This window comes from Ranitomeya variabilis, chromosome 6 (assembly GCF_051348905.1).
Source record: "Ranitomeya variabilis isolate aRanVar5 chromosome 6, aRanVar5.hap1, whole genome shotgun sequence".
NCBI lineage: Eukaryota > Metazoa > Chordata > Amphibia > Anura > Dendrobatidae > Ranitomeya > Ranitomeya variabilis.
In genome coordinates, this window is record NC_135237.1 from 487,650,312 (window position 1) to 488,227,027 (window position 576,716).

Consider the following 576,716-nt stretch of genomic DNA (forward strand, 5'->3'; position numbering starts at 1 on the left):
GGTGAGTTATGAGGAAAAGACAAACGCAGAGATGAAACAGGTTGAGCAAATGAGGCCCGCTAACGCTAGATAGCAGAAAATAGCAAGGGATCTGTGCGGTCAGTAAAAAACCCAATGCAAAAATATCCACGCAGAGAATGCGAGAACCCCCACACCAACTAACGATGTGGGGGGAGCAACTCAGCACCCCAGAGCACCAGCAAACAAGGAAATCACATATTAGCAAGCTGGACAAAACTCATCATATACTAGGAAACATCTTGAACACAGATGAGCAAAAATAAGCAAACAAAACTTAGCTTCTCTTGAGAGACTGATAACGGATGTAGACAGGAGCAATCAGAATAGCACTGAATACAACGACAACAGGCAAGGAATGAAGGACCAGGTGGATTAAATAGGAAACCTGACTAGCAGATGACGAGACAGCTGATCCCAGCCAGAAACCTGCAAAATAACAAAAAGAGCCACCAGGGGGAGCCCAAAGAGAGAACTCACACAGTACCACTCACGACCACAGGAGGGAGCCCGGAAACAGAGTTCACAACAGTCCACTGAAGTTCTGTGGAATGATGCAGCTCTTAGTTGCCAGTTCCACAAAGTTCCTTCCAATACTATTAAGGATTCTTCCTGATGGCCCTTGTTTTCTAGCGGATGCAATGATCCAGGCCATACGAATGGATCCTGGGAAGGTGCAGGCTATAACTGTTTGGGTTTGGTAGCTTGATGCTATCTGGGCCTTTGGAAAACTAAAACAGTATTTCATGTCTGCTTCCATTTTAATCCAACCTGATCTCCAAGAACCATTCATTGTGGAGGTGGATGCTTTGATGGTCGTGGTAGGCCCATTTTATCGCAGGGGCCCAAAACACTGCTTAACCTGTGTCCATCTTTTTTTTCTAAAAATCTCTCGTCTGCTGAAAGAAATTCTGATGCTAGGAATCGCGAGGTTACTTGATTTTAAAGACTGGACACTTTTGACTTGGTGACTGGTCCTTTGAAACAATCATATTGCGGGATAGATTTTTTAAATTAATATCTTCTTGTATGCTTAGTACAGTATAACATATGATACATGGGTGCATGGATGCGTTCTCAATGTCTGTATCTTTATTTTTCAGAAGAATACTGATTTCTTGACACTTTACATCAACAATAACCTCAAGGTACGTTTCTCCATTTATTTCTGTGCCATTAAACACCAACATTTTAAACAGTTTTCTTTTATACTTAAGTGAATTGCTTAAAATTTTACACATTAATGCTCAGAAGCCATTTATCTTCATGATTTTACATTATGTAGTTTTCCTCCCTTTTCACTCCGCTTATTTCAGTCAATTGCAAAGCATAGAATCAACCACAGAAATTGTGACTTTGCTTTTAACCACTTCTTTGATAGGTTTTTTTTGTCCCAAAGGGAGCTATATAATGATAAACATATTCAATTAATTTTTTTTCAATGCTTTCTGAGCACAATCCAATTTACAGTGTATTCATATGCATCAAAGCACCATTCATTTTGTATTTGCAGTAGAGAATTGTATTAGCATTATTTGTACCGGAAGTATGCAAAGGCAAAGACTACCAGGCACCTAAAATACCTGAAACTATCAGTCAAAGGGAACAGAAGCAAAACAAATCAGCATTCTAGATATATAAAGAGATTCTGTTGATTTTTTTTAATTAAAAAAAAAACATAAAGTCAAAAGAAGCAGATAAATTAGAAGACTATAGCATCATCATGTATGAATCTAGGGCCATATTTACATGATATGTGAGATAATCCTGGCCGCAGAACTGGTCAGACTATCCGATTCACACTTTGCATAGATAATCTGGGACATCTACTATTTGAGCAGGGCTGACCAATGTTAGAGCCAGAGAAATGTCCCAAACTACCCAGGCAAAGTATGCTATTGAATAGTCAGAGAAGTGCTGCAGCCATTTTCGGGCAACACAGAAGGGAGCCTAAAATGGCGTACCCATGGCAGAAGTGTCCAATGTTATCAACAGTAAAATGACGTACAAAAAATACAAGAACACAACGGCATGACAAAGAGCCTAATACTCTGGTAATAAATATAGTGTAACATTTGTCGTTATACAAATCCACATCTTAACATGAAAAGGCATGGATACTTAAAAAATGCACAGTACTGGTGAATAGCGAGTGTAATACAACTTAAGATGATTGTCACAGTGGACATACATAACACCTCTGCTCAAGTAGCCAATGCAGTATTAAATAACTTTCACAAACATTGCACCCTTACCCATGATAAAGAGGTAGGAAATCACTAGGGGATAGAAGCAAACCCCATCATGGATTTCACGTCTTTTACAGCACTGCATTCTCAGAGGGATATGGAAAAAGGACCTTCCATTGTTATTTTAACTTTCACAACCTGTGGAGCCAATAGGAGCCCGCGCATGGCCAGGAGTCAAAGAAGGTTACCAAGACTCCCGGACATACGCAGACGCCCATTAAGATGTCAGGAGCACGGCAAGAGCACAGGACAGCGGTGCGAGCAAGCCATAAGCTATTACAGGACTGAACACAAAATGCTCAAGCATTTTAGAGATCACCAATAAATCAGGGTAAAAAACACCACATAAAAATGCAGTGTATATATAACAAATAAGTATAAGAAGAAATAATTCTACTTTATAACTGCATAATGGGTTGAATTGAAGTCAATGCGTACTGTGTTGATGTCCGTAATCAGTATGAAGAATATACTGTATAATCTAGATGTGAAGTAGTCTGCCAACAGTAGAAGGAGTAACTAAATGACAAAAAAATACATATTAAATGGTTAGAAAATAAAACAATACAGGTTAAAAATACCAAGGGCTATACATTATAGGAAGGAGGTGAAACACAATGATTCATTTAAGCCTGCAGGGGCCATAATTCCCAACTCAATAATCCACTTAATTTCTCTTTGGGCCAAAGTTTTTTTTTATATTACCACCGTGGATCATATCAATGCAACATGCCATAAAACTTTTCGGATTGCTATCTTGATACATTTTAAAATGCTGTGGCACCATTTTTAATGTTGTTATATCGGCCACTGTCCTTGCTGGACCAATATCTCTCACATGTTCTCTAATCCGTACATGCTGTTCCATAGACGTCAGATCTAGATATATTTACTGCATCTGCAGGTTGCGTAATAAATCACATGGAAACTGCCTCAAGAGATATAATGGTCAATAGTGTATTGACGATTGCCAGAGGCAGATTCGAATACAGTGTTGCGAGAGATATTTTTGCAGACCAGACAGTGGCCACACGGACAACACCCATTGGTTGGACCCCTAGACCCAAAGAGGTTGGTTTAAGGTAGAATATAGTGGCTCTTGACCAAAATATCTTTGAGGTTTCTACAATGTTTTGGAGTCATTAAGGAGGATGCTGAGTGGCGTGGATTGATTGAAGGTTCAGTTAGTAAAGCAGACCAGTGTCTTTCCAAAATGGATCTCATAGTCCCCCAATCCTGATTATAGGTCTAAATAAGCCTCAAATGTCCATGACTATCTTCCCATCTAGTTCTAGAATGTAATAATTGACTACGAGGGGTCAGCTTAGCTCTTTTGTAGGCACGTTTAATACATTTTCTTGCTGTAACCCCTCTCAGCAAATCTGGCCGAAAGATCCCTAGCTCGAGTCTCAAATTTTGCATCAGATGAGCATATCCGCTTTATCATGACCACCTTGAACAGCCTTAACGGTGGAGGGAATATGTGCAAATTCAGCTTGTAACAATGCATTTTCTGGTGTTTATCTATACACATCTATCTGTAAACCAAGATGTTCATTCACCTCCAGTGTGATGTCGAGAAAACCTATAACTCGGGCATTATACTTGAAGGTCAATTTGATATTAAGAGAATTTTGGTTGAGTTGGTCTATGAAGTGCTCCAGCTCAGTCACAGTGCCCTGCCACAATATCAATAAATCATTGATATACCTAAGCCAGCACTGCACATAGTCCGTGGCCTGCACCCCCCACTACTGAACAAACCATGCTCCCAGTAACCCAAGAACAAGTATGCGTATGAGGGTGCAATGGCAATTATCCTTAAAAATGAAACAAGTTGTGTGTAAGGACAAACCGGAGCAAATCAAGGACCAACCCACCAATACAGCTGTCCTAGTTGGAAGTCCCCAGGAAGAAGCAAGACAGCATTAAGGCCATTTTCATGGTTTATGCACGTATAGAGGGATTCTATAAGCAGTGACAAGCAATATATTAGATTCCACAAAGACCCAGTCAATCCTCCTCAGCACGTCAGTCGTGTCTTTAACAAAAGATGGTAATGTCTCGACTAATAGTTTCAAGTAATAGACGATGAATTTTCAAACTAGATCACAGAATGCTTCAATACCAGATACTATTGGGTGACCAGTAGGGTCGACCGATCTTTGTGGATCTTTGGGAACAGATAGAAAGTAGGGATTTTGGGATATTTTTTCATGAGACCATCAAATACTTGTTTGCTAATGATACCTTATTGAAATCATTGTGAGCTGGGACGATGAACTGTGGTGACCTCAATGAGATGATCGTGGTGATCTCCTTGAGATCACCACAGTTCATCAGGTCCCTCATAGTGAACGGCGGTGAACTTTATGAAGTTACTGTTAGTCACTGAAGCTGCACTCGCAGTACCTCAGGCTCCCATGGTATTGAGCCTGGATGGTTGCATCATAGCAACATCCAAGTTGTAAACTGTAGGCGGGGCGGGACAATATCCATGTCCCCTTACTAGCTCCAGGCTGTCTGCTTTAGCTTAGCTGTTTGTCAAAAATGAGGGGGGACCCCATACCATTTTTAAAATTATTTATTTAAGTAATTTAAAAAAAATGGAATACTTTGGGAATCAACAACAATAAAATAACAGCAAAAATTGTTTAAATTTCACCAGGTGAAACTTATATACAGGTATTGGATACATCGGCCAAGTGATCACTCTCCCATGGTCAATGTTAAACAGCAGTCCAGGAGATGGATGATTTCAAGTCCTTGCCATTTGCTAGCTCCATTTGTACAAGACATGTCACGGGATTACCGCAACAGAAGATCACAACATCTAACTGCTTCTACTACTGCGCTCAATAGAAGTACTTCACCTTATTATAAAATGGTATAAATTTCTTTTGGCAGTGCAGGGGTTAATTTTCTCTGCTGAGAGCTCTGGGGGATAGGCTCTCAACTGAGCACAGTTAGCCACTCCTATCCCCTATATAATCTGGGTCCTGACTGACACACACCGTCAGAACTAGCTTATGCTGCATGTCTGGGAGGATTTTAGCTTGTAGTCATTGGAGGAGGCATTTGATGGATTTATATGTGACTGTTGCTCTGTTTTATAAGTGTGATAATCCTCATTCTTATCCTACATTGGTTTTATTCCACCCTCCACTCCCTGATGCATCCCTCTCTTACATGTAAGTGTATATTTTTATGCCTGGAATTTTCCCTTTCCCCTGTTTGTGTTACAATGCTTGTCTGGTTGGTGTACTACTCTGCTACTCCCCTCTTCCCTGGGTCAGGTAAGGGTACAGATGGAGAGCGGATTCAGGAGATCAGGCAAGGTGCGTGGTCCCGGCATCTTCACCTTCAGAAGTAACCAGGGGAACAGGGAGAGCTAGGGCACTCCCTAGCGTTAGGGACAGGGAAGGTGTCCCTGGTCCCGGGTCACCCAACAACAGAGTTGTGACAAGAAATGTTTGCAGTACTTTGCATCTTAATGTTGATTAAATCAATTTGGAAACTATGGTAAATCATTAAAGGGGTTTTCCACCACTATTTAACTCCTTTTCTTATGTCCTAACATAACACATGTTCTTAATAATCATTGTTGGAATGTACTCTAATTAGGAGCTTTGCTTCTATGAGTGAATCTCTGTGTAAGTCACATAACCGCTGTTTACATGCTGTTACCGCTTCCTGTCACTTTCCATCTCAGCAGCGGAACTGGACGAATGGAGAAGAGCAGGAAGCAGTGCCTGCATAACAAAGGGTTACGTAACTTGCATTGAGATGTGCTCATGTAAGCAGCGCAGGTTATAAAAGTATATTAGAAAAATGTTTGTTCAGAATAGTACATATGAAAGGGTGTAAAATAGAATGGGAAAACCCCTTTAACTGATTATAGCCCCTTTGGGTGCTTTCACATTGCGTTTTGTCACATGTTCATTGGTCCCGTTGGGTCGTATGTCCGAATCCCCCGAAAAATGGGATTCGGGCGTATGCACTGATGGGGCCATAGACCATAATGGTGCTGTCAGAGTGAACATGCTTTCTGAAGTGCATCATTTTCGGGTGTGTACGCCTACTGGAGGTGGACACTCAGACTTAGTAGATTGCATTTGGGTGTTCGTCTCCATTAAGCGTATACGCTAATGCTCGTAAAATGATAATACATCTTCCTAAAGCAACACTGCTGCATTTGTACAATAAAAATGAGTTTCATTAATAAATTAAAAAGGCCAACAATAAAGTATCAAGAGACATAAACAATTCTGAGATGTGACACGAGCCGCATTTCAGACAACTATTTTCTTTAATAATGCACTACACATAAACCGAGAGCAAGTATGAAACGAAATGGCTAAATTAAAATTCCATATTTTATGTTCTCTTTAATCACTGACAGTTCTACTTGCCCTTTGCATAGAGTATGTAGTGTTCGCCAGCACTTAAGAAATTATGACACATGGTGCTTTTTGTAGCTTGTATTAAGCCCAGAGTCCTATGGAGAAAATATATGGTTTTTATTACCAAATTGTTCTTGTTTACAATTCTAATATTGCCTTCATTATCCCTTTCGCAAGACATTTTAGGCAGCGCTGAAGACCCGGGGCAGCTCTAGTCCTGTCATAAAGAGAAATTAATGTTGTTAAAGATGGCCTTGCTGCCCTTTGGGATAGCTGAAGATGTAAAAATATAGGGCTCTGTCTTAAAGGAGGAAATGATTAAAGGTGCAGGCACCTTACTCTCCATGCTGCACTAAAACTTTTAATAACATACTTCAGCAGAAAAAAAGGCTTACTTGTTCCCACTATACTTTCATTCCTTATTTTTTTTAAGAGGACTTTGTTCTAGAAGAAAAGCTTTCTTTAAAGATTAATAGGCGTAAAAAAAAGATCTCATCGTTATAAAAGAAGATATTCGCCTCAGCAACAGCTCACTTAATAAAGACTGGATAATAGGAAAGCCAGTAGTACGGTCTTCTATTAGCCGGTTAGCTAATTAGTTGCATTGTTAGAAGGGGCCTTACAAAAAACTGACAAGCGTAAGCCATTTTGCCACACATACAGTAAATGAGATCACTGTAACAGATGTAAAGTAGTTTTCTTCTACAAGGTGTCTTTGACTTGGAATATTACAAGGAAAAAAAAATTACATACCCCCATCTTTAGATATCGTAAGAACATGTCTCACAATCCAGGCCCAAAAGACTCGGTTAAGTGGTTATGGACTATATACCTCTTCGTGATGTGATGGCTTAGATCATTAGCAGAGAATGGAAGGAGACAGAACACAAAGTGAGATCATAACCTTTGTCTTCTAAGGGGTGGACCATTGCTACTAAGAGCTTCACCCTTGCAATTTTGCACACCTCAGTCATTTTTTCTTATGAGGAAGCTAGCATACATCAACAGTAAAGCACAAGCATAAATTTATTTTTGGAGATACTATAGGTAATAAATATTGTATATTTAGACGTAACTTCAGATTTTAGGATCTAAGTAGATTTCAAAGTATGGTCACTTTGGGGGAGCAATTTTGTTGCTGTAGATATAAACTTATCATATAATATAATTAATTCGTTGAGGTATTTACTACAGAATTCTAGAGTAAAACACCTTGAAATGTCACAATTTCATTGCCATAGTGGTCGGAGTTGGAGTGGTACAGGACAAGGCTATAGTAAAGCCCAACCAGCAAGTGCATCAAAATTTATGCCACCTTGGCACATATTACACCAAAAATATACTCTGGAATAACATTTCTGGCAGAGGCATATGCCAGTTATAACATATGCCTAATTAATTATATGACAAGTGCATTCTAAGAAATTAGGCAAAATTTACCACAGTGGTGCCTTCATTAAGAAATGTATGCAAAACCTCTAAGGTCTCATTCAGATGTCCGACTTTTGCATATGAGTGATATCTGTGCTTTTCGCACATAGCACTAACAGCCATGATTTTTATGGGACCATTCACATGTACAATGTTTTCCTCTGACCAAGTGGTCTGGAGAAAATTTTGGAGACCTGTCCAATTTTGATTTGAGACTCTGATCAAAATCGTCAATGCAAGTCAAAAGGTCGATGTAAAATTCGGACAGTACATGACATCCGAGTCCCCATTGAAAACCTCGGGAATGTAATCAGTAATCAGAAAGAAGAACTGCTTAATTTTTTGTACCAGGAACAGTGTGAAAGACTGGTGGAAAGCATGCCAAGACGCATGAAGCTGTGATTAAAAATCATGGTTATTCCACAAAATCTTGATTTCTGAACTCTTCCTGAGTTAAAACATTAGTATTGTTGTTTCTAAATGATTATGAACTTGTTTTCTTTGCATTATTTGAGGTCTGAAAGCACTGGTTTTTTTTATAATTTTGACCATTTTTCTTTTTCAGAAAAAAAAATCCAAAATTTATTGCTTGGAAATTCGGAGACATGTTGTCAGAAGTTCATAGACTAAAAGAACAATTTACATTTTACTAAAAAATATACCTATAAAGAGAAAAATCAGACAAACTGAACATTTTGCAGTGGTCTCTTAATTTTTGCCAGAGCTGTATATGCGAGATGAACGAATCTGCTGAAATTTGATTAGCTAGATTAGCTGGAATTTGGTCACAAGATTCAATACATGTCAAAGTCATTCAATATTAATCAAATTGCTAGTTAAATCCATTTATTATGCTTTCCATCCAATCCTCCAATGATTCAAATCCTCCTTCTGGCTTCAGTCTTTTTTCATTTTCAGTTCTCTTCACTATTCAGCGCCTCCGGCACGCATTTGGTTTTACGCAACATCATGGCGTTACTTAATGCCTAGTCAGGACAAGAGGGACTCTGAAGATGAAAGAAAAAAACAGAGCCAGAGGGAGGAAGCAAGCCAATGGTTGATGGGAGCTACAGTGTCAGGTTCTGGCGAATTTGATTTTTTTTTGTGAAATTTTAAGTGAATTTGATTAATCTGGACTCAGTTCACTCATCTCCGAATTATACTTACAGTATCAAACAGCACTCTGAAAATATTATATACAGTACATGAATTCAGCAACTGACAAATATGTAGAAACAAGAGATACTTTGCCTACATTTACTGCAGGGTGGAACTCAGTTCAGCTTACGGGCCTCACTGGAGTGTGGCTGGGGGGGATACAGAGTACCAAAATTATATACCTCCCACCAAGGACAGCTTGTTGTTGTAACTTGGCTGTGTGACACTCTTGAGGTAGTACATGCTACAGTGCTTGCGCAATGATCGCCAAGTTGCCTGTGTTATTACCAGTGCAGATTACTGAGTGGCCACCCTGCTGGATCCCCTCAACAAGGACAATGTACCATCATTACTTTTGTCACTGTAGAGGGATCGCAAAATGCCTGAATACAAGGACACACTGTAGGAAAACTTCTAATGGCTTTCCCACCTGAAAGCAGGGGCTCAGCGTAACAACAAGGCAAAGGCGGAGTACGAAGTAGCTGGGGCACCGCACTTCGGAAGGCAGGGTTAGCATGGGCGAAATGTGGCAAAACTCTATGAGCATGCCACAACATCCGGCACCACCATCTGATAAGGTCCGCATTATCAGGACACAGCATTACAACAACATGGTGGAAGACTACCTGTCTACACATCTCCACGTGCTAACAGAGGGGCCTGCCCTATTTAACTTCTGGTTCTCCAAATTGGACACATGGCCTGAGCTTGCTCTTTATGCCTCATAGGTGCTGGCCTGCCCTGCGACAAGTGTACGGTATGTATGTTTTGCAAGGCAGGGGGTGTCATCACAGACAGGTGCATCTTTCTGTCTACATCCAACGTGGGGAAGCTAAGATTCCTTAAAATGAACAAGGCGTGGATCCCACACAACTTGTCCATACCTTTGTATGATTAGACAACTATAACAGTTGCACCCAGCAAGTTTTCAACTTTATTTGACATTTATTTAATTTGCGTGCCTCCTCCCCAAATTAAAAACCCAATAAACTTTGTTGGCTACCTCCTCCTCCACCTCTCCTACCTGCAAAGTCACATCCACCTCTTCCTCCAGTTGGACCTCCACACCCTGTTTTGTGTCTCATTCTATATTCTTTTGAAGTCAATTACCTAAAAAAAATGAAAAGAAATAGTGTTGGATTACTCCTCCCTTGCCTCCTCCTCCTATATCGCCACATCCACCTCTTCCTCCACTTGGACTTACACAGTGTGGTTCTAGGTAACTAATTTTAGTTTTGCAAATTCCAGGTTGTTTTACGTGAGTTGCGATAAAAAAGTTAAAAAAAATTAAGAAAACCATGAACAAAGGAAAAAATACAAAAAAAAGCTGGATAATTCCTCGCTTGCCTCTTCCACCCATACCAACACTTCCACATCTTTCTCCACTTGGACCTACGCCTCATGGTTTGATATAGCTAAATTAGTTTTGTAACTTGTAGATTGTTTTAAGTCAGTTTCCTAACAAAAATTAAAAACCAAAAAATAAAAATCTGAAAAAAATAAAACAATTAAAAAATCCAAGTGTTGTATTGCTCTTTCCTTGCCTCTTGCACCTATTCTGCTCCATCCACCTCTTCTTCCACTTGGACCTATGCCTCATGGTTCGAGACTGCTAGTTTTTAGGGTGAGCGAATGTGCTTTATGACACTCGGTTATGTCTGTGTGTGCACAATATAACGAATCAGAGCCCTGTATTTTTGATACTGATGCTGAAGCTGAGCCATCATACTAACAGCCCTTATAAGGGCTAATTGTTTGCTTTGCTGCTTGTATCACATAAAATCTGCATTTAGTCTAGGGAATGAGAGGGAGTCGCAGTAAAAGGGAGAGTGACAGAATCCAGTCTGTAGACAGTGATTAGGGCTGTGCAGTCCGTTGCCAAATATATACCAAATATATAGCTGCATATGTTATTTTTTTTTTGGGGGGGGATTACAAAATTTAATGTACTTTTTTGTGTTATATAACACTCTAAAAATCATTAAAAAATTCCCTTGGTTAAAATTTTTACCCATACACTCTTCTGTGTTCTGGATTCCTTTTTTTTGCATATAACACACCATAAAAGTGTTCTCAAATTTTGCAGGGTTGAATTTGTCACCCATAATTTCACGTATTATGTGGACTGAGGTAAATTTTTGTGTGATCTATAAAATTTTAAAAAGTGTTAAAAATTTTGCAGGCTTACATTTCTCAGCCATACAGTTTCACATGTTCTGTGGTACATTTCTGTAATATCTAATACTCCAAAAAAGTATTAATAAAATTAGCTGAATTACATTTCTCAGCCATACACTATTCTCTGGTCTGGAGTAAATTTCTGTAATACTATCAGACACTACAAAAAAGTGTTTAAAAAATTGACTGGATTACAGTTTTCACCCATACACTACTTTGTGGTCCTTAGTACATTACTGTGATAGCTAATACTCCAAAAAGCACAAAATTAGCTGGATTACATTTCTCAGACTTACTAGAATCAACCCTTTAAAATATTACCTTTATTAAGTAATAAATAATTGACCCAAAACTTATGAATCAGGTGCAATAGTGCAATAAGGTAAGCTTAGGGCAAACAGTTGAAAAGGGGTGATCTTAAGCCATGACCTCAATCTAAGAGCTACACCTCCCTGCAGAGATAAATATATACACACTCTATGTGTCTCTGCTCAAAATGTCAACTATGCTTTACCTGAAGATAACAGCTCAAGTAAAGGAACCTGTATATTAGTCGGCAGTGGCCCTAAATGATTCCTCAACTGAGGAAAATGTAAACACATGGGAATGTACCCATAGATTCAGGAGGACTGTTATATAATATGTGAAAAAAAGTTAGTAGTTCCAGCTCCTTTTAAAATTTCCAATTCTTTATTTTTTCCATTAAAAATGCAAAGTCCTTGTGCAAAGTGGATGTAGTTACAGTGGATACAGAAAAACAAGCAATGGGTTTCGATCTGATATGATCTTTTTCACAGCTGTGAAAAAGATCATATTAGATCGAAACGCGTTGCTTGTTTTTCTGTATCCACTGTAACTACATCCACTTTGCACAAGGACTTTGCATTTTTAATGGAAAAATAAAGAATTGGAAATTTTAAAAGGAGCTGGAACTACTAACTTTTTTCACATATTGGATTGAAGACACGTTGGGTCAGGACGGGTTCCGTGCACCTGTAAAGCGAATCGGTGAGCTGGCTGAGGCTTCGCCTCATATCTATTTATTTACTTTATATTAGGACTGATATATAACTTAAAGTCCTCAGAAGCTACAAGAGGAAATAAAATGACTCCAGAGTAAATGTGTTCTACAACTGGTACCACAGCTACAGTGGAACACATACATCAACCAAAGCCGATATGAAGAAAGGGTGTGCTATCCTTACAAGTAGAAACCCTATCTCACACCTTCCTAGTTGCGAAGATTGGCACCCTAAATTTGCGAGAGATGACGTCCCTGCTTGTGCGTCGGTTGTCCCTTAGCTCCTAAGGGACGTCCTTCTACAAAGATGCTGTAAGGGGTTGACACGCTCAGCTGCTTCACAAGGTAGACACAGGAAGTAGAAGATCACCTGCTGGTTTATTGTGGATAACATAAATCTTGGCAGGGTTTCAGCAAAATAAACAGAGCCTTTCTGGCATAATGGTAAAACAAACAAGACAGTCCATAAGGGTACCGTCACACAGTGCAATTTTGATCGCTACGACGGTACGATTCGTGACGTTCTAGCGATATCGTTACGATATCGCAGTGTCTGACACGCAGCAGCGATCAGGGATCCTGCTGAGAATCGTACGTCGTAGCAGATCGTTTGGAACTTTCTTTCGTCGCTTGATCACCCGCTGACATCGCTGGATCGTTGTGTGTGACAGCGCTCCAGCGATGCGTTCGCTGGTAACCAGGGTAAACATCGGGTAACTAAGCGCAGGGCCGCGCTTAGTAACCCGATGTTTACCGTGGTTACCAGAGTAAAAGTAAAAAAAAAAAAACCGTACATGCTCACCATCTGATGTCCGTCCGGTCCCTTGCCGTCCGCTCCCCGCTCTGACTGTCTGCCGGCCGGAAAGTGAGAGCAGATCACAGCGGTGACGTCACCGCTGCACTCTGCTCTCACTGTACGGCCGGATCTGTCAGAGCAGGAAGCGGACGGCAAGGGACCGGACGGACATCAGATGGTGAGCATGTACGGTTTTTTTTTTTTTACTTTTACGCTGGTAACCACGGTAAACATCGGGTTACTAAGCGCGGCCCTGCGCTTAGTAACCCGATGTTTACCCTGGTTACCCGGGGACTTCGGCATCGCTCCAGCGCCGTGATTGCAACGTGTGACCGCAGTCTACGACGCTGGAGCGATAATCATATGATCGCTGCGACGTCACGGATTGTGCCGTCGTAGCGATCAAAATTGCACTGTGTGACGGTACCCTAAGAGTCCTTTTCCCTGCAGGATTTCCCTGCAGATTACCTGCCCAGTCCTCAGCTCCTGCTGAAGCTAAAGGTACCTTCACACGAAACGACTTTGTAACGATATCGCTAGCGATCCGTGACGTTGCAGCGTCCTCGCTAGCGATATCGTTTAGTTTGACACGCAGCAGCGATCAGGATCCTGCTGTGATGTCGCTGGTCACTAAATAAAGTCCAGAACTTTATTTGGTCGTCCGATCGCCGTGTATCGTTGTGTTTGAAAGCAAAAGCAACGATACCAGCGATATTTTACACTGGTAACCAGGGTAAACATCGGGTTACCAAGCGCAGGGCCGCGCTTAGTAACCCGATATTTACCCTGGTTACCAGCGTAAAAGTAAAAAAACCCAACAGTACATGCTCACCTGCGCGTCCCCCAGCGTCTGCTTCCTGACACTGACTGAGCGCCGGCCCTAAAGTGAAAGTGAAAGCACAGCGGTGACGTCACCGCTGTGCTGTTAGGGCCGGAGCTCAGTCAGTGTCAGGAAGCAGACGCTGGGGGATGCGCAGGTGAGCATGTACTGTTTGTTTTTTTTACTTTTACGCTGGTAACCAGGGTAAACATCGGGTTACTAAGCGCGGCCCTGCGCTTAGCAACCCGATGTTTACCCTGGTTACCTGGGGACCTCGGCATCGTTGGTCGCTGGAGAGCGGTCTGTGTGACAGCTCTCCAGCGATCAAACAGCGACGCTGCAGCGATCGGCATCGTTGTCGCTATCGCTGCAGCGTCGCTTCGTGTGAAGGTACCTTAAGACACAACTCCCAGCCTAACTCTCATATCCAGGTTTTTAACAACCCGTGTGATGATGACATGACCTTGACCTTCATTTTAAATGTGTTTATTTCTTCTGTCAGAACAGGAATTAATTGGCCATGTTGGAAATCCCTGTGCTCACAGCTGAGTTCTGGTAGCCACGCCTTTCACCTTTATAATCTGAGCTCTGTTTCAAATCTTTGTCAGAGCAAGCATTTGCTGCATGGTTAATGGAGGGAGAAAGGTTCGTATGAGGAGAGTTGGAGGAGTTATCTGTAATTATTGTGTGGTTTGTATGTGTGGTAATTGCCTATCCTTCTCTATTTTGGTTTATTCCTCTACCTCCACACCCCAGTGCATTCCTCTGTTATATGTATGTGAATATTTTGTATGCCTGGAGTTTTCTGCTAACCCTTGCTTGTGTTACCTTGTTTATCGGGTTGCTGTACTATGGTGCACAGTAGCGTCCCTCTTCCCTGGGTGGGTGAAGAGAACAGATGGAGGACTAAATCATAAGAAAAGGCAAGGGTAGAGGCCCTGGCATCTTCACCTTCAGGAGTATCCCAGGGTCTAAGGCGAGCTAGGGCATCCCCTAGTGTTACGGACAGGCAAGGAGCCCCTGGTCCTGGGTCACCCGAGAGCTGTGTCATGACACATGTCCTGTCATGACTCTGCAGGTAGAGATACAGTGGATCTCCTCCCATCCATTCTATAAAGGTCCACTAAAACAAGCCTATAACATAGCATTCAACTTAACTCTCTCAGCATGTAGTGCTGGAGGCAAAAACATTCTGGTTCTACATCACTGACTACACTATGCACAGTGACACATATCACCCTTCATACACTGTGCCAGTGACTCTGTCACAATGAATAGATGAAAAATACAGGCCCAGTAATAACTAGGTCTAAGGTGTTATACTAGGAGATAGGAATTTCAGAGAAAAAGTTGTAGGAGCGTATAATTCTCCCAGTGAGGACTGATAACAAATAGCAACAGACGGTGTTATTGTGTTGCAAATAGAGAGTAATGGTCAATAGAAGGATGAAATCCAGAGGTAAGTCACATATAAATCTCACAATAATATGACCATACACCCTGGTTATAGACATTAAAATGGAGTGAAAGATGAATCGCATCCTTACTGAACATGCATAAATTGTACATTACTTAAAAAATAATACAGTAAATGGATCTATGCCGCTTGATAGATAAATAGCAGGCATCTTATATAGTGTTTAACTAGATAGCAGCAATATCAGCAACAGTAGCACATAGTAGTCCCACTCAGAAGACCTAATAGCAGACAGTCATTATTCATATCACCAAGATTTGTCCTGGTACCACTTATCTTATAGGCAATATTGCTCCTAATATGATAACAGATGATGGTCTCAGGCAGATGACAGAAGGTAATCTCAACGCATTTTCCCCATGGCTTGGTTCATCAGGAGATCCACAGATATAATAATGGATAGATATCCTATAGAACACTATACACTATTCTCTGGTCTGGGGTAAACTTCTGTGATATTATCTAACACTACAAAAAAGCATACACTATTTCATGGTCTGGGGTACATTTCCTGTAATTTATAAAACTGAAAAAAGCATTCAAAAATTTTGAAGTATTAAATTTCTCAGCCTTACAGTTTCACGTGTTCTGTGGTACATTTCTGCAATATCTAACACTACAAAATAACATAAAAAATTGCCTGTATACAGTTTTCATACATACACTATTCTATGGCCTGGGGTACATTTTATTGTGATCTATAAAACTGAAAAATTGTTAAAAAATGTTGCAGGCTTATGTTTATGAGCCATTCAGTATTAAGTGGCCCTGGGGTACATTTCTGTGATATATAACACTCCAAAAAAGTGTTTTAAAATTTTACTGGCTTTAATTTCTCACCCATAAAGTTTAATATGCTCTGTGTTACATTACTGTGGCATATATAACACTTCAAAAAAGTGTTGAAACATTTTTCTGGATTGAATTTCACTGTCATCCATACACTTTCTTTTATATATATATATATATATATATATATATATATATATATATATATATATATATATATATATATACTAGATGAAGAGCCCGGCGTTGCCTGGGCATAGTAAATATCTGTGGTTAGTTATAGCACCTCACTTCTCTTATTTTCCCATCACGCCTCTCATTTTCCCCATCACATCTTTCATTTTCCCCCTCACATCTCTCATTTTCTCCCTCACACCTCTCATTTTCCCCCTCACTCCTCTTATTTTCCCCCTCACTCCTCTCATTCCCCCCTAACACTTGTCATTTCGACTTCACATCTGTCATTTTCCGATCACTCCACTATTTTCCCTCACTCCTCTCATTTTGCACTCACACCTTTTCATTTTCACCTCACACTTCTCATTTTCACCTCAGTATATACATGTTTGTCATCTCCCTTATATATAGTATACACCTGTATGTCATCTCCTGTATATAGTATATACCTGTATGTCATCTCCCCTGTATATAGTATATACCTGCTGTGTGTCATCTCTCCTGTATATAGTATATACCTGTATGTCATCTCCTCCTATATATAGTATATATCTGTATGTAATCTCCTCCTGTATATAGTATATACCTGTGTGCCATCTCACCTATTTATAGTATATATCTGTGTGTCATCTCCTCCTGTATATAATATATACCTGTATGTCATCTCCTCCTGTATATACTATATACCTGTAGGTAATCTGCTCCTGTATATAGTATATACCTGCGTGTCATCTCCTCCTGTAGATACCTGTATGTCATCTCCTCCTGTATGCAGTATGTACCTGTATGTCATCTCCTCCTGTATATACTATATACCTGTAGGTAATCTGCTCCTGTATATAGTATATACCTGTGTGTCATCTCCTCCTGTATATAGTATATACCTGTATGTCATCTCCTCCTGTATGTAGTATGTACCTGTATGTCATCTCCTCCTCTATATAATATATAGCTGTGTGTCATCTCTCCTGTATATAGTATACTAGACTGTGGCCCGATTCTAATGCATCGGGTATTCTAGAATATGCATGTCCCCGTAGTATGTGATTCGCGGCAGACTGTGCCCGTCGCTGATTGGTCGAGGCAACCTTTATGACATCATCGTCGCCATGGCAACCATTATGACATCATCGTCGCCATGCTGTGCCCATCTCTGATTGGTCGAGGCCGCCCGACAAACCGTCGACCACTCCATATAAGGTATGGTCTACAAACCGCCGACCACTCCATATAAGGTATGGTCTACAAACCGCCGACCACTCCATATAAGGTATGGTCTACAAACCGCCGACCACTCCATATAAGGTATCCTGTTTGTAGACCATACCTTATATGGAGTGATTTCCAGAACAGACAGACAGACAGACAGACAGACAGACAGACAGACAGACGGAAAAACCCTTAGACAATTATATATATAGATATCTGTGTGTCATCTCCCCTGTAAATAGTATATACCTGTGTGTCATCTCCTCCTGTATATAGTATATATCTGTATGTCATCACCTCCTGTATTAGACCTCGTTCACACGTTATTTGGTCAGTATTTTTACCTCAGTATTTGTAAGCTAAATTGGCAGCCTGATAAATCCCCAGCCAACAGTAAGCCCACCCCCTGGCAGTATATATTAGCTCACACATACACATAATAGACTGGTCATGTGACTGACAGCTGCCGGATTCCTATATGGTACATTTTTTGCTCTTGTAGTTTGACTGCTTATTAATCAGATTTTTATTTTTGAAGGATAATACCAGACTTGTGTGTGTTTTAGGGCGAGTTTCGTGTGTCAAGTTATGTGTGTTGAGTTGCGTGTGGCGACATGCATGTAGCGACTTTTGTGAGATGAGTTTTGTGTGGCGACATGCGTGTAGCAACTTTTTGTGTGTCGAGTTGCATGTGAAAGGTTAGTGTAGCAAGTTGTGTGCAGCAAGTTTTGCGCATGGTGAGTTTTGCGCGTGGCGAGTTTTATGTGTGGTGCCTTTTGAGTATGTGCAAGTTTTGTGTGAGGCAACTTTTGCATGTGTTGCAACTTTTGTGCATGTGGCAATTTTTCCGCGTGTGCAAGTTTTGCATGTGGCGAGTTTTCCATGAGGTGAGTTTTGCACGTGTGGCGAGTTTTGCATGTGGAGAGTTTTGCGCGTGGCGAGTTTTGAGTGGCGACTTTTGTGTTTCGACTTTTATGTGGCGAGGTTGGTGTATGTGTGGTGAAATGTGCGCTGAGGGTGGTATATGTGTTCGAGCACGTGGCAGTGTGTGGCGCATTTTGTGTGTGTGTTCATATCCCCGTGGTGGTGTGGTGATTATCCCATGTCGGGGCCCCACCTTAGCAACTGTACAGTATATACTCTTTGGCGCCATCGCTCTCATTCTTTAAGTCCCCCTTGTTCACATCTGGCAGCTGTTAATTTGCCTCCAACACTTTTCCTTTCATTTTTTCCCCATTATGTAGATAGGGGCAAAATTGTTTGGTGAATTGGAAAGCGCGGGGTTAAAATTTCACCTCACAACATAGCTTTGACGCTCTCGGGGTCCAGACGTGTGACTGTGCAAAATTTTGTGCCTGTAGCTGCAACGCCTCCAACACTTTTCCTTTCACTTTTTCCCCATTATGTAGATAGGGGCAAAATTGTTTGGTGAATTGGAAAGCGCGGGGTTAAAATTTCACCTCACAACATAGCCTATGACGCTCTTGGGGTCCAGACGTGTGACTGTGCAAAATTTTGTGGCTGTAGCTGCGACGGGTCAGATGCCAATCCCGGACATACACACATACACACATTCAGCTTTATATATATATATATATATATATATATATATATATATATATATATATATATATATATATACAGGGGTTGGACAAAATAATGCAAACACCTAATGTTTTGGCATCATGATCTTCGAACATGTGATAAACATGCAAACTGTGACATATGGTAATGTTTTGTAGTTGATTATTTGTGTTATGTGATATGTGTGTGTAAATTAACTATTTATTTTGCATAATTGTAAGACACTGATGAGAGCCTGATACCAAAGGCAGACCTCTCGGAGTTTCAAAGAGGCCAAATTGTTGGTGCTAGTATGACAGGCGCTAGTGTAACAGAAAGTGAATGTGTGTATGTATGTATGTATGTGTGTGTATGTGTATGTCCGGGATTGGCATCTGAACCGTCGCAGCTACAGCCACAAAATTCTGCACAGTCATACGTCTGGACCCCGAGAGCGTCATAGGCTATGTTGTGAGGTGAAATTTTAACCCCGCGCTTTCCAATTCACCAAACAATTTTGCCCCTATCTACATAATGGGGAAAAAGTGAAAGGAAAAGTGTTGGAGGCGTCGCAGCTACAGGCACAAAATTTTGCACAGTCACACGTCTGGACCCCGAGAGCGTCATACGCTATGTTGTGAGGTGAAATTTTAACCCCGCGCTTTCCAATTCACCAAACAATTTTGCCCCTATCTACATAATGGGGAAAAAATGAAAGGAAAAGTGTTGGAGGCAAATTAACAGCTGCCAGATGTGAACAAGGGGGACTTAAAAAATGAGAGCGATGGCGCCAAAGAGTATATACTGTACAGTTGCTAAGGTGGGGCCCCGACATGGGATAATCACCACACCACCACGGGGATATGAACACACACACAAAATGCGCCACACACTACCACGTGCTCGAACACATATACCACCCTCAGCGCACATTTCACCACACATACACCAACCTCGCCACATAAAAGTCGAAACACAAAAGTCGCCGCTCAAAACTCGCCACGCACAAAACTCTCCACATGCAAAACTCGCCACACGTGCAAAACTCACCTCATGGAAAACTCGCCACACGCAAAACTTGCACACGCAGAAAAATTGCCACATGCACAAAAGTTGCAACACATGCAAAAGTTGCCTCACACAAAACTTGCACATACTCAAAAGGCACCACACATAAAACTCGCCATGCGCAAAACTTGCTGCACACAACTTGCTACACTAACCTGCCACATGCAACTCGACACACAAAAAGTTGCTACTTGCATGTCGCCACACAAAACTCATCTCACAAAAGTCGCTACATGCATGTCGCCACACGCAACTCAACACACACAACTTGACACACGAAACTCGCCCTAAAACACACACAAGTCTGGTATTATCCTTCAAAAATAAAAATCTGATTAATAAGCAGACAAACTACAAGAGCAACAAATGTACCATATAGGAATCCGGCAGCTGTCAGTCACATGACCTGTCTATTATGTGTATGTGTGAGCTAATATATACTGCCAGGGGGTGGGCTTACTGTTGGCTGGGGATTTATCAGGCTGCCAATTTAGCTTACAAATACTGAGGTAAAAATACTGACCAAATAACGTGTGAATGAGGTCTAATACAGGAGGAGATGACATACAGATATATACTATATACAGGAGGAGATGACGACACACAGGTATATACTATTTACAGGGGAGATGGCACACAGGTATATACTATATGCAGGAGGAGATGACACACAGATATATACTATATACAGGAGAGATGACACACAGGTATATACTATATACAGGGGAGATGACACACAGGCATATACTATATACAGGAGAGATGACACAGGTATAAAGTATATACAGGAGGAGATGACATACAGGTATATACTATATACAGGAGGAGATGACACACAGGTATATACTATATACAGGAGGAGATGACACACAGATATATACTATATACAGGAGAGATGACACACAGGTATATACTATATAGAGGAGGAGATGACATACAAGTACATACTACATACAGGAGGAGATGACATACAGGTATATACTATATACAGGAGGAGATGACACACAGGTATATACTATATACAGGAGCAGATTACCTACAGGTATATAGTATATACAGGAGGAGATGACATACAGGTATATGCTATGTATAGGAGGAGATGACATACAGGTATATGCTATATACAGGAGGAGATGACACACAGATATATACTATATATAGGTGAGATGACACACAGGTATATACTATATACAGGAGATTACATACAGGTATATACTATATATAGGAGGAGATGACATACAGGTATATACTATATACAGGGGAGATGATACACAGCAGGTATATACTATATACAGGGGAGATGACATACAGGTATATACTATATACAGGAGATGACATACAGGTGTATACTATATATAAGGGAGATGACAAACATGTATATACTGAGGTGAAAATGAGAAGTGTGAGGTGAAAATGAAAAGGTGTGAGTGCAAAATGAGAGGAGTGAGGGAAAATAGTGGAGTGATCGGAAAATGACAGATGTGAGGTCGAAATGACAAGTGTTAGGGGGGAATGAGAGGAGTGAGGGGGAAAATAAGAGGAGTGAGGGGGAAAATGAGAGGTGTGAGGGAGAAAATGAGAGATGTGAGGGGGAAAATGAAAGATGTGATGGGGAAAATGAGAGGCGTGATGGGAAAATAAGAGAAGTGAGGTGCTATAACTAACCACAGATATTTACTATGCCCAGGCAATGCCGGGCTCTTCAGCTAGTTAAAAATAAACTTGGTTTCAAAAGACCTAGCAATTACACAATGCGTAAGGTGTGCAGTAAGGGACAGGGAGGTGAAAGTGGTGATGATGGTGCATGCAGATGAAGAGGATGTGGAACAGGTGCAACTTCTCTTGTTGCTGGAGCACAAGAAACATGACCATCTATGACTAGTGTTGAGCATTCCGATACTGCAAGTATCGGGTATCGGCCGATACTTGCTGTATCGGAATTCCGATACCGAGATCCGATACTTTTGTGGTATCGGGTATCGGGTATCGAAACAACATTAATGTAATAATGTGTAAAAGAGAGAATTAAAATAAAAAATATTGCTATACTCACCTCTCCGACGCAGCCCGGACCTCAGCGAGGGAACCGGCAGCGTTGTTTGTTTAAAATTCGCGCGTTTACTTGGTTACGTGAAGTCCCGGCTTGTGATTGGTCGCGGCGGCCATGTTGCCGGGACGCGGACCAATCACAGCAAGCCGTGACGTAATTTCAGGTCCTTGCAGGATTTTAAAATTACGTTCCGGCGTTGTGATTGGGCGCTTCGTGGTCACATGGGCGACGTAACCAATCACAAGCCGGGACGTCACGGGAGGCTGGACACGCGCACATTTTAAAATGCGCGCGTGTCCAGCCTCCCGTGACGTCCCGGCTTGTGATTGGTCGCGGCGGCCATGTTGCCGGGACGCGGACCAATCACAACGCCGGAACGTAATTTTAAAATCCTGCAGGACCTGAAATTACGTCACGGCTTGCTGTGATTGGTCCGCGTCCCGGCAACATGGCCGCCGCGACCAATCACAAGCCGTGACGTCACGGGAGGCTGGACACGCGCACATTTTAAAATGCGCGCGTCCAGCCTCCCGGCTTGTGATTGGTTGACCGCGATGCAACCAATCACAAGCCGGGACGTCACGGGAGGCTGGACACGCGCGCATTTTAAAATGGGCGCGTGTCCAGCCTCCCGTGACGTCCCGGCTTGTGATTGGTTGCGGCGCGGTCAACCAATCACAAGCTGGGAGGCTGGACACGCGCGCATTTTAAAATGGGCGCGTGTCCAGCCTCCCGTGACGTCCCGGCTTGTGATTGGTTGCGGCGCGGTCAACCAATCACAAGCCGGGAGGCTGGACACGCGCGCATTTTAAAATGGGCGCGTGTCCAGCCTCCCGTGACGTCCCGGCTTGTGATTGGTTGCGGCGCGGTCAACCAATCACAAGTGTGTACCAAGCTCACAATCAAGACCTGAGCCTCGCAATACATCAAAAAGTGCCAAGCTAAGCCAAACTACAGGGTTGAAAACATCATACTTCTGTATACATATAAATAAGTGTACAATTTGGACACGCGCGCATTTTAAAACGCATTTTAAAATGCGCGCGTGTCCAGCCTCCCGGCTTGTGATTGGTTGACCGCGCCGCAACCAATCACAAGCCAGGACGTCACGGGAGGCTGGACACGCGCCCATTTTAAAATGCGCGCGTGTCCAGCCTCCCATGACGTCACGGCTTGTGATTGGTTAATGGCGGCCATGTTGCCGGGACGCGGACCAATCACAGCAAGCCGTGACGTAATTTCGTCACGGCTTGCTGTGATTGGTCCGCGTCCCGGCAACATGGCCGCCCTGACCAATCACAAGCCGGGACTTCACGTAACCAAGTAAAAGCGCAAATTTTAAACAAACAACGCTGCCGGTTCCCTCGCTGAGGTCCAGGCTGCGTCGGACAGGTGAGTATAGCAATATTTTTTATTTTAATTCTTTATTTTACACATTTATATGGATCCCAGGGTCTGAAGGAGAGTTTCCTCTCCTTCAGACCCTGGGAACCATCAGGAATACCGTCCGATACTTGAGTCCCATTGACTTGTATTGGTATCGGGTATCGGTATCGGATTGGATCCGATACTTTGCCGGTATCGGCCGATACTTTCCGATACCGATACTTTCAAGTATCGGACGGTATCGCTCAACACTATCTATGACACATTGGTTCCTGTCCCACTTTGCAAGGAGGCACAGTACACCATTCTGAAACAGAACAGTGCGAACAAGAGGTTGGTTGAATAGCAGATAATGCTTCAAGCAGGCTTGGCAGCACTGCCCAGTCTTCCACATGGTCCAATCTCACCAGCTTACAGTCTGGATCACCCAATCCTCACTCTGATCCTCCTTCCCCTTACCATGTTGAGTCCCACGAGACTATTTATCCCATGTGAGGTGCCCAGGGTGGTAGTCATGGCGAGGGGCTGCTGTTCCGGCACACCCTGGCACCTCACAAAGAAATTAGCACAAAACTCACGTTTGTGTTTGCAGATCCTACTGATGCCATAGTCCTGTCTCCAGATGATATCAGACACTCAGGAGTAGACACTGTATTCCGCTTTAACAGTGCAACTTTACTTGATAACAAAGAATCCATGGCAGTTTCAATACAGCACAAGTTCATATTTTCAGCCTGAGCTTTCCTTCTCAATGCTGGCTCTTCTAGCTTCTGAGAGGTTCTTCCTGACTGTGCAGTCCCATTTTCCTGCACCCACTTTCCCGTACTGTTTCCATCTCCGGCACCCCTTCACTGGGAGATGAAAAAGGTTCCTCTGTCTGATTCGAGCCATAGACCCCAGATTCTCTAAAGGATACCATTGTACCAAGTAGCAGCCGACCGCATTCTGCTTTTCACAAGCGTTCTGTGCCTTTCCATACTGTGTGGCACCCTGGCCTGCTCTGCCTTCGCCTGAGTCACTCTCCAGCACTTTTTTAATGTTACAACTATAATACACTACTGTACACTGCTCCCACTGACTGACTGAGAATCAGGAAGTGTCCCACTGACAAACTCATTCACTCATTCCTGTTCTTCCCAACTTGGAAATCCCCTATTTTAACTATTATACTAGCACCCTAGTTTCCTGACTCTATTGTGCCCCACTATACTAAACCCAATCCTATTCTAATTTATAGCTACCCTCTTATCTTATCTTTTACATCTTTCCCTAATCTTGTAACTATATCAAAACATAAAATTAGATGTAAAACCCTATATAACAACCACATTATCATTAGTAAGGTACACATAAGCATCATTTACATTACCACACATTAATTGTATGCACATGAACACTAGGGGGAGATGCGCATGACAGCTTCTGCCATACCCTTACACCCACACTGAGACACTCTGAGGAGCTCTTTCCAAAAAAAATTCTTGATTGTGGCCTCTAAGCCTGCATGCTTCAAAAGGGACAGGAGGACATACTGTTTAGTGATGCACAAAACTTAGAGCAGCTATGGCCACATGAAATTGAAGGTGGGGATCAGCAAATTTTGGTTGAAGAGGAAGATGGTGTTAAGACACAGTTGCCGCTAAGTCTTGAAGTTAAGTCACGAAGTCAGGAACACCAGGGTGAGGGGGTGGAAGATGAGGTGATGGATGACGAAGTCACCGACCCAATGTCACGGGAAGCCTAGGTGGGCAAGAGCTAATAACCCAGGCCCCTGCAATTTCCCTCAGACTAGGGAAATCCTGACTGACCCTCTACCTAGAGTTTACACTGATGGTGTGCATGTCTAGGCCTCGACCCTCGCCCTGTCTCCTGTTTCAACCCTAGGCTGAAAACCACCGCCCACCAGCCAGTGAAAAGATCCTACACCAATACCCACAGTTAGCACAGACAAGGATAACGGAAAATATGCACCACGCCGCAGTCACTCAGGAATACACTACAAATGCGCAGGGCAAAATAAATACAAATATAGGAAGGAGTAAATAAGACAAAGGGAAATACACCAACAGATACGATACTCCAACTCCTAGCTCACCACTCCAGACCGAGATAACCAAGCACTAGACAGAAGCTATAATCGGCGACACCCAATGTTCAGGAGAACTATTTAAAGGCAGTGGGCATGGCCTAGCTACCAATCCGAGCACCAGGTAAATTAACCCCGGACCAGCTAGATGAAATCTAGCCGACGCCAATGAGTGCATAGTGGTCAAAAGCGGAATTACTGCTGTCTGTCGAACGACCTGGTCTGAACAGTGTCCGACATGACAGTACCCCACCTTCTACGAGGGACCCCAGGGCCCTCACGGCTTATAGGACCCGGCTTGTCCGGATGACGGCGGTGAAACATACTGACCAGCCGGTCCGCATGAACGTCCGAGGCTGGTACCTAGGACCTTTCCTCAGACTCATAACCACGCCAGTGTACCAAGTACTGTAACGTGCGGCGCACTACACGAGAGTCAACCACCTTGGAGACTTCGAATTCCAAATTACCATCCACCAAGACTGGATAAGGCATAGGTGTCGCGTCCACAAGACCCACCATCTTTTTAGCAACGATCTGTGGAATACGTTGTGTATCTTATACACCGTAGGAAGCTCCAATCGGTACACTACAGGGTTAATGACGGCGGCGATCCTAAATGGACCAATAAACCTTGGACCCAATTTAAGAGAAGGTATCTTGAGTCTTATGTTCTTTGTGGATAACCACACCCAGTCATCCACACTCAGGTCCGGACCTGGCACACACCTACTGTCAGCCACACATTTGTACCTAGCACCTACACTCAACAGGCGCTGTTTAACTCTCCTCCAGACTGATGACAATTGTGCTCCTAACTGGTCTTCCTCCGGAACGCCGGAAGAGCCCCTCTGACTCAAAGTACAAAATTGAGGATGTAGCCCGTAAACACAAAAAAACGGAGACTCCCCAGATGACTCCTGACGGTGATTATTGATGGCAAATTCAGCCAAAGGAAGGAACGTAGACCACTCCTCCTGGTTATCAGAGACAAAGCAGCGTAAGTACTGTTCCAAATTTTGGTTCATACGCTCAGTCTGACCATTTGACTGAGGATGAAACACCGAAGAATGAGACAACTTGATCCCCAGCCGTGAGCAAAATGCTTTCCAAAACTTTGCCACAAACTGAGTACCCCTATCAGACACGATGTCAGACGGAACCCCATGAAGTCTGACCACCTCCTGCACAAATACCTGAGCCAGAGTATTAGCGTTAGGCAACGAAGGCAAAGACACAAAATGCGACATTTTTGAGAACCGATCAACAATCACCAAGATGACTGTGTTCACAGTGTTGTGAACTCTGTTTTTGGGCTCCCTCTTATGGTCACAAGTGGTACTGTGTGAGTGCTGTCTTTGGGCTCCCTCTGGTGGCTCTTTGTGTCATTCTGCAGGTCTGGGGCTGGCTTCAGCTGTCTCGTTATCTGTTAGCTGGTTTCCTATTTAGCTCACCTGGACTTTCAGTGGTTGCCTGCTGTCGATGTATTCAGTGCTATTTTGATCGCTTCTGAATTCCTTGTTATCAGCCTCTCCAAGAGAAGCTAAGTTTCTGTTTGGTTATTTTTTGCTCATCAGTGTTCAATATGTTTCTTGGTTATTTATTTGTCCTTGTCCAGCTTGCTAATATGTGATTTCCTTGCTTGCTGGTAGCTCTAGGGGGCTGAGTTTCTCCCCTCACACCGTTAGTTGGTGTGGGGGTTCTTGAATTCTCAGCGTGGATATTTTGTATAGGGTTTTTTACTGACCGCACAGTTCCCTGTCTGTCTTCTGCTATCTAGTATTAGTGGGCCTCATTTGCTGAATCTGTTTTCATTTCTACGTTTTGTATTTTCCCCTTACCTCACCGTTATTATTTGTTGGGGGCTTCCTATATCTTTGGGGTCATTTCTCTGAGGTAAGTGAGGTCTTACTTTCTCTATAGGGGTAGCAAGTTTCTCAGGCTGCGTCGAGACGTCCAGGAATTTAGGCACGTTCACCGGCTACCTTTAGTGTGTTTGGTTAGGATCAGGTTTTGCGGTCAGTCCAGTTACCACTTCCCTAGAGCTCGTTCTATGTTCAGTATCTAAGCTAGTCCATTCTGTGATCCTCAGCCACTAAGGATCATAACAGTACAGCAGGCCAAAAAGTGTTTAATGCATCGCAGAAGTGGGATAAGAGAAGTCCTGAGTACAATTTTTTTTTTTTCCCTCTCCCTTTGCTGCAGTCTGTCCAGCTTCTCTCATCCACTTAATCTCTGGGTGGCTTTGAGTTCAGCTGCAGACATGGATATTCAGAGTCTGACTTCTAGTGTGGATTATCTTGCTGCAAGTGTGCAAAGCATTCAGGATTTTGTTGTTCACAGTCCTATGTCTGAGCCAAAAGTACCTATTCCTGAGTTGTTTTCTGGAGATAGATCTAGGTTTCTGAATTTTAAGAATAATTGTAAATTGTTTCTTTCTTTGAGACCTCGTTCCTCTGGTGATTCCGCTCAGCAAGTTAGAATTGTTATCTCCCTGTTACGTGGCGACCCTCAGGATTGGGCTTTCTCCCTGGCGCCAGGAGATCCTGCATTGCTGAATGTGGATGCGTTTTTTCTGGCGCTTGGATTGCTTTATGAGGAACCTAATCTTGAGAACCAGGCAGAAAAGGCCTTGTTGGCTCTCTCTCAGGGTCAGGATGAAGCTGAGGTGTATTGTCATAAATTTCGGAAATGGTCGGTGCTTACTCAATGGAATGAGTGTGCCCTGGCTGCAAATTTCAGAGAAGGTCTTTCTGAAGCCATTAAGAATGTTATGGTGGGGTTCCCCACACCTGCAAGTCTGAATGACTCAATGGCTTTGGCCATTCAGATTGATCGGCGTTTGCAGGAGCGCAAATCTGCGCACCATCTGGCGGTGTTTTCTGAACAGAGACCTGAGTCTATGCAATGTGACCGAATTCTGACCAGAATTGAGCGGCAAAGTCATAGACGTCAAAATGGGTTGTGCTTTTGCTGTGGTGATTCAACTCATGTTATCTCAGCATGCTCTAAGCGCTTAAAAAAATCGCTAAAACTGTCACCGTTGGTACTATACAGCCTAAATTCATTTTGTCTGTTACTTTAATTTGTTCTTTGTCATCTTACTCGGTTATGGCTTTTGTGGATTCAGGTGCTGCCCTGAACCTGATGGATTTGTCATTGCCAGGCGCTGTGGTTTGGTCCTGGAGAATTTAGAATTCCCTATTCCACTGAGGGGAATTGATGCTACACCATTGGCTGAGAATAAGCCTCAGTATTGGACTCAAGTGACCATGTGCATGAGTCCTGTAAATCAGGAGGTGATTCGCTTTCTTGTGCTGCATAATTTGCATGATGTTGTCGTTTTGGGTCTGCCATGGTTGCAGGCCCATAATCCAGTACTGGATTGGAAAGCTATGTCTGTTTCAAGTTGGGGTTGCCAGGGAATTCATGGCGATGCTCCTTTGGTGTCAATTGCTTCTTCCACTCTTTATGAGGTCCCTGAGTTTTTGTCAGACTACCAGGATGTATTTGATGAGCCCAGATCCGGTGCCCTGCCTCCTCACAGGGATTGTGATTGTGCTATAAATTTGATTCCTGGTAGTAAGTTCCCTAAGGGACGACTTTTTAATTTGTCTGTACCAGAACATGCCGTGATGCGGAGTTATATAAAGGAGTCTTTAGAGAAGGGACATATTCGCCCGTCCTCCTCCCCTCTTGGTGCAGGATTCTTTTTTGTGGCCAAGAAGGATGGTTCTCTGAGACCTTGTATAGATTATCGTCTTCTAAATAAAATCACGGTCACATTTCAGTATCCTTTGCCATTATTATCTGATCTGTTTGCTCGGATTAAGGGGTCCAGTTGGTTCACCAAGATAGATCTTCGTGGTGCGTATAACCTTGTGCGTATTAAGCAGGGGGATGAATGGAAAACAGCATTTAATACGCCCGAAGGCCATTTTGAGTACTTGGTGATGCCTTTTGGACTCTCTAATGCTCCTTCTGTGTTCCAACCCTTCATGCATGACATTTTCCGAGAATATCTGGATAAATTTATGATTGTGTATCTTGATGACATTTTGGTCTTTTCTGAGGATTGGGAGTCCCATGTGAAGCAGGTCAGGATGGTATTTCAGGTCCTGCGTGCTAATGCCTTATTTGTGAAGGGCTCAAAATGTCTCTTCGGAGTACAGAAGGTTTCCTTTTTGGGTTTTATTTTTTCCCCTTCTACTATTGAGATGGACCCAGTCAAGGTCCAGGCTATTCATGACTGGACTCAGCCTACATCTGTTAAGAGTCTTCAGAAGTTCTTGGGTTTTGCTAATTTTTACAGTCGCTTCATTGCTAATTTTTCTGGCGTGGTTAAACCCTTGACGGATTTGACCAAGAAGGGTTCTGATGTGACTAATTGGTCTCCTGCGGCCGTATAAGCCTTTCGGGAGCTGAAGCGCCGGTTTTCTTCGGCTCCAGTTTTGTGTCAGCCTGATGTCTCTCTTCCTTTCCGGGTCGAGGTTGATGCTTCTGAGATTGGAGCAGGGGCTGTTTTGTCGCAGAGAAGCTCTGATTGCTCTGTGATGAAGCCTTGTGCTTTCTTTTCAAGAAAGTCTTCGCCTGCCGAGCGGAATTATGATGTTGGTAATCGGGAGTTGTTGGCTATGAAGTGGGCATTTGAGGAGTGGCGACATTGGCTCGAGGGAGCTAAGCATCATGTGGTGGTCTTGACTGATCACAAAAATCTGATTTATCTTGAGTCTGCCAAGCGGCTGAATCCTAGACAGGCTCGTTGGTTGTTGTTTTTCTCTCGTTTCGATTTCGTGGTCTCGTACCTGCCTGGTTCGAAGAACGTGAAGGCTGATGCTCTTTCTAGGAGTTTTGTGCCTGACTCTCCGGGAGTTTCAGAGCCGGCTGGTATCCTCAGAGAGGGAGTGATTTTGTCTGCCATTTCCCCAGATTTGCGACGAGTGCTGCAGAAATTTCAGGCGGATAGACCTGACCGTTGCCCACCAGAGAGACTGTTTGTCCCAGATAGATGGACCAGCAGAGTTATTTCCGAGATTCATTCTTCGGTGTTGGCAGGCCATCCTGGGATTTTTGGTACCAGAGATTTGGTTGCTAGGTCCTTATGGTGGCCTTCCTTGTCGCGGGATGTGCGTTCCTTTGTGCAGTCCTGTGGGATTTGTGCTCGGGCTAAGCCTTGCTGTTCTCGTGCCAGCGGTTTGCTTTTGCCTTTGCCTGTCCCGAAGAGGCCTTGGACGCACATTTCCATGGATTTTATTTCGGATCTTCCAGTCTCTCAGAGAATGTCTGTCATCTGGGTGGTGTGTGATCGTTTTTCCAAAATGGTCCATTTGGTGCCCTTGCCTAAGTTGCCTTCCTCCTCCGATTTGGTTCCTCTATTTTTTCAGAATGTGGTTCGCTTGCACGGCATCCCTGAGAATATTGTGTCTGACAGAGGATCCCAGTTTGTGTCCAGATTTTGGCGGATCTTCTGTGCTAAGATGGGCATTGATTTGTCTTTTTCGTCGGCCTTCCATCCTCAGACGAATGGCCAAACCGAGCGAACTAATCAGACCTTGGAAACTTATTTAAGATGTTTTGTTTCTGCTGATCAGGATGATTGGGTGACTTTTTTGCCATTGGCCGAGTTTGCCCTTAATAATCGGGCTAGTTCTGCTACTTTGGTTTCGCCTTTTTTCTGCAATTCTGGTTTTCATCCTCGTTTTTCCTCGGGTCAGGTTGAGCCTTCTGACTGTCCTGGGGTGGATTCTGTGGTGGATAGGTTGCAGCAGATTTGGAACCATGTGGTGGACAATTTGAAGTTGTCACAGGAGAAGGCTCAGCGCTTTGCCAACCGCCGTCGCGGTGTGGGTCCCCGACTTCGTGTTGGGGATTTGGTATGGCTGTCTTCTCGGTATGTTCCTATGAAGGTCTCCTCTCCTAAATTCAAGCCTCGCTTCATCGGTCCTTATAAGATTTTGGAAATCCTTAACCCGGTGTCATTTCGTTTGGACCTCCCAGCGTCGTTTGCCATTCATAACGTGTTCCATAGGTCTTTGTTGCGGAGGTATGTGGTGCCTGTGGTTCCTTCTGTTGAGCCCCCTGCCCCAGTGCTGGTTGAGGGTGAATTGGAGTACGTGGTGGAGAAGATCTTGGAATCTCATATTTCTAGATGGAGGCTTCAGTATTTGGTTAAGTGGAAGGGCTATGGCCAGGAGGATAATTCCTGGGTTGTCGCCTCTGATGTTCATGCGGCCGATCTGGTTCATGCCTTCCATGTGGCTCATCCTGATCACCCTGGGGGTTTTGATGAGGGTTCGGTGACCCCTCCTCAAGGGGGGGGTACTGTTGTGAACTCTGTTTTTGGGCTCCCTCTTGTGGTCACAAGTGGTACTGTGTGAGTGCTGTCTTTGGGCTCCCTCTGGTGGCTCTTTGTGTCATTCTGCAGGTCTGGGGCTGGCTTCAGCTGTCTCGTTATCTGTTAGCTGGTTTCCTATTTAGCTCACCTGGACTTTCAGTGGTTGCCTGCTGTCGATGTATTCAGTGCTATTTTGATCGCTCCTGAATTCCTTGTTATCAGTCTCTCCAAGAGAAGCTAAGTTTCTGTTTGGTTATTTTTTGCTCATCAGAGTTCAATATTTTTCTTGGTTATTTATTTGTCCTTGTCCAGCTTGCTAATATGTGATTTCCTTGCTTGCTGGTAGCTCTAGAGGGCTGAGTTTCTCCCCTCACACCGTTAGTTGGTGTGGGGGTTCTTGAATTCTCAGCGTGGATATTTTGTATAGGGTTTTTTACTGACCGCACAGTTCCCTGTCTGTCTTCTGCTATCTAGTATTAGTGGGCCTCATTTGCTGAATCTGTTTTCATTTCTACGTTTTGTATTTTCCTCTTACCTCACCACTATTATTTGTTGGGGGCTTCCTATATCTTTGGGGTCATTTCTCTGAGGCAAGTGAGGTCTTACTTTCTCTATAGGGGTAGCAAGTTTCTCAGGCTGCGTCGAGACGTCCAGGAATTTAGGCACGTTCACCGGCTACCTTTAGTGTGTTTGGTTAGGATCAGGTTTTGCGGTCAGTCCAGTTACCACTTCCCTAGAGCTCGTTCTATGTTCAGTAACTAAGCTAGTCCATTCTGTGATCCTCAGCCACTAAGGATCATAACACACAGCTGAGGAGGGCAAGTCAGTGATAAAATCCATGGAGATTTCCGTCCATGGCTTACTAGGAAGAGGAAGAGGAAGTAGTGTGCCAACAGGACGGGAGCGGGGCGTCTTAGCCCTAGCGCACGTGGTACACGCTGACATGTATGAGACCACGTCCTGTCGGATCTTGGGCCACCAAAACCGACGTGACACAAACTCCAAGGTACCTCTAACCCCTGGGTGGCCAGCCAGGACAGCATCATGATGCTCCATCAAAACCTTTAAGCGGAGATGAAGCGATACAAAAGATTTGTTGATGGGAAGGTCAGACGGTACCTCCTCCTGAGCCTCGGCAATCTCAGCCTCAACCTCGGTAGTGAGAGCCGAAACCACAACATCCTTTTGGAGGATGGGTACAGGATCCTCCCGAGGTCCTCCCCCTGGAAAACACCTGGACAGAGCATCCACCTTAGTGTTTTTAGACCCTGGTCAGTAAGTGACAACATAGTTGAACTGTGTGAAAAACAATGCCCAGCGAGCCTGCCTGGGGGACAGACGCTTGGCAGACTCCAAATAGAGCAGATTCTTGTGATCAGTAATAACAGTAACCTGATGAACCGACCCCTCCAAGAAGTGTCGCCATTCCTCAAAGGCCAACTTGATTGCCAACAACTCCCTGTTGCCGATATCGTAGTTACGTTCGACGGGCGACAGTTTCTTGGAAAAATTGCATGGACGCAAATTACTCAAAGATGAGCCTTGTGATAGTACCACCCCCACACCAACCTCAGACACATCGACTTCTACAACAAAAGGTTTTGATACATCTGGCTGCACAAGAATGGGGGCTGAAGCAAAACTGCTCTTAAGAAATTCAAATGCACGCACAGCAGCCTCAGGCCAAACGGAGACATTGGTACCCTTTTTAGTCATGTCAGTTAGCGGTTTAGCAATGATGGAAAAATCCTTGATACATTTCCTATAGTAGTTAGAAAACCCAAGGAACCGCTGAAGTGCTTTCAGGTTATCAGGCCATTCCCAATGCAGCACCGCTTTCACCTTAGCGGCGTCCATTTTAAAACCAGAAGCAGAAACAATATAACCCAAGAAAGGCAACTCTTGAACAGAAAACACACATTTCTCAAGTTTAGCATACAGCTTATTCTCTCTGAGAAGCTGTGACACCTGCCTGACATGACCTAAATGAGTATCACAGTCGCAAGAATATATGAGAATGTCATCGAGGTACACGATAACGAATTTCCCCAAAACTTGCAAGAACACATCATTAATGAAATGTTGGAACACTGCAGGTGCGTTAGTGAACCCAAATGGCATCACCAAATTTTCAAAATGACCCTCAGGGGTATTAAAAGCCGTCTTCCACTCATCACCTTGACGGACTCTTATGAGGTTGTACGCTCCCCTGAGGTCAAGCTTGGTAAACCACTTAGCACCTGCCACCTGGTTGAACAAATCTGGTATCAGTGGCATAGGGTATGGATCACGAACCGTAATCTGGTTCAACTCCCTGAAATCCAAACATGGGCGTAATCCGCCATCTTTCTTCTTCACGAAGAAGAACCCTGCTGCCACAGGCGAGGATGAAGGCCTGATGTGCCCTTTGCTCAAACTTTCAGCAATGTAATCCTTTAACGCTTGTCTCTCCAGACCGGAGATGTCAAACATCCTTGCTTTAGGCAATTTGGCCCCTGGTTTAAACCTGATAGCACAGTCATAGGGATGATGTGGCGGCAACTCTGAACAACCCTTCTCAGAGAACACATCCACAAAATCCAGAAGTGATTCCGGAACGCTTGAAGTCACAGCAGACACACATGTGGCCAGGCAATTCTCCTGGCAGAACTCGCTCCACTGAATTATGTCCTGAGTTTTCCAGTCAATTACCGGGTTGTGAATAGACAACCATGGAAAACCCAAAACCACCTGAGCAGGAAGATTCCTGAGCACCTTACATGTAACCTGCTTGGAATGTAGAACCCCAATGTGGAGTTTCACCTCAGCCACAAACTCAGTAATCTCCCCCTGTGAGAGAGGAGCAGCATTGATGGTGACCACATGGATAGGATGAGGCAGTTTTTCAATCCTAAAACCTGCTGTGCGCGCAAACTCCTCATCAATGAGATTTGTGGCTGAACCACTATCCACAAAAACAGTAATTGGCAGCTCACTACCAGCGATAATAACCTTAGCAGGGAGCATGCATTAAGAAACCACCATGGAGGATATACATAAGCTCAGATTGGTCTCCTCCACACCCTCTGAGCTTAGAAGTTTTCCGCCGTTGCATTTTTCTTAGACAGCAGAGGACAGATGTTACTAAAATGACCAGTTTTAGCGCAGTAAAAACAGGCTCCCTGCTTCCTGAGCACAGGGGCTCGACGCTTCACATGTGACACCCCTGCGATTTGCATAGGCTCCGTGGGCTCACCTGCAGCAACCTCACGTGAACCTAAACCCTCTCCCATAGACAGTGTCTCATGCTCCCCCTGACGCAAACGGTGATCAATGCGGACAACAAGACTCATAGCAGAATCTAGAGAAGCAGGAGTCTCGTACATCCGAAGGGCTTTTTTAACCCTTCCAGAAACCCCATGAATAAACTGACTCCGCAGCGCTGGATCATTCCACTGAGTGTCGACCGCCCAGCGACGAAATTCAGAACAGTAATCCTCTGCAACTCGCTCCCCCTGGCGAATAGTGCGTATCTTAGATTCTGCTAGAACCATTCTGTCAGGCTCATCGTAAATATTTCCAAGAAAGGAAAAAAAACTCTCCACAGAGTCAAATGCAGCAGAATCAGATGGCAAAGAAAACGCCCATGCTTGGGGATCCCCGCTTAACAATGACAACACCAGGCCCACACGCTGAGCCTCATTACCTGAGGAGATCGGGTGCATATGGAAATACAGTTTGCAAGCTTCACGAAAAGAAACAAATTTACTGCGTTCTCCAGCAAACTTTTCAGGCAAAGGAAACTTAGGCTCAGCAACTCTGCCTGTCGCTCCAGCTTGCACATTAGATACTGCTAGTCCTTGTTGTTGCACTGCCTTTCTCAACTCAGTGACCTGTAGGGACAGCGCCTCCAACTGGCGGGTTATGGAAGTCATGGGATCCATGACAAAACAACAACAAAAAAAAGTAAACTCCTTTTTTTTTTTTTTTTTAAGGCCGATTATAATGTCACCGGAAACCTAGGTGGGCAAGAGCTAATAACCCGGGCCCCTGCAATTTCCCTCAGACTAGGGAAATCCTGACTGACCCTCTACCTAGAGTTTACACTGATGGTGTGCATGTCTAGGCCTCGACCCTCGCCCTGTCTCCTGTTTCAACCCTAGGCTGAAAACCACCGCCCACCAGCCAGTGAAAAGATCCTACACCAATACCCACAGTTAGCACAGACAAGGATAACGGAAAATATACACCACGCTGCAGTCACTCAGGAATACACTATAAATGTGCAGGGCAAAATAAATACAAATATAGGAAGGAGTAAATAAGACAAAGGGAAATACACCACCAGATACGATACTCCAACTCCTAGCTCACCACTCCAGACCGAGATAACCAAGCACTAGACAGAAGCTATAATCGGCGACGCCCAATGTTCAGGAGAACTATTTAAAGGCAGCGGGCATGGCCTAGCTACCAATCCGAGCACCAGGTAAATTAACCCCGGACCAGCTAGATGAAATCTAGCCGACGCCAATGAGCGCATAGTGGTCAAAAGCGGAATTACTGCTGTCTGTCGAACGACCTGGTCTGAACAGTGTCCGACATGACACCCAACTTTGGAAGCTGACATGCAGAGCTAGGCCAGCAGCGCTGAGGTGGAGGGATCGGCAGCACCAAAACAGACAGGAAGAGGCAATGGGGTGACCAGAGGGAAAATGCGAGCAACTGTTTCACAGAGCACTGACACTGAAATTCTTTGCCAAAAGTGAGGTATTTTCCAGTTTGGGACTATATTAAAGAGAGTTCTGAGACAACAAAATGGCCATTTGAGACCTGTTCCATGTCAATATCAGCAGGTGCCTGACCACTAAGAACCTAACCACCACCAATATGATCTGGCACATGTCATCTAAGCACCCAACTCGGTGGGATGAACGCCTGGGTCCACAATTGGTGCTATAGGGTGATTCCACTGCTTCTTCCCCCGTGCTAGGTGCTTCCTAATCCCCTGTCCAAAAGACTGGTGCAGATGCCTCTTGCCCTGCACCTATCCTTGCACATTCTGACTTACCATCTTCAGGAAATTCCAAATCCTTATCCCAACACAGCATCAAGCTGTCCCTATCCCAGACCTTGGAATGAAATAAAAAGTTTCCAGTTGCCCACCTACAGGCCCAAAGGCTAAACGGACATATTTATAGGCTTCTTCCTGTGGAAATGTTGCCGTTTCGGCTTGTTGACACTTTTTCTCCCTGTGTGGCATTCCCGCCTTGTACCAGCACGTGTATAGGAACATCACCCATGCCCTTACCAACGTGCTTAATGGGATTTTCCACTTAATGACAGACGTGGAAAATCGCTTGTCACCAGAGGTGCTAAATTTCCCTCACACTGGTTGAGTATTGTGAAAGCTGGGGTTGAGTCACACCCTGGCACTGCACATGTGCTCTCGATGCCGAGGATCCTCCTCAACTTTTTTGAGGCATGGATAGCAACAAAATGCACCCAAGAAGATGTAATACCTTATGGATGAGCAATATAATATCAATACATTTGGAACAAGTTTTGTGAGGGTTATACACCAATTAAATGTTCTCCCAAGGAAAAGGGGCTAGGACTGATGGTAGCAAAAGCAACAAAAAAATTAAGCTCACCCTTGATGGGAAACCAGGTAAGTTTCTTGTGTGGTGAAGCCCAGAGTCTCGTCTTTGCAAGACTTTGGTATTGCTTGTTAAGGAAGTGAGTCCAGCTTCAATCCATAAAATCAAATCCTTTGTTTCATGATTTTAATAGATATGGCAACACTACAATATGCCTATGCATAGGCATGATTGGGGATAAGGAGTGCCTAGGCATATTGTAGTTTTGCCATATTCATTTAAACCATGAAATAAAGGATTTCATTTTATGGATTGAAGCTGGACTCACTTCTTTCACTAGCAGTAGCAAGTCTCGAGTGGGACCGCCAGCTGCATCCAGAAACACACTATGAGTTATTTATCTGTGGCTTCTCTAATGTACTGAAGATAAAAGTTTGGCTTTGTGGGTAAAATTTGTAAACTGCCTTGGTAGGGATACTCTGTCCCATGCTCTGTTGGATTTAATTTTTAATTGGACTGCCAGTAGCAAGCCTCACTGCTGACCGTCGGCTCGATCCAAGATCATACTAACAGCTATTCATTGGCTGGAGCAGACATTTTGGAGCTGTGGGGGTATTGTGCCCCATTGTCTGCGTGTGAAGTTTGTTATCAGCTTTCTAAGGGAAAGTGAAAACATGCTCTGTGGATGAAATTTGTAAGCTGCTTCAGTGTAGGTACTCTGTCCCATGCTCTGTGGGTGACATTTTTTATAAGATTCTGTAGGGGAACAGTGCCTAATGATCTGTGGGTGACATTTGTAAGCTGCTTCTGTGGGGCTACTCTGCCTCCTGCTCTTTGGGTGAAATTTTAACTGGACTGGCAGTAGCAGTCTCTGTGAAGGCACTGTTAAAACTTGTATGTCATTCATTTACTTCCTATTTTACCAAGATTGCTACGGCGACAGAACTCCTTTAACTCATTTTCCTTTTCACATTAGTTTGCAGGGCAATTGTCCTGCTCTTAGCCCCATTTAGCTTCCTTTTGCAGCCCCTAGCCCTGACTATGATCATTTTACAGCCATTTTTAAGCATCATAGTTCAGGTCCCCATTGACTTCTATTGGGCTCGAGGTCAAGTTCAGACCCGAACCAAACTTTTTACGGTATATGTGGTGAATAGTGTTGCGCAATACCGTCCGATACTTGAAAGTATCGGTATCAGATAGTATCGGCCGATACCCGAAAAATATCGGATATCGCCGATACCGATACCCGATACCAATACAAGTCAATGGGACACCAAGTATCGGAAGGTATCCTGATGGTTCCCAGGGTCTGAAGGAGAGGAAACTCCCCTTCAGGCCCTGGGATCCATATTAATGTGTAAAATAAAGAATTAAAATAAAAAATATTGATATACTCACCCTCTGACGCGCCCTGGTAGTAACCGTCATCTTCCGTGACCGCTCAGCGACCAATCACAAGCCGCGACGTCATCTAAAGGTCTTTCAAGCGCCATTCTTAGGAACGGAAGGTGCCGGTTACATCGGTAAGGTCCAGGCTGCGTCGGAGAGGTGAGTATATCAATATTTTTTATTTTAATTCTTTATTTTACACATTAATATGGTTCTGATACCGATTCCCGATACCACAAAAGTATCGGATCTCGGTATCGGAATTCCGATACTGCAAGTATCGGCCGATACCCTATACTTGCGGTATCGGAATGCTCAACACTAGTGGTGAACTCTAACATCCACAGGTTCGCTCATCACTACACTCTACAAAATATGGCTGACCTAAAAATGACCACACAGCACACTATTCATAATTACTCGTCCCTATGGCAGAACTGGTCTTTTCCATGACATGGAAAATACATGTGACCAGACACTATGCAAATGGTTGAGCCCATTTTGCTCTCGATTACAGACCTCTCCATTATTTGTAGGTGGGAAAATGTACAAAATCGACAGTGTATCAAATACTTATTTTCCCCACTGTATGTAAATTCTGGAAGTCTTTTCCTGCATCTTCCACACAAGAGGCATTTGTTTGTAATTGATTTTTGCTGTTATTTTTCTTTAAATATAAGAATATATTGATTTATACACCTATAGTGTTCACTATGCCGACTTAATCCCCTTGGTGGAGGGTTTATACTGAGCGGCACTTTTTGATTTACATATAGCTCTGTGCCACTTTATCACTTTATTTGTTCATGGACGATTGATTTCTTGATTTAATAGAATTTTATATATGCGTAATGCAGGTGTCTGGATGCAATGAGCAGAGATCACAAGGTGGAAGGAGCCAGGGGTTGATATAATGCTATTTATATAAAACAGTGACTTTAAAAAATTAGTGTTTCTAGCTATGCAATTTAAAAGTAGAAGGAATAATAAGTTTACAATATAAGAGAAAGTCTTTCACTACTTAACGTTAGTGTCTTTTTCACAAAGGTAGTGTGGCCAATCTTGAGAGTCGCCACGTGAGTACTCATGTAAAGCTCTGGACCTAGCGGGGGTCACTAGGTTTTCCTACTAGGCTGCAAGATTCTTCCTGACGTAGTCTATTAAAGCCCATTGAGCCTTCTACTCACCAACCGGCCCCCTCCGAACCTGTACTCCTAATCCCGACCGATCACGGTGCCATAGATAATAGGTGGAAGTGATGGCCCTGCTCAGTCGCACTGTTCCTCTGCAATCGTAGGTGAGCCTCTCCTGTCGCAGTCTCTGCATGGCTTTTCTGGGCTTGACCGTCAGCAGAAGTCTCTCAGGCTCGTCGCGGAGAGGACTGGGTCTTGGCCCTTGACAGGCGTAGTTAGGCCTCGGAAGCTTGACCAGCACAGGGCGCAGATTCTGTCTCTGACCATTGTTTTTTGGGATAGCCTCTGGGAAATCCAGACCTTGCCAGGCAGTCACTGGCACCTGTGTGGAATAGACTCCCCGCTGAGGCCTGTCACATTGGTCTCAGCGATGTCTCTGCAGCACATCTGCCCTGCTCCCTTCCCTGGCACCAAATCTCCTTGTGGTCGGACATGCAGGGCTTTTATACCAGGAAAGTTCTTCCTGTGGGTTACCTGATTTAGTTCAGCCCACAAAGTCGCTCCGCTGCAAATCTTCCAGCATACTTTGGTTCCACTTGATTTCGGCTGGCCAGCAGTTGGCAGCCTCTCCTCATCAATGGCACCTCCTGTAAGAGTTCTCTAGATATGTCATGGCTTCTTGCTACATATGTACTGTATATTTGGAATTACAGCAAAAACTCACATACTTTACGATTATCATAAACATTGTTCATGTAACAAAAGCAGAAGTAAGTTTTTGGATTAAAAGTCTCTGGCACATCCTTGAGCCCAAAAGATAATTTTTTTTTGATCTCTCAATTTGCACGTATACAGTACATATGCGTGTCCACTTTTAATTTTATTGTAATCGCGAGTGCATATCATCAGTAATATCTAGAAAATTACTTGTGATTTTTTTTAAAACAAAATGGGATGATTGGACCTTTTTGTTGGACCATTGAATCCCCGGGAACTTGTACTGGTACTTTGGGGGCTATCCTGACCATGGCACACCAACAATTGAATAGAAGACACTAAAATCTTGAACATGGGGGATAGTAACATTTATTTGACATTTTTTTTTGTTGCATTCTGATTCATGTTTCAACATGTATTTAGAAATTACATTTTTCCTATCATGAATGAAAATCTACTGAAAGGCAGCCTGAACATGCTCCTCTTGGTTTTTTAACAAAGAATCTGCCATACAGTCTCAATGTTACATTATTAATTTTGCCTAAAAGGCAAAGTTACTATTGCTGAATCATGTGTTGAACAATCAATATTGCTTCTTATAGAAAGGCCATAGGTACTAGGCAGTGCGAAGACATTCTGTACCTCTTCTAACAATTGTTATATGAAGGCACACAGGTTATTTTTTAACATATTTTATGATCTCTGAATTTTTCCATTAAAATTCTTCTTTTATTGTGCCCATCAAAACTGGGAAATGCTGTATATAAATAATTTGCCTACATCTGACATGAGAGTTCAATCTTCATCTCCTCATTATAATCCTGTAATTCTGTGGCTGACTGTAAGAAAACATGTTGCAGCAGGAGCCTCTCCCCAATTCTCTATTTTTGTTAGGAGACAAATACATTTTTAAAAAGTTGCACCCTACTATAAAACTGTGCATCCAGTCATCAGGAGGAAATTAGCATTTCTGTAATCTGCTGGATTTTTTCAAAAACTGCTTTCAGAAGTCACATAAAAAATCCTGTAGACTAATAAGATTGATTATTCTGATTAGTCTCTGATCGGAGTCTGATCAGAGTGTGGTACGAGTGTTATCCAGCTTTCTTGTACATGGGGAAATTTTAAAAAAATTTCTCCACCTTTTCCATTCTGACAGTTCGTGAAAATGGGACCACACTCAGATGTCATCTGAGTTGAATCTGATTTTTTTCACAGTCCCACTGACTTGCATTGCCAATTTTTATCTGACACTCAGATCAAAATCAGATGTAGCTCTAATACTTTCCAAGGACCACTTGGTCAGAGAAAAGATTGGACATGTAAATGTCCTCAATGACTATCACAGGTAAAAAGTGCTATCTGTGAAAAACATGGATAACACTTGCAAACATTTGACGTCTGAATGAGGCCTAAAAAAGAAAGCAGGTAAAATTACAATATATGTACGTATTAACACAAGATTAACTGTAAATTAGCTAGTTTCAGCAGAAACCTCGCCCCAATGTTCTATTTTCAATACGAGACAAATAATTGAAAAGCTGCACCTTGATAAAACCTTGTGTTTCCAGGCATCGGGAGGAAATTAGCAACTATAAGGTCTGCTAGATTTGTACAAAACCTCAGAACGTGCATAAAATTCTGGCAAACATTACTTTTATCCTTAATCTATAGGTTTAGTGTCTCTTTAAATATTCAGCAGGTCAAATGACACTTTCCAATACAAATTTGATTCTAAAGCAACTATCTGCAGCAGGAGCCTCTCCCCACTGCTCTATTTTCATTAGGAAACAAATAGTATTACAAAGCTGCACTTTGATATAATATTGCATATCCAGGCATGAGAAGGAAATTAGTACCTATGACTTTTGTTTGATTTCTACAAAAACTGCAGTTGCAACAGGAACCTCTCCCCACTGATCTATTTACGATAGGAGACAATTAATGTAAATATTGCACCTTGATAAAACTTTGGTTCTCCGGGCATCAGAAGGAAATAAGTATTTCTGTTATTTCCTGGATTTTTATAAAGACTTCTTTCTTTCATGAGATGGATAATATTGTAAAGACTGGTCAATGTAACTTTTTATCATTAATGTATAGATTTAGTGATTCTTTAAAAAAGCAGGTAAAACTACAACATATGTACTTATCGTTACGCAAGAGACATAACGTACATTAACTTTTATTTTTGCAGAAATGGCAACATATCAAATGTGAATGCACACTACTAATTTAAAAGTGTGGCAGCATGAAACAGGCTTATTTATCTGTTCGATGGATTTTCCCAGTTTTTCCCATCTGAGCCAATGACGTTCCTTTTTGGCGTTTGCGGGATTACCTGGTGAAGTAACTTTTGAAACAATAACTACACAAGATACAACAATCTGAAAAGAAAGCTTCTGTGATTGTCCGTAAGCTATCGTAGCATTAGATGTGAAGAAAATGAGTCTCAGCAATGGATTGAAGATGGGGACAAAACATTTAACATTTTCTTCACCAAATCTGTAGACTTAGAGCAATTCTGGGTAAGGGACAAAGAAAGGATTACAAGCTTAAGCTGTAAAGGTAAAAAATACATTGGATCAAAACTATTGGAAGAGAAAGAAACAATTGTGTTTGACCTAGCCATAGAGAGGAAAGCAGGTTTAGTAAGGGCTGAACGGAAAGTCGGCCACATTGCATCTCTTATTTACAGGACACGGCACAATCCTGGAGTATTAAAGGGAAAATATCATCCACATGTTTGTATGGATGAATAAGAACTAGGGATGTTATAGTGACCAATGTCACTTTGCATTATGTAAGAACATACCCAAATCAGCCAATGATAGAGCTCCATTCTTCTAATAAATAGAATATTTCATGTCTGGTTAAAAAACCATTGGGTCGGGTTTTCGGATTTTTGGCTACTTTCCCACTTTGAAGCTTTTGTGTTGTGTATTTTCGGGAAAAAAAATAGGTGCTGAAATGGAGCTGAAATTTCTGAAATTTGCAACATCAAAAATTCATCAAAAGCTCATCGTGGGAACGTAGCCTTGTAAAAAAAAAAACATATGCTCGTGATCCTGATATGTTTATTTTCCAAATGCAAAAAAAGTAAAAAAAAAACAAAATCTGATATTCACTTTACAATGAGAAGAAGAAGAGTGATCCTTTAGGGTTAGCTCAAGAAGACCCTGGATCAAATATGAAAAATAGTATGTGAAAGGTTTGTAAATGCCCAGCCGTAAGTAGACTGTTACCACAGACACCAGAACTGAAACAATACTTATAAATTATATATTGGTCACTCATTGTAAAGGTCATTTACTCCATCGTGAAGGTATTTTTTAGGACTTTTCATACTATAACGGATGGTTTTAAAATGTAGAAATAATTGGTTTGCATTCTGATCAGAATTAAAAACATTATATCCATCAGTCAGTTGACCACTGAGGCCATGGCTTGGCTGCAGAGTCAGATGATTGACAGATGGGACACTGCTTCCAGTGGGATGGCTCCAGATCATCAGTCATCTGACTCCTGTAGCTGTCAGTCAGTGGCCTCTGCGGTCAGGTGACTTAGGGTGGAATGTAATTTCTTTGAAGCTGTGGCATTGGAGCCGTGGGAGACTGGAGTGGTAAGTAACATAACTTTTTTTTCATTTTATCATTATCCTTAAGCTCTGACAAATTTTGAAAGTTCTGGAAAAGCCCTTTAAGTAATAAGGATCTTTAGTAGAGTTGAGCAAAAATATTTGCAGAACCTTAGTCCAGATGCCACATTGGTAGTTGATGCAAGCCAGACCAAAATACTGCATACCTCTTCCCTGATGCCCCTTTTGATTAGTAGGCGTGGCATGATATTAGTGCATTAGAACACTTTATTATCCTACTGGACTGATTTGTATGATATTATTAGTCTGGAAACTCTGTAGCACTAGTGAGCACTGTAGGGTGCTAACATATAGTATATAAAGTATATATATGGAGGCGAATCTAATGTTATTTATATGAACACTGTACAACACGTATATATATATATATATATATATATATATATATACATACATTTATATGGATACACCTAAATAAAATGGGAATGGTTGGTGATATCAACTTCTTGTTTGTGGTACATTAGTATATGGGGGGAAACCTTTCAAGATGGGTGGTGACCATGGCGGCCATTTTGAAGTTGGCCATTTTGGATCCAACTTTATTTTTTTCAATGGGAAAAAAAATAAGTTCACATAAGTAAGTGTTCACATTTGGACAGGGAGGTCAGGGACCCATCAGTTTAATGAGACCACCTTGACGATGGTTGATAGGCTCACAATATTTGATCAAATTCTGTGCAAAGCGTCTCTCAAATATTTTCCTAATGTTCAGGGGCCGTTTTGCTATTCATATTTCATGTATTTCATATTAGACATCCTTTGGCACGATAGAGTGCATCCTTTTTTGTATATTTGTGTATGGAGGTAGCTGCTCCTGGTATGCACCTATTCACACTAGTTTGGATGTGCCAGTCTTTTTTCTGTCATTTCTATGTTAGCTTACTGACTAAGCACTCCTCCCGTCACCATGTGGTTTTTAATTACATCTAATCATACTTGGTTCCGGCCAACCCATATGTAGGCTTTGCTGACAGAGGTGTCCACATTCACCCAGGCATACAGACATTGGCCTTCGGTAAGTGTTCACATTTGGACAGGGAGGTCAGGGACCCATCAGTTTAATGAGACCACCTTGATGATAGTTGATGGGCTCACACTATTTGATCAAATTCTGTGCAAAGCATCTCTCAAATATTTTCCTAATGTTCAGGGGCCGTTTTGTTATTCATATTTCATGTATTTCATATTAGACATGCTTTGGCACGATAGAGTGCAATCTTTTTTGTATCCTGAATCCATATAAGTCAATGGGGACCCAAACTTTGGTTCTATAAAATAGCTGTAAAATGGTTGTAATAAGGACAAGGGGGCTTCAAAAGGACACAAAATGGGGATAAGAGCAGGACAATTGCACTGCAAATAAATATGGATAAGAAAATTACTTGAAATAGTATATCATGAAAAAAATAATAATCTTTAACGAGAAGGCGGAGCTCCAAGTGGAGGGGTGGAGCAGTGTCTTATGTGTAGTTTACTGTACTTGTTAATAAATAGAAGAAAAAAACGATGTGGGGTCCTCCCTACTTTTAATAACCTGCCAAGCGAAAGCAGACAGCTGTGCACTGCTTTTATTATGCTGGGAATATCCAAAGACCTTCCCAGCCTATTAATATCAGCTCACACATGTCTGCTTTGCCTTTGTTGGTTAAAAACACAACATTTTTTGAGGCATCAAATATGAGCAGGCATGCACATGTGGATGAGTGCGTCAAAACAACGCATTACTATCAATGGGAACGCATTCGTACGCAAGGTCATGTGTACGCATGCGTTCGATGCGCTTGCGTACTTTGGACTGCGCATGTCCAGGAACTGACTGAGACACGCCATTGAGAAACGCCCTCCTGGAAATATCCAACGCATGTGCATAAACAACGCAAACGCAGGCAAAACCGCATACAAACGCATGAACATGCAGCGCTTTTTTTGGCGTCATGCGTAAGCTGATGCGGATAAAAAACACAGTGTAACCATGCGTTTGCATGCGTTTTGGCATGCGTTTGCGCATGCAGATGATACGCTGCTCACAAATACACTAATGTGTACTTAGCCTTACTTCACTAAGGACAGGGATATACTGGGAGCCGCTGCCAGACAACTCTGCCAGTCATTCACCTCCTGTGATTGGATATTCTGAAAGCCAACATGCCCAATACATCTTTTTTTTTACTGATATTTTGCCCAAGTGCATTCAAGGTGGCAGAACATTCCTTAGACAACCATTATTGACCTCACTGATAGTAGCCAAGGTGTGTAAGCGCAGGAATTTCTGCATGTGGCACTCGATACTGAATAATTTGAGATGTTTGGAAATTGTTGTTTCCATTTTTTCATCATTTGCATTTCATTAATATGTCTGTCTATCCTGTGATTTCCATAATCCCGTGACTTTTCCTTCTTTGTGTTACAATTTAATTGTGTAGAAATGTATGCATATGTGGATTCCAATGCAGAATTGCAGTGCTTCACATAACAGCATTTCATGTAGACATTAGAAACAATTTGTGGTTTATGTTGGTGAGAGTTTACATGTGTTTTTTGGAATACGACACAGATCTTAATTGATATGACCTTTGACTATTAAATGTTTAACATTATGAATTTTCAGCATTAATATTAAACATATTTTAAATTATGCAGGACTCAGCCATACAACGATGCTATAAACTGCATCCCGGAGCCAAAAATAGTGCAATGCTGGGCAATGGATCAATAAGACTGAGAACAATGACAGGAATAAAAATACCCTGGGAGATGTTTTCGAATCTAAAATTCTTCTTAGGGATAATGGACTTATTGGAGCTAATGCAATCAGTTGTCAGTTTTACTTAATACAGAGTCATTATGAGGGAGATTTATTAAGCAGAAACGTGCTAGAAATTTGTTGCCAAAAAGTTGAGTACCAAATTTAATATGTGCTCTTTAGATGTTTTTTACTCCATTTTTTACTCCATCTTTAACAGTTATGAAAAATGTCTATTTAGTTGTTTGTTTTTTTAAATTACAAAAATTCATGCATCTAAAAGGGAACCTGTAATTTCGGAAAATGCTAGCTAATTAGCAGTTAAATAGCATTCCAAATCTGTCTGGCCACCTTACAGAAAGTGCATCTACGGGGAGATTATGAATTTTTTTCTTCCCAGGAGCCACCGGCTTTCAGTCATAGGAGGGTGAACGGAGCGATTACAGTCATTGCTTACTATAATCTGAATGGAGGCTGTTAGCCAGCCTCTTCACTTTGATTGACACTTTGATTGACACCCATCGCTGCACAGTGTCAGGGCGTGCTTATACCTGTCGCCCATAGTATAGTGATCGGTGCTGTGATCAATGAACATTCCCATTCTGAGCACGTCTCCATGACTGAAAGCCGGTGGCACCAAGGAGGAAACAAGTTCATTTTCTCCCAGTTGCCGCACATTCAGAAAGGCGACCAGGCAGCAGTAAAATGCTGTTCACCTGCAGATGATCCCTATATCAGCAAATAAATAATGTTTTCCAAGGTGACATGTTCTCTTTAAAGAGATAAAATGATTTAAGAAAAAAAATTAAAGAAAAAAGTCAGCCTTACTCACCAACACCAGGTTACAATGCTAATGCACTAGCCGGATGCAGCATACCATGATGATAAAGGTGGGCCTACAAGCCACCTGTGGTTCCCGAGATACAGGTTGGGGACCCCTGCTGTAGAGTAACTAGATAGGCAATATACTAATAATCTTTATTTCTACAGCGCCAACATATTCTGAACTTTATCATTCAGAGGATACATGCACCAACAATAGCAGACTTTGCAAAATAAAAGAATTTAAACAGGAACAGTGAGGGCCCTGCTCACAAGAACTTACAATCTACATGGAAAAAGGGTGGACAAAAAAGATAAAAAGTGCTTATGTTGTATGGTCCAGCAATCTTTGGAATAAGTAAGGATATTTGTGTAATGCTGCATGACCCAGTTACCTGTCACTATCTGAATATTAACCTAAAAAATGGAGCATAAGTGGGTATGCATGCAAAATATAGGAGCTTGTTCACACTGGCTATTAAACAGACAAAACCCAAGACATAAAAAAATGACCAAATAACTCGCTACAAGTAAATAAGTAAAAGAAATAATGCATATAAATAATGTAGGGTACTAAGTAAACACAATTTTTGATTTACAAAAAAAGCATAAAAACCATCCCACCAGCATCAAGATGCACCCAAATCGGGATGGCCCTAACCTCTAGTATTAAACCTTACTGTCAGGAATATGATATATTTGATTGTCTATGATCATGCACACTGAGTTCTGCTATGTCCATTAAAGCTGAACATAGACACATGCTGTGGGCTTTCCGACCCCCCTTCCTCCCAACTCTTGCTCCCTGCTGACAATACAGCTGTAACATGAAACTCCAGTGTGGGACTCTGTCCCCCTCCCTCTCGAAGGCAGGAGTGAACAGGAAAACCAGTCTTTTGTCTAAAACCATGTGCTCTTTTGTTCATGTACAAACTTAATAATAAAGCTTAACTTGACCCCAATTAGTGACAGAGATATGAAAGTTATATATTTGGTATGTGCATCGGCCGGGCCATCACCCAGTACGTTTTCCAATTTCCTGTACCCTTGGTATCCGAGAAACAAATTACTGCTTACTCACGGTGCATAGCCAGGTCATGTTTGGTCTTAATAGAATACTAGTCGCAAAGCAAGATCAATGGTAATTCCGCCATCGCTATACAAGGTTGAATCCTGGAGCTACGGTGGATATGAATGTTCCATAACTCTGAGTCCCTCTGAGAATGTAGAAGTGCTTTCCATAGCTCCGCCCACTCCATGATGTCACGACCACAGGGCAGATCTTAACCCTGCTGAGTTATGAGTGAGTCTTGGCTCAGGAAAAGAGCTAACAGCAGCTCTGCAAGCTGCTCTGATGCATTCTGATGTTCGCCCCTCCCCCAGCCACATGGTTTGCCATGATCTGAAATGATATGAGAGTACTGTAAGTGTTTTTTTTTCAAAAAAGCGGCATAGCAGGGTCAGGAGCCAGTGGCTGTGGCACAATGACAGCTGCAGCTGCAGCCGTTGGCTAACAGAAGACATCATACTCACACTCCATCACTGCATCTCCGTTGTCCCGGGGCTGGCAACTCTCCTCTCCTGTGCTGAGCGGTCATGTGATATCACTCATTAAGGTAATGAATATGTACACTTTTCCACTTCCATAGGCGTGAAGCGTATATTCTTTACCTTAATGAGCGGTACCACATGACAACTCAGCACAGGAGAGGAGAGTTGTCAGCCCCGCGACAACGGAGATGCAGGGATGGAGATGTAGGCATGAGGAGAGTGAGTAGGACGGGGTGGGAGGGGGGATGTGAGCCATTCTTACAACCATGGGATGGGGAGCCGAGCCATGGGGGACTGGAGGAGGAGAGCCATGCTGGACCAGGGAAGCTGAGCCCTGTGGACCAGGGGAGCCGAGCCATGTGGACCGGGGGAGCTGAGAATGTGGACTGGGGGAGCTGAGCAATGTGGGACTAGGTAAGCCGAGCCATGCATGACCGGGGAAGCCATATATGCAACAAAGGGGAGCCACACATACCAGGACAGGACGGGGGAAGCCAGATACCAGGACAGGACAGGGGGAGCCACATACCAGGACAGGATAGGGGGAGCCACGCATAGCAGGACAGGACAGGGGGAGCCACATACTGGGACAGGACGGGGAGCCACGCATAGCAAGACAGGGATCAGGGAACAATGCATACCCGGCTTATACTCAAGTCAATAAGCTTACCCAGTTTTCCATGGCAAAAGTAGGTGCCTCGGCTTATACTCGGGTCGGCTTATACTAGAGTATATACTGTAGTAAAATTGGTTTGGTTACCTGCTGTATATTAGAAGCATTGGAAATCCCACCCTTGTATGCTGTCTGATAAATTAGTCATAAAAAAGGTCAGATGAAACCATTGGCACATCTTTCTCTAACTATATTTATTTATAATAAGAATAATACACAATAGAAAATGATAAACTACGGTGAATGTTTGCAGACAAAGAAGTAGATTCCCGCAGACTGTTCAGTAGCTGTGGCTGCCACATATCTGTATATGTATTTAACAAACCTTGGCGTGTAATTTCAAAGCAGAAGTCATCATGTTTTCTCCCTCATAGTTTGCTCTGCAGGCTTCTCCCAGTAGACACATTTGATTAGACAATTGTTTTATATTTAGAAAATATGGTTAATCCTTTCCATTCTCATTATCTTAATCATTTGTAATCTGTCTACCTCTTACCTGAGCATTGCATAAACTCATGTCTTAGCAAAACGTCTTCTGAGAAAAAACCCAGAGCACCTTTATGCAACATGCATTTTAAAGATGAGTTTGGCAGTTGGTTTAGTATATGCTTCAAAACCGCTCAGACAGAGGGACCTTGGGGACGCACGGCCTTGTAGCTGCCTGTCTTGTCAGATCACTGAAGACTTTCAGATCCAATTGCATTCTATCTATAATTTCAGAATTTAATTGTTTGGCATAAATGTGTCTGCTACTGAAATATTTGAGCATTTTAAAAGATTTTTTTTAAATATCCCTCTGGTTATACAAGTCACTTTGTAATGAAAAAAATATGTTGATAACACATATTCCACAGAATCTCTGCATAAAATCTAGCTCAAGTATACATAGTTCACAAAGATATGTGTGTGTTTACATATATATATATATATATATATATATATATATATATATATATATATATGTATATATATATATATATATACATATGTATATATATATATATACACACATCTATCTATATATACATATATATATATATATATATATATATGTATATATATATATGTACATTCATATATATGTATCTATGTATTTATTTAAATTTAATTTTTTACATATTGAATAAATATTTTATATATAATTTATAAAAAATATATATTATTTATTACTATAACTTCTTAGTACAAAATCAAGGTATATATTTCTATTGATAAGTCAATTTCTTTATTCAGTTGCTCAGTTTTCAAATATGTTTCATCTATTCAGTAAAAAGCTCCTGCAAAAAATAGAAACAGAAGACCAATTTATAAATCCTAAAAAATAGCATATGTGCATTAAAAGGAGCACTTCACTCAAACTTTTTATCTTCTTAATATATTGCAAGCATCGTATTTTAAATACACAAAAACCCAGATCAATTCTGGGAAAAAGGAGTGTCTGTATCCATGCGTAGAATAGACATACATTTTATTTAATTACAACACAGAATAATCAGAGAAATATAAAAAATTAGTTAAAGGATGCCTCAGGGAGACGCAGCAGAAAAAAGTATATTAGACATAAAATCCTTTCCAGATATTAAATAATCAGATGATAATGGTAAAAAATGCATAAGAGACTATCATTTATCTTGTGGAAAGAAAAACAAAAAATCTGATTGTCAGCAGAAGGTGAATGTAAAGAAAAAAACACAAGGCACCCCCAATGTGTCACACTGTATATAAATAAATACAGACTTGGTAGGGAATATGCTCACCTATTGCAGTTGTGAAAATGGGTCACAACTCCCATGCGGGTGTAACCGTAGCAGCAGGTCTCCACAGAAATCCAGGAGGATGTTGGGAGTAGTAGTCTTAGGCAAAATGAAGACCGCGCTCACGGGATATATTTAAAATGGTTTATTTTGCCTACACGTTTCAAGAGCGTTCCTGCTCTCTTCCTCAGGGCATGCCCTGAGGAAGAGAGCAGGAACGCTCTTGAAACGTGTAGGCAAAATAAACCATTTTAAATATATCCCGTGAGCGCGGTCTTCATTTTGCCTAAGACTACTACTCCCAGAAGGTGAATGTAAGCAGAACAGAAAATGCACAGTGCTGTAAATCTGTCTAGTAATGCACCTTTTTGTTTCAGAAATGTTTCAAACCACAGGATCATGCATAGTAACGTCTGCCATTTAACATGGATAAGGGTAAAATAAAATCACATAGTGGTATAGTGTCTTAGTTTGCTTCACAAACTACACTTGACAAGTACAGACTATAATAATTAATGTACGTATATGACTGTTTTTACCTGTTAGAGACCAAGTGCTAGATGACCGCCGTGTCTCCCACCCCAACGCGCGTTTCGCCTGTTCTTCTTCCGGTAGCGTCTAAGTCTGTACTTGTCAGGTTTTTTGTACTGAGTACAAAAACCTGAAGTAAAACAAAAAAAAAGCCAGTACACCTGTTGGTATCAGTGAAATTTGTTGGTGCACATGTACATTGTGGCTATTAACAGACAAATATAGATTAGAATAAAAGCAATACACAGAAACACTGCAGTAAATTAATAGATAGTAACACATAAAAAAATTAGGGTACTTGACATTTTGTTAAGTAAAAAAAGCATAAAAGACATCCCATCATAATAAGGTGTACCCAAACAGGATGGTCTCTACTCTAGTAACTCATCTTGCTATGTACTACCAGGCCTCAAAATAGACAGGGACAGATCAGGGCTGGTGTCTGACTGTGTTTAGCACCTGCCTGAGGACAGCTGAGGAGACAAGGCGCACAGCCGAAGAGATCAACTACATCCCCAAATGTACAAAGTCCAAAAACCTGAAGCACAGCCAAAAACAAGAACCGACACACCTGTTGCTATAAGTGTAATATGTAGGTGCACATATACATTGTGTCTATGAACAGACAAATATAGCTTAGAATAAAAGCAATACATAGAAACATTGCAGTAAATAAATAGATAATAACACTTGAAAAACACAAAGGGTAATTAGTTGACTATTTATGTAAACTAGAAGCTGATAAATGGCAAATGAGCTTTAATGGGGATAAATGTAAGGTCATGCACTTGGGTAGAAGTAATAAGATGTATAACTATGTGCTTAATTCTAAAACTCTGAGCAAAACCGTCAATGAAAAAGACCTGGGTGTATGGGTGGATGACAAACTCACATTTAGTGGCCAGTGTCAGGCAGCTGCTACAAAGGCAAATAAAATAATGGGATGCATTAAAAGAGGCATAGATGCTCATGAGGAGAACATAATTTTACCTCTATACAAGTCACTAGTGAGACCACACTTAGAATACTGTGCACAGTTCTGGCCTCCGCTGTATAAGAAAGACATAGCTGAACTGGAGCAGGTGCAGAGAAGAGCGACCAAGGTTATTAGAGGACTGGGGGGTCTGCAATACCAAGATAGGTTATTACACTTGGGGCTGTTTAGTTTGGAAAAACGAAGGCTAAGGGGTGATAAATATATGAGGGGACAGTACAAAGACCTTTCTGATGATCTTTTTAATCATAGACCGGTGACAGGGACAAGGGGGCATCCTCTACGTCTGGAGGAAAGAAGGTTTAAGCATAATATCAGACGCGGATTCTTTACTGTAAGAGCAGTGAGACTATGGAACTCTCTGCCGTATGATGTTGTAATGAGTGATTCATTACTTAAATTTAAGAGGGGACTGGATGCCTTTCTGGAAAAGTATAATGTTACAGGGTATATATACTAGATTCCTTGTTAGGGCGTTGATTCAGGGAACTAGTCTGATTGCCGTATGTGGAGTCGGGAAGGAATTTTTTTCCCCAATGTGGGGCTTACTCTTTGCCACATGGTTTTTTTTGCCTTCCTCTGGATCAACATGTTAGGGCATGTTAGGTTAGGCTATGGGTTGAACTAGATGGACTTAAAGTCTTCCTTCAACCTTAATAACTATGTAACTATGTAACTATGTACAAAACATAAACAGAAAATAGCATTTTAGAAAGCAGCTTTTATAACAGTCACAAATGCATTTATAAAAGCTTTCATACTTTTGGCAAATAGAAATGTCTGATATTCTATCTTCATATTCTGTGCAGCTGAAAGCAATGCAATGTTGAGTTATCTGGCATTTGAGATTAATGAATATTGCTGCCCATAGAGAGATTCACTATAAAATCGTATTTATACTGTCTATACGCTAATGATGTAAGTAGTGCTGGGGCCGATTCACCACTGCTCCTGGCCATTCATAGGTCTAAACTTCTTTAAACTTGCTTTAGCCTGTTTTTCCTTCCAAAATACTTTCTTCTTCATGTCCAAATGCAGACTGCAGTATTGGAGCATATTTTTTTTAGCATTACTTAGTCCCCAACTTTAGAACCAGGGTACCTATTCTAAGCATAGCAATAACTTTGGCACATATGATCATTCTCCAAATAAGAGACACAGAAACAAAAAACATAATCATGATAGGTAAGGAGCAGCCACAAAACCATCAGCCAATTTTAAACATTGCCACTTTAATATTAGAGTGAGTATGTACAGTATTGCTACTTCTTGTCAATAGTATATGCCATAAAAGTCCTTTCCTCCCTTGCGCTTCCCATAATTTTTCCTTAATTATGCTTTTCCCTTTTTTGAAATGTTTGCTCATTATGGATACAGATATCTATTTATTTTTATTATTTTCCACATATTGTAAAAAATCCCACTAATAATAGTAATTTTAAGAAAATCCCTTTAATGCTTCCTTACATAAAAAACACCGATTTTCAAGTTTTTTTGTAATAATTGTTTAGACTTTTTTTCATCTGGAAATGACTATGGTAAAAGACATTAAAGATTTGCTACATCTAGTTCATGCTGTGTTTGGGAAAAAAAACATCAAGGAAAGAAAAAGCATACCAAAAGTGTGAAAAATATTGAAAATACTCAGCTTGTAATGTGTTTCATAGTCTCCTGTTAACATATAGACCAACTTTTGGCAGCAAAGATTTTTGCCACAAAAAAATAAGACAACAAAAATGCCTGGAAAAAAAGCCACAAATTGCTGTTTTTTTATGAAAATACAAAGTAAAAAATAAAAAAACCTTTTGCTCTTTGCTGGGTACCTATCCTAATGTGAATCCTCTCCTAGGTTGAAGCCTACATTTATAGTAAGTCTACATTTAAAACCGCCAGAGGCTGGTGGGTGGAGTGCTCAGTCACAGAGCCTATGCATACAAATAACAAAAGACTGACCTTCACTTCCAAACAGAAAACAGATGTGTACAAGTGCAAACTAAGAGTATCCATTTCCATATATACGTAGCTGACAAGTAAGGTAGCACTCTGTAGTGAAATAGCAGGAAAACATGAAATATATGAATTGCATTACTGCTCTAAAAAATAAGAAAAATTGAGAATAGTGCATAAATTAGCCAATTTATGTGAACCCAACATAAGTCGATGCTCTTTGTGCCCATGTACTCATCCTCCAACATAACAAGTGCTTGGGCATCAGTGCACTGAATCTCTTCCACGTCTGGGGCAGGGTTTGGTGGATAGGCTACCGAACCACATCCAGAGTCTTCAAAAAGCAGAAGAGACTGCTACATGACTTGCGGTTCAGACTCCTTAGCTGATTTGCTAGGGGGTGAGGTGGAAGCCGGATGACCATGGTCCTCAGATGCCATCTGTGCACTTTCTGCAGTGGACCGGGTGGAAGATAATGAAAAAGAACTGGAGCCACACTCAGCCAACCAATCTAACACCTTTTCAGCATCTTGTGGCCTCATCATTCGTGCAACGGCATTTGGGCCTACGAAAGGACACAAAATGTCCTGTTGCCTGTGTACACCAGAGCAAGGTGTTGCATTTGTGCACATAGCAGGTACAGAAGGACCATGTCCTCTCCCTGCATCAGCTACACCACCACCACCATCAGAAGCTACATCAGCACCACCATGGCATGCCCATGTCCCCTATTGGTTTTTCGCAAAAAGATGGGGAATGAGTATATTTATTATATGCAACAGTACTAAAAAACACAGTGCTCCTGAAAAAGATGTTGGTGCCTAGAAATGGCAACAAGATGGATGAAGTCAATTATTTATTTCCCAGGCTACTAAAAGACACATAGTAGTCAAGTCAAGAAAAATTATTCTTTTGCCTAGAAATGGCAACTAGACATCTGATGCCAATTATTTATTTCCGAGAGTACTAAAAACACCACACACTATGTCATGAGTCTGTTACCGGGTATCCCGGGTCCAGGGTCTCCTAACCTGTCCCTAGTGCTTGGGGGCTCCCTATAATATATCCCTGTTCCCCAGATTACATTGGATGGTGAAGATACCGTGGCAACTTACCTTGCTGAGCGCCTGAATCTGCTCTTAGTCTGTTCCCTTCCCCCACCTAGTGAAGCGGGGAATAGTAGTGTATGGCTTTACATCAACCAGACTGACAAGGGAATATGTACAGGAATAATGGAAAATAGCAGTCATACAAATTAGCTCATACAAACACGAGGGATACACAGGGGAGTGAAGGAAGGGAAAAAACAAAAAAGGAGAAGGAATGGAATTGCACACAACCAAAGCCAAGCAGCAGTCACAAGATAAATCCAGCAAACTACTTCTCAAAAAAAACCAAACTCTTCCAAGCTCATAAACCATGCAGCATGAAAGCTAACTCTGGCATTTTCTGATTGCCAGGGGCCTGTTTAAATAGGAAAGGGGAATGGCCAGCTCTGAACAGCTGAAGGCATCAGCCAAGCAAGCTTTCAGGAGCTCTCAACTGAAACAGATTAACCCCTGCACTGCTAGAAGAAATCAGCACCATATTATATGAGGGTAAAGTGCTCCAAATGCATGCAGGAGTAGAAGAAATCAGGTGGCACAGTCTTCTGGCTGCTTCTCTTGTCGTGGTACACATTGTGGCAGTACCCTTATATGAGGGACCTCCGGAACTTCAGGGTCGGGTATATCAGGGTGTGCAATGTGAAAAGACTGCATCAACTTGACCGCATTGACTTCATATGATGATACCCACATCCTCTCTTCAGGACTGTAACCCTTACTGTGTACCAGATACTGAAGTGACCAAGAGAGAAAGTCAATAATCTTACCAATCTGAAATTCCAAATTACCATCAACAATAACCGGAGATGGAGGTACAGGTGATGGTACAGGGGACGCAACATATTTTTTGAGCAGAGACTGGTGAAATACATTATGAATCCTAAAGGTGGGTGGCAAAGCATGGCAGAAATCTACAGGATTGATGACGGCCACAATTTTATAAGGACTGATGTGCCTGGGTCCCAGTTTCCAAGAAAGAACATTCAACTTAATGTTCTTTGACAACAACCACACCTAATCACCAACCCGCAGTGCTGAACCCACCAAACATCTCCGTTCAGCCACACACTTATATTTGGAACCCATCCTCTTCAAATTATTCAAAACCCCTTGCCACACAGATGTAATAGATAATGAAAATTGTTCTTCTTCACATATTCCTGAGGAACGATTCCTATTAACTGAGATAAACTGAGGATGAAACTCGTAGGCCCCAAAGAACAGGGACTTACCAGTAGACTCATGACAACGGTTTTTCACTGTGAACTCAACTAGAGGAAAGTAAGTAGCTCAATTTTCCTGATTCTTGGACACAAAACACCTAAGATAAGTCTCAATATTATAATTAACAAGTTCAATTTGCCCAACAGACTGTGGATGAAAGCAGAGGAGAACGACAGATGGATCCCCAAACAATCTTAATGGGCATGGTCGTGGAACCACTATGTTGAAGCCCAAGGAAGACCTGGAGGGGTGTGACAATATTTGTCATGGTTGTGATGGCTCCTGAAGTGCCCACAGTCTAAAAGCATGTTGATTGGCTACGCTGCAGCTTTTCACCAAACTTTATTAGACTGGCAAACCTGAACAGGAAACTGGAAAAACAGTAAAAAGTCTGCGTTTGGGGTTCGGTAATGGATATTAGGTGTTCCCGTTTGAATTTGCTTATCCCTAGGCTTGGAGCAATTCGCTGGCAAAACCTGGTCAGACAATTTCACCTGGCCAAGTTGTGACGTCGTTGCAAAATCTACTACACTTCCACATGATGTTGCCAATAATGTGCTGGAATTTCATGTTTCCAAGTATGGTAATTTTCCTCCTCCTCATGATCTGCTCTTTATATGGAGGTGTGATGTGTCTGCCTTACCGGAAGTTGTGCAATATCTTAATAACAACGAATGTAATTTAAAGGGAACCTATCACCAGGTTTGACTGATATGAGTTACGGACATCACCTTTCAGGACTGATATACAGCATTCTATAATGCTGTATATCTGTCCCCAACCCGACCTGAAAGAGAAGAAAAATAACTTTAATTATACTCACCTGGGGGGCGGTCCAGTCGCAGGCTTGGTCTGGCCCCTCACATCTTCTTGCGATGCCACCCTCCTGCTTCTGTCTCCCAGCCATTTTCATTCCAGCATTCACCGTAGAACATAGATCACCTGGGCTTTTATAGGTGCGACATTATCCGCTGCAGAACATAGTCATGCATACATTTACTAATTATGATACATCACAATAATACAAAATCAAGGAATACATTATTTGTAATTATTTGTTTATATAATCTACTGTACTATTTGTGATAAAATGTATACAGGTTGAACTTCCAGTAAACTGATAGTTCGAATTTCCGAACATTTAACTGATATTGTGTGTTACTCTAGTTCTCACCGTACCATCTCCCATGCATCTAGACACCATCACTAGTCATGAACTTCGGTTAACATTGTTCAAACTGTTTGACATCGAAAGAACATCAAGATTTCCTAGAGGAGGAGCTATCAGGAGACACCGCCTAATATGTGAACAATTATAGACATATAATTTCAGCATTGCCATCCAAATGGTCTTAACATGCGCAAAAAAAATCATGTTCCATTATAAATTTTGTACATTTTTTTCCTTTCTCTTTTGGTGATCTGTTTATTTCTTTCATTTTTTGTTACACATTTTTCTTGATTTTATCCCATACACTTTTACCATGTGATTTGTACAACCATATCCATTGGTTCTAACTCTGTATATAGATATTGTGAGACTCATTGTTTTTTAGCTCAGAAAATGAATGCGCCAGTGTGTTCGAAACACGTTGCTCTCTATTAGCGCAGTGAAATCTAATTTTTATATTTTTCAATTAAAATTTGAAATTTTAGGGCGTTGGAATCTACTTCCTTTTGCTTTGTATTATTATATGTTGTCTGGACAATTCCTTTAATTTTTAAGCTATGAGAAAATGTATTATATTTTTACATAATCAGCATGGTTGTCTTCAATTTCTGATTTCTGTCCCTGCTCTTACCATGTAATGTTAGTAGGCTAGTAATGATTGAAAAAACCTTGACAAAGAGGATTCGGGGAGAAAGAAATAGTTGAGATTACTATGCAAATTTTTCAGTAGTGTGCTGCAGAATTTTAAAAGCAGAGACATATGCAATTGTAGAATAGGTGCAATGGTGTCAGTACCCAACAATTAAGAGGTGGGTAAGCATTAAGCCTGCTTCACTAAGCATAGACTTAAATGAGTATAATCTTGAATAGTCAGTCTGTCTTCTGCTTTCTAGACTTATGCAAAACTGTAAAGGTTATTCTTGGCACACTGCAGCATTTTCTGAGAGGTTAGCGGTACTGCCCTCTCTATAGGTTAACTCTGGTAGATTAGTGGATTTCTGCAGGTGCCCTGCTGCTTTTACTATTTGATTTTAATTAACTTACCACTGCTACATTTAATATGCACAGAGGAAGGGCATCAAAGCATAACAACCTCTGCTTCTCTCAGGACTTCCATACACTTATGCTGCCCAATGGATTTTTACTGTGCGCCTTGAAAGCCTGCATTATATTGAACTTTAACTCTTTGAACTTGGTAATTACATTCACTATGGCAATATAAGCAATACTGAAGCTGGTTCATATTTCATGTGGGTCGTAGCTCATTAATAACTTTATATATATATAATACTAGTGGACTAAATTAACTATTTGAATCCAGGGCAACACAGTAAGGCCTCATGCACATTACTGGGCACCTTGCTGTGGCTCTGTACAATTTGCAGCTGTAGCACAGACATTTCATGAGGCTAAATTCTGATGTTGTCTTCATCGTAAGAATGAGATGGTCAGAATTCAGTCCAAGCAGCTCAAGTGCATGCATGCATGTTTGCTGCGTCCAAAGCACTGCTATCTGCATGGGATCACTGAACCGTGCGGATTCACCGCATCCAATACATTCTATGGGTGAAATTTCTCTTGTGGAGATTCATGTCTCCGCAAGAGAAATTGACATGCTGCGGTCTGGAGAGACACGCCGCATGTCTGTCTCCGCGGGTCAGCCACGGGCAACTGGGTATGGGATTTCTAAAAATCCCATACACTATGCTGTACCATCTGGATGCTGCGGATTGGACGCTAAACAAGTATGCAGCGTCCAACCAGCGTTTCCTGATCATGTGCACCTACCCTAACAGGTTTTTCATTAAAGCTCAGCAACTTCAAGGTACTGTATGCCACTGCACAAGGGATTCAACCACTTTCCTGACACTGGGTTTACAGTTATCATGATTATATTATTCATACCTTTCCTAAATCAAGTGAAAAATAGAAAAAAGTCAGCTCACCCATATGAATATCTGAGGCATGGAGGCTTGCAGTACCGCAGGAAAAACAAATAGAAGAAAGAAAGTTTGCAGCATAAAGAATTTCAGTTAAAATTATACACTTATAAGATAAATAATAAAAAGTCACAAATCCTATGCCAAACACTTTTCAGACTGCTGTATTTGGTCATTACATACATGCAATCGGCAGTCTGAAATGCATTTGCTAGATATTTTTGGTACAGGAGTTACGACATTTTAATATTGCCTAATAAATGTGTGATTTAAGTGAAGATCTTAACGCTTGGACCTTTCTTTCTTCTATCCTAAATCACCATACAAATGTATTCTTAATTATATTGTTCTGATGTAATAATAGTTGTACTAATGACATTGGCAATAGCTTTTATCATACAAATATTATTCAAGCTAAGTGTATGCATATATATATATATATATATATATATGTATATATCTACAGTAGTGTAATGATGGTCCAGTGAGGGAGGTAGGCCCACTGACCTTGGGTCAGCAGGCCCCCTCCCACCCAGGCCCGCAGGAGGGCAACAAAGTGGACGCCGCACGTCAAGGTACAGGATGGAGAAGAGATTTTTTCTTTAATGCAAACATGGAATATACAGTATATACCAGAAGGTGGCCCAGGATACAGGACATTTCAATCAGGATGTGGTACATGTATATCAGGAAGAGGCCCAGGATGGGGGACATATATACCAGGGTGGGGGACATGCATACTTGGAAGGGGCACAGGATGGACTGACATACAATGCCTTGCAAAAGTATTCGGCCCCCTGGAACTTTTCAGCCTTTTCCCACATATCATGCTTCAGACATGAAGATACCAAATGTAAATTTTTGGTGAAGAATCAACAAGTGGAACACAATTGTCAAGTTGAACAAAATTTATTGGTTATTTTAAATTTTTCTGGAAATTCAAAAACTGAAAAGTAGGGCATGCAATATTATTCGGCCCCTTTACTTGCAGTGCAGCAAACTCACTTCAGAAGTTCATTTTGGATCTCTAAATGATCCAATGTTGTCCTAAATGCCTAATGATAAATATAATCCACCTGCGTGTAATCAAGTCTCTGTATAAATGCACCTGCTCTGTGATAGTCTCAGGGTTCTGTTTGAAGCACAGAGAGCATCATGAAGACCAAGGAACACAACAGGCAGGTCCGTGATTCTGTTGTGGAGAAGTTTAAAGATGGTTTTGGATACAAAATGATTTCCAAAACTTTAAACATCCCAAGGAGCACTGTGCAAGCGATCATATTGAAATGGAAGGAGTATCATACCACTGCAAATCTACCAAGACCCGACCGTCCCTCTAAGCTTTCATCTCAAACAAGGAGAAGACTGATCAGAGATGCAGCCAAGAGGCCCATGATCACTCTGGATGAACTGCAGAGATCTACAGCTGAGGTGGGACAGTCTGTCCATAGGACAACAATCAGTCGTACACTGCACAAATCTGGCCTTTATGGAAGAGTGGCAAGAAGAAAGCCATTTCTCAAAGATATCCATAAAAAGTGTTGCTTAAAGTTTGCAACAAGCCACCTGGGAAACACACCAAACATGTGGAAGAAGGTGCTCTGGTCAGATGAAACCAAAATCGAACTTTTGGCAACAATGCCAAATGATATGTTTGGCATAAAGGCAACACAGTTCATCACCCTGAACACACCATCCCCACTGTCAAACATGGTGGTGGCAGCATCATGGTTTGGGCCTGCTTTTCTTCAGCAGGGACAGAGAAGATGGTTAAAATTGATGGGAAGATGGATGGAGCCAAATACAGGACCATTCTTGAAGAAAACCTGTTGTTTGCAAAAGACCTGAGACTGGGACGGAGATTTGTCTTCCAACAAGACAATGATCCCAAACATAAAGCAAAATCTACAATGGAATGGTTCACAAATAAACGTATCCAGGTGTTAGAATGGCCAAGTCAGAGTCCAGACCTCAATCCAATTGAGAATCTGTGGAAAGAGCTGAAAACTGCTGTTCACAAATGATCTCCATCAAACCTCACTGAGCTCGAGCTGTTTGCAAAGGAAGAATGGGCAAGAATTTCCGTGTCTCGATGTACAAAACTGACAGAGACATACTCCAAGCTACTTGCAGCTGTAATCGCAGCAAAAGGTGGCGCAACAAGGTATTAAGTTAAAGGGGCCGAATAATATTGCACGCCCCACTTTTCAGTTTTTGAATTTCCACAAAAATGTAAAATAACCAATAAATTTCATTCAACTTCACAATTGTGTTCCACCAAAAATTTACATTTGGTATGTTTATGTTTGAAGCATGATATGTGGGAAAAGGTTGAAAAGTTCCAGGGGGCCGAATACTTTCACAAGGCACTGTACATACCTGGAAGGGGCCCAGGGTGGGTGACATTACAACATAACCAAAATGGGGGGCAAACACATATGCCTTCATAAGATTAAGAATGCTTAAAGGACCCATACATCTAACCAACACGAAGGGGGGGGCACATCCAAAATTTTGCACCGGGTCCCATCCCTAGTTTGCCACTGTATATATATATATATATATATATATATATATATATATATATATATACATATATATGTATATATATCTTTACTTCATGTGTCTCTTATATTGCTTTGTAATCATTGCGGCCATATTATTTGCTGTGCTTTGCATTCATGCTGTATTCTGCAGTCACTGGCAAACCTGAATGTATCCAGCAAACTAGGCAAAAAAAAAAAATCATTTATTTTAATTGTATTCATTCTAAGTTCCGAATATAACCTGATTATTTGTATTTTCGTCTTACTGTAGACTGCCTTAATAGGTAACATGGTTTTCTGACTATTGCTGTAATTTATTACCCAAGCTAATCTTGAAAATTGCCTCCCGGATGTAATAATTTGTTATTACTTTATTTGGGCCTTTTTCTGCATAACGTGTTTATTATAAAGATGTCACCATTGTGATGCCTAGCAACCATTGGAATGTTCTAGAGTTGCTTTGCATAGATTTTCCTAAGGGAAAGATCAGCCTGGTCCCTGCTTGGGAGAGCTGTCAGTGGATTCTGATATATGAGGGATAAAAGGGTCCCTGCTGCTGCCTCCAATAAGCTGGAGTCATGGCCCCAAAGCATTGACTTGAGCATCACTATACAGTGTTAGAAAATGTGTCAATTATCAGATGAACAGCCTGAGGGTAATGCCTGGGTCTAGGTCATAAAACCATCAGCGATGAGGAAGGGGAGAAATTGATGAGGAAGTTACTTGAATTAATTGATAACAAGAATGTCTGTATATGGAATATTCATTATAACGAAAGAACAGGAATGAATAATTTACGTGTTGACTTTATTTTCTAGTGCCGGTGGTATATAGTATTTGCAAAGAAATCAGCACCTCCTCTTGTCAAGCCTTCCAGTTTGTTTAATGAAATTGTATTTATCTGGGGGTTAAAAAAAAAAAGAACAGTAGTCAAAAGTGCACGGAAACCATAAAGCTTGTAAATAGAATGATAGCAATATTATCCCAGATGATATTACATTTTTAAAAATATATATATATATATTCCTTGCTTTTAATACAGAGAGACCTTGCATAATATATCATTATGATTTCATGGAAAGGTATATTGTAATAAGAAGATGTAATGGTAAATCACAGATTAGCTGTAGTTATTTGTCAATTCAGGAACAAAAAGTACAAATATTGAAAGCATTTTCTAGAAAAGGGAATGCAATAGAAATACAAAAAGTTTTAAAAATATAATACAGTTGATATTAAATAAAATTATTCCAAAAATTATGGGTCAACACACTGGAAAGAGAAATGTTGATTAATTAAGAGATATTTAATATTTGTGAAACTACACACAGGGCTAAGATATTTGTGCACGATGGGATAGTGGCTTCTGCTTATAATAAGGCCAAGATAGATTTGTGGGATCTTTTTTAAAAGGCTTTTCCAGGACTATTCTTTTTTTTCACTTTGAGCCTAAGAACTAACAGGCAGGCGGTTACTAACCGGCGTCGGGTTGAAGAGGCAAGTAGTGGCCTCTGTTAGCAATTTCCTGCCTGTTAGGTTTTAGGCCCATAGTAAAAAAAGAATGCCCTGGACAACTCCTTTAAGCTAATGCCAACCAACTCTGAAGACTCTGATAACTTCAATGGGGAGAAAAAGAAGGGGCCATTAGAGTTTTGGCAATTTCTAATAGAAAGAAACCGGTGAGTCAAAAAAATTTTTAGCAGAGACTCTAAGTTGTAATGTGACCTGAGCCTAAAGACCCATTTAGATGAGCCAATAATTAGAAAGAACGTTTGTTAGAATGATCTTTCACAGACTATCAGCTGATGTAAATATGCCATCAATCACCTGACAAGCTAGTAAATTATTTGTTCGTCAATTGACTGGATAGTTGATGGCTGTATTAAAATCATCATTATCGGCAGCACATTTTCCAGTGTAAACAGGAGATGTGCTGGCAATAACAATTATATTTTTTTAATCTGTTTATTTCTGGCAAACCAGAATTCAAATCTTATTACCAATCACGAATAAACTTGTGTATATAGTGGTCATTTAAAGACAGTACTTAGCAGGTGTAAATGCACTGTTATGCATAGGCAGGACAAAGCAATTCTAAATCTGGTGAAAAAGAAAGTGGATTCCAGCTTATCATATTTTCCATTACACACTGCATCATAGCAGTAGAGGCAATTATACATTAGGAAGTGACTTACATACAATGATATTACTGGTTGTACAGATCTGCAAAAACATTGTCTCTTTTTTCTAAAAACAGCATTGACCCCAACTACTGGATGGATGTGTGGGGTACTGCAGGTCGACCCCATTCACTTCAATGTAGATGAGCTGCAATGCCAGATACAACTTATAGATAAGTGTTTCATCATTTGCAGATGGAAGCAGTTACGGTATGTTTTTTAGTCCTCTACTACCACTTTAAGCTCCTAGATTTATTCCTCTCCAGGAAAATATGTTTGTGTGACTATAGAAATAAAGCTGAAGATTTTGAGTAAGTGTCGTAGCTATTGTCTTCTTCTATGGATTAACACCTCAAATGTTTTTTCGAGGTTTGTCACTGCAGGACAAAGACTGCAGGCGAGCAAAACTGACATTTGTATTATGCCTAATTTTCCTGTAGAAATGCCTGTAGAAACTGATAAGGAATTTGATTCCTCCAGAGCTTATTCTTTAGAATTCAGGGTACAAGTTTGATCAAAATGATACATTAGAAAATTGCTCACAATGTAATCCCCCAATGTAATCATTAAAGTGACACTGCTGAGAACTTTTCTTCTTCTTTCCCATCTGTTTTTCATCTTTCTTTCTTTGTCCTTATACTTTTTGTTATGCTATATAAACCAGTAAGTCGTCATATCCCCCCAGTTAGGTTCTATTTCTGGGGGCAGTAATTAGTTCAGTTACAATATCATTAGCATCTAAAATTGGACGTAAGCTTGCTAAGGAAATATTTCTGAGGGTCCTCCGATCTATACAGAACATGCACACAAGCAATATTAATTTCATTGTTCCCTTTGTTGTTATCATTGCACATGCAGAGCATAAACAATCAATAAGGTTGAATAGGTTATTTGTGACTGAAGTCAAGATATAGCCGCTGGTGACAAGTGATTGACTCCAAAATGGAATTGTCTTCTACAGAACCTTTGGGACATATTATTAAATCGGAGTAGAGGCCTACCAGAGGATTGCATGAGCCATGCTTTTCCCTCCCTTTCCCTTTCTCTTTTTCTTTTTAGCACTGGAAGTTAAAACAAAGAGTCAGTCCTGCTTGCCATTTGTATGTGCTCACTATGTTTGTATGGGTTTTCTCCATCGCGAAAATTACAATGAATGCATAATTAGGCAACTTATACTTTTCATGATTAATTTTATTATTGAACAACTGCCGAGCTGTTCAATAAACCTAAATCCTGAATATTTAAGGAAGTAAAAGTGAAGTTTTGTCTTTCTTAGGAGAATATCTATAGTATGTGTGCAGAATTATTGTGCAACTGTTAGAAATATTCTACAACTATATGAAAAAGGTAAATTTTCTCATCTCAAATGTTTATTTTCATCTGTTACAGTTAGAATAATAACCCAAAATCTCAATGTACAAAAATACATTTCTGACATTTCAAAATATATACTGTATATTGTAAGATGGCCCCCGGACGAGTCATTGAGGGGAGATATGTGTCACCGCGGCTATTAGCTGCGGTGATGTGAGCTTGGAAGCAAGCTCTGGCACATATAGTCCTGAAAGAGTTATTAGGCCATTCCAGGGCTGGGTTTTATGAGCAGTCGTAACAGATGGGTGGAAATGACTGCTCACATATCCCAACCCCAGGGGCGTGGTTTGGCAGATAAAATGGAGGCCAAGTATTCAGTGTCTGGAGCTGGAGATGTGTGGATCTCCTGTGTGTTGGTCTGTGCTAAGGTCTAAAGTATCGGACACTATCCTGAGCGGGCAGACCCACTGTATGTTGTATGGACTTTTCACTTTATGTTTTCACTTTGTGCTGGAAAAGGCTGTTCTTTTGTTTTGCTATCCTAAGCGATTTATGAAGCTTAAATAAACCTGCCTGGACATTGCAGTAATACTGCTTCCTGTGCTTACCTCAACCACAGTACAGTGAGTATGAAGCCCTACAGTTGGTGCTAGAAGCACGGGCACTAATCCCAAGGGTCAGTGTGACTGTCACACAGATACTGCATGTCCTGACTGAAAGCAACCGCAGGCGCAAAAGCCGACAACAAGGAGGAATAAACAAAGCAACTGGTGCAGGCTAATCTCCAGCAGCAACAGATATGGCAGCAGCAGCATCAACAGTAGCAGCAGCAGATGCGGCAGCACAGGCAACAGATGGAACTCCAAACCAAGGAGATCCGTGGCAGGGCAACCGCCCCAACCGTAAATCCAGGTGATGACTTTTACGTGAGTAATGCAAACAAAAAAGGCAGCACTCTGTAGCACCATGGCATGCAAATATGAAATATGAAAATTGAATTGCATTACTGCACTAGAAATATGAAAAATTGAGAAAGCTTAGCACATAAATTGGCCAATTCATGTGTACTTGGTAGATGCCTTTTTTGTTTGTATGTATGTGAGTTGGTGACTCTAGGTTCAGCTCCTATTCACACTTAGTCTATGTTTGGATGTGAGGGTCAGTTTTTTTAAATTTGTTTTCCCATGAGTAAGATGGTAAAAAGAGCATTGCAAAAGATGACCCCAGGTGATGGCATCGAGGCTTTCCTGGCGGTGTTTGAAAGGGCGGTGGAGTGGGAGAAATTGCCTCCAGAGCAGTGGGTGGAGGTTCTGGCACCATATTTAACTGGGGAACTGCAGAAGGCTTATTATGACTTGGCGCTGCAGGACACAAAAGAGTACACCAAGTTAAAGGCTGAGATCTTGGCACACTTAGGAATGACTCTGACTGTCAGTGCGCAACAGGTGCACCAGTGGACCTATTGCACTGACAAACCTCCCCCGTCCCAAATGTTTGACTTCCTACACCTAATCCAAAAATGGTTGCATTACAGAATCCTCCTACCAAGCACAGGTGGTGTAGAAGGTTGTCATGGACAGGTTAATACATTCCCTACCAAGGATGGTGCAATCCTAAGTTGCCAAGGGAGATCCCTGTAATGCCGATGACTTAGTGAGCCTGATGGAGAGGTACCAGGCGGTCGGGAGTTCCTTTGGAAAACAAGGGGTCAGAGCATCCCCTTGCTGGGGTTCCCAAAAAGGGGCTGACACCTAAAAGAAATTGGCGCAAATTTTTTTTTTTTAGCAAAGTTTGGAAAGTTTTGTCATTTTAAGTAAGAAGTCTATTAAATGTTAAGTTTATTGGTATATCTAGGTTAATCCATGTATATAGTGCTTAATGTCGGTGAAAAATTTTAATTTTTTGGCACTTATATTCTAAATTCTGTTAAAACATTCCAGGGCCAGGTTTTGCGAGCAGTCATAAGAGATGAGTGGGAATGACTGCTCACATATCCCAACCCCAGGGGCATGGTTTGGCAGATAAAATGGAGTGTCTCATTCAGGATCTGGAGCTGGAGATGATTGGATCTCCTGTGGGTTGGTCTGTGCTAAGGCCTAAAGAACCAGACACTATCCTGAGTGGGAGGACCCGCTGTATGTTGTATGGACTTTTATTGACTTTTTACTTTACGTTTTCACTTTGTGCTGGAAAAGGCTGGTTTTTCTTTTGCTATGCTGAGTGATTTATGAAGATTAAATAACATTGCAGCAATACTGCTTCCTGTGCTTACCTCAACCGCAGTACAGTGAGTACAAAACCCTACAATATATACAGTACAGACCAAAAGTTTGGACACACCTTCTCATTTAAAGATTTTTCTGTATTTTCATGACTATGAAAATTGTACATTCACACTGAAGGCATCAAAACTATGAATTAACACATGTGGAATTATATACTTAACAAAAAAGTGTGAAACAACTGAAATTATGTTCTTATATTCTAGGTTCTTCAAAGTAGCCACCTTTTGCTTTGATGACTGCTTTGCACACTCTTGGCATTCTCTTGATGAGCTTCAAGAGGTAGTCACTGGGAATGGTTTTCACTTCACATGTGTGCCCTGTCAGGTTTAATAAGTGAGATCTCTGGCCTTATAAATGAGGTTGGGACCAAATGTTGTGTTGTGCAGAAGTCTGGTGGATACACAGCTGATAGTCCTACTGAAAAGACTGTTAGAATTTGTATTATGGCAAGAAAAAAGCAGCTAAGTAACAAAAAAACAGTGGCCATCATTACTTTAAGAAAAGAAGGTCAGTCAGTCTGAAAAATTGGGAAAACTTTGAAAGTGTCCCCAAGTGCAGTGACAAAAACCATCAAGTGCTACAAAGAAACTGGCTCACATGAGGACCGCCCCAGGAAAGGAAGACCAAGAGTCACCTCTGCTTCTGAGGATAAGTTTACCTGAGTCACCAGCCTCAGATATTGCAGGTTAACAGCAGCTCAGATTAGAGACCAGGTCAATGCCACACAGAGTTCTAAAATACAGAAAAATCTTTAAATGAGAAGCTGTGTCCAAACTTTTGGTCTGTACTGTATATATAGGTGCTTCTCACAAAATTAGAATATCATCAAAAAGGTAATTTATTTTAGTTCTTCAATACATAAGTGAAACTCTTATATTATATAGAGTCAATACAAACAGAGTGATCTATTTCATGTGTTTATTTCTGTTTATGTTGATGATTATGGCTTACAGCCAATGAAAACCCAAAAGTCCTTATCTCAGTAAATTAGAATAACTAACAAATAAAACCTGCAAAGGCTTCCTAATTTATTTGCATTTTGCAGTGAGAAATAAGTATTTGATCCCTCTGGCAAACAAGACTTAATACTTTGTGCAAAACCCTTGTTGGCAAGCACAGCAGTCAGACGATTTTTGTAGTTGATGATGAGGTTTGTGCACATGTCAGGAGGAATTATCGTTCACTCCTTTTTCCAGATCATCTCTAAATCATTAAGATTTTGAGGCTGTCATGTGTTTGTCAGTGGGCAAACTTACAAAATCAGCAAGGGATCATATACTTATTTCCCCCACTGTAATTATTAAGAGTTGCACTGTATCTCCATCATCTGTTGAAGATCAAAAGTTGTAAAGGATGTCAACCTACTTGGATCAATTGTCACTCAAGATGCAGCGTCAACACCAGAAGTCAAAAGGAATATAGCTGTGGGCAAATCAACAATGAAGTCACTGGACAAGGTCTTCAAATTTCACTGGCGATGAAGACACGGCTCATACATAGTCTTTTTATAGTTTCTTTTCTTTTCATAGTTTTTTTCATGTAGTAACATGGATGTGATACCTGGGCAAAGAAACAATGTTAAACAAACAAGACTAAATAAGAATTCATGCCTTCGAAATGTGGTGCTGGATAAGGATGTTATCAATACTATGGATGGCAAGAAGAACAAACAAAACTATTTTGGAACAAATCGAGCCAGACATGTCATTTGACTCAAGGATCACCAAGCTAAGACTTGCCTACTTTGGACACATCATACGATAAGGACATCATGGTAGAAAGAATAGAAGGGACAAAGCAAAATTGAAGACCAGCAACCCCATGGCCTGATACAATCAGACAGCAGCGGAGGAGATTCTGGTGGCCTATCTAGACTTGCAAGACATTGCTTAACATACTACAGGGCATTTCTGCATCAAGTCGCCATGGCTCAAGATCGAACCTAGGCCATTAAATAATACTAATCTCCATTATCACCTAAATCGTTCTGCTCTCAGAGGTTATAGAAAAATCATGGTGACATATTCACTTTAAATCACTGGAAAATGTCTTTCAACTACACTATTAGCATGTAACCTCACCAAAGGTATATTTTAGAAAAGGGTGGAATTTCAGAAGCCAATGACATATTTCAACACATAAGTGGCATACATTTTTTTCTTTTAGAACAATGAAATAAATAAGAGTGTTTCAATGAAAATCCTTTAATCATCAGATTCCAAACTTGAGGACTGAAATAACACTTCATTGCAGAGAACGTGAAATGCCATTTCATTAATATATATGGAATGATAGTAGGTGTACATAGTGTATGTCTTGAAGGGCATAATCCAAGATCAGCAGTACTGTAAGCTATGTAAATGTCATCTTGACAAAATATCATCAAGTCATTGAAGTCATTTTATACTCACCTACATATTTCAAGAAGAAAATACCAATTAATATAGAAATTGTAAAGGAAAAAAAATAATAAAGATACAAATATTAAAACTTGTGCTCATAAATGCAACAACTCCCCCATTCCCTTCCTCAAATGCTAAGACACATGAGCCCAATTCATGGTTCATATTTTTTTTTAGTTTTTTTCATATACAAGAAATTTCTATAGTACATGCAAATACAGTTAATTACTACTATTCAAGTTTATCAAGGCCACAATAGACTTGATGGAAAGTACTAGACCATTAAGTACTAGACCATTTTGTACAGTACATTTAATTTTAATGGAGTCCTGTACATCGTGCCATAGACAAAATCATGACGAAACTTGCTCCTTTGTGTTATATACTGACAGTTTTATTTTACACTCGTCAAAACTGAAACCACAACTCCTGCCAAGAGTAAAGTTGCCCACTTCAATCCAAAATCTCAACTAAGCTTACAAACTTTATATAGTGGGATGAGTGAAAACAAGGCTCATCAGATTAAACTAATACCTTAAAAAATAGCTTTTAATAAACAAATGTTAATAACACAAACAAACTAGAAGTACATATAATGCCCAATCAGGCCAAAGTCAAAATTCGGTTCAAAACATGATGACATACAAAAACCACAGATACAAAACCTAAATCACCCTATAACCACCCTAATGTCACACCTGCCTTACCGGGGAGGTTGGCACCCAAGCTTGAATGCAAATTGATGCCTCCGCTTACCGGTAGCTCACCCTACATGCCCCGCTAGAAACACATAATCTCGATCGATATCAGAATACCATTGGAACATCAAACTTGATAGGAGTAATCAAGTTCAAAAAGCCAAAATATTTGTGGAAGGTACTGACTTAGGCTGGTTTCACACTTGCGTTTTGATCTGCAGCGTTTTAAAAAAAAAACGCATGTGGTGAAAAACGCATGTAAACGCGGCAAAACGCCACGTTTTTTAGACGCATGCAAAAATGCGGCGTTTTGCCGCGTTTACATGCGTTTTTTCATGCGTTTGCGTTTTTTAAACGCATGCTGAGATGTGTGTGACAGCTGCCAATCATCAAAATCAACTAGAAAACCCACTATAAATAGAAATAGCTAGGGTTAGGGTTAGGGTTAGGGTTATGGATAGGGTTAGGGTTAGGATCCCTAGGGTTAGGGGTAGCTTTTTATTAGAATGTCCTGGTCACCAGATCACTGATAAGCCACCCCCCACCATCAAGGTGATAAAGGGATCCTAACCCTAACCCTAACCCTGACAAGCCACCATCCACCAAGGTGATAAAGGGATACTAACCCTAACCCTAACCCTACCCCTAACCCTAACCCTGACAAGCCACCCCCCACCATCAAGGTGATAAAGGGATCCAAACCCTAACCCTAACCCTACCCCTAACCCTAACCCTAACCCTGACAAGCCACCCCCCACCATCAAGGTGATAAAGGGATCCAAACCCTAACCCTACCCCTAACCCTAACCCTAACCCTGACAAGCCACCCCCCACCATCAAGGTGATAAAGGGATCCTAACCCTAACCCTACCCCAAACCCTAACCCTACCCCTAACCCTAACCCTAGGGATCCTAAAGATCCATAGGAATTGGCTATTATGTTGACCTGGTGACCAGGACATTCTTCTAATAAAAAGTTTTGTTCAATGTGGACCCCCCAAGATATACGGTATTGCTATAGAGTACTAAAAATATAAACTCGTAGAGTATTGACTGTCATATAAGGTTAGGGGTAGGGGTAGGGTTAGGGTTAGGGTTAGGGGTAGGGTTAGGGTTTGTATCCCTTTATCACCTTGATGGTGAGGGGTGGCTTGTCAGGGTTAGGGTTAGGGTTAGGGGTAGGGTTAGGGTTAGGGTTTTCTTGTTTTTTCTTGTGTTTAGGGTTAGGGTCAGCGTTAGGGTTTTCTTGTTTTGTCTTGTGTTTTCTTGTGTTTTTCTATAAAAACGCATGCGTTTTTAACGCAAGCAAACGCAAGTGCTTAAAAATGCATGCGTTTATATAACCAGCAATACATTTTTTGCCGCGAATAAACACATGCGTTTTTTTGCCGCTAGAAATTACTACAGGTTGCATTTCTGCAACTAAACGCACACGTCAAAAAACGCATGCGTTGCCGAAAACGCGTCAAAACGCATGCAAAAAACGCATGCGTTTTTTAATGTTAAGTATAGAAAAAAAACGCATGCGTTTTTTAGTGATAAAACGCTGCAGATCAAAACGCAAGTGTGAAACCAGCCTTAACTGTACAGGTAATCTGAGGAAAAAATGTCAGCGACGAGAAGCGAGGGGGAATTTTTGTAGAGTGAGATGCTCAAAAATAACCAATTTGAATACAACTCACATTGGTCCATTCAAGATCAAGGATCATATTCAGCAACAAGGCCTATATTCAAATTACAATAACCAGTAAAGACGACCAGATATCTAGAGATAAAAAATTAATACCGGTAGATTATCTTCATATGTTCATAGTAGAGGTTGGACCTGGTAAGCTGCTCACCCTCAGATATCCTTATTAGGTGTTCCTACTTTGCCGCAGTGGTTGGCACCCTAGCTTGTATGCAATATGGCGCCCCCATTCACCAACGACTAACCCTCATTAACTCTTATAGCTCTCACTCATATAGATGTGTCTTGATTGTTATGACATATAAGAGCTTTTAGGGGGGGGGTGTATTGAAAAATACCTATGTGGTTATGCTCATAAGAGAGTGATTGATGGAAAGCCATGTCAAGATTCATAATTGATCCAACCAAGGGTAGAATCAGGCTGAAAACATTTTTTCAGATGAGTTTAAGCGAACAGGTAACTGTCTTTTATGATTAACAAATCAGAAGTAGAAGGATATATGGACCCCCATCCACTTATTTGGGGTGTCACACCAGTGACAAAAAGACGTAGTTGCACAAAAGGGTAAAGTGAGTTAGTGTACATAAATCCCTTTTAAAAATAAATATTTATTGAAATATCTAAAATAACACCTAAAAACCCTAATACAAGTGAGGTGCTAAAAAATATTCTAATACTGCTATAAAGGTTCCTAAATATATACAAATGTATAGATTTGTGTGTTTTGGTAAAATTCATATTTTCTTACACACGATAAATCATTGCTTTTGTGTGTTATAACTGTAAATAATTCTCCCAGGTTCCCTCACAATTGATTGGATGACCCTATAGAACACTATATTGTTACTGCCTAACAGTGAGGGTTGGAACCCCATTGATACGATATTTGGTGCCCCCACTCCACTGCGGCTTGCCCTTACTTTCCTTGTTATTCCCTTAATGCTAGGGTAAATAACAACCTGATCTAGACAGAGTGATAGTATCACATCGCATCACATCTCATGTTGAAAGATATTAGGACTTATGATGATAGTTGTCATCACTAGGGTTGAGCGACTTTTATTTTTATAGGATCGGGTCGGGTTTCACGAAACCCGACTTTCTCAAAAGTCGGGTCGAGTGAAATCGGCCGATCCTATAAAAAAGTCGGGGTCGGGGTCGGCCGAAACACGAAACCCAATGCAGTGCAATGGGATAATATGGTTCCCAGGGTCTGAAGGAGAGGAAACTCTCCTTCAGGCCCTGGGATCCATATTAATGTGAAAAATAAAGAATCAAAATAAAAAATATTGATATACTCACCCTCGGACGCGCCCTGGTACTAACCGGCAGCCTTCCTACCTAAGAATGAGCGCGTGAATGACCTGCGGTGACGTCGCGGCTTGTAATTGGTCGCGAGCGGTCACATGGACAAGCCGCGACGTCATCTAAGGTCCTTCACGCGCTCATTCTTAGGAAGGAAGGCTGCCGGAAAGAAGCAGGGCACGTCCGAGGATGAGTATATTCCTATTAGGTATATACTCATCCTCGGACGTGCCCTGCTTCTTTCCGGCAGCCTTCCTTCCTAAGAATGAGCGCGTGAAGGACCTTAGATGACGTCGCGGCTTGTCCATGTGACCGCTCGCGACCAATCACAAGCCGCGACGTCAGCGCAGGTCATTCACGCGCTCATTCTTAGGTAGGAAGCCAGCCGGTTAGTACCAGGGCGCGTCCGAGGGTGAGTATATCAATATTTTTTATTTTGATTCTTTATTTTACACTTAAATATGGATTCCGATACCGATTCCCGATATCGCAAACATATCGGAACTCGGTATCAGAATTCCGATACCAGATTCAGAAGATCGCCGACCTCATGGCCGACCCCACACAGGGGTCGGGTCGGGTTTCATGAAACCCGACTTTGCCAAAAGTCGGCGACTTCTGAAAATGGCCGACCCGTTTCGCTCAACCCTAGTCATCACTACCCAGTGAATAGCAGGAACTTTACTGCTATTTAGAGATGCTGGAAACATCAGGGAACGTGGACTACATCGGAGGAGCTTTGTGTGAACATTTTTAATAATAAATTGGTGAATGAGGGACAGTGTGGGAGAGTTTTTATTCAAATAAAGTATTTTTTCTACGTTTTATTTTTTATTATTGGGTTAGTAATGGGGGTGTCTGATTTGACACCTCTCCATTACTAATTCATGGGCTTGATGCCAGCTGACATTACACAGCTGACATCAACCCTGACATCAGCCCTCCAAATATTATTCCAATTGCTACTGAATCAGGACCTGGCAAAGAGCCAGAATTGGTGCATCTAATGGATTTCTCCAATTCTGGGGCATCTTTGGGCTGTTATTTTAAGGCTGGGAAGGGACCAATATCCATGTAACTTCCTAGCCTGATAATATCATCCCCCTGCTGTCTGATTTACCTTGGCTGGTTATCAAAAAAAGGGGGAACCCACATAATTTTTTTCATTTATTTATCAATATTGTTAATAAATAATTAAAAAAAGTGACTTGGGATCATGCCCATTTTTTATAACCAGCCAGACATACAGTACAGACCAAAAGTTTGGACACACCTTCTCATTTAAAGATTTTTCTGTATTTTCATGACTATGAAAATTGTACATTCACACTGAAGGCATCAAAAGGCATCAAAACTATGAATTAACACATGTGGAATTATATACTTAACAAAAAAGTGTTAAACAACTGAAAATTTGTCTTATATTCTAGGTTCTTCAGAGTAGCCACTTTTTGCTTTGATTATTGCTTTGCACACTCTTGGCATTCTCTTGATGAGCTTCAAGAGGTAGTCACTGGGAATGGTTTTCACTTCACTGGTGTGCCCTGTCAGGTTTAATAAGTGGGATTTCTTTCCTCATAAATGGGGTTGGGACCATCAGTTGTGTTGTGCAGAAGTCTGGTGGATACACAGCTGATAGTCCTACTGAATAGACTGTTAGAATTTGTATCATGGCAAGAAAAAAGCAGTTACGTAAAGAAAAACGAGTGGCCATCATTACTTTAAGAAATGAAGGTCAGTCCGAAAAATTGTGCAGTGGCAAAAACCATCAAGCGCTACAAAGAAACTGGCTCACATGAGGATCGCCCCAGCAAAGGAAGACCAAGAGTCACCTCTGTTTCTGAGGATAAGTGTATCCGAGTCACCAGCCTCAGAAATAGCAGGTTAACAGCAGCTCAGATTTGAGACCAGGTCAAATCCACACAGAGTTCTAGCAGCAGACAAACCTCTACAACAACTGTTAAGAGGAGACTTTGTGCAGCAGGCCTTCATGGTAAAATAGCTGCTAGGAAACCACTGCTAAGGACAGGCAACAAGCAGAAGAGACTTTTTTGGGCTAAAGAACACAAGGAATGGACATTAGACCAGTGGAAATCTGTGCTTTGGTCTGATGAGTCCAAATTTGAGATCTTTGGTTCCAATCACCGTGTCTTTGTGCGACGCAGAACGGATGGACTCTACATGCCTGGTTTCCACCGTGAAGCATGGAGGAGGAGGTGTGATGGTGTGGGGGAGCTTTGCTGGTGACACTGTTGGGGATTTATTCAAAATTGAAGGCATACTGAACCAGCATGGCTACCACAGCATCTTGCAGCGGCATGCTATTCTATCCGGTTTGCGTTTAGTTGGACCATCATTTATTTTTCAACAGGACAATGACCCCAAGCACACCTCCAGGCTGTGTAAGGGCTATTTGACCAAGAAGGAGAGTGATGGGGTGCTACGCCAGACCTGAACCCAATCGAGATGGATTGGGGTGAGCTGGACTGCAGAGTGAAGGCAAAAGGGCCAACAAGTGCTAAGCATCTCTTGGAACTCCTTCAAGATTGTTGGAAGACCATTCCCGGTGACTACCTCTTGAAGCTCATCAAGAGAATGCCAAGAGTATGCAAAGCAGTCATCAAAGCAAAAGGGGGCTACTTTGAAGATCCTAGAATATAAGACATAATTTCAGTTGTTTCACACTTTTTTGTTAAGTATATAATTCCACATGTGTTAATTCATAGTTTTGATGCCTTCAGTGTGAATGTATAATTTTCATAGTCAAGAAAATACAGAAAAATCTTTAAATGAGAAGGTGTGTCCAAACCTTTGGTCTGTACTGTATGTGGGCTGATATTATCAGAATGGGAAGGTCCATGGTTATTTTACTCTTCCCAGCCTAAAAATATCAGCTCACAGCTGCCTCAGAATTTGTGCATCACATTAGATGTGCCAGTTCTGACACTTTGTATGGCTCTTTTCAATTGCCCTGGTGCATTGACAATCGGGGTAATATTTTTTGGGGTTGATGTCAACTTTGTAGTGTCAGCTAGCATCAAGTCCAGGGGTTAGTAATAGAAAGGCATCTATCAGATACCCCCATTTCAAATCCAGTACGTTAAAAGAAAACAAAAACACAAAAATATTTTACTTTAAAAAAAAAATCACCGACTACACGTCTCACTATTTTATTAATAAAATAGAAAGCCAAACTGGTTCGACGTAGTTCAATGATTTCGACATACTCCACAAATTGAAACCTGAAAGACATAAGTAGAGAGAATTAAATAAATAAAGACAAGAGACAGTTCCTCATTCATAAATTTATTAACCACGGGCTCCAACATAATCCATGTCGCTCCTACAATGTCCACGGATTCTGAAGTATAACCAATGGAGCCTTCTTCTGATAACAATGCTTCCTAGGTCACCCTGGGTCAGGCAGCGCTGTGTGATACACAATGAGTGGTGATGACATCTGTAATTTTACTGACTTCACCGCTCTTGCCAGGTCACACAGAGGGCAGTGCAAGTTTCGGAATGTCTGATGACCAGTGAAGTTCCTAAGTTCAGAGAACATGGCTCCATAGACTGGAGCAACAGTCACTTGCAAGTTTCACGTAGTACTCCGCCAGGTCTCATGGAGTACAGTATGAGACCCAGCAGTAGCTGCTACTCAAATCTATTGTGCCCCATTCACTGAACGGGGCTTTGTGCACTGAAAGATGGGATCATTGTGGGACCTGCATTTGGACAACGGCAAGCCGGTGGTTTTTTAATAAGTGGATGAAAGACAGAAATTGTTGGGGAGTTTTCTTTGAAATAAAGATTATTTTTTTTGTGTGTGTTTATTTGAGTTAGTAATAGAGGTGTCTAATATCGGCCACCAGCTTTGCTTTGCCTTAGCTTTTATTATAAATAATGGTGACCTCCATCATTTTTTGGTGGTCCCCCCCATTTTTAATAGACAGCAAAAGCAAATCAGATGGCTGGGGGCAGTTAGTAATAGGGTGGGAAGGTCCATAGGTATTGGCCCCTTAACAGCTTCATAAGACCAGCTCACAACTGCTTTTCCTTGACTGATTAATACAAATAGTGAGGACCCCACGTCATTTTTTCACTTATTTATTTTATTTATTTTTACACTGTCTCTCACTCGTGTCGCCACCTGTGATCTGTCAGTTATATAGGCCTGATCACAGGTGGCACCAGCCAATCAAAATCATGTCAATACTTGCCATTCCAATACTTTCCATGCTCCAGAAGTGTTCACAGCTTAAAAGGTTGTTGATTAGCTGTGCTGCATCCTTTCAGCAAGGTTTATTGTTTATTAAGCATCCAAACTTTGGAAGAAGTCCATAATCAGAGTTAAGCACCGGACACTAGGTGTCTGGTACGAACCCTGAACTGTACACTTCGGGTTTGCTTATCTCTATTTATTAGGATAAACATAAGCTCTCCCTCCTATAACAACTCTCCCTTAACTGCTTCCAGAGAACAGTGTGCCGATCATTGCGTCACCGGGTCTCATATATGACCCCATGACACTATGTGGCCTGACAATCACTGTAATGCCAGTAGCCAACATTGCTATGGCGGGCAATACACACATGTTCATTGACGTTCTAACAGCCACGAAGCATGGCGCTCGAACACCTGCGATACTCAATAGTGTAACAAGCGTACCTGAATACTCTGATGATCGATCAAGTATCGAGCAGTGGCGAGCACACGCCCTCATCACAAGAATCAATCTGTCCTAAAATTAGGTTACTTGCTCTTCTTAATGCGTTTTTGAGTGTGTTTTTTTAATGTGCAATTTGATTGCATTTTGACGCTGTGTTTTTTGTCTCTTGTTGGTATGTCATGGTTTAAATAAAGCTGTTTTGTATTTGATACTTCCTGATATTTGGCTTTTAAAAAAACTTTATTGACATACTTAGGTGCCTATTATATGTGTTTTTTATATATTTCTGCTGTGGAAACGCATTTAAAATGCATTTAATATGCATATACATTTTTACCTGTGAAATTTCTACACTTAAGTCCAGGGTCACACTAGCGAGTTTTACGGACGTATGAGAGGCGCAAAAACTACGCACTACCACACGGACCAATGATTTTCTGTGGGGCAGCTCCTATCTGCCGTATATTTCACAGTCGTATTTTACGGCCGTAGAAAATCGCAGCATGCTGCATTTGGCAGCGTATTGCGCAAAAAAATCCACCAAAAAAAGTCTATGGGGGCGAGAAAAATATGGATTACACACGGACCAGCAGTGTGACTTGCGAGAAATACGCCAGACATCTCCAGGTGCAAGGAAATGTGTCAAGCCCTCAATCAGGAAGCTCAGACATGCTAATTAGCTGAAAAAGCCAGACAGACATCCCGGAAGTCTGGCGCTCGCCTCCACGGAGTTGCAAGCAGCATGGCAAGCATAATAAATATGGATATGGTCCTGGTCCTGGTCCAGGAAAGGCCCAAAATTTAGGACCAACGGGATGCCAATTATGCTAACCAGGCTAGGAAAGAAGCTGCTTGGAGGAGCATTTGTGGGATCCTTTCCCAGAATATGACCAGCGGCCACGTGAGGTCCAGAATCAAATGAGTAAGTACACTCATGTTTATCTATTCATTAATATTTGAAACTGCATTACCTACATGATTTGGTGAGTATTGTAATTTACATTAACATTATTTTCATTTATTTATTTAGCACCATTAATTACATGGTGCTGGACATGAGAAAGGGGTTACGTTCAGAGTTTTATACATGTCGCTTACATTAACAAAATTTACGATGACATACTGCTACAGAGGGAAGAGGACCCTGTCCTTATGGCCTGAAATTCTTGGTATTTTGCATTAGATCATATTGTGCTGTTTGTGTTGACAATATTTATATTGATGAACTTTTTTAAGAAATGCAGGTTACTAGACCACATTAAAATCTGTAAAATCACTGTCGCCTTGTGTTACCACTGTGCACAATGACCTTATCCATTATTTTTTGCTCTTTCATTGCAGTGGAAGATGTTATGAGATGATGGTTCAGCATAAGGGATCAATATAGGAGGGAAAGGCAGGAGCGGGCCAGGAGTGGGTCAGCAGCGCCTTCCAAAAAGCGCAAATATATTTATTATGACCGACTCTCCTTTTTGGATCTGAGACCGTAAGTAAAAACATCAAAACACATTACACATATATTTTTTTACTGTGAAAGTTAAGATTTAAATTACTTATTCTCATACTTTACTAACAGAACCCAGTCCAACCTCACTGAGAGGGAGACTGGCTCGGGTTCGGAGGCCATCATAGATCCGGTTGGGGAAGGGGAAGAGGTGGCAGGCCCATCTTCACATCCTTCCAGTAACATCCCTCCTGCAACATCTTCAGTTACACTTCAAGATCTGGCAACAACTGGACAAGAAACTGCACCACCACCCACAGTCGCACCACATCCAGGAAGCCAGGAGGAGGCAGGAAACAGTAGTGTCACGCCCTACAGATGGGTCTATCGGGTGGACCCTCTGGACCGCAAATACAGCGGTTGCTGATACCAGGAAGGGAGAGCCAGACCAAGAGAGCAGGTTCAAATGCTTTATTGTAAAGTAATACAAATACTAGGGGAGGCACCCCAAAGGAGGGCCACAGGACCACAACACCAGGGTGCCTCTAAGGAGTCCAAGGCTTGGAGTGACCCCTATACAGGGATTTCCCCTTGACCACCAATAGAGGGTCCGATGAAGCAGACACCTGTGTTAAACCGACCTAGGAGGCTGGGAAGAAATGAACTGACAAAACAGGGCAGAACGTGGAACTAGGAAGCAGGCTGAAGACTGCAGGGAACCGTACAGGATCCAGGACTCAGGATGCAGAGAAGGCCAGACACGATCCTAGGGAAAAAGGAACACAGAGTAAGGCAGGCAAATTGGATTGGTAAGCATAGCAGGAGCAGACCTGGAGCAGCAACTTCAGGATAATAGAAGTTGCCCAGGCGGAGTCCAGGAGTGACTGAGATCCTTTTATCCCTCCAGCCTGCAGGTGATAGGCCGGGAGGAGGGGCAGTGAGTAGGAACGGGCTGGCCCTTTAAGAAGCCTGAGAGCTGGCCTGCCCGCCCCCTATGCACTCCCTTGGAGAGGGAGAGGAACGAGGAAGTGCAGCAGACATGGGAGCAAGGACCCGGGCAGCATGTCTGCAGGGATGGACCCCGGAGCGCCGGCGGACGACCGGAGCGTGACCCTGCTGGCTCAGGACAGGACCGGAGGAGGTAAGAACAGGTGGGGAAGAGAAAGTAGGTGCCCCGGGCCGCGAGGTGGTGACAGTACTCCCCCCTCCAGGCCCCCCCGGGCGGCGACTGGCAAGGAACCGACGTAGGAGACGAGGAGCATGGATGTTGCCCTCCGGTTCCCAGGACCTCTCCTCAGGACCAAACCCCTTCCAGTCGACCAGGTACCATGTGGCACGCCCTCTCTTCTTCACGTCCAGAATGGCACTGACCTCATACTCGTCATTGGCCGAGATAGGAGGAGGACGCTCTCCCGGATCCTGGGAGAAGCGGTTGAGGATCACAGGCTTGAGGAGGGAACGGTGGAAAGAATTATGTATTCGCAGAGAAGGAGGCAGTCATAGCCGATAGCACACATCGTTGAGTCTCCGGGACACCTCGAACGGTCCGATGTACCGAGGTCCAAGTTTGAAGGAGGGCACCTTAAGGCGGACGTACTTGGCTGATAACCATACCTTGTCACCTGGTTGAAATATCTGGGCATCAAGTCTTCTTTTGTCGGCATGGTCCTTCATACGCTGGGATGCTTTCTCAAGAGCTACACGAGTCTTGTTCCAGATGTTGGCGAAGTCGCGAGCCACGGCCTCTGCTGCAGGATTGGTAGTTGCGATGTCCAAGGGAGTCGGGATCCTCGGGTGTTGCCCATATACAATAAAAAATGGAGTGTTATGTGAAGACTCACCAACATGATTATTGTACGAGAACTCCGCCCAAGGCAGTAGGGATGTCCAGTTGTCGTGGTGTGCGTTGACAAAGTGCCGTAGATAACCTGCCAACACCTGGTTTACCCGTTCCACCTGTCCGTTAGACTGTGGATGATAAGCCGAAGAGAAGTCCAAGGCAATATCGAGTTTCCTGCAGAGAGACCGCCAGAATCGGGAAACGAATTGAACTCCCCTATCGGAAACAATGTTGGAGGGTAACCCATGCAACCGGAGGATATGTTGAACAAACAACTCGGCCAGCTTGGGTGCCGAAGGAAGACCAGGCAGAGAAACGAAGTGACCCATCTTGGAAAATCTGTCCACCACGACCCAGATGACAGTATTCCCTGAGGATGCAGGAAGATCCGTGACGAAGTCCATCGCAATGTGTTGCCATGGTTTTGATGGTATAGGCAAGGGCAAGAGTTGACCAGCGGGAAGCCATTTGGGGGTCTTGTTGCGGGCACAGGAAGAACAGGCAGAGACGTAGTCTGTCACCTCTTGACGCATCCCAGGCCACCAGTAGTACCGGCCGATCAACTGTAGGGTCTTAGTCAGACCCGCGTGCCCGGCTAGTAAGGAGGAATGTCCCCAGCGAAGGATGCGTTCTCGATTAGGTTCAGGCACCAGTGTTTTACCTGGGGGTACCTGCGACAGTCGGAGCGGTGCAACCATGATCACCTTGGATGGATCGATGATGGGACGAGGTTCCTCCTCATGATCGTCGGTAAGAAAAGACCGGGAGAGGGCGTCAGCCTTGACATTCTTATCTGTGGGACGAAAATGAAGACGGTAGTCAAACCGATCAAAGAATAAAGACCAACGGGCCTGGCGAGGATTGAGCCTCTGGGCAGAGTGGAGATAGGCCAAGTTCTTGTGGTCGGTGTAGATCACCACCGGGTGCACCGCTCCCTCTAGGAGGTAACGCCACTCCTCCAAGGCCATTTTGATGGCAAGCAACTCACGGTCACCAATGGAGTAATTCCGCTCACAGGAGGAAAAGGCCTTTGAAAAGAAGCCGCAAGAGACCATACGTCCGGAGGCGGCTTTCTGCGTGAGGACGGCCCCGGCACCTGTGGAGGATGCGTCCACCTCCAGAAAGAACTGCTTCTCAGCGACGGGCCTGTGCAGGGCTGGTGCGGAGGAGAAGGCCTGTTTGAGTGCCTGGAAGGAGCACTCGGCCTCTGGAGCCCATCCATTAGCAGGTGTTCCCTTGCGTGTGAGTGCAGTGAGTGGCTTGACCAGATCCGAGAAGTGCGGGATAAACTGCCGGTAGTAGTTGGCGAATCCCAAGAAGCGCTGGATGGCTTTGATCCCGACCGGCCGAGGCCAGTTCATGATGGCCGACACTTTATCAGGATCCATCTCCAGCCCAGAGTCAGAGACGATGTATCCAAGGAACGGCAGAGAAGACCGCTCGAAGAGGCATTTCTCATACTTGGCGTACAAGCGGTTCTCCCGTAATCGAAGGAGAACTCGTCGGACGTCTCTTCTGTGTGTGGGTAGGTCTGGGGAGAAAACCAAGATGTCATCTAGGTATACCACAACACATACGTACAGCAAGTCACGGAAGACATCGTTCACGAACTCCTGGAAAACGGCTGGTGCATTGCACAGTCCGAAGGGCATCACCCGGTATTCGAAGTGACCATCACGGGTGTTGAAGGCGGTTTTCCACTCGTCACCGGCCCGGATGCGGACAAGGTTGTAAGCCCCTCGCAGGTCCAGCTTGGTGAACATCCGGGCTCCCCGGAGCCGATCGAAGAGTTCTGGAATAAGAGGCAGAGGGTACTTATTCTTTACCGTGATGGCGTTTAATCCACGGTAGTCAATGCAAGGACGCAAAGACCCGTCCTTCTTTTTCACGTAGAAGAACCCGGCTCCAACAGGGGATGTGGACCTCTGGATGAATCCCCGGGCCAAGCTGTCTGTGACGTATTCTGACATCGCCTGAGTCTCAGCAGGGGACAGTGGGTAGATTCATCCTGTAGGAAAAGAAGCACCTGGAACCAAATCGATGGGACAATCATAAGGCCTGTGCGGGGGCAAGACCTCTGCTTCTCGTTTATCGAAGACATCCGCATATGCCCAGTAGGCCTCCGGAAGTCCAGGCAAGGACGTAGGTGAGGGAGGCAAATGGATAGGCCGGACGGACAGCAGGCAATGGTTATGGCAGGCCGAACCCCAACGCTGGACCTCCCCACTTCGCCAGTCTATGACTGGCTCATGCATACGCAGCCATGGCAGACCGAGCATGAAAGGTGGGGAGAGAGTGGGTAGCACGTAAAAGGCAATCCTCTCAGTATGGAGAGCTCCGATCTGAAGCTCCACCTCACTGGTAATGCCCTCAACGGAGTCTTGTAGGGGTCTTCCATCAATGGAGGTGATGGTGCGGGGATGCTGCAGGGAGTGTATAGGGATGCCGAGGCGGAGAGCCATGTCTCGCTGAATAAAGTTACCTGCAGATCCCGAGTCCAAATACGCCAACTCTGAGAACCGCCTGTCACCGACTTTCACCTGTATGGAAACAGTTAACGGTAGAGAGGTATCACTCTCACCTAGGATGGCCTCTCTTACCTGTCCTAGGTGGAGGAGTTTTCCGGTCTTCTGGGACATTGCCGGCGGAAGTGGTTGGAGCCACCACAATAGAGACACAACCTCCGGGCGACTCCTCACGCTCCCGGGGACTCAGCCGGAGACGATCCACCTCCATGGGTTCGGGTGCTTCGGCAGACGAGGCGTTACCTGGTAACAGGGGCCTCTGAAAAGAGGGTGCCAATCGAGGTGGTCTTCTCTCCTGGGTTCTCTCCTTGGTGCGTTCTTGTAGGCGGCGGTCCATCCGGACGGCAAGGGAGATGTATTCGTCCAGGGTACCGGGAAGGTCTCGTACGGCAAGCTCGTCCTTCAGGCGACTGGATAACCCTCTCCGGAAGACACCGATCAGGGGCTCGTCAGACCAGCGAAGCTCCGAAGCCAAAGTGCGAAACTGTATGGCGTATTGGCCAACCGACTGAGTACCTTGCTGTAAGTTGAACAACTCCTCTGTGGCCGAAGCCACTCGACCTGGCTCATCAAAGATCTTCCGGAAGGTGTCCAAGAAGGACCGCAGATCAGATACAATGGGGTCCTCTCTCTCCAGCAGTGGGTTGAACCAGGCCAAAGCCTCGCCCTCCAGGTGTGATGCCAGAAAAGCCACTTTCGCCACATCCGTAGGGTATTGATGAGGGAGAAGCCTGAAATGCAGCTGGCATTGGTTGATGAAACCCCTGCACATTTTTGGATCCCCAGAGTACCTGGTAGGTTTGCAGAGATGAGGGGAAGAGAAGACGCCTCCTACGGCACCGGGATCCAACACGGGTGCAGCAACCGGGGCAGGAGGAGACCGCTGCAGATTCGAGAGCCGCTCGTCCACAGACGTCATGTACTCCAGCATCTGGGTCTGTATCCGTCCCTGTTGATCCAGCTCTTGATGTAGATCTGCAAGATGAGAGGAGTAAGATGCATCCACCCCCTGAGGGGAACCTAGACGGGCCTCAAGGGTCCGCATGAATGCAACAACCTGTTCCTGGCTCTGGCGGAGACTAGCAAGCTCCCTCTGAGCATCGAACCTGGCATCAGCGGGGTCCATGGCCTGGGCAAAATCTGTCACGCCCTACAGATGGGTCTATCGGGTGGACCCTCTGGACCGCAAATACAGCGGTTGCTGATACCAGGAAGGGAGAGCCAGACCAAGAGAGCAGGTTCAAACACTTTATTGTAAAGTAATACAAATACTAGGGGAGGCACCCCAAAGGAGGGCCACAGGACCACAACACCAGGGTGCCTCTAAGGAGTCCAAGGCTTGGAGTGACCCCTATACAGGGATTTCCCCTTGACCACCAATAGAGGGTCCGATGAAGCAGACACCTGTGTTAAACCGACCTAGGAGGCTGGGAAGAAATGAACTGACAAATCAGGGCAGAACGTGGAACTAGGAAGCAGGCTGAAGACTGCAGGGAACCGTACAGGATCCAGGACTCAGGATGCAGAGAAGGCCAGACACGATCCTAGGGAAAAAGGAACACAGAGTAAGGCAGGCAAATTGGATTGGTAAGCATAGCAGGAGCAGACCTGGAGCAGCAACTTCAGGATAATAGAAGTTGCCCAGGCGGAGTCCAGGAGTGACTGAGATCCTTTTATCCCTCCAGCCTGCAGGTGATAGGCCGGGAGGAGGGGCAGTGAGTAGGAACGGGCTGGCCCTTTAAGAAGCCTGAGAGCTGGCCTGCCCGCCCCCTATGCACTCCCTTGGAGAGGGAGAGGAACGGGGAAGTGCAGCAGACATGGGAGCAAGGACCCGGGCAGCATGTCTGCAGGGATGGACCCCGGAGCGCCGGCGGACGACCGGAGCGTGACCCTGCTGGCTCAGGACAGGACCGGAGGAGGTAAGAACAGGTGGGGAAGAGAAAGTAGGTGCCCCGGGCCGCGAGGTGGTGACAAGTAGCAGCCCTACTGTTCCCCTGGAGAAATCCCCACAGCCTGCTGTTATTTCCCATTGTGGCCGCAGGAGGAGAGAGCTGCAAGAAAGTCGCAGGAATGTGGACGCTGGGGTCCTAAATTATTTGGCAGGGCTGCACAGGATGATAGTGTGGAGGCCTTTGCAAGGAGCCTGGCCCGGTACCTCTGTCCCATACCCCATGAGGCAAGGCTACGTGTGAGAGGGTGTATTCAAATACTTATTGATTAATGCACCCCCCAAATGATCCATATGAATTGTTTGAGATCATTGAGAGGTGGCAGCTCTCATCACGTAACCTCCTGCGCATTCCATCATCTCACCAGGTGCTTGATCAACAAGTATTTGAAGCACCCCCTCCACGTGTGCCTACACCTCTACCCCTTCCCACCCAAAACAAACCAAGGCCATCACATTACCATAATCAGACATTCCATCAACCTTCCCAATATGGCCACTTGTCCAGATCCAGTGCTGGAGGCTGGTCCCAACCTGGTTTTGGACGACATGGCCATATTGGTGGGGTTATGAGCCAAGGCCTTTTTTTCAACCTCATGAGGGCCATACTCAAAACACGTATTATTCTAGCCAATACCCAACTGGCCAATATGATCAAGGGCATCATTTTGAGTATGGTCAAACATCCAACACACAGGATGATGTACAATTGGCCCAACAAAGGCCACCTGACCAGGACCCTGAGCTTCTACCATCTCCTCCACCAACATACAGAAATCTGTAATGCTTTTTGTTTAAATTTTGTTAATTTTTTACATTTCATTTTCTTACAATTTTATTTTTTACTCTGCTGTGATAGCACTTGGTTATATTTGCTTTTGTTTTGTTTTGGTTTTTATAAGGGAAAAAAAAACATATGCTAATAATATAGTGTTTAAACACAAAAAGTGGCTTGGGCTCCAAATAAAAAATAGAGTCCAAAATCATTTACAGTTTGTTTGAGCAATCATTCCAACATCATACTCAATTAATCGGTTGTTGAACATCTGGTACATTAGTCAAAGAAACACACATAGTTAGGTAATGTTTTTTTCTCAAGTTTTTAACTTTGAATAACATATATAGATATATATTTAAACATTCCAACATAGAAACAGCATTATCTTGCCAGCGAGTAGCTCCATGAGTTGAAACAAAATAATTTGTAAATATATCCCTAACTTTTATGCCAGAAAGGGGACACTGCGGAGGAAGGACTTGTGTTGTAGGCCTACCCACATTAGGCGACATGCCTTCACCACTGTCAGTTGAGGAGCACTCATGAATTCTTGTGAAGTTGTGTAGAACAACACAAGCTTTTATCACTTCATTAACATTTGCCTCACTCAGCTGAATGGCAGACTGGAGAACACGCCATTTTGATGGCAAAATGCCAAAGGCGCACTCCACCAGTCGCCTTGCCCGTGAAAGTCTGACATTAAATACACGCCGCCGGTGATCCAGGTTGCGCCGGGGATAAGGCCTCATGACATGCCTGGTCAATTGGCAGGCCTCATCTGCCACATGTCCATATGGCACTGGTTCAGCATTGGAGCCTGGGAGTTGTTGTGGTGGGAGGTCCAACAGGTTTTCACGTAGCCACCGACCCATAATGGACGCATTGAAAACTCTAGAGTCTCCAGTTCACCCATAGGCCCCAATATCTACAATTTTAAACCTGTAGTTACAGTCAACTACAGCTAACAGAACTACAGAGAAAAACTGCTTATAATTACAGAATTGGGTGCCCGAGCTCCGTGGCTTATGCACCCTGATATGTTTCCCATCCAGGACTCCAATACAGTGCGGAAATTGACAATAGTGTGAAAAACCATGGGCTATTTTGAGCCAATCCTCCATTTTGGGCTCCGGCATCACAAGTTCATGCAGTTTGTCTCAGATTTGGACACATGTGTTACGTACAATGCCTGAAATTGTTGACTACCCTATGAGAAATTCAAGATGCAATCCTGCATAAGATAAGCCAGTTGACAGGAATCTGAAAGCACAAAACAAACAAAAATATATATACATTACAATTAGTGTTGAGCATTCCGATACCGCAAGTATCGGGTATCGGCCGATATTTGCTGTATCGGAATTCCGATACCGAGATCCGATATTTTTGTGGTATCGGGTATCGGTATCGAAACAACATTAATGTGTAAAATAAAGAATTAAAATAAAAAATATTGCTATACTCACCTCTCCGACGCAGCCTGCACCTTACCGAGGGAACCGGCAGCGTTGTTTGCTTAAAATTCGCGCGTTTCCTTCCTTACGTGAAGTCCCGGCTTGTGATTGGTCGCGTGCCGCCCATGTGGCCGCGACGCGACCAATCACAGCAAGCCGTGACGTAATTTCAGGTCCTTCAGGATTTTAAAATTACGTTCCGGCGTTGTGAACAACGCCGGAACGTAATTTTAAAATCCTGAAGGACCTAAAATTACGTCACGGCTTGCTGTGATTGGTCGCGTCGCGGCCACATGGGCGGCACGCGACCAATCACAAGCCGGGACTTCACGTAAGGAAGGAAACGCGCGAATTTTAAGCAAACAACGCTGCCGGTTCCCTCGGAGAGGTGAGTATAGCAATATTTTTTATTTTAATTCTTTCTTTTACACATTAATATGGATCCCAGGGCCTGAAGGAGAGTTTCCTCTCCTTCAGACCCTGGGAACCATCAGGGATACCGTCCGATACTTGAGTCCCATTGACTTGTATTGGTATCGGGTATCGGTATCGGATTGGATCCGATACTTTGCCGGTATCGGCCGATACTTTCCGATACCGATACTTTCAAGTATCGGACGGTATCGCTCAACACTAATTACAATGCTTAGACAAAACCATAGTAAAACAAAGTAATATGAGGAAAAAAAAGGCAGGAGAACAGTGTACTGTTATGACCCCAATGGCGAGGGTCTCAGAGGAACGTGGAAGTCTGCAGAATACAAAAATCCAGCTCATAGGGCAGTGGTAACTGGGTTGACCATATATCTACTCCTAACGCCAACACTAGAAGTAGCCGGGGATCATTCCTACGTTGATTCTAGATGACACGCGCCAGCCGGAGAATCTAGCTACCCCTAGTAGAGGAAAACAAAGACCTTTCTTGCCTCCAGAGAAGGGGACCCCAAAGCTGGATAGAAGCCCCCCACAAATAATGACGGTGAGGTAAGAGGAAATGACAAACACAGAAATGAACCAGGTTTAGCACAGAGAGGCCCGCTTACTGATAGCAGAATAAAGAAAGGTAACTTATATGGTCAACAAAAACCCTATCAAAATCCACACTGGAAATTCAAGAACCCCCGAACCGTCTAACGGTCCGGGGGGAGAACACCAGCCCCCTAGAGCTTCCAGCAAAGGTCAGGATATAGATTAGGAACAAGCTGGACAAAAATACAAAACCAAAACAAATAGCAAAAAGCAAAAGGCAGACTTAGCTGATATAACTGGAACCAGGATCAGTAGACAAGAGCACAGCAGACTAGCTCTGATAACTACGTTGCCAGGCATTGAACTGAAGGTCCAGGGAGCTTATATAGCAACACCCCTAACTAACGACCCAGGTGCGGATAAAAGGAATGACAGAAAAACCAGAGTCAAAAAACTAGTAACCACTAGAGGGAGCAAAAAGCAAATTCACAACAGTACCCCCCCCTTAGTGAGGGGTCACCGAACCCTCACCACGACCACCAGGGTGATCAGGATGAGCGGCATGAAAGGCACGAACTAAATCGGCCGCATGAACATCAGAGGCGACCACCCAGGAATTATCCTCCTGACCATAGCCCTTCCACTTGACCAGGTACTGAAGCCTCCACCTGGAGAGGCGAGAATCCAAGATCTTCTCCACCACGTACTCCAACTCGCCCTCAACCAACACCGGAGCAGGAGGCTCAGCAGAAGGAACTACAGGCACAATGTACCGCCGCAACAAGGACCTATGAAATACATTGTGAATAGCAAACGACACAGGAAGATCCAGACGAAAAGATACAGGATTAAGGATTTCCAATATCTTGTAAGGCCCAATAAAACGAGGTTTAAATTTGGGAGAGGAGACCTTCATAGGAACAAAGCGGGAAGAAAGCCATACCAAATCCCCAACGCGTAGTCGGGGACCCACACCGCGGCGGCGGTTGGCAAAGCGCTGAGCCTTCTCCTGTGACAACTTCAAGTTGTCCACCACATGATTCCAGATCTGCTGCAACCTATCCACCACAGAATCCACCCCAGGACAGTCAGAAGGCTCCACATGACCCGAAGAAAAGCGAGGATGGAAACCAGAGTTGCAGAAAAAAGGCGAAACCAAGGTGGCGGAACTAGCCCGATTATTAAGGGCAAACTCAGCCAACGGCAAGAATGTCACCCAATCGTCCTGATCAGCAGAGACAAAACACCTCAAATAAGCCTCCAAAGTCTGATTGGTTCGCTCCGTCTGTCCATTAGTCTGAGGATGGAAAGCAGACGAAAACGACAAATCAATGCCCATCCTACTACAAAAGGATCGCCAGAACCTGGAAACGAACTGGGATCCTCTGTCTGACACAATATTCTCAGGGATGCCGTGCAAACGAACCACGTTCTGGAAAAACACAGGAACCAGATCGGAAGAGGAAGGCAGCTTAGGCAAAGGAACCAAATGGACCATTTTGGAGAAGCGATCACATATCACCCAGATAACGGACATGCCCTGAGATAGCGGAAGATCAGAAATGAAATCCATGGAGATATGTGTCCAAGGTCTCTTCGGGACAGGCAAGGGCAAGAGCAAACCGCTGGCACGAGAACAGCAAGGCTTAGCTCGAGCACAAGTCCCACAGGACTGCACAAATGACCGCACATCCCTTGACAAGGAAGGCCACCAAAAGGACCTGGCCACCAGATCTCTGGTGCCAAAAATTCCCGGGTGACCTGCCAACACCGAGGAATGAACCTCGGAAATGACTCTGCTGGTCCACTTATCCGGGACAAACAGTCTGTCAGGTGGACAAGACTCAGGCCTATCAGCCTGAAATCTCTGCAACACACGTCGCAGATCCGGAGAAATAGCTGACAAGATAACTCCATCTTTAAGAATACCAACAGGATCAGCGACTCCAGGAGCATCAGGCACAAAGCTCCTAGAAAGAGCATCGGCCTTCACATTCTTTGAACCTGGTAAATACGAGACAACAAAATCAAAGCGGGAGAAAAACAATGACCAGCGGGCCTGTCTCGGATTAAGGCGTTTAGCAGACTCGAGATACATCAGATTTTTGTGATCAGTCAAGACCACCACACGATGCTTAGCACCCTCGAGCCAATGACGCCACTCCTCAAATGCCCACTTCATGGCCAACAACTCCCGATTGCCCACATCATAATTTCGCTCGGCAGGCGAAAACTTCCTAGAGAAAAAGGCACAAGGTTTCATAACAGAGCAACCAGGGCCTCTCTGCGACAAAACGGCCCCTGCCCCAATCTCCGAAGCATCCACCTCAACCTGAAAGGGAAGTGAGACGTCAGGCTGGCACAAAACAGGCGCCGAAGTAAACCGGCGTTTCAACTCCTGGAAAGCCTCCACGGCAGCAGGAGCCCAGTTAGCTACATCGGAGCCCTTCTTGGTCATATCCGTCAAAGGTTTCACAATGCTAGAAAAATTAGCGATAAAACGACGGTAGAAGTTAGCGAAGCCCAAGAACTTCTGAAGACTCTTAACTGACGAGGGCTGAGTCCAATCAAGAATAGCTCGGACTTTGACTGGGTCCATCTCCACAGCAGAAGGGGAAAAAATGAACCCCAAAAAGGGAACCTTCTGCACACCAAAGAGACACTTTGAGCCCTTGACAAACAAAGAATTTTCACGCAAAATTTTAAAGACCAACCTGACCTGCTCCACATGCGAATCCCAATTGTCAGAAAAAACCAAAATATCATCCAGATAAACAATCAAAAATTTATCCAGATACTTCCGGAAAATGTCATGCATAAAGGACTGAAAAACTGAAGGCGCATTGGAGAGCCCAAAAGGCATCACCAAGTACTCAAAATGACCTTCGGGCGTATTGAATGCGGTTTTCCATTCATCACCTTGCTTAATGCGCACAAGGTTGTACGCACCACGAAGGTCTATCTTGGTGAACCACTTGGCACCCTTAATCCGGGCAAACAAGTCAGACAACAGCGGTAAAGGATACTGAAATTTGACAGTGATCTTATTTAAAAGTCGATAATCAATACAAGGTCTCAAAGATCCGTCCTTTTTTGCCACAAAAAAGAATCCCGCACCAAGAGGGGAAGAAGACGGACGAATATGTCCTTTCTCCAGAGACTCCTTGATATATGAACGCATAGCGGTATGTTCAGGTACCGACAGATTAAACAGTCTTCCCTTAGGAAATTTACTGCCTGGGATCAAATCTATAGCACAGTCACAGTCCCTATGAGGAGGCAGTGCACTGGACTCAGACTCACTGAAGACATCCTGATAATCAGACAAATACTCCGGAACTTCCGAAGGCGTAGAAGAAGCAATAGACACAGGCAGGGAATCCCCATGAATACCACGACAGCCCCAACTTGAGACTGACATAGCCTTCCAGTCCAGGACTGGATTATGGGTCTGTAACCATGGCAGCCCTAAAACAACCAAATCATGCATTTTATGTAAAACCAGGAAACGTATCACCTCGCGGTGTTCAGGAGTCATGCACATGGTAACCTGTGTCCAATACTGCGGTTTATTTGCTGCCAATGGTGTAGCATCAATACCCCTAAGAGGAATAGGATTTTCTAATGGTTCAAGAGTAAAACCACAGCGCTTAGCAAATGAGAGATCCATGAGACTCAGGGCAGCACCTGAATCTACAAACGCCATGACAGGATAAGATGACAGTGAGCAAATCAAAGTTACAGACAGAATAAATTTAGGTTGCAAATTACCAACGGTGACAGGACTAACAACCTTAGCTATACGTTTAGAGCATGCTGAGATAACATGTGTAGAATCACCACAGTAGTAGCACAAGCCATTCCGGCGTCTATGAATTTTCCGCTCATTTCTAGTCAGGATTCTATCACATTGCATTAAATCAGGTGTCTGTTCAGACAACACCATGAGGGAATTTGCGGTTTTTCTATCACATTGCACCGAATTAGGTGTCTGTTCAGACAACACCATGAGGGAATTTGCGGTTTTGCGCTCCCGCAACCGCCGGTCAATTTGAATAGCCAGTGCCATAGTATCATTCAGACCTGTGGGAATGGGAAAACCCACCATAACATTCTTAATGGCTTCAGAAAGGCCATTTCTAAAATTAGCGGCCAGTGCACACTCGTTCCAATGTGTCAGCACGGACCATTTCCGAAATTTTTGGCAATACACTTCAGCCTCGTCCTGCCCCTGAGACATAGCCAGCAAGGCCTTTTCTGCCTGAATCTCAAGATTGGGTTCCTCATAAAGTAAACCGAGCGCCAGAAAAAACGCATCAAGATCAGCCAATGCCGGATCTCCTGGCGCCAGCGAAAAAGCCCAATCCTGAGGGTCGCCCCGTAAGAACGAAATAACAATTTTTACTTGCTGAGCAGAATCTCCAGATGAACAGGGTCTCAGGGACAAAAACAATTTACAATTATTCACGAAATTCCTAAACTTAAACCTGTCTCCGGAAAACAGTTCAGGAATCGGTATTTTAGGTTCTGACCTAGGATTTCTGATAACATAGTCTTGTATGCCCTGCACACGAGTAGCCAGCTGGTCCACACTTGTAATCAAGGTCTGGACATTCATGTCTGCAGCAAGCATAGCCACTCTGAGGTAAAGGGGAAGAAGAAAAAAAAAAAAACTCAGAATCTTCTTTCTTATAATCCCTCTTCTGCAATGCATTAAACATTTAATACTGGCCTGGCAAACTGTTATGACCCCAATGGCGAGGGTCTCAGAGGAACGTGGAAGTCTGCAGAATACAAAAATCCAGCTCATAGGGCAGTGGTAACTGGGTTGACCATATATCTACTCCTAACGCCAACACTAGAAGTAGCCGGGGATCATTCCTACGTTGATTCTAGATGACACGCGCCAGCCGGAGAATCTAGCTACCCCTAGTAGAGGAAAACAAAGACCTTTCTTGCCTCCAGAGAAGGGGACCCCAAAGCTGGATAGAAGCCCCCCACAAATAATGACGGTGAGGTAAGAGGAAATGACAAACACAGAAATGAACCAGGTTTAGCACAGAGAGGCCCGCTTACTGATAGCAGAATAAAGAAAGGTAACTTATATGGTCAACAAAAACCCTATCAAAATCCACACTGGAAATTCAAGAACCCCCGAACCGTCTAACGGTCCGGGGGGAGAACACCAGCCCCCTAGAGCTTCCAGCAAAGGTCAGGATATAGATTAGGAACAAGCTGGACAAAAATACAAAACCAAAACAAATAGCAAAAAGCAAAAGGCAGACTTAGCTGATATAACTGGAACCAGGATCAGTAGACAAGAGCACAGCAGACTAGCTCTGATAACTACGTTGCCAGGCATTGAACTGAAGGTCCAGGGAGCTTATATAGCAACACCCCTAACTAACGACCCAGGTGCGGATAAAAGGAATGACAGAAAAACCAGAGTCAAAAAACTAGTAACCACTAGAGGGAGCAAAAAGCAAATTCACAACAGTGTACCTTCATAAATTTACACTGGATAACAACATTTAACATTTACTACATATTTGTATAGGATTGATAAAACATTTAGTAATCTAATTAAAATAATACGCTAGGTTGTTGAAATTAAAAAAAATATCATCAACATACAGTATGTGAGGATGGTGATTACATACCATAAGGTAAGGAGAAGACGCTCCTCTGCGGATATGCTTTTCCGCATCATGGTATCCTGATACGTGATTCCTGGACGTACGATCTCCAACAACATATCAAAGGTGGGTATTGTCATCCGACAGTAGTTGAAGAATTTTCCCGAATGTGTCCGCAGAGCTGAATAGAGCCTGTGAAAATGCCCTTTAGTGGAGCGTTGCTGCAAAAGTGGAGGCACTCACATTCTTCTTCTCCTCCTTCGCGGATCAACTATCACAGGGTATGGCTGCCCAAAGCGGCATGACAAGACCCAATTAAATAACACCCACTGAGTTGGTGTGAATTGCAGGAGGTCAGATATGTTGCACAAGTAACACCACAACACCTACCCAAGCACAGCAACAAAATGGCCATATGGGAGGGTTTCATCTGTTGTTGAGGCCTTAGATAGGAGTAGGCTGATGATTTAACCCCTTTGCGACATGCGCCGTACTAGTACTGCGCTGCCGGCACTGCATTTGTGCCAGCAGCAGTACTAGTACGGCGCACCGATCACCGCGGTCTCGCGCTGAGCGCCGCGGTGATCGGCTGCGGGTGTCAGCTGTATATGACAGCTGACACACCGCAGCAATGCCCATGATCGGCGCTAGCGCCGATCGAGGGCATTTAACCCCTCTGATGCCGCTGTCAGTAGTGACAGCGGCATAGAGGGGGATCGCGCAGGGACGGGGGCTCCCTGCACTCTCCCACCGGAGCAAAGCGATGAGATCGCGTTGCTCCGGTGATCCGGAAGGAGTCCCCGGATCCAAGATGGCCGCGGGACTCCTTCCGGGTCATAAAATGACCTGGCTAGCCGGCGCCTGCTGAGAGCTGCTGAGAGCAGGCGCCGGAAAGCCTCCTAAACTTGCCTGTCAGATCGTTGATCTGACAGAGTGCTATGCACACTGTCAGATCAATGATCTGATCTAATACAGTGATGTCCCACCCTGGGACAATAATATAAGATCCAAACAAAAATGATGATCATACAGACAATATTTCGTTAGTATAAAACCACAATTTTATTAAATATACGCATATAAAAACATATTGCCAAGTATAAAGAAGCATGGACACTCACATAAATTGCACCATCCCTAGTGTTGACGCACCGCGCCGTATGACACACAGCTAGCTCCCATATTGGGTATACAGTGGAGGGCAGTACTCCAAGAGTACAGAAATATAATGTGGATATCCGCTAAAATTATAATACAATGTTCATCCACCTGCTAATCACTGAAGACCATCCCATAACCACTGTGGCCTTTTTCGGCCAAAATGTTTCAAAGAGGTATAATTACCTGTACCCAAAGTGTTGCTGCTAGAGTGTCACCCGTCACATGATACATGATATACACTGCAATAAGAGTTGGGACAGGATGAATTAAACACACGTGATGAAAACAAGCAAAATATGAACGCCAATCCGAATGGGATCAGATCATTCAAGCATATATCTATGTACATAATACTTGTTTTTCCTGTTATATTGTTGAAATGCAGCGTATACGTATATTATGTGTTTGAATTGTTGCACTGTATATTTCTGTACTCTTGGAGTACTGCCCTCCACTGTATACCCAATATGGGAGCTAGCTGTGTGTCATACGGCGCGGTGCGTCAACACTAGGGATGGTGCAATTTATGTGAGTGTCCATGCTTCTTTATACTTGGCAATATGTTTTTATATGCGTATATTTAATAATATTGTGGTTTTATACTAACGAAATATTGTCTGTATGATCATCGTTTTTGTTTGGATCTTATATAGTAGTTGATGATGGACAATAATAATCCGATTTAAACACATGGGTATAATTTGAATAACGAATACTTTATTACCATGGTTTATTGTCATATATATTTGTGGATAATCTTTACTGTGTTTTGCACAGGACGTGTATCTGACATGGATTTTCAAGCCAGAGAGAAACACTGGCTGTCACATATTGACCAGGTCTTTGGGGGTGATGGATCCAATGTCCAGTCGACGGATGATGGGAGATGGGAAGGCTTGACCTCAAACCTACAGCAGATGGTCATAAAGCGGACCAAATTATGGTGGAACCGCACGTTTCTGGAAAAATATATGAGTAAAAAAATGATACCACGTGGCCTAAGGGTGAAGGTTATCCCCACGTTCCCGGTAGAGGACACAGGTTTCATGTCCCGGTGGGAGGACGCATGCAGCAACTGTTCACAGGCATTAATGCAACTTTTATGTGAACATAATAATGGTATTATCCTTCAATTAGATGGTAGCATAAAAAAAAGTGGAGAATGAGTTGAAAACTATTGGTACTGTGGAAAAGCTGGATGTATTTCATGGTCAGCTTGATAAAGGATTGGCGACAGTGGTTAAGAAAATTCAGTCTACACAACTAAATAAACTAAATCGTGATCGACGGGATTACGAAAATGAGACAGTATACCTTTGGCGTAAACCGAAGCCTCCTAATTATCAATTGGGACGGGCTCCCTCGGAAGTATCAATATCATCATTGAGTGATGTATCGGAGGCATCTGGGTCATCGATGACTACTAGATCTGGAATGGAGAGACGTGATCAGAGGTTACACTCATATCACCCTTATAGACGCAAAAATCACTCACCCGTGTCTACTAGACATGCTAATAAGGTAATTAACCTAAGTAAACATACTTTTACTAGTACTGATTTAGCCATCCTGGAGAAGGGACTATCCTTCTCCCCGGCGGCACCATTTGACGCATTCTTGGCAGTCAAAGATTTGCATCTATTTGCCCGCTCTTTGATCTTCAAAAAACATTTCTTTAATGGCAACCTCTCTGAACTTTTTCCAACAGAAGAAGAACAAGTAGCCCTACGGGTATTAGAGGAGCTATCCATCGAGCAGAGCACTCCGGAAGGAGGTAAAATTCCATCTACAATACGTACTAAGTCAAAAAAATTCCCCCTTTTGTCATCCTGTACTAACGTGGACTTATTCGTGCAAATTGTATCGAAAGAATTTAGAGAGATTCCGCGTTATATATACAGGGATATCCTGACCAGGGAGGAAAGGGGACGTCTGCGCGTCCTACAGGAATTGACTGATGTGGTATATAAACCAGCGGATAAGGGGGGTAATGTGGTTGTCTGGCCAAAAAAATTGTATGAAAAAGAGGCTTTTCGCCAACTGAACAATAACATTTGTTACAAAAAACTGACATTCAACCCATTATCCTCCTTTACCACACAACTCCACTTGATTATCAATCAGGCTGTAGAGGTGGGTGTAATAACTAAAGAGTTGGCAACAGCTCTGATTGTCTCTGAACCCACCATTCCCACATTTTATTTGTTACCAAAGATCCATAAGGACGCGCAGACCCCCCCTGGACGCCCAATTATTTCAGGGAGGGGGAATTACCTAGAACATGTCAATCGGTGGATAGATTCCAAATTACAGCCGTTGGTCGAGGGGTTGCCATCATTTTTGAAGGATACTGGGGATCTATTGAAGCGGGTAGATGGTTTACAATTAGAGGAGGATATGGTGCTCGTGACGGGGGACGTTGAGTCCCTCTACACGAGCATCAGACATGAGGATGGCATTAGAGCAACTAGGGTGTTTCTTAGTATGTCAAGTTTGCCTATAGATATTCAGGAATTGATTATTGAACTTCTGAGGTTTTCACTAACCCATAATTTTTTCACTTTTAAGGGGTCTTTCTTCCTGCAGCTCCAGGGAACAGCTATGGGGGCTTCTTTTGCCCCTGCATATGCCAACCTGTTCCTGGGGCTGTGGGAGAGAGACCTCTCCCTGCCGGATCAGTCGTCGCCGGTGTGCCGCGTCCTTTCATGGACGCGGTACATTGACGACATATTACTGATCTGGCAGGGGTCACTCAAGGATTTGGAAAACTTCATGACATCCCTTAATCGTAATGAGTTAAATATATATATTACCTATAAATATCATCTGGAGACCATTGAGTTCCTGGATGTGTCATTACATAAGGATGCAAAAGGGGAAGTTCAGACCAATATTTTTCGCAAACCAACGTCTACCAATATGTTGCTGCATGCGACCTCATCCCATCCGGGACATATGATACAATCAGTACCTACTGGTCAGTTCCTGCGCCTCCGCAGATTGTGTTCTACTGATGAGGATTTTTTTATCCAAGCGGAGGATTTAAAATTACGATTCCGGGAACGTGGTTACAGTAACCGCATGATTAAAAAAGCCTTTAATAGGGCTAAGCATGCGTCAAGAAACACTCTGCTGTATGGTCAGAAACAATGTAAGAAGGATCAAAATATGGCTAGATTCGTGACTAATTATCATTCGCAGTTTGCCCGGATGAGGAGTATCATGCAAAAGTCATGGCACATCTTAAGGGCAGATCCAGTGATCGCTAAATTCCTACCAGAAAAGGCTGCAATTACAGCTAGGAGATCTAGGAATTTGCGGGATCACTTGGTCTCTAGCCATTATACTGGTGAACCCCGCAATACATTCCTGGATCATATGGCAACGCGACAGGGATGCTCCTCCTGTGGCCATTGTGTTGCATGTGCAAACATTGAGAGGAGTCATGACTTTGAGAGTCAGGATGGCTCCCGGGTCTTTAAAATAAAAAAATGGATAACATGTACCAGTAGGTATGTTATCTACTATGGAGTTTGCCCCTGCCGCAAGATCTATGTAGGTGAGACCAGTAGGCAGGTAAAAGTGCGTGTTAGAGAACACGTACTTGGCATAGAGGCTGCGGCAACTGCAATGGATATACAGACATTAAAAACGATCCCTCGCCATTTTAGGCAATACCACAATTGTGATGCGTCCCTTTTTAGAGTTCGTGGCATAGATATGATTGATGCTGGTATTCGGGGGGGTGATATGATCAAGAGACTTGCCCAACTTGAGTCCAGATGGATATGCACCATTGGTTCGTTATATCCATCTGGACTCAATGAAAATATCAGTTACGTCTCATTTCTCTAATTCCTACTTATTGTCAGTCGACGTTCACTTGTATATCTCGTACCATCTTTGTGTGTTTTTAATGGTGTGTATTTTTATGTATAATAATTTTTTAATAATATATATGTTTTTTTCTAGTATCTAGTCACATGATACATGATATACACTGCAATAAGAGTTGGGACAGGATGAATTAAACACACGTGATGAAAACAAGCAAAATATGAACGCCAATCCGAATGGGATCAGATCATTCAAGCATATATCTATGTACATAATACTTGTTTTTCCTGTTATATTGTTGAAATGCAGCGTATACGTATATTATGTGTTTGAATTGTTGCACTGTCTGGTAATAAATTGGTGTGACTTAGGGTTTTGTGAATAGATGCCATATATGTGTGCAGAGTTAAGGGTAATCTCCGCCTCACTATGTCTCCCCTTGTACGCGCATGTTGCCTGCTCCTGGCTATGCCTGCGGGCCCCTCGGCGTCTTGTGTGTGGTGGATGCCTCTGGCTGCTGCTGGCATCGCCGGTGACCAGGCAAAAGGGCGCGTCACTTCCGGGGTGAGTACATTCTACATCCGGTTTTACGGCGTACCACGCTGCATTGCGGCTCTATTTAATGGCGGTTAGATGTGCACACAGAAGACCCCTTGAGAAAGGTGTCCAAAACGCGCGTCGGGGCGGACGCGCGCGGCCGGGTGACACTCTAGCAGCAACACTTTGGGTACAGGTAATTATACCTCTTTGAAACATTTTGGCCGAAAAAGGCCACAATGGTTATGGGATGGTCTTCAGTGATTAGCAGGTGGATGAACATTGTATTATAATTTTAGCGGATATCCACATTGTATTTCTGTACTCTTGGAGTACTGCCCTCCACTGTATACCCAATATGGGAGCTAGCTGTCTGTCATACGGCGCGGTGCGTCAACACTAGGGATGGTGCAATTTATGTGAGTGTCCATGCTTCTTTATACTTGGCAATATGTTTTTATATGCGTATATTTAATAAAATTGTGGTTTTATACTAACGAAATATTGTCTGTATGATCATCGTTTTTGTTTGGATCTTATATAGTAGTTGATGATGGACAATAATAATCCGATTTAAACACATGGGTATAATTTGAATAACGAATACTTTATTACCATGGTTTATTGTCATATATATTTCTGGGACAATAATAGAAAGTAAAAAAAAAAATAGAATGTATAAAAAAAAAAAAAAATCCCCACATAAAGGAAAAAAAAACATTTCCCAGTAAATCCATTTATTTATGTAAATAAAAAAAAAACAATAAAAGTACACATATTTGGTATCGCCGCGTCCGTAACGACCCGCTCTATAAAACTATCCCACTAGTTAACCCCTTCAGTGAACACTGCAAAAAAAAAAAAAAAACAAGGCAAAAAACAACGCTTTATTATCATACAGGCGAACAAAAAGTGGAATAACACGTGATCAAAAAGACGGATATAAATAACCATGGTACCGCTGAAAACGTCATCTTATCCCGCAAAACAAAAGCCGCCATACAGCATCATAAGCAGAAAAATAAAAAAGTTATAGCTCTCAGAATAAAGAGATGCAAAAACAATTATTTTTTTATATAAAATAGTTTTTATTGTGTAAAAGCGCCAAAACATAAAAAAATTATATAAATGAGGTATCACTGTAATCATACTGACCTGAAGAAAAAAACTGCTTTATCAATTTTACCACACGTGGAACGCTATAAATGCCCCCCCTAAAAGAATTTCAGGAATTGCTGGTTTTTGTTCATTCCGCCTCACAAAAATCGGAATAAAAAGCGATAAAAAAAGTCATGTGCCCGAAAATGGTACCAATAAAAACCTCAACTCGTCCCGCAAGAAACAAGATCTCACATTACTCTGTGGGCCAAAATATGGATAAATTATAGCTCTCAAAATGTGGTGATGCAAAAACTATTTTTTCCAATAAAAAGCATCTTTTAGTGTGTGACGGCTGCCAATCATAAAAATCCGCCAAAAAAACGCTATAAAAGTAAATAAAACCCCCCTTCGTCACCCCCTTAGTTAAGGAAAATCAATAAGATTTAAAAAAATGTATTTATTTCCATTTTCCCATTAGGGTTAGGGTTAGGGTTAGGGCTAGGGTTAGGGTTGGGGTTAGGGCTAGGGTTAGGGCTGGGGTTAGGGCTAGGGTTAGGGCTGGGGTTAGGGTTGGGGTTAGGGTTTCAGTTAGAATTGGGGGGTTTCCACTGTTTAGGCACATCAGGGGCTCTCCAAACGCGACATGGCGTCCAATCTCAATTCCAGCCAATTCTGCTTTGAACAAGTAAAACAGTGCTTCTTCCCTTCCGAGCTCTGCCGTGCGCCCAAACAGTGGTTCCCCCCCATGTATGGGGTATCAGCGTACTCAGCACAAATTGGACAACAACTTTTGTGGTCCAATTTCTCCTGTTACCCTTGGGAAAAAAAATGTGGGAGCTAAAATATAATTTTTGTGGAAAAAAAAATATTTTTTATTTTCATGGCTCTGCGTTATAAGCTGTAGTGAAACACTTGTTGGTTCACAGTTCTCACAACACATCTAGAAAAGTTCCTTGGGAAGTCTAGTTTCCAATATGGGATCACTTGGGAGGGGGGTTCTACTGTTTAGGTACATCAGGGACTCTGCAAATGCAACATGACGCCTGCAGACCAATCCATCTAAGTCTGCATTTCAAACGGTGCTCCTTCCATTCCGAGCTCTGCCGTGCGCCCAAACAGTGGTTCCCCCCCATATATGGGGTATCAGTGTACTCAGCACAAATTGGACAACAACTTTTGTCGTCCAATTTCTCCTCTGTTACCCTTGGGAAAAAAAAAATATGGGGGCTAAAATATAATTTTCGTGGAAAAAAAAATATTTTTTATTTTCATGGCTCTGCGTTATAAGCTGTAGTGAAACACTTGTTGGTTCAAAGTTCTCACAACACATCTAGACAAGTTCCTTGGGAAGTCTTTTTTCCAATATGGGATCACTTGGGGGGGTTCTACTGTTTAGGTACATCAGGGACTCTGCAAATGCAACATGACGCCTGCAGACCAATCCATCTAAGTCTGCATTTCAAACGGCGCTCCTTCCCTTCCGAGCTCTGCCGTGCGCCCAAACAGTGGTTCCCCCTCATATGTGGGGTATCAGCGTACTCAGCACAAATTGGACAACAACTTTTGTTGTCCAATTTCTCCTGTTAGCCTTGGGAAAATAAAAATGTGTGGGCTAAAATATAATTTTTGTGGAAAAAAAATATTTTTTATTTTCACGGCTCTGCGTTATAAACTGTAGTGAAACACTTGTTTGTTCAAAATTCTCACAACACATCTAGATAAGTTCCTTGGGGGGTCTAGTTTCCAATATGGGGTCACTTGTGGGGGGTTTCTACTGTTTAGGTACATCAGGGACTCTGCAAATGCAACATGACGCCTGCAGACCAATCCATCTAAGTCTGCATTTCAAATGGCGCTCCTTCCCTTCCGAGCTCTGTCGTGCGCCCAAACAGTAGTTTCCCCCCATGTATGGGGTATCAGCGTACTCAGGACAAATTGGACAATAACTTTTGTGGTCCAATTTCTCCTGTAACCCTTGGGAAGAAAAAAAATTGCGGGCTAAAACATCATTTTGTGGAAAGAAAAAATGATTTTTTAATTTTCACGGCGCTACATTCTAAACTTTAGTGAAACAATTGGGGGTTAAAAGTGCTCAATACACATCTAGATAAGTTCCTTAGGAGGTCTTCTTTCCAAAATGGGGTCACTTGTGGGGGATTTCTACTGTTTAGGCACATCAGGGGCTCTCCAAACGCGACATGGGTTCCGATCTCAATTCCAGCCAATTTTGCATTGAAAAGTCAAATGGCGCTCCTTCCCTTCCGAGCTCTGCCATGCGCTCAAACAGTGGTTTATCCCCATATATGAAGTATCAGCATACTCAGGACAAATTGCACAACAACTTTTCGGGTCCAATTTATCCTGTTACCCTTCGGAAAATAAAAAATTGGGGGCGAAAAGATCATTTTTTGTGAAAATTAATATGACATTTTTTTATGGCTCTACATTATAAACTTCTGTGAAGCACTTGGAGGTTCAAAGTGCTCACCACACATCTAGATAAGTTCCTTAGGGGGTCTACTTTCCAAAATGGTGTCACTTGTGGGGGTTTCCACTGTTTAGGCACGTCAGGGGCTCTCCAATCGCGACATGGGTTCCGATCTCAATTCCAGCAAGTCTTGCATTGAAAAGTCAAATGGCGCTCCTTCCCTTCCGAGCTCTGCCATGTGTCCAAACATTGGTTTACCCCAACATGTGGGGTATCGGCGTACTCAGGACAAATTGTACAACGACTTTTGTGGTCCAATTTCTCCTGTTACCCTTGGTAAGATAAAACAAATTGGATCTGAAGTAAAAATTTTGTGAAAAAAAGTTAAATGTTCAATTTTTTTTAAACATTCCAAAAATTCCTGTGAAGCACCTGAAGGGTTAATAAAAATTTTGAATGTGGTTTTGAGTACCTTGAGGGGTGCAGTTTTTAGAATGGTGTCACTTTTGGGCATTTTCTGTCATATAGACCCCTCAAAGTCACTTCAAGTGTGCGGTGGTCCGTAAAAAAAATGGTTTTGCAAATTTTGTTGCAAAAATTAGAAATCGCTGGTCAACTTTTAACCCTTATAACTCCCTAACAAAAAAAAATTATGTTTCCAAAATTGTGCTGATGTAAAGCAGACATGTGGGAAATGTTGTTTATTAACTATATTATGTGATATAGCTCTCTAATTTAAGGGCATAAAAACGAAACTTTAGAAAATTGCTAAATTTTCATAATTTTTGAAAAATTTCTGTTTTTTTCACAAATAAATGCAAGTCATATCGAAGAAGTTTTACCACTATCATAAAGTACAATATGTCACGAGAAAACAGTGTCAGAATTACCAGGATCCGTTGAAGCGTTTTAGAGTTATGACCTCATAAAGTGACAGTGGTCAGAATTGTAAAAATTGGCCCTGTCACTTAGGTGAAAACAGGCTTCGGGGTGAAGGGGTTAAATTATTTTCAGGCCTCAAAACCGTTAACATGTCCAATATGTGAGTTTGCATAAAAAAAACAAATTACGGATGGCATACGGATTACATACGGAGGTAAACATGCGTAAAATACGCTGCCACATCCTGCCTACGGATGACATACGGATCACTGTTTTGGGATAATTTCTGTGTATTACGCATGTAAAATACGGACCGTATTTCCTTACGCTGAGTGTGACTCTGTCCTAATGCAAATCAATGGGGAAAATTTTCACATACAACTCAGGGTACCCACAAAAGAAATTAACATTTTGCGGATTTGAAATGAGCACCACAGGTCAGTTTAAGCTGAGTTAAAAAAAAAGAACAGTGGGCATGAAATCTCTATAAATCCCATCTACTTTACTGGAACTGTAAAACACTGCGTTTTTAATGCAGCAAAAAATACACAGCGTTAAAAACTCACCAAAAGCTCATCATGAGAGCATAGCCTTAAAGGGAACCTGTTATATTGAACACATTATCTGACTTGTGGGCAACATGTTATAGAGAAGGAGAAGCTGAGAAGATTGACATATATATCTCGCTGAGGAAAGATTCAGTACATGTTCAACATGACAGCTTCTCTAACAATAATTACATCTTAATTTCTCTTGCCTCTAATGGACTAAATCAAGCTACTAGATTTTACAAAGTTTTTTCAGACTACACATCTCAGATTATGATATTTGTGCATAAACAGCAATGTGGGATAATTGCATATTACTGCTCCAATGTCTTTCTTAATTCTTTACGATCAAATCAACAGACAACTGTAATGTTCTGATACACATTGCTTAAGCTGCATAATAGGTAAACCTCGAAAGCTTTGAGTCTTTCCTTACGTTTTGAAGTGCAACGGGTTCAATGATAGCTGTCTGGTTGTCCAGTTAATGAAGATACAAATGTAAGTAACATACGGTGATGAGCAAACGGGTAACAATGTTTTAACCTTTCAACTTTCAGGCTCCATATCTCACCATCCACTACTGTTTTGAGCGTGAGTCTACAATTATTTTATATCATTTTGGATATCTCATACATACATTTGACTAGCAATTATGATTCATTTTCAAATTGGAAAGAACCCCAAATAAACCCTCACTAGAAGACCATAGAATTTAACTTTTAGTTCTATGAATTAATTTAAAGAATATGCAAAGGGTATAAATAAATACTATATATATGTATATATATATATATATATATATATATATATATATATATATATGTATATATATATATATATATATATATATATATATATATATATACATACAGTACATTTATACCCATTGTGTATTCTAAAAGTTACATTTAATGGTCTTCTAGTGAGGTTTTATTTGGGGTTCTCCCCAATTTTGAAATTACACACAGATATATATATATATATATATATATATATATATATATATATATATATATATATATATATATACTGTATATATATATATATATATATATATATATGTATATATATATAGTGCAGACCAAAAGTTTGGACACACCTTCTCATTTAAAGATTTTTCTGTATTTTCATGACTATGAAAATTGTACATTCACACCGAAGGCATCAAAACTATGAATTAACACATGTGGCATTATATACTTAACAAAAAAGTGTGAAACAACTGAAAATATGTCTTATATTCTAGGTTCATCAAAGTAGCCACCTTTTGCTTTAATTCCCAGAGATGCTTTGCCCTTGTTGGCCCTTTTGCCTTCACTCTGCGGTCCAGCTCACCCCAAACCATCTCAATTGGGTTCAGGCAGTGACCGTAAATGGTTTTCACTTCACAGTTGTGCCCTGTCAGGTTTAATAAGTGGGATGTCTTGCCGTATAAATGGGGTTGGGACCATCAGTTGTGTTGTGCAGAAGTCTGTTGGGTACACAGCTGATAGTACTACTGAATAGACTGTTAGAATTTGTATTATGGCAAGAAAAAAGCAGCTAAGTAAAGAAAAATGAGTGGCCATCATTACTTTAAGAAATGAAGGTCAGTCCGAAAAATTGGGAAAACTTTGAAAGTGTCCCCAAGTGCAGTTGCAAAAACCATCAAGCGCTACAAAGAAACTGGCTCACATGAGGACCCAGGAAAGGAAGACCAAGAGTCACCACTGCTTCTGAGGATAAGTTTATCCGAGTCTCCAGCCTCAGAAATCGCAGGTTAGCAGCAGCTCAGATTAGAGACCAGGTCAATGCCACACAGAGTTCTAGCAGCAGACACATCTCTACAACAACTGTTAAGAGGAGACTTTGTGCAGCAGGCCTTCATGGTAAAATAGCTGCTAGGAAACCACTGCTAAGGACAGGCAACAAGCAGAAGAGACTTGTTTGGGCTAAAGGATACAAGGAATGGACATCAGACCAGTGGAAATCTGTGCTTTGGTCTGATTAGTCCCAATTTGAGATCTTTGGTTCCAACCACCGGTGTCTTTGTGCGATGCAGAAAAGGTGAACGGATGGACTCTACATGCCTGGTTCCCACTGTGAAGCATGGAGGAGGAGGTGTGATGGTGTGGGGGTGCTTTACTGGTGACACTGTTGGGGATTTATTCAAAATTGAAGGCATAGTGAACTAGCATGGCTACCACAGCATCTTGCAGCGGCATGCTATTCCATCCGGTTTGCGCTTAGTTGGGCCATCATTTATTTTTCAACAGAACAATGACCCCAAACACATGTCCAGGCTGGGTATGGGCTATTTGACAAAGAAGGAGAGTGATGGGGTGCTACACTCTCCACAGTCACCAAACCTGAACCCAATCATGATGGTTTGGGGTGAGCTGGACAGCAGAGTGAAGGCAAAAGGGCCAACAAGGGCTAAGCATCTCTGGGAACTCCTTCAAGATTGTTGGAAGAACATTTCCGGGGACTACCTCTTGAAGCTCATGAAGAGAATGCCCAGAGTGTGCAAAGCAGTCATCAAAGCAAAAGGTGGCTACTTTGAAGAACCTAGAATATAAGACATATTTTCAGTTGTTTCACACTTTTTTGTTAAGTATATAATTCCACATGTGTTAATTCATAGTTTTGATGCCTTCAGTGTGAATTTACAATTTTCATAGTCATGAAAATACAGAAAAATCTTTAAATGAGAAGGTGTGTCCTTTTGGTCTGTAATATATATATATATATATATATATATATATATATATATATATATATATATATATATATATATATATATATATATATATATATATATATATACTTGAGAAAGATCCACACTTGGGATCGAAACGTCACCATATGGGCTATTAAGGAGCACCTTTTTTCTACCTTATTAGGGTGTGCTGCCTCAATCTTTTTTATTTTTATTCATAAGGACTGGTATGTACCTGTGAGGCTTGACACTCTACCTTAACTATGCTGTTTCTCTATTTTTCTTACATATTGTTGTGGAGTGACCCCTGTTACAGGTAGGGGGTGCTGTATGGTCTCCCCAGAGTATGCATGGAGGCGTATTGAGGCTATAGGAATGCATGGCAGTCACAGGCATAACTGTGGTGATAAGACAAAGTCAGGCGTTATTGTGAATGGCCGGTATGTGTTTCGCAGAGAAAGACACTCTGCACCATCAGACTGAAGTAAGGATGTTCTGGGACCTGTAGTCCTACAAGTAAATTGTGTTGCTTAACAAGGGAGACTGACAGGGCTAGTTATGAGAGATGGGCGAGTCACACTACCCCCACACACACACTCCCACCTGGGGGAGTGGTTACACCTAGATAATGTGACCAGGGTGTGGGCCACATGTTCAGAGTGTTTGGATCTGTTTGGTCCAAGTGCAAGGTCCTGGAAGCCTGTGTTGGAAGTCATAGGAGTAGGTTTCCTGAACAGCACATGGTTGGGCTTTGGCACTGAGTGGCCTGTGTGCTGTAGGTCCTAGACAGTCGGTGTTGGTAGCTCCTGCCAGTGGAGTCTTCCTGGAAGCACTTGGAGAGACCATGTACCTACACAGCCTGAGACGGCTTCTGTGCTGGTGAAGCCAGGACTGACATAGAGTCAACCTGTGGAGCAGGAGTTCCTGAGAGGTAACCCCTGGTACGGGGAAAGAACTGTGTGTGCTAACATAGGACAGATGCTGAACTGTGCAGTCATCCAGTGACTGGAGAGATACAGGCTTGAATAGTGAATGTTTGGTAAAGCCATATATGATGAAGTAAAGGAGTATGTGAGGTCTGCGATACGTAACATGACCTACAGTGGTTTATGCTGAGAGTATAATAAACCACATGGACTGTTCACGTGAAAAGCCGTGCCTGTCTATGATTATCCTGCTGCCAAGCGAATGTCCCCCAAAACACATAGTAGGCGAAATGCTACTATATATATATATATATATATATATATATATATATATATATATATATATATATATATATATATTTTGTATATATATATATATAAGACCATCTTGGTTCCGCCATTATTTTTGTTAGAATATGATTAGTTATGCAGATTCTTGTCACGTCACTGCATTGTTACTGTTTTGCTGATAAAAATCGTATATTTAAATTTTATTATTTTGTTAGTATTTTGTAAATCCCACTTTGGCTTTTAATGCTGCTTGAATCCTTCTGGGTATGCTCTCGAACAGATTGAAGCACGTTTCAACCAAAACTTGATCCCTGGTCTCTTCTACACGTTCCCAAAGTTGGTGCATACTGTGCGACTTGCCTATGAATACAGATTTTCCATCAAGTCTACTCATAAGTGTTTGATTGGGGTGAGGTCTGGGGACAATAAGGCCTAATCCAGTACCTCTACTTCATTGTCATTGAACCATTTATTTGCCAATCTCGAAGTATGCTTCGGATCTTTGTCCTGCTGGAACACTATGTCATCCCTTTCATACCCATAGTTCTCAAGTGTACGAATTAACTTGTCTTGTAGGATACTCACATATAGCTCAGCATTAAGACCACCATTGATCCCTATCAAGTATTTAATGTCTTTGGCTGTGAAACAACCCCATATCATTAAGCTTTCTTCACTGAGATGACAGTTCCTTCAATTTCTCGATCCCTTTTTCACTTGTTTCTTCCAGACCCATTCACACCCATCAGAGCCAGTCTAGTGACTTTCCTCTCATTGCTCCCAATCACCAGTTTCCAATCTTCTACTGTCCACTTTTTGTACTTTGTTTTAAAACTTGAGCCAATGCTTCTTATGACAATATTGAATTTAAGGCTTCTTAACCTTTGCTCGAGCAACCATTCCAGACTTATGTAACATGTGTCGCACGGTGCTCGTATGGATATCTATGATCTCAGTATTATGAAGCATACAAAACTTTGTGATGAGCCAACTTGTTGACACCGATATTTTGCCTGGACGTCCACTTCTTGCCTTTTGAATGGATGGACAGACTTTATTCAGTATTTTTCCAACTGTCATGGCACTCACGTGATGCAGATTAGAAATTTTCTTGGTAGAGAGAGCGTTATCGGTAAGCTGGATAATTCTGTTTCTCTTTTCTTAGGAAATCTTCTTCATGGCTGCTCCTAATTTCAAACTAGCAACCTTTTGCTTGGGAATCAACCTAACAATACACTAAGCTATTAGGGAATGTGAGAACAGGTTGTATTTTGTAGTATACAGGAAGAAAAAGATTTTTCCAATACCAGAAGCAAAAAAGCAACAATTCAGTGACATGACAAGAATCTGCATAACTAATCATATGCTAAATAGTTTCAAGTCAAATTTATATACGAGATAGCCAGGATTATTGTCTGTAAAATGACAATTTTATGATAGCACTCTATGAACAACCGTCTTCTTTAGCAATGACCTTTTATGGCTTACCCTCCTTGTGGAGAGAATGACTGCCTTCTGGACATCTGTCAGGTCAGCAGTCTTTCCCATGATTGTGGAGCCTACTGAAACAGACTAAGGGACCTTTATAAATGCTTAGGAAGCCTTTGCATGTGTGTTTTGTTAATTATTCTAATTTACTGAGATAATGACTTTTGGGTTTTCATTGGCTGTAAGCCATAATCCTCAACATTAACAGAAATAAACACTTGAAATAGATCACTCTGTTTGTAATGACTCTATATAATATATGAGTTTCACTTTCTGTATTGAAGAACTGAATAAATTAACTTTTTGATGACATCCTAATTTTGTGAGAAGCACCTGTATCTATGGTGTTAGCGTGCTGCTTAAAGAAGCACCCCACCACATTTTTTATATTCCAAACCCTTTCTAAATGTGTCTGTAATGTATTGTAAATGCATCAATATACTTACCCTCATTCTGACTGTCCATAGGATTATATTGTATAAGTGATTGCTGGATAACACACAAAACACAGTGTGATCCATATTAGTTGAAAGAGAACCAGAGGGAAATTGGGGAGGACAGTGATCGGTGAGTATTTTAATGCACTTTCACTCCATACGCACACATTTTCTCAGGTTTACGGAATAAAAAATAATGTGGGAGTGCTTCTTTAAAGGGAATCTGTCAGTAGGGTCAACCCTCTTAAGCTGTCTATATGGGCATGTAGATCATATGAAGCTGAATAAAATGACACCTTGATATCTGTGATCTGATGTCTCATTCCAGAGAAATCCACATTTATTCCAGTGAAATCCTACCCGTCCATGTATATGACTTATGAGAGTTCATCCTACTGAAAGATTCCCTTTGATAGTTGCAGCACATTATTTGTGATCAATGCATTGTGACAATTTTGATGTCGTTTATTTAATTCTGTAACAGCTATTTAGCTAAAACTAATTGAGAAACGTTAGTGTAAACCAAAAGTGTCTTGAATAAAGGGAATCAGCTAGCTGTGTAATCTGAGGACAGCATGATATAGGGCTAAGACAAAGATTTCAGGGACGTGCCATTTATTAGGCTGTGTCCTATTCATAGAATGAACCCTTTATCAGCAGCAGATTTTCACTGCCTGGACTACAGGGCATGTGAGCCCTGGTCTGACCACACCCCCTCCTCTGATAAGCAGCTCACTGTCAATAGACAATGTACATACAAAGACTTGTGTGGGCGGGGTTAGCTGTGGTGTGGGTGGGGTTAGATCTGTGAGCTCCTCTACATGCTACATCAAAAAACTCTGATTGTGTCACAACTGCTCCACTCAGTAAAATAAGTGATGATTGCTGCAATCAGGATCTGTTTTCCTACATTTTGCTGCTCTTGGTATCAAGAGACTGGTAACCTGGTGACAAATTCCCTTTAAAGGGGTTGTCCAGAACGTAATATTTGAGCTATTAGTAGGATAGAGCAGTAATACGAGATCTGTGTGGGTCTGATACTCAATCAGCTGAAATTTTCTCTGGCAATGGCTAGATATTAGTGATGTATAAGTCAGAATAAGGCCATGTTAAATCCTAGACAACTCCATTAAGACTCAAATTTCGCCCAAAACTAATTGAATGCTGCATCGCAACATGCTAAACCAACCTGACACAGGTTGCTATACACATCACAACCACTGTGTGGCAACACATAGACACATATAAGCATAGACATCTTGTGACAGAGTATCGTAAAATATATATTTTTTAAATCTGTTAATCTTACAGCACATGTCTCAGGATATGTAGCACCAACACAAAAGATAATGAAAGACCCATATGTATTTCCACTGAAAACAGAATTAGTATTATTTTCTTTCACATCCTCCCAAGGTAACATTGAAATTTATGCAATGCCATACTTGAGACTCAAATCAGACTGAAACTTTACTGGCATAAAAGTTCTTTTCAGCTCTATACACAGGCTCAGTGAATTTGCAGCACGCAGATAGAAAGACTTTATTTGCCTTTTTATGATGATGATTATTATTTTACTTCCTCCCAGACTTCCAGTTTAATGCAAATAGCACATTCTGAAAATAGCTGCTAGTAAATATGGTAGCTGTTTCATAAAGTAGCGCTGTCATTTTCTTTCAGTAAATTTACAGAAATACTTTGAATTTAATATCGGGGACTTAATTCGTAATAGAAAATGATGTTTGATGGTGTTTAAATGCAAAGTAAGTCACTTTATAAAGCATAGGGCTCTTTTAAGTTTTTTTAACTTCTTGACATGTGTCACAATTTGGAATTCTGTTCTCATGGGATAAATGCCAGATTACATGGTGTAGTATTTTTATCCTCTGTACTTTCACTGTAGAAGCACACAACATCAAAGAGGAGGCAGATCACTCACATCAGCAGAAAATGGAATAGGTCTGTAATATGCTGGCTTTGATCTCCGGTTTTAATAATTATCTTGGCTACATGCATGCATTGAAAGTAAGATTGGAATTAATAAGTCCAAAAGGCATCGGAAAACGCGCAAAAAACACTAAAACTTTTTTTTACTATCTCTACAAAAGATAAACTATATAAACCAAGCCCACGTAATTATAGTCCGCTCATTTACCGCATTCATCATGGAGGGTTATTCTTTACTCAGCCCATTGTCACACTCAAAGCGGAGAAATGGATCTTATTATTCTATTAAGTTGCTCTTCATTTAAACCAGAAGCTCACTTAAACTAACAAGTTACAAATTATCAGTCTTCGTATGGATTTTAGAAAGAAGATGCCGTAGGTAAAAATCATTACATTCTTATAAAAAATCAACAGTGCACAAATGTTATCATTAAAAAACTATTCTAATATCGCCCAAGGACAGATATTTCTTTTGATATGGAAAGTAAAACAGATCTTCCACACACACAGGAAGGATTTACGGCCCGTGCTTGGCAACGGCATATTAAATGATTGGTCAGTGAAATGTCGGAATGAGTTACGATTTTCAGACACGCTGTTATAATCTAATAATATGGGGGGCTGCAGAATGAGATTTTTTTTCAGTAGTATTCTGCCAATGAGAAATGAAAGGTCCACGCCATATTACTATTGGCAATTCAATGAGATTCATGCCGGGATCAAACACAAAAACTCTCATGAATTTATTCAATTGTTTTCCAAAAATGTTTGCAACAATTTAAGAAAAAGCCTAATAATGTTTAGCATCACCAATAAATAGTTTTTCGAAAGTTGCTAATAAAGATGCAGGATACCCCACATGGCTATACAAAGGTGTTACTTGAGTTGGTTAAAACACGGGGCACTATGTCATCCTCCTCATTTAGACATCTCTCTCTGTTCCTTGGCTCTTGCGATTGTGATGTCACTCTCTCGGGCCATATAAATCCATTGAGCCTCCATCAGAAAATGCCTAACAATGTTTAGTGTCACCTATAAATATTTTTCTAAAGTTGCTAATAAAGATGCAGGGCACTCTACAGGGATGCACTAAGGTGTTACTCACTTGCCTTGGTTAAAACATGGTGCACCACGTCATCCTCCTTTTTTAGACATCTCTCTCTGTTCTTTGGCTCGTGGGATTATGAGGTCACTCTCTCGGGCCATATATTTCCACTGAGTATTCATGTAGTAGGCGATCACACAACTAACATGGAATTTAGCTCAATTCTGCTCTGCCAGTTTCTGCCATTGAGTCTCCATCCTGGAAGTCACTATCTGTAACTGTACTGAAATCTCTGAACAAGTGTTGCAAGAATAAATGGTCACTGTTTGGCAGTGATATTGGTCTTGGATGTTCTATATTGATTTTTTCAGTAACAGCATTGTCATCTGATGAGGTATACCCACAACTAATGTGTGCCTCCATAGTTGTAAATATGGCTATCTGGTTAGGGGTCCAATAAGACATATTTCCCAACCCTTATCCTCCCTCGTTCTGACCCCCCCCCCATCTACAGCCCTGGTAAATACTAAAGGTGCACTTTGTTCAAATTCCTAGGACCTCCTTTATATTAGCAGAATGGGGGTCCTCTGACCCTTATGGGGCACTCACCAAAGGAGTCGATGAGGTGGATAGGTAGCCATCTATGTGAACAATTGTCTTCCTTGTAGTTTATGGAAGTAGAGACACATTCAGCTATTTCCACAGCTCACATAAATAGCAATGGAGAGAGAAGTATATATGGTCTCTTCCTTTATGAAGCACAAACAGAGAAAAGGACCTCGATTTTATCAATATGAGGTCTAAAAGTAGAGTCAGCACCTATGAGTCTTCAATTTTTCAGATGGTGATACATTTTATTGCAGACCCTAAGGATTGATTAAACCTGACAGTGAGGTATCAGTAAAGGTTGTGTATCCCCACTCTAAAAAAATATATAAAGACACAGAAGTCTTGGGAAAACCTGTATGTATAGACAAGAAGATCTCCAAACCCTCCATTATGATAAAAATAAGCAAAAATACACGTTGATGCATTGCAGAAAACGTGTTTCTTCAATGCCTTTTTGTAGCCATATTCCAATGATGAACATGCTGTGAAGTGCAAAAACAAAAAACTAAATTTTAACCCCAATTAGGCAACAATGACTGAATCCTATAGAAGATCCTCATCCGTTATGAACATGGAAAAAGAAGAATGTTCAACATGTAAGACCGCACACCATCTTGATGCACCATTTTGGGGACAAGCCCCTACCTTTATCTCCATTATTTACTAAGGTACTAAATTCATAAACAATGGAGATCTTCTATAGGACTTAGCAGTGTCGTACTGGGGTGACAAGGGCCCACCAGTAACAATGACTTTGGGGGCCCACTTTTCACCTGCGTACAAATATTAAACTACCCTTGTTCACAAATTTACCTATATCTCTATATAATATTAAACTGGGCAGTTTGGTTAATGAATGATGAGATGCTGCTTTTTACTATACAGAGTAAATCATGTGAATTATGCCATGTACTACCCATATATTGGAGTTGGGGCATGTGTCTGCACAGGGGCCCACCGGGTGATTCCCCTGTTCCCCTATGGGCCAGTCCGAGCCTGGGAGTTAGTCATTGTTACATAATCAGGGTGAATATTTTATTTTTGGTTTCTGCACTTTACAGTATGTTTTTCATTGGTATATGGCTATACAAAAGTCATTGAAAAAAACATTTTCCACATTGTGTGTCTTTGTTTTTTTTTGTTTGTTTTTTATTTATTCTTGCTTTAGACATATGTGTTTTATTCCTAATGGAAAATTGCTCTTCTGGGAGAGTAGTAATCAATGTGTAGGGGGAGTCTTTTTCAAACCAAGACCAAGAAGTATGTGAGTTGAATGTATGCTGTCAGTTCTTAAAACAACACTAAACACAGAGAATGTACAAAACTAAAAAATATCCCAGAAATTCCTCCCTTAATCTCCTCCTTTTCTTTCACCAATTTTGCCTCATATTACACTTACTCCCTATTTCTCGGGTGATCAGCCTTCTCCTCCTCATTGTCTGGTGTGTGGCCGTAAGGTAACTGGCTGCAGCAGAAGCCACACAGTTGAGCATTGATTGTAGTAAGAAAAAAGGATCACTTACCTTTGTCCCCCTAGAAAAAACAGGGTGAGGCTTCTGAAGATCATCAGCCAAAGATGGAATTCATCAGCTTGGGATTTAATGCTTTTGCAGGATTTCTACAGGACTATTATTTCAGGATCATACAGACTAACAAAGAATGGAGGCAATTATAATTCTTGTACAATTTAAAGATTTCAATTTAGTGTTCCTTTAATATTTCCTTCTTTGTGGTTGTAATTCTCTCTCTCTTTACATCTGCATTTAAAATGATCAGTATTAAGGATGAACGAATCTGGCAAAATTAAAAATGGGCAGATTTGATGGAATTAGGCTGGGAAAATTTGATTTGCATAATTTTTTCATTTTATGTCAATAAAATGTGCATTATTATTCTCTGAGGTCTCTCCAGACCTCCTTTAAGAAAAAAAAACACAGGTACAAAAAAAATTATACTTACCTGTCCGGTCACGGAGCCTTGCTTTAATCCAGTTGTCTTCTTCTGTCCAGTCACAATTGCAGTCTCTTCAAAGGTAACTTCAACCTCTGAGGCTTTGACTAGGTTCCACAATTTTCCAGTACTCTGAAAGCCATAAATGGTGGTCTACCGAACATTATTTTATTGGACTTGCTTGAATTAATTCACATAAAAAATTGGTTTGGGGCAAATCTAAATCTTTTTGTAAAATTTGAGGCAAAGTCTATTCATTCAGCACAGGTTTTGCTCATCTGTAGTCTATATATATATATATATATATATATATATATATATATATATATATATATATATATAATGTTCTTGTCATGCAAAACGTCAGTTCTACATATTTAAATTGAAATTCTTGAAATGATTTCCAGAGTTGGTAAGAATCAAAGATAGCCATACTTATCAGTCATTCATTAATAATCCTGTTTTAGCGCTGTTACATTTTATTACTGATATGAGACGCCCTGTGGAAAGTATCAATATTTATCTGTCAATCACAAAGTAGATGTTTCTGTTTATACTGCAATATAGTTATTATGTTGCAATGAAAAAGAAGAAAATGAGGGCACTCACCAATCTTTCACGTTCTTAGTCCTTTATTGCAACACGATCCAGTTAAAACACATGGCCGGGGAAGAGAGAGAGCCGAAGCCCGTGTGAGCAGGCGAGAGACGACAGCTGTTTCGCGCTGGGCTTTGCGCTTCTACAGGTCAGCTTGTGCATAGGTGAAACAGTGGAAATGTAGTGCCGGCCATGACACCGCCCACCACTGTGTCCCCTTCCACAAACCAAACGATACATACATACTTTAAAAAGCACACTTAAAACCATTAACGCAACCTTAGTTGGTAACAAAACCTTTTGGCAGAGCAGACAATTGGAGACATTTAAAGTTATTCTAGGAACCACAGTTAATCTTTAGAAAGCATAAAGGGTTAATCTTTAGAAAGCATAAAGGGTTAAGCCCTCGCCGCTACCAACAGCGCACAAGACACTGCAGAATGCACTTCTGCCATAATATTCACAAAATTACCCCCCAACATCGGTATAAACGTCAGCAAAAAGCAAAGAAACAAAAAAAAAAAAAAAAAAATTCCAAAAAATTCTTTAAAAAAAAAATAATAATTTTTCCTTTTTTTCAAGCAGCAAACCATTAAAGAAATATCGACATATCCACACGGTCATTGAAACCTAGTGGCCCCAATGCTTCACTGCGCAGGATCCATCTCGTCTCACATCTGAGGAGCAGATTATCCAGATCACCTCCTTGCGCCGGCAGACTGACTTTCTCAATCCCGGCGAAGGAGAGGACCCCTGCATCACCGCCATGTGTATCCCTAACATGTGTAATTAACCGTGGAACACCTTTCCCTGAGACAATCGATTTGCAATGCTCGCGGAAACGAACATATAGTGGCCGGATCGTCTTTCCCACATAGTAATACCTGCAAGGACAGAAAACAACGTATACTACGTGATCTGTCCTGCATGTGATGAAATCTTTAACCGTGTGCTTCACTGCACCTATATGAAGAGTCCGGTCAGTTACATGTTGCTTACACCAAGGGCAATGCCCACACCTGAAATTACCTTTGGGGATAGCGGTGTTCAGCCAGTTCTGATTTGACTCAACTACTCGATTCCTCACTAATCTGTCCCTTAGTCTGACGCTCCGTTTATTCGCTATGAGGGGACCCCTAGACACTACCTCAGCCAACTCCTTGTCCCGACCTAAGATATGCCAATTTTTCTTAATGGCTAATCTGATTTGCTGGTCCATATTGCTATATTGAAAACTGAAGGTAAACCTTCTCTCTACGTCAACCCTATTAGAAGGCACCTTCCTTACGTTCTTGCTTATGCAACTCCTCCCACTTCTCACTTTTTCCTTTTCTGTCATTAAAGCCCTATCAGGATACCCTCTTTGTTTGAATCTAGTCTCCATCTCATTTAGCTGCCGATCAAAACCCTCATCAGTATTATTTGCTTGAATTAATTCACATAAAAAATTGGTTTGGGGCAAATCTAAATCTTTTTGTAAAATTTGAGGCAAAGTCTATTCATTCAGCACAGGTTTTGCTCATCTGTAGTCTATATATATATATATATATATATATATATATATATATATATATATATATAATGTTCTTGTCATGCAAAACGTCAGTTCTACATATTTAAATTGAAATTCTTGAAATGATTTCCAGAGTTGGTAAGAATCAAAGATAGCCATACTTATCAGTTATTCATTAGTAATCCTGTTTTAGCGCTGTTACATTTTATTACTGATATGAGACGCCCTGTGGAAAGTATCAATATTTATCTGTCAATCACAAAGTAGATGTTTCTGTTTATACTGCAATATAGTTATTATGTTGCCTGTTATTTTAAGAATCTATTCTTATTAGTTTTATGTCAGCCTACTGCAAATAATCACTTTGGCACATGAGTTTTCTTGCCTCCAGAGTTTGGTTTGTAGAAGTCGATATTCTTCACAACACTTTACCTGCTCCGTCAATTAGATACTTTAATTACCTCAGTAGGGATAGAAATGGATATATGACTGCAACATAACAAGCATGGTCTATATTTTATTTTATTTACAGACTTTGCAGCTATGAACTTACTCAGTAATTATATATACCTGATAATACAGATCCGATCACGTTTTGTAGATGCAGGTACAATTCTTTCTATTAGTAACCTTAATATCCTGACCCGATTTACTGATTTTTACCATGGTACTGTTGTTTGCATCAATTATTGATGAATTGGGTCTTATTTTATATCATTTGTATAGAAAGTTTTCTTTGTTTTCTGATTAAATAATATGAAAAAATATTCCTATGTCTAGATATCATTGTTACTTACTTGATACAGTGCCTTCTAGTGTTCTTTTAATTCTGCCCAATGTATCCATTCCTGGCACAGCTCCATTTTTTGCACCCACACATAAATAGTGCCCTAAGTAAAGCCCCTTAATGTCTCCACCCAATACAATTCACCTTTCATGGCCTTCATACAGTAAAATGACTTCCCATACAGTCTGATGACACACAACACAGTATGATGCCCCAAAGAAGCCCTCCACACAAACATTGTATGATGCCCCCACAGTGCCTCCTCACAAACAGTTTATTGTTCCCGGATTGTCCCACCACACAATATAATGTCCTCAGATTGCCGCCACATATATCTCCACAGTGCCCTTCATAGATTATGTCCCCCTATAGCAGCCACATAATGATGCCTCAGTGCCACCCCGTAAATAATGGGCTATGCTAAAAAAATACTTTATTAGCCACAATGCTCACAGGAGCCGACCTGTGCTGATCTATACTGTGTGAGGCTCCGTGCAGCAGACAGATGGCACACACTGGCTGTATGGTGGAGCAGGGAGCTGATGGCTCCATGTTCCACCACCATTGTATGCATCCTAAGAGTGCACATTTGAAACCGGCACATATCCTCAATGACAAAACTTGGAGACCATGGGCCCCAATGCAAAATCTCTTATAGGGCTTCCAACTATTATGGGTCTGAAATAGTATTGTTTTTTTTTTTTTCATTTTGGACCTCCTAAGCTCCAGGACACAGAAGCGACTGTAACCCCTGCACTTAGAAACCTATTATAGCATATAGTAAGGGTACATGGAGCTCTATAGGTAAGACCATGCATATCTCCAACTTACCAAAAGAGTGGGACCGTTTGCCAAATCCAGGTGTGTCCAGCCAGATCTGAGATGGTTGGACTTCATGGTACTGGTGGGAAGAAGTTGCTTCTAGTACCCTGCTTCTTTTTGTCTGTCCTGTACAATAACAGGAATTACTCCATCACTGTGTAATGGGATCCGAATGGTAGGACTGCGCCTCTGAACATGTGAATGAATACCAGCACTGAGCACACCAAATGAACGTTCGGAGAAGGAATGAAAGACTTACCAGGGGGCAAAACTACTATTCTGCAAAAGCAATATTTAGGAACAAGATCACCTTTTTAATTAATTGGTTCCAAATAAAATTTACGCTTTATGTGATCTCATATCGTAAATTAATATTTCATTGTGGGACAACCCCTTTGATAACATTAAATAAATAAAAGGTCAAAATGCTATATGGATAATACAGAAAAAGGCAGGTATAGGACAATGTTTGTGTGGCCCATATTATGAGGCATATTTTTTAATTTACGTTTTAATTATTGATTTTAGTGAAAGACGTTACTCACAAAGCACGCTGCCATTCCAATTTGGCAATTAATTATGACCACTGTTATTCTACACATGAAAATACATTTGTTATAGTTGTCACAGCTTTGCTCTGTTACATTCGCTTCAATCTTTCTTCTTTTCCAAATCTCTATCTCTTTATCTATAGATAATAGGAAACCTCAAATGAGTTATGGCCTAATAAAGAATTAGAGAACAAATTAATGTGGATGTACATTTCCATATTAAACGCATATCATTTTTTCCTCTTGTCAGAATTAAAGTCTAGCGCTAGATGTTATCTTTGTGCTGGATTTTATGAAACTAGTCTTGAAAATAGCAAGGTCATTATTTTTAATCTTTCTCTACTACATATCTTAAAATAGTGGCGGAGAATTGTTTAAAAAGCAAGCAAGATTACAACCTTGCGATTTTTGACCATTATCTTTGACATTACAAGGTTTTGAAAGGTTACTTAGCATCTATGTTTATAGAAATCTAGGGAAGAGTTAGGAAACTTTTCAGCCTTATACTGACCATGTCAAGCACATTTCTACCAGTTAAACCAGTTACTTATAATGATTGTTTAAATCTTTCATTTCATCTTTATGAAGGAGCCAGGTAAATGCTCTGGCTAGGTGCCGTGTTCACATTAGTGGTAACCTCTGTACTATGGGTTCCTATTACTTTTTTACTTTTTTTTTTCAGAAAAAAATTCAGAAACTACAGCTCTATTTGTGCTTAAAAAACCATGAAAAACAGTCAAAAATTTGCAGCATAGGCAAGGAGTAGTTTTTTTCTTTACTTACAGAGGTTGTCCACTACTTTTATATTGATGACATATCCTTATGATAGGTCAACAATGTCTGATCCGCAAGGGACCGACACCCGGCACCCTCTCCAATCCGGTGACGGTGGCGGAGGTCGCCGGCTGGAAGTACTCACTTGCCGAGCTGCTCCGTCTTCTAGTAGTGGTTGGAACTTGGTACTGCACATGCTCTTCTTATTCAAATCAATAGAAGACAGATGAGTAGCACCCTGCGGTGGCCACTAGCAGAAGAAGAAGCATTTCAGCAAGTGGGTACTTCCGGCCGGCTGTCATCACCTCCATCACTAACACATCTGATTCGTGGGAGTGCCGGGTGATGATTTACATTGATGATCAATGTGAAAGTAATAGACAAACTCTTTAAATGCATGTACTTGGGGCATAAAAAAATAATTTTTGAGTTGGGTTTCATTAAGAATTTTGCACCATTTGGCTTTTACAGGCTCTTTGTTACCTTGAACATTTACTTTGATGTTGTCTGTAGTCATAAAATATATGAAAAGAAATTTAAAAAAGATCGATATAAGAGTGACAGACTCATAGTCAGACTATAATATTGAGATGACTGATGAATTCTTAGGTAACTCATTTTGGAGCCAGTAAAAGGTAGTGCAACACAAACGATATCGACGGCAATTGGTTCAAAATTTTTAATGAAATTCAATTGCAAAAATTATTCTTTGTTTTAAATACAAGGAAAGTACGTTAAAAAAATAACATTTCTCCCAAAGGTGGACAGTCACTATAGCTGTCATGGTTTCAATAAAAAAAACGAAGCAATGAATCTAGTAAGTCTAGTGGTAGAGATGAGTGGATCAATTAGTGGGACTCTGATACAGTATCCAGGTCAGTGGTTCCTGGCAGATAGGCAGGAGTTAAGCAAATCACTCACATTTCAGCATCCTCCATGCAACGTTTTGTCAGGGCTGGTGCAATGTCATCTATGTGATGTGAGGTATAGATGATGTCATGCCTGCCCTAGCTAATCAAAAGCAAAATGCAATAACTGGCATGGGCACAAGGTAATGTAATGTGCGGTGTTTGGTTTGCTGATCAGCTGCAGCCATTCATTTAAATACATTAATAAAAGTACCGTAATAAACGGGATATTGCTGCCCAACAAAGGAAGAGATCACTGCCCCTGCTAGATTTAGCATTTCAAGCCATGATATACTATACATACCACAATGCCCAAATTATACTGATACAAAAAAAATTGACCTCGCCACCTATCATGACATGCTCCATAGCTTGGTGTTAAGTGTCCAGTTACAGGTTTCTACATCTTGATATCTTTCCATGACATAGAAAAGTCAATGTGTTGTGTTGTGTGTTAGGTTCAGAAATGCCATATCTGTGTACTTACTTTACTAAGGAGGTTGAGTATCCTATGTGCAATCATTTCATTTTATAGAATATTTCTTCTATAATTTCCAGGTACCAACCTCCACAAAACCTCTGAGCTGCCAATGATAATTGCATCTCTACCACTCAAATTATTTTTTGACACTAAAATTCACACTAAAAAGTAACACTTCAGACAAGAATATAATATAGCATCCACCATATCCAAACACTGTCACTATGGGCATAATTTGTTCCATCTCAGCAGATGAATGAAATTGTACATTTATTTTATCAGTGCATTGCCACAAATGGATGTACAGTTATGTCCAGTCAGCAGCGCTGCACAGGAGCTGACCTCACATCATTAACAGTGGACATTTGCTGTAATATACAGTCATAACTAGTGATGAGAGAGCACTAAAATGCTCGGGTGCTCGTTGTTCGGGTGGAGCAGATTGGTATACTCAGGTACTCAACCCGAGCAACGAGCTCAATGTAAGTCTATGGGAGACCCGAGTATTTTTCCAGCGATTCCCCCTGGGGGTCCTTTTAAGGTCTAAAAACATCTGAAAATGATGGAAACACTGCTCAAATGACACAGGGACATCATGGGGATCGCCTCTAGAAGCATTCCTGACTCGTAGCTCACAGCTGTAAACATTTTTTTCCGAGATTCATGCCATTTTTCCCTCTGCAACAAAAAACACACTAAAACGAAACCAAAACGGATTTTGCTGGGAAATATGTCAAGGTACATCCTTTGCAGGTTAATGACTTGCCCGTAAGGCCAAATTATCAACCCCAGACTGAAAATTTCCTCCCCCACTTGGGCTTAGTTCAGACACTGCATTTTTGAAGCGTTTTTTAACTTTAACATTGCTTTCAACCACTACAAATGCGTTCACTGGGAAATGTCATTGTAACATTTAACCCCTTCCCGACCTTTGATGCCACGTAGGCGTCATGAAAGTCGGTGCCAATCCGACCCATGACGCCTATGTGGCGTCATGGAATGATCGCGTCCCTGCAGATCGGGTGAAAGGGTTAACTCCAATTTCACCCGATCTGCAGGGACAGGGGGAGTGGTACTTCAGCCCAGGGGGGGTGGCTTCACCCCCCGTGGCTACAATCGCTCTGATTGGCTGTTGAAAGTGAAACAGCCAATCAGAGCGATTTGTAATATTTCACTATGAAAACTGGTGAAATATTACAATCCAGCCATGGCCGATGCTGCACAATCATCGGCCATGGCTGGAAAACCTAATCTGTCCCCCCCCACACCCACCGATCTCCTCCCCAGTCCTCCGTTATGTGGTCCGCCCCCCTAGGTCGTCCTGCCCGCTCCCCCGTCGTCCTGTCCGCTCCCCCCGTGCTCCGATGCCACCCCCCCGTGCTCAGATCCCCCCCCGTGCTCAGATCACCCCCCCTCATACTTACTGAGCCTCCGGGCGTCCGTCCGTCTTCTCCATGGGCGCCGCCATCTTCCAAAATGGCGGGCGCATATGCAGTGCGCCCGTCGAATCTGCCAGCCGGCAGATTCGTCCCAGGTATATTTTGATCACTGCGATATAACCTATCACAGTGATCAAAATAAAAAAATTGTAAATGACCCCCCCCTTTATCACCCCCATAGGTAGGGACAATAATAAAAAAAAATATATATATTTTTTTCTTTTTCCACTAGGGTTAGGGTTAGAACTAGGGTTAGAACTAGGATTAGGGGTAGGGTTAGGGTTAGGGTTAGGGTTAGGGGTAGGGTTAGGGGTAGGGTTAGGGTTAGGGGTAGGGTTAGGGCATATGCACACAGTGGGGATTTGGCTGCGGATCCGCAGCGGATTGGTCGCGGATCCGCAGCGGATTGGCCGCGGATCTGCAATGGATTGGCCGCTGCGAATTCGTAGCAGTTTTCCATCAGGTTTACAGTACCATGTACACCTATGGAAAACCAAATCCGCTGTGCCCATGGTGCGGAAAATACCATGCGGAAACGCTGTGTTGTATTTTCCGCAGCATGTCAATTTTGTGCGGATTCTGCAGCGTTTTATGTTGTGAATTCTGTTTTTGGCTCCCTCTGGTGGCTACTGGTGGTACTGGCTTACTTTTGTCTTTTGTTTCCAGTGCACCTGTTCCCATCAGGGTTTGGGAGTTTCCTATTTAGTTTGGCTTCTCAGTCATTCTAGTGCTGGCAATCAATGTTATCAGAGCACCTCTGTTGCTTGCTACCTGCTCCAAGTCTGCAATTCAGCTAAGTTGGATCTTTTGTATTTTTGTGTTTGTTTTGTCCAGCACGCATTTATACACTCTTGCTGCTGGAAGCTCTAGTGATCTGAAATTACTACTCCGGTGTCATGAGTTGATATCGGAGTTAAAGTAATTTCAGGATGGCTGATTAGGGTTTTGAGGTGACCGCGAAGTCCTCTTTTGTATTTTCTGCTATCTAGTCAGAGGGCCTCTCTTTGCTGAACCTATATTCATACTGCGTACGTGTTTTCCTCTTACCTAACCGTTATTATATGTGGGGGGCTACTATCACTTTTGGGGTTTCCCTGGAGGCAAGTCAGGTCTGTGTATTCCTCTACTAGGGGTAGCTAGATCTCCGGCTGGTGCGAGACGTCTAGGGATAAAAACGTAGGCACGCCCCCCGGCTACTGTTATTTGTGTGTTAGGTTCAGTATCGCGGTCATCTGAGATTCCATCATCCTAGAGCTAGTCCGTTTTTGCCTAAGTCCCTGCCATTGGGAACCATGACAGTGGTACTGTTGTGAATTCTGTTTTTGGCTCCCTCTGGTGGCTACTGGTGGTACTGGCTTACTTTTGTCTTTTGTTTCCAGTGCACCTGTTCCCATCAGGGTTTGGGAGTTTCCTATTTAGTTTGGCTTCTCAGTCATTCTAGTGCCGGCAATCAATGTTATCAGAGCACCTCTGTTGCTTTCTACCTGCTCCAAGTCTGCAATTCAGCTAAGTTGGATCTTTTGTATTTTTGTGTTTGTTTTGTCCAGCACGCATTTATACACTCTTGCTGCTGGAAGCTCTAGTGATCTGAAATTACTACTCCGGTGTCATGAGTTGATATCGGAGTTAAAGTAATTTCAGGATGGCTGATTAGGGTTTTGAGGTGACCGCGAAGTCCTCTTTTGTATTTTCTGCTATCTAGTTAGAGGGCCTCTCTTTGCTGAACCTATATTCATACTGCGTACATGTTTTCCTCTTACCTAACCGTTATTATATGTGGGGGGCTCATGGGGAAGTACCTTTGGTTTCCATTGCTTCATCTACTCCCTCTGAAGTTCCGGCATTTTTGTCTGACTATTGTGATGTTTTTGAAGAGCCTAAACTTAGTTCTCTCCCCCCTCACAGGGAATGCGATTGTGCTATAGACTTAATTCCTGGCAGCAAGTTTCCTAAGGGTCGTTTGTTCAATCTGTCTGTGCCTGAGCATGCTGCTATGCGAGAGTATATTAAGGAGTCCTTGGAAAAGGGACATATCCGTCCATCCTCATCTCCTTTAGGAGCAGGTTTTTTTTTCGTGGGTAAAAAAGATGGCTCCCTGAGGCCCAGTATTGATTATCGCCTGTTGAATAAGATTACAGTCAAATACCAGTATCCTTTGCCACTATTGACTGATTTATTTGCTCGTATTAAAGGGGCAAAGTGGTTCTCTAAGATTGATCTTCGGGGTGCGTATAATTTGGTGCGGATTAAGCAGGGAGATGAGTGGAAAACTGCATTTAATACGCCCGAGGGCCATTTTGAGTATTTGGTAATGCCTTTTGGTCTTTCTAATGCCCCTTCAGTCTTTCAGTCCTTTATGCAAGATATTTTCCGTGAATATCTGGATAAATTTATGATTGTGTATTTGGATGATATTTTGATTTTTTCGGATGACTGGGAGTCGCATGTTCCACAGGTTAGGAAGGTTTTTCAGGTTTTGCGGGCCAATTCTTTGTTTGTAAAGGGTTCGAAGTGTATTTTTGGGGTTCAGAAGATCTCTTTTTTGGGGTACATTTTTTCCCCTTCTATTGAGATGGATCCTGTCAAGGTTCGGGCCATTTGTGATTGGACGCAGCCTACTTCCCTGAAGAGTCTTCAGAAATTCTTGGGCTTTGCTAATTTCTATCGTCGATTTATAACTGGGTTTTCAAGTGTTGCTAAGCCTCTGACTGATTTGACTAAGAAGGGTGCTGATGTTGCCAATTGGTCCTCTGTGGCTGCGGAGGCCTTTCGGGAGCTTAAGCGCCGCTTTTCTTCTGCCCCTGTGTTGCGCCAGCCTGATGTTTCGCTCCCTTTTCAGGTCGAGGTTGATGCTTCCGAGATTGGAGCGGGGGCGGTTTTGTCGCAGAGAAGTCCCGATTGCTCAGTGATGAAACCATGTGCATTCTTCTCTCTAAAGTTTTCGCCCGCCGAGCGAAATTATGATGTCGGTAATCGGGAGCTCTTGGCTATGAAGTGGGCATTTGAGGAGTGGCGTCATTGGCTTGAGGGTGCTAGACATCAGGTTGTGGTCTTGACTGATCACAAGAATCTGATTTACCTTGAGTCTGCCAGGCGTCTGAATCCTAGACAGGCGCGCTGGTCGCTGTTTTTCTCCCGGTTTAATTTTGTGGTTTCATACTTGCCGGGTTCGAAAAATGTGAAGGCAGATGCCCTTTCTAGGAGTTTTGAGCCTGACTCCTCTGGTGATTCTGAGCCTACGGGTGTCCTTAAGGATGGGGTGATTTTGTCTGCTGTCTCCCCAGACTTGCGACGTGCTTTGCAGGAGTTTCAGACTGATAGGCCTGATCGTTGTCCGCCTGGGAGACTGTTTGTTCCAGATGAGTGGACCAGTAGAGTCATCTCGGAGGTTCATTCTTCTGTGTTGGCAGGCCACCCTGGAATCTTTGGTACCAGAGATTTGGTGGCCAGGTCCTTCTGGTGGCCTTCCCTGTCTCGGGATGTGCGTACTTTTGTGCAGTCTTGTGATGTTTGTGCTCGGGCCAAGCCTTGCTGCTCTCGGGCTAGTGGATTGTTGTTGTCCTTGCCTATTCCGAAGAGGCCGTGGACGCACATCTCTATGGACTTTATCTCGGACCTCCCGGTTTCTCAGAAAATGTCTGTCATTTGGGTGGTGTGTGACCGTTTTTCTAAGATGGTTCATTTGGTACCCTTGCCCAAATTGCCTTCTTCATCGGAGTTGGTTCCTTTGTTTTTTCAAAATGTGGTTCGTTTACATGGTATCCCGGAAAACATCGTTTCTGACAGAGGATCTCAATTTGTGTCTAGGTTCTGGCGAGCGTTCTGTGCCAGGATGGGCATTGATTTATCTTTCTCGTCTGCTTTCCATCCTCAGACTAATGGCCAGACGGAGCGAACTAATCAGACCTTGGAGACTTATTTGAGGTGTTTTGTGTCTGCTGATCAGGATGATTGGGTCGCCTTTTTGCCGTTGGCAGAGTTTGCCCTTAATAATCGGGCCAGTTCTGCCACTCTGGTTTCTCCTTTCTTTTGCAATTCAGGGTTTCACCCTCGTTTTTCATCTGGTCAGGTGGAATCTTCGGATTGCCCTGGAGTGGACACTGTGGTGGATAGACTGCACCGGATTTGGAGTCATGTGGTGGACAATTTGAAGTTGTCTCAGGAGAAGACTCAGCAGTTTGCTAATCGTCATCGTCGTGTGGGTCATCGTCTTCGTGTTGGGGACTTGGTGTGGTTATCTTCTCGTTTTGTCCCTATGAAGGTCTCTTCTCCTAAGTTTAAACCCCGGTTCATAGGTCCTTATAAGATTTTGGAGATTCTTAATCCTGTATCTTTTCGTTTGGACCTACCAGCATCTTTCGCCATTCATAATGTCTTCCATCGGTCGTTGTTGCGGAGGTACGAGGTACCGGTTGTGCCTTCTGTTGAACCTCCTGCTCCTGTGCTGGTGGAGGGTGAATTGGAGTATGTTGTGGAAAAGATTTTGGACTCTCGCGTTTCCAGACGGAGACTCCAATATTTGGTTAAATGGAAGGGATACGGGCAGGAAGATAATTCTTGGTTGACTGCCTCTGATGTTCATGCCTCTGATTTGGTTCGCGCCTTTCATAGGGCGCATCCAGATCGCCCTGGTGGTTCTCATGAGGGTTCGGTGCCCCCTCCTTAAGGAGGGGGTACTGTTGTGAATTCTGTTTTTGGCTCCCTCTGGTGGCTACTGGTGGTACTGGCTTACTTTTGTCTTTTGTTTCCAGTGCACCTGTTCCCATCAGGGTTTGGGAGTTTCCTATTTAGTTTGGCTTCTCAGTCATTCTAGTGCCGGCAATCAATGTTATCAGAGCACCTCTGTTGCTTGCTACCTGCTCCAAGTCTGCAATTCAGCTAAGTTGGATCTTTTGTATTTTTGTGTTTGTTTTGTCCAGCACGCATTTATACACTCTTGCTGCTGGAAGCTCTAGTGATCTGAAATTACTACTCCGGTGTCATGAGTTGATATCGGAGTTAAAGTAATTTCAGGATGGCTGATTAGGGTTTTGAGGTGACCGCGAAGTCCTCTTTTGTATTTTCTGCTATCTAGTCAGAGCGCCTCTCTTTGCTGAACCTATATTCATACTGCGTACGTGTTTTCCTCTTACCTAACTGTTATTATATGTGGGGGGCTACTATCACTTTTGGGGTTTCCCTGGAGGCAAGTCAGGTCTGTGTATTCCTCTACTAGGGGTAGCTAGATCTCCGGCTGGTGCGAGACGTCTAGGGATAAAAACGTAGGCACGCCCCCCGGCTACTGTTATTTGTGTGTTAGGTTCAGTATCGCGGTCATCTGAGATTCCATCATCCTAGAGCTAGTCCGTTTTTGCCTAAGTCCCTGCCATTGGGAACCATGACAGTTTTACACCTGTTGCTCAATAGGAATCCGCAGGTGAAATCCACACAATAAAACACTGGAAATCCGCTGTAAATCCACAGGTAAAACGCACTGCCTTTTACCTGTGGATTTTTCAAAAATGGTGCGGAAAAATCTCACACGAATCCGCAACGTGGGCACATAGCCTTAGGGTTAAGGGTTGGAATTAGAGTTAAGGTTGGAATTAGGGTTAGGGTTGGAAATAGGGTTAAGATTATGCTTGTGGTTAGGGTTACGGATAGGGTTAGGGGTGTGTTGGGGTTACAGTTGTGGTTAGGGTTGGGATTAGGGTTAGGATTAGGGTTAGGGTTGGGAATAGGGTTATGGGTGTGTTGGGGTTAGGGTTGTGGTTAGGGGTGTGTTGGGGTTAGGGTTGTGATTAGGGTTATGGCTACAGTTAGGATTAGGGTTAGGGGTGTGTTGGGGTTAGTGTTGAAGTTAGAATTGAGGGGTTTCCACTGTTTAGGCACAGCAGGGGTCTCCAAGCGCAACATGGCGCCACCATTGATTCCAGCCAATCTTGCGTTCAAAAAGTCAAATGGTGCTCCCTCCCTTCCAAGCCCCGGCATGTGCCCAAACAGTGGTTTACCCCCACATATGGGGTATCAGCGTACTCAGGAGAAACTGGACAAAAACTTTTGTGGTCAAATTTCTCCTGTTACCCTTGGGAAAATTAAAAAATTCTGGGCTAAAAAAATATTTTTGAGGAAAGAAAACACATTTATTATTTTCACGGCTCTGCGTTATAAACTTCTGTGAAGCACTTGGGGGTTCAAAGTGCTCACCACACATCTAGATAAGTTCCCTTGAGGGTCTAGTTTCCAAAGGGGGGTCACTTGTGGGGAGTTCCTACTGTTTAGGCACATCAGGGGCTCTGCAAACGCAACGTGATGCCCGCAGAGCATTCCATCAAAGTCTGCATTTCAAAACGTCACTACTTCCCTTCCGAACCCCGACGTGCGCCCAAACAGTGGTTTACTCCCACATATGGGGTACCAGCGTACTCAGGACAAACTGGGCAACAACTAATGGGGTCCAATTTCTCCTGTTACCCTTGTGAAAATAAAAAATTGCTTGCTAAAACATCTTTTTTGAGGAAAAAAAAAATGATTTTTTATTTTCACGGCTCTGCGTTGTAAACTTCTGTGAAGCACTTGGGGGTTGAACATGCTCACCACACATCTAGATAAGTTCCTTGGGGGGTCTAGTTTCCAAAATGGGGTCACTTGTGGGGGGTTTCTACTCTATAGGCACATCAGGGGCTCTGCAAATGCAACGTGACGCCCGCAGACCATTCCATCAAAGTCTGCATTTCAAATGTCACTACTTCCCTTCCGAGCCCTGACGTGCGCCCAAACAGTGGTTTACCCCCACATATGGGGTATCAGCGTACTCACAACAAACTGGGCAACAAATATTGGGGTCCAATTTCTCCTGTTACCCTTGTGAAAATAAAAAATTGCTTGCTAAAACATCTTTTTTGAGGAAAGAAAAATGATTATTTATTTTCACGGCTCTGCGTTGTAAATTTCTGTGAAGCACTTGGGGGTTGAACGTGCTCACCACACATCTAGATAAGTTCCTTGGGGGTCTAGTTTCCAAAATGGGGTCACTTGTGGGGGGTTTCTACTGTTTAGGCACATCAGGGGCTCTGCAAACGTAACATGATGCCCGCAAACCATTCCATCAAAGTCTGCATTCTAAATCGTCACTACTTCCCTTCCGAGCCCCGGCATGTGCCCAAACAGTGGTTTACCCCCACATATGGGGTATCAGCGTACTCAGGACAAACTGGGCAACAACTAATGGGGTCCAATTTCTCCTGTTACCCTTGTGAAAATAAAAAATTGCTTGCTAAAACATCTTTTTTGAGGAAAAAAAAAATGATTTTTTATTTTCACGGCTCTGCGTTGTAAACTTCTGTGAAGCACTTGGGGGTTGAACATGCTCACCACACATCTAGATAAGTTCCTTGGGGGGTCTAGTTTCCAAAATGGGGTCACTTGTGGGGGGTTTCTACTCTATAGGCACATCAGGGGCTCTGCAAATGCAACGTGACGCCCGCAGACCATTCCATCAAAGTCTGCATTTCAAATGTCACTACTTCCCTTCCGAGCCCTGACGTGCGCCCAAACAGTGGTTTACCCCCACATATGGGGTATCAGCGTACTCACAACAAACTGGGCAACAAATATTGGGGTCCAATTTCTCCTGTTACCCTTGTGAAAATAAAAAATTGCTTGCTAAAACATCTTTTTTGAGGAAAGAAAAATGATTATTTATTTTCACGGCTCTGCGTTGTAAATTTCTGTGAAGCACTTGGGGGTTGAACGTGCTCACCACACATCTAGATAAGTTCCTTGGGGGTCTAGTTTCCAAAATGGGGTCACTTGTGGGGGGTTTCTACTGTTTAGGCACATCAGGGGCTCTGCAAACGTAACATGATGCCCGCAAACCATTCCATCAAAGTCTGCATTCTAAATCGTCACTACTTCCCTTCCGAGCCCCGGCATGTGCCCAAACAGTGGTTTACCCCCACATATGGGGTATCAGCGTACTCAGGAGAAACTGGACAACAACTTTTGTGGTCAAATTTCTCCTGTTACCCTTGGGAAAATTAAAAAATTCTGGGCTAAAAAAATATTTTTGAGGAAAGAAAACACATTTATTATTTTCACGGCTCTGCGTTATAAACTTCTGTGAAGCACTTGGGGGTACAAAGTGCTCACCACACATCTAGATAAGTTCCCTTGAGGGTCTAGTTTCCAAAGTGGGGTCACTTGTGGGGAGTTCCTACTGTTTAGGCACATCAGGGGCTCTGCAAACGCAACGTGACGCCCGCAGAGCATTCCATCAAAGTCTGCATTTCAAAACGTCACTACTTCCCTTCCGAACCCCGACGTGTGCCAAAACAGTGGTTTACCCCCACATATGGGGTATCAGCGTACTCAGGCGAAACTGGACAACAACTTTTGGGGTCCAATTTCTCCTATTACCCTTGGGAAAATAAAAAATTTCGGGCTAAAAATCATTTTTCAGGAAAGAAAAATAATTTTTTATTTTCATGGCTCTGCGTTATGTGTTATGTGAAGCACCTGGGGGTTTTAAGTGCTCACTGTGCATCTAGATAAGTTCCTTGGGGGGTCTAGTTTCCAAAATGGGGTCACTTGTAGGGGAGCTCCAATGTTTAGGCACACAGGGGCTCTCCAAACGCGACATGGTGTCTGCTAACGATTGGAGCTAATTTTCCATTCAAAAAGTCAAATGGCGCGCCTTCCCTTCCGAGCCTTGCCGTGCACCCAAACAGTAGTTTACCCCCACATATGAGGTATCGGCGTACTCAGGAGAAATTTCACAACAAATTTTAGGATCCATTTTATCCTGTTGCCCATGTGAAAATGAAAAAATTGAGGCTAAAAGAAATTTTATGTGAAAAAAATGTACTTTTTCATTTTTACGGATCAATTTGTGAAGCACCTGAGGGTTTAAAGTACTCACTATCCTTCTAGATAAGTTCCTTGGGGGGTCTAGTTTCCAAAATGGGATCACTTGTGGGGGAGCTCCAATGTTTAGGCACACAGGGGCTCTCCAAACCTGACATGGTGTCCGCTAGCGATGGAGATAATTTTTCATTCAAAAAGTCAAATGGTGCTTCTTCCCTTCCGAGCCTTACCATGTGCCCAAACAGTGGTTTACCCCCACTTGTGAGGTATTAATGTACTCAGGAGAAATTGCCCAACAAATTTTAGGATCCATTTTATCTTGTTGCCCATGTGAAAATGAAAAAATTGAGGCTAAAATAATTTTTTTGCGAAAAAAAAGTACTTTTTCATTTTTACGGATTAATTTGTGAATCACCTGGGGGTTTAAAGTGCTCACTATGCTTCTAGATAAGTTCCTTGGGGGGTCTAGTTTCCAAAATGGGGTCACTTGTGGGGGAGCTGCAATGTTTAGGCACACGGGGGCTCTCCAAACGCGACATGGTGTCCGCTAAAGATTGGAGCCAATTTTTCATTCAAAAAGTCAAATGGCGCTCCTTCTTTTCCGAGCCCTGCCGTGCGCCCAAACAGTGGTTTACCCCCACATATGAGGTATCAGCATACTCAGGACAAATTGCACAACAAAGTTCGTGGTCCAGTTTCTCCTTTTACCCTTGGGAAATTAAAAAAAATGTTGCTAAAAGATCATTTTTGTGACTAAAAAGTTAAATGTTAATTTTTTCCTTCCATGTTGCTTCTGCTGCTGTGAAACACCTGAAGGGTTAATAAACTTCTTGAATGTGGTTTTGAGCACCTTGAGGGGTGCAGTTTTTAGAATGGTGTCACTTTTGGGTATTTTCAGCCATATAGAACCCTCAAACTGACTTCAAATGTGAGGTGGTCCCTAAAAAAAATGGTTTTGTAAATTTTGTTGTAAAAATGAGAAATCACTGGTCAAATTTTAACCATTATAACTTCCTAGCAAAAAAAAAATTTGTTTCCAAAATTGTGCTGATGTAAAGTAGACATGTGGGAAATGTTATTTATTAACTATTTTGTGTCACATAACTCTAATAAATAAAAATTCAAAATGTGAAAATTGCGAAATTTTCAAAATCTTCGCCAAATTTCCATTTTTTTCACAAATAAACTCAGAAATTATTGACCTAAATTTACCACTAACATGAAGCCCAATATGTCACGAAAAAACAATCTCAGAATCGCTAGGATCCGTTGAAGCGTTCCTGAGTTATTACCTCATAAAGTGACACTGGTCAGAATTGCAAAAAATGGCCAGGTCATTAAGGTCAAAATAGGCTGGGTCATGAAGGGGTTAACACCCCTAGCTGGCCATGTGGTGTGTGACACATAAGCAGACCCATCTTGCTTCATTTATGAAGGAGGGACTCTTAAAGTCACAGAGCCTTTTTTTACTGGTGCATCAGGCAGCATTAATCTTCGTAAAGGGCCATTATAAAACAGTGGGTCTCCTAAGCTACTGTAGCCTATGCTGTGAGTGGATGGGCTGCCAAGAATTACGATGCACCACAATACCCCTTTCATAAGATGTCCAGGGGGGGACTCCTGAAAAAGTGTTGCTTTGAATTCCATGCCTGCCCTGCTACCAATTCATATGCACCCCAATAAGCCTTGGAACCTACATACTGGATGGGCCCATGAAAATCCACTTCACAATATGCATTTTGTACTCCGTACTCCTTTGTTTTACACATTGGCAGCAAGGCCAGCCCTGCTGCATAGTCATATGCACCCCATTACGCTTTGGAACCCACATACTGGATGGTCCCATGAAAATCCACTTCACAATATGCATTTTGTACTCCGTACTCCTTTGTTTTACACATTGGCAGCAAGGCCAGCCCTGCTGCATAGTCAGTCATATGCACCTCATTACGCCTTGGAACCCACATACTGGATGAGCACATGAAAATCCACTTCACAATTTGCATTTTGTACATCCATAAGTCGCCAATGATAGACATAAAAGGTCTAACTTAACCCCTTAATCCCATATGATGTACTATCCCTTCAAGGTCACCTGGGACTTAATTCCCAGTGACGGGATAGTACGTCATATGTGATCGGCCGCGCTCACGGGGGCAGCGCGGCCGATCGCGGCCGGGTATCAGCTGACTATCGCAGCTGACATCCGGCACTATGTACCAGGAGCGGTCACGGACCGCCCCCGGCACATTAACCCCCGGCACACTGCGATCAAACATGATTGCAGTGTTCTGGCAGTATAGGGAAGCATCGTGCAGGGAGGGGGCTCCCTGCGTGCTTCCCTGTGACCCCCGGAGCAGCGCGATGTGATCGCGTTGCTCCGAGGGTCTCTTACCTCCTCCTCCCTGCAGCAGGCCCGGATCCAAAATGGCCACGGCATCCGGGTCCTGCTCAGGGCAGGCGCCGGGAAGCCTGGAGGAGCTGTGCACGTCAGATCACCGATCTGACAGAGTGCTGTGCAAACTGTCAGATCAGCGATCTCACACTATAACATGATGCCCCCCCCCCTCCCCCGGGGCAATGTTATAGTGTAAAAAATAAAATATTCACATGTGTAAAAAAAATAAAAAAAAATTCCCCCAAAAAATCCCCCCCAAAGAAATATTGTTCCTATAAATACATTTCTTTAAATAAAAAAAACAATAAAAGTACACATATTTAGTATCGCCGCATCCGTAACGACCCGACCTATAAAACTGTCCCACTAGTTAACCCCTTCAGTGAACACCGTAAAAAAAAACGAGGCAAAAAACAACGCTTTATTATCATACTGCCAAACAAAAAGTGGAATAACACGCGATCAAAAAGATGGATCTAAATAACCATGGTACCACAAAAAACTAGCTGCCATACAGCGTCATCAAAGAAAAAATAAAAAAGTTATAGTCCTCAGAATAAAGCGATGCAAAAATAACTATTTTTTCTATAAAATAGTTTTTATCGCATAAAAGCGCCAAAACATAAAAAATGATATAAATGAGGTATCACTGTAATCGCACTGACCGAAAGAATAAAACTGCTTTATCCATTTTACCAAAGGCGCAACGGTATAAATGCCTCCCCCAAAAGAATTTCATGAGTAGCTGGTTTTTGGTCATTCTACCTCACAAAAATCAGAATAAAAAGCGATCAAAAAATGTCACATGCCCGAAAATGTTACCAATAAAAACTCGTCCCGCAAAAAACAAGACCTCACATGACTCTGTGGACCAAAATATGGAAAAATTATAGCTCTCAAAATGTGGTAACGCAAAAAATATTTTTTGCAATAAAAAGCGTCCTTCAGTGTGTGACGGCTACCAATCATAAAAATCCGCTAAAAAACCCGCTATAAAAGTAAATCAAACCCCCCTTCATCACCCCCTCAGTTAGTGAAAAATTAAAAAAATTTCCCATTAGGGTTATGGTTAGGGTTAGGGCTTGGGTTAGGGCTAGAGTTAGGGTTAGGGCTAGGGTTAGGGTTAGGGTTAGGGCTAGAGTTAGGGTTAGGGCTAGGGTTAGGGCTAGGGTTAGAGCAAGGGTTAGGGCTAGGGTTAGGGCTAGGGCTAGGGTTAGGGTTGGGGCTAGGGTTAAGGCTACAGTTAGGGTTGGGGCTAAAGTTAGGGTTAGGGTTGGGGCTAAAGTTAGGGTTTGGATTACATTTATGGTTAGGAATAAGGTTGGGATTAGGGTTAGGGGTGTGTCAGGGTTAGGGGTGTGGTTAGGGTTACCGTTGGGATTAGGGTTAGGGATGTGTTTGGATTAGGGTTTCAGTTATAATTGGGGGTTTCCACTGTTTAGGCACATCAGGGGCTCTCCAAACGCGACATGGCGTCCGATCTCAATTCCAGCCAATTCTGCGTTGAAAAAGTAAAACATTGCTCCATCCCTTCTGAGCTCTCCCGTGTGCCCAAACAGGGGTTTACCCCAACATATGGGGTATCAGCGTACTCAGGACACATTGGACAACAACTCTTGGGGTCCAATTTCTCCTGTTACCTTTGGGAAAATACAAAACTGGGGGCTAAAAAATAATTTTTGTGGAAAAAAAAGGATTTTTTCTTTTCACGGCTCTGCGTTATAAACTGTAGTGAAACACTTGGGGGTTCAAAGTTCTTACAACACATCTAGATAAGTTCCTCGGGGGGTCTAGTTTCCAATATGGGGTCACTTTTATTGGGTTTCTACTGTTTAGGTACATTAGGGGCTCTGCAAACGCAATGTGACTCCTGCAGACCAATCCATCTAAGTCTGCATTCCAAATGATGCTCCTTCCCTTCCGAGCTCTACCATGCGCTCAAATGGTGTTTCCCCCCCACATATTGGGTATCAGCATACTCAGGACAAATTGTACAACAACTTTTGGGGTCTAATTTCAACTGTTACCCTTGGAAAAATACAAAACTGGGGGCTAAAAAATAATTTTTGTGGAAAAAAAAAGATTTTTATTTTCACGGCTCTGCATATAAACTGTAGTGAAATCCTTGGGGGTTCAAAGCTCTCACAACACATCTAGATGAGTTCCTTAGGGGGTCTACTTTTCAAAATGGTGTCACTTGTGGGGGGTTTCAATGTTTAGGCACATCAGTGGCTCTCCAAATGCAACATGGCGTCCCATCTCAATTCCTGTCAATTTTGCATTGAAAAGTCAAACGGCTCTCCTTCCTTTACAAGCTCTCCCATGCGCCCAAACAGTGGTTTACTCCCACATATGGGGTATCAGCGTACTCAGGACAAATTGGACAAGAAAGTTTGCTGTCCAATTTCTTCTCTTACCCTTGGGAAAATAAAAAATTGGGGGCAAAAAATCATTTTTGTGAAAAAATATGATTTTTTATTTTTACGGTTCTGCATTATAAACTTCTGTGAATCACTTAATGAGTCAAACTGCTCACCACACATCTAGATAAGTTCCATAGGGGGTCTACTTTCCAAAATTGTGTCATTTGTGGGGGTTTTTAATGTTTAGGCACATCAGGGGCTCTCCAAATGCAACATGGCGTCCCATCTCAATTCCAGTAAATTTTGCATTGAAAAGTCAAATGGCGCTCCTTCGCTTCCGAGCTCTGACATGCGCCCAAACAGTGGTTTAACCCCACATATGGGGTATCGGCGTACTCAGGACAAATTGTACAACAACTTTTGTGAACCATTTTCTCCTGTTACCCTTGGTAAAATAAAACAAATTGGAGCTGAAATAAATTTTGTGTGAAAAAAAGTTAAATGTTCATTTTTATTTAAACATTCCAAACATTCCTGTGAAACACCTGAAGGGTTAATAAACTTCTTGAATGTGGTTTTGAAAAACACCTTGAGGGGTGCAGTTTTTAGAATGGTGTCACACTTGGTTATTTTCTATCATATAGATCCCTCAAAATGACTTCAAATGAGATGTGGTCCCTAAAAAAAAATGGTGTTGTAAAAATGAAAAATTGCTGGTCAATTTTAACCCTTATAACTCCCTAACAAAAAAATTTTGCTTCCAAAATTGTGCTGATGTAAAATAGACATGTGGGAAATGTTACTTATAAAGTATTTTGTGTGACATATCTCTGTGATTTAATTGCATAAAAATTAAAATTTGGAAAATTGCAAAATTTTCAAAATTTTCACCAAATTTCTGTTTTTTTTCACAAATAAATGCAGGTAATAAGTTTTACCACTATCATGAAGTACAATATGTCACGAGAAAATGATGTCAGAATCACCAAGATCCGTTGAAGCGTTCCAGTGTTATAACCTCATAAAGGGACAGTGGTCAGAATTGTAAAAATTGGCCTGGTCATTAACGTGCAAACCATCCTCGGGGCTTAAGGGGTTAATCTACCCAAGTGATTATTAATGGGGCTTCAGTGCAAGATTTCCAACATATAAAAGTAAATGGCATTTCCACGCCAAAAAAATTAATTACACCTCCATGCAAAGTGTGCATTTTCTCCACAGAAACACTTGAAGATCATGATATTTTTTTTTGTCTGTTATTGTATCAGATAAAGAAAATAATGTTGCTTCCCTGAAATTGTCTTCTGATGGAAAAGAAAATCATTCAGTGAACTGTTAAACTGTAGTTAAAAATCGTACATTGCAAGATGGTGGACGTTAAACAAGGCATGGTTCCAATTTTTTTTTTCAAATATCAGAAACGTGCGTTCTTCCCCTACCAAATCCATTTCTCAACGTTCAAATTAAAAAATCACATAAAATCACACAGAGTTAAGGAGAACTGACAGCAAGAAAAAAAAGGAAAGAATCTGTATCTCTTTCGCCAAAACTTGCTAACACTTCAGAGTCGTGGCTGATAAAAATATCAACAATCAGTCCAAAAGCGAGTAAAACAGATTACTTTAAATCTTTGCAAGACTATAAAGTTTACTAATGTGACACAAAATGATGTCTGTCTTCAGTTAAGCTTTTGAAAATACCCAACAATGCAGTCTGAATGATGTGATTGGAGACAGGAGACTGTTACTTTGAAATAAAAAATAAAAAATTGTGTACCATGAAGCCTCAAGCTGTCAAACCCTTTTGGTTTTCAAATGGTAATGGAGTCCCGACAATATGTTGAGAGCAAGATGCACTACATTGAAGGACGATCAACGTTTTGTCTTTTTTAATGGTATGATGGTTCCCTGTTATGACCCCAATGGCGAGGGTCTCAGAAATATCAGCAAGTCTGCTAAGTACAAAAATCCAGCTCATAGGGCAGTGGTAACTGGGTTGACCATATATCTACTCCTAACGCCAACACTAGAAGTAGCCGGGGAACATGCCTACGTTGGTCGCTAGATGTCTCGCGCCAGCCGGAGAGCTAACTACCCCTAGAAGAGGAAAACAAAGACCTCTCTTGCCTCCAGAGAAAGGACCCCAAAAGTAGGATACAAGCCCCCCACAAATAATAACGGTGAGGTAAGAGGAAATGACAAACACAGAGATGAACTAGGTTTAGCAAAGAGAGGCCCACTTACTAATAGCAGAATGTAGTAAGATAACTTATATGGTCAACAAAAACCCTATCAAAATCCACGCTGGAGATTCAAGAACCCCCGAACCGTCTAACGGCCCGGGGGGAGAACACCAGCCACCCTAGAGCTTCCAGCAAGGTCAGGATACAGATTATTAACAAGCTGGACAAAAATGCAAACAAAACCAAATAGCAAAAAGCAAGAAAGCGGACTTAGCTTAATCAAGCAGGAACCAGGATCAGAAGACAAGAGCACTACAGATTAGCTCTGATATCAACGTTGCCAGGCATTGAACTGAAGGTCCAGGGAGCTTATATAGCAACACCCCTGACCTAACGACCCAGGTGAGCATACAAGGGATGAATGACATACCCAGAGTCAAATCACTAGTAGCCACTAGAGGGAGCCAAAAGGTAAATTCACAACAGTACCCCCCCCTTAGTGAGGGGTCACCGAACCCTCACCAAGACCACCAGGGCAATCAGGATGAGCGGCGTGAAAGGCACGAACTAAATCGGCCGCATGCACATCAGAGGCGACCACCCAGGAATTATCCTCCTGACCATAGCCCTTCCACTTGACCAGGTACTGAAGCCTCCGCCTGGAGAGACGAGAATCTAAGATCTTCTCCACCACGTACTCCAACTCGCCCTCAACCAACACCGGAGCAGGAGGCTCAGCAGAAGGAACCACAGGCACAACGTACCGCCGCAACAAGGACCTATGAAATACGTTGTGAATGGCAAACGACACCGGAAGATCCAGGCGAAAGGATACAGGATTAAGGATCTCCAATATCTTGTAAGGACCAATGAATCGAGGCTTAAATTTTGGAGAGGAGACCTTCATAGGAACAAATCGAGAAGACAGCCATACCAAATCCCCAACACGAAGTCGGGGACCCACACCGCGGCGGCGGTTGGCAAAACGCTGAGCCTTCTCCTGTGACAACTTCAGGTTGTCCACCACATGATTCCAGATCCGCTGCAACCTATCCACCACAGAATCCACTCCAGGACAGTCAGAAGGCTCCACATGTCCCGAGGAAAAACGAGGATGGAAACCAGAGTTGCAGAAAAATGGCGAAACCAAGGTGGCAGAACTAGCCCGGTTATTAAGGGCAAATTCAGCCAACGGCAAGAAGGTCACCAAATCATCCTGATCAGAAGAGACAAAACACCTCAAATACGCCTCCAGAGTCTGATTAGTTCGTTCCGTTTGTCCGTTAGTCTGTGGATGAAAAGCGGACGAAAACGACAAATCAATGCCCATCCTACCACAAAAGGATCGCCAGAACCTGGAAACAAACTGGGATCCTCTGTCCGACACAATATTCTCAGGAATGCCGTGCAAACGAACTACGTTCTGGAAGAACACCGGAACCAGATCAGAAGAGGAAGGCAGCTTAGCCAAAGGAACCAGATGGACCATCTTGGAGAAACGATCACATATCACCCAGATGACAGACATGCCCTGAGACACCGGAAGATCCGAAATGAAATCCATAGAGATGTGTGTCCAAGGTCTCTTCGGGACAGGCAAGGGCAAGAGCAACCCGCTGGCACGAGAACAGCAAGGCTTAGCTCGAGCACAAGTACCACAGGACTGCACAAATGACCGCACATCCCTTGACAAGGAAGGCCACCAAAAGGACCTGGCCACCAGATCTCTGGTGCCAAAAATTCCCGGGTGCCCTGCCAACACTGAGGAATGAACCTCGGAAATGACTCTGCTGGTCCATTTAGCAGGCACAAACAATCTGTCAGGTGGACAAGAGTCAGGCCTACCAGCCTGAAATCTCTGCAACACACGTCGCAGATCTGGAGAAATAGCTGACAAGATAACTCCTTCCTTAAGAATACCCACAGGTTCAGCGACTCCAGGAGCATCAGGCACAAAGCTCCTAGACAGAGCATCGGCCTTCACATTCTTAGAACCTGGTAAATACGAGACCACAAAGTCAAAACGGGAGAAAAACAATGACCAGCGGGCCTGTCTAGGATTCAGGCGTTTAGCAGACTCGAGATACATCAGATTTTTGTGATCAGTCAAGACCACCACACGATGCTTAGCACCCTCGAGCCAATGACGCCACTCCTCAAATGCCCACTTCATGGCCAACAACTCCCGATTGCCCACATCATAATTTTGCTCTGCCGGCGAAAACTTCCTAGAGAAAAAGGCACAAGGTCTCATAGTAGAGCAACCAGGGCCTCTCTGCGACAAAACGGCCCCTGCCCCAATCTCCGAAGCATCCACCTCAACCTGAAAGGGAAGTGAGACGTCAGGCTGGCACAAAACAGGCGCCGAAGTAAACCGGCGTTTCAACTCCTGGAAAGCCTCCACGGCAGCAGGAGCCCAGTTAGCTACATCAGAGCCTTTCTTGGTCATATCCGTCAGCGGTTTAACAACGCTAGAGAAATTTGCGATAAAACGACGGTAGAAGTTAGCAAAACCCAAGAACTTCTGAAGACTCTTAACTGACGAGGGTTGAGTCCAATCATGAATAGCTCGGACCTTGACTGGATCCATCTCCACAGCAGAAGGGGAAAAAATGAACCCCAAAAAGGGAACCTTCTGTACACCAAAGAGACACTTTGAGCCTTTTACAAACAAAGAATTTTCACGCAAAATCTCAAAAACCATCCTGACCTGCTCCACATGCGAGTCCCAATCATCAGAAAAAACCAGAATATCATCCAGATAAACAATCAAAAATTTATCCAGATACTTCCGGAAAATGTCATGCATGAAGGACTGAAAAACTGAAGGTGCATTAGAGAGCCCAAATGGCATCACCAAGTACTCAAAATGACCTTCGGGCGTATTGAATGCGGTTTTCCATTCATCGCCCTGCCTAATGCGCACAAGGTTGTACGCACCACGAAGGTCTATCTTGGTGAACCACTTGGCACCTTTAATCCGGGCAAACAAATCTGACAACAGCGGCAAAGGATACTGAAATTTGACAGTGATCTTATTTAAAAGCCGATAGTCAATACAAGGCCTCAAAGATCCGTCCTTTTTGGCCACAAAAAAGAATCCCGCACCAAGAGGGGAAGAAGAAGGATGGATATGTCCCTTCTCAAGAGACTCCTTGATATATGAACGCATCGCAGTATGTTCAGGCACCGACAGATTAAACAGTCTCCCCTTAGGAAACTTACTGCCAGGAATCAAATCTATTGCACAGTCACATTCTCTATGAGGAGGCAGTGCACTGGACTTAGACTCGCTGAAGACATCCTGATAATCAGACAAATACGCCGGAACTTTCGAAGGCGTAGAAGAAGCAATAGACAAGGGCAGGGAATCTCCATGAATTCCATGGCAGCCCCAACTTGACACTGACATAGCCTTCCAGTCCAAGACTGGATTATGGGTCTGTAACCATGGCAAACCCAAAACAACCAAATCATGCATTTTATGCAGAACAAGAAAACGTATTACCTCCCGATGTTCGGGAGTCATGCACATGGTAACCTGTGTCCAAAACTGCGGTTTATTTTTTGCCAATGGCGTAGAATCAATGCCCCTAAGAGGGATAGGATTTTCCAATGGCTCAAGAACAAATCCGCAGCGCTTGGCAAATGACAGATCCATAAGGCTCAGGGCAGCACCTGAGTCCACAAACGCCATGACAGGATACGATGACAGTGAGCAAATCAAAGTTACAGATAGAATAAATTTAGGTTGCAAATTACCAATGGTGACCGGACTAACAACCTTAGCAAGACGTTTAGAGCATGCTGAGATAACATGTGTAGAATCACCACAGTAGTAACACAAGCCATTCTGGCGTCTATGCATTTTCCGCTCACTTCTAGTCAGGATTCTATCACATTGCATTAAATCAGGTGCCTGTTCAGACAACACCATGAGGGAATTTGCGGTTTTGCGCTCCCGCAACCGCCGGTCAATTTGAATTGCCAGGGCCATGGAATCATTCAGACCTTTGGGAATGGGAAAACCCACCATCACATTCTTAATGGCTTCAGAAAGGCCATTTCTAAAATTTGCAGCCAATGCACACTCGTTCCACTGGGTCAGCACGGACCATTTCCGAAATTTTTGGCAATACACTTCAGCCTCGTCCTGGCCCTGAGACATAGCCAGCAAGGCTTTTTCTGCCTGAATCTCAAGATTGGGTTCCTCATAAAGCAAACCGAGCGCCAGAAAAAAACGCATCAATATCAGCCAATGCCGGATCTCCTGGCGCCAGCGAGAAAGCCCAATCCTGAGGGTCGCCCCGTAAAAAAGAAATAACAATTTTCACTTGCTGAGCGGAGTCTCCAGAGGAACAGGGTCTCAGGGACAAAAACAATTTACAATTATTCCTGAAATTTCTAAACTTAAATCGGTCTTCGGAAAACAATTCAGGAATCGGTATCTTAGGTTCTGACATAGGATTTCTGGTAACATAATCTTGTATGCCCTGCACACGAGCAGCAAGCTGGTCCACACTTGTAATCAAGGTCTGGACATTCATGTCTGCAGCAATCACAAGCCACTCAGAGGTAAAGGGGAAAAGAAAAAAAAATGAGAGAGAGAAAAAAAAACTCAGAACTTTCTTTCTTATAATCCCGCTTCTGCAATGCATTTAACATTTAATACTGGCCTGGCAAACTGTTATGACCCCAATGGCGAGGGTCTCAGAAATATCAGCAAGTCTGCAAAGTACAAAAATCCAGCTCATAGGGCAGTGGTAACTGGGTTGACCATATATCTACTCCTAACGCCAACACTAGAAGTAGCCGGGGAACATGCCTACGTTGGTCGCTAGATGTCTCGCGCCAGCCGGAGAGCTAACTACCCCTAGAAGAGGAAAACAAAGACCTCTCTTGAACCAGAGAAAGGACCCCAAAAGTAGGATACAAGCCCCCCACAAATAATAACGGTGAGGTAAGAGGAAATGACAAACACAGAGATGAACTAGGTTTAGCAAAGAGAGGCCCACTTACTAATAGCAGAATGTAGTAAGATAACTTATATGGTCAACAAAAACCCTATCAAAATCCACGCTGGAGATTCAAGAACCCCCGAACCGTCTAACGGCCCGGGGGGAGAACACCAGCCACCCTAGAGCTTCCAGCAAGGTCAGGATACAGATTATTAACAAGCTGGACAAAAATGCAAACAAAACCAAATAGCAAAAAGCAAGAAAGCGGACTTAGCTTAATCAAGCAGGAACCAGGATCAGAAGACAAGAGCACTACAGATTAGCTCTGATATCAACGTTGCCAGGCATTGAACTGAAGGTCCAGGGAGCTTATATAGCAACACCCCTGACCTAACGACCCAGGTGAGCATACAAGGGATGAATGACATACCCAGAGTCAAATCACTAGTAGCCACTAGAGGGAGCCAAAAGGTAAATTCACAACAGTTCCCTCTTTGCAGAATGATTTACATGAGAATTTGGCAATTTTATTTGCCAAGTTTTTAACACTAAGGTTCAGATTCGGCTTTAAAGAAGGCTAATACTTGCAATACAACGCAATTTTATTTCAAAGTACAAATATCAAGTATGATTGAATAGTATGAGTGCATATACTTTTGTGTATGCTAACATACAAAGGTTAAGTACATATTTGGATTAAATACATATAAAGATTAAGTATATCTAAAGATTAACTACTTACAGTATTCTTACATCATCACCAAGAGGATTTTAAGCATCATCTGTCTGGAATATCAGAGAAGCAACACCAAGACAGAGAACCCCTGGGAGATTATCTACACTGCATGGATGTCCCCAATTATGCAGGTATGAGCAAACTGTACATATACAGGTACCCCAGTTTGGGCATCTGTCTTAGTCATGTTTCTCTGGTCTTATATAGTGATTTACACTATGTAGTAACTCTAGTTTCACCCAGCCCTTCAAGTGGCCTGCTTTCAAGGTCGGATGAAACTGAGATATCATGGAGTCATCAGGCGATGGGCCATAAACCCTTAGAATATAAAAGCCACAATGATTTAGATAAACCACCACGGCAGAGGTTCAGTAAACCTTAATGTTTTACAATGCCAAACAACAGACACATAGAAGCTTAGAACTGTTTGTGAAGTGAATAAACAAACATTTCTCAAGATTGTGTCACTATGAGCATTTTTGCCACATCTGTAAATGTTTTACAAGAAATGCAGCTATCTAATTGTCTGAATGCATTCAGTTTCTTTCAACCTGGATTTCAAATCGCCATTTGTATATTCGCACTACACTATTAAGAAAATCATATCTATTTTCAGTCTTTCTAGAAAAACTTAAGCTTAACCCATTGAGTACTCTGGATAATCATGACAATCTTCTTGACCAATATCTATAGGTAAGTAATGTTAAAAATAGCTGCTACAATGTATTCCGGAAATAAAGGTGAAAACTGCAAGAATGTGAAGATGTTCTAAAAACTAACTGTGACCAAGCTCAATTTTCCATAACTGTTCCCTTTTGCTGTGTAGTAAATATTGGAGACACAATAGATAATCTGACATCCTTTCAAATAATTACTTTACAGATAAAAAGAGCATTTGTTATTATTCCTGTTTATTAGCCTAGAAAGAAAGAAGGAACATGCAGTCTCCCTCATACAAGTTATCTCAGCCAAAATTGATTAAGTCCTCTGCATCTACAAGCATTCAGCTATCACTTTTATGTGTTGAACTCTTATCATTTGATGCAGCCAAAGTTATGGCTCTCAAGGAGAGAAACTAATATAGTGGACAAAGAAATATTTGTAATGAACTACTGAGCCAAATTAACAGCCTTGCTTTATCAAATTTATATTAAGTGTATTGTGTCCAATGTGAGCAACCAGGCAACACAAAAAGGAACTTTTCAAGTGAGCTCTTTAAAGGTACACAAATGTTATGAAGTCTTTGCCAACAAGGATGTGGTTTCACCTACCTTTTTTAAAAATATAATATTGCCATCACAGCCCCCTTTGCCCAACACTTACCGGCCTATAACAGTACAGAGCACGTTAACCCTGGTCATCAAGTGTCAGGTAAGGAAGAGACTTTGCAGGAAACCGAGTTAAGAAGTAGGCCCAATGTAGGGGTGTGGGTCCCTGAGACTTGTAATGGAGTGCATGAGCTAATAAACAATTCCCCAATGGGGGGTACCTTTTTTTAAAAATATACTATTGCCATCACAGCCCCTCTAGCCCAACATTCAACGGCCTATAACAGTACAGAACACGTTCATCCAGGTCATATAGTCCGAGATAAGGAAGAGATATTGCAGGAAACCGAGCTAAGAAGTAGGCCCAATGTAGGGGTGTGGTTCTCTGAGACTTGTAATGGAGTGCATGGCATGACAAGCATTTGGCCATGGGGGTTAAATTTGTTAAAAATATTTTATGGACATCATAGACACCCTTGCCCAAAAATCGACTGTCTTTAGCAGCACAGAAGACGTTAAGCCTGGTGATCTTGTAAGGAGGTTGCTTTCCCTGCTCCTTACCTGGAACCACTTAGTCAGACAGCTGGGTTGTTGGGGGGAAGACTTTCTGCCCCGGACAGAAGGGACCATGTGACTGCTGGGGGCAGGGAGGAAGAGAGAGGGGTGTGGTTAGAAAAGAGTGGGAGAGCAGAGCGCGCAGGACAGAGGGGACAGCGTGCCAGAGAGCGAGCAGACTGCAGCGCCGTGCTCCCCGAAAGAGAGTGCTCCCCGTGAGGGCACTGAGGCTGAGATACCCACCATAGTGAAGGCTGTATGTGAGGGTGTGGACTCAGAAGCCTCCATAAACAGAGAAGACTTTTCCCCTGACAGCGCAGAGACAGTAACCCGAGCGTGCAGCCCTGGTGACCGCAGTGACAAGCCAAGACCCCTGAGTGTGATAAGTAAACAGCCCAGTGTGTGTGTAGCATTGCTACTGCAGAGGGACTGCCAGCCTAACATACAGAGACTCCTGCAGCAGCGTGGCTGTGCTATTTCCTGCTTCCAGTTTCACTCTGAGAAAAGACTGCAAAAATTCCCCGGAGTTTCCAGTTCCCAGGAGACAGAGGAGAGACTGCAGAATCTTCAAGTGCTGCTGGTGACTGTATCCACGTTGGAATAAGGACCCTCCAGTTAGGACCTCGCTGGACTGATAAGTTACAAGAACATTCGTTAACCGTTTCGATTCCGCTTAACTGTTTACTGTTTGCTTTATCTCTATTAACCCCCTGTTTACTCCCTGCAAGGAGAATCTTATTCCTGTTAATAAATCCCCCTCAACAGTTGGTCTGTCTGTTCCGTGGTGACATACTCTACCCTGCACTCTATTACAATCTAGTGGTGAAGAATGAGGAGACATTGCTGGAGGCCTCATTGAAAAGTAGGCCCAATTTAAATGAGCTGGTCTCCTAGACTTGTAATGCACATACACTAAGTGTATGGGCTGACAAACATTTCCCCATGGGGGGATACATTTTTTTTAAATATACTATGGGCATCATAGAAACCCTTGCCCAAAAATTGACTGCCTGTAGCAGCACAGAAGACGTTAAGCCTGGTAATCTAGTGGTGGAGATGAGGAGACATAAAGATAAATCATAATGAAATAAAACTAATACATGAAAAACTAATACACTAATACATGAAAAACTAATACACTAAAAACCCGCTCGGACAGAACGCTAGCAGCAGGGCAGGCCAGGACCTCCAAGGCATAGAGAGCCAGTTCATGCCACGTGTCCAGCTTGGATACCCAATAATTAAAAGGCACAGAGGAATCACGGAGGATGTTTGTACCATCTGCAAGGTACTCCCTCAGCATCTTCCCAAACATTGCATTTCTTGTGACAGCACCCCTTGCCTCTGTCCCAGTTAGTGTTGAGCATTCCGATACCGCAAGTATCGGGTATCGGAATTCCGATACCGAGATCCGATACTTTTGTGGTATCGGGTATCGGTATCGAAACAACATTGATGTAATAATGTGTAAAAGAAAGAATTAAAATAAAAAATATTGCTATACTCACCTCTCCGACGCAGCCTGGACCTCACGGAGGGAACCGGCAGCGTTCTTTGCTTAAAATTCGCGCGTTTACTTCCTTCCGTGAAGTCCCGGCTTGTGATTGGTCGCGTGCCGCCCATGTGGCCGCGACGCGACCAATCACAGCAAGCCGTGACGTAATTTTAGGTCCTTCAGTGATTTTAAAATTACGTTCTGGCTTGTGATTGGTCGCGTCGCGGTCACATGGGCGACGCGACCAATCACAAGCCGTGACGTCATGGGAGGCGGGACACGCGCTCATTTTAAAATGCAGAAGATATTGAAAGTTCTCCTTGTAGCATGGGTCTAGAAGTGTCACCAACCAGTAATAAGTGTCACCCAAAATTTTTATAATGCGAGGGTCACATGAAACGCAGCAGTGCAAGTCAGTCATGCATGCCAGACTGCTAACAGGCAATAAAAGAAAAAAGAAGGAGCAGCATCCATTCCAGGTGATAGGTATCAAAAAAAGTCTTTATTCTGCCATCACAAAGGTACAACGTTTCGGCCAGATGGCCTTTGTCAAGTATACAATTAATCACATATGGCCACCTTAAATAGTGTGGAGCCTATACATGCTCCAATCACCACTAAGGGGCGGCCTTTATTAAACATGTTTAAAAACAACAAAATACGTGCCCAAAACCACCAAACATATACAAAAAATACAGTGACCTACAGTCGCACATATATCATATAAATGGTATCTTAAAAACATGAGAAAGGAACATATAACATTAAAACCACTCTGATGACCCAATCTTAGTCTTGCTATTCCGTTGTCATGGTAACTTTACCTCCAATCCCTGCTTCCTAAGAGTGTACACAAAGCCGTTCTCAAATAACAGGCTGCTTGTAAAAAAGCGCCTGGACTCGCCACAGCCAATCCCCACAGCCCTGTGAAGCAGTGTCCATGAGGCGGTGAACGCCGGCGCCTGCGCACAAACACTCACCCCACGCAGCCGATCAGCTGACCACCGCAGAGGTGCGCAGAGCGCACGCGCCGACCGCTCACCCCAAACAGCGTCACAGTAAGTGCAGGGCTGTCACGTGTGTCACCAAAGGTAAAAACACGTGACAACCCAAATAAATGCCCACAGAAAAAAAGACGCGGACCCAGCCATCTCCATGGCAACCGATTGCCCACAGTCCTTAATACAATATAAAGTGCATGGCGATTTGGCAGACAAGGATCCACAGGGGGAACGGTAAAATAAGGCTTTGAAAAGATCTTCCACATCCTTCACATGTCCCTATGTGTCAAATCCCCAATGCACTAAAAAGAAAAGAAGAGAAAAAAAGACAAAAATTAGAAAAAAATAATTTACATTAGCACATAATAAAAAGACACAGATGAGAGCAAACACTAGAGGAAGGCAAGGATAATCAGGACATACATATTTGGAGATTATAGTCAATGTTCAACCCTTTGGGTTGTAGGGTCTCCAACACTGAGATCCACCTCAATTCTTTCTGTTTCAATCTCCGTGTCCTGTCCCCACCTCTCCTCAAGTTCGGGACCCCATCGATAACCCTAAAACGCAATTGATTTGATGAAGATCTACAAACCTGCAAAGCGAAGGTCAAACAAAAACGTATACCCTTCGTTTCTACCTATTGTCCCGCCAGCAATAACATTGCTAATATTTTGAATAAGCACTGGGGGATACTTAAAAAGGGTATGCCTCAGATTCAAGATTTCGACACACGGCCTATTCTATCATACAGACGTGGTCGGAACCTTAAAGATAAACTGGTGAGGTCCGACATTGGCACAGGCAAGATTGCCATCCAGAGGACATTATGTCCTCCCCGGATGGGCAATTTTCCCTGTCTCAATTGCGCTTGCTGTGGTAATATGTTGAGGGGTGACACCTTTAATCATCCCCGGACGGGGAAGAGGTTTAGGATTAATGAACGGTACACTTGCTCTTCAAAATTTGTTATCTATCTTATAGTGTGTCCGTGTGGACTTATGTACGTCGGTGAGACCACTATGGAGATTTGGGCTCGGATAAGTAAGCATAAGAGCACCATAAGAACTAAATTACTGGAGTTACCAATTCCAAAACACTTTAGTGATTGTAGACACTCAATAAATCAATTGCGTTTTAGGGTTATCGATGGGGTCCCGAACTTGAGGAGAGGTGGGGACAGGACACGGAGATTGAAACAGAAAGAATTGAGGTGGATCTCAGTGTTGGAGACCCTACAACCCAAAGGGTTGAACATTGACTATAATCTCCAAATATGTATGTCCTGATTATCCTTGCCTTCCTCTAGTGTTTGCTCTCATCTGTGTCTTTTTATTATGTGCTAATGTAAATTATTTTTTTCTAATTTTTGTCTTTTTTTCTCTTCTTTTCTTTTTAGTGCATTGGGGATTTGACACATAGGGACATGTGAAGGATGTGGAAGATCTTTTCAAAGCCTTATTTTACCGTTCCCCCTGTGGATCCTTGTCTGCCAAATCGCCATGCACTTTATATTGTATTAAGGACTGTGGGCAATCGGTTGCCATGGAGATGGCTGGGTCCGCGTCTTTTTTTCTGTGGGCGTTTATTTCGGTTGTCACGTGTTTTTACCTTTGGTGACACACGTGACAGCCCTGCGCTTACTGTGACGCTGTTTGGGGTGAGCAGTCGGCGCATGCGCTCTGCGCACCTCTGCGGTGGTCAGCTGATCGGCTGCGTGGGGTGAGTGTTTGTGCGCAGGCGCCGGCGTTCACCGCCTCATCAGCGGTGGTCGGCTGATCGGCTGCGTGGGGTGAGTGTTTGTGCGCAGGCGCCGGCGTTCACCGCCTCATGGACACTGCTTCACAGGGCTGTGGGGATTGGCTGTGGCGAGTCCAGACGCTTTTTTACAAGCAGCCTGTTATTTGAGAACGGCTTTGTGTACACTCTTAGGAAGCAGGGATTGGAGGTAAAGTTACCATGACAACGGAATAGCAAGACTAAGATTGGGTCATCAGAGTGGTTTTAATGTTATATGTTCCTTCCTCATGTTTTTAAGATACCATTTATATGATATATGTGCGACTGTAGGTCACTGTATTTTTTGTATATGTTTGGTGGTTTTGGGCACGTATTTTGTTGTTTTTAAACATGTTTAATAAAGGCCGCCCCTTAGTGGTGATTGGAGCATGTATAGGCTCCACACTATTTAAGGTGGCCATATGTGATTAATTGTATACTTGACAAAGGCCATCTGGCCGAAACGTTGTACCTTTGTGATGGCAGAATAAAGACTTTTTTTGATACCTATCACCTGGAATGGATGCTGCTCCTTCTTTTTTCTTTTGTGAGTATTGTTCCAACTGATCCTTGGATTTTGGAGCGTGCAGCCGATATCAGTGTGCTGTTGGTTACTCTTTTTTTACTTGCTAACAGGCAATGTCCTCACCAACGGGACAATTGACCATGCGGTCCTCCTCCTCCCCATCCTCCTCCTCCATGTCCTCAGGCCATCCCCAATGAACAGATGGTATGACAGCTGTGATTGTAGTACCGTCTATAGTGCATGAAAGTAGCTCCTATTCTTCCCTCTCCTCCTCCTCATTGCCTACCAATCCACGTTGGGAAGACATGAGGCTGGGCTGAGTGTAATCCCCCTGTATGGCTCCTTGATCCATGTCCTCGTGCTCCGCCTGCAATACATCCTCTTTCATTGTGAGCAGAGAGGTTTTCAGAATGCTGAGAAGTGGGATGGTGATGCTAATTATGGCGTCATCGCCGCTCACCATCTTGGTGCAGTCCTCAAAGTTTTGAAGGATGGTAACATATGTCTGACATCCATGTCCACTCCTGAGGTCTTATGTGTGGAGTCTGAACTGAATATCGATAGCCTTGTTGATGTTGATAATCAACAACTGCCCTCTTCTGCTCACAAATCCTTTCCAACATATGCAGCATAGAGTTCCAACGTGTGGGGACATTACACACCAGTCGGTGAGCCGGAAGTTGCAAATGTTGCTGAAGCACGATTTGCGACTGAAGCTGTAGCTGACTTTCTAAAATGGGTAGACAGATGGCGTACTTTCACTAGCAGATCTGGCAGCCCCGGGAAGCTTTTCAGAAAATGTTTGAACCACGAGGTTAAGCACATGGGCCAAGCAAGGTACGTGTGTGAGCTCACCTTGCCTCAGAGCCACCAGGTTACGGCCATTGTGACACATGACCATGCCTGGCTGTAAGTTCAGCGGTGTCATCCAAATATCTGACTGCTCTTTCAGCGCTGTCCACAACTCTTCAGCATTGTGCAGTTTGCCACCTATGCAGATCAGCTTCAGCACAGCCTGTTCCCGCTTGGCTGAGGCAGTGCTGCAGTGCTTCCAGCTTATGACTGATGTGTTGATTTCAGAGATGGAGGCTGGAGAGGAGGAGGTACAGGAGCTGTAGGCTGTGGGGGCAACCCTGATTGATGTAGGGCCCGCAATCCTAGGCGTCGGGAGGATGTGTTCCATCCCAAGGTCCGAATGGGTCCCAGCTTCCACTATGTTAACCCAGTGTACCATCAGTGAGATGTACCATCCCTGCCCACAAGCACTTGTCCACGTGTCTGTGGTTAGATTGTCTTTCCCAGTAACAACATTGTTGAGGGCACGGGTAATGTTGCGGGACACATGCTGGTGTAATGCCGGTACGGCACACTGGGAGAAATAGTGGCAACTGGGGACCGAGTACCTTGGGATGGCCGCCATCATCAGGTTGCGGAAAGCTTCCATCTCAATGAGCCTAAAAGGCAACATTTTGAGTGCAAGCAGAAGAGAAATGTTAGAATTTAGGACTGTGGCCTGTAGGGCATTGGCTGGGTATTTCCGCTTGCATTCCAATGACTGGGTTATCGACAACTGAAGGCTGTGCTGGGACAAGGACGTTGACGGGCTTGATGATGGTGCTTCTTGACTGTGGGCAACAATAGGTGCAGGGCTAGAGCCATCTTCACATGCACGGTGGACTGCGGATTGGCTTATATGCAAAACAGTGGAAGAAGCAGTGGTGTCCCCTGCAGACAGTATTCCTGGAGCCTAAGATTCGGCCCACAAAGTTGGGTGCTTTCTGCCATGTGCCTGATCATGCTGGTGGTGGTCAGGCTGGTAGTTTTGCTACATCTGCTGATGCGGGCATGGCAGGTGATGAAAATGGCCTGTTTGGGTTTATCGACAGTCTTTAAAAAATAACCAGACTTGGGAAGATCTAACAATTGGAATGGCAACTTCCTTCATGTTGGTGTTACGGGGAACAGATGCACGCCTTCTGTCTGTGGCCATCACACTGCTTTCTTCCTGCCTGTTGGGGTGATATGCCTCCTTCCCCATGTGTGCTGCTGTCCTCGCTCTGCATGTTCTCCTGCCAGGTTGGGTCAGTGACTGTCATCCACCACCTCATCTTCCACATCTGCACCCTGCTCCTCCTCCTGACTTTCTGGCAATTGTGTCTCATCATCATCCACCTCTTGTGACACTTTCCCACCATTGCCTTCATGTGACCGTGGCTGTTCAAAGCTTTGGGCATCGCTACATGCGAACTCATCTGGCCCCACTTCAATTTGACCATCCGAGAGTCTGGAATCTTGAAAGGGAAAACTGAACAGTTCTTCAGAGTGTTCAAGTGTGGGATCAGTTGTCTCAGGGCACTTGGCATGGTGGGAGGAAGGAGGATCAGGGTGAGGAATATTCAGGCCACACTCACGGCTACTCAGACTTAACCGTGTGGAAGACATGGTGGTGATGGCTAAGTGACTGGAAGCATTATCCGCTATCCGACCAACAACCGTTTCACACTGCTCTGGCTTCAATAGTGGTGTTTTGTGGACCCCTAGAAACTGGGAAAGGAAGGTCAAGCGAGAAGATGTGGGTCTTTGTTGTGGCCTTGTCCTCTGCATGCACCATCAGCATCACGTCCACTTCCCCGTCCCTTTCCCCTTGCCTTGGCCATTTTAAATGGAATACTGCATTATTTCAAAAGCTCCACACAAATGTATTTATTTTTCAGCTAAATTATATCTGATCAGTATGCCTGCAAAGCTACGATTTTTCAAACACAAGCACCAGGCCTCAGCCTGACATAACAGACTGTATTAAAAATTGTTTAGGGTTTTGTAGAATTTTTAATATAAAAAAAAAGAGTGGAACAAGGCTAGCAGACAGACCTATGAAACTTATGCCTATCAAGCTACGATTTTTCCAAAAGAGATACAACAGGCCTCAGCCTGACATAACAGACTGTATTAATTTTTCTTTAGGGTTTTGTAAAAAATTTTCAAAAAAAGAACAAGGCTAGAAGACAGATCTATGAAACTTATGCCTGTCAAGATACAATTTTTCCACCACAGATACAACAGGCCTTAGCCTGACATAAAACACTGTATTACATTTTTTTAGGGTTTTGTAGAATTTTTAAATAAAAAAACAGAGTGTATCAAGGCTAGCAGACAGAACTATGCTACGTATGCCTGCGGAAATACAATTTTTCAAAAACAGAAACGCCAGCCCTCAGCCTGACATAACAGACTGTATTAATTTATTTTTTTGCTTTTGGGTGGAATTAAAAAAAAAAAAAAAGAACAAGGCTAGCACGCAGAAGTATGCTATGTATGCCTGCAAAACTATGATTTTTAAGCAGATACACCAGGCCTCAGTCTGTCATAACAGACTGTATACATTTTTGAGGGGGGTGTTTGGGTGAATTTTGGAAAAAGAAAAAAGAAAACTGCAGCTAGATATATATTAAATAAGCAGCAGTGGCAAACAGTTATGGAGCTTTGGGAGAGATGCAGCGGGACCAATGAATGCACATACAGTGCCTGCAGGCCTTGCACTGATGTGGATATGCTGTGTCCTGCCTACCTAGCGCTGCAATCTCGGGACCCACAAATTAGTCCGAAAAAGGACTGTTGGTTTCTCAGGAGTTGTGGACTGAACAGTCGCAGACCTACACTAACTATTTATTTCGGTAGCATCTCTCCCTACATTAGTGCAGTCCGGAGCTGAATGCAGCAAGCAGGGCGGCGCCAGATCTCTTATACTTGTGATGATGCTGTGCGGCCAAGCCAATCACTGCACGACCACAACAAAGATGGCTGCAGTGTTTCATGGTCTGGCAGACAATCCCTGCAGCGTGATTGGGTCTCTAAAGTGCGCCAAAAATGGTGGGTGGAGACACCAGTTTCCGCCTAGTAATCCCGGAAATGCTTGCCGAGTACACCGAGCATAGTGATACTTGGGCGAGTAACGAGTAGTGGTGAGCACGTTTGCTCATCACTAGTCAGATGATTAGATGGGACCTTAGTATATTTCACTCAGCAAACCTGTAGATACAACCATTTCTGAATTCTATTCACTCTCAATGTAAACAATGGAGTCTATCCCTCAGGTCACAACATGCACCGCTAATAACAGCTCAAATGCTTACCCATAGTATATTATGCTAAGTCACAAACACCACCACAACAAATGTCCGACGTATGTTTCGCCCACGTGCTTTCTCAAGGGGAGTGTACTGGCTATCCCCTCCTGCCATCCTTATATACAAGCAATTACTTACACACTGGCCAGTGAAAGTAGTGCACGTGGAGACGCCCCCATGTCCCCAGGTGCATGGACTCTGGTTCTCGTCTCCAGCGCGTTTCAGAGGAGGAAATCCCTCCTTGACATCATTGACACGTGCCGGCAGTAAAGGGAGACCTTTATCAATGCAGAGTTCATGGGTTTGAGTGTGCATGCGCTCACGGGCGCCATTTTTGTGAAGTACTATGGAGGTTGCCATAGGAGTCAGCATACAGTCAGCATCACGATGTAACAGCTGGAATTGGGGGTAAATCCAAGTTATTTAACCCTTATATGCTGCAGTCAGTAGCATCTATGGCATCCAGGTGGATAGACAGTGGAAGGGGGTTGCCAAAGGGGGTAACTAAAAGGCTTTGGTATACTTCGTTAACATCGCAATGTGCATAAAGACATCAATGGTAAAATTCTGATGTTATAAACTAAAGCACTGATCAAACACTGATAAAAATCTGATCCAAAACACTGACAAATAGCAATCCATTTATTTCAGTTACAAGAAAAAAACACATCTGAATGAGACTTCAAACACTCAAAAATAGTCAGCACTTAGGGGACGCAAGTACCCATTATTTTTGTGGACTCATTTGCTAGAACGGGTGAAATTGGTATGCAAGTCGGATAAAAAATAGACAAGTCTTTGCTTTGCTTTTTTCCAGACAAGAGGTCTGTAAAAAAATGGACATATAAACAGTAGAGATGAGCCGCTAAATTCAACTGAAATTGAAGAATTCTTCTCGAATTTTACAAAAATCCACATTCCCTAAAATGCGGATTTTTAAAATAATAATAATCTTTATATAGCGCTATCATATTCCGCAGCGCTTTACATACATTGTCATCGCTGTCCCCGATGGGGCTCACAATCTAAATTCCCTATCAGCATGCTTTTTGAATGTGGGAGGAAACCCACGCAAACACGAGGAGAACATTCCAACTCCTTGCAGATGTTGTCCTTGGTGGGATTTGAACCCAGGACCCCAGCGCTGCAAGGCTGCAGTGCTAACCACTGAGCCACGTGCTGCCCTTTTTCAAAGTTGATATTTTTTGTAAGTCGACTGACACTGTTCACATAGTCAGCAAAATGATGGTCACGGCCCACCATTTTTCTGTAGTATAATAGACCATCAAAAGGTTAAAAAAAAAAAAAATCAATCTATACACTCATGTCACCGTTCACCCCTCCAACCCTTATGCTGGTTACTTGTCTGGTCTTCCCCACATTCCCCACATTTTCTGATCCCTCATCACTCATGTTGTAGTCTCTGGGCCTCTTGCACTGTACAGGACTTCTGAGTCCTGGGTTTAGCGTATGCAAATGCACTCGGGAGGTCACGACACAAGTTGTGACATCATGACGCCATTACCTTCATCGCGCTTACACGGAACAACTCTCAGCTGCCATGACACCCAGACGTCCGGCACAGTGTGAAAGAACCGAAGACCGAAGTGAGGCGTGGGTGATCAGAAAATGCTGTGAGGACCAGACTTGTGACGGTTAGTAGCAGAGGGTCTGGAGAGCTGAGTGGAGGGTGAGTATCATGATTTTTACATATTACATTTATTATGCCAAGGTACATTAAATCCTCACAAAATAATTTCTTGACGAACCGAATTTCCCTGGAAAAAAACGCGCAAAAAAGCAAATTTGAATTTTGCCTGATCCGCTCATGTAACATATGGACGTCCGAATGAGGCCAAATGGCTGTATTTTATCAGACCTAAATGACAGCCTTAGACTCTAATATATACACACAGAAAATCATGACAAATCATCCAATTCCTCTAATTATTCTGGCAATACAAACCCCGTGTCTACACACCCGAACATTTCATAACGCTCATGAATATCACACTGTTTTATTGCTTTTAATATTCTATGATTGACTTGATAGGGAAAACACAGCACTAAGTAGAATAACATCTATTGTAGTTAATTGAATGCGGTGACATCCATAACGAAAATGGAAATGATCTCCCTAAATCGACTCCGCGTATTTGCTTTGCTCTTGTTAAAGTTAAGAAGTGCCATTTTAATTTTCCATTTTGACGAGAGAATACAATATGTGACAGATGACATTGTAATTCTCCTATCTCTCGGTGTTCATATAAAATCGCTAATATGATTTCTACCTTTCCTTTTGTTCTCAATTAAATTAAATGTTTCACGACAATTAATGTGTTCTTACACTTTAGTTTTTCATTAAAGCTTCCTTTTTACCCTTTGTTTAACCACCACGTTTCACATCCTTTACAGAGAACCTCCGACTGCTCCGGCGCATATTTCATTATGCCTGGCAGCCATAAATATAATTGTGAACCAATATCATTTTAATTGTTTCACTTATAACTTGTTTTAAATGATTCAACAGTCATCAGGAAAGATAAGTGCTCTTGTAGCCTGCAGGCTTTAGAGGCATAATAGCAAGAGGCGATGTAACAGAATATCGAAATAATGAAACCATATGCACGAGATAATGACAAAGCACTTGTATAGCTGCAAAGATAAATGAAAACTGTAGATCTTCTTCTCTTGGTAACATCACATCCATTTCCATCTACAGCACCATTTCAATCATTAGACATCCCAAACAAATTGATGTTGCAAGCGGCATACAGAGCGAGAAGAGGAATATAAAAAAAATAAAAAAATAAAAAATCCCGGCACAACTCAGATTTACAATATGGCCTCAATAATTACTCCGGCTTCTATAGCTATCTGCGTAGATTGTAAATAATGAAACTAACAAGCTTTACAAGCATCCTTGTTAATACTTAAAAAATGGTATTTTTCCAAGAAGGGGGGCACATATAAATTAGAGTTAATTATAGGAGATAATTGCAGCAACCAGCTTTTGTGCATGTGTATGCGGCCAATGAATAAATTGAACTAATGTCTCTTTGTGTCTTTAAATTTAATAAGCAAACAGCCTTTTTATGTTAGCAGTTTACTGGCATTCATGGGTCTGGCAGAAGAAATATGCTATGGGAGGGCTCACTAATGGCAGAACATAATCACATTAATTAAAATATAACTGCCATTAAAAGATTTGTAGTATGAAATTAGGGCATGTTGTGAACTGAGACTATTGGGCCTAAAGTGCATATTACAGCCATTACTCCGTGCTCTCTGCACAGCGGTGAGCAACCTCACATGTCATAAATGTATTAGCAGTGTTTTCCTTCAAATCTATGGTTTTTAGTTTCCATATTGAAAGTGTAAACACTTGCGCCACTTCTCAGGGTTTGCAATAACGTCAGTGAAAACTTAAACCTACCATAAAGAATTAATACATCCTTCAAATTGATTCTCCAGCATTGTTATTGTATGTGCACTATTTTCTCCAGTCCTTTCTTTAAAAATCGACATAATGCGCAATGTAGGTAAAACACAGCGGTCATGCTGTGAATATCTGCATCCAAATGTAGGGGAATCTAGCAGGGTTATATCTCTCACCATCAGGAATTATGGGATTCAATATAGTGGTTAGGTTTGGCATCAAATGCAGGCATTATAAAATAAATCAAAGAGAGATAAAATGAAATAAAAAATAATATATGTATATGTGTATATATACAGTGGGAGAAATAATTATTTGATCCTTTGCTGATTTTGTAAGTTTGCCCACTGACAAAGACATGAACAGTCTATAATTTTAAGGGTAGGTTAATTTTAACATTGAGAGATAGAATATCAAAAATAAAATCCAGAAAATCACATATTATAAATTATATAAATTTATTTGCAATTTGCAGTGAGAAGTAAGTGTTTGATCCCCTACCAACCATTAAGAGTTCTGGCTCCTACAGACCAGTTAGACGCTCCTAATCAACTCGTTACCTGCATTAGGCCGGTTCCAGATAATTCTGGTACCGGAGAAATCGGTACCGGAGTTATCCGGTTATGCCGCCTGAGGACCACATGGACAGTGCAGGAGAGACAACGCCACAGTAAGCGCTGTCCCCAGAGTGTGGTGCTGAAGGCAGCATTCATCTCTTGTCCCCTGCAGGAGAGAAGAAATGAAAAATCAAGTTTTTGTTTTTTTTTTTGTTAAAAATAAAGTTTGGGGGTCACCTCCCGCCTCCCATCCCCCGTGCGCCTGCCCGCTTGCAGAGAAATATTCACCCAGCTCCCACGATGTCTCCTCTCAGCACCGGCAGCTTGTCCTGTGTGAGCGGTCACGTGGTACCGCTCATTAAAGTGATGAATATGCGCATTAAGTTCTCCCACTTAAAAAGATGAGAGAGGCCTGTAATTGACATCAAAGGTAGACCACAACTATGAGAGTCAAAATGAGAAAACAAAGCCAGAAAATCACCTTGTCTGATTTAGCAAGATTTATTTTGCAAATTATGGAGGAAAATAAGTATTTGGTCACCTAAAAACATGCAAGATATCTGGCTCTCACAGACCTGAAACTTCTTCTGTAAGAGGCTCCTCTGTCCTCCACTCATTACCTGTAGTAAGGGCAGCTGTTTGAACTTATCAGTATAAAAGACACCTGTCCACAACCTCAAACAGTCACACTCCAAACATAGAAAACTTATGGAGGGACTTTATGCTTCGAGTTGCCAAGCGACAGCCTCAAAATTTTAATGATTTGGAGATGATCTGCAAAGAGGAGTCGCCAAAATTCCTTCTGACATGTGCGCAAACCTCATCATCAAAAAACATCTGAATGTTGTGCTTGCCAACAAGGGTTTTGCCACCAAGTATTAAGTCTTGTTTGTCAGAGGGATCAAATACTTATTTCTCATTGCAAAATGCAAATACATTTATTTAATTTATACAATGTGATTTTCTGGATTTTATTTTTGATATTCTATCTCCCAATGTTAAAATTAACCTACCCTTAAAATTATAGACTGTTCATGTCTTTGTCAGTGGGCAAACTTACAAAATCAGCAAGGGATCAATACTTGTTTCCCCCACTGTATGTGTGTTTATATTGTGTGTTTATATGCTGTATATATATATATATATATATATATATATATATATATATATATATATATATATTGTGAGACAGTGACCAGCATCATTGTGAATGGCCAGTATGTGTCACAGAGATGGAGGTCCTCTGCGCTGTAAGCCTGAAAAGTTGCTCTGGGACCGGTAGTTCCACGAGGTGTATTTAATGTATAAGGGGCTGGGCTTATAGGGTTTGTCGGAGAGCTGGTCGGGTCTGACTAACCACACACCTCCCATCAGTGGGTGTGTCTCATGGGATATCATGAGACTATTTTGTGGTCACATGGTCTCTGGTGTTGGAAGGTCCTGAAGTATACAGGTTTACCTGGAAGGCACATGGAAGAGGCATGTGCCTGCAGCGTCCGTGACAGCTATCTGTGTTGGTGGAAGCTACCGCCCATCTGTAGGTCTGGACTGACAGATGTGAGCTTGTATAGCAAGTATTGGTCGGTGATCCCAATAAAGCAGATTCCCTGGAAGTCAGGACCCATGTGATGCCATGTGATGCCAGCCTATGAAGCCTGCAACGCTGCCAAGCAGGTAACCCAGAGCATGGGAGACTGTGTGCACTGACGAGTGTCAGTGAATGAACTGTGCGGACATAACCGCAGTTGAAGTGAACTGTATGATAGGGTCTGTGATGTGTAACAGGACCTACAGTGGTTTATGTAGTGCAAAATAAACCAACGGGACTTGTTTAAATGAAGAAACGGCTGCTGTGGATTTGAATATTGCTGCCAAGTGAGCATCCCTAAACACATACAGTGAGTGCTGCACTACAATATATATATATATATATATATATATATATATATATATATATATATATATATATATAGTGGTGTAGTGACCCCTGTGGCAGCTAGGGGGCACTGTGTGTGCTCCTTGGGATGTGCATGGAGGCATATTTTTCATTATAATCATGGTGAAACAGTGACTGGCAGTGTTGTGAATGGCCGATATGTGTCGCAGAGGGAGTCTGCGTGGTAAGTCTGATGCAATGTTGTTGTTCTGGGACCTGTAGTCCCTTAAGAGTGTGTATGTCTATGGTGTAGTTATAAGGGAGACTTACTAGGCTAGTTGTGTGAGATGGGTGGGACAAACTAGCCACACATCCACACTCCCACCTGTGGGAGTGGTTAGTACTATATAATGTGACTGAGGGATGGTCACATGGTCTTGGAGTGTGGACCTGAATGGTCTATGCCGGAAGGTCCTGGAAGCCTGTGTTGGAAGTCCTGGAGAATAGGATTCCTGAAGAGCACATGGCAGGGCTCTGGACCTAGCACATGCCAGTGTGTGGGACAGATGGAGATCCGTGTTGTACTGACCGGGGTCAGAGTGAGAAACGTCTGAAGGATACCTCTGTGGAGGAGAGGTATCCGAGAAACCTGTGCAGCACCAACAGGTAACGGAAAGGGATCCGTGTTATGCTAACCGGGGTTAGAAGAGAGAGACATTGTGTATGGGGCACCTCTGAGGCCAAGAGGTGTCCAGGAACCTGTGAAGGTTGCCAGCAGGTAACGGAAGAGGTCCGCGTCGTATGCTGACCGGGGTCAGAGACGAACTGTGGTGAAGTTGAATACGTCCAGATGGTGTTCAAACTGTTACTAAGTTCCAGTGGATGTGGTTGATGTTGTGAGAAATAAACATAAAATACCCTGTTTTGATAGAAAACCGTGCCCGAGTGCTTCAATCCCATGCCAAGCGAGTGTCCCCCAAAACACGTAGTAGGCGCTATGCTACAATATATATATATATATACATACGTATATATATATTATATATATATACAGATATAGATATAGATAGATAGATAGATAGATAGATAGATAGATAGATAGATAGATAGATAGAAGTATATAGATAGATTTATATATTGGAATTACAACACAGTAAGAATAAAAATCGTAGAATTATGTAAATCACAGGTTTGATAGATATATTAATGATATGCAAATGATGGCGACAACATTTTCAAAGCTTGATTTGTTCAGTATCAAGTATGAATACTATACGCCGAAATATATGCACTTACACTCCCTGGAATGATATTAATGATATTGCATGTGGCTTAATGGTTGGCTGAAGACTGTTTTGCTATGCTGAATGCAAACAGAGATGCTGCAGACCATGATAGAACTCAGGCTCCTCACAGTAGTATGGATAACATTCAGTCAGGCATTTTTGTGTTGAAAACCAGTTCCTAAGACACATTGGAGAAATAGCCATACCAATGGTTCCATGACCAATTTAATATAATGCTGAGATGTTATTATTCCAAAAAATCAAGATTGTAGGGGTCCAGCTATTGTATATCATGTCACCCCAAACCTTAATACCGGGAGTAAGATCAATGTGATGTTCTTTTGTGAAGGCCTCATCATGGCTTTACCTATGTGATCTCATCAGATTAGAAGAATAGTACATAGTGATTTAGTGATCCATTCTGTACTGCAGGTGACATTAGATGGTACATACCAAGCATATGGCATCAAATAATGTCTATACAAATCATCTTAATATGTTTGCATGACATTGGACTATGAGTCAGACATTGAGCTATACATGTTCCATTAGCTTCACACTACCGCTCTCAAAGGCAATGATGGTACAGAGCAAGATGGCAATGGAAGCTGGAATGGAGATCTATCTTTTTCAGTAGAGATGAGTGGATCTGAAGAGATTCTAATTTGTTAAATTGTGCAGACTTTATTGGGAAATTCAATTTGCAGCAAATTTATTGTCTTACAGATATTTTGTTATTTGTAAGCTGTAGGAAGAAAGAACTATTACCTCAATGTTCAACTTGACTGCTCACTGTCGCCCGAGTGCTGAAACTCCTGGCATCTTCTTGCTAGGACGGAATTTTGGCTGTGACTAGGATGTCTTTGCACAGGGATGTCTTAGGCATAGTTGCAGCCCGGTCTAGAGAGCACGTCATAAGATTGTGACACACGTCATGATGTAACTAAGTCTCAACTTAGAGTTAACATCCTAAGGTCATTGTGCCACAATCTTAATACACATACCCTGGGTCGGGACTTATGGCTGCAGCTAGACCCAGGCATGTCTTGGGCCTAGTTGAGGCTGGAAGTCCAGAACTAGTGTGAAGAGATCCGTGCTTGCAGGTTGGGAAGAAAACTGGCTGTCATTTTGCTGAATGCATGTGAAGACATTTACCAAAAAATCTGCATTCTGGAGATTGAAGATTTTGTAAAATTTTAGGTGAATTGAATTCTACTATGTCAAATTCTCCCAATTGTACTCTTTAGTGATGAGTTCCACTATATATATATATATATATATATATATATATATATATATATATATATATATATATACTGTACATATATAAACATAAACATGTGGCTCTCTGATTGTCTCAGTCTGGCCCGCGGACTGAGACAGCTGTGGGGCTGGAAACCAGAAGTCCACAGGCCCCACTGTGCCTGTCCACTCGCTGTCTCCATAGGCGTTGAATGCTGAATTCCTCCACAAATCAAACTGCGAAACAGCTGACACAATGACATAATTTCATCGCATCAGCTGTGTACTGCAGAGAGTCAGCGCACCGGAGACAGGAACAGAAGCAGAACAGTGTGGAATGGGACGAGGTGAGTATGTGGTGTTCTTTTTTTTCATATGTATAGGATGGTTGGGTGGACTATGGACTATGAAGATGCTGTGGGGGTGTCATGCTGCACATGGGGAGGCTATGGGGGTGTCATGCTACACATGGCAATACTATGAGGGTGTCATGCTGCACATAGGGAGTCAATGTGGGTGACATGCTGCACATGGAGATGCTATAGGGTTGACATGCAGCACATGGGGAGGATATGGGGGTGACATGCAGCACATGGAAAGGCTATGGGGTGACATGCTGCACATGAGGATGTGGCGGTGTCATGCTGCACATGGGGATGCTATAGGGTATAATGCTGCACATGGGAAGGCTATGGGGGTGTCATGCAGCACATGTGAAGGCTGTGGGGGTGTCATACTGCACATGGGGAGGCTACGGTGGTGACGTGCTGTGCATGGGGAGGCTATAGGGGTGTCATGCTGCACATAGGGAGTCAATGTGGGTGACATGCTGCACATGGAGATGCTATAGGGTTGACATGCAGCACATGGGGAGGCTATGGGGGTGACATGCAGCACATGGAAAGGCTATGGGGTGACATGCTGCACATGAGGATGTGGCGGTGTCATGCTGCACATGGGATGCTATAGGGTATAATGCTGCACATGGGAAGGCTATGGGGGTGTCATGCAGCACATGTGAAGGCTGTGGGGGTGTCATACTGCACATGGGAAGGCTACGGTGGTGACGTGCTGTGCATGGGGAGGCTATAGGGGTGTCATGCTGCACATGGGGAGGCTATGTGTGTGTCATGCTGTGCATGGAGAGGGTATGGGGGTGACATGCAGCACATGGAAAGGCTATGGAGGTGACATGCAGCACATAGGGAGGCTATGGGGGTGACATGCTGCACATGGGGATGCTATGGGGGTGACATGCAACACATGGGGAGGCTATGGGGGTGACATGCAGCACTTGGGGAGGCTATTGGAGTAACATTCACCACATTAGGAGGCTATGGGGGTGTCATGCAGTATATGGGGGTGTCATGCAGCACATGGAAAGGCTATGGAGGTGACATGCAGCACATAGGGAGGCTATGGGGGTGACATGCTGCACATGGGGATGCTATGGGGGTGACATGCAACACATGGGGAGGCTATGGGGGTGACATGCAGCACTTGGGGAGGCTATTGGAGTAACATTCACCACATTAGGAGGCTATGGGGGTGTCATGCAGTATATGGGGGTGTCATGCTGCACAAGGGAAGGCTATGGGGTGACAGTACATGGGGAGGCTGGGATGACATGCTGCACATGGGGATGCTATGGGGGTGACATGCAGCACATGGAGAGTATATAGGGGAGCTGTGTGGGGCTCATGCTCTATATAGGGAGGCTGTCTGGGGGCTCATGCAGTATGTAGGGAGCCTGTGTTGGGGCTCATGCAGTATAAGGGGAGGCTGTGTGGGGCTTATGCTGTATATAGGGAGGCTGTGCTCATGCAGTATATGGGAAAGCTTTGTGGGGCTCATGCTGTATATGGGGTGGCTTCTGAGCTCATGCAGTATATGGGGAGGCTGTGTGGGGCTCATGCAGTATATGAGGAGGCTGTGTGGGGTTCATGCTCTATATGGGAAGGCTATGTGGGGCTCTTACAGTATATAAGGGGTTGTGGGGGTTCATATGATATACAGAAGGGGCTGTACTCGAGTTCAAATGATATATTGGGGGGTGTGAGCATACTTAATTCTTAATATTAATATTGAGTAGAATTAATTTCAGCTTATCGGTTCAGCCCTCCACAACAGCAGAGGAAAAAGACAGTGTAATTCATAACGTTTTACAAAAAGCCATTCAAAACTTGGCCACAAACTGCACACCTCTGTCAGACACCAGTGGACCATTCTATGTGTGCACATACCCTAAAAGGCAAACAAACAAAACAGTATGCAAGCACACCAGGGGTCAGACACACAGACAAGAACAAATGTATCACTGACAAGGATTTACCCCCCAGGAGGCAGGTAAATATAGCCCTCCCCAAACCAAAAGAAGGCCATGCAAAATTAACCCTGAGTGGACAGGAAACGAACCCTGTCCACAACCATGACACTTTAACTTCCAAGCTTCTCCCTTTTTCCTCCAAACGTAATGATGGTCATTATGCCCAAAAAGTTAAATTTTAGTTTCATCGGACCACAGGATATGGCTCCAAAAATTAAGGTCTTTGTTCCTGGGTGCATTTGCAAACATTAATCTGGCTTTTTTATGTTTCTTTTGGAGTAAAAGCTTTTTCCTGGCAGAGTGGACATTCAGCCCATGTTGACACAGTACTCGTTTCATTGTGGATATTGACGCAATCTTACCAGCTTCTGCCATCATCTTCACAAGGTATTTTTCTTTTGTCCTTGGGTTGATATGCACGTCAGACCAAAGCACGCTCATCTCTGGGACACAGAACCCATCTCCTTCCTGAGCAGTATGATGGCTGCACATTCCCATCTTGTTTGTACTTGCGTATAATTGTTTCTATAGATGAACAAGGCACCTTCAGGTATCTTGAAATTGTACCCAAGGATGAGCCAGACTTGTGCAAGTCCACAAATGTCTTCATTATATCTTGGCTTATTTCTTAAGACTTTCCCATGATGCTACACAAAGAAGCAGTGTGTTTCAGGTGTACATTGAAATACATCCACAGGTGACCCGTAGAAGCGCAAAGCACAGCGCGAAACGGCCGTCGTCTCCTTCCTTCCCTGCTCACACGAGCTTCGGCTCCGACGTTCCCGGCCATGAATTTTATTCACATGTATTGCTAATAAAGACTGAATATGAAGACCGGTGAGTGCCCTCTATTTTTCTATTTTCTGGATTACTATCATAGTCGCATTTTCTGGAGGAGCACCCGACGTTTGGTTCAGTGAATATTGCAAGAGTTAATTGTTAAGCACTCCCTCAGGGATACACCGATTTGCACAGAACCTCAGCAGAGATTGTGCCGCCTACTGAACTCTTTTATGGTGCACATCCACAGGTGTGTATCTAATTAATTCAGAAGCTTCCAAACACATGGCATCATCATATGGGCAGTCCAGAATTGTTTAAAAGCATAGTAATCTTAACATAACAAAAAAAACAACAACAATATAAAAGAGCAAATGTACACAACTCAAAATACTGCATGAGAAAAAAAAATGAAAAAATTGAGTATATGTGCCAAAAAAGTACATTTTATTAAATATAATGGTTTAAAGACAAAATTCACTTAAATGATCGCAAAGGCTGCAATACCAATTATGATGGATGGGAAGCACTACACAATATACAACATGATGTTACCAAAGATAAATATTATATGCAAAATAGATACTGAGTGGGACCATACCATGTTTCGTGTGGTCATGTGAGGAAGTGACCACACGAAATGTGCGTTGGGGCGGCGGAACTCCTGCATCACAACTGGGTTACCAATGTAAGTGTTTATCTAGTTTTTTCCTTACATACCTTATAGGCACGCTTTAGAGCAGCACCTTATATTTGATGCACTTTACCTGTTAGTGGCATGGTGCCACTCGGTATCTATTTTGCACATTATATTTATCTCTGGTAACATCATGTTGTATATTATGTAGTGCTTCCCATCCATCATAATTGGTATTGCAGCCTTTGTGATCATTTAAGTGAATTTTGTCTTTTAACCCCTTAGTGACAGAACCAATTTGGTACTTAATGACCGAGCCAATTTTTACAATTCTGACCACTGTCACTTTATGAGGTTATAACTCTGGAACGCTTTAACAGGTCCCGCTGATTATGAGAAAGTTTTTTCGGGATATTGTACTTCATGTTAGTGGTAACATTTTTTCGATATTTCTTGCGATTATTTATGAAAAAAACGGAAATATGGCAAAAAAAATTAAAAATTTTGCAATTTTCAAATTTTGAATTTTTATGCCCTTAAATCAGAGAGATATGTCACACAAAATAGTTAATAAATAACATTTCCCACATGTCTACATTACATCAGCACAATTTTGGAACCAAAATTTTTTTTTGTTAGGAAGTTCTAAGGGTTAAAAGTTGACCAGCGATTTCTCATTTTTACAACAAAATTTACAAAACCATTTTTTTAGGGACCATCTCACATTTAAAGTCACTTTGAGGGGTGTACATGACAGAAAATACCCAAACTTGACACCATTCTAAAAACTACACCCCTCAAGGTGCTCAAAACCACATTCTAGAAGTTTATTAACCCTTGATGTGCTTCACAGCAACTGAAACACTGTGGAAGGAAAAAATGAACATTTAACTTTTTTTTGCAAACATTTTACTTCAGAACCAATTTTTTTTATTTTCACAAGTGTAAAAAGAGAAAATGAACCACAAAATGTGTTGTGGAAATCCTCCTGAATACGTTAATAACCCAATACATGGAGGTAAACCACTGTTTGGGCGCACGGCAGGGTTTGGAAGAGAAGAAGTTCCGCTTGGCTTTTTCAATGCAGAATTGGCTGGAATTGAGATCGGACCCAATGTCGCATTTGGAGAGCCCCTGATGTGCCTAAACAGTGGAAAACCCCACAAGTGACCCCATTTTGGAAACCAAACCCATTAAGGAACTGATGTAGATGTGTGGTGAGCAGTTTGAACCCCCAACTGCTTCACAGAAATTTATAACGTACAGCCGTGAAAATAAAAAATCATTTTTTCCCTCAAAAATGATTTTTTTAGATTGCAATTTTTTATTTTCTCAAGGGTAACAGGAGAAATTGGACCCCAAAATTTGTTATTCAGTTTGTTCTGAGTACCCTGATACCCCATATGTGGGGGGACCACTGTTTGGGCACACATTGGGGCTCAGAAAGGAAGTAGGGACGTTTTAAAATGCAGACTTTGATGGAATGGTCTGCGGGCGTCATGTTGCATTTTCAGAGCTCCTGATGTACCTAAACAGTAGAAAACCCCAACAAGTGACCCCATTTTGGAAACTAGACCCCCCCAAGGAACTTATCTAGATGTGTGGTGAGCACTTTGAACGCCCAAGTGCTTCACAGAACTTTATAATGCAGAGCCGTGAAAATAAAAAATCCTTTTTTTTTCCTCAAAAATGATTTTTTACCTCGCAATTTGTTATTTTCTCAAGGGTAACAGGAGAAATTGGACCCCAAAATTTGTTGTCCAGTTTGTCTTGAGTATGCTGATACCCCTTATGTGGGGGGGCACCACTGTTTGGGCACACATTGGGGCTCGGAAAGGAAGTAGTGACGTTTTAAAATGGAAACTTTGATGGAATGGTCTGCGGGCGTCATGTTGCATTTGCAGAGCTCCTGATGTACCTAAACAGTAGAAACCCCCCACAAGTGACCCCATTTTGGAAACTCGACCCTCCAAAGAGCTTATCTAGACGTGTGGTGAGCACTATGAACCCCCAACTGCTTCACAGAAGTTCATAATGTAAAGCCATGAAAAAAAAAATCATATTTTTTCCACAAAAATGATCTTTCACCCCCAGATTTTTACTTTCACAAGAGTAACAGGAGAAATTGGACCCCAAAAGTTATTGTGCAGTTTATGCTGAGTACGCTAATACCCCATATGTGGGGGGGACCACTGTTTGGGCGCATGGCAGAGCTCGGAAGGGAAGGTGCGCCTTTTTGGAATGCAGACTTTGATAGAATGACCTGCAGGCGTTATGTTGCGTTTGCAGAGCCCCTGATGTACCTAAACAGTAGAACCCCCCACAAGTGACCCCATTTTGGAAACTAGACCCCCCAAGGAACTTATCTAGATGTGTGGTGAGCACTTTGAATGCCCAAGTGCTTCACAGAAGTTTATAATGCAGAGTCGTGAAAATATATATATATTTTTTATACAAAAATGATTTTTTTAGCCCACAATTTTTTATTTTCCCAAGGGTAACAGGAGAAATTGGACCCTAAAATTTGTTGTCCAATTTGTTCTGAGTACGCTGATACCCCATATGTGGTGGGGACCACTGTTTGGGTATACATCAGGTCTCGGAAGGGAAGTAGTGACGTTTTAAAATGCAGACTGATGGAATGGTCTGCGGGTGTCATGTTGCATTTTCAGAGCCCCTGATGTACCTAAACCGTAGAAACCCCCCACAAGTGACCCTATTTTGGAAACTAGAACCCCCAAGGAACTTATCTAGATATGTGGTGAGCATTTTGAACGCCCAAGTGCTTCACAGAAGTTTGATGCAGAGCCATGAAAATAAAAAAATCATTTTTTTCCCCACAAAAATGTTTTTTTGCCCCCAATTTTTTTTTATTTTCGCAAGGGTAACAGGAGAAACTGGACCCCAAAAGTTGTTGTCCAATCAGTCCTGAGTATGCTGATACCCCATATATGGGGTAAACCACTGTTTGGGCACACGGCAGAGGTCAGAAGAGAGGAAGCACCAATTGACTTTTTGAACGCAAAATTGGCTGTCGCGTTTGGAGATCCCCTGATGCACCTAATCAGTGGAAACCCCCCAATTCTAACTCCAACCGTAATCCCAACACACCCCTAACTCTAATCCCAACCCAATCTATAACCTTAATCAAAACCCTAACCCCAAAACACCCCTAACACTAATCTAAACACTAACCATAACCCTAATCACAACCCTAATGCCAAAACACCCCTAACCCTAATCCCAACCCTAATCCTAATCAAATCCCTAAGCCCAGCACAACCCTAACCTCAAACCTAACCCCAACCCGAACCTTAACCCTAATCCCAAACCTAACCCTAATCCCAAACGTAACACTAATGTCAACCTTAACCCTAATACCAACCCTAACCCTAATCCCAACCCTAACCCTAATCTCAACTCTAACCCTAACTTTATCCCCAACCCTAACCCTAACTTTATCCCCAACCCTAACCCTAACTTTAGCCCCAAACCCTAACCCTAGCCCTAACCCTAAATTTAGCACCAACCCTAACCCTAGCCCTAACCCTAACCCTAGTCCTAACCCTATCCCTAACCCTAGCCTTAGCCCCAATCCTAACCCTAACCCTAGGCCTAACCCAAGCCCTAACCCTAGGCCTAACCCTAACCCGAGCCCTAACCCTAACCCTAATTGGAAAATAAAAATGCATACTTTTATTATTTTTTCCTAACTAAGGGGGTGATAAAGGGGGGTTATTTACTTTTTTTATTTTGATCACTGTGATAGGATCTCACAGTGACCAAAACAAAACAAGAGGAAGAATCTTCCTCTGCCGGCTGGCACATCACGGCAGGCGCATTGCGCATGCGCCCACCATTTTCTTCCAGGATGAAGAAGCCAGTGGCCAGGAGGGGATGCAGGAGGACCCAGGGACACCGGTAAGTATGACAGGGTCCCCGAATCCCCCTATTTCTCTGTCCTCTGATCACATCAGAGAACAGAGAATGACATGCTGCTTTTTTTTTTTGCGAAAACAGGGGTCAGTAAAAACTGAACCCAATCATGTTCTTTGGGGTCTCGGCTACCCCCAGCAGCCGAGACCCCAAAGATCTTCTGGGTGCCGGCCGGTGGGCGCACTGCGCATGCGCCCGCCATTTTTTTCCTGGAAAAAGATGGCGGCACCCATCAAGAGCCACGAGAAGCATTGGGGGAGACGAGTGAGTATCGGGGGCTATCGGGGACCCCATTTCTCTGTCCTCTGATGTGCGATCACATCGGAGGACAGAGAAATTAAATGGGAAATCGCGTTTTTGTTTTTTTTTACGACCACCGGTAAACGGTTATTTACCGGCGATTGCAACCTGGGGGGGTCGGTAAAAACTGACCCAAATCATGTTCTCTGGGGTCTAAGCTACCCCCGGCAACCGAGACCCCAGATAAATTTCGACTTTGGGGGACGCTATACACTTTTTCCACAGCGCCGCTAATTAACGGCGCTGTGGTTCAAGTACCCTTAACTGCTGCCGTTAAAAGGTGTATCAGCAGCCGTTAAGGGGTTAAACCATTGTATACCAGTATATAAATTTACTTTTTTATGGCACATAGTAATTTTAGTGTATGTAAACTTTTGACTTTGCAGTAAGTAGTAATAATGCCTTAAAACATTCTCTTTCTCTCATTATTCTTGCATTTAGCAAATATTATTAATTATGGTAATCATAATTGACCTGAAACGGGAAAGGTTTATTCTAATTTCATGTCAGATATTGAGAAAAACATGCATATGTGTCTTTTTATATAGTGGATACAAACTTCTGGTTTCAACTGTAAATGTGCCTTCGTTAGTCCTTTGGAGATTTGCGAACGTGTAATCATATTACCTTAGGGTAAGTGCACACATCAAATATTTGCCGCCAATTTATTGTACCGGTTTGCTTGTATAAAACCGCAGTGCAATACGGTACCAGCTAAGCAATTTTCTGCATGGAAATTGACAAGTGTGGTATTTATCAGAACGGGTGAAATCTTCCCCAAATCCACACAAAAATCCTCTACAAATCTGCTACTTGTGAAAATACGCCAATACTAGAGTATGCCATATTTTCTTACTAAAGAGAAGCTATTTCAGTAGGCTTCTACAGGATAAGAAAAAAATCACTTATATTGTTATACCCATAGTTTATATCTATGGTTTTGTTTTTTCCTATGTTAATGACACGTGTGTTCATGGACTCATTTGTCAATTATCACATACAGCTTAATAGGTATTATGATTTGTAATATGCTTTGCAATTCCATTTCTCTCTATTACTTATATCCACTGATGTCATCAAATCAGCAAGTAATTCCAATGAAGAAATTTTGTTTTATAAGCTGCTAAAACTTCACGAGTCTTAACTTTGTAGACAGCGAAGGACTTAGCTTTTAATACTGCAGAGGTGTTAACTTTGAGGTCCTGGATATTTAATTTTTTGTGGCCTTAGTTTCCAGACTGCAGGGATTTGAGTTTTTCGGTCTGCAGAGATCTTTTATTTCAGATTAAAGACCTTGTCTGACCTTTGGCTAAAATGATATACCCTACACTGGAGAAGATGCGTACTGCTTTGTCTGGGATGTGAGCCGGCGTTGGATGGTAAAGGTGTCAGCTTTGAGACGCAGAAAGTACATTTTTTTGTGTGAAGTCTGGTATAATATTACAGAAGTGACAGAGATGAAAAATGAAGTAAGTAGCCTCTGTGCTGTCTCCAAGTTAAATAATATATGACAATACCACATTAGTCCTTTCTGTGTCTAATAAAAATATATATTTTGTGTGTCTATCTATCTATCTATCTATCTATCTATCTATCTATCTATCTATCTATCTATCTATCTATCTAGCTTATGAATAATGTTTGGTGCAATTCTTCACAGATTTTACCAGATCAATATCTTTTCTAAAATAACTAACTACAGGGCTAAAATTAGATATGATCAATTAGGCTTGAGGTGAACTAACCTCACTCTTTTTTTAATATATTTTTTGATTTTAATATAATGGGGGAGTAGGGGAAAAAGGGGAAGGAATGGGAAGGGTAGGTAACTAACCTTACTCTTAACTCAATATATGCTAAAATATGTGCCATGACTCCCATGAGACATATTTTTTAGAAAAAAAAATGTCATGATACTGTAAGGAGACAATGTAAGGAGAAGAACCCAGCTAGGCTTGCTTCCTTTGTGACGGGTCCGGAACCATTGGGGCTGTCACCTATGTTGCAGGGGAAAAAGCTTAAGGCCCCGGACCATTCCTGGCAGTTGAGAAAAGGGGGCGTGGTTAAGCTGAGGGAAGTGCAGCGTGCGAGTAATCTGACAGTTACGGTGGGTACGTACAGCACGCAAGAGGTCAGAGTAGAGGCTCCTAACGTGTAGTATCGTGAGAGGAGGCCTAAAACTTGAAGGCCAAAGGGCGATAAATAGAGACTGTCATCAGAGCTTTGTACCGATACCGCTGACACCGTTGACACTGCTGACAACACTGACTGTGAGACATAGCCTCACGCCCACGCAGACCGGAGAGTAATATCACCCATTGTGAACTTTATCCTGATAAGCTTCTAAGCAGACGCCACATAGAGGAAACCGCCGTGCAGGACCGAGTCATTGCCTTGTGTATTCCTTTTCCTTCTGGACCAAAAGCCGGCATCAGGACCACAAGGAAACATTGCCCACGAAAGGACCCAAGATGCCATCTTCTCCAGTACCCAGAACGCTATCCTCTCAAGGACAACGCCGAATTTCCACCACGCCATTGCCTTGGCGCCACCGTTTGCACCCAGGGAATACACTGAGGACTGCATTTGGATTAATAAGTCTATTTCCTCTGAACGTACAGTATTTGGAATGCCCACCAGGGCCGTGGGGTACTCAATTCCGGGGCCGGTACTTAAAGGGGATGTGTCACGGTGGCGGCGACCCGGTCCATGGCCCTGGGCGCACATGTAAAAGTGAATTGAATAAAGTTTGTGTTCGTGATCTGTGAGGTTCAGTCAGTGGGGAATGACGTTGCTTAAAGGGGTCCACTGGGGTGATGTTATGGCAGCTAGATGGCATACCTTCCCACAGGTGAAGTAGGTCCCCAAAGCTCCCGGAGTATAGATGAGAATAGTGAGTGGTGCAGTAAAGAGCGGAGCACACAGGTTTGCAGTCTCTTTACTTGGTTTACTGAAGGCTTCAGGCAACCGCAGTCCAGGGCACCAGATCACAGGTACAGGCAGGGTCCAGCCGGCTTGGAAGCGAATTCAGAATCCCCTTTACAAGGTGGAGTTAGAAGCCTTCCTATTAGCGCGGTGATGTTGTAGTCCCTTACTGCCTTTGGCTTCTGGCAAGGTCCTCACAATTCTCTCTGTCCTCCATGAAGGTAAGGACAGAAACCCATATGACAGGTGGCTCGAGCCTTTTTACAGGGTCTCTATCATGACCCAGGCTCTATGTGCCACTGTGCCTCCTGGGTATTAGGGCAGACAGGTGATGTGTAATCCAGCTCTCCTGTCGGTTTCTGCTTTGCCTCCTAGAGTCCGACACAACCTCGGTCTTCCAGCTACCAGAATCTGTGCTCGGCCAGGGAGGTAGCCCAAATGCTGCTATGCTCAACTGGTGTCACTCTCCTGTGCTCCACTCTCCTGCATGCTCACTACGCTGTTCTTTCTTTCTTGCTCTCTCAATCGTGGAGCTGCAACACCTCCGGTTGCACGGCCCCAAACACGTCTCTCTGCCTCAGACTGCTCCAGTCTGCTGTCTGGCACTAACTGTCTCTTCTCTCCAACTGCCTTGCTATAAGCTATGCCCCATACATGGGCCCTTTGTCTCACAGTCAGCGGTGTCAGCAGTGTGGACGACAGTCTCTGTTTATCGCCCTCTGGCCTTTAAGTCTTAGGCCTGATCTCTCATGATACTCCGTGTTAGGATCCTCTACTCTGACCTCTTGTGCGCTGTACATACCAGCCGTAACTATCAGATTACTCGCACGCTTCAGTTCCCTCAGCTTAATCACGACAGAGGGTGATAAGTAGAGGGTGTCATCAGAGCCTTGTACAGATATTCTTGACACCGCTGACACCGCTGACTGTGAGACAAAGGGTGTGTACGGGACATAGCCTTGTGCCCATGCAGAACGGAGAGTCATATCACCCTTTGTAAACTTTATCCTAATAAGCTTCTAAACAGACCCCACATAGGGGAAACCGCCGTGCAGGACCGAGACATTGCTTTGTGTATTCCTTTTCCTTCCAGACCCAAAGCCGGCATCAGAACATCAAAGAAACATTGCCCACAACAGGATCCAAGACACCATCTTCTCCAGTACCCAGGACGCCATCCTCTCCAGGACAACGCCGAATTTCCACCATGCCATTGCCTTGGCCCCACCGTTTGCACCCAGGGAATACACTGAGGACTGCATTGGATTGATAAGTCTATTCCCTCTGAACGTATTGTCTTAGTTACCTCATATACTCGAGTATAAGCTGACCCAAGTATAAGCCGACCCCCCTAATTTTGCCACAAAAAAATGGGAAAACTTAATGACTCGAGTATAAGCCTAGGGTGGAAAATGCAGCAGCTACTGGTAAATTTCAAAAATAAAAATAGATACCAATAAAAGTAAAATTAATTGACACATCAGTAGTTTAAGTGTTTTTGAATATCCATATTGAATCAGGAGCCCCATATAATGCTCCATGCAGTTCATGATGGGCCTCATAAGATGCTCCGTACAAAATACGCTCCATATAATGCTCCATACAGTTTATGATGGGCTCCATAAGATGCTCCATATTAAAATATGCCCCATATAATGCTGCACAAATGCTGATTACGGCCCCATAAGATGCTCCATAGACACATTTGCAACGTATAATGCTCCACAAATGTGGATTATGGCCCCATAAGATGATCCAGAGATATTTGCCACATATAATACTGCACATAGCCCCATAAGATGCTCCATACAGATATTTGCCCCATATAATGCTGCACATGGCCTCATAAAATGCTCCATACAGATATTTGCCCCATATAATGCTGCACATGGCCCCATACAGATATATGTCCCATATAATGCTGCACATGGCCCCATACAGATATTTGCCCCACATAATGTTGCACATGGCCCCATACAGATATTTGGCCCATATAACACTGCACATAGCCCCATAAGATGCTCCATACAGATATCTGCCCCATATAATGCTGCACATGGCCCCATATGGATATTTGCCCCATATAATGCTGCACATGGCCCCATACAGATATTTGCCCCATATAATGCTGCACATAGCCCCATAAGATGCTCCATTCAGATAATTGCCCCATATAATGCTGCACATGGCGCCATAAGATGCTCCATACAGATAGTTGCCCCATATAATGCTGCACATGGCCCCATAAGATGCTCCATACAGATAATTGCCCCATATAATGCTGCACATGACCCCATAAGATGCTCCATACAGATATTTGCCCCATATAACGCTGCACATGGCCCCACAAGATGCTCCATACAGATAATTGCCCCATATAATGCTGCACGTGGCACAATAAGATGCTCCATACAGATAATTGCCCCATATAACGCTGCACATGGCCCCATAAGATGCTCCATACAGATATTTGCCCCATATGCTGTTGCTGCGATTAAAAAAATAAAAAATCACATACTCACTTCTCAGGCCCCCGGCACTTGCTATAGTCACCTGCTCCCCGTTCCACCGCCGACCGCCGCTGTCTTCCCATCCTCTGCACTGATGTTCAGGCAGAGGGCGGCTGTCATGATTCCCAATGGCAGGGACTTAGGCAAAAACGGACTAGCTCTAGGAAGATGGAATCTCAGATGACCGCGATGCTGAATCTAACACACAAATAATAGTAGCCGGGGGGCGTGCCTACGTTTTATCCCTAGACGTCTCGCACCAGCCGGAGATCTAGCTAGAATCACCACAGTAGAAGCACAACCCATTTTTACGTCTATAATTCTGCCGTTCACTTCTGGACAGAATTCTATCACATTGCATATTCTCCGGTGCCTGCTCAGAAGACACCGCCAAATGGTGCACAGGTTTGCGCTCCCGTAAACGCCGATCAATCTGAATAGCCATAGTCATGGATTCATTCAGACCTGTGGGCGTAGGAAACCCCACCATGACATCTTTAACGGCGTCAGAGAGACCTTCTCTGCACAGACCATTTTCGAAATTTTTGACAATATATTTCAGCTTCATCATGCCCTTGAGAGAGGGCTATCAAGGCTTTTTCAGCCTGAATCTCCAAATTAGGTTCCTCATAGAGCAACCCCAGTGCCAGAAAAAATGCATCCACATTGAGCAGCGCAGGATCCCCTGGTGCCAATGCAAATGCCCAATTCTGGGGGTCACCCCGCAACAAGGAAATAACAATTTTAACCTGCTGAGCGGGGTTTCCAGCGGAGCGAGATCTCAGAGAAAGATACAATTTACAATTGTGCTTAAAATTCAAAAAACGAGATCTATCTCCAGAAAAAAACTCAGGTATAGGAATCTTGGGTTCAGACATAGGAGCATGTATAACAAAGTCTTGGATATTTTGAACTTTAGAAGCAAGAGTATTCAGGTTTGAAGCTAAACTCTGGATATCCATTTCTCAACAGCTGAGATCTGAGCCATTCAGGGGTTAAGAGGAGAGAAAAAGGCAGCAGATTGAAATTATGGCTAGACAGAACTTCTGAGTAAAAAAAAAAAAAAAAAGTGTCAGAAACTTCTTTTTTCTCTCTTTCTTCAGCCAATACCTTTAATACATTTTGGCCGGCAATACTGTCATGATTCCCAATGGCAGGGACTTAGGCAAAAATGGACTAGCTCTAGGAAGATGGAATCTCAGATGACCGCGATGCTGAACCTAACACACAAATAATAGTAGCCGGGGGGCGTGCCTACGTTTTATCCCTAGACGTCTCGCACCAGCCGGAGATCTAGCTACCCCTAGTAGAGGAATACACAGACGCAGTATGAATATAGGTTCAGCAAAGAGAGGCCCTCTGACTAGATAGCAGAAAATACAAAAGAGGACTTCGCGGTCACCTCAAAACCCTAATCAGCCATCCTGAAATTACTTTAACTCCGATATCAACTCATGACACCGGAGTAGTAATTTCAGATCACTAGAGCTTCCAGCAGCAAGAGTGAAAAAATGCGTGCTGGACAAAACAAACACAAAAAATACAAAATATCCAACTTAGCTGAATTGCAGACTTGGAGCAGGTAGCAAGCAACAGAGGTGCTCTGGTAACATTGATTGCCGGCACTAGAATGACTGAGAAGCCAAACTAAATAGGAAACTCCCAATTCCTGATGGGAACAGGTGCACTGGAAATAAAAGACAAAAGTAAGCCAGTACCACCAGTAGCCACCAGAGGGAGCCAAAAACAGAATTCACAACAGTACCCCCCCCTTAAGGAGGGGGCACCGAACCCTCATGAGAACCACCAGGGCGATCTGGATGCGCCCTATGAAAGGCGCAGACCAAATCAGAGGCATGAACATCAGAGGCAGTCACTCAAGAATTATCTTCCTGCCCGTATCCCTTCTATTTAACCAAATATTGAAGTCTCCGTCTGGAAATGCGAGAGTCCAAAATCTTTTCCACAACATACTCCAATTCACCCTCCACCAGCACAGGAGCAGGAGGCTCAACAGAAGGAACAACCGGCACCTCGTACCTCCGCAACAACGACCGATGGAAGACATTATGAATGGCGAAAGATGCTGGTAGGTCCAAACGAAAAGATACAGAATTAAGAATCTCCAAAATCTTATAAGGACCTATGAACCGAGGTTTAAACTTAGGAGAAGAGACCTTCATAGGGACAAAACGAGAAGATAACCACACCAAGTCCCCAACACGAAGACGATGACCCACACGACGATGACGATTAGCAAACTGCTGAGTCTTCTCCTGAGACAACTTCAAATTGTCCACCACATGACTCCAAATCCCGTGCAGTCTATCCACCACAGTGTCCACTCCAGGGCAATCCGAAGATTCCACCTGACCAGATGAAAAACGAGGGTGAAACCCTGAATTGCAAAAGAAAGGAGAAACCAGAGTGGCAGAACTGGCCCGATTATTAAGGGCAAACTCTGCCAACGGCAAAAAGGCGACCCAATCATCCTGATCAGCAGACACAAAACATCTCAAATAAGTCTCCAAGGTCTGATTAGTTCGCTCCGTCTGGCCATTAGTCTGAGGATGGAAAGCAGACGAGAAAGATAAATCAATGCCCATCCTGGCACAGAACGCTCGCCAGAACCTAGACACAAATTGAGATCCCCTGTCAGAAACAATGTTTTCCGGGATACCATGTAAACGAACCACATTCTGAAAAAACAAAGGAACCAACTCCGATGAAGAAGGCAATTTGGGCAAGGGTACCAAATGAACCATCTTAGAAAAACGGTCACACACCACCCAAATGACGGACATCTTCTGAGAAACCGGGAGGTCCGAGATAAAGTCCATAGAGATGTGCGTCCACGGCCTCTTCGGAATAGGCAAGGACAACAACAATCCACTAGCCCGAGAACAGCAAGGCTTGGCCCGAGCACAAACATCACAAGACTGTACAAAAGTACGCACATCCCGAGACAGGGAAGGCCACCAGAAGGACCTGGCCACCAAATCTCTGGTACCAAAGATTCCAGGGTGGCCTGCCAACACAGAAGAATGAACCTCCGAGATGACTCTACTGGTCCACTCATCTGGAACAAACAGTCTCCCAGGCGGACAACGATTAGGCCTATCAGTCTGAAACTCCTGCAAAGCACGTCGCAAGTCTGGGGAGACAGCAGACAAAATCACCCCATCCTTAAGGATACCCGTAGGCTCAGAATCACCAGAAGAGTCAGGCTCAAAACTCCTAGAAAGGGCATCTGCCTTCACATTTTTCGAACCCGGCAAGTATGAAACCACAAAATTAAACCGGGAGAAAAACAACGACCAGCGCACCTGTCTAGGATTCAGACGCCTGGCAGACTCAAGGTAAATCAGATTCTTGTGATCAGTCAAGACCACCACCTGATGTCTAGCACCCTCAAGCCAATGACGCCACTCCTCAAATGCCCACTTCATAGCCAAGAGCTCCCGATTACCGACATCATAATTTCGCTCGGCGGGCGAAAACTTTCGAGAGAAGAATGCACATGGTCTCATCACTGAGCAATCGGGACTTCTCTGCGACAAAACCGCACCCGCTCCAATCTCGGAAGCATCAACCTCGACCTGAAAAGGGAGCGAAACATCAGGCTGGCGCAACACAGGGGCAGAAGAAAAGCGGCGCTTAAGCTCCCGAAAAGCCTCCACAGCCGCAGAGGACCAATCGGCAACATCAGCACCCTTCTTAGTCAAATCAGTCAGAGGCTTAGCAACACTTGAAAACCCAGTTATAAATCGACGATAGAAATTAGCAAAGCCCAAGAATTTCTGAAGACTCTTCAGGGAAGTAGGCTGCGTCCAATCACAAATGGCCCGAACCTTGACAGGATCCATCTCAATAGAAGAAGGGGAAAAAATGTACCCCACAAAAGAGATCTTCTGAACCCCAAAAATACACTTAGAACCCTTTACAAACAAAGAATTGGCCCGCAAAACCTGAAAAACCTTCCTAACCTGTTGAACATGCGACTCCCAGTCATCCGAAAAAATCAAAATATCATCCAAATACACAATCATAAATTTATCCAGATATTTACGGAAAATATCGTGCATAAAGGACTGAAAGACTGAAGGGGCATTAGAAAGACCAAAAGGCATTACCAAATACTCAAAATGGCCCTCGGGCGTATTAAATGCAGTTTTCCACTCATCTCCCTGCTTAATCCGCACCAAATTATACGCACCCCGAAGATCAATCTTAGAGAACCACTTTGCCCCTTTAATACGAGCAAATAAATCAGTCAATAGTGGCAAAGGATACTGGTATTTGACTGTAATCTTATTCAACAGGCGATAATCAATGCAGGGTCTCAGGGAGCCATCTTTTTTACCCACGAAAAAAAAACCTGCTCCTAAAGGGGATGAGGATGGACGGATATGTCCCTTTTCCAAGGACTCCTTAATATACTCTTGCATAGCACCATGCTCAGGCACAGACAGATTAAACAAACGACCCTTAGGAAACTTGCTGCCAGGAATTTAAGTCTATAGCACAATCGCAATCCCTGTGAGGGGGGAGAGAACTAAGTTTAGGCTCCTCAAAAACATCACAATAGTCAGACAAAAATGCCGGAACTTCAGAGGGAGTAGATGAAGCAATGGAAACCAAAGGTACTTCCCCATGAGCCCCCTGACATCCCCAGCTTAACACAGACATTGTTTTCCAGTCAAGGGCTGGATTATGAGTTTGCAACCATGGCAATCCAAGCACTAAGACATCATGCAAGTTATGCAACACAAGGAAGCGAATCACCTCCCGATGGTCAGGAGTCATACACATAGTCACTTGTGTCCAGTATTGTGGTTTATTCCTAGCCAATGGTGTGGAGTCGAAACCCTTCAAAGGGATAGGAACTTCCAAAGGCTCTAGGCTAAACCCACAGCGCCTGGCAAAGGACCAATCCATAAGACTCAAGGAAGCGCCAGAATCCACATAGGCATCCACGGTAATAGATGATAATGAACAAATCAAAGTTACAGACAAAATAAACTTAGACTGTAAAGTGCCAATTGCAAAAGACTTATCAACCTTTTTTGTGCGTTTAGAGCATGCTGATATAACATGAGCAGAATCACCACAGTAGAAGCACAACCCATTTTTACGTCTATAATTCTGCCGTTCACTTCTGGACAGAATTCTATCACATTGCATATTCTCCGGTGCCTGCTCAGAAGACACCGCCAAATGGTGCACAGGTTTGCGCTCCCGTAAACGCCGATCAATCTGAATAGCCATAGTCATGGATTCATTCAGACCTGTGGGCGTAGGAAACCCCACCATGACATCTTTAACGGCGTCAGAGAGACCTTCTCTGCACAGACCATTTTCGAAATTTTTGACAATATATTTCAGCTTCATCATGCCCTTGAGAGAGGGCTATCAAGGCTTTTTCAGCCTGAATCTCCAAATTAGGTTCCTCATAGAGCAACCCCAGTGCCAGAAAAAATGCATCCACATTGAGCAGCGCAGGATCCCCTGGTGCCAATGCAAATGCCCAATTCTGGGGGTCACCCCGCAACAAGGAAATAACAATTTTAACCTGCTGAGCGGGGTTTCCAGCGGAGCGAGATCTCAGAGAAAGATACAATTTACAATTGTGCTTAAAATTCAAAAAATGAGATCTATCTCCAGAAAAAAACTCAGGTATAGGAATCTTGGGTTCAGACATAGGAGCATGTATAACAAAGTCTTGGATATTTTGAACTTTAGAAGCAAGAGTATTCAGGTTTGAAGCTAAACTCTGGATATCCATTTCTCAACAGCTGAGATCTGAGCCATTCAGGGGTTAAGAGGAGAGAAAAAGGCAGCAGATTGAAATTATGGCTAGACAGAACTTCTGAGTAAAAAAAAAAAAAAAAGGTCAGAAACTTCTTTTTTCTCTCTTTCTTCAGCCAATACCTTTAATACATTTTGGCCGGCAATACTGTCATGATTCCCAATGGCAGGGACTTAGGCAAAAACGGACTAGCTCTAGGAAGATGGAATCTCAGATGACCGCGATGCTGAACCTAACACACAAATAATAGTAGCCGGGGGGCGTGCCTACGTTTTATCCCTAGACGTCTCGCACCAGCCGGAGATCTAGCTACCCCTAGTAGAGGAATACACAGACGCAGTATGAATATAGGTTCAGCAAAGAGAGGCCCTCTGACTAGATAGCAGAAAATACAAAAGAGGACTTCGCGGTCACCTCAAAACCCTAATCAGCCATCCTGAAATTACTTTAACTCCGATATCAACTCATGACACCGGAGTAGTAATTTCAGATCACTAGAGCTTCCAGCAGCAAGAGTGAAAAAATGCGTGCTGGACAAAACAAACACAAAAAATACAAAAGATCCAACTTAGCTGAATTGCAGACTTGGAGCAGGTAGCAAGCAACAGAGGTGCTCTGGTAACATTGATTGCCGGCACTAGAATGACTGAGAAGCCAGACTAAATAGGAAACTCCCAATTCCTGATGGGAACAGGTGCACTGGAAATAAAAGACAAAAGTAAGCCAGTACCACCAGTAGCCACCAGAGGGAGCCAAAAACAGAATTCACAACAGGCGGCGTGCACTAATCGCGTCATCGCGCCCTTTGACCTGAGCGTCACTGCAGAGGACGCGGAAGACACAGCGGCGCCGATGATGGAACATGGAGCAGGTGAATATCGCGCACTGCGTTATACTCACCTCCTGGCGCGTCCCTGCACGTCTGTTCCCCGGCGCCAGCAGCTTCTTCCTGTGGTGAGCGGTCACATGGTACCACTCATTACAGTAATGAATATGCGACTTCACCCCTATGGGTGTGGAGTGGGGTCCATATTCATTACTGTAATGAGTGGTACTATGTGACCGCTCACTACAGGAAGATGCTGCCTGCGCCGGAGAAAAGACGTGCAGGGACCACGCCAGGAGCAGGTATTATTACACAGCTGGGCTCCCCCTCCCCTGCCTACCCCTGCATATGACTCAAGTATAAGCCAAGAGGGTTACTTTCAGCCCAAAAAAGTGGGCTGAAAATCTCGGCTTATACTCGAGTATATACGGTACTTGTTTTACTACTGTGTTCCAAGTTGCCTGGTTGCTAGGGAATCCCCACATGTACTTATGCTGGCTAACAGATGTAAATCATTCAGCTGCGGCAAGAAAAACTAAATCTCCGAGCACTAAAAAATACTCGGAGGACCCCCGAGCGTGATTGAGAAATCTCGAGTTTCAAGTATATTCGCTCATCACTATTAAGGGGCTAATATTGTGTTAAAAAAACCTTTTGCTTCAACAAAATGGCACCGGTAAACCTGTGAGATGCAACACAAACCACAGAGCAGGATATACTATTTACAGGGGGAGATGACATACAGTTATATACTATATACAGGAGGAGATGACATACAGATATATACTATATACAGGGGGAGATGAAATACAGGTATATACTATATACAGAAGAGATGACATCCAGGTATATACTATATACAGGGGGAGATGACATACAGGTATATACTATATACAGAAGAGATGACTTGCAGGTATATACTATATACAGGTGGAGATGACATACAGGTACAGTACAGACCAAAAGTTTGGACACACCTTCTCATTTAAAGATTTTTCTGTATTTTCATGACTATGAAAATTGTAAATTCATACTGAAGGCATCAAAACTATGAATTAACACATGTGGAATTATATGCTTAACAAAAAAATGTGAAACAAATGAAAATATGTCTTATATTCTAGGTTCTTCAAAGTAGCCACCTTTTGCTTTGATGAATGCTTGGCACACTCTTGGCATTCACTTGTTGAGCTTCAAGAGGTAGTCACCGGAAATGGTCTTCCAGCAATCTTGAAGGAGTTCCCAGAGATGCTTAGCACTTGTTGGCCCTTTTGCCTTCACTCTGCAGTCCAGCTCCCCCCAAACCATCTCGATTGGGTTCAGGTCTGGTGACTGGAGGCCAGGTCATCTGGTGTAGCACCCCATCACTCTCCTTCTTGGTCAAATAGCCCTTAAACAGCCTGGAGGTGTGTTTGGGGTCATTGTCCGGTTGAAAAATAAATGATGGTCCAACTAAATGCATACCGGATGGAATAGCAATATGCTGTGGTAGCCAAGCTGGTTCAGTATGCCTTCAATTTTGAATAAATCCCCAACAGTGTCACCAGCAAAGCACCCCCACGCCATCACACCTCCTCCTCCATACTTCACGGTGGGAACCAGGCATGTAGAGTCCATCCATTCACCTTTTCTGCGTTGCACAAAGACACGGTGGTTGGAACCAAAGATCTCAAATTTGGACTCATCAGACCAAAGCACAGATTTCCACTGGTCTAATGTCCATTCCTTGTGTTCTTTAGCCCAAACAAGTCTCTTCTGCTTGTTGCCTGTCCTTAGCAGTGGTTTCCTAGCAGTTATTTTACCATGAAGGTTTGCTGCACAGTCTCCTCTTAACAGTTGTTGTAGAGATGTGTCTGCTGCTAGAACTCTGTGTGGCATTGACCTGGCCTCTAATCTGAGCTCCTGTTAACCTGTGATTTCTGAGGCTGGTGACTTGGATAAACTTATCCTCAGAAGCAGAGGTGACTCTTGGTCTTCCTTTCCTGAGGCTGTCCTCATGTGAGCCAGTTTCTTTGTAGCGCTTGATGGTTTTTGCAACTGCACTTGTGGATATTTTCAAAGGTTTCCCAGTTTTTCGGACTGACTGACCTTCATTTCTTAAAGTAATGATGACCACTCGTTTTTCTTTACTTAGCTGCTTTTTTCCTGCCATAATACAAATTCTAACAGTCTATTCTGTAGGACTATCAGCTGTGTATCCACCAGACTTCTGCACAACACAACTGATGTTCCCAACCCCATTTATAAGGCAAGAAATCGCACTTATTAAACCTGACAGGGCACGCCTGTGAAGTGAAAACCATTTCCGGTGACTATGTCTTGAAGCTCATCAAGAGAATGCCAAGAGTGTGCAAAGCAGTCATCAAAGTAAAAGGTGGCTACTTTGAAGAACCTAGAATGTAAGACATATTTTCAGTTGTTTCACACTTTTTTTTAAGTATATAATTCCACATGTGTTAATTCATAGTTTTGATGCCTTCAGTGTGAATTTACAATTTTCAAAGTCATGAAAATACAGAAAAATCTTTAAATGAGAAGGTGTGTCCAAACTTTTGGTCTGTACTGTATATACTATATACAGGGGGAGATAACATACAGGTATATACTATATGCAGGAGGAGATTAACCCCTTCACCCCCAAGGGTGGTTTGCACGTTAATGACCGGGCCAATTTTTACAATTCTGACCACTGTCCCTTTATGAGGTTATAACTCTGGAACGCTTCAATGGATCTTGGCGATTCTGACAATGTTTTCTCGAGACATATTGTACTTCATGATAGTGGTAAAATTTCTTCGATATAACTTGCATTTATTTGTGAAAAAAATGAATATTTGGCGAAAATTTTGAAAATTTCGCAATTTTCCAACTTTGAATTTTTATGCCCTTAAATCACAGACATATGTCATGCAAAATACTTAATACGTAACATTTCCCACATGTCTACTTTACATCAGCACAATTTTGGAACCAAAATTTTTTTTTGTGACACAGTTATAAGGGTTAAAAGTTGACCAGCAATTTCTCATTTTTACAACACCATTTTTTTTAGGGACCACATCTCATTTGAAGTCATTTTGAGGGGTCTATATGATAGAAAATACCCAAGTGTGACACCATTCTAAAAACTGCACCCCTCAAGGTACTCAAAACCACTTTCAAGAAGTTTATTAACCCTTCAGGTGTTTCACAGGAATTTTTGGAATGTTTAAATAAAAATAAACATTTAACTTTTTTTCACACAAAATTTATTTCAGCTCCAATTTGTTTTATTTTACCAAGGGTAGCAGGAGAAAATAGACCCCAAAAATTGTTGTGCAATTTGTCCTGAGTACGCTGATACCCCATATGTGGGTGTAAACCATTGTTTGGGCGCAGGGCAGAGCTCGGAAGGGAAGTAGCGCCATTTGACTTTTCAATGCAAAATTGACTGGAATTGAGATGGGACGCCATGTTGCGTTTGGAGAGCCCCTGATGTGCCTAAACATTGAAACCCCCCACAAGTTACACCATTTTGGAAAGTAGACCCCTTAAGGAACTTATCTAGATGTGTGTTGAGCACTTTGACCCAACAAGTGCTTCACAGAAGTTTATAATGCAGAGCCGTAAAAATAAAAAATCATAGTTTTTCACAAAAATGATTTTTTCACCCCCATTTTTTTATTTCCCCAAGGGTAAGAGAAGAAATTAGACCACAAAAGTTGTTGTGCAATTTGTCCTGAGTACAACGATACCCCATATGTGGGGGTAAACCACTGTTTGGGCGCGTAGCAGAGCTTGGAAGGGAAGGAGCGCTATTTTACTTTTCAATGCAAAATTGACTGGAATTAAGATGGGATGCCATGTTGCGTTTGGAGAGTCCCTGATGTGCCTAAAACCCCCACAAGTGACACCATTTTGAAAAGTAGACCCCCTAAGGAACTTATCTAGATGTGTTTTGATAGCTTTGAACCCCCAAGTAGGGTTGAGCGAAACGGGTCGTTCATTTTCAAAAGTCGCCGACTTTTGGCAAAGTCGGCGTCTCATGAAACCGAGCCGATCCCAGCGTTGCATCGGCCATGTGGTACGCGACGTTCGCGCCAAAGTCGCGTTTCAATGACGAGAAAAGCGCCATTTCTCAGCCAATGAAGGTGAACGCAGAGTGTGGGCAGCGTGATGACATAGGTCCTGGTCCCCACCATCTTAGAGAAGGGCATTGCAGTGATTGGCTTGCTGTCTTCGGCGTCACAGGGGCTATAAAGGGGCGTCCCCGCCGACCGCCATCTCACTGCTGCTGGTCTGAGCTTAGGGAGAGGTTGCTGCCGCTTCATTAGAAGCAGAAGGAGCGTTAGGCAGGGTCCATTAACCACCAAACCACTTGTGCTGTAGCGATTTCCACTGTCCAACACCACCTTCGGTGTGCAGGGACAGTGGAAGCTACATTTTTTTTTTCTCTCAGCGCTGTAGCTCATTGGGCTGCCCTAGAAGGCTCCCTGATAGCTGTATTGCTGTGTGTACGCCACTGTGCAAACCAACTGCTTTTTTCAAAGCACATATCCTCTTGTTCCTTCCTTTCTGCACAGCTATCTTTTTTGTTTGTCCACACTTTTTATTTAATTTGTGCATCGGTCCACTCCTTATTGCTGCCTGCCATACCTGGCTGAGATTACTGCAGGGAGATAGTAAGTGTAGGACAGTTTCTTTTTTTTTTTTTTTTTGTGGGAGATTAAGATTGGCATTTCTGCTAGAGTGCCATCCCTGTGTGTGCCATCTCTCACTCAGTGGGCCATAGAAAGCCTATTAATTTTTTTGCTTGATTTGGGTTCTAAAATCTACCTGAAAAAAAATCACTACATCAATCAGTGGGAGATTAATATTGCCCTTTCTGCTTGTGTGCCACTCCTGACTCCTGTGTGTGCCATCTCTCACTCAGTGGGCCATAGAAAGCCTATTTATTTTTTATTATTTTGTTTCTAAAGTCTCCCTGAAAAAGAAAAAAAAAATAAAACAGTGGGAGATTAATATTGCCCTTTCTGCTTGTGTGCCACTCCTGACTCCTGTGTGTGCCATCTCTCACTCAGTGGGCCATAGAAAGCCTATTTATTTTTTATTATTTGGTTTCTAAAGTCTCCCTGAAAAAGAAAAAAAAAAGAAAACAGTGGGAGATTAATATTGCCCTTTCTGCTTGTGTGCCACTCCTGACTCCTGTGTGTGCCATCTCTCACTCAGTGGGCCATAGAAAGCCTATTTATTTTTTATTATTTGGTTTCTAAAGTCTCCCTGAAAAAGAAAAAAAAAAGAAAACAGTGGGAGATTAATATTGCCCTTTCTGCTTGTGTGCCACTCCTGACTCCTGTGTGTGCCATCTCTCACTCAGTGGGCCATAGAAAGCCTATTAATTTTTTTGCTTGATTTGGGTTCTAAAATCTACCTGAAAAAAAACACTACATCAATCAGTGGGAGAAAAATATTGGCCTCAGTCAGGGCTTGTGTGCCACTCCTGACTCCTGTGTGTGCCATCTCTCACTCAGTGGGCCATAGAAAGCCTATTATTTTTTTTGCTTGATTTGGGTTCTAAAATCTACCTGAAAAAAAAACACTACATCAATCAGTGGGAGAAAAATATTGGCCTCAGTCAGGGCTTGTGTGCCACTCCTGACTCCTGTGTGTGCCATCTCTCACTCAGTGGGCCATAGAAAGCCTATTATTTTTTTTGCTTGATTTGGGTTCTAAAATCTACCTGAAAAAAAAACACTACATCAATCAGTGGGAGAAAAATATTGGCCTCGGTCAGGGCTTGTGTGCCACTCCTGACTCCTGTGTGTGCCATCTCTCACTCAGTGGGCCATAGAAAGCCTATTTATTTTTTATTATTTGGTTTCTAAAGTCTCCCTGAAAAAGAAAAAAAAAAGAAAACAGTGGGAGATTAATATTGCCCTTTCTGCTTGTGTGCCACTCCTGACTCCTGTGTGTGCCATCTCTCACTCAGTGGGCCATAGAAAGCCTATTAATTTTTTTGCTTGATTTGGGTTCTAAAATCTACCTGAAAAAAAACACTACATCAATCAGTGGGAGAAAAATATTGGCCTCAGTCAGGGCTTGTGTGCCACTCCTGACTCCTGTGTGTGCCATCTCTCACTCAGTGGGCCATAGAAAGCCTATTATTTTTTTTGCTTGATTTGGGTTCTAAAATCTACCTGAAAAAAAAACACTACATCAATCAGTGGGAGAAAAATATTGGCCTCGGTCAGGGCTTGTGTGCCACTCCTGACTCCTGTGTGTGCCATCTCTCACTCAGTGGGCCATAGAAAGCCTATTAATTTTTTTGCTTGATTTGGGTTCTAAAATCTACCTGAAAAAAAAACACTACATCAATCAGTGGGAGAAAAATATTGGCCTCAGTCAGGGCTTGTGTGCCACTCCTGACTCCTGTGTGTGCCATCTCTCACTCAGTGGGCCATAGAAAGCCTATTTATTTTTTATTATTTTGTTTCTAAAGTCTCCCTGAAAAAGAAAAAAAAAATAAAACAGTGGGAGATTAATATTGACATATGAGTGTCAGTCAGTGTCAGTGACAGTCCTGCGTGTGTGGCATCTCTGTGATTTGGTGCCACAGAAAACAGTGTGTGTAACATTGTGCCTGATTTTCCTTGTGGTCTCACCAACCTGTTAAGGGATATTGAAATCATACTGAAGTTATAGCTCACCGTGTAAGTTGTTTGACAGCAACAAATAAAGTTACTTTGGTTAAGATTTTAAAACAATGAGGAAGTCTGGTGCAAGAGGTCATCGTGGGCGTTCATTGTCAGCTGGTAATGATGGTAGTGGTAGTGGAGCATCAGGTGGTCGTGGGGATAAAAATATTCCACCTAAGTCTGGAGCTGTGGAGCCAGTTTCGTCGTCTGGCTACACAAGGCCTCGAACGCTCTCTTTTCTGGGAGTACGAAAACCGCTTTTAAAGGCGGAGCAGCAACAGCAAGTTTTGGCTTACATTGCAGACTCAGCCTCTAGCTCTTTTGCCTCCTCTTCTGAAACTGGTAAATGTAAAAGCAGCGCGTCGCTTGTGGATGTTCACGGTCAGGGACAAGTCGCTTCCTTGTCCTCTTCAGCAAAAACTACAACAAGAGAGAAGGATGCAGCAGGCGACACAGCGGGTTACTCCATGGAGCTCTTTACACATACCGTCCCTGGCTTAGAAAGTGAAACACTTAACAGGCCATGCCCATTACAAGTAGATTCTGACATGGAGTGCACTGATGCACAGCCACAGCCAGAGTACTATGCTGCTCCTTTGACTCAGACCACCACATTGCTCTCTCAGGGTACTGATCCACAATCAGACCCTGATGAGACTATGTTGCCCCGCCACGAACGCTATACCACCGACCGACACAGTGACACAGACGAAGTTGCACACGAGCTCGAAGAGGAGGTAATAGATGACCCTGTTGTTGACCCCGATTGGCAGCCATTGGGGGAACAGGGTGCAGGCGGCAGTAGTTCAGAAGCGGAGGTGGAGGAGGGGCCGCAGCAGGCATCAACATCGCAACAGGTTCCATCTGCCGGGCCCGTATCTGGCCCAAAACGCGTGTCAAAGCCAAAACCTGTTGGAGGACAGCGTGGCCATCCGGTTAAAGCTCAGTCTGCAATCCCTGAAAAGGGATCCGATGCTAGGAAGAGTGCAGTCTGGCATTTTTTTAAACAACATCCAATTGATCAGCGCAAAGTCATCTGTCAAAAATGTTCAACTAGCTTAAGCAGAGGTCAGAATCTGAAAAGTCTAAATACTAGTTGCATGCATAGACACTTAACCACCATGCATTTTCAAGCCTGGACTAACTACCAAACGTCCCTTAAGGTTGTAGCACCCTCGGCCAATGAAGCTAGTCAGCAACGCAGCATCCCTTCCGTCACTGTAAGGCCACCATTTTCCGCACCACCGGCAGTATCTGTGCAGGTTTCTTTGCCAGCCAAAAGCAGTCAGGGTCAGGGAATCACCAGTTTTGTAGGAGGAAATATTGCATCTAGGGCACCGGCGGAAACAATACCGTCTCCAACCGTCTCTCAGTCTGCCATGTACACCGACACACCAGAAAGTTCCACGATCTCCAGCTCTCCAGTCCAGCTCACCCTACATGAGACTCTGGTTAGAAAAAGGAAGTACTTATCCTCGCATCCGCGTACACAGGGTTTTAACGCCCACATACCTAGACTAATCTCGTTAGAGATGATGCCCTACCGGTTAGTTGAAAGCGAAGCTTTCAAAGCCCTGATGGAGTACGCTGATCCACGATACGAGCTACCCAGTCGACACTTTTTTTCCAGAAAAGCCATCCCAGCCCTGCACCAGCATGTTAAACAGCGCATCGTCCATGCACTCAGGCAATCTGTGAGTACAAAGGTGCACCTGACTACAGATGCATGGACCAGTAGGCATGGCCAGGGACGTTATGTGTCCATCACGGCACACTGGGTGAATGTGGTGGATGCAGGGTCCACAGGGGACATCAATTTCGGGACAGTTGTGCCTAGCCCACGGTCTAGGAAACAGTTGGCTGTAGGCGTTCGCACCCCCTCCTCCTTCTCCTCCTCGTCCTCCTGCAGAAGCTACAGCTCTTCCACAGACCGCAGTCGGCCAACCACTCCATCGGCAGATGACACTGTTGCACACCAGTTGTCCCATTATGGGCCAGCTACTGGCAAGCGTCAGCAGGCTGTATTGGCTATGAAGTGTTTGGGCGACAACAGACACACCGCGGAAGTTCTGTCCGAGTTCTTGCAACAAGAAACGCAGTCGTGGCTGGGCACAGTAGATCTTGAGGCAGGCAAGGTAGTGAGTGATAACGGAAGGAATTTCATGGCTGCCATCTCCCTTTCCCAACTGAAACACATTCCTTGCCTGGCTCACACCTTAAACCTGGTGGTGCAGTGCTTATTGAAAACTTATCCTGGGTTCTCCGACCTGCTCCTCAAAGTGCGTGGACTTTGCTCACATATCCGACGTTCGCCTGTACACTTCAGCCGTATGCAGACCTATCAGCGGTCTTTGAACCTTCCCCAGCATCGCCTAATCATAGACGTTGCAACAAGGTGGAACTCAACACTGCACATGCTTCAGAGACTGTGCCAACAGAGGCGGGCTGTTATGTTTTTGTGGGAGGATACACATACACGGGCAGGCAGTAGGATGGCAGACATGGAGTTGTCAGGTGTGCAGTGGTCGAAGATACAAGACATGTGTCAAGTCCTTCAGTGTTTTGAGGAATGCACACGGCTGGTTAGTGCAGACAACGCCATAATAAGCATGAGCATCCCCCTAATGCGTCTGCTGATGCAAAGTTTGACGCACATAAAGGATCAGGCGTCTGCACCAGAGGAAGAGGAAAGCCTTGATGACAGTCAGCCATTGTCTGGTCAGGGCAGTGTACAGGACGAGGTAGCGGGCGAAGAGGAGGTGGAGGACGAGGAGGATGATGGGGATGAGTATATTTTTAATGCGGAAGATTTCCCGGGGGCACTGGAAATTGGTTGCGTGGCAAGGCCGGGTTCTGGTTTTTTGAGGGACACAAGTGACGTAGATTTGCCTGAAACTGCCCCTCAACCAATCACAACCGGAGATTTGACAACTGGAACTTTGGCCCACATGGCGGATTATGCCTTACGTATCCTAAAAAGGGACACACGCATTACGAAAATGATGAACGATGACGATTACTGGTTGGCCTGCCTCCTCGATCCACGCTATAAAGGCAAATTGCAAAATATTATGCCACATGAGAACTTGGAACTAATATTAGCAACCAAACAATCAACTCTTGTTGACCGTTTGCTTCAGGCATTCCCAGCACACAGCGCACGTGATCGTTCTCACACGAGCTCCAGGGGGCAGCAGACTAGGAGTGTTAGGGGTGCACACATCAGAAGTGGCGTTGGACAGAGGGGTTTTCTGACCAGGTTGTGGAGTGATTTTGCTATGACCGCAGACAGGACAGGTACTGCTGCATCAATTGAAAGTGACAGGCGACAACATTTGTCCAGTATGGTTACTAACTATTTTTCATCCCTTATCGATGTTATCCCTCAACCGTCATTCCCATTTGATTACTGGGCATCAAAATTAGACACCTGGCCAGAATTGGCAGAATATGCATTGCAGGAGCTTGCTTGCCCGGCAGCAAGTGTCCTATCAGAAAGAGTATTCAGTGCTGCAGGTTCAATATTAACCGAAAAAAGGACTCGTCTGGCTACCCAAAATGTTGACGATCTAACATTCATTAAAATGAACCACAACTGGATTTCGAAATCTTTTGCCCCACCTTGCCCGGCTGACACCTAGCTTTCCTATGAAAAGCTCTTGCCTGTGGACTACTGTGAATTACTTTTCTAATGTCTAATTTTCTGCAGCTGATTGTCCAGCATACGACATGTTTACACCTCCCTAAATGGCCAAACTCCCCACACGGGGCCGTGGTATCGCGACTTGGCGCAAGCACCCGTGAGACTGCTGTTTGTCTGAAGAGGTGGGTGTGCTTGCTTTTGGTCGACGGCATTGCTACTGGGTCCCTCATAGTACAATAAAGTGTCTCTGGTGGTGGTGGTGCGCACCCAACGTCAGACACACTGTTGTAACATGAGGGGCCCTGGGCCTGTACCGCCGGCCACAAGAGAGTTCACCCACCCCCAGGTCAAACATTGCTCTACCACTTCCACAGTTATCTCTCACACTTCCACCAATGTTTAGTCTATGCGCTGACATCCTTCCATACCTGCCACTGACAATACCATTGTGTTGACATGTATGATGGTACTTAACATAGTCAGGGGCAGTGTCCTCTATTTACCACAGTAAATACTTTGCGCTAAATTAGTAGGTCTGAAACAACGCAGAGGATCCCACCCCTGAACCTAATGATTGCACCCTTTAGTGTTTTTGTTTTGTTTTAATGCGAGACATTCACATTTAATTGTTGTTTTTGACTACTAACTGGCAGACACTCATTACAATCGGCCTCCGTTGACCAGACCACTGCTGCCCGTGTACCCCTGGAAACAATTATAAAGTGCCTACAGCCAGCCCATTTTATTGTGTTAGGCCTTCGAAGCCTGTCTGCGGTCCCTCCTTAGACTAGGCCTCCACTGACCAGACCACTGCTGCCCGTGTACCCCTGGAAACAATTATAAAGTGCCTACAGCCAGCCCATTTTATTGTGTTAGGCCTTCGAAGCCTGTCTGCGGTCCCTCCTTCCACTAGGCCTCCACTGACCAGACCACTGCTGCCCGTGTACCCCTGGAAACAATTATAAAGTGCCTACAGCCAGCCCATTTTATTGTGTTAGGCCTTCGAAGCCTGTCTGCGGTCCCTCCTTCCACTAGGCCTCCACTGACCAGACCACTGCTACCCGTGTACCCCTGGAAACAATTATAAAGTGCCTACAGCCAGCCCATTTTATTGTGTTAGGCCTTCGAAGCCTGTCTGCGGTCCCTCCTTCCACTAGGCCTCCACTGACCAGACCACTGCTGCCCGTGTACCCCTAGAAACAATTATAAAGTGCCTACAGCCAGCCCATTTTATTGTGTTAGGCCTTCGAAGCCTGTCTGCGGTCCCTCCTTCCACTAGGCCTCCACTGACCAGACCACTGCTGCCCGTGTACCCCTGGAAACAATTATAAAGTGCCTACAGCCAGCCCATTTTATTGTGTTAGGCCTTCGAAGCCTGTCTGCGGTCCCTCCTTCCACTAGGCCTCCACTGATCAGACCACTGCTGCCCGTGTACCCCTGGAAACAATTATAAAGTGCCTACAGCCAGCCCATTTTATTGTGTTAGGCCTTCGAAGCCTGTCTGCGGTCCCTCCTTCCACTAGGCCTCCACTGACCAGACCACTGCTGCCCGTGTACCCCTGGAAACAATTATAAAGTGCCTACAGCCAGCCCATTTTATTGTGTTAGGCCTTCAAAGCCTGTCTGCGGTCCCTCCTTCCACTAGGCCTCCACTGACCAGACCACTGCTGCCCGTGTACCCCTGGAACCTAATTTACAGTGCATAGAGCCTATTTTTTTATTTTTTTTAATATTAATAAAGCCATGATGGACTACGCTGTACCATGCTATGAGCTACCCAGTTGACAATTCTTTTGCGAGAAAAGCCATCCCACCCCTCCACCAGCATGTTAAAGACCGCATTGTCCTTGCATTCTGTCAATCTGTGAGTCCAAAGGTACACCTGACAACAGACACATGGACCTGTAGGCATGGCCACGGAAGGTTACGTGTCCTTTGTGGCGCAATGGGTTAATGTATTGGATGCATGGTCCACACAGGGGACAGCCTGCTAAGTCTGTCTGCAGTCCCTAATTCAAGTTGTCCTCAACTGAATACAGCTGAGCTTCTACCTTCTGGCTCTGATTAACTGCTGTTTTTTTAAAAATTGGTGGTTCCGGCCTACTAACGGTGTCTGCCCCTGCCTGGTGTTGTCCTCAACTGAATAAAGCTGAGCTTCTACCTTCTGGCTTTCGGCCTATACTATCAGATATTAAACTGCATTTGGCCTACTACTGTGGTTGGGCCCTTGAAACAGTGTCTGCTGCTCTTGGGTTTGCTACTCCACTGAACAAAGCAATGCCGCCTGTTTAGTCCTGTTACCAATTTTGAACTGCATTTAGCCTACTTTATTCTTTGGCCCTATATCTGTTTCCTCTTCATCCTGCCCATTGCCCAGCCAATAAGGTTCCCCTTCCCGCATGTTATACCACCTTACACAGGGACAAAGAGGAAGGTGCAGATGAAAGTGCAGGTTCCTTCATCAGGTGGGGGGGGCATACTCGTTGGCGACGTCACTGGCACAGGGCCCCTCAGAGTACGCAAAAGTGTCGCTGCTGGTGGGAGGCGCCCCCGCCATGCAAACACACCGCCGTACTTTGAGGGGCCCTGTGCCAGTGCCAATGCGAACGAGTGGGCCCCCCCTGCTTGCTCAGGATCACAGCACTTGCAACGTTGAAATACTTACCTCTCCCTGCTCCACCGCCGTGACGTAGTCCGCGTTTCCTGGGCCCACGAAAAACTTGAGCCAGCCCTACTCCCCCCACAACTTTTGCCAAATGACCCCCAATTTCCAATGCCCAACTATTATTATAAAGTTAATTAAGATTGACAAGCTTCAGAAACAAGAATGGATGTTTTTGGCATTAAAATGGGCACTGTAGGTGTTTTCCTGGCCTCCACTCACTGCCGACTATGCTTCCCCATTGACTTACATTGGGTTTCGTGTTTCGGTCGATCCCCGACTTTCAGCGATAATCGGCCGACTGCACTCGACTCGACTCTGGACAAAGTCGGGTTTCACAAAACCCGACTCGATCTTAAAAAAATGAAAGTCGCTCAACCCTACCCCCAAGTGTTTCACTACAGTTTATAACGCAGAGCCGTGAAAATAAAAATTCTTTTTTTTTTCACAAAAATGATTTTTAGCCCCCAGTTTTGTATTTTCACAAGGGTATCACGATAAATTGGACCCCAAATATTGTTGTCCAATTTGTCCTGAGTACGCTGATACCCCATATGTGGGGGGGAACCACTGTTTGGGCACATGACAGAGCTCGGAAGGGAAGGAGCGCCATTTGGAATGCAGACTTAAATGGATTGGTCTGCAGGCGTCACGTTGCATTTGCAGAACCCCTGATGTACCCAAACAGTACAAACCCCCCAAAAGTGACCCCATATCGGAAACTAGACCCCCCAAGGAACTTATCTAGATGTGTTGTGAGAACTTTGAACCCCCAAGTGTTTCACTACAGTTTACAACGCAGAGCCGTGAAAATAAAAAATCTTTTTTTTCCCACAAAACTTATTTTTTGGCCCCCAGTTTTGTATTTTCCCAAGGGTAGCAGGATAAATTGGACCCCAAAATATGATGTCCAATTTGTCCTGAGTACGCTGATACCCCATATGTTGGGGTAAACCCCTGTTTGGGCACACGGGAGAGCTCTGAAGGGAAGGAGCACTGTTTTCCTTTTTCAGCGCAGAATTGGCTGGAATTCAGATCGGATGCCATGTCCCGTTTGGAGAGCCCCTGATGTGCCTAAACAGTGGAAACCCCCCAATCATAACTGAAACCCTAATCCAAACACACCCCTTACCCTAATCCCAACAGTAACCCTAACCACTCCTCTAACCCAGACACACCCAACCCTATTCCCAACCGTAAATGTAATCCAAACCCTAACCCTTTCTTTAGCCCCAACACTAACTGTAGCCCCAACCCTAGCCCCAACCCTAGCCCTAACCCTAGCCCTAACCCTAGCAATAACCCTAGCCCTATCACTAGCCCTAACACTAGTCGTAACACTAGCCCTAACCCTAGCCCTAACCCTAGCCCTAACCCTAGCCCCAACCCTAGCCCTAACCCTAGCCCTAACCCTAACCCTAGCCCCAACCCTAGCCCTAACCCTAGCCCTAACCCTAGCCCTAACCCTAACCCTAGCCCCAACCCTAGCCCTAACCCTAGCCCTAACCTTAGCCCCAACCCTAACCCTAACCCTAGCCCTAACTCTAGTCCTAACTCTAGCCCTAACCCTAACCCTAACCCTAATGGGAAAATGGAAATAAATACATTTTTTAATTTTTTTATTTTTCCCTAACTAAGGGATGATGAAGGGGGGTTTGATTTACTTTTATAGCGGGTTATTTAGCGGATTTTTATGATTGGCAGCTGTCACACACTGAAAGACGCTTTTCATTGCAAAAAATATTTTTTGCATTACCACATTTTGAGAGCTGTAATTTTTCCATATTTGAGTCCACAGAGTCATATGAGATCTTGTTTTTTGCGGGACGAGTTGACGTTTTTATTGGTAACATTTTCGGACATGTGACATTTTTTGATCACTTTTTATTCCAATTTTTGTGAGGCAGAGTGATCAAAAACCAGCTATTCATGAATTTCTTTTGGGGGAGGCGTTTATACCGTTCCGCGTTTGGTAAAATTGATAAAGCAGTTTTATTTGTCGGATCAGTACGATTACAGCGATATCTCATTTATATCATTTTTTTATGTTTTGGCGCTTTTATACGATAAAAACTATTTTATAGAAAAAATAATTATTTTGGTATCGCTTTATTCTCAGGACTATAACTTTTTTATTTTTTTGCTGATGATGCTGTATGGTGGCTCGTTTTTTGCGGGACAAGATGACGTTTTCAGCGGTACCATGGTTATTTATATCAGTCTTTTTGATCGCGTGTTATTCCACTTTTTGTTCGGCGGTATGATAATAAAGCGTTGTTTTTTGCCTCGTTTTTTTTTTTTCTTACAGTGTTTACTGAAGGGGTTAACTAGTGGGGCAGTTTTATAGGTTGGGTCGTTACGGACGTGGCGATACTAAATATGTGTACTTTTATAGTTTTTTTATTTTATTTAGCTAAAGAAATGTATGTATGGGAATAATATATATATATTTTTTTCTTTATTTAGGATATTTTTTTTATTTTTTTTTTACACACATGTGGGGAATTTTTTTTTACTTTTTTACTTTGTCCCAGGGGGGGACATCACAGATCATTGATCTGGCAGTGTGCACAGCACTCTGCCAGATCTGCGATCTGCTGTGCAGGGCTGCAGGCTTACTGTTGTGATTTTGCTTTTTGCTCCCTCTATTGGTCATTAGTGATTTGACTCTGGAGCTTCTGTCTTTTCCTATATCCTCACCTGGGCCATTTGTTCAGGGGCGTTGCTATATAAGCTCCCTGGACCTTCAGTTCAATGCCTGGCATCGTTGAAATCAGAGCTAATCTGTTGTGCTCTTGTCCTATGATCCTGGTTCCTGTATTTCAAGCTAAGTCTGCTTCCTTGCTTTTTGCTTTTGTTTTGTTTGGTATTTTTGTCCAGCTTGTTCCAATCTGTATCCTGACCTTTGCTGGAAGCTCTAGGGGGCTGGTGTTCTCCCCCCGGACCGTTAGACGGTTCGGGGGTTCTTGAATCTCCAGCGTGGATTTTTATAGGGTTTTTGTTGACCAGATAAGTTATCTTGCTATATTCTGCTATTAGTAAGCTGGCCTCTCTTTGCTGAACCTGGTTCATTTCTGTGTTTGTCATTTCCTCTTACCTCACCGTTATTATTTGTGGGGGGCTTGTATCTTGCTTTGGGGTCCCTTTCTCTGGAGGCAAGAGAGGTCTTTGTTTTCTTCTCCTAGGGGTAGTTAGATTCTCCGGCTGGCACGAGTCATCTAGCGATCACCGTAGGCATGATCCCCGGCTACTTCTAGTGTTGGCGTTAGGAGTAGCTATTTGGTCAACCCAGTTACCACAGCCCTATGAGCTGGATTTTTGAATCTCGCAGACTTACACGTTCCTCTGAGACCCTGTCCACTGGGGTCATAACAGTATGCCAGGCCAGTATTAAATGTTTAATGCATTGCAGAAGTGGGATTATAAGAAAGAAAATTTTGAGTTTTTTTTTTCCCTCTCTCATTTTTTTTTTTTTTTTTTTTTCTTTTCCCCTTTACCTCAGAGTGGCTTAAGCTTGCTGCAGACATGAATGTCCAGACCTTGATTACAAGTGTGGACCAGCTTGCCGCTCGTGTGCAGGGTATACAAGATTATGTTACCAGAAATCCTAGGTCTGAACCCAAGATTCCGATTCCTGAACTGTTTTCAGGAGACCGATTTAAGTTTAGGAATTTCAGGAATAATTGTAAATTGTTTTTGTCCCTGAAACCTTGTTCGTCTGGAGACTCTGCTCAACAAGTAAAAATTGTTATTTCATTCTTACGGGGTGACCCTCAAGATTGGGCTTTTTCCTTGGCGCCAGGAGATCCGGCATTGGCTGATATTGATGCGTTTTTTCTGGCGCTCGGTTTACTTTATGAGGAACCCAATCTTGAGATTCAGGCAGAGAAAGCCTTGCTGGCTATGTCTCAGGGCCAGGACGAGGCTGAGGTGTATTGCCAAAAATTTCGGAAATGGTCCGTGCTGACACATTGGAACGAGTGTGCACTGGCCGCTAATTTTAGAAATGGCCTTTCTGAGGCCATTAAGAATGTTATGGTGGGTTTTCCCATTCCCACAGGTCTGAATGATACCATGTCCCTGGCTATTCAAATTGACCGGCGGTTGCGGGAGCGCAAAACCGCAAATTCCCTCATGTTGTTGTCTGAACAGACACCTGATGTTATGCAATGTGATAGAAAAACCGCAAATTCCCTCATGGTGTTGTCTGAACGGACACCTGATTTGATGCAATGTGATAGAATCCTGACTAGAAATGAGAGGAAAATTCATAGACGCCGGAATGGCTTGTGCTACTACTGTGGTGATTCTACACATGTTATCTCAGCATGCTCTAAACGTATATCTAAGGTTGTTAGTCCTGTCACCGTTGGTAATTTGCATCCTAAGTTTATTCTGTCTGTAACTTTGATTTGCTCACTGTCATCTTATCCTGTCATGGCGTTTGTAGATTCAGGTGCTGCCCTGAGTCTTATGGATCTCTCATTTGCTAAGCGCTGTGGTTTTATTCTTGAACCATTAGAAAATCCTATCCCTCTTAGGGGTATTGATGCTACGCCATTAGCAGAAAATAAACCGCAGTATTGGACACAGGTTACCATGTGCATGACTCCTGAACACCGCGAGGTGATACGTTTTCTCGTTCTACATAAAATGCATGATTTGGTTGTTTTGGGCCTGCCATGGTTACAGACCCATAATCCAGTCCTTGACTGGAAGGCTATGTCAGTGTCTAGTTGGGGCTGTCGTGGTATTCATGAGGATTCCCTGCCTGTGTCTATTGCTTCTTCTACGCCTTCGGAAGTTCCGGAGTATTTGTCTGATTATCAGGATGTCTTTAGCGAGTCCAGGTCCAGTGCATTGCCTCCTCATAGGGAATGTGACTGTGCAATATATTTGATTCCAGGCAGTAAATTTCCTAAGGGAAGACTGTTTAATCTGTCGATACCTGAACATACCGCTATGCGTTCATATATCAAGGAGTCTCTGGAGAAAGGACACATCCGTCCGTCTTCTGTTGTGAATTTGCTTTTTGCTCCCTCTAGTGGTTACTAGTTTTTTGACTCTGGTTTTTCTGTCATTCCTTTTATCCGCACCTGGGTCGTTAGTTAGGGGTGTTGCTATATAAGCTCCCTAGACCTTCAGTTCAATGCCTGGCAACGTAGTTATCAGAGCTAGTCTGCTGTGCTCTTGTCTACTGATCCTGGTTCCAGTTATATCAGCTAAGTCTGCCTTTTGCTTTTTGCTATTTGTTTTGGTTTTGTATTTTTGTCCAGCTTGTTCCAAATCTATATCCTGACCTTTGCTGGAAGCTCTAGGGGGCTGGTGTTCTCCCCCCGGACCGTTAGACGGTTCGGGGGTTCTTGAATTTCCAGTGTGGATTTTGATAGGGTTTTTGTTGACCATATAAGTTACCTTTCTTTATTCTGCTATCAGTAAGCGGGCCTCTCTGTGCTAAACCTGGTTCATTTCTGTGTTTGTCATTTCCTCTTACCTCACCGTTATTATTTGTGGGGGGCTTCTATCCAGCTTTGGGGTCCCCTTCTCTGGAGGCAAGAAAGGTCTTTTGTTTTCCTCTACTAGGGGTAGCTAGATTCTCCGGCTGGAGCGTGTCATCTAGAATCAACGTAGGTATGATCCCCGGCTACTTCTAGTGTTGGCGTTAGGAGTAGATATATGGTCAACCCAGTTACCACTGCCCTATGAGCTGGATTTTTGTATTCTGCAGACTTCCACGTACCTCTGAGACCCTCGCCATTGGGGTCATAACAGTTTGCCAGGCCAGTATTAAATGTTTAATGCGTTGCAGAAGAGGGATTATAAGAAAGAAGATTCTGAGTTTTTTTTTTTTTTTTCTTCTTCCCCTTTACCTCAGAGTGGCTATGCTTGCTGCAGACATGAATGTCCAGACCTTGATTACAAGTGTGGACCAGCTGGCTACTCGTGTGCAGGGCATACAAGACTATGTTATCAGAAATCCTAGGTCAGAACCTAAAATACCGATTCCTGAACTGTTTTCCGGAGACAGGTTTAAGTTTAGGAATTTTGTGAATAATTGTAAATTGTTTTTGTCCCTGAGACCCTGTTCATCTGGAGACTCTGCTCAGCAAGTAAAAATAGTTATTTCGTTCTTACGGGGCGACCCTCAGGATTGGGCTTTTTCGCTGGCGCCAGGAGATCCGGCATTGGCTGATATTGATGCGTTTTTTCTGGCGCTCGGTTTACTTTATGAGGAACCCAATCTTGAGATTCAGGCAGAAAAGGCCTTGCTGGCTATGTCTCAGGGGCAGGACGAGGCTGAAGTGTATTGCCAAAAATTTCGGAAATGGTCCGTGCTGACACATTGGAACGAGTGTGCACTGGCTGCTAATTTTAGAAATGGCCTATCTGAAGCCATTAAGAATGTTATGGTGGGTTTTCCCATTCCCACAGGTCTCAATGATACTATGGCACTGGCTATTCAAATTGACCGGCGGTTGCGGGAGCGCAAAACCGCAAATTCCCTCATGGTGTTGTCTGAACAGACACCTAATTCGGTGCAATGTGATAGAAAAACCGCAAATTCCCTCATGGTGTTGTCTGAACAGACACCTGATTTAATGCAATGTGATAGAATCCTGACTAGAAATGAGCGGAAAATTCATAGACGCCGGAATGGCTTGTGCTACTACTGTGGTGATTCTACACATGTTATCTCAGCATGCTCTAAACGTATAGCTAAGGTTGTTAGTCCTGTCACCGTTGGTAATTTGCAACCTAAATTTATTCTGTCTGTAACTTTGATTTGCTCACTGTCGTCTTATCCTGTCATGGCGTTTGTAGATTCAGGTGCTGCCCTGAGTCTTATGGATCTGTCATTTGCTAAGCACTGTGGTTTTACTCTTGAACCATTAGAAAATCCTATTCCTCTTAGGGGTATTGATGCTACGCCATTGGCAGCAAATAAACCGCAGTATTGGACACAGGTTATCATGTGCATGACTCCTGAACACCGCGAGGTGATACGTTTCCTGGTTTTACATAAAATGCATGATTTGGTTGTTTTAGGGCTGCCATGGTTACAGACCCATAATCCAGTCCTGGACTGGAAGGCTATGTCAGTCTCAAGTTGGGGCTGTCGTGGTATTCATGGGGATTCCCTGCCTGTGTCTATTGCTTCTTCTACGCCTTCGGAAGTTCCGGAGTATTTGTCTGATTATCAGGATGTCTTCAGTGAGTCTGAGTCCAGTGCACTGCCTCCTCATAGGGACTGTGACTGTGCTATAGATTTGATCCCAGGCAGTAAGTTTCCTAAGGGAAGACTGTTTAATCTGTCGGTACCTGAACATACCGCTATGCGTTCATATATCAGGGAGTCTCTGGAGAAAGGACATATTCGTCCGTCTTCTTCCCCCCTTGGTGCGGGATTCTTTTTTGTGGCAAAAAAGGACGGATCTTTGAGACCTTGTATTGATTATCGGCTTTTAAATAAGATCACTGTCAAATTTCAGTATCCTTTACCGCTGTTGTCTGACTTGTTTGCCCGGATTAAAGGTGCCAAGTGGTTCACCAAGATAGACCTTCGTGGTGCGTACAACCTTGTGCGCATTAAGCAAGGTGATGAATGGAAAACCGCATTCAATACGCCCGAAGGTCATTTTGAGTACTTGGTGATGCCTTTTGGACTCTCCAATGCGCCTTCAGTTTTTCAGTCCTTTATGCATGACATTTTCCGGAAGTATCTGGATAAATTTTTGATTGTTTATCTGGATGATATTTTGGTTTTTTCTGATGATTGGGATTCGCATGTGGAGCAGGTCAGGTTGGTCTTTAAAATTTTGCGTGAAAATTCTTTGTTTGTCAAGGGCTCAAAGTGTCTCTTTGGTGTACAGAAGGTTCCCTTTTTGGGGTTCATTTTTTCCCCTTCTGCTGTGGAGATGGACCCAGTCAAGGTCCGAGCTATTCTTGATTGGACTCAGCCCTCGTCGGTTAAGAGTCTTCAGAAGTTCTTGGGTTTCGCTAACTTCTACCGTCGTTTTATCGCTAATTTTTCTAGCATTGTGAAACCGTTGACGGATATGACCAAGAAGGGCTCCGATGTAGCTAACTGGGCTCCTGCTGCCGTGGAGGCTTTCCAGGAGTTGAAGCGCCGGTTTACTTCGGCGCCTGTTTTGTGCCAGCCCGATGTCTCACTTCCCTTTCAGGTTGAGGTGGATGCTTCAGAGATTGGAGCAGGGGCCGTTTTGTCGCAGAGAGGCCCTGGTTGCTCTGTTATGAAACCTTGTGCCTTTTTCTCCAGGAAGTTTTCGCCTGCCGAGCGAAATTATGATGTGGGCAATCGGGAGTTGTTGGCCATGAAATGGGCATTTGAGGAGTGGCGTCATTGGCTCGAGGGTGCTAAGCATCGTGTGGTGGTCTTGACTGATCACAAAAATCTGATGTATCTCGAGTCTGCTAAACGCCTTAATCCGAGACAGGCCCGCTGGTCATTGTTTTTCTCCCGCTTTGATTTTGTTGTCTCGTATTTACCAGGTTCAAAGAATGTGAAGGCCGATGCTCTTTCTAGGAGCTTTGTGCCTGATGCTCCTGGAGTCGCTGATCCTGTTGGTATTCTTAAAGATGGAGTTATCTTGTCAGCTATTTCTCCGGATCTGCGACGTGTGTTGCAGAGATTTCAGGCTGATAGGCCTGAGTCTTGTCCACCTGACAGACTGTTTGTCCCGGAAAAATGGACCAGCAGAGTCATTTCCGAGGTTCATTCCTCGGTGTTGGCAGGTCACCCGGGAATTTTTGGCACCAGAGATCTGGTGGCCAGGTCCTTTTGGTGGCCTTCCTTGTCAAGGGATGTGCGGTCATTTGTGCAGTCCTGTGGGACTTGTGCTCGAGCTAAGCCTTGCTGTTCTCGTGCCAGCGGTTTGCTCTTGCCCTTGCCTGTCCCGAAGAGACCTTGGACACATATCTCCATGGATTTCATTTCTGATCTTCCGCTATCTCAGGGCATGTCCGTTATCTGGGTGATATGTGATCGCTTCTCCAAGATGGTCCATTTGGTTCCTTTGCCTAAGCTGCCTTCCTCTTCCGATCTGGTTCCTGTGTTTTTCCAGAACGTGGTTCGTTTGCACGGCATCCCTGAGAATATTGTGTCAGACAGAGGATCCCAGTTCGTTTCTAGGTTCTGGCGATCCTTTTGTAGTAGGATGGGCATTGATTTGTCGTTTTCGTCTGCTTTCCATCCTCAGACTAATGGACAGACGGAGCGAACCAATCAGACTTTGGAGGCTTATTTGAGGTGTTTTGTCTCTGCTGATCAGGACGATTGGGTGACATTCTTGCCGTTGGCTGAGTTTGCCCTTAATAATCGGGCTAGTTCCGCCACCTTGGTTTCGCCTTTTTTCTGCAACTCTGGTTTCCATCCTCGCTTTTCTTCGGGTCATGTGGAGCCTTCTGACTGTCCTGGGGTGGATTCTGTGGTGGATAGGTTGCAGCGGATCTGGAATCATGTGGTGGACAACTTGAAGTTGTCACAGGAGAGGGCTCAGCGCTTTGCCAACCGCCGCCGCGGTGTGGGTCCCCGACTACGCGTTGGGGATTTGGTATGGCTTTCTTCCCGCTTTGTTCCTATGAAGGTCTCCTCTCCCAAATTTAAACCTCGTTTTATTGGGCCTTACAAGATATTGGAAATCCTTAATCCTGTATCTTTTCGTCTGGATCTTCCTGTGTCGTTTGCTATTCACAATGTATTTCATAGGTCCTTGTTGCGGCGGTACATTGTGCCTGTAGTTCCTTCTGCTGAGCCTCCTGCTCCGGTGTTGGTTGAGGGCGAGTTGGAGTACGTGGTGGAGAAGATCTTGGATTCTCGCCTCTCCAGGCGGAGGCTTCAGTACCTGGTCAAGTGGAAGGGCTATGGTCAGGAGGAAAATTCCTGGGTGGTCGCCTCTGATGTTCATGCGGCCGATTTAGTTCGTGCCTTTCATGCCGCTCATCCTGATCGCCCTGGTGGTCGTGGTGAGGGTTCGGTGACCCCTCACTAAGGGGGGGGTACTGTTGTGAATTTGCTTTTTGCTCCCTCTAGTGGTTACTAGTTTTTTGACTCTGGTTTTTCTGTCATTCCTTTTATCCGCACCTGGGTCGTTAGTTAGGGGTGTTGCTATATAAGCTCCCTAGACCTTCAGTTCAATGCCTGGCAACGTAGTTATCAGAGCTAGTCTGCTGTGCTCTTGTCTACTGATCCTGGTTCCAGTTATATCAGCTAAGTCTGCCTTTTGCTTTTTGCTATTTGTTTTGGTTTTGTATTTTTGTCCAGCTTGTTCCAAATCTATATCCTGACCTTTGCTGGAAGCTCTAGGGGGCTGGTGTTCTCCCCCCGGACCGTTAGACGGTTCGGGGGTTCTTGAATTTCCAGTGTGGATTTTGATAGGGTTTTTGTTGACCATATAAGTTACCTTTCTTTATTCTGCTATCAGTAAGCGGGCCTCTCTGTGCTAAACCTGGTTCATTTCTGTGTTTGTCATTTCCTCTTACCTCACCGTTATTATTTGTGGGGGGCTTCTATCCAGCTTTGGGGTCCCCTTCTCTGGAGGCAAGAAAGGTCTTTTGTTTTCCTCTACTAGGGGTAGCTAGATTCTCCGGCTGGAGCGTGTCATCTAGAATCAACGTAGGTATGATCCCCGGCTACTTCTAGTGTTGGCGTTAGGAGTAGATATATGGTCAACCCAGTTACCACTGCCCTATGAGCTGGATTTTTGTATTCTGCAGACTTCCACGTACCTCTGAGACCCTCGCCATTGGGGTCATAACAGTCTTCTTCCCCTCTTGGTGCGGGATTCTTTTTTGTGGCTAAAAAGGACGGATCTTTGAGGCCTTGTATTGACTATCGGCTTTTAAATAAGATCACTGTCAAATTTCAGTATCCTTTGCCGCTGTTGTCTGACTTGTTTGCCCGGATAAAAGGTGCCAAGTGGTTTACCAAGATAGACCTTCGTGGTGCGTATAACCTTGTGCGCATTAAGCAAGGGGATGAATGGAAAACCGCATTCAATACGCCCGAAGGTCATTTTGAGTACTTGGTGATGCCTTTTGGGCTCTCTAATGCCCCTTCAGTTTTTCAGTCCTTTATGCATGACATTTTCCGGAACTATCTGGATAAATTTTTGATCGTTTATCTGGATGATATTCTGTTTTTTTCTGATAATTGGGACTCGCATGTGGAGCAGGTCAGGATGGTCTTTAAAATTTTGCGTGAAAATTCTTTGTTTGTCAAGGGCTCAAAGTGTCTTTTTGGTGTACAGAAGGTTCCCTTTTTGGGGTTCATTTTTTCCCCTTCTGCTGTGGAGATGGACCCAGTCAAGGTCCGAGCTATTCTTGATTGGACTCAGCCCTCGTCAGTTAAGAGTCTTCAGAAGTTCTTGGGTTTCGCTAACTTCTACCGTCGTTTTATCGCTAACTTTTCTAGCATTGTGAAACCTTTGACGGATATGACCAAGAAGGGCTCCGATGTGGTTAATTGGGCTCCTGCTGCCGTGGAGGCTTTCCAGGATTTGAAACGTCGGTTTACTTTGGCGCCTGTTTTGTGCCAGCCTGATGTCTCGCTTCCCTTTCAGGTTGAGGTGGATGCTTCAGAGATTGGAGCAGGGGCCGTTTTGTCGCAGAGAGGCCCTGGTTGCTCTGTTATGAGACCTTGCGCCTTTTTCTCTAGGAAGTTTTCGCCTGCGGAGCGAAATTATGATGTGGGCAATCGGGAGTTGTTGGCCATGAAATGGGCATTTGAGGAGTGGCGTCATTGGCTCGAGGGTGCTAAGCATCGTGTGGTGGTCTTGACTGATCACAAAAATCTGATGTATCTCGAGTCTGCTAAACGCCTGAATCCTAGACAGGCCCGCTGGTCATTGTTTTTCTCCCGTTTTGACTTTGTTGTCTCGTATTTACCAGGTTCAAAAAATGTGAAGGCCGATGCTCTTTCCAGGAGCTTTGTGCCTGATGCTCCTGGAGTCGCTGAACCTGTTGGTATTCTTAAGGATGGTATTATCTTGTCAGCTATTTCTCCAGATCTGCGACGTGTGTTGCAGAGATTTCAGGCTGATAGGCCTGATTCTTGTCCACCTGACAGACTGTTTGTGCCTGATAAGTGGACCAGCAGAGTCATTTCCGAGGTTCATTCCTCGGTGTTGGCAGGTCACCCAGGAATTTTTGGCACCAGAGATCTGGTGGCCAGATCCTTTTGGTGGCCTTCCTTGTCTAGGGATGTGCGGTCATTTGTACAGTCCTGTGGGACTTGTGCTCGAGCTAAGCCTTGCTGTTCTCGTGCCAGCGGGTTGCTCTTGCCCTTGCCTGTCCCTAAGAGACCTTGGACACATATCTCCATGGATTTCATTTCTGATCTTCCGGTGTCTCGAGGCATGTCTGTTATCTGGGTGATATGTGATCGCTTCTCCAAGATGGTCCATTTGGTTCCTTTGCCTAAGCTGCCTTCCTCTTCCGATCTGGTTCCTGTGTTTTTCCAGAACGTGGTTCGTTTGCAAGGCATCCCTGAGAATATTGTGTCAGACAGAGGATCCCAGTTCGTTTCCAGATTCTGGCGATCCTTTTGTAGTAGGATGGGCATTGACTTGTCGTTTTCGTCTGCTTTCCATCCTCAGACTAATGGACAGACGGAGCGAACTAATCAGACTTTGGAGGCTTATTTGAGGTGTTTTGTCTCTGCTGATCAGGACGATTGGGTGACCTTCTTGCCGTTGGCTGAGTTTGCCCTTAATAATCGGGCTAGTTCCGCCACCTTGGTTTCGCCGTTTTTCTGCAACTCTGGTTTCCACCCTCGTTTTTCTTTGGGTCATGTGGAACCTTCTGACTGCCCTGGGGTGGATTCTGTGGTGGATAGGTTGCAGCGGATCTGGAATCTTGTGGTGGACAACTTGAAGTTGTCACAGGAGAGGGCTCAGCGCTTTGCCAACCGCCGCCGCGGTGTGGGTCCCCGACTACGTGTTGGGGATTTGGTGTGGCTTTCTTCCCGCTTTGTTCCTATGAAGGTTTCCTCTCCCAAATTTAAACCTCGTTTTATTGGTCCTTACAAGATATTGGAAATCCTTAATCCTGTATCCTTTCGCCTGGATCTTCCTGTGTCGTTTGCTATCCACAACGTGTTTCATAGGTCCTTCTTGCGGCGGTACGTTGTGCCTGTGGTTCCTTCTGCTGAGCCTCCTGCTCCGGTGTTGGTTGAGGGCGAGTTGGAGTACGTGGTGGAGAAGATCTTGGATTCTCGTCTCTCCAGGCGGAGGCTTCAGTACCTGGTCAAGTGGAAGGGCTATGGTCAGGAAGATAATTCCTGGGTGGTCGCCTCTGATGTTCATGCGGCCGATTTAGTTCGTGCCTTTCACGCCGCTCGTCCTGATCGCCCTGGTGGTCGTGGTGAGGGTTCGGTGACCCCTCACTAAGGGGGGGGTACTGTTGTGATTTTGCTTTTTGCTCCCTCTAGTGGTCATTAGTGATTTGACTCTGGAGCTTCTGTCTTTTCCTATATCCTCACCTGGGCCGTTTGTTCAGGGGCGTTGCTATATAAGCTCCCTGGACCTTCAGTTCAATGCCTGGCATCGCTGAAATCAGAGCTAATCTGTTGTGCTCTTGTCCTATGATCCTGGTTCCTGTATTTCAAGCTAAGTCTGCTTCCTTGCTTTTTGCTTTTGTTTTGTTTGGTATTTTTGTCCAGCTTGTTCCAATCTGTATCCTGACCTTTGCTGGAAGCTCTAGGGGGCTGGTGTTCTCCCCCCGGACCGTTAGACGGTTCGGGGGTTCTTGAATCTCCAGCGTGGATTTTTATAGGGTTCTTGTTGACCAGATAAGTTATCTTGCTATATTCTGCTATTAGTAAGCTGGCCTCTCTTTGCTGAACCTGGTTCATTTCTGTGTTTGTCATTTCCTCTTACCTCACCGTTATTATTTGTAGGGGGCTTGTATCTTGCTTTGGGGTCCCTTTCTCTGGAGGCAAGAGAGGTCTTTGTTTTCTTCTCCTAGGGGTAGTTAGATTCTCCGGCTGGCGCGAGTCATCTAGCGATCACCGTAGGCATGATCCCCGGCTACTTCTAGTGTTGGCGTTAGGAGTAGCTATTTGGTCAACCCAGTTACCACAGCCCTATGAGCTGTATTTTTGAATCTCGCAGACTTACACGTTCCTCTGAGACCCTGTCCACTGGGGTCATAACAGCTTACCAAGTGTCTGCTCTGAGCAGACACTCGGTAAGCCACCTCCCTCCCTGCAGGACCCGGATGCCGTGGCCATCTTGGATCCGGGACCTGCGGCGAGGAGGGAGGTAGGAGATCCTCGGAGCAACGCGATCACATCTGTTGTGACCCCAATGGCGAGGGTCTCAGAGGAACGTGGAAGTCTGCAGAATACAAAAATCCAGCTCATAGGGCAGTGGTAGCTGGGTTGACCATATATCTACTCCTAACGCCAACACTAGAAGTAGCCGGGGATCATACCTACGTTGATTCTAGATGACACGCTCCAGCCGGAGAATCTAGCTACCCCTAGTAGAGGAAAACAAAAGACCTTTCTTGCCTCCAGAGAAGGGGACCCCAAAGCTGGATAGAAGCCCCCCACAAATAATAACGGTGAGGTAAGAGGAAATGACAAACACAGAAATGAACCAGGTTTAGCACAGAGAGGCCCGCTAACTGATAGCAGAATAAAGAAAGGTAACTTATATGGTCAACAAAAACCCTATCAAAATCCACACTGGAAATTCAAGAACCCCCGAACCGTCTAACGGTCCGGGGGGAGAACACCAGCCCCCTAGAGCTTCCAGCAAAGGTCAGGATATATATTTGGAACAAGCTGGACAAAAATACAAAACCAAAACAAAATAGCAAAAAGCAAAAAGCGGACTTAGCTGATATAACTGGAACCAGGATCAGTAGACAAGAGCACAGCAGACTAGCTCTGATAACTACGTTGCCAGGCATTGAACTGAAGGTCCAGGGAGCTTAAATAGCAACACCCTTAACTAACGACCCAGGTGCGGATAAAAGGAATGACAGAAAAACCAGAGTCAAAAAACTAGTAACCACTAGAGGGAGCAAAAAGTAAATTCACAACAGTACCCCCCCCTTAGTGAGGGGTCACCGAACCCTCACCACGACCACCAGGGCGATCAGGATGAGCGGCATGAAAGGCACGAACTAAATCGGCCGCATGAACATCAGAGGCGACCACCCAGGAATTATCCTCCTGACCATAGCCCTTCCACTTGACCAGGTACTGAAGCCTCCGCCTGGAGAGGCGAGAATCCAAGATCTTCTCCACCACGTACTCCAACTCGCCCTCAACCAACACCGGAGCAGGAGGCTCAGCAGAAGGAACTATAGGCACAATGTACCGCTGCAACAAGGACCTATGAAATACATTGTGAATAGCAAACGACACAGGAAGATCCAGACGAAAAGATACAGGATTAAGGATTTCCAATATCTTGTAAGGCCCAATAAAACGAGGTTTAAATTTGGGAGAGGAGACCTTCATAGGAACAAAGCGGGAAGAAAGCCATACCAAATCCCCAACGCGTAGTCGGGGACCCACACCGCGGCGGCGGTTGGCAAAGCGCTGAGCCCTCTCCTGTGACAACTTCAAGTTGTCCACCACATGATTCCAGATCCGCTGCAACCTATCCACCACAGAATCCACCCCAGGACAGTCAGAAGGCTCCACATGACCCGAAGAAAAGCGAGGATGGAAACCAGAGTTGCAGAAAAAAGGCGAAACCAAGGTGGCGGAACTAGCCCGATTATTAAGGGCAAACTCAGCCAACGGCAAGAATGTCACCCAATCGTCCTGATCAGCAGAGACAAAACACCTCAAATAAGCCTCCAAAGTCTGATTGGTTCGCTCCGTCTGTCCATTAGTCTGAGGATGGAAAGCAGACGAAAACGACAAATCAATGCCCATCCTACTACAAAAGGATCGCCAGAATCTGGAAACGAACTGGGATCCTCTGTCTGACACAATATTCTCAGGGATGCCGTGCAAACGAACCACGTTCTGGAAAAACACAGGAACCAGATCGGAAGAGGAAGGTAGCTTAGGCAAAGGAACCAAATGGACCATCTTTGAGAAGCGATCACATATCACCCAGATAACGGACATGCCCTGGGATAGCGGAAGATCAGAAATGAAATCCATGGAGATATGTGTCCAAGGTCTCTTCGGGACAGGCAAGGGCAAGAGCAAACCGCTGGCACGAGAACAGCAAGGCTTAGCTCGAGCACAAGTCCCACAGGACTGCACAAATGACCGCACATCCCTTGACAAGGAAGGCCACCAAAAGGACCTGGCCACCAGATCTCTGGTGCCAAAAATTCCCGGGTGACCTGCCAACACCGAGGAATGAACCTCGGAAATGACTCTGCTCGTCCACTTATCCGGGACAAACAGTCTGTCAGGTGGACAAGACTCAGGCCTATCAGCCTGAAATCTCTGCAACACACGTCGCAGATCCGGAGAAATAGCTGACAAGATAACTCCATCTTTAAGAATACCAACAGGATCAGCGACTCCAGGAGCATCAGGCACAAAGCTCCTAGAAAGAGCATCGGCCTTCACATTCTTTGAACCTGGTAAATACGAGACAACAAAATCAAAGCGGGAGAAAAACAATGACCAGCGGGCCTGTCTCGGATTAAGGCGTTTAGCAGACTCGAGATACATCAGATTTTTGTGATCAGTCAAGACCACCACACGATGCTTAGCACCCTCGAGCCAATGACGCCACTCCTCAAATGCCCATTTCATGGCCAACAACTCCCGATTGCCCACATCATAATTTCGCTCGGCAGGCGAAAACTTCCTAGAGAAAAAGGCACAAGGTTTCATAACAGAGCAACCAGGGCCTCTCTGCGACAAAACGGCCCCTGCTCCAATCTCTGAAGCATCCACCTCAACCTGAAAGGGAAGTGAGACATCGGGCTGGCACAAAATAGGCGCCGAAGTAAACCGGCGTTTCAACTCCTGGAAAGCCTCCACGGCAGCAGGAGCCCAGTTAGCTACATCGGAGCCCTTCTTGGTCATATCCGTCAAAGGTTTCACAATGCTAGAAAAATTAGCGATAAAACGACGGTAGAAGTTAGCGAAACCCAAGAACTTCTGTAGACTCTTAACTGACGAGGGCTGAGTCCAATCAAGAATAGCTCGGACCTTGACTGGGTCCATCTCCACAGCAGAAGGGGAAAAAATGAACCCCAAAAAGGGAACCTTCTGTACACCAAAGAGACACTTTGAGCCCTTGACAAACAAAGAATTTTCACGCAAAATTTTAAAGACCAACCTGACCTGCTCCACATGCGAATCCCAATTATCAGAAAAAACCAAAATATCATCCAGATAAACAATCAAAAATTTATCCAGATACTTCCGGAAAATGTCATGCATAAAGGACTGAAAAACTGAAGGCGCATTGGAGAGCCCAAAAGGCATCACCAAGTACTCAAAATGACCTTCGGGCGTATTGAATGCGGTTTTCCATTCATCACCTTGCTTAATGCGCACAAGGTTGTACGCACCACGAAGATCTATCTTGGTGAACCACTTGGCACCTTTAATCCGGGCAAACAAGTCAGACAACAGCGGTAAAGGATACTGAAATTTGACAGTGATCTTATTTAAAAGCCGATAATCAATACAAGGTCTCAAAGATCCGTCCTTTTTTGCCACAAAAAAGAATCCCGCACCAAGAGGGGAAGAAGACGGACGAATATGTACTTTCTCTAGAGACTCCTTGATATATGAACGCATAGCGGTATGTTCAGGTACCGACAGATTAAACAGTCTTCCCTTAGGAAATTTACTGCCTGGGATCAAATCTATAGCACAGTCACAGTCCCTATGAGGAGGCAGTGCACTGGACTCAGACTCACTGAAGACATCCTGATAATCAGACAAATACTCCGGAACTTCCGAAGGCGTAGAAGAAGCAATAGACACAGGCAGGGAATCCCCATGAATACCACGACAGCCCCAACTTGAGACTGACATAGCCTTCCAGTCCAGGACTGGATTATGGGTCTGTAACCATGGCAGCCCTAAAACAACCAAATCATGCATTTTATGTAAAACCAGGAAACGTATCACCTCGCGGTGTTCAGGAGTCATGCACATGGTAACCTGTGTCCAATACTGCGGTTTATTTGCTGCCAATGGCGTAGCATCAATACCCCTAAGAGGAATAGGATTTTCTAATGGTTCAAGAGTAAAACCACAGTGCTTAGCAAATGACAGATCCATAAGACTCAGGGCAGCACCTGAATCTACAAACGCCATGACAGGAAAAGACGACAGTGAGCAAATCAAAGTTACAGACAGAATAAATTTAGGTTGCAAATTACCAACGGTGACAGGACTAACAACCTTAGCTATACGTTTAGAGCATGCTGAGATAATATGTGTAGAATCACCACAGTAGTAGCACAAGCCATTCCGGCGTCTATGAATTTTCCGCTCATTTCTAGTCAGGATTCTATCACATTGCATTAAATCAGGTGTCTGTTCAGACAACACCATGAGGGAATTTGCGATTTTTCTATCACATTGCACCGAATTAGGTGTCTGTTCAGACAACACCATGAGGGAATTTGCGGTTTTGCGCTCCCGCAACCGCCGGTCAATTTGAATAGCCAGTGCCATAGTATCATTCAGACCTGTGGGAATGGGAAAACCCACCATAACATTCTTAATGGCTTCAGAAAGGCCATTTCTAAAATTAGCGGCCAGTGCACACTCGTTCCAATGTGTCAGCACGGACCATTTCCGAAATTTTTGGCAGTACACTTCAGCCTCGTCCTGCCCCTGAGACATAGCCAGCAAGGCCTTTTCTGCCTGAATCTCAAGATTGGGTTCCTCATAAAGTAAACCGAGCGCCAGAAAAAACGCATTAATATCAGCCAATGCCGGATCTCCTGGCGCCAGCGAAAAAGCCCAATCCTGAGGGTCGCCCCGTAAGAACGAAATAACAATTTTTACTTGCTGAGCAGAGTCTCCAGATGAACAGGGTCTCAGGGACAAAAACAATTTACAATTATTCACAAAATTCCTAAACTTAAACCTGTCTCCGGAAAACAGTTCAGGAATCGGTATTTTAGGTTCTGACCTAGGATTACTGATAACATAGTCTTGTATGCCCTGCACACGAGTAGCCAGCTGGTCCACACTTGTAATCAAGGTCTGGACATTCATGTCTGCAGCAAGCATAGCCACTCTGAGGTAAAGGGGAAGAAGAAAAAAAAAAAAAAAACTCAGAATCTTCTTTCTTATAATCCCTCTTCTGCAATGCATTAAACATTTAATACTGGCCTGGCAAACTGTTGTGACCCCAATGGCGAGGGTCTCAGAGGAACGTGGAAGTCTGCAGAATACAAAAATCCAGCTCATAGGGCAGTGGTAGCTGGGTTGACCATATATCTACTCCTAACGCCAACACTAGAAGTAGCCGGGGATCATACCTACGTTGATTCTAGATGACACGCTCCAGCCGGAGAATCTAGCTACCCCTAGTAGAGGAAAACAAAAGACCTTTCTTGCCTCCAGAGAAGGGGACCCCAAAGCTGGATAGAAGCCCCCCACAAATAATAACGGTGAGGTAAGAGGAAATGACAAACACAGAAATGAACCAGGTTTAGCACAGAGAGGCCCGCTAACTGATAGCAGAATAAAGAAAGGTAACTTATATGGTCAACAAAAACCCTATCAAAATCCACACTGGAAATTCAAGAACCCCCGAACCGTCTAACGGTCCGGGGGGAGAACACCAGCCCCCTAGAGCTTCCAGCAAAGGTCAGGATATATATTTGGAACAAGCTGGACAAAAATACAAAACCAAAACAAAATAGCAAAAAGCAAAAAGCGGACTTAGCTGATATAACTGGAACCAGGATCAGTAGACAAGAGCACAGCAGACTAGCTCTGATAACTACGTTGCCAGGCATTGAACTGAAGGTCCAGGGAGCTTAAATAGCAACACCCTTAACTAACGACCCAGGTGCGGATAAAAGGAATGACAGAAAAACCAGAGTCAAAAAACTAGTAACCACTAGAGGGAGCAAAAAGTAAATTCACAACACACATCCGGTTGCTCCGGGGGTCTCAGGGAAGCCCGCAGGGAGCCCCCTCCCTGCGCGATGCTTCCCTATACCGCCGGTACACCGCGATCATGTTTGATCGCGGTGTGCCGGGGGTTAATGTGCCGGGGGCGGTCCGTGACCGCTCCTGGCACATAGTGCCGGATGTCAGCTGCGATATGCAGCTGACACCCGGCCGCGATCGGCCGCGCTCCCCCCGTGAGCGCCGCTGATCGGTGATGACGTACTATCCCGTCGGTGGTCATACGGGCCCACCCCACCTCGACGAGATAGTACGTCAGATGTCAGAAAGGGGTTAAATACAGGTATATACTATACACAGGGGGAGATGACATACAGGTATATATTATATACAGGAGGAGATGACATACAGGTATATACACTATATACAGGAGGAGATGACATACAGGTATATACTATATACAGGAGGAGATGACATACAGACATATACTATACACAGGAGGAGATGACCTACAGGTATATACTATATACAGGAAGAGATGACATCCAGGTATATACTATATACAGAGGGAGATGACATACAGGTATATACTATATACAGAAGAGATGACTTACAGGTATATACTATATACAGGAGGAGATGACATACAGGTATATACTATATACAGGGGGAGATGACATATAGGTATATACTATATGCAGGAGGAGATGACATACAGGTATATACTTTATACAGGGGGAGATGACATACAGGTATATATTATATACAGGAGGAGATGACATACAGGTACCGTATTTCGCGGACTATAAGACGCATCGGACCATAAGACGCAACCCAAATTTGGGGTGAAAATTGCAGAAAAAAAGATTTTTTATAAGATGGGGTCCGTCTTATTGTCCGAATTTACAGTATCTTACCTGTGGGCTGGTGGTGGTAGAGCAGGGTCACAGGAGGCATGGTGTCGGCAGAGGTGGGGTGAGGCGGTACGGCGTGCACCTGAGCAGGGTCCCTTCCTGCTTAGGTGGGCGATGCCACGGCCTGGTGTCCATGGGAGGGTGGCAGCAGTGGTTACCGGCAGAGGTGTTGGGATGAGGAGGCACAGTGAGAGGTATGGCGTTAGAGGGGTCCCTTTCCCCGGTGAGGTGATGCAGCAGCCCGGTAATGCAGCAGAGCCGGGTGAATCCTGTTGTTACCGCGGTGGCAGAGGTGTGGAGACGAGGAGGCGCAGTGAGCGGGGTCCCTTTCCCTGGTGAGGTGATGCAGCAGCCCCGGTAATGCAGCAGAGCCGGGTGAATCCTGTTGTTACCGTGGTGGCAGAGGTGTGGAGATGAGGAGGCGCAGTGAGCGGGGTCCCTTTCCCCGGTGAGGTGATGCAGCAGCCCCGGTAATGCAGCAGGGCCGGGTGAATCCTGTTGTTATCGGTGCGCGCGGCCATCTTCCTGAGGCCGCGCGTTCGCAGATGGAGCTCTGCTGCCCGGGGCTTCAGGAAAATGGCCGCCGCGATCCCCATCTGCGCACGCGCGGCATCCCGCGGCCATTTTCCTGAAGCCCCGGGCAGCAGAGCTCCATCTGCGAACGCGCGGCCTCAGGAAGATGGCCGCGCGCACCGATAACAACAGGATTCACCCGGCTCTGCTGCATTACCGGGGCTGCTGCATCACCTCACCGGGGAAAGGGACCCCGCTCACTGCGCCTCCTCATCTCCACACCTCTGCCGCCACACCTCTGCCGCCGCACCTCTGCCGCCACGGTCCACGGTAAGCCTGCATTGCGAATATAAGACGCACCCCCCATTTTCCCCCCTTTTTTGGGGGGGAAAAAGTGCGTCTTATATGCCAAAAAATACGGTATATACGATAAGCAGGAGGAGATGACACGCAGGTATATACTGTATACAGGAGGAGATGACATACGGGTATACATTATATACAGGGGAGATGACATATAGATACAGCTCTGGCAAAAATTAAGAGACCACTGCAAAATGTTCAGTTTCTGTGATTTTTCTCCTTATAGTTATATTTTTGAGTAAAACGTAAATTGTTCTTTTATTCTATAAACTTCTGACAACATGTCTCCGAATTCCCTAGCAATAAATTTAGTATTTATTTTTCTGAAAAGGAGAAATGGTCAAAATTAAAAACAAAACAAAAACGGGCTTTCAGACCTCAAATAATGCAAAGAAAACAAGATCATAATCATTTTGAAACAGCAATACTAATGTTTTAAAACTAATGTTTATTCAGAAATCAATATTTTGTGGAATAACCATGATTTTTAATCACAGCTTTAATGCGTCTTGGCATGCTTTCCACCAGTCTTTCACACTGCTTCTAGTGCAAAAATGTAAGCAGTTCTTCTTTGTTTGATGGCTTGTGATTATCCATAATTTTCTTGATTACATTCCAGAGGTTTTCAATGGGGTTCAGGTCTGGAGATTGGGCTGCCCATGACAGGGTTTTGATGTGGTGGTCTCTTAATTTTTACATGAACTATAATTTTCTATAATCAGTACCTCACTACTATTACAGAAAGAGAAAATGAAAAGCTAGTCTGTTAACAATAAATGCACAAAAAATTATAGGAGGATACAGGAGGAGATGACATGCAGGTATATACTATATAAAGAGGAGATGACATACAGGTATATAATGAGGGGAAAATGAGAGGTGTGAGGTGAAAATGAAAAGGTGTGAGTGCAAAATGAGAGGAGTGAGGGGAAAATAGTGGAGTGATCGGAAAATGACAGGCGTGAGGTCAAAATAACAGGCGCTGGGGGAAAATGAGAGGAGTGGGGGGAAATGAGAGGCAGGAGGAAGAAAATGAGATGTGTGAGGGGGAAAATGAGAGGTGTGAGAGGGAAATGAGAGATATGAGGGGAAAATGAGAGGAGTGAGGGGGGAAATGAGAGGCGTGAGGGGGGAAATGAGAGGCGTGAGGGGGGAAATGAGAGGTGTGAGGGGGAAAATGAGAGATATGAGGGGAAAATGAGAGGAGTGAGGGGGAAAGTGAGAGGTGTGAGGAAGAAAATGAGAGGAGTGAGGGGGAAAATGAGAGGTGTGAGGGGCAAAATGAGAAGTGTGAGGGGGCAAATGAGAGGAGTGAGGGGGATAAATGAGAGGTGTGAGGGGCAAAATGAGAGGTGTGAGAAGGAAAATGAGAGGAGTGAGGGGGAAAATGAGAGGTGTGAGTGGGAAAATGAGAGGTGTGAAGGGGAAAATGAGATGCATGAGGAGGAAAATGAGAGGAGTGAGGGGAAAATGAGAGATGTGAGGGGGAAAATCAGAGATGTGGGGGGGAAATGAGAGGTGTGATGGGAAAATGAGAGAAGTGAGGTGCAATAACTAACCACAGTTAGTTACTATGCCTGGGCAACGCTGGGCTCTTCAGCTAGCTTATCATAATGATGACTTATCCATACATGAGAAGCACTTTTTACGGATTGCATGCCCCTCATTTCCTTGTATATTGTAAGCTGCGAGCAGAGCGTTCACTCCTCTTGGAACTGTTAAACTTTGTGTTAGGCTGCTGTCACACTAGCAGTATTTGGTCAGTATTTTACATCAGTATTTGTAAGCCAAAACCAGGAGTGGAACAATTAGAGGAAAAGTATAATAGAAACATATGCACCACTTCAGCATTTATCACCCACTCCTGGTTTTGGCTTACAAATACTGATGTAAACTACTGACCAAATACTGCTAGTGTGACGGCAGCCTTAGGCTACGTTCACATTCGCGGCTAGCGCCGCAGCGTCGGGCACCGCAGCGGCGCCGCATGCATCATGCGCCCCTATATTTAACATGGGGGCGCATGGACATGCGGTGCACTTGCTTTTTGCGCCGCATGCGTCCCTGCGGCGCCCGCGTCGGGGCGCAGAGGACGCAGCAAGTTGCATTTTTGCTGCGTCCAAAATCAATGGAAAAAAGGACGCATGCGGCGCAAAAAGCAGCGTTGTGCATGTGTTCACATTTGCGCTGTGCGTTGCGGCGGCGACGCTGCGGCGCACACCGCAAATGTGAACGTAGCCTTACTCTGTAACATCTTTATTGTCTGTATATGTTCCCACTTAATTGTAAAGTGCTGTTAAATATTTTGGAGCTATATAAATAAAATTATTATTATTATTATTATACTTGTTTTACTAGTCTAAGGCTGCTTTCACACTTGCGTTTTTGTCTGCAGCGTTTTTTGCACAAAAAACGCATGCGTTTTTTTTCCTATATTTAACATTGAAAACGCATGCGTTTTTTTGCACATGCGTTTGGTCGCGTTTTCAAACGCATGCGTTTTTTGACTGCATGCGTTCATTTTCAAAAATGCTACCTGCAGTATTTTCTTGCGCGTTTTTTTTGCCGCGAAAAAACGCATGCGTTTTTTCGCGGCAAAAAAATGCATTGCTGTCTATGTAAACGCATGCGTTTTTAAGCACATGCGTTTGTTTGCGCTAAAAACGCATGCGTTTTTATAGAAAAAAACCAGAAAACACACTAAAAAGTCACCCACCACCATCAAGGTGATAAAGGGATCCAAACCCTAACCCTAACTCTACCCCTAACCTCACCCCTAACCGTTTAATGAACATTTTCTGACAGTCATATTGCCACGTATTTAAGTGCCACGCATCACGTATTTCAGTGCCACGTATGCCACGTGCCACGTATTTAAGTGCCACGTGCCACATATATAAGTGCCACGTGCCACATATATAAGTGCCACGTGCCACGTATTAAAGTGCCACGTGCCACGTATTTAAGTGCCACGTATTTAAGTGCCACGTGCCACGTATTTAAGTGCCACGTGCCACGTATTTAAGTGCCACGTGCCACGTATTTAAGTGCCACGTGCCACGTATTTAAGTGCCACGTGCCACGTATTTCAGTGCCACGTATGCCACGTGCCACGTATTTAAGTGCCACGTGCCACATATATAAGTGCCACGTGCCACATATATAAGTGCCACGTGCCACATATATAAGTGCCACGTGCCACGTATTTAAGTGCCACGTGCCACGTATTTAAGTGCCACGTGCCACGTATTTAAGTGCCACGTGCCACGTATTTAAGTGCCACGTGCCACGTATTAAAGTGCCACGTATTTAAGTACCACGTATTTCAGTTGCACGTATTTCAGTGCCACGTATTTCAGTCACGTTTAGGGTTAGGGTTAGGGGTAGGGTTAGGGTTAGGGTTTTCTTGTTTTTTCTTGTTTTTTCTTGTGTTTTCTTGTGTTTTCTTGTGTTTTTCTATAAAAACGCATGCGTCTAAAAAACGCATGCGTTTTACCGCGTTTACATGCGTTTTTCACACATGCGTTTTTTTTAAAAACGCATGCAGACAAAAACGCAAGTGTGAAACTAGCCTAATTCAGTAACCATACACTACACAACAATAATCCATGCTGTTAGCATACTGTATGTTCCTTTACAATAGCGAACCTATGAGTACTACATAGCAATGTAGCATTCTTTGGTTTATTTGTTTAACCCCTTCACCCCAAAGCCTGTTTTCACCTAAGTGACACGGCCAATTTTTACAATTCTGACCACTGTCACTTTATGAGGTCATAACTCTGAAACGCTTCAACGGATCCTGGTGATTCTGAGATTGTTTTCTCGTGACATATTGTACTTTATGATAGTGGTAAAACTTCTTCGATATGACTTGCATTTATTTGTGAAAAAAACAGAAATTTGTCGAAAATTATGAAAATTTAGCAATTTTCAAATTTTTCGTTTTTATGCCCTTAAATTAGAGAGTTATATCACATAATATAGTTAATAAACAACATTTCCCACATGTCTGCTTTACATCAGCACAATTTTGGAAACATAATTTTTTTTGTTAGGGAGTTATAAGGGTTAAAAGTTGACCAGCGATGTCTCATTTTTGCAACAAAATTTGCAAAACCATTTTTTTTACGGACCACCTCACACTTGAAGTGACTTTGAGGGGTCTATATGACAGAAAATGTCCAAAAGTGACACCATTCTAAAAACTGCACCCCTCAAGGTACTCTAAACCACATTCAAAAAGTTTATTAACCCTTCAGGTGCTTCACAGGAATTTTTGGAATGTTTAAAAAAAATTGAACATTTAACTTTTTTTTCACAAAATTTTTACTTCAGATCCAATTTGTTTTATTTTACCAAGGGTAACAGGAGAAATTGGACCAAAAAAGTTGTTGTACAATTTGTCCTGAGTACGCCGATACCCCACATGTTGGGGTAAACCATTGATTGGGCACATGGCAGAGCTCGGAAGGGAAGGAGCGCCACTTGACTTTTCAATGCAAAATTGGCTGGAATTGAGATCGGAACCCATGTCGTGTTTGGAGAGCCCCTGACGTGCCTAAACAGTGGAAACCCCCACAAGTGACAACATTTTGGAAAGTAGACCCTCTAAGGAACTAATCTAGATGTGTGGTGAGCACTTTGAACCTCCAAGTGCCTCACAGAAGTTTATAATTTAGAGCCGTAAAAAAATTAATATTAATTTTCACAAAAAATTATATTTTTGCCCCAAATTTTTTATTTTCCCAAGGGTAGCAGGATAAATTGGACCCCAAAAGTTGTTGTTCAATTTGTCCTGAGTACGCTGATACTTCATATATGGGGATAAACCACTGTTTGGGCGCATGGCAGAGCTCGGAAGGGAAGGAGCGCCATTTGACTTTTCAATGCAAAATTGGCTGGAATTGAGATCGGAACCCATGTCGTGTTTGGAGAGCCTCTGACGTGCCTAAACAGTGGAAACCCCCACAAGTGACACCATTTTGGAAAGTAGACCCTCTAAGGAACTAATCTAGATGTGTGGTGAGCACTTTGAACCTCCAAGTGCTTCACAGAAGTTTATAATGTGGAGCCGTAAAAAAAAAATAATATTAATTTTCACAAAAAATGATATTTTTGCCCCAAAATTTTTATTTTCCCAAGGGTAGCAGGATAAATTGGACCCCAAAAGTTGTTGTGCAATTTGTCCTGAGTACGCTGATACTTCATATATGGGGATAAACCACTGTTTGGGCGCATGGCAGAGCTCGGAAGGGAAGGAGCGCCATTTGACTTTTCAATGCAAAATTGGCTGGAATTGAGATCGGAACCCATGTCGTGTTTGGAGAGCCCCTGACGTGCCTAAACAGTGGAAACCCCCACAAGTGACACCATTTTGGAAAGAAGACCCCCTAAGGAACTTATTTAGATGTGTGGTGAGCACTTTTAACCCCCAGTTGTTTCACTAAAGTTTAGAATGTAGCGCTGTGAAAATCAAAAAATCATTTTTTCTTTCCACAAAATGATGTTTTAGCCCGCAATTTTTTTTCCCCCAAGGGTAACAGGAGAAATTGGACCACAAAAGTTATTGTCCAATTTGTCCTGAGTACGCTGATACCCCATACATTGGAGGGAACCACTGTTTGGGCGCACGGCAGAGCTCGGAAGGGAAGGAGCGCCGTTTGAAATGCAGACTTAGATGGATTGGTCTGCAGGTGTCATGTTGCATTTGCAGAGCCCCTGATGTACCTAAACAGTAGAAACCCCCCACAAGTGACCCCATATTGGAAACTAGACCCCCCATGGAACTTATCTAGATGTGTTGTGAGAACTTTGAACCCCCAAGTGCTTCACTACAGTTTATAACGCAGAGCCGCGAAAATAAAAAATATATTTTTTTCCACGAAAATTATATTTTAGCCCCCATGTTTTTATTTTTCCAAGGGTAAGGCTGGTTTCACACTTGCGTTTTTATCTGCATGCGTTTTTTTTAAAAACGCATGTGTGAAAAAACGCATGTAATCGCGGTAAAACGCATGCGTTTTTTTAGACGCATGCGTTTTTATAGAAAAACACAAGAAAACAAGAAAAAACCAAAAAACCCTAACCCTACCCCTAACCCTACCCCTAACCCTAACCTGAAATACGTGGCACTGAAATACGTTTATATACGTATATACGTATATACGTATATAAGTGCCACGATATTTCAGTGGCCACGTATATAAGTGCCACGTATATAAGTGCCACGTATATAAGTGCCACGTATATAAGTGCCACGTATTTCATGTACATGCCACGATATTTAAGTGCCACGTATTTAAGTGCCACGTATTTAAGTGCCACGTATTTAAGTGCCACGTATTTCACGTAAATGCCACGATATTTCAGTGCCACGTATTTCACTGAAATATCGTGGCACTTAAATACGTGGCACTGAAATATCGTGGCACTGAAATATCGTGGCACTGAAAGACGTGGCACTGAAATATCGTGGCACTGAAAGACGTGGCACTGAAATACGTGGCACTGAAATACGTGGCACTGAAATACGTGGCACTGAAATACGTGGCACTGAAATACGTGGCACTGAAATACGTGGCACTATGACTGTCAGAAAATGTTCATTAAACGGTTAGGGATGAGTTTAGGGGTAGGGTTAGGGTTAGGGTTTGGATCCCTTTATCACCTTGATGGTGGTGGGTGACTTTTCAGTGTGTGTTCTGTTTTTTTTCTATAAAAACGCATGCGTTTTTAACGCAAACAAACGCGTTGAGATCGGACGCCATGTCGCGTTTGGAGAGCCCCTGATGTGCCTAAACAGTGAAAACTCCCCAATTCTAACTGAAACCCTAACCCTAGCCCTAACCCTAGTCCTAACCCTAGCGCTACTTTCACACTAGCGTTTTTTTGCATACGTCGCAATGCGTCGTTTTGGCGAAAAAACGCATCCTGCAAAGTCATCTGCAGGATGCGTTTTTTCCCCATAGACTAACATTAGCGACGTATTGACACACGTCGCAAGCGTCGTGCGACGGTTGTGTCGTGTTGTGGCGGACCGCCGGCAGCAAAAAACGTTACATGTAACTTTTTTTGTGCTGACGGTCCACCATTTCCGACCGCGCATGCGCGGCTGGAACTCCACCCCCACCTCCCCACACCTCACAATGGGGCAGCGGATGCGTGGAAAAACAGCATCCGCTGCCCCCGTTGTGCGGCGCTTGCACAGTATGCGTCGGTATGTCGGGCCGACGCAGCGCGACGGCCCCGTACCGACGCTAGTGTGAAAGTAGCCTAACGGGAAAATGGAAATAAATATATTTTTTAAAATTTTATTATTTTTCCTAACTAAGGGGGTGATGAAGGGGGATTTGATTTACTTATATAGCGTTTTTTGGGCGGATTTTTATGGTTGGCAGCTGTCACACACTAAAAGACGCTTTTTATTACAAAAAAAAGTTTTTGCATCACCACATTTTGAGAGCTATAATTTTTCCATATTTTGGTCCACAGAGTCATGTGAGATATTTTTTTTTGCGGGACGAGTTGACATTTTTATTGGTACCATTTTCGGGTACATGACATTTTTTGATCGCTTTTTATTCCGATTTTTGGGAGGCGGAATGAACAAAAACCAGCAATTCCTGAAATTCTTTTAGGGGGTGCGTTTATACCGTTCCACGTTTGGTAAAAAGGATAAAGCAGTTTTATTCTTCGGGTCAGTACGATTACAGCGATACCTCATTTATGTAATTTTTTTTATGTTTTGGCTCTTTTACACAATAAAAACTATTTTATATAAAAAAATAATTGTTTTTGCATCGCTTTATTCTGAGAGCTATAACTTTTTTATTTTTCTGCTGATGATGCTGTATGGCGGCTTTTTTTTTGCGGGACAAGATGACGTTTTCAGCGGTACCATGGTTATTTATATCCGTCTTTTTGATCGCGTGTTATTCCACTTTTTGTTTGGCGGTATGAGAATAAAGCGTTGTTTTTTGCCTCGTTTTTTTTTTTTTTTTTTTACGGTGTTCACTGAAGGGGTTAACTAGTGATATAGTTTTATAGGTGGGGTCGTTACGGACGCGGCGATACTAAATATGTGTACTTTTATTGTGTGGTGTTTTTTTTATTTAGATAAAGAAATGTATTTATGGGAATAATATTTTTTTTTTTTCTTTATTTAGGAATTTTTTTTTTTTTTTTTTTTTTTTTACACATGTGTAAAAAATTTTTTTTAACTTTTTTACTTTGTCCCAGGGGGGGACATCACAGATCGGTGATCAGACAGTGTGCACAGCACTCTGCCTGATCATCGATCTGACAGGCACATTGCAGAGGCTTGCCGGCGCCTGCTATGAGGATTCTCAGCAGACGCCGGCAAGCAGGGTCATCTTATGACCCGGAAGGAGTCCCGTGGCCATCTTGGATTCGGGGACTCCTTCCAGGTCACCGGAGCAGCGCGATCTCATCGCGCTGCTCCGGTGGGAGAGCGCAGGGAGCCCCCGTCCCTGCGCGATCCCCCTCTATGCCGCTGTCACTATTGACAGCGGCATCAGAGGGGTTAAATGCCCGCGATCGGCGACAGCGCCGATCGTGGGCATTGCTGCGGGGTGTCAGCTGTCATATACAGCTGACACCCGCACCCGATCACCGCGGCGCTCAGCGCGAGACCGCGGTGATCGAGCCGCCGTACTAGTACTGCGGCTGGCACTAATGCAGTGCCGGCAGCGCAGTACTAGTACGGCGCATGTCGCGAAGGGGTTAATTCACTTATATTGCATTATTATATTCTGCAGCGCTTTAAAAACATGAATATCACAGCCCCATGGTGGCTCACAATGTAAATTCCTTATCAGTAGGTGTTTGGAGTATGGGAGGAAGTTGTAGAAACTGGAAGAAACCCATGTAGACATGGGGAGAACATACAAACTCCTCGCAGATATTGTCCTTGGTAGGATTTGAACTCAGGGCTGCAAAGCAACAGGGCTGCACTGTGCTGCCCTCAAGTATGGCTAACTTTTTGTCAAAGGGGTGGTTGGGACAGGGACAATAATTTAAAACAAAAACAAAATGCAAAACCATTTTGCATAACAGTTTTACTGGTCCAATTTAACAACCATGCACACAACAACAATCCTTCTGGCTGTTTGCACATCCTCCTTGCCATGTGTGCATTTGTTTATCAGTGTAGCTTTTTGAAGTCATGGATTTTTTGTCAAGATGGGGAAAATTTAAACAAAAAGATATATATGAATCAATGAAAAAAAAGTGAATGTTTTTCATAACTGTTTTGCTAGTCCAATTTCACAGCAACACTGCTAACTCTTTTCACATCTTTTTTTCCATGCATGTTCATGCCTAGCAACATACCTTTTTAGGGTTACAGACATTTGTCAATTGAAAAAACAAAGCAATGCTACAAAAAAGGTGAAGGGCAATTTGTTGGGTCTTTAAAATGTGAATCCATCTGCTCCTTTATATTTTCCATCCATTGCTGCATTTCTGAGCAATTAGCATTCTCATTTATATGCAAATTAGGATTTAGTGCTCTGGACATGTCAGAGCACTTAATGAACTACTTCTACCCAAGCTGTGCCAGCCTCTTTAGGTTGATTGATAGGTCACATCCTGTGTGACTTCGCGCAGGGCAATGAACTCAGTAGCTATCAATCAAGATGAAGAGTCTGGTGCTGGGTAGAGAAACATGATGTGAGACTGTAGTTCTGTAAGTGTTCTGCCACACCTAAAACACATAACGCCTCATATGAATGAAAATGCTAATTGTTCAGGAATGCAGCAACAGCTAGAAGATATAAAAGTGCAGATGTATTTATACTTTAAAGACATGCATGCATGCGCATGCTGTGTTGATCATTCGTACAGATTATTTTTAGCATTTTACTAGTCCAATTTAACAACTATACACACCACGACAATGTAGCTGACTGTCGCTGCATCTTTCTTTCCGAGCTACTAGTTACTAGGTCTGCGGTACGACTGCTCCATCATTACACCTATAGATGCGCTCATCTCCTACAACATACAGACAAGCTACAAGTTTTCCAGTCTCCCTAAATCAGTTCTTGCTGCCATCAGACTGACCTATAATTCTTCTACATATCTTGATTTTTTTTCCCTTTTCATTAATACTGTCCAACCTTAACAACCCTGCGTTCAGGTGCAGAGAATCCTTACTATGGATATCAACTGGTGGAGCCATACCTTCACCATAGAACTAAACTGTGCAGCATTTGTAACTTTCTGGTCATATACCAGATTTAATTTGATTTTCAGCATCAAGTTTCTATTGAACTGAACATAAAATTATAGACAAGTAGGATGTTTCCATATAAATCATAAGCTGCTTTGCCCCTGGTTTATATTCATAAAGAAGTCATTTTGACAATATAATATCACTGGGTATGTCAATGTCCTTGGTATTAAGATTCCATCATATCCATTCTATTGAATAATACACCCTGTAATGATTACAGACATTTATTATAGAATTCTTGAATATCTTAAAATGCACTTGAACAAAAGGCAGCTTACTTATTATAATGCAAGATGCTTTTAAAGTCTACTGTATACTGTGGTAGGAACTCATGCATACAAGATATAAAAGGATCAGTCAAGCTTGTTGGGAAAAACAGATTACATCTTTGTAGAATGTGTGACAAAAATGCTAAGAACCATAATTATAAATAACAAAGAATATTACATGAACACAACAAAAAGTGTTCTCGGAGAAGTTGGAAAAAACTTCTAAGAGTTCTGATCCATTAAAACGCTGGCTGTGACAGCATAAAGCATATCTAGAAGCTCAACAATTATGTAGGCAAATTAAGACAAACTACAGCACTTCACCAAGTTTGATCAAACTGAACATAATGACTATAAATATTATCCATTTTCTTGTGTTTTCAGAGACAATATGACACAATGATAACTGCACTAAAAAGATGGTGTTCAAGAACAGGGACAGAAGTTGACAGAACACTTTTACATTCAATACATGGGGTAAAACAATGACTAAATGATGAAAGTACATTAATAAAGTAGATATATAAAGTAAAAATGGTCTTGTAAAGTTTGTAAGGCTGGTGTAACTAGAGAGGAGCAGATTGCTGCAGATTCGATCAATTTGTGATTCGATTCACGAGGATTGCAAAAAATGTCCAGTATGATTTTGTGAGGACGTGGACTGTCTCACCCCGTTACTACCCTAAAGACAAAGGTCGTATGCTAATGTGTATGTGAACAGTGTTATGTGCTTTATGCAGTTAACCCCTTCGCGACCTTGGGTTTTTCTTTTTGAGTTTCCGTTTTTTGCTCCCCTTCTTCTCAGAGCCATACATTTTTAATTTTTCTGTCAATATGGCCACGTGAGGGCTTGTTTTTTTGCGGGACGAGTTGTACTTTTGAACAACACTATTGTTGAAAAAAATTCAAAGTTCAACTCCACAATAGTTTTTTTTTACCATATTCACAAAATCCTAAAACTGACCTATCGTTATGATTCTCCGGGTCATTATAAGTTAACAGATACCAAACATGTCTAGGTTCTTTTTTACTTAACTGGTGAACATTTTTTTAATGATACCATTTTGGTGTGTATGCGTTCTTTTGATCGCCCGTTTCATTTTATAGTAATTTTGCGTCTGCCAAAAAAAAGTAATTCTGGCGCTTTTACTTTTTTTCTCGTTACGTCCTTTACTGATTGGATTCATTCTTTTTTATATATTGATAGATCGGGTGATTCTGAACACTGCAATACCAAATATGTGTATTTTTTTATTGATCATCTGATCACCTGTGCTACTCACAGCAGGGCTTCAGCTCTGCTCTATGTAGCTAAAATGCTCACTTGCTGTGAGCTCCGACCACTGGGCGGCGCTCATAGCAATCCGGCAATGACAACCAGAGCGGTCTGCTGCAGATCCTGAGTTGTCATGCCAACCCATCGGCGATACACTGTCATGTGACATGGGTGACGATGGGTGGGATTTATGATGTGCTTCCGGCACAAGCATGTTAAATGACGCTGTCAAAGATTGACAGCAGCATTTAATCGTGATCCACACGCGGCTGTTAGGGGCACATGTCATGTGCTGGAAAAGTTGCAGGCTCATCGCCAGAGCCCACTGCAAACAGGGGGAGCCCACCTTAGTTGAAACTATACATCTAAGGTGGGAAAAGGGCTAATGTGTATGTGTTTAACCCTATGTAATATGTTATGATAATGTGTAGAATAGCGAGACAAATGTCAAAACCCCATGATAGTGTATAAAGATAAGTGTTTATAGATAAAAGAAATCAAGGATTATTAGTAATATTATATATGGTAGAAGATAGGAAATAGATAAGGAAGAGTTCATTTTAGGTACAGGCCCACAGATGGGAGGGGAATAGTGTTAATTAAAGGAGAGGTACTAAAGGAGAGGGGACCCCGCTGACCATAAGAGCTTACACTCTACAGTAGAAAGAGAGGACCCTACTGACCATAAAAGCTTACAATCTACAGGAGAAATAGGAGATCCCGCTGACCATAAGAGCTTACACTCTACAGGAGAAATAGGAGATCCCGCTGACCATAAGAGCTTACACTCTACAGGAGAAATAGGAGATCCCGCTGACCATAAGAGCTTACAATCTACAAAGAGACCATAAGAGCTCACATTTTAAAGGAGAAAGAAAGAGAAGACCTCATTAACCACAAAATCTTACACTCTACAGAAGACAGACTTACCCAGTGACTCTGGAGATGGAAAACGACTGTGCTGTACAAACTGTGCTCTGCTGGGAACCGCTGGTCTGTGGTGGCCCAGGTACTGATCAACACTGTACAAGGCATGATAATCTGTAAGATGTCATTGCTGCATGGCATTCTAGTGAGGTCCGTGTGGCAATGCAAAGTTACATTAGCCCGCTGTATGATGCTCCAGCAGTGTGTGAAATGTTTAGTGTCTGTCAATTTTTATCTTGCAATCCTCACAAATCGAATTGCAAAGTGTTCACTGAATGTGAGGACAAGTGTACTCTACTGGGGTAGAACATGCTAACTGAGAGTGGGCTGTGTCCGAGTAGTGAACAACCCCTTGAAAAGTGCTAAAAAAACATAATTTTGCAATTGTCTATAAAAAGATAGCTATGCTATATCATCTACGTGTGGCCACACAGTGGTTTTGATGTTAATTCCAACCTGTCAATTTCTCGGCTTTCTTGCAATAATATTTTGAATTCATTTTTGGGGGAAATTGTAGTTCCATACCAAATTCAAGCTCAGGTAATAGTAGATACATCTGTATCTCTGTAAGCATCATAGACAGTAAACTGAGCATTAATGCACATTCACCACTTTCACTCCATTCACACAGAGGACTCTGCCCCTCTTTTACCGATCGGTCATAGATCCAGCAGTCCCATGCCAATCCTTTTCAGTGGATGGATGATTACCATGTTGACTTTCGGGGCCAACTCTTTGAAATATTCTGGATTAAATTTTTTAAGAAAACCAGACAAAACTCTATGATGTGGTTACAAACAAACCTGTTATACATTGCTACAAAATGAGCTAGAATGCAAACTGTTGACACAAAGCAGAAAATGTCTGCTCTCTGGTCTTTTGTCATTCTGTTTCTCACCTTTAACTTGCAATTCTCAGATAACCAGATTGATCTCGTCAGTAAAGAAGAACAAAAAGTCATTCATTTTGCCAGTACAGGTTCTTGCACGCAGCTCCGGTGATAGACACAGAGACATCCCAAGAGTTTGTATCATTCATTCATTCATGCTGCACCTGAACAATTTCTGCTTTTTCATTACAGTAGAAGATCCTATTGCCTTCTAACCCAGCGCATTAGACTCCCAACAAATTGCTCTCTATATAATACCCACAGGCTCGATGGCTACCTACTTAGGCTCTAGCCACTCTGACCATTTTATGTTTCTATATATTAGATAACACAGGGGTTGAATTAAATATAAAAAAGTGTAGATATATAGCAATAAAGAAGCACAGCATACTGTATAGATGTGTCCAGACTTACCTTCCTTCCTGAAAATACAAATTCAATATATTCTCACAACATACTAGAAATTGTGTGCCCAATCTCCACCACAGGGTGTCCACATAGAGACACATGCAGCATCAACAACTCCCAACACAGTTATGTGAAATGAGGATTTTTCAAAGCCAAGAGGACTGGAAAGACAATTCTATATTTACAGACAAGCAAATTCTAAAACATTCTTAATTATTCTGCTGCTTTCACAGTCTCTTAAAGGGAATGTGTCATCAGGTTTTTGCCACCCAAACTAAGGGGAGCATAATGTAGAGACAGACCGACAGTGTGGGTGTACATGCTGTCAAGATTCCCCTTTATTGCTGATGCGAGTAGGTAGACACGTGACCGTATTCATGCAAGTTGCTTATTAGCACTGACTAGACTCATCTAGTTTCTCTCAATTCACTTCTTACACGTGACTGCATGCATGCAAAAAACAATCGGGGAAGGAATAGCATCAATACGTGCATTGCCCGATGCTGTACCAGTGTGTGCCCTAGATGACAAGTTGCTGAGTAAACATGTTGCAGTTGAAGAGAAACCGGACTGTGACTCTTTATTCTTGGCATCGTCTGCAGAGTAACTGTCCCATACCGGGATAACCCTGATGGCGCTGAGGAACAGCACCAAGGTACTCAGAAAGATATACATGTTTGTAGGAAGGGGGAAGGCCAGAGAGTGATAAAGGGAGTGCTATCGGCCATGACAGCAGCCCTGGCCTCTCCACCCTACAACTGTACCTTCCCTGCAGGCAATGAGTGAGAAAAGAGGTTCCCGATGGCACTCTCCTGGTTGGTCGCCAGAGGGTAAGAGCACTGAACTGAGTGAACCAATGCCACTTTAGATTCCTCAGGAGCAAACTGGGATGAATTCGCTCTCCTGAGGTAGCGGGTATTACTTACTGGATAGTGTGTAAAGGGGCATATATTTACTTGCAATACGTTCTTCTCTTTTCTGGCATTTGTTTTAGAGAAGTTTTGGTGGGTCAGGCAGGCTGTGGAACAGGTCTAGGGATGGGAGCAGTGAAGCGTGCAACACTACTCCACCATAGCCAGGCCACACTCCATGAGTCATATCTAATACATATGGCAGCAAAGTAAAACCGCCAACTTGTCACTTAGGAACCACAGAAAAGGTTGCCTTGATGGATGGTTGGATGGTAAATGGATTGATGGACTTTTAAGAATAACATAACCAAGGAACTGACATTTTCCTTCATCATGTGAGCGCTAAAGTATCTTAAATTATATTGAATCTTAAATACCCTTGAAGAAAAGACAGATATTTTCTGGAACATATTTTACTCTTTCAGGACTTGTTGCTACATACTTTAGTGAAGGAAAATGGCATTGAAAATGTTATCCTTTTCATTGGACAGAGATCTATCATGTACTGTGAACTTCTAGGTTGTTAGGTCATACTGCAACCCAGCTGGCTCACAGGAGTTCTTGAGGGCATGTATTGTGTGCCATGTGGTTCACAACCTCGTATTTCATATGTTGAAGTCTACTTGATTTTTTCTCTTTGAATCCTTACATTTCCTTCATCATTATGCTGAATTTAAAACATAAAGACTTATCGGGCTCATCTCTCTGTAATGGTATTGTGCCCACACACAGAAAATAGAAGGTTCTATCATGTGTTGGCCTATGATGGATTCAAATGACATAAAATACTATATTCATTATCTACTTATATCTCACCTCCATCATAACATAATCTGTTGGTTTATGTCAACATTAATTACTACATTCTGATTTAAAATAATTGAATTGCAAACGTGCATTTATTTCATTCCATTTCCAAGCTCTGATATAATATTTCATTATAATATGTTCACATCAAGTTCATCAAATATGGCACAGTTATTTGTACAGTTTTATCTATTTATGTGTGTTTAATAGTTTTACAATTAGTAAGTCCAAAGCCTTTAACCCTTAAGCCTAGTTGGGGTGTAAAACTGAAATTATTACATTAGTAAATGCATATACGGCAACTTAGCTCCTAAACACCCAGGGGAGTTTTAATTTTTGTTTTTTCCGTCCCTAATTCCACGAGCCATAATATTTTTTTTTTTCTGTGGACATAGCCATATGAGGGCCTATTTTTTGAGGGATGAGATGAAGTTTTGAATGACATCATTCATTTTACCTTATAATGAAAATAGGAAAAATTAATTCCGCCATAGTTTTTTTTTTTTTTTTTTTTTTTTTACATTGTTCATTGTGTGGTTCAATATTAGTGATGAGCAAATATACTCGTTACTCGAGATTTCTCGAGCATGCTCGGGGGTCCTCCGAGTATTTTTTATTACTCGGAGATTTAGTTTTTCTTGCCGCAGCTGAATGGTTTGCATCTGTTAGCCAGCTTGATTACATGTGGAGATTCCCTAGCAACCAGGCAACCCCCACATGTACTTATGCTGGCTAACAGATGTAAATCATTAGCTGCGGCAAGAAAAACTAAATCTCCGAGCAATAAAAAATACTCGGAGGACCCCCGAGCATGCTTGAGAAATCTCGAGTAACGAGTATATTCGCTCATCACTAGGGTTGAGCGAAACGGGTCGTGCATTTTCATAAGTCGCCGACTTTTGGCAAAGTCGGCGTCTCATGAAACCCGACCCGATCCCTGTGAGGGGTCGGCCATGCGGTACGCGATCTTGGCGCTAAAGTCGCATTTCGTATGACGCGTTTAGCGCCATTTTTTCAGCCAATGAATGAGCGTGGGCAGAGTGATGACATAGGTCTTAGGGGATTATAAAGGCACGGATGATTGACCTCGTGGAGACCAAAACATCCAACACTGCGGAGACACCATCACGTGTTTCTCAACGCAGTGATCCAGAACACTGCCCCCAAATATGCAAATGCAAGTAGAGGAGCTGCGGAGACACCATCACGTGTTTCTCAACGCAGGCAGTGAATAGCCAGGCCTTTCCCCGGGAAGGAACAACCAAGGGAAGGGCAGCATCCAATAAAGGAAAACATCCAATAAAGGAAAACCACCTATGCCAAGCATGGTATCCATCCACAGACAGCTGTTTCGGGGTTTTTGCCCCTCATCAGTGTGGAGTAGGAAACTGGCTATCAGGAGCAGTGCCTAGTAGAAAGACTATAAAGGCACGGATGATTGACCTCGTGGAGACCAAAACATCCAACACTGCGGAGACACCATCACGTGTTTCTCAACGCAGTGATCCAGAACACTGCCCCCAAATATGCAAATGCAAGTAGAGGAGCTGCGGAGACACCATCACGTGTTTCTCAACGCAGGCAGTGAATAGCCAGGCCTTTCCCCGGGAAGGAACAACCAAGAGAAGGGCAGTGTTCTGGATCACTGCGTTGAGAAACACGTGATGGTGTCTCCGCAGCTCCTCTACTTGCATTTGCATATTTGGGGGCAGTGTTCTGGATCACTGCGTTGAGAAACACGTGATGGTGTCTCCGCAGTGTTGGATGTTTTGGTCTCCACGAGGTCAATCATCCGTGCCTTTATAGTCTTTCTACTAGGCACTGCTCCTGATAGCCAGTTTCCTACTCCACACTGATGAGGGGCAAAAACCCCGAAACAGCTGTCTGTGGATGGATACCATGCTTGGCATAGGTGGTTTTCCTTTATTGGATGTTTTCCTTTATTGGATGCTGCCCTTCCCTTGGTTGTTCCTTCCCGGGGAAAGGCCTGGCTATTCACTGCCTGCGTTGAGAAACACGTGATGGTGTCTCCGCAGCTCCTCTACTTGCATAGGTCTTAGGGGAGTGAACGCCTATCGTCATGTTATCGTTTGTGCGCAGTAGGGATTTGGAATGTGCAATAGGAAATTTTCAGTGCTGGGACGGAGGGGAGAGAGAGAAAGAGAGAGAGAGAAAGAAAAAAAAAAAAAAAAAGAATATTAAATTCCTTCATTGGGTTTCGTGTTTCGGCCAAAACCCGACTTTTCACGGTGGTCGGCCGATTTCACTCGACTCGGCTTTTAAGACAGTCGGGTTTCACAAAACCCGACTCGACCCTAAAAAACTAAAGGTCGCTCAACCCTACTCATCACTATTCATTATGTGATATGAAGGAACTGATAATAACATGATTCTCCAGGTCACGGTAGGTTCATATGGGCATTTAAAAAATCATTCAGAGTTTTATCCAGAAAGCTCAGACTTTTTCCTTCTTTGTCATCTACATGCAATCTGCTTTTTACAGCAGCACAAGATATTCATAATTTCCTTGACCGCGTATCGCCAAGACTGGGTCTTTCCGTAAGAAATCTTCCACCCCCACTACCGTGCTACCTAAAAACTCCGCTTGCCAATCGTTAAATCAAAACAAACACATTATTTCTTCGGATAAATTGGCTCACAGCGGCCGTTTTATTAACAAACAATTGCATAAATAACAACATGTAAACAATTTACATATGTAAAAACTTGAGGGGAGGGTTCTTGGAGCTAAAAAATCTGGCTCACAATAGGCAGAAAGCCACCACCAAATTTTCAACCAACAAACACCTTTTTTACCCTCAGCCGTGACCACCAGCTCGAGGGCACCGTGTAACCCGTTTTTCGGGCAAAGAAACCCCACAGCTCCCGAGGTAAACTCCCCGTCCAGAGCCCGTAACCAAAAGCCAGATCAACCCCATAAAACATAATCATCAACTCCAAGAACCCCACCCCCCACCACACACCAACAGCCCTGACCACCTCAGGCTCGTGAGTGCCCCACCACCGCTACAGCTCGTTCAACTCCTTCCTGTTGCCCAAGTGCCCACAAATCCATACCGATGTCATTGAGATGAACACCATCATCCCTCCAAAAATTGCCAATCCCGAACTCCAACTCGAAATGCCTAACGGCAATACCCCCGTTCCGAGATACAAAGCTCACCACCGCCCTATTCAGCTTCACTCTGGCCCTATTAATCCCTTTTTGAGAGCGTGCATCCCGCCACTTCCTCCGTGGCATGATATCTGACCACACCTTCATAACACCGGGAAAAGATACCCATAGTCTCAAAAAATCGAAACGGATATCCCGAATCAGTTCCCTCACTGGTTTTGCTCCCAAATAATTTCCTCCGAGATGAACCACAACAATGTCCGGGGATCGATCCAAACGAGCGGCGCGCGAAAATTCAGACAAAAACCTACGCCATAACATACCCCGAAAACCCAATCATCTGATAACTACATCATCCCTACTGAAACCTAATTGCCTACCATTGGTCTGGCATCAGCCCGGAGAGAACCCCAATAAACGAACGAATGTCCAACAATCCAAGCCAACAGGGGGGTCCGACCTGAAAAACATAACACAATTAACACCAGGCCCAAATTTTTTTCACAGCCCTCCTGGCTTAAGGCCTAATATAAGACAAATACCGGTTCGAACTCCATCTACCAATTCTCTTGATAACCTCCGCCCCCAAGCCCAAACTGTCAGCTTCAGACGCAGCCCCAATCCTAAACGAGTGCGACCCGTAGCTATCTGGATTAAAACCAAGCAACCGCAAACCTTTTTTTAATACTGCCATAAACTGAAAATGCGACAGAAAAACCCCACTTTGGTTTCGTAACAAAGGGCCTGACCACCCCAACCAAAGCCTCCAGTAGGCCTCCAAACAATGTTGCGGGCACATTAAGCCAACACCAACCCTTCCCAACACAACCCGCTTTCCCCTACCCAGCTGATCAGTCTTCGAGTGTCTGATCCAAAAAACAATGCCTCCTGCCCAAAAATCCACATCTTCTGCTAAAAGTCCCCAGCCCTTCCTTTATTCGGGACACCAACTCTCCCAAGCGCAAAGCCCCAAAAAATGCTAACGAAAAGCCAACCTGAAAAGTACCACCTCGAAATGAGAACAAATGCTCTCCAAGGCTGCGCCCAAATGCTCCAACATCCCAAAAGAAATGGGCCTGAGCGTATCAAAAGTCGCTCTGCCTTTCCGAAAACCCTTCAGTGCCTGCCTTATCACAAAATCCTTTGTTACATCGACAATACCTTGAAGCTTAAAATCGAAGGCCAAACCCGCAATAAATTTATTCAACTTCGATACAGACCAACCCCAATCAGCAACCTTGCCTATCAACACTAATAACGCCAGAGTCCTATGGCTGTCAGACTCAACCGGGCCGCATTGGCCCACCCAAGTTTCCCACATGTCCCATGCCGCCTCATAATCTGACCATGTCCGTCTCGACACCGAAACTTGGATCAACCGACCTCCCCGTCCGCAACAATCTGCCACAAATGCGAAGGACATCCTGTTCCTGTAGCCTCCGAGTCTGGTGCCAACTCCCGAAAACGCTCCCAATGGAAACGAGACAAAGCATCAGTTATAGAGTTTTGAACACGAGGCACATGCACAGCCAAAATCCACACATTCAATTCCAGACACCGCAACACCAATGCCCTGACCAACCTGATCACCGGGGGGAAGAAGAAGATAGGCTGTTAATCACCAACACAACACTCAAGTTATCGCAATGAAAACGAACTCGGCGATCCCTAAAATTGTCACCCCAAATAAAAACTGACAACAATCGGAAACAACTCCAGCAACGCCAAATTCTTGGTGAATCCCTTTTCGCGCCAACTATCCGGCCACACCCCGACACTCCATTTACCTCCACAATAGGCGCCATAACCAACTCCTCCTGCCGCGTCCGTGTGAATTTCACAATCAAAATCATTAAAATCCTGCTGCTGAATTAACATCCTACCATTATAATTCTCCAAAAAACGCTGCCAAATGAGCAAATCCTCCTTATGTTCCTTACGCAAACGAATTAAATGATGCGACGCCCTAACACCCGCAGTAGCACCGGACAACCGACGGCAAAAAATCCTACCCATGGGCATGATTTGGCAAGCAAAATTCAAGCGACCCAACAATGACTGCAACTCCTTCAATGTCACTTTCCGTAATTTTCCAATTCTGAAAATCTCCTGCTTAAGCAACGACAACTTATCGTCCGGCAACCTACACTCCATTTTCTCCGAATCAATAAGAATCCCGAGAAAACTTAAAACCTTGCAGGGGCCCTCCGTCTTGTCCTGCGCCAAGGGCACGCCAAATTGTCCCGCCACCCATTCCATGGTAGCCAATAAATTTTCCGCATAAGGCAGAGTCCGGCGGACCTACAAACAAAAAATCATCCAAATAGTGAATGACGGAAGGAACATTAGAAACATCTCTGACCACCCACTCAAGAAAAGAACTGAAAGTCTCAAACAACGAACAAGAAATCGAACAGCCCATAGGCAAACACCTATTCCACCAGCAGCCCAATAAAGGAATACTCTCTGGGTGCACCGGGATCAGACGAAAAGCCGATTCGATATCCGTCTTTGCCAGCAACGCTCCTGCCCCATACCACCACACCCATTGCACTGCCGCATCCAACGATGTGTATACTACGGAGCACAACTCTTCCGCAATGCTATCATTCATGGAGCACCCCTTGGGATATGACAGACGCTGGATCAAACAAAAATTATTTGGCTCTTTCTTAGGTACTACTCCCAACGGGGTAATAATCACCCCCTCCATCGGCAAAGAACTAAACGGCCCCGCCATTCTTCCCAGCTCCACTTCTTTCGCCAACTTGGCCGTAACGACATCTGCCTGCAAACTTGCCGACCTCAAATTCTTTGTAGAAAAGGGGACATCGTGAACAGGGCGAGGAATCCTAAAACCGTCCGAAAAAAAATCCTGAATAACTTTTGCCTTTAAACAATCCAGGTACCTACTTAGATAAGGGGCCATCTTTGGCAGCCTGACTGGCATCACCCCCTTGACCGCTACCCACTGCTGGCTTTCCCCTTGCTTTTTTGAAACATTTAGATGCCCCATGCGAGGTCCCGTTACAATGGGAACACACATGTTTAAATTTACAGGTGCTACCGTAATTGCACTGGCCGTTGTTAAATTGCCAGCACGTTCTGTTGTGAAATTGGATTTTGGGCTCCCCCGGTGGCCACTGGTGGAATTGAACTAGTGTGCATCATCCTCTCTGTTCACCTGTTTCCATCAGGATGTGGGAGTCGCTATTTAGCCTTGCTCCTCTGTCACTTCCATGCCGGTCAACATTGTAATCAGAAGCCTTTCTGTGCATGTTCCTGCTGCTAGACAACTCCCAGCTAAGTTGGACTTTAGTCCTTGTTTGTTTTTGCATTTTGTTCCAGTTCACAGCTGTAGTTTCGTTTCTGTGTCTGGAAAGCTCTTGTGATCTGAAATTGCCACTCTGATGTTATGAGTTAATACTAGAGTCTTAAAGTAATTTCAGGATGGTGTTTTGATAGGGTTTTCAGCTGACCATGAAAGTGCCCTTTCTGTCTTCCTGCTATCTAGTAAGCGGACCTCAATTTTGCTAAACCTATTTTCATACTACGTTTGTCATTTCATCTAAAATCACCGCCAATATTTGTGGGGGCCTCTGTCTGCCTTTCGGGGAAATTTCTCTAGAGGTGAGCCAGGACTATATTTTCCTCTGCCAGGATTAGTTAGTCCTCCGGCCGGCGCTGGGCATCTAGGGATAAAACGCAGGCTACGCTACCCGGCTACTGTTAGTTGTGCGACAGGTTTAGTTCATGGTCAGATTAGTTTCCATCCTTCCAAGAGCTAGTTCTTACGTTTGCTGGGCTATGTTCTCTTGCCATTGAGAACCATAACAGTTTGACCGGCCAAAAGGGTTAAATTAATTGACAGAGAAAGGAGAGAAAAGAGAAGTCTGCTGAAGATTTTTTTTTTTCCTTCAGTTCTGAGTGTGCTTGTAATTGAATCTCTTGCAAGTCTGCCTATATTGCAGCCTTTCTCTCTCTCTCTCCTTCTAATCCTGGAATGGCTCTGTGTTCACCTGTTTAAAATGGATATTCAGAGTTTAGCTGCAGGTTTGAATAATCTCACCACGAAAGTTCAAAATTTACAAGATTTTGTTGTTCATGTTCCTATATCTGAACCTAGAATTCCTTTGCCTGAATTTTTCTCGGGGAATAGATCTTGCTTTCAAAATTTCAAAAATAATTGCAAGTTGTTTTTGTCCCTGAAATCTCGCTCTGCTGGAGATCCTGCTCAGCAGGTCAGGATTGTGATTTCCTTGCTCCGGGGCGACCCTCAGGATTGGGCTTTTGCATTGGCTCCAGGGGATCCTGCGTTGCTCAATGTGGATGCGTTTTTTCTGGCCTTGGGGTTGCTTTATGAGGAACCTCAGTTAGAACTTCAGGCGGAAAAGGCCTTGATGTCCCTATCTCAGGGGCAAGACGAAGCTGAAATATACTGCCAGAAATTCCGTAAATGGGTTGTGCTTCTATTGCGGTGATTCAACTCATGTTATATCAGCATGCTCTAAGCGTACTAAGAAGCTTGATAAGTCTGTTTCAATTGGCACTTTACAGTCTAAGTTTATTCTATCTGTGACCCTGATTTGTTCTTTATCATCTATTACCGCGGATGCCTATGTCGACTCTGGCGCCGCTTTGAGTCTTATGGATTGGTCCTTTGCCAAACGCTGTGGGTATGATTTGGAGCCTCTTGAAACTCCTATACCCCTGAAGGGGATTGACTCCACCCCATTGGCTAGCAATAAACCACAATACTGGACACAAGTAACTATGCGGATTAATCCGGATCACCAGGAGATTATTCGCTTTCTTGTGCTGTATAACCTACATGATGTGTTGGTGCTTGGATTGCCATGGCTGCAATCTCATAACCCAGTCCTTGACTGGAAAGCTATGTCTGTGTTAAGCTGGGGATGTAAGGGGACGCATGGGGACGTACCTGTGGTTTCCATTTCATCATCTATTCCCTCTGAGATTCCTGAATTCTTGACTGAATATCGTGACGTTTTTGAAGAACCTAAGCTTGGTTCATTACCTCCGCACCGGGAGTGCGATTGTGCCATAGATTTGATTCCGGGTAGTAAATACCCTAAGGGTCGTTTATTTAATCTGTCTGTGCCCGAACATGCTGCTATGCGAGAATATATAAAGGAGTCCTTGGAAAAGGGACATATTCGTCCTTCGTCATCTCCCTTAGGAGCCGGTTTTTTCTTTGTGGCTAAGAAAGATGGCTCTTTGAGGCCGTGCATTGATTATCGGCTTTTGAATAAAATCACGGTTAAATATCAATATCCGTTGCCACTGCTGACTGATTTGTTTGCTCGCATAAAGGGGGCCAAGTGGTTCTCTAAGATAGATCTCCGTGGGGCGTATAATTTGGTGCGAATTAAGCAGGGGGATGAGTGGAAAACCGCATTTAATACGCCCGAGGGCCACTTTGAGTATTTGGTGATGCCTTTTGGTCTTTCAAATGCCCCTTCAGTCTTTCAGTCCTTTATGCATGACATTTTCCGTGATTATTTGGATAAATTTATGATTGTGTATCTGGATGATATTTTGATTTTTTCGGATGACTGGGACTCTCATGTCCAGCAGGTCAGGAGGGTTTTTCAGGTTTTGCGGTCTAATTCCTTGTGTGTGAAGGGTTCTAAGTGCGTTTTTGGGATTCAGAAGATTTCCTTTTTGGGATATATTTTTTCCCCCTCTTCCATCGAGATGGATCCTGTCAAGGTTCAGGCTATTTGTGATTGGACGCAACCCTCTTCTCTTAAGAGTCTTCAGAAATTTTTGGGCTTTGCTAACTTTTATCGTCGATTTATTGCTGGTTTTTCTGATGTTGTTAAACCATTGACTGATTTGACTAAGAAGGGTGCTGATGTTGCTGATTGGTCCCCTGCTGCTGTGGAGGCCTTTCGGGAGCTTAAGCGCCGCTTTTCTTCCGCCCCTGTGTTGCGTCAGCCTGATGTTGCTCTTCCTTTTCAGGTTGAGGTCGACGCTTCTGAAATCGGAGCTGGGGCGGTTTTGTCGCAGAGAAGTTCCGATTGCTCCGTGATGAAACCTTGTGCTTTTTTCTCGCGTAAATTTTCGCCCGCCGAGCGGAATTATGATGTTGGGAATCGGGAGCTTTTGGCCATGAAGTGGGCTTTTGAGGAGTGGCGTCATTGGCTTGAGGGGGCTAGACATCAGGTGGTGGTATTGACTGACCACAAAAATCTAATTTATCTTGAGTCCGCCAGACGCCTGAATCCTAGACAGGCGCGCTGGTCGTTGTTTTTCTCTCGGTTTAATTTTGTGGTGTCCTACCTGCCGGGTTCTAAGAATGTTAAGGCGGATGCCCTTTCTAGGAGTTTTGAGCCTGACTCCCCTGGTAATTCTGAACCTACAGGTATCCTTAAGGATGGAGTGATATTGTCTGCCGTTTCTCCAGACCTGCGGCGGGCCTTGCAGGAGTTTCAGGCGGATAGACCTGATCGTTGCCCACCTGGTAGACTGTTTGTTCCTGATGATTGGACCAGTAAAGTCATTTCTGAGGTTCATTCTTCTGCGTTGGCAGGTCATCCTGGAATCTTTGGTACCAGGGATTTGGTGGCAAGGTCCTTCTGGTGGCCTTCCCTGTCTCGAGATGTGCGAGGCTTCGTGCAGTCTTGTGACGTTTGTGCTCGGGCCAAGGCTTGTTGTTCTCGGGCTAGTGGATTGTTGTTGCCCTTGCCTATCCCGAAGAGGCCCTGGATGCACATCTCGATGGATTTTATTTCGGATCTTCCTGTTTCTCAGAAGATGTCTGTCATCTGGGTGGTGTATGATCGTTTCTCTAAGATGGTCCATTTGGTTCCCCTGCCTAAGTTGCCTTCTTCTTCCGAGTTGGTTCCTCTGTTTTTTCAAAATGTGGTCCGTTTGCATGGTATTCCGGAGAATATCGTTTCTGACAGAGGTACCCAATTCGTGTCTAGATTTTGGCGAGCATTCTGTGCTAGGATGGGCATAGATTTGTCTTTCTCGTCTGCTTTCCATCCTCAGACTAATGGCCAGACCGAGCGGACGAATCAGACCTTGGAGACATATTTGAGGTGTTTTGTGTCTGCAGATCAGGATGATTGGGTTGCTTTTTTGCCTTTAGCGGAGTTTGCCCTCAATAATCGGGCCAGCTCTGCCACCTTGGTGTCTCCCTTTTTCTGTAATTCGGGGTTTCATCCTCGATTTTCTTCTGGTCAGGTGGAATCTTCGGATTGTCCTGGAGTGGATGCTGTGGTGGAGAGGTTGCATCAGATTTGGGGGCAGGTAGTGGACAATTTGAAGTTGTCCCAGGAGAAGACTCAGCTTTTTGCCAACCGCCGGCGTCGGGTTGGTCCTCGGCTTTGTGTTGGGGACTTGGTGTGGTTGTCTTCTCGTTTTGTCCCTATGAGGGTTTCTTCTCCCAAGTTTAAGCCTCGGTTTATCGGCCCGTACAAGATATTGGAGATTCTTAACCCTGTGTCCTTCCGTTTGGACCTCCCTGCATCTTTTTCTATTCATAATGTTTTTCATCGGTCATTATTGCGCAGGTATGAGGTACCGGTTGTGCCTTCCGTTGAGCCTCCTGCTCCGGTGTTGGTTGAGGGCGAGTTGGAGTACGTTGTGGAAAAAATCTTGGACTCCCGTGTTTCCAGACGGAAACTCCAGTATCTGGTCAAATGGAAGGGATACGGTCAGGAGGATAATTCTTGGGTGACTGCCTCTGATGTTCATGCCTCCGATTTGGTCCGTGCCTTTCATAGGGCTCATCCTGATCGCCCTGGTGGTTCTGGTGAGGGTTCGGTGCCCCCTCCTTGAGGGGGGGGTACTGTTGTGAAATTGGATTTTGGGCTCCCCCGGTGGCCACTGGTGGAATTGAACTAGTGTGCATCATCCTCTCTGTTCACCTGTTTCCATCAGGATGTGGGAGTCGCTATTTCGCCTTGCTCCTCTGTCACTTCCATGCCGGTCAACATTGTAATCAGAAGCCTTTCTGTGCATGTTCCTGCTGCTAGACAACTCCCAGCTAAGTTGGACTTTAGTCCTTGTTTGTTTTTGCATTTTGTTCCAGTTCACAGCTGTAGTTTCGTTTCTGTGTCTGGAAAGCTCTTGTGATCTGAAATTGCCACTCTGATGTTATGAGTTAATACTAGAGTCTTAAAGTAATTTCAGGATGGTGTTTTGATAGGGTTTTCAGCTGACCATGAAAGTGCCCTTTCTGTCTTCCTGCTATCTAGTAAGCGGACCTCAATTTTGCTAAACCTATTTTCATACTACGTTTGTCATTTCATCTAAAATCACCGCCAATATTTGTGGGGGCCTCTGTCTGCCTTTCGGGGAAATTTCTCTAGAGGTGAGCCAGGACTATATTTTCCTCTGCCAGGATTAGTTAGTCCTCCGGCCGGCGCTGGGCGTCTAGGGATAAAACGCAGGCTACGCTACCCGGCTACTGTTAGTTGTGCGACAGGTTTAGTTCATGGTCAGATTAGTTTCCATCCTTCCAAGAGCTAGTTCTTATGTTTGCTGGGCTATGTTCTCTTGCCATTGAGAACCATAACAGTGTTCCCTCTTTCTCTTTTGCACCCTGCGCCCCTTGTCCTCCTCCCCCTTGTCCTGACTGCTGATTGTTCCCCCCCACCCCCATGAAATGACTGCCCATACCGCACCAGGGCCATCACCTTTAGCCACAGACCAATGTCCTTTGTTCCCATTTTATCTCTGGCCTAACCGCCTTCCGCTGCCGAAACTGCTCATCGTAGCGCAGCCACGCCTGGCCCCCATAAGTACGGTGCGCTTCCCCGATAGCATCAAAGTAGCAAAAAAGACCCGAGCAATTTTCCGGAGATTTCTCGCCTATAATACTTGCCAGAATGGCGAAAGCCTGATGCCAATTTACAAACGTCTGAGGTATCAGGCGCCACCGTCTTTTTTCTTCCTCCTCCTTTTTGCTATCGTCTTTCTTCCCTTTATCCAAGTTAAATTTTTCCAAAGGAAGGAGGGAGAAAATCTCTACGTATTCATCCTTCAAAATCTTTTCCTTCACCTCTTTCTTTAAGTGTGCCCCTAGAGGACCCTCGAAGCACACGTATACCTCCCCTTTTGCTCTATCATCTAATTTCACCGAATCCCCTTTATCCTTTTTGGTTTGCACTGACACCGACACCCCAATCGATGGTGCCGGTGCAAGACCACCAGACCTTCCTGTCTCTCCAGCCTGCACTACTCCGTGTCCTGCACCTGACAGCCAAGCCCCTGCAGGCGATGCCCCCCCACCATCAAGTCTCCTCAAAATATGCGACATGCCCGCCAAAAGCTCTCTAACACCGGGCAAACCTGAGCTAACCTCCCTAACCCCCTCTCCTGCCCCCACCCGGCGCCCCAAAAAGACTAGACATATTCTCATGAGGCTGCGCGGGTGCTGTGTCCCCACCAGCCGGGCCTCCGGAATCCTGCTGCTCTCCATCGTCCCGGTGATCGCTCCCAGATCCAGATTCATCGTTGTCGGACTGTTGCCCCAGGCCCGCGCCCCTGGCCTCCTCGTCACCAGGGAGGACCGAGACTGGCGAAACGTTCCGGTCCCTTGACCTCCTGCCGGATCGGGACCTTGCGACTGCTGATTAAATGCTGGACCCTGCAGCCGATCTGGCCCCCAGGCTTCTGCCCCTGCAGCGTGAGCTCCGCATCCCAGACCCTGGAGTGCAGAACTCCGCTGTCCCGTCGACCTGCCCTCCCATCCCACTGTTGTACCAGGTCCCCCCGGCGGCACCAGTACCGGGGGACCCGCTGCTGCATGCACTGCGACCATGTCCCGAGCTGCCACCGACCCCGCTAGGATCCTCACGCTGTCCGATGCCGCCGCTGTCACCTGAGCTGCTCCCCGGTGGGTCCTGCAGCCTCTACCGGCTGCTGCAGGCCCACCGCACTCTGTACAAGGCCGCACTTCCGGTCCGGCCCTCACTTCCAGACGCTCCCATACTGTCGCCGCCAAGCGCCGCCGACCCGCACCAGCAGAGCCGCCGGATGGATTCCTGCCGGAGGGGGGAGCAGGTAAGGGCGCCACGCTGCATCCCGCAACCCACCGCAGGGTCCCCGGAGGGGCTCCGCAGCCTGCGTCTGCCGCGCGTCGCTACTTCGGGGACAACCTTTCAGGAGGCTTCGTCCTCCTCGTCCTGCTTCCCCAGCTGCCACTGTCGCTGAGCAGCACTGATAGCTGCTCCTCCAGCCATCCATCTCTGCGCGACCGTGCCTCCCTCCTCAGCTGCGCGACAAGGCCGTCCACCGTGGTCATGGTGAGTGCTGCGGGTGACACGTCTTCTCAGCTCTCCTGGCAATGCGGTACTGGTATTCCCGCATTTTTCCCCAGCCCCGGCCTCTTAGCCTACAAATACACCCCCCCCTTTTCCACTACCCCACCAATCCCATTCCTTCTATTATTTTTATTCAAAACTACAACCCCTCCCTTTGGCAACGCAGTCATTGGGGGCTTCCATCAAGCTTCGCCCTTTACAGCCCCCCCGCTAGACCACTTACAGTTTTCTATCTTGCAGAATTGCAATGTATCCTTAAAAATCAGATGTTATGCTGTAGATCCATATGGCATGTGATTTTCTTTGCGCACCTGTAAGGCGGCCAGGGTGGTAGTCACAATAATAATAATAATAATAATCTTTATTTATATAGCACCAACATATTCCGCAGCGCTTTACAGTTTAACAGTTTCAAACACAACAGTCATAGGTAACAATGTTAACAATACAGTAATAAAGCAAAATAAGACAAAATAAGACGACCCTGCTCGTGAGACCTTACAATCTACAATGAGGTGGGGAGATACAAAGTACAGGTGTGTATTTACAATTATGTATTTACAATGATGGTCCAGCCATCTTCAGGGGGTGGGGGGTAGATGGAGATAGTGAATGGGCTACACACACACAAACATAAAATGAGTTTGATTAGGGAACATGATAGGCCGCTCTGAACAAATGAGTTTTGAGCGAGCGCCTAAAACTATGCAAGTTGTGGATGGTCCTAATATCTTGGGGTAGAGCATTCCAGAGGATTGGCGCAGCACGGGAGAAGTCTTGGAGTCAGGAGTGGGAGGTACGGATTAGTGCACAGGTTATTCGAAAGTCGTTTGCAGAGCGTAGTGGTTGGCTAGGCCGATAGACAGAAATGAGGGAGGAGATGTAAGGAGGTGCCGCACTGTGGAGAGCTTTGTGGGTGAGAACAAGTACTTTGAATTGTATCCTGTAATGAATGGGCAGCCAGTGTAACGACTGGCGAAGAGCGGACGCGTCCGAGTAACAATTAGCCAGATGGATGACCCTGGCTGCTGCATTAAGGATGGACTGGAGAGGGGAAAGTCACGTGAGGGGGAGGCCAATTAATAGAGCATTACAGTAGTCCAGACAGGAGTGGATTAGGGCGACAGTGAGAGTTTTTGTTGTCTCCATGGTGAGAAAAGGGCGAATTCTAGAGATGTTCTTTAGGTGTAAGCGGCACAAGCAGGCAAGAGATTGTATGTGGGAGGTGAAGGAGAGATCGGAGTCAAACATAACAACCAGACAGCGTGCCTGCTGCCAGGGTGTTATTATGGTGCCGCCCACGGAGAGGGAAAAGACAGGTTTAGGGAGGTTAGTAGATGGTGGGAGCAGAAGAAGTTCAGTTTTGGAGAGGTTGAGTTTCAGATAGAGAGCGGACATGATGTTGGAGACTGCGGACAGACAGTCAGTGGCGTTCTGTAGTACAGCGGGGGTAAGGTCAGGGGCTGACGTGCATAGTTGTGTGTCATCAGCATAAAGATGGTACTGAAAGCCAAATCTGCTGATGGTCTGTCCAATTGGGGCCGTGTAGAGGGAGAAGAGAAGGGGGCCAAGGACTGAGCCCTGAGGTACCCCGACAGTGAGAGGAAGAGGAGATGAAGTGGAGCCGGAGAACAGAACACTGAAGGAGCGTTCAGAAAGATAGGAAGAGAACCAGGAGAGAGCAGTGTCCTTAATGCCTAGTGACTGGAGCCTAGAGAGTAGGAGAGGGTGGTCAACAGTATCGAAAGCTGCAGAAAGGTCGAGAAGAATGAGCAGAGAGTGGTCACCGTTACATTTTGCTGTCAGAAGGTCATTGGTCACCTTGATGAGTGCAGTTTCTGTCGAATGTAGGGGGCAGAACCCGGACTGTGAAGGATCTAGGAGGGAATGAGTGGAGAGGTAACGGGTAAGGCGGGAGTAGACTAGGCGCTCCAGGAGTTTTGAGATGAAGGGGAGATTGGAGACCGGTCTGTAGTTGTTTGTGCAGGATGGGTCAAGTTTTTTTAGTAATGGAATAATGATAGAGTGTTTGAAGGAGGAGGGAAAAATGCCAGAGGAAAGGGAGAGATTAAAAATTGTAGTTAGGTGAGTTGTGATGACTGGAGAGAGAGACTGGAGGAGGTGTGAGGGAATGGGGTCGGTGGTGCATGTAGTCGAACGAGAAGAGGAGAGGAGCTTGGAGACTTCTTCTTCTGTGATGGGATCGAATGTGGAGAGTGAGCCAGGGGAGATGCAGGGAGGAATGGGAGTCATTGCACTTGGTGTCTGGGAGCGGATTTCCTGCCGGATATTGTCATGGCAATGGGCTGTACTGTTCCCACACCCTGGCGCCCCACAGATGAAGTACAATGTTCCATCCGCTGCATGTGCAGCGTACGCAGCAACACACTCACGTTTACTGTCAGAGTGCCCTCAGTTTCTGTCACTCCGGCTCTCGATCCACGAGCTCCACAATCTACTACAGAGACAATGTCCTTTTTCAACAAGTTAACTTTACTGAGCAGTAGGGCTTCCATCACATATGCAGCACAAGATACACCGAGTGGTATTTCCTCAGCTTTCCCTGTTTCTCCTGCAGTCTCTTTTTCCTTCCGGCAATCCTTGCCTGGTTTCAGGACCATCTCTCTCACACTCCTGGAAAAATCCCTGTCCCGCTTCTGAACAATCCCTGTTCCGTCCTTGCTCCAGGCCCACCAGCTTCCGACCATTCCCTGATCCGGCTTTAGTAGGAAAAGGTGCCAGGTTCACCATCTCAGCTCCACCTGCTTCAGTCATAGACCCCGGATCCATTTTGGGTTGGTCTCTGGTCTAGCTGGTGACCGTCATCATGTTCCTCAGCCTGTGGCCCCTTCCTGCGGTAGTAGCTTTATCCCCACGGCTGGCAGACTGTCCTTTGCTACTATTCACTGATCCATCCTGACTGCACACAATTAGTAGACCAAAGAGGGGGAAAGCATATGAGGGTCCCCGTCACCTCATTACACACCCATAGACTTGAATGGCTGAGTAAGTGCATGCTGAGATTGTTTTCACAGATTCGGTCAGAAAAAAAAGCTCATCCGTACTGCTCCATTGAAAAAACGCAGGTCCGATTGCTCTCTGTTTTTTTCACATGCTATTTGTTAAAAAATAAATCATGACGTTCACTAATACTAGACTCATACTTTCAGTTCAGGAGCTACATGGATACAATTAGCAATCGACTGACTGATCTATTAAGCAGCTCAGGAGAGCTTTTCTGGATTTGTGAAAAGGTCTTCATGAAGGGAGAAGGAGGAGGTGAGCTTTAAAGGGAATCTGTCACCTCAAAATTTGCCTATAAGCTAAGGCCACTGGCATCAGGGGCTTATCTACAGCATTCTGTAATAATAATAATAATAATAATAATAGTAATCTTTATTTTTATATAGCTCTAACATATTCCGCAGCACTTTACAGTTTGCCCAAATTATCGTCGATGTCCCCGTTGGGGCTCACAATCTAAATTCCCTATCAGTATGTCTTTGGAGTGTGGGAGGAAACCGGAGTACCCGGAGGAAACCCATGCAAACACAGAGAGAACATACAAACTCTTTGTAGATGTTGTCCTTAGTGGGGCTTGAACCTAGGACTCCAATACTGTAGATAAGCCCCGGATGTAACCTGAAAGATAAGAAAAACAAGTTAGATTATGGACGTCATCGTATGAAGATGGGAGGCGCTGGACTCGGACCGCGACACCCATCGGACCGGACCGCACGGGACCGCCCCTGGGTGAGTATACTGTAATCTAACTTGTTTTTCTTATCTTTCAGGTTACATTGGGGGCTTATCTACAACATTACAGAATGCTGTAGATAAGCCCCTGATGCCGGTGGCCTTAATTATAGGCGAATTTGGGGTGACAGATTCCCTTTAATCCTATGTATCACGATAATGAGACTGCTGAAAACATCTGTATGAAATAGGAAGCTTAAGTCTAGTATTCAACTTAATGGACAGTGCGAAATTTGCAAGATATTCAATATTCTTAATATACGTATTGACATGTAAAGTTGAAAAATCTTATCAAAAATTGAAAAAAATGCAGTATGTATAACATAAAAACCAAAGGTCTTTTTCTGACAAAAAAACTTAATTGATGGTTTATCGCATAGATGGGTCATCAGGAAAGCCTACAGCCTACAATAACCATGCTGCCACCTCACCACCGCCAGAGCCGCTGCCTCACCACCACCAGAGCCGCTGCCTCACCACCGCCAGAGCCGCTACCTCACCACCGCCAGAGCTGTCGCCTCACCCCTACCTTCTGTCTCTTCCCCACTATCCTATAGAATGTAAGTCCGCAAGGACAGGGTCCTCTCCCCTCTGTACCAGTCTGTCACTGTAAACCAGAGGAGCAGCACTTTTGGACCTAATACTATCTAATAGACCTGACAGAATAACAAATCTGCAGGTGGTCGGGCATCTAGGAAATAGCGACCACAATATTGTACAGTTTCACCTGTCTTTCACTAGGGGGACTTGTCAGGGAGTCACAAAAACACTGAACTTTAGGAAGGCAAAGTTTGACCAGCTTAGAGATGCCCTTAATCTGGTAGACTGGGACAATATCCTCAGAAATAAGAATACAGATAATAAATAGAAAATGTTTAAGAACATCCTAAATAGGCACTGTAAGCGGTTTATACCTTGTGGGAATAAAAGGACTAGAAATAGGAAAAACCAAATGTGGCTAAACAAAGAAGTAAGACAGGCAATTAACAGTAAAAAGAAAGCATTTGCACTACTAAAGCAGGATGGCACCATTGAAGCTCTAAAAAACTATAGGGAGAAAAATACTTTATCTAAAAAACTAATTAAAGCTGCCAAAAAGTAAACAGAGAAGCACATTGCTAAGGAGAGTAAAACTAATCCCAAACTGTTCTTCAACTATATCAATAGTAAAAGAATAAAAACTGAAAATGTAGGCCCCTTAAAAAATAGTGAGGAAAGAATGGTTGTAGATGACGAGGAAAAGGCTAACATATTAAACACCTTCTTCTCCACGGTATTCACGGTGGAAAATGAAATGCTAGGTGAAATCCCAAGAAACAATGAAAACCCTATATTAAGGGTCACCAATCTAACCCAAGAAGAGGTGCGAAACCGGCTAAATAAGATTAAAATAGATAAATCTCCGGGTCCGGATGGCATACACCCACGAGTACTAAGAGAACTAAGTAATGTAATAGATAAACCATTATTTCTTATTTTTAGGGACTCTATAGCGACGGGGTCTGTTCCGCAGGACTGGCGCATAGCAAATGTGGTGCCAATATTCAAAAAGGGCTCTAAAAGTGAACCTGGAAATTATAGGCCAGTAAGTCTAACCTCTACTGTTGGTAAAATATTTGAAGGGTTTCTGAAGGATGTTATTCTGGATTATCCCAATGAGAATAACTGTGTAACTCAATATCAGCCTGGGTTTATGAGGACTCGCTCCTGTCAAACCAATCTAATCAGTTTTTATGAAGAGGTAAGCTATAGGCTGGACCACGGTGAGTCATTGGACGTGGTATATCTCGATTTTTCCAAAGCGTTTGATACCGTGCCGCACAAGAGGTTGGTACACAAAATGAGAATGCTTGGTCTGGGGGAAAATGTGTGTAAATGGGTTAGTAACTGGCTTAGTGATAGAAAGCAGAGGGTGGTTATAAATGGTATAGTCTCTAAGTGGGTCGCTGTGACCAGTGGGGTACCGCAGGGGTCGGTATTGGGACCTGTTCTCTTCAACATATTCATTAATGATCTGGTAGAAGGTTTACACAGTAAAATATTGATATTTGCAGATGATACAAAACTATGTAAAGCAGTTAATACAAGAGAAGATAGTATTCTGCTACAGATGGATCTGGATAAGTTGGAAACTTGGGCTGAAAGGTGGCAGATGAGGTTTAACAATGATAAATGTAAGGTTATACACGTGGGAAGAAGGAATCAATATCACCATTACACACTGAACGGGAAACCACTGGGTAAATCTGACAGGGAGAAGGACTTGGGGATCCTAGTTAATGATAAACTTACCTGGAGCAGCCAGTGCCAGGCAGCAGCTGCCAAGGCAAACAGGATCATGGGGTGCATTAAAAGAGGTCTGGATACACATGATGAGAGCATTATACTGCCTCTGTACAAATCCCTAGTTAGACCGCACATGGAGTACTGTGTCCAGTTTTGGGCACCGGTGCTCAGGAAGGATATAATGGAACTAGAGAGAGTACAAAGGAGGGCAACAAAGTTAATAAAGGGGATGGGAGAACTACAATACCCAGATAGATTAGCGAAATTAGGATTATTTAGTCTAGAAAAAAGACGACTGAGGGGCGATCTAATAACCATGTATAAGTATATAAGGGTATAAGGGGACAATACAAATATCTCGCTGAGGATCTGTTTATACCAAGGAAGGTGATGGGCACAAGGGGGCATTCTTTGCGTCTGGAGGAGAGAAGGTTTTTCCACCAACATAGAAGAGGATTCTTTACTGTTAGGGCAGTGAGAATCTGGAATTGCTTGCCTGAGGAGGTGGTGATGGCGAACTCAGTTGAGGGGTTCAAGAGAGGCCTGGATGTCTTCCTGGAGCAGAACAGTATTGTATCATACAATTATTAGGTTCTGTAGTAGGACGTAGATCTGGGGATTTATTATGATGGAATATAGGCTGAACTGGATGGACAAATGTCTTTTTTCGGCCTTACTAACTATGTTACTATGTAAACGATATCTATAACCGTGTATGTAACCCCTTTCTCATGTACAGCACCATGGAATTAATGGTGCTATATAAATAAATAATAATAATAACCAATATTGGATTGGTAAGGGTAAAGCTAGTATTTAAAGGGAATCTGTCACCAGGTTTTTGATATGTAATTTGAGAGCACTATAACGAAAGCAAATAGAAAATAGTTGTTCCACAAAAACTTTGCTTCTGTGATCAGGACAATGAAAACTACTCAGTATCGAATACGACTTTTCCTGAAAACAGTCAAATTTCAAAATTTAATTGTCTTGATCACAGAAGCAAAGTTTTTGTGGAACAACTATTTTCTATTTGCTTTAGGCATAATGGCTTAGGAAAACACACTTTGAACCCAGGAACAAAAAATATATAAAAATTTGTTATAGTGTAATTTCCTTTTTTGACACAATATATCCGACATTTTGTTGCCCTGTGGTCATAAAATCAAAGTTTGTGCTAAATGAAGTCCTTTTTCCATAGTCTTTAAACATAAGCAGTTGAAATATTACACTTGGAAGACAGGAACAAAAATTGTGATACATAGTGTAATAGGTGAGTGTAATTTTGATTTTATCACCTGTCATACTCCTTGGATAAGACCCCATGTTGCGCTGATCTCTCCAACAGCTCTGCGACTGACTGCAGACTTATGAATCCACCAGCGCACATACTGTGCGCTGCAGGGATTCACCCGTTTCTGAGCCAGGACTGCCGGGTACATATGCGCTATGCATACTCCCGACCAGAGGCCATCCAGTGGGCGCAGCCTCGCCCTATACACTTCTATGGAGCACGCCCATGCCCACTAGTCAGCCACTCCCACTGGACAGATGCGTCACTAGAGGAAGTGCGGCTCAATACAAGAGCATGGAGCGAGGTCAGGCCCACTAGTCGGGCTCTGGCGTAATGCATAAGCACCCTCCGCTCCCTGCTGAGAACCCGGCGAATTCACACTGCGCACAGTGCGTATGCTAGGGGGAACTCATAAGTCTGTAATCACACAGAGTGACTGCAGACTTATCATTTTAAGTAAAGAAAATTGGCGCGCACTCTGGATGAGGGGGAGCGAGGTGCTGGTGTAGTGGGCTGTAATAGCCCCACGTATATGGAAAGTATAGTACACCGCACACTCTGTATGTAAATTGCAAATAGTGAAGAATTTATTAACAAAATTTACTATGTGACATGAAAAGCGACCAGAGGTAATGTATTGACGTTTCGGCTCAACCTGAGCCTTAATCATACAATCGCTATGGGAAAATAAAGAAAAAACAAAACATATAAGCATACAATATATACAATAAACAAAATCGATGGGTAGAATAAAACAAATAATAAAGTTCCCAACCTGGATAAAGGAAACAAAGGACCGGGTAAACAGAAGGATATAAAACATAGTAACTGTCGCAATATGATGCGTTTATCTAGTGATACACCACGTAAGTCCGCAAAGGGAAAACATAAACATGATCACAGGGGGAGACTAAGGTTCAGGAATCCAGATCATATGACAATATACATGGAGCATATAGTAGAGATAATTTACCTTTAATGTGCACAGAGGAGAGGATAATTATCCTTGGAAGTATGGAAATGAAGGCTTACACTGTAGATGAGATAGTAAAATATGTAAGATAAAGAAGGTACACAGAAAATATAGTGTTGGTGATGGAGTAGTTTGTAATGTACCTTAAGTGCCTGTTTGTAATGCGTGTGAACACGCCAAGGCTGCCCTTAAGTGGGGTCTGTGGAGAGGTGAGATATGGGGAGGTAAGGCACATATAGTAGATGAAGCTACGAGGTAATGGGATGGCGGTGGCAAAAGCCTGTAGTGGGTATTGGGGAAGCGGTTACCTTGTAGATAATGCTGATGAGCGGCGCTCCCGCGCCCTGCTGCCTGTGTGTAGCGTGGCCGGCGCTGCTGTGCCTTAAGTGCGCGAACCGGAAGTAGGACCTGCGGTACCGGAAGTGATGCGGGCGGCTAGGGAATGCCACTGCGCATGCGCTGCCGGCGTTACTGTGTGTGCCTGGTTGCTGGGTAACCCAGGTGCTGCAGAGTGTCGGCGGTTACAGGCAAAGTGCGCCTGCGTGGGCAGTGTTGAATGCCCGTTAATGGGAAGGACATTTAGAGCTGCAGCATGTTAAAGAAAATGTGTGCCACCTATGTATCCAATATAGGGTGTAGCTAAGGGCATGGAACTAGGTCCCAAATATAAATCGTTACGATATGAGTGGGTATGTGTACAGTGATAAAAGGGAAAAGTCCCAGAGTCATGTAGGGGGACTATATATATTGCAAAGGGCAATTACAGGTAAAGATACTAACGGAACTCACCAAACTATTCAACGGATCTGAAAGGAAAGAAGGAAAATATTAGTAAGCTAAAAGTGTTGGTTAAAGCAACCAGTCAATTTCCCTATTAAGGCCCCTAGGTGTAAGAGTATCTAGTGTATAGATCCAGTAAGTTTCCCTAGACCTCAGTAGCTTAATGTGATTCCCACCCCGCCTGGGACGAGGTACCTGCTCCAAGACCTGGAATTTGAGTTGGGCCACTGTGTGTCTTGCCTTCGTAAAATGGTCAGGGAGGGGGAGCCAGATTTTGTTGCACCTGATGGTGGACTTGTGGCTGGCGATCCTATCGCGTATGTGCTGCGTGGTTTCTCCCACGTAAAGCAGGCCGCACGGGCACTTAACGATGTACACCACAAAGTTTGAGTCGCATGTGAAGAAACCTCGGATAGGATAAGACTTCCCAGTCCTAGGGTGGGTTACATTGTCGGATTTAATTACGTTCGAGCACGCGGCACAGTTCAGGCAAGGGAAGGTCCCATTACGGCGTGAGCTCAAGAACCGTTGCGTTGGTACTCGTAGTGCGCTGCCCATGTCGGCCCTGACTAATTGATCCCGAATGTTGGGGGGTCTTCTTGTACTCATGAGTGCGGGCACCTTGAAGGACGGGATTTCGGGGTGGGTTCTACCCAGGAGGGGCCAGTGCTTTTTGATGACAGAATATACTTTGGTCATGAATGGATGGTGGGTGTGCACGAACGGTATCCTCTCTTGGGGTTGACGTGGTGCAGGGCTCATTGGTGGATCGGAGGACCTCCTGAGTTCCTGTGTCAGAAGGGCAGAGGGGTAGTTCCTGTCGCTGAACTTTTCCGCCATGGATGTTAGTCTTATCTGCCGTTTTTCGGGGTCTGTGACTATGCGGGAAACCCTTTTGAATTGGGACCGAGGTAGACTATTTTTGGTGGTAGTAGGGTGGCAGCTTGAATAGAGTAGCAAACTATTGCAGTCAGTGGGTTTCGTGTATAGATCTGTTGTGAGGAATCCGCTAACATCTTTAAGTACAAGGGTATCCAGAAAGGCTATTTCCGTCCCATGGGTGTGGATGGTGAATTTGAGCTCTTGAAAAGTAGAATTGAGGATGGAGAAGAATGAATCAAGGGTATCAGATGACCCTGTCCAAACCAGAAAAATATCATCTATGTACCTGCAATAATTGAGGACATGTTGGGAAAAAAACTCATTGTTGTAGACGTGGTGTAACTCAAAATAATTCATATACGCATTGGCGTAAGCCGGGGCCACATTCGAGCCCATGGCGGTCCCGCACGCTTGGACGTAGTATGTATCCTCGTAGAGGAAGTAGTTTTCGAACAAGACCGTACTCAAGAGGTCGAGACAGAAGGATATTGAATCCCGGGACATATCCGTTTGTTCCAAGAGCTCTCTGGTGGCCCGTATGCCCTTCTCGTGGGTTATAGATGTGTAGAGGCTGTTAACGTCCATAGTAACTAGAAGACTATGGGGAGGTACCTGATGTATCTCTTTAATTTTCTCAAGAAATTGACTTGTGTCCAGTACAAAGGACCTGGTGTTTTTTATTAAAGGTGTCAACATTTTTTCCAGGAATATGGAAAGTGGTGAGAGGACCGAATCCGTGGAGGCCACGATTGGTCTACCTGGGGGGTTATTGAGGGATTTATGAATTTTAGGGAGGACGTAAAAAACTGGAATGATAGGGTGGGGATTCTGTAGGAAAGTGGCAGTCTTGCGGTCGATGGTTCCGTTGTCCAGGTATGCCTCAATGAGGTCCTTAATTTTCCTGGTGATGGCTGCCGTGGGGTCCCTAGGTATGGCCCTGTAGGTGTTGGTGTCTGAAAGTTGTCTGAGTATCTCGCCTCGGTACTGTGACCGATCCATGACAACTGTAGCACCCCCTTTGTCCGCAGGTTTTATGGTAATAGTATTATTGGAACGTATGGAGGAGAGTGCCTGCTTCTCCTCAAGTGACATGTTAGTATGTGTCGGGAAAAAACCTAATCTCTGTTCGTGTGATAAGGATTTAATGTCACGATCTACAAGAGAGATGAAAGTTTCAGTGGCATGATCGGAATGTGGAGGTGAAAAGGTACTGACATTACGAAGCCCCAGAGTAGAGATAGAAAGTGCCGAGGTATTATCAGTAGATCCGGAGGATATCCCACCCGGGTCCAATGCAGACATATTGCCAAAATGAGTCTTAAGTCTGATGGACCTGTAGAAGCGATTCAAGTCCTTCTCCAGTTGGAATGGATCCCAATGGGGTGTGGGACAAAAAGATAGTCCTTTCTGTAGGACTGTTAGTTCCGCTGGTGACAGGGAATAGCTGGAGATGTTAACCACTTGATTGGTTGGCTTACCTGGCTTCGGGTCACCATCCTTTCGCCGCGCTCGTCGGGTTGGTCTGTTTGGTGTCGTCCTCCCCTGCGGCCTGTAGCTAAAAAATGTTGCCTGGTGGAACCGGTAGAGGAGTCGCTGCCGGAGCTGTATGACCCTGGTCTCCTGTAGTTGTTGTGGAGACGCCAGTTTGTGGTGTTGGTGAAGTCGCTCCATTTGTACACCTTGTCGTTGGCGTAGTCCTCGCTGTCTCTCTGGAACTTGAGTCTCTTGCGTTCCTGTAGGTTCTTTTCAAATTCAGTGATGGCTTTGTCTGTCTTCGTTTTGAGTGCAGTCCAGTCGGTAGACGTAAGAGTGGTAGTCAGCTGGGTCTCGATGGCCTGAATGTTTTTTTTAACGTCAATAATTTCCTTCTGGAGGTATTCAATAGTGAGTACGATAATGTCCAATGAGCATTTATTAAGAATCTGTTTGTATCTGTCACAGAATTCGGGATTGTCCGCGAATAATGTGGGTCGCAAATTACACCTCAATCCCCTAGGGATTTTGCTCTGGCGATAATATTCGGCAAGCGTGGTACAGTGTAGGTCATATGAGACTAGCTTCCGCTTAGTCTTCTCATAATCCCTGGTTCTCAGGTCGGTTACGGGTGTTCTGAGAAACTCAGTGGAGCCAGTTACTGTAGAGATAATACTGGCACTAGTGGCTGTATCGTAAGCAAATGTGGTAGTGGACATCAGGGCAATCCGGTGCAGCGGCCAAGACTATGGCAAGATAAGTAAAGAAAATTGGCGCGCACTCTGGATGAGGGGGAGCGAGGTGCTGGTGTAGTGGGCTGTAATAGCCCCACGTATATGGAAAGTACACATACCCACTCATATCGTAACGATTTATATTTGGGACTAAGTTCCATGCCCTTAGCTACACCCTATATTGGATACATAGGTGGCACACATTTTCTTTAACATGCTGCAGCTCTAAATGTCCTTCCCATTAACGGGCATTCAACACTGCCCACGCAGGCGCACTTTGCCTGTAACCGCCGACACTCTGCAGCACCTGGGTTACCCAGCAACCAGGCACACACAGTAACGCCGGCAGCGCATGCGCAGTGGCATTCCCTAGCCGCCCGCATCACTTCCGGTACCGCAGGTCCTACTTCCGGTTCGCGCACTTAAGGCACAGCAGCGCCGGCCACGCTACACACAGGCAGCAGGGCGCGGGAGCGCCGCTCATCAGCATTATCTACAAGGTAACCGCTTCCCCAATACCCACTACAGGCTTTTGCCACCGCCATCCCATTACCTCGTAGCTTCATTTACTATATGTGCCTTACCTCCCCATATCTCACCTCTCCACAGACCCCACTTAAGGGCAGCCTTGGCGTGTTCACACGCATTACAAACAGGCACTTAAGGTACATTACAAACTACTCCATCACCAACACTATATTTTCTGTGTACCTTCTTTATCTTACATATTTTACTATCTCATCTACAGTGTAAGCCTTCATTTCCATACTTCCAAGGATAATTATCCTCTCCTCTGTGCACATTAAAGGTAAATTATCTCTACTATATGCTCCATGTATATTGTCATATGATCTGGATTCCTGAACCTTAGTCTCCCCCTGTGATCATGTTTATGTTTTCCCTTTGCGGACTTACGTGGTGTATCACTAGATAAACGCATCATATTGCGACAGTTACTATGTTTTATATCCTTCTGTTTACCCGGTCCTTTGTTTCCTTTATCCAGGTTGGGAACTTTATTATTTGTTTTATTCTACCCATCGATTTTGTATATTGTATATATTGTATGCTTATATGTTTTGTTTTTTCTTTATTTTCCCATAGCGATTGTATGATTAAGGCTCAGGTTGAGCCGAAACGTCAATACATTACCTCTGGTCGCTTTTCATGTCACATAGTAAATTTTGTTAATAAATTCTTCACTATTTGCAATTTACATACAGAGTGTGCGGTGTACTATACTTTCCATATACGTGGGGCTATTACAGCCCACTACACCAGCACCTCGCTCCCCCTCATCCAGAGTGCGCGCCAATTTTCTTTACTTATCTTGCCATAGTCTTGGCCGCTGCACCGGATTGCCCTGATGTCCACTACCACATTTGCTTACGATACAGCCACTAGTGCCAGTATTATCTCTACAGTAACTGGCTCCACTGAGTTTCTCAGAACACCCGTAACCGACCTGAGAACCAGGGATTATGAGAAGACTAAGCGGAAGCTAGTCTCATATGACCTACACTGTACCACGCTTGCCGAATATTATCGCCAGAGCAAAATCCCTAGGGGATTGAGGTGTAATTTGCGACCCACATTATTCGCGGACAATCCCGAATTCTGTGACAGATACAAACAGATTCTTAATAAATGCTCATTGGACATTATCGTACTCACTATTGAATACCTCCAGAAGGAAATTATTGACGTTAAAAAAAACATTCAGGCCATCGAGACCCAGCTGACTACCACTCTTACGTCTACCGACTGGACTGCACTCAAAACGAAGACAGACAAAGCCATCACTGAATTTGAAAAGAACCTACAGGAACGCAAGAGACTCAAGTTCCAGAGAGACAGCGAGGACTACGCCAACGACAAGGTGTACAAATGGAGCGACTTCACCAACACCACAAACTGGCGTCGCCACAACAACTACAGGAGACCAGGGTCATACAGCTCCGGCAGCGACTCCTCTACCGGTTCCACCAGGCAACATTTTTTAGCTACAGGCCGCAGGGGAGGACGACACCAAACAGACCAACCCGACGAGCGCGGCGAAAGGATGGTGACCCGAAGCCAGGTAAGCCAACCAATCAAGTGGTTAACATCTCCAGCTATTCCCTGTCACCAGCGGAACTAACAGTCCTACAGAAAGGACTATCTTTTTGTCCCACACCCCATTGGGATCCATTCCAACTGGAGAAGGACTTGAATCGCTTCTACAGGTCCATCAGACTTAAGACTCATTTTGGCAATATGTCTGCATTGGACCCGGGTGGGATATCCTCCGGATCTACTGATAATACCTCGGCACTTTCTATCTCTACTCTGGGGCTTCGTAATGTCAGTACCTTTTCACCTCCACATTCCGATCATGCCACTGAAACTTTCATCTCTCTTGTAGATCGTGACATTAAATCCTTATCACACGAACAGAGATTAGGTTTTTTCCCGACACATACTAACATGTCACTTGAGGAGAAGCAGGCACTCTCCTCCATACGTTCCAATAATACTATTACCATAAAACCTGCGGACAAAGGGGGTGCTACAGTTGTCATGGATCGGTCACAGTACCGAGGCGAGATACTCAGACAACTTTCAGACACCAACACCTACAGGGCCATACCTAGGAACCCCACGGCAGCCATCACCAGGAAAATTAAGGACCTCATTGAGGCATACCTGGACAACGGAACCATCGACCGCAAGACTGCCACTTTCCTACAGAATCCCCACCCTATCATTCCAGTTTTTTACGTCCTCCCTAAAATTCATAAATCCCTCAATAACCCCCCAGGTAGACCAATCGTGGCCTCCACGGATTCGGTCCTCTCACCACTTTCCATATTCCTGGAAAAAATGTTGACACCTTTAATAAAAAACACCAGGTCCTTTGTACTGGACACAAGTCAATTTCTTGAGAAAATTAAAGAGATACATCAGGTACCTCCCCATAGTCTTCTAGTTACTATGGACGTTAACAGCCTCTACACATCTATAACCCACGAGAAGGGCATACGGGCCACCAGAGAGCTCTTGGAACAAACGGATATGTCCCGGGATTCAATATCCTTCTGTCTCGACCTCTTGAGTACGGTCTTGTTCGAAAACTACTTCCTCTACGAGGATACATACTACGTCCAAGCGTGCGGGACCGCCATGGGCTCGAATGTGGCCCCGGCTTACGCCAATGCGTATATGAATTATTTTGAGTTACACCACGTCTACAACAATGAGTTTTTTTCCCAACATGTCCTCAATTATTGCAGGTACATAGATGATATTTTTCTGGTTTGGACAGGGTCATCTGATACCCTTGATTCATTCTTCTCCATCCTCAATTCTACTTTTCAAGAGCTCAAATTCACCATCCACACCCATGGGACGGAAATAGCCTTTCTGGATACCCTTGTACTTAAAGATGTTAGCGGATTCCTCACAACAGATCTATACACGAAACCCACTGACTGCAATAGTTTGCTACTCTATTCAAGCTGCCACCCTACTACCACCAAAAATAGTCTACCTCGGTCCCAATTCAAAAGGGTTTCCCGCATAGTCACAGACCCCGAAAAACGGCAGATAAGACTAACATCCATGGCGGAAAAGTTCAGCGACAGGAACTACCCCTCTGCCCTTCTGACACAGGAACTCAGGAGGTCCTCCGATCCACCAATGAGCCCTGCACCACGTCAACCCCAAGAGAGGATACCGTTCGTGCACACCCACCATCCATTCATGACCAAAGTATATTCTGTCATCAAAAAGCACTGGCCCCTCCTGGGTAGAACCCACCCCGAAATCCCGTCCTTCAAGGTGCCTGCACTCATGAGTACAAGAAGACCCCCCAACATTCGGGATCAATTAGTCAGGGCCGACATGGGCAGCGCACTACGAGTACCAACGCAACGGTTCTTGAGCTCACGCCGTAATGGGACCTTCCCTTGCCTGAACTGTGCCGCGTGCTCGAACGTAATTAAATCCGACAATGTAACCCACCCTAGGACTGGGAAGTCTTATCCTATCCGAGGTTTCTTCACATGCGACTCAAACTTTGTGGTGTACATCGTTAAGTGCCCGTGCGGCCTGCTTTACGTGGGAGAAACCACGCAGCACATACGCGATAGGATCGCCAGCCACAAGTCCACCATCAGGTGCAACAAAATCTGGCTCCCCCTCCCTGACCATTTTACGAAGGCAAGACACACAGTGGCCCAACTCAAATTCCAGGTCTTGGAGCAGGTACCTCGTCCCAGGCGGGGTGGGAATCACATTAAGCTACTGAGGTCTAGGGAAACTTACTGGATCTATACACTAGATACTCTTACACCTAGGGGCCTTAATAGGGAAATTGACTGGTTGCTTTAACCAACACTTTTAGCTTACTAATATTTTCCTTCTTTCCTTTCAGATCCGTTGAATAGTTTGGTGAGTTCCGTTAGTATCTTTACCTGTAATTGCCCTTTGCAATATATATAGTCCCCCTACATGACTCTGGGACTTTTCCCTTTTATCACTGTACACATACCCACTCATATCGTAACGATTTATATTTGGGACTAAGTTCCATGCCCTTAGCTACACCCTATATTGGATACATAGGTGGCACACATTTTCTTTAACATGCTGCAGCTCTAAATGTCCTTCCCATTAACGGGCATTCAACACTGCCCACGCAGGCGCACTTTGCCTGTAACCGCCGACACTCTGCAGCACCTGGGTTACCCAGCAACCAGGCACACACAGTAACGCCGGCAGCGCATGCGCAGTGGCATTCCCTAGCCGCCCGCATCACTTCCGGTACCGCAGGTCCTACTTCCGGTTCGCGCACTTAAGGCACAGCAGCGCCGGCCACGCTACACACAGGCAGCAGGGCGCGGGAGCGCCGCTCATCAGCATTATCTACAAGGTAACCGCTTCCCCAATACCCACTACAGGCTTTTGCCACCGCCATCCCATTACCTCGTAGCTTCATCTACTATATGTGCCTTACCTCCCCATATCTCACCTCTCCACAGACCCCACTTAAGGGCAGCCTTGGCGTGTTCACACGCATTACAAACAGGCACTTAAGGTACATTACAAACTACTCCATCACCAACACTATATTTTCTGTGTACCTTCTTTATCTTACATATTTTACTATCTCATCTACAGTGTAAGCCTTCATTTCCATACTTCCAAGGATAATTATCCTCTCCTCTGTGCACATTAAAGGTAAATTATCTCTACTATATGCTCCATGTATATTGTCATATGATCTGGATTCCTGAACCTTAGTCTCCCCCTGTGATCATGTTTATGTTTTCCCTTTGCGGACTTACGTGGTGTATCACTAGATAAACGCATCATATTGCGACAGTTACTATGTTTTATATCCTTCTGTTTACCCGGTCCTTTGTTTCCTTTATCCAGGTTGGGAACTTTATTATTTGTTTTATTCTACCCATCGATTTTGTTTATTGTATATATTGTATGCTTATATGTTTTGTTTTTTCTTTATTTTCCCATAGCGATTGTATGATTAAGGCTCAGGTTGAGCCGAAACGTCAATACATTACCTCTGGTCGCTTTTCATGTCACATAGTAAATTTTGTTAATAAATTCTTCACTATTTGCAATTTACATACAGAGTGTGCGGTGTACTATACTTTCCACAGACTTATCATTTTAGACCAGGCAAGCTATATAACATTCTGAGCTCTGCTAGATCTACAGCAGAGAAAACTGTGACTCTATCATAACTGCTGCACCAAGTGAACTAAGTAATGCATGGCTAGAATCAGGGTCTCTGTCCTTACTTTGTTCTGCTGTCAGATTACATAGAAAAAAACTGCTGACCCTTTAAATGGAACAGCACAGCACGCTGCTGCAAGCAGTAAAGAGACTGCAGAGCTCACATCAGAACCACAGTCTCCTCTAACAGCTGACAGACGGCAAGCCTGCCCCATTCTCTATTTAAATGGGTGGTTTGAAATCCAAATTAATTTTCATCCTAAATACCCAACTATTTAATGCCATAATCTAAACTTTTCTCTAATATATTTGAGTTCAAAATCTTCTCTCCTTCCCTAACTACACTATCTAACTGCTTCAATTTTTCCCCTACTTCTTTTTTGTTGACACTTCATTTGAGAACCCCAATGCATGTCGAGATACTCAAAGGGGGCAGAGGATGTGGTCATTGCCTCAGCCCCTGCCACCTCCTTGAAACAAAGCAATTTCAGGGGCTGTGCTAGTCTCTGTACAATGTTCACTGAGTGCGTCACCCCTGCAAATGACGCTCGTCTCTGCACGACGGGTATTCTGACAACACAGACTGACAGTGCTCTCTATTGCCCGCTTGTTACTACTGATCTATTCTAGTGAGAGAGCGCACTGTCATTGAGCACATAGCACACGGACTGGCCCAGCTCCTGAAATAAAGGTCACTGATGATGCTTTATTTCTCTGCTTGAGTATTCCAGCATGCACTGGGATTCTCAAACAAAGCGTCAACAAAAAATTAGGGGAAAAAAAGAAAAGCAGTTAGATAGTGTAGTTAGGGAAAGATAGACAAATTTTAATTCAAGTGTACTAGAAAATAGTAAAAATTGGAGTCCTGCTCAACAGGACTGGATTTTCCTTTTCTGTTTATTTTTCAAAAGAAAATATAGTGCATACAAAAGAAATATTTACATGGACGTCATCATGACCCAGTCGACTGCACTAATCAGTCTTACTCATATGTCTCATTGGTGGAGAATATATTATCTTTATTATGACAGGTATGGGCCTGCATTATGAATTATTACTGTCCGTGAATATAAAATACATCAATGCTCCATTATGATTGAACATGAGAGTGAACAAAGTAACAGATCAACATGATCAGCCAGCATCTGCAAAGTGTCCTAACATAATTCAGCAGCATGTAGCTAAAGTTCTAACATTGTGGATAATGGCACAGGTACATCAAAATTTCCCATTCCTAATTCTATGTATAGTCTTTTACCCTCAGGCATACCCTAGTTTCATTTAACCATGGATACAGGTGATAAACCCAAGTTGTCAGTGATGAAGCTGCCCAAAGGCATCATGTGTATTTAATGAATACTAGTACCTGTGAAAATATCATATAATACCAGATTATTCCTGTATAATGATGACTCACAGGAGTTTATGTGTGTAATTATCCTAATGATATGTAACATGGAGGCTTCACTACATCTGCCTGTAAAATAACACAAAGCCAAGAGGCCAATATTCTGATATATAACAATAAATAATTTATATTTGATGAAGATTCTTTTTACATTTAACTATAATTATCCAGGAACGAAGCACACAATATAACAATGCCCAATATTAAAACTGATTGTCCGATAACATAAAAATAGTAAGAAAATATTATACAGTATCAAAACATTACTCTGTATGTTCCGTATATATTTGTACACATAAGTGCTCAGTCAGACGACCGATTTTAGAGTAAGTGTTATCCCTGGTTTTCACGAATAGCACCCTCACCCATGATATTCAGTGGTCTCTAGAAAATATCGGAGACATGTCCGATTTTGATCCAAGACTCCGATACAAATCGGCAATGCAAGTCAACGGGTCCGCGAAAAAAATCAGACCGTAATCGGATAACATCAGAATCTAGAAGGCTGAGAAAAATTTTTTTTTTTACATTTCTCCATATACAAAACAAATCAGATGAGACTCTCACCACACTCTGTTCTAACTCTCATCAGAGTCTGATCAGAGTAATCGGTCTGTTGTTCTCATACATGAAAACATTGGATGTCTGATTGAGGCTTGAAAAATATCGAGCGCCACGCTAGGGTGTCTAGGGGTACTTGGTACTGGGTCCGGTCGTCGTTAAAGGGGTGGTCATGGTGGCAGTGACCCAGTCCGTGGCCCTGGGCATCCAAGAAAAAGGGAAGGTCTTTAAATGGGTTATTTGAAATAAAGTTTGTTCATGACGCCACCTGTGGTATTCGGCTAGGGATGACTGACGCTGCTAAAAGGGGTCCACTGGGGTGATGTTATGGCAGCAGGGATGGTAGGGCTTCCCACAGGTGAAGCTGGGTCCCAGGGCTCCCGGTGTCATAGGGTGGATGGTATAGTGCCAAAAAGAGCTAGAGAACACAAGGTTGCAGTCTCTTTACCTTTTTTACTGATATGCAGCAGCCACAGTCCAGGGTACCGGTGACAGATGATGGTGAGGTCCGGTCGACCTGGAAGCGATTATGGATCCCCCTTTCAGGTGAGGTTAAAAGCCTTCCTTCTTGCACTATAAGGCGAGTCCCTTGCTGCCTATGGCTCCACACAAAGTCCTCTCTTTCCCTATCCTAAGACAGTACCCGCATGGCAGGCAACACGAGCCCTTTTACAGGTGTCTCTAATTCTGACTCTGAGATCTATGTTCGCTGTGCCTTCGGGTGTGGGTGCGGAGAGATGACCTAGAATCTTCTGCCCTCCAGTTTCTGCTATGGAACATACAGTTTCACACAGCCTCAGGCTCCCGGTGCCCGGTTTTTGCGCTTCAGCATGGAAGGAGCTCAGTCGCAGCTCCCTTCCAGCTCCTTAGTTCTCCTGTGCTTCTCCCCTCTGGCACGTTCTACAGATACAACACTGTCCACTTCTCCTCTCTGGCCTGGAGCTGTAGCACCACGTGGCTACATGGCCTCAGCTCTCCTGCTCACCTCTCTCCTCCAACTGACTGTCTGACACAAACTAACTAACTCCTCCCCCAAGCTGGAATATATATATCTGGGGAAGCTCCCCTCAAACCGGGTTCAGATCTCCCCCTTCTGGCCTGGAATCATAACATGTTGCATGCATGTACCACCTGTTAAAGGGATCCTCCTCATTTCCAGGCATGGCATCACCCTCCCCGAAAGGAAAGCGACATCACTGTAATAGCCGGCTTCCTGGGGTGTTACAAAGACACAGAAGGTACACTAGTGTTTTTTGTACAACTGATCTAAAATAACATTTTTGGAGGAGTATCGAAGTCACGTGGGCAAGAGGCAGTATTTTAAAGAGAATCAATAAGGAGGGTACAAATTTAATTAAAAAAATAGCAGCCAAAAAAATCTCAAATTTTACTTTTTGTGTTTAATTTATTTTCTATTAAATTTTCAAAATTTCTATTAAAAAAATATAAACAAAATAATAAAAATGGTTTTAAGGATATGAAAATGACTGCAGGAGTTCAGTCTGATCATTTGGTAGAGATGCTCTCATCAGACGTGGTTATACCTCTTGTCATAGAAGTTAGGTACTGTTCTCATTGTCAAATGTTCGGCTGCAATCACACATAGCAGAAAATGGCTACGGCTGTAAGCTGCAGCAGCCACTTGCTGCTGCGATCTCATTGTAATGACCTTGCAGTTTTGCAGATAACGCAGCAGTTTCCCTGCAAGATTAATAAAGGGAATCTGTCAGCAGATGTGTTGCTATGCAATCTGAGAGCACCATAATGTAGGGGAAGAGACCCTAATTCCAGAGATGTATCACTTACTGGACTGCTGGGTGCAGTTTTGATAAAGTTCATGCTGTAAATGTAGAAATGGCTCAGAATGCTGAGCTGCATATAACTCCACCCACACCCCTGATTGGCAGCTTCATGTGTATACTCTACATTGTCACTGAGCTGCCAATCAATGTTGGAGGCGGGGTTATACAGATTAGCCTGACTGACCTGTACATGAGACCTAGTCCAGCAGTGATAATATCTTGCTGATAAAACACTGATTGTATTGAAACTATAGCACACAGCCTAATAAGTGACACATCCCTGGAATCAGGTTATTTTGCCCCGCATTATGGTGCTCCAAACTAAGCAGCAAAAGCCTGCTGAGAGATTTAAGTGATTTTGCAGACAAACAATGGAAAGACTGTTGTGGTGCAGGGCTTTGGTGAATGGTACACACTGATTTTTTTTCCAGTAGAAGGCACTGTGACTGCAGCAATAGTCAGAGGTTATTGATTGACTGCATATAGGGTATAATGTGTAGTAATGCATTGCAATATTAAGTTTTCCTGCTAGATGGCTCCAAAAGACTAGAGAGCATCTAATTAGCTTAGGGCAGAAACATGCCAAAATCACATGTAGTGCTAGAGAAGCCTGTTCAGCATAGCGTTAGATAGTAGGGCCTGGTGAGCAGGCTGTAATATTACCAGCTGAGGCGTGCTGGAAGTTGGACATGGAGAAAGCAGGCTCTAGTATTGCCCATCACCAGGGCGTACCGTCCATTGCGGCAGCCTATGCAGCTGCTACGGGACCGTAAGATAGGGGGCCTGGTGTTACAGTAAATAGTTGGGCTTGGTCAGAACATTAAGGCTCAGTCAGAACCACCCGATGATTCGGTTGGCCCGAAGTCAGAAGGACCCACTTTGGCAAACCAGCACAATGGCTGCACTATGTCAGGCGATGCATAGGATGACTCTGTGTCTGCTCTGTTTATTGCAGATGAGAGGAGGCTCCATCCACCAGCTAAGGTCTTCAGCAGAGCAGGGTGGCAGCTTTAAAATATGGCCATGGCTCTCTCTGACTCCCCTGCTGTGTATATTAGTGCTCCACTCTCCCCCATCCTGCAATTAAAGCAAGAGAGGTCTACAGTCGGGACAAGGAGGATGGGAGGGTGCACCAGAGACAAGAGGTGGAAGCACAAGCTACATGATGAAGACCCAAGTGATGGGTGTCTCAGTATGGAAACTGCTGGTGCTACCAGCCTCTTGCGCGGTACCACCAGCGGAAAACCGTCGCACCACACACACACTGTATACGCCGTACGCACCACACACACAAACACAATGTATACGCCATACGCACCACACACACACGATACAAACCCACACTGTATATGCTGTACACACCACACACTGTATACGCTGTACGCAACACACACAGAGTGGATAGGTGGGTGAGCAAATGGGGGGAGAGATTCTCAGCACCGCAAAGCCTGCCCCCATCGTGACATTACTGCCATCCCGATGCTGCTGGTTCTGAGATTCCTTCTCCAGCTGATCTCGTTCAGGTCTTGGCTGGCTGCTCTATTTAACTCCACTCAGATCGTTACTTGATGCCAGCTGTCAATGTCCTTGTACTGGTTCAGTTCTCTTGGATATTTCAGATGACCTGTCTACTTCAGCAAAAGCTAAGTCCCTGCTAGCTTATTTGTTACCACTGTGTATTTGTCCAGCTTGCTATTATGATTTTATCTTGTTAGCTGGAAGCTCTGGGATGCAGAGTGGCACCACCGCGCCGTGAGTCGGTGTGGTGGTTTCTTTTGCACACTCTGCGTGGTTTTTTGTTAGTTTTTTATGCTGACCGCAAAGATGCCTTTTCTATCTTCAGGCTGTTTAGTTAAGTCTGGTCTCCTATGCTGAAACCTATTTCATTCCTGTGTTTGTGACTTCCATCTTAACTCACAGTCAATATATGTGGGGGCTGCCTATTTCTTTGGGGAATTTCTCTGAGGCAATGTAGGCTGTATTTTCTATCTTTAGGGGTAGTTAGCTCTTAGGCTGTGAAGAGGCTTCTAGGCAGTGTCAGGAACGCTCCACGGCTATTTCTAGTTGTTGTGATAGGATTAGGGGTTGCGGTCAGCAGAGCTCCCACTTCCCAGAGCTCGTCCTGTATTGCTAGTTTGCTCATCTGGTCATTTCTAGTGCTCCTAACCACCAGCCCAACATAACAGTACAGCTGGCCCGCAAAGTGTTAATGCATCTCAATAGAGGGATAAGAGAAGTTATGAGACCATTTTTTTTTCTCTGCAGTGTGTTTTGTATTTCTTTTCCCCTTAACCTCTGGGTGGTTCAGGACACAGGTGTAGATATGGACATTCAAGGTCTGTCCTCTTGTGTGGATCAACTCACTGCAAAGGTACAAAGCATTCAAGATTATGTAGTTCAGAACCCGATGTTAGAACCCAGAATTCCAATTCCTGATTTGTTTTCTGGGGATAGATCTAAGTTCCTGAATTTCAAAAATAATTGTAGACTGTTTTTTGCTTTGAAACCCCGCTCCTCTGGTGACCCCATTCAGCAACTAAAAATCATTATTTCTTTGCTACGTGGCGACCCTCAAGACTAGGCATTTTCCCTTGCGCCAGAAGATCCTGCATTGCGTAATGTAGATGCGTTTTTTCTGGCGCTTGGATTGCTTTATGATGAACCAGATTCAGTGGATCAGGCAGGGAAGGTTTTGCTGGCTTTGTGTCAGGGTCAGGATGAAGCGGAGGTATATTGTCAGAAGTTCAGAAAGTGGTCTGTGCTTACTCAGTGGAATGAGTGTGCCCTGGCGGCAATTTTCAGAAAGAGTCTTTCTGAAGCCCTTAAGGATGTTATGGTGGGATTTCCCACGCCTGCTGGTCTGAATGAGTCTATGTCCTTGGCCATTCAGATCGATCGACGCTTACGTGAGCGCAAAAATGTGCACCATTTGGCGGTGTTTCCTGAGCAGAAGCCTGAGCCTATGCAATGTGATAGGACCTTGACCAGAGCTGAACGACAAGAATACAGACGTCAGAATGGGCTGTGTTTTTACTGTGGCGACTCCACTCATGCTCTCTCTGATTGTCCTAAGCGCACTAAACGGTTCACTAGGTCTGCCACCATTGGTACGGTACAGCCAAAATTTCTTTTGTCCGTTACTCTGATTTGCTCTTTGTCGTCCTATTCTGTTATGGCATTTGTGGATTGCATGGCTCCTGCACATCAGGAGGATATTCGCTTTTTGGTGTTGCATAATCTGCATGATGTGGTCGTTTTGGGTTTGCCATGGCTACAGGTCCATAATCCTGTATTGGATTGGAAATCAATGTCTGTATCCAGTTGGGGTTGTCAAGGGGTACATGGGGATGTCCCATTGTTGTCTATTTCGTCCTCCCATCCTTCTGAAGTCCCTGAGTTCTTGTCAGATTACCGGGATGTATTTGATGAGCCCAAATCCAGTGCCCTACCTCCTCATAGGGATTGCGATTGTGCTATTAATTTGATTCCTGGTAGTAAGTTTCCGAAGGGCCGACTGTTCAATTTATCTGTGCCAGAACACGCTGCAATGCGGAGTTATATAAAGGAGTCCTTGGAGAAAGGGCATATTCGCCCGTCATCGTCACCGTTGGGAGCAGGGTTCTTTTTTGTGGCCAAGAAGGATGGTTCTCTGAGACCTTGTATAGATTACCGCCTTCTTAATAAAATCACCATCAAATTTCAGTACCCTTTGCCACTACTGTCTGATTTGTTTGCTCAGATTAAGGGAGCTAGCTGGTTCACCAAGATAGATCTTCGAGGGGCGTATAATCTTGTGCGTATTAAACGGGGCGACGAATGGAAAACAGCATTTAATACACCCAAGGGCCATTTTGAGTACTTGGTGATGCCATTCGGGCTTTTTAATGCTCCATCTGTGTTTCAGTCCTTTATGCATGACATCTTCCGAAAGTACCTGGATAGATTCATGATTGTATATTTGGATGATATTTTGGTCTTTTCGGACGATTGGGAGTCTCATGTGAAGCAGGTCAGAATGGTGTTCCAGGTCCTTCGTGCTCATTCCTTGTTTGTGAAGGGGTCTAAATGTCTCTTTGGAGTTCAGAAGGTTTCATTTTTGGGCTTCATTTTTTCCCCTTCTACTATCGAGATGGACCCTGTTAAAGTTCAGGCCATTTATGATTGGACTCAGCCTACTTCTGTGAAGAGCCTTCAGAAATTTCTGGGCTTTGTTAATTTTTACCGTCGCTTCATTGCTAATTTTTCTAGTGTTGTTAAACCATTGACTGATTTGACCAAGAAAGGTGCTGATGTGGTCGCTCCCATTTCAGGTCGAGGTGGATGCTTCTGAGATTGGAGCAGGGGCTGTTTTGTCTCAAAGAAGTTCTGATGGCTCTGTGATGAAACCATGTGCTTTCTTTTCTAGAAAATTTTCGCCTGCTGAGCGCAATTATGATGTGGGTAATCGAGAGTTGTTGGCTATGAAGTGGGCGTTTGAGGAGTGGCGACATTGGCTTGAAGGAGCCAAACATCGCATGGTGGTCTTGATGCATCACAAGAATCTGACTTATCTCGAGTCTGCCTAGCGGTTGAATCCTAGACAGGCTCGATGGTTGCTGTTTTTCTCCCGCTTCAATTTTGTGGTTTCGTACCTTCCGGGTTCTAAGAATGTGAAGGCTGATGCCCTTTCAAGGCGTTTTGTGCCTGATTCTCCGGGAGTTCTTGAGCCGGCTGGTATTCTCAAAGAGGGGGTAATTTTGTCTGCCATCTCCCCTGATTTGCGGCGGGTGCTGCAGGAGTTTCAGGCTGATAGACCTGACCGTTGCCCAGCGGAGAAGCTGTATGTCCCTGATAGATGGACTAGTAGAGTTATCTCTGAGGTTCATTGTTCGGTGTTGGCTGGTAATCCTGGAATCTTTGGTACCAGAGATTTGGTGGCTAGATCCTTTTGGTGGCCTTCCTTGTCACGAGATGTGCGTTCTTTTGTGCAGTCCTGTGGGACTTGTGCTCGGGCTAAGCCCTGCTGTTCTCATGCCAGTGGGTTGCTTTTGCCCTTGCCGTTCCCGAAAAGGCCCTGGACGCATATTTCCATGGATTTTATTTCAGATCTCCCTGTCTCTCAGAGGATGTCAGTTATCTGGGTGGTTTGTGATCGCTTCTCTAAGATGGTCCATTTGGTACCTTTGCCTAAATTGCCTACCTCCTCTGATTTGGTTCCATTGTTTTTCCAGCATGTGGTTCGTTTACATGGCATTCCGGAGAACATCGTGTCGGACAGAGGTTCCCAGTTTGTTTCAAGATTTTGGCGGTCCTTTTGTGCTAAGATGGGCATTGATTTGTCTTTTTCTTCAGCTTTCCATCCTCAGACAAATGGCCAAACCGAACGAACCAATCAGACTTTGGAAACATATCTGAGATGTTTTGTTTCTGCTGATCAGGATGATTGGGTGTCCTTCATGCATTTGTCTGAGTTCGCCCTTAATAATCGGGCCAGCTCGGCCACTTTGGTTTCGCCTTTTTTCTGTAATTCTGGTTTCCACCCTCGTTTTTCTTCAGGGCAGGTTGAGCCTTCGGACTGTCCTGGTGTGGATTCTGTGGTGGACAAGTTGCAGCAAATTTGGACTCACGTAGTGGACAATTTGACATTGTCCCAGGAGAAGGCTCAACGTTTCGCTAACCGCCGTCGCTGTGTTGGTCCCCGACTTCGTGTTGGGGATTTGGTTTGGTTGTCATCTCGTTTTGTTCCTATGAAGGTTTCGTCTCCTAAGTTTAAGCCTCGTTTCATTGGTCCTTATAAGATTTCTGAAATTATTAATCCTGTGTCATTTCGTTTGGACCTTCCAGCTTCTTTCGCCATCCATAATGTGTTCCATAGGTCATTGTTGCGGAGATATGTGGCTCCTATGTTTCCCTCCATTGATCCTCCTGCCCCGGTGTTGGTTGAGGGGGAGTTGGAGTATGTGGTGGAGAAGATTTTGGATTCTCATATTTCGAGACGGAAACTTCAGTACCTAGTCAAGTGGAAAGGTTATGGTCAGGAGGATAATTCCTGGGTGGTTGCCTCTGATGTTCATGCTGCCGACCTTGTTCGTGCCTTTCATTTGGCTCGTCCAGAGCGGCCTGGAGGCTCTGGTGAGGGTTCGGTGACCCCTCCTCAAGGGGGGGGTACTGTTGTGAATTCTGTTCTCGAGCTCCCTCCTGTGGTTATGAATGGTACTTCGGCGAGTTCTGTTCATGGACTCCCTCTGGTGGCTGTGAGTGGAGCTGCTGGTTCTGAGATTCCTTCTCCAGCTGATCTCGTTCTCGTTCAGGTCTTGGCTGGCTGCTCTATTTAACTCCACTCAGATTGTTACTTGATGCCAGCTGTCAATGTCCTTGTACTGGTTCAGTTCTCTTGGATCTTTCAGATGACCTGTCTACTTCAGCAAAAGCTAAGTCCCTGCTAGCTTATTTGTTACCACTGTGTATTTGTCCAGCTTGCTATTATGATTTTATCTTGTTAGCTGGAAGCTCTGGGATGCAGAGTGGCACCACTGCGCCGTGAGTTGGTGCGGTGGTTTCTTTTGCACACTCTGCGTGGTTTTTTGTTAGTTTTTTATGCTGACCGCAAAGATACCTTTTCTATCTTCAGTCTGTTTAGTTAAGTCTGGCCTCCTTTGCTGAAACCTATTTCATTCCTGTGTTTGTGACTTCCATCTTAACTCACAGTCAATATATGTGGGGGCTGCCTATTTCTTTGGGGAATTTCTCTGAGGCAAGGTAGGCTGTATTTTCTATCTTTAGGGGTAGTTAGCTCTTAGGCTGTGAAGAGGCGTCTAGGCAGAGTCAGGAACGCTCCACGGCTATTTCTAGTTGTTGTGATAGGATTAGGGGTTGCGGTCAGCAGAGCTCCCACTTCCCAGAGCTCGTCCTGTATTGCTAGTTTGCTCAGCTGGTCATTTCTAGTGCTCCTAACCACCAGCCCAACATAACAGCCTCCATCTAGTATGGTCATATGTGGCATTTCAGCTCCATTAAAACTTTGAGACAGACCCCATGTTGTGGGTCTGTTCAAGTACCACATATGAGCATATCTAATATATAATTGCCTAGAATACTACTTCCTGCAATTTGTGCCAACTTCAGTGGCTTTGTCCGGAGCTAATGTCCGGAGCTAATGTCCGGAGCTAATGTCCGGAGCTAATGTCCGGAGCTAATGTCCGGAGCTAATGTCCGGAGATAAGGGACGTCACCAGTGTCCTACACCCAGGCAGAGCACAGGGGCCCCAGGCAGCATATGGGGCCCCAGGCAGAGCACAGTGGCCCCAGGCAGAGCACAGGGGCCTCAGGCAGCATATGGGGCCCCAGGCAGAGCACAGTGGTCCCAGGCAGAGCACAGGGGCCCCAGGCAGCCTATGGGGCCCCAGGCAGAGCACAGTGGCCCCAGGCAGAGCACAGAGGCCCCAGGCAGCATATGGGGCCCCAGGCAGAGCACAGGGGCCCCAGGCAGCATATGGGGCCCCAGGCAGAGCACAGTGGCCCCAGGCAGAGCACAGGGGCCCCAGGCAGAACATGGGGCCCCAGGCAGAGCACAGGGGCCCCAGGCAGAGCACAGGGGCCCCAGGCAGAGCACAGGGGCCCCAGGCAGCATATGGGGCCCCAGGCAGAGCACAGGGGCCCCAGGCAGCATATGGGGCCCCAGGCAGAGCACAGTGGCCCCAGGCAGAGCACAGGGGCCCCAGGCAGAACATGGGGCCCCAGGCAGAGCACAGGGGCCCCAGGCAGAGCACAGGGGCCCCAGGCAGCATATGGGGCCCCAGGCAGAGCACAGGGGCCCCAGGCAACATATGGGGCCCCAGGCAGAGCACAGTGGCCCCAGGCAGCATATGGGGCCCCAGGCAGAGCACAGTGGCCCCAGGAAGAGCACAGGGGCCCCAGGCAGCATATGGGGCCCCAGGCAGAACACAGTGGTCCCAGGCAGAGCACAGGGGCCCCAGGCAGCTTATGGGGCCCCAGGCAGAGCACAGTGGCCCCAGGCAGTACATGGGGCCCCAGGCAGAGCACAGTGGCCCCAGGCAGAGCACAGGGGCCCCAGGCAGAACATGGGGCCCCAGGCAGAGCACAGGGGCCCCAGGCAGAGCACAGGGGCCCCAGGCAGCATATGGAGCCCCAGGCAGAGCACAGGGGCCCCAGGCAGTATATGGGGCCCCAGGCAGAGCACAGTGGCCCCAGGCAGAGCACACACCAAATCGGAGGCCGAGGGGCCCCGCCAACCAAATCGGAGGCCGAGGGGCCCCGCCAACCAAATCGGAGGCCGAGGAGCCCCGCCCACCAAATCGAAGGCCGAGCGGCCCCGCCCACCAAAGCGGAGGCCGAGGGGCCCGGCCCCGCCCACCAAAGCGGAGGCCGAGGGGCCCCGACCACCACATCGGAGGCCGAGGGTCCCCGCCCATCAAATTGGAGGCCGAGGGTCCCCGCCCACCAAATCGGAGGCCGAGGGGCCCCGCCCACCAAATCGGAGGCCGAGGGTCCCCGCCCACCAAATCGGAGGCCGAGGGTCCCCGCCCACCAAATCGGAGGCCGAGGGTCCCCGCCCACCAAATCGGAGGCCGAGGGTCCCCGCCCACCAAATCGGAGGCCGAGGGTCCCCGCCCACCAAATCGGAGGCCGAGGGGCCCCGCCCACCAAATCGGAGGCCGAGGAGCCCCGCCCACCAAATCGAAGGCCGAGCGGCCCCGCCCACCAAAGCGGAGGCAGAGGGACCCCGCCCACCAAATCGGAGGCCGTGGGGCCCCGCCCACCAAATCGGAGGCAGAGGGTCCCCGCCCACCAAATCGGAGGCAGAGGGACCCCGCCCACCAAAGCGGAGGCCAAGGGGCCCCGCCCACCAAAGCGGAGGCCGAGGGTCCCCGCCCACCAAATCGGAGGTCGAGGGTCCCCGCCCACCAAATCGGAGGCCGAGGGTCCCCGCCCACCAAATTGGAGGCCGGTCCCCGCCCACCAAATCGGAGGCCGAGGGTCCCCACCCACCAAATCGGAGGACGAGGGGCTCCACCAACCAAATCGGAGGCCGAGGAGCCCCGCCCACCAAAAGTAAGTGCGGCCCCAAAAGTAAGTGCGCCCCCGGGTGCAAAAGTAAGTGCGCCCCCGGGTGCAAAAGTAAGTGCGCCCCCGGGTGCAAAAGTAAGTGCGCCCCCGGCTGCAAAAGTAAGTGCGCCCCCGGGTGCAAAAACGGTAATTAGTTCTTACCGGTAATTGTATTTCCAGGAATCCACCTGACAGCACCATTGGAGGACGTCCTTCTTATCCGTAGTGGGACAGGAACCACAAGTTAAAAGGACCCTCCCCACTCCACCCATCAGTGATTTTCTAAGTACCACATCTGGATGGATGCAAAAAAGAGTTTATTTACAATTACACACCAATGTTACATCACATTAGTCAGTAGTAAAAGTTTGCAGTGGGAGGGAACTAGTAGTGCTGTCAGGTGGATTCCTGGAAATACAATTACCGGTAAGAACTAATTACCGTTTTCCAGTCCACCACCTGACAGCACCATTGGAGAATACCAAAGGATGTTAACTAGGGTGGGACTACTGCATGTAAGACTTTCCTACCAAAGGCTAATTGGTCTGATACGACATCTATTTTATAGTGTCTAGCAAAGGTAGAAAGACTAGTCCAAGTCGCCGCCCTACAGATTTGCTCAGCTGAGGCTCCCCCCTTCTCTGCCCATGATGTAGAGATAGCTCGTGTTGAGTGGGCCCTAAGAGTATCCGGGGGATCTTTCCCTTGGTTTGTATATGCTAGGCTAATCATGTTTTTAATCCACCTAGCAATGGTTGATTTTGCTGCCTTGCAACCCCTATTTGGACCACCGTATTGAATAAATAAGTTAGTGTCCCGTCTCCAGCTTTCTGTCGCCCCCAGGTATTTTAGAACAGTCTCCCTAACGTCAAGGTTATGGTAGACCCCTTCTTTTGCGTTTTTAGGGTGTTGGCAGAAAGAAGGAAGGATTATTTCCTGATTTATATTGGTAGATGATACTACTTTGGGGAGGAAAGCTGGGTTATGTTTGAAGACTATTCTGTCGTCAAAGATTTGAAGATATGGGTTCTGGATAGAAAGAGCCTGCATCTCCCCTAGCCTTTTAGCTGATGTGATGGCAATTAGGAAGGCGGTTTTAAAGGAGAGATTGGCTATGTCCATATCTTCTGACAGTAAGTAAGGGGTTTTACACAAAGTGTTAAGGACCAGGTTTAGGTCCCAAGGAGGAGTTGATTTCCTCACAAGTGGCCTCATTCTCTGTGTGGCCCTGGAAAATCTTGCTATCCAGGGATGGGAGGCTAGTGATGTATCAAAAAATACACTAAGTGCTGCAATCTGTACTTTTAGAGTACTAGGCCGAAGGCCCTTGTCAAATCCGAGTTGCAGGAAATCGAGGATCTTGGGGATATCTGGTTTTGAAGTATCCACATGACCTTCTCCCAGAAAGGAACAATACCGCTTCCAGATCTTGTTGTAAATCGCCGAAGTCACCGGCTTTCTGCTTGCCTGGAGAGTGGTAATGACCTCTTCTGACAGGCCTCTGGATCTTAAGGTTTGCCGTTCAGGATCCAAGCAGATAGGTGCAGAGAGTCTGGATTCTTGTGGAACACCGGACCCTGAAGCAGAAGGTCCTGCCTGTTCGGTAAAAAGACTGGTTCTTCTGTTGACATCCTGGACAGTAGAGAAAACCAGCTTCTTTTTGGCCAGAAGGGAACCACCAGGATTACAGTTGCTCTCTCGTCTCGTATCTTCCTGAGTGTCTTCGATATCAGAGGAAGAGGCGGAAAGGCGTACAGGAGGCCTTCTCCCCAATACTGAGACAAGGCGTCTACTGCTGTGGCTCCATCTAGAGGATTCAGAGAAAAAAATGCTCTGACCTTTGCGTTTGACCTGGCGGCAAAGAGGTCCACCTGAGGTGTGCCCCATTTCTGGCATAGACAGCTGAATACTTCCGGGTTCAGTTCCCACTCTCCGGGATGTACCGACTTTCGGCTCAAGAAATCTGCTAGTTGATTCTTGGTACCTTCCAGGTGAACTGCCGAGATGGATTTGACAGATCTTTCTGCCCACCTGAAAATCTGGTCTGCTAAGTGTTGCAGTGGTGGATGTCTCGGACCTCCCTGGTGTCTCAGAAATGCCACTGCTGTGACATTGTCGGACAGTATTCTCACGTGTCTGTCTCGGACCAATGACTTGGGCCTGGCTCAACACTTTCCAGATCGCATATTGGGCAGCACGGTGGCGCAGTGGGTAGCACTGCAGCCTTGCAGCGCTGGAGTCCTGGGTTCTAATCCCACTCAGGACAACATCTGCAAAGAGTTTGTATGTTCTCTCCGTGTTTGCGTGGGTTTCCTCCGGGTACTCCGGTTTCCTCCCACATTCAAAAGACATACTGATAGGGAATTTAGATTGTGAGCCCCATCGGGGACAGTGATGATAATGTGTGCAAAATTGTAAAGCGCTGCGGAATATGTTAGCGCTATATAAAAATAAAGATTATTATTATTATTATTATTATCGCATACAGCTCTCTGAAATTCGATGATCTTGCCGCAATCTGAGGAGTCCATTCTCCCTGGTAGTATGTTCTTCCTATATGACCGCCCCATCCGTATTGACTGGCGTCTGTGGTAACCGTAACACAGGGATCGAGTACCCACGGTACTCCCTCTCTCAGGTTCCTCGGTCTGGTCCACCAGGTTAGGGATCTCTTCACTGACGGAGACACAAGCATCTTCCTGTCTAGGGAACTCTGTTTCCTGTTCCAGGATCCTAGGACTTCTCTTTGCAACTCCCGTGAGTGGAATTGGCTCCATTTCACACAGGGTATGCATGCTGTCATGAAGCCAAGTATCCTCATTGCATCTCTTATGGAGGGGGTACTTCTTCTGAATTGATGGATGTGTCTGATCAAGGCCTCTTGTCTGTCTTCTGGTAAGAAAGATGTTCTTAGGTTGGAATCCAAGATCACCCCCAAAAATTTTATTCTGGAATTTGGGACCAGGCAGGACTTTTTCCAGTTCACAATCCACCCCAGCTCTTGTAGGATGGAAAGGGTGAAAGTGCAGTCTATCTTGAGGAGTTTGTGATTTCGCCATTATCAGGAAGTCGTCCAGGTATGGGACTATGGTCACATTCTGATTCCTCAGATAGGCCACCACTTCCGACATCAGCTTGGTAAAGATCCTGGGCGCTGAAGCAAGCCCGAAGGGGAGACATCTGAACTGAAAGTGATGTACAATCCCCCTGTTCATTATGGCAAACCTCAGGAATTTTTGGTAGGAGAGGTGTATCGGGACATGATAGTATGCATTGCTCAGATCTAGGGTACACATTACCATGTCTTTGTCTATTAGAGGCGTCGTGGATCTTATAGATTCCATCCGGAATCTTTTGTACCGTACCCATTTGTTTAATGGTTTTAAGTTTATAATCGTCCGGGAGTCCCCGGACGGTTTCTTTATTGAAAATAAATGAGAATAATGGCCTTCGCCTCTTTCTGAGATGGGAACTGGCACAATCGCTTCTAATTCTAACAGCTCCTGGATGTTTGTCCCCATGGAGGAGTCGGAGAGCGGGCAAGGTCGGGTTACTACAAATCTTTCTGGGGGACTGCCGGAGAATTCTAATTTGTATCCCTGTACAATTACTTGTAGAATCCAAGGATTCTGGGACACCTTCTGCCAACCCCCTAGAAATTTCTGTAATCGACCTCCCACCTTTATGTCATTTATTTGACTTTGGTGTACCTGCACTAGGGAAGATGGAATCTCTACCTTTTCCACCCTTGGGATAAGACCACCTCCCAGTCTTCCCTTTCCCCTTGTAGTCTGTCCTCTGACCAGGTCGGGACCTACGAAAGGGCTGATATTTTTTGGTATTCTCCTCAGGGAAACCTTTCTTTTTATCTGAGGCCTTTTCTAGAATATCGTCTAGAATTGGCCCAAATACTTTATTTCCTGAGAATGGGATTCCACACAATTTATTTTTTGACTGGAGATCCCCCGACCAGGTTTTAAGCCATATGGCTCTTCTGGCCGCATTAGACAGGGATTCGCTTCTAGCCGCGAACCTTACAGATTCGGCAGAAGCATCTGCCATAAAGCCTGTTGCGAGTTTGAGCAATGGCAATGATTTAAGGATAACCTCTCTGGAAGTTTTGGCTTTGAGGTGATCCTCTAAATCGTCAATCCATAAGTGCATTGACCGGGCTACGGAAGTTGCCGCTATATTGGCCCGTATTATTGCCGCGGAGGACTCCCAAGTTCTCCTTAGCAAACCGTCTGCTTTACGATAGATAGGATCTTTTAATGCGGAAGAGTCCTCAAATGGGATTGAGGTCTTCTTCGCCACCTTTGCTAGTGGGACATCGATCTTGGGAACTTCATCCCACACTTTAATGTCCTCAGGGTTGTAGGGCAAACGAAGTCTAAAGTCCCTGGGAATCACTAGCTTCTTCTCCGCTTCCTGCCACTCTTCCAGGATCATGGAACGAATGTGGTTGTTGACGGGGAAGACTTTTGTCACTTGGGCATGTAATCCGCCAAACATCTCGTCCTGGATCGAGGTCTCCTCTGGTGTATCTTGTAGCTGCATGGTGTTACGCACAGCATAAAGAAGCTCATCCGTGTCTGTTGCGGAGAAGAGATATCTCTTCCCTCTGCCCACAGATCCGTCTCTTTCCTCCTGGTCAGAATCCCCCGAAACCTCACCCTCGGAAGAGGGGCTAGATTCCCTCGGCCTCTTCCGTGAAGTCTGCGGTTCTGACTGAGTAGCCTGGGGAAGATTCAAGCTTGAGATAGAAGCCTGAACCTCCTGTCGTATCATGGTCCTCATACTGGATAGCAGCGCTGTCTGCTCATCACCCACAATTTTGGATGTGCATGATTTGCACAATGGTTTCCGCCAATTTTTCCGGAAACTTAGTGGAACATATCAGGCATTTATTTTTCCCCGATTTTTTTCTTTCGGCTGTGGGGATGGAAGGCTCAGCCTAGGGTAAAATAGAGACACGTGGCACCGTAAGTAGGAAGCAGGGGGAGGGGTGAGCTTTGTGGTATGGCTTTGCATAGCCCACTCACGTGCCCCTGAAGCTGGTCAGTCCCCTCAGGTCTGGCAGTCTCCTCCATTAGTGACAATTCTACGTATAGCCGAGTGCTCCCTTTGTCAGGATGGCCGGCGGTATACAGACCCCCCTGGTGAGATTATATAGGTTTTACCTGGTTGATCCTGCCCTCCTTACCGCCGCTGCGGTGACCGCGCTGAGCCCCTCACCGAGGCCGGCGCTGCTGCCGGCGTCATCCTCCATGCTGGTCGCACCGGAAGTGACGCGGTTGTCGCAACCGGAAGTGACGCGGCCGCTGGACCCGGAAACTGCGGCCGCACGCTGGAGCCGGCCGCTGCTGGAAGCGGTCGCCGCATACACCTCCCGGCATGCAGGCACCCGGGCCGAGAGCCCCCCGAGGAGGAAGCGGACCGGACCCCAGGAGCAGCGCTACACTGGGGAGGCTGAGGGACCCCCCATGGCAGGTATCAGCCGCAGATATCTTGCGGCGGGGAAGGGAAAGGCTGGGCCCCCCGATCCCCACCATCTGCACAGCACCGTCGGAGGGCGTCTTGCAGTTCCTATCCGCAGTGGGACAGGAAAAACACTGATGGGTGGAGTGGGGAGGGTCCTTTTAACTTGTGGTTCCTGTCCCACTACGGATAAGAAGGACGTCCTCCAATGGTGCTGTCAGGTGGTGGACTGGAAAGTAAGTGCGCCCCCGGGTGCAAAAGTAAGTGCGCCTCCGGGTGCAAAAGTAAGTGCGCCCCCGGGTGCAAAAGCAAGCGCGCCCCCGGCCCCGGGTGCAAAAGTAAGCGCGCCCCCCAGTCCCGTGTGTGAAAAGTGCTGCTGTAAAGCTGGTAGCGCTGTTCAAGCACCATGTATTTCCTTCAGGAAATGCCCATCTAATATATAATTGCCTAGAATTCTACTTCCTGCAATTTGTGCCAAGAAAGAACATACCAATATACATAGTTATTGATACATATTTATTATTTACATTATTGTTCTTAAGCAAAGAACCGTTGTTGTGGCATTTGCCACAACACGCAAAGTTGTTGTCTGATGTCTTTCATCACTCCCCTCATAAGCATGTTCATGGATCCTGTGTAACTGTACCTTAAATAACAAGAATTGTCAAGAGCTGGTGAGTGCAGCCATTTTTTGTTCTTTCTTACTATTATTTATTAATTGTATTATTCTTACATTTGAATAAATAAAGTATATATGGATTCTAGACTCCCGATTCTTTAGAATCGGGCTGCCATCTAGTAGTGAATAAATACACTTAAAGTGAATCTGATACATGCTGCCTAAACTGTGAGCAGTGTGTATCAGGCACTGACTGCAGTATCCCAGCCAGGAATGTTTGATTCTGAAACTCTGTAGCATTTCAGAGAAAAACAAACCACAGGTGTATCTCACAAAATTAGAATAGGATTGAAAAGTTAATTTATTTCAGTTCTTCAATACAAAAAGTGAAACTTTTTTGATACTGTAGTAGACAGTCATTACAAACTGAGTGATCCATTTCAAGTGTTTATTTCTGTTAATGTTGATTATGGCTTACAGCCAATGAAAAGGCAAAAGTCATTATCTCAGTAAATTATTTTACTTGATTGTGGATACTTCACACTACACCTTGGAAATCAAGATCCCAAAGTCTGGAGGAAGAGTAGAGAGACAGACAATTCAAGCTGCTTGAGGTCTAGTATGAAGTTTCCACAATCAGTGATGGTTTAGGGAGCCATGTCATCTGCTGGTGTAGGTCCACTGTGTTTTATGAAGACCAAAGTCAACACAGCCGTCTACCATAAAATTTTAGAGCACTTCATGCTTCCCTCTGCCGACAAGCTTTTTGGAGATGGAAATTTCATTCTCCAGCAGGACTTGGCACCTGTCCACACTGCAAAAGTACCAATACCTGGTTTAAAAACAACAGTATCACTGTGCTTGATTGGCCAGCATGCTTGCCTGACCTTAACCCCATAGAGAATCTATGGGGTATTGTCCAGAGGAAGATGAGAGACACCAGACCCAACAATGCAGACGAGCTGAAGGCTGCTATCAAAGCAACCTGGGCTTCCATAACACCTCAGCAGCGACACAGACTGATCGCCTCCATGCCACGCCGCATTGATGCAGTAATTGATAAAAAAGGAGCCCCGACCAAGTATTGAGTGCATTTACTGAACATACATTTCAGTAGGCATACATTTCCGATGTTAAAATCATTTTTTCAAGCTGGTGTTATAAAGTATTCTAATTTACTGAGATAATGACTTTTGGGTTTTCATTGTCTGTAAGTCATAAATATTAACAGACATTAACAGACATAAACACTTGAAATAGATCACTCTGCTTGTAATGACTGTATATAATATTTGGGTTTCCCTTTTTGTATTGAAGAACTGAAATAAATTAAGGAAAAAAAAGAGCATGAACCGCACATCCCAAAATCATACGTTGATCTAAAGCCGCTAGGCAAAAATTTAAATACTGAACATGAGGTTTTCAGTTTAACATTCTGATCAGACTGTATGAAGCCCACTGCCCCTTCACGGCAAACCTCGTAGTGGGTCCTAACGCCCTAACGGAGCGGAGCCGTGCGGCGACCACCGCCGCAGCGGCCATGCACCAGCAGGGCGGACGGCCTGTTGCCCCACAGCACCCATGCTGTGAGACTGAGCCCCCAAGACTCCAGACCGCGCCGCCCCACCAGCACAAAGCCACAGCAACAATGGCCGCCACACAGCACCAGCACCAAAATGAAAAGGAGTATTTAAACTCACCTTCCTCCAGCTCTTCAGTGAGAGCCAAAATGGGCTAGACCCCTTACTTTGCAGTCTCCTGCTAATTAAAATCACCTGAGCCAAATGGGAGGAGTGCTGGTCCAAAAAAAGAGACAAGTACATGCTATGTGCAAAAGGAAAAAAAAGAGCATGAACCGCACATCCCAAAATCATACGTTGATCTAAAGCCGCTAGGCAAAAATTTAAATACTGAACATGAGGTTTTCAGTTTAACATTCTGATCAGACTGTATGAAGCCCACTGCCCCTTCACGGCAAACCTCGTAGTGGGTCCTAACGCCCTAACGGAGCGGAGCCGTGCGGCGACCACCGCCGCAGCGGCCATGCACCAGCAGGGCGGACGGCCTGTTGCCCCACAGCACCCATGCTGCGAGACTGAGCCCCCAAGACTCCAGACCGCGCCGCCCCACCAGCACAAAGCCACAGCAACAATGGCCGCCACACAGCACCAGCACCAAAATGAAAAGGAGTATTTAAACTCACCTTCCTCCAGCTCTTCAGTGAGAGCCAAAATGGGCTAGACCCCTTACTTTGCAGTCTCCTGCTAATTAAAATCACCTGAGCCAAATGGGAGGAGTGCTGGTCCAAAAAAAGAGACAAGTACATGCTATGTGCAAAAGGAAAAAAAAGAGCATGAACCGCACATCCCAAAATCATACGTTGATCTAAAGCCGCTAGGCAAAAATTTAAATACTGAACATGAGGTTTTCAGTTTAACATTCTGATCAGACTGTATGAAGCCCACTGCCCCTTCACGGCAAACCTCGTAGTGGGTCCTAACGCCCTAACGGACTGGAGTCTTGGGGACTCAGTCTCGCAGCATGGGTGCTGTGGGGCAACAGGCCGTCCGCCCTGCTGGTGCATGGCCGCTGCGGCGGTGGTCGCCGCACGGCTCCGCTCCGTTAGGGCGTTAGGACCCACTACGAGGTTTGCCGTGAAGGGGCAGTGGGCTTCATACAGTCTGATCAGAATGTTAAACTGAAAACCTCATGTTCAGTATTTACATTTTTGCCTAGCGGCTTTAGATCAATGTATGATTTTGGGATGTGCGGTTCATGCTTTTTTTTTTTTTTTCTTTTTGCACATAGCGTGAAATAAATTAAGTTTTGATGATATTCTAATATTGTGAGATGCACATGTATATCAGCAGCAAGGGACAGAGCCGTGGTGTAGATTAGTTGAACCGGCGGGTCTCTGACACCTTCTCCCCGCCTGCTGACAGTGACTGATAAATCTCTGCCTACGTGTACATATTGCCAAAGATCTGTCAGTCACTTGCAGCGGGTGGGAAAAGCTGCCAGGGACTCCCCTCTCCGACTAGTCTCCCATGTGGCTCATTCCCCGGTGGTCCCTAAAGTATGTTTTTCTCTGAAATGCCACAGCTTTTCAGAGTCAAACATTCATAGGTCATGTGTGTCATGCCAGGTTCCCTTTAAACCTTTCATGATATATAATGTAAATTTACAGCATATGTAGCGTCCCTGCTTTTGATGCGGGCTTACGCGCTGAGTCAGTGAAGTGCCCACCAGGACCGTGGGGATACTCGGTACTGGGCCGGTTCTTAACGGGATGTGCCATGGCATCAGTGACCCGGTCCTTGGCCCTGGGCATCCAATGAAAATGATGATACAAGGGGAAATAAAGTTTATGGGGGATAGTTCGTGACACCACCTGTAGTATTCGGCAAGAGATAGCCGAAGCTACTTAAAGAAGCCACTGGGGCTGATGGTGATGCAGCAGAGATGATACCCACGGCACTTATGATGTGAAAGATAGTAGTGATGATTGTAGTGCAGAGTGGATAATGCAGTAAATAACTCTGAGGACACAGCAGGGTGCAGTTTCCACACTTTAACTCACAGTTTGTGGTGCAGTCCATGGCACTGATTACAGATGGTAATGGAGAGTCGGGCAGCCTGGAAGCAATTTGGAATCCACCTAACCAGGTTAGTTCAGAGTAGGCTTCCCTTTTAAGCTGTATTTTGAGGTCCTTGCTGCATAAAGCTGTGCTCAGTCCTCTGCTCCTTCTTGTTCTTTAGTCCTTGTCTGTATGGCAGGCAGCTTGAGCCTATTACAGGTGTCACTCCTTTGTGGCGGCTCCGGGCTCTCATTTGCTGCTGTGCCTTCTGATGTTGTGATGGGCCAGAAGACCTTCAGTCCCCTGCCCTCCGGATTTAGCTGCCGGGACTTCAGTACCCGCACAAACACGTACTCCGGCGTCCAGTCTCTAGCACTTGGCCCTGAGGTGAGCTTATTTACAGCTCCACTCCTCAGGTTCTTCCTTGACTTCCTCTCTCCTCTCTGTCCTCCTCAGACTAATTAACTCTGCCTCCAGGCCAGAACTTAAAACAGGAAGCTCCCATGAAATCAGGTTTTAGAGCTCCTCCTTCTGGTCTGGAGTAGGAAAGGTGTTGCATGCTGATGTATTACCTGCTAAGGGAATCCTTCCTTGCTTCCAGGCATGGCATCACCCCCTGTGAGGGAGGCAATGCCACTGTGGCAACTGGACACCTGGGGTGCCACATCAGCATCGTTCTCACACATGACAGGTGATTTAATCAGCCTTCATGTGCCTTTAACAGCCACGCTTGTTAACCTCTGGTCAGCAGGATTTAATACGCACTGGCAGAGAGCGCTTCATATGCTCCCCATCGACGCACGCCGTGATGTAATCATGGGGCACCGATAGGTTGTCATGATAGTCGGGGATCTGCTGAAAACACTTATGCCTGTTTTTGTCACTGGTAGAATGGGGACAGCTGGTGCAGAACACAGGCCGGCCTGCACTAAATCCACAATGTCTCTTCTATTTCCTGCCGTGTAACAATCTCTATTATCTGAAGTGTAAGGTTAAATCAATGTGTACTTTGCGTTCCACTTCCAAGGCATTGTTATCATGCATGGCTAAAGTGGGCCTGATGAATCAATGTCACTGGTGGGTCCTCTGCACTCCAGTCTGACAATGAATACAATAGTGGAACAGGGAGCTGTCAGGACTGTTCTCCTTCTTTCTGCTTGTCTGTCTGACTCTCTTGCTCCATGGAGCATCAGTCCACCCACTGCACCTGCAGAGCAGCGCAAGAGGGGAACATGTCTGGTCAAGTATTATTTGCAGTTCTTTTATCAGTCAGTTGTTATAGTCGGCCATTATAGCCTGTGGTGGGGACCATTGTGGTAGCGTTCATACTGTATGTGGTGGAATTGCACTAGTGGGGCCATTATACTGTGAAAGGTGATATGGGGGTCTCATATTGTGTGGCTGTATTTACTGTGGGGACATCATAGTGTTTTAGGAACACAAAGATCATCCTACTGTGCATGTGGGAAATTCACTGCATGTGAGGATGTCAGGCAATGTGCCAGTTGCATTTTTGGAGGCATCACACTCTGTGGGGCCATAAATTGGATATTGTATAGGGAGGGAACAGTAAGAGTCTTTAATAGGAGCAAAATTACTCTGTATGTGCAGCCATACATGTCCCTCTTTGTTTTTAAATTTATGAGGCATGCTATTCTGTGACTCCTCCTATGTGATGTGACCCCGCCTACTCCACCGAGAGGGATGGGGGCCCAATTAGGTCTTTTGTATGGGGCCCCATGGTTTCTACTGTATACATGCCCCCACCCATCACTGTTATGATCTGTAATATGCTGCAGAGAGACAATATTGCAAGGACTGAATGGAGAGACAGCTCCCTGAATGAAGCGTGCTGATGCAGCTTCTGGACCTATGAAGAAGTCAGTCCAAATAGATAGTGGAGTGATCAGCAGGGTGGAAGCTGGTGACTGAGTAAAGGTGGAGATGTTGTCTAAGCACCCTCTCCGAAGACTTCTCAATCATATATTATTACATGAACCGGCTGTTTTAGGTGTCTTATTATTTAATGTGATTTTACATACACTGTGTTCTCAACAACCGATACAGAGCAATGGAAAAACAGAGAACCCAGGCAAGAGAATAGGTGAAAAAAATATTTATATTTATTGGTTATAGTAAAATGTGGCAAACAATTTTCCATAAATAAAATCATACAAACAATGCACAAATATGCTGGACCAGAATATAAAAGATATGCCCGAAAATACAGTATGTGCATAAATAATTATTTTATAGCCCCTAAAAAAACGTCATTATATGGCTTAAAACCCATTTACTTTGTATAAAAAGTGAAGGTGACAAAAAAAAACAGGGAAATAAATAACTACATGACGTAGTGAATTAAAAGATAATTATATATGATAACAGTATTAACTGTATAAAAACAATGCAATGTGAAACAACAAAAATAATGTGAAGGACAAGCAGTCCCTAATATAACTCAGTTCTCTCTTTATAAGCCATAAAGTGAAAATAGTGCAGCATAAGAGCAAGTGATATAGCAGTATAATGGGTCTAAATAGAGACTTGTATACCTTTAGGGGATTAATAGGTCCAGTATGCACGCGCCCCGACGCGCATTTCAGAACAAGTCCTTCGTCAGGCGTGTTCTGCAGCAATAGCCTAGGACACATTTAACCCGTTAGTGCCAGCCAAGGATGGCAGGAGTTACATGGGCACACAGGAAGCTAGTTTCTGGTTGTTAGGCAGTTAATGAATAGCTATTGAAGCAATAAAAAGCATTGTTTATTGGGAGAAGGCCTCAAGTTGTAAAATATGTTCAGCGACAGAGGATTTAAAGGGATAGCAAGTTTTATAGTAATTGACTATTTATATGACGGGAGGGCAGAGATTAGAGGATTAACAAGAAAGTTCATTTCACCATTAGTGAGTACCAGCCACATCAAAACAGAGGTAAGGGAGGCATAATTTCCTTAGGCAGCTAGAAGGAGTGGGCTACTTAAAAGCAATATGTAAACTGGGGACTGGTTTAGAGAAGTCTTATTCTGACCAGGAGGGAACACACGGTACCTAATGTAGTGAAGTATAAAGAAATTCTTAAACTGGCCCTATACTATCAAAATTCTGGGCGCACTACACATAAGAAGAGAGCCTCTGTGTGTTACAGAAGAAATGTCCTTAAAGTATTATGCATGCTATCAATTGTCGAACTTCTGCTTGACGTATTCCAATAAAGAAGTTTTAATCTTTTAACAAAGGAGTCTAATCTCACTGATTTGTTGCATAAGGTCCTCCATACCATCCATCAATCCACTTATGGGCTGAAAAGGGGTAAGCAGCAAACCCCCAGATCACAGACACACAATCAGGGGTACCACAACAGGGTGTTTTGGGACCGCGAAGCACCTCTCCATCAGGGGTTCCTTACAACGACCCAAATTAAGCAAAATATGTTGGAAAAAAAAGTGTTATAGGTAGGACAAAGCTGGCAGATACAGAGTGAGTTCCGGGCAGAGCACAAGCTGCCAACTCTGAGACTAGGTCCCACCATAGACTGTGACACACTGTTGTGTTGGGCACCAACGAAGAGAACCAAGCAGTGTCATCATGGTGTCCTAAAATTGTCATTCCAAAGTTAGCAGATATAATGCAGATAAACACTGCGCACAGTATGGAGTCCAGCACTTTAGCTTTGCAACGGTCTGCGCTTCTGCCATTTTGCCTCATAAAAACACAATCATCATGAGCAAATTAATAAATCACACAACTTTCCTATGGTAAAATACCTCTCCACATGTAACAATATAACTATTCATCTCTCATATGAAGAGTGGCTGTCCCAGCAAAATGATATCAAGTTACTTCACTAATTTCCTTGCACTTTGTCTTCTAAAGAAATTCTACTGTAGGAACCTGTCAGGTCCCTAAAACTTCAGAAGCTGCCATCATTACCATTTATAAAATTCAAGCTGATACCTGAGACAATAGTTACTTTTAGGGGTAAAATAAATGTTCGGTGCCATTCTTGGCATATACAAATGAACCTTTACATGCTGCTGTCATGCCCCTTAGATGTGACTGACATCCTTGTGACTCACTGCATCTTCTCTCTTCTTTGTCATTCCTCCTAGGTCAGGTTCATTGGTATGTCAGAAATAATAATGGATTTTACCCATAATATCAATTGTCTCATGTATCAGAGACCTTATTGGGAAGCTGGAATCATGTTCTATATGGTTCTGGAGGAAGTTTCTGAGGGACTACACAGAGTCCCGGTTATGGAAGCAGTGACACCAACGGTAGACATGCTGCCTGTCAAGCCTGTGAAGAGCAGATGTGATACTTTATTCTTCCTGTTGACTTCTTCCACTAAGCAAAGTTTCCTAATATGTGGATTAATATGGCCTCAGTTGCTAAATAATAAAAAAACAAAACTGTGATTTTTGTATATCACAAATAGAATAGTATTATTTCTACTATTGTATAATCATAAAATAAAAGCTGCTCCCTGGTAAAACTCTGGTTGCTTGGATCAGTATTGTAGCAAGTGGATCATAGTAGTGAGTTAGACAACCCTGCCTTAGGCGCAATAGGCCTGACAGGCACAGCTCACACATTTTTGTTTCCCCCTCCTCTCCAAGGTGGCACGGGATCCCACCCCTCCCAGTACCTTCCTATCTGTAGGTTCTGCTTGAAATCCCCCCCACTCAGTTTTACCGCCATCCTTGCTGAGTGCAGGCGTGACCTCCGTGGTTTCTCAGGCTCTCACTTTTTTACATTTATGGTTATTAAATATTTATTTTTTCTATCTGATTTTGTGTACTTGTGATGCCCCAGGGTCCTGGTTGTCACAGTGACATTGCTTTCCTCACGTGGAGAGTGATGTTACGTTTGGAAGCGATGAAGGATATTTTTTATCAGGTAATCACAATGCATACAACATGTTCACACTCCAGGCCAGAAGGGGGAGCTCTAAGCCTAGTTTATGGTGAACTCCCCTATAAATACATTCTGATCTGGAGGGACAGGGGTCAGAAAGTTACAGACAGAGAAGAGAGCAGACCGACATAGAGTGTCAGAAGGTCTGAAGGGGTCCTGTAGTCTGAGTTACTACAGCCCCTAGAGAAAGAGACATACAGAAGGAAAGAACATCGTTCAGTGAGCGTGCAGGAGAGCGAAGCACAGGAGAGTGACATCAGGGGAGACCAGCTGCAAATGAACTATCTCCCTCTGAAGCACAGATCACCGATAGCCGGAACACTGAGGCTTTTGTGGGACTCTGAGGCCTCTTTCACACTTCAGTCTTTTGGCGTCAGTTTTCCCATAGACTTGCATTAGCGACGGATTGTGGCGGATGGTCGTCCGTTCCATCCACCATGTGACGGATCCGTCGAGATTTGGCGGACGTCATCTAGACATTGACGGAAATTATAAAGTTTTTTGCCTGCGCCGAAATAGCGGTTCGCGACGGATCCATCACGTCCGCCATTCCATAGACTGGCCGCCTATGGGCGACGGATCCGTCTCGACCGTCATTTCGGCGGATCCGTCACCCCAATCCGCATTTTCAATTGCGCATGCTCCAAAAAGCAGATACTTTTCCCAGACAACCCCCAAGTAACGGATCCATCAAAAAAACGGATCCGTTAGAACCGTTTTCTCAACAATTGTGACGGATCCGTCAATCCGTCACTATGTCGGAGCAGACTGACGCCAAACTGAAGTGTGAAAGAAACCTAAGACACATAGCAGAGACCGGCAGGACAGCTGAATTGCAAGTTACCTGTCCGCCACACACACCTCAAGACACAGTGACACGTAGAGCCCGGGGCGTGATGCAGTCCCTGTAAAAAGGCTCTAGTTTCCTGTCATACAGATATCGTCCTATCCTATATGGGGGACAGAGAGAAGAACTGTGAGGACTTTATCTGAAGCCATAGGCAGTAAGGGACTACAACACCACCGCGCTAGAGGAAGGCTTTCAACTCAACCTGGTAAAGGGGAACTCTGGATTCGCTTCCAAGCTGGCCGGACCTTACCTATCCTGTGATCTGTACCCTGGACGGTGGCTGCCTGAAGTCTTCAGTAAACCAGGTAAAGAGACTGCAAACCTGTGTCCTCGTTCTTTACTGTGCCATTCACCATCTTCCATCTACACACTGGGAGCCCTGGGGATATACTTCACCTGTGGGAAGTTATACCATCTAGCTGCCATAACATCACCCCAGAGGACCCCTTAAAGCAGCGTTGATCCCCACTGACCGAATACCACAGGTGGCGTCACGAACATAAACTTTATTCAATTTCCCCTTTTACATGGGCGTCCAGGGCCACTGACCGGGTCGCCACCGTGACATTCCCCTGTGCACACCAAACCCGATACCGGGTACCCCACAGCCCTGGTGGGCGACTTATACTCTTATACATCCCTATGAAGGTCAATGATTACATTTAGAGCCCAGAAATTGAGATAATTATATATTGTAGATGGTTTTCTAACCTGTGCCTGAACTGAGGAGTGCCAGAGATGCGCCTGACCCAGGGTTAATGCGAACTATGATGTGAGAGTCCCTTTCCATATGGTTTTTAACAAAATGCTGAACTCTAGGCGATCACAGGTCATTACAATGCAATTACACAATTTGTCTCCCATATGGCAAATCATTATGGTGCATTCTTATAAAGTTATCATGATTCTAAGTAAAACTTCAGGGATGGTGGGCAGAATTTTTTTCAAGCACAACATTGGACTAAGGGCTCATTCACAGGTCTGATTGTTCCATGTACGAAAAAAAGAAACAATTATTCTGATCAGACTTTGATGAGTTTGATCAAGGTATGGCCCAAGTGCTTTTCTCCTCTCTGGAGAAATAGGAAAAAAAAATTCTCCACCTTCTCCATTCTGAAAATCCATGAAAATCAGACCGTATTTCATCTGAGTACAGTCCGATTTTTTTCATGCACCCATTGACTTGTAATGCCAATTTTGATCCAACCCCCAGATCAAAATTGGACAATACTTCAACATTCTCCGCAGACCATTCAGTCCAAGGAAAAAATCAGACATGTGCGTAGTCCAACAGAATATCATACGTATGAGTGCTATCCATGAAAACCACGGATTGCACTTATACGTGAAAATCTGACTTGTGAATGAGCCCTAAGGATGTGTTTTTCAATATTAAAATCTATATAGATTGCATAATTGACACCGGAATGAATATTTTTGGTGATATATCTGGATGGAATTTTAAAATTAGTGATCAAACACTGTCCCTTGAACTTAAGCTCCGTCCACACAGTTTGTGTGTGTACAGCATACATGAATTAATATATAAATAAATAAATAAATATATATAGCATATGTATACAGATTTTACAAATCCTATTTAAAAGACATCTAGAGACATCTAGTGGTTGTTTAAGCAAAAAAAAAGTTAAATATACCACCAAAAAGCCTGCCAGATTTTCACAGTGATTTTCAATGTAAATGTTTTAGTGTAACCTCACTTTTCTTCATTTAAAAAACGAACAAGCAAATATAATAAACCAAAAAAAAAAAATGCCACGTTAATATACAGCTGTCAAGTTTATAACTGTGGAATCATGATTATGTGATTAGCATTAGGTAATATTCTAACTACATTCATATGCTACAGTATATCCCAGATTGGATAAACAAAAGAAAAAAGATTTCGGTGTATTCTATGTCAATACCACAGATAATTAGAGTCTGAGCATGCAAATATGATGTGTATTATATGTGATTGAGAAGTAATCATCTGGACACTGTGTGTTAATATAATATTAAAATGTGCTGCCAACTATGCCATTTAATACTTTATTTTTTTTTTTTAAATAAAAACGTGAATTTCACACTTATGCAACCTTCCTTTATTACAGTGCAGCCCCCTGCCACTCCAGTGCCATTGCTAGGGGGGGGGGACCCTGTAGGACTTTTGTCTTGAAGTGGTTATCTGCCATATGCACTCATGTGACCATTGCAATGTACGGCGTAAGACTACTTAGGATTGGAGGCAAGACTTTAACTTTTAAGTTTTCACCATTTATTAAAAAAGGTAAAAACATTAAAAAAAAACCAAGAAAACTATTACCAATAATGTCCCAGTTTGTGTACTATTGTAACTATTGAAGGTATGGGGATGATTCTGTGAATGCTGATATGAAAGGGAGACCTGTTTCTAGGCTCTGCAGTGAGTATTTGGGAACGAGTAGGGAGGGTATGCTGTGCCCACTGGGGAAAAGGCCAAGTGTTGAGTCTAGTAGGGGAAAAAGGTAATCAGCTCTCCTGTGACTACTGGAAACACCTATCTACAAGATTATTATTTTATTTCTATTATTGAGAGCAAGAAATATTTTTACTGGAAACATTGCGACTACTCACAGGGAGAGGGTTGAACAGCTTGTGTGCATACAACTAATCTAGGTGGAGCTCGAGGTTTTATATACTACCAATGGAAAAAATATATATATTGCGGTGGCATGTAACAGCTTGGGCACACCTGGTCAAAATTACTGTTAGGCTGGGGTCACACTAGCGTATTGCATCCAATGCGAGAGCATCGGATGCGATATGCTAATGACCCTCAGCTCCTGCTCTGCTGCGAGCGGGAGCCGAGTGTCATGCATCTGTGCTTCAAGCCTCTCGGATGATATCCGAGTGATGTGCGTTGTCTCACTTGCACCCATAGGCTTATATGGGTGTGAGTGAGCCGAGACTCGGCCGAGTGTCGGTGACAATCACAGCATGCTGCAATTTCACTCGCATGTACTATACGGCCGAGGAAAAAAACGGTGATGCGAGCTGCCCCATAGATGAATACTGGTTTTTTATCGCATAGCACTAGTCCAAGTTCCTCTCTGGTGTGACTCTGGCCTTATTGTGAACAGTTAAGCAAGTTGAAGATGAAATAATCTCTAAAAGTGCTAAAGTTAAAGATGACACATTTACTTGGTATTTTCAGCAGCAAAACATATTGTAAAATATAAATATAAATGTATTTTCATCATTCACATTTTAAAAATTACAAAAAGGAAAATGAGACGATGCAAAAGTTTGGGCACCCTACATGGTTAGTACCCAGTAAGTATCTGTGGCGCCCCCTAGGGGTATTTGCCACAAAAATAGTTATTGACACCAAATACAAATATTAAAATAGCAAGACTGCACTACCATCTCCGGCCAGGAGGGGGAGCTCCAGAGACTCCCCTTGATCTATTCTGGTCTGAGAAAAGGACTGGCAGTTGGGCCAAGGAGCTGAAAGTGAGAGGTCGTATAACTGAACTCCTAACAGCCCTATGACGGATTATAGGCCCGTAATACCCATAGTAAGAAAAGAGGAATAGAGAAAAAGGACATTGTGAGAACCGGGTAGCAATAACCTCTACCCAGAATAGGCGCAGAGACGGATACCGGATCCGTGGCTATATTCGTTATATATAATACAGCAACCGGAAGAAAGTGAGGTGATATCAGCTTCACCAGGGTAAGACGCAGCAACAGACACAGAGTTCAGCGGTACTCCCAGAGGGGGTAAGCCGACAAAAAAGGACTCGGGTTGTCCGTCAAACCAGAGTACAGAAGAGACAGATTGGGTTGGCAGCCAGTTCACAAACAGCAGCAGGGCCATACAGAAACTGCGCATAATAAAAGGTGGAAATCCTGACAGGGTCGAAGTAATTTAGAGTTCTTAAACAGACTCCGGTGACAGTATTGGTTGCAAATCCCTCTTTGTTGAAGTAAACTGGTTAAACGTTTCAGCGCCTCAGTCTTTCATTTGGACAACAGCCATCGATCCAGGATCGGGGTCATCACAGCTGAGAGGACCTGCTGCTGATCAAGTAAGTGTCTGTTCCTTCATGATATCCCTTACATTGTGCATCGCCTGAGGCCACAGCACCGGGTCAAGCCACTAGTGACACTCCCCTCAAGAGACAGACCTCATTGATCTGGTGCTGGGTACCTCGGTCTCCCGGGCGTCACATATCACAGCTTGTAAACACTTTTTGTAGCCAGACAGGAGTCTTTTAATTCTTGTTTGAGGGATTTTCATCCATTCTTCCTTGGAAAATTCTTCCAGTTCTGTGATATTCCTTGGTCGTCTTGCAGATTTTCAATGATGTTCAGATCAAGGGACTGTAAGGGCCATTAAAAAACCTTGAGCTTGCACCTTTTTACATAGTCTATTGTGGCTTTTGACGTATGTTTAAGATCGTTATCTATTTGTATAAGCCATCCCCTTTTCAACTTCAGCTTTTTTACAGATGGTGTTATGTTTGCATCAATAATTTGTTGAACTGTCATTAAATCTATTCTTCCCTCTACCAGTGAAATGTTCCCCGTGCCATTGGCTGCAACACAAGCTCCAATCCATGATTGATCCAACCCATGCTTAATTGTTTCTCCACACATACCTTTGATCAGAGTTCTACTTTAACCTCATCGGTCCACAGGACTTGTTTCCAAAAAGCATCAGGCTTGTTTAGATGTAGAGATGGGCAGACAGCTGGTTGTTCGGGTCCAGTTTGTTCAGCTGAACAGTTACAAAAAGTTTGGGTTCGAGTACCAGAACAGTACCTGGATATGAACCATGGGGGGCCTGAATAATGTTTGCTTGTAACACTGTCATGTGCATGACAGCGCGGCAAAGACCGCTTGTGTTCGGCGGTGAAATCATCCCCGCCGGTCAGAGAGCCGCAGTTCCCAGGCTGTCAAAAGACAGTGTGAGCGCTCAGCTGTGAGCAGAGGTATAAAGTTTACCTCCAATCACTGGTGTCAGTGGATGGGACTACAGTTCCCATCATCTGACACCAGCTGCTGCTAATAACAGCGAGAGCAGGAGCGACTGATGGGTGTGTTCATTACCTGGCCTCCATGCTGTAAATAAATAATTTTAAAAAAAAATGGCATGGGTTTCCCTGTGTTTTTGATAACTAGTCAGGCAAAACTCACAGTTGGGGGCTGCAACCCTCAGCTGTTAACTTCAATAGGGTTGGTTATCAAGAATGGAGGGGTCTCCATGCCGTATTTTCAAAATTTTTTAACAATTTTAAATAACGGCATGGGTTCCCCCACTTTTTGACAACCAGCCTTGCTAAAGCAGACAGCTGGGGGCTGGTATTCACAGGCTGGTAAGGGGCCAAGGATATTGCCCCCTGGCCTAAAAATAGCAGCCTGCAGCTCCCAGGAAAGACACATCTATTACATACGCCAATTCTGGCCCTTTGCCTGACTCTTCCCATTTGTCCTGTAGCGGTGGCAAGTGGAGTTAATATTTGTGGGGTTGATGTCACCTTTGTATTGTCAGATAACATCAAGCGCACGGCTTAGTAATGGAGAGGCATCTATAATACACCTATCCATTACTAATCCTATAGTTAGATGGTACATAAAGACACAGCAAGAATAAAGGCCTTTATGAGAAATGAAAGACAACACACTGTTAATTTTTTATTTAAAAATAACAAGCACAGTTATACTCACCAAACGCCTATTCCACCAAAGCCCTAGTCTTCTGTAAGAAAACAAAAATAAAAAACAACAATATCCCTCACCTGTCCGTCGTTCTGTCCCACGCCGTAATCCAAGTCTAGTAGAAAAACAGTTTTCAACCTGGACGGTGCCAAAATGCGACCGTCCAGGCTGAGAGCCACTGGTGAATGAGCTGCGGCCACAGTTACCAGCGATGACATCATCGATGTTACTGGGAAACTGGGATTTTTTAAAGCTGGGAAATTTGCATCGCCTGGCCTTTCTTAAGGAAGACAGTGATCAAGACTATGGATAACAGGCTAATTAAGGTCTGAAAACTTGGTCAAAGTTATGTAAGCACACAAATCTCCATATTTTTAAAATAAAAGCATAAATAAATAAATATATATATATATATATATACTGTATATATATATATATATATATATATATATATATATATATATATATATATAAACTTCCTTCTCACCTCCCAATGGGGGTAGTCTTTCTTTTGTCCTTTCTCATTCTCGGGTCCTCTACCAGAGGCTTGGGAGTTTGAGGGTTCTGTGCAGGATCTTAGTTATTCCCAGCATTGTGCTTTTTTGGACAGAGAGTTTAAATTATTCTCCTGGGATCTGATGTAGCCATTTTCCCAACTTAGGCGCCACTGCTCCAAGTGCTCCTATCACAACTGGAGTCATTGTTGTCTTCACCTTCCACATTTTCTCTAGTTCTCCTTTGAGGCCCTAGTATTTCTCCAGCTTCTCATATTTCTTCTTTCTGATGTTGTTGTCACTTGACACTGCCACATCTATTGCTGTCTTCTGATCCTTGTCTACTATTACAATGTCTCGTTGGTTAGCCAACACCTTCTCATCCATCTGGATTTTGAAGTCCCACAGGATTTTAGCCCTTTCATTCTCCACCACTTTTTCTGGGGTCTCCCACCTGGACTTAGGGGGACTTAGCAAATATGATGGGCAGATGTTCCTGTACACAACTCCTGCTGCTTGGTTGTGGAATTTGGTATACATTGTTCGTGCTTGCATTTTGCATCCTGCCACTATGTGTTGGACTGTTTCTGAGGTTTCTTTGCATAGTCTGCACCTTGGGTCTTGTCTTGTGTGGTAGATTTCTGCTTCTATGGATCTGGTACTTAGTGCTTGCTCTTGTGCCGCTATGATTAGTGTGTGTGTGCTGTCTCAGAGTCCAGCTTTCTCCAGCCACTGGTAGGATTTCTCCAAGTCAGCCACCTCCATTATCTGCTGATGGTACATCCCATGCAGCGGCTTGTCTTGCCATGGCGCTTCATGTTCCTGTCCTTCCTTCCAGATCTGTTGTTGTTGTTGCTGCCTTAGGCTTTCTCTCAGTATCTCATCTTTTGGTGCCATTTTTCTGATGTATTCCTGGATACTCATTGTTTCATTCGTGATGGTGGCTTGGATTCTTATCAAGCCTTGACCACCCTCCTTTCTGTTGGTATACAATCTTTGGGTGCTAGAATTAGGGTGGAGACCTCCATGCATTGTGAGGAGCTTTCCTGTCTTCACATCTGCAGCTTCCATCTCTTCCTTGGGTCAGCACACTATGCCAGCAGGGTATCTTATAACTGGCAGGGCATATGTATTGATGGCGTGGATTTTATTCTTCCTATTGAGCTAGCTCTACGGGACCTGTCTTACCATTTGATGGTATTTGGATGTTGCTGATTTCCTTGCCAACTCATCATGGTTACTGTATCCCTGTGGGATGCCGAGGTACTTGTAGCAAGTTTGTACAGCTGCTGTGTGCCCTGCTGGTAATTCCACTCCATCAGTCTTGACTACCCTACCTCTCTTTATTACCAACCGGCAGCACTTTTACAGTCCGAAGGACATGCCAATGTCTTCGCTGTCACCTTGTCAGGTGGATCAGTGAATTGATGTCTCGTTCATTTTTTCGCATACAGCTTGATGTCATCCATGTAGAGGAGGTGGCTGATGGTGCTTCTACTCTTGAACTTGTATCCATAGCCAGACTCTGTAATTATCTGACTGAGGGGGTTCAAGCCTATGCAGAACAGCAATAGGGACAGTGCATCACCATGGTATATGCGGCATTTGATGGTCACTTGTGTTAGTTGTCTTGAGTTGACTTCCAGTGTTGTTCTGCATAGCCCCATTGAGTTTTGGAGGAAGACTCTTAATTTCCTATGACATTGTAGAGAGCCAAGCATTCTCAGATCCATGTGTGTGGCATTGAGTCATAGGCTTTCCTGTAGTCAATCCAGGCTGTGCTAAGATTGGTCTGTCTGGATCTTGAGTCTTGAGCAACTACTCTGTATACTAGGAGCTGGTGCTTAGAGCCTCTGGTGTTGGTCCCAATGTCTTTCTGAGCTGGATTCATGTACTGATTCATATGGTTCTGTAGCTTGGTGGCTATGATGCCTGACAGGAGTTTCCATGTTGTTGTAAGGCAGGTTATTGGGCAGTAGATGGATGGAACTGTTCCTTTGTGATGATCCTTCATGATCAGCACTGTTCTTCCTTGTGTTAGCCAAGCTGGGTGGTGGCCTGCTTCTAGCAGTTGGTTCATCTGCTTTGCCATGCATTCATGTAACGCTGTTAATTTCTTTAGCCAGTAGGTGTGGATCATGTCTGGACCAAGGGCTGTCCAGCTCTTCATGTTCTTGAAACACTGTTGGCTGTCTGCTTCTGTAATGGTGACTGTTTCTTACTCTAGGTGGTTGCTGTGTTTCATTCTCAGATCTTGCAGCCACATTGCACTGGTGTTATGTGTCTTTTCCTTCTCCCATATGTTCCTCCAGTATATATATTGTAGTGCAGCGGGGTTGGTGCAGTATGACAGACAGGCAGTGACCAAGGAAAGTTCAAAACAAATGTGCTTTAATGTCCAGAACTCACAAAGTAAACAGCACACTGTATCCTCCAGATCACAGAGAATGATTGCCATGGGCGACTGCACCACCGTGCTACGCTGAAGGGGTTCCAGGCCTTTTGGCTTCGCTTGGCTCCTTGTTACTTCACACAGGCTGGGCTTTGCAGAGCCACCTTCTCTGCAAGTTTGCAAACCTAGACTGACACACTCAACCCTTTGCTGCAGGGTTTTAAATGGAATCTGTCACCATGGGCCACTTGTAAAATCCGGCCTGGAGGGAGCAAACTGCCCCACTAGAATCCTGTAGTTTGCACCAAAAATAAAAGCCCTTAACAGGTTTTCCTAAACATTGTCTTGGTCAAATAACTTGACCAGGTCCACACTTACAGGTGCATCTAACAAAATTAGAATAGCATCCAAAAATTAATTTATTTCAGTTCTTCAATACAAAAAGTGAAAATCATATATTATATGGAGTCATTACAAACAGAGTGATCTATTCTCAAGTGTATATTTCGGTTAATGTTGATGATTATGGCTTACAGACAAGGAAAACTCAAAAGTCATTATCTCAGTAAATTAGAATACTTATAACACCAGCTTGAAAAAATGATTTTAAAATACAAAATGTTGGCCTACTGAAATGTTTGTTCAGTAAATGCACTCAATACTTGGTTGGTGATCCTTTTTCATCAATTATTGCATCAATGCGGCATGGCATGGAGGCTATCAGCCTGTGACACTGCTGAGGTGTTATGGAAGCCCAGGTTGCTTTGATAGCAGCCTTCAGGCTCATCTGACGAGTTTGCTGTCTATTCAAGCACAGTGATGCTGTTGTTTTTAAACCAGAAAATGGTACTTTTGGCATTGTCGACAGGTGCCAAGTCCTGCTGGAGAATGAAACTTTCGTCTCCAAAAAGCTTGTCAGCAGAGGGAAGCATAAAGTGCTCTAAAATTTCCAGGTAGACGGCTGTGTTGACTTTGATAAAACACAGTGGACCTACACTAGCTGATGATATGGCTGCCTAAACCATCACAGACTGTGGAAACTTCACAATCCCCGTTCGGCTTTACCTTCTGGAATGTGAATGAGGCCATCTCTTCTTTATCTAATTTGGACCGTAGGCCTCTGATGTTCTGGGAAGCTCCAGCAAAGTTAGTGGCAGCTGACCACATACCGCCCAAAAGATCGTGCTTTCCTGTGCTTTTCAGCCCTCTGGGCTTGGACTCCACAAATTCTGTCTTCCTATCTACCCTCTCATCTTATCTCTATCTAATCTCTTACTCTGACTGCACTAATGAGGAAGCATTCCTCTTGGTAATTAGTGGTATTGTGCCCACCTGTGTACTTTACCCAATCCTATCTAATAGCTAAATCTTAACCTATGTCCTATATACTAATCTTATCCTTTCCCTATATCTAATACATTTATCAGAACACATTGAATCATCCACATATTATAGCAATACATTAACCATGTACCTTGGTGCCTACAGTATAAGATTCTATGTAATACGAAACACTTTTTTCTTATTGTGAGGGAGTGAGGGGGATAATATGCGAGGGTTGATATGTATCCCCCAGGATGCAAACGGAGTCCTATTAGACCCGCTGGAGTGTCTTGTGTCCACATCAGGACGCCTGTGAGTCAGAAGACAAAATAAAAGTAAGTGTGGACCTGGTGGCCAAGGCAATGTTCAGGAAAACCCGTTAAGGGCTTTTAGTTTTTAAGTGAACTACTGCATGGTAGTGGGGAAGTTCACTCCCTCCAAGCTGGGTCTTACAAGTGGGCCATGGCAACAGATTCCAGTTTAAAAAACCCTGCTGTAAAGGGTTTGGGTGTGTCAGTGTTTGTTTGCAAGTGGCAGATCAGGTGGCTTTGCAGTGTCCAGCCTGTGTGAGGTAACACAGAGCTAAGAGCAGTGAACACCTGGCACCCTGCAGTGTGATACGGTGGTGCAGTCACCCTCGGCAATTGGTCTCATATACGGACTGTTGTGTTGGCCCGGCTGCGATCCGGAGGATACCGTGTGCTGTTCATTGTGTGAGTTGTGTGGACATTAAACACCTTTGCTGTAAACTTTCCTGTGGTCCCTGCCTATCTGTCACACTGCATTACAATATACAAAGGTTATAATCCTTTTTCTACTCAAAGGAGAAGTACATGACCGTCATGGTCACCCTTTTACAGAGCTACACAGGGGACCAGAAGGTATAAGAGACCACTTCTACCGCCAAAGCAGGTGGAATTGTCCATTTTTATGTGTTAATAAACTGTAAATTCCCATGTACTGTTTTTGCACAGGGGCCATTTCCTGTCTGTGTTCGCCACTGCATTAAACACACTGTCAGTGTTAAGTATTTGCTCTCAATCTATTGTCTGAGATCAGATGGAAAAGTGAGTTCTTGTTACCTCTTTATTACATCCTGATGCTGTGTGCTGACTATTGTTATGGTGCTGTGTCTGTGTAGTGTAGCCTAGAGCTTAGGGGGCTTTGCCTGGCAACAAATGTGATATGGGAAACATACATATGGTGACTACATCTAAAGGCATTTTATTGTGGAAATAGTGAAAGCCATGCAGTGCTGTAAAGTTTAGACCACTTAAAGATCATTTCTACATGACAGTGGGTTTTTACCGCAAACTTTGATAAAAATGTTAACTAAGAACAATATCACAATGTCACAGCTCTGTTGTCGAGTGTCCCGCGACTACTGACTCCTTCCCTGTCCCTAATGCTAGGTGGTGCCCTAGCTCGCCCTGATCTCTGGGTTACTTCTGATGGTGAAGATGCAAGGGCCACGTACCTTGCCTTACCTCCTGAATCTGCCCTCAGTCCTACTCTTCCCCCATCCATGGAAGAGGAGAGTAGTAGTGTACTGCAATACACCAACCAGACTAACTAGGTAATATGAACAGGGGTAAAGAAAAATACCAAACATACAAATATACACACATAAACAACAGAGGAGTGCACTGGGGAGTGGAGGATGGGGTAAAACCAAAGTAGAAGAAGAATTATCCCACACTCAAAGCCTAACAACAGTCACAGATTGATCCACCAAACTCCTTTCTCCAATAACAACCACCATCAATCTCCCACCATGCAGCAAAAGCTACTCTGACAATGAGTGCTAGCCAGAGCCCAGATTATATAGGAGATGGGAGTGGCTAACAGCGCACACTGAGAGCCTTAGCTCCAGAAGCTCTCAACTGAACAAATTAACACCTGCACTGCCCAAAGAAATTTACACTGCTTTATAAGAATGTGGAGTGCCTCCCAAGTCCAACTGTGCAGAAGTAGGAGAAATCAGAGGCATCTTCTGGCTCCTCTTTGTCATGGTAAACCCGTGACACCCTAATTATGTATATACAGTGGGGCAAAAAAGTATTTAGTCAGTCAGCAACAGTGCAACTTCCACCTCTTAAAAAGATGAGAGGCGTCTGTAATTTACATCATAGGTAGACCTCAACTATGGGAGACAAACTGAGAAAAAAAAATCCAGAAAATCACATTGTCTGTTTTTTTATCATTTTATTTGCATATTATGGTGGAAAATAAGTATTTGGTCAGAAACAAACAATCAAGATTTCTGGCTCTCACAGACCTGTAACTTCTTCTTTAAGAGTCTCCTCTTTCCTCCACTCATTACCTGTAGTAATGGCACCTGTTTAAACTTGTTATCAGTATAAAAAGACACCTGTGCACACCCTCAAACAGTATGACTCCAAACTTCACTATGGTGAAGACCAAAGAGCTGTCAAGGGACACCAGAAACAAAATTGTAGCCCTGCACCAGGCTGGGAAGACTGAATCTGCAATAGCCAACCAGCTTGGAGTGAAGAAATCAACAGTGGGAGCAATAATTAGAAAATGGAAGACATTCAAGACCACTGATAATCTCCCTCGATCTGGGGCTCCACGCAAAATCCCACCCCGTGGGGTCAGAATGATCACAAGAACGGTGAGCAAAAATCCCAGAACCACGCGGGGGGACCTAGTGAATGAACTGCAGAGAGCTGGCACCAATGTAACAAGGCCTACCATAAGTAACACACTACGTCACCATGGACTCAGATCCTTCAGTGCCAGACGTGTCCCACTGCTTAAGCCAGTACATGTCCGGGCCCGTCTGAAGTTTGCTAGAGAGCATTTGGATGATCCAGAGGAGTTTTGGGAGAATGTCCTATGGTCTGATGAAACCAAACTGGAACTGTTTGGTAGAAACACAACTTGTCGTGTTTGGAGGAAAAAGAGTACTGAGTTGCATCCATCAAACACCATACCTGCTGTAAAGCATGGTATTGGAAACATCATGGTTTGGGGCTGTTTCTCTGCAAAGGGGCCAGGACGACTGATCCGGGTACATGAAAGAATGAATGGGGCCATGTATCGTGAGATTTTGAGTGCAAACCTCCTTCCATCAGCAAGGGCATTGAAGATGAAACGTGGCTGGGTCTTTCAACATGACAATGATCCAAAGCACACCGCCAGGGCAACGAAGGAGTGGCTTCGTAAGAAGCATTTCAAGGTCCTGGAGTGGCCTAGCCAGTCTCCAGATCTCAACCCTATAGAAAACCTTTGGAGGGAGTTGAAAGTCCGTGTTGCCAAGCGAAAAGCCAAAAACATCACTGCTCTAGAGGAGATCTGCATGGAGGAATGGGCCAACATACCAACAACAGTGTGTGGCAACCTTGTGAAGACTTACAGAAAACGTTTGACCTCTGTCATTGCCAACAAAGGATATATTACAAAGTATTGAGATGAAATTTTGTTTCTGACCAAATAATTATTTTCCACCATAAAATGCAAATAAAATGATAAAAAAAACAGACAATGTGATTTTCTGGATTTTTTTTCTCAGTTTGTCTCCCATAGTTGAGGTCTACCTATGATGTAAATTACAGACGCCTCTCATCTTTTTAAGTGGTGGAACTTGCACTATTGCTGACTGACTAAATACTTTTTCGCCCCACTGTATACAGTGGGTATGGAAAGTATTCAGACCCCTTTAAATTTTTCACTCTTTATTTCATTGCAGCCATTTGGTAAATTCAAAAAAGTTTATTTTTTTTATTATATATGTACACTATGAAACATCATCTTGACTGAAAAAAAACAGAAACATAGACATTTTTGCAAATTTATTAAAAAGAAAAACTGAAATAGAACATGGTCATAAGTATTCAGACCATTTTTCAGTATTTTGTAGGAGTACCCTTTTGAGCTAGTACAGCCAAGATTCTTCTTGGAAATGATGCAACAAGATTTTCACACCTGGATTTGGGGGATCCTCTGCCATTCTTCCTAGCAGATCCTCTCCAGTTGCGTCAGGTTGGATGGTGAACGTTGGTGGACAGCCATTTCCAGGTCTCTCCAAAGATGCTCAATTTGGTTAAGGTCAGGGCTCTGGCTGGGCCAGTCAAGAATGGTCACAGAGTTGTTCTGAAGCCACTCCTTTGTTATTTTAGCTGTGTGATAAGGGTCATTTTCTTGCTGGAAAGTGAAGCTTTGGCCAAGTCTGAGGTCCAGAGCACTCTGGAAGAGGTTTTTATCCAGGATATCTCTGTACTTGGCCACATTCATGTTTCCTTCAATGGCAACCAGTCGTCCTGTTCCTGCAGCAGAAAAACACCCCCCTAGCATGATGCTGCCACCACGTTTCACTGTTGGGATTGTATTGGGCAGGTGATGAGCAGTGCCTGGTTTTCTCCACACATACCGCTTAGAAATATCACCAAAAAGATCTATCTTCATCTTATCAGACCAGAGAATCTTATTTCTCATAGTCTGGGAGTCCTTCACGTGTTTTTTAGCAAACTCTATGCGGGCTTTCATATGTCTTGCACTGAGGAGAGGCTTCTGTAGGGCCACTCTGCCATAAAGGCCCAATTGGTGGAGGGCTGCAGTGATAGTTGGCATTGTGGAACTTTCTCCCATCTCCTTATTGCATCTCTGGAGCTCAGCCACAGTGATCTTGGGGTTCTTCTTTACCTCTCTCACCAAAGCTCTTCTCCCAGGATTGCTCAGTTTGGCTGGACAGCCAGTTCTAGGAAGACTTCTGATGGTCCCAAACTTCTTCCATTTAAGGATTATGGAGGCCACTGTGCTCTTAGGAACCTTGAGTACTGCATAAATTCTGTTGTAACCTTGGCCAGATCTGTGCCTTGCCACAATTCTGTCTCTGAGTTCCTTGGCCAGTTCCTTTGACCTCATGATTCTATACTACACTACAAGTACGCAAAACACGCGTCGGGGTTAATTGATGCAGACCTAACTATGGGTAACTATTAACGTTGTTCACATGCATGTATGAAGGAATTATGAGCACGGGATAGAATATACATGTGATGTTGTTATGCGAGTACGAGGAACTGCATTTTGCGGCCTAATACATAGTACTATTTTGATCGGAAACATCATCACCTGATACTATTAGTTAAATGGATTACAAGTGTTCGTTTTTTAGTCCGGCACGTTCTTCCCTGTGTCATGTTTAACACTTCTGGTGTGATTCACATATACTGTATGAGACCCGTGTAATTTATATGGCTATATTTTTTGGTACTAAATAAAAATATTTGTTAAATTTATAAAAAAGGTTTTTGGTATTTTTTGACTCATTGTCCTCCTAAAAATGTATGTATTGGTGAGTTATTATACCTGCGTGGGTGCAATATATTCTTGCTGGTATCGTATAGAATAATTAGCTTTCAAGAATAGTTGATACTTAAGTCATTTTGGCTTCTTTTTATCATTTTGTATACATATTTAAGCTCTTTTTGTCTTGATTACCTTTATTTTTTCAGTTACCCTTGTGCCAATGTAACATTTAAGATTTAATGAAAGTTCCAGCACTGTACAAGGAACTTGAACTTTTTGTTACATTTTATTGTTACAGTTTTCAATTGTAAAAAAATATTGTACAAATTCAAGAATTAAAGGGATTGTGCAATAACTGTGTTTTTTTAAATAACTCCCGTGTCTACATGATTCTAATGCATATTTCCTATAGCCAGTTTTGCAATTCAAATTAGTCTTATGACTGTATAGTTTGCAGAAGAACAATAATACCTTTTTTGTGGTAATGTGATGTGCCGTCGGTGAAAAATTAAGTTTTTAAGCAAATTATAGGGGTTGTCCTCTATCAGGAAAGTTTGCAAAATACGTAAAATAACAAACTCAGCAGGTGTTCACCCTCACTGGGTCCAGCACTGGCTCCCCATCGTGGCTTCGGTCTCAGTGTTTTGGCTGTAGCAATGACATCAGGTCAACTGCACACATCATTGCTGTAGCGAATCACTTAGCCCACCATAAACCTCTGCATAGCTGCTTAGCTTAGTGATTCTAGAGCGGTGATGTGTGTCATAGACATAACATCATCCCTACAGCCAAAATATACAGACCAGCGGTAGGAAACCGTTGCTGGACCTTGAAAAGATGAAAATCTGTTCACTTTGTTATTTTAGAAATTCTACAACGTTTGGGGCCCACTTTCCTGAAAATCAACAACTCCTTTGACCTTAAAGTCCGATGAGGTTGTGGTGATCTATTCGACATGCATAGGCAAACACATTCAAATACAATTCCGGACTAATTTCAATATGGCTTCATAGTTTGATTTCTCAGATATAATACATCAGTTTATTACAAAACAGGTATCTCTTAAATTCTTTAGAGATGAGTAAATCTGCCAATCTTTGGATTTGGCAGATTTACTCAAATTTGATCAGGAAATATTATTTGTATTCAATTTATTCAATGTGAATTGAATGTACCCTGATTGTTGGCAAAGGACAACAGGAAGGGGTTAAAAATAAAAAAAATTACACTCACCTTACCCCTCAACTGTCCTACTGTTGCATCTCCCTGTTAGACCTCCACTGGCTCCTTTCCTTGGGTTTCGGTCTTTGTCTCTTCAGTCTTCATCGACTAGGCCACATGCAGATTAATGACCTGAGTCACCCAGCAATGTCATGATACTGCATGAGGTGGATTCAATGTCAAAGAGCTAAAGGGGTTTTCTGGCACCTAAATTGTCCTTTCTAAATATTTATCTTTACATTCTAAGCACTTTTGTAATTCTGGTGGTGTAATTATCAGTAAATATATTTTTTTACTTTACTTCTTGTGACTTTTCGTTTGAAGGGAATCTCAAACAGGACATCATAGGAGGCCAAGGCTGCACTCTCTTCCCTGCAGGGTCTATTGCCCCTCCTGGAACAGGACGTCATCAGGGGCAGTTCTGCAGTTACTATACTTTCTTGCATCGCCGCTCTCTCTGAAGGTGTACTGTATCCATGGTGATAGAATCTGTGGGATATGTGGATGCAACGCCCGTACTCTGCTTCTATTTCAACCGCATCTTCTAACTGTGAAGCAAGACTTCATCGGGGGCAAATATAGAAGCAGTGAGTGACACCAGCACCATACACTGAAGATGATTTGTTTGAGGGAGGTGCTGGAAGCTGTGGAGTGGTGTTTGTTTAAACCACTGCTTCTATCCTCGCCTAATGATGACTATTCCTTTGCAGGTTGTTCTAAAAGTTGTGGGGTGGTGGCGCGGGTGTCACTCATTGCTTCTATCTTCACCCCTTGATGACATTCTTCTTTCACATTTAGAAGCAGTGGGAGAGATAGTAGCAGAGTGCAGGTGCTGCACTCACCTTTCCCGCAGCGTTTATCACTATGGATCCAAGAAATCTTCAGAGGGCGGTGGAGCCAAAAACTGAATAACTGTAGCGCTGCCCTCTGATGATGTCCTGTTTTAGGAAGGGCGATAGACGCTGCAGGGAAGTGAGTACAGCACCAGCCTCCTGTGATGTCCTGTTAGAGATTACTCTCAAACATAACATCATGGGAAGTGCAGTAAAAAAAACACATTTAGGAAATAGCATGATAAGGAGAAGTGTAGGCCATTATATAATAAAGCTAATTACAAAATGTGATTAGGATGTAAAGATAGATATTTAGAAAGGACATTTTACGTGCTGGACCAACACTTTTTGGAGGAGCATTGGAGAAACATCGGAGAGGCATGGTGTTGAGAAAAAATATTTTCTTTAAAAATATATAACCCTTTCATACCCTTAAAAAGATTCCAGCAAAATGGGGGTTGGGCATTGTCATTAAGCTGGAATTTAGGAACTGAACAGCAAACAATAAAGATTATGGTAACTTTGCATTTTAATACCCATAATTATCAATGTAATGGATAAAGGTCAGTATAAACGTTTGCATTAAATAATATATACGAGGGGCATTCATTAAAGCTTTTCCCTGACCCACTCCCATTTATCACAGGACGCTGAAACTGCTCATGTGTAATGATATAAGTCTCTATAGGTTACGTGACAATTTGCAACTCAGGAATGATACCGGTTTTGATTTTACATTTGCTGAAGTGGTGTGAGGTTTGATAATGGAGCCAGTGGAATACAGAGCAGTCAAGTTCCTTTATTTGAAAGGCCGCACACCAAAGGAGACGTTCGATGAGATGAAAGAGGTTTATGGAGATGATTCCCCATCATATGATGTAGAAGTAAAAAGAAAGAGGGACTGACAGCACTCATGGGGCGCCCGTTCTATGTCCAGGGAACCATCCTGGATATTCAAACAGACTGCAAGTAGATGAACAGCGCTCCAACCGGGTGTAATAATATCCAAGTGAAAAATGCATTAAGCCATGGTACAGCAACGTTTCGACGAAGATATGGTCTTTTTCAAGCTTGAAAAAGACCATATCTTGGTTGAAACGTTGCTGTACAATGGATTAATAAATTTTTCACTTGGATATTATTACACCCAGCTGGAGCGCTGTTCATGTACTTGCAGTCCCCATCATATGATGTAGTCAAGTACTGGCATTTTCAATTCAAATGTGGTCGGACTTCGGTGCAAACAGCTCCAATTCCAGGACGACCCCACTCTGCTATTAATGAACTCACCATCCAGCAAATGGAGGTTGCCATTTTGGAAAATCGACACGTAACCATTCATCACCTAGCCCAAAATGTCAAGATTAGTGTGGGGTCCATGGAAAAAAATCATCCAAGACCATCTTCATATGCATAAGGTATCTGCTCCCTGGGTTCCCCAGCTGCTCACCCCTTTCCAGAAGCAGGAGCAAGTCGAATGCTCTCAGGCTCTATTGACAATGTGCCATGGAAACCAGGAGCACTTTTTCAACAGACTTGATCACACAGGATGAAAGTCCTGTCCATGCAATGGAAGCATCATGACTAACCACCTCCAAAGAAGGCATGTGCCCAACCCTTTGCAGGCAAGGTCATGCTCACAATAGGTTGGGACTAGCACAGAGTAGTATTGATGGATTTCCTAACAAAGGATACCATGATCACTGTGGCATACTATGCTTCACTGCTGCGGAAATTGCGGGAGGCCATCAAAACCAAGAGACGTGGCATGCTCAACAAAGGTGTCCAACTTCAGCTAGGCAATGCACCAGTTCACAACTCACATGTTGCCCAAATAGAAGCATGCTCTTGTGGCTTTGAAATTCTACTGCATCCCCCTTATTCACCTGACCTTGCACCATCGGACTTCTACCTCTTTCCCACAATGAAGTTATTTCTGAAGGGCAAGCATTTTCCAGATGATGAGACTCTGATTTCCAATGTCATATCTCGGCTTTTGGAGCAACCTGTCGACTTCTACAAGCGAGGTGATTACAGTTGCTTAAAGAGATGGGAGAAGTGTGTGTCCCTAGGTGGCACCTAAGTAGAGAAACACTAATAACTGTGCCAAGTTTCATTGCTCTCAATCCACAGGAAGTGGGTCAGGGGAAAACTTTAATGAATGCCCCTCGTGTAATGCAGTGTTATTATCAATGAAGAAAAAATATTCTAAACAAAAATGGATATGTGGAGTGTTTACTTTTTCTATATAATATGAATATAATATTTTGTATAAAATAATGTTTTTATCTATTCTGTGGTTGACAAGAATACGTTGATGGAATGTATAAATAGAGTAGTAGCTATAGGGGGCACTGTGGAGACAGTGTGCTATAATACTGTCAGGTTAAAAGGTAAAATCAGACATTATTCATAAGCAGAAAAGAGCCTTAGGATACCAACATGACATTTGAAAATCTTGAAGTTACTTGACTGGGAATTGTTGCACCATATATTATAAAAGTTTTCTTTATGTGAAGGGTTTTTATTGTGAAGCTACAGGAACTGCTCAAGGCTGTGCCGAGAGATACCTCACTAAAACTATGAAAGGAAACTTAGAGAATGGTTGGAAAAAGCAACATTTTTAATAAATAACGCATCCATTTTTCTTGAAAAGACCTTGTAGACTTTTTCTACCTTGTTTGTTTTGTGAAGCCCTGTTTGCTACACTTTAAAGTATATGAGGCAGAATACATTGTGCAAGGAACGGAAAATTTATATTAAAACATTTAAATGTACTGCACTAAAAATGCAGCTATAAGTCAAAGGAAAACAGTATTTGTCCAGAGTATGTCTTCAAGAAATATAATTCACTGGCAGAAAAAAAGGGGATAAGAAGAATCAGTCTTTGGACACAATGGAACCATGTTCTGTTCCTTCAGGGTAACCGTGTTTTTGAACAAGGCCTCAATCTGCCATGTATTTCTGATATAAAACATGGCCTAACTCCACTGGAAATCTGACATCTTGTTGTAGATTAATAGTGGTCATCAGCATCTGTCGGAATCCCTTAAAATATGGATCTATCATATCTGTCACTGTGCTGTTCAGAGCAGATGCCACAACAGTAATGTGAAAATCGCTTTACAAGTATCTGTATTTTTTAAGAGCTCATGTGTTAGGGGTCGAGTTCCCACCTCTGCACAGGGGGAATCTCGAGCCATCTCCGCTGCGGTCTCCCATTCTTCTTCAGCCACAGTGGAGCCTGCTCAGTGGAAACGTCGGTCCCAGCGTCTGGCTCAGCCTGATACGGTGCGGATGGTTACTGCTGCCTTTCCAGGCTCAGCCATTGTAGCCAGTACTGGTCAGTGGCGAGCAGACATCTCTGGGACTAAGTCCTGCTTTTCCCCCTTCTGAGCATGCCCAGGGTAAGACCTGTTATGACCCCAATGGCAGAGGGTCTCAAAAATAATTACTAAGTCTGCAAACACAAAAACCAGCTCATAGGGCAGTGGTAACTGGGCTGACCATATATCTAATCCTAGCACCACAAATACCAGCAGCCGGGGAACGTGCCTACGTTGATTCTAGACGTCTCGCGCCAGCCGGAGAACTAACTAACCCTAGAAGGGAAAAGAAAGACCTTTCTTGCCTCCAGAGAAAAGACCCCAAAAGTTGGATACAAGCCCCCAACAAATAATAACGGTGAGGCAAGAGGAAAAGACAAACGTAAGAATGAGCTAGGTATTTAGCAAAGAGAGGCCCACTAGCTAATAGCAGAATATAGTAAGATAACTTATATGGTCAGCAAAAACCCTATCAAAAATATCCACGCTGGAAATTCAAGAACCCCCGAACCGTCTAACGGCCCGGGGGGAGAACACCAGCCCCCTAGAGCTTCCAGCAAGGTCAGGAATCACATTTAGTACAAGCTGGACAAAAAATGAGAGCAAGCAAATAACCCAAAAAACAAAGAAGCAGGACTTAGCTTAATTTTGCACGAACCAGGACCAGCAGATAGGAGCAAACAGAAAGGATCTGATTACAACGATGCCAGGCACTGGACTAAGGATCCAGGAGGTTTATATAGCAACACCCCTGGACTAACGACCCAGGTGGGTGCAAACTGAGGGAAGAAAATCCCAGAGTCATATCACTAGTAACCACAAGAGGGAGCCAAAAAGTCTAATTCACAACAGTACCCCCCCCTTAAGGAGGGGTCACCGAACCCTCACCAAGACCACCAGGGAGATCAGGATGAGCAGCGTGAAAGGCACGAACTAAATCGGCCGCATGCACATCAGAGGCAACCACCCAGGAATTATCCTCCTGACCATAGCCCTTCCACTTGACCAGATACTGAAGCCTCCGTCTGGAGAGACGAGAATCCAAGATCTTCTTCACCACGTACTCCAACTTGCCCTCAACCAACACCGGAGCAGGAGGCTCAGCAGAAGGAACCACAGGCACAACGTAGCGTCGCAACAAAGACCTATGGAACACGTTGTGAATGGCAAAGGAAACCGGAAGATCCAAGCGAAAGGACACTGGATTAAGGATTTCCAATATCTTGTAAGGACCGATGAAGCGAGGCTTAAATTTAGGAGAGGAGACCTTCATAGGAACAAATCGAGAAGACAGCCACACCAAATCCCCAACACGAAGTCGGGGACCCACACCGCGGCGGCGGTTGGCAAAACGCTGAGCCTTCTCCTGTGACAATTTTAAGTTGTCCACCACATGATTCCAGATCTGCTGCAACCTATCCACCACAGAATCTACCCCAGGACAGTCAGAAGGCTCCACATGTCCCGAGGAAAAACGAGGATGGAAAACAGAGTTGCAGAAAAATGGCGAAACCAAAGTAGCGGAACTAGCCCGATTATTAAGGGCAAACTCAGCCAACGGCAAGAAGGTCACCCAATCATCCTGATCTGCCGAAACAAAACACCTCAAATAAGCCTCCAGAGTCTGATTAGTTCGCTCCGTTTGTCCATTAGTCTGAGGATGAAAGGCAGACGAGAACGACAAATCAATGCCCATCCTAGCACAAAAGGATCGCCAGAACCTGGAAACAAACTGGGATCCTCTGTCAGACACAATATTCTCAGGAATGCCGTGTAAACGAACCACATTCTGAAAGAACACAGGAACCAGATCGGAAGAAGAAGGCAGCTTAGGCAAAGGCACCAAATGGACCATTTTTGAAAAGCGATAACATACCACCCAGATGACAGACATACCCTGAGACACCGGGAGATCAGAAATGAAATCCATGGAAATGTGTGTCCAAGGCCTCCTCGGGACAGGCAAGGGCAAGAGCAACCCGCTGGCATGAGAGCAGCAAGGCTTAGCTCGAGCACAAGTCCCACAGGACTGCACAAATGACCGCACATCCCGTGACAAGGAAGGCCACCAAAAGGACCTAGCCACCAGATCTCTGGTGCCAAAAATTCCCGGATGACCTGCCAACACCGAGGAATGAACCTCGGAAATGACTCTGCTGGTCCACTTATCAGGAACAAACAGTCTGTCAGGTGGACAAGAGTCAGGTTTACCAGCTTGAAATCTCTGCAACACGCGTCGCAAATCAGGAGAAATGGCTGACAAGATAACTCCCTCTTTAAGAATACCAACTGGTTCTGCGACTCCAGGAGAGTCAGGCACAAAGCTCCTTGAAAGAGCATCAGCCTTCACATTCTTTGAACCTGGTAAATACGAGACCACAAAGTCAAAACGGGAGAAAAACAATGACCAGCGGGCCTGTCTAGGATTCAGGCGTTTAGCAGACTCGAGATACATCAGATTTTTGTGATCAGTCAAGACCACCACACGATGCTTAGCACCCTCGAGCCAATGACGCCACTCCTCAAATGCCCACTTCATGGCCAGCAACTCCCGATTGCCAACATCATAATTCCGCTCAGCAGGCGAAAACTTCCTAGAGAAGAAAGCACATGGTCTCATTACCGAGCAACCAGGGCCTCTCTGTGACAAAACGGCCCCTGCCCCAATCTCAGAAGCATCCACTTCGACCTGAAAGGGAAGTGAGACATCAGGCTGGCACAAAACAGGCGCCAAAGTAAACCGGCGCTTCAACTCCTGGAATGCCTCCACGGCTGCAGGAGCCCAGTTAGCAACATCAGAACCTTTCTTGGTCATATCCGTCAAAGGTTTAACAACGCTAGAAAAATTAGCGATACAACGACGGTAGAAGTTAGCAAAACCCAAGAACTTCTGAAGACTCTTAACTGACGTGGGTTGAGTCCACTCATGAATAGCTCGGACCTTGACTGGGTCCATCTCCACAGCAGAAGGGGAAAAAATAAACCCCAAAAAGGGAACCTTCTGTACTCCAAAGAGACACTTTGAGCCCTTAACAAACAAAGCATTCTCACACAAAACCTGAAACACCATCCTGACCTGCTCCACATGTGAGTCACAATCTTCAGAGAAAACCAGAATATCATCCAGATAAACAATCATAAATTTATCCAGATACTTCCGGAAAATATCATGCATAAAGGACTGAAACACTGAGGGAGCATTAGAGAGCCCAAAAGGCATCACCAAGTACTCAAAATGACCTTCGGGCGTATTAAATGCAGTCTTCCATTCATCTCCTTGCTTAATGCGCACAAGGTTGTACGCACCACGAAGATCTATCTTGGTGAACCACTTGGCACCTTTAATCCGGGCAAACAAGTCCAACAACAGAGGCAAAGGATACTGAAATTTAACAGTGATTTTATTCAGAAGCCGATAGTCAATACAAGGTCTCAAAGATCCGTCCTTCTTGGCCACAAAAAAGAATCCCGCACCAAGAGGGGAAGAGGATGGACGGATATGCCCCTTCTCCAGAGACTCCTTGATATACGAACGCATTGCGGCATGCTCAGGTACAGACAGATTAAATAATCTTCCCTTAGGAAATTTACTAACTGGAATCAAATCTATGGGGCAGTCACAGTCCCTATGAGGAGGCAGAGCACTGGATCTGGACTCGCTGAATACATCCTGATAATCACACAAATACTCAGGAACTTCCGAAGGAGTAGAGGAAGCAATAGACACCGGCGGGGAATCAGCATGAATTCCCTGACAGCCCCAACTTGACACAGACATTGCCTTCCAATCCAAGACTGGATTGTGGGTCTGTAACCATGGCAGACCCAAAACGACCAAATCATGCATTTTATGCAGAACAAGAAAACGAATCACCTCCCGATGTTCAGGAGTCATACACATGGTTACCTGCGTCCAAAACTGCGGTTTATTTTCCACCAATGGCGTAGCATCAATACCTCTAAGAGGAATAGGATTTACCAACGGTTCAAGAACAAAACCACAGCGCTTGGCAAATGACAGATCCATAAGACTCAGGGCAGCACCTGAATCCACAAACGCCATAACAGGGCAAGAAGACAATGAGCAAATTAAAGTCACAGACAAAATAAATTTAGGTTGCAAACTACCAATGGCGACAGGACTAACAACCCTGGTCAGGCGTTTAGAGCATGCTGATATAACATGTCGTAGAATCACCACAGTAAAAACACAACCCATTCTGACGTCTATGATTTTTCCGCTCATTTCTAGTCTGAATTCTATCACATTGCATCAAATCAGGCGTTTGTTCAGACAACACCACCAGAGGATTAGCGGTTTTGCGCTCCCGCAAACGCCGGTCAATTTGAATAGCCAGCGCCATGGAATCATTCAGACTTGTAGGAATGGGGAAACCCACCATCACATTCTTAATGGCTTCAGAAAGGCCATTTCTGAAATTTGCGGCCAGAGCACACTCATTCCACTGAGTAAGCACGGACCATTTCCGAAATTTTTGGCAATACACTTCAGCTTCATCCTGGCCCTGAAAAATAGCCAGCAAGGCTTTTTCTGCCTGAAATTCAAGATTGGGTTCCTCGTAAAGCAATCCGAGCGCCAGAAAAAACGCATCAATATTTGCCAATGCCGGATCTCCTGGCGCTAGCGAGAAAGCCCAATCCTGAGGGTCGCCCTGTAAAAAAGAAATAACAATTTTAACTTGCTGAGCTGAATCTCCAGATGAACGGGGTCTCAGAGAAAGAAACAATTTACAATTATTCTTGAAATTCCTAAACCTAAATCGGTCTCCAGAAAACAGTTCAGGAATAGGTATTTTAGGTTCAGACATAGGACTACTGGTAACAAAATCTTGTATGCCCTGCACACGAGCAGCAAGCTGGTCTACACTTGTAATCAAGGTCTGGACATTCATGTCTGCAGCAAGCACAAGCCACTCAAAGGTAAAGGGGAGGAAGAGAGGAAAAAAAAAAACTCAGAATTTCCTTTCTTATTATCCCACTTCTGCAATGCATTAAACATTCAATGTTGGCCTGGCATACTGTTATGACCCCAATGGCAGAGGGTCTAAAAAATAATTACTAAGTCTGCAAACACAAAAACCAGCTCATAGGGCAGTGGTAACTGGGCTGACCATATATCTAATCCTAGCACTACAAATACCAGCAGCCGGGGAACGTGCCTACATTGATTCTAGACGTCTCGCGCCAGCCGGAGAACTAACTAACCCTAGAAGGGAAAAGAAAGACCTTTCTTGCCTCCAGAGAAAAGACCCCAAAAGTTGGATACAAGCCCCCAACAAATAATAACGGTGAGGCAAGAGGAAAAGACAAACGTAAGAATGAGCTAGGTATTTAGCAAAGAGAGGCCCACTAGCTAATAGCAGAATATAGTAAGATAACTTATATGGTCAGCAAAAACCCTATCAAAAATATCCACGCTGGAAATTCAAGAACCCCCAAACCGTCTAACGGCCCGGGGGGAGAACACCAGCCCCCTAGAGCTTCCAGCAAGGTCAGGAATCACATTTAGTACAAGCTGGACAAAAAATGAGAGCAAGCAAATAACCCAAAAAACAAAGAAGCAGGACTTAGCTTAATTTTGCACGAACCAGGACCAGCAGATAGGAGCAAACAGAAAGGATCTGATTACAACGATGCCAGGCACTGGACTAAGGATCCAGGAGGTTTATATAGCAACACCCCTGGACCAACGACCCAGGTGGGTGCAAACTGAGGGAAGAAAATCCCAGAGTCATATCACTAGTAACCACAAGAGGGAGCCAAAAAGTCTAATTCACAACAAAGACCTCTCATTGGAGATTGGGGGTCACATGCTCAGGTACTGCAGCAGCTCCCATTGGTCCTCTAGGAAGGTCCTGAAGTTGCTCAGATACTGTAGCAGCTCCCATTGGTCCTCTAGGAAGGTCCTGAAGTTGCTTCAGCTATAAAAGGTTCGCATGGCCACACGGCCATGCGCTAGTGTCAACTAATTTGTGTGTTCAGCGCCAGTGTGGCCTTATGTATGTGGTTTCAGGGTTCGGCTGAAATAAGCCCCTAGAATACCGGCACCTCCGGTGAGGAGTTTTGCGTGTGCTATTATGACTGCATGATCACTGTTCGCTCTAATTGGTAGCTGTGTTCCTCTGTGAGGTTAACAGGGCACAGCGTTCTCTTATCTTAAGTAACTCTGTAACAGAGTAACAGTAACAATAGTAACAGAGTTCACTTATACCACCATATAGTACCGTCACGTACTAGCAGCGGGTTTTACTCCTGCACGGTGGACCTTGGGTTGCGAACGCACCTATTACTTTATAAATAAATATTTGGTGCGTTCCACCAAACCCTAACATCATGTAAATGAGAAAGTGCATCAGCGGCCAAGACCATATACCTTGATGGGTTTTCATCCTGTAAATAATAGTTTTAGGTGTTGTCTTAACATTGATCTTCCAGAGTTCACTGATCTGTGGCATTGTTGCATTGCAGTACCAAAATGATGCACTGTCCAATCTGGCTATCTTCAGAAAAATCCTTATAAGCTTTATTTATAAGCTCCTTGGTTAGAAGACCGACCACCATTAATAGGCTGGTAGGTAGTCGGAAACCAAAGCATTGAGCAGGAGATAATAAAGTTAAGAACTTTCTAATATCAGTGTAATTTTACCATATATAACGGATCCAATGCAGGTCAATGGGAATGGGAATAGCAAACAGGTCTGGAAGCATGAGAAAAAAAAACAGAAATGGATGGCATAGATAGGTAGTGCAGCTCATCCTGGATGGCACATTAATACGAGCTGTGGCAAGAAGGTTTGCTGTGTCTGTCAGCGCAGTGTCCAGAGGCTGGAGGCGCTACCAGGAGACAGGCCAGTACACCAGGAGACGTGGAGGGGCCATAGGAGGGCAACAACCCATGACCACTACCTCCGCCTTTGTGCAAGGAGGAACAGGAAGAGCACTGCCAGAGCCCTGCAAAATGACCTCCAGCAGGTCACAAATGTGCATGTGTCTGCACAAATAGTTAGAAACTGACTTCATGAGGATGGTCTGAGTGCTCGACGTCCCCAGATTGGGGATGTGCTCACAGCCTAACACCGTGCAGGACGCTTGGCATTTGCCACAGAACATCAGGATTGGCAAATTCGCCACTGGCGCCCTGTGCCCTTCACAGATGAAAACAGGTTCACATTGAGCACATGTGACAGATGTGACAGAGTCTGGAGATGCCTTGGAGAGCGATCTGCTACCTGCAACATCCTCCAGCATGACCGGTTTGGCAGTGGGTCAGTAATGGTGTGGGATGGCATTTCTTTGGAGGGCCACGCAGCTCTCCATTTGCTCGCCAGAGGTAGTCTGACTGCCATTAGGTACCGAGATGAGATCCTCAGACCCCTTGTGAGACCATATGCTGATGTGGTTGGCCCTGGGTTCCTCCTAATGCAGGACAATGCCAGACCTCATGTGGCTGGAGTGTGTCAGCAGTTCCTGCAAGATGAAGGCATTGAAGCTATGGACTGGCCCGCCCGTTCCCCCGACCTGAATCCGATTGAGCACATGTGGGACATCATGTCTCACTCCATCCACCAACGTCACGTTGCAGCACAGACTATCCAGGAGTTGGCGGATGCTTTAGTCCAGGTCTGGGAGGAGATTCCTTAGGAGACCATCTGCTGCTTCATCAGGAACATGCCCAGGCGTTGTACAGTAGGGAGGTCATACAGGCACGTGGAGGCCACACACAATGCTGAGCATCTTTCCTTGTCATGAGGCATTTCCACTGAAGTTGGATCAGCCTGTAATTTGATTTTCCACTTTGATTTTGAGTATCAGTCCAAATCCAGACCTCCATGGGATATTCATTTTGATTTACATTGATAATTGTTATGTTTTATAGTTCTGAACACATTCCACTATGGAATATTTCATTCAGAGATACCTAGGATGTGGTATTTTAGTGTTCCCTTTATTTTTTTGAGCAGTATATATATATATATATATATATATATATATATATACTGTATATGTATATGTATTACATCTATTTTTGTATCTAAGAAAAGCCTGCAATTCAGCAGCCACATAATGTAAAATCACAGCAGAAGCTGACAGGATAGAATAGATGGATTGTATACAGTATATACATAGAATAGGTACATATATAGATGTCGGTGACACACACACATAAATATGTATATTACATAGATAGAAGAAAAGCCGGCAATTCAGCAGCCAGGTACTGTAAAATCACAGCAGGAGCTGACAGCATTGAATAGATGGATTACATACAGTAAATACACATAGAATAGGTAGATATACAGATGTCAGTGACAAATACAATTATTACAGTGTGTTTGCAGCTTAATGTACATGTATTTATTAAAAGATTATTTTTCGGAAAAAAATTGCGTGGGCTCCCATGTAATTTTCTTAACTAGAAGAGAGAAAGTCGATGGCTGGGAGCAGATGTTTATAGCCTGGGAAAGGGGTAATACCCATGGAGCTTCCCAGACTGTTAATATCAGCTCACAGGTGTGTACTTAGCCTTTACTAGCTGTTAAAATGAAAAAAAAAAGCTGCCTAGAAAAGGTGTATTTATTAGATGCACCAATTCTGGCACTTTGCCCAGCTCTTCCCACTTGCCCTATAGTGGTGGCCAGAGGGGTTTTATAGTTGTGGGGTTGAAATCACCTTTGTATTGTCAGGTGACATCAAGCCCAAGAATTACTAATGGAGAGGCATCTATAAGACACCTTTCCATTACTCATCTTATCATTACATGGTAAATAAAGACACAGCCAGAGTAAATTTCTTTATTAGAAATAAAACAAAACACAATTTTCCATTTTTATTTAAAAATAACAAACACAATTATACTCACCTAACGCCTAATATCACTGAATCCCTCGTCTCCTGTAAGAAAACAAAAATAAAAAACAGCAATATTCCTCACCTCTCCATCGTTCTGTCCCATGCACTAATCCATGTCAGGGGGATTAATAGTTTTCAATCTGGACAGTGCCAAGATGTGAACATCCAGGCTGAGAACCACTGGTGAATGAGCTCAGTGACTAGCGGTGACATCATCAAGATTACCGCAGGTTACTGAGGCTACATTCTCAGCCGGGCTGAACTGCGGTGACTTCAGCACCGTGGGAAAAAGTCAGTGATGAGGTTATCGCAGTTCAAGCTCAGTGACTTCACCACAGAGCATGGTGAAAAATTCTCACAGTGATTTACTGTGAAGACACTGACTTGAACGCGGTGAGATCATCAGAAACTTTTTCTTATAGATGCCTCTCCATTACTAAGCTGATGTCACCTGACAATACAAAGGTGACAACAACCCCACAACTATGAACCCCACTTGCCACCACTACAGAGCAAGTGGGAAGAGCCAATAAAGGCGCTAGAATTAGCATATCTAATAGATGCACCTTTTCTGGGCAGCTGCAGGCTGCTCTTTTAAGGCTGGGAGCAACATCCATGGCCCCTTACCAGCCTGAGAATACCAGCCCCCAGCCATCTGCTTTAGCAAAGCAGGTTGTCAAAAATAGGGGTGACCCCATGCCATTTATTAAAATTATTTATTTGAATAATAAAAATATGGCATGGGGACCTCTGTATTCTTGATAACCAGCATTGTTGAAGCTGTTAGCTGAGGGTTGCAGCCCCCAGCTGTGAGTTTTGCCTGGCTGGTTATAGAAAACTAAATGGTGGCCCGATTCTAACGCATCGGGTATTCTAGAATATGTATGTAGTATATACCACAGCCCACGTAGTATATAGCACAGCGATGTACTATATAACACAGCCCACGCAGTATATAACACAGCCCACATAGTATATAACACAGCCCACATAGTATGTAGCAATGTGGGCACCATATCCCTGTTAAAAAAACAATAAAAATTAAAAATAGTTATATACTCACCTTCCGGCGGCCCCGGATTCAGGCCAGGCCTTTACCGATGCTCGTTGTGACGCTTCATTCCCAGTAATGCCTTGCGGCAAGAACACATGATGATGTAGCCGTCTCGCGAGACCGCTACGTCATGCCCGGTCATTGCCGCAATGCATTCTTGGGACCAGAGCATCGCGAGGACCCTGAAAGGCTGGTGTGGATGGCGGAAGGTGAGAATATAATGTTTTTTTTTATTATTATTTTTAACATTATATGATTTTACTATTGATGCTGCATAGGCAGCATCAATAGTAAAAAGTTGGGCACACTTACACGGTTAATGGCAGCGTTAACGTTCTGCTTTACACTGCGTTATGCTGCGGTGTAACGCAGTCCTAAAATGCATTATGGGCGCTGACTTGAGGGGAGTATGGAGGGGGCACTGACTGGACGGAAGTAGGGAGGGACCAATTCGCGGCCGGACTGTGCCTGTCGCTGACTGGTCGCGGCCAGCCGCGACCAATCAGCGACCCGGGATTTCCATTACAGACAAACAGAGGGAAGTACCCCTTAGACAATTATATATATAGATACAGGAGAACCCACGTCGGGTTTTTCATTTATTTATAACGCATGCAGTGGCCGATGCATACTCCCATCAGCCGCTCCTGCTCTCACTGTTATTAGCAGCAGCAGGTGTCAGATGATTGGAGCAGTAGTCTCAATAGCTGACACCAGTGACCAGAGGTGAACTTTATACCTACGATCACAGCTGTGCACTCACGCTATCTTTTGACAGCATGGTAACCGTGACTCTCTGACCAACGGGGATTATTTCACTGCCAATCAGAAGCGGTGTTTGCCTCGCTGTCATGCACATGACAGTGTGACAAATGCCCGGTGTTTGGGCAGCCAATCACAGTAATGCCACACCAAAGAAAGTGCCTGCATTACTGTGATTGGCAAGCAAATAAAGGACCAAACATGCTGGGCGGGTCACCCAAATATACCGAGGTGAATACCAAATTACTTGCCGAGTAATGAATAGCCCGAATACCGTACTATTCGTGCGAGTAACAAATAGTGCCGAATACATTCGCTCACCACTATTAAGAACTTGTTATTTCATAAGAATTGACAGGATTTTTAATAACATGGGAATTCAAAGGTTGCTTGTTTTTCCCAAAATTTTTCAATGTAAACAAATTATGACTATGAGAATAACCTTATAAAATCAAAGCTATGAAAGTTGACAAACACTTTGGGAACACCATGCAAGCTTACAAATCGTGATAAAATTGTGTATATTGGCTGTTAACTTACGGAGGCATGGAGCACATGTGTGTGTTTTTCCTAAACTAGTCAGGGTTGGACTAGAGTAATAAGGGCCCACAAATAAATTTGATTCTTAAGTGCCACTTCACATCTAGATATAAATTTTACCTTACCCTATTTCACAAAATGCCATCCGACATGTTATCCATACATTTCAGAGTATTGGTTACATTTGAGTACAGTCAAATCTTTACAGAATAGATGTAAAAAGTTTAGACACACCTGATCAAGCAGTGGTTTTCCTTTTTCTAATTGGAACATGGACTTTGTTGACCCAGACTTAAGGCAGCAAAAACGCTACAAAATCATCAATTAATTTGAAAGCTGGACTGATTTGTATTAAAAAGACATTTCAGTGCAGCCATGTTGCGGTTGCGCTGAGGTCACTACTACATGTGAACTCACTCTTGAAAGGGGACCTTTCACCAATTTGAGCATATTAAACTGTTCGCATCATGGGATAGTGGCAGAGCTTAGTATAATGTAGTTTTTATTTTTTTCAGTTCTCCTCTCTGTTGCTGAGAGATTAGCTTGTAAAGTTTAGGTGATACTTTATGAGAAGTCCAAAGGAATCGTTACAAGAGATTTGTCTATGGGGGCCTCTACTTCTTCTGCATGAGGTTGACCAATCATAAGCAAGCAATGACATACAGTGGAAAAAGAACACACCCATACAGTAGTTTTGAGCAGGTTTTTGACTACAATAACAGCGTAATGATAAACAGTCTGATCTCACTGCAGAGGAATTACATGTGCTGGGAGTAGCGCAGATATAAGCATGATTACTAAAACTTCTTCAGCTTTCATTGCACAGCAGTAAGTATGGGGGTACAGGCAATATAGCAGATCCACATTTCTTAAAAGATCACATCTTCTGTATTGGAATTTCATTAAATGGCGTAACAAATAATCACCATGATTAGCAGTCTTAATAGTAGTCTATTACTTATTGTGAATATTTTGTATAACTTTTAATGGAAGTATCATATATATTATATTTGACATTTAAAGCATTGTTGATGTGTCATTTTCCCTTACAAAATCTGTAGTGAATGTTGGGGGTTTACAATGGGACTTTTCAGTACAGCAAAGTTTCACCTTGTCTCATTACAAACACCTCTACAGCTGCAGCTATCCTCTCACAGTTTTGACAGAGATGCTTAATCCCCCACACTAACCACCATGAGATGAAAGCTGATAGGTGTATGTAATTCCCCCAGCTTTGCTCTACTCTGTACTTTCTAATCACACCCAGCTGAATGCTCAATGCTTAGGCACGTGCAATGATAAAAAAAACTGTGTAAAAAAAAAAGACATGGGGTCTCGTCTATTTTTGATAACTAGCACAGGCAAAACTGACAGCTGCGGGATGCAACCCCCAGCTGTCAGTTTTATCTTGGCTGGTTTTAATAAATAAATTATTTTTAAATATGGCGCGGGGTGCCCCTTATTTTTGATGAACAGGCAAGCTAAATCAGGCTGCTGGGGGCTAGTATTCTCAGACTGGGAAGGGGCCATGGATATTGTCCTTCCCAAACAGCCTAAAAATAGCAGCCCACAGCTGCCCCCAGAAAAAGCACATCAATTAGATTCACCAATTCTGGCACTTTGCCAATCTCTTCCCACTTGCCCTGATGCAGTGGCAAGTGGGGTAATAGTTGTAGGGTTGATGTCAGCTGTTTTATGGTCACCGGCATCAAGCCCAGGGGTTGGTAATGGAGAGGCATCTGTCAGACACCCCATTACTAACACCATAGTAAAATTTAATAAGCAAATGATACAACGTATTGTGCTTTAACGGAAATAAATACACAAAGACCTTTATTTGAAATAAAAATTCCCTGACCCTCTTTTACCCATTTATTCAACAAAAATAAAAATAAAAAAGCGAAATTATACTCACTTTTCCACTGATAATCTTTTAATCCCATGTCCCACATCGATCCGGGTGGTTTAGTGAGCCGTCACATCAGTGATTTTCCCCAGTGGCATAATGAAGGTGGGGAGGGAGGATGCTGCCTGGTCTGCTGCTACTCCTTTATGCCATCTCATACAGCTTATGTCTCTATGCAATAACAATATTTGTGTTTTTTATATGAATGTATAAACTAGCTAAAATGTTGTATGCTACCTCTATCTATTTATCCAATGTTTAGTGTCAAGCACTGCTCTGTTAGATGGTGGGAGCTAGGAGCACAGGGACCCGCCAAAGGGTTCATCTGCCCCTTCTTCGTGTAGTCCATCCCTGATTATAGTCATCTATTCACAGCGTGAAGACAGAATGCAGTGAGTCCAAGTGCAAGTAGAGTATATGGGCCCATATTTCCAACTACTAATTCGATAACTGCAAGATGCTAGATAGAGGCAAACAAGTTATTACGAACCATGAGTGGCAGCCATTACCCTTATTTGTCCTCACTGTAATGTAATAGACAAGTGCTATTATAAAGTTAGGAATATTGTATTATATTTTATAATTACTTGTGTACTTAACCTGTATAACTTTATTCCCATTTTTCTAGTATGTTTTTACAGAATAGTTTCATTGCATCTAAATGCCATTGATCTTTTTTTCTTTTTCTTTCTTTAGTAAAAGACAGAAAGAAAGAGCGACTGTTTCCTACATAAATATTCATACTCCTGCCCAATGTGCTTCCAACTCTGTGCCAGGACTTTTTTTTTCTGAAGAAGACATTGAATTTTATATCCATTGAGTGTTTATGGAAATGTATATTTGTTGAAAATAGCATGCATAAACCATTTGGTCTGAGAAAGCCACATCCAAGAATGAACAACTTTCAATAATTTTCTTTAGCTTTCTTTCTTCCCAAATTCTCTCTAAATATTTGAAGATGATAAGAATACACAAATACTTATTATTTTGATCAGAATTCTTTGTATATTCCTCTTCTATGTAGACTTACATTTCCATATTCGAGGAAAAGTAGAATACATATATAGTTTTTCTCATATTTTCAAAAGCAACATACTACAGTGACCGGAAAGGTAGGGCAGAGTAAACCACTAATTTTAGATTTTTCCCAGCAGCCATGTTTTGCCCAAATAGTAGATTGCCACACTGTTGGTATTCTCTTACCTTAATTAGATAGCCATCATAAAAGTCCTAAGGCCCTTTTAGACAAGCCAATAATCGGGGAATGAACTTACATTGTGATGCTCATTCCTGACTATTGACTGATTTAAACATATCGGCAAACACTTGACGAATGAACAAAACACTTGATCATTGGGTGCAGTGATTTTTAACCTGACTTGATATCCTATGCTACCAGAACTATCATATTAATGATTGTTCTTTGTTCATAGAATTGTTGTCAGCCTGTCTAAGCAGGCTATCAAACAACCATCAATAAGCTTGTAATCCGCAGGCAATTGATAGCAGGAATAGTCCTGTATAAATGTAGTACTAGGGTCCATTTAGACATACGTATATCTGTCCTTGCAGACCAAATTTGGTGGGAGGAAATGGCTATATGATTTGATTGAAAGCTGGGTCACCTGCCACAAAACAAATCTCACATACTTAAAAATCTGCCAAACCCATCGATTATAGCATGTTAGATATATGAAATGTTCCATTATAAGGGATGAGAAAGGTGAGAATATCTGGCAATATAAATGACTAACTTAGACCACTTTTATAATCTGTAAACTGGGTCTAATTTTCAGGAAATCTGTGAGTAAATGCGCTATTAGATTTTTTACAACAAATCTGGAATGATTCCTGCAGTCCTCCCCATGTGATGTTGATATCTATTAGATGCCTCAACTTTGCCATTTCTTAATGGCTTAATAGGTAGAGATGATTGAATTGATTTAATGCAAATCAAATTTGTGTTGAATTTCAGGCAATCCGCTGGAATAGGAAAATTCAAACAATTTGTAATTTGATTAGCGCAAACCAAAATTTTGCAAAACTCAGAAAATTGCATCAGCCAAAAAAGGCTCAGGTGATCTCAGTTGCAGCTGCAGGACCTTCCCCATAATGTTTTAAAGATATTTCTTCCCCTTGTATGCAAATTGTCTAGTGCCACCTATAGGAATTAGCAATTCTATAGGTGGCACTAGAATTCTTGTCCTCTTCCTCCTCTGCATATTTCCCAGAGGAGCATTTTAGGCTTAAAAGTCTCCTCATCTTAGCATGCTTGATATGCCACTCTCCACAAGGAGAAATGTTACCCCTTGGATCTCCTTGTATAGCACAGATAATTGGGGACTAGTCTGTGTAAAAGGCTGAGTGAGATTCTGAGAGGACATCAGAGCTACAGATCAGCAATAGAGATAAGGAGAGAAAGACTGAGGCCATGTGCACACGTTCAGGATTTCTTGCAGAAATTTCCTGAAGAAAACCGGAAATTTTCTGCAAGAAATCCGCATTTTTTTTTTTCGTTTTTTTTCCGGTTTTTTTGCATTTTTTTAGCATTCTGCAAGCGTAATTAGCTTGTAGAATGCTAAAGTTTTCCAAGCGATCTGTAGCATCGCTTGGAAAACTGACTGACAGGTTGGTCACACTTGTCAAACATACTGTTTGACAAGTGTGACCAACGTTTTACTATAGATGCTGCTTTTGCAGCATCTATAGTAAAAGATAGAATGTTTAAAAATAATAAAAAAAATAAAAAAAATGCTTATACTCACCCGCAGACAGCTGATCTCCTCACCGGCGTCCGTTCTGTATAGATGGTGTGTGCGCGCAGGACCTTCCATGACGTCGCGGTCACGTGAGTGGTCACATGACCGCTCACGACCAATCACAAGACAGTGACGTCATCACAGGCCCTTCACCGCACACCAGCTACAGGAACCGAAGCGGCAGCATGCAGCTGAGAGGCGGGAAGACATCGAGGGTGAGTATATGACTATTTTTTATTTTAATTCTTTTTTTTTTACCAATTATATGGTGCCCAGTCCGTGGAGGAGAGTCTCCTCTCCTCCACCCTGGGTACCAACCGCACATAATCTGCTTACTTCCCGCATGGTGTGCACAGCCCCGTGCGGGAAGTAAGCAGATCAATGGACTCCTAGGTGTGCGGAATCCCCTGCAATTCCGCATTTTAATGAACATGTTGCTTTTTTTTCCGCGATGCGATTTTTTTGCGGAAAAAAAGGCTACATTTGCACAAAAAATGCGGAATACACTGAAAATAATGGGAGGCATATGTCAGCGTTTTTTTCGCATTTTTTTCGCGTTTTTATCACGAAAAAACGCGAAAAAAATGCGAAAAATACTGAACGTGTGCACATGGCCTGAAAAACAGACAAATTCTCCAATGTGTGTTGTACAACTCAAAAACAAAAATGAGTGTAGTGTTCTATGAATAATACAGATATCAAATTCATAGGTGAGAGATAGCAAAGTTGCCTCCAGAAAAGAGCAAGCCAGCATAAAATTTCTCGAAGAAAAAAAATGTAAACTCTGTTAGAGAAAATGTGCTTGTGACAAACTACTTTGTGATTTTGCATTTCTTGTTCAATCCTTTTTGTGAAGGGGGAATAATAGTGTTAAATAAAAGCAAAATAAAATTAACATATAAAGACATGTGACTGTGACTTCACACAACGTGTGTTAGAGTGTCGAGTTCCCGCCTCTGCACAAGCAGAATCTCAGGCCATCTCCGCTGTGGTCTCCCATTCTTCTCCTGCCGCAATGGAGCCTGCTTAGCGGAGACGTCAGTCCCAGCATCTCGCTCAGTCTGACTCTGTACAAAGAGTTACTGCTGCCTTTCCTGCTTCTGCCATTGAAGTCAGTGCTGGGCAGCGGCGAGCAGACGCTTCTGGGACTAAGTCCTGCTTTTCTCGTTCTGAGCATGCCCAGAATATGATCTCTCAGTGGAGATCGAGGGTCACATGATCAGATACTGCAGCTAAGGCCATTGGTTCTTCAGGAAGGTCCTGTAGGTGCTCACGCTCTGTGGCAGCCTCTCATTGGTCCTTCTAGGAAGGTCTTGTACGTGCTGCAACTATTTAAGGCTTGCATGGCCGCACGGCCATGCGCTAGTATTGTTCTTTGTTATGTGCTTTGTGACAGTGTGGTCATGTGAGTGTGTGTTCAGGGACCCGGCTAGCACCACCGGCGAGGAGTTTGTGTTTGTATGTGTAGGGGACAGGGACCTGGTGAGCTGTGCAGACGGGTGGAACCATTGTTGCCGGGAGTCGGGGTTCCGGGGGACGGATTTGAGGGGTGCATGGGAAGCCAGGCTGATGTGACAGGAGGCAGAGTGACGCAGGGAGAGGAGAGGATAAAAAGCAAAACGCGCGAAAGCAGGGGCAGAGAAGCGCGGGAAATCTCTGAGGAGAGGAAACTGCAGCGCAGTTGCTGTGAGTGTGCAGGCCGCAGTGAGACTTGTAGGAAGCAGGGGGAAAACGTGCAACAGACACTGCGGGCAATTACTGGAGCCCCCAAAAAGAGACGCATTCGTCGTCAGCGACCCCCCAGGCAGAGGGGTAGTGCTGACCAGCTCAGGGACAGTATTACCGCGCTCCCTGAGAACACCTTGCCAGAGAGTGCTACAGACTCGCATGGTTTCGTCTCAGCTGTGACTGATACTGATTATTCTCCTAATCCTCCTCAAAAAGACTCTTCTCTGGACTGGGAGGCTGTTACCTCGGATCAACGTCCGCCTGCAGGAGGGAACGCAGCACCGCAAAAGACATTCTGGACTCGACTCTACGCCTGGGCCCGTCGCCAGAAGACACCTCCTTCCTCTGCCATCAGGACTACGGCGTTGTCGGAGCCTCCCCGTCAGAACTACATCGCTGAACCAGCACTGATAAGTGACCGTTGTTGACTTTATCTTAGTAGGGAGTCACTAGTGAGGCGCTGCCGCGTTCTACGGGTGTAGTTCAGGGCGGCCATATAATAATTGGGATTTACTGCGAGATTGTGTTCTTGTATATAAGTTCCCTGCGTGGAAAACGTTTGTTATCTTTTTGGTTGGAAGTTAAAAAGAAAGTTAAAAACGCTATTTGCTTTCTGGCTCCTATTTGTCCCTGCATTCTCCTTTACCTGCGGTCTCTACATATGTATTCAGGGACCTGGCTGAAATAAGCCCCTAGAATGCTGGCAACTCTGGCGAGGAGTTTTGTGTGCATGCGTGACCCCTGACTGCTCTCTGTTTGGGCAGTTAGCCTGTGCCTCTATGAAGTCTAACAGGGCACAGTGCTTTGCTTTCATGGCTACTCGGTGGATTAACTGAGTTAGTCCATACCGCCATATAGTGCCGCTGTTTGCTAGCAGCAGGTACTCCTGCACGGTGGACCTCGGGCTGCGAACGCACCAATATCAATAAAAACATCTCTATTTACTCTGTGCATTCCGCTAGCCCTAACAGAATACTAGAGCCAGGGTCTGGCTAGTAAATGGCGGACATTCAGCAATCCTTGTGGTATATCCAGCAGCTGGAGGGTAGGTTGGCGGCTCTCGAGAGCTCAACCTCAGCTGTGGATGTTACTGCAGTTGCTGTACAGGCTGCTAGCGTGGCTGCAGCAACCTTGTCCACTGCCAGCCCTGTTCCGACGTTATCTCGCCTCCCGCTGCCAGAAAAAATTTCTGGAGATAGCAAATCTTGTAGGGGATTCGTGAGTTAGTGCTCTATTCACCTCGAGCTCCTGGCTGCACGTTTTCCCACTGAGCGGGCTAAGGTGGGATTTATTCTGTCTCTCTAGTTGGACAGGGCGTTGGAATGGGCTACGCAGCTGTGGGAGCATGGCTATCATGTGTTGCAGAGTGCTCCGCTGTTCCTGAGCACTCTGAAACAGGTCTTTTTAGTACCGCAAGTCACCCATGACACGGTGCTCCAACTGCTGGCATTAACTCAGGGTGAGTCCTTGGTCAGCCATTTTGCCGTCCGCTTTCGTACTTTAGCTTCTGAGCTGGAGTGGTCGGATAAAGCCCTTATCCCCATATTTTGGAGGGGCCTGGCTGATCACGTTAAGGACGCTCTGGCCACTAGGGAGATTCCTGCCACACTGGAGGAGTTAATAACTGTCTCTACTCGAATTGACCTCCGTTTTAATGAGCAGAGGTTAGAACGAGCCCAGTGTAGGCAGAGGTTTCGGCTGGCTCCCAAATTCGCCAAACCTCCGAATCTCCGGTCCTGGTTCCTGAGTCACATGAGGCCATGGAAGTGTCACAAGCGGGATCTAAGTCCCGGACCGCTTGTGCACTCAAGGTCTGTCATGTTTGCCAGCAGTCAGGACATCTTGCCACCAGATGTCCCCAGCGGTCAAGGAAACGTCAGCGTCTAGTGGTAGTAGGTGGAGGTACACTAGACATGGCGACGTTTGCCTCCAAATTGTCGTTTAAGGGGACAATAATTATAGGCTCATCCTCCCACTCGGTAGAGCTCTGCGTGGATTCTGGGACGGAGGGCAATTTTATGTCTTCTGCCTTCGCCCAACGTCACGCAATACCCCTGGTTATGCTAGCTCAACCAGTAATGGTACGAGTGGTGAATGGGTCGACACTGCCCTCACAGATAACACACCAGACCATCCCTCTTACTCTGTCCATGTCGCCATCCCATCAGGAGATTATATCTCTGCTCGTCATTCCTGAGGGAATTGATGAGGTCCTGTTGGGGATACCTTGGCTACAGTACCACACTTCTCATTTTGAGTGGTCCTCAGGCAGAATTCTGGGATGGGGTGAATCTTGTGGGGGTAGGTGTCAGAAGGAGTGCGTTCAGGTTGCAACTATAGAGGTACCCGCTGATCTATCCTCTCTCCCCAAGCAATATTGGTCTCTTATGCAGTGTTCTCCAAAAAGGCGGCGGAGACCCTTCCGCCCCATCGCCCCTATGACTGTCCTATTGATATCTTGCCTGGTGCTGAGCCTCCCCGGGGTCGAGTTTATCTGTTATCTCTCCCGGAGATGGAGGCAATGTCTCAGTACATTCAAGAGAATCTGGCAAGAGGGTTCATCAGGAAGTCAGTGTCACCTGCTGGGGCTGGGTTCGTCTTCGTGCAGAAGAAGAATGGGGAACTGTGTCCATGTATAGACTACAGGGGTCTTAACGCCATCACCATTAAGAATAAGTATCCTTTGCCCTTGATATCTGAGCTCTTTGATAGGCTTCGGGGAGCAAGGGTGTTTACTAAACTAGATCTGTGGGGAGCTTACAACCTGATTCGCATCCGTGAGGGGGATGAATGGAAGACGGCTTTTAACACCAGGGATGGGCACTATGAATATCTGGTGATATGCCCCAGCCATTTTCCAAGACTTTGTGAACGACATCTTCCGGGATATGCTCACCACCTCAGTCGTAGTCTATCTGGATGATATTCTCATCTACTCTCCAGTAGTGTTGAGCATTCCGATACCGCAAGTATCGGGTATCGGCCGATACTTGCGGTATCGGAATTCCGATACCGAGTTCCGATATTTTTGTGATATCGGAAATCGGAATCGGAAGTTCCCATTGTATGGTTCCCAGGGTCTGGAGGAGAGGAGACTCTCCTTCAGGCCCTGGGATCCATATTCATATAAAAAATAAAGAATTAAAATAAAAAATATGGATATACTCACCCCTCCGGCGGCCCCTGGACCTTACCGATGTAACCGGGAGCCTCTGTTCCTAAGAATGAGGAGTTTAGGACCTGCGATGACGTCGCGGCTTGTGATTGGTCGCGTGAGCGGTCACATGAGCGGTCACGCGACCAATCACAAGCCGCAACGTCATCGAAGGTCCTAAACTCCTCATTCTTAGGAACGGAGGCTGCCGGTTACATCGGTAAGGTCCAAGGCCCGTCCGAGCGTGAGTATATCCATATTTTTTATTTGAATTCTTTATTTTTTACATGAATATGGATCCCAGGGCCTCAAGGAGAGTTTCCTCTCCTTCAGACCCTGGGAACCATCCAGGATACCTTCCTATACTTGTGTCCCATTGACTTAAATTGGTATCGGCGATATCCGATATTTTTCGGATATCGGCGGATACCATCCGATACCGATACCTTTGAGTATCGGAAGGTATCGCTCAACACTACTCTCCAGATATTGACTCCCACCAGAGAGATGTTTGCAAAGTCTTCGACCTCCTACGGGTGAACTCCCTCTATGCCAAGTTGGAGAAGTGTATGTTTGAGCAGGAGTCCTTACCTTTCCTAGGCTATATCATGTCCGCCCAGGGATTGGCTATGGATCCTGCCAAACTACAGGCTGTGATGGACTGGCAGGAACCCCATTCTGTTAAAGCGGTGCAGCGTTTTATGGGGTTCATTAATTATTATCACCAGTTCATTCCGCACTTCTCAACTTTGGTAGCTCCCTTGGTTGCCCTCACCAAGAAGGGGGCAAATCCCAAATTGTGGTCTGAGGAGGTCTCCAAGGCCTTTAACTCCATAAAGTCACACTTCGCTAGCGCTCCCATCCTACATCGCCCCGATGTAGATAAGCCATTTATCATGGAGGTGGATGCTTCATCTGCTGGTGCTAAAGCAATCCTCTTCCAAAAGGATGCTCAAGGTCGGAAGTATCCTTGCTTCTTCTTTTCTAAGACCTTCTCACCAGCAGAGAGGAATTATTCCATCAGGGACAGGGAGTTGCTAGCCATGAAGTTGGCGTTCTCGGAGTGGAGACATCTCTTGGAAGGAGCTCGTTTTCCCTTCCAAGTCTTCACAGATCATAAAAATTTGGTTTACTTTCAGACAGCCCAGTGGTTAAATTCTCGCCAGGCCAGATGGTCCTTGTTCTTCTCCCCATTTCATTTCACCCTCCATTTTCTTTCTGGGGAGAAGAACATTCGTGCCGACGCTCTCTCTCACTCCATTGTGTCATCTGTGGAGGAGGAAGAGGAGCCTCGGCTTATTGTCCCCACCGAGAGCCTGAGAACTGTGGCCCCGGTTTCGCTAGAGTCTGTGCCTCCGGGCAAGACTTTTGTACCATCCAGTTTGTGACCGGAGGTTCTGTCTTGGGCACACTCGTCCAGGGTGGGTGGACATTTTGGTTCCAAAAGGACATCTGAATTACTGGTGAGGACATACTGGTGGCCGCATATGGCTCGTGATGTCGCAGACTATGTTTGGGTGTGTGCCAAGAACAAGTCCCCTCGGCAATGGCCAGCTGGGTTGCTTTACCCTCTGCCGGTGGCAGATAGGCCCTGGGAGATGGTCGGGACGGACTTTGTGGTGGGCTTACCCAAGTCTCGTAGTAGCACCATTATCTGGGTGATCACAGACCATTTTTCCAAAATGGTTCATTTGGTGCCTCTTCCACGGCTACCTTCTGCACGGGCTCTGGCAGCCTTGTTCATCAAGCATATCTTTCGCTTACACGGTATGCCGGACAAGATTGTCAGTGACCGGGGTCCCCAGTTTGAGTCTCGATTCTGGAGGGAGCTTTGTCGTCTACTCAGTATTGAGTTAAATCTCTCCTCAGCTTATCATCCCAAGATGAATGGGTTAATTGAGAGAGCCAATCAGACTCTGGTCACTTATTTACGACATTTTGTTTCTGCTGGACAAGATGACTGGGCATCCTTGTTACCATGGGCAGAGTTTGCCCTTAACAACACTGTAGCCGACTCCACCGGTCAGACTCCTTTCCTCCTTAATTACGGCCAGCATCCTCGGGTTACTGTGCCTATGCCCGTGTCTTCTGCTGACTCCAGGGTGGCAGACTGGGCAGTGGAGGCACGAGACATTTGGGCCTCCAAGGAGAGAATGAGGTCCTCCCCCGATGCACATCGGCGCCCTGCCCCGACCTTTGCTCCTGGCGACTTAGTGTGGCTCTCCGCTCGTAACATCAGGCTGCGTGTTGAGTCCACTAAGTTTGCTCCTCGCTACTTGGGTCCCTTCAAGGTCCTCGAACAGGTTAATCCTGTGGTCTACCGTCTAGCCCTTCCTCCACGCCTAGGTATCACCGACACCTTTCATGTGTCCCTCCTTAAGCCCGTATACATGTCCCGGTTTTCTGAGTCATCTGCCGAGCCATCGGGTTCGTCTACGGACGATTATGAGGTGAACGCTATTTTGGGGTCCAAGGTGGTTCGTGGCAAAAAATTTTATTTCGTGGACTGGAAGGGTTACGGTCCTGAGGATAGGTCCTGGGAGCCTGCTGAGCACATTCGGGTTCTGCAGCTCATTGCTGCCTTCGAACGTAGCGAGGCCCAAGGAGGGGGGGGCCATGTTAGGGGTCGAGTTCCTGCCTGTGCACAGGGGGAAACTCGGGCCATCTCCGCTGCGGTCTCCCATTCTTCTCCTGCCGCAGTGGAGCCTGCTCAGCGGAGATTTCGGTCCCAGCGTCTCGCTCAGTCTGACTCTGTAGAAAGAGTTACTGCTGCCTTTCCTGCTTCTGCCATTGAAGTCAGTGCTGGGCAGCGGCGAGCAGACGCTTCTGGGACTAAGTTAAGTCCTGCTTTTCTCGTTCTGAGCATGCCCAGAGTAAGATCTCTCAGTGGAGATCAAGGGTCACATGATCAGATACTGCAGCTAAGGCCATTGGTTCTTCAGGAAGGTCCTGTAGGTGCTGCAACTATTTAAGGCTCGCATGGCCATGCGCTAGTATTGTTCTTTGCTATGTGCTTTGCGCCAGTGTGGTCACGTGAGTGTGTGTTCAGGGACCTGGCTGAAATAAGCCCCTAGAATGCTGGCACCTCCGGCAAGGAGTTTGTGTTTGTATGTATTCAGGGACCTGGCTGAAATAAGGCCCTAGAATGCTGGCACCTCCGGCGAGGAGTTTTGTGTGCATGCGTGACCACTGACTGCTCTTTGTTTGGGCAGTTAGCCTGTGCATCTGTGAAGTCTAACAGGGCACAGTGCTTTGCTTTCACGGCTACTCGGTGAATTAACTGAGTTAGTCCATACCGCCATATAGTGCCGCCGTTTGCTAGCAGCAGATACTCCTGCACGGTGGACCCCGGGCTGCGAACGCACCAATATCAATAAAAACATCTCTGTTTACTCGGTGCGTTCCGCTAGCCCTAACAATGTGTGTCTCGCAAACTATTGTGACATTTGCATATGTTACACCAATATCACAGCCTGTTGCAAGATTTGGCCTTTCAGATGTCTACCAAGGATTTCTTGTTTAGTGATTTGTGGGAAGGTGATAATAATTGGGGTTGAAAACAATGACTACACTTAGAGGGTAGCTGTACTTTCAAGAAACTTTTCAGGAATATATATATGTGCTCCACCCAAAGGGATAATTTTTAGACCATTATATATAATTGAGATAGTGTGTAAAGTCTGATATTGCAGGGTGTTCTTAAATACTGTATGCTGCTAGTTACCTGGTTACTATTCACTTTTTGAACATTAAAAAGGCTGTGTTTGCATTACAGAGCTTATAACTTGTTCAATTGACTGTAAGGGGAACTCGTAGTGTTCACATATTTTTCAGGCAATTGGACAGTTTTTAATTATGCGTTTCAAGAAATTTTATTCACTGTAAATCAATTTTTTATGAAATTCTGCGTAGCCAGCTAATTCAAATTTCTAAATATCCACTTATCTCTAATAGGTATACAATTTTATTTTTTAACAAGCCCGAGAACTATGCCCTAAACTCAAGACAGACAAAGTGCAGAGCTGAACAGGTGCAAATTGCTGTTCTTCCTCCATGCTGTTGACTATTTTTTCCATGATAAATTTTATCAGGATTGCATAGCATGTTTAGAGCCACCAACATCAACCCTGGCAGTAGCAGAAAAGTTAATCATTATGAAACAAAGGCAATCAAAAGTTTGGAAGTTAAGACCTGTAATGGCAGCCCCAGCAGCAGCAGCAGTAAAACAAAAAGGGAATCAAAGGGTGCATGAAAGTCTGCATTGATCCATGGCTAATTCATTTTGATGAATATTAGGTTTTTCACATTTATAGAGGACTAGATGGTGGCCCGATTCTAACGCATTGGGTATTCTAGAATATGCATGTCCACGTAGTATATTGCCCAGTGACATAGTATATTGCCCAGTTACGTAGTATATTGCCCAGTGACATAGTATATTGCCCAGTTACGTAGTATATTGCACAGCCACGTAGTATATTGCCCAGTTACGTAGTATATTGCACAGCCACGTAATATATTGCCCAGTTACGTAGTATATTGCCCAGCCACGTAGTATATTGCCCAGTCACGTAGTATATTGCCCAGTGACGTAGTATATTTCCCAGTTACGTAGTATACAGCACAGAGCCACATAGTATATTACCCAGTTACGTAGTATACAGCACAGAGCCACGTAGTATATTGCACAGCGACATAGTATACAGCACAGAGCCACGTAGTATATTGCCCAGTTACGTAGTATATTGCCCAGTTACGTAGTATATTGCCCAGTGACGTAGTATATTGCCCAGTGGTATACAGCACAGAGCCACGTAGTATATTGCACAGCGACGTAGTATACAGCACAGAGCCACGTAGTATATTGCCCAGCTACGTATGTCACAGGTTAAAAAATAAAAAATAAACATATACTCACCTTCCGAGGGGCCACTTGTAGTTCTGTCACCTGTGTTCGGTTCAGGCGGCAGCTTCCGGTCCGAGGGTGTGATGACATCGCGGTCACATGACCGTGACGTCACGGCAGGTCCTTCTCGTGCAGGCGCACAGGGCCTGCAATGACGTCGCAGTCACATGACTGTGTCGTCATGGCAGGTCCTTCTCGCGCAGGCGCGCAGGGCCTGTGATGACGTTGCGGTCACATGAAAGGCGGCAGGTGAGTATATAATGATTTATTTGGTTTTTTTAATTATTTTTAACATTAGATGTTTTTACTATTGAGGCTGCATAGGCAGCCTCAATAGTAAAACCTTGGTCACACAGGGTTAATAGCGGCGGTAACGGAGTGAGTTACCCACGGCATAACGTGGTCCGTTACTGCTGGCATTAACCCTGTGTGAGCCATGACTGCGGGGAGTATGGAGCGGGCGCCGAGCACTGACTGCAGGGGAGCAGGGAGGGACTAATCGGACTGTGCCCATCGCTGATTGGTTGCGGCAGCCATGACAAGCAGCTGGTGAGACCAGCGAATGAATATCCATGATGGAAGTTGCCGACAGAAAGACGGAAGTACCCCTTAGACAATTATATATATAGATAACCTGGTCTACTTTATTGTGAAAAATCCACCAGCTATGATGGACACACCCTTGGACATTACACTGGACATGAAAGTACAGTCACAGCATTTAAGGCCAGTTCTTGCCACTGGTCCAATTTATTAAACTAGAAATCTATGGAATCGGGGCTCAGGGTATCTGCGTGAGAAAGGACAAAGTATAGGTGTGACATTCTAATAATTTGGTTTTGAAAATTTTAAACAATTTGGAGCTTTGTTATAATTTTACCCTTTCTGACTTACCTTGTGCAGGAGCCAAATACTCAGGAAAGTGTTGTCCCTGCAGGAAGCACATAGTGGTCACTTGGTCATTTAAGCAGTCGGCAACTGTTCACTGTGTAGCAGCTTCACCAGTTATGGAACTAATACGTTCTTTAATTTATCTTTTTTTTACATAAAATTACACTTATGCAATTCAAAGAATTTTGGTTTGCTAAGTTTGTAAACAATTTTATTCTTTTTGTCCTGCTCTCCACAGGGGCCACGTACATGGAGAATTGCTGGCTTTTTAGGGAGTGGAAAGAATCCAATTCTTTTTTGCATATTTGCCAGAGGAAATAGGACATATTTCCCCATTTTGGGGTTCTTATTCTTGGAAGTTTCGTATCTGCAACCTTTTGTCAAGTCAAAGATAATAAAAAGTTGATTATTCGACACTGTTATTCCTTCTCTTTTAATTTTTCCATCAATTCTCCATCTTTTTGGAATCTTCTCTCCAATTGGAATTACCCACAGTCTCTGATCAATCTTTATTGTTAACGTACTTTACGGATTTTCATATATTTTCTTGGCATCTGTTCACATCACAAAAAAACAACCACACATATTCTTTTTAACCACCTGTTTTGTTATTTTTTTAATATTTATATATTTTACCCCACTTGTGACTTTTCCATCTGCATGCTTCTTTGACATCTTCTTTGACACTGTGTGGATTATCTGACGTATGAGTTTAATATACCTGGTACCTTGACTGACTTGCTTAACTTTTGACCGCTGTCATTTTATGAGGTAATAACTCTGGAACGCTTCAACGGATCCTGGTGATTCAGAGTTTGTTCTCTCATGACATATTGTACTTTATGATAGCGATAAAAAAAAATTTGATATGACTTGCGTTGATTTGTGAAAAAAGCGAAAAGTTGGTGAAAATTTTGAAAATTTCGCAATTTTCAAACTTTTAATTTTATGCCCTTAAATCAGAGAGTCATATTTAAGGGCACAAAATAGTTAATAAATAACATTTCCCACATGTCTACTTTACATCAGTACAATTTTGGAAACATAATTTTTTTTGTTAGGAAGTTATAAGGGTTAAAAGTTGACCTGTGATTTCTCATTTTTACAACAAAATATGCAAAATAATTTTTTTAGGGACCACCTCACACTTGAAGTGAATTTGAGGGGCATATACAGTGGGGCAAAAAAGTATTTAGTCAGTCAGCAATAGTGCAAGTTCCACCACTTAAAAAGATGAGAGGCGTCTGTAATTTACATCATAGGTAGACCTCAACTATGGGAGACAAACTGAGAAAAAAAAATCCAGAAAATCACATTGTCTGTTTTTTTATCATTTTATTTGCATATTATGGTGGAAAATAAGTATTTGGTCAGAAACAAAATTTCATCTCAATACTTTGTAATATATCCTTTGTTGGCAATGACAGAGGTCAAACGTTTTCTGTAAGTCTTCACAAGGTTGCCACACACTGTTGTTGGCATGTTGGCCCATTCCTCCATGCAGATCTCCTCTAGAGCAGTGATGTTTTTGGCTTTTCGCTTGGCAACACAGACTTTCAACTCCCTCCAAAGCTTTTCTATAGGGTTGAGATCTGGAGACTGGCTAGGCCACTCCAGGACCTTGAAATGCTTCTTACGAAGCCACTCCTTTGTTGCCCTGGCGGTGTGCTTTGGATCATTGTCATGTTGAAAGACCCAGCCACGTTTCATCTTCAGTGCCCTTGCTGATGGAAGGAGGTTTGCACTCAAAATCTTACGATACATGGCCCCATTCATTCTTTCATGTACCCGGATCAGTCGTCCTGGCCCCTTTGCAGAGAAACAGCCCCAAGGCATGATGTTTCCACCACCATGCTTTACAGTAGGTATGGTGTTTGATGGATGCAACTCCGTATTCTTTTTCCTCCAAACACGACAAGTTGTGTTTCTACCAAACAGTTCCAGTTTGGTTTCATCAGACCATAGGACATTCTCCCAAAACTCCTCTGGATCATCCAAATGCTCTCTAGCAAACTTCAGACGGGCCCGGACATGTACTGGCTTAAGCAGTGGGACACGTCTGGCACTGCAGGATCTGAGTCCATGGTGGCGTAGTGTGTTACTTATGGTAGGCCTTGTTACATTGGTCCCAGCTCTCTGCAGTTCATTCACTAGGTCCCCCCGCGTGGTTCTGGGATTTTTGCTCACCGTTCTTGTGATCATTCTGACCCCACGGGGTGGGATTTTGCGTGGAGCCCCAGATCGAGGGAGATTATCAGTGGTCTTGAATGTCTTCCATTTTCTAATTATCGCTCCCACTGTTGATTTCTTCACTCCAAGCTGGTTGGCTATTGCAGATTCAGTCTTCCCAGCCTGGTGCAGGGCTACAATTTTGTTTCTGGTGTCCTTTGACAGCTCTTTGGTCTTCACCATAGTGGAGTTTGGAGTCAGACTGTTTGAGGGTGTGCACAGGTGTCCTTTTATACTGGTAACAAGTTTAAACAGGTGCCATTACTACAGGTAATGAGTGGAGTGGAGGAAAGAGGAGACTCTTAAAGAAGAAGTTACAGGTCTGTGAGAGCCAGAAATCTTGATTGTTTGTTTCTGACCAAATACTTATTTTCCACCATAATATGCAAATAAAATGATAAAAAAACAGACAATGTGATTTTCTGGATTTTTTTTTCTCAGTTTGTCTCCCATAGTTGAGGTCTACCTATGATGTAAATTACAGACGCCTCTCATCTTTTTAAGTGGTGGAACTTGCACTATTGCTGACTGACTAAATACTTTTTTTCCCCACTGTATGACAGAAAATACCCAAAAATGACACCATTCTAAAAACTGCACCCCTTAAGGTACTCAAAACCACATTCAAGAAGTTTATTAACCCTTCATGTGCTTCATAGGAATTTTTGGAATGTGGAAGGAAAAAATGAACATTTACTTTTCTTTCACAAAAATTTTCCTTTAGGCCTAATTTTTTGTAACTTTCGCAAGGGTAACAGGAGAAAATTGACTATACATTTTGTTGTGCAATTTCTCCTGAGCATGTTGATACCAAAAATGAGGGGGGAATCTACTGCTTGGGCACACGGCAGGGCTCGGAAGGGAAGGAGTGCCATTTGACTTTTTGAATGTAAAATATGCTGGAATAATTAGCAGCTGCCATGCCACGTTTGGAGAGCCCCTGATGTACCTAAACAGTGGAAACCCCCCAATAGTGACACTATTTTGGAAACTAGACCCCTTAGGAAACTGATCTAGATGTGTATTGAATACCTTAAACCTACAGGTTCTTCACAGAGGTTTATAACGTAGAGCTGTGGAAATAAAAAAAGCACATTTTTGACCAAATTAATTTTTTTTACTCCAAATTTTGTGTTTACATAAGGATAACAGGACAAATTGCATCATACAATTTGTTGTGCAATTTCTCCTGAGTACGCCGATACCCAATATGTGGAGGAAAACAACTGTTTAAGTGCATGACAGGGATTTGACTTTTGGAATGCAAAATTTGATTGAATAATTAGCGGATGCCATGTCGCGTTTGAAGAGCCCCTGATGTGCCTAAACAGTGGAAACCCCCCACCATTTTGGAAACTAGACCCCTTTGGGACCTTATCTAGATGTGTATTGAGCACCTTGATCCCCCAGGTGTTTCACAGAAATTTATAATGTTAAGCCGTGAAAATAAAAAAAATAAAATTTTTCCCACAAAAAACTTTTTTAGCTACAAATTTTGCATTTTTACAAGAACAAAGTGGACCCCAACGTTTATTGTGCAATTTCTCCTGAGTTCACCAATACCCCATATGTGGTTGAAAACTACTTTTGAGGCACAGTGCAAAGCTCAGAAGGGAAGTAGCGCCATATTACAGTGCAGATTTTGCTGCACTGGTTTGAGGGTGCCATGTCACATTAACATAGTCCCTGAGGTGCCAGAACAGCAGAACCCCCAAGAAGTGACCCCATTTTACCAATTAAACATCTCAATGAATTCACCTAAGGGTGCAGTGATTATATTGGCACCACAGGTGTGTCACAAACTTTTATACCATTGGGCAGTGAAAAAAAAAATAATTTACATTTTTACCACTAACATTATGTGTTAGCCCCAAGTTTTACATTTTCACACTGGGAAATAGGTAAAAATGGCACCAACATTTGTCCCACAATTTCTGCTGAATTTAGAAATACCCCATATGTGGCTGTACAGTACTAGTTTGCCATATGGAGTGACTCGGGAAGGACAAAGCGCTATTTGCCTCCTGGAGTGCAAATTTTCCTACACTAGTTTGTGAATTCCATATACAGAGCCCCTAAGTGCTAGAAAAGCAGAATGCCCCTCAAGTGACCCCATTTTGGAAATTAGAACCCTTTGGGAATGTATCTAGGGGTGTAGTGACGATTTTGAGTCCATGAGTGTTTTCCAGAAACAGGCAGCAGTGAAAATTGCATACTGCCGTTAATAATAATAATAATAATCTTTATTTTTATATAGCGCTAACATATTCCGCAGCGCTTTACAATTTTGCACACATTATCATCGCTGTCCCTGATGGGGCTCACAATCTAAATTCCCTATCAGTATGTCTTTTGAATGTGGGAGGAAACTGGAGTACCCGGAGGAAACCCACGCAAACACGGAGAGAACATACAAATTCTTCGCAGATGTTGTCCTGAGTGGGATTAGAACCCAGGACTCCAGCGCTGCTGTGCTAACCACTGCGCCACCATGCTGCCGTTGCAGTCACCAGCACATTATGCCCATCTCACGCTTCTGGCGACATGCACCTGTAAATTAGATGGGCTCTCATCACTACAGACATGCACAACATGTGGGCGCTATATGTGGTTTAAGCACACTGGGGCTCAGGAGGGAGGGGGGCATTTGGATTTGGGAGCAGCGAATTTGCTGAATTTCCTTAGGCGGATGAGGAGCCATTTCCCTTTTCCAGAGCCTTTGTGCTACCAGCAACGTGGAAGCCCCCTATATTTCTATTAGCAGATGACAGATCTGAGATGGGACTTTTTTTGTGGATTGAGTAGAGGCTTTTATTGGGAACATTTTACATAACATTTGGGATCACAGTTATCCGGTGCTCTATGCTGACCACTTACTTTGGCGTTTCCATCAAAAATTTCTGAGTGACGTGATTCACATTAAATCCCAGATGGATCCATTCACTATAGTGAGGGAGCAGAGTAACTCTGGACTCCGTCTGGCCTCCGTTGTTCAGCATTGTCCTTCTTTTCAGAAGTGCACAAAACTGTGGCTGACTGCACTTTTATGCAATCCTATAAAGACGGACACCGCTGGATCACAAGTCAGACGGCGTCTACAGTTCAACTTCACAATTGTGTTCCACTTGTTGTTGATTCTTCACCAAAAATTTACATTTGGTATCTTTATATTTGAAGCATGATATGTGGGAAATGGTTGAAAAGTTCCAGGGGGCCGAATACTTTTGCAAGGCATTGTATAGTGGACATTTAACTCTGACTCCACACTATCCCTGAGGAAGACACTTGACATGTGTCAATACGCGTGGGACTTGTTTCCCTAGCAGCATTACTGTTTTCTTTTCCATCAAGACTCTCATGGCTGCCTAATGCTGCCTTGCCTTCAAGAACATGAACTTTATTTGGACACTGGCTGTTAACATGGCTCATAGCACATATGGATTGGCTCACTAAAGTGTTTTAATACCTAGATAATTCTTGTTGATATACTTTGCATACACTATGGGCATTGTCTTATAAACAGCGCAGTTTATTATTTGTTCTTTTGGCTGGCAGCACACCATCAATGGAGATATTTTTCCTTTGCTTGTGCTAATGAGCATTATAGATTACTATTGTTTTGTCTATATTTATGCCTCTTTTTATGATTGTCTTGACGGTTTCTTTTTGTATTGTTACTATTTTGAGAAAGACCACTATTCATGGTCAGCATTTCAATAGCATTAGGCTTTTTAAATGTTTTAAACAATTTTGCAATTGTTTGGTCTGTGTTTGTGTTCATTTACATTTTGATGATTAAATACAAATTTGAAAATGGTGATCCCCTTTTTTGTGCATACCCCTTCTTTGTTTTTGCCATGGTATGTACCGTATGCATTGGGTTCTCTGTGGTGCCCAGCTATACATATACACTGCTCAAAAAAATAAAGGGAACACTAAAATCCCACATCCTAGATATCACTGAATGAAATATTCCAGTTGTAAATCTTTATTCATTACATAGTGGAATGTGTTGAGAACAATAAAACCTAAAAATTATCAACATAAATCGCAACTAATATCCCACGGAGGTCTGGAGTTGGAATTATGCTCAAAATCAAAGTGGAAAATGAAGTTACAGGCTGATCCAACTTCTGTGGAAATGCCTCAACACACAATGATGCTCAGTAGTGTGTGTGTAGCCTCCACGTGCCTGTATGATCTCCCTACAATGCCTGGGCATGCTCCTGATGAGGCGGTGTATGGTGTCCTGGGAGATCTCCTCCCAGACCTGGACTAAAGCATCTGCCAACTCCTGGAAGTCTGTGGTGCAACATGACGTTGGTGGATGGTGCGAGACGTGATGTCCCAGATGTGTTCAATCGGATTCAGGTCTGGGGGAACAGGCGGGCCAGTCCATGCCTTCAACGAATTCATCTTGCAGCAAGTGCTGACACACTCCAGCCACATAAGGTCTGGCATTGTCCTGCATTAGGAGAAACCCAGGGCCAACCGCACCAGAATATGGTCTCACAAGGGGTCTGAGGATCTCATCTCGTTACCTAATGGCAGTCAGGCTACATCTGGTGAGCACATGGAGGGCTGTGCGGTCCTCCAAAGAAATGCCACCCCACATCATTACTGACCCACTGCTAAACCGATCATGCTGAAGGATGTTGCAGGCAGCAGATCGCTCTCCACAGCATCTCCAGACTCTGTCCCGTGTGTCACATGTGCTCAGTGTGAACCTGCTTTCATCTGTGAAGAGCACAGGCCACCAGTGGAGAATTTGCCAATCCTGATGTTCTGTGGCAAATGCCAAGCGTCCTACACGGTGTTGGGCTGTGAGCACAACCTCCATCTGTGGACGTCGTGAACTCAGACCATCCTCATGGAGTCTGTTTCTAACCATTGGTGCAGACACATGCACATTTGTGGCCTGCTGGAGGTCAATTTGCATGCCTCTGGCAGTGCTCCTCCTTTTCCTCCTTGCACAAAGGCTGAGGTAACGTAACGGTCCTGCTGCTGGGTTGTTGCCCTCTTACAGGCCCTTCCATGTCTCCTGATGTACTGGCCTATCTCCTGGTAGCGCCTCCAGCCTCTGGACACTACGCTGACAGACACATCAAACCTTCTTGACACAGCTCCCATTGATGTGCCATCCTAGATGAGCTGCACTACCTGAGCCAGTTGTGTGGGTTGTAGAGTCTGTCTCATGCTACCACGAGTGTGAAAGCACAACCAACATTCAAAAGTGACCAAAACATCAGCCAGAAAGCATTAGTACTGAGATGTGGTCTGTGGTCCCCACCTGCAGAACCACTCCTTTATTGAGTGTGTCTTGATAATTGCCAATAATTTCCATCTGTTGTCTTTTCCATTCACATAACAGCATGTGAAATTGATTGTCAAACAGTGTTGCTTCCTAAGTGGACAGTTTGATTTCACAGAAGTTTGATTTATTTGGAATTATACTCCGTTGTTTAAGTGTTCCCTTTATTTTTTTGAGCAGTGAATTTTGTGTGTATACACCTCTAATATTAGACTATAAAAAGCAATAAAGTGCGTTCAAAAATTATTTAAAACAATGCACATACTTTGGAAGGTAAACACATGCGTGATTTTCAGAATTTGAGAGATTTCTGTTTAAAAAAAATTGAGTGCCTCAAAACACAGATATCACACTTTCATTTGCAAACAGAAACAAGCCTTGAATTCATAATTTGTATTTAGTAGCTAAATCTGCATTAATGGTTAAATACTATCCTTGCTGACGATGTGTGATAAAAAACAACTATTAATGTGCTTTTGCTGCTGTATGTCAGAAAGTTATCAATTCAGTCACACATTAAGTGGTGATTGATGATGAGACAGTATAACAGATCACTGTATATCACTTTAGTCTTGGATTTCTAATTACAGATTGAGACTATCACTCCCATATTGCAATTGACACAACAGTAGTATACTAAAACTACATTTAGGCTTTTTTCTATTGTTATCCTTTCTGCTCTAAGTGCTTATTGTTAGGGTTTGCGGAACGCACCGAATATATTTATTAATGTAATTGGTGCGTTCGCAACCCGGAATCCACCGTGCAGGAAATATCTTGCTGCTAAGTGAATGGCGGCACAATATGGCGGTATTAACCAGCTCTGTTAGCTTCACAGAGTGGCCAAGAAAGCAAAGCTCTGTGCCCTGTTAACTCTCACAGAGACACAGGCTAACTACCCAGAAGAGAGCAGTCAGTGGTCATGCATGCACACAACACTCCTCGCCGGAGGTGCCAGCATTCTAGGGGCTTATTTCAGCCGGGTCCCTGAATACTTTCATACACAATCTCCTCGCCGGAGGTGCCAGCATTCTAGGGGCTTATTTCAGCCGGGTCCCTGAACAGATTCACGCATATGACCACAGTGGCGCAAAGCACTTAACATTGGAAGATACTAGCACATGGCCGTGCGGCCATGCGAGCCTAAAATAGCTGCAGCACGTACAGGACCTTCCTAAGGAGGACCAATGAGAGACTGCTACAGAGCCTGCGTACCTACAGGACCTTCCTAGAAAGACCAATAGATTTGGCTGCAGTACCTGAACATGTGACCCTTGATCTCCACTGAGAGATCTTACCCTGGGCATGCTCAGTGTGTGCAAAGCAGGACTTAGTCCCAGAAAAGCCTGTTCACCATAGATCAGTGCAGGGTACAATAGCAGAGCCAGGAGAGGCAGCAATAACCCTTTGCACAGAATTAGACTTAGTGAGACGCTGGGACCGACATCTCCGCTGAGCAGGCTCCACTGCGGCCGATGGAGAATGGGAGACCGCAGCAGACACGGATCGAGATTCCCCCTGTGCAGCAGAGGAAACTCGACTCCTAACACTTATTTTCCTACATAATACATGCCTAAAATAGCGTTTCTTGACCGGCCTATGTTTTATCCTGCCTGTGACAGCCCCTAGATTGGCTGTGCCGCACCATTTGATTGGATTTATGCAGGCCATTTTGGGGAAACCTGCACTGCCATGCACGACAGTGTGAAGGATGTGTACAGCAATGTGCAGCGTGTGTGCCTATCCATGCAAATCGAATCGCAGATTGCTCAAATTCACATAGAACCATGAATTTCAGGATATTTGACCCAAATTTGATCCTTGGTGGATCAATCCAGTCTAGCACCTACAACATGTATTTTATTTTTTTGTGAAGGGGAAACATACTTTTTTTTAGTATTTCAGAGACCAATTGATTCCAAGGCACCAGAGAGATAACTGAATTCCTTTATTTAACCTAAATTATTAATAAAAGCAATGATTTGGCCACCAAACTGCCTTCTTTCAAGCTTAAGCAAAATGGCAGATAAAAGTAAAACACAAGTAATACACAGAACCAATTTATATTTGGCAACTATTGAACAGCTCCATCTGACTCCTCCCACAGGTCCCTCCCATGTTACCATGGAGACTGTATACAATTGAAAGACATTGTGATACAACATAATAGAATTTAAAAACAACACTTACTGTACAAAAAATAGCATAGGGGAGTAAGGAGAGCATAAATGATGTGCAGTGCCATTTCATCTTGAAATTATGTTCATGATCATGTCCTCTTACAATAGTATATTAGTCCCATAATTCTCAAAGGGAACACCCCTGCTATAGAGACCCCAATCAGTGAATATCTCTCAGACGCAGATGTGACTGCTCATGTCAGTGTATTAGCCATTGGTGCTTAGTATACAAGTGCATACTAGCCCCTCCTACACCAACTGTGTGTGTGTAACAGAAGTAAAATAATGTGGATGCATAAATGTGAACACCCTCATAATTTGGGATGTGGTTGTGTTCAAAATTAGCTATAAACATATTTGAACTCATGTTAAATAGTAGTCAGTACACAGCTTGTCATAATCCAGTCCTGAGTTTGTTTTCAGCTGTCTTGTCTCTGGACTGGTCATGCGGGAGTTAATCTCCTCTGCCTCGTTATGGAGCTGGCTGAGCTATTTCAGTCCTCTTCAGCCTGTGGGCCAGTGTCAGCTATAGTTCAAGCTTCCCGACTGTATTCCTGTTAGTGATCCTTGTTCCGCTGACTGCCTGCACCCGTGTATGACTCGATCTGATTTCTGGACTTCACCCCTTGTTTTCCATCTTTGATACCACGCTTCCCGACTGGCTTAGGCTACTTTCACACTTGCGTCGTACTCGGCCCGTCGCAGTGCGTCGGGCCGACGTACCGACGCTAGCAGTGAATGCGCCGCACAACGGGGGCAGCGGATGCTGTTTTTCCACGCATCCGCTGCCCCATTGTGAGGTGCGGGGAGGTGGGGGCGTAGTTCCGGCCGCGCATGCGCTGTCGGAAATGGCGGACCGTCGGCACAAAAAAAGTTACATGTAACGTTTTTTGCTGCCGGCGGTCCACCAAAACATGACGCAACCGTCGTACGACGGTTGAACATGTGTGCATACGTCGCAATGCGTCGCCAATGTAAATCTATGGGGAAAAAATACATACAATAAGATACGGCCTTCCCAAAACCCTGTCTGATGACAAATGCACACTTAGCAGGATGCAGCAGGCCTCCACTGATAAAGGCTAGGAGCGGCACATGTGCAAACTACTTGATAAGAACAACCACCCCCATCCTCCAAACATTGCAGGGGTTGGCTGCCTAGTAGAAAAAATGCACATTGATATAACTCAGATAGGACGCCAGTCACACTGATAAGTGTGGTGCACAGTGTCTGGTATGCAACCTATCAATGACGCCCCTTGTATACAAGGGGCGTCATTAATAGGTTGCATACCAGACACTGTGCACCACACTTATCAGTGTGACTGGCGTCCTATGTGAGTTATATCAATGCGCATTTTTTCTACTAGGCAGCCAACCCCTGCAATGTTTGGAGGATGGGGGTGGTTGTTCTTATCAAGTAGTTTGCACATGTGCCGCTCCTAGCCTGTATCAGTGGAGGCCTGCTGCATCCTGCTAAGTGTGCATTTGTCATCAGACAGGGTTTTGGGAAGGCCGTATCTTATTGTATGTATTTTTTCTGAGTTTTTTCTATGTTAGCTGTAAATCTATGGGGAAAAAATGCATCCTGCAGACAACTTTGCAGGATGCGTTTTTTCGCCAAAACAACGCATTGCGACGTATGCAAAAAAATGCTAGTGTGAAAGTAGCCCTAGACTCTGGCTTGTATTCTGACTTCTTCTTACATCTCATGTTTTGGTTACCATGTTCCCGGTAGGCTCTGACTTCTTGTTTGTCCCCAACTATTCCTCTGACTCCCCCTGTGTACTGCGCTGACCTCTCTGTGTATGACCTTGGCTTGTCTGACTTCGCTCTCATTACCTGTGGCACCTGTGTTGTTGTTCAGTGTTGCTGCGCTGTGTGTACAACCTCTTTTCCCTCACCAGCACCCCCTGATGGAGGTTGCACTATACTGCACTGCAGCAGCACATTACACAGCTGCCATCGTTTATAGTGATTCTGATTAACCCCATATAAAGTTTAGCTGTTCTTGAAGGATTTTCCTAATATTTTCTTAGATGCATTTTACACTATTTGACAGCAAAATTCATTGTCCATGAAAAGTTTACAAAACAGCAAAGGGATAACATTGTTGAAAGTTCTCAGTCTGGAGAAGAGTGCAAAACTCTCCAAGGTATTAGATATTCCATGGAACACTATGAAGACTATCATTAACAGGTGGCTTTTTCTTTGGCACAACAGTGATATTATGTAGAACTGGACAACTCTTAACAATTAACGAAAAGGCAAGAAGAAAATTAGTTTCAGAGGCTGGCAAGAGGCCAACAGCAACATTAAAGGAGCTGCAGGAATTTCTGGCAAATACTTGTGTATTGCATGTGTCAACAATCTCCCAAATTCTTCATATGTCTGGCCTGTATGGTAGGGTTGCAAGACTGAAGCCTTTCTTTACAAAGAAAAACATCCAAACCCAGCTATGTTTTGTCAAACTTTACATGAAGCCTGCGAAAAACATGTAAGAAAATGTGTCATCCTCTGTTGAGATCAAGATTGAAATTTTTGGCCATAATTCCAAAAGGTATGTTTGACATAAAGCAAATACTGCGAATCATCAGAAGAACTACATACCCACAGTTAGGCATTGTGGAGGCAGCTTTACACTTTGGGGCTGTGTTTTGGCAGCTGGAACTGGGGCTTTAGTCATAGTATAGAGAATCATAAACAGTGCAAATATTGTGTCAAAACTTCAAACATTTGTAAAAAGCTGAACATGTAGAGGAATTTCAACTTTCAGCATGACAATGACCCTAAGCATACCTCTAAATCAACAAAGAATGGCTTCACCAGAAGAAGGTCAAAGTTTTGGAATAGCCAAGTCAGAGCCCAGACTTGAACCTAATCAAAAATCTGTGGGTTGACCTGAAGAGGGCACTGTACACAGGAGATGCCATTGCAATCTGACAGAATTGAAGCTCAACTGCAAGGAAGAGAGGGCAAAGATGACCAATTTTAATGTGCCATTCTGATTTTCTCCTACCCAAACAGACCAAATGCTGTCAGAAAATTCAAAGAGTACTTCAGCAAAGTAGTAGTTTGAGTGTGCATATTTATGCAACCACATTATTTTAAGTCTTTATTTTTATTTATCTAACTGAAAAAGATTTCAGTTAATGTTTCACTTGAATTGTACAGATTATGTGGAAAAAGTTCAAAAATTGTTCTTTTTGGTATGATTTTTTTTTTTACATGACAAAAACCTGGCATTTTAGCAAGGGTGCGTGGACTTTGTATATCACACAGAAAAGTGTAATACACCATGACAATTTACTTCCTGTTGGTGGCCTCCATATTTTTTTTATCTCAAGACAATGAGGACCCCAAAATATCAACCAATAACTCATGTAGTTTTTTATCTTTGAAGAATGCTGCCAGGCCCTGTTGTGCTGATGAGTTGATGAGGGAAATTGGGATGTCTCTCATTGTGGGGTGCACTTATAAAGTGTTCTAATATTATGGGAGCCATTAAGTACTGTGAGCAGGCATGGTGCAGAAGAGTTAAAAATTTATCAACAATTTCTCGTTTTTCCAGAAAATTTTACAAAACCATTTTTTTAGGGACTATGTCACATTTGAAGTGACTTTTTGAACCAATATGATAGAAAATACCCAAAGGTGACAGCATTCTAAAAACTACATGTCTCAAAATCCTCAAAAGCAGATTCAAGAAGTTGATTAACCCTTTAGGTCCACATCAATTAATGGAATATGGAAGGAAAAAATAAACATTTTAGTTTTTTTCACAAAAATTTTAATTTAGCCTCAAATTTTTTATTTTCACAAAGGTAATATGTGAAAATATACCCCCAAATTTGTTGTGCAACTTCTCCTAAATGAGCTGATACCCACTTGGGAAAGAAAACTACTGTTTGGGTGCACAGCAGGGCTCAGAAGGGAGGGAGCACCATTTGACTTTTTGAACGTATAAATAGTGGAATCGAGAGCTGACGCCATGTCATGTTTGGAGAGTCCTTGAAGTCCCTAAACAGTGGGAACCCCTTTCAAGTGAGAGCATTAAGGAAACTAGATCACTCAAGGATTTAATCCAGGGATAAAATGAGAATTTTTAACCCAAAGGTACTACATAGAATTTGATAACATTAGGTCATCATATTGAATATGTCATCATTAGTGATGATCACTAGTGCTCACTAATCGAGTTTGCATCAGGAACTCAGGTATGTACTGAGTGTCGCAAGTGCTCAAGTGACATGTTTGAGTCCCCACCCTGCATGTTTCCCAACTGTTAGACACCAAAAAAAACATGTGGAGATTGGTCATGCATGGCAGGCAGCCCTGCATGTTTATTTTGGCTGTCTAACAGTGGCAAAACATGCAGGATGGAGACTCGAGCATGTCACTCGAGTATCTGCGATACTCAGTGCATACCTAAGCAATCTGATGCAAACTCGAGTAGCGAACACTTGCGCTCAACACTAGGTGACATATCATGATTTTTTTTAACTTTTGAAAAACCCTCAGCTCAACCTTTACCCTTACCCCAAGCATAAACCCAACCCTAAGCCCAACCTTAACCATAAGCTGAACCCTAACCATAAGCCCAAGCCCAATAATAATCCCAACCCTAACAATAAGTCCAACGCTAACCCTCTAAGTCCAACCTTAACCCAGCAAAGAATGAAAGAAATAAAAATTATGAAATAAAATAAAATTAATCTGACAGGCTGGAGGATGGTGGCGGCACTGCAGGTGGCTTGGGGACATAATTTCTCTCTCCTTTAATATGTATATCATATCAGAAGAGAAAGAGAAATGATTTTAATAGTGGTATTTGTTTTTTTAAGTGATTGCCATTATTCATTGAATAATGGACTGGAAAATCCTGCCCTGATCGTGTTCTCCAAGGTCTCAGCTACCCTCGTTAGCTGAAACTCTGGAGATTTTCAGACTCAGGGAGGCACTATACCCATTTTTAAAATGGTGATAAGGGATAAGGCTCCTTAACGGTCGCCATTTTAATGTGTATCAGTGGTTGTTAAAGGGTTAATTGCCATATAGAAAAAATCTCTGACTCTGTAGCTTTTTTTTTTTTTTACTGTACTGGTATATCTCTATGTAATGGAACATCATCCAATTACAGAAAAATTCCCATGTAGATCTTAAGGGTTCACTCCCACTGCAGTAGAACACAACTGAGTGCTAGCCAATGTTTTATCGGATAGCACTTGGCTCAATGTTATACTTTGGGGCAGTGCAAATCTGGGATTATTTTCTTATGCCAATTTGACATGAGGAAACAATTGCAGCATCTTGCAAGTGGCACCAGTATTCAGATCACCGGCACCCATACAAGTCCATGGGTGTGTGTATAACATTGAACTCCACTCGGATCATCCAAGTGTAGTCCAATATACGCGCACACGGACAATGGAGGAGATGGAGAAATTAAGTTCTCCATCTTCTCTGCACCTGTGATGCAAGAGAATCGGACCATACTCAGATGACACTCGGATCAAACTCTGACAGAGCTTGAGCCGAGTATCATTAGCATAATCAGCCAGATTCTCTCGCAAGACAGAACATATGGCAGTGTGAGTGAACCCTTAGGCTAAGAAAGTTCTCTTATGTCTAAAGGTACCGTCACACTCAGCGACGCTGCGGTGATATAGACAACGAGCCGACCTAAACTAGATCGCTGGAGCGTCGCTGTTTAGGTCACTGTAGAGACGTCAAACACAGCAACTCCAGAACGATGCAGGAGCGATCCAGTGACGTAACGGCGACTCACTTCTCGTTCTCGCTGGTTGTTAGCTCCATGTCAAAAACAGCCGGAGTCATTGCTTTTGATGTCAAACATGACGATACACGCCGACCTGGCGACGAAATAAAGTTCTGGACTTCTAGCTCCGACCAGCGATGGCACAGCGGGATCCAGATCGCTGCTGCGTGTCAAACACAACGAGATCGCTATCCAGGACGCTGCAACGTCACGGATTGTTGTCGTTATCTTTGCAAAGTTGCTGAGTGTGACGGTACCTTTACAGTTCAGCCTGTGACTCACAGTCAGTGTTTCTGCTTTCCATACTACATACAGTATGCTGAAATAGAGTCCTGAGAAAAAACGGCTACAAGAAAATGCCGATAATTACTTGTCAATATTTAAAGGCGTTTACTGAGTGCTAGCAGTTGTTAGGAGGAAAACATCCTGTGTCCTCAGAGAAGAACCACTGTATATGGAGACTTGTGGAGAGATGACAAAACATACACCGCAATGTCCTGAGTAAGAAACTTGAAATGTGTATTGGGCCAACATAGAATCGACAGATCTGCTTCCTCGCTGTACCCATCATTCCCCACAGGCCCCTGAACAGCTGCGCAGGAGACAGGTCCTCTCCTGGCCATTGATGTGGTGATACCAATTTTCTATATATTTTTTTAATAAAGCAGTTTCAAGAAAAAAGAATGTTTATGTTCTGTTAGATGAGATTATACTGAACTTTTATTTTCACAAAATATTTTTAAGTCCAATAGTGGAGTTGTGCATTCAAATGTTTCATCAATTGCGTAATACACTGTCAGTCGGCGTATCAGGCCGTGCATCTAGCACCTTCCCTGTGTGTTACAGCTGACACCCACTGCTGATGCAGCACTGATTAGGAACTACCATCCACCAGGCCATACTTGTATGTATGTACAGGTCCTTCTCAAAAAATTAGCATATAGTGTTAAATTTCATTATTTACCATAATGTAATGATTACAATTAAACTTTCATATATTATAGATTCATTATCCACCAACTGAAATTTGTCAGGTCTTTTATTGTTTTAATACTGATGATTTTGGCCTACAACTCCTGATAACCCAAAAAACCTGTCTCAATAAATTAGCATATCAAGAAAAGGTTCTCTAAACGACCTATTACCCTAATCTTCTGAATCAACTAATTAACTCTAAACACATGCAAAAGATACCTGAGGCTTTTAAAAACTCCCTGCCTGGTTCATTACTCAAAACCCCCATCATGGGTAAGACTAGCGACCTGACAGATGTCAAGAAGGCCATCATTGACACCCTCAAGCAAGAGGGTAAGACCCAGAAAGAAATTTCTCAACAAATAGGCTGTTCCCAGAGTGCTGTATCAAGGCACCTCAATGGTAAGTCTGTTGGAAGGAAACAATGTGGCAGAAAACGCTGTACAATGAGAAGAGGTGACCGGACCCTGAGGAAGATTGTGGAGAAGGACCGATTCCAGACCTTGGGGAACCTGAGGAAGCAGTGGACTGAGTCTGGTGTGGAAACATCCAGAGCCACCGTGCACAGGCGTGTGCAGGAAATGGGCTACAGGTGCCGCATTCCCCAGGTAAAGCCACTTTTGAACCAGAAACAGCGGCAGAAGCGCCTGACCTGGACCACAGAGAAGCAGCACTGGACTGTTGCTAAGTGGTCCCAAGTACTTTTTTCTGATGAAAGCAAATTTTGCATGTCATTCGGAAATCAAGGTGCCAGAGTCTGGAGGAAGACTGGGGAGAAGGACATGCCAAAATGCCTGAAGTCCAGTGTCAAGTACCCACAGTCAGTGGTGTGGGGTGCCATGTCAGCTGCTGGTGTTGGTCCACTGTGTTTCATCAAGGGCAGGGTCAATGCAGCTAGCTATCAGGAGATTTTGGAGCACTTCATGCTTCCATCGGCTGAAATGCTTTATGGAGATGAAGATTTCATTTTTCAGCACGACCTGGCACCTGCTCACAGTGCCAAAACCACTGGTAAATGGTTTACTGACCATGGTATTACTGTGCTCAATTGGCCTGCCAACTCTCCTGACCTGAACCCCATAGAGAATCTGTGGGATATTGTGAAGAGAAAGTTGAGAGACGCAAGACCCAACACTCTGGATGAGCTTAAGGCCGCTATTGAAGCATCCTGGGCCTCCATAACATCTCAGCAGTGTCACAGGCTGATTGCCTCCATGCCACGCCGCATTGAAGCAGTCATTTCTGCCAAAGGATTCCCGACCAAGTATTGAGTGCATAACTGAACATTATTATTTGATGGTTTTTTTGTTTGTTATTAAAAAACACTTTTATTTGATTGGACGGTTGAAATATGCTAATTTATTGAGACAGGTTTTTTGGGTTATCAGGAGTTGTAGGCCAAAATCATCAGTATTAAAACAATAAAAGACCTGACAAATTTCAGTTGGTGGATAATGAATCTATAATATATGAAAGTTTAATTGTAATCATTACATTATGGTAAATAATGAAATTTAACACTATATGCTAATTTTTTGAGAAGGACCTGTATATATACAGTATACATTATATATATGCAAGAAAGCATTAAAGAAAAAAACCTATTTTAACCCATGTAGTGCTTGGCCTAATCCTTTTATTATCCATACTGTACAAATGACCATTCTCCTTGCAGTATAAAAAATGGGTCACAAGTTAGGAAAATATCTCAATTTTCCCTTTAAGCGCATATGTATAAGGGTTTTAATCCCAGGACAATTATTTGCAAATAGCACATATATTATTTCTAATTATTTGATCTTCATCTAAAAAGTATTATAAATTATACATATATAAAACCAATTAACTCCATGGTAATACGATTATTGGCATGATATAAATTATTAATTTTTGTACAGATGGCTCCTAGTCACCCTCATCACTACAAACTACTTTGCACATCGGTACATAGGAATATGGTATCTTTCCACCAGAAATCTCTTTTTAATGTTAACTTTGTCCCAAAGCATTTAATGAATGAAAACAATTGTCCTTGTTAGTATCCCATCACTTGGCATCTGTCCATTGTGTAGTAGCTTTCAGCACTTGGTTCATCATTAGTTTGAGTGGAATTAGACTGTTTTGCAATTCTGATGCCTCCATTAGAAAATTGTGGTGTACAGAAATAAACTTTTAGCGGATGGAGCGCAGCGTTTGTCCTGTCTGGTTCACTTTGACCCAGGTCAACTAAAGTCATTTAAGTCCATTAACGTTTAGAGAACATTTTATCTGCATTACTTTGTGCAAATCTCATAGGTGACTACTGATATTGGTTGAACCTTTTATATTGTGGAATGTCATATTTAAAATATACAATATTGGTTATAAAATTCTGATTAATAAGATGTAAACTTACTGTACGTTTTGAGGCTGGTGTTTGAGAATGTCTTTGTGATAATTTTCATAATGTTGTCATCTTTAATAAAGAGGCATTAATCCTTTGCAGCTGTCTATACTGTGGAAAACCCATGGTTGGCGATTAAGCCGCCAACGATGTTTTGAACATTTCACTACATGCAGTGAGGTTTCTGCATCATGTCTGATGACTCCAAGTTCTATCTAACATCCACACCACCAATGTTACATAGACTGAAAAATAAACTGTGTGCATCAAGCTCATATTCTGGTAGGTATTCCTTTTTATAGTTAAGTCTCTGAGTGATTGTGGCCAATATTGGCCCAGAAAAGGATAGTCTGATAAAATACCGAAGCACATGAGTGCTACTGCCTTTTTTCATCATAAGGATAGGTATTCAATATCATATGACCAAAGAACACCTTTAACTCTGAAAGGGAACCTAGGGCAGCATGAATCAAAGCCTGGCTGCGTGATTGCAACCAGGTATCTTTTAATCTGAAACAATGCGATGGATGATTGACAGGTTTTTCCCTATGTGCAACCATGCAACAGACTTGTCAATCAACTGTCGTGAGGAGGGGAGATGTCAGCTGGGGGCTGCACCGGACTACTCACATCTCTCCCCATGGTCCTTTGCCATTTCTCTGAAATGTCAAATTGTTTCAGAGTAAAACATAACTGGCTGCCATTACAAAGCCAGGCTCTGATTCATGCTACCCATTTACAGAAAGCTTTGTTTGCAACTACAAAGGTCAGACATTTCCTGTAGTTCTTGACCAAGTTTGCACACACTATAGCAGGGTTTTTGGCCCACTCCTCCGTAAAGATTTTCTCCAGATTTTTCAGGTTTCAGATAGGTCACTGGGCAATATTGAGTTTCATCTCCCTCCAAAGATTTTCTATTGAGTTCAGGTCTGGAGACTGGCTAGGCCACTCCACCTTCTAAGGGTATGTGTCCACTTTCAGGATGGCTGGCGGTTTGGACGGAGCGGCATCTTGCTCCACCCCCTTCTGGAGACGCGATGATGCCGGATGTGTTCATTGCACACATCCGGCATCATCGCACCCCACACATAGGGCCCTGTGATTTACCTTGCGGTGGCGCAGCATCGCCGCAAGGTACACGGACATGCTGCGTTCTAAAAAGATGCGCCGCATGTCTGTAATCGCAGGGCCGCCGGGTGTGTGTTACCACGCATAGTGGAGACGGGATTTCATAAAATCCCCTCCACTATGCTGTAACATCTGGATGCTGCTGATTGAACCCTGCAGCTCCACGCAGCATTCAATCCACTGCTATTCCGGATGTAAAGCGGCACGTGGACACATACCCTTACGGAGCCATTCCTTAGATGCCCTGGCTGTGTGTTTTGGCTCATTGTCATGCTGGAAGACCCAGCCATGACCCATCTTCAATGCTTTTACTGAGTGAAGGAGGCTGTTCAACAAAATCTTGCGATGCATGACGCCATCCATCTTCTCTTCAATATGGTGCAGTCGTCCTGTCCCCTTTGCAGAAATGCACCCCAAAGTATGATTCCACCACCATGCTTCACAGTCAACATACTCAGAGCACCCCAAGATTAATGAATTAATTAAAGAGACTCTGTCACCCGAATTTGGTGGGCTATGTAAATGCCCTGTGTCCGGTCCGATGGGTGGTGTTTCCTCTTCTTTCATTCACCCCTTCCTTCCCCGCTGGCCGCAATAATTTCTTGAATGTCAGTAGGTTTCCTCCATAGTTTATGCGTGCACAATGCAATCTTGCCTTGTGCAGGCGCAGTATGCTTTGCCCAACTGCGGGCAAAGCCAAAAAGCATTAGTGCGCATGCGCTGCCGCACTATGTCCTGGAACACAGCAAAATACTTCCGGGACATAGTGCGCTGGCGCATGCGCACTAATGCTTTTTGCCTACGGAGGAAACCTACTGACATTCAAGAAATTATTGCGGCCAGCGGGGAAGGAAGGGGTTTATATAGCCCGCCAAATTCTGGTGGCAGAGTCCCTTTAATCAGTGTAGTTTGTAAAATGATGTCACTTTTGGGGGTTTCTGCTGTCCTAGTACCTCAGGGGCACTGTTAATGTGACATGGCACCCTCAAACTAATCCAGCAAAATCCAAACTCCAATATTATGCTTCTTCTCTTTCGAGCTTTGCCTTGTACTTCAAAATAAATTTTTTACCACATATGGGGTATCAGTGAATTCAGGAAGAATTACACAACATTTTATGTGGTGCATTTCCTCCTGTTACCCTTGTGAAAATAAAAAAGGCACTAAAATAAAATTTCTGTGGGAAAACCTTGATTTTTTATTTTCACAGCTCAACATTATAAACGTCTGTGAAGCATCTAGGGGTTCAAGGTGCTCACCACACATCTAAATACATTCTTTGAGGAGTTTAGATTTCAAAACAAGGTAATTTGTGGGGGGCTTCTACTATTTAGGCACATCAGGGGCTCGCCAAATGCAATATGGTGTCCGCTCTTGATTACAGCAATTTTTGTGTTCAATAGTCAAATGGTGCTCCTTTCCTCCCAAGCTCTGCCATGCGCCAAAACACTAAATTGGGCGTTGGTATCAGTATTGAGACATGCCTACATACATGCAATATTGTGCTGAACAAAGCCTCTATTCTGATGTCAGAGAAAGCACTTAAACTGTACTTTCTGAACTATTGCATTTGACATCATAGTAAAAATAATGGCTACCGCTGACTTATTCCATTACTAAGCCGTGGGCTTGATGTCACCTGACAATACAAAGATGACATCAACCCCACAAATATGAACCACACTTGCTACAAGGCAAGTGGGAAGAGCCAGGCAAAGCACCAGAATTCATATAGATCAAATAGATGCACCTTTTCTTGGTGGCTGCAGGATGCTATTTTTAAGCTGGGTGGACAATATCCATGGCCCCTTACCAGCCTGAGTATTCCAGCCCCCAGCTGTCTTCTTTAGATTGTCTGGTTGTCAAAAATGGGGGCGGACCCCACTCCGTGTTTTTTTATTATTTATTTCAATAATTAAAGCATACAGAGTAGGTGCTCCTCCATTCTTGATAACCAGGCTTGCTGAAGCTGACAGCTGAGGTCTGCAGCTCCCAGCTGTGAGTTTTGCCTGGCAGGTTATCAAAAATACAGGAGAACCTATGCCATTTAAAAAAAATATATATTTATTTACAGCGCAGTAGTCGGCTGATGAATACTCCCATCAGCCGCTCACTGCTATTAGTGGTAGCAGGTGTCGGTTGATGAGAGCAGTCCATCAGCGGACACCAGTGACCGGAGGTAAACTTTATACCTCCAATCACAGCTGTGAGCATGCTGTCATTGGACAGTGTGGGAACTGCAGCTGTTTGACTGGCGGGGATGATTTTAACGCAGATCAGAAGTGGTGTTTGCCAATGCACATCACAACACAACAAACCACGGTGTTCAGGTGGCCGAACCCGAACAGTAACATGAACAGTAAGTGTTTGGTACGCCCATCTCTAAACATGATGCAACAGAGAAAGAACAATATATGGACTCTTTGCAGCCCAAAAGTTCATCAGAATGCCCAATTCCACATACCTTAGAGGTGTAAAGGTACCTTCACACGAAACGACGCTGCAGCGATAGCGACAACGATGCCGATCGCTGCAGCGTCGCTGTTTGATCGCTGGAGTGCTGTCACACAGACCGCTCTCCAGCGACCAACGATGCCGAGGTCCCCGGGTAACCAGGGTAAACATCGGGTTGCTAAGCGCAGGGCCGCGCTTAGTAACCCGATGTTTACCCTGGTTACCAGCGTAAAATGTAAAAAAAACAAACAGTACATACTTACATGCATCCCCCGGCGTCCGCTTCCTGCACTGACTGACTGACTGACTGAGCGCCGGCAGTAGCAGGGCACAGCGGTGACGTCACCGCTGTGCTGTGCTTTCACTTTCACTTTGCGGCGCTCAGTCAGTGTGGGAAGCAGACGGCGGGGGATGCGAAGGTGAGTATGTACTGTTTGTTTTTTTTACATTTTACACTGGTAACCAGGGTAAACATCGGGTTACGAAGCGTGGCCCTGCGCTTAGTAACCCGATGTTTACCCTGGTTACCAGTGTAAAATATCGCTGGTATCGTTGCTTTTGCTGTCAAACACAATGATACACGGCGATCGGACGACCAAATAAAGTTCTGAACTTTATTCAGCGACCAGCGACATCACAGCAGGATCCTGATCGCTGCTGCGTGTCAAACTAAACGATATCGCTAGCCAGGACGCTGCAACGTCACGGATCGCTAGCGATATCGTTACAAAGTCGTTTCGTGTGAAGGTACCTTAAGTGGCCCCGTTATCTCTAGGACAACTGTGCATACGTTGCACCACTGGTATGTCCAACCCTTGCCATATGAACAGCTTGTATAGTACACTACCATACTTGCTGTCCTGTCCTTTTTAGATTTTAGGCAGCCAGATCCTCTCCAGTTCTGTACCTGTCTGTGATTTATTAAGCTCATGTTTATTGTACTTATTTTTATTATCTTATTATGTTTTGTACTTACTTGAGTTCTTTTTTCTTATGTATTGTGCCCTGGAGTAAATTATGCATAAAAATGAATAATAATAATAATAATAATAATAATAATATAGAAAGCTCTTTTGTCAGGCTGTCCTTTTATAAGCTGCAGCTTTAATGATTTAACAGGAATTTGAGTTAGCATTATATACAACTGCCACCTACCAGTTATTCCTTTCTTGTGAATCTGTCTTTCAGCTTTCTTTATCAGCTTGTATTTTTTATTTTCTGTACAAATGCTGCATAGCACGATTAGGAATAAAGTCATTTATGATAATTATCCACCGCGCGCCTTTATGTTAAATGATGTATTTCTACCTTTTTCGTTCATTGTACAATTAAATTACAATAATGGGAAAAGGCTGATATGGTTACAGTTAATGAAGCAATTTATTTTTAGGCCCCGGCATACCGGTTGTGTGGAGGACGGCTTTCTTTAACTTGATTATGTTTAAAAATAACAAGTCTTCATTTTTTCTCTTATTGATGGTTACAGTTGTATAACATGTTCAGGTTATGAATATTCATTGATTGACTATTATTGCTGCGGTTTTATTGTAATTTAGTAATGTAGCAAAGTACAAGACAGTAAATCTCAATAACAATCTGATACTAAAATCCATATAGTGCACCCATTTATCATCATAATTATAAATAGGATATTAAGCCAACAATCATAACACAGTGAAATTTGCATTTAAAAGTAATTCATAGAAAATAAAGGTGTAATAGTTTTCTGTTTCGTGGTAATATTTTTCCTTTATAACTAACACTTGTCTAAGTAGAAAATACCCATTACTATTGGACTTGTTATTAACTGTTTTCAGAAGAAAGTTTATAAAGGGTCATCTCAACTTGCTGCTGAGCAGCTTGAATATCTTATTGAACTATCGTTGATTATCTATCTACCACCAAATACAGTATGTGCTTTTACCATAATGTTATCAGTCAGTATCTAGGGTTAGGAAAAAAAAGGTACATGGAACTGCTAGGAGAACATTAACCTGAACTCTGTTCCTCAGAAAATGTAAGGCATCTCAGCAGGAGAAGTCTACTTTGTGATCTCTAAAGGGGTACGTGGATGGGTGGGTGTGCTATCCCTCCTGGTACCCGAAACTGCTGACAGCATACTGCCGATTGACATGGCAGGCAAGGACCAGACGACTTGATGATAAATGAGAGAAGCAGGAGAAAGAAAATAAACGTTTCCTCATTGAACAAACTTATAGACAATATACAGCTCTGGCAAAAATGAAGAGACCACCACATCAAATCCCTGTCATGGGCAGCCCAATCTCCAGACCTGAACCCCATTGAAAACCTCTGGAATGTAATCAAGCGGATGATGGATAGTCACAACAAGCCATCAAACAAAGAAGAACTGCTTATATTTTTGCGCCAGAAGCAATGTGAAAGACTGGTGGAAAGCATGCCAAGACGCATGAAGGCTGTGATGAAAAATCATGGTTATTCCACAAAATATTGATTTCTGAACTCTTCCTGAGTTAAAACATTAGTATTGGTATTTCTAAATGATTATGAACTTGTTTTCTTTGCATTATTAGAGGTTTGAAAGCAATGGGTTTTTTGGTTTTTTTACCATTTTTCTTTGTCAGAAAAAAAATACAAAATTTACTGCTTGGAAATCCGGAGACATGTTGTCAGAAGTTTATGGAATAAAAGAACAATTTACATTGTACTCAAAAATATACCTATAAAGAGAAAAATCAGACAAACTGAAGATTTTGCAGTGGTCTCTTGATTTTTGCCAGAGCTGTATACAGCTGGTAGCAGGAATGACACTTCGGTACAATATCTTCTGAACAGTTCAGAGGTATAATCTTGATGGTTACATGTGGCGGCACATAACTTATGGTACATGTTCCACTGAAAAAGCGGACTGTTATGAGGGCCTCCATCTTCCCTTGTGAGGGCTACACAGGTTGAGGTGTGTCACTGTAGCACCCCACAACTATTCCAAGCTTCCAATTAATAAGAGCCATATGGGTGTAGATGTGTTGCTGCAACTCTATATGAGAAATGTGCATGAGACTGGTCAGTCTAGTTTTCATTCACTAGGGCTTTCAGGTCTGGCTAACACTTAACCTTCCAAAAGAGATAACACCTTCTATAGGCACTTCACTTACCTGCTGAATGTAAAAAATACTGCCAATTGTTACTTGCTTGCCTTCAGGACTTGCTACCTGCATGTAGAAGGTTTTCTCTCTCTTCTATACACACCACCCGGATTAATACTAGTCTACATATAAAGGTTCGTTCTTTTTCAGAACTTTCCTTCTAACTACCTAGAAACAAGAACTAAGTTATTAATGCCCACTTCTCCCAAACTATGAGCTGCAAGCCACAAAATAGATAAAACACATAGATAAAATAGATCAATACATTCTGTAAATACAAAGTCTTCAGAAGGGGTACAGACAGATTTTTCACTCCTTTACAATTAGATTTACATTACTATTAAAGATGATCGAATCTGCCAAAATTTGAATCCAACAAGTCGTGTGTATTTTATAGGGTAATTCAACTTGCAGGAAAGTTGTTCTCTGCTATTTGAATAATCCTTTAAATGATGCATTGGGGTTACCCCAAATTCCTTGGGCATAATAAGTGTAGAATATATAAAAAAGATAATACTCAACTATCCGCCATCCCTGCAGCCCATCGTTCGGTCCTATGCATCTCATTTTTTTGCCATTATCAAGAACATCCTCTTCACTCTAGGTTTTAGTTTCTGGCTTGACGAGGCCTTGTGACATCAAAAGTGTGCCATGATGGCACAGAGTTCAGTCAGTGATGTCCGAGGTTAGTCGAGCCAGAAGCCACTTCCTGGAGTAAAAAGGCTAAAGAGAATGAGTGTGATGGGGAGACAGAAAAGAAGTGACATGGAGGAGTGAATAGCGGGTTGCAGTGGCAATGGGACAAGTGTATCATTTATTGATTACATCGTTTGCCTGGCCCTCTACAGTTCAGCTAAATGGTGGCCATTTGAGAAGAATTCAAATCCACTCAAATAAATTTGTTCATCTGTGGATGCTATAATTACAGGTAGCAAAGGTTGAAAGTTAGGAGTTTCACCTTCCTATTTCTGTGCTGCTAAAACACAAGAACAATTGGAACTGATATTACTGAAATCAAATCATATTTTTAAAATAATTGAACATTATTTTGCACTGTATTTTCAGATTTTACAAATTTTGAAACTATTATCCTGGTAAGAGGTTTGCTCTGCTTCAAACTGCTATAAAATCCTTGCCAAAGTGATGTCCATGAACAGAAACATCAGCAGAAGCTCGATTAATGGAGGATGTAGAAGCTTTATCAGATTCTAATCTGTACTGTTCATGTCATGTACTTGAAGATTTACAGCAAGTAGGACCTTGTGTGCTTTCTCATTTGTGTCTCCATTTCTTGTGTTAGTTGACACCAATAACGGTTTTCCTGTATGCCATCCTGCAAGAAGAGTTGTATCAGTTACAGAGGGACCATTGCTTTGTACACTCAGTTTTACATGGTGGTAAACATTATGAGTGTAGAAGCACTGCATTGTGATGACTGTCGGTGATGTGATGCCTGTATATAACCCTGTCAGATTGTTGAGACTCAGTATAGGTCAGGGTGCAGTCAAACTTCAAGGAACAGACCAAGGAGTGACTGAAGCCTGAGGAAGAGTGTGGACTGTGGAACGACCACTTATGAGAATTAGACAGATCCTGGTACTGGAGGCCTAGTAGTGCAAATTAATAGAATGGTAGAAAGCCACAGAGGGGGGAGTGTGAGAAACTTTTGTAAGGTTGATAATGCTATTATTATTGAAAGGGTTGTCCAATTAAGGTAAGTTATCACCTATCCAAATAAATGATAATTGATAACATGCTGATTGGTGGGTGTCCCACTGCTGGGATCCATTAAATCAGTAAATCAAGGAACTTTTATACCCGGCAGGGATCTGTTGGGTATGAAAATGGACTGCCACTCAATTCATTGAAGTCGAGCATGCACACCGCTGCTTCATTCTAACAGGGATAAAAGTTCCTAATTTTGTCGATTGGTGAAGGTCCTAGTGGTTGGACCCCTATTGGTCAAGTTTTTACACATCCCATGGATGTATATAAATAATTTTTACCAGATAACCTCTTCAGTATCATCATGACTACTTTTATATTGATGACTGATCCTTATAATTTGTAAATGTCATACTCACCGGCATCAGCTGTTATCTCCTCTGGCGTTAGTCAGATGTGCATCTGTTTACTTCCTAAGTTATTTGCATGGTTAGAAGCAATCACTCTACTAATGAGATTCTCAGCAATTGCCTGAGATCTGTAAGAAATGTTCAATTTTCCAGAAGTGCCACAGTGGGGGAATTTGAGCATTGTATTCCAGCAATTACACATGAACAAGGTAGGTCCACCATTGAAGTAGATGCCCTTTGATGCCTCACCCTGTTCTGCACCACTCATGTATCTTTGATATGAGAGACCCTCCTCGTTTACTCAGAATGCTATAATGGCATTTGAGCATAGATTTTATAGAATGAGCAACCCAACCACTAATTTGAGATGACTATGAATACAATGTTAATGAGTGGTAGAACTGTATTTTTCACCGCAACACAAGTTAAATTTAGTATCTGAAAATACAAAACTGAAAAAGAAAATTGTAAATGCTTTCCATTCACATTGCTGCTTAAATAACTCTAAGTAATGAACCCAACAAATATTGGCCTTTAATGCTGACCTTAACAAGCTTCTCCATGGAAATCTTTGAACCATTGACATGTGAGCTACTTATATTGAATGTGAGCTATCTCAGTGTATTTATTGGACTAAAGAAACTCATATATTACAGTACTTGACACCTGCGATCCACGTTGGATTTTCAATTAAATATTACTTGATTTACTGTAGTCTTTATTTGTGCACTGAAATACGAAGTCCACAATGGGGTTTATTTTTTATATCAAATCTCGAAATGTTTTAAGAGTTGCCAAGGTCACATCTCTTTGTCATAGATATTCTACCATATTTGCCCAATCGGCCGGTCTTTGTGTTTCTTCATTTTTATCAAATACTTATTCCATTTTCATGGTTGGTACAAATGTGTATGGTTTTACAAGATGAATTCAATTATGCAATGTTTAAATGTATCAAAGAGACACTATGTCCCAAGATTTGACATTGGATAGAGCAAGTCTTTATCTGGCAAGAGAAGGTGGTAAAAATTGGATTTATAATTAATAACATTCTAAAAGCATTTACGCAAAACTGCCTACTCCAAGTGCCTTTCATTTACTCTCTATTTGTTCCGAAGTGCATTATTCTAAAGAATTTCCTTTTAACATTGGCAGAAAGACTATTGACCATGATGACATGTGTAAAGAATTAGAGGAAGGCAGAGCATAAAATATGAAAGGGTATTTCAAGGTTCTTTGTTCTAAGTAAAATGTATATGTCTCAATTCTCTATCTCTGGCTCTTGGTAAATGGATACAATTGTAATATAATTCATGCTAATAAAGACATTTTATTGTCCAAACATAGCGAGGAACGTAAAGGTGATAAGTCGTGTGGTCGCATAGAATGGGCAGCGCTGTTGCATCAAGAATTATTCTGTAAACTGTCGCAAATGGATTTGCCGGTCCTGCCAGTCCCTTCACTACCATTTAAAACAAGCTAAGTGAATGGACTATTTTTCATAAAGAGGTGAATTTGACAATACAATCACGTTACACCAATCTGACCACTGTTCTTATTAATGCTTATAATGTTAGAATTGGCTCTTTTCTTTATAACTGCTTCTACTTCAGACTTGCCGGCACATTGACATGCAGTAGTTGCTTGACCTGAATTACTCTGTGTAATTTTTTTGTTATACAGTAATTCTGAGAACCTAGAGGCTTTTATCTCGCCTTATTAACTTTAAAATTGGTTACATAGATCCTGTAGATATCCAAACGATATGATACATTAAAAGCTCCTGCGACCATAGTTATAGGGAATCTATCACTGGGTTTCCGCTACCCAATCTGGGAGCAGCATAATATAGGGGCAAAGACCCTGATTCATCAATGTATCACTTACTTTACTGGGTGCAGCTTTTTGATTAAAAACAGCGTCCCTAATTCAGATCTAGCAGTTCTCTGATTGCTGAGCTCTGCATAACTCCGCCCACACCACTGATTGGCAGCTTTGTATGAACATCATGTATAGACAGAAAGCTGCCAATCATTTGTGGCGGCGTGGTTGGACTACATGGCAGCAGGATTACTAGTCCACTAGTCATAATCTCCTGCTGATAAAACAGTGATTTTATAAATAATACAGCCAGCAGCTCAGTAAGTGATACATCAATGGAATCAAAGTTTCTGCCCATACAATATCTGCTCTCAGATTAGATTGTAAAAATCTGGTGACAGATTCCCTTGATTTTCTTGTCCGAGTGCTATCCACGGTTTTCTCGGATAACATTCATACCTCTGGGGCCGTGCACATGTCCTATTTATTTCACAGACTAAGTGTTCGGCAGAAAAAAAATCAGAGACCTGTCTGATTTTGATCTGAGTGTCGGATCAGAATCGGCAATACAAGTCTGTGGGTCCATGGAAAAAAACGAATGCTGACCGAGAGCTGGAGAGCTTTATTTTCCTCTCTACGTTCGGGATAAATGGAAGCTACTCTGGTGAAACTCCGATCAAAGTCTGATCTGAATAATCGGATTGTTTTTCTCCGATGTGGAGAATACAAAGAAAAGGAAACAATAAACATGACTATATCTGTCATCACCGTCCTAAACTCATTTTGCATCTGAATCCCATTTTTTGGAAATGCCGGAGGAATGGTGGAGACACGAACCCAAACCATATTATGTATTTATATTTATTTTTGTTTCCTTGGTTGATAAGTAGGAAACAGAGATATTTTGCAAATCCACTGTCCAAAATGACAGTACACGTGTATAGAGATGCTGGGAGAAAATTGGTCAACAACTACTAAAGGTTTATTAATGGTAAATGAGCAAGTTAAGGAAGGTTATTAGGAAAGCATTGGAGGTCAATTTCTAGTCATTAATGTAACCAAACAATTTGCCCCAAATAGTAAAAATGTCTAAGAAATGCCATGCAGATAGAGAATGTATCAGTGTGAAACTTGTAAGAACTGGCTTAAAAAATGAAATTATATTTCTACGTACTAGTGTCTATGTCAATGGTGACCAATTCAACATATCGTGGGGGCCTTGACGGCAGCTCTTGACTTAAAGACTTACAGTTAATTTGTATATCGTAGTACACAAGGACATAAGGAACTTTGTAACATAGTTAATCATGGAACGCTTTCTCCTCCTAGAATCATGGAAAGCTCCTTTCTCCTCCAAGACAGATCTTTCACTTTAAAAGAATGAGTAAAATCTATAAAATCTGTATTCAGTGAAGACATATTTTCAAATTAACTGTCATTTCCTATGAAGTGGGTAGGAAGGAGGAGGAGCTGGAGGCAGACTCAGACTCAGACATTCTACGGCAGGTTCCCCTGAAACAACATCTACTGTTCTCCATAGACCTTTATCGGCATCAACTGTCATCTCCTATCTCAGTAATAGGACAATCTGTATTCACTGAAGACAGATTTTACCCGTGAATTGCGAATTTTGAGAATAAGTGATCAGGAGGAGAAAGAAGTGGAGTTTTCTAAGACTGGAATCACTCTAGTGTATGGCATCTGATGCGAGAGCATGGGATACTATAAGCTAATGACCCTCGGCTCCAACTCTGCTGCAAGCATGAGCCGAGTGTTATTCTACTGTGCTCAGATCCTCATGCATGAGAGAATCACAGCACAGAGGCGGAGGAGATGGAGAAAGTCATTTCTCCATCTCCTCCATTGTCTTGGCCTTCACTCGGGTGACATCTGAGTGCAGTCTGCTGTTTCACACAGACCCATAGACTTGTATTGATGCGAGTGAGCCGAGTCTTGCTGCCAATCACAGCATGCTGCAATTGTTCTCTCTTGCCGATCTTTTCTGCCCCATAGTATAACATTTGGCTTAGTGCTATGTGATAAAACATCTGATAGCACTTGGCTGTTTTTTTATGTCAGTGTGACACCGGCCTAATAAGATATATTACAAACAAAGTTTTTAATCTTAATGTGTATTAATGATTTCTGAAAGTAAAAAAAATGACGGTTACACGTTAAGCAAAGAGACCAATATTACATTAAATCAGAAATGAAATCAAGTGGTATAAATATTACAAATTTTACAAAGCTATACTTATGACTGCCACCTTATTTATTTTATATAATATAATCTAAAATAAATCTCACAAAATTTTGTTCTTATTGTTTGAACAATAAATTCATGCTCACAGCACAAATTTTGGTAATCAGAAAAAAACTACTTGTATATCCCATAAAGACAACAAGTCACTTTTCTTTCCTATTAATTTCTGTATGACCTCAGCATACAAGATTGTTTTTGTTTGATCAACATCCTGGAGACAGAATCTGCAACTCTTGAACTTTGTGAAAAAAAAAATTGCAGCATGCACCATTGTCAGCCATGTTTCGGATGAGACTTTTCCTATTGAGGTTTATGACTGCACCGAAAAAAAAAAATGGAACCCATGCAGATCAAACCTAAAGTATCCGATTATTATGAATACATTGCAGCTCGTTAACATAGGAAAATGCATTTGGTCTTATACATTTTATAAATGCTGATGTAGAAAAATTAGTTTGCTCCGGTGGTCTCCGAGTATTTATGGCTGCTCGGAAATTAAGTTTTCATCACCTCAGCTGCATGATTTGCGGCTACTAGACAGCTTGAATACATGTGGGGATTCCCTAGCAACCAGGCAACCCCCACATGTACTCAGGCTGGCTAGCAGCCATAAATCATGCAGCTGCGTCAACAAAAACTAAATCTCCGAGCAGTCACAAATACTCGGAGATCACCCGAGCGTGCTCTGGAAAACCCGAGCAACGAGTACACTCGCTCATCACTAATAAAAATGGATGTATGCGGTCAGTATCCTATACTTTGTTAATATGCTCTCCACCTAAGGGACAACAGAAGTTGGTCAATAGTCAAACATTTTGGGTCAAAATATTTTCATGTCTATGACACCTTAGTTCCACTACCAAGTCTTTTTATTAAAAAGACAAACAACAAAAACAGCCTCTTTTTTATTGAACAGACCACACTTCAGGAATATTCTCTTGGTAAACCCTTTATTGTTCATCTTTATCTTAGACATTTTTTATAGACTAATTTGTATACTTTTTTTGCTGGATGTCCCTAATGAGAACTAGTAATCATCAGAGCTGGGGTGCATGCATCTCATCCAGCCAGTGAATACCCTGCTCCATATTGATGAAAGTAAGTACCATTCTGTTGAGTTTTCTAGTTGGCTAGTATCCCTGGTCATGTTACAAAGCAAATAGCTACCTCCAATAAGTGCTTTCAGAGAGCTAGCTTTTGTTATTTTGATAGATAAGTTATTTGCATACTTTTTTGCCGTGGAGCATATATTTCTTTAACTGGATCTCCTTAAAGGGGCTGACTATTATTCAAACAACCCCTTCTTAATCACTATAGTTCTCTTATGTAAAATAATAGCAGCTATACTCACCACCGGTGCCAGCATAGTTCCAGGAATGTGAACGCCTGCTCTCCCGGGGCTTGTGCGACATTGTTATGTCACAGGAACCCTGCAACCAAACTGAAGGCGCTTCCTTCTCACTTCTTTAGGACGTAGCTGACATCCAAAGAGCAGCAGGATGCTCTCCCTTCTTCTGGGCGTCAGTTTTGTAAGAGGGAAGTGACTGCTGATTGGCTGCAGGGTTCCCATGACATAGCAATGTCACGCAAGCCCTGGGAGAGGAGGCACCGACATTCCTGGAATGTCTGCATCGGTGGTGAGTATAGCTGTTATTATTTCACACCTAGGAACTATGCTGATTGAAAAGGGGTTGTCCATGAAGTGGACCCCAGTGCCGAATTTACAGTAATCTGTACACTGAACATAGTTATTCATGTTGTATTCTGCATACAAGAATCTAATGTGGAACATATTATGTCCAGTGTCTGGTTTACATTTATTATTTCATACAATATTGGTTTACAGAAAAAAAATAGATTTAATAGGAAGCTACTGCCTTCCAACAACCAGTAACATTGAGGTTTGCTTTGCACAATCACGCCGTACATTCCCATCAGCTAGGCTCGGCCATTTCATATTTTTTCATATGGATCATAAAAACAATTGCACTCATAGAAGTAAATAGTTGTTTCCTGGAACAAAAAAATCTCAATAAAACCGCCCAGACGACCACATTATGGAAATGTATAAAAATATAAAGCGGTCAGGATGTTTGATCCCTTATGAAAGTGAAATACGTAATTAACAGAAACCACCACAGATCATGTTTCTATATTAAAAGAGTGTAATTTAGTGAAATGCATGTGGTTGAGAATACTGGCCGGAGTAACAAATGCTGTACTTGTATGAGATCCACCCTAAGGTTGTTCAGAGGTCAAATCAATTAACGTAATGAATGTGTATTACTAGGAAAGTAAAATCATTGAAGCCAAGGTCGTAGCCAATTAAAGTGATATTTGAAGTGGGATTACATTAGAACATTGCTATGCTCGAGCTTTTCTTTCCAGAGTCTGCTTTTTGCTTCGAGAAGTAAGAATTAAACTGATGTGGCATACATGACACCTGGTTCTCCTACCGTTTATATCTAGAGCGCAGAGTACACGTTATCAGCGCCAACAAGACTGATCGCTGTGACTTTAAATGTGCGGAGGAACTCTTCTCCCCTCTTCCCACCGCATTAAACATTTTTGCATTATTTAGTATGGTTGCTATTTAAAGTAGCTTCATTATATATATTTTCAATTATTACACATTAATTTCAGCGGCGCCACACATTATTATGGGCAGAAATGAATAGTTAATAATGCAATTTAATTTAAGCATTATTAACTACATGTTAATGTGACTTTGTTGGCTCTACATCAAGAGTAACTTCTTTAATTTTAATGCAGTTTTAAGTAAAAAGTTTTTTGCCGGTAGAAAAATGGAATCATGTCAGCCTTGTTGTTTTTACATGAATTAGAAACTTATTTTCTGTGCATATGAAAATGGGAAGAAGCATAAAAAGAATGTGACTTTCTGCTTTTACAGTCCATCGTTAATCCAATACTCTCAAAACGTGATAAAAAAGTAAATAAAAGTAGACAATTCTATATACAAAGGATTAATAGTCAAGCTCCTTTCTTCTTATGTTTTTGGTAAAAGATGACCCTAGTCCTACATAGATATTTCATAATACAATTTGTATACATTATTAAACAGATCATGTAGACCTGATGAGGCTGGGGTACTTACTTTGAAAATCAATATTTGAAAGGCTGTATAATCCTGATATTAAAATGAACATTTTAGGAGGTATGGTGTTAGAGAGCTCATGAGTCCCAGAGTATTCAGTCTTCACCTTTTAGCCTGCCTGACAGCTTGTAACGAGCAGTGTGAGATCTAAGCAGCAGCTGATGAGCAGTTAATTAGAATATTTGTAGGAAATGTGGAGGGCAAAAAAAGCCCATATAGGGTCTTAACAGTTTAAAAACATGGGGTGCAGAGGGGAGAGGTAAGCTCACCTTGTTTTGTTGCAACTAAGCAACATGTGAAAAGCACGGATCAGCTGCTGCAGGACACGGGTCCACAGATTGAGGCAGGGCCGGACTGGGACTAAAATTCAGCCCTGGCATTTGAAGTTACACAGGCCCACTTGTCACATGGTGACTGTATAATATCTTTGTACACTTGTAGGCAGGGCCGGTTTTAGGCAAAGTGGGGCCCTAGGCAAAGTTTAAAATGGGGCCCCAAAAGCTAACATATTCCACATCACACAGAAGCCTTTCTGTTGTATTTACGTGCGCTGAGTTCAGGCCGCTAAATGAGTTTGATCGACAATACGGAAGTTGTTCAACGCTTGTTTCCCGGCCTCTTTCCACCAGCTGAGGAATAATGATGGAACAGAACGATCACTAATAGATCACTAACAGATCACCATACAGTATCATGTTTTCAGCAGCACATCTACAGTTTACACTGGCAATGTGCTGCTGACAACAAGGCTTTTTGTTCCAGCAAAAACAATCTGAATATGCAGCATTTTACTTGTTTAGTAAAATACACCCCATAGTCCTCCATATATTATAATGTGCTCCATAGTCCTCCATATAGTATAATACACTCCCTATAGTCCTCCATATATTAAAATACACTGCTCAGTCCTCAACATAGTATAATACACTCCTCATAGTCCTCCATATAGCATAATACACTCCTCATAGTGCTCCATATAGTATAATGCACCGCCACAGTCATCCATGTAGTACAATTCACTTCCCATAGTATAATGCACCCCATAGTTCTTCATATAGTATAACGTATTCCCCATAGTCCTCGATACAGTATCATGCAGCCCACATATAGTATAATGCAGCCACCCCAGAGTATAATACACCAACCACAGAGTATAATGCAGCCACCCCAGAGTATAATGCAGCCACCCCAGAGTATGTAACCCCCATAGAATATAATACAGCCCACCTCCCCATAATATATAATGTAGCCCCCCATAGAATATAATGCAGCCCCCCATAGTATAGAATATAATATACTCCCCATAGTATATAGCAAAGCCCGCATATTATATAGCACAAACCGCATAGTATACAGCACAGCCTGCATACTATTGCACAGCCCGTGTAGTAGATAACACAGCCCACAGAGCAGTATTCAGCACAGACCACACAGTAGTATACAGCACAGACCACACAGTAGTATACAGCACAGCCCACGTAGAAGTATACAGCACAGTCCACACAGTAGTATACAGCACAGCCCACAGAGTAATATATACAGCACAGCCCACAAAGTAATATATACAGCACAGCCCACAAAGTAATATATACAGCACAGCCCACAGAGTAATATATACAGCACAGCCCACAGAGTACTATATACAGCACAGCCCACAGAGTACTATATACAGCACAGCCCACAGAGTACTATATACAGCACAGCCCACAGAGTACTATATATAGCACAGCCCACAGAGCAATATATACAGCACAGCCCACAGAGTACTATATACAGCACAGCCCACAGAGTACTATATACAGCACAGCCCACAGAGTACTATATATAGCACAGCCCACAGAGTACTACATACAGCACAGCCCACAGTGTACTATATATAGCACATAGCACACAGTAGTATACAGCACAGAACACAGCCCACAGAGAACTATATACAGCCCACAGTAGTATACAGCACAGAGCACAGCCCACAGAGAACTATATACAGCCCACAGTAGTATACAGCACAGAGCACAGCCCAGAGAACTATATACAGCCCACAGTAGTATACAGCACAGAGCACAGCCCAGAGAACTATATACAGCCCACAGTAGTATACAGCACAGAGCACAGCCCACAGCCCACAGAGAACTATATACAGCCCACAGTAGTATACAGCACAGAGCACAGCCCACAGAGAACTATATACAGCCCACAGTGGTATACAGCACAGAGCACAGCCCACAGCCCACAAAGAACTATATACAGCCCACAGTGGTATACAGCACAGAGCACAGCCCACAGAGAACTATATACAGCCCACAGTGGTATACAGCACAGAGCACAGCCCACAGAGAACTATATACAGCCCACAGTGGTATACAGCACAGAGCACAGCCCACAGAGAACTATATACAGCCCACAGTGGTATACAGCACAGAGCACAGCCCACAGAGAACTATATACAGCCCACAGTAGTATACAGCACAGAGCACAGCCCACAGAGAACTATATACAGCCCACAGTGGTATACAGCACAGAGCACAGCCCACAGAGAACTATATACAGCCCACAGTGGTATACAGCACAGAGCACAGCCCACAGAGAACTATATACAGCCCACAGTGGTATACAGCACAGAGCACAGCCCACAGAGAACTATATACAGCCCACAGTGGTATACAGCACAGAGCACAGCCCACAGAGAACTATATACAGCCCACAGTAGTATACAGCACAGAGCACAGCCCACAGAGAACTATATACAGCCCACAGTGGTATACAGCACAGAGCACAGCCCACAGAGAACTATATACAGCCCACAGTGGTATACAGCACAGAGCACAGCCCACAGAGAACTATATACAGCCCACAGTGGTATACATCACAGAGCACAGCCCACAGAGAACTATATACAGCCCACAGTGGTATACAGCACAGAGCACAGCCCACAGAGAACTATATACAGCCCACAGTGGTATACAGCACAGAGCACAGCCCACAGAGAACTATATACAGCCCACAGTGGTATACAGCACAGAGCACAGCCCACAGAGAACTATATACAGCCCACAGTAGTATACAGCATAGAGCACAGCCACAGAGTACTATATATAGCACAGTAGTATACAGCACAGAGCACAGCCCACAGAGTACTATATATAGCACAGTAGTATACAGCACAGAGCACAGCCCACAGAGAACTATATACAGCCCACAGTAGTATACAGCACAGAGCACAGCCCACAGAGAACTATATACAGCCCACAGTAGTATACAGCACAGAGCACAGCCCACAGAGAACTATATACAGCCCACAGTAGTATACAGCACAGAGCACAGCCCACAGAGAACTATATACAGCCCACAGTAGTATATAGCACAGAGCACAGCCCACAGAGAACTATATACAGCCCACAGTAGTATACAGCACAGAGCACAGCCCACAGAGAACTATATACAGCCCACAGTGGTATACAGCACAGAGCACAGCCCACAGAGAACTATATACAGCCCACAGTAGTATACAGCACAGAGCACAGCCCACAGAGAACTATATACAGCCCACAGTAGTATACAGCACAGAGCACAGCCCACAGAGAACTATATACAGCCCACAGTGGTATACAGCACAGAGCACAGCCCACAGAGAACTATATACAGCCCACAGTGGTATACAGCACAGAGCACAGCCCACAGAGAACTATATACAGCCCACAGTAGTATACAGCACAGAGCACAGCCCACAGAGAACTATATACAGCCCACAGTAGTATACAGCACAGAGCACAGCCCACAGAGAACTATATACAGCCCACAGTGGTATACAGCACAGAGCACAGCCCACAGAGAACTATATACAGCCCACAGTAGTATACAGCACAGAGCACAGCCCACAGAGAACTATATACAGCCCACAGTAGTATACAGCACAGAACACAGCCCACAGAGAACTATATACAGCCCACAGTAGTATACAGCACAGAGCACAGCCCACAGAGAACTATATACAGCCCACAGTGGTATACAGCACAGAGCACAGCCCACAGAGAACTATATACAGCCCACAGTAGTATACAGCACAGAGCACAGCCCACAGAGAACTATATACAGCCCACAGTAGTATACAGCACAGAGCACAGCCCACAGAGAACTATATACAGCCCACAGTAGTATACAGCACAGAGCACAGCCCACAGAGAACTATATACAGCCCACAGTAGTATACAGCACAGAGCACAGCCCACAGAGAACTATATACAGCCCACAGTGGTATACAGCACAGAGCACAGCCCACAGAGAACTATGTACAGCCCACAGTGGTATACAGCACAGAGCACAGCCCACAGAGAACTATATACAGCCCACAGTAGTATACAGCACAGAGCACAGCCCACAGAGAACTATATACAGCCCACAGTAGTATACAGCACAGAGCACAGCCCACAGAGAACTATATACAGCCCACAGTAGTATACAGCACAGAGCACAGCCCACAGAGAACTATATACAGCCCACAGTAGTATACAGCACAGAGCACAGCCCACAGAGAACTATATACAGCCCACAGTGGTATACAGCACAGAGCACAGCCCACAGAGAACTATATACAGCCCACAGTAGTATACAGCACAGAGCACAGCCCACAGAGAACTATATACAGCCCACAGTAGTATACAGCACAGAGCACAGCCCACAGAGAACTATATACAGCCCAAAGTAGTATACAGCACAGAGCACAGCCCACAGAGAACTATATACAGCCCCCAGTGGTATACAGCACAGAGCACAGCCCACAGAGAACTATATACAGCCCACAGTAGTATACAGCACAGAGCACAGCCCACAGAGAACTATATACAGCCCACAGTAGTATACAGCACAGAGCACAGCCCACAGAGAACTATATACAGCCCACAGTAGTATACAGCACAGAGCACAGCCCACAGAGAACTATATACAGCCCACAGTAGTATACAGCACAGAGCACAGCCCACAGAGAACTATATACAGCCCACAGTGGTATACAGCACAGAGCACAGCCCACAGAGAACTATATACAGCCCACAGTGGTGTACAGCACAGAGCACAGCCCACAGAGAACTATATACAGCCCACAGTAGTACACAGCACAGAGCACAGCCCACAGAGAACTATATACAGCCCACAGTAGTATACAGCACAGAGCACAGCCCACAGAGAACTATATACAGCCCACAGTGGTATACAGCACAGAGCACAGCCCACAGAGAACTATATACAGCCCACAGTAGTATACAGCACAGAGCACAGCCCACAGAGAACTATATACAGCCCACAGTAGTATACAGCACAGAGCACAGCCCACAGAGAACTATATACAGCCCACAGTAGTATACAGCACAGAGCACAGCCCACAGAGAACTATATATAGCCCACAGCAGTATACAGCACAGAGCACAGCCCACAGAGAACTATATACAGCCCACAGTAGTATACAGCACAGAGCACAGCCCACAGAGTACTATATACAGCCCACAGTAGTATACAGCACAGAGCACAGCCCACAGAGAACTATATACAGCCCACAGTAGTATACAGCACAGAGCACAGCCCACAGAGAACTATATACAGCCCACAGTAGTATACAGCACAGAGCACAGCCCATAGAGAACTATATACAGCCCACAGTAGTATACAGCACAGAGCACAGCCCACAGAGAACTATATACAGCCCACAGTAGTATACAGCACAGAACACAGCCCACAGAGAACTATATACAGCCCACAGTAGTATACAGCACAGAGCACAGCCCACAGAGAACTATATATAGCACACAGTAGTATACAGCACAGAGCACAGCCCACAGAGAACTATATACAGCCCACAGTAGTATACAGCACAGAGCACAGCCCAGAGAACTATATACAGCCCACAGTAGTATACAGCACAGAGCACAGCCCACAGAGAACTATATACAGCCCACAGTAGTATACAGCACAGAGCACAGCCCACAGAGAACTATATACAGCCCACAGTAGTATACAGCACAGAGCACAGCCCACAGAGAACTATATACAGCCCATAGTGGTATACAGCACAGAGCACAGCCCACAGAGAACTATATACAGCCCACAGTAGTATACAGCACAGAGCACAGCCACAGAGAACTATATACAGCCCACAGTAGTATACAGCACAGAGCACAGCCACAGAGAACTATATACAGCCCACAATAGTATACAGCACAGAGCACAGCCACAGAGAACTATATATAGCACAGTAGTATACAGCACAGAGCACAGCCCACAGAGAACTATATACAGCCCACAGTAGTATACAGCACAGAACACAGCCACAGAGTACTATATATAGCCCACAGTAGTATACAGCACAGAGCACAGCCACAGAGTACTATATACAGCCCACAGTGGTATACAGCACAGAGCACAGCCACAGAGTACTATATTTAGCACAGTAGTATACAGCACAGAGCACAGCCCACAGAGAACTATATACAGCCCACAGTGGTATACAGCACAGAGCACAGCCCACAGAGAACTATATACAGCCCACAGTAGTATACAGCACAGAGCACAGCCACAGAGTACTATATATAGCACAGTAGTATACAGCACAGAGCACAGCCACAGAGTACTATATATAGCACAGTAGTATACAGCACAGAGCACAGCCCACAGAGAACTATATACAGCCCACAGTAGTATACAGCACAGAGCACAGCCCAGAGAACTATATACAGCCCACAGTAGTATACAGCACAGAGCACAGCCCACAGAGAACTATATACAGCCCACAGTAGTATACAGCACAGAGCACAGCCCACAGAGAACTATATACAGCCCACAGTAGTATACAGCACAGAGCACAGCCCACAGAGAACTATATACAGCCCATAGTGGTATACAGCACAGAGCACAGCCCACAGAGAACTATATACAGCCCACAGTAGTATACAGCACAGAGCACAGCCACAGAGAACTATATACAGCCCACAGTAGTATACAGCACAGAGCACAGCCACAGAGAACTATATACAGCCCACAATAGTATACAGCACAGAGCACAGCCACAGAGAACTATATATAGCACAGTAGTATACAGCACAGAGCACAGCCCACAGAGAACTATATACAGCCCACAGTAGTATACAGCACAGAACACAGCCACAGAGTACTATATATAGCCCACAGTAGTATACAGCACAGAGCACAGCCACAGAGTACTATATACAGCCCACAGTGGTATACAGCACAGAGCACAGCCACAGAGTACTATATTTAGCACAGTAGTATACAGCACAGAGCACAGCCCACAGAGAACTATATACAGCCCACAGTGGTATACAGCACAGAGCACAGCCCACAGAGAACTATATACAGCCCACAGTAGTATACAGCACAGAGCACAGCCACAGAGTACTATATATAGCACAGTAGTATACAGCACAGAGCACAGCCACAGAGTACTATATATAGCACAGTAGTATACAGCACAGAGCACAGCCCACAGAGAACTATATACAGCCCACAGTAGTATACAGCACAGAGCACAGCCCACAGAGAACTATATACAGCCCACAGTAGTATACAGCACAGAGCACAGCCACAGAGTACTATATATAGCACAGTAGTATACAGCACAGAGCACAGCCCACAGAGAACTATATACAGCCCACAATAGTATACAGCACAGAGCACAGCCCACAGAGAACTATATACAGCCCACAGTAGTATACAGCACAGAGCACAGCCCACAGAGAACTATATACAGCCCACAGTAGTATACAGCACAGAGCACAGCCACAGAGTACTATATATAGCACAGTAGTATACAGCACAGAGCACAGCCACAGAGTACTATATATAGCACAGTAGTATACAGCACAGAGCACAGCCACAGAGTACTATATATAGCACAGTAGTCTACAGCACAGAGCACAGCCCACAGAGAACTATATACAGCCCACAGTAGTATACAGCACAGAGCACAGCCCACAGAGAACTATATACAGCCCACAGTAGTATACAGCACAGAGCACAGCCCACAGAGAACTATATACAGCCCACAGTAGTATACAGCACAGAGCACAGCCACAGAGAACTATATATAGCACAGTAGTATACAGCACAGAGCACAGCCACAGAGTACTATATATAGCACAGTAGTATACAGCACAGAGCACAGCCCACATCTCTTCTCTTCCTCCACCCCCTCCCCTCACCTCCTCCGAGAATGGCCCCACAGTCCAGAAAAAAAAAAACTCTCCTCACCTCTCCTCTTGCCAGCGTTGCTTCCGCCTTCCTGCTCCTGTCTCTGTCTCAGCAGCGTGCAGTCTGCCCGGGACACAGCATGTGCGCGATGATATGACGTCATCGCGCACCCGCAGTGTCAGAGGCAGAGCGGGGAATGATGGGAGAGGAGCGTCTGTAGACGCTCTCCTCCATCATTGAATTCAACTGTACCGGCGTCTATACGCCGGTATAGTTGAATGCGACGGCGGGGGCGGGGGGAGACGGATCGAGCGGCCCACTACTGGCACCGGCCCTTCTGGCATTTGCCAGAAGTGCCCGATGGCCAGTCCGGCCCTGGATTGAGGACAATGGTGAAGCAAGGTGTATGTGTCCAAATCTACACGGCTGATAAAGATGGATGGCAGACGATATTCTTCAAAGCTTTATTTCAAAACAGGTTAATATTCAACGCATTTCGAGGTCATGCAGGGCATCTTCCTCAGGACCAAACCTTATCTTAACCTGTTTTGAAATAAAGCTTTGAAGAATATCATCTGCCATCCATCTTTATCAGCAGTGCAGATTTGGACACATACAACCGGTTTCACAATTAGAATATTTGAGCAGATGTCACCTACAAATAGTTACTACCCCATAACCATTAGATAGTTTTTGACAGAATGATGCTTCAGTCGATCATTCATCCAGCAATCATCTCAGCTGACACTCCCTTGCCGGAGCGCTTGTTCGGCCAAGTGCGCTTGTGTCCTCTATGATAAAGCTTACTGCTGACATGTCGGCCGGCAGCTTATCTCTGGATAAACAATGCGATCAACGGTTGGAAATTATACATGCCCGATCGATATCTCCCTGACCATTAGTTGGCCAGTGTTCCCTTAAACATCAAACAACAATGTGACATGTATGGCTGCTGCTAAAGAAGTGTGCCAATCAATAAGAATCAGCAGGAAAGTTATGTGAGATAAGTGAAATATACAGTTGTGCTCAAATGTTTACATACCCTGACAGAAATTTTGCTTTCTTGGCCTTTTTTTCAGAGAATAGGAATGATAACACCAAAACTTTTCTCCACTCATGGTTAGTGGTTAGATGAAGCCATTTATTGTCAAACTACTGTTTTTTCTCTTTTTAAATCATAATGACAACCCAAAACATCTAAATGACCCTGATCGAAAGTTCAAATACCATTGTGATTTTGGCCTGATAACATGCACAGAAGTTGACACAAATGGGTTTGAATGGCTACTAAAGGTAACATCCTCACCTGTGACCTGTTTGCTTGTAAACAGTGTGTGTGCATAAATGCTGAGTGAGTTTTTGGGATTCAGACAGACTCTTGCATCTTTCATCCAGCCACTGACATTTCTGGATTGTGAGTCAAAGGGAAAGCAAAAGAAATGTCAACGGATCTAGGGGAAAATGTAGTTGAACTGTACACAATAGGAAAGGGATACAAAAAGATATCCAAGGAATTGATAATGCCAGTCAGCAGCCTTCAAACTGTGATTAACAAATGGAAAATCAGCGGCTCTGTAAGAACAAAACCACGGTCAGGTAGACCAACAAAGATGTCATCCATAACTGCCAGGAAAATTGTTTGAGATGCAAAGAAAAACCCACAAATAACATCAGCTGAAATACTGGACTCTCTGAAAACTAGCAGTGTGGCTGTTTCAAGATGCACAATAAGGAGGCACTTGAAGAAAAATGGGCTGCATGGTCTAGTCACCAGAAGAAAGCCATTACTGCGCAAATGCAACAAAGTATCTTGCCCCGAATACACAAAACAGCACAGAAACAAGCCTCAAAACTTCTGGAACAAGGTAATTTGGAGTGATAAGACTAAAATTGAACTTTTTGGCCACAACTATAAAAGTTACATTTGGAGAGCGGTCAACAAGGCCTATGATGAAAGGGACACCATTCAGATTGTAAAGCACGAAGGAGGATTGCTGATGTTTTGGGGATGTGTGAGCTACAAAGGCACAGGAAACTTGGCCAAAGTTGAAGGAAAGATGAATGCAGCAAGTTATCAGCAAATTCTGGAGGCAAATTTGCACTCATAAGCACGGAAACTGCGCATGGGACATACTTGGACGTTCCAACACACAAGGCCAAGTCGATGTGTCATTGGCTACAGCAGAACAAAGTGAAGGTTCTGGAGTGGCCATCTCAGTCTCCTGACCTCAATATCATTGAGCCACTCTGGGGAGATCCCAAGAGCGCAGTTCATGCTAGACAGCCCAGGAATTTACAGGAACTGGAGGCTTTTTGCCAAGAAGAGTGGGCAGCTTTACCATCTGAGAAAATAAAGAATCTCATCCACAACTACCACAAAAGACTTCAAGCTGTCATTGATGTTAGAGGGGGCAATATACGGTATTAAGAAATGGGGTATGTGATGTTTTGGGTTGTCATTATGATTTAAAAAGAGAAAACACAATAGTTTGACAATAAATGGCTTCTCTCAACCTCTATAAATCTTCAGCACAGCGAGTGTGAGCGAGCTGAGTGTGAACTGAGCGTAAGTGTGAACGGCGGTAAGTGTGTGACTTGTGATTCAGTGAAGAGGTATTTGGAAGGCCTTTAACAAATACCTGTGTGAATTGGTGTGAGTTGCTGAATTGGGAGTAGCTATATTCATAAGGAGTTAACTTAGGGTGGGGGCTCATAATTAAGGGGATATAAGGGGCAGCTGTTTGGGGCTCAAGTCCTTTTTGGAAGTGCATCTGAACAGCAAGGTGGATTGCTGTTGAGGGGAGATAGAGAGAAAAAAAAAAATCTATAAATCTTCAGCACAGCGAGTGTGAGCGAGCTGAGTGTGACCTGAGCGTAAGTGTGAACGGCGGTAAGTGTGTGACTTGTGATTCAGTGACTTTGGAATCAGGGAGTTTCCAAGGGAGGAATTGCTTCTGTTTTTTTTTTTTTTGGTTTAATTAATACTTTGTATTTATTTTTAATTAACGTTTCTGTGTGGTGCAATCCCCATTAGGAAATGTGCTCCACAATTGTTAATGCCATCCAGTGTACATCTTGCCACATGTATGCAGTCCTTGACCAGCCGGTCAAGGGTGCATACTGCTGTGCGAGATGTGAGCACATTGTGCATTTGGAAACCCAGATACTGGATCTAAATGTGCAGCTGGCAACACTGAGATCCATAGACAATATGGAGAGGAGTCTTCTGCTCACAGAGCAGACGCTCAATGGGATAGATGAGGAGGGGGATGGTAGGATGGAGCTGCAGGACAGTGTGGCAGTTAGCTGGGTGACAGATAGAAGGCGGGGTAGAGGGAAGAGTGCCAGGGAGGCTAGTCCTGATCTGGCACACCCCAATAAGTTTGCTAAGTTGGCGGATGAGGGGGGTGCCAGTATAGGGGTAGCACTGCTGCAGCCAGGCATGTCCTCTGAAAGCCGGAGGAGTGACTGCTCCAGTAAGGAGGGAAAAAGGAGAGCAGGGCAGGCCAGACAGGTGCTGGTAGTGGGGGACTCAATTATTAGGGGAACAGATAGGGCAATCTGTCACAAAGACAGGGATCGTCGGACGGTGTGCTGCCTACCCGGCGCTCGAGTCCGACACATCGCTGATCGGGTGGACAGATTACTGGGAGGGGCTGGTGAGGACCCAGCGGTCATGGTGCACATTGGCACAAATGACAAAGTTAGAGGTAGGTGGAAGGTCCTTAAAGATGATTTCAGGGAATTAGGCTGCAAGCTGAAAGCAAGGACCTCCAACGTGGTATTTTCCGAAATACTGCCTGTACCACGTGCCACGCCAGAGAGGCAACGGGAGATTAGGGGGGTTAATAAGTGGCTCAAGAATTGGTGTAGGAAGGAGGGGTTTGGGTTCCTGCAGAACTGGGCCGACTTCTCAGTGGGCTACAGGCTCTACGCTAGGGACGGGCTGCACCTCAATGGGGAAGGTGCAGCTGTGCTGGGGGAGAAAATGGTTAGAAGGTTGGAGGAGTGTTTAAACTAGGGATTGGGGGGGAGGGTATTCATTTTATAGGAGGGGAAGATAGTGCAGATAGAGACCTGGGCACAAATAAGGAAGTTGGGGGTGGCGGTGGCATGGGGGGTGGGGTTAGAACAGTTAGTAATTTAAGAAAGAATAGAGGTACAGAGAGTAACATCAAGTGCATGTATACTAATGCCAGAAGCCTCGCCAACAAAATGGATGAATTAGAACTAATGTTGTTGGAGCATAATTATGACATGGTGGGGATATCTGAAACATGGCTGGATGAGAGCCATGACTGGGCTGTTAACTTGCAGGGCTATAGCCTTTTCAGAAATGACCGTACAGATAAGCGAGGGGGTGGGGTGTGTCTGTATGTAAAATCGACCTTAAAACCCATCCTGCGTGATAATATAGGTGAATCTAATGAAAATGTAGAGTCTCTGTGGGTGGAGATAAGGGGAGGGGGAAAAAATAATAAATTACTGATAGGGGTTTGTTATAAATCTCCAAAACTAATGGAAGCAATGGAGAATATCCTCGTAAAGCAAATAGATGAAGCTGCGACTCAAGGAGAAGTCATTATTATGGGGGACTTCAACTACCCTGAAATAGATTGGGGAACAGAAACCTGCAGTTCCAGCAAAGGTAATCGGTTTTTGACAACTATGAGAGACAATTACCTTTCACAACTGGTTCAGGACCCAACAAGGAGGGGGGCACTGCTAGACCTAATATTAACCAACAGGCCAGACCGCATATCAAATATAAGGGTTGGGGGTCACTTGGGGAATAGTGATCACAAAATAATAAGTTTTCATGTAACCTTTAATAAGATGGGTAGTAGGGGGGTGACAAGGACACTAAACTTCAGGAGGGCAAATTTCCAACGGATGAGAGAGGATCTTGGTGCAATTAACTGGGACGATATCCTGAGACACAAAAATACACAAAGAAAATGGGAGACAGTTATTAGCATCCTGGATAGGACCTGTGCACAGTATATACCGTATGGGAATAAACATACTAGAAATAGGAGGAAACCAATATGGCTAAATAGAGCTGTAAGGGGCGCAATAAGGGACAAAAAGAAAGCATTTAGAGAATTAAAGGAAGTAGGTAGTGAGGAGGCATTAAATAAATACAGAAAATTAAATAAATTCTGTAAAAAGCAAATCAAGGCAGCAAAGATTGAGACAGAGAGACTCATTGCCAGAGAGAGTAAAAATAATCCCAAAATATTCTTTAACTATATAAATAGTAAGAAACTAAAAAATGACAGTGTTGGCCCCCTTAAAAATAGTCTGGGTGAAATGGTGGATGAGGATGAGGAAAAAGCCAATATGCTAAATGACTTTTTTTCATCAGTATTTACAAAAGAAAATCCCATGGCAGCCAATATGACTAGTGATAAAAATTCCCCATTAAATGTCGCCTGCTTAACCCAGCAGGAAGTACAGCGGCGTCTAAAAATAACTAAAATTGACAAATCTCCGGGCCCGGATGGGATACACCCCCGAGTACTGCAGGAACTAAGTACAGTCATTGATAGACCATTATTTTTAATCTTTAAAGACTCCATAATAACAGGGTCTGTACCACAGGACTGGCGTATAGCAAATGTGGTGCCAATATTCAAAAAAGGGGCAAAAACTGAACTCGGTAATTATAGGCCAGTAAGTTTAACCTCTACTGTGGGTAAAATCCTGGAGGGTTTTCTAAGAGATGCTATACTGGAGTATCTGAAGAGGAATAACCTCATGACCCAGTATCAGCACGGGTTTACTAGGGACCGTTCATGTCAGACTAATCAGCTGATCAGCTTCTATGAAGAGGTAAGTTCCGGACTGGACCAAGGGAACCCAGTGGACGTAGTATATATGGACTTTTCCAAAGCTTTTGATATGGTGCCACACAAAAGGTTGTTACATAAAATGAGAGTAATGGGGATAGGGGAAAATATGTGTAAGTGGGTTGAGAGCTGGCTCAGGGATAGGAAACAAAGGGTGGTTATTAATGGAGCACACTCTGACTGGGTCACGGTTAGCAGTGGGGTACCACAGGGGTCAGTATTGGGCCCTCTTCTTTTTAACATATTTATTAATGACCTTGTAGGGGGCATTCAGAGTAGAATTTCAATATTTGCAGATGACACTAAACTCTGCAGGGTAATCAATACAGGGGAGGACAATTTTATATTACAGGATGATTTATGTAAACTAGAAGCTTGGGCTGATAAATGGCAAATGAGCTTTAATGGGGATAAATGTAAGGTCATGCACTTGGGTAGAAGTAATAAGATGTATAACTATGTGCTTAATTCTAAAACTCTGGGCAAAACCGTCAATGAAAAAGACCTGGGTGTATGGGTGGATGACAAACTCATATTCAGTGGCCAGTGTCAGGCAGCTGCTACAAAGGCAAATAAAATAATGGGATGTATTAAAAGAGGCATAGATGCTCATGAGGAGAACATAATTTTACCTCTATACAAGTCACTAGTTCGACCACACTTAGAATACTGTGCACAGTTCTGGTCTCCGGTGTATAAGAAAGACATAGCTGAACTGGAGCGGGTACAGAGAAGAGCGACCAAGGTTATTAGAGGACTGGGGGGTCTGCAATACCAAGATAGGTTATTACACTTGGGGCAATTTAGTTTGGAAAAACGAAGACTAAGGGGTGATCTTATGTTAATGTATAAATATATGAGGGGACAGTACAAAGACCTTTCTGATGATCTTTTTAATCATAGACCTGAGACAAGGACAAGGGGGCATCCTCTACGTCTGGAGGAAAGAAGGTTTAAGCATAATAACAGACGCGGATTCTTTACTGTAAGAGCAGTGAGACTATGGAACTCTCTGCCGTATGATGTTGTAATGAGTGATTCATTAATTAAATTTAAGAGGGGACTGGATACCTTTCTGGAAAAGTATAATGTTACAGGGTATATACACTAGATTCATTGATAAGGCGTTGATCCAGGGAACTAGTCTGATTGCCGTATGTGGAGTCGGGAAGGAATTTTTTTCCCCATGGTGGAGTTACTCTTTGCCACATGGGATTTTTTTGCCTTCCCCTGGATCAACATGTTAGGGCATGTTAGGTTAGGCTATGGGTTGAACTAGATGGACTTACAGTCTTCCTTCAACCTTAATAACTATGTAACTATGTAACTAACCATGAGTTGAAAAAAGTTTGATGTTATCATTCATATTCTCTGAAAAAAGGCAAAGAAAGCAAAACATCTGCTGGGGTATGTAAACTTTTGAGAACAACTGTATGTGGCAGCTTCATTCAAGCTGTCCATGTTTTCACCACAGTTTTCAAACAAGCATTTCTCAAGACAAGCAATGGGAAATTAAAACTGAGAAATGTTGTATTTGGGGAGAAGTTAGTTATCTAGATGAAATACTTCTCAGTAGAACAAAGGTCTACATTTTGTGGCTCATTCACTCATTGGCATCAATCAATAGGAAAATATCCTAATTAAAATGTTACTAAAGCCCATGAACTCACTTTATGAATTCACTTATGATTAATCATTATGAGTTTCAAGTGCAAATCTGCACCACATTATATCTTTGCTAATTTCCCTTCATTAAGTTGTCTTTTACTTGCTTGGTATATTCCTTAGTGTAATGAAATTGCTTTGAAACAATTTTAAGTTTAATTACTGAACTTGTAGATTTTCCCACAAACAGGATTTGCATGGAAATTATCTCCTGACTAGTGTTGAGCATTCCGATGCTGCAAGTATCGGGTATCGGCCGATACTTGCTGTATCGGAATTTCCGATACCGAGATCCGATATTTTTGTAATATCGGATATCGGTATCGAAACAACATTAATGTAAAAAGGTGTAAAAGAAAGAATTAAAATAAAAAAAATCGCTATACTCACCTCTCCGACGCAGCCGGGACCTCAGCGAAGGAACCGGCAGCGTTGTTTGTTTAAAATTCGCGCTTTTACTTGCTTACGTGAATTCCCGGCTTCTGATTGGTCAGGGCGGCCATGTTGCCGGGACGCGGACCAATCACAGCAAGCCGTGACGAAATTACGTCACGGCTTGCTGTGATTGGTCCGCGTCCCGGCAACATGGCCGCCATTAACCAATCACAAGCCGTGACGTCACGGGAGGCTGGACACGCGCTTATTTTGAAAAGCGCGCGTGTCCAGCCTCCCGTGACGTCACGGCTTGTGATTGGTCACGGCGCCATATTGCCGGGATGCGGACCAATCACAGCAAGCCGTGACGAAATTACGTCACGGCTTGCTGTGATTGGTCCGCGTCCCAGGAACATGGCCGCCATTAACCAATCACAAGCCGTGACGTCACGGGAGGCTGGACACGCGCTTATTTTGAAAAGCGCGCGTGTCCAGCCTCCCGTGACGTCACGGCTTGTGATTGGTCACGGCGCCATATTGCCGGGATGCGGACCAATCACAGCAAGCCGTGACGAAATTACGTCACGGCTTGCTGTGATTGGTCCGCGTCCCAGGAACATGGCCGCCATTAACCAATCACAAGCCGTGACGTCACGGGAGGCTGGACACGCGCTTATTTTGAAAAGCGCGCGTGTCCAGCCTCCCGTGACGTCACGGCTTGTGATTGGTCACGGCGCCATATTGCCGGGACGCGGACCAATCACAGCAAGCCGTGACGTAATTTCGTCACGGCTTGCTGTGATTGGTCCGAGTCCCGGCAACATGGCCGCCCTGACCAATCAGAAGCCGGGAATTCACGTAAGCAAGTAAAAGCGCGAATTTTAAAGAAACAACGCTGCCGCTTACAATCGCCGAGGTCCCGGCTGCGTCGGACAGGTGAGTATAGCGATATTTTTTATTTTAATTCTTTATTTTACACATTTATATGGTTCCCAGGGCCTGAAGGAGAGTTTCCTCTCCTTCAGACCCTGGGAACCATCAGGAATACCGTCCGATACCTGAGTCCCATTGACTTGTATTGGTATCGGGTATCGGTATTGGATTGGATCCGATATTTTGCCGGTATCGGCCGATACTTTCCGATACCGATACTTTCAAGTATCGGACGGTATCGCTCAACACTACTCCTGACCTTTCTTTTATGCTGGATGTTGAAGTCATCCTACATCTGTATTTACTTAACACACATTACAATATACAATCCCTGCTCCATGTATTTGATAGAATGACCAGATAAGTCAGGATCTATCATTCCTACGACTTAAGTGGAGGTCTTCACTGTAATACAGATGGATTTTTTTTAACAGATATATTGCATTATTAATCTACATGTATGTTTTCAGTAGAGTCGAGCGAATTTCTTCGGGTATCCGGGTTCCCTCTGCAGCTTATTTGACAAGCGCTACAGCTTGCCGAATAAGCAGGGACCCGAATAAATTTGCTCAACTCTAGTTTTCAGTATACAATATATACCTTTTTGGTTAACATTATTGGCATCTTTAATCATTTTGTTTATAAAAATAAGACAATGGCTCTGTTTCATTAAAGGTTTATCCTTTTATCCAGGACTGCTTTTTAACTATGGACCTAAAAACTAACAGGCAGATAATTGCTACAGTGGCATGTAAAGGTTTGGGCACCCCTGGTCAAAATTACTGTGATTGTGAACAGTTAAGCAAGTTTAAGATTAAATGATCTCTAAGGGTATGCTTCCATGGTCAGGTTTTATAAACAAAATGATTAAAGATGCCAGTAATGTTAACCAAAAGGTATATATTGTATACTGAAAACTAGAGTTGAGCAAATTTATTCGGGTCCCCGCTTATTCGGCAAGCTGCAGCGCTTGCCAAATAAGCTGCAGAGGGAACCCGGATACATGGAGCACCCCTGCTGATCAACTGATCGGCTCCACAGCATAGCCTGTTGCCGCTTCACTGAGGCAGTGCTGCAATATTTCCAGCAAGTGACTGATATGGACGACATGCTATGATATGACAATTTGATGATGAAGGATGAGGAGGAGGGTATGCAGGAACTCGTGTAAGTGGTGGAGGAACTATGGCCCGCAATCCTTAGTGTTGGTACCACACCTGAAAAAATAGTGGCATCTGTGGACTGAGTACCTGATAGTCACCTCAACATTTATCTGTCTGACCCCTCCATTGCGCGTTGTCCGCTATTTGGTCCTTAGAGACACTTATGTTTTCCTCATTGAAAGACACATTTCACAACCTCCATGACATAACAATGTATTATGCACATTGATTTGCGAGGCCTGTTCAAAGCCAGAACTCTTTGTCAAGAGTGAACATGCAGGAAGGTGCAGTTTGCGATGAAGGAAAGAAAAGGTAGCTCTGAGGACCAGATAGCAGGCAACGAGCAGCAGTGGGGGCCAGACAGGTGAGTTTAATTTTTTCTGTTTGTCTTTTAAATGTTTTCCAGCCATCCAACTGGCCACAATTCATTCATTTCAGCAGGCCACAATTTCACTAAATCCGTGCAAACTGAATTTACAAAAAGCTTCATAAATGCAGATAATTTTTGCATATTCAAGCAGAATTCGATTAAATTCAAATAAATTTGCTCATCTCTACCCAGAAGGACTGTGATATATCGATGTAACTTTTGGCAAAGTTTAGTCACTTTTATTCCTTATTTTAAGCAATGGGGTCTGCTTTAGCCTTCGTCAGCATATAGTATGGATTGAAACCATCACTATAGATGTTTTTTTGGATGTTGAGTGAGGTTTCTTTGCCACATTTCAAACAAAAAAATGGCCTTTCATTCACTTTTGTTTATATACCACATGCTGGAAGGAAGACTGTTCAGTAAGTGGCAGATTTCTTGATAACATTTTGAAGTGTTGAAGCCTAGATGCCAAGATCTTTGAAGAAAGCTTTGTATCCAATAGACTACTTGTGTTTGGTGATAAAAGCATTTCTGGTCTGCCCAAACAGCTTTATTCCTTTTGCCATTGTGAAGAAGAAATAGGAGAAATAATTGGCTTTATGAAACATTAGAGCCAAGAGTTTTAGGCCAATTAAAGTCATGTGAACGCTGACAAGCTTGGGATATGTTGCTCTAATTTCTAGTCAATCACAGGTTAGGTCTGACTTTCTCTTTTGCTTTGAACTAAACGGCGGGTGCCGTTTGTTGTGTCCTGTAGAGATGAGCAGATCGATCTGAGGAGGACCAGGTTCAAGTTGAATTTACTGAAATTCACGGTTTCCATGCAAATTCAGCCACTTTGAGATTTTATTCATGATTTGCCAAAAATAAAACATCCCAGGGGCATTCTCCATAGTGATGAAGCATCAATGAGCGAGCTAATGTTGGTTTGAGCGGCCCTACAGGCTTCCCCATAATGTCTAGCAGCTATGACATCACATTCAGTTTATAAATTGGATTTTCATAACTTGTGCAATGGTGGCAGTACATCGTTGGGTCATTGGAGGTCAGTGGTATTGGTATTGGACTGGTATTTTGTACAATAGGGATGGATTCTGTCTCAAGATTCACCAGGTAAATGAAATAGAATGATCATAGTGATCCCTGCATGTGTTCAGGCTGGCTAACAGCCGCAAATCATGCAGCTGCGGGGACTCAAACATAAGCTATGAGCACGCCCAAGATACTCGGAGAACACCCGAGCATGCTCGGAAAATGTGAGTAATGAGCACTCTCGCTCATCACTAATGATATACCTAATTTAAAATATGCAAGGCATGCGGTAAGGCACGGGGAAGTGGACATGCTGCTGATGGTGCACACAGAGGCCTCCCAACCTTCATCTGTCGTAGCTAATACGCAAGCACCATCAGCAACCACATCCAATTCTTTCAGCTGTCCATACCCAATGCCTTGGAATGCAAATGTAAATGCCCAGCCCCCATCTACAGGCCCAATCACTAAACAGCCACATTTCCAGACTGCTTGCCCTGGAAATGTTACCATTTAGGTTTGTGGACAGTGAGGCATTTTGCATCACTTGGAGACAGTCATACATTGGTACTTAGTCCACAGATGCCACTATTTTTTTAGGTGTGGTACCAACACTAAGGATTGCGGGCCATAGTTCCTCCACCACTTACACGAGTTCCTGCATACCCTCCTCCTCATCCTTCATCTTCAAATTGTCATATCATAGCATGTCGTCCATATCAGTCACACGCTGGAAATATTGCAGCACTGCCTCAGTGAAGCGGCAACAGGCTATGCTGAAATTAATTTGTTTTGGTGACAAACAGCACACCATCGCAGAGGTGTGGAAAGGTATAATTGACCAGACAGATCTGTGGCTCTCGCCACTGAACCTACAACAAACCATGGTGGGGACAGGGAAGTCTTGCCTGATTGGAGTCTGGCACATATGGCTAACTTTCATGTGACCCTCGTGATATACGCATTTTGGCCAGAAATGATTACTGGTTTTTCACCCTTCTTGACCTACGCTACAAGGAGAACTTTCCATCTCTCCTTCCTGTGGCAGACAGAGCTACTAAAATGCTGCAATAACAGAAAGCCCTGAAAAATTAGTACAAAAATTTCTGCTCGCTGCACACAATTATAGAGGAAGCTTTTGCATGGCAACAAAGTTGTGATGGAGGAACAGAGTACACAGGATGATACTACCCAACCCATTCTCATATCATCTCAGCACAGATTGGGTGATAATGAGGAGGAGGAAGCTGAGGAGGAACAGGAGATGGTTGCCTGTGCTACAGAGGGTACTACCAACACAAACTCCTCGTCTGTTCAGCATGGATGGCCTGAAGAGGAGGAGCAGGAGGAGGAGAGTGAGGAGGAGGAGATGGAGTGTCCTCCTGGTGGGGACAGGGAAATATTGGCTGTTGCGTGTGTGACATACATGGTTGACTTTATGTTCTGCTTCCTTTCACATAACCCTCACATTATACGCATTTTGGGGCACCACCGATTACTAGTTGTTCACCCTTCTTGACCTATGCTACAAGGAGAACTTTCCATCTCTCCAGGTGGCAGAGAGGGCTAGGAAAAGGGTGCAATACCAAAAAGCCCTAGTAAAAAAATTAGGGCAACCAAGGAAGAGAGATGATGGAGACACACACCAGGTCCAACAGAGGCAGCGGAACACTATTATCAAAGGTCTGGGACAATTTCATTAGATCTTCCCAATGCCTAGGCCCTGTTGTGTGGGTTAGTATAACAAGGAGGGAAAAGTTTTTGAAGATGGTGAAAGAGTACCTAGCTGACCTTACCAGCGTCCTCCATGATTACTCTATGCCATACAAATATTGGGAATCCAAGCTGGACACGTGGCATGAACTTTCCCTCTACACCTTTGAGGTGCTCATCTGCCTTGCCGCTAATGTTTTATCAGAAAGGATTTTTAGTGCCACCTGCAGTATAATTGTGACACCTTCTAGGGCCATGGGGTACTCAGAACCGGGTCAGGCAGTTCTTCACAGAGTTGTTACGGCAGCAGTGACCCGGTCCGTGGCCCTGGGCACACAATAAAAATGATGAGGGACAGTTTGTAGGGGATTTAACGTGACACCATTTGTGGTGTTCGGCAATGAGTGGCCAACGCTGCTTAAGGAAACCGCTGGGGCCGATAGTGATGCAGCTGGGATGGTTCTGCTCCCCGCAGGTGGAGCGGGGCCCCAGGGCTACCGGAATAGTTTTGTAAGAGATCGTGGACATTGGGGTGCAGGACAGAGGGTGCGGGAAATGACTGGAGTACACAGGGATTGTAATTTTCTTTACCTTTGCTTGGTAGTTGAAGGTGCAGTCCATGAAACGGGTAACAGGTGATGATGGGTGTCTAGGCAGCCTGGAAGCAACTTAGGATCCACCTTGTCAGGTGGGGTTGGAGGCCTTCCTACTGCGCTGTTCTCTTAGTTACTTGCTGCTCTAAGCTCTGCTCAAGTTCCTCTCCTGCGTGTTGCTTCTAACCTGTATGGCAGACAGCGTGAGCCTATCATGAGAAATGTCTTTTCACTGGCATCCCCGGGCTCTTGATCTGCTGCGGTGCCTCCGGGTGTCCGGTGTGACCAGGGAGCTTGCAGTCTCCTGCACTCCAGATTTGGCTGTCAGAGCATACAGCACCCACACAATCAAGGACTCTGGCATCCTCTTTGTCAGCGCTCAGCTCTGGGGTGAGCTTGGTTACAGCTTCACTCCACAGGTTCTCCTCGACTTCCCTGCTCTCACTCTCAGACTCACTACCGACTGACTAACCCCACCTCCAGGCCAGAACTTATAGGGAAGCTCCCCTGAAACCAGGTGTTAGAGCTCCCCCTTCAGGTCTGGAGTCAGGAAAAATGTTGCATACTGTTTTTACCTGGCAAGGCGACCCCTCCTTGTTTCCAGGCATGACATCACTCCCTGTGAGGGAGGCAATGCCACTGTGGGAACCGGACTCCAGGGGTGCCACATAATGACTGATAGCGCATCCGCCTGTCAATTGAAAATGCTGGCAGGCTGACTCTTATGAAAGTTAACAAGTCCTGGATTGGCCCAGATTTCTCAACCCCAACGGATGACAGCAGCAGAACATATATCCAATTCAAATGTTCCATTTTTTTCTGGTGTATTCCAATGCACCCCTTCCCACCTAAAAAACGGTATATGGTTCATGTTTATTTATTTTTCTTGTCCTTCTCCCCCACTTAGGTGACAACATTTTTTTTTCAGGTGATAAGGATTTTGAATGGATTTGGTATTATTTGGGTGCTGAATTAAAAAATCCCATTACTTTTGCTGAGTTGGTTCTAGTTTTTGAGATAATTAATCCATGAAAATAATACATTCCCCCAATGTGACTTGTGTATGATAACAAATACAATAGCTCTTGGTCTTTTAGTCTGTGTTTTGACTCTTTAACAGTGTCTTAGGTAATAAAATATCCTAAAATATCCCATATAATTATTTTGTATTTCAATTTGTAGGGTTACAATGCTATAAAAGTGACTTTTTGATGCTAGAATTCTACTGTAATTAATTTACCAACTATTAAATATCTTAGAAACAGGAGCCAATCTGGCAAAACCAAAGTCATATTTTTAATCAGCACCATAAACCTAATATAAAACCGTTCAGACATTGTTTTAAAAAAAATCTCTGCATACCAGTGTCAACAGGGTCATCATACTGCTCTTGTTCCAAATTTTTAGAGGGTCATCATGTGGTCCTCGCTCATAATTTTAGAGGGTCATCAGGCAGCCCTCACTCATAGTTTTTAGAGGGTAAACAGGTGGCACTTGCTCGTAATATCTAGAGGGTCATCAGGTGGCCCTCACTCATAATTTTTCCAGGGTGTAAGGACTTGGACTGTACATCTGTTTCTGTCTGCTGTTGCCCTCAGTTCAGTTACTTTTGCCCTTACCTAAGATGGAGTCACTGGCCTCACGGGGGCCATCTTGTTTCCTGTCAGATTTTCTTTGTTCCTGTCTGTGGTGTAGTTATGGGAGCTCTGTATATATACTCATTGCTTGAGTATCTTGTTCCTGACTTGTGATCAAGGTGGAAGAACTGCTCTCTTGCTGGTTTCTTCGTTACTTTGGGATACCCTGTCTGTCTCCAGATCTACGTCTCTTCATTGTAAGACTTGTTTCCCTGGATCTGCGCTGCACTCGTCTCTGCTGCTGGACTGCTCCCTGCTAGGAGGCCTGGTCTGGTCTCCAGGTCTCTGGACCTGACATACTTGGACTTCCACGGTGTGTACACGTGCTTACTGCCTATCCAGCTCTGTCTGCTACTAACCTGCTGTGTCATAGCTGTTTACCTGCATACTATCATAAATATTCTTGAACTCTTAACCTGTTGTCTCTTGGCCTCTTTTCTGACCCATGATACTGATCTCCACTGCATTTAGCACTAAGTTTATTACACAGGGTTTGTATGATGCCCTCCTTCATATTTTTTACAGGATGTGTATGAGAATAACTGATGAATAGCATTGGTTATCTTCTAGATAGAAGTATCCAAATCAAACTACACAACAATAACCAACCAATGAATAATGTGGACCAAATACGGACAAATCGTCAATTAGACAAGCAAAAACACAAAAGAACAAACCTCACGATCAAAAGTCCAATAAGTTATAAATAGTGTTGAGCGATACCGTCCGATACTTGAAAGTATCGGTATCGGAAAGTATCGGCCGATACCGTCACAGTATCGGAATCCAATCCGATACCGATACCCGATACCAATACAAGTCAATGGGACTCAGGTATCGGACGGTATTCCTGATGGTTCCCAGGGTCTGAAGGAGAGGAAACTCTCCTTCAGGCCCTGGGAACCATATAAATGTGTAAAAGAAAGAATTAAAATAAAAAATATTGCTATACTCACCTGTCCGACGCAGCCGGGACTTCAGCGAGGGAACCGGCAGCGTTGTTTGTTTAAAAATCGCGCTATTACTTGGTTACGTGAATTCCCGGCTTGTGATTGGTCAGGTCGGCCATGTTGCCGGGACGCGGACCAATCACAGCAAGCCGTGACGAAATTACGTCACGGCTTGCTGTGATTGGTCCGCGTCCCGGCAATATGGCCGCCCTGACCAATCACAAGCCGGGACGTCACAGGAGGCTGGACACGCGCTCATTTTGAAATGGGCGCGTGTCCAGCCTCCCGTGACGTCACGGCTTGTGATTGGTTGCGCCGCGATCAACCAATCACAAGCCGGGAGGCTGGACGCGCTCATTTTGAAATGGGCGCGTGTCCAGCCTCCCGTGACGTCACGGCTTGTGATTGGTTGCGCCGCGATCAACCAATCACAAGCCGGGAGGCTGGACGCGCTCATTTTGAAATGGGCGCGTGTCCAGCCTCCCGGCTTGTGATTGGTTGACCGCGACGCAACCAATCACAAGCCGTGACGTCACGGGAGGCTGGACACGCGCCCTTTTTAAAATGAGCGCGTTTCCAGCCTCCCGTGACGTCACGGCTTGTGATTGGTTAATGGCGGCCATGTTGCCGGGACGCGGACCAATCACAGCAAGCCGTGACGTATTTTCGTCACGGCTTGCTGTGATTGGTCCGCGGCCCGGCAACATGGCCGCCCTGACCAATCACAAGCCGGGACTTCGCGTAACCATGTAAAAGCGGGAATTTTAAACAAACAACGCTGCCGGTTCCTGCGCTGAGGTCCCGGCTGCGTCGGACAGGTGAGTATAGCGATATTTTTTATTTTAATTCTCTATTTTACACATTTTAACATTAATGTTGTTCCGATACCCGATACCCGATACCACAAGAGTATCGGAATCCCGGTATCGGAATTCCGATACAGCAAGTATCGGCCGATACCCGATACTTGCAGCATCGGAATGCTCAACACTAGTTATAAATATAAAAGAATTACGGTAAACTTTATTAGCAAATACATAGTCAGGGGAATATTACAAGGACTGTGAAACACATAAAAAACGCTTAAGGACAGGCGAGACCCAAATGGGCCAATATTCCTGGTAGATCAAATTCAAAAATAAATACTTATATCACTGGAGAGAGGAAAATGCATAGAAAGTACCCTTATATAATGGCACCATATATAATATTAGGCGCCTATATCACCAATATAGAAGTATTTAACAGACAGTCCAACATAATCACATCGTAATTAGACAACTATTAAGGAGTTTATATATCTCCAAATATAACAGCGTTACCGCCTACAAATTTGTTAAGGACCTATAAAATCAAGTAGCAGGTAGCATGGCTCCAGCATTAGAAGGTAAAGTGCTAGTGTGCTGAGGTATATGATCAGAAGTGGTAAGAAGCTAATTAATTGTATAGTCCGCACTATTACCTGTCAGATGTATCTCAGTGGTGGCCCAGGGGATCCAGGGGCGGGCAGGCTGCCCAGATAAGGTAGTAAAATGTTAAAATTACTTTTACCAGTGACTACAGATGGGTGTAGTTTTATTTCTCCCTCTATTTTGTAATCTACTGTAGTCAGGGCTGGCATCACCACCCGCTGCACCCGGGCAAGTGCCGGGGCTCTGGACGAACGGGGGGCCCACTCGTCATCAGAGACACTGGCACACTATGTGGCCCATGAGCTGGGGAAGCCAGCTGCCAGCACTTGCACCAGCCCCCTCAAATTCTCACCTCTCCCTGTTCCCTGCTGCTGTGGTCAGAGTGCGCAATGACATCACAACAGTGAGCCCTCTGTGATGAGCAGTGAGGAGAGTCAGAAGACACTGAACAGACTGGAGCAGCAGAGACTGGAGCAGCAGGAAATGGGAGAGGTGAGTATTTGATTATTTATTTATATTTTTATGGAGCATTATATGGGGCCCATTAGACCGTATGGAACAATATATGGGGCCATTATACTGTATGGAACATTATATGGGGCATTATATACTGTATGAAACAGTATATGGGTCTATTATTTACTGTATGGAGCAATATTTGGGGCCAGTATACCGTATGGAGCAATATATGGGATCATTATACTGTATGGAGTACTATGTGGTGCCAATAATACTCTAAGGAGGACTATGTGGTGCCCATAATACTGTATGGAGGACTGTGTGGTGCCTGTAATACTGAATAGAGGACTATACTGTCTGATCTAAAATGAAAAGTCTGCAGTCTCTCTGTGCAACTGCAGATTTTCAGTCCCCCTGAAGTACGCAATGTGCCTCCCGAGTATTTGCCGGTTTTGGAGCTATTGTAAAATTTACAGATATCACTCTTGTAATGTAAGAAGTGAAATCTTTGGCATTGTACTATAACTATATTTCTTATATGTGCATCATGAATCATGGTTTGTGTTAAAGGGGCCCACTGAGTCTCTTTCACCCGGGACTAAAACCTGCAACTGTCCTTAACTGTAGTCACAGGTGACGGGAAAATACAGTAAGAGATGGCCCATGGAAGGGTGTAGGGGCAATTTTTTCCTAACATTTTTTCCTGTAAAATTCATTTTATCTTCGTTTTTTATGTTTTATTGTCAGTCCGTAAAAGTGGCATCATACTCTAACAACATTGTTCCCAGCAGCAACCTGCTGTTCAGATTCCATTTGAGCAATTTTTTCATCAATTTTTTAAGATTTTACTGCCCTCCTGTTAAGGTCTTCTGGAAATATGCTCGCGATTTCCTTTGACTTCCATGATATTCAGTATTCGAGTTGAGCCCGTCCGAGCGTCTGACCTGCTCGACTTGAGTACCGATCACTCAAGCATTTTAGCGCTCGATCATCACTATTCGACATGCCAAAAACATACTGATAGGGAATTTAGGTTGTGAGCCCCAATAGGCACAGTGCTGAGGATAATGTCAGTAAAGCACTGTGGTAATTAATGGCACTATATAAGTGATACCATGAAAAAAGAAGATACGAAGAAAAAAAATAAGAAAAGTAAATCAATTTTCATAAAATTATTAATTTAGCACTAGAGACAAAACGTAGTGTAATTCCAATGGCAAATAATAAAGTGATAATTTTTCAAAAATTGTAAAATGTTGCAACATTATACTCTCTCTTTATTTTATCTGAAATTGTTTTGATAATGTGTAGTCTGGCCATATAGTCCTTGCCTGATGATGGGAGAATATTTCTAGATTTGTGACTTATCTTGAACCCACATCATCATTTTTGTCATAATTACCACACTCCTGGATTTTGCACAAAGCAATCAGCTGAGTTGTGAGACATTCGATAAAATGTTATTGTTTGGTGCCCATGATGTTCCACTATTTATTAAAAAGAAACCATCTTTATTAGAAAAAAACACGGATTATACATAGCCGGGGTATTCAATACACCAGCTCCTAAATGTCAAAGATCATCAACGGCGATGAAATAATAATTGTGATCAAACAATGTGCAGGATGCTTAGATGTATATTTATACGATGGAGTTTTTTTTGTTAGTAGAGGCCTTCATGTTCTCATCCCTATGAATACTCTGAAACATATCCATCAACCAGTCTGGATGTATTGAAATAAAAATTCATTTCATACATAGTAAATGTTTGCAGAATCCACGTTTGATACCTGAACTGCCCGGCCTCATTATATCCATTCTTGAGGTTGCAAAGTTTTAATGGTGAAAGGTAATCTTTGAGATTCATTTGCCTAGCATATCTTTTTTTTTATTTTTTTGATCAAATGAATACTTTTTTCCCTCAGTTTTCAAAATACGGGTTTCTCTAAGAACCAATGTAGGCTCTTAATCATGGCTCGATTCCTTTTATCCATGTCCTTTTTCTTGCGCTAGAAGCAAGACGGAGGTTTAGAATCAGACCGAGAAGATCTGAGCTCCAGTCCATATTTTAATGTCATGATTCCACAGACGTTACCTCATTTGATTCGAGTTCACAGGTGGCCTATTTAAAATGTCTCTTCATGTATTCTAAATTCCTAGATAAAATGTTATTTCAACTTATAATAATAATAGGCTCAAAGAAAAAAAATACATGGAACATTTGTACTTAATAAGGCAAGAAGGAGGCGTCCATCTTATTTCTTACCAACCTCATAAGAAAAAAAAACTGTGTGGAGGTGTCTCTATTTTTATATACCAGTTTCATATTCATTACGCTTTGATAGATAAGATATCTTTCTTACCCCAACAAACCTTAACGGTCACCCCATGAATAACAATGAAAACTTTCATAGCGGAACGACATATATATTCAACACACTTTTTGTATTGTAGTGTACATGATTCAAAAGATGGCCTTTTGTCCCAATGAAGTATTAACCAAATTATTGTGAAATTGTGTTGTCGGGAAGATGTGTCCTTAAAAGTGAATGTTCTCTTTTCATCACGTTCTAGTGGCTGGTACAGCTGGCATCATTCAAAGAGTCCCAATTCCTTAAATCTTTCGACATTTCGAAGGTGTCTTCAGCTATCGGTTTTCAAACTTCTATTCAAGAAGGATTCGAGGTATAAAGTTTTTAGTGCTGATAACAATGTAAAGTAGAGAACTTCTTTTCTGTTAGGATCTTAAGAACGTAGTTTAGTACAGGAAGGGACTCGTAATTCCTCTCTTCCAAGACAATGAGTTTTACCAAATCATAAAATTATTTTGGGTAAATGTTACCGTGCTTTTTTGGCATGTTATATGTTAAACATGTTTTTTTTATCTCTTCACATCATAAGACAGTGAGAAAAGACTAAAATTGGACATGCTCATAAGATAAATGTAGCCAGATGATCATCAAACAAGTGTGCATTTTATTTTTATTACGCTGAGTTAGTCAGCTGCCAGGCGTATTACCGGCTGCTTCTCTCCCAAAAAGGATCCAACTGCCTCATCTGATGTTATATTGCTCAAAAGGACAACGTAACTGTTCAGCTTGGAAGTGATGTGCAAGTTATCGAGCAAGATAAACTGTGCAGATTGACATATAAGCTTGAGGGAAAAGATTCAGTATTCATTTTTATTCATTGAAAAAAGACATCTCAGAAGAGATCTCATTTATAAGTATAAATATATGGGTGGTCAATACAAAAGACTGGCACATGACGTATTCCTTCCAAAGACCTTCCATAGGACCAGAGGACATTCATTTCTGGCGAAGGAAAGGCGATAAATAGGAAAGGGTTCTTTACAGTTATAACAGTCAGACTGTGGAATGCCTGGCTTCAAGAGGCAGTAATGGCAGACGCTATAACAGCATTTAAAAAAGGGCTGGAGACTTTTCTCACAAGAAATGACATTGTGGGTTACAAAATATCAAGCTAAAGAAAATGTGGAGAAAGGAGGAACTTGATGGACCTAAGTCTGTTTTCAACCAAAATAACTATGTAACCATATAAATCTGCTCATTTTGAACAGTCTATACATTAATAGTTATCAATAACTGTATAGGACCACCCCATTCACTATTAAGCCAATAATATAAAAACAATTAATGCTAAATCTTTCCATATATATCTATAAGTCAATCTGCCCATCCTCTCCTGCTCTATAACATACTGCTAATATAGTGCTCAACATTCGCTTTATGAAGATACCCACATGTAATACACTGACAAGTGATAATGCTTCGCTTCGAAAATGTTTAGAGTTTTGTTCTGTAATGTAGGGTCTATAATGTATTTTATTATTAATAGTCGCATTAGTATTATTATTATTACTGATTAATACTGAACAATATTGGACCTCTGCAGAAGAAATATTGGCTGCAAATTTAGCAAATTAGGATTTTAAACTATAATTTTAAAGAAATATATATTTTTTGCTGTATCTTCCTTTGAAATATTGGCCTATACAAATAGAATATTGATTATCTATCCCATTTGTAAGAAATTAGATTATGTGTGATTAAATAAAGAGATTAGTATTTATAATTATGAGTTCTTCCTTACATTCTGACCTTCTAAAATTACTAGCCCGCTAATCGAGAGGTTGCTAAATTTTCACAAGTCAAATATAGTGGAAAGTAAAAATGCTGTCTGCGTAAGTGGAGAATGACATTGAGAAATTATGGTATTAATATTTTGGCAGACACAGCAAAGACTGTTTAGATTAAAATTAAGGGCAAAGAGTCAGAATGGTAACAAACCGCTTGGCTCTTTCAAGGAGTGTTCCAATGATATGCTCAAATACTGATGATGGGACAATTTAATCAGTGAAGCAATAGTGTTCAGGCTTGAAATAAGGGAATTATAGGAAACTTCTTATAGAGGTGCACTTGAAGCTAGACCGCAGGCATGATTCCGTTACTTACAGTAATGTATGTAACTATTTTAGATAATTGTACATTTGTTGCATTATATGAATAATATCAATGCATTCCATGACCCCTGAGGAAGCCGTAAAGGGAAACTGTAATGACTTTCTCCTCTTCATCTGCTGTTTGTACTTGTGTGATATGTCTTGCTTACTGGTTATTGTACACTCTCTATTGAGTTTCTGTACTTGGGGCATTTACCATTTTTGGCTATTTGGGTTTTATTGTGATTTTTTTTAATTTTGGTGTATTTGCAGGTTACTGGTGATTTGACTTGTGATTTATTTATACATTGAATGGGTTTGTGAACTTGTGGCTGAGTTATACTTTGCTGTGATAGGTGGTGATGGTCGTACACATGCGACACATATTTTGAAAAGGGGCTCTGTGGGCTCTAAACAAATTTCTGCAGTCATTCATTTTATTGAAGATTGCTGAATCATGACAGTGGGATATTAGCATATTGTCACGAGGGTTGAGCGAAACGGATCGGACAAATTCAAAAATCGCCGACTTTCGGCAAAGTCGGGTTTTATGAAACCCAACCCGATCCTAGTGTGGGATCGGTGATGAGGTCAGCGATCTTCGCGCCAAAGTCACATTTCATATGACGCATTCAGCGCCATTTTTCAGCCAATGAAGGAGGATGCAGAGTGTGGGCAGCGTGATGACATAGGTCTCGGTCCCCACTATCTTAGAGAAGGGCATGACAGTGGTTGGCTTGCTTTCTGCGGCGTCACAGGGGGTATAAAGGGACGTGCACGCCGACCGCCATCTTACTTCTGCCGATCTTAGCATAGGGAGAGGTTGCTGCAGCTTCATCAGAAGAAGGGATATAGTTAGGGAGGAAAGATTAACCCCCAAACCGCTTGTGCTGTAGCGATTTCCACTGTCCAACACCACCTTTTTTTTGCAGGGACAGTGGAGGCTATATTTTTGTGCATCAGCTCTCTAGCTTATTAGGCTGCCTTATAAGGCTCCCTGATATCTGCATTGCTGTTTGCACGCTGCTGTGCAAACCAACTGCTTTTTTAAAAGCAAAAATCCTGTTGCTCCTTTCTGCACAGTTATCTTGTTTATTTGTCCACACTTTTGTGTGCAGCAGTCCTTTGTATTGCTGCCATACTTGTCCTGAGATCATTGTAGGGAGATTGAAATTGTACTACAGTCCTTGTATTTTTTCATATACTGTATCTTCCAGCCACGTTCTGCCACTTACATTGTGTTGTGTTATACACTGGGCCTGAGTTTTGGTGCAGTCTCCCCATCAAAAAAGGGAGATTCAAATTGTCACAAAGTGGATATATGTCAGTTCTGTTAGTTTGTCGTATATCAGCCAGCCACGTTCTGCCACTTACATTGTGTTGTGTTATACACTGGGCCTGAGTTTTGGTGCAGTCTCCCCCCCAAAAAAGGGAGATTCAAATTGTCACAAAGTGGATATATGTCAGTTCTGTTAGTTTGTCGTATATCAGCCAGCCACGTTCTGCCACTTACATTGTGTTGTGTTATACACTGGGCCTGAGTTTTGGTGCAGTCTCCCCCCAAAAAAAGGGAGATTCAAATTGTCACAAAGTGGATATATGTCAGTTCTGTTAGTTTGTCGTATATCAGCCAGCCACGTTCTGCCACTTACATTGTGTTGTGTTATACACTGGGCCTGAGTTTTGGTGCAGTCTCCCCCCAAAAAAGGGAGATTTAAATTCTCAACAAGTTTATATACACCTTCTACCTTGTTTTACAGTACCATATAACGGTTGTTATTTTGGTTAGATTTTCCCAAAAATGAGGAAGTCTGGTGGAAGAGTCTGTGGGCGGTCGTTGCCAGCTGGTACTGATGGTGGTGGTGGTGGTGGTGGAGCATCTGGTGGTAGTGGGAAAAGCAAAATAGCACCTAAGGCTGGAGGTGTTGAGCCAGCGTCATCGTCTGGCTACACAAGGCCTCGAAGGCTCCCTTATCTTGGAGTAGGAAAACCGCTTTTAAAGCCGGAGCAGCAGGAAAAACGTTTTGGCTTTCCTTGCTGACTAAGCCTCTAGCTCTTTCGCCTCCTCTTAAAAGTAGCGATTCGCCAGTGGATGCTCCCAGTCAGGAACAAGACGTTTCCTTGTGTCCTTCACCCAAACCAAAAGTGAAGGATGTGTCAGGCGACACTACAGGTTATTCTGTATACTGTCCGAAAAAAGGACACGTCTGGCTACCCAAAATGTTGATGATTTAACCTTCATTAAAATGAACCAATCATGAATTTCAAATTATTTTGCCCCACCTTCCCCTGCTGACACGTAGCTTGCCTGAAAAATGTCTTGCTTTTGGCCTCCTCTTACTGACTTCTCCAATTCCTCCATTTGCAGCTGCTGAATGTCCACCATAGACCATTTTTATACCTCCCTAAATGGGCTGACTCCCCCCACAGGGCCGTGGTCACCACCGGGCGCAAGCACCCGTGCGAGTGCCGTTTGCCTGGATAGGTGGGTGTGCCCACTCTTGGGCGACAGCACTGGCACAGGGTCCCTCATAGTACAATGAAGTGTCTCTGACGGTGGTGGTGCACAACCAACGTCAGACACACCGTCGTAATATGAGTGGCCCTGTGCCAGTACCGCCGCCCACGAGAGAGTGTTCCCCCCAGCTCGAACAGTGCTCTACCACTTGCAATACTTACCTCTCCCTGCTCCACCACTGTGTAGTCTGTGCTGTTAAATCCTTCAATGGCACTGCCAATACAAATTTGTTGAAACGATAGAAGATAGTTAAAATATACAGGGGCCCTGGCCTCCATTTAGACCAGTTAATAATTTTGCGCCTACTACCACTGTCTGCTACTCAGCAGAGGAGCCCACCCCTGTACCTAGTTATGCCACCTGTTTATTTATGAACAATTTTTTGGCAGACATTTAGCCTACTTTATTATTAGGGCCTACTAACTGTGTCTGCTGCTCATTACAGTTGTCCTCTGCTGAACAAAGCAAAGCTGCCAGTTTAGTCCTGTTACCAATTTTGAACTGTATTTAGCCTACTTAATTATTTGGGCCTACTAACTGTGTCTGCCGCTCATTACAGTTGTCCTCCGCTGAACAAAGCAATGCCGCCTGTTTAGTCCTGTTACCAATTTTGAACTGCATTTAGCCTACTTAATTATTTGGGCCTACTAACTGTGTCTGCCCCTCATTACAGTTGTCCTCCGCTGAGCAAAGCAATTTTGCCAGTTTAGTCCTGTTACCAATTTTGAACTGCATTTAGCCTACTTAATTATTTGGGCCTACTAACTGTGTCTGCCACTCCTTACAGTTGTCCTCCGTTGAACAAAGCAATGCCGCCTGTTTAGTCCTGTTACCAATTTTGAACTGCATTTAGCCCACTTTATTATTTGGGCCTATATCTGTGTTTCCTCCTCATCCTGCCCATTGCCCAGCAACTGCTAGATGAGTCTGCTTGTACATTGACCCAGACCACTACATTCCCCTTGCACTCTACACAGCCAGAATCTGACCCTGCTGAAAGTCAGGTTCCCCTTCCCGCATACTATAGCACCTTACATGGGGACAAAGAGGAAGGTGCAGATGAAAGTGCAGGTTCCTTCATCAGGTGGGGGGGCTGTTGTGAATTTGGATTCTGGGCTCCCCCGGTGGCTACTGGTGGAATTGAACTTGTGACATCATCTTCCCTGTTCACCTGTTCTGATTAGATCTGGGTGTCGCTATATAACCTGGCTTCTCTGTTAGATGCTTGCCGGTCAACAATGTTATCAGAAGCCTCTCTGTGCTTGTTCCTGCTCCCAGACATCTACTAGATAAGTTGGACATTCGTCCATGTTTTGTTTTTGTATTTTGGTTCCAGTTCACAGCTGCAGTTTCGTTACTGTGTCTGGAAAGCTCTTGTTGATCAGGAATTGCCACTCTGGTATTATGAGTTAATGCCAGAGTCCTAAAGTAATTTCTGGATGTGTTTTGTTAGGGTTTTCTACTGACCATGAAAGTATGCTTTCTGTCTTCTGCTATCTAGAAAGCGGACCTCAAATTTGCTAAAACTATTTTCCTGCTGCGTTTGTTGTTTCATCTCATATCACCGCCAATATATGTGGGGGGCCTCTGTCTCCTTTTTGGGCATTTCTCTAGAGGTGAGTCAGGTCTTATATTTCCCTCTGCTAGCATTATTTAGTTCTCCGGCCGGCGCTGGGCATATAGGGATAAAAAGTAGGACATGCTACCTGGCTACTTCTAGATGATGCGGTAGGTTTAGTTCATGGTCAGTATAGTTACATCTTCCAAGAGCTTGTTCCTATAGAGGCTTATGCTAGTTCTCTGGCCATGGAGATCATGACAGTTTGACCGGCCCACTAAAGGGTTAAAATCCTTGGCTGAGAAAGGAGAGAAATAAGAAGTCTGCTGAGAGTTTTTTTTTTTTTTTTTTTTTCTCTGTGCTCTTAATTGGATCACTTGCCAGTCTGTCTATGCTGCAGTCTTTCTTTTTTTTCTCTCTCCTTATAATCTTTGAATGGCTTTGTGTTCACCTGTTAATAATGGATCTTCAGAGTGTAACTGCAGGTTTGAATAATCTCACCACGAAAGTACAAAATTTGCAAGATTTTATTATTCATGCTCCGGTATCTGAGCCGAGAATTCCTTTGCCGGAATTCTTCTCAGGGAATAGATCTAGCTTTCAGAATTTTAGAAATAATTGTAAGCTATTTTTGTCCCTGAAATCTCGTTCTGCTGGAGACCCTGCACAGCAGGTTGGGATTGTGATTTCCTTGCTCCGCGGCGACCCTCAAGACTGGGCTTTTGCATTGGCACCAGGGGATCCTGCGTTGCGCAATGTGGATGCGTTTTTTTTGGCCTTGGGCTTGCTGTATGAGGAACCTCATTTGGAACTTCAGGCAGAAAAAACTTTGATGTCCCTATCGCAGGGGCAAGATGAAGCTGAAATTTACTGCCAAAGATTCCGTAAATGGTCTGTGCTTACTCAGTGGAATGAGTGTGCCTTGGCGGCTACTTTCAGAGAGGGTCTCTCTGATGCCATTAAGGATGTTATGGTGGGGTTCCCTGTGCCTGCGGGTCTGAATGAGTCCATGACAATGGCTATTCAGATCGATAGGCGTCTGCGGGAGCGCAAACCAGTGCACCATCTGGCGGTGTCCACTGAGAAGACGCCAGAAAGCATGCAGTGTGATAGAATTCTGTCCAGAAGCGAGCGGCAGAATTTTAGACGGAAAAATGGGTTGTGTTTCTATTGTGGGGATTCTACTCATGTTATATCAGCATGCTCTAAGCGTACTAAAAAGCTTGATAAATCCGTTTCCATTGGCACTTTACAGTCTAAATTTATTTTGTCTGTGACCCTGATTTGCTCTTTGTCATCTATTACTACTGACGCCTATATCGACTCTGGCGCCGCTTTGAGTCTTATGGATTGGTCCTTTGCCAATCGTTGTGGGTATGATTTAGAGCCTTTGGAAACTCTTATTCCTCTGAAGGGGATTGACTCCACCCCATTGGCTAATAATAAACCACAATACTGGACACAAGTGACTATGTGTATTAATCCGGATCACCAGGAGACTATTCGTTTTCTAGTGCTGTATAATCTACATGAGGATTTGGTGCTGGGATTGCCATGGCTGCAGTCTCACAACCCAGTCCTTGACTGGAGAGCTATGTCTGTGTTGAGCTGGGGATGTAAGGGGACTCATGGGGACGTACCTTTGGTGTCCATTTCATCATCTATCCCCTCTGAAATCCCTGAGTTCCTGTCTGACTATCGTGACGTCTTTGAAGAACCCAAGCTTGGTTCACTACCTCCGCACCGTGAGTGCGATTGTGCTATAGATTTAATTCCGGGTAGTAAATACCCAAAGGGTCGTTTATTTAATCTGTCTGTGCCTGAACATACTGCTATGCGAGAATATATAAAGGAGTCCTTGGAAAAGGGACATATTCGTCCATCGTCATCTCCCTTAGGAGCCGGTTTTTTCTTTGTGTCAAAAAAAGACGGCTCTTTGAGACCATGTATTGATTATCGGCTTTTGAATAAAATCACGGTTAAATATCAATACCCATTGCCGTTGCTGACTGATTTGTTTGCTCGCATAAAGGGGGCCAAGTGGTTCTCTAAGATTGATCTCCGTGGGGCGTATAATTTGGTGCGGATCAGGCAGGGGGATGAGTGGAAAACCGCATTTAATACGCCCGAGGGCCACTTTGAGTATTTGGTGATGCCTTTTGGTCTTTCTAATGCCCCTTCAGTCTTCCAGTCCTTTATGCATGATATTTTCCGCGATTTTTTGGATAAATTTATGATAGTGTATCTGGATGATATTCTGATTTTTTCGGATGACTGGGACTCTCATGTCCGGCAAGTTAAGAGGGTTTTTCAGGTTTTGCGGTCTAATTCTCTGTGTGTCAAGGGTTCTAAGTGCGTTTTTGGGGTTCAGAGAATTTCCTTTTTGGGATATATTTTTTCTCCCTCTTCCATTGAGATGGATCCTGTCAAGGTTCAAGCTATTTGTGATTGGACGCAGCCCTCTTCTCTTAAAAGTCTTCAGAAATTTTTGGGCTTTGCCAACTTTTATCGTCGATTTATTTCTGGTTTTTCGGATGTCGTTAAGCCATTGACCGATTTGACTAGACAGGGTGCTGATGTTGCTAATTGGTCCCCTGATGCTGTGGAGGCCTTTCAGGAGCTTAAGCGCTGTTTTTCTTCTGCCCCTGTGTTGCGTCAGCCTGATGTGACTCTTCCTTTTCAGGTTGAGGTCGACGCTTCTGAGATCGGAGCTGGGGCAGTGTTGTCGCAGAAAAGTTCTGACTGCGCCGTGATGAGGCCTTGTGCCTTCTTTTCCCGTAAATTTTCGCCCGCTGAGCGGAATTATGATGTTGGGAATCGGGAGCTTTTGGCCATGAAGTGGGCGTTTGAGGAGTGGCGCCATTGGCTCGAGGGGGCCAGACATCAGGTGGTGGTATTGACTGACCACAAAAATTTGATTTATCTTGAGACCGCCAGGCGCCTGAATCCTAGACAGGCGCGCTGGTCATTATTTTTTTCTCGGTTTAATTTTGTGGTATCGTACCTACCGGGTTCTAAGAATGTTAAGGCGGATGCCCTTTCTAGGAGTTTTGAGCCTGATTCACCTGGCAACTCTGACCCCACAGGTATTCTTAAGGAGGGAGTTATCTTGTCAGCCGTTTCTCCAGACCTGCGGCGGGCCTTGCAGGAGTTTCAGGCGGATAGACCGGATCGTTGTCCGCCTGATAGGCTGTTTGTTCCTGATGATTGGACCAGTAAAGTCATCTCTGAGGTGCATTCTTCTGCGTTGGCAGGTCATCCTGGAATTTTTGGTACCAGGGATTTGGTGGCAAGATCCTTCTGGTGGCCTTCCCTGTCACGAGATGTGCGAGGCTTTGTGCAGTCTTGTGACGTTTGTGCTCGGGCCAAGCCTTGTTGTTCTCGGGCTAGTGGATTATTGTTGCCCTTGCCTATTCCTAAGAGGCCTTGGACACACATCTCGATGGATTTTATTTCAGATCTGCCTGTTTCTCAGAAGATGTCTGTCATCTGGGTGGTGTGTGACCGTTTTTCTAAGATGGTTCATTTGGTTCCCCTGCCCAAATTGCCTTCTTCTTCCGAGTTGGTGCCCCTGTTTTTTCAAAATGTTGTTCGTTTGCATGGTATTCCTGAGAATATCGTTTCTGACAGAGGAACCCAATTTGTGTCTAGATTTTGGCGGGCATTTTGTGCTAGGATGGGCATAGATTTGTCTTTTTCGTCTGCTTTTCACCCTCAGACTAATGGCCAGACCGAGCGGACTAATCAGACCCTGGAGACATATCTGAGGTGTTTTGTGTCTGCTGACCAGGATGATTGGGTTGCTTTTTTGCCATTGGCGGAGTTCGCCCTCAATAATCGGGCCAGCTCTGCCACCTTGGTTTCCCCGTTTTTCTGTAATTCGGGGTTCCATCCTCGATTTTCCTCCGGTCAGATGGAATCCTCGGATTGTCCTGGAGTGGATGCGGTGGTGGAGAGATTGCATCATATCTGGGGGCAGGTGATGGACAATTTAAAGTTGTCCCAGGAGAAGACTCAGCTTTTTGCCAACCGTCACCGTCGTGTTGGTCCTCGGCTTTGTGTTGGAGATTTGGTGTGGTTGTCTTCTCGTTTTGTCCCTATGAGGGTCTCATCTCCTAAGTTTAAGCCTCGGTTCATCGGTCCGTATAAAATATTGGAGATTCTTAACCCTGTTTCCTTCCGTTTGGACCTCCCTGCATCCTTTTCTATTCATAACGTTTTTCATCGGTCGTTATTGCGCAGGTATGAGGCACCGGTTGTGCCTTCCGTTGAGCCTCCTGCTCCGGTGTTGGTTGAGGGTGAGTTGGAGTACGTTGTGGAAAAAATCCTAGACTCCCGTGTTTCCAGACGGAGACTCCAGTATCTGGTCAAGTGGAAGGGATATGGCCAGGAGGATAATTCTTGGGTCACTGCATCTGATGTTCATGCCTCTGATCTGGTTCGTGCCTTTCATAGGGCCCATCCTGATCGCCCTGGTGGTTCTGGTGAGGGTTCGGTGCCCCCTCCTTGAGGGGGGGGTACTGTTGTGAATTTGGATTCTGGGCTCCCCCGGTGGCTACTGGTGGAATTGAACTTGTGACATCATCTTCCCTGTTCACCTGTTCTGATTAGATCTGGGTGTCGCTATATAACCTGGCTTCTCTGTTAGATGCTTGCCGGTCAACAATGTTATCAGAAGCCTCTCTGTGCTTGTTCCTGCTCCCAGACATCTACTAGATAAGTTGGACATTCGTCCATGTTTTGTTTTTGTATTTTGGTTCCAGTTCACAGCTGCAGTTTCGTTACTGTGTCTGGAAAGCTCTTGTTGATCAGGAATTGCCACTCTGGTATTATGAGTTAATGCCAGAGTCCTAAAGTAATTTCTGGATGTGTTTTGTTAGGGTTTTCTACTGACCATGAAAGTATGCTTTCTGTCTTCTGCTATCTAGAAAGCGGACCTCAAATTTGCTAAAACTATTTTCCTGCTGCGTTTGTTGTTTCATCTCATATCACCGCCAATATATGTGGGGGGCCTCTGTCTCCTTTTTGGGCATTTCTCTAGAGGTGAGTCAGGTCTTATATTTCCCTCTGCTAGCATTATTTAGTTCTCCGGCCGGCGCTGGGCATATAGGGATAAAAAGTAGGACATGCTACCTGGCTACTTCTAGATGATGCGGTAGGTTTAGTTCATGGTCAGTATAGTTACATCTTCCAAGAGCTTGTTCCTATAGAGGCTTATGCTAGTTCTCTGGCCATGGAGATCATGACAGGGGGCATACTCGTTGGCGACATCACTGGCACAGGGCCCCTCATTCGCGAAACCCGACTCCATCCAAAAAAAGTAAAAGTCGCTCAACTCTAATTGTCACGAATCCCTGATATTCGCAACGTGAGTGTGTGATTTGCATATTTGCAGTCATGTCCTAAATAGAATTCCATCTGCTTCTCTATTTGTTCTATTGAGAAGTGGATGAGAATCTCTTAAGCACATCATTATAGCTATGCAAATCGCATAAATGTGGTCACATGACTGCCCACTCATTCTGGTAATGAAGGGAAATCGTGACAGTGTTTGCATTGTACACTGTCACAATTTGGCAATCTGTAGTCACATAGGATGATTTCAGAAATTTTTTAGAGCATGAAAAACCCTTTAGGTGTTTTTATCAGTTTTTTGTTCTTTGCTGCTATGCGTTAATAAGAATATAGGAGTTTATCATGGCGTGTGCCTGGCTTTATGTATGTACTATTACTTTTTATTTATGGAAGCTGGCTTCTTGATGGCATAGTGCACATCCTAAATCCATATATATTGTGAGTATGGAGTGGTACCCCAATTAAACTAAATTTTGTACGTTCCTTGCCTGAAACACTTTTAAAAGTCAGTTTTTATATAATCCCCCTGATTGCCTTCTAGCTGCTGTTTAGTTCAGAAAAGAAAATCAAAAATAGCTGAGAGACACTTATTTTATAGTCTTAGACACAGATCTCAACATCTCTTAGGCCATTTTTTGAGTAGCAGGAAGATAACACCCAGCTCCAGTGCTTATGTGTGCAGATGAAGCTATTCCATTGGCCAGCAAAGACACTAGCCTCATCACTGCAAATGGTAACACATGGGAAGAGATGAACAGGGGACAGACAAAAAGGAAAATACTCAGCTGAGGCTCTGCTGCTAAGCTCCACAGCAGCAGAGCAAACAGCACCAGGAATCAGATCTCAAACAGCAGAAATACCACCAACACAGGAGAGCTCCACACCCCCAGCCGGTCTGCATAGAAGAACTCTATGGCCGGGATCACACTTGCAAAAAACTCGCATAAGTCTCGCATCTCAATACCCGTCACTTCCCCCGGCACTAGGATCGGAGCGCTCAGCTGCATAGAAATACATGCAGCCGCATGCTTCGGTCCCAAGTACCGGCAGCAGTGCTGCATATTGAGATGTGAGACTCGTGCGAGTTTCTCACAAGTGTGATCCCGGCCTATAACTGATGATCAGCTGATGGATCATGGGACTATTTAAAGGGGGGGTGGATGTTGTTACCAACCAACATTAGCTGACTGGCCTAAAAGAAAGTGCCAGCAAGAGACTGACATTAACTCTTGCTTGACCAAAAATAAAAAAACACATTTAAATTTCAGCAAACTCAAAGCTGCCACAAATCCCTTACTGATTTGTGACAAGTACATCTGTGAATTCATGATAGCATCAATGAAATATAGCACTCAGACACCAAAGGCACTATTGCAGTCCCACAAAAAAGGACACTACCTCCATTCTTAAATGTAGGCACCATGCATTTTTGTTTATGCTCCTCACATTTGCAACGCCGTACAGTTTTGAAGTTATCAGTTCCAAACACATTTATCATTCATATATAATTTATAATTATTCCAGTGCAAAGAGTCCCAGTAGTTTTCAGCATAGGCCCTGGTAAATCGTAGGTGGGCTTTTTTTGTGCATGGACTTTAGGAGAGGCTTCCTCCATAGATGACACCCATGTCTGTCATTGCTCTGAAGCCACTTTGGCTTCCTACTTCTTAAGCTAACTTAAGTGAACTTGCATGCCAACTTTCTTCAATCATTCTTATCAGAAGATGCTCCTGTTGAGTGGCTAACTTCCATGATCTTCTTGGACACCTCTGTGAGATAATTGCAATACCATATTTATCAATTTTGCTACAGTTTTCTTACTGATAAGTAAAGCTTTGCTCTTGTGTAAAGAAATTATTTTTTTTCTCAAGTCTTGTGACATTTCTTTTCCATGTAGTGGCATTGCTGACAACATGAAATGGGAAGGAGTTTTCTTAGTAAAGTAATGCCCTTCTATGGTCAAGAGAATAGAGCAATGCATGTTTTTAAGGGCAGTTAGAGACATTGGAAAACTATTAATTTGCAGTGAATCGATTCACCTTAAATCGAATTTAGTTGGAAAATTCAGCGAATCTGTCAAATTTGATTTTCAAAAGATTCACTTGTCTCTAAAAAAAGTGTTGAAAAATGTGAGTAGGGCATCAGACTAATTTGTTAACATTTTCTGCTTAAAAAGCTATTGAAAATGTCTCAGATTTAATATGATGTCAGGCTGATCAGTATGGTGAAATTTTTTCTAGACATATTACTCAATATACTGTAAGTGATTTATAAAGAAGAGTTAATTCTTATTTATGTATACAGTTAGATAAGACAAGTCTTATTGTTTATTTTGCTTGTCTTGGCAATACATTGATCTGTGGCATTACTGATACTTTCCTAGAAATCAACTACTTCAATATGGAGAACAAGAGGAAAACAATCATCTGCTGGACACCTACTGTCCGCAGCTTGAAATTCTCAGAAACACTGCCTAAAACCTTCACCATATCTTACACAAAGATTGCAAGTTAAAAATAAATTTCAAAGACCCTCCCTTGCTATGCTACAGACAACCCCTAGATTTAACAAATATTGTGATCAGAAGCTAAATGCCCTCTGAAACACCAAGAGGAACCAATCTTTGCAATGTGAAAAGTTGCAACACCACCGACTGGATAGAGATGCGCAATGCATGGTAGGACTATAAGATTCCTGGGACATTCACATATTTATCTTCCAATGTGATGTACTTAATTTTGTGCACTATTTGTCTTACTGAGAGTCTCTATGTTGGAGAAACAGGACAGAAACTGAGAGCAAGGATAAAAAAAACATCAATCTGTGGCAAAACATTTCTGTTGTCCAAGACACAACATAAATAAATTAAAAGTTGTTATATACTGTAGAAATGAGCGAGCACTAAAATGCTCAGATGCAGTGAAAAAGTTGAAATAGATTAAAAAAAAGTGCTGAATGGAAAGAAGGAGAACAGCATGGGAAATCATTTCTGTTTCCAAGATTGCAGCTGGGAACAATGGTGTCACATTCTTTACTGTATGATGACGTGTATGTAAGGCAACATTTAAAAACAATTTTAAATAAATAAAAGTAAAAATAAAAATTTGAAATTTCAGTGTAATTTATGAAAGAAGCAAGAACTGCCAAAAATTTCATGGAAGAGGGACTCAGATACACCCTGTATTAGACATACACATTCTAGTCAAATTGTTATGTAGTGGTACTCCTAGACTCATAAAGGATAGTGCCTGCTAAAAATCACAAACAGGACCATCCATACACCCCAGAAGGCACCAACTGGTGTGACTCATTCAAATATTAAGAAAGTGTAGTTGTGGTACTTCTACCCTCATAAAGGCTCTGTACACTGGGCAAAGCCAGAAAAAAAATTATAAGGAAGGACATCCATAGACCCTGGAAGTCAACAAACAGAGGGCCTCATTCAAATATTGAAGATTAAAAACATTTTATATCCTGCTGTCGTTTGGTGGTGTGGAAAAGTTGGGGTAATCCAGGCTTTGTCCATTTTTATCACAGTTAGCCTGTCAGTATTTTCTGTTGACAGGCGAAAGTGCCGGTCTGTTTTGACTTCCTCAGGAACTCTAAAATCTCACTCAAACAAGACAATAGCGGCAGGGCAGCATAACATCTCCAATGCATAGAGAGACAGCTCATGCCAGGTGTCCAGCTTTGAGACATAATAGTTGAAGGTCGCAGAGGAATTAGGGAGTATGTTGGCTTTGTTGACCAGGTATTCCTTGACCATCTTTTAAAACTTATCCCTCCTTGTCAAAAATACCTTGTTATTAGGGCATGGATTCTGGGAGAGTGCCATGAAATGGGCCAAAGCCTTTGTCAGTGTATCCCTGCCTCTGCTGTCCCTGGTGTCTGTCTCCCTCACCTCTCTTTGGTTGGGCAAGGAAGCTTGCCCCCTACTGCTAGCATTGTCTGATTGTACTTTTTTCAACATATTTTCTACAATGGTCTTCTGGTATAGCACCATTTTAGAAGACCTCTCCACCTCAGGAAAAGAAATGCAAAGTTCTCCTTTTAGCATGGGTCTAGCAAAGTGATCAACCACTACTCTTTTTTTTACCACCAGGTGACGGCCATTATCACACATGTCTCCTAGACAAATTATCTTAATTAGAGTTTGTTGCTCCTTTACTGAGGCAGTGTTGCAGAGCTTCAAGCTTCTGGATGTTGTGGATGATGTGCTCTGAGAAAACACATCGGAGACGGAAGTGGAAGCAAGAGGGGGTACAGGAACTGGTGTATTAGTTAGAGGAAACCCTGAAAGAAGCAGAGTCAGAAATCCTCTGCATCAGTAGCACATGTGTCATGCCAGGGTAGGACTCAGCTCCGGCCTTCACAATGTGCCATCAGGGAATGTGGCATCCATTGCCACAAGCGCTTGTCCACTTGTCAGTGAGTAAGTAGACAATCCCAGTAAGTGCATTAGTAAGGGCAATGGTGATGTTTTTGGACTCTTGTTGGCACAAGACGGGGATGACACTTCAGGAAAAATAGTGGCGGCTGGGGACAGAATACCAAAGAATGGCTGCCACCATGAATCAGTGGTAATCCTCCGTGTCTACTAACCTAAACAGCAATGTTTCCACAGCAAGCAGTCTGGAAAGTGCCCATTTAGCATTTCAGCTGGTGAGTTGGTGGCTGGGAACTTTCTTTTTAGTTCCAAGGCCTGGGGTAGGGATAGCTGAATATTGTGCTGGGACACAGATTTCAAAGTGCCTGATGATGGTGCCTCAGAATGTGAAAGGACAGGTGGAGGGCAGGAGGCATCTGTATCAGTCTCATGGACATGGAATTGGCAAGCATCTAGCACAGCGGAAGAGGCAATGGTGTCACCCGCTAGCATAATTTGTTGACCTAGCCATTCGTGTTAGTTGCTTAGATGACATGTGCCTGATCATGCTGGTGATGGTTAGGCTCTTAGTGGTCAGACACCTACTGATCTCAGCACATGTTGCAAATGACCATTTTTTCTCAAAACTCTCTTTAAAAAAAGTTCCAGACTGAGGAACACCAAACTTTTTGAAAGAGAAATTCACGAGTATTGGTGCTCTGCGGAACAGTTGCCTGCCTTCTCTCTCTGATCATTTTACTGCCTCTTCCTGCCTTTTTAGGTGCTGCTGATCCCCCCCTCAGCGCTGCTGGCTTGCACTGCATGGTAGCTTCCCAGGTTGGGTCAGTGACTTTGTCATCCCCCACCTCATCTTCCACCGCCACACTATGGTCCGCCTTACCTGGTAGCTTAACAATAACTTTACTTATCGGCAACTGTGTCTCATCATCATCTACCTCCTTGGACAAAATTTGCCATTCCCCACAGTCATCTTCCTTTGAATGTGGCCGCTCTAAGTTTTGTGCATCACTAATTAGCCTGTCTTCCTTTCCCTCTTGGAAAATGCAGGGTGAGAGACCACAACCAAGAAATGATGATGTAAAGAGCTCCATGTAGTGTCCTAGTGTGAGATTACTGGTATTTTGGGACTCAACATAGTTAGAGAAAGGAGGATCAGGGTGAGGAATAAGTGATCCTGACTCTTGGGAGGTGAAAATGGACAGTGTGGAAGACTGTGTTGTGCTGGCAAGCATGCTGACATGACAACATTATCTGCTATCCAGTCAACCACCTGTTTGCACTTGCGTGGCTTCAGAAGTGGTGTCCTGTGCGTCCCTGCAAAGTGGGACAGGAAGCTATATGTTGTGGATGGGCATGATGCTTGTGCTCCAGAAACAGGTGCAGTCGCCCCTGCCCCACATCCTCACCGTCATTATCAGCACTTTCATTTCCCCGTCCCTTACTGCACGCCTTGCGCATTTTGAAATTGCTAGGTCTCAGAAAACCAAGTTTCCTTGATTAATAAGAACTACATTTTTGTATTAAATAAAAAGTCACCTGTAGCAGGCCAAGTGTTTTTTCAAAATTTCAAACCACCTTAGTTCCACATAAAGCAAGTTAAACTGTATAAATGACAATAATCAGTTTTTGGAACAAAAAATGTTGCCAGCTGTAGCAGGCAAAGCAGTTTTTCAAAATTTCAAACCACTATCATTTGACACAGAGCATGGTAAACTGTATGGATGACAAAAGTCAATTTAAAAGTAAAAATTGTGCACTGTAGCAGGACAAGCTTTTTTTAAAAAATTTTAGCCACAGTAATTTTAGACAAAGCACGTTCACCTGTATGGATGACAATAGTGAATTTTTAGTACAAAAAATGTTATGTACTGTAGCAGGACAGACCGCTTTAAAAATTTTAAGCCACCATAATTTTACACAAAGCACATTAAACTGTATGGATGACATTTCAGATAAATGCTTTAGAGGATGTGGCGCAGTGGGAGATATGAAGCATATTTGGTGGGAATGCCCAATAGCCTCGGCTATGTGGCAGGAAGTAGGATTAATAATTGGAAAAATGTATGGCAAGGCAATACAACCTGACCCGGCCACATTCCTCCTGGGAGCCAAATACCCGGGGTTTACTAATAAATTTCACAGGCTGATAGGCCAGCTGCTTATGGCTGCTAAGCTACATATAGCTACCAGATGGAGGTCGCCGTTTCTCTCTGTCCAGGCAGTTAGAGATAAAATGAATTCAATCCTCTTATATGAACGTATACATGCGACTAGGGAAGACATGTGGGAGGCCTTTTACCAGATTTGGAAACCGTGGATGGATCTTAACACGAACTTAAATCTTGAACAAACCTTGACTTTATCTATTTGAGACTCTATTGTTCAGTGGGAGATCCTGGTGACACTGGGGTTGAGCCGGAGTGGGGCGGGGTGCGGGGAGGTGGGAGGCAGAACTCATAAAATGGAACATAGTACAACCTTGTTGGGTAAATATACTAAAGCTTACCACGAAATAAAGTGCAGTATCTCATTTCCCTTCCCACTTTCCCTCTTTTATGTCTCCCTATGTTATTGTCTTGTCATATTTGTATTTTTGATTTTGACTTAATATATGTTTGGTTTTGCCACATTGTTCAGATTTAAGCTTATTGAACTCCCTTGTAAGGGAAACTGTTGTTCAATTGCTATGTTATTGAAAATAAAAATTATTGAAACTAAACTGTATGGATGACAATAGTCAACATTTACAACAAAAAATGTCACCTGTAGCAGCAGGCCAAGCGGTTTTTAAAAAAAATATCAAACCACCGTAATTTCACACAAAACACTTTAAACGGTATGGATGGAAATAGTCAATTTTTGGAACAAAAAATGTTGTGCACTGTAGTAGGACAAGCTGTTTTAAAAAAATTTAAACCACCATATTTTTACACAAAGCACGTTAAACTGTATAGATGACAATATGGTCAATTTTTTCAACAACAAAAAAAAATGTGGTCACCTGAAGCAGCTATATATTTAGCAATGGACTGCAAAGTCATATGACCTGCCTAGAGGTTGTATTTAGCCACTCTCTTTGCTCCAGCAGTTGTTCATAGGCTAAATGCAGAATGTATAGCATAGAAACAGAAAAATAACAAGATTAGCCCTTAGAAGGACATTTAGTGTGACGGTTCAGCATCAACATCAGTAGCACCACTAGAAGACTTAATGAAACTGTTCACACACAGTGCTAGACAACTATTCTCTACTTCTAATCACAACTGTCCCTGAGCTGTGCAATGGCGTCAGTGAGCTGCGCATGGCGGCCACAGTCTTTTTATGACTTCTCATGAGGTAATGCGGTCTGCCAGTCACAGTAAAGCCACTACTAAGATGGCAATCTCTGCATGTTTATTGGCTGTGTAACAGGCGCCAAACATGTGGGGCGGGGATTTGAGCATTCAATCTGAGCAGCAGGCAATGCTTGAAGAGTGCTGAGCAAATCCGAGCACCCAGATACTCGAGTGATATCCGATCACTATTGTTATATTAAGACAACTTCAAATCACAAAAACATTGATGGGTCTGTGAACATAAGTTTATAGCAGTCTTTAATAACCTATACACAGGACTACATCTTTTACAAGGATTTATGACTTACTACAAAATCTGAGGAATCTGTTCCAGAGATAGTGAGGGTATCAGGTCTCTGATCTTACATGGATTTTGGGACAACAAACTTTCACACCATATATCTAAGCTCATTCTCATAGCTCAGTTTGTTTGTTTTTTTAATGCTCATTTATTATGTCACGTCTCTACTCTTTTTTTGTATATATTTGTTTTTCTTCAGATATTTTGTTATACCATGCCTTATGAAGACACCTCGGTATTCTCGAATGCTTACTTTGTAAATCACTTATTATATTAACCTTTTTCTTCTTGGTAAATTCTTTTAATAGATACTTCCATTTAGACACCATTGTTTTATAGGAATCATGAAACATTTTAAATTACAAGTCAGTGCAGATTTTATCATCAGATAAAGCAATTTATACAGAATAAGAAGAACTTAAAACAACATAATTTTTGGTCGTGGAACATATGATTTCAATTGCTTCTCCTTTTGATGTTAACACTTGAACTATTTTTCCTTCAACATGTTACAGTCACTCACATTTGGTAATTCGTACCAGGTATGTTACAGCATTATGTTACAAGACAGTAAATATTTCCAGATAATCAGGGAAGGATGGATATCTTGTTATAACTCAATTTTAAACTATTTGTACTTAATTTATAATTAACAATTAGGGGCGCTGCTGCAAACGACTTTACTCAACTTCACATTGTTAGGTATAGTATTATCATTTATTGATTTTACCTCCAATCAAATTAAAACTAGGCTTGTCTTTTCTTACTAGCAACCCCTTAACCCGTTCACATACTAGTACTAGTATGCGCCATACTAGTACTGCGCATGTCATGTCTCATCCTTTGATGTGAGCTCCTGAGCTGAGCACACATCTTTCTGGCACATGTCAGCTGTTTTGAACAGCTGATATGTGCCTGGAACAGCCACGAGTGGAATTGCGACTTGTTAAATGCCGCTGTCAAATGCTGACAGCGGCATTTAATGTGCAATTCCGGCAATGACGCCGGAAATCCACCCATCTGTGACACCTATCATGTGATTGCGGGTCACTGATGGGTCAGCATGACAACCAGAGGTCTACTGCAGACCTCTATGGTTGCCAATGTCAGATTGTTATGAGCACCGCCCAGTGGTCGGCGCTCATAGCAAGTCAGCAATTCTACTAGATATAGGGGCGATCTGATCATCGCTTGTATGTAGTAGAACCGATCAGGTTATGGCAGCTTCTAGTCTCCCATGGAGACTATTGAAGTATGCCAAAAGTAAAAAAAAAGTTTTTAAAAATATTAAAATAAAAAAATAAAACATACACATATTTAGTAACGCTGCGTTCACAATTGCATCGATCAATATAAAAAAAGGATTAACCTGATTGCTAAACGGCGTAGCGAGAAAAAAGTAAAAACGCCAAAACTAATTTTTTTTTGTCGCCGCAACATTGCATTAAAATTAGTGTTGAGCAAATATACTCACTACTCGAGATTTCTTGAGCACGCTCGGGGTCCTCCGAGTATTTTTCAGTGCTTGGAGATTTAGTTTTTCTTGCCGCAGCTGAATGATTTACATCTGTTAGCCAACATAAGTAAATGTGGGGATTCCCTAGCAACCAGGCAACCCCCACATGTACTTATGCTGGCTAACAGATGTATATCATCCAGCTACAGCAAGAAAAACTAAATCTCCGAGCACTACAAAATTCTCGGAGGACCCCCGAGCATGCTCGAGAAATTTCGAGTAACCAGTATATTTGCTCATCACTAATTAAAATACAATAACTGGCAATCAAAAGATTGTATCTGCACCAAAATGGTATAATTAAAAACATCAGCTCGGCACACAAAAAATAAGCCCTCGCCCAACCCAAAATCACGAAAAATGGAGACGCTATGTGTCTCGGAAAATGATGCAATTTTTTTTCTTTTTTTAATCAAACTTTGGATTTTTTTCACCACTTAAATAAAAAATAACCTAGACACACTGTATTTGATGCGCATGAACTCATAATGACCTCGAGAATCAAAATGGCAGGTCAGTTTTAGCATTTGGTGAACACATTAAAAAAAATCAAAAAAACAGTTGTAGAATTGCACTTTTTTTGCAATTTCATCTCACATGTAATTTTTTCCCCGTTTTTGAGTACAAAACATGGTAAAACCAATAGAGTTGTTCAAAAGTACAACTCGTCCTGCAAAAAACAAGCCTTCACACGGCCATATTCACGGAAAAATATAAAAGTTATGACTCTAAGAGGAAGGTGAGCGAAAATCAGAAATGCAAAAACAAAAAAGAGCTGCAGCGCAAAGGGGTTAAAAATGGCTGTTCTCGTTAAACCTTTACATGTCCTTTTATCTATATACTGTACATTCAGCTATGTAATTATGTATTTAACTATGAAGAACTGCAGGATGTTAACACAGAAACTGTTAAATAATGAAACATATTTAAGCCAATCATCAAATTACCAATGAAAATCTATTACCATGTAGTGCTTATGTACCCCATAATGATGCTTAAAAATGGTAAATAGCAGCAAAACAGTTTAAAGGGGTTCTCTGGTCCAAATCAGTAAGTCTGCAATCAAGCACACACATTGTGCGTAGCAGTGATTCGCCAGTTTCTGACCCGGGATCAGAGGGTACATATGAGTTATACATACTCCTGGTCAGGGCCCATCTAGTGGGCGTGGCCTTGATCCACACATTTGTATAGAGCGAGGCTGTGCCGCGTCTGGCGATGCGGCTGTGCAGTGGACGTGGCCAATTAGAGGGCACGGCCTCACTCCATACAAGTGTATGGAAGTGAAGCCACGCCCACTGACTGGGATTATGTATAATACATACATATCCTCCGACCCTGGGTCAGAAAACGGAAAATCCCCTCACAGTGTCTGTGCTGGGGAGATTCATACATCTGCTCTCGGACACAGTGACTGCAGTTTTATTAATAATTTGGACCAGACAACCCCATTAACATAACAGTTTATTAAAAACTTTAAGGAGATTGGTAGGCTGAAAATAAAGTCTGCAGTCTATCTTTGTGACGGCAGACTGTTGAATAGTGACAGTGTTCGCACTGTGACAGTTCCCCTGTATTAACAGCACAAGTGAGCAGTCTCATGACTGCAAGTATGCAATTTGCATACTAGTGGTCTGGTCACATGCCAACTAGAGACTCAACCATTCCTTTTATTGTTCTGTTAAGAACATTTTCTGAGACCCTAGTTTGGCATGTGACTACTACAATGGAAATTGCATACATGCATTTGCACGACTGCCCGTTCGCACTTTGAATAGAGAAGAATCAGACCATGTTTGCATTGCACACTGTCATGATTCGGCTGTGTGCTGCCTGGAAAACTCCTTAAAAGGGGATGTTTGAAAATCATAAATGAGTAAAATTGCAAAGTGCTTTTAAAAGCAAGAAACTCTGCAATCTGCCTCTTATTAAATATCCTCATCATTGCCAAGACCACGGAGATTTTTAATTTTATTGCTTAATGTTCATTGTCTAGATTTCCAGCCTCTGATCATTCGATCAGAGATGGCTGATCTTCGACGTAAGGAGCACAGTATAGGCATCACTTTGCTACAGAGATTGCAAGGGTTACTCTGAAGCTAGCAGATCTCCAGATCCAGCCAGATTCAGCATCATGCACATTTTTGATACTGCAGAGGCAAAGTTGCTTTTGGTTGCAATTGCAAAAAGCACATAGTTCAGGCCAGTGGCTCAACCTTGCGACTAGTCCAAACTGTCAATTTTTCAGGAGAGCACCTCTAGGGGGAAGCAAGGCATTTTCCCAGAGTGCAGTGGATCATCGTTGGGCCGCCTAATGTGGCAGTGTGAGGTGTTTCCCAGGCTGCATTTTGATCCCCCTTCGGAGTGAGATTCAGCTGTTGTCCAAGCTAGTTGTAAAAGTGGCAGATGGCTCAGAAAAGTCAGTAAAAAGCCAGCTTCCTGCATTCAGTTATCCTCTCATTTTTCAGGTGTGAGTGCAATTGCTGCCCTGACCACGGCACGGCACCACAGTTGACCTGATCATGCTGTTGATGTCACTCCTGCGCCACAGGGGACGTAATCAGCAGTAATAAGTATATACAAGGAATAGCATGAAAATAAATAAAAAAAAACAATGGTGGAATTGCATTTTTAACCACTTAATTCCATTGATTTTTTCCCCAATTTTTCAGTAGATTATATGGTGTTATTAAAAAACTAGAAATCCTCCTGCAAAAAACAAGCCCTTATATAGTTTGTTCATACAAAAATAAAAAAAGGTATGTCACTTGAAAGAAAGGGTGGAAAAAGGGGAAAAAATTGCCATCCTTGAACAGTTAATATTAGCTCCTATAATCCAATGTTATTGGTATTTTATGCCCATATTTATTTTCTTTACTAATGTATGAATCACGATTTATTCCACAGCGTTTTACAGGCAGGCTGTTCTCATTGGGCCTCACAATCATCTTCATCTTTTTATCAGAGGCTTGAAGATTTTGATGTAAAATTGACAGACGTTTTAAACTGTTCTTAATTTTTCCACATTGACTAAAGCCCCAGTTCCAGCTGATAAAATACAGCCCCAAAGCATGATGATGCCTCCTCGATACTTCACTGTGGGTATGGTGTTCTTTTGGTGATGTGCATTTTTGGCTTTGAGCCATATATACCTTTTGGAATTATGATCAAATTTGCTCCATGATTTTGATATACTTGATGTAGATTTTGGCAAAACAAAGTAATGCATAAAAAGTAAATTTTATTGAAACATAGATTTTTCTACTCTGCACCTTGAGCTATGGTATGCATTTTTCTCTTGTCTCTGGCTTCCCTCATGAGGTGTTTACTTATTTGATTCATGTTTTGAGGTATTCGTCCACTGCATTCATAGTATTAACTTTTTGCAAGCCTCATTAGGGGCAGCCAGGGACACAACCCCAGTAGAGTCTGGGTATATTCATTTATTTACTTATTTTGCACCCTATTGATGCAAGTTTTTGCACTCTGCACTTTATTTATCTCTATAGATGATTATTGCTTACTACTGCTTTACAAGTGCACCTTGTAACTAAAACTCATTATGTAGGTAGCTGCAGATTGCTTATAATTATGGATGCAATATAATTATTATTTTGATATTATCCATCCATTTTTTGAGCCCAGTGTTTTGCTTGTTTTTTCTGAATGGTCTGTATACATCTCCAAAACACTTCCTTTTAACATTTTTAAGTGTATGCTTCAGTAAAGTTTATTTATTTACTAATTATTATTATTTTTTTAATGCATTACTATGTTTGGAGGACTTCTTTTTGCTCTACATAGGTGTTTGGTGTTATCACAGTCCTCCGTGTTTATGATTTAGGGCATTTTTTGTTTTGGCAAAACAAAGCTGGGCTTGGATGAGTTCAGGAGATTGCTGTCACACACAGTCTACAACTAGTACTTGCCCCGAATTCCTGTATCTCTATTTATGTTGCTTTAAGTTGCCTGGCAGCCTCCTGAATCAATTTTTTTCTTGCCTTTTCATCAATTTTTTGATGACATCCAGTTCTAGGTAATGTCACTGGTATGCTAAATTTAAGCCACATTTTAATGTCTGTCTTCACAGTGTTCCATCATATATTTACTGACTTGGAATATTTTGTACCCTTCTTCTGACTCCTATTCTTAACAATGAGTTCCTTTTGCTGAATTTTAAGCTGTTTATGGACCATTGCTTTTCCTGTTAAATGCAACTAAAAAAAAGTCAGGAAAATCTATTAGAAGAGCACATGTTTATACGGATCTATCGTAACTTTAATTGGCTAATTCTAAACACAACCATCTCTTCAATTATAAGAGGGGATTCACACTTATACAATCCACATTATTTTAGTTTTGTTATTTTTATTTTCCCCACCTGAGGTCTAAGGCTATGTGCACACACTGCGGATTTTGCTGCCGATCCGCAGCTGCGGGTCCACAGCAGTTTCCCATGAGTTTACAGTACAATGTAAACCTGTGGGAAACCGAAAACGCTATGCCAATGCTGCGGAAAAAAACAGGAGGAAGCGCAGCGGTTTACATTCCGCAGCATGTCACTTCTTTCTGCGGAATCCGCAGCGGTTTTACACCTGCTCCATAATAGAAAACCGCAGGTGTAGAACCACAGTGGAATCTGCACAAAAACTGCGGTAAATGCACAAGAAAAACGCTGTGTTTTTGCCCTGCAGATTTATCAAATCCGCTGCGGAAAAATCCGCAGTGGACCATTCTATGTGTGCACATAGCCTAAGGGTTAACATTTCTCCTTGTGGGGAGTGACATACCAGCTCTGGCATGTCAAGGTAAGGAGGCTTATTCACCGTGCAATGCTCAATGCAAATTTAGATTATGATTTGGCTTTTATCCTACAATATATCGGAAGACTCGTTAAAGAGTTAATTGTAATTTGTAGGATCGCTACCTCCAACAGGTGGCGCTATAGAGTTAAGTCCTCTTTCTCTCTGAAGAGGCAATTTGCATATTAAATTTCCCAGAGGAGCATTGCACGGTGAATAAGCCTCCATAGCTTAACAAGCCAGAGCTGGTACAGTATGTCACTCTCCACAAGGAGAAACTTTACCCCTTAGACCCCAGTTCAGAGCCTCTCACCTAGCCAAATCAGATCTCATACTTTGCACTCATGAGGGCCAACAGCCCGAAACACCATGTCTGCAAATCGAGATTCTGATTTGACTTTTATCCTAAGTCATATTGCACGACTCGTTAAAGGGTTTATTGTGACTTGTAGGATGGCTACTTCCAACAGGTGGCGCTATAGAGTTAAGTCCTCTTTCTCTCTGAAGAGGCAATTTGCATATTTATTTTCCCCATCAAAGTTATTTCAGGTTTGTTTCTTTACAAAGATTATGGGTGACATTAATGAAACCCTCTTCCCATCTTAATATATTGCAGTCATCATGTTATATAGCACGCTGTACTTACATTTGCTCATTATTCCTTCCTACCTAGTTAATTCTTCAGTTGTCCATTAGGTCTATGGCATAATGTAATTAAAAACTGACTAGCTGAATCTTTCTAAGCTTTATGTAGAAAGAAGAGGTCAATTTTCTCTGCACAAGTCATGAGTCACTGCAAAAGTCTATGCCGGGGAGGATCAGAACAGCTGGGTCAGGAGTTGAACAGAGAAAATGGTCATGCAGGGACCTCTTGCTTTTACACAGAGCAGAGAAAAATAAGAATTGCAAAATGAGCAATTGTAAGTACACAGTGCCATGTAATATGATGACTGCAATATATTAAGAGGATAAAAACTTTGATAGGAGGAGTGCTTCTTTAGAGGTGGAAAAAGTTCTCAAAATGATACTTCTCTGGATTGGATTCGTACACAGTAGAACAAGTAAATACCCTTGTGTGTCCTTGTGTAGGAGTTGGTCCCCCACCTCCCTATATGAGCTGTAGTTGGCACAATACACTTTATTCACTATAGGTACAGACAGAGGCATCATCTAATAATTAGTTTAACAAACTATACAGTGAATAATTCTATAACCAATATTACAGGTGGGCCATTGGCACCCTGGTCCAACACTGATTGTTCTTGGTAGGAATTTTTTTTAAATAGCAAAAATTTTACATTTGAACAGGGGTGTGTAGACTTTTTTAACTACTATATAAAAAGTGGTTTCTCCATATTCAACAAAAAATAACATTTTTAATGACAGCTTCAGTCTCAGAATTATTTAATTTTCATTACGCTCATTACAAGCTTCTTTAGTGCGACCATCCTTGGCTGTTATGACCTGCTTTAAACTTGATGCACAGACAGACTAGACAGACACAGATTTTGGCTGCAGTTCTGAGAGGTGTCAGCCAATTCCTCATGAACAATGAACTCAAGTTCACTAATATACTTGGGTTGTCAAGACTGAGGTCCAAAAGCTCAAGATAAGAGATCATTGTCGTACAGAAGCAAGTAAAGCATACCAAAAAGAAAGGAAAGACATTGAATGTTCCTAAAGATACAGTTGGAAGCAGAGTTTGCAAGCTCAAAGTTATAGGAATACTGGCTACACTATTTGAATGTAGCATAAAAAGAAAGCTATCACCGGCTATCACCAGATTCATAAGAGAGCAGGTGGTCACGAACCCTCAAGTGACTGTAAAATACCTGAGGCACGTACGGGGCCAAAAGGCAATGCGATTTCAGTTTGTAGGCTAGCATTTAGTATGAAAATAAAAGATCTAATTGCCTCAAATGTAAGATATATTTAATTATGTAGTTTGCTTATATCTCACCATCGTATTCCACAGCTTTTACAGACATCATCATCACTGTCCCCATTGGGGCTCACAATCTAATTTTAGTATGTCTTTGGAGAGTGAGAGAAAAAAGAAGTACTCATAGGAACCCCATGCAAATGCAGCGCCCCAGAGTCCTGGTCGTTGCAGTGCTGTGGCTTCGCCGCTAAGGGGAGCCATGGTACGTTCGATGGCACCGAAGGAGTTCCTCCAATCAGGTATCACAGACACCAATATGTTTCACAGCTGGGCCTCCGGGGGGAGCTAAGGGTGCTATTCATTAGGCCACTCCCCACCATAGTGGGTAAACTGGGGGTCAGGCAGGAAGTTAGAAGAGAACGCTGACGGGATTGAACGGAGCAACACCCTGTGGCAGGGGGTGTTGTGAAGGGAGAGACTGTAGGGTCTCTGCCAGGGGTGGGATCCTGGCAGAGGCTTGGCATTGAAAGAACGTAACGGGTCCGCGCAGGCTCCTGGAAGCGGCGGGACTCAAGAAAGGACTAGAAGCGAGATAGATTGTGCTGAGTGAGAAACGAGATCAAGCAGAAGGAGAATACCAGCAGGGGTTTTGTTGAAAGAGGCAGCACCCTGCTGAGGCGCAATACCGGTGGCCGGAACGCCGAGGGAGTGGATTAGAATACAGCTTCAAGCCATACTCCAAACAGCGGCAGGACAGTCGGTCTCAGGCGGGCTGTCTACCACATATCACCTATGAAGTCTTGGGGGGCAATTGCGGGAGAGGGGCGACTCTAGGGTCCCGGAAGAACTCCAGGCCTACCTGACAAACGGGTGCCATTCCAACCTGAATACAGGGAAGGGGTGGATTACAGAGGAACATCAAATCGAGTTGTGAGGGAACTTAAGAAACAGACACAACCGTTGTGGGGTTACTTTCCGTGAGCACAGCAGGGAAGGACTACAACACATAGCGCTAGAAGGAAGGCACAGATTTCCACCTGAGAGGAGAACTCTGGAGGTGCCATTGGACCGGCCGGACTTGCGTAGCCTGGTGAACCGTGTTCTGGACTGAGGACTCAGAGATCTCCAGTAAAGAGGTAAAGAGACTGCAACCTGGTGTCCTCGTTATTTACCGCGACTTACACCCCACAACCGTACCGCTCCATCGCTACACCACCGTTAACACCACCTATCATTCACTGTACGTCGCCTCCCCACCAGCAGGGTCACGGACCGGGCCTAGCCACCGTGACAACCCCAGAGCAGAGACTCAGAGACCCGGTACCGGGTACCCCTCGGCCCTGCGGCGGTGCGGGGGCGCCGCAGACTTGGCGTCACGAACAGGATCTACTTAAGCCTGAAGAATCAGGTTATGTGTGCCTTGGAACTGTGATTTATTGTGCTTGGACTGTACTTTATTGCAAAGACTGTGCTGCGCCATTTACCGCCAAAAGTTCCCACCAAAACCGCCGCCATTACAGCGCTGAGGAGAGCGCAGGAGAAGAAGAAGGGCGTGGAAGTGGGCGTGAACAAGCTGAAGAGCGCGAAAGACAATGGCCGCCCAGTCTAAATATCTCGGCCCCTTGAGGACGTGTCCGTCAGCAGCCGAGATCCGCCTCCTGATCCTTAATGGTGGGCAGAGACAGAGAAAACGAAACCGCCCACGAAGAAGAGAGCGGGAAAAGGACCAGGAAGAAGGAGCGAGCGACATGGAGGACGCCATGGCGAGCCGCCCGGAGCCGGAGCGTGGGGTCGGAGCAGAGGACTCCCCCAGCCACCCGGAGGGGCACCGCAACCAGGCCTCCACCGCTGATGCTGAATTCCTGCGGGTCGGAGTGGACGAGCTCAGCGACCGACCCCGGCGGACGCAGCTGAGCACCGAGGCCGGGTGGAAGAAGGCCATCATCAGGAGCCTCACCGGACATCTGTCGGCAGCCTCATCTGGTCCGGAGCAGGGAAGAAGTCCCAGCGCTCCGAAGCTGGAAAGCAAGGCCCTGCCGGAAAGCGAGGTGCTGCAAGCAGAGATGACAGCGTCGCAGCACAAGGCCCCGCAGCCAGCGTTCCAGACCCCAGCGGAGGCAGAGCAGACCGGCACTGGAGGAACCGCATCTGAAGCAGGTATGAAGGACGACCCTGCCCTGACGACCGACACCACTCCCGTGACTGCTGGTGCCACAGCTGCTGACTCCGTTCCAGTGACTGATCTTGCAGCAGCCGCTACCTCTGCTGCAGCAAATGCCCATACTCAAGCTGCGCAGACCTCCATCGCTGTGCATGACCTAACCGTACATGAGAGACGGATTAACGGCGTTTGTCCAGCACTGGGTGTAACCCTGGATCCCACTTTGCCCAGGCCAAGAAGGGTTAAGTGCCAGGTGCAGCCCTGGAAGCCGTCCCACTAAACCTCGGAAACCTGAAACTGTAAATAGTTAACTGTTTATTTCCTTGCTGTTTTGCTGCTAAAACCCGTCCTGGGTTAACTCTTAAAGGGATCCCTTTGTTTACCCGGGATCCCTATTGCTTTTTATTTTTGCTTTCACTTTCATTTTTGCTTTTTGGTTCACAATGTTATAAGAACTGCCGAAATCATGGACTGTGCATGATTCGAACTTTCTTTTGTAAATAGTTTGCACCTTCTTAAAGGTGCTCCCTACTGGTTTTAGCCAAAGACACTTTGCGAAGATATTTGCCCTATTGGTTTGAGCCAAAGACACTTTGTGAAGATACCTTTCCTACCGGTTCTAGTTAAAGACACTTTGCGAAGATACCATACCGGAACCTTTGCGTGGGCTGGTAGGCTGAGAAGACGAGCTACCTTAGAAAGACTTGGTCCCCTCTTAAAGGGGATGTGTGAAATTGAACTTGAGAAAGATACTGTTGCAGAACAGTAATGTGATAATGAAGCTTGAAAAAGAAATGTAACTGTTTTACATGCTAAGTTATATGTGTTGAATTTGTTGAAATGTGAAATCTAAATAATGTTTTGCAGAAAGAAAAGATGCAGAGAGCCCGTAGGGGTAGAGATAGAGATCTGCATAGCTGAAAGTAAGGAAGTAATGATGAAGGTGAGGATAGAAGGTCAACCCTGCGTCCCCATAGAAAGTTACTTTGTTACTAAGGACAGAAGGCGAACCCGTAGGGGTTAGAGAGTGAGTCCTTAAAGGAGCCGAGTAGAGCAGGCTCAGAGTTCTTTAAACGAAAGGAATGTTATGTCTATACTATGTATAGTAGCGAAAGGCAGTAGGCTCTGGCTGAACGGGGCGGTCCTGTAAAAGAAAGGAGAGGCAGTAGGTCTGGTGCCATAGGGACAGGCGGTCCTGCAGGTTCAAAGTAGGAGAATGTGAAGTTACCTTACCCTGTAATGTGATTATAGGAAGGCCTTTGGTAAACTAAGAGTGTATGTTTCTTAAAGGCAATGTTAATTTATTGTTCCAGAATTTGCACTAAGTAGAATACCCGGTTGGGTAACAGGAGTTATGCATAGCCTGTAATTTACAATGTTGACCATGTTTGTAACGTTAAAAGTGTCCTCACCTCCCATAAAGGGAAGCCTGTTCAAGTATACTTATCGTTTTGCACTCAACAAAATTGTATGTCTTTTTGCTAATCTGTATTGTTGTTTTTCTTCCCAGTCCCGGAGTACTGTGTTTAACCAGGGGGGAGTGCAGCGCCCCAGAGTCCTGGTCGTTGCAGTGCTGTGGCTTCGCCGCTAAGGGGAGCCATGGTACGTTCGATGGCACCGAAGGAGTTCCTCCAATCAGGTATCACAGACACCAATATGTTTCACAGCTGGGCCTCCGGGGGGAGCTAAGGGTGCTATTCATTAGGCCACTCCCCACCATAGTGGGTAAACTGGGGGTCAGGCAGGAAGTTAGAAGAGAACGCTGATGGGATTGAACGGAGCAACACCCTGTGGCAGGGGGTGTTGTGAAGGGAGAGACTGTAGGGTCTCTGCCAGGGGTGGGATCCTGGCAGAGGCTTGGCATTGAAAGAACGTAACGGGTCCGCGCAGGCTCCTGGAAGCGGCGGGACTCAAGAAAGGACTAGAAGCGAGATAGATTGTGCTGAGTGAGAAACGAGATCAAGCAGAAGGAGAATACCAGCAGGGGTTTTGTTGAAAGAGGCAGCACCCTGCTGAGGCGCAATACCGGTGGCCGGAACGCCGAGGGAGTGGATTAGAATACAGCTTCAAGCCATACTCCAAACAGCGGCAGGACAGTCGGTCTCAGGCGGGCTGTCTACCACATATCACCTATGAAGTCTTGGGGGGCAATTGCGGGAGAGGGGCGACTCTAGGGTCCCGGAAGAACTCCAGGCCTACCTGACAAACGGGTGCCATTCCAACCTGAATACAGGGAAGGGGTGGATTACAGAGGAACATCAAATCGAGTTGTGAGGGAACTTAAGAAACAGACACAACCGTTGTGGGGTTACTTTCCGTGAGCACAGCAGGGAAGGACTACAACACATAGCGCTAGAAGGAAGGCACAGATTTCCACCTGAGAGGAGAACTCTGGAGGTGCCATTGGACCGGCCGGACTTGCGTAGCCTGGTGAACCGTGTTCTGGACTGAGGACTCAGAGATCTCCAGTAAAGAGGTAAAGAGACTGCAACCTGGTGTCCTCGTTATTTACCGCGACTTACACCCCACAACCGTACCGCTCCATCGCTACACCACCGTTAACACCACCTATCATTCACTGTACGTCGCCTCCCCACCAGCAGGGTCACGGACCGGGCCTAGCCACCGTGACAACCCCAGAGCAGAGACTCAGAGACCCGGTACCGGGTACCCCTCGGCCCTGCGGCGGTGCGGGGGCGCCGCACAAACACAAGAAGAACATATAAAATTCTTTACAGATGTTGCCCTTCATGGGGTTTGAACCACGGACCCCAGCACTGAAAGACTACAGTGCAAACCACTGAGTGCACCTATAGTGAGCTAAAATCATTAGAAAATATGACTCCAGTATGCTTAAAACCATAGAAATAAGACACAGAAGTTTGGGGACTATGCTATGTGAAGCAATGATACAAAAGTGGAAGCTTTCAGGGCTATGAACCAGTAGTATAACTGTAGGAGGAAGAATAAAACATTATGAACAGAAAAAGAACACCTAGCCTACAATGAAGCATGATGGTGGCTTGTTGATGTTTTGAGACTGTTTTGCTTATTCTGCCGCTAGATACCTGTAGCATGTGTAGGGCAAGATAGAAAACATTACGCTTTCTATGAGGAAACTGAAGCATGGACATCATTAGTTTCAAAACAAATCCTGGAAGTTTCTGGTGTGGCTGTCAGTTGCCTTAATTGAACCCCATAAAAATATTTGGTGGAATTAAAAGGTGTTTTCATCATTTTGACCCAAGAATATGACTAAACTAAATGATATTGCCCATTAAGAATGTGCTAATAATCTTCAGGAAGGCTGCTCTGGTGCTTTATCTCTGCACGTGTTGCGGCGGCCTACCGCCGCAAAACATGCAGCTGCAGGGAATCGAATATGTTATCCAAGCATGCCCAAGATACTCGGATAACACCCAAGCACATTTGCTCTCACTAGTGCTCTATTATGTATTAATGACATTTGTTGTGAAGTGGCTGAATAGTTTTGAGACTGCACAAATCAATAAAAGTGAGATTTTGTGCTGAATTTGGAGAAACCACTTGTTATATTAGTTGAGTTCTGTATGTAAATTATTATTGTTTGCTTGTGATTTTGCAAACAGCAGAAAGTGTGGAATTTTATTACCAACTAGTGTTGAGCGATACCGTCCGATATTTGAAAGTATCGGTATCAGATTGGATCGGCCGATATCCAAAAAATATCGGATATCGCCAATACCGATACCCGATACCAATACAAATCAATGGGACACAAATATCGGAAGGTATCCTGGATGGTTCCCAGGGTCTGAAGGAGAGGAAACTCTCCTTCAGGCCCTGGGATCCATATTCATGTAAAAAATAAAGAATAAAAATAAAAAATATGGATATACTCACCCCTCCGGCGGACCCTGGACCTTAGAGGTGTAACCGTCAGCCTCCGTTCCTAAGAATGCAGTGAGTGAAGGACCTTCGATGATGTCACGGTCACGTGAGCGGTCACATGGGCGGTCACACGACCAATCACAAGACCGCGACGTCATCGCAGGTGCTGTACACTCACTGCATTCAGGGTCCGCCGGAGGGGTGAGTATATCCATATTTTTTATTTTTATTCTTTATTTTTTACATGAATATGGATCCCAGGGCCTGAAGGAGAGTCTCCTCTCCTCCAGACCCTAGGAACCATACACTGGGAACTTCTGATTCCGATTTCCGATATCACAAAAATATCGGAACTCGGTATCGGAATTCCGATACAGCGAATATCGGCCGATACCCGATATTTGCAGTATCGGAATGCTCAACACTATTACCAACTCTAATTTGCAATGGGGTTTAAATATTTTAATGGGAAAACTGATTTAAAAAAACAAATATGCTAGTGTGCACCAACTGAATATATATCCTACAAGTAATATATCACACCTAGGTAAGTAAAAATATGAATTATAGAAGATATTTAAAATGCATATATAATAACACACTTACTTAAAATGTAAAAAAAAATTGTTCCTGGAAAGTATATCACACATAAGCAGACATTTAGAATAGAGGCATAATAACAAAATATGTATCCATAATATTGATATGCAACAGCAGTGCCATGTGACATATAAAGCAAGTATAAACATATATATTTTTATAATCCTGATAAAAATATAGGTAGCATAATTTAATTATCAATGCATACTCACAAATAATAAATATAGCAGGTAAAAACAGCATACAGAACATAAATAACATTATTCTATTATTTTGTTACTCTATTCTAAATGGCCACTTATGAGTGATGTATTTATCTGGTACAATTTTTTGCCATTTTTATTAGAGATGAGCGAATTGATCAGTGGAGGATTGAGCTAAAGTCGAATTTCCTGAAATTCGTGGTTTTAGCCAAATTCAAACATTTTAAAGATTCTGATCACAGTTTACCAAAATAAAAACCTGCCAAGCACCATTTCCCATACTGCTGAAACATCAGAGAGCAGGCTAACATTATTTTACATTGCCGCACGGGCCTCCTATTATGCCCTGGTGCTATGACATCTAACGGAATGTCATACCTTGAACAGTGGTGGTCAGTACCTAGGCCATCACAGATCACCAGTTCCTAGTGGAGCACAGTTCATATGGCATAGCTATTTCCAACTCGAGTCACTGGGTAATTCTCTCTCTTTCCTGTAGAGTGTAAGCTCTTATGTTAAGTAGGGTTCTTTCTCTCTCCTGTAGAGTGTAAGCTCATATCCTCAGCAGGGTCCTCTCTAACCTGCAAATTGTAAACTCTTATCATCAGCAGGGCCCTCTCTCTTCTGTAGAGTGTAAGCTCTTATGGTCAGTAGGGTCCTCTCTCTCTCCTGTAGAGTGTAAGCTCTTATGGTCAGTAGGGTCCTCTCTCTTTTCTGTAGAGTGTAAGCTCTTATGGTCAGTAGGGTCCTCTCTCTCTCCTGTAGAGTGTAAGCTCTTATGGTCAGCAGGGTCCTCTCTCTCTCTCTCTCTCTCTCTCTCCTGTAGAGTGTAAGCTCTTATGGTCAGTAGGGTTCTCTCTCTTTCTCTCCCCTGTAGAGTGTAAACTCCTATGGTCAGTGAGGTACTCTCTCTCCTGTGGAGTGTAAACTCTTATGGTCAGTAGGGTCCTTTCTCTCTTCTGTAGAATGTAAGCTCTTATGGTCAGTGGGGTCCTCTCTCGACTGTAAAGAGTTAGATATTATGGTTAGCGGGGTAACTTTTCTCTCTCTTCGATAGAGAGTAAGTTATTGTGGTCAATGGGGTTCTCTCTCTTCTGTAGTGTGTAAGCTCTTATGGTCAGAAGGGCTCACTCTGTCTCCTGTAAAGTGTAAGCAGGGTCCCTTTTCTTTCTACCCTGTAGAGTGTAAGCTCTTATGGCCGTTGGGCCCTCTCTTTCCTGTAGAGTGTAGACTCTTTTATGGCGAGCAGGGTCCTCTCTCTAGTGTAGTTTGTAAAAGCTCTTATGGTCAGCAGGGTCCTCTCTCACCTGTAAAGTGTAAATTCTTATGGTAAATTACTTTATCTCTCTCTTCTCCCCCACATATATTTTTCAAGCAATTAAACACTTTCCAGCATTGAAATTCAAGCAAATTTATTTGCTGCAAATCAAATTTGGAGAAAATTTTGGCAAAATGGGTACCTTCAAATTTCAAGAGACCCACTCATCTCTAATTTTTATTAAATATATGGTTAAATATGTTTTTATGATATCTCCAATAAATAATATTTTTACTAACCCTAAGCGTGATACATTACCTGTAAGACATTAATGGGTATAAAAACTCATGCTTATCAATTCCTTTCTATCCCTTAGTAACTCCCATGTATCATAATCAGTGGCATTAACATAAGAGGGCACTGGTAGCCATCATATCCACAGCCAGGTGCCCGATAGGTCAAAAAAATCCTCTCCGTCATATAAGTAGATAAGTAATACACGTTAAGTGGGTAGGACATGTTAAACAATTTATATTGGAGCCACGTAAAATTTTCTCTAGAAGTAGACAATGAAGGTTTCTGTTGAACTGAGAACAAGTAGAGGTCTCGAAACACACAAGGAATTGATAGTAAAAAATTACTGGAAACCTGTAATACCCCTTTAAACAAAGAATTGGAAATATTTCAAATATTTAACTTGAATCATCAATGAACAGCATTCTCCAATGACTTCTATTCCCTCTGGTATTTGTTTCTGTAAATTAACCACATTATTGATATTTAATTTAGCACTTTTATGATATTGTATGCATTTTGTTGGTGTCATAAAATCTGATTATCTGAAGATGATAGAATTCTAATTTTATGGACCATTAACTATGAAATTAGAAGGACACTGTATATTAGACCTGTCTACAAAAAAGACATGAAATAACCATGTTCAGAGGAGTCATTTTCTACATGCCATATTACATAATCCATCCATTCCTGTGTTGCCATGACATACGTGATAGAAAGTAAAGTATATGTTGATGTACATGCAAAGCGTAATAAACTCCATATAAAACATAACCAAAGAGGATATGATAATACGATACGTATCTTTTTATGTTGGCCTCTTTACATCAATTTTATTACTTTTCCGATAATGACTTTAGATTGACCTTGTTAGGGGTCTATAGCTGATAATCTGCCTTAGATATACAGGGAAAATAACATTCAGATACGCAATCATCTCTTCTTTGGAAGTGCTGCTGTGATTATTAATGGAGGACCAATTGGAGTCTAAACAGTCGCACTGTCTATGCTAAAAGAACATCATTTACAGAATCAGGTTGAATCACAAAGTTGCTTTTAAACTCTCTGTTCTCCAAATACAACATTTGCGCAGCATTCATTGGTGTCATAGAAGCATGTTCACAATAGAGGAATTGGTTAACAAGTAGAAGTACACATCCCTGTTAAACGTAGCTGTAACTATGTAACTGATGCAATTGATGGAAGCAGAAACCTATTTGTCAAATTAAGCATGATTCCCAGAAATCTTAATGCATGTAAAATCATGTTGTGTTCTGTGCAATGAAAACATACATTAGCAAAGTCACAATTTAAATGCTCAGGCCATATGGCTGTTTAAAATCAATCTGTAAAGACCTTAATGTGACATAAACCTCTAAAAGATATCATTATACCAGAATTGTGCAAATGGGGAGATTGTGTGTAGGCAGATGCGGGAGGGAGAGTGCATTTTAGAAACAGAGTACATTACCATCAGCATTACCATTGATTGCCAATGCTGTGTGCAACTATTACTCAGAAGCATTATTTCTTGCCGTAATCTTATTTTAAAGTCTCCGAGCATCGTTTTCCATCCACATGTATTAGAACTAAGGTTTGACAAGTTTATTGTCTGTGTCTTTATTTAAATTCCTGCTATAGAAAGTACTCTAGATCAGATTAAAGAGGATCCATTATTGTCATATAAGCAGTGGACGTCATAAAATATACAGTAGTACCAACATTAATCGGAGACTATGCCACCCCCAGCAGCTGGGGGATTCTACAGTTTATTCCCACTCACCTAGTGGGCACTAGTGGTGAGCGCCAGTGATATTTGTATATTTATTAATCGGAGACTAGTTATTTAACAAAGTAGCTTGCCTACATCCAAAATTCATTATACCTCTGGCCAGAAATTGTTAGATTTCATAAAGTATTAGTGTTTATATATTAAATATCAATGCTTTTATGTCAGAATTCTGAGTATAAAGCTTTGAAAAGTTAAGCTTTTTTGATAAAAAAAAATAGTATTAACTAACTATCTTATGTTATTTACATGTACTATTTACTTATGTACTTACTATATGGTACATATTTGTTTTATTTTTTTCTTGTTTTTTTTTCCGTGAAATGGCCACAGTGTGAATGTGCTCTTATACATTGCACATATACCAACCTATGATAGGAGTCTGAATAGCTGTCTACAAATATCTCAAGGGCTGTCACATTGTAGAAGGAGCATCTTTATTCTCATTTGCAAAAGGAAAGACTTGAAGCAATGGGATGAAACTTTTTGACAGTGAGGGTGATCAATGAGTGGAACAGTCTGTCATGAGAGGTGGTGAGTTCTCCTTCAATGGAAGTCTGGACAGACATCTGTCTGGCTTGATTTAGTGAATCATTCTTAGAGCAGGTGGTTGGACCAGATGACCCAGGAGGTCCCTTCCAACTCTACCTTTCTATGATTCCATGCTCCTGCTCATTTCTTTGATTTTGCTGTAGTTTATTGTACTTTATACAAACAGGGGTGTAGCTGCCCCTTTTTCAGCTAGACATTTCATCTATATAGCTTCCCATTGGCAGGTATCTGAACAGTTGTGTCTCTGTCCTGCTTTGCCCTGATCTACATTGAGGTCAATTAAGGTTGTAATACTAGAGACAGGATAGGACCGTCCCAATTGGATGCATCATTTTGTTTTTTACTTCATTTTTTTCTGTCAAAATTTTGCCTAGCTCCAACAAATTGGGCATTCAAACCCCAAAGCTCATCAAATGTATGAAGAGCAGTGGTGTTCCTTATGCTACAAATCTTACTCCATTCGAAAAATTTGTGGTGAGGCGCATAACACATTTCAGATGTTCCGGATTCATTAAAAAGTATGCACCTCCTAATGAATCGGTAGTGTCTGACAACACCATGTCCCCTCATCTTGATGAATCCGGGCATGTGTAGTTCCTTGAAATGCAGCAATTGACTGGTTAAAGACCAGGGAAATTTTTAGTTATGGCAGCATTTAGCAGTGATAAGAAGGTGTGTTGAGAACCAGACGGGTGATGTTGAGGCGCAAATGAACAAGAATGGTAAACTGAATATAAGGGTTATTTTTATTTTTTAACCTCTTAATGTCCCTTTTCCCTTTAGCAAAATTGTGGTCAGTGGTTGATATTTTGCTACATCTGTAGAAAAGGGAATTGCAAAAAAATCTGTATTTTGGCCAATGCCAAATGCACAGACAGATGATGTTGAACATGAGGATCGGGCAATTGAAATTTAAATGGCTTATCCTTATATTTTCAGGAAGAAAAGCCACTAGAAGACATGTCCAGTATTTTCCTTCTGCAGCAACAGATCCATTTACCAAGTTTACCATAAAACATAATGTAGAGAACTAAGCAGATCAGTTTTATGTGTGTGATCCTTGGCCCCAAAAACGTTTCCCTACACAAGAAATGTTCAGATAAGAAAATGGACAAGGCAGACTTAAACTGAAACTCTAACTTACAAGTTCCAGTGGCTGGTCAGCATGCTGGTTCCGGTCTCTCAAAGAAAGCACACGTTTTTGTGCTTACACACAGAATAGTGACAACTGCAACTCATTCACTCATGAAGGTCCTTCTGGATTTGATATTGCAGAAGTCCTGATGCTGGCAATAGTCTTCCTCACTGTCTCAGACAACTAGGAGGCTTGTAGATACAGTTACTCTCACTGGTCACATCACCACTTAAAGGGAGCCTATCAGCAGGATTGTGCACAGTAACCTACAGACAGTGTCAGGTCGAATCCATTATACTGACTAAAATGATACCTAGGTTGGTGAAATCCATCTTGTGTTTGTTGTTTAATCTTTATTTGTAGTTTTCAGTTAATGTTATGCCCATGCTCTGGGGCGGCCTGTGGGGGCTCTTCATGTGGTAGTCTGATTAGCTATTCATCAGTATGGCTTCTGACAGGTCACTGATCCAACAGCGACCTGCCCCATATTTTACATAGTGAATATTATATATATCTTGGGGAAAACAATCACCTTCAGCAGGCAGGCGCCAGCACATTAAATTGTTTTATTTAGTCATATTTTTGGGCTCAGTACTTGTTTGTCTCCGATCACAATAAATGCTTCACAAGTGGTTACAGGGCATGTAGGCTGGCATAATGAAAAATTCAGGTCACTTTAAGGAGGTAAGTCTTTCTGTATTTGCTCAGGAGTAGTGTTGAGCGATACCTTCCGATATTCAAAAATATCAGTATCGGATTGGATCGGCCGATATAAAAAAAAATATCTGATATCAACGATACCGATACCCGATACCAATGCAAGTCAATTGGAGTTACAAAGATATTGACTATGTTAATCTTTTTTATATTTTGTCAGATATTTTTGATTCACTACTTCCATGCTCTTCACCTTCTTTTTTACTTCTCCCACTCTTTCTTCTTCATCATCCTCAGCAGCAGCATCTTTTTCATCAACTTCTCCTTCACCTTATTCATCTTCTTCTTCTTCACCCTCTTCCTATTATTCTTTTACATTCTTCATATTCTTTTTATTCAACTATTATTCTTCTTCATATTCTACTTCTTCATCTTCTTCATATTCTTCTTCTTCATCATATTCTTATTTGTAACAGGCATTCCTGTAGTTGTTATCTATAAAAGTTTGAAGATTACACCTTCCGTTCTGCCTGTCCCAAAAGATTTACAACAGGATTTGTCTGCGTTCAGTTTGGCCTGCAGCAGCAGGTTTTTTCCAGGGGCAACATGAGGAGGAAGGACTCACCCCCATACACTGCTTAGTCTTCTTCTGCTTGTAATTTAGATAATATCTTATGACCTGATTTTTAGTCTTATGCTTAATGTTCTTCTGCTTTTTGTTCTGCAGCTTCTTGTTTTTCTGCTTCTTGGTCTTCAGGGTCGTCGTCTCCAGGGTCGTCGTCTCCAGGGTTGTCGTCTCCGAGGTCGTCGCCTTCTTCGTGGTCGTCTTCAGGGTCGTCGTCTCCAGGGTATTCGTCTCCAGGGTCGTCGTCTCCGGGGTCGTCGTCTTCTTCGGGGTGGTCTTTAGGGTCATCGTCTTTAGGGTCATCGTCAGGGAGATCCAGAGTGATTAGCAAAAACCATTTCCAAAAGCTTGAACTTGGAAATGTAGCAGAAGGTACAAGAAGGCTGAGGAACTGCCGAGAACCAGCTGATGGTACTGGAACCCGGATGGCTACCCGAAGGTACAAGAGCCAATGGAACAACCGAGGACCAGCTGACGGTACTGGAACCCGGTTACTAAGCAGGAGGTACCCGTGCCTGAAAGCACTACCAAGGACCACCAGACGTTGGTGGAACTCGGATACCCAGAAGGAGGTACCTTAGTCAAAGGCTCTGCCTGGAACCAGCTGACGGTACTGGAGCCAGGATGGGGAGCAGAAGGTACAAGAGTAAAAGACACTGCCAAGAACCAGCTGACGGTACTGGAACCCGGATGGGTAGCAGAAGGTACAAGAGCCAATGGAACTATCGAGGACCAGCTGATGGTACTGGAACCCGGTTACTAAGCAGGAGGTATCCATGCCAGAAATCACTTCCAAGGACCACCAGACGTTGGTGGAACTCAGATATCCAGAAGGAGGTACCTAAGCCAAAGGCTCTGCCTGGAACCAGCTGACGGTACTGGAACCCAGGGGGACCTTTTCAATATTGACTTATAAAGAACCAGCTAATGGTGCTGGAACTCAGATAGTCAGCAGAAGGTCCACATGATCAAAAAATTGCAAGGCCGTGAGCCGGCTGGAGTTACCGAAACCCACAGTCCTACAGGGGGTGCTTGTCCTATTGGCGCTACGGAACCAGCCTTCATTGCCAGATACCGCAGCCCACATAAGAAACACCTAAACTGCAGGCACCATAGAGTCGGCTAACCCGACCGCAACATGACAGGACAAAGTATTGGAGGCAAAGTGACCTTGACGCTACCCGGAAACAGCTGGCATGCTGGAACCAGGCTGGGCAGGAGGGAGTACCCGTGCCAAAGACACTTCTGAGCAGCAACTGGCTGTGTTGGAGCCCAGAGATTACATGAAAAACAGAGTGTAGGCTGAGGCCTAATTGGAGCAAGTTGAAAGGGAACCTTTAACCCCTCCAGGCGTTTGTAACTAAAATAGCCAACTTGTGCAGCACTAATGCTGCACAAGGAAAAGGTGGCTCTTTTACTTATGCTCCTTGCACACGCTGAAGTTAACAATTATAAAATGTGCCCCCTCATACCGCGAAACTGTCCCTGAGGCGGGACTTTCCTTCCTAATCAGACGCGGCACAGCTGTCATTCATACCCCCTTGGCGCAGTGCTCTGCCTCTTGAGCGTTGTTTGAATCTGTCCCGGAGCCTGTGCTGTTATGTTATCCCTTGGCCATGCGCAGTTAGCGCTGCCCGTCTTCTGACATCATTTGATGTCAGGCTGACTGCGCCTGTGCGGCCGTGCTGCCTGAGGTCCCGCCCCACGGTGTCTTCTGATTTATTCACACTGCGGGGCTGGGATTCATGGGCATGCGCTGTGCATATCTTCACCTCTGACTCATCTCCCTCCGCCTTCTTCAGACTGTGCAGCGTCAGCTGATCCCTAATCGCCATGGCATGCGCTTAGGAATCAGCTGACGCCGCACAGTCTGAAGGAGGCGGAAGAAGATGAGTGAGGGGCGAAGATATGCACAGCGCATGCCCATGAATCCCAGCCCTGCAGTGTAAATAAATCAGAAGACACTGCGGGGTGGGATCTCGGGCAGCGTGGCCGCACAGGAGCAGTCAACCTGACATCAAATGATGTCAGAAGACGGGCAGTGCTAACTGCGCATGGCCAAGGGTTAACATAACAGCGCAGGCTCCGGGACAGGTTCAAACAATAGTCAGGAGGAGGCGTCGCACGGCGAAAAGGGGGTATGAATGACGGGTGTGCTGCGTCTGATTAGGAAGGAAAGTCCCGCTTCCGGGTCTTTCACGGTATGAGGGGACACATTTTATAAGTGTTTAGTTCAGCGTGTGCAAGGAGCATAACTAAAAGAGACACCTTTTCCTTGTGCAGCATAAGTGCTGCACAAGGTGGCTCTTTTAGTTACAAACGCCTGGGGGGGACAGGTTCCCTTTCATTTCTGTAGTAGTGTGAGTGTGGAGGTAGCAGGAGCAATTGCCGGATACACAGCTGGGGATCAGCTGACGTTACTGAACCCCAATAACACGGCAGCAAGTGTTCACTGTGCAGACAGCACTTCTGAGCAGCAACTGGCGGTGCTGGAGCCCAGGGATTACAGGAGAAACAGAGTGTAGGCCGAGGCCTAATTGGAGCAAGTTTCAAATCTGTAGTAGTGTGAGTGTAGAGGTAGCAGGAGCATTTGTCGGATACACAGCTGGGGATCAGCAGACGTTACTGAACCACAATAACATGGCAGCAAGTGTTCACTGTGCAGACAGCACTTCCGAGCAGCAACTGGCGGTTGGAGCCCAGGGATTACAGGAGAAACAGAGTGTAGGCCGAGGCCTAATTGTAGCAAGTTTCAAATCTGATGTGAATGTGGAGGGAGCAGGAGACATTGCCGGACACACAGCAGGGGAACAGCTGACGTTACTGAACCCCACTAATATAGGAGCTAGTGTTTTTCTCTGTGCAGACAGCACTTCCGGGCAGCAACTGGCGGTGTGGGAGCCCAGGGTCAATCAGGGTGTAGGCCGAGGCCAAATTGGAGCAAGTTTAATATCTGATGTGAATGTGGAGGGAGCAGGAGACATTGCCGGACACACAGCAGGGGAGCAGCTGACGTTACTGAACTATACTAACACAGGAGCTAGTGTTTTTCTCTGTGCAGATGGCACTTCCGAGTAGCAACTGGCAGTGTTGGAGCCCAGGGTCAATCAGGGTGCAGGCCAAGGCCAAATTGGAGCAAGTTTAATATCTGATGTGAATGTGGAGGGAGCAGGAGCAATTGCCAGACACACAGCAGGGGAGCAGCTGGCGTTACTGAACCCCAATAACAGAGGAGCAACTGTTGACTGTGCAGATAGCACTTCCAGGCGGCAACTGGCGGTGTTGGAGCCCAGGGTCAATGCTAGAAGCAGAGTGTATGCCGAGGCCTAATTGGAGCAAGTTTAATATCTGTTGTAGTCTTAGTGTGGAGGGAGCAGGAGAAATTGCTGGATACACAGCAGGGGAGCAGCTGTCGTTACTGAACCCCAATAACAGAGGAGCAACTATTGACTGTGCAAACGGCACTTCCGGGCAGCAACTGGTGGTGTTGGAGCCCTGGGTCAATGCTAGAAACTGAGTGAAGAAATTGCCGCACACACAGCAGGGGAGCAGCTGAAGTTACTGAACCCCACTAACACAGGAGCTAGTGTTTTTCTCTGTGCAGACGGCTGTTGTGAATTAGACTTTTTTGGCTCCCTCTAGTGGTTACTAGTGATATGACTCTGGGATTTCCTTCCCTCTGTTTGCACCCAGCTGGGTCGTTACTTCAGGGGTGTTGCTATATAAACCTCCTGGAACCTTAGTCCAGTGCCTGGCATCGGTGTTATCAGACACATTCTGTTTGCTCCTGTTTGCTGGTCCTGGTTCGTGCTAAATTAAGCTAAGTCTTGCTTCTTTGTTTTTTGGGTTATTTGTTTGCTATCATTTTTGTCCAGCTTGTACTAAATTTGATTCCTTACCTTGCTGGAAGCTCTAGGGGGCTGGTGTTCTCCCCCCGGGCCGTTAGACGGTTCGGGGGTTCTTGAATTTCCAGTGTGGATATTTTTGATAGGATTTTTTGCTGACCATATAAGTTATCTTTCTATATTCTGCTATTAGCTAGTGGGCCTCTCTTTGCTAAATTCCTAGCTCATTCTTATGTTTGTCTTTTCCTCTTACCTCACCGTTATTATTTGTGGGGGGGCTTCTATCCAACTTTTTGGGGTATTTCCTCTGGAGGCAAGAAAGGTCTTTCTTTTCCCTTCTAGGGGTAGTTAGCTCTCCGGCTGGCGCGAGACGTCTAGGATCAACGTAGGAACGTTCCCCGGCTGCTGGTATTTGTGGTGCTAGGATTAGTTATATGGTCAGCCCAGTTACCACTGCCCTATGAGCTGGTTTTCTGTATTTACTGACTTAGCATTATTCCTGAGACCCTCTGCCATTGGGGTCATAACAGTATGCCAGGCCAATATTGAATGTTTAAAGCATTGCAGAAGTGGGATAATAAGAATGGAAATTCTGAGTTGTTTTTTTTTCCTTCCTTCCCTTCCTCCCCTTTACCTTTGAGTGGCGTGTGCTTGCTGCAGACATGAATGTGCAGACCTTGATTACAAGTGTTGACCAGCTGGCAGCTCGTGTGCAGGGTATACAAGATTTTGTTACCAGTAGTCCTATGTCTGAACCTAAAATACCTATTCCGGAATTGTTTTCTGGAGATCGATTTAGGTTTAGGAATTTCAAGAATAATTGTAAATTGTTTCTTTCTCTGAGACCCCGTTCATCTGGAGATTCTGCTCAGCAAGTTAAAATTGTTATTTCTTTTTTACGGGGCGACCCTCAGGATTGGGCTTTCTCGCTAGCGCCAGGAGATCCGGCATTGGCGAATATTGATGCGTTTTTTCTGGCGCTCGGATTGCTTTACGAGGAACCCAATCTTGAAATTCAGGCAGAAAAAGCCTTGCTGGCTATTTCTCAGGGTCAGGATGAAGCTGAAGTGTATTGCCAAAAATTTCGGAAATGGTCCGTGCTTACTCAGTGGAATGAGTGTGCTCTGGCCGCAAATTTCAGAAATGGCCTTTCTGAAGCCATTAAGAATGTGATGGTGGGTTTCCCCATTCCTACAAGTCTGAATGATTCTATGGCGCTTGCTATTCAAATTGACCGGCGTTTGCGGGAGCGCAAAACTGCTAATCCTCTGGTGGTGTTGTCTGAACAAACACCTGATTTAATGCAATGTGATAGAATTCAGACTAGAAATGAACGGAAAAATCATAGACGTCAGAATGGGTTGTGTTTTTACTGTGGTGATTCTACACATGTTATATCAGCATGCTCTAAACGCCTAACAAGGGTTGTTAGTCCTGTCGCCATTGGTAATTTGCAACCTAAATTTATTTTGTCTGTGACTTTAATTTGCTCTTTGTCTTCTTACCCTGTTATGGCGTTTGTGGATTCAGGTGCCTGAGTCTTATGGATCTGTCATTTGCCAAGCGCTGTGGTTTTGTTCTTGAACCGTTAGTAAATCCTATTCCTCTTAGAGGTATTGATGCTACGCCATTGGCGGAAAATAAACCGCAGTTTTGGACGCAGGTGACCATGTGCATGACTCCTGAACATCGGGAGGTGATTCGTTTTCTTGTTCTGCATAAAATGCATGATTTGGTCGTTTTGGGTCTGCCATGGTTACAGACCCACAATCCAGTCCTGGATTGGAAGGCAATGTCTGTGTCAAGTTGGGGCTGTCAGGGAATTCATGCTGATTCCCCGCCGGTGTCTATTGCTTCCTCTACTCCTTCGGAAGTTCCTGAGTATTTGTCTGATTATCAGGATGTATTCAGTGAGTCCAGATCCAGTGCTCTGCCTCCTCATAGGGACTGTGACAGCGCCATAGATTTGATTCCAGGTAGTAAATTTCCTAAGGGAAGATTATTTAATCTGTCAGTACCTGAGCATGCCGCAATGCGTTCATATATCAAGGAGTCTCTGGAGAAGGGGCATATCCGTCCATCCTCTTCCCCTCTTGGTGCGGGATTCTTTTTTGTGGCTAAGAAGGACGGATCTTTGAGACCTTGTATTGACTATCGGCTACTGAATAAAATCACTGTAAAATTTCAGTATCCTTTGCCTCTCTTGTCGGACTTGTTTGCCCGGATTAAGGGTGCCAAGTGGTTCACCAAGATAGATCTTCGTGGTGCATACAACCTTGTGCGCATTAAGCAAGGAGATGAATGGAAGACTGCATTTAATACGCCCGAAGGTCATTTTGAGTACTTGGTGATGCCTTTTGGGCTTTCTAATGCTCCCTCAGTATTTCAGTCCTTTATGCATGATATTTTCCGGAAGTATCTGGATAAATTTATGATTGTTTATCTGGACGATATTCTGGTTTTCTCTGAAGATTGGGACTCACATGTGGAGCAGGTCAGGATGGTGTTTCAGGTTTTGCGTGAGAATGCCTTGTTTGTTAAAGGCTCAAAGTGTCTCTTTGGAGTACAGAAAGTTCCCTTTTTGGGGTTTATTTTTTCCCCTTCTGCTGTGGAGATGGACCCAGTCAAGGTCCGAGCTATTCATGAGTGGACTCAACCCACGTCAGTTAAGAGTCTTCAGAAGTTCTTGGGTTTTGCTAACTTCTACCGTCGTTTTATCGCTAATTTTTCTAGCGTTGTTAAACCTTTGACGGATATGACCAAGAAAGGTTCTGATGTTGCTAACTGGGCTCCTGCAGCCGTGGAGGCGTTCCAGGAGTTGAAGCGCCGGTTTACTTCGGCGCCTGTTTTGTGCCAGCCTGATGTCTCACTTCCCTTTCAGGTCGAGGTGGATGCTTCTGAGATTGGGGCAGGGGCCGTTTTGTCACAGAGAGGCCCTGGTTGCTCGGTAATGAGACCATGTGCTTTCTTCTCTAGGAAGTTTTCGCCTGCTGAGCGGAATTATGATGTGGGCAATCGGGAATTACTGGCCATGAAGTGGGCATTTGAGGAGTGGCGTCATTGGCTCGAGGGTGCTAAGCATCGTGTGGTGGTCTTGACTGATCACAAAAATTTGATGTATCTCGAGTCTGCTAAACGCTTGAATCCTAGACAGGCCCGCTGGTCATTGTTTTTCTCCCGTTTTGACTTTGTGGTCTCGTATTTACCAGGTTCAAAGAATGTGAAAGCTGATGCTCTTTCAAGGAGCTTTGTGCCTGACTCTCCTGGAGTCACAGAACCTGTTGGTATTCTTAAAGAAGGAGTTATTTTGTCAGCCATTTCTCCTGATTTGCGACGTGTGTTGCAGAGATTTCAAGCTGGTAGACCTGACTCTTGTCCACCTGACAGACTGTTTGTTCCTGATAAGTGGACCAGCAGAGTCATTTCCGAGGTTCATTCCTCGGTGTTGGCAGGTCATCCGGGAATTTTTGGCACCAGAGATCTGGTGGCTAGGTCATTTTGGTGGCCTTCCTTGTCACGGGATGTACGGTCATTTGTGCAGTCCTGTGGGACTTGTGCTCGAGCTAAGCCTTGCTGTTCCCGTGCCAGCGGGTTGCTCTTGCCCTTGCCTGTCCCGAAGAGGCCTTGGACACATATTTCCATGGATTTCATTTCTGATCTCCCGGTGTCTCGGGGTATGTCTGTCATCTGGGTGGTATGTGATCGCTTTTCAAAAATGGTCCATTTGGTGCCTTTGCCTAAGCTGCCTTCCTCTTCCGATCTGGTTCCTGTGTTCCTTCAGAATGTGGTTCGTTTACACGGCATTCCTGAGAATATTGTGTCTGACAGAGGATCCCAGTTTGTTTCCAGGTTCTGGCGATCCTTTTGTGCTAGGATGGGCATTGATTTATCGTTCTCGTCTGCCTTTCATCCTCAGACTAATGGACAAACTGAGCGAACTAATCAGACTCTGGAAGCTTACTTGAGGTGTTTTGTTTCGGCAGATCAGGATGATTGGGTGACCTTCTTGCCGTTGGCTGAGTTTGCCCTAAATAATCGGGCTAGTTCCGCTACTTTGGTTTCGCCATTTTTCTGCAACTCTGGTTTCCATCCTCGTTTTTCCTCGGGACATGTGGAGCCTTCTGACTGTCCTGGAGTAGATTCTGTGGTGGATAGGTTGCAACAGATCTGGAATCATGTGGTGGACAACTTGAAGTTGTCACAGGAGAAGGCTCAGCGTTTTGCCAACCGCCACCGCGGTGTGGGTCCCCGACTTCGTGTTGGGGATTTGGTGTGGCTGTCTTCTCGATTTGTTCCTATGAAGGTCTCCTCTCCTAAATTTAAGCCTCGCTTCATCGGTCCTTACAAGATATTGGAAATCCTTAATCCTGTGTCCTTTCGCTTGGATCTTCCGGTTTCGTTTGCCATTCACAACGTGTTCCATAGGTCTTTGTTACGACGCTACGTTGTGCCTGTGGTTCCTTCTGCTGAGCCTCCTGCTCCGGTGTTGGTTGAGGGCGAGTTGGAGTACGTGGTGGAGAAGATCTTGGATTCTCGTCTCTCCAGGCGGAGGCTTCAGTATTTGGTCAAGTGGAAGGGTTATGGTCAGGAGGATAATTCCTGGGTGGTTGCCTCTGATGTGCATGCGGCCGATTTGGTTCGTGCCTTTCACGCTGCTCATCCTGATCGCCCTGGTGGTCTTGGTGAGGGTTCGGTGACCCCTCCTTAAGGGGGGGGTACTGTTGTGAATTAGACTTTTTTGGCTCCCTCTAGTGGTTACTAGTGATATGACTCTGGGATTTCCTTCCCTCTGTTTGCACCCAGCTGGGTCGTTACTTCAGGGGTGTTGCTATATAAACCTCCTGGAACCTTAGTCCAGTGCCTGGCATCGGTGTTATCAGACACATTCTGTTTGCTCCTGTTTGCTGGTCCTGGTTCGTGCTAAATTAAGCTAAGTCTTGCTTCTTTGTTTTTTGGGTTATTTGTTTGCTATCATTTTTGTCCAGCTTGTACTAAAATTTGATTCCTTACCTTGCTGGAAGCTCTAGGGGGCTGGTGTTCTCCCCCCGGGCCGTTAGACGGTTCGGGGGTTCTTGAATTTCCAGTGTGGATATTTTTGATAGGATTTTTTGCTGACCATATAAGTTATCTTTCTATATTCTGCTATTAGCTAGTGGGCCTCTCTTTGCTAAATTCCTAGCTCATTCTTATGTTTGTCTTTTCCTCTTACCTCACCGTTATTATTTGTGGGGGGCTTCTATCCAACTTTTTGGGGTATTTCCTCTGGAGGCAAGAAAGGTCTTTCTTTTCCCTTCTAGGGGTAGTTAGCTCTTCGGCTGGCGCGAGACGTCTAGGATCAACGTAGGAACGTTCCCCGGCTGCTGGTATTTGTGGTGCTAGGATTAGTTATATGGTCAGCCCAGTTACCACTGCCCTATGAGCTGGTTTTCTGTATTTACTGACTTAGCATTATTCCTGAGACCCTCTGCCATTGGGGTCATAACAGACGGCACTTCCAGGTAGCAATTGGTGGTGTTGGAGCCCAGGGTCAATCAGGGTGTAGGCCGAAGCCAAATTGGAGCAAGTTTAATATCTGATGTGAATGTGGAGGGAGCAGGAGCAATTGCCAGACACACACAGCAGGGGAGCAGCTGGCGTTACTGAACCCCAATAACAGAGGAGCAACTGTGACTGTGCAGACAGCACTTCCGGGCTGCAACTGGCGGTGTTGGAGCTCAGGGTCAATGCTAGAAACTGAGTGGAGAAATTGCCGCACACACAGCAGGGGAGCAGCTGGTGTTACTGAACCCCAATAACGGAGGAGCAACTGTTGACTGTGCAGACAGCACTTCCGGGCAGCAACTGGCTGTGTTGGAGCCCAGGGAATGCAGGAGAAGCAGAGTGGAGGCATTGCCAGATACACAGCAGGGGATCACCTGACGTTACTGAAACCCTATAACAGAGGAGCAACGGTTGACTGTGCAGACAGCACTTCTGAGCACCAACTGGCAGTGTTGGAGCCCAGGGAATGTAGGAGAAGCAGAGTGGAGGCATTGCCGGATACACAGCAGGGGATCAGCTGACGTTACTGAAACCCTATAACAGAGGAGCAACTGTTGACTGTGCAGACGGCACTTCCGAGCAGCAACTGGCAGTGTTGGAGCCTAGGGAATGCAGGAGAAGCAGAGTGGATGCATTGCCAGATACACAGCAGGGGATCAGCTGACGTTACTGAAACCCTATAACAGAGGAGCAACTGTTGACTGTGCAGACGGCACTTCCGAGCAGCAGCTGGCGGTGTTGGAGCCCAGGGAAAGCTGGAGAAGCAGAGTGGAGGCATTACCAGATACACAGCTGGGGATCAGCTGACGTTACTGAAACCCAATAACACTGGGTCATGTGTTCACTGTGCAGATGGCCCTTCTGAGCAGTAACTGGCGGTGTTGGAGCCCAGGGATTACAGTTCAGGTAATAGAAACATGAACACAACAGGAGACCTGGATACTGTTGCCAACCAATTATTTAATCTGGAAGAGGTGAGGCAAAATCTTGGGAGATCCAGGCCTTGTTAATTTTCAGAAAAGTAAGCCGGTCAAGGTTATCGGAGGATACTCGCATGCGACGGTCTGTTAGTACACCACCTGCGGCACTAAAGATGCGTTCTAATAATACACTAGCAGCAGGGCAAGCCAGCACCTCCAATGCATACTGGCTAAGCTCTGGCTATGTATCCAGCTTAGCGACCCAAAACTTGAAGGGGGAAGAGCCGTCTGGGAGTACACTGAGAGGGCAAGACATGTAGTCTGTCACCATCTGATGGAAACGTTGCCTCCTGCTGACTGGAGCCATCTGTGATGGTGTAGACATTTGTGGCGGGCACACAAAACTTTGGCACAGTTGGGCAATACTGGTCTTGCCTTGTGCTGAGGCACTGCTTCTGCTCCCTCTTTGTGTAGAGCTTCCTCCACTGCCTCGATGCACTGAGCTGCTTTGTAAAGCACTACCAGCACTGCTTTCGGTTGTACTGAAGAAGATGATGGAATGCACCAGTGTGTCTTGGCACTCCCGCATTTTACGCTCCCGGTTCAACGGTGTTATGAGGCTTTGTAAGTTGTCTCGTAGCAAGGATCTAGGAGGGTGTACACCCAATAATCAGCCGTGTTGAGAATGTGGGCGATGCGGAGGTCAGTTCTCAGGCACTTCAGCATGAAATCAACCATGTGCTGCAGTCTGCCAACTGGCCAAGAAACGTCCCCTGCTTGAGGCGTGATCTCTGCTGCTTTGCATCACCCCACCCTCGCTCTACATACTGACTACTGGAGTATTGTGTAACTCCCTCCTCTGGACAGATGTCTTCCTCCGCCATTGACTCCTCCTCATCCTCCTCACAAAGTGTCCCCTGCCTAGACCTTTGTGAGGAACCATGTTGCGCAGACTGTCCAGAAGCAGATGGCATTTGTGACTCCTCATCCTCCACCTCTTCCACAACCTCATCCCTTAGCGCTTGCAGTGTTTTTTGAAGCAGGCAGATAAGGGGGATAGTCATGCTGACTAGTGCATCATCTCTACTCGCCATCTGCATGAAATCATCGAAGGCACGCAAAACCTGGCAGATGTCCTTCATAGTGGCCCACTCAGTAGTTGTGAAGTCTGAACGGTGCGCAGTGCGACTTCTTTGCGCCTGATGCAGCTGGTACTCCATTACTGCTGCCTGCTGCTCACACAACCGCTCCAACATATGTAACGTTGAATTCCACCTGGTGGGTAGGTCACATATAATGCAATGTTTCGGAAGGCGGAATCGACGCTGCAGAGCTGCAATACGCGATCTTGCCATGCTGGAATGCCGCAAGTGAGCACACACTAGGCGGACCTTGTGCAGCAGTGCATCAAGATCCGGATAATCCCTCAAAAAACTCTGCACAACCAAGTTGAGCACATGTGCCAGACATGGGATTTGAGTGAGGTTACCTAGGCCCAGAGCTGCCACCAGATTTCGGCCATGCCTGGTTGGAGATTCGCTGGCACAAACCACACGTCGCTCTCCTACTTGACGGCATTCCAGAGCTTCTGCGCTGTGTGGCTTCGATTCCCCAAAGAAATTAATTTCAATACGGCCTGTTGACGTTTGGCCACAGCTGTGCTCATATCGGTCGTAACATGTAAGCGTTCACGGGTCCATGTGGAGGTGGACTGTGACGGCTCCTGCAGCGCTGATTCAGAGAAACTGGAGTATGAAGAGGAGTCAATGTGTACAGACTGGATTCCTGCAATCCTTGGAGTTAGCAGAACACGTACAGCGCCACTCCCAAGATCTGTACCCGGCTTCACAACATTTTCCCAATGGGCAGTGAGGGAAAGGTATCGTCCCTGTCCATGGTGACTGGTCCACGCATCGGTGGTGAGGTGGACCTTGCTACTGACGGCATTTTGTAGTGCATGTTTAATGTTTCCCTCCACATGCTTTTGCAAGGCAGGGACGGCTTGCCTGGAGAAACAAAAGCAGCTGGGCATGTTGTATTGTGGGACTGCCAATGCCATCAAGTTACGGAAGCTGTCAGTCTTCACCAGCCTGAATGACAGCATTTCAAGGGACAGTAGTTTTGCAATGCCAGCATTCAGAGCCTGTGCTCGGGGGTGGTTTGCCGAGAATAGCCACCTTTTCTCCTGTGCCTGTGTTACCGATGGCTGTAGACTGGGCTGGGAATGTGAGGATGACAGGGAATGTGGTGCTGTGGGTGGAATTCCCCTGGTTTCTGTACAACAGTGCCAGAGGTTCTTCCATGGTGATCCTGTGAGGAAGCCGAACCAGCTGTGTTTGAGCTGGAGGAAGAGGCTTCAACACGAGCTGAAGAGGTGGTAGGTGCTGCTGTAGGTTGGCCTAGGTCTTCAGTGTGTTTTTGTAACTCCACCACATGCTTGGTCCGCACATGTTTCCACATATTTGTGGTATTGAGGTTGCTGACACTTTTCCCTCTTTTGACTTTCTGATTACACAGCTTGCATTTGACAAAGCAAATGTCATCTGCAACTGTGTCAAAAAAGGACCAGGCACTGCAAGTCTTGGGAGTGCCCATTTTGGCTTTGGAAGAGGCATGCTCCTAATGGGTGCCGAAGTGGAGGCTAGAGGCAACACAGTCTTCCCCCTCCCTCTCCCTCAGGCTGCACTAATTGAAAAAAGGACAATGGAACAGTATGAGGCAGTGACGCACTCTGAGCTGACTACAACCATCTGTGGCTGCAGAACAGACTACAGAGTGAGCTGCACTCACACACAGACCTTGCAGACAGCCGTGAACAGCGCTGCAAGGCAAAAACAAGGTTCTCACACAGCGGTTGCTAAATTTGTCTGGGTAAAGCACAATGAAGCAAATCGCTATCTCAAATTATCCCTCAGTCAGAACAGCAGCGTCCTGTCCCTAACTGAATTCACAGCAGAGTGAACCCAAAATGGCGGCGGTGGCTTTTATAGTGCATCATGACATCATTTCAGCAGCCAATCACAGCCATGCCCTTACTTACATGCCTAACATGCCTAACAGGATGCGCCCACACTTCTTAGGATTCCTCATTGGCTGAATTAAATCACACTGGCTCTTTGAATTATGGGAACTTCCGATTCCAGTATCCGATATTGAGAAAGTATCGGAACTCAGTATCGGAATTCCGATACCGCGAATATCAGCCGATACCCGATATTTGCAGTATCGGAATGCTCAACACTACTCAGAAGTCATTAGGATATTTCTCTCTTTGTTGTTGCCACAGTATTGTTACTTGTAAAGGAGTCGGCATGGTGTAGCTCAGCGATATTGGTCATAGGTGATAACAATTAGCAAGTATAGACGTTAGTGATTCCAAATTAGCATTACCTCTGTCCCACTGTCTAACAGTGTCACTTAAGTTAAAGAATCATATAATACAATCTTCCAGTACCCCTTCCCCCCTAAAAAGTAACAATCACATGGGGCTGGTTGGAATGGCAGCCGGGGAACTACTGATGGCCCCCTGTCACCACCATCTTTGCACACTTATGAAGCTCAGCCAATGGGCTTTATTTAAGAATCTAAAAAAATGAAACATATTTGGCATTGCCATGTCTGTAATAGTCCAGTCTATGAAAATATTCAATGAAATAACCAGTATGGTAAATGTAACAAAAAATGACAAACAAAAAATAAACAAATGCCATAATTTGCTGTATTTTGGGCAACAAAGCTTGCCAAATAATGGCAATAAAATTCATAGTGATACGTGTCAATAAAAATGTCAGCTCAACAAACAACCAGTCATACAAGTCCATAGACAGAAAAATTTAAAAAAGTTATGGATCTCATTAAATGACAAATCAAAACATATATATATATTGTAGTGTGGCTAATGGTCGCATAGCCGATATGAGGTATGTGTCGCAGAGATGGCTTGTCTCTGTGATGTAACCCGGAATATTTTCTATAGTGCATGAAAGCACTAAGAGGTTCGTTTGTTGCACCTGGGAACAGGTTACAGGTAGCTGTGAAAGATGGGTGAGTCTAGTTACCTACATACCTCACCTGTGAGTGTGGTTAACAACCTATATAATGGAGACTGTTGTTTGGCACACGATCTGTATGTTGGGAGGGAAAAGGCCTCCTGTGTGTATTTGGTTCCGGACTGAGCCTGAAAACTGGACACTACCCCAGCCTGTGTGCCCACAGGCCTGGCAGAGCAGGCACACCTTATGGGAATTTATCTACTGGTGTAGTGACGATTTTGACTCCATAGGAAGTTTCCAGAAACAAGCTGCAATGAATGTTGGCAAGTGAAAATTACAAACTGCCGTTGTAGTGACCCGTACGTTGTAGTGACCGTTGTGTTGCAGTCACCAGTACATTATGCCTAGCCCATACTTCTGGAGGCCTGCACACAAAGGTTAGGCAGTCTCTCATCACTTCAGAAATGCCAAACATGTGGACGCTATATGTCGTTTAGGTACACTGAGGCTCAGAAGGGATGGAGGCTTTTGGTTTGGGAGCGCAAAATTTGCAGAATTTCTTTTGAAGGGTTATGAAACCATTTTGCTTTTTCAGAGCATTTGTACAACAAGTAATGTGGAAGTCCCCTACATTTCTGTTAACAGATGACAGACCTGAGTGAGGGTATGCTTTTTTTGTGGATTGAGTTGAAGCTTTTTTTGGAAGCATTTTGTATAACATTAGGGATCACAATTATCCGGCACTCTACGCTGAGCACTTACTTTGGGGTTTTCATCTAAATCTCTGGGTGACGTGATTCAGATAAAACTCCGAAGGGATCCATTCACTATAATGAAGCAGGAGAGTTACTCTGGACTCTAGCCTCTGTTCAGTGGTGACCTTTTCAGAAGTATACAAAACTGTGGCCAATGGCACTTTTATGCAACCCTAAAAAGACATACATCACAGGTCAGATGGATTCCACAGTGTCCCATCTGCCTCATTATAGGGAATGTTCCACCAGAGGTTACGTCTGAATCACGTATTTCAAATATTTACATAGAAGAGCGCAGGATAAATGCAGGGTGCAGGATAATTGTGCGCCATGCCTTACTGTAATCTTTGGGAGGCAGAATGAAAACATTAACAGCAGGTGAAGAATTGGTTTTATTTTTTTACGCTGTTCCTCGTGCGATATAAGTGATTAGGCGACTTTATTCTTCGAGTTGGTGCGATTACAGGGATACCATATTTATATAGGGATTTTATGTTTGGCTGCTGTACAGCACTAAAAGATGCTTTTTAAGGTCACATTCCCATGGTCAGTATTTGGTCACTATTTTACATCAGTAGTTGTAAGCCAAAACCAGGAGTGGAACAATCAGAGGAAAAGTATCATAGAAACATGTCACCATTTCTGTATTTATCACCCACTCCTGGTTTTGGCTTACACATACTGATGTAAAATGCTGACCAAATACTGAATGTGTAAACGTGGCCTTTTGGAAAAATAGTTATTGCATCACCATATTTTGAGAGCTATATTTTTTTCCAAAATTTGGCCCACAGAGTCATGTGAGGGCTTTTTTTTGCAGGATTAGTAGACGTCTTTATTTGTACCATTTTCTGACATTTTTTGATTGCTTTCCATTCTGATTTTTGGGAGGCAATACCTCATTTATATCTTTTTTGACATTTTGACTCTTTTACACAATAAAAACTATTTTATAGAAAAAAATAATTCAGCTATTACTTTTTTCTTTTCTGCTGATGGAGCTGTATGGCAGCTTGTTTTTTGCGGGACAATGTGATGTTTTCAGCGGTACCATGCTTACATATATCGGTCTTTTTGATTGCGTTTTATTCCACTTTTTGTCAGGCGGTATGATGATAGAACATTGTTTTTGTCTTATTATTTTTTTATAGTGTTCACTAAAGGTGTTAATTAGTGCGACAGTTTTATAGGTCAGGTTGTTGCGGACACGGTGATACCAAATATATGTGCCTTTTTTGTTTACTTTTTATTTTCATACAAATATTTATTTATAGATACAATATATTTAGATTTTTTTAAAAAATATATATTTTCACTTATTTAAAAAAAAAATTAACTTTATTGTAAACTTTTTACTTTGCAGCAGCATCCCCATACTATGAAAACTGTTAGCTCTACACTGACAGAGAAAGTTGGTGATCATCTACTGCACATGATCAAGCAACTATCCTAGCTCTGGTAACCCGGATATTATCATGATGACATTGAGACCCTGCGTCACACCGCGGCGTCTCCAATTGAAAGACAGAGGGGCTGTCCTCCCTCTGCTGGTTCCTGGAATGCTGCTATCATGTTCAGTTGCAGCATTAAGGGGGTTAAAGTGCCAGGAGCCATGCGTGACCACTCCTGTCACTTAGTCAGAATCAGCTGACACCTGGTGGCGATCACCCGTGCACCACCCGTGTGCGCGGGCAATCGTGATGATGTAATAATCCTTCCCTGGTCAAATTGTCCCACGGCACATGGACGGATTATTACATCAGATGTCAGAAAGGGGTTAAGTAATGATTCTTTGTTTACATTTACAGGGATTTTCCAGGCACCAGGATTACTAAACCATTGAAAAGCCATTAAAAAATTTAAAAAAACTTCACAGTTTAATTGATATGACAATTCTGCTGTGTTCGTGAGCTGAAACATGTGGTCATGTGATCACAAGATCCTTACCTCCTGGTTCCATTCCTTCAAAACAAGTATGAATATTTTTTCTGTGCTTGGAACGGAACATAGCCTATAAATCAAGCACAGCCTTGCATGGCAGGAAGCAGTAACACTCAGAACAGTGTGCTCTGAATTAGGATGTCATGGTGGGCATGGGCAGGGCCATATTTGCCAATAGGCACTTGAGGGCACGTGCCTAGGGCGCCAGGATGCGGGGGGGTGGCACCTGAGCAAGTTGTTGTTTTTGTTTTGTTTGTTTTTTTAAATTCAAGTCCGGGGTCACCGACCGCCCACCTGAAGCCGCACCCACCCACCTCCCTCCCGTCCACCTGTCCACCTCCCTCCTTGGATGCATATTCATGACCTTAATAAGTGGTACCACATGACCGCTCACACAGGAAGAAGCTGCAGCGCCGGGACAGAGATGCAGGATCTTGTCGCGGAGGAGAAAGGTGAGTATGACAGGGGAGGGAGGAGGACAGAGGAGGATGGGGGAAGGACAGAGGGAGGATGGAGGAGGATGGAGAAGAATGAGAGGATGGAGGAGGAAGGGGGATGGATGAGGATCCATGTATACAAGATGGGACGGGGAACCGAGCCATGCACACAAGATGGGACTGGGGGGAGCAGAGCCATACATACAAGATGGGATGGCGGGAGCAGAGCCATACATACAAGATGGGACGGGGGAGCAGAGCCATACATACAAGATGGGAGGGAGAAGCAGAGCCATACATACAAGATGGGAGGTGGGAGCAAAGCCATACATACAAGATGAGACAGGGGAGCCGAGCCATGCATACAAGATGGGAGGGGGGAGCCATGCACACAAGATGGGACCGGGGAGCCATGCATACAAGATGGGACTGGGGAGCCATGCATACAAGATGGGACTGGGGAGCCAAGCAATGCATACAAGATGGGGGGCATTTATGAAGAAACAATATGGGACAATGAGGGCATGTATGAGGAAACAGTACAGGGGAATGGGGGGCATATCTGAGGAAACAGTATGGGGGAATGGGGGGCATATATGAGGAAACAGTATGGGGGATGGGTGCAGACACTGAGGAGCGAATGGGGGATGGGTGCAGACACTGTGGAGCGAATGGGGGAATGTATGTGGCCACAGTATGAGTAGCGATGTGATTCCCTAGCAACCAGGCAACCCCCACATGTACTCAGGCTGGCTAGTAGCTGTAAATCATTCAGCTGCTGCGATGAAAACTAAATCTCTGAGCAGTTACAAATAGGGTTGAGCGACTTTCATTTTTTTAAGATCGAGTAGGGTTTTGGGAAACCCGATTTTGTCCAGAGTCGAGTCGAGTGCAGTCGGCCGATTATCGCTAAAAGTCGGGGATCGACCGAAACACGAAACCCAATGCAAGTCAATGGGGAAGCATAGTCGGCAGTGAGTGGAGGCCAGGAAAACACCTACAGTGCCCATTTTAATGCCAAAAACATCCATTCTTGTTTCTGAAGCTTGCCAATCTTAATTAACTGTATAATAATAGTTGGGCATAGGGAATTGGGGGAAAGTTGTGGGGGGAGTAGGGCTGGCTCAAGTTTTTCGTGGGCCCAGGAAATGCGGACTACGTCACGGCGGTGTTGCAGGGAAAGGTAAGTATTTAAACTTTGCAAGTCCTGTGATCCTGAGCAAGCAGGGGGGGGCCCACTCGTTCGCATTGCCACTGGCACAGGGCCCCTCAAAGTACGGCGGTGTGTTTGCATGGCGGGGGCGCCTCCCACCAGCAGCGACACTTTTGCGTACTCTGAGGGGCCCTGTGCCAGTGACGTCGCCAACGAGTATGCCCCCCCACCTGATGAAGGAACCTGCACTTTCATCTGCACCTTCCTCTTTGTCCCTGTGTAAGGTGGTATAACATGCGGGAAGGGGAACCTTACTTTCAGCAGGGTCAGATTCTGGCTGTGTAGAGTACAAGGGGAATGTAGTGGTCTAGGTCAATGTACCAGCAGACTCATTTAGCAGTGGCTGGGCAATGGGCAGGATGAGGAGGAAACAGATATAGGGCCAAAGAATAAAGTAGGCTACATGCAGTTCAAAATTGGTAACAGGACTAAACAGGCGGCATTGCTTTGTTCAGTGGAGTAGCAAACCCAAGAGCAGCAGACACTGTTTCAAGGGCCTAACCACACTAGTAGGCCAAATGCAGTTTAATATCTGATAGTATAGGGCGAAAGCCAGAATGTGGAAGCTCAGCTTTGTTCAGTTGAGGACAACACCAGGGAGGGGCAGACACCTTTAGTAGGCCGGAAAAGCCTATTGCATTTTTTAAAATGGTAATTTGGAGCAGAAGGTTGAAGCTCAGCTTTATTTAGTTGAGGGCAACACCAGGCAGGGGCACACAGACAGACACCTTTAGTAGGCCGGAAAAGCCTATTGCATTTTTTAAAATGGTAATTTGGAGCAGAAGGTTGAAGCTCAGCTTTATTTAGTTGAGGACAACACCAGGCAGGGGCACACAGACAGACACCTTTAGTAGGCCGGAAAAGCCTATTGCATTTTTTAAAATGGTAATTTGGAGCAGAAGGTTGAAGCTCAGCTTTATTTAGTTGAGGGCAACACCAGGCAGGGGCACACAGACAGACACCTTTAGTAGGCCGGAAAAGCCTATTGCATTTTTTAAAATGGTAATTTGGAGCAGAAGGTTGAAGCTCAGCTTTATTTAGTTGAGGGCAACACCAGGCAGGGGCACACAGACAGACACCTTTAGTAGGCCGGAAAAGCCTATTGCATTTTTTAAAATGGTAATTTGGAGCAGAAGGTTGAAGCTCAGCTTTATTTAGTTGAGGGCAACACCAGGCAGGGGCACACAGACAGACACCTTTAGTAGGCCGGAAAAGCCTATTGCATTTTTTAAAATGGTAATTTGGAGCAGAAGGTTGAAGCTCAGCTTTATTTAGTTGAGGACAACACCAGGCAGGGGCACACAGACAGACACCTTTAGTAGGCCGGAAAAGCCTATTGCATTTTTTAAAATGGTAATTTGGAGCAGAAGGTTGAAGCTCAGCTTTATTTAGTTGAGGGCAACACCAGGGAGGGGCAGAAGCCGTTAGTAGGCCCTAACCACCATTTTTTTTTTTTAAAACCACTTAATGAGAGCCGGAAGGTTGAAGCTCAGCTTTATTTAGTTGAGGGCAACACCAGGCAGGGGCACACAGACAGACACCTTTAGTAGGCCGGAAAAGCCTATTGCATTTTTTAAAATGGTAATTTGGAGCAGAAGGTTGAAGCTCAGCTTTATTTAGTTGAGGACAACACCAGGCAGGGGCACACAGACAGACACCTTTAGTAGGCCGGAAAAGCCTATTGCATTTTTTAAAATGGTAATTTGGAGCAGAAGGTTGAAGCTCAGCTTTATTTAGTTGAGGACAACACCAGGCAGGGGCACACAGACAGACACCTTTAGTAGGCCGGAAAAGCCTATTGCATTTTTTAAAATGGTAATTTGGAGCAGAAGGTTGAAGCTCAGCTTTATTTAGTTGAGGGCAACACCAGGCAGGGGCACACAGACAGACACCTTTAGTAGGCCGGAAAAGCCTATTGCATTTTTTAAAATGGTAATTTGGAGCAGAAGGTTGAAGCTCAGCTTTATTTAGTTGAGGGCAACACCAGGGAGGGGCAGAAGCCGTTAGTAGGCCCTAACCACCATTTTTTTTTTTTTAAAACCACTTAATGAGAGCCGGAAGGTTGAAGCTCAGCTTTATTTAGTTGAGGACAACACCAGGCAGGGGCACACAGACAGACACCTTTAGTAGGCCGGAAAAGCCTATTGCATTTTTTAAAATGGTAATTTGGAGCAGAAGGTTGAAGCTCAGCTTTATTTAGTTGAGGGCAACACCAGGGAGGGGCAGAAGCCGTTAGTAGGCCCTAACCAAAGTTGAAGGCCAAATGCAGTTTAATTTCTGATACTATAGGCCGAAAGCCAGAATGTGGAAGCTCCGATTTAGACAGTGGAGGACAATTTGAATTAGGGACTGCAGACAGACTTAGTAGGCTGTCCCCTGTGGACCATGCATCCACCACATTAACCCATTGCGCCGTAATGGACACGTAATCTTCCGTGGCCATGCCTACAGGTCCATGCGTCTGTTGTCAGGTGCACCTTTGTACTCACAGATTGCCAGAGTGCATGGACAATGCGGTCTTCTACATGCTGGTGGAGGGTTGGGATGGCTTTTCTCGCAAAAGAAGTGTCGACTGGTTAGCTTGTAGCGTGGTACAGCGTAGTCCATCATGGCCTTATTAATAGTAAATAAAATATATAACTAGGCTCTATGAACTTTTAAATAGGTTCCAGGGGTACACGGGCAGCATTGGTGTGGTCAGTGGAGGAGTATTGCAAGTAGGGGCTGCAGACAGGCTATCAAAGGCCTAAAATAACAAACAGTAGGCAGTCATGGCAGTTTTACATCGGTTACATGGATACACAGGCAGGCACTCCAGGCAGCATTGTGGTCAGTGGAGGAGTATTGCAAGTAGGGGCCGCAGACAGGCTATCAAAGGCCTAAAATAACAAACAGTAGGCAGTCATGGCAGTTTTACATCGGTTACATGGATACACAGGCAGGCACTCCAGGCAGCATTGTGGTCAGTGGAGGAGTATTGCAAGTAGGGGCCGCAGACAGGCTATCAAAGGCCTAAAATAACAAACAGTAGGCAGTCATGGCAGTTTTACATCGGTTACATGGATACACAGGCAGGCAGCTTGGTGGTCAGTGGAGGAGTATTTAAAGTAGGGACCGCAGACAGGCTTCAAAGGCCTAACATAAGAAAATGGGCTGGCTGTAGGCACTTTATAATTGGTTCCAGGGGTACACGGGCAGCAGTGGTCTGGCCAGTGGAGGACTAGTGGAAGGAGGGACCGCAGACAGGCTTCAAAGGCCTAACATAAAAAAATGGGCTGGCTGTAGGCACTTTATAATTGGTTCCAGGGGTACACGGGCAGCAGTGGTCTGGCCAGTGGAGGACTAGTGGAAGGAGGGACCGCAGACAGGCTTCAAAGGCCTAACATAAAAAAATGGGCTGGCTGTAGGCACTTTATAATTGGTTCCAGGGGTACACGGGCAGCAGTGGTCTGGCCAGTGGAGGACTAGTGGAAGGAGGGACCGCAGACAGGCTTCAAAGGCCTAACATAAAAAAATGGGCTGGCTGTAGGCACTTTATAATTGGTTCCAGGGGTACACGGGCAGCAGTGGTCTGGTCAGTGGAGGACTAGTGGAAGGAGGGACCGCAGACAGGCTTCAAAGGCCTAACATAAAAAAATGGGCTGGCTGTAGGCACTTTATAATTGGTTCCAGGGGTACACGGGCAGCAGTGGTCTGGTCAGTGGAGGACTAGTGGAAGGAGGGACCGCAGACAGGCTTCAAAGGCCTAAAATAACAAACAATAGGCTCATGGCAGTTTTACAGCGGTTACATGGATACACGGGCAGCTTGGTGGTGAGTGGAGGAGTAGTGCAAGGAGTGTCTGTCCCAGTACTCCCAAAATATAAATAGATGTTAATGTCTCGCAAAACAACCAAAACAAAAAAAAAGGTGGCATACTTAGGTACAGGGGTGGGCTCATCTGCTGAGTTTCTGACATAGTAATTTGGCAGTAACTATTTAATGGTGCCAATATAGGACACAGACACAGACTACTTTAAGTTGCATCATAGATGTCTACAAATTTGTATTGTCAGTGCCAGACATTGAATGATGTCAGCGAATAGACTAAAGATTGGTGGAGCTGTGCGACATAATTTTGCATGTGGTAGAGCACATTTTGAGCTGGGGTAGGGGGGAACTCTCTAGAGGCCGGCGGGACCGCCCCAGGGCCCCTCATGTTACAACGGTGTGTCTGACGTTGGGTGCGCACCACCACCGCCAGAGACACTACATTGTACTATGAGGGACCCAGTAGCAATGCCGTCAACCAAAAGCGAGCACACCCACCTCTTCAGACAAACAGCAGTCTCACGGGTGCTTGCGCCAAGTCGCGATACCACGGCCCCGTGTGGGGAGTTTTGCCATTTAGGGAGGTGTAAACATGTCGTATGCTGTACAATCAGCTGCAGCAAATTAGACATTAGAAAAGTAATTCACAGGCAAGAGCTTTTCATAGGAAAGCTAGGTGTCGGCCGGGCAAGGTGGGGCAAAAGATTTCGAAATCCAGTTGTGGTTCATTTTAATGAATGTTAGATCGTCAACATTTTGGGTAGCCAGACGAGTCCTTTTTTCGGTTAATATTGAACCTGCAGCACTGAATACTCTTTCTGATAGGACACTTGCTGCCGGGCAAGCAAGCTCCTGCAATGCATATTCTGCCAATTCTGGCCAGGTGTCTAATTTGGAGGCCCAGTAATCAAATGGGAATGACGGTTGAGGGAGAACATCGATAAGGGATGAAAAATAGTTAGTAACCATACTGGACAAATGTTGTCTCCTGTCACTTTCAATTGATGCAGCAGTACCTGTCCTGTCTGCGGTCATAGCAAAATCACTCCACAACCTGGTCAGAAAACCCCTCTGTCCAACGCCACTTCTGATGTGTGCACCCCTAACACTCCTAGTCTGCTGCCCCCTGGAGCTCGTGTGAGAACGATCACGTGCGCTGTGTGCTGGGAATGCCTGAAGCAAACGGTCAACAAGAGTTGATTGTTTGGTTGCTAATATTAGTTCCAAGTTCTCATGTGGCATAATATTTTGCAATTTGCCTTTATAGCGTGGATCAAGGAGGCAGGCCAACCAGTAATCGTCATCGTTCATCATTTTCGTAATGCGTGTGTCCCTTTTTAGGATACGTAAGGCATAATCCGCCATGTGGGCCAAAGTTCCAGTTGTCAAATCTCCGGTTGTGATTGGTTGAGGGGCAGTTGCAGGCAAATCTACGTCACTTGTGTCCCTCAAAAAACCAGAACCCGGCCGTGACACGCAACCAATTTCCTGTGCCCCCGGGAAAGGTTCGGCATTAAAAATATACTCATCCCCATCATCCTCCTCGTCCTCCACCTCCTCTTCGCCCGCTACCTCGTCCTGTACACTGCCCTGACCAGACAATGGCTGACTGTCATCAAGGCTTTCCTCTTCCTCTGGTGCAGACGCCTGCTCCTTTATGTGCGTCAAACTTTGCATCAGCAGACGCATTAGGGGGATGCTCATGCTTATTACGGCGTTGTCTGCACTAACCAGCCATGTGCATTCCTCAAAACACTGAAGGACTTGACACATGTCTTGTATCTTAGACCACTGCACACCTGACAACTCCATGTCTGCCATCCTACTGCCTGCCCGTGTATCCTCCCACAAATAAATAACAGCACGCCTCTGTTCGCACAGTCTCTGAAGCATGTGCAGTGTTGAGTTCCACCTTGTTGCAACGTCTATGATTAGGCGATGCTGGGGAAGGTTCAAAGACCGCTGATAGGTCTGCATACGGCTGGCGTGTACAGGCGAACGTCGGATATGTGAGCAAAGTGCACGCACTTTGAGGAGCAGGTCGGAGAACCCAGGATAAGTTTTCAATAAGCACTGCACCACCAGGTTTAAGGTGTGAGCCAGGCAAGGAATGTGTTTCAGTTGGGAAAGGGAGATGGCAGCCATGAAATTCCTTCCGTTATCACTCACTACCTTGCCTGCCTCAAGATCTACTGTGCCCAGCCACGACTGCGTTTCTTGTTGCAAGAACTCGGATAGAACTTCCGCGGTGTGTCTGTTGTCGCCCAAACACTTCATAGCCAATACAGCCTGCTGACGCTTGGCAGTAGCTGGCCCATAATGGGACAACTGGTGTGCAACAGTGTCATCTGCCGATGGAGTGGTTGGCAGACTGCGTTCTGTGGAAGAGCTGTAGCCTCTGCAGGAGGACGAGGAGGAGGAGGAGGAGGGGGTGCGAACGCCTACAGCCAACTGTTTCCTAGACCGTGGGCTAGGCACAACTGTCCCTAAATTGATGTCGCCTGTGGACCCTGCATCCACCACATTCACCCAGTGTGCCGTGATGGACACATAACGTCCCTGGCCATGCCTACTGGTCCATGCATCTGTAGTCAGGTGCACCTTTGTACTCACAGATTGCCTGAGTGCATGGACGATGCGCTGTTTAACATGCTGGTGCAGGGCTGGGATGGCTTTTCTGGAAAAAAAGTGTTGACTGGGTAGCTCGTATCGTGGTTCAGCGTACTCCATCAGGGCTTTGAAAGCTTCGCTTTCAACTAACCGGTAGGGCATCATCTCTAACGAGATTAGTCTAGCTATGTGGGCGTTAAAACCCTGTGTACGCGGATGCGAGGATAAGTACTTCCTTTTTCTAACCAGAGTCTCATGTAGGGTGAGCTGGACTGGAGAGCTGGAGATCGTGGAACTTTCGGGTGTGCCGGTGTACATGGCAGACTGAGAGACGGTTGGAGACGGTATTGTTTCCGCCGGTGCCCTAGATGCAATATTTCCTCCTACAAAACTGGTGGTTCCCTGACCCTGACTGCTTTTGGCTGGCAAAGAAACCTGCACAGATACTGCCGGTGGTGCGGAAAATGGTGGCCTTACAGTGACGGAAGGGATGTTGCGTTGCTGACTAGCTTCATTGGCCGAGGGTGCTACAACCTTAAGGGACGTTTGGTAGTTAGTCCAGGCTTGAAAATGCATGGTGGTTAAGTGTCTATGCATGCAACTAGTATTTAGACTTTTCAGATTCTGACCTCTGCTGAAGCTAGTTGAACATTTTTGACAGATGACTTTGCGCTGATCAGTTGGATGTTGTTTAAAAAAATGCCAGACTGCACTCTTCCTAGACTCGGATCCCTTTTCAGGGATTGCAGACTGAGCTTTAACCGGATGGCCACGCTGTCCTCCAACAGGTTTTGGCTTTGACACACGTTTTGGGCCAGATACGGGCCCGGCAGATGGAACCTGTTGCGATGTTGATGCCTGCTGCGGCCCCTCCTCCACCTCCGCTTCTGAACTACTGCCGCCTGCACCCTGTTCCCCCAATGGCTGCCAATCGGGGTCAATAACTGGGTCATCTATTACCTCCTCTTCGAGCTCGTGTGCAACTTCGTCTGTGTCACTGTGTCGGTCGGTGGTATAGCGTTCGTGGCGGGGCAACATAGTCTCATCAGGGTCTGATTGTGGATCTGTACCCTGAGAGGGCAATGTGGTGGTCTGAGTCAAAGGAGCAGCATAGTACTCTGGCTGTGGCTGTGCATCAGTGCACTCCATGTCAGAATCTACTTGTAATGGGCATGGCCTGTTAAATGTTTCACTTTCTAAGCCAGGGACGGTATGTGTAAAGAGCTCCATGGAGTGACCCGTTGTGTCGCCTGCTGCATCCTTCTCTCTTGTTGTAGTTTTTGCTGAGGAGGACAAGGAAGCGACTTGTCCCTGACCGTGAACATCCACAAGCGACGCTCTGCTTTTACATTTACCAGTTTCGGAAGAGGAGGCAAAAGAGCTAGAGGCTGAGTCTGCAATGTAAGCCAAAACTTGCTGTTGCTGCTCCGCCTTTAAAAGCGGTTTTCCTACTCCCAGAAAAGAGAGCGTTCGAGGCCTTGTGTAGCCTGACGACGAAACTGGCTCCACAGCTCCAGACTTAGGTGGAATATTTTTATCCCCACGACCACCTGATGCTCCACTACCACTACCATCATTACCAGCTGACAATGAACGCCCACGACGACCTCTTGCACCAGACTTCCTCATTGTTTTAAAATCTTAACCAAAGTAACTTTATTTGTTGCTGTCAAACAACTTACACGGTGAGCTATAACTTCAGTATGATTTCAATATCCCTTAACAGGTTGGTGAGACCACAAGGAAAATCAGGCACAATGTTACACACTCTGTTTTCTGTGGCACAAAATCACAGAGATGACACACACGCAGGACTGTCACTCAAGCACTAATGTCAATATTAATCTCCCACCTAATTTATTTTTTTTTTTTTCTCAGGGAGACTTTAGAAACCAAATAATATTAAAAAAAAAAAAAAAAAAAAAGGCTTTCTATGGCCCACAATTAGAGAGAGAGAGGTGGCACACCCAGGAGTCAAGACTGGCGCACAAGCTGAAAGGGCAATATTACTCTCCCACTGTTTTTTTAAGTTTTTTTTTTATTTCAGGGAGACTTTAGAAACCAAATAATATTAAAAAAACCAAAAAAAAAAATAGCCTTTCTATGGCCCACTGAATGAGAGAGAGGTGGCACACCCAGGAGTCAAGACTGGCACACAAGCTGAAAGGGCAATATTACTCTCCCACTGTTTTTTTATGTATTTTTTGTTTTTTAAGGGAGACTTTAGAAACCCAATAATATTTAAAAAAAAAAAATAAATAGGCTTTCTATGGCCCACTGAATGAAAGGGAGAGAGGTGGCACACCCAGGAGTCAAGACTGGCACACAAGCTGAAAGGGCAATATTACTCTCCCACTGTTTTTTGTATGTTTTTTTTTTTTTTTTCAGGGAGACTTTAGAAACCAAATAATATTAAAAAAACCAAAAAAAAAATAGCCTTTCTATGGCCCACTGAATGAGAGAGAGAGGTGGCACACCCAGGAGTCAAGACTGGCACACAAGCTGAAAGGGCAATATTACTCTCCCACTGTTTTTTTATGTATTTTTTGTTTTTTAAGGGAGACTTTAGAAACCCAATAATATTTAAAAAAATAAATAAATAGGCTTTCTATGGCCCACTGAATGAGAGGGAGAGAGGTGGCACACCCAGGAGTCAAGACTGGCACACAAGCTGAAAGGGCAATATTACTCTCCCACTGTTTTTTGTATGTTTTTTTTTTTTTTTCAGGGAGACTTTAGAAACCAAATAATATTAAAAAAACCAAAAAAAAAATAGCCTTTCTATGGCCCACTGAATGAGAGAGAGAGGTGGCACACCCAGGAGTCAAGACTGGCACACAAGCTGAAAGGGCAATATTACTCTCCCACTGTTTTTTTATGTATTTTTTGTTTTTTAAGGGAGACTTTAGAAACCCAATAATATTTAAAAAAATAAATAAATAGGCTTTCTATGGCCCACTGAATGAGAGGGAGAGAGGTGGCACACCCAGGAGTCAAGCCTGGCACACAAGCTGAAAGGGCAATATTACTCTCCCACTGTTTTTTTATGTATTTTTTGTTTTTTAAGGGAGACTTTAGAAACCCAATAATATTTAAAAAAAAAAAAATATAGGCTTTCTATGGCCCACTGAATGAGAGGGAGAGAGGTGGCACACCCAGGAGTCAAGACTGGCACACAAGCTGAAAGGGCAATATTACTCTCCCACTGTTTTTTTATGTTTTTTTTTTTTTTTTCAGGGAGACTTTAGAAACCAAATAATATTAAAAAAAACAAAAAAAAAAAAATAGCCTTTCTATAGCCCACTGAATGAGAGAGAGAGGTGGCACACCCAGGAGTCAAGACTGGCACACAAGCTGAAAGGGCAATATTACTCTCCCACTGTTTTTTTAGGTATTTTTTTTTTTTTCAGGGAGACTTTAGAAACCAAATAATATTAAAAAAAAAAAAAAAAAAATAGGCTTTCTATAGCCCACTGAATGAGAGATAGCACACACAGCAGTGGCACACAAGCCCTGACTGAGGCCAATATTTTTCTCCCACTGATTGATGTAGTGTTTTTGTGTTGAGGTAGAATTTAGAACACAAATCACGGAAAAAATAAATAGGCTTTCTATGGCCCACTCAGTGAGAGATGGCACACACAGGGATGGCACTGTAGCAGAAATGCCAATCTTAATCTCCCACAAAAAAAACAAAAAAAAAACAGGGACTGTCCTACAATTACTATCTCCCTGCAGTAATCTAAGCCAGGTATGGCAGGCAGCAATAGGAGTGGACTGATGCACAAATTAAATAAAAAGTGTGGACAAACAAAAAAGATAGCTGTGCAGAAAGGAAGGAACAAGAGGATATGTGCTTTGAAAAAAGCAGTTGGTTTCCACAGTGGCGTACACACAGCAATACAGCTATCACGGAGCCTTCTAGGGCAGCCCAATGAGCTACAGCGCTGAGGGGAAAAAAAAAAAAAAATAGCTTCCACAGTCCCTGCACACCGAAGGTGGTGTTGGACAGTGGAAATCGCTGCAGCACAAGCGGTTTGGTGGTTAGTGGACCCTGCCTAACGCTCTCCCTGCTTCTGACGAAGCGGCAGCAACCTGTCCCTAAGCTCAGATCAGCAGCAGTAAGATGGCGGTCGGCGGGAACGCCCCTTTATAGCCCCTGTGACGCCGCAGACAGCAAGCCAATCACTGCAATGCCCTTCTCTAAGATGGTGGGGACCAGGATCTATGTCATCACGCTGCCCACACTCTGCGTTCACCTTCATTGGCTGAGAAATGGCGCTTTTCGCGTCATTGAAACGCGACTTTGGCGCGAAAGTCGCGTGCCGCATGGCCGACAAGCACAGGGGTCGGATCGGGTTTCATGAGACGCCGACTTAGCCAAAAGTCGGCGACTTTTGAAAATGATCGACCCGTTTCGCTCAACCCTAGTTACAAATACTCGGAGACCATCCGAGCGTGCTGGGGAAAACCCGAGCAACGAGTACACTCGCTCATCACTAATCAGCATCACTATTGAAACATAATTTTTTTTGTTAGTGGAAACCCCCACAAGTGACCCCACTTTGGAAACTACACCCCTCAAGGAAGTTAGGAACTTATTTAGATGTGTGGTGAGCACCTTGAACACACAGGTGTTTCACAAAATTTTATAACGTTGAGCCGTGAAAATGAAAAATTAAATTTTTCCCTCAAAAATATTGCTTTAGCCCTACAAGGGTAAAAGGTTAATAGGAACCATAGAATTTGTTGTGCAACTTCTCATGAGTATATGGATACCCCATATGCGGTGGAAAACTACTGTTTGGGCCCACAGCAGCGCTTGGAAGAGAAGGAGAACCAATTGAATTTTAGAGAGCAATTTTTTTGCTGGAATAGATTGGGGGTCCCATGTCACATTTGAAGAGCCAAGATGGCAAAACAAAACAGAAGTGACCACATTTTGGAAACTATGGAAAGTGAGGAGAAAAAGGTAAAGGGATTCAGCTTACCAGCTGCAACACTTGCAGGCACGGAGAAGGAACAGCACACGGAGTTGCCCGGGTCAGGGCTGCAGCAAGCAAAGTACAAGAAGAGAATTTCTCCAATTAAGAATGCTTTGATAAGTTAAACTTCAAGGTTATTTGAAAAAAATAAAAAATAGCTATCATAGCACATAACACTAGAGGCAAAACCACATAAGATGAAGCAAAAACCTACGCATTTTGGGTTATAGTCTTAATCATGGTTATAAGCAAATGGTTATGTGTTGACATTCAAATCACCAAACTTTCTAACATATGTGTGTTCAACAACCAATCCCATGAAACTGACACAATCAATAAATATAAGTTAACAACAAAAATACATTAAAAACTGGTAAGTCACAGATAATGAAGCAATCTTAAGTATTTTGTAATATCAGGTCCTGTCTAACATTAAGACCCAATAGGGCTCTAGTTTCCAAGGTGAAGATCCAATAGGTATGGGCAGCATGGTGGCTCGGTGGTTAGTACTGCAGCCTTGCAACGCTGGGATCCTGGGTTCAAATCCCACCAAGGACAGCATCTGCAAGGAGTTTGTATGTTCTCCCCATGTTTGCGTGGGTTTTCTCCTGGTTCTCCGGTTTCCTCCCACACTCCAAAGACATACTGATAGGGAATGTAGATTGTGAGCCCATATGGGGACAGTGATGATAATGTCTGTAAAGTGCTGTGGATTTAATGGCTCTATATAAGTGAGTAAAATAAATAAATAGGATTCCCAATTAAGGACTTTTATTTTTCAGTCCCCTCCTCTCGTTGGTTTAAACACCCTTTCAATACCTGCAAATTTTTTGAGAAGTGTTTTGAGAACGCAGAAATTTTAATTGCAGTTGAATTAATGGCATCTGACTTGTGTCTTCTTATATATTTCTTAAGGAGGCCTATAGTGCAACCTACATATTGTATTTTGCAAGAAGTGAATTCTATGAAATAAATATGTACAATATTATAATATTGTTATGTATTATAATTAAAACTGTTCATGTAAGAATGCTCGGACCTGACACCCACATTATGGGTGTCAGGTCCGAGCATTCCTACATAAACAGTTTCCTGGAAAGTGGATTGGTCGTCTTGGCCCAGTTGAATGGCCACCAAGGTCTCCCGATCTGACACCCTTAGACATTTATCTTTTATCATCTGAAGGCAATTGTCTATACTGTGAAGATACGAGATGTGCAGCATCTGAAACAGCAGATACTGGAAGCCTGCGCTAGCATTTCGTCTGCGGTGTTACTATCAGTGTGTCAAGAGTGGGAGAAGAGGGTTGCATTGACAATCCAACACAATGGGCAGCACTTTGAACATATTTTATAAGTGGTCATGAACTTGTAAATAACTCATGAAAGAATAAAGTCACGTTAAAACCAAGCACACCATGTTAGGACTGGTGGAATGCACCGAGTAAATAGTGAGATATTTGGTGCGTTCGCAGTCCGGGGTCCACCATGCAGGAGAGAACCTGCTGCTATCAAATGGCGGTGCTATATGGCGGTGGAAGCGAACTCTGTTAAGTCACAGGGCCACAGTACTGCACAAAGAGCGCAAGCAAGGAGTCACAGAACTCAATCCCAAGACTCGGGATTTGAGTTCATCTATACCACTTGCGCTCGACACCGCTACTGGGTGTTAGAGAATAACTGAAATAGTAGTTTTGAGCACAAGAGTGCGAGCAATGCCGCACTGGCGGATGCCACTAACCACCCAGACTTGGGCTAAGGAAGCACTCTAATAGCGCGTGGTGCCGCACTGGCGGTCACAGCAGTAGACGCTGGATCGTGTCTTTAATGCTGATAGCTCAGCCGGGCGCTAGATAGCAGACATACACCTTATGCGAACAGTCATACACAAGGGAGGGGATGTTTAAAGAATGACTTGCACTCATCAACACACACACACGTTTTCAAATGTACACTAGCACATAGCCGTGCGGTCATGCAAACCTTTTATAGCTGCAGCATGTACAGGACCTTCCCAGAAGGACCAATGGGAGGCTGCCACAGAAGTTGAGCACCTTCAGGACCTTCCTAGAGGACCAGTGGGATTTGCTGCAGTATCTAAGCATGTGACCCTTGATCTCCAAAGAGAGATCTTACCCTGGGCATGCTCAAAAGGGGAAAAGTAGGACTTAGTCCCAAAGACGTCTGCTCGCCGCTGCCCAGTACTGGCTACAATGGCAGAAGATGGAAATGCAGCAGTAACTCTTTGCACAGAGTCAGACTGAGCAAGACGCTGGGACCGACGTCTCCGCTGAGCAGACTCCACTGCGGCAGGAGAAGAATGGGAGACTGCAGCAGAGACGGCCCGAGATTCCCCCTGTGCAGAGGTGGGAACTCAACCCCTAACACACCATTGTTTTTCTTGTGAAATTCTCAATAAGTTTGATGTGTCACATGACCCTCTTCCCATTGGGAAAAAATAAAGTGGGATCCAAAATGGCCCACTTCAAAATGTCCGCAATGGTCACCACCTATCTTGAAAAGTTTCCCCCCTCCCCTATACTAATGTGCCACAAACAAGAAGTTGATATCACCAACGATTCCCATTTTATTTAGGTGTATCCATATAAATGGCCCACTCTGTAGAATAAATGAACAATTTATATTTTACTCAAAAATATACCTACAAAGAGAAAAATCAGACTGACACAGGGTCCTACTCCAATATCACACAATCAACAGAGCTAGAGTATAGTAAACAATTCCAAGACCTTAATTTAAGCAAAAATACGAAAGGTCCATATAGGATCCATCACACAAAGGATAAAATAGTCCAAAATCCGAATGCAGTTCAGTAACAGGATACAAGTCCAACAATCCAGCAGACAGAGGATCACATAGTTCATATACTGTTCTTTCTCTCTGAGGTGCTGTGAACACATCATCATTCCACACAGGACTCCTTCTACAAGAGAACACCATGAAAATAAGTAAAATAGAAATATACACAAAAATGATACCCACATATCACACCATCACAACCTCTCCCCCTCATAATCAGTGAGCACGCTATGAGGTCTACACAGACCTCTGGCCTGCTTACTTTAGTCCACATTGCTCAATAGTTTATAGTTCCTTGTGCAGTGGCAGGGGTTGCAATAATCATGAGCACTTGTCCATAAATTCCCGTGTCCTGGCTTTATGGTCATACCAGGCTTTTTGACTGGACTGGGCCATTCGCTGATGTTCATTAGCCAAGGTAGCTAGCTGGGTGAGACAGTCTCTGAACTCTAGACCGAAGGGAATGATGCGCATTCTGGTATCTGCGATATCTCCCTCCAATTGTTCTTTTAGAAGAGTGAGAGGCCCACGGACCTTTTGCTCCCACAAAATGACTTTGTAACTCCCCAATGTCATTTCCAAGGAGGATATCTGCAGGAAGTCCTCCCATAACTCCAATCCAACATAGTTTTTCTCCAAAACCATAATCCAAAAGTACAAAAGCTTGCTGTATATATTTGCAGGCACCCCCCGCCAGGACAATGGGAATTCCCGGGCCCTGGTGAATTGCCTCAGATCGAACCTCATGGGGGTCAGCAATAGTCAGGAATGCCCCGTGTCTCTAAATCCTGACACTTTGTATCCATCAATTAAGACATCCTGCAGGTGGCAATGCCTTGCTCTGTATTTCTGATGGACAAAGGCCGGAGTCCGTACACTCCAGGAGGGTATCTATGGTGCTGTGGTCGGTGGTCCACTCTGGTGGGGGTGGTGGTAGCTCTTCCTCAGGTGGGATGGAGTGTACAAGATGTACTGCACGAGGTGGGGCTGCGTGGGGCTCCCTCCAAATCCTTGAGGGACAGCCAGACTGTAAATGTCCAGGTTGCCCACACCCATAACATCTCCTCTCTGTGATACCCCCAGGTCGTGGTCGGAACTGTTGGGGCCTTGAATTGTGAGGCGTGATTGTCATCATCTTGTGACTAGGTTGAAGAGCGGATATGATAGGAGGGGGACGGGGTGTGGGAGAAGGCCATGGTTCATTGTCCAGAAGCCTCCTCCATTGCAGTCGGATAGTAAGGGTTTCATCGGCCAGGGCTGCAGCTCTATCCGTGGTGCACGGCGTGCACTCCTGGACCCATTCCCATGCCTCTGTGGGGCACTTGGCAAGAAATTGTTCTATAAGGAATGCCTGTATAACATCTTCCACAGTAAAGGCGTTTTCTGCTTCCAGCCATCTCCGACATGCCTGGGACATCTTATGTGCATACATCCTAAACGATCCCCCCGCAGTGCATGGGAGGTCTCGGAACTTGGCCCAATATGAGTCTGGGGTGATAGCATGGTAATCCAGGATAGTCTGCTTTACAATGTTATAATCCCAATTTCGCTGTGAGTCAATGGTTCGGTAAGCCTCCTCCAGGCTACCGTTCAGGAGTCCCACCAACAAACGCATCCAGCCAGAGTGGGGCACCTCCATCACAGCACACTGCTGATCAAAATCCTTGAAGAACCCCTCCACATCTCAGGAAGCCTACTCAAATGGCTTAAACTCTGTAAGGGTGATCCAAACAGGCTCCCAGATCGTTGGGTTTACATTCCACATTGCATTACTCCCTCTTTCAAGCTCCATTGCTGCTTGTCTCCACTGTGTCCATTGGGCAGCCTCCTCCTTGTACTCTTGAGAGATGCCTGGGCCCAGAACCTCCATCTCTTCTTCGTACCACAGCACCCACTGGATTTTTGGGGTAGGGGTCCTTGTCTCCAGTGCTCATCCTTCAGACATATGGGAGAAGGTGGCCGGGCTGGTACCCACCAGTAGGTCAATTAAGGCCTCTTTAGTCAGTCCCTGGTAGTTCAGGTCCAGGTCTCTGGCTCTCTCCTGTATACTGGATACAGTCCAATTTCTGTTCTCACTCTGTGGGTGGTTCTCCATTAGGTTATGCTCTGCTGATCCCACTGCCTGCCACCAGTTGACAAGGGGTCCTACTCCGGTATAACACAATCAACAGAGCTAGAGTATAGTAAACAATTCCAAGACCTTTATTTAGGCAAAAATACGAAAGGTCCATATACGATCCACCACACAAAGGATAAAATTGTCCAAAATCCGAATGCAGTTCAGTAACAGGATAAAAGTCCAACAATCCAGCAGACAGAGGATCACATAGTCCATATGCTCTGTGCTGTGAACACATCATCATTTCACACAGGACTGATCTGTGTCTCACCTCCCTGATATTTTAAGTCTTCCTCCTCATTCACAGGTCAGGAGGGGGAAGGTCTCAGGGGCTCATTGTTTCAACAAGCTGGGTCAACATGTCATTAGCATATTAGCAAACAATGCAGTGCTGTGGGGGCTGATATCAGATGGCAGCAACAGCCATTTATCAATTAGCAAATAACTCCTTCTACAAGAGAACACCATGACAATAAGTAAAATAGAAATATACACAAAAATGATACCCACATAGTATATCACACCATCACACTGACAAACTTAACATTTTTCAGTGGTCTCTTAATTTTTGCCAGAGCTGTATGTGAGAAAATGGGAGACTTCCTCATGTGTAACATTCCATATAATTCAATTTCTTCATATTTTACAATCAACTGCATAAGATTAAGGGCACATGAGGAAAGAAGGAAAGAATATGGTCCCAAACACATTGAAACATGTCAGAAAAAAATTAAAGTTGTGCTTTTATGTATTTTAAGCCCCTTTGGGATCATATTCTTGGAAATATAAGACTTAGTCAAAGTAGAATCTCACCATAGTTTTTATTTCTCCAATCCAGTCATTTATCATTTTAGCTGTTTCATTCCTTCTTACCCAGAATTATTTTTCCTTTGATAATATTTTTTTCTGCAGAAACAAGAGGAGAACAAATAATCATAGAATAGTTTTCGGTCACTATATACAGGGCCCTAAGTGCTAGGAGAGCAAAATTGCCCATCAAGTGACCCCATGTTGGAAATTACACCCCTCTGGGAATTTATTTACACTTGTAGTTATAATTTTGACTTTTTGACTCCATGGGTGTTTTTCAGAAAGAAGCAGCAGTGGATATTGACGAGTGAATATTGCAATCTGCCATTGTAGTGGCTGTAGTGCCCATCCATTGTAGTGCCCATACATTGTGCCCAGTTCTTGTTTCTGGAGACATGGACCCCACAAATTAAGTGGGCTGTCATTGCTACAGAAATTCCCAACATGTGGAACCCAAATATAGATTAGGCACACTATGGGCAGAAAAAAGGCAGCAACACTTACCTGTCCAGATTTTGGAACAAATGCACTGCAGGGTGCAGCCAGCCCATGAAGCAGGATGTTAGCAACACAGGTGTAAAATACCAGATCAGCAGCCACTCTCCACCTACCCACTCCTGGAGGGAGTGACTGTCCAGTCTGCAATTGCACAATGAAGGCCCACATAGGGCGTTGTTCACACAATGGTACTGCATAGTGTCTGGTTCACAGCCTATTAGTCACGCCTCTACTTTTCGATTAGGCGGGCTGGCCAGCACACTCTCAATGCATCCCAGTGCGAACACCCCTCATTGTCTAACAGCCACAAATCATGCAGCTGCGGGGACACAAACATCATCTACGAGCACGCCCAAAATACTCGGAGAACACACGAGCATGCTCGGAAAACTTGAGTAACGAGCACACTCGCTCATCACTAATCACTAGTAATACAGTTCACTTGTTCTGTTAAATGCCATCCTGTGATCCAGTGAAATATCTCATTTATAGTATACATTATAATATTTGGTATAAGCACAGAAGACACAAATAATTTAAGTTCTTTTCTCTTGACCAGACAAGTTATTTTATGGCCAAAGTTCACAGCAATATGCACATTATCTAATGAGCTGAATGCTGTTAGTCACCTATGCAGAGCTACTCTCCTGCTTGCAATATGTGCATTATAAAGGGGTGGTCTGCAGGCCAAATACATTTTTACCTACCATGCAGTGAGCGTGATGTGACATCAGCTGTTCTCTGCATGCTGCCGGGTACTCTGACCCCACACACTGGCAGTGCGCTCTCCTCTGTGTTGCTGGCTCCTCACTGATGATCTGAGCTAGAATCACACAGCGCGCTGTGATTGTGGGCAGTGTACAGCATGTAGGATCAGAGCAGGGACTAGCCCAGCCCCTGAAATGAGCGTCAGTGATGACTGGGAAGGGGCAGGGGCTCCGACAGTGACGCTTTGTTTGAGTATCTCAGCAAGCACTGGGAATGCCAAACAAAGCGTCATCACAGAGGAAGCAAGGAAAAATATACAATAGCAGTTAGATAGTGTAGTTAGGGAATTTTTAATTTCAGCATATTAGAAATTAGTTTAGATTACGGCACTAAATAAATAGGAATTTAGATGAAAATTTCTTTGGCCTTTGGACCATGTATGGACTAGTATGCAAAGAACTATATGTGGAGATGGCTAGTGAACATTTGAGACTGGCGACTTTTTATTACAGCATCTATCAGACTCACAAAAAATTGTTCTTTAAAGAAGTCCTGGGACCAGGTCAGAAGTGTCCAGTGTTTGCTCTTACTTTAAAAACGTGAAAAATCTGCACAAAAAACGCATGCGGATTTCCTGCAGAAAAAGTCCGGTTTTGGTCAGGAAATTTCTGCAAAGAATCCTGACATGTGCACAGCGCCTTAAGGCCCCGTCTGACATAGCGAGATCGCTAGCGAGATCGCTGCTGAGTCACAAGTTTTGTGACGCAACAGCGACCTCCATAGCGATCTCGCTATGTGTGACACGTACCAGCGATCAGGCCCCTGCTGCGAGATCGCTGGTCGTGTCGGAATGGCCTGGACCTTTTTTTGGTCGTTGAGGCCCCGCTGACATCGCTGAATCGGTGTGTGTGACACCGATCCAGCGATGTCTTCACTGGTAACCAGGGTAAACATCGGGTTACTAAGCGCAGGGCCGCGCTTAGTAACCCGATGTTTACCCTGGTTACCAGCGTAAATGTAAAAAAAAACAAACACTACATACTCACCATCTGTTGCCCGTCAGGTCCCTTGGCGTCTGCTTCCTGCTCTGACTGAGCCGCCGTACAGTGAGAGCACAGCAGTGACGTCACCGCTGCGCTCTGCTCTCAGCTCTCACTGTACGGCGGCTCAGTCAGAGCAGGAAGCAGACGCCAAGGGACCTGACGGGCAACAGATGGTGAGTATGTAGTGTTTGGTTTTTTTTACATTTACGCTGGTAACCAGGGTAAACATCGGGTTACTAAGCGCGGCCCTGCGCTTAGTAACCCGATGTTTACCCTGGTTACCCGGGTGCTGCAGGGGGACTTCGGCATCGTTGAAGACAGTTTCAACGATGCCGAAGTCGTTCCCCTGATCGTTGGTCGCTGGAGAGAGCTGTCTGTGTGACAGCTCCCCAGCGACCACACAGCGACGCTGCAGCGATCAGCATCGTTGTCTGTATCGCTGCAGCGTCGCTGTGTGAGACGGGGCCTTTAGGCTGCTCTGCATTATTACCCAATGAGACACACTCCTTGGAGGAAGCCATAAAAATTAGTGCAAAATGCAAAGGTCCATATCTCCGTAACCACATAGTGGAATTGCAAAAAATACTCGGGAGCAGCAGGTAAAGAACAATAGCAAAAACTGTCCATTTCTGACCAGGTGACAGTATCTCTTTAAATGTATTAATGTGATGTAACACTTGAATGCTATACTGATCACCTACCAAAAATTCACAAGGAATTATTTCAATGTGCTATATTAGCCATTTAACTAAAAATTGCTGGTATACATCCCATATCATAACATAGTGGAATAAAAAAGATATAAAAAATATATAAGGTGGATTGACATATTAGGTACGAGATTTCCCCTGCTCCTGTTCCAAATTTCATTTCCTGAGATTTTTCAATACGTTCAAAACGATTTCTATTCATTTTTCTAATCATTTCTAATACATTGTAAGAAAATAGCCTTCGGCATTTTTAATTTGTGACTATAAAATTCGGATTGATCATAGAGAGATCATAGGAAAGTTATAACGTTTTTTAATTATATAAATAATAATAAAAACTTCATAACAACAATAAACTTGTTTAAGGTATGTAAAAAAAATGGGGTGAATGTTACTCTTGCTGTTTTATTTAATCAATAATGCCCAACAATCAGCAAAGGCCTCATCCACGTGTCCGTCACAACATATTTTATTTTCAAAGGTTTATTCTGAAGATTGGAATCTATATAAAAATAGATTTGATGTTGTTTTTTAGCGGTTAAGTTTCACTGCATCCTGAATGCGGAAGGACCACTGCCAGCCTTGGATAACGTGACAATACGTGTTTTTCTCTAAAGTAGACCCCCTGCATCTTCTAGAAACAAACAAAAAAATCCTTATGCTTCCTTTGCATGCTTACAGGAGACCTTAAAAGAACTGAGTATAGAAAAAAAAAAAAGAAAGAAAGAAAACTGAAAATTGTCCCTACATGTGAGAAAAATAAAATGTTTCTTCATACCAGCCCTCCAATCCTGGTCTCATACTTCAGTTGTTAGTAGAGAAAGAAATCATAAAATAGAACTGCTCAGCATGCTGCTACTATGCATGGGTAATATTCTGTTTGTGGATTTTTTTTTTTGTTTTTACTTGGTGCAATAGTGCCCCCTAGTGGTAAACTGGTGAAGTAAATAGTCACAATAGAAATTACATTTTAACATACGAACAAATTAAACCCCCAAATCATAATGAAGATAAGTGATATATATGTTTTTAAAAATCATAAGTATTGCCGTAAATCTAAACTTTCCTCATATTATTTGTATTTAATATATATATTATAAATACATTTACTATTATTTTACTATATATATTAACGTCTATTATATTGTAAGCAAAAAAGAAGCTAAAATTTGGATTTAAAAAATGCTCCTTGAAATTAAAACACATATTTCAATAAGGCTGGATACACATGACCCAGATTTGATGCAGAAGATTAAAAATGGGTTGCACAGATCTGAATGAAGCTGCTTTGGTAAATTCCGAAGCCCCTGTCGTATAAATAGGACAATAGCGAAAATGACAATAGTATATATACTGCAGGTAAACTCATCCTAAATGGGTCTCCCGGCAGGTTATACGTTTTCAAAATCGAAAAATTAAGCAAAAATATTCAGGTGTTGGAAAAGGTATTTGATTATCACCATTCAGCACTGAATCTGCAGCCGCACCTGCTAAAAATCTGCAATTCTAGCAGTAGTTTGATAAATAGGAAACGCTTCTTTTCAAAGAGAAGATATAGTAAGAATGCAGAGAGTGGGTTTGTGCAAATACAACAACCCCCCAAAAAAATAGTCGCTCACTTTATAAGAAAGGTTTCAAGATATTTGTAAGATTTCCCTGAATTTCCTTATTCTGGAGACTTTTTTATATACAATAAGTTACTGGAATGTTTATCTCTAGTATAAAGATATAATTCTCATATGTAGAAAGAAATCATAAAATAAGGTAATTACTGGTTTAATATAAAAACTACAAAGTTCCGACATTCTGAAGAAAGATGAAGAATTATGTCCGAAGACATGAAAGATCATAGAATGATTCTGTGCTCGAACAATGGAAAATAGTAGAGTGTTCATTCCCACTGCAGTCATTTCTGTGCCTCCTTTCCGAGCAGGCAATTTTACGGGAAGGAGATATATATATATATATATATATATATATATATATATATATATATATATATATATATATATACATATATATATATATATATATATATATGTATATATATATATATATATATATACACACACACACACACACACACATATATAGGCAATTATACGGAACGGAGATATATATGTATATATATATATATATATATATATATATATATATATACACATATATATACATAAATATCTATAAATATATAAAAATATATATATATACATATGTGTGTGTGTCTTATTTAATGATACTTGTTTTCCTGCTAACTTTCAAATAATAAAAAAAAAAAATTGATGCTTTAAAATATTTGTACATTTTTGCATAAATGATGTGCTTGAATGTTTCTTTGGAAATTATTCTATATACTAAAGGCACATAAAAGTCACTTTTAAGGAAATTTATCATAAAGTGATCTATTATTTAAATCAAGTTTTTACATAAAACATTGTAGGCAGCTTTTTTTTTACAAGTGAATTTGTAAATTCTAAATTATTATAATAATTTGATTTTTTAAAATATTTTAATGTAATAATTTATATGGGTAATGCATTTTAACACCGTTTAGTATTAGGAGATTTTATCTTTCTGACTAATAATAACAATAAAAAAAAAATTGCACACATACCAACACTGTCAATATTATATTTTAAGTTCATAAATTAATTTATATTATTAATCTGATTAATCCTACATTTTTAAGTACATTTTTTTAAATAACTTTTAGCAATAAGTACCATTATATATTTATTATGTGCTATAAATTATAGGCAGATAACACAATTCACAGAAAATAGTATAGTGATCAATTTATAGTTCTTCTGTATGAAAGAACTAGCGATCTGGGAAACCATTATTGGTTATAAAAAAAATTTTCAATCATGACTTTGAAATAGTTATTAAAAATGTAAATAAATATATATATGTGTGTGTGTGTGTATATGTGTGTATATATATATATATATATATATATATATATATATATATATATATATATATATATATATAATTAGATAAAAAAATGGAAAATGTTGACTTTTCTTATTTGCCATATGCAAATTATAACCTCAAAGTAATTACATATACAATGATTTGTACCTGGTTTTAAAAAGGACAGGCCCTACAACAATTATATCTTGTTAGTATCAGTATTCCTCTATTTTTGATTTATGTACTTTTGCGAGAGATGACAGATAAGGAAGAAAAATTGACATATTATAAGCTAATAATAATAAATAACTCCTCAGTCTGCCCCGAAGCAGCTTGCATTGGTAAGCAAAATCAATGCATTAATCAAGGATGTTTTGGAGTAAAATATACTTAATGATGCAATGCGAAAAGCAGCATTAAGGAGAACGCCATGCATTGTTTTCTTGTAGTGTATTATGATAATCCTGCTGAACTGAGCTAAACCTATTTAGATGACATTTTTAGAAACCAACATTCACATGTTTGTAGGCATTAAACATGTCATACGTACTATGAAAAATTGTATTGAAATATGTATCATTTATAATATATTCCGGAAATTTCACTGATAATGTAGATGTAAAATGGAAAACGGGTTCAGGAATCGTATTGAGTGTGTTTGTATTTGTGCAAAAGCTGTCAAAAAAGTCTTCCTTTACTTTATTTACTGGTAAAGAGGTAGTCTCATGAAGATAGGCCTCTTCTATTTGACCGGTTAGGGGATATTGAGGCCGAACCCATTCAGAGCTCCCTTTTATAAGCCATAGTGGCTTTCACTCTAGCAGACTCAACTGATCCATATAATGCATGGTAATGTAATACATTTTTCCTTCAGAGGCCTTGATGGGTATCAGATTGTTGGGCAATCTATTAAAAAAGTGTCACAAAAAATTCTGTGGATGAGCAGAGATTTTATTATAATGGACTTTTGCTTCAACCGAAAAAGTGATCAAGAAGTAAATATAAGGGTATAATACATGGAGTTATTTAGCTAGTTTTAGAATTTGGATCAAAAGCTTGAGCTGGGAAAAGAAAATCAGTCTATGATTTGCATCTATTAACAGATAAAACATTTGTGTGGTTGAGTCTAATAGGAAATAATTAAACTATTATTTTACATTGAATTGTACCAGCTGAATACATCGCCAATAGAGGTGAACAGATCAATCTGCAGACGATCGAGTTTGAGTCAAATTTCCTGAAATTCGTGGTTTCACACAAATTGAAACTCTTTGAGATTCAATTTGTGGCACTATTTGTGGCACTATTTCCTACACCGCTGAAGCATCAGAGAGCAAGCAAATGACATTTGGCGTGGCCACATGGGCCTCCTCATAATGCCCTACAGTTTTGACATCTTACGGATTGTCATACCATGTACAGTGGTGGTCAGTACCTGGGCCATCACAGATCACTGGTTCCCAGTGGACCACAGTTTGTATGGCAGGGTAATTTTCAATCTCTAGAGTCAGTGTAAGGGCTTTTGCTCACTTGGGTGAAATACGGCCGAGTCCCGCATGGTAACACCCGACTCTGCCGCAGGCACTTGGGAGCGGAGCATGCAGCTCCATGTATTGCTGTGTGGCCACACGCTCCGCTCTAGAGAGCCGGAGGCAGAGCTGGGTTTTAACCTGCGAGACTCGGCTGTATTTCACGCAAGTGAGTGTGAGCCCTTAGTCTCTCTATCCTGTAGAGTTTAAAGAGGTGGTTCCATACCTAAAATGTCCTTTCTAAATATCTATGTTTAGAAACTGCAGCGCTGCCCGAATTGCCATCATGTGCAGTGATGATGTTACTTACTGCTTCTAGCTCTGAACTCTGACAATGTTTTGTTTCCCAGTTAGATGCGGTGGAAGAGATGGAAGCAGGAAGCCTGTGCTTCACTCACCTCTCCTGCAGCATCTATCACAATAGATCCTGGATATCTTCAGATCGCGGTTATGCAGCAAACGGTAGTAGGTAACTACAGTGCCGCCCCCTAGTGATGTCATGTTACAGAAGGAGTGATAGACACTGCAAGGAAATGACTTCAACCCTAGCCTCCTGTGATGTCACAAACAAAACCTCGCACGAAATGAAGAAAAAAAAAACATTTTAAGGATTAGATAGATAGGAAAAAGTGTAGAGTATTGTTTAATAATGCTAATTACAAAAGTGGTAATGGTGTAAAGAATAAAGAAAGTAATAAGAATAAATAGGGACATTGTATTCAAGCGATGCTGACAATGTAGATGAAGCCATTGTACTGTAGTAGAGAATAGATTTATAATGATAAAAGCAACGTGTTTCACGGACTATGCAATGTGTTGCAAAATGGTCATGCATGGTTGCAAGCAGTTCTCTTCCACCGGCATGGAAGATCATTTTTCTATCAGCCAATTCCTAAATTGCAACACATCGTTTGTGATTAATTTGCTCCATTGTAGTTGCAAACTACAATATGTAGCATGCACCATCTAAGGCTACATTCACCTTAGCGTTTGGCGCCGCAGCGTCGGGCGCTGCAGCGGCGCCGCATGCGTCATGCGCCCCTATATTTAACATGGGGGCGCATGGACATGTGTTGCACTTGCGTTTTGTGATGCATGCGTCACTGTGGTGCATGCGTCAGGGCGCAGAGGACGCAGCAACTTGCAGTTTTTTCTGTGCCCAAAACCATGCAAAAATGGACGCATGCGTCACAAAACGCTGCTTTGTGCATGCGTTTACATTTGCGTTGTGCGTTGTGCAAACGTTGTGTGAACGTAGCCTAACCAGTTCATAGTAGAATGAACAAACATTGATCCAATATAAGATATATAGCTATGAATCATAGTTTATCGAGTTTAATCAGATTCAAATAAATGTATCTGCAACAAATCAAATTTGGGTGAAAAATCAAAGCCGGCGAATTCGAATTTCAAAAGATTGGTTAATCTCATCACCAATATAAAAAATAAAAAAAAAAATATTGATCACATAAACTTTTCCAGCAAGTCAAAATTTTACTGTAAGGTTCCTTGTACTCCACGGCAAAAAGCAGATTTTAGAGTGGTTGCAACTGTTTCAGAGGCAATGTAATATTTGTAATATGTAATATTGGGAGCCATATTTATGGGATGCATGAACAGTCTGTCAGAGGGGGTACCTATTTTATAGAACAGCTCTCTGCTCATAATCTAGAATCCAGAGCTCTTCACAGAACAAAGTCAATACTTATCACAACTAAATATCAATATATTGCAGAACGCACAGTCAGCCATGATAAAAGGCAGAGGTAGTTTAAAGTGCCCAAGGGAGGTAGTCATGGGCGAGCTGCTGCTCCCACTTGCTCTGGCAATTTACAGACAACATGTGTCCCAGTCTCGGTGTGCTGGTGTGTGTGGGATGCATCATATTTACTTCTGGCCCACAGGCCTCCATTGGCTCCAGGTTTTCCTCTTCTGGAGCCTTGGCAGAAATCAATCCAAGGGACACATGATTCAAATAAACAATCAAACTTTCACTGGAAAACTGGCAGTCTTTACAAACAGGCATATAAGATAAGACCCAGTGGGTTGTCGTCTTCCCCACAGGTACCGGACAAACTTCAGTCCTGGTTGTTGGTATGGGCAGAGTGTCCCTCCTGCTATCTTCCTTAGCACTAGGAATTCTTCCCCACCACTAGCAAAGCACCCAGATTGCATCACCCACCGCCTTCTAGAATTTGAGCCTATCTTTCCCTGTAGCTTCACAGGCTGAGTGTGATGTCAATCTCTAGGTTTACCAAGCTGGCAAATGGAATCACATAGAAGAATGTGTTTGGCAATCCACTGCTCCGAGTATTAGGCTCATGTTGTCACTAGCAGCCTATTGCGTGAGACTGCTGTCTCTTCCTGAACTTGACACTAGCTCTCAGTACCCCCTCCCAAAACTGGGCCGGCTGTTACAGTTAACCCTACCTAGGCTAAACTACAGCCCCCAATGGGTGTTACCCTTGATAACATGCATTAATATAAATACATTTAACCAATTGATATATCAAAGTGTGGAACATAACCTCCATCATTCCTACAGTAGAATGGAACATCAATTGATATTATGGTCAAAATATGTAAACTTGCAACCAGTATCAAAGTCCTTATTCAAAAATTTTGAAAAAAGTCTGACGTCAATTAATTTTTTCTTTCTGAATATATTACAGTGCATTGCAAAAGTATTCGGCCCCCTGGAACTTTTCAACCTTTTCTCACATATCATGCTTCAAACATAAAGATTCCAAACGTAAATTTTTGGTGAAGAATCAACAACAAGAGGAACACAATTGTGAAGTTGAACAAAATTTATTGGTTATTTTAAATTTTTGTGGAAATTCAAAACCTGAAAAAGTGGGACGTGCAATATTATTCGGCCTCTTTAACTTAATACTTTGTTGCGCCACCTTTTGCTGCGATTACAGCTACATGTTGCTTGGGGTATGTCTCTATCAGTTTTGTACATCGAGAGACTGAAATTCTTGCCTATTCTTCCTTGGCAAACAGCTCTAGCTCAGTGAGGTTTGATGGAGATCGTTTGTGAACAGCAGTTTTCAGCTCTTTCCACAGATTTTCGATTGGATTGAGGTCTGGACTTTCACTTGGCAATTCTAACACCTGGATACATTTATTTGTGAAACTTTCCATTGTAGATTTCGCTTTATGTTTGGGATCATTGTCTTGTTGGAAGACAAATCTCCATCCCAGTCTCAGGTCTTTTGCAGACTCCAACAGGTTTTCTTCAAGAACGGTACTGTATTTGGCTCCATCCATCTTCCCATCAATTTTAAATATCTTCCCTGTCCCTGCTGAAGAATAGCAGGCCCAAACCATGATGCTGCCACCATCATGTTTGACAGTGGAAATGGTGTGATCAGGGTGATGAGCTGTGTTGCCTTTACGTCAAACATAATGTTTGGCATTGTTGCCAAAAAGTTCGATTTTGATTTCATCTGACCAGAGCACCTTCTTCCACATGTTTGGTGTGTCTCCCAGATGGCTTGTTCCAGACTTTAAATTACACTTTTTATGGATATCTTTGAGAATTGGCTTTCTTCTTGCCACTCTTCCATAAAGGCCAGATTTGTGCAAGTTCCACTTGTTGTTGATTCTTCACCAAAAATTTACATTTGGTATCATTATGTTTGAAGCATGATATGAAGGAAAAGGTTGAAAAGTTCCAGGGGGCCGAATACTTTCGCAAGGCACTGTATATTGAGAGATTTCAATGATTACACTGTTCAACACAAAAAAAACATCAGCAAAGGTAATATGTCTGTTTTATGAGTTTGATGTGCTGATTCAAAATATTGAAAAAAAATGTGCTTAGTTTTGCTCTATCACATAAAGTTTCTGAGATAGAAGTATTTTTATTATTATGTTATTTCTGCATTCTAAATGTATGTGGTTTTTCCCTATGTTATTCCCATTTTTTTGCTTGTCTTAATTGTGAATTTTCTTACAGTGACAACATCTGTAAAGGTTTTAGTGATTTTTATGGGAAGAAGTATTGACAGTGCAGTCAACCAATGACTGCTTCTCAGAAAGTCACATGTTATGGGGAGGAGCTAACTGTTATGAGGGGTAAGATTTGAGTCAGTCAGAAAAGGGTGGTGATGGCAGCAAGGACTGGTATGTGAGGCTCTGACAGGAGACAGACCTCTTCAGGGATCTGAGCCCTGCCACAGGGAGATCGAAGGGAAGGCAGCGGACAGTCTCCATTGTGAGAAGATTTTTGCTGCATTTCTGGGAGGGCAAGTCGCCTCAGAGGGAAGAAAACAGCTCAGCCACTGAGGTGTGACTGAGTGAGGGTCTCCACAGAGAGAGAATCTGAAAGCAGCCAATATCACACTGAGAAACTGCCTGTCTGCAAATGTTCATCTGTAAGGAATAGGTTGACCCATTTACCTCACAACTGTATATAGTTATCTACCAAATTACCTCCAGCAAAATCAGTTCTAAATACAAGCTGCCTCTGTCATCTCTGGGGAAATATCTACATATAGTAGGTCGGCTCATCACATTTTTTTTTTAGTTTGTCACGACCATTGAACTGAACTTACTCTACTGCTTGATCTGATTTAAAGGAGAAAAATGCCCCAACAGTGTATCAATCATCCCAACAGATTCTGCTATGTGTGTGGTTCTTTTACACCAAAAGGCCAAGTACGTTCAATCACTCATGATATTAAAAAGATGTACCAGATGAACTTTAAGTGTCCACTTGGTGATCAAGACAAAAGCTGGGCCCCTCATGTGATATGCTCAAGTTGTTCAAATGGTCTTCGTGACTGGTTGAATATAAGGAAAGTGGCTATGCCATTTGCTGTTCCCATGATTTGGAGAGAACCCAAAAATCATAGTGATGACTGCTACTTTTGTTTTGTCAAGCTGAAGGGCTTTTCTACAAAGAACAAACATAAGATTAATTACCCTGAACTTGAATCTGCGATTAGGCCAGTTCCACATGATGGTCCCTTGCTAGTTCCACATGATGGTACCTTGGCAGTTCCTGAACCACCGTTGGCTGGATTGGATGAAAATGAAGTTGAATATGAAGACTATGGAGCTGAAGCTACTGGTAAAGACATGGAGGCCTCAAGTCAAGATGAGTATGTACTTGATGAAGCAGCCAGGCAGCCAGAACGCTTTACTCAACATGAATTAAAGATCTCATCAGAGACCTCACATTGTCTTGCATTTAGGTTGAAACCGAAGAATCTTCTTCATGATGATGTCAAAGTGTGTTACTACCAAAACAGAAGAACACTTTAACACAATTTTCACAGTTGATGGACCAATGGTGTACTGTAACAATGTGAGAGGCCTCTTTGAAGAATTGAATAAAGAGTATTTTGCTGCAGATTGGCGATTGTTTATTGACTCAGCTCAGAGACATTTGAAAGCAGTGTTGCTTCACAGTGGAAATATGAAACGATCAATCCCTATTGCTCATTCATGTCATCTAAAAGAAAGTTATGAAAATCTGTCAGTTGTTTTGGATGCTATACAATATAAGCATCATCGATGGAATATCTGTGGAGATTTGAAAGTGACTGGATTGCTAATGGGAATGCAAGCAGGTTTCACAAAATATTGTTGCTTCTTGTGTTTATGGGACAGTAGAAATACAGTAGAGCATTATGTTCGTTGTTACTGGGGACAGAGAAACATCTATGCTCCAGGTAGAGGCAATGTTCAGCATAATCCTTTAGTTGATCCAACAAAAATCTTTCTTCCTCCACTACATATAAAGTTGGGATTGATTATAGACTTTGTGAAAATCATGGCAAAGACAAATTCACAAGGGTTCCAGTACATTTCACAGAAATTCTCCAGCATTTCACCAGCAAAACTGAAGGAAGGGGTAGATGTTGGTCCTCAGATCAGAGATCTTACGAGAAATGATGTGTTTGAAGGAACTATAAATGATAAAGAATTGAGATCTTGGAAAAGCTTCAAGTGGATCTGTGAAAACTTCTTAGGAAAAAAAAATCTCCAGAATATGTTGAAAGTGTTGAGGAACTGCTAAATGCATATCAGTGTCTTGGATGTCGCATGTCTCTGAAAATACACTTTTTGCATTCACATTTAGATTTCTTCCCTCAAAATCTTGGGGATGTAAGCGATGAACAAGGCGAGTGGTTTCACTAGGACATTAAAGTAATGGAACACCGCTACCAGGGTTTTTGGAATGGCTCAATGATGGCAGATTACTGTTGGATGTTATATAGGGACAACCCTGAAAAATCATATCAACGACAGTCTAATGTCAAGCACTTTTAATTTCTGCTCATATTTTGGTTTCTGTTTTGCATGTGAATTTATTTTGGTTCAATAAAAACTGTTTTGTAAGGTGAAGCATTTTTTTATATGTAAATTACTGTTTTCTTAATGTCGCCAGTATATTTCACTATACTAAAGATGCTGTTCCATAGAAACTATACTTGTAACTGAAAAACTATATACATTTTTAAAATCAGGACAAAAAGATGATTTAGAAAAGTACAAAGTCACCTGCGATGATTACAAAAAATATTTTTTTGTAGACCTATGTTAACAAAAGCAATGCTGGGTGAAACACCATTTATGAAATAGCATTTTAGATTTTTCAAGCAGACATATTCTTTCTTTCTTTACAACAATTTAATTTGGAATTATTAAGATTTTAGTATATAAGAACCATTATAGAGGAACCGCAATCAGTTTTACTTTAATATTTCATTGGCAGTGAAAATATTTGAACATATAAGTAATGTAATGCAATTACAGCTCTAATCAGTACATCTCATTTAAATTACTCTTTCAATAACTAATTATTCAGGAAGCTAAAATTATTTTTTAATTGCATTCATTAATTTGTTATGAGTAAGCATGTAGTAAAGTATGTAATTACACATGAATGATTATTATGGGTATAGTTATTTGTCTTTATTACTTTAACAAATGCTAAGTTGAAAAATCTTTATCGGTAGACTTTAAAGATGATGTAAGAATGGTTTAAACATTTTTCTGGTGTAATGCTTTAATTATCAAAGGTAATTAGTGACTCGGTCCATTACTAATAAAGCCAGCTCATTGTTAATAGGATTTGCAGGTTAACAAAAAAAATACTCATTTGCTACTTGATTTCATTTGTGAGTTTCAAAAAGATCAGTGTTCTACTGAAGTGTTTTCGACTGAAGAAAACAGAGGATACACGTAGTGATGCTCCATACTTCCATACGTCTTTATAGTTTTAGTAATCATTTATTTTACACTTTTAATTTTCGTGACTATCCTAATAAAAGACATTACACTAAAATGTGAAACAATTTTTCATTAAAGGGGTTATCCAGGAATTTGGTTATTTTATCCTATGGGGCTAATTACTTACAGTCAGATAGTTGCTAACGACCTGCCTGTTCTAGCCAGCGACAATCTCTGCCAGCTCAGTCACAGATCACTAATGCCATCGATTGCAGCTTTTGATGACATCAGGTCAGCAAGGTAGCTCCTTCTCTTCCACTCTGCTCTGTCGACATGGCATCACAACCAATGTCATGTGATTGACAGCCAGCTCCGTGCTGCCTAACTTCCGGGAGTTGGCTGTCAATCATGACATCGGCAGTAACACCCCATTGACAGAGCAGAGCAGAAGAGAAGTTGCTACTCTTTTGGCTACGTTGTTGTTGTAGGTGAACTGAAGCAGGAGAGTCACCACCATGCACAACAGACAACTGGGTAGCATCTAACTGCCTGCAAATTCTTAGCCCTATAGGAAAAAATGACCAAAGTCTCCAATTATCCCTTTATGCTGAGTGCCCCCGATGGGTTTTTGGTGAATTTTTGACGCTGTGTATTTCTGCTGCATCAAAAATGCAGCGTCTTAGAGTTCAAGGAAACTGGAAAATCTATAGAAATCTCATGAATACTGTGACATTTTTTACTCTGGTTAAAATAACCAGTAATATATATTTTAAATCTGCAGCATGGCAAATTTTTCTTGTGGGTACGCTAAGGTTTATGAGCAGGTTTTCCCCATAGACTTTAGAGGCGGAAAATCCACAGGTAAAAACCCCATGTGAGTTTTTATTGCATTTCGGTGGTGGAAATGCTTCAAAAACATATGTACTCACACACGCCTGTATCAATAAAGGTTTGTTAACCCCTTAAGGATCAGAGGTATTTCCGGCTTTACGTTTCCATTTTTTGCTCCCCTTCTTCCCAGAGCCATAACATTTATTTTTCCATATTATATGGCCATGTGAGGGCTTATTTTTTGCAGGATGAATTTTACTTTTGGTCTTATCATACAGTGTACTAGAAAATGGGAAAAAATACTAAGTGTGGTGAAATTGCAAAAAAGTGGAATTCCACAATTGTTTATTTTTTTATTTTTACCATGTTCACTAAATGCTAAAACTGACCTGAAATTATGATTCTCCAGGTCATTATGAGTTCGTAGATTCCAAACATGTATGGGTTCTATTTTATTTATGTGGTGAAAAATCCCAATTTTCTTGAAAAAAAAAAAAAGATGCCATTTTCAGAGACCCGTAGCCTCTCCATTTTTGGGTCTGAGTGAGGGCTTATTTTATGTGCGCCCAGCTGAAGTTTTTATTTATACCATTATGGTGTGGATACGATCTTTATTGCATTTTATTGCAATGTTGCAGCAACCAAAAAAATGTAATTCTGGCATTCGTATATTTTTTCTTGTTACACCGTTTACCGATCGGATTAATTCTTTTTATAACTTGATAGTTCGGTCGTTTCTTAATGCGGCGATACCAAATATGTGTATTTTTAATTTTTTTAATTGTTTTACTTTGAATGGGGCAAAGGGGGAGTGATTTGAACTTTTATATTTTTTTAATATTTTTAAAAACTTTTTTTTTTACTTTTTTCAATAGTCTTCTGATAATTTGTGCTACACATAATGGGGCTGCAGCCCTGCTATGTGAAATGAAAATGCTCATCTGTTATGCTCGTAGCAGTTCAGCAATGACAACCACACAGGGGTCTCCTGCAGAACCCAAGTTGCCATGCCAACCCATCAACGCCCCGCTATCATGTGACAGTGGCACCGATGGGAATAGCCAAGATGCGCATTCAATTTGCGCTAGTTAAATGCTGCTGTCAGAGATTGACAGCAGCATTTAACTAGTTAACAGCCGCAGGTGGATCGCAATTCCACCCACAGCTGTAAGGGGCACATGACAGCTGATCAGATCAGCTGTCATGTGCCAGAAAAAGGTGCGGGGTCATCGCCGGAGCCAGCACCAAAAATTGTGAGGCGATCTATGATGGATATACACATCATAGGTCATTAAGGGATTAAGACAAAATACCATCAAGTATCAAAAGCAAAGCAGCTTTGTTTAACCCCTTAATGTCTGCCGATACGGCTTTTAACAGTGGCAGTTAAGGGGTCTTATTCCTCAGCGCCGCTTTTTATCGATGCTGAGAAATAAGGGTATAGCACCCCCAGCATTGGAAAATCTCTTGGGTCTTGGCCTCAGGGGATAGCTGAGTCCTCAGAGCACGTGATTCGGGACGGCTTTTACCGTTACTCATGGAATAACGGCGATCGCAAAAAAAGTCCAATTTCCCATTCATTTCTCTCTTCTCTGATATGATCTAGCATACCAGAGGAGAGAGAAATGAGTTCCCCTGAGCCCCCTCTGGTACCTCAGGTAACCCCGGCCCTCGCCGTCTTCTTCCTGGAAGAAAATGCCAGGCGCATGCGCAGTGTGCCCGTCGGCACCCGGCAACAATAAATATTTCCTATTGGTTTATTGTGATCACTGTGATAGGGTCTATCACAGTGATCAAAATAAAAAAATAGTAAATCAAACCCCCTTTATCACCTCCTTAGTTAGGTAAAAATAATAAAATAAAATAAATAGTTTTTCCATTTTTTCATTAGGGTTAGGGTTGGAGCTCGAGCTAGGGTTAGGGTTGGGCTAGGGTTGGGGCTAGGGTTAGAGTTGGGGTTGTGGTGTTGGGGTTAGGGTTGTGGTGTTGGGGTTAGGGTTGTGATTATGCTTAGGGTTGGGATTAGGGTTAGGGGTGTGTTGGTGTTAGGGTTGTGGTTAGGGCTGTGTTAGGGTAAGAGTTAGATTTGGGGGGTTTCCACTTTTTAGGTACACCAGGGGGTCTCTAAACGTGACATGGCGCCGGCCATTGATTCCAGCCAATTTTGCGTTCAAAAGTCAAACGGTGCTCCCTCCCTTCTGAGCCCTGCCATGTGCCCAAACAGTGGATTTCCCCCACATATCAGGTAGAGGTGTACTCAGGAGAAATTGCACAACAAATTTTGTGGTCCATTTCTCCTACTACCCTTGTGACAGTAAAAAAGTTTGGGTCTAAAGTAAATTTTTAGTGAAAAAAGTAAAATGTTCATTTTTTTCTATTTTGTGTGACATATCTCTCTGATTTAAGGGCACAAAAATTAAACGTTTGAAAATTGCGAAATTTTCAAATTGTTTGCCAAATTTCCATTTTTTAATAAACGCAAGTCCTATTAAAGAAATTTCACCGCTATCATGAAGTACAATATGTCGCGAAAAAACATTCTCAGAATTAGTGGAATCCGTTGAAGCGTTCCAGAGTTATAACTCATAAATTGACAGTGGTCAGAATTGTAAAAATTGTCTTGGTCACTAAGGGGTTAAAATGTGACATAACAACAAGAGACATAAAATGTAGCATCGAATCATGATAAAAACTCACTTAAGGAAAACCCAAAAACACAACGAAAACCTCCAAGTAACCTAATTTAAATATAGGTGCAGAAATGGTGCAAAAATTCTGTAACATCAAAAAACGCTTCAAAATACCAAAACCAAGAAATACCAAATGTATACTGTATATAACTTATTTTTAACGGTTTTATTTTCAATGTGACAAAAGGTGAGTGATTTGAACTTTTGTGTTTTTTTTTATTTTTTTCATATTGCTAAAAACTTTTTTTTTTTACATTTTTTACTGACTTCAAAAGTCCTCTTAGGAGACTTGTAGCAGCGGGCTTCAGCACTGCTATGTGTAGCATGGATCATGACGTGCATGTGGGTCATCAGCAGACCCCCGCCTGTCATGAAAACTCATCGGCGTCCCGCGATCACATGACAGGGGTGCCGACGGGTGGGACTAATGACACGCTTCTGATCAGTGTATGTTAAATGCTGCTGAAAGTGATTGACAGTGGGATTTAACAGGATAACAGCCACGGACAGAGCACCGCTCCACCCGTTGCTGTTAAGGGCACTTAATGGCTTATTAGATTGAGCCTACATCAAAGGCAGGGGCACAAGCTTTGACGTAAATATACATCAAAGATAGTGAAGGGGTTAAAACACAGGATATACTGAATCTTTTCTCACAAAACTATATATCAATCTCCTCAGCTCCTCCTTTTCTGTAACATGGCGCCTGCAGATTGGACTACAGTTTGATGGAGACAGATACCCTATACGAGAATGTTGAGTAGACAAGACTCTATGGCAGATATGGATCCATGTATAAATAAATAGGATTTTAGAGAGTCCTTTTTTTCTTTTCTGCTATCAATAGTTTCCTTTCAATGATAATGATGTTTATAATATTTGTGCTTTTTACATAGGAAGTTACTGCAAAAATCAGAGCATCACAAATGGGTGATTTGAAAATAATTGTCAATGACAATGCTACAGTACACAGCTAATACCCTGCATCACAAGACCCTGCACTGCACCAATGTATATTGGCCATATCAAGAATATAGTAGAGAGTAATAATAAAATAATAATAAATATGTCTATCAACAAAATCACTGACTCACGACGTCCCTGATATGTAATCCACGACTCATCAATCAACCACCGCTACCGTCCTTGTATCTGTTTACACCTGATTTTCATTGAGAGCGGCTTGAAAGAATAAGGTCTGTGACATGTCCACCCATACCAGCCTCCTACAAGACTGTTCTAGAGCACCAGCTCCGTCGGGTGATTTATGGTCACATTTACACACTTTATTGTCAGGAAATTGAGCATGACACAAACAATAAAATATGCATAGTGGTAAATTTGCAACACTTCCAGGCATGTTAATTGCCTTTCATCATCGTGTAGAACATTCTGCCTTCAATGTCCGACTAAAGGCTTCATTTTAAAAGTGACAGTCGTCTATATTCCTATCTTAATAATCCGGGAAGGGGAAAAAAAAAATTGATGTGGTTACATATAAAGGGGTTGCCTATTTTATTTTAACAAGAGTTGTGGCACCTACTAATATATAATTATTACATATTATCCTTCATTCTAAAGCCCCACAGACTGTACAGATCTCTACTTCTTAAAATGACAATTGACGTAGAACCTTGTGACCAGACCTGTTCTCCCAGCTTCCTCCAATAGAAAAACACTGCACGCGGGAAAGCTGTTTTTCGATTGGAAGAGACTCCTCCATCCATGACAATTTTGTTAGATTCTAACTTAATGCATTTTCAGGAATTAACACATGTATCACCACAATGAACAGTTTGCAACGCCATGTTTTGTATTAAAGCATCTAATGTGCTAAGGTCATTGTGAAGGGAGGAGGAGCAGGTGAGCTGTGACATCACCTATTGTGAATAGTGGATCCTGTGTTATTGTCAGGACTCTGAACATTTTTATTACCTTTTGTGCATTACTGCCCTTTTCCAAGATGGCGTCTTTGGTCTCATGTGCACTGTGTCTTCCTGCTATAAAACTCCACCCCAGCCTTCAGTCTGTGCTAGAGTATTTTGCCTTGCATCCAGCTCCTGACTATGGTGACTCCCTGGCTATATACCTGCTCCTGTGAACCTGTATGGTGATCCTGCTACTCTGCTCTGAGGTCCTGCTGCAAACACCAGTATCCAGTAATCCTCCTTCATCTGCTGCTCGTGTTTACTTCCATCTGCATTTGCTAAACATGTAAGCTGTTGCTGCTCAGCAAAAACCTGAGACTATTAACCAGGCCTCCCTGGTTGAGCTAAGATATTATTTGAACTGCCTAAGAAGCATATCTATCTGTGTTTGGACTAAGACAAGGACTTATTTGAGTCAAGTATCCTCAAGAATAATTGTGCTTCATAGACTTTCTGCGTGATTGCATTTTCCTCTGAAGTTTCCTATAGACTGCTAAGCTGCGTTTAATATTTGCACCAAGTGTTGTGGACTTGAGTTTCTCTCTGCACCTGTTTGAATCACTGTGTGATAATATAGACTTTACCACTTATAATACCGTGTCCTGTAGTTGTCTAGTCCCATGCAAAGAGTCTCCTGAGTTATCCCCTATAATTATTACAGTTATCAGCTGTGTGTAGAGATGTTACCTGTCATTGGAATCCTGCCTCTGATATGAGGCCTGGCTGTAAATTCTTCCTTAAAGGGCAGGACATCTACATGTAAAAAAAAGCTCCAGTGGCCACTGTAAAAATTGCAATATTCCTTTTTTCTTCTCATAAAGATCGTGATATAAAAACAATAAATACAAAAAGACATTTAATTTAAAACAAAGTGATGATTTAAACAATAGGTCATTTTCTGATTATAGTTTCCTTTTAAAATATAGCAATAAGAACACAAAGTCCCCAAATCAACGACACACCTACAGAAATCTAGCACCCATAACGTGTAGTGTTATTACACTCAGGAGAGTTGTCATACTGAAGGTAGGGTGGCTCTGGGGCCATTGTACTGTATATAGAGAGCTGCGGGGGCGATAACACTGTGGAGCCATCATACTCTGTATAAGGGAATATGGGGCCACAATACTGTATATAGGGAGCTGTGGAGACATCATACTATGCATAGGGAGCTGTGGAGACATCATATTGTATATAGCAAGCTGTAGGAGCCATCATACTATGTATAAGGGAATGTGGGGGGCATAACACTGTGTATAGGGAGCTGTGGAGGCATCATATCTTGTATAGGAGGGTGTTTGCCATAATACTGTGCTGTTGGGGTATCAAACTTTGCTGAAGTCACTCTGGGGTAATCATACTGAGCTTGTATTGGGTAATTCACTGTAGAGGTATCATACTGTAATTGGGAGGTATTTTGGGGACATCATGCTCAAAGGGAGCCATGAAAGAGGTATCATATTAGGTGAAAATACTAAGGTGCTTTCCTGAGCAAATGACATTGATATCTTGTCCCTGAGATAGGTCATCGATATCAGATTTGTGGGAGTCCAGCATCCAGCTCCCCTACCGATCAGCTTAATAGCCTCTGCCAGCAGCTGGATGTATATATGCATTGGACTATACTGTACAGCTCTCTCCAATGTGTCATTTTGCATTATCTTTAAAGGGGTTTTCCAGACCAGGGCTAATCTTCTTCAGGCACTGTATCATACCAAATTCTAGTATGCAGAAGTGTGTGGAATACTCAGTGCTTGGATCTGCTTGTCGGTTTAAAGGGAACCTGTCACCCCCAAAATTGAAGGTGAGCTAAGCTCACCAGCATCAGGGGCTTATCTACAGCATTCTGGAATGCTGTAGATAAGCCCCTGATCATACCTGAAAGATGAGAAAAAGAGTTTATATTATACTCACCCAGGGGCGGTCCCGGTACGATGGGTGTTGCGGTTTGTTCCGGGGACTCCCATCTTCGTACGATGACATCCTCTTCTTATATTCACGCTGCAGCACTGGCGCAGGCGTACTTTGTCTGCTCTGTTGAGGGCAGAGCAAAGTACTGCAGTGTGCAGGCGCTGGGCCTCTTTGACCTTTCGCAGCGCCTGATCACTGCAGTACTTTGCTCTGTCCTCAACAGGGCAGACAAAGTACGCCTGCGCCGGAGCCTCAGCATGAATACAAGAAGAGGACGTCTTCGTAAGAAGATAGGAGGCCCCAGACCGGACCTTGATGCCCATCGGACCGGACCGCAGCTGGACTGCCCCTGGGTGAGTATAATTTAACCTTTTTTTCTCATCTTTTAGGATACATCGGGGGCTTATCTACAGCATTCCAAAATGCTGTAGATAAGCCCCTGATGCTGGTGGGCTTAGCTCACCTTCGATTTTGGGGGTGACAGGTTGCCTTTAATCAATCATCATGTGATCACTCGTATGTCTTTCGCATTGTTGGGGTCATATAATGACTAACTTGCTAGTCAGCAAGTGACCGAAAGTATGCAAATCATATATGCGGAATCTCGCAATGACCAGTTGAATGGGGTAGTAGAGCTAAATCCTTGTATTATGTATCTATTATGCACACGTGGTAATAAACAAGGATATAAAGGATCTAACTATGAAAAACTGCACAAACCCTTCAGGGGTCATGTACAGACTATAGCATCCACTAACGCTGGTCCTAGCAGCTTCAGTGCGACCTGGATAAACCCTGAAAGTAAAACTAGAGAAGACAACTCAGACCTGGTTCCATAAAAGGCCATCGAGGGTATCACGTACCTCCTAAGGAATCAAGGGAGAGTGCAGCGTATGAAAGAAACCCCAGCAGTTCACTCATCTGACTGGCCTAGATACTAGAATACTAGATACTTTAGAAGTAAAACTAGAACTCCAAGCAGAATCCACTAAAGACTAGGGTTGAGCGAAACGGGTCGATCATTTTCAAAAGTCGCCGACTTTTGGCTAAGTCGGCGTCTCATGAAACCCGATCCGACCCCTGTGCTTGTCGGCCATGCGGTACGCGACTTTCGCGCCAAAGTCGCGTTTCAATGACGCGAAAAGCGCCATTTCTCAGCCAATGAAGGTGAACGCAGAGTGTGGGCAGCGTGATGACATAGATCCTGGTCCCCACCATCTTAGAGAAGGGCATTGCAGTGATTGGCTTGCTGTCTGCGGCGTCACAGGGGCTATAAAGGGGCGTTCCCGCCGACCGCCATCTTACTGCTGCTGATCTGAGCTTAGGGAGAGGTTGCTGCCGCTTCGTCAGAAGCAGGGAGAGCGTTAGGCAGGGTCCACTAACCACCAAACCGCTTGTGCTGCAGCGATTTCCACTGTCCAACACCACCTTCGGTGTGCAGGGACTGTGGAAGCTATTTTTTTTTTTTTTTCCCCTCAGCGCTGTAGCTCATTGGGCTGCCCTAGAAGGCTCCGTGATAGCTGTATTGCTGTGTGTACGCCACTGTGGAAACCAACTGCTTTTTTCAAAGCACATATCCTCTTGTTCCTTCCTTTCTGCACAGCTATCTTTTTTGTTTGTCCACACTTTTTATTTAATTTGTGCATCAGTCCACTCCTATTGCTGCCTGCCATACCTGGCTTACATTACTGCAGGGAGATAGTAATTGTAGGACAGTTTTTTTTTTTTTTTTTTTTTTTTTTTGTGGGAGATTAAGATTGGCATTTCTGCTACAGTGCCATCCCTGTGTGTGCCATCTCTCACTGAGTGGGCCATAGAAAGCCTATTTATTTTTTCCGTGATTTGTGTTCTAAAATCTACCTCAACACAAAAACACTACATCAATCAGTGGGAGAAAAATATTGGCCTCAGTCAGGGCTTGTGTGCCACTGCTGTGTGTGCTATCTCTCATTCAGTGGGCTATAGCAAGCCTATTTTTTTTTTTTTTTTTTAATATTATTTGGTTTCTAAAGTCTCCCTGAAAAAAAAAAAAAACCTAAAAAAACAGTGGGAGAGTAATATTGCCCTTTCAGCTTGTGTGCCAGTCTTGACTCCTGGGTGTGCCACCTCTCTCCCTCTCATTCAGTGGGCCATAGAAAGCCTATTTATTTTTTTTTAAAAATATTATTGGGTTTCTAAAGTCTCCCTGAAAAAACAAAAAATACATAAAAAAACAGTGGGAGAGTAATATTGCCCTTTCAGCTTGTGTGCCAGTCTTGACTCCTGGGTGTGCCACCTCTCTCCCTTTCATTCAGTGGGCCATAGAAAGCCTATTTATTTTTTCCGTGATTTGTGTTCTAAATTCTACCTCAACACAAAAACACTACATCAATCAGTGGGAGAAAAATATTGGCCTCAGTCAGGGCTTGTGTGCCACTGCTGTGTGTGCTATCTCTCATTCAGTGGGCTATAGCAAGCCTATTTTTTTTTTTTTTTTTTTTTTTTTTAATATTATTTGGTTTCTAAAGTCTCCCTGAAAAAAAAAAAAAAACCTAAAAAAACAGTGGGAGAGTAATATTGCCCTTTCAGCTTGTGTGCCAGTCTTGACTCCTGGGTGTGCCACCTCTCTCCCTCTCATTCAGTGGGCCATAGAAAGCCTATTTATTTTTTTTTTTTAATATTATTTGGTTTCTAATTCTCCCTGAAAAAAAAAAAAAACCTAAAAAAACAGTGGGAGAATAATATTGCCCTTTCAGCTTGTGTGCCAGTCTTGACTCCTGGGTGTGCCACCTCTCTCCCTCTCATTCAGCGGGCCATAGAAAGCCTATTTATTTTTTTTTAAAAATATTATTGGGTTTCTAAAGTCTCCCTGAAAAAACAAAAAATACATAAAAAAACAGTGGGAGAGTAATATTGCCCTTTCAGCTTGTGTGCCAGTCTTGACTCCTGGGTGTGCCACCTCTCTCCCTTTCATTCAGTGGGCCATAGAAAGCCTATTTATTTTTTTTTTTAAATATTATTGGGTTTCTAAAGTCTCCCTGAAAAAAAAAAAAAAACCTAAAAAAACAGTGGGAGAGTAATATTGCCCTTTCAGCTTGTGTGCCAGTCTTGACTCCTGGGTGTGCCACCTCTCTCCCTCTCATTCAGTGGGCCATAGAAAGCCTATTTATTTTTTTTTTAAAATATTATTGGGTTTCTAAAGTCTCCCTGAAAAAAAAAAAAAAAACCTAAAAAAACAGTGGGAGAGTAATATTGCCCTTTCAGCTTGTGTGCCAGTCTTGACTCCTGGGTGTGCCACCTCTCTCCCTCTCATTCAGTGGGCCATAGAAAGCCTATTTATTTTTTTTTTTAAATATTATTGGGTTTCTAAAGTCTCCCTGAAAAAACAAAAAATACATAAAAAAACAGTGGGAGAGTAATATTGCCCTTTCAGCTTGTGTGCCAGTCTTGACTCCTGGGTGTGCCACCTCTCTCCCTTTCATTCAGTGGGCCATAGAAAGCCTATTTATTTTTTCCGTGATTTGTGTTCTAAATTCTACCTCAACACAAAAACACTACATCAATCAGTGGGAGAAAAATATTGGCCTCAGTCAGGGCTTGTGTGCCACTGCTGTGTGTGCTATCTCTCATTCAGTGGGCTATAGCAAGCCTATTTTTTTTTTTTTTTTTTTTTTATATTATTTGGTTTCTAAAGTCTCCCTGAAAAAAAAAAAAAAACCTAAAAAAACAGTGGGAGAGTAATATTGCCCTTTCAGCTTGTGTGCCAGTCTTGACTCCTGGGTGTGCCACCTCTCTCCCTCTCATTCAGTGGGCCATAGAAAGCCTATTTATTTTTTTTTTTAAATATTATTGGGTTTCTAAAGTCTCCCTGAAAAAACAAAAAATACATAAAAAAACAGTGGGAGAGTAATATTGCCCTTTCAGCTTGTGTGCCAGTCTTGACTCCTGGGTGTGCCACCTCTCTCCCTTTCATTCAGTGGGCCATAGAAAGCCTATTTATTTTTTTTTTAAAATATTATTGGGTTTCTAAAGTCTCCCTGAAAAAAAAAAAAAAACCTAAAAAAACAGTGGGAGAGTAATATTGCCCTTTCAGCTTGTGTGCCAGTCTTGACTCCTGGGTGTGCCACCTCTCTCCCTCTCATTCAGTGGGCCATAGAAAGCCTATTTATTTTTTTTTTAAAATATTATTGGGTTTCTAAAGTCTCCCTGAAAAAACAAAAAATACATAAAAAAACAGTGGGAGAGTAATATTGCCCTCTCAGCTTGTGTGCCAGTCTTGACTCCTGGGTGTGCCACCTCTCTCTCTCTAATTGTGGGCCATAGAAAGCCTTTTTTTTTTTTTTTTTTAATATTATTTGGTTTCTAAAGTCTCCCTGAGAAAAAAAAAAAAATAAATTAGGTGGGAGATTAATATTGACATTAGTGCTTGAGTGACAGTCCTGCGTGTGTGTCATCTCTGTGATTTTGTGCCACAGAAAACAGAGTGTGTAACATTGTGCCTGATTTTCCTTGTGGTTTCACCAACCTGTTAAGGGATATTGAAATCATACTGAAGTTATAGCTCACCGTGTAAGTTGTTTGACAGCAACAAATAAAGTTACTTTGGTTAAGATTTTAAAACAATGAGGAAGTCTGGTGCAAGAGGTCGTCGTGGGCGTTCATTGTCAGCTGGTAATGATGGTAGTGGTAGAGGAGCATCAGGTGGTCGTGGGGATAAAAATATTCCACCTAAGTCTGGAGCTGTGGAGCCAGTTTCGTCGTCAGGCTACACAAGGCCTCGAACGCTCTCTTTTCTGGGAGTAGGAAAACCGCTTTTAAAGGCGGAGCAGCAACAGCAAGTTTTGGCTTACATTGCAGACTCAGCCTCTAGCTCTTTTGCCTCCTCTTCCGAAACTGGTAAATGTAAAAGCAGCGCGTCGCTTGTGGATGTTCACGGTCAGGGACAAGTCGCTTCCTTGTCCTCCTCAGCAAAAACTACAACAAGAGAGAAGGATGCAGCAGGCGACACAACGGGTCACTCCATGGAGCTCTTTACACATACCGTCCCTGGCTTAGAAAGTGAAACATTTAACAGGCCATGCCCATTACAAGTATATTCTGACATGGAGTGCACTGATGCACAGCCACAGCCAGAGTACTATGCTGCTCCTTTGACTCAGACCACCACATTGCCCTCTCAGGGTACAGATCCACAATCAGACCCTGATGAGACTATGTTGCCCCGCCACGAACGCTATACCACCGACCGACACAGTGACACAGACGAAGTTGCACACGAGCTCGAAGAGGAGGTAATAGATGACCCAGTTATTGACCCCGATTGGCAGCCATTGGGGGAACAGGGTGCAGGCGGCAGTAGTTCAGAAGCGGAGGTGGAGGAGGGGCCGCAGCAGGCATCAACATCGCAACAGGTTACATCTGCCGGGCCCGTATCTGGCCCAAAACGCGTGTCAAAGCCAAAACCTGTTGGAGCACAGCGTTGCCATCCGGTTAAAGCTCAGTCTGCAATCCCTGAAAAGGGATCCGAGTCTAGGAAGAGTGCAGTCTGGCATTTTTTTAAACAACATCCAACTGATCAGCGCAAAGTCATCTGTCAAAAATGTTCAACTAGCTTAAGCAGAGGTCAGAATCTGAAAAGTCTAAATACTAGTTGCATGCATAGACACTTAACCACCATGCATTTTCAAGCCTGGACTAACTACCAAACGTCCCTCAAGGTTGTAGCACCCTCGGCCAATGAAGCTAGTCAGCAACGCAACATCCCTTCCGTCACTGTAAGGCCACCATTTTCCGCACCACAGGCAGTATCTGTGCAGGTTTCTTTGCCAGCCAAAAGCAGTCAGGGTCAGGGAATCACCAGTTTTGTAGGAGGAAATATTGCATCTAGGGCACCGGCGGAAACAATACCGTCTCCAACCGTCTCTCAGTCTGCCATGTACACCGGCACACCCGAAAGTTCCACGATCTCCAGCTCTCCAGTCCAGCTCACCCTACATGAGACTCTGGTTAGAAAAAGGAAGTACTTATCCTCGCATCCGCGTACACAGGGTTTTAACGCCCACATAGCTAGACTAATCTCGTTAGAGATGATGCCCTACCGGTTAGTTGAAAGCGAAGCTTTCAAAGCCCTGATGGAGTACGCTGAACCACGATACGAGCTACCCAGTCGACACTTTTTTTCCAGAAAAGCCATCCCAGCCCTGCACCAGCATGTTAAACAGCGCATCGTCCATGCACTCAGGCAATCTGTGAGTACAAAGGTGCACCTGACTACAGATGCATGGACCAGTAGGCATGGCCAGGGACGTTATGTGTCCATCACGGCACACTGGGTGAATGTGGTGGATGCAGGGTCCACAGGCGACATCAATTTAGGGACAGTTGTGCCTAGCCCACGGTCTAGGAAACAGTTGGCTGTAGGCGTTCGCACCCCCTCCTCCTCCTCCTCCTCGTCCTCCTGCAGAAGCTACAGCTCTTCCACAGAACGCAGTCTGCCAACCACTCCATCGGCAGATGACACTGTTGCACACCAGTTGTCCCATTATGGGCCAGCTACTGCCAAGCGTCAGCAGGCTGTATTGGCTATGAAGTGCTTGGGCGACAATAGACACACCGCGGAAGTTCTGTCCGAGTTCTTGCAACAAGAAACGCAGTCGTGGCTGGGCACAGTAGATCTTGAGGCAGGCAAGGTAGTGAGTGATAACGGAAGGAATTTCATGGCTGCCATCTCCCTTTCCCAACTGAAACACATTCCTTGCCTGGCTCACACCTTAAACCTGGTGGTGCAGTGCTTATTGAAAACTTATCCTGGGTTCTCCGACCTGCTCCTCAAAGTGCGTGCACTTTGCTCACATATCCGACGTTCGCCTGTACACGCCAGCCGTATGCAGACCTATCAGCGGTCTTTGAACCTTCCCCAGCATCGCCTAATCATAGACGTTGCAACAAGGTGGAACTCAACACTGCACATGCTTCAGAGACTGTGCGAACAGAGGCGTGCTGTTATTTATTTGTGGGAGGATACACGGGCAGGCAGTAGGATGGCAGACATGGAGTTGTCAGGTGTGCAGTGGTCTAAGATACAAGACATGTGTCAAGTCCTTCAGTGCTTTGAGGAATGCACACGGCTGGTTAGTGCAGACAACGCCGTAATAAGCATGAGCATCCCCCTAATGCGTCTGCTGATGCAAAGTTTGACGCACATAAAGGAGCAGGCGTCTGCACCAGAGGAAGAGGAAAGCCTTGATGACAGTCAGCCATTGTCTGGTCAGGGCAGTGTACAGGACGAGGTAGCGGGCGAAGAGGAGGTGGAGGACGAGGAGGATGATGGGGATGAGTATATTTTTAATGCCGAACCTTTCCCGGGGGCACAGGAATTTGGTTGCGTGTCACGGCCGGGTTCTGGTTTTTTGAGGGACACAAGTGACGTAGATTTGCCTGCAACTGCCCCTCAACCAATCACAACCGGAGATTTGACAACTGGAACTTTGGCCCACATGGCGGATTATGCCTTACGTATCCTAAAAAGGGACACACGCATTACGAAAATGATGAACGATGACGATTACTGGTTGGCCTGCCTCCTTGATCCACGCTATAAAGGCAAATTGCAAAATATTATGCCACATGAGAACTTGGAACTAATATTAGCAACCAAACAATCAACTCTTGTTGACCGTTTGCTTCAGGCATTCCCAGCACACAGCGCACGTGATCGTTCTCACACGAGCTCCAGGGGGCAGCAGACTAGGAGTGTTAGGGGTGCACACATCAGAAGTGGCATTGGACAGAGGGGTTTTCTGACCAGGTTGTGGAGTGATTTTGCTATGACCGCAGACAGGACAGGTACTGCTGCATCAATTGAAAGTGACAGGAGACAACATTTGTCCAGTATGGTTACTAACTATTTTTCATCCCTTATCGATGTTCTCCCTCAACCGTCATTCCCATTTGATTACTGGGCCTCCAAATTAGACACCTGGCCAGAATTGGCAGAATATGCATTGCAGGAGCTTGCTTGCCCGGCAGCAAGTGTCCTATCAGAAAGAGTATTCAGTGCTGCAGGTTCAATATTAACCGAAAAAAGGACTCGTCTGGCTACCCAAAATGTTGACGATCTAACATTCATTAAAATGAACCACAACTGGATTTCGAAATCTTTTGCCCCACCTTGCCCGGCCGACACCTAGCTTTCCTATGAAAAGCTCTTGCCTGTGAATTACTTTTCTAATGTCTAATTTGCTGCAGCTGATTGTACAGCATACGACATGTTTACACCTCCCTAAATGGCAAAACTCCCCACACGGGGCCGTGGTATCGCGACTTGGCGCAAGCACCCGTGAGACTGCTGTTTGTCTGAAGAGGTGGGTGTGCTCGCTTTTGGTTGACGGCATTGCTACTGGGTCCCTCATAGTACAATGTAGTGTCTCTGGCGGTGGTGGTGCGCACCCAACGTCAGACACACCGTTGTAACATGAGGGGCCCTGGGGCGGTCCCGCCGGCCTCAAGAGAGTTCCCCCCTACCCCAGCTCAAAATGTGCTCTACCACGTGCAAAATTATGTCGCACAGCTCCACCAATCTTTAGTCTATTCGCTGACATCATTCAATGTCTGGCACTGACAATACAAATTTGTAGACATCTATGATGCAACTTAAAGTAGTCTGTGTCTGTGTCCTATATTGGCACCATTAAATAGTTACTGCCAAATTACTATGTCAGAAACTCAGTAGATGAGCCCACCCCTGTACCTAAGTATGCCACCTTTTTTTTTTGTTTTGGTTGTTTTGCGAGACATTAACATCTATTTATATTTTGGGAGTACTGGGACAGACACTCCTTGCACTACTCCTCCACTCACCACCAAGCTGCCTGTGTATCCATGTAACCGCTGTAAAACTGCCATGAGCCTATTGTTTGTTATTTTAGGCCTTTGATAGCCTGTCTGCGGCCCCTACTTGCAATACTCCTCCACTGACCACCAAGCTGCCTGCCCGTGTATCCATGTAACCGCTGTGAAACTGCCATGAGCCTATTGTTTGTTATTTTAGGCCTTTGATAGCCTGTCTGCGGTCCCTACTTTAAATACTCCTCCACTGACCAGACCACTGCTGCCCGTGTACCCCTGGAACCAATTATAAAGTGCCTACAGCCAGCCCATTTTTTTATGTTAGGCCTTTGAAGCCTGTCTGCGGTCCCTACTTGCAATACTCCTCCACTGACCACAATGCTGCCTGGAGTGCCTGCCTGTGTATCCATGTAACCGATGTAAAACTGCCATGACTGCCTACTGTTTGTTATTTTAGGCCTTTGATAGCCTGTCTGCAGCCCCTACTTGCAATACTCCTCCACTGACCACCAAGCTGCCTGCCCGTGTATCCATGTAACCGCTGTGAAACTGCCATGAGCCTATTGTTTGTTATGTTAGGCCTTTGATAGCCTGTCTGCGGTCCCTACTTTAAATACTCCTCCACTGACCAGACCACTGCTGCCCGTGTACCCCTGGAACCAATTATAAAGTGCCTACAGCCAGCCCATTTTCTTATGTTAGGCCTTTGAAGCCTGTCTGCGGTCCCTACTTTAAATACTCCTCCACTGACCACCAAGCTGCCTGCCCGTGTATCCATGTAACCGCTGTAAAACTGCCATGAGCCTATTGTTTGTTATTTTAGGCCTTTGATAGCCTGTCTGCGGCCCCTACTTGCAATACTCCTCCACTGACCACAATGCTGCCTGGAGTGCCTGCCTGTGTATCCATGTAACCGATGTAAAACTGCCATGACTGCCTACTGTTTGTTATTTTAGGCCTTTGATAGCCTGTCTGCAGCCCCTACTTGCAATACTCCTCCACTGACCACACCAATGCTGCCCGTGTACCCCTGGAACCTATTTAAAAGTTCATAGAGCCTAGTTATATATTTTATTTACTATTAATAAGGCCATGATGGACTACGCTGTACCACGCTACAAGCTAACCAGTCGACACTTCTTTTGCGAGAAAAGCCATCCCAACCCTCCACCAGCATGTAGAAGACCGCATTGTCCATGCACTCTGGCAATCTGTGAGTACAAAGGTGCACCTGACAACAGACGCATGGACCTGTAGGCATGGCCACGGAAGATTACGTGTCCATTACGGCGCAATGGGTTAATGTGGTGGATGCATGGTCCACAGGGGACAGCCTACTAAGTCTGTCTGCAGTCCCTAATTCAAATTGTCCTCCACTGTCTAAATCGGAACTTCCACCTTCTGGCTTTCGGCCTATAGTATCAGAAATTAAACTGCATTTGGCCTTCAACTTTGGTTAGGGCCTACTAACGGCTTCTGCCCCTCCCTGGTGTTGCCCTCAACTAAATAAAGCTGAGCTTCAACCTTCCGGCTCTCATTATGTGGTTTAAAAAAAAAAAATGGTGGTTAGGGCCTACTAACGGCTTCTGCCCCTCCCTGGTGTTGCCCTCAACTAAATAAAGCTGAGCTTCAACCTTCCGGCTCTCATTATGTGGTTTAAAAAAAAAAAATGGTGGTTAGGGCCTACTAACGGCTTCTGCCCCTCCCTGGTGTTGCCCTCAACTAAATAAAGCTGAGCTTCAACCTTCTGCTCCAAATTACCATTTTAAAAAATGCAATAGGCTTTTCAGGCCTACTAAAGGTGTCTGTCTGTGTGCCCCTCCCTGGTGTTGTCCTCAACTAAATAAAGCTGAGCTTCAACCTTCCGGCTCTCATTATGTGGTTTTAAAAAAAAAAATGGTGGTTAGGGCCTACTAACGGCTTCTGCCCCTCCCTGGTGTTGTCCTCAACTAAATAAAGCTGAGCTTCAACCTTCCGGCTCTCATTATGTGGTTTTAAAAAAAAAAATGGTGGTTAGGGCCTACTAACGGCTTCTGCCCCTCCCTGGTGTTGTCCTCAACTAAATAAAGCTGAGCTTCAACCTTCCGGCTCTCATTATGTGGTTTTAAAAAAAAAATGGTGGTTAGGGCCTACTAACGGCTTCTGCCCCTCCCTGGTGTTGCCCTCAACTAAATAAAGCTGAGCTTCAACCTTCTGCTCCAAATTACCATTTTGAAAAATGCAATAGGCTTTTCAGGCCTACAAAAGGTGTCTGTCTGTGTGCCCCTCCCTGGTGTTGTCCTCAACTAAATAAAGCTGAGCTTCAACCTTCCGGCTCTCATTATGTGGTTTTAAAAAAAAAAATGGTGGTTAGGGCCTACTAACGGCTTCTGCCCCTCCCTGGTGTTGTCCTCAACTAAATAAAGCTGAGCTTCAACCTTCCGGCTCTCATTATGTGGTTTTAAAAAAAAAAATGGTGGTTAGGGCCTACTAACGGCTTCTGCCCCTCCCTGGTGTTGTCCTCAACTAAATAAAGCTGAGCTTCAACCTTCCGGCTCTCATTATGTGGTTTTAAAAAAAAAATGGTGGTTAGGGCCTACTAACGGCTTCTGCCCCTCCCTGGTGTTGCCCTCAACTAAATAAAGCTGAGCTTCAACCTTCTGCTCCAAATTACCATTTTGAAAAATGCAATAGGCTTTTCAGGCCTACTAAAGGTGTCTGTCTGTGTGCCCCTCCCTGGTGTTGTCCTCAACTAAATAAAGCTGAGCTTCAACCTTCCGGCTCTCATTATGTGGTTTAAAAAAAAAAAATGGTGGTTAGGGCCTACTAACGGCTTCTGCCCCTCCCTGGTGTTGTCCTCAACTAAATAAAGCTGAGCTTCAACCTTCCGGCTCTCATTATGTGGTTTTAAAAAAAAAATGGTGGTTAGGGCCTACTAACGGCTTCTGCCCCTCCCTGGTGTTGCCCTCAACTAAATAAAGCTGAGCTTCAACCTTCTGCTCCAAATTACCATTTTGAAAAATGCAATAGGCTTTTCAGGCCTACTAAAGGTGTCTGTCTGTGTGCCCCTCCCTGGTGTTGTCCTCAACTAAATAAAGCTGAGCTTCAACCTTCCGGCTCTCATTATGTGGTTTAAAAAAAAAAAATGGTGGTTAGGGCCTACTAACGGCTTCTGCCCCTCCCTGGTGTTGTCCTCAACTAAATAAAGCTGAGCTTCAACCTTCCGGCTCTCATTATGTGGTTTTAAAAAAAAAATGGTGGTTAGGGCCTACTAACGGCTTCTGCCCCTCCCTGGTGTTGCCCTCAACTAAATAAAGCTGAGCTTCAACCTTCTGCTCCAAATTACCATTTTGAAAAATGCAATAGGCTTTTCAGGCCTACTAAAGGTGTCTGTCTGTGTGCCCCTCCCTGGTGTTGTCCTCAACTAAATAAAGCTGAGCTTCAACCTTCCGGCTCTCATTATGTGGTTTAAAAAAAAAAAATGGTGGTTAGGGCCTACTAACGGCTTCTGCCCCTCCCTGGTGTTGCCCTCAAGTAAATAAAGCTGAGCTTCAACCTTCTGCTCCAAATTACCATTTTAAAAAATGCAATAGGCTTTTCCGGCCTACTAAAGGTGTCTGCCCCTCCCTGGTGTTGTCCTCAACTGAACAAAGCTGAGCTTCCACATTCTGGCTTTCGCCCTATACTATCAGATATTAAACTGCATTTGGCCTACTAGTGTGGTTAGGCCCTTGAAACAGTGTCTGCTGCTCTTGGGTTTGCTACTCCACTGAACAAAGCAATGCCGCCTGTTTAGTCCTGTTACCAATTTTGAACTGCATGTAGCCTACTTTATTCTTTGGCCCTATATCTGTTTCCTCCTCATCCTGCCCATTGCCCAGCCACTGCTAAATGAGTCTGCTGGTACATTGACCTAGACCACTACATTCCCCTTGTACTCTACACAGCCAGAATCTGTCCCTGCTGAAAGTAAGGTTCCCCTTCCCGCATGTTATACCACCTTACACAGGGACAAAGAGGAAGGTGCAGATGAAAGTGCAGGTTCCTTCATCAGGTGGGGGGGCATACTCGTTGGCGACGTCACTGGCACAGGGCCCCTCAGAGTACGCAAAAGTGTCGCTGCTGGTGGGAGGCGCCCCCGCCATGCAAACACACCGCCGTACTTTGAGGGGCCCTGTGCCAGTGGCAATGCGAACGAGTGGGCCCCCCCCCTGCTTGCTCAGGATCACAGCACTTGCAACTTTTAAATACTTACCTTTCCCTGCAACACCGCCGTGACGTAGTCCGCATTTCCTGGGCCCACGAAAAACTTGAGCCAGCCCTACTCCCCCCACAACTTTCACCCAATTCCCTATGCCCAACTATTATTATACAGTTAATTAAGATTGGCAAGCTTCAGAAACAAGAATGGATGTTTTTGGCATTAAAATGGGCACTGTAGGTGTTTTCCTGGCCTCCACTCACTGCCGACTATGCTTCCCCATTGACTTGCATTGGGTTTCGTGTTTCGGTCGATCCCCGACTTTTAGCGATAATCGGCCGACTGCACTCGACTCGACTCTGGACAAAATCGGGTTTCCCAAAACCCTACTCGATCTTAAAAAAATGAAAGTCGCTCAACCCTACTAAAGACTATTAGTAGAGGAGACCAGCAGGGTTTTGATTTAAATAATAGCACCTGCAGTCTGATAGGACAGGCTAGATTAAAAAAAAAAAAAAGAAAAACACCTGCTCTCCAAAAAGAATGGACATAGGCAACAGATAATCAGCACCCGGACAGCGACAGAACATGTTGACACTGACAGAAGAGCACAGGCCACCAGATCGAATCTCGAGGCTTGACTGTATCTTATGCCAATACTGTAACATACAGTTCCTGATCCGAAAAACCCTTTAATGATATTGCACTGGTTTTTATAGATGAAAGGTGGACCCTAAGACATTCCCCAGTCCTACACTAGTAGTAAGGATGAGGAAAGGGTGAAAGTAATTGTGTGGATTAAGGTTCATGATGACAAATGATCTCCCTTTGTGTCAGTATTATGGATGCTTTGGCGCCCTGCGTGGTGCTTCTGTAAAGCAGCATGTTCTAGAAGTGATGTTTAAATTAAAGAAGTTTGCCAATGTGAGAAATCAGATCTACAATAGAGATATTACATGGCTCCTCACGTGGCAACCTGGCACGTTTCATGTTTCATGTTTTTGAGCATGAGGACAAGGTAACAATAAAAACATTATATCATGAGTGGTTATAAGCCAAACAAGAACTGAAAGACCTCTATACAAGCTTCATACATGCAGATTTTATGTTTTAAAAATGTTCCTTCCCTTTGTGCCCTCTGTGACCAATCTGCGCCAGTAACATTTTCACTATTACACAGTAAACTAAATTTGTAGTATAAGAAACAATAAGAGAATTCGGAACCTGGTCATTATCTTGTTGAAGAGTCAAATATTTTCCTATTACAAAACAATATCACCCGATGGTTCCCCAGCTGTCATGTCACTCAAGAACATCGGTCCTTACTCATTAGCATAATACTGCATTATGGAGAAGTGTGCATGAAAAGGGTTTTATGAGCAAAGTGAACTGAAGGCATCATTGTCAACTGTCTTTGACTTAACTACAGTGGGAACATGACCTGATGAAGATGGAATGTAACAACTGAGAAATTATTGGTACTCTAAATCACGATACAGCTGTTGGTTGAAAGCATGTTTAGTCCATGGTTATTTCTACTAATTTCACTATAAACTTGCAAAGTTATGGTTCAACTTATTTCAGTGCTTATTCCAATGACGAAAAAATCTGCTACCAGACCCCAAGAACTACAGTGTGGAATCCAAAATTCCCAATCCTTCTTTCCTTTAATATCTGCTATTTAGTGACAGATGAAAGGCCACCAAACACATTAGAATATTAGCCAATACTGATATTGTGCAAACTTTTTTTGACAGGTGTGGAAAATGCTGCAAAGTAAGAATGCTTTGAGAAATAGAAGAAATAATAGTTTAGTTTTATCAATTAAAACTAGGCCATATCGTCACTTCCAGAACTCCTGGTTCTTCTTTATTCTGAAGATTCTGCAGTTCTTAATGACATTGGCTGTATGTTTGAGGGACTTTTATGCTGCAGAATATATTTGGATCCAATCAGATGCCTCCCTGATTCTAATTGAGCAAATCTCATGAATATTATCAAGATATTCCATTTACAACAAAGTTACTGGTTGCAAAATAAATATTCCTTTTTAAGATTTGGGGTCTATTCAGACACCTGACCACTCACCTGTTTAGATGGTCACACTTTCTGCCATCACAAGCCGCTTCTCCAGCCTCTTCACTCTAGGCCGGATCTGCCAGGTGTTACCAGGTCTTGAAGTCCCTGCGCATCTTAAGCTGGTGATGTATGTCATAACTAGTGTTGAGCATTCCGATACTGCAAATATCGGGCATCGGCCGATATTTTTGTGATATCGGAAATCGGAAGTTCCTATAAGTTCCCAGGCGTGTGCGGTGCGTATGGTTCCCAGGGTCTGGAGGAGAGGAGACTCTCCTTCAGGCCCTGGGATCCATATTCATGTAAAAAATAAAGAATAAAAATAAAAAATATGGATATACTCACCCTCGGACGGGCCCTGGCTCTCACCGGTGCAAGCGTCTGCCTCCGTTTCTAAGAATGCAGTGAGTGTAGGACCTGCAATGACGTTGCGGCTTGTGATTGGTCGCGTGAGCGGTCACATGAGCGGTCAGGCGACCAATCACAAGCCGCGAAGTCATCGAAGGTCCTTCACTCTGCATTCTTAGGAACGGAGGCAGACGCTTGCAGCGGTGACAGCCAGGGGCCGTCCGAGGGTGAGTATATCCATATTTTTTATTTTTATTCTTTATTTTTTACATGAATATGGATCCCAGGGACTAAAGGAGAGTCTCCTCTCCTTCAGACCCTGGGAACCATCCAGGATCACTTCCGATATTTGTGTCCCATTGACTTGTATTGGTATCGGGTATCGGTATCGGCGATATCCGATATTTTTTGGATATCGGCCGATCCAATCCGATACCGATACTTTCAAATATCGGAAGGTATCGCTCAACACTAGTCATAACATTGTGACATTATGATGGGTGTTGGATCAGGAGTGCACACAGGGATGTCTGGGTGCAACTGAAATCCCTGCCTAAAGTGAAGTGGCTAGAACTGCAGGGCATAACGGTGTAAAGAAACACGGAAAAGTCGATGAATCCAGCAGGAATGTAGTAAAATCAGTATATTTATTTCTTCATTTTTTAAAAATAGGAAAGAGTTGTATCCTGTGGTACACCACTTGTAAATAAGCTATAATTTCTTACAGCACTATGCAGCGTTCTGCCATGTGTGCATAATGCTGTAAGAAATTATAGCTTATTTACAAGTGGTGTACCACAGGATACAACTTTCCTTTTTTTAAAAATGAAGAAATAAATATACTGATTTTACTACATTCCTGCTGGATTCATCGATTTTTCTGTGGACTGAGTGCTCAACTTTTCCGTGCAGGAACAGATGTGGAATAGCCGATATTCAGGTGAGCTGACCATCTTTTGTTTTTTTTAAAGAAACACGGATGGCCAAACGGCAGGCAGCAAGCAGCAAGGGTAGCTGGACAGGTGACTGGTGAGTATTAATTTATTAGTTTTAAGTTTTTTAAAAAAAAATGGAAACTGGCTGCCATTTTATTGAATGAGCGTAGAGCAAATTACAAAAAATTCATATGCTGGATTATTATTTTTTTTTTAAATTCAATGGCTTGGGAGGGTTGATACTTCTGACAGGTTCCCTTCAAAACATTTAGAATACAGCAAATGTGAAATAGTTCAGTGTCTGTACACCAGCAGATTTTCGGAACCTGTGGACGATGGTAAAACTAGAAATCCCAACGATCAGGTTGGGTTATTCAAACTTTAATTCTATGTAAATTTATTTTTAGGATAGAAATGTTAAATGCCTGATATAAATAAGTTCTCTGCTTCATTCTTAAACTTTACAGATGAAATCCACTAACAGTTTCCAACAACTGGACGCAATGTGTCACGGGAAGCCTAGGTAGGCAAGAGCTAATAACCCAGGCCCCTGCGATTTCCCTCAACTGGGAAACCCTGACTGACCCTCTCCCAGAGTTTACACTGATGGTGTGCATGTCTGGGCCTCCACCCTCACCCTGTCTCCTGTTTCAACCCTAGGCTGAAACCTCCACTACCACCCAGTGAAGAGACCACTAACCAATACCCACAGTTAGCACAGACAAGGATAACGGAAAATATACACCACGCCGCAGTCACTCAGGAATACACAATAAATGCACAGGGCAAAACAAATACAAATATAGGAAGGAGGAAAATATGACAAAGGGAAATATACACCACCAGATACGATACTCCTTTTCCTAGACCACCACTCCAGACCGAGATAACCAAGCACAAGACAGAAGCTATAATCGGTGACGCCCAATGTTCAGAAGAACAATTTAAAGGCAGTGGGCGTGACCCAGCTTCCAATCCTAGCACCAGCTAAATTAACCCCGGACCAGCTAGACAAAATCTATCCGACGCCACTGAGCGCATAGTGGACAAAAGCGGAATTACCGCTGTCTGTCGAATGCCCTAGTATGAACAGCGTCCGACATGACACAATGATGTCCAAACCACCAGTCTCCCGACCCTCCAGTCAATCACTGGCTTCGACAGCCATATCACTGGTGTTTATGACATCATCACTTCAATAGTGTGGTGATATTTTTTCTTCCTTTTCAACGCTGGCTTATTGCTTTAAAAATATAGTAGAGAAACCTTTAATGAAAAGTTTATATCATGTTTAACAGTGGAATAGTACAGCATGATGACATCCTATTTAACCTTACTTTTGTTCCACAAAATAAAAGACTTATAGACTTGCGTCTTAGTGAGTATTCATTTTGCAGGCCAGAAGTAATGGATCTTCTTACTCTGCCCCCGCTGTTCAGTTAATTAGACATGTTTTAATGGGTGTCTGGGATTAATCTACTACAGAACAGCCTTACTTTAGTTAATAAGGTGAGGAACTGTATAATGTAATTAAGTAAAGCTCCAGAGCAGTTCTTTAAACAACAGTAAAGCAATACTGTACTAATAGATGGCCATGTTAATATATGGAGTTAATTTAGAGCTAGAACACCATTTTCCAAATTTGAAAGAAATGTATGTAGGAGAAAAATGTGCCGCCTTAATTGTACTGTTGGGTCATAAGGGTACATTGTGTAATTAAAAAGCCTTCGCTAAAATGATGGTGTCTAGTATAAATGATTCCAGATATTATTGGCCTATATTATTATTGAACTATTGAACATTTAACACAATATATTATTTAAAAATCCATAAGAGGAAAATGAATTTATTTTTCATCTTATCTTAAAATAGCCTAATGCATATTTATAAGCAGACAAGAATAATGTAATAGTTATCGCTTATAACATACATATACTAAATGGACAAAAGTGTTGGGATACATGTCTTAATTATTAAATTCAGAATTTTTATTCGGTCGCATTGCCACAAGTGTATAAAATCCATAAAATTCAGCCCCTCACCATGCCGTCTGCCTTTACTAACATTTGTGACAGAATGGGTTGTTCTAAAAGGCTCATTGATACCAGCGCGGTCCTGTAATAGGGAGTCATGTCAACTCCAAAGCTGCAAACCTCCACTTTATTGGAATGGCTTTCCATAACCGCACAGCTGAAAGCAAACCAAGCACAATGCAAGCATCAGATGGAGTGGTGGAAGGCATGCCGCCACTCGACTCTGGAGCCATGAAAATGGGTTTTGTGGATGAATCACACTATCCTATCTGGCATTGATCAATAAATGAGTCTGGGTTTCGTGAATGCCGGGAGAACGTTATCTGAGTGAATGTGTTTTGCCAAGTGTAAAGATTTATGGCCAAGAGATAATGCTACAGGGTTGTTTTCAGGAATGACCTAATCTTCTTAGTTCCAGCTAAAGCAAATCTTAGTGTTTCAGCATGCCAAGACATTTTGGAGAATAATATGTTTCCAACTTTATGGGAACAGTTTGCTGAAGGTTTGATGGGCAAATCTTGACCAATATCAGCGGACGTGATATTCAGAAAACTCCTATTCACTTTTGCTGGAACTGTAATACATTGCATTTTTTGCACAGTGAAAATGTAAGATGTCTAGGGCGGTAGCCATGAGCGAGCTGCTGCTTCTCCACTCCCTGGAACTTTACAAAGTGTCCCAGTCCATATGTGTTATGCTGTGAAGTTTGCTTTGCACTCACTGGTAGGCCAGAGGCCCCCGTTGTATCTACATCCTTGGTTTCAGGATTAGCCACACACATCATAGGACACCCGATTCGTTTTAATATATTCAATTTTTCTGGAGATTTCAGTTACATTGGACTTTAACATGCTGGATCGGGCACAGCAGTCTCCGGTTCCAGTTCCATCAACACAGTACTTTTCAAGCCTTTGCTGTCGTTGAGCTAGGACTATCCCCTCAGCTAGGACTATCCTCTTGTCAGCCTCAAGGAATCTCCGTCTGGCCCCAGAGCATTCCATATCCTTCTCACGGTTCTCCGTCTGGCTTCCTCTGTATGGCAGGGATTAGGGCACACTCCTCAGTGCCTTGCTTGGGACGAGGTCCTGGATGTTACAGGAAGGTCCACAGGGAATTTGGTACAACCTCATGCTGCCAAAATGTTATGTACTTCATGTGCCTCCAGCCCACCTTGAACTTGATCTTCACACGAACCTCACACTACATCTAACTAAACCAGGAAGTGATTCTCCTTTTTAAATGACCTTCTACCTCCTATCCTGGGCTAGTCCCAAACATTTACCCATATCCTACACTATTCCTATCAATATGCATTAGAAAAGGCACACCACTACCTATCTTGCTCAATCTGTCACTTCCCTGGGCCCTAAACCCTAACTGATATATAATCCTATGCTTACCCTACACCTGAGCTGAGTGTACCAGAGTTACCTTAGGCGTTACCTTGCTGTACCCACACAGCAGCATCACTACTTCTCATTTTGCATTAGTTACAAGGCACTCTATACATTTTACACCATTATAAAATGCAATAAAACCGCATGTCAATAGTTCACACAATGCAATTTATGGTCTTCAGGGGAAGGCATATGACAGTCCCTGTCACACCCTTAGAAAAATACGCAATATCGGAAATGCACCAAATATTCAACATGAGAATTAAGCCTTAAAGGGGTTGTCCACCTTTATGGGGAAGTTTTTTTCATTTTTTTACTTAAATGCATGTATTTTGATCTAGGAAAAGATTTTTGCAATTGAGTTTCATTACAAATTTTGCACCATTTGGATGTTAGAAACACTTTGCTTTCATTCTCATTCAACTTTAACGCAGTCTGTTGGCATAAATCAAATGAGAGGAGCTCAGAAAAAGAAAAAAAAAAGAGTTAAACACCTTCCTGTTAGATGTCAGAGAGAGCTCACTGACAAATTTTCAGGTGAAGGGGTCGGCAGCTTTCTGATCTGCACTTCTGTATATAAAATGGCCGATGGTGGAGGAACATTTGACCAGACCGGTCCATCAGCCTCCTCCAATTGTAAAACACCTAAATGGGAAAGCTGCTTTTCTATTGGAGGAGGCTTTGTTCAGTACCAAGTATGAGTGCCACATGCAGAAATACACGCACTTACACGACTTGACATGGGGCACTTTAAAGGAATAGCCGTACCTCCAAATCATTGTAATCTGATAGTGTAGCATAATTCCATGGCTTTTCCTTATTGGTGTTGTAATTTCAATGTTGAGGAGTGTATATGATTTGGTGGAGGAGCCCATAGGCTTTGTTCACACTTACAGTTGTGTTTTCTATTTGTAATGAAAACCATGATGCCAGCGCCATATGCAACATTCAACAGTTAACACAAGAACCTGATGGATGCGATTGAAGTTGTGCTGTCTGCCATTTTGTAGGCAAAAATGGTTCCAGGCAAAACTATTCTATCACATATGATCGAATATGTGAGGGATAGGGATGAGCGGACCCATGGAAGTTTGGGTTGTGGTACCCCACCCGTACTTTATTCCAAAGTTCTGTTCAGGTACCAGAACTGTACCCGAACATGAAGCAGAACCCGATTGAAAATAATAGGGTCTAGTAATGGGTGAACGTGCTCGGATAACATCTTATCCGAGCACGTTCGGGTGTTATCCGAGCATCTGGGGCGTTCTCGTATGTTATGTCTCTGCAGCTGCTTGATTTGCGGCTGTAAGAAAGCCTCAACACATGTGGGGATTGCGCAAAAAACAGGAAATCCCAACATGTGTTGAGGCTGTCTAACAACCGCAAATCATGCAGCTACAGAGAGTCGAACATAATATACGAGCATGCCCAAGATGCTCAGATAACACCTGAGCATGCTCAGATAAGACGCTATCCAATCACGTTAGCCCATCACTAATAGGGACTTGAACTTTTCAGCTGGAAAATTATTTATCTCCTTCTGCCTCCCTACTTATCTCTCGCTCTCTCTGCGATGGACTTCCCCCGGAATTATGAACATTGCAATGGACTTCCGAGAGAAGTCTGTGTTCGGACACTCTCAGGTACGAACACTGAACTTTCATGTTCGGGGTCACTCATCTCTAGGGAGGGAGACACTTCATTTGGGTCTTCCAATGCAAGTGTGAACAGAGGGGCATATTCCTCAAACCAAGGATATGGGCACAGGATGTGTTTACAACACTGGAGAAATTGCCAAGTTTTCAAGGCAAAGGCACTTAAGCTGTTTCGCTGGCGAATTTCCAATCAGTTTTGCAATGGATCTGCCACCGTCATTTTTCTTTATACTTTCCAAATGAAGTAATCCAAAGAATAAACAGCGTATTTCTTTTAACTTCTTCAAGGTCTCCGAACCCTGAGGCACTTTAGAGAAGTGACATAAGATCGAACTTTTGCACAGCAATTACATTTTGTTGTGGTTTTTCAGGGGAATTCAAGGCAGAATCTACATGAAAAAGATGCTATATGCACATACCTTAATTGCAACATTTACAGGAGTAATAAAGATTGTAACAGTAAGGCCGGGGTCACACTTGCGTGTGTAATGCGAGAAACAATACCAGGCACTGCAGCCAGCACTCGGGACCGGAGTGTGTGGCTGCATGTATTTCTATGCAGCTGCACACTCCGGTCCTGAGTGCCAGCGGCAGTGCCGGGTATTGATGCGAAAGACTCACGCGAGTTTTTCGCAATACACATGCAAGTGTGACCCCGGCCTAACTTGTATCATTGTAAGTATAAACCGAGATCTACAGTAATTGTTAGTCTGAAATGAAAATTTAGAAATTCCTTGTAGTAAATTTTTCAACTTCATTTTGAACAATCACTGTTAGAGATGACAAGATCTGAGTAAATTCAGAATTGCGTGGATTTTCTTAGGAAATTTGATTCACAGCAAAGTAATCTTCCGCAAATGGAATGTTCATTATTCCACATAGAGGCGTGACTGGCAAAGTTTCAATCACAGCTCAGTACGTAGTGATTGGTGGCTGTAACCGCGCCCCTGCACTGACTGACAGCTGCCTCAGCAGTGAATCAGGTCACAGCTGGTTGTCAGTCAGTGTCAAAGGTGCAGTTACAGCTGCCGATCACTATGTACTGAGCGGTGACTAAAGCCACACCGGCCGCACATCTATGACTGTTAGCCAGAGGCTTGCTGAAGGAATAAAACTCATTTGCTTCCTGCAGCAGAGCTTTCAATGTGACAGTCACATGGCTCTAGAACATTATTATCCTTCAGATTGATCCTAAATCTGCAGGTTAATAGCATTTTGGGACATAGCATGGTCCCTATAAAGCAGATCTGTGAGAAGTCATTGACAGTGAAATTTGTATATACTAATAAATATATCTCTTAGACCTGATAAAGCTGCTGTCCCTAGTTTAAAAATCCATATCATTATGGATGTAAAGTCATGTGCTGACCTCATCAATTGCACATTTTAATATTGGATTGGACTTACTGTATATGATGGTCATGCTTAGAGATGAGAGAATCTCCTGAAATTCATTTTGGACAGTTTCAAATCAGCCAGCATATTTAATTTTTTTTTCGAAAAAAAATCAGTCCAAGCTTAAAGTACCCTGGATGCCATGAAAAAAATGTTTATTGTGCTCTGAGGTCTCTCCAGAACACTAGGCCTAATAAACAGATGCTAGGGAAGGGGATAAAGAAAAATCCCACATTATATGCAACTGTGTTCAAATTCATTATACATTTTCCCCAAATTCTGGAATCTGGATGCCATTTTGATTTATTATTTTGAGGGCCAGTAATTATTTAAAATAAAAAAAAAAAACAGATGTACTCACCTTTCAGGGACGCTTACCTGACTTAATGCATTACTTCCGCCTCAGCTCCTTGGTCCTCCGAGAGGGTTTTCGGTTCTTCCAGTACTGAGGCCCATGTAGTTAGTGGAGTCCAGTGCCTTTTATCTGCCTTTTCTACCTGGTGTAATCTTTTACAATGTGTATGATATCATAGCTGTAAAAAAAACACATGAAATGAACTACACATCCAAAACTTATACAGTGATCTATTGTGGCTAAGAAAAAATTTACAAACCTGAACACGATGTTCTTAGAATTTGGTGAACCTCTCAGTGGGTCCCTGACCTTAAAGATACAACGCCATGCGCCAATTACCACCACGATGATAGTGAACCCGCATGGGAAGTGACTTGATGCCACAAAGCACCCATATTGCACCCACTGATCCCCCATGACACCAGGTCACACCACTCCACAGAGACAGCAACAATTGCCACCACAGAGCCCCCACACTAAGTGAAAAGAGCTAAAGATCTCAGCCTTGCAGGATGGGTGCTGTGGAGCACCAGGTAAGTAACCCTGCTGGTGCGCAATCACTGCAGCAGGGGTTGACGCATGGCACAGCACATTTTAGTGACAGAAAAAAGACTCGCACATCCTAACTAGTGTGAATAGGTGCATACCAGGAGCAGCTACCTCCATACATAAATATACAAAAAAATATACAGACATTGGCCTTTGGTAAGTGTTCACATTTGGACAGGGAGGTCAGGGACCCATCAGTTTATGAGACCACCTTGACGTCGGCTGATGGGCACACACTATTTGATTATATCAAATTCTGTGCTAAGCGTCTCTTAAATAATTTTCTAATGTTCAAAAGCCATTTTGCTATTCAAATTTCAAGTATTCCATACAGCACATTTTAGGTCAGGGACCCACTGAGAGATTCGCCATGACGTGGCAGTGGGCTTCATACAGTCTGATCAGAATGTTAAACTGAAAACCTCATGTCCAGTTTTGTATATTTTTGCTTAGCTGCAATATATTAATGTACAAGTTTTGGATTTTCGGTCCATGTGTGTTTCTACAACTATAATTCTACAATGTGTAAAAAGTCATGGAAATTTTAGGTTATTTGTGCAAAGCAAATCCAATATTGTTTGAATTCCACAGGTTCAGTGATTTAAGAAAACTTCAGCAAAATTTCAATTCTAATCAATCTCTAGTGAGTCTAATGTGTCTTTTTATTTTAACCTCTTACTGGCCCTCCAAAAAATCTAGCAAAACAGCAGCCAGCTGACACTTTTATAAATTTGTGCAATTGAATCCTCCAAAACTTTCGGATTTGTTATTTTCTGAAATTTTGTGGAAATTGGTAACAAATGCAATTGATTACAGATTGATTAGCCGATCTCTATTGGGGCCCATACACACAGTACAGAGTTCTCACAGAAATGCATGAGTGTCTCCCTCCATTAGATATGGCTCTGATTTGATCCTGAAACTGATAGCTGTGAGTGCTGCATGTACGGCTGTACTCCCTCCTAGCGGCATTGCTTTTTTGGTGGGGAACATTTTTCATACATACAGCACCGTACTTAAGAGCTGTACAGACTCTGTAAAATGCCGTACAGGCTTTATGCATACGGGTTATAATTTCATGTCATATTTGTAACTTTAATTTACCTTTCTTTAACATTAATTTACCTTTCAAGAAAAAAAACCCTCCAATATTTCATAGTAAATCATATGACCACTACAGTTGCAGGAGAAAAAAAAGAAAGCGATGCAACGAGAAATGTGTCACCGGCGAAAAGAGGAATCGGTTAACACATAGTATTTGAATACCGCAATAAAAATTCATTGTGTGTTAACAAAGCAAAGATTATACCATAAAACCAATGCCATTGTGTTTCTTTTTTTATTATTCTAAAAATTCCCAATATAGAGAAGCAGTAGACGCAAGGTAAGGCTCCCTCCTCCATTGGTTTTGTGAAGCACAAGCTGCATGACCCAAGTATAACCTCATTCTACGGGGTAGAGAAAGGGCAGTTAAAAAGAGCATAAAACCCCGCACACTCTTTTTTGAATGAACTGTGTAAAAAGTCATTAAATTATATGGGCTAAAGTATAAGATTGAGGCTTGGAGCCCATTTGGGTTGTGAACTATGAGACATATTTGAATTAAAGCCTTCATACTAAGGTGCATTAATCCAATCCAAAGCGTAGACCATTACCTGCAATGATTAGATTGCTGAAGGGTACTGAAAGATACTTATCCATTAGGCACATGGTGGACTCTGAAATCTCTTTTGCACAAAATGCAAATCAAATATACTGCCTAAATGTGAATGTAATGTCGCCATTCCAAAGCAAATAAGCATTAATATTAAACGCCTGTGTTATGGAAATGTCCGCTCGTCCAGAAAAGCCGCAATATTTCTACAGCAGAAATGGGTCGCTTTTAGTGCAGAAAATTTTCTGATTGCAAGGACACAATGGCATTCTTCAGTAATGTCGAATATTAATTGGATCGAGGTCAAATGTTAATAATTCAGCTAGAAAATACATGCTAAATGAATTGTAAGCTTCAGAGGCTGCTTAGCTTTCTTGGCATGGTATTAGAGAATATCTGAAAAGCTGCATATTGAAAAAGCGAGCCACAAAACAATCATATAATCCTGTTTACTCATCAATTTATTATTGTATTTCACTAATATGTTCTAAGGAGAACCTGTCAGTTCTGCAACCGCCACCATTATTTTGTAGAAGTTTATTCGTGGATTATAAGAAAGTCCTCTCTATGTATATATATTAATAAATGTGTCTAGCAATATGCAATTTAGCCAAAACAAGTCGGTGGGGTATTTATTCCCCCAGATTAGTCCTGCTTTGGATCTTGTAATCCTAGGGGGCGTTATTGACATCTATCCCACCCATGATCACAATGCTCTGCCTTCCTGGTTATGTGTAATGAAGCCGTGTGTATGTTCCCCTCCCAGCGAGGAGCATTAGTGACACCGATCCAACGGCATCAATCAGAATCAAGAATCATCTGCTCCAAGTGAATATTCATATTTAAAATTAATATAGAATATTTCTATCATCTACCAAAAAATGAAAAAGGAGCATTCAGCTGAGATGATCTGAACCCACTTAGCTAAATATACAGTACGAATAGTTATCATGTAGTCATAGAGTTGCCACATAGGCAGTATAGAGCCTTACAGTTTACAAGAAAATACTGTATGAAAAAAATAGAGTGTGCAGTGCTCATTTCCTATAAACCTCTCACAGATTTTAATTGGAACCTGACAGCTTTATGCTGCCTGAACCACGGGCAGCAGGCATCAGAGGCAGGCTCTCTTAATGCAGCCGTGTATGTTTTGCTCTGCAATACTGCTGAGTTTCAGAAAAAACATATTTTAAAAAAATGGCCCAGGGCTATGCGACTTGAATGACTTGTCTGAGAGACAGGTCTCAAATGGCTTCTCCCCCTTCTGCTGGAGACTACTTGTGCTCTCCTTATACGTGTGTGCAGGGAGGCACCTGACAGTCAAGAAGAAGGGGGTGGGAATAAATTGTTGGGAACCTGCCTCTTGGACCAGTGAACTTTTTCTTTGACAACTTTCAAAAATGGGATTTCTTGTATTCTCTGAAACAAAGCAGCATTTCAGAGAAGAAAATTATGATGGCGATAATGCAGTTGTTCCCTGATTTCTCCTGCCTGTGGTTTGGGTAACATGAATTAAGTAACAGACTATCTTTAACCCCTTAAGCCCCGAGGGTGGTTTTCACGTTAATGACCAGGCCAATTTTTACAATTCTGACCACTGTCCCTTTATGAGGTTATAACTCTGGAACGCTTCAACGGATCCTGGTGATTCTGACACTGTTTTCTCGAGACATATTGTACTTCATGATAGTGGTAAAATTTCTTTGATATTACCTGCGTTTATTTGTGAAAAAAATGGAAATTTGGCAAAAATTTTGTAAATTTTGCAATTTTCCAAATTTGAATTTTTTATGCCCTTAAATCACAGAGATATGTCACACAAAATACTTAATAAGTAACATTTCCCACATGTCAACTTTCCATCAGCACAATTTTGGAAACAAGATTTTTTTTTGTTAGGGAGTTATAAGGGTTAAAAGTTAACCAGCAATTTCTCATTTTTACAACACCATAGGGACCACATCACATTTGAAGTCATTTTGAGGGGTCTATATGATAGAAAATAACCAGGTGTTTCACAGGAATTTTTGGAATGTTTAAAAAAAATGAACATTTAATTTTTTTTCACAAAAGATTTACTTCAGCTCCAATTTGTTTTATTTTACCAAGGGTAACAGGAAAAAATGGACCCAAAATTTGTTGTACAATTTGTCTTGAGTACCCCATATGTGGGGGTAAACCACTGTTTGGGCGCATGGCAGAGCTCGAAAGGAAAGGAGCGCCATTTGACTTTTCAATGCAAAATTGGCTGGAATTGAGATGGGATGCCATGTTGCGTTTGGAGAGCCACTAATGTGCCTAAACATTGAAACCCCCCACAAGTGACACCATTTTGGAAAGTAGACCCCCTAAGGAACTTAGGTGTGTGGTGAGCACTTTGACCCACCAAGTGCTTCACAGAAGTTTATAATGTAGAGCCGTAAAAATAAAAAATAATATTATTCCACAAAAATGAACTTTTCGCCCCCAATTTTTTATTTTCCCAAGGTTACCAGAAGAAATTGTACCCCAAACGTTGTTGTGCAATTTTTTCCCACAAAAATGTTTTTTAGCCCCCCAAATTTTTATTTTCCCAAGGGTAAAAAGAGAAATTGGACCCCAGCAGTTGTTGTCCAATTTGTCCTGAGTACTCTGATACCCCATATGTTGGGGTAAACCCCTGTTTGGGTGCACGGGAGAGCTCGGAAGGGAAGGAGCACTGTTTTACTTTTTCAATGCAGAATTGGCTGGAATTGAGATCGGACGCCATGTCGCGTTTGGAGAGTCCTGATGTGCCTAAACCCCCAATTCTAACTGAAACCCTAACCCAAACACACCCCTAATCCCAACCACACCCCTAACCCCAACCCTAACCACACCCCTAACTCCAACACACCCCTAACCCTAATCCCAACCATAACCCTAACCACACCCCTAACCCTGACACACCCCTAACCCTAATCCCAACCGTAAATGTAATCCAAACCCTAACCCTAACCCCAGCCCCAACCCTAACCCTAGCCCCAACCCTAACCCTAGCCCTAACCTTAACCCTAGCCCTAACCCTAACCCTAACCCTAGCCCCAACCCTAGCCCCAACCCTAACCCTAACCCTAGCCCTAACCCTAGCCCTAACCCTAGCCCTTATCCTAGCCCTAACACTAATGGGAAAATGAAAATAAATACATTTTTTTAATTTTTTTATTTTTCCCTAACTAAGGGGGTGATGAAGGGGGTTTGATTTACTTTCATAGTGTTTTTTTAGCGGATTTTTATGATTTACAGCTGTCACACACTAAAAGACGCTTTTTACTGCAAAAAATATTTTTTTGCGTTACCACATTTTGAGAGCTATAATTTTTCCATATTTTGGTCCACAGGGTCATGTGAGGTCTTGTTTTTTTGTGGGACGAGTTGACGCTTTTATTGGTAACATTTTCGGGCACGAGAGATTTTTTGATCGTTTTTTATTCCGATTTTTGTGAGGCAGTATGACCAAAAACCAGCTATTCATGAATTTCTTTTGGGGGGGCATTTATACCGTTTTGAGTTTAGTAAAATGGATAAAGCAGTTTTACTCTTCGGGTCAGTACGATTACAGCGATACCTCATTTATATCTTTTTTTATGTTTTGGCGCTTTTATACGATAAAAACTATTTTATAGAAAAAAAGAATTATTTTTGCATCGCTTTATTCTGAGGACTATAACTTTTTAATTTTTTCGCTGATGATGCTGTATGGTGGCTCGTTTTTTGCAGGACAAGATTACATTTTCAGCGGTTCCATGGTTATTTATATCTGTTTTTGATCGCGTGCTATTCCACTTTTTGTTCGGCAGTATGATAATAAAGCGTTGTTTTTTGGCTCATTTTTTTTTATGGTGTTCACTGAAGGGGTTAACTAGTGGGACAGTTTTATAGGTCTGGTTGTTACGGATACGGCAATACTAAATATGTGTACTTTTATTGTTTTGGTTTTTTTTCATTTATTTAGAAAAAGGAATGTATTTATGGGAACAATATTTTTTTTTTCTTTATTTAAGAATTTTTTTTTTTACACATCTAAATATTTTTTTTTACTTTATAACATTGCCCCAGGGAGGGGCATCATGTTATAAGGTCAGATCGCTGATCTGACACTTTGCAATGCACTATGTCAGATCAGCGATCTGACGTGCACTGCTCCTGGCTTACAGGTGCCTGCTCTGAACAGGCGCTTGGTAAGCCATCTCCCTGCAGGACCCGGAAGTAGCTCCGTGGCCATTTTGAATCCGGGGACTGCAGGGAGGAGACGCTCGGTACAAGGTGAGCACATCACCTTGTACCGAGGGTCTCAGGGAAGCACGCAGGGAGCCCCCTCCCTGCGCGATGCTTCCCTATGCCCCCAGAATGCTGCGATCATGCTTGATCGCAGTGTGCCGGGGGTTAATGTGCCGGGGGCGGTCCGTGACCGCTCCTGGCACATAGTGCCGGATGTCAGCTGCGATAGTCAGCTGACAGCGCGGCCGATCACTATGACGTACTATCCCGTCCCTGGGAATTAAGTCCCAGGTCACCTTGACGGGATAGTACGTCATATGGGATTAAGGGGTTAAGGACATTACTAGAAAATTAAATACAGGGTTTATGCCATGAATTCAAGAATATTACCATGAGCCTCAGACAAATATGGAGTGGGGCTGAAATTCAGTCCTGGCATTTGAAATCACACAGGCCCATGTTGTCCCCGTCCACATGAACTAGATGGGATATATTACTAATATTACCCTGGATGGAGGAAAGGAAGATTTTCTTCAAGACCAATATTTCTAATGATACCCATGGCCTGCTGTGGTCAGTGATGGAGTCAGCCACTTTGTGCTCCATCACAGCTCTTAACCGTATGGATGTCTTGAGAACACCGATTCTGTTAACAACGTAGCAGACAAGGCAGCCCATGACCAGACAGGCCCTTCTGGCATTTGCCGGAATTGCCAGATGGCCAGTCCGTCCTTGGCCACAGATCAAGTCTAGACAGACACGGCTTCTCTCACTGCAAGTGTAATGAAGGAGGCGGAAACAGTCTAGTCGGAATGTGACCAGGAGAATGCATATCACATACTTGCAGTCACATTACAGTCTGCTCCCAGCACCAGTACTGCAAAATTCTCACAGCATACAGTGTGTGCGATGTGAGTATTCACAAGTCTGCAGTCACATAGACTGCCTAATACCAGCGCCTAACACAGCAAGGTATGTGGCAGCCTGTGTACCACTTTTTACAGACTGAGAGTGCATGAATAAGTCGCCATTTCAGCTGAAAAATGAAGCTGAAGACCAACATCTGCAGATTGTCAATAAGCAGTTGATGGAAGTTTATATTCCTGGTGGCCTTAAAGGGAACCTGTCACCTGAATTTGGCGGGAACGGTTTTGGGTCATATGGGCGGGGTTTTTGGGTGTTTGATTCACCCTTTCCTTACCCGCTGGCTGCATGCTGGCCGCAATATTGGATTGAAGTTCATGCTGTGTCCTCCGTAGTACACCCAGCGCAAGGCAATATTGCCTTGCGCTGGCGTGTACTCCGGAGGACAGAGAATGAACTTCAATCCAATATTGCGGCCAGCATGCAGCCAGCGGGTAAGGAAAGGGTGAATCAAACACCAGAAAACCCCGCCCATATGACCCAAAACCGGTCCCGCCAAATTCAGGTGACAGGTTCCCTTTAATGTATGATGGGCTGCAGGGCTGGTTTCAGACAAAAGGTGTCCCTGAGCAAAAGTAAAATTGTTACCTCCACTGAATCCTATAATATAATTGCCAGTTGGGACTTCCGGCTGCTGTCCCCGAATCCCATAAGGCACCGCGGCAGTGTCACTTGCGCAGGCGCAGTTCGTGGCCACAAGGTCACGAACTGCTCCTGCGTAAAGGACATACGCGTCTCTCCTATTCCCGCGCATGTGCAATAACATCCACAACTGCACACTCTACCCGCTATACCCGGGCATGCGTGGTAATGACGCGGCTGTTACTGCGCCTGTGTGGGGAATAGCGGTGATGTCTATGTATACACAGATGTTAATTTCACCGCACTCCTGATGCGTTAGCATCGGGCCTATTTCTAGTGGTGTTATAAATGTGATACTGTGTATACAATATGTTGTAGAAGATTCATTACACCTCTTAGAAGCAGTTGTGTATTTTTTTATTTATATATACTGTGTTAGAAATATTTATGCAAATGCTATTATTGGGCAGCAGAGAGATCCTTTTCTTTCCAGTATTTCTTGAAACTCGTGGCCTGCTTAATAATGTGGAACGTCCTTCTTAAATAATTTTCATTTAATTGGGCTCACCCATTACCATGGGTGTTTGAGATTGATTTCAAAGAGCCCTTAGACACAATACCATATAATAGTTTATTTGAAAAAAAATTACATTTTGATTACACATAACCATTTTGCATAATAATTTTGGAAGCAGTGTAGTTATAATCGGTGTAGGTACTGTATATGTACCGCACTAAATAGCGAGCACATGTAGCCTAGTGTTCAGCACTTTTGGCTTGTAGCATCAGGTTCCTGGGTCCATATCTGACAAAGAGTTTGTAAGTTTCCCTGTATCAGTGTGGGTGTCCTCTCACACTACAAAAATATATTCTTTCTATGAATTTGAACCTAATGATGTTGAGCAGATGAGCACCTAGAAGTCAGCCACCAGCTGTTCTTCTCTACACGTCCTCACATAACAAAAATAATTATCATGTTCTGGTAGAGTGTGCTAATGTATGTGGGTTTTTACTGTGAATTTGCATAATTTTAATGTAATTTTTGTCTGATATATAAAATAGATTTTTTTTTTGAGTCACAGAAATTTCTTGCATAAACCTTGAACATATAAACACACCTTTGGGCTGTATGCTTAGAAATGAAAGGATATCCTCACTTCAGAGATCTCCACAGATGCTATAAAAGTTTGATAGCTGTACGTCCCATTATTATTTCAAGAATGGGAATATCCTGACATCAATCCCCATTCTCGAGCCTTCAGCTACCATGGCCAAAGTCGGTGAATAGGTGATTAGTGATGAGCGAGAGTGCTTGATGGAGCATCGCGGGTGCTCAAGTGCCGTTCTCAAGTCCCTGGCCTGCATATTCCGTGGCAGTTAGACAGCCAATAAACATGTGAGGCTGTCAGAGATTGACAGCAGAAATTAGGAAGGATTTGTGAACTTGTTTGAGCTGTGGTTTACTGAAGACGCCAATTTCAGAAAATTAAATAGACATATAGTTTCCAAGTATATACACTTCTTCTTCAGGAAAAAACATACGTTTTTGTCTATTGGAAAAAGTAACCTAAAAAACATAGCCTATTGGAAAAAAATCACCAAAAAAGCACAGTTCAACAGCATCTTTAAATACTTCAGTCATCATTTGAGAAAGAATGCCAGGTCGGCATTCGAGCCCTCATCAGAGGCAGGGACATGACATATGATGTAGGTTTACATCATATGTTGTGAAGCAGTTAAGTGTCATAAATATTTAATTATTTTGTTTTCAAATAAACTCAAGGATGGTATTGTACCTCGGGGCTCTTTGGATCACTGAAATAAACTGCAGATGAAGGCATAATGAGGAAGGTTTCTGCCTCATTATACCTTAATTGGATTAAGAGAGCAGTTGCTAAATTACCATTAGAAAGCAGTAAAGTTGTGTTTGAAGCTGCTGATATCTCTAGAGTTCAGCTAACCTCAAACTGCAAGATCCTTTAGAGCAGACCTGGTCAAACTACAGCCCACGGGCAACATCTGGCCCTCTGGTTGATCCAATCCTGTCCATGGACCAAGACAGCTAAAGGGCTGAAACACTAGCCCATGGGCTGCACCATGCTCTCCCCCTCCTACCTTCCATCTGCTGCCCGTTGTCAAGACTATCTACATCCTAAAGATGCAGACAGCGGTGGATATGTAAGGGTAAACAAAAAAAGGAGAGACACTGCATAAATGTGTGCACACCTATATATCAAATAAATCACAGCTTTATTATAAGACAAAAAACGTACAAATAGTAAAAACATTAAAAACATCCCATAGGATCAAACAACAAACACACCATTCTACTGAATGTATAACAAGAGAGCCATAGCCTAAGATGACAAAAGGATACTACTGCAATCCCATGCGTAAATGCACGGATAAATGTTGATATAATAATGTAAATGTGTAAAGGCTAAGCATTTATGACTTGAATAAATATAGCACCACAGATACTGATAACCAATGAGCGTCCCCAAAGGTTTAACACACCGCAAATCAAAAAAACCCCAAACATGTGAAGTAGTCACTGTATAAATAGAATGCTGTGACTAAGATAAACCATACATCACTAGAAAAATGAATGAGTTAATAGGAGGTGTGTAGGCTATAACAGCAATGGGGCACATGAAAGCAAGCTACTGTGGATGTGTGCACCAATCACAGCTATGAAGAAAAATATGCTGCAAGTGTGGCTGAGCAATAATACAGCCAAAGACACAACCAGAGACAACAACCGGCTCACAGCAGAGAAGGAGGAGCCGAAATAATACCATGTCTGACGGCTGCCATGGAAAAAACCCCAATGCTGACGGCTCTGTGGGCAGTCAAGGAGAAGGTGTGGGAGAATCCCACGCGTATCACCGCGCTAGGCAGCTTCGTCAGGGAAAGTGATTCCCCTGATGAAAGTGACCACTATATATAGCGGTAATGATGATCCAATACAGTACCGGTGTGTGGTGATCCAAGTGGATGACCGGAAGTGAAGGGAGAAGGGGGCGCAAGCGCAATAACCTGTTAGAGCCGGAATGCAGTGCGCATGGTCAGGTAAAAAGCAAAAAAAGCGGCAGAATAGAACATGGCCGCCTGGACCAGAAACGCCAGCAAATATGCCTACAAGAGAGAAGGTGACAGCGCAGGCGTAAAGTGAAAAAGAAACATGGAAATACATTGTGCGGCCGCACAAAGAGAAAAAAGGAACAAAATATATATAAGAGGCACCGGTAAAAACCGGATAGGATGCAAAAATCAAAGGATTGAAATATGAAAGACTAAGGGACCAGGAACAAATGTAATAAGGGATAATAAAAATTGAACACCTGTAAGAAGAGCAGCAATATTAGCATATAATACAATACAGTTCTGTAATCAACTAATGCACACAAATTATATACAATATAAATATAAAGAAAATAGTCACAATTTATAACGGAATACAATGGAATATACAAACATATAAATAAGAAAGTAATGAAATGTGCATAAACACATATGAGGAAATACATGCACATGTATATAAAGACATCCAGCAGGGAAAAATATTTGAAATCCAAAGTTCCTCCATGATAATCTCAGCATATGACAAAGCATCAGCCACTGTGTTCCATACATAAAGTCCTTGGTAGAGAAACACACAGGTACCCAACCAATAAGAGGTTCCATAGGAATAATGATCATTACAAAAGACTGATCAATGTTCATGGCCAAAAGTTTTTTCCACAAGGATGGACCAAAATAACGGGGTATAGGTGCCAGAAAATTATCAATGTCAGAAAAAACAACAACAACAATGAGACCCGTCCGAGGAATCCTAGGTGCTGGCTTGAAAAAAGGCAATGGCTGCATGTTGAGTGCCAGAACGATAGCTCCACCGAACCCAGTTATCCCAAAAAGCCAGTGTAGAGGAGTTCTTCATTCAAACCGAAGGGCGAGATAGACTATAAGTGAAAAATCCAGCGAGCCTCATGTTGCAGCAACCATCTGTGCCGATCACCACCTCTCTCATTGAACAGAATCCTCTGCAGACCAAAAAATTGAGTATTAATAGATTTGCCTCCATGTACTCTAAGGTAATGAGCTGCTATTGGGGTTAAAACCTTACCCTTCTTAAGGTCAGAATGAGCTAAATGAATTGTAGATAGATGTTTCTGAGCTCGTTTTCTCAATTCCTGCGACGTCTGACCAATGTATACCTTGTGACATGGGCAAACAATGGCATAAATAACAAAACTGGTCTTACAATTAATGTATTGACAAAGTCTATGATCAGTTTTGTCTGAGGGAATATGGAAGAGGTCCCTAGTAGGTGGCATATAAGGGCAGAAAGTGCAGTCTCCACAGGGGAAGGAGCCTCTCAGTCGACTACCCCGATTTAGACCAATAACAGGTCGTGAAAAGTGACTTCTGGTAAGTATGTCACGTAGGTTGGAAACTCTCTTAGCAGTCATTAAGGGTCTGGAACTGACACAGGCAACAGTTTGGGGGTCTGAAGTCAGAATATCCCAATTTTTGGTCAAAATGTGCCTCACCTGATTCCAGTTTGTACTGTACTCCGTGATGAATCTGACTGAGGAGTCTTGCAATCGGGGACGTGATACCAACAGAGAGGCCTGGTCCGATGATCGGGCTCGCTGGAAAGCTTTAGAGATCACCCTCCGAGGATATCCTCGCTGTTGAAACCTCAAAGTCAGATCCCTGGATTGTTGCCTAAAACTTTCATCAGAAGTACAGTTTCGGCGAACACGAAGAAACTGTCCCGTTGGGATACCCATCCGGGTATGCTGAGGATGGAAGCTCTGATATTGAAGTATGCTGTTAGTGGCTGTAGGCTTGTGAAATAAATCTGTCACCAATCTGTTTCCCTCCATAGAAATCCGAAGATCAAGAAACACTGCTGAATCAGGGGAACAAGAATGGGTAAGAAAGATGTTCAATGAGTTGTCATTGAGTTCCCTGAGAAATTGTAGACAAGAATTTTCAGTGCCCGTCCATATGAAAAAGACATCGTCTATGAAACGATGCCAATGTTTGACATGATCATGAAACGTCTGGGAACAAAAAACAATCGTTTCCTCCCACCACCCAAGAAAAATATTAGCAAGGGCCGGCGCACACCGGCATTCCCCATGCATTGTGTAACACCCTAGTGGATATACTCATACAATTGTTGTGCTCCCGACATACTTCTTCACATTGTTGGATATGTAAGGGTGTGACAGAGACTGTCACGTTCCTGCCTCTGAGGACAATAATTGAGTAGTGTGAATAGCGTCATGCGTTTTCTATATGTATTGTGAATTGTAAAATGTATGCAGTGTAATGTAAACAATGTACAGTGTTATAGGAACTAATGCTGCTGTGTGGGTACTGTAAATGTAATGCCTAAGGTAAGTCTGGTACACTCAGCTCAAATATGGGGAAAGCATGGGAAAGAATTTAAGTTAGTACATAAGGTAATAAATAGTTAATATTTGGCACTAGCCCAAAATTTGGGGGGAGCTAGCGGGACAAAAAGGGAACCACTTCCTGGTTTTAGCAGTTACTGAGAAACTTAGTGAAAGTGTTGGTTAAAGGTGCAGTGGCCTGGAAGAACGATGTGCACAAAACATTCTGGCAGTATGAGGTCGTACAAAACTCCCTGCTGATATTACTGCCATTGTCCAGAGCCTACAGCTCAATAAAAATGCTGTGGAGAGTACCTAACCCGTTCGTACAGAGGAAGATGAATGTGAAACCGCATGAGGGAAACATAATACTGTGATGCTGAATGGGGAATCCCTAGGGCTACCAGAGCCTGTTAAAGTAGGGATAGTCCAAGCTGAGAGCATGCAACTAATGGAAATGTACTGTGTGAAAGAAGCAAGTGGCAAAGGGTGCTGTGTTCGATACTGCGTGTTAAAGACTGATATACTTGAACTGTCCAGTAAAGTTGAACTAATTAAATTGAACTTGGTGTCCCCTGATGTGTATGCAACTGCTCCTGGAAGATGTGGAGATAGTGAAGGCTTCCGGCTTGCAAGTGAATGTAGTGCATCATACACAGCACAACACGTATGGCATGAGACACAATTTGTTTGTAAAGTGCCAGGGCATGATGGAGCAGCAGCTTGTCCACGTCTACTGTCTTGGGCACTGCTGGCCGCATCTTCCACCAATCAGCACGTGAGATAGCAGACATGATGGTGTCATTTAATCGAGCTGTTGCTGAGACTCAGTCCACAGGAGACAGGAACATAGCATCGGGGGAACTGGAGCGAGGTGAGTATGTGATGTTTTTTTCATGTGTTTAAATCACAATGCTCTGCCTTCCTGGTTATGTGCAATGAAGCCGTGTGTATGTTCCCCTCCCAGGGAGGCATATTAGTGACGCGGATCCAGCTTCCCTGCACCTGACGGCAAAGCGGAGTCATCAGCAATCAGAATCAAGAATCATCTACTCCAAGTGTATTCATATTTCAAATTAATATAGAATATCTCTACCATCTATCCAAAAAATGAAAATGAGCATTAATCTGAGATGGCTTAAGAAGAGAGGCTAGGTGGGGACTCAAGCTGTATATAGAGAGGCTATAAGGGGCTCAAGGCTCATGCTGTGTATATGGAAGTTATGTGGGGGTTGACCCTGTAAATAGAGAGTTTATATGAGAGTTCACGCTGTATATAGGAGGTTATGTGGGGGGGCTCATGTTGTATAATGGAGGCTATGTGGGGGCTCATACTGTATGCAGGATGCTATGTGAGGGCTCATACTGTATGTATGGAACTACGTGGGGGCTTATAACATATATAGGAGGTTATGTGGGGGCTCACATTGTATGTATCAGGCTATATAGGGGCTCACGTTGTATGTAGCAGGCTATAAAGGGGCTCATACTGTATATAAGAGGCTATGAGTAGGCTCATGCAGTATATAGGGGGATGTCAGCATACTTAATTCTGCTCAATATTAAGTGATGCAATGAATATAAATAATTATAATTAGTATGTAATTAGTAATATTGAGCAGAATTAATTTAAGCTGATTGGCTTGGCCCCCCACGACAGTCATGCTCTCTCATGTGGCCCCCTAGGAAAATTAATTGCCCCCATTTCTCTAGAAGCTTGCTGTTGTGCATAAACCTACTATTTGGCTACAAGTAAAACAGTGCTCACAATCAGAAACGGTTGCAGTGAACCCTGATGTACATGAATACTAATTTTAAAACAGTCTTGTTTACTGATGAGTGCCGTACAACCCTGAATGATCCAGATGGCTTGAATAGTGGATGTTTGGTGGATAGCCACTGTAAGGAGGCTAATGGCCCTGTAGTCAATGGGAGGTATGTGTCACAGAGATGGCTGCTCCCTGCGATGCAACCCGGAGTATTTTGCTTTAGTGCACGTTAGCAATAAGATCTTGTTTAGTGCACCTGGGTCTGAGTTGTGGGTAGCTATGAGAGATGGGCGGGTCTGGCTACCCACATACCTCACCTGTGGGTGTGGTTACAGCCTACATAGTGAAGGCTGCTGTTTCGCACATGGTCTGTGGCAGAGAGGGCACTTTCCTGTGTGTGGGGCTCCAGACCAAGCCTGCAGGCTGGACATTGCCCAGCCTGTGTGCCCACAGGCCTGAGGCAGCAGAGTCCTGCTGAGGACATTTTGTGTTGTTTTGCCGGCTCCAAAGGCAGTGTACCTTTTGTTGTTGCTTAGGGGGTTTATAAAGCAAATAAACTCACATGGACTTTTTAAAGAAACACGCCTCCTGTGTTCCTCCTGCCGCACCTGAGTAAGTACGAAACCTTTATATTTGGTGTTAGACTGCAGGCATTGGTCCAGGAGGTACCTGGCAGGACTATAGCAGGTGTTTGCTGTGGATTGGCGGGTCCACGAAGATTACAAGCTTCTGGTTACAAAGATTTGCAGTGGCTGTGAGAAGCATGTCAGGACCAAGAGCAACCGCAGAGCCTTCTGGAGGTCCGCAGAGCCATCAAGAGGTCCACAGAGCTGTGCTGAGAGGTTCGGAGCCATGCAGGGCCGTGCAGAGAGGTGCAGATCCATGCAGAGAGGTGCAGTCATGCGGATCCATGCAGGGCCCATGCAGAGAGGTGCAGAGCCGTGCAAAGTATTGGAGAGCAGTGCAGATCCTCACTGTGAGGAATTGTTGGGGCAGATAGACTGCCGTGCAAAGGCAGTGAGGGGCATGAAAGGGCTGTGGGGAGTCCATGGTATGCACTCCAAGGAGCGATTGTTGCCCAAAAGGGGGTGCAGTCAAAAAAGGGGGTGGTGTGTTGTGAATTCTGCTCTTGGGCTCCCTCCGGTGGTTGTAAGTGGTAGCGCTGCTGTCTCTGAATCACAGCATTTATCAGGTGTTTTCACTTTTTGCAATTTGGACAGGGCTATTTAGTCTTGCTTCTCCCTTTAGTCAGTGCCAGTTGTCCATTGTTCCTGGAGGATTCACATCCCTGCCTGGTCTCTTCTGCTTTGCAGTTCTTTTCATCAAAGATAAGTTCTGGCCTTGATTTTGCTGTCCACATGCTGTGGTCTTATTGTTCAGTTATTTTCCATGTTTTGTCTTGTCCAGCTTGGTCTGTATAAGGATTTGTTTAGCCAAGCTGGTATCTCTGGAGATGCAGATATACCCTCCATGTCTTTAGTTAGCTGTGGAGTTTTTGTATTTTCTGTGGTGGATATTTTCTAGTGTTTTAATACTGACCGCATAGTATTCTGTCCTGTCCTTTCTATTTAGCTAGAAGTGGCCTCCTTTGCTAAATTCTCATTTCAGTCTGTGTATGTTTTTTCCCTCTCCTCTCACAGTCAATATTTGTGGGGGGCTGCCTGTTCTTTGGGGATTTTCTCTGAGGCAAGATAGTTTTCCCTTTTCTATCTCTAGGGGTAATTAGTCCTCCGGCTGTGTCGAGATGTCTAGGGAGCGCTAGGTACATTCCACTGCTACTTCTAGTTGCGGTGTTAGGGTCAGGGTCTGTGGTCAGTACAGGTACCACTTTCTCCAGAGTACGTCCCATGCTGCTCTTAGGCCACCAGATCATAATAGTACAACTGGCGAACAATGAGTTAACCGCATCTCAGAAGAAGGGAAGGAAAGTGCTGAGCCATTTTTTTTCTGTAGTCTGTTGTGTTTTTTTTTCTCTTCCCTCTTTGCCTCTGGGTGGCTCAGGAGTTTGGCGCTGGTATGGATGTTCAGGGATTGGCTTCTCGTGTGGATCAACTTGCTGCTAGAGTACAGGGTATTTCCGATTATATCGTTCAGACTCTAGTTTTAGAGCCTAGAATTCCAACTCCTGATTTGTTTTTTGGGGATAGGTCCAAATTTCTGAGCTTTAAAAATAACTGTAAACTGTTTTTTTCTCTGAAACCCCGTTCCTCTGGTGATCCCATCCAGCAGGTTAAAATTATTATATCTCTGCTGCGTGGTGACCCCCAGGATTGGGCATTTGCCCTGGAACCTGGGAATCCGGCGTTGCTTAATGTAGACACCTTTTTTCAGGCGCTTGGGTTATTGTATGACGAACCTAATTCAGTGGATCATGCTGAGAAGACCTTGTTGGCCCTGTCTCAGGGTCAAGAAGCGGCAGAATCATATTGCCAGAAGTTTAGAAAATGGTCTGTTGTCATGGTTCCCAATGGCAAGGGAACGTAAGAAACATATAAGTAACGAACGAGCTCTCGGGTGATGGAAACTCGAGTTGACCGTGAGCTAAATCTACCACACCACTAACAGTAGCCAGGGAGCATACCTACGGCTTCCTATATGCCACGCGCCAGCCGGAGGATTAACTACGCCTGGTAGAGGAAGAAACAGACCTGGCTTACCTCTAGGGAAATACCCCAAAAGATGATAGCAGCCCCCCACATGTAATAACGGTGAATTAAGAGGAAAAGACATACACAGTATGAAAGTAGATTTAGCAAAGAGAGGTCCACTTACTAGATAGCAGAAGGATACAAAAGAGGACTTCACGGTCAACTGAAAACCCTTTCAAAAACCATCCTGAAATTACTTTAAGACTCCTGTGTCAACTCATGACACAGGAGTGGCAATTTCAGCCCGCAAGAGCTTCCAGCTACAGAGAATTACAAAAACTGCAAACTGGACAAAAGGTACAAAACAAAAGGACAAAGTCCACTTAGCTGATCAGCAGACTAGTAGCAGGAACATGCAACCGAAGGCTCTGGTTACAATGATGATCGGCAAGGAAATGACTGGAGAGCAAGGCTAAATAGGAAACTCCCAAACACTGATGGAAGCAGGTGAACAGAAGAAGCAAAGTGCAAACAAGTCACCAGTACCACCAGCAACCACCAGGGGAGCCCAAAAAGCGGATACACAACAGTCTGTACTGACTAAATGGAATGAGGATGCCTTGGCGGCAATCTTCAGAAAGGGTCTTTCTGAATCCGTTAAAGACGTTATGGTGGGGTTCCCCACGCCTGCTGGTCTGAGTGATTCTATGTCTCTGGCCATTCAGATTGATCGGCGCTTGCGCGAGCGCAGAGTTGTGCACACTACGGCATTGTCTTCCGAGCGGAGTCCTGAGCCTAGGCAGTGTGATAGGATTGTGTCTAGAGCTGAGCGACAAGGATTCGGACGTCAGAATAGGTTGTGTTTTTACTGCGGCGATTCTGCTCATGTTATTTCTGATTGCCCTAAGCGTACCAAGAGAATCGCTGGTTCTGTTACCATCAGTACTGTACAACCTAAATTTCTGTTATCTGTGACCCTGATCTGCTCATTATCGTCATTTTCTGTCATGGCATTTGTGGATTCAGGCGCCGCTCTAAATTTAATGGACTTAGAATTTGCCAGACGTTGTGGTTTCCCCTTGCAGCCTTTGCAGAGTCCTATTCCTTTGAGGGGCATTGATGCTACACCGTTGGCTAAAAATAAACCTCAGTTTTGGACACAGCTGACCATGTGCATGGCGCCAGCCCATCAGGAAGATTGTCGTTTTCTGGTGTTGCATAATTTGCATGATGCTATTGTGCTGGGTTTCCCATGGTTACAGGGGCATAATCCGATATTAGATTGGAAATCTATGTCTAACATTGGTTTTATATACAAATATGCGTAGATGCCCGACGGCAATGCTCTATAAGTGGCGATCGCTTTGGGCATTTTCTTTCCTAGGCGCTTCTGTGCGCTCCTTGCCTTGGTCTTCTTGGACGCTTGCGCAGTGCAGCTCTATCCTGAGGCGCATCTGCGCGTGCGCCACCTGTCTCCATGGAGAGCCTCTGTACTTCCGCTCTATTGCTTCCTTACTTACGTACGCGCACCTTCCGGTCCATGCTGACCATTCTTCTGCTACGCAGCTGCTGGCACTATAGATAATTACTGCTTCTATTTAAACGTAAGTATGTCACCACTGAACCCACTTTCCCTGACGAAGCCACTGCGGCGGCGATACGCGTGGGTTCCTCTCATACACCCCATTCTGTCCCACTGCCGGCTATTTAGGGCACGGACATCTGCTTGATTTTTTCAGGGCCTGATTACTTTAGGCTTCAGCTGTGTTCCTTTTTCAGCTGGCTGAACATTCATGGCATGTTATTGCTATGTGAAGGAGTTCTTGGAGAAGGGGCATATTCGGCCATCTTCTTCACCATTGGGAGCAGGTTTTTTCTTTGTTGCCAAAAAAGATGGCTCCTTGAGACCCTGTATTGATTATCGCCTCTTGAATAAGATCACGGTCAAATTCCAATACCCTTTGCCTTTGCTTTCTGATCTGTTTGCTAGGATTAAGGGGGCTAGTTGGTTTACTAAGATTGACCTTCGAGGGGCATATAATCTGGTTCGTATTAAGCAGGGGGACGAATGGAAAATTGCGTTTAATACGCCCAAAGGCCATTTTGAATACCTTGTGATGCCATTCGGACTCTCTAATGCTCCATCTGTGTTTCAGTCCTTCATGCATGATATATTTCGGAATTATCTTGATAAATTCATGATTGTATATTTGGATGATATTTTGATTTTTTCAGATGATTAGGAGTCTCATGTGAAACAAGTCAGGATGGTATTTCAGATCCTTTGTGATAATGCCTTGTTTGTGAAGGGGTCTAAGTGCCTCTTTGGGGTACAGAAGGTTTCTTTTTTGGGCTTCATTTTTTCTCCCTCATCTATAGAAATGGATCCGGTTAAGGTTCAGGCCATTCATGATTGGATGCAGCCCACATCCGTGAAGAGCCTTCAGAAATTTTTGGGCTTTGCTAATTTTTATCGCCGTTTCATTGCCAACTTCTCCAGTGTGATTAAACCCCTGACCGATTTGACGAAGAAAGGCGCTGATGTTACGAATTGGTCCTCTGCGGCTGTTTCTACCTTTCAGGAGCTTAAACGCCGATTTACTTCTGCCCCTGTGTTGCGTCAGCCGGATGTTTCTCTTCCTTTTCAGGTTGAGGTTGACGCTTCTGAGATTGGGGCAGGGGCCGTTTTGTCTCAGAGGAATTCTGATGGTTCCTTGATGAAACCGTGTGCCTTCTTTTCTCGAAAGTTTTCGCCTGCGGAACGCAATTATGATGTCGGCAATCGTGAGTTGTTGGCTATGAAGTGGGCATTTGAGGAGTGTGGCGACATTGGCTTGAGGGGGCCAAGCACCGTATTGTGGTCTTGACCGATCATAAGAATCTGATTTACCTCGAGTCTGCCAAACGGCTGAATCCTAGACAGGCCCGATGGTCCCTATTTTTCTCCCGTTTTGATTTTGTGGTCTCGTGTCTTCCGGGTTCTAAGAATGTTAAGGCTGATGCCCTCTCTAGGAGCTTTTTGCCTGATTCTCCTGGGGTCCTTGAGCCGGTCGGTATTCTGAAGGAAGGGGTGATTCTTTCTGCCATCTCCCCTGATTTACGACGGGTTCTTCAGAAATGTCAGGCTGATAAACCTGACCGCTGTCCAGTGGGGAAATTGTTTGTTCCTGACAGATGGACTAGTAAAGTGATTTCGGAGGTTCATTGTTCTGTGTTGGCCGGTCATCCTGGGATTTTTGGTACCAGAGATTTGGTTGGTAGGTCCTTTTGGTGGCCTTCTTTGTCACGGGATGTGCGTTCTTTTGTGCAGTCCTGTGGGACTTGTGCGCGGGCCAAGCCTTGCTGTTCCCGCGCTAGTGGGTTGCTTTTGCCTTTGCCGGTCCCTGAGAGGCCTTGGACGCATATTTCTATGGATTTTATTTCGGATCTTCCGGTTTCCCAGAGGATGTCAGTTATCTGGGTGGTTTGTGACCGGTTTTCTAAGATGGTTCATTTGGTACCTTTGCCTAAGTTGCCTTCCTCTTCTGATTTGGTTCCGTTGTTTTTTCAGCATGTGGTTCGTTTGCATGGCATTCCGGAGAACATTGTGTCCGATAGAGGTTCCCAGTTTGTTTCTAGGTTTTGGCGGGCCTTTTGTGCTAGGTTGGGCATTGATTTGTTTTTTTTCTTCCGCATTTCATCCTCAGACAAATGGCCAAACCGAGCGAACTAATCAGACTTTGGAAACTTATTTGAGATGCTTTGTGTCTGCTGATCAGGATGATTGGGTGGCTTTCTTGCCATTGGCCGAGTTTGCCTTTAATAATCGGGCTAGTTCTGCTACCTTGGTTTCACCCTTCTTTTGTAACTCTGGTTTTCATCCTCGTTTTTCTTCAGGGCAGGTTGAGCCTTCTGATTGTCCTGGGGTGGACTCTGTGGTTGACAGGTTGCAGCAAATTTGGACTCATGTTGTTGACAATTTGGTGTTGTCTCAGGAAGGGGCTCAGCATTTTGCTAACCGTCGTCGCTGTGTTGGTTCCCGGCTTCGGGTTGGGGATTTGGTCTGGTTGTCTTCCCGTCATGTCCCTATGAAGGTTTCTTCCCCTAAGTTTAAGCCTCGGTTTATTGGCCCTTATAGGATTTCTGAGATTATCAATCCAGTATCTTTTCGTTTGGCCCTTCCAGCCTCTTTTTCCATCCATAATGTTTTTCATAGATCTTTGTTGCGGAAATATGTGGTGCCCGTTGTTCCCTCTGTTGATCCTCCTGCCCCGGTGTTGATTGATGGGGAGTTGGAGTATGTGGTTGAGAAGATTTTGGATTCTCGTTTTTCGAGGCGGAGGCTTCAGTATCTTGTCAAATGGAAGGGTTATGGCCAGGAGGATAATTCTTGGGTTGTTGCCTCCGATGTTCATGCTGATGATTTGGTTCGTGCCTTTCATTTGGCTCGTCCGGATCAGCCTGGGGGCTCTGGTGAGGGTTCGGTGACCCCTCCTCAAGGGGGGGTACTGCTGTGAATTCTGCTCTTGGGCTCCCTCCGGTGGTTGTAAGTGGTAGCGCTGCTGTCTCTGAATCACAGCATTTATCAGGTGTTTTCACTTTTTGCAATTTGGACAGGGCTATTTAGTCTTGCTTCTCCCTTTAGTCAGTGCCAGTTGTCCATTATTCCTGGAGGATTCACATCCCTGCCTGGTCTCTTCTGCTTTGCAGTTCTTTTCATCAAAGATAGGTTCTGGCCTTGATTTTGCTGTCCACATGCTGTGGTCTTATTGTTCAGTTATTTTCCATGTTTTGTCTTGTCCAGCTTGGTCTGTATAAGGATTTGTTTAGCCAAGCTGGTATCTCTGGAGATGCAGATATACCCTCCATGTCTTTAGTTAGCTGTGGAGTTTTTGTATTTTCTGTGGTGGATATTTTCTAGTGTTTTAATACTGACCGCATAGTATTCTGTCCTGTCCTTTCTATTTAGCTAGAAGTGGCCTCCTTTGCTAAATTCTCATTTCAGTCTGTGTATGTTTTTTCCCTCTCCTCTCACAGTCAATATTTGTGAGGGGCTGCCTGTTCTTTGGGGATTTTCTCTGAGGCAATATAGTTTTCCCTTTTCTATCTCTAGGGGTAATTAGTCCTCCGGCTGTGTCGACATGTCTAGGGAGCGCTAGGTACATTCCACGGCTACTTCTAGTTGCGGTGTTAGGGTCAGGGTCTGCGGTCAGTACAGGTTTCACCTTCTCCACAGTATGTCCCATGCTGCTCTTAGGCCACCAGATCATAACAGTGGTGACTCAAACGGTGATGGCTGCCCAGAAAAGGGTGAAGTCCCAAAAGAGGTGGTGATCCAAAAGGGGATGGAGTCTCAAAAGGGGCCGCTGACCCAAAAGGGGGTGGAGTCCCAAAAGGAGATGGTGACCCAAATAGGGGTGGTGGCCTAAAAAGGGGCGGCACCGAATGCGCCGAAGGACTTTTGCCGGGAACAGTGTTCGAACAGTGTCTGGTATCCTGTGTCAATTATACATCTGACAAGACGTTGCAGAGGTGCTCTGTAGAAGTCAATGGAGAGAGCGTGACTGGGCTTCTGGTGAGTGCTGTGCTGGTGAGTCACATAATCATCCAATTACACACACTGGAAAGAGGAGTAACAGAGAGATTGCCAATTTGAGGACTGATAACAAGAGGTTTCCTGTGTGTATAATTGGATGATTATGTGACTCACCAGCACAGGGCCATTCAGGAGATCAGGGACAGCCGCCAAGCAGCAGGGGCGCCATTTCTCATTTTTTTGTGTTCAGGGTGCCAACCTCCGCTTTTAGGTAAGCTTTGAAACAGGATTCGTTGTGCAGGATGCAAGTAGCCAGCACGGTTGGCTGTATGTTGATTGTTTTTATATGTTGTGTCTGTTTTAGAGATACTTACTAAAAGTAAAATTGTATCTGATTTATCACTTTGGTATAAGGTTTTGTTGTTGGGTTCTTGATTTTTTACCTAATTAGCACATTTTTGAACGTTTGATTGATTTGCCAGCTCTAAAGGCTGTGTACCTTTTGTTGTTGCTTAGGGATTTTATGGATGAAATAATCCTGCATGGACTTTTTAAAGAAACACACCTCCTGTCTTCTTCCTGCCGCACCTGAGTGAGTACGAAACCCTTACACCACCATGTCTAAACAAGGCTGCAACATTACCAAGGAGGTGGAGGAGTCATGTTTTGGGTCAGAATGATGGAGAGAGCTGGTAGTCCTCTCTATGGTCCCTGAAGGTGTGAAAATGACCTCAGCAATGTATATAGAGTTTCTGACTGACCACTTTCTTCCATGGTACAAAAAGAACTGTTCCATCTTTATCAAAACCTTCTTCAGTTACAGTATGTCAATGCACAATCTCATGCTGCAAAAATGCTTCTAAATAAATTGCTGCGATGGGTATAAAAGGAGAGAAATTTATTGTGTGACCATCATTCTCTCCTGACCTCAACCCTATTGAGAACCTTTGAAGTATCCTGAAGCAAAAGATTTATGAGGGTGAGAGGCAGTTCACATCAAAACAACAACTGACACACTGTAAAGAAATTCAAGCAGAAACTATACAAAAACTCACAAGTGCAATGGATACAAGAATTGTGAAGGTAATATGAAAGACAGGGTTCTATGTTAATATGCAACTTGGCCTGTTACAATATTTTTGATTGAAAAATCTATTGAGTTCAGTAAACGTGACATCTTAATGCTGCAAATTCAACAGGTGACTATTTTAAGTTCTTTGCAGTCTACAAAATGTTTGGAAACCCTGTTGTGCATAATAATTAGGAACGATGTGTTTTGAGTTTTTTCAGTTTTGAAAAGAATTCTATTATCATTGGGAGGTTTGTCAAAAAATTTTTATGTATACTCTAGTGGTTTATACTGACTAATTTGCATTGATCATTTAGGAAAATCAGAGAAAAATTTGCATAACAATTAAGAATGCAGTTACTTCTGTCATCTTTATACAGTAGATGAAGGCAATCAGTTTTCAGACTCATTATGACGTGCTTCATGGACATGTTCTGTGCATATATTTCACTGATTGAACAACTACTCATTATAAATTGTCGGGATGTTTATATTTTAATGTCTTTTGTGGGGAAAGGGTCCGCAAAAAGAAAAACAAGGAAATGTCTAATTTTGATCTGAACCACGAATCAAAATTGTACATTCAAGTCTGAAAGTCCATGAAAAACTTGCCTGAACGTCCATGAAAAACTAGCCATCACACTGATGGCATGCTAGCTGCTCCCTGGTGCGGACCATTTTTCACTGACTGCTGCAAGCTTGAGAAATCTTCATCAGTCTTTCTTTGCATATGAGAAGACCCATGAAACTCCGATGCTAAAAAGTGACACTGACCAAACACTGATGAATATCTGATCCAGGACATTGATAGAAATCAGTCAGTTTTTGTCTCATAGAAGAAAAAATGGACTTCTGAAAGAGGCCTACAAATGTGCCACTGCTCGTGGGCAAGTACTGTGTGTTTGCCCCACCCTGGCTTAAAATTGCCAGCCAATCCCTGAATTATAGCAATTCCTTCACCCCAAAACCTGTTTTCACCTTCCTGACCAGGCCAATTGTTACAGTTGACCACTGTCATTTTATGAGGCAATAACTCTGGAACACTTCAATGGATCGCACTGACTCTGAGATTTTTTTCTCGTGACTTATTGTACTTCATGAAAGTGGTAAAATTTCTATGATATGACATGCGCTTATTTGTGAAAAAACAAATTTGGCAAAAAAATTGTAAATTTTGACATTTTCTAAATTTTAATTTTTATGCCCTTCAATCAGAGTTATATCACACAAAATAGTGAATAAATAACATTTCCCTCATGTCTACTTTGCATGAGCACAATATATCAAACATCATTTTTTTCTTAGGAAGTTATAAGGGCTAAAAGTTGACCACAACAAAATTTGCTAAACAATTTTATTTAGGGACCACCTCACACTTGAAGTGACTTTACAGGGCCCACATGACAGAAAATACCCAAAAGTGACACGATTCTAAGAACTGCACCCCTCAAGGTACTCAAAAACACATTCAAGAAGTTTATTAACCCTTCAGGTGCTTCACAGGAATTTTTGGAATATGGAAGGAAAAAATAAACATTTACTTTTCTTTCACAAAAAAATTCATTTACACCTATTTTTTTTTACTTTTGCAAGGGTAAAAGGAGAAAATGGACCATACAATTTGTTGTGCAATTCCTCCTGAGCATGCCGATACCCCATATGTGTGGGAAATCTACTGTTTTGGCACACGGCAGGGTTCACTTTTTGAATGTAAAATTTGCTGGCATAATTAGCAGACGCCATGTCATGTTGGAGAGCCCCTGATGTGCCTAAATAGTGGAAACCCCCCACAAGTGACAACATTTTGGAAGCTAGACACCTTTGGAAACTTATCTAGATTTGTATTGAACACCTTGAACCCTCAGTTGCTTCACAGAAGTTTATAATGTTAAGCCGTGAAAATAAAAAAAATCACATTTTTCCTGCAAAAATCTTTTTTAGCTCCAAATGTTGTGTTTTTACAAGGGTAACAGGAGAAAATGGACCCCAAAATGTGTTGCGCAACTTCGTCTGAGTTTACTGATACCCCATATGTCATCAAAAGCTACTATTAAGGCACAGTGCAAAGCTCAGAAGGGAAGAAACGCCATACTATAGTGCAGATTTTGCTGCAGTTGTTTGAAGGTGCCATGGTACACTGGCAGAGCCCCTGAGGTGCCAACACAGCAGAAACCCCCATAAGTGACCCAATTTTACAAACTAAACCTCTCACAGACCTTTATACCATTGAGAAATGAAGATAAAATAATTTACATTTTTACCACCAAGATTATGTGTTAACCCCAGTTTTACATTTTCATACTGGGAAATGGGTAAAAATGGCACTAAAATTAGTCTTACAATTTCTACTGAAATTGGCAATACCCCATATGTGCCTGTACAGAACTTATTAGCCAAACATAGAGATTCGGGAGAGATAGAGCTCTATTTGCCTTCTGGAACTCAGATTTTCCTAGAATAGTTTGCGGATTCTATATAAAGAGAACTTAAGTGATAGAAAAGCAGAATCCCTCTAAAGTGACCCAATTTTGGAAATTTATAACCCTTTGGGAATTTATCTACAGATGTAGTGATCATTTTTACTCCATGGGTGTTTTCCAGAAACAGGCAGCACTGAATGTTGCTGAATGGATCCATAATCGCTTCCAGGCTGAACGGATCCCACCAACACCTGTTACCGGTACCCTGGACTGTGGCCGTAAATCACCAGTAAACAGGTAGAGACTGCAACCCTGTGTTCTCTGATTATTTCTGGCATTACACCATCCTGGACAAATACACTGGGAGCCCTAGGGTCCCAGCTTCACCTGTGGGAAGCTAAACAATCCTTGCTGCAGTACCATCACTCCCCAGAGGACCCCTTTAAGCAGCATCGGTCACCCCTGACCGAATACCACAGGTGGCATCACGAACATTTTTATTTCTAATAACCCCTTTAAAGACCTTCCCTTTAATTTGGACACACAGGGCTACGGAACGGGTCGCTGCCACCGTGACTTCCCCTTTAATGACCACCGGACCGGGTCTGAGTAACCCCTAGGCCCAGGCGGGTGCTCCAAAAGTAAGTTAGCACAGCTGAATACAGTTTGGCTGATTAGAGAATTTATAAACCTGACCTTCCTTTGAGCTAGTTGAGAATCTGAAGCATTACATTTGTTGGTTCCTTTAAACTCTCAAAATGGCCAGAAAAAAAAACGTTCATGTGAAATGCGACAGTCTATTCTTGTTCTTAGAAATTAAGGTTATTCCATGCGAGAAATTGCCAAGAAACTGAAGATTTACTACAACGGTGTGTACTATTCCCTTCAGAGGAGAGCACAAACAGGCTCTAACAAGAGTAGAAAGAGAAGTGGGAGGCCCCGCTGCACAACTGACCAACAAAACGAGCACATTAGAGTCTGTAGTTTGAGAAATCGACGCCTCACAGGTCCTCAACTGACAGCTTCATTATATAGTACACGCAAAACGCCAGTGTCAATGTCCACAGTGAAGAGACGACTCAGGGATGCTGGCCTTCAGGGCAGAGAGGCAAAGAGAAAGTCATATCTGAGACTGGCTAATAAAAGAAAAATATTAATATGGGCAAAAGAACACAGACATTGGACAGAGGAAGATTGGAAAAAGTGTTATGGGAAGACAAATCCAAGTATGAGGTGTTTGGATCACACAGAAGAACATTTGTGAGACGCAGAACAACTGAGTAGATGCTAGAAGAGTGCCTAACACCATGTAATAATTATAGGGGATAACTCAGGAGACTCTTTGCGTGGAACAAGACAACTACAGGACACAGTTTTATAAGTGGTAAAGTCTATATTATCACACGGTGATTCAAACAGGTGCAGAGAGAAACTCAAGTCCACAACACTTGGTGCAAATAATAAACGCAGCTTAGCAGTCTATAGGAAACTTCAGAGGAAAATGCAATCAAGCAGAAAGTCTATGAAGCACAGTTATTCTTGAGGATACTTGACACAAATAAATCCTTGTCTTAGTCCAGGCACAGATAGATATGCTTATCAGGCAGTTCAAATTATATCTTAGCTCAACCAGGGGAGACCTGGTTAATAGTCTCAGGTTAATGCAAAGCAGCAGCAGCTTACATGTCCAGCAAATGCATGTGGAAGTAAACACGAACAGCAGATGAAGGAGGATTACTGGAAACTTGTGTATGCAGCAGGAACTCAGAGCTGAGTAGCAAGATCACCACACAGGTTCACAGGAGCAGGTATATAGCCAGGGAGTAATCAGAGGTCAGGAGCTGGATGCAAGGCAGAATACTCTAGCACAGACTGAAGGCTGGGGTGGAGTTTTATAGCAGGAAGACACAGTGCACATGAGACCAAAGACGCCATCTTGGAAAAGGGCAGTAATGCACAAAAGGTAAAAAATGTTCAGAGTCCTGACACCCCATCTGTAAAGCATGGTGGAGGTAATGTGATGTGTTGTGAACTATATTTGTTGGCTCCCTCTTGTGGTCACTAGCGGTATGGCACTTGGATTATCCTTCCCCAGGTTGGTACCCACCTGGTTCGTTAGGCCTTGGGTGTTCCTATTTAGACTTCCTGGAAACTCAGTCTAGTGCCTGGAATCGATGTAATCAGTCTATGTCTGTTTTCCTCCTGACTCCTGGTCCCTGAGTTTTGCAAGATAAGCTAAGTTCTGCTTTCTTATTTTTGTCCTTTTGCATTTGCTCTTATTTTGTTCCAGCTTGTTCAAAATGTGATTTCTGTTTTTGCTGGAAGCTCTAGGGGGCTGATATTCTCCCCCCACACCGTTAGTCGGTGCGGGGGTTCTTGGATCTTCAGCGTGGATATTTTTATAGGGTTTTTTGCTGACCGCATAAGTCCTCTTCCTATTTTCTGCTATTAATTAGTGGGCCTCTCTTTGCTAAATCTAGTTCATTCTTACGTTTGTCTTTTCTTCTTACCTCACCGTTATTATTTGTTGGGGGCTTGTATAATAACTTTGGGGTCTTTTCTCTGGAGGCAAGTGAGGTCTTATTTTCTCTGAAAGGGTTAGTTAGTTCTCTGGCTGGTGCGAGACGTCTAGAATCAACGTAGGTACGTTTCCCGGCTACTTCTAGTTGTTGTGCCAAGATCAGATATGCGGTCAGCCAAGTTACCACTTCCCTATGAGCTGGTTTTTGTGTTTGTGGACTTAGCTGGAACTCCTGAGATCCTCTACCACTAGGATCATAACAGTATTCCAGGCCAAAAAAGAGAATATTTAATTCATTGCTGAAGCGGGATTAAAAGAAAAAAAAAAAAAGTTCTGAGTTTTTTTTTTTTTTCTCCTTCCCCTTTTTCTCTGAGTGGCTTGAAGCCCTGCTGCAGACATGAATGTTCAGACTCTGATTACTAGTGTGGATCAGCTTGCTGCATGAGTGCAGGGCATTCAGGATTTTGTTACTTGTAGTCCTATGTCAGAGCCTAAGATACCTATTCCTGAGCTGTTCTCTGGAGATCGATTTAAATTTAGGAATTTTAGGAATAATTGTAAATTGTTTCTATCTTTGAGACCTCGTTCGTCTGGAGACTCAGCTCAGCAAGTTAAAATTGTTATCTCCTTCTTGCGTGGCGACCCTCATTGGCGCCAGGAGATCCTGTATTGGCAAATATTGATGCGTTTTTTCTGGCGCTCGGATTGCTTTATGAGGAGCCTAATCTTGAAATTCAGGCAGAAAAAGCGTTGCTGGCTATCTCTCAGGGCCAGGATGAAGCTGAAGTGTATTGCCAAAAATTTCGGAAATGGTCCGTGCTTACTCAATGGAATGAGTGTGTTCTGGCCGCAAATTTCAGAGATGGCCTTTCTGAGGCCATTAAGAATGTGATGGTGGGGTTTCCCATCCCTACAAGTCTGAATGATTCTATGACTCTTGCCATTCAGATTGATCGGCGTTTGCGGGAGTGCAAATCTGCTAATTCTCTGGCAGTATTGTCTGAACGGACACCTGACTCAATGCAATGTGATAGAATTCAGACTAAAACTGAACGACAAAATCATAGACGTCAGAATGGGTTGTGTTTTTACTGCGGTGACTCTACACATGTTATCTCAGCATGCTCTAAACGCCTAACAAAGGTTGTTAGTCCTGTCGCCATTGGTAATTTGCAGCCTAAGTTTATTTTGTCTGTGACTTTAATTTGCTCATTGTCTTCCTACCCTGTTATGGCATTTGTGGATTCTGGTGCTGCCCTGAGTCTTATGGACTTGTCGTTTGCCAAGCGCTGTGGTTTTGTCCTGGAGCCTTTGGAAAATCCTATTCCTCTTAGAGGAATTGATGCTACGCCATTGGCGGAGAATAAACCGCAGTATTGGACACAAGTGACCATGTGCATGACTCCTGAACATCGGGAGGTGATTCGTTTTCTTGTTCTGCATAAAATGCATGATTTGGTCGTTCTGGGTCTGCCATGGTTACAGACCCATAATCCAGTTTTGGATTGGAAGGTTATGTCTGTGTCAAGTTGGGGTTGTCAGGGAATTCATTGCGATTCCCCGCCAGTCTCTATTGCCTCTTCTACTCCTTCTGAAGTTCTGGAGTATTTATTGGACTATCAGGATGTATTCAGTGAGTCCAGTTCCAGTGCCCTTCCTCCTCATAGGGACTGTGACTGCGCTATAGATTTGATTCCTGGTGGTAAATTTCCTAAGGGACGATTATTTAATCTATCTGTACCTGAGCATGCCGCAATGCGTTCTTATATAAAGGAGTCTTTGGAGAAGGGCCATATTCGTCCATCTTCTTCCCCTCTTGGTGCGGGATTCTTTTTTGTGGCCAAGAAAGACGGGTCTTTGAGACCTTGTATTGACTATCGTCTTCTGAATAATATCACTGTCAAATTTCAGTATCCTTTGCCACTATTGTCGGACTTGTTTGCTCGGATTAAGGGTGCCAGTTGGTTCACCAAGATAGATCTTCGTGGTGCGTACAACCTTGTGCGCATTAAGCAGGGAGATGAATGGAAAACTGCGTTCAATACGCCCGAAGGTCATTTTGAGTACTTGGTGATGCCTTTTGGGCTCTCTAATGCTCCTTCAGTGTTTCAGTCCTTTATGCATGACTGTTGTGGATTCTGTTTGCGGGCTCCCTCTGGTGGTTACTGCTGGTACTGGGTGACTTTGGTGGGTTGCGGCCTTTGGTTTCCATCTGTCCATCAGAGGCTGGGTGTTTCCTATTTTACCTGGCCTTTCTGTCATTTCCCTTGCCGGCTATCAATGTGTTCAGATGTGCTCTGTTTGGTTCCTGCCTACCTGCTCCCAGATCTTTCAGGATAAGCTAAGTGCTGATTTTCAGTTGTTTGGTTTTTTTTTGTCCAGCTTGCTTAGAATGTCTCTTGTTAGCTGGTTGCTCTAGTGGACTGAGGTTCTCCCCATGTGCCATGAGTTGGCACATGGGTTCTTGTAATCTCAGGATGGTTTTTTTGATTAGGGTTTTTTGCTGACCGCTCAGTCCCCTTTTGTGTCATTCTGCTTTCTAGTTTTCAGCGGGCCTCTATTTGCTAAAGCAAATATATACATCATCTCTATGTGTGTGCCTTCCTCTCATTTCACCGTCAATACATGTGGGGGGCAACTATATCTTTGGGGATTCATGACAGTATAGCCGGCCCACAAAGTGTTAATTGTTTGGGCTGAAGCAGGAGAAAAAGAAGTGTTCAAGGGAAATTTTTTTTTTTTTTTCCTTCAGAGTTTTGCTGCCTAGCCCTTAATTGCTGTCTAGCTGCTTCTTACCTCCTCTTAACCCTTGAATGGCTCTGATCTTAGCTGTTTATCATGGATGTCCAGAGTTTGGCTTCCAGCCTGAGTAATCTCGCGGCAAAGGTTCAAAACATACAGGATTTCGTTGTTCACACTCCCATGTCTGAACCTAGAATTCCTATTCCAGAGTTTTTTTCTGGAGATAGATCTACCTTCCTGAATTTCAGGAACAATTGTAAATTGTTTCTCTCTTTGAAATCTCGCTCCTCTGGAGACCCTACTCAACAGGTCAAGATTGTTATATCGTTCCTACGAGGCGACCCTCAGAATTGGGCATTTGCATTGGCACCAGGGGATCCTGCATTGCTCAGTGTGGATGCGTTTTTTCTGGCATTGGGATTGCTCTATGAGGAACCTAACCTAGAGATTCAGGCTGAAAAGGCTTTATTAGCCCTCTCTCAGGGGCATGATGAAGCGGAAATATATTGTCAGAAATTTCAGAAATGGTCGGTGCTTACTCAGTGGAATGAGTGCGCCCTGGCTGCAAACTTCAGAAATGGTCTTTCTGAGGCCATTAAGGATATTATGGTGGGGTTCCCTGCGCCTACAGGTCTGAATGAGTCTATGGCTATGGCCATTCAGATTGATCGGCGTTTACGGGAGCGCAAACCCGTGCACCAGTTGGCGGTGTCTTCTGAACAGGCACCTGAGACTATGCAATGTGATAGAATTCAGTCCAGAAGTGAACGGCAAAATTATAGGCGGAAAAATGGTTTGTGTTTTTATTGTGGTGATTCAGCTCATGTTATATCAGCATGCTCTAAACGCACAAAAAGGGTTGATAAATCTTTTGCCATTGATACTCTGCAGTCTAAGTTCATTTTGTCTGTGACTCTGATTTTTTCACTGTCTTCCATTTCCGTCGATGCCTATGTGGATTCAGGCGCTGCCCTGAGTCTTATGGATTGGTCATTTGCTAAACGCTGCGGTTTTAGTCTAGAGCCTCTGGAAGTTCCTATTCCTCTGAAAGGAATTGATTCTACACCATTGGCTATGAATAAACCGCAGTATTGGACACAAGTGACCATGCGCATGACTCCCGTTCATCAGGAGGTGATTCGCTTCCTTGTACTGTATAATTTACATGATGTACTAGTGCTTGGTCTGCCATGGTTACAAACTCATAATCCTGTCCTGGACTGGAAAACAATGTCTGTGCTAAGCTGGGGATGTCAGGGGGTTCATGATGATGCACCTCCGATTTCTATCGCTTCATCTACTCCTTCGGAGATCCCTGCGTTTTTGTCGGATTATAGGGATGTTTTTGAGGAGCCTAAGCTCAATTCGCTCCCTCCCCATAGAGAGTGTGACTGTGCTATAGAATTGATTCCTGGCAGTAAGTTCCCTAAGGGTCGTTTATTTAATCTGTCACTGCCAGAGCATACTGCTATGCGGAATTATATTAAGGAGTCCTTGGAAAAGGGACATATTCGTCCATCTTCGTCCCCTCTGGGAGCAGGTTTTTTTTTCGTGGCAAAAAAAGATGGTTCCCTGAGGCCTTGTATAGATTATCGCCTTCTGAATAAGATTACAGTCAAATACCAGTATCCATTGCCATTATTTACTGATTTGTTTGCTCGCATTAAGGGGGCTAGGTGGTTCACTAAAATAGATCTTCGTGGTGCGTATAATCTGGTGCGGATAAAACAGGGTGATGAGTGGAAAACCGCATTTAATACGCCTGAGGGCCATTTTGAGTATTTGGTAATGCCTTTTGGACTCTCCAATGCTCCGTCAGTCTTTCAGTCCTTTATGCACAATATTTTCCGTGAATATCTGGATAAGTTTATGATTGTGTATTTGGATGATATTTTGGTGTTTTCTGATGACTGGGAGTCTCATGTTCTACAGGTCAGGAAGGTGTTTCAGGTTTTGCGGGCCAATTCTCTGTTTGTGAAGGGCTCAAAGTGTCTCTTCGGAGTCCAGAAGATTTCTTTTTTGGGGTACATTTTTTCTCCTTCTACTATTGAGATGGATCCCGTTAAGGTTCAGGCTATTTGTGACTGGACACAACCTACATCTGTTAAGAGTCTTCAGAAGTTCTTGGGGTTTGCTAATTTTTATCGTCGGTTCATTGCTAATTTTTCCAGTATTGTTAAACCTTTGACTGATTTGACTAAAAAGGGTGCTGATGTTGCTGATTGGTCTCCTGCGGCCGTGGAGGCCTTTCGGGAACTTAAGCGCCGGTTTTCTTCTGCTCCTGTGTTGTGTCAACCAGATGTTTCACTTCCTTTCCAGGTGGAGGTTGATGCTTCCGAGATTGGAGCGGGGGCGGTTTTGTCACAGAGAAGTTCTAATGGCTCGGTGATGAAGCCATGTGCTTTCTTCTCTAGAAAATTCTCGCCCGCCGGGCGCAATTATGATGTGGGTAATCGGGAGCTTTTGGCCATGAAGTGGGCATTTGAGGAGTGGCGTCATTGGCTTGAGGGTGCTAAACATCGCGTGGTGGCCTTGACTGATCACAAGAATCTCATTTACCTTGAGTCTGCCAGGCGTTTGAATCCTAGACAGGCTCGTTGGTCGTTATTTTTTTCTCGTTTCAATTTCGTGGTTTCATACCTGCCAGGTTCAAAGAATGTGAAGGCAGATGCTCTTTCCAGGAGTTTTGTGCCTGACTCTCCTGGAGACAATGGGCCTGCTGGTATCCTTAGGGATGGGGTAATATTGTCCGCCGTATCCCCAGACTTGCGACGCGCATTGCAGGAGTTTCAGGTGGATAAACCGGATCGATGTCCACCAGAAAGACTGTTTGTTCCGGATGATTGGACCAGTAGAGTCATCTCCGAGGTCCATTCTTCTGTGTTGGCTGGTCATCCTGGAATATTTGGTACAAGAGACTTGGTGGCCAGGTCTTTTTGGTGGCCTTCCTTGTCTAGGGATGTGCGTACCTTTGTGCAGTCTTGTGAAGTGTGTGCTCGAGCTAAGCCTTGCTGTTCACGGGCTAGTGGGTTGTTGTTATCCTTGCCCATCCCGAAGAGGCCTTGGACGCACATTTCCATGGATTTTATTTCTGATCTCCCGGTTTCACAGAAAATGTCCGTTATCTGGGTTGTGTGTGACCGCTTTTCTAAGATGGTTCATTTGGTGCCCTTGCCTAAGTTGCCCTCCTCCTCTGAGTTGGTTCCTTTGTTTTTTCAGAACGTGGTTCGTTTGCATGGGATTCCGGAGAATATCGTTTCTGACAGGGGATCCCAGTTTGTGTCTAGATTTTGGCGGACGTTTTGTGCCAAGATGGGCATTGATTTGTCTTTCTCGTCTGCATTCCATCCTCAGACGAATGGCCAGACGGAGCGAACTAATCAGACCTTGGAAACTTATTTGAGGTGTTTTGTTTCTGCTGATCAGGATGACTGGGTTGCTTTTTTGCCACTGGCCGAATTTGCTCTTAATAATCGGGCTAGTTCGGCCACGTTGGTCTCTCCTTTTTTTTGTAATTCGGGGTTTCATCCTCGTTTTTCCTCTGGTCAGGTGGAGTCTTTGGATTGTCCTGGAGTGGACGTGGTGGTGGACAGGCTACATCACATTTGGAATCAGGTGGTGGACAATTTGAAGTTATCTCAGGAGAAGACTCAGCAGTTTGCTAATCGCCGTCGCCGCGTGGGTCCCCGACTTCTTGTTGGGGACTTGGTGTGGTTGTCTTCTCGTTTTGTCCCTATGAAGGTCTCTTCTCCTAAGTTCAAGCCTCGGTTCATCGGTCCTTATAGGATCTCGGAGATTCTTAACCCTGTATCTTTCCGTTTGGATCTCCCAGCATCGTTCGCTATTCATAATGTGTTCCATCGGTCGTTGTTGCGGAGGTATGAGGTGCCTGTTGTTCCTTCGGTCGAGCCTCCTGCTCCGGTGCTGGTGGAGGGAGAATTGGAGTATGTTGTTGAAAAGATCTTGGATTCTCGTGTTTCCAGACGCAAACTCCAGTATTTGGTTAAGTGGAAGGGTTATGGTCAGGAGGACAATTCCTGGGTGGTCGCCTCCGATGTTCATGCGACTGATTTGGTCCGCGCCTTCCATAGAGCTCACCCTGATCGCCCTGGGGGTTCTCGTGAGGGTTCGGTGACCCCTCCTCAAGGGGGGGGTACTGTTGTGGATTCTGTTTGCGGGCTCCCTCTGGTGGTTACTGCTGGTACTGGGTGACTTTGGTGGGTTGCGGCCTTTGGTTTCCATCTGTCCATCAGAGGCTGGGTGTTTCCTATTTTACCTGGCCTTTCTGTCATTTCCCTTGCCGGCTATCAATGTGTTCAGATGTGCTCTGTTTGGTTCCTGCCTACCTGCTCCCAGATCTTTCAGGATAAGCTAAGTGCTGATTTTCAGTTGTTTGGGTTTTTTTTGTCCAGCTTGCTTAGAATGTCTCTTGTTAGCTGGTTGCTCTAGTGGACTGAGGTTCTCCCCATGTGCCATGAGTTGGCACATGGGTTCTTGTAATCTCAGGATGGTTTTTTTGATTAGGGTTTTTTGCTGACCGCTCAGTCCCCTTTTGTGTCATTCTGCTTTCTAGTTTTCAGCGGGCCTCTATTTGCTAAAGCTATATACATCATCTCTATGTGTGTGCCTTCCTCTCATTTCACCGTCAATACATGTGGGGGGCAACTATATCTTTGGGGATTCATGACACATGACATCTTCCGGAAGTATCTAGATAAATTTATGATTGTTTATCTGGATGATATTCTGGTTTTTTCTGATGTTTGGGATTCTCATGTAAAGCAGGTCAGGATGGTGTTTCAGGTTTTGTGTGATAATGCTTTGTTTGTGAAGGGCTCAAAGTGTCTCTTTGGAGTGCAGAAGGTTTCCTTCTTGGGTTTTATTTTCTCCCCTTCTGCTGTGGAGATGGACCCAGTCAAGGTCCGAGCTATTCATGATTGGACTCAACCCACGTCTGTTAAGAGTCTTCAGAAGTTCTTGGGTTTTGCTAATTTCTACCGTCGTTTTATTGCTAATTTTTCTAGCGTTGTTAAACCTTTGACGGATATGACCAAGAAAGGTTCTGATGTTGCTAATTGGGCTCCTGCAGCCGTGGAGGCTTTTCGGGAGCTGAAGCGCCGGTTTACTTCGGCGCCTGTTTTGTGCCAGCCTGATGTCTCACTTCCCTTTCAGGTTGAAGTGGATGCTTCTGAGCGGTGCCGGAGCTGTTTTGTCGCAGAAAGGCCCTGGTTGCTCTGTGATGAGACCATGTGCTTTTTTCTCTAGGAAATTTTCGCCTGCTGAGCGGAACTATGATGTTGGTAATCGGGAGTTATTGGCCATGAAGTGGGCATTTGAGGAGTGGCGTCATTGGCTCGAGGGAGCTATGCATCGTGTGGTGGTCTTGACTGATCACAAAAATCTGATGTATCTCGAGTCTGCTAAGCGCCTGAATCCTAGACAGGCTCGTTGGTCGTTGTTTTTCTCCCGTTTTGACTTTGTGGTCTCGTACTTGCCTGGTTCGAAGAATGTGAAGGCCGATGCTCTTTCTAGGAGTTTTGTGCCTGACTCTCCGGGAGTCTCAGAGCCAGCTGGTATTCTTAAAGATGGAGTAATCTTGTCGGCCATTTCTCCTGATTTGCGACGTGTGTTGCAGAGATTTCAGGCTGGTAGACCTGACCCTTGCCCACCTGATAGATTGTTTGTTCCTGATAAATGGACCAGCAGAGTTATCTCTGAGGTTCATTCCTCGGTGCTGGCAGGGCATCCTGGGATTTTTGGTACCAGAGATTTGGTGGCTAGGTCCTTTTGGTGGCCTTCCCTGTCGCGGCATGTGCGTTCTTTTGTGCAGTCCTGTGGGATTTGTGCTCGGGCTAAACCTTGCTGTTCTCGTGCCAGCTGGTTGCTTTTGCCCTTGCCCATCCCGAAGAGGCCTTGGACGCACATTTCCATGGATTTCATTTCAGATCTTCCGGTGTCTCAAGGAATGTCTGTCATCTGGGTGGTGTGTGATCGTTTTTCCAAGATGGTCCATTTGGTGCCCTTGCCTAAGTTGCCTTCCTCTTCCGATCTGGTTCCTTTGTTCTTTCAAAATGTGGTTCGTTTGCACGGCATTCCTGAGAATATCGTGTCTGACAGAGGATCCCAGTTTGTGTCCAGATTCTGGCGATCTTTTTGTGCTAAGATGGGCATTGATTTGTCATTTTCATCTGCCTTTCATCCTCAGACTAATGGCCAAACGGAGCGAACTAATCAGACGCTGGAGGCTTATTTGAGATGTTTTGTTTCTGCGGATCAGGATGATTGGGTGACCTTCTTGCCATTGGCTGAGTTTGCCCTCAATAATCGGGCTAGTTCCGCTACTTTGGTTTCGCCATTTTTCTGCAACTCTGGTTTTCATCCGCGTTTTTCCTCGGGTCATGTTGAACCTTCTGACTGTCCTGGGGTGGATTCCGTGGTGGATAGGTTGCAGCGGATTTGGAATCATGTGGTGGACAACTTAAAGTTGTCACAGGAGAAGGCTCAGCGTTTTGCCAACCGCCGCCGCGGTGTGGGTCCCCGACTTCGTGTTGGGGATTTGGTTTGGTTGTCTTCTCGGTTTGTCCCTCTGAAGGTTTCCTCTCCTAAGTTTAAGCCTCGCTTTATTGGTCCTTATAAAATTTTGGAAGTCCTTAATCCGGTGTCTTTTCGTTTGGATCTTCCTGTGTCGTTTGCCATTCACAATGTGTTCCATAGGTCTTTGTTGCGGCGGTACGTTGTGCCTATGGTTCCTGCTGTTGAGCCTCCTGCTCCGGTGTTGGTTGAGGGCGAGTTGGAGTACGTGGTGGAGAAGATCTTAGATTCTCGTCTCTCTAGAGGGAGGCTTCAGTATCTGGTCAAATGGAAGGGCTATGGTCAGGAGGATAATTCCTGGGTGGCCGCCTCTGATGTTCATGCGGCCGATTTGGTTCGTGCCTTTCACGCTGCTCATCCTGATCGCCCTGGTGGTCTTGGTGAGGGTTCGGTGACCCCTCCTTAAAGGGGGGGTACTGTTGTGAACTATATTTGTTGGCTCCCTCTTGTGGTCACTAGCGGTATGGCACTTGGATTATCCTTCCCCAGGTTGGTACCCACCTGGTTCGTTAGGCCTTGGGGGTTTCTATTTAGACTTCCTGGAAACTCAGTCTAGTGCCTGGAATCAGTCTATGTCTGTTTTCCTCCTGACTCCTGGTCCCTGAGTTTTGCAAGATAAGCTAAGTTCTGCTTTCTTATTTTTGTCCTTTTGCATTTGCTCTTATTTTGTTCCAGCTTGTTCAAAATGTGATTTCTGTTTTTGCTGGAAGCTCTAGGGGGCTGATATTCTCCCCCCACACCGTTAGTCGGTGCGGGGGTTCTGGGATCTTCAGCGTGGATATTTTTATAGGGTTTTTTGCTGACCGCATAAGTCTTCTTCCTATTTTCTGCTATTAATTAGTGGGCCTCTCTTTGCTAAATCTAGTTCATTCTTACGTTTGTCTTTTCTTCTTACCTCACCGTTATTATTTGTTGGGGGCTTGTATAATAACTTTGGGGTCTTTTCTCTGGAGGCAAGTGAGGTCTTATTTTCTCTGAAAGGATTAGTTAGTTCTCCGGCTGGTGCGAGACGTCTAGAATCAACGTAGGTATGTTCCCCGGCTACTTCTAGTTGTTGTGCCAGGATCAGATATGCGGTCAGCCAAGTTACCACTTCCCTATGAGCTGGTTTTTGTGTTTTCGGACTTAGCTGGAACTCCTGAGATCCTCTACCACTAGGATCATAACAGTGATGGTCTGGGGTTGCTTTGGTGCTGGCAAAGTGGGAGATTTGTACAAGGTAAAAGGGATTTTGAATGAGGAAGGCTATCACTCCATTTTGCAATGCCATGCCATACCCTTTGGACAGCGCTTGATTGGAGCCAATTTCATCCTACAACAGGACAATGACCCACAGCACACCGCCAAATTATGCAAGAACTATTTAGGGAAGAAGCAGGCAGCTGGTATTCTATCTGTAATGGAGTGGCCAGCGCAGTCACCAGATCTCAACCCCATTGAGCTGATGTGGGAGCAGCTTGACTGTATGGTACAAAAAGTGCCCATCAAGCCAAACCAACTTGGGGAGAGGCTCCTGGAAGCATGGGGTGAAATTTCTCCAGATTACCTCAGCAAATTAACTGCTAGAATGCCAAATATCTGAAAGCTCTAATTGCTGCAAAGGGAGCATTTGTTGATGAAAGCAAAGCTTGAAGAAGAAAATTATTATTTCAAATAAAAAAAACTTTTTCAAACCTTGTCAATGTCTGGACTAGATTTTTAATTCATTTTTTCATGAAAACACTAAATTGTCTGGTTGACCCTAAACTTTTGAATCCAAGTGTGTGTGTATATAAATATATGTATATACAGCTCTGGCAAAACTTAAGAGATCAAAACACTGTCATGGGCAGCCCAATCTCCAGACCTGAACCTCATTGAAAATCTCTGGAATGTAATCAAGAGGATGATGGATAGTCAAGCCATCAAACAAAGAACTGCTTACATTTTAGTGCCAGAAACAGTGTGAAAGACTGGTGGAAAGCATGAAAGCTGTGATTAAAAATCTTGGTTATTCCACAAAATATTGATTTCTGAACTCTTCCTCAGTTAAAACATTAGTATTGTTGTTTCTATATGATTATTAACTTGTTTTCTTTGTATTATTTTGAGGTCTGAAAGCACTGTTTTTGACCATTTCTCCTTTTCAGAAACAAAATTCAAATTTTATTGCTTGGAAATTCGGAGACATGTTGTCAGTGTAATGGGTTACAAAGATTGATGTACGCCTCTATCCCTTTAAGTATATAATTGTTAAGTGTATTTATTTAAAGTATGTTATCTCTGCTGCACAGTGTATATTGTTTACTATAGGGAAAGTGCAGTGCAGAGTTCAGCCACAAGATGGGGGCACAGAGAACATAGAAATGTACATAGTATAGAAGTGGTAAACATAGGAGGGGCACGGTGGGATAAGGAGAAGGATACTTCCTCTTTGCAGTCAGTCAGGGTGAGGGTGCCCATGAGCTGAGCAGGGCTGGCAAGCCCTGAGCAACACCATGCCACGCAACGTTAACAAGGCACAGGACCCAGCATCTATTCGAGACCTGGATTGTCTCAGGAGCATACCTCCCAACTTTTGAAGATGGGAAAGAGGGACAAAGTTTGCGGCGCGCAAAGCGCGCCGCGGCAAATTTTAGGCCACGCCTCTGACCACACCCATTCATAATTAGTCACACCCATATCCACGTCCCAAGCACACCCATTTAGCACTGCTGATCACACTGTTTCATATACAATAGTTATAAACAAAAAAATATGGCCACACAGTGCTCCATACTGTATAATGACCACACATGATGCCCCATACTGTATAATGGCCACACATGACGCTCCATACTGTATAATGAACACACATGACGCTCCATACTGTATAATGACCGCATGCATAGTGTATAATGGCCGCACATGATGCTCCATACTGTATAATGACCGCACATGATGCTCCATACTGTATAATGACCGCACATGATGCTCCATACTGTATAATGGCCGCACATGATGCTCCATACTGTATAATGACCGCATGCATACTGTATAATGGCCGCACATGATGCTCCATACTGTATAATGAACGCACATGATGCTCCATACTGTATAATGACCGCACATGATGCTCCATACTGTATAATGACCGCACATGATGCCCCATATTGTATAATGACCGCACATGATGCTCCATACTGTATACTGGCTGCACATGATGCTCCATATTGTATAATGACCGCACATGATGCTCCATACTGTATACTGGCTGCATATGATGCTCCATACTGTATAATGAACACACATGATGCTCCATACTGTATAATGGCCACACATGATGCTCCATATTGTATAATGACCGCACATGATGCTCCATACTGTATAATGACCGCACATGATGCTCCATACTGTATACTGGCCGCACATGATGCTCCATACTGTATAATGACCGCACATGATGCTCCATACTGTATAATGACCGCACATGATGCTCCATACTGTATACTGGCTGCACATGATGCTCCATACTGTATAATGACTGCACATGATGCTCCATATTGTATAATGACCGCACATGATGCTCCATACTGTATACTGGCTGCACATGATGCTCCATACTGTATAATGAACACACATGATGCTCCATACTGTATAATGGCCACACATGATGCTCCATATTGTATAATGACCGCACATGATGCTCCATACTGTATACTGGCTGCACATGATGCTCCATACTGTATAATGACCGCACATGATGCTCCATACTGTATAATGACTGCACATGATGCTCCATACTGTATAATGGCCGCACATGATGCTCCATACTGTATAATGACCGCACATGATGCTCCATACTGTATAATGACCACACATGATGCTCCATATTGTATAATGACCGCACATGATGCTCCATACTGTATACTGGCTGCACATGATGCTCCTTACTGTATAATGACTGCACATGATGCTCCATATTGTATAATGACCACACATGATGCTCCATACTGTATACTGGCTGCACATGATGCTCCATATTGTATAATGACCGCACATGATGCTCCATACTGTATAATGACTGCACATGATGCTCCATACTGTATAATGACCCCACATGGTGCTCCATACTGTATTATGGCCACAGTTCTCCATACTGTATAATGACATACAGGCACGCAGCTCACACACATGCAGCATCACACACACACAGTATCACACATACACACGCAGCATCACAAACGCAGCTCACAAACACATGCAGCTTTGACACAAATGCATCACACATGCAGCCATCACACACACACACAGCCATCACACACACACGCAGTCATCACACACACACGCAGCCATCACACACACACACGCAGCCATCACACACACACGCAGTCATCACACACACGCAGCCATCACACACACGCAGCCATCACACACACACACGCAGCCATCACACACACACGCAGCCATCACACACACACACACACGCAGCCATCACACACACACACACGCAGCCATCACACACATGCAGCCATCACACACACCCAGCCATCACACACACCCAGCCATCACACACACACACACCCAGCCATCACACACACACACACCCAGCCATCACACACACACACTCAGCCATCACACAAACACACCCAGCCATCACACACACACACCCAGCCATCACACACACACACCCAGCCATCACACACACCAGATACCTCATACACACATGACACACACACAAATGCAGCATCACACATCTCACACACACACACACATCACACACACACACAATCTCCTCTGTGGTGCAGGGGCGGCTGATCTGTCCATGTGCAGCTCTTCAGTTTCTCCGGCTGCTCACAGCTCTGCACTGTCCCGGCACCTCCCCCGTCTCTCCTTCTCTGCCGGGATAGCAGCTAAGAGCAGGAGACGCCAGAGCTCTGTGCACACACCTCAGGTAGTGAGTCGCTGACCTCTCATCTTGATCGCTGCTGGCTCTCTTCCTCAGCGTGGCAGCGCCGCACACACAGGGGGCGGGGGCGGGGGCGGGGGCGGGGGAGGGATCGGTCGGGAGGAGACCCAGCATGTATAAGAAAAAAAAAACAGCCACAAACCTAATCGGGCTCTCTCTAGGTCCCGGAAGTGGGCGGGGCTTCACCGGCGGCCGCAAATTCGGGATTTTAAATGCCCGAAGCGGGACAGCGGGACCCCGGTGCCAAAGCGGGACTGTCACGCTGAAATCGGGACGGTTGGGAGGTATGCTCAGGAGGAAGGTATAGCAGCAGTGCTGACAGTGCAGTTAAGTGGGTCTGCAGTTGCTGGTAGAAGAAGGCTAAGCAGTACGAGCAGGTCGCTCATCATGTGGCAGATTCTTGTTAAAGTTGGAATGGACTGTGACTCTGTTTATTCTAAGGTGAATCCAGAGGACCTCCTGAAACATCCTGAGGTCCCTGATGGAGCCAGAGAAGAAGCTGCAGTTATGCTGTGCGATGGGCAGCGTGTCTATGTGATGGAAGGTCAGGGCACATTGTTACAAATGCTGCTGGCCACGACTATTGCCCCGTCCTGCCCTTTTATCAGGAGTTTATAGAATAAATGAACAATTTACATTTTACTCAAAAATATACCTATAAAGAGAAAAATCAGACAAACGTTTTACAGTGGTCTCTCAATTTTTGCCAGAGCTGTATATACAGCATATTATATATACAATATATTTATATATAGCGTAAGATTGGCTCACTCTGCTGCGCAATGAGGTAGACATGCGTACACTGTCTCTTTAAATTGTCCGTTGGTGGTATTGTATGTGCAGCGTAAACCAGTGTGCACCAAAAATAAACACAGCCTTTCGTGCAAAACAAGAGAAATACAACAAAATGGTATCTCACAGTGTCTGCAGTTGTGGGAATCCTCCCCTCTCAGGGTTAGCAAAACCTCCTGGTTCAGTTTAGTTCTAGGATCAACACTTTCCTGAAGTTCCTCTTTCCTCACATGCTGCACAATGACTGCCTCTGGAGCCCAGCTCTGTAAGCCCCAGACTACTCTCTGGGGTGGAGATAAAGTGGACAACCTCACACCCGTTCCATGGTTGTCTACGAAAAACCGATCTCATTAAACAAATTAGCTGTTAACCCCTTGTAGCACTTTATGTGCTGGAGGAAAATATCTAGGTTCTACATCACTGATGCCATTAAGCGCAGTGAAACGTAACTCCCCTCCAGCACTTTACCAATGACTTTGTCACTTATTTCCCCCCCCCCCTGCTTAAAGCCGGGAGTTTTGGCACCTTCACTCAATAAACAGGGGAGTCTGGACACAGCATCTGCATTCCTTTGCAGTTTTCCTGGCCTGTGCTTGACATGAAAATACAAGCCCTGGACTGCTAAAACCCATCTAGTCACCCGGGCATTCTTCCCCTTCCTTTCCCTCATCCATCTCAGGGGCACATGATCTGACACTAGCCTGAACTTCCTGCCAAAAAGGTAGTATCTAAAAGTGTTGATTGGCCATTTGATGGCCAAGCACTCTATTTCTATGATGGCATAGTTATTTTCCCAGGAGGAGGGTTTCCTACGCAGGTATAGGACTGGATGTTCGTCCCCATCTATCTCATGGGACAACACAGCTCCCACCCCAATGTCGAAGGCGTCTGTCTGGAGCAAACTTCTTAGTAAAATCCAGTACGACCAAGACCGGCTCTCTACACAGGGCATGCTTCAACTCCTGGAATCCATCTCTGCTTCACAGGACCATTTGGCCATCGATGTATTTATGCCCTTAAGATGATCTGTCATGGGGGAGGCTATCATGGCGAAATTTGGAATAAACCACTGATAATATCCCACAATTCCCAGAAATGCCCTGACCTGCTTTTTGCAGACCGGTTGTGGCCACTTTTTGATTGCCACCACTTTGTCTATTTGCAGCTTTATCTCAGCCCTCCCAACGATGAAGCCCAAGTATTTTGCCTCTTCTTTCCCTAGGGCGCACTTCTTTTGTTTTTGGTAAACCCTGCTTTCCTCAGTGCATCAAGTATCACCTGGACCTTCTGCAGGTGACTTCCCCAATCCAGGTTGAAGATCACAATGTTGTCCAGATAAGTGGCAGTGTATTTTTTGTGAGAGGCTAGGATCTGGTCCATGGCCCTTTGGAAATTAACTGGGGCTCCTTCTAGATTGAACGGTTTCTGGGTTTACTGGAAGCACCTGTCAGGCTTTGAGAAGGCTGTCTTCTCCTTGGCACTTGGGGACAGGAGAATTTGCCAGTACCCTTTCGTTAGGTCCAGGGTGGTAATATATCTCGCTGGCCCTAGCCTCTCAATGAGCTCATCGACCCGGGGCATTGGATAGGCTTTGAACTTGGACATCTCTTTTAGCTTCCTGTAGTCGTTACAGAAGCGCCACTGTCCATCCGGCTTTGGCACAAGGACAATAGGCCTAAACTTAATGATGCCCAGGCTTAACATTATCCTCACCTCCTTTGACATCACCTCACGGGGCACTTCGGGAATCCAATACGGCTTTTGGCTGACCCTCACATGTGGTTGTTAGGATTTCGTGCTCTACAACCTGCATACATCCTGGTAACTCCATAAACAGGTGCTGATTCTGGTGAAGCAACTCACAGCACTGTTGTTTCTGGGCCAGTGATAGTGTCTCTGCCACTGTGAAATCCTCGACCCTGGCTTTAGGATTGGCCCCTAGGCACATTGCTTCCACCGAATTCCTGTCTGGCCCAGTTGCAACAGGTTAATGTGGTATAGCTGGTACGGCTATCTTCTCCCTGGTTGGTGGACCTTGTAGTTGACATCACGCAACTTTTTGACCACCTCATATGGCCCTTGCCATTTGGCCAAGAATTTTCTTTCCACTGTGGAGATCAACACCATCACCCGATCTCCAGGGCTAAACTGTCTCAGTCTTGCTGACAAATTGTAGACACTCGCCTTGGCCTCTCGTGCTTGCAGGAGACTCTCCCTCACAATCGGCATCATGCTCACCATCCTGCCCTGCATTTGGGCCACATGTTCGATAACACTTCTGTGGGGTGTTTCTTCTGCTCCCCAGGTCTCCTTTGCAATGTCCCCAAAGGTGTCGTCTGTATAACAGCTCGAACGGTGAGAACCCCATAGAGCTGTATATACAGCTCTGGCACAAATTAAGAGACCACTGCAAAATGTTCAG